The sequence below is a fragment of the Phyllobates terribilis genome, unplaced genomic scaffold (assembly GCF_046119375.1).
Source record: "Phyllobates terribilis strain yellow unplaced genomic scaffold, ASM4611937v1 Scaffold_4__5_contigs__length_816908805, whole genome shotgun sequence".
NCBI classification, from domain to species: Eukaryota; Metazoa; Chordata; class Amphibia; order Anura; family Dendrobatidae; genus Phyllobates; species Phyllobates terribilis.
This window is the reverse complement of record NW_027362764.1, coordinates 54,094,947-54,671,662: the sequence shown is the minus strand read 5'-3', so window position 1 is coordinate 54,671,662 and position 576,716 is coordinate 54,094,947. Positions and strand designations below refer to the sequence as shown.

General features: G+C 46.3%; 4 protein-coding genes and 1 long non-coding RNA gene across 11 annotated transcripts; 2 read left to right on the top strand and 3 right to left on the bottom strand.

The window, feature by feature from the left end:
• Positions 1-103,181: 103,181 nt before the first annotated feature.
• TFPI2 (tissue factor pathway inhibitor 2) lies at positions 103,182-116,398 on the bottom strand. Of its 2 annotated transcripts, XM_073677348.1 has the most exons (5): positions 116,131-116,387; positions 114,476-114,652; positions 112,456-112,635; positions 106,932-107,105; positions 103,182-104,129 (listed from the first exon to the last, which is right to left on the bottom strand). In XM_073677348.1, exons 1-5 carry the CDS (start codon positions 116,219-116,221, stop codon positions 104,074-104,076), a joined length of 678 nt encoding a protein of 225 aa, XP_073533449.1. In that variant the 5' UTR covers positions 116,222-116,387; the 3' UTR covers positions 103,182-104,073. The 2 variants fall into 2 exon arrangements, with proteins under 2 accessions (XP_073533449.1, XP_073533450.1); XM_073677349.1 differs by lacking the exon at positions 106,932-107,105 and having other exon boundaries at positions 116,131-116,398.
• Positions 116,399-210,597: 94,199 nt separating this feature from the next.
• On the top strand, positions 210,598-280,252 carry GNGT1 (G protein subunit gamma transducin 1). 4 transcript variants are annotated; one of them, XM_073677347.1, is made up of 4 exons: positions 210,598-210,771; positions 265,633-265,737; positions 277,432-277,530; positions 279,810-280,252. In XM_073677347.1, exons 3-4 carry the CDS (start codon positions 277,435-277,437, stop codon positions 279,933-279,935), a joined length of 222 nt encoding a protein of 73 aa, XP_073533448.1. In that variant the 5' UTR covers positions 210,598-210,771; positions 265,633-265,737; positions 277,432-277,434; the 3' UTR covers positions 279,936-280,252. The 4 variants fall into 4 exon arrangements, with proteins under 4 accessions (XP_073533448.1, XP_073533447.1, XP_073533446.1 ...); XM_073677346.1 differs by lacking the exon at positions 265,633-265,737 and having other exon boundaries at positions 210,603-210,771; XM_073677345.1 differs by lacking the exons at positions 210,598-210,771; positions 265,633-265,737 and adding an exon at positions 277,192-277,346.
• On the bottom strand, positions 243,775-309,274 carry LOC141264924 (uncharacterized). The gene is made up of 3 exons (XR_012320025.1): positions 309,151-309,274; positions 245,378-245,564; positions 243,775-244,617 (listed from the first exon to the last, which is right to left on the bottom strand). It is a non-coding gene; the product is annotated as an uncharacterized lncRNA (long non-coding RNA).
• On the top strand, positions 303,711-494,430 carry LOC141264921 (probable acyl-CoA dehydrogenase 6). 3 transcript variants are annotated; one of them, XM_073677340.1, is made up of 10 exons: positions 303,711-304,069; positions 362,056-362,241; positions 371,749-371,869; positions 418,748-418,877; positions 453,073-453,179; positions 467,617-467,784; positions 484,606-484,779; positions 486,641-486,802; positions 490,676-490,826; positions 494,282-494,430. In XM_073677340.1, the coding sequence occupies exons 2-10, from the start codon at positions 362,083-362,085 to the stop codon at positions 494,373-494,375; spliced, it is 1,266 nt and encodes a 421-aa protein (XP_073533441.1). In that variant the 5' UTR covers positions 303,711-304,069; positions 362,056-362,082; the 3' UTR covers positions 494,376-494,430. The 3 variants fall into 3 exon arrangements, with proteins under 3 accessions (XP_073533441.1, XP_073533440.1, XP_073533442.1); XM_073677339.1 differs by lacking the exon at positions 303,711-304,069 and adding an exon at positions 361,750-361,881; XM_073677341.1 differs by lacking the exons at positions 303,711-304,069; positions 418,748-418,877; positions 453,073-453,179 and adding an exon at positions 361,750-361,881.
• A 5,400-nt stretch (positions 494,431-499,830) lies between these two features.
• BET1 (Bet1 golgi vesicular membrane trafficking protein) lies at positions 499,831-515,149 on the bottom strand. The gene is made up of 3 exons (XM_073677343.1): positions 514,930-515,149; positions 509,670-509,726; positions 499,831-500,507 (listed from the first exon to the last, which is right to left on the bottom strand). Exons 1-3 carry the CDS (start codon positions 515,050-515,052, stop codon positions 500,352-500,354), a joined length of 336 nt encoding a protein of 111 aa, XP_073533444.1. The 5' UTR covers positions 515,053-515,149; the 3' UTR covers positions 499,831-500,351.
• Positions 515,150-576,716: the final 61,567 nt, after the last annotated feature.

Sequence of the window (576,716 nt, the reverse complement as noted above, 5' to 3'; positions counted from 1 at the left end):
AACATCACCTGCCTGGGAAGAGACCATCAGATGGTCGGCCGATCCTGCCGACTTGCATCTGATATTTATAGGCCGTGGCGTAACTAGAGTCTGATGGGCCCTGGTGCAAGATTTAGACCAAGGCCCCCATCCTGGTATATATGCTTTCTATCCTGGTATATATGTCCCTCATCCTGGCCACATCCTGGTACATATATCCCCCATCCTGGTATATACAGTAGGGAAAAAAAGTATTTAGTCAGCCACCAATTGTGCAAGTTCTCCCACTTAAAAAGATGAGCGAGGCCTGTAACTGACATCATAGGTCGACCTCAACTATGAGAGACAAAATGAAAAAACAAATCCTGAAAATCACATTGTCTGATTTGGAAAGAAATTTTTTTCAAGTTTTGGTGGAAAATAAGTATTTGGTCAATTACAAACAAGTAAGATTTCTGGCTCTCACAGACCTGTAACTTCTACTTTAAGAGGCTCCTCTGTCCTCCACTCATTACCTGTAGTACTGGCACCTGTTTGAACTTGTTATCAGTATAAAAGACACCTGTCCGCAACCTCAAACAGTCACACTCCAAACTCCACTATGGTGAAGACCAAAGAGCTGTCGAAGGACACCAGAAACAAAATTATAGCCCTGCACCAGGCTGGGAAGACTGAATCTGCAATAGGCAAGCAGCTTGGTGTGAAGAAATCAACTGTGGGAGCAATAATTAGAAAATGGAAGACATACAAGACTACTGATAATCTCCCTCAATCTGGGGCTCCACACAAGATCTCACCCTGTGGGGTCAAAATGATCTCAAGAACGGTGAGCAAAAATCTCAGAACCACACGGAGGACCTAGTGAATGACCTGCAGACAGCTGGGACCAACATTACACAGGCTACTATCAGTAACACACTACACCGCCAGGGATCCTGCAGTGCCAGACATGTCCCCCTGCTTAAGCCATTACATGTCCAGGTCCGTCTGAAGTTTGCTAGAGAGCATTTGGATGATCCAGAAGAGTATTGGGAGAATGTCATATGGTCAGATGAAACCAAAGTAGAACTGTTTGGTAGAAACACAACTCTTGGTGTTTGGAGGAGAAAGAATGCTGAGTTGCATCCAAAGAACACCATACCTACTGTGAAGCATGGGGGTGGCAACATCATGCTTTGGGGCTGTTTCTCTGCCAAGGGACCAGGACAACTGATCTGTGTACATGAAAGAATGAATTGGGCCATGTATCGTGAAATTTTAAGTGCAAACCTCCTTCCATCAGCAAGGGCATTGAAGATGAAACGTGGCTGGGTCTTTCAGCATGACAATGATCCCAAGCACACCGCCAGGGCAAAAAGGAGTGGCTTCATAAGAAGCATTTCAACGTCCTGGAGTGGCCTAGCCAGTCTCCAGATCTAAACCCTATAGAAAACCTTTGGAGGGAGTTGAAAGTTCGTGTTGCCCCGCGACAGCCCCAAAACATCACTGCTCTAGAGGAGATCTGCATGGAGGAATGGGCCAACATACCAGCAACAGCGTGTTCCAACCTTGTGAAGTCTTACAGAAAACGTTTGACCTCTGTAATTGCCAACAAAGAATATATAACAAAGTATTGAGATGAACTTTTGTAATTGACCAAATACTTATTTTCAACCAAAATTTGAAAAATAATTCTTTCCAAATCAGACAATGTGATTTTCAGGATTTGTTTTCTCATTTTGTCTCTCATAGTTGAGGTCTACCTATGATGTCAATTACAGGCCTCTCTCATCTTTTTAAGTGGGAGAACTTGCACCAGGGCTGGTTCCAGGATTTTCTGGGCCCCTGGGCAAAAGAGTCTCAGTGGGCCCCTTTAACAGATACCATCATTCATGATGCACAGATACCGCAGAGAAATATAGGTATAGTACAATGCAAAGATTTCACTTCTTACATTAGATGACCGATATCTATTGTAAATTCCACAACAGCTCAGAAACCGGCGAATCGCTCCACACAGTATACTGGCCCCCATAAAATGCTCCATACAGAATACTGGCCCCCATAAAATGCTCCATATAGAATACTGGCCCCCATATAACGCTCCATACAGGATACTGGCCCCCATATAATGCTCCATGCAGGCTGTTCCCCCCACATAATGCCCTATGCAGGCTGTTCCCCCTTATAATGCCCCATGCAGGCTGTTCCCCCCATATAATGCTCCATGCAGGATGTCACCCCCCATATAATGCCCCATGCAGGATGTCATCCCCCATATAATGCCCCATACAGGATGTCACTCCCCCCATATAATGCCCCATGCAGGATATTACTTCCCCCCATATAATGCCCCATGCAGGATGTCACCCCCCCATATAATGCCCCATGCAGGATGTCACTTCTCCCCCCCATATAATGTCCTATGCAGGATGTTCCTTCCCCCCATATAATGCCCCATGCAGGATGTTCCTTCCCCCCCATATAATGCCCCATGCAGGATGTCACCCCTCATATAATGCCCCATGCTGGATGTCACTTCTCCCCCCCATATAATGCCCCATGCATGATGCCCCCCCATATAATTCCCCATGCAGGATGTCACTTGTTCCCCCATATAATGCCCCATGCAGGATGTCACCTCTCCCCCCCATATAATGCACCTTGCAGGATGTCACCTCTCCCCCCTATATAATGCCCCATGCAGGATGTCCCTTTCCCCCACCATATAATGCCCCATGCAGGATGTCCCTTCCTCCCATATAATGCCCCATGCAGGGTGTCACTTGTTCCCCCCCATATAATGCCCCATGCAGGATGTCTCTTGTTCCCCCCCATATATAACCCCATGCAGCATGTCACTTATTCCCACCCCATATAATGCCCCATGCAGGATGTCACCCCCCCCCATATAATGCCCCATGCAGGATGTCACCCCCTCTTTATAATGTCCCATGCAAGATGTCATGCCCCCTCTTTATAATGCCCCATGCAGATGTCACCCCCCCTCTCTGTATAATGACCCATGCAGGATGTCACCTCCCATATAATGCCCCATGCAGGATGTCACCCCCCCATATTATGCCTAATGCAGGATGTTTTCCCCCCTATAATGCCCCATGCAGGATGTCACTCCCCCCCTTATAATGCCCCATGCCTCCATACATTAAAAAAAAAAATCCAATACTCACCTCACTCCTCCTCACCTGCTTCCGCTGCTCAGGTCTGGACTCCAGCGTCGCCGGCGTCATCCCGCTCTCCGCTGCCTGTGATTGCTCAGGGGAGGGCGCGGTGAAAAGACGTCACCGCACCCTCAGGGAGCGCACAGCAGGAAGACAGCGGATCTGCGGAGGCACGGAGAGAGGTAAGTATCCGGCTGTCGGGGCCCTGAGCAAGCGGGGCAGAAGGGCGGGTGCCGGCACCGCTCTCCTCCGCCCATAGCCCGGCGGGGAGCCCGACCGCGAGTGGGCCCCCCTCCTGCTCATGGCCCCAGTGCGCCGGGTGCTGACTTCGGCCCTGACTTGCACAATTGGTGGCTGACAAAATATTTTTTTCCCCACTGTCTATCCCCCATCCTGGTAAATATGTCCCTTATCCTGGGCCCCATCCTGATATATGTCCACCATTCTGCAGCTGTTCTTTACTGCATAAAAAAAATAAACCATTATATTTACCTTCCCTCCGCTCCTCCGCCGCGCCGCGTCCTCTTCTGAAGCCGGCAGCTGACTTCAGCTTGCAAGTGACGGGAGCACATGATGTCACTGACTTACACCTCCAGTAACATGCACGCCGACGTCAGCTGCTGGCCTCTGATTGGCCGGCAGCATGTATTGCTGCGTACAGACCCGACAGGTCTTTGCGCCACAATACACTTCAGCCGAATGTGCGTCTGAGGATGTACATCCAGTTGATGTGTTTTCTGGTGTCGGAGGGCCCCTCCCCCGCACGGGCTTGGTCGCAGAAGCAACCTCTGCGATCTCGTTAGTTACGCCCCTATTTATGGGGTCTTATAAAAGGGGGTTGTATATAGGGCACAATCTACCAATGTAATATCCAATGTTACTATCCTGCCTTATTTCAACAATAACTGTCCCACCTTCTAATAATAATGAGATGACTCTGCTTATTGTGTTCCAGTCGATACAGTAAAGCTGCCAAGCAAGCAGCAGAAAACAGAAAATTGTGAAAACCATTTTTTTAATTTAGGTAATAAAAAATAAATAGTATTAAAAAATACTAAAAATTAAAACATTGTTTATAATTAAACCGTGATTAAACTGATACTAAATTAAAGTTAAATAAAATTGTATTTACTTTAAAATAAAAAGTCCTTTAGTATTTATCTCTGTCCTGCTGTCCAAACCTTGGTCATGGCATGACTTATTTTTTACATACATGTCAGAAAATTCTGTTCTCATTATCAGAAAAATTGTAACTTCCACCACCTAATAGTTATACTGTATTAAAGGGGCTGTCCAGGTTGTAAAAATATAAATATTATATAAAAATAGGGAATGTTATAAAAAAAAAATATAACCATTGCTCCAGCTATGCTGCCGCTCTGGTGGTCTCTGTCGGTATGGTTTATTTTGCTGCATGTGGGGTCAGGAGTTTGCCGAAACTGCTTATCTCAAGGGATACAAATGATGTATAAAAAAAATCTAAAATATTTGATCCTTAATTCTCCAAATGGAAGATATTGGAGGACCATTGCTATGAACACATGACATCAGATTGTTGGTGGAACAAGCAAAAAATGATGGGATACATTGAATATTGGTACATTTTTTTTCTATGGATTGCATTTTTTAAGAACAGCTGAAAACTTTTTACTGGGGAAATACTAGTTTTACAGCTGGAGATACGTGCCATGCATACATATTGTACATTTTACAGAGACTAAGAAAAAATGTTATCTGCAAAAAATAAGCGCCAGATATTACTAAGCCATAATGAGAACAATAATCTTCTACAGGGAGAATATATTATAAATGCTTAAAATAGAATTTGTAGTAACGAACATGAAATGCATATTGTAACGAGAGAATCTGCAGTATGTGGACATTTTATGCACTTATATAATCTAACGTATAGGCGGTAATTGTCCTCTGCTCTCATCTTTGAGTGGTTATGGGCGATTGCCTGCTGTGACTTGTAGTGGCCATGTAGTTGAGCTTCTGGTTAATCATTAATAGAATCTGGAGTAATGGTCTCCCTCCAATAAGTGGCTGTGCAGCTGTTGCAAAACTACAATTCCCAGCATGCAGAATCAGGATTGTATTCATGAGCTTTTTACATTTAGAGGTAATTGTGATGTCAGCCTTGACTCTATGTCTGGGAGAACCATGGACATAAGATCAGCTGTTGAGTCCAGAGGCCAAGGGGACCCAATCGGGTCTGGCGTTCCTAAATATTGAGTAATTAGAGATGAGCAAATCAATTTTTAACTGTTATGATAGTGTAGCAACTCACTTGCGAAAATAGGTAACAAACAAAAACTGCAACTGATCCTGCTGGTTCCTGTACAAACTAGAGGTCCTGACCCCACAGTCCATAGTAGTAGCTGAGTGAGCTGGGATAGCCCTAATCACAGATTAGATGATGGCAACTTGGACCTATGCTGCCTAAAAGGCCGTTGAGCACTTCACTTTCCTCCTAAAGGATTGGAGGGTAGAGCAGAGTGTAAATTACCTGCAGAAGGGAAAGTGTGCTGAAATAGAATGAGTGAGCAAAGCAAACCATGAAAAACAAGACTGTTAGAAAATATGCAGCCTTCTTCCTTGAAGTTAGGTGCAGAGCAAAGAACACAAATAGAAAAGAGAATAAACCCTAGCTGGTCTTTCACTGACTGGCTTAAACTACAGAAGAATGTCTGGATATCCAAAATGAAACTATCACCAGCAGGAAATACCAGCAGGGGGAAAGAATATAAAGCCGAACCCGAAAGGTGATAGGGCATACAAATGAAAACACCTATTTCCCTGAAATGACTGCAGCAAGCAAAACAGACAATAAACACCTGGAGAAAAGGTGTATCTGCGGTGCCTCGGCAGACAGTGAAACCAACCACAAGACACAGGTGAATGCATATTTTTGACAAATTGCTTTTTGTGAATCTGGCTGGATCCTGAGGAATAGGAAGGAGTTCAATCTCAATTTAGTATATCAAGGCTGCATTATACAATATATGTACATTTTACCTTTTGTGTCTCCCCCATTTCCTCATAGGCTGCATGTTTGCGAGCAGGGCCCTCACTCCTTTTGTGTCACACTGACTCTGCGTACAGGAGGTCAGGGGCCTAAGCTGACCCTAAGCTGGGGCCCTGACTAATCCCTCTACCTGGAGGTACTGTTAAAGGTACAGAGGTCCAGGCCGCCAGCGTAACCCCTACCTCCTGAGGATCCCTGCACCTCAGTAATCTAGTCCTGAGAAGGACCCCGATCACAACAATAGGGGACAGGAAATAATATGCCAATGCTCAGTACTAAGACGAACGAGACAGTACAAGGGTCAAACCAAAAACCACCTTGCATACAAAAACTACACCACAACTACAGAGGGAACACCAACGGGAAAGGAGATAAATGATAAAGTGAGGAAGGGAAAAACCACACCAAATACACTTAGCTCAGAACTCCAAAATACCACGATCCGCTCTGTTTGTCTGTATGAAATGCTTTCACCGACACTTCCCTAACAGACCGGCAGGCATTTGAAGGAGTCCCACTACTGCAGCATTGATTGCAGCTGGGCGAGGCTGGACCTCGTCTAGCACAGAGAGAGAGAGTTAACTCCCTCACTGCCGAAAAACACAAAACACCAAAAACTCAGCTGCGAGAAGTCAGACTGTGTAATCGTGACGATCTTCGTGGCGACACACCCGTGACATTTTGATTTGAGAAATGCTTATTCTGTATTGTCTGTATATGTCCCCCCTAAAATTGTAAAGTGCTGCGGAACATGTTGGCGCTATAAAAATAAAAATCATTATTATTTATTATTATTAATCTGCCCCATACCTGTACAGCTTCCGCTCCTTGTGGCCACATAGTGCCTTGTCAGCAACAGTGCCCATCACACTACACCATGTCACATGGGACTTGAAGAGCCATGTATCTTTGATAATATCGCTTGATGAAGACATTTTGCATGGACCATGAATGAAGTCTTGTTTGCATGAAGAAACTGATATTTACGAAACACCAAGAGCACTTAGAGAATGGAAAGGAGAATATTGGTGGCTCTTTTTCTTTGGACTTCTAATATTGGTGTCTTCTTATGTGTCAGAGGGTCTTTGGGATTTCTCAAGCACCAGGTTGCTCGTATCACTTCTCCCATGGCCAAACTTCGGCACACCACACCAGGACGGAGAAGAAGGAGGAAGATACATTAAAGATAAATTGATCTCATTCTTATCAGGTAATGACGACAGTGGGACAGGTAGTGGTAGGGAGGGACGAAGAAAAGGGAATATAATAGTTTATTATTTTTTGAATCCCTTCCCAGCAGATTTGATCCGCAATAAATTTATTTGATGCCAATCAAATCTTCCCCCTTGAATTGAGCGAATCTTCCCGAATCAGTATTGTATATAAGGCATTAATACTTTTTCAAGCCCTTATTGCAATGACATCAGCCATAATGCCAGTATAAAAGTCCCAGCCCCCCCATGCAACCCAAAGATTAGACTCAGGCACAAATCTCACTGTCAGTCACCATGGCCTCGGTGGGGTGTGGCAGTGCCCTTTGTGCCTCCACAATGCCCCTTGTTGCTCAATCCACCTGATGTGTCTGATGCAGTAGGTTACAGCAGAAGTATAGCCATGGGAGAACTGACACCAGCAACCTGGTGACCGAGGAAGCCCAAAGACCCCCTGATGTATAAGAAGACACCAGTATTATACATACAAGCAAAAAGAGCCACTAATATTCTCCTTTAAATTCTCTAGGCGCTGTTGGTATTTCGTAAGTATCAATTTCTTCATGCAAACAAGACTTCATTCTTGGTCCATGCAACGTATTCTTTTTTTCCTCAAGCAATATTTTCAGTGACACATGGTTCTACAATGTCCTTTGTTAACCCATAACTACTTTTGTAATTTGTTTTATTATAGAATTTCCTACTATTCTCCATATACAGCTAATCAATATATCTGATTTTTTCTACCCTACTTCCTGTGACATTTGGTGTGAAGGGGTGTCTAAAATTTGATGTCACAGAAGAACATCCAGCAAGCTTCACCCCACCCTCTCATAAGACATCATCAGGGGACAACACTGCAGTCACTCACCATAGCTTTGTCACTGCCGTCCCCTGATGACATCCTGTTTCGGTGGGGATGGAGACATGACCACAGCTTCAATTGCCGTCGCCACACTTCTTCTGTGACTGCCATTACAGTCCATGCTTCTATCATCTTTCCCTGGAATGAGATGTCATCAGGGGCCGGTGATAGAGGCAGGGTGAGTGACAGCAGTTTTTCTACCTCACAGTATCAAGCCTTCTGAGTTATCTTCACTTTTTAAATGGCCAGGCCTGAGGTCATACTAGGCCAAATAGCAATTCCACCCGGCACTGTACACGGACCATCTGCACCCTCCAAACCTCTCCCTTTTATCCCCTCCTAGCTACTCCGTATTGATGCAGTGCATCAGTTTCACCCTGAACACCCAGATCTTCTTGGTCCTACACCAAAATCTATGCTTCCTTCTGCAGCTGACGGCCAAAAAGACTGCCATGGTTAGCAATACTGCAGACACCCACCACTTATAACTATAAGGGTTTAGGCAGACAACAGTATAATTTGGCTGAGTGCTATGCATCATTTTGATAGATAGCACTCATACTTATTTTATTCTATGGGGCTGTGCACATGTCTTATTTTTTCCTCGGACCGAGCCAGTCCGAGTAAAAAAAAATCCCAGCTTGCACAATTTGCCTCCAATAATCGGATCGCACTCGCCCATTCTTGTCTATAGGTCCGTGGAAAACATCGGAACGCATTCGGATGACATTCGAATGCGGTCCGATTTTCGCGGGCAGACTGAATGAAGATGATGGAAAAACTTTTTCTTTTAATCTCCTCATCCGAGAAAATCAGTTCACACCCCGATCACACTCTGATTCTGATCAGAGTGTGATTAGCATAATTGAACCGATTTTCTCGGAAGTGGAGCAAACAGTCGTGTGAAAGTAGCCTTGCAGAGAGCGTTACATTCACCCCTCTACATAAGTCTACGCAGTCATGGTATTCAGTTTCCAAGACATACTAAATGACTCGGCTGACAGGAAAAGATGTGGAGAGGAGAGCTGATGGCTGAGTGACACTTAAACAAGACCCATAACAATGATATTGAGATGCCTGTAATCTCCTGCTCAGCTACATGAATGGAATGTCAAGAAAGTCCCGTCATCCTGACAAGACGTCCGCCGCCTCGCCTTCTCTGCCAATCAAAGTTTGCAAAGTTTGCAAAGTGAAATCATAAAGATAAATCCTTAGCCGGGACTTGTGCCATCTGCAGTCGCGTTCATCCATTGCCTAATTCTGCGTTTCTCCGAAGGTGAAGAGTTTACGAGCATCAAAATTCATATATATCGATTGTAGATCTAAATGGAGATTACTGCATCGCCGCACGTAATATTCTGTAGAAAGGTTCATCTGAAGACCAGCAAATGACATCTTACATCAACGCCATAGAAAGACTGACAGCGGGACTATGTCCGAGCCGCGCGGTCAACAGGGCGAGGCGTAACCTGCTGCCTCCAAACACCACGTCTCTTACAGCGTGCCATGAATGTTGTCTAGAGAACTGTAAAAGATCATATATGTAGTGTGCACTTAGCTGTATATATTTTGTATTGTTTGTATGCACTTTATGCTGTTTTTATGTTGTATTTATGTTGTATGACTGAGCGTTTGTCGCATTAATAACTGTGGACTCTGGGTGTTTGTTATGGATTATAATTGACTTGCAGAAGGAAATAGACGGATGTGGCTGAGGCCGCCTGGTGTGATAGAGGAGCCTGCTGTTCCGGAGCTTCATGTAAGTGGTGAGTGCCCACTGCCGATATATAGCAGCGTTTTGCTACTGAAGATAGTTGGTAAGAGAAGCTGGGGGGTCATTGTCAAGAAGTTGGGTTCAAGTAGCAGGTACATTAGAAAAGGACAGATTTCTGCTGTCTCAGACGACACGCAAGGGGTCAGCCAAGTTCCAGCACTTACATCCTCTTCTTCAGGCAGCGGGCTGCCCCTGCTCCTAAGCGTTTCAGATTATCTGGATAACCTGCAGCGCACTATCCTCCTAGGGCTTTTAGGCTAACAAGTGTGAGGCAGTTTGGCATTTATACTGCTGGGCTATGCTGCATACTCTAAATTGGTTCTCTGGCTATCCCAGCTCTGCTGTACTGCTAGGCTCTGCTGCATACTCCAAAGTGTGCCTCCTGACTAACCCAGCTCTGCTGTTCAATTGGGTTCTGCTGCAATACCCCAAGTGTGTCTCATGACTAACCTAGCTCTGCTGTACATCTGGGCTCTGATGTCGCCTTACTAATGCAGCTCTGTCATACCACTGGGCAATGCCGCATATAAAGTAAGTGTGTCTCATGATTACCTCGACTCTGCTATACCACTGGGCTCTGCTGTCTGCTCATTAATTCTACTATGCCATACCACTGGGCTCTACTGCATATAACCCAAGTGTGTCCCGTGACTATCCCAGCTCTGCTGTACTGCTGGGCTCTGCTGCATACTCCAAACTGTGCCTCCTGACTAATCCAGCTCTGCTGTGCGACTGGCTTTGCTGCAATACCCCAAGTGTGTCTCATGACTAACCTAGTTGGGCAATGCTGCATAAAAAGTAAGTGTGTGTCATGACTAACTCAGCTCTGCTGTACCGCTAGGCTTTGCTGTCTGCCGATTAACTCAACTATGCCATACCACTGGGCTCTACTGCATATACTGTAACTCAAGTGTGTCTCGTGAATAACCCAGCTCTGCTGTACTGTTGGGCTCTGCTGCATATATCAATGTGTGCCTCCTGACTAACCCAGCTCTGCCGTACAACTGTGCTCTGCTGAAATACCCCAAGTGTGTCTCATGATTAAACATAACCTGCTGGGATCTGCCGCCTGCAGTCTAACCCATCTCTGTCTTGCAGCTGTGCTATGCTGCTTATAAAGTGTGTCTCTTGACTAACTTGGCTCAGCTGTACTGCTGGGCTCTACTGCATATACCAAAATGTGTCAACTGACGAACTCCGCTCTGCTGGACTGATGAGCTCTGCTGAATATACCAAAGTGTGTCTCCTGACTATCCCAGCTCTGCAGCCTATGATCCAAGTGTGACTCATGGCTAACCCAGCTCTGCTGTCCTGCTGCATACACCAAAATGTGCCTCCTGGCTAACCCAGCTCTGCTGTTCTGCTGGGCTCTGTTGCTTATTCCAAAATATGCCTCCTGACTAAACCAGCTCTGCTGTACCACTGGGCTCTGCTGCCCATAATCCAAGAGTGTCTCATGGCTAACCCAGCTCTGCTATACTGCTGGGCTCTGCTGGAAACTCCAAAGTGTGTCCCAGTTAGTCAAGATAAGCAAATCTGCCAAAATTCTAATTCTGTAGTTCGCTCAAATTTGGCAGAAAATCCAATTCACAAGTTATTCAGTGTGATTTGAATGTACATTATTACACTCTGAGGTCTCTTTAGACCCCAGAACATATGTAAAAAAAGTCAAAATATTATAGTCCCTTCACCCTTCACCCTCACAGCGCCACTCCGGTCCAGTTGTCGTTTTCAGTCTGATCACTGCTGTGGCCTTCTCCGGGACATATTTGGCATCTCTCTGGAGCCCAGCATTTTTGACGTCCCCTGTGTGATTTTATGACGCGCGTCATGGTGTTCTGCAGGAGATATCATAAATACTGCTCACCGGAAAACGTTGAAGATGACCCAGTGAAGTCTGGGTGTCACAAATCGCAAATCGCAAAAAAATAAATGTATTTTGGCAGATCTGAATTTTTTTGTGTGAATTATACTTTTGTGTGCTACATTATTAGTGTAGCGCACTGCCGCGCTCTGCGGTATTTGCACAGCGCCGCCATGCTCATTCGCTTAGAATCAGTAGTGCGGTAAGCAGATATCACAGGCGTTACGGTGTAGCATTGCATTGCAGGTGTCATGTTGGCGGCTGCCACATCTGTATAAACAGTCATTTCCAACATTTCAAGAGCCGCTGGTTACGTGCTGCCGTTCTTACGCATCTCTTCAGTATCTCCCTAGGGACGGTATTATGAAACGGTAGAAATTATATCGCCCTATATTTACTAACCTACTAGAAATAACAAAGACAGACGTATATAGAATTTCTTATGAAGCCACGGCAGCAGAGAGCCGGATGTTCTCTCGTCTCCGCAGAGCAATGATTACCGGACCGGGAACATCATCATTTAGAACACAGAAGATTAGGGGCACGGGAGGAAGACATTGAGACTTTGGTCCTATTCCCCGTAGAGCGCCTGAACTCGTTTTGTCCGTGGATCTGTAACACAGGAGAATTATGCTCCGGAGGAGATTAGTTCATCTAAATGTTAAAAGGAAGCAAAAATAATTTCCCAAGGAGCAATAGTTTCGCCTTTCAGAAAACGAGTCGCTTCAGCGTGAAACCCAGCGCTACATTCTTAGTGCCATGTTGACCACAGAAAGACAATTTCCATTTTTTACATGAATTATTGTGCACTCTGCCTACCGGAATAATTTTGTCTTTTTCACCAGTCACATTCTTAGATTTAAAGGGGTTGTCCACCTTAAATGTATACTTACTTAAATGTATGTGCTTGACGCTAAAAATCATTTTAGAATTTAGTTTCATTCAAAATTTTGCACAGTATGGCTTTTACAGGATTTTTGGTTTTGGCATGTTCAACTTTAATGTGGTCTGTGATCATAAATCATCTGAGAGCAGGTAAAAAAGAGAGAAAAGCATTAGAAACTTTCTTATTGGATCATCAGAATGAACTCACTGATGGATTCTAAGTTAACTCATTCTATGGTTAGCAATAGACATTGTAATGCAAAGCTTATAGAATGCAAAAGGTGCAAAAAATGTTATTAAATTAAAAAAAAATTCCCTTAGGATCGTCAGAAATAACTCCCTGAAGGATCCTAAGTTAACTCATTTTACGGGTAGCAATAGACAGTGTAATACAGAGGATATACAACCCCTGGCAAAAATTATGGAATCACCGGGCTCGGAGGATGTTCATTCAGTTGTTTAATGTTGTTGAAAAAAAGCAGATTACAGACATGGCACAAAACTAAAGTCATTTCAAATGGCAACTTTAGGGCTTTAAGAAACACTAAAGGAAATCAAGATTAAAAATGTGGTACTCAGTAAGGGTAATTTTTTTTAGACCAAGCAGAGGGAAAAAATTATGGAATCACACAATTTTCACTCAACCTTCCCATGTTGTTTGTATTTGGTCCGGATTTTAGACACAGCTGACTGTGAACAACCAACATCTTTTGCAACATTGCGTGATGATTTACCTTCTTTTAAGAGTTTGATAATCCTCTCCTTTCAATTGACATCTCTAGTGTTGGAGCCATGATTCATGTCAGTCCACTTGGTGCAACGGCTCTCCAAGGTGTGATCACTCCTTTTTAGATGCAGACTAACAAGCAGATCTAATTTGATGCAGGTGTTCTTTTTAGAAATGAAAATTTACAGGGTGATTCCATAATTTTTTCCTCAGAATTGAGTGATTCCATCTGATCAATATCAGATGGAAGGAGATCCGACACCTGGCACCACCATGACCAGCTGTTCTCAGCTCTGGCAATGTCCAGAGTGGTTGCTTGGGGTTTCACCACCGGGAGTTCTGAGACCCTACTTTGAGCCGAGCATTGGTGCGGCGTCTGACTAAACATGGGGCCCCCAGCAATCATGCATAATAAGTTATGATTCTGAGAACACCCCTTTAATTATTAGATATGTTCACTTTCGTGCCTTTTTTTCCCCCAAAATTGTCTGGAGACAGAGAGTAAAAAGTAACATAAGACTTCAAAATCAGACTACACACAGTTTGTTTGTAGTCTGTAATCATGGAGACACATGGGTCTGCAGAGAAGCTGTATACACAGGTGTATCAAGTGTGACAGACAGTCGCTCTGGATCCGGCTGTAGAAGGTCACTGCGCTTGGCATTGCAGACGCCTTATTGATCCTCTCATCTCTGTAGTATAGTGATATCATTCTCCCTTTAAGACCCAGCAGTGACCTCCACCTCCTGCTGCTAATTGCCACACCCTTGCTTGGTAGTTAAAAACTCTCAGTGTCTCCAGAGAGTCGCCGGTGATAGTTCTGTGTTCCTCTGTCCATGCCTGGAGTACTAGTAGTCAGCTAGTTTCTTCTTGAAGTTCCTTTGGAGGACAGTTGGCATTATCTCTCTGGTGTCTTCTCAAGCTAAGTGTATCCCCTTTGTTTGATTACCTTGTTGTATTTAGTTACAGTGGGGCCTGACTATTGTTCACCCCATCCGCTCTCTACCTAGGGCCTAGCTCTAGGGACATTCAGGAATTAGGTTTCCTGCTCGGCGATAGGTGAGGAACCAATATAGGGAAATCAGGATGATATTAGATCTGCCTAGGGGTCTCCACTCCCCCTTTCCCTAGTTGTTGGGCTCCCTTCCCCCTCTTCCCGTCGTTGCACACTTGTTCCTTCCCTCACCTTGCGTGACAAACCCAGAAGATATTTCTTTTTATCTGCAATGTTGCTTGATTTTTTTAATTTATTTTTTTATTATTATTTCAGTTAATCCCTTTAATTTGAATGGACTGGAGAAGTTTTGGGGGAGCAATAAATATTGAGGGAGATTAGTCAGCACGATGGGGGTGATAGTTGCAATGAATTATCCCTCGTTGTTGGGACGTTACGGAGATCTCATCCGATTGTTTCTTTGCATCAGGAAATTGATTCCATGTCTCCATTAACATCGGAGAAAACATCATTCCTGAATCACAAGAGGCCGAAACCTTAATGGAAATCATTTCATCTATTTTTCATTTTAGCCCATGAATGATATAATAATCCTCCATAAAAATGAGAATAATATCCATGATGATGATGATGATGAGGGACGACAGAGAACTCTCGGGGAGTGAATTACATGACATATTTACTCAGCGTGAAATGTCTTATGGATTAACATAAGTAATAAAACAGCTCATAGGTAACACGCAAAAGCTACAGCTTATCTATTATTTAGCCACTGACAGAAATTATGTACACCCTTGCTTTCTTGTTTTTTTTTCATTCCCAGCTGGATTGTTCACATGCTGCATCTTTTTATTTTGTTTTGCTATTTTTTTGCCTTTTTTTTCTGCATTGAGAATATTCAACCATTTAATACGTTGCAAAAGTGCAGCAAAGTGATTTGACTACATTTCAAAAGCACAAAAAAGTAAAAAAAAAAGTGACTACCCCCCCCCCACCCCCAAAACCTGCTGGAGTCAGATGCTCTTGATTCATGAAAATGCATACTCTTCTTCATGAATCAGGAATACTGGACGAGTGACATACACCTCTGATCGCGACTTGCCTCAAACCTACGAGTAAGATTTGTGCTGTAACGAATTTTGCCTCCCATCCTGAATTTGATGAGTGGTGGTTGCCATGTCCCTGTCCTGCCCTACCTCCTGCCATTTTGTCGGAACTGGGAGAAACTGGCGTGAAAATGCAAAAAGTCACAAAATTTTGGTGTGAAAGCTTTGAGATGCGCTTTAATTTTTGGACTTTTCAAACTTTTTACTCCAGTAATCTGGCGTGAAAGCTTTGAGTTGCACATACATTTTTGGACTTTATAAACTTTTTACACCATAATTCTGATGTGAAAGCTTTGAGTTGCGCGTTAAGTTTTGGACTTTTCAAACTTTTTACACCAGTAATCTGGCATGAAATCTTTGAGTTGCACATACATTTTTGGACTTTATAAACTTTTCACACCATAATTTTGATGTGAAAGCTTTGAGTTGCGCATAAATTTTGGGATTTTTCTAACTTTTTACACCATACTTCAGGTGTGAAAGCTTTGAGTTGCGTGTTAAGTTTTGGACTTTTCAAACTTTTTACACTAGAATTATGGCACAAAAGTTTTAAGTTGCGCATTAATTTTTGGAATTTTCAAACTTTGAATGAAATGGGGCCCTAGTGTATAAAACACTTCTAGCCTATGTACACCCGACATGTTTTCCACCTGAAGAAGCGCCACAAAAATGCAGTTCTAGTTCAATTTAAAGAAAAAAAATGTGCTACTCCTTCCTCCCTTTTCCCTTTGCACAATTTTTTCTGCCAATTTGCCTGAATATTTTTGTAATTTTTTTTCATTTTCTTTCTTTACTGTATTAGAAAAGTCTCCATTGGTGAATTCTCGGAAATACACGACTCGTACATATAAGAGACTCTGCTAAGGAAAAAAAATCAACTCCTACGAGGTCATGGACAGCGGAGAGTAGAAGGAATGTTTGTAAATTTGTGGGAGACATTCAATAAATTCCTCCGATTTCAGCTTCACTTGAAAACCGTATGTCCAACGATTTATGTGTCTCTCATATCATGAGGCGTCCAGATGTTTTCCAGATGAGGCGTCCCGCGTGTTGAAAGGAAGCAGTCATTTTTGTTAATATACATGAAGAATACATGTCACATTCCCCAAATGTCCACATGCTGCAAAAATTATCTTCTGCAGAAAATAAATTCTCCAGGTCATAGACAAAGAGGGCACCATCAGCAAACAGGGGCACACAGTGAGGGTGGAGAGCGCCCCCTTCTGATGTGCAATGGGATCTGATAAAGTGGTGACATATCTTTTAGATATGAGTGGATCAATCCGCGGAGGATCGAGCTTGAGTCAAATTTCCTGAAATTTTTGGCTTCACTCAAATTCGAACATTTTGAGATCTGATTCACGGTTTGCCAAAAAACTTGCCTGACACGATATCAAACTGCTGAAGCATCAGTGGAGAGCGGGCTAACATCATTTTGTGTTTTTGTGCAGCCTCCCCATAACGCCCTGCAGCATAGCTAGTGGATTATCACACCTTGTACAGTGGGGGTCAGTACCGGAGCCATCACAGATCAGCAGTTCCCAGTGGAGTAGTTTGTACGACAGAGTCATTTTCCGGTCTCCAGAATCACTGGGTACGTCTCTGTGTCTCCTGTAGAGTGTAAGCTCTTATGGTCAGCGGGTTCCTCTCTCTCTCCTGTAGAGTGTAAGTTCTTATGCTCAGTGGGGTCCTCTCTCTCTCCTGTAGACTGTAAGCTCTTATGCTCAGTGGGGTCCTCTCTCTCTCTGCTGTAGAGTGTAAGCTCTTATGGTCAGTGGGGTCCTCTCTCTCCTGTAGAGTGTAAGCTCTTATGGTCAGCAGGGTCCTCTCTCTCTCCTGTAGAGTGTAAGCTCTTATGGTCAGCAGGGTCCTCTCTCTCTCCTGTAGAGTGTAAGCTCTTATGGTCAGCAGGGTCCTCTCTCTCTCCTGTAGAGTGTAAGCTCTTATGGTCAGCGGGGTCCTCTCTCTCTCCTGTAGAGTGTAAGCTCTTATGGTCAGTGTGGTCCTCTCTGTCTCCTGTAGAGTGTAAGCTCTTATGGTCAGTGTGGTCCTCTCTGTCTCCTGTAGAGTGTAAGCTCTTATGGTCAGCGGGGTCCTCTCTCTCTTGTAGAGTGTAAGCTCCTATGGTCAGCGGGGTCCACTCTCTCTCCTGTAGAGTATAAGCTCTTATGGTCAGCGGGGTCCTCTCTCTCTCCTGTAGAGTGTAAGCTCTTATAGTCAGTGGGGTCCTGTCTCTCTCTTGTAGAGTGTAAGCTCTTATGGTCAGCGGGGTCCTCTCTCTCCTGTAGAGTGTAAGCTCTTATGGTCAGTGGGGTCCTCTCTCTCTCTTGTAGAGTGTAAGCTCTTATGGTCAGCAGGGTCCTCTCTCTCTCCTGTAGAGTGTAAGCTCTTATGGTCAGTGGGGTCCTCTCTCTGCTGTAGAGTGTAAGCTCTTATGGTCAGCAGGGTCCTCTCCTGTAGAGTGTAAGCTCTTATGGTCAGCAGGGTCCTCTCTCTCTCCTGTAGAGTGTAAGCTCTTATGATCAGTGGGGTCCTCTCTCTCCTGTAGAGTGTAAGCTCTTATGGTCAGCAGGGTCCTCTCTCTCTCCTGTAGAGTGTAAGCTCTTATGGTTAGCGGGGTCCTCTCTCTTTTCTGTAGAGTGTAAGCTCTTATGGTCAGTGGGGTCCTCTCTCCTGTAGAGTGTAAGCTCTTATGGTCAGCGGGGTCCTCTCTCTCCTGTAGAGTGTAAGCTCTTATGGACAGCGGGGTCCTCTCTCTCCTGTAGAGTGTAAGCTCTTATGGTCAGCGGGGTCCTCTCTCTCCTGTAGAGTGTAAGCTCTCATGGTCAGCGGGGTCGTCTCTCTCTCTCCTGTAGAGTGTAAGCTCTTATGGTCAGCGGGGTCCTCTCTCTCCTGTAGAGTGTAAGCTCTTATGGTCAGCGGGGTCCTCTCTCTCTCCTGTAGAGTGTAAGCTCTTATGGTCAGCGGGGTCCTCTCTCTCTCCTGTAGAGTGTAAGCTCTTATTGTCAGTGGGGTTCTCTCTCTCTCCTGTAGAGTATAAGCTCTTATGGTCAGCGGGGTCCTCTCTCTCTGCTGTAGAGATTCTGAAAAATTACCTGCCATGATGGTACCTTTTAAAGGTAATCTGTCAGCAGATTTTGCTCTGTAATCTGAGAACAACATGGTATAGGGGCATAGATGCTGATTCCAGTGATGTGTCACTTGCTGAACTGCTAGATGTCATTTTGATACAATCCCTGTTTTCTCTGGTGCAGATCTAGCAGAGCTCAGAATGCTGAGCTCTGTATAACCCCTCTGGACCAGGGGGCACGAGACACTTACAGTGGCAGCCAAAAGTTTAGCATTTTTTTAAAAGTGTCATTACTTCTGGTTGTTGTGATGCCATTTTCCTGGTGATTTTAGTAAACCGGAAGCAAATGGTTGTCAGCTATAAGGATGAAAATTGTGTTTGACATTGTTTTACCCCTTTATGTGCTAGTTTTCAACATTTGCTGGGCCAAATGTTTTGCATATTCTGTCATGGGTAGTTGAATTTTACCTGAAATATATATATATATATATATATTAGGTTAAAACATGGCAAAGACAAAGACACATTTATCACCAGATGTCAGGAAGCTTTTAATTCTTTTTTTTTTCTCGGAATGTTATATGTTGTGTTAAATGTTGCACTCCTTTTATGATTTTGAAATATTGGACTTTTTATCTTTGAAAAATGAAGTGTAATTGTATGTTTATGTGTTATGTTCTATATATACTTAAGGGTGATGAAGTTCATTTTTGATGTAGTAAAAATTGGAAAAATTTAATAAAGAATAAAGATAAAAGGAAGCTTATTATTCTGAGTGTTAAGAGGCAAAATGAGCTATGGAATTAAATTGTTCTCAGAGTCAAGTGTCAGGTATATTAAAGAAAGAAAAAGAAGGTTCTGGAACAGCTGACAAACCTAGAAGTGGACGACCACGGAAAACTTCCTCCAGAGTTGATCACGTTATTAAGAAAAAATCAGTATCTGACGTCCATAAAAGTGCTGTACAGATTTCACATGAAATGAAGGAAGAATATGGGGTCAAAGTGAGTTGCCAAACTGTGGTGTGACGGCTGAGAGCAGTAGGGCTGAAAGCACGAGGTATAGTCAAGAAATCTCTGCAAAGAACCAGAAGGTCCGACTTGAGTTTGCCAAAGAACACAGCCAATGGAAAGAGACAGATTGGTCTAAGGTGTTGTGGTCGGATGAATCCAAGTTCAATCTGTTTGGTAGTGATGGCAGCACTATATATACCTCCCAATTGGAAAATGTAATGATGTAAGGTACCAAACACCTACAGTGAAACATGGTGGAGGCAATGTCATGGTTTGGGGCTGCTTTTCTGAATCTGCCATTGGCCCTCTGCATAGAATTGATGGAAATATGAATGCTACCATGTACAAGGATATACTGGAGAATTTAATGCTGCCACATGGTAAAACCAAAGTAAGCAAGGGATGGAAATTCCAGCCAGACAATGATCCTAGCTAAGCACACATCCAATTTAGTCAAAAATTGGTTACCAAAGAAAAATGTTTGCCTGTTGCAATGGCCAATCCAATCACCTGATTTACACCCTATAGAGCACCTTTGGAGTGAGTTAGGGCGAAGAGTTGGGGCCTGTACCCATAGCAATAACGATGAATTGTTTGCAGATTTGCAAATGGAATGGAGCAAGATCCCCCAGATGTCTTGAATACCCTGTGGCTTCAATGCCCCGTCGGTGTGGTGCAGTTGTAAGCAGGTAACAGAATGCAACAGCGGAGACACATGCAGAACAACAGTCTATTTCCTTCATGTAATAAACTAATATTAATTATACAACACGTATAATACAATCACAATGTTTGCAATATTTAACACTAAAATAGCAGGAATTGGCACAACAGTATGAATTATAAGAATTCACTAGAGTTCAGGGAAAGGTAGTTTAAATTGATCTATCGGAGGGAAGAGGAAATAATAAAGTGTCATTAATTATACCAGGCGAGAGGCCGTCTTAGAAATGGTTGCCAGTACTCTGTTCCTGTCACAAATTGTCACCCGTTCCTCCTGTCACCCTCTATTCTCTTTCGCGGAGCTGCTCTGGCGTCTGCTGGGCCCTGTCTGACTATTGTCTTTCCCTCTATTTGCACCAGATACCATATGTTCTTGCCAGAGGTAATGGACCGTCTCTCGTGTCCTTCCTGTTCATTGGCCCGACCGTGAATCTCCGTCCTGACACCTCCGGATGTTCTGCAACGTCCTGCCGCTGACGTGCACGTCTGAGGACCGTGCTGCCGTAACTCGCTCCCGTCCTGTATATGGACTCAGGTGAAGAACCTTGACTGGTATTCCTTGGGTCTTCGGGGCTTGACCATCAATGTCTGGGCTGGGAACCTTGACCAGCGTCATTCGGGTCTTCAGGGCTTGACCGTTAACATCTGGGCTGGGAACCTTGACCGGCGTCATTTGGGTCTTCGGGGTTTGACCATCAACATCTGGGCTGGGAACCTTGACCGGCGTCATTTGGGTCTTCGGGGCTTGACCATCAACGTCTGGGCTGGGAACCTTGACCGATATCGTTCGGGTCTTCAGGGCTTGACCGTCAATGTCTGGGCTGGGAACCTTGACCGACGTCGTTCGGGTCTTCGGGGCTTGACCATCAACGTCTGGGCTGGGAACCTTGACCGATATCGTTCGGGTCTTCAGGGCTTGACCGTCAACGTCTGGGCTGGGAACCTTGACCGGCGTCATTCGGGTCTTCGGGGCTTGACCATCAACATCTGGGCTGGGAACCTTGACCGATATCGTTCGGGTCTTCAGGGCTTGACTGTCAACGTCTGGGCTGGGAACCTTGACCGACGTCGTTCGGGGCTTGACCGTCAACGTCTGGGCTGGGAACCTTGACCAATGTCGTTTGGGTCTTTGGGGCTTGACCGTCAACATCTGGGCTGGGAACCTTGACCGACTTCGTTCAGGTCTTTGGGGCTTGACTGTTGACGTCTAGGCTGGGAACCTTGACCGGCGTCTTTCTCACAGGAACTCTGGACGCTGCTGCAGATCCTTCTGTCTCTCTTCTTGGCGCCAAAATCACCTCAGCCATTGCGAACGCTCTCTTTTTCTCCTAAGCTGGTCTCCCTGACGTCTCACCAATCCTGTCCCCTCTGCTACACTTCTTTACCATTCTTGTTCCTCAGTATTTTGTCTCCCTACACAGTAATTAAAGCAAGAAGTTATGCTACAAAATACTAAGTTATGGCATTGTAAACAATGAATTACTCTCTATGCTGTCATTAATATATAATATATGCAAAACTTTTGTCAGTCAGTTTTCTTTAATTAAATGACCATACCTATATTCAAAAGCATTTTTCTTAAAATTAAGGTCTTGCATGATGACCACTTCATGCACTTTCAATTCATCGCCAGGGAAATGGCTTCACAACAACCAGACAGAAGTCATCACACTTTTAAAAAGAAAACTTTTGGTCGCCACTGTAGTCCTGTAGTGATAATCTTCTGCTGATAAAACACTGATTGTATTGACACAACAACACCCAACTTAGTAAGAGACATATTGCTGGAATCATGATCTCTGTCCCTACATCATGCAGCTCTCATATTACATAGCAAAAAACTAATGACATATTCCCTTTAAGGGGTTAAAAATATGCACATTGGCCGAATGTATGGAATATATACATCAGCCTGTCGTTATCTTTGTAGATGTTCGGGTTTTTTTTTTCTACTTCTATGATGGATGTTTTACGAATGCCAGAACCTGGAAATGACAGGTCCACAACCAAACACTTCTAAGGAAATATTTTTCAGATGATGTCATCGGCGTCAATTCTACGTGGGATTAGAAAGGATTAAAATTCTAATGTCAATAAATAACCTTTCACATCTCTGCTGCCTGAAGGACTCGGAGAATTCCTCCTGGTGAGAGGTGTAATGTAGAAAAAAATCTGTAAACTCTAAACGCAAGTGACCTGAAGACCAAGATAATGGAAAATACTTTTCATTACAATAAAAACAGAAATTCCAAATAATATTCTTGCATATTCCTATTTTCCTGGTGGTGAAGGATAATGGACGAGTTAAATGGGTTGTCCAGTGAAGATAAGTCAGCACCTATCTGACCTCTGGGACCTGCACTGATTGTCAGTTCGGGGACCTTTTATTCCTGTTAGGGTCGTGCACGACCATATTTTCGGTCCTAGTGTGATCCCACGAAACATCAGATCACAATCGGACAAATGTTATTCTATGGGGCCATTCTCATGGCCAAGGAAAAAATTGCAGCATGTACGATTTACATCCGATATTTGGCCATGCAAGGCAATGGACTGCACTTGGATGACATCTGAGTGCAGTCCGATTTTCACAGACTGGCAGAATGGAAAAGTTGGACAATTTTTTTTTTCCATCTCGTCATCCGAGATAATCGGATCAAACTCTGTGATTAACATAATCGGACCGATTTTAACAGATGAAAGAAAATACTGCCTTAGATTGAAGCAGAAGTGCGTATATGCGACCGGCTCTCCGTTCATTCACTATGGGGTTGCCGAGCTCTGCGCTCTGATTTTTTCAGCAGCCCCATAGGGAATGAGTGGGGCAGCGGTCGAGCATGCGCACTTCTGCTCCGATCTAACGGGAATAAAAGTTTCCCGTTCCGCCGGTCAGTGGTTGGATAGGTAATGACTTATCTTCAGAGCAGATGTTCATCCTTAGGGAATCAGCAGATTTCCAATTCACTGACTGCAAGCACAGATCTTGATTGGAACTGAGATGTAAATTATTTAGAAAAATGATAGACTTTTTAATTGACTTTATATTTGTATTTTTTATTACATGGGTACCTGGTGCTGTAATACACAGACAGATCAGATCCTCCGGAGTGAGAGATGCTTTTTGCAACCGCTCTTTTCTGTAGATTGTGGAATGGAGGACGCTCCACAAAATAGTTGTAAGTTCCTTATAGTGTATGTAAAAAAAGGATTGCCACCTAGACAGTTTCACATTTTGATTTTTGCATTTTTTTTTTTTGCACTGCATTATTCTGATATACCATAACATAGCATCCAAGGAGCACAATGGACATTAACTAATTTTAATGAAGGGCATCTACTCCTCAAGTCAAAATTGTTAATGAAAGGGAGTGCCAGCTGAGAGGTGAAAAATGCAAATAAAAAAGTACCATAAACATAACATAAAACTCCAATAAAAGTTCTAAAAGGGGAAAACGCATATGGTAAATACGAATTTGTATGATTACCACTTGTGTCCAGAAGAGGGCAGTGGTTTCTAGAGTTCATGATTTAAAGGGAAAATAGTCAAAATTCTCAAATCTGTTTTATCTGGAAAGAAACGTCTCAGTTCCTGGATGATGAATATACAAAAGTCGTTACGTACTGTAGCGTATCCGATAAAAGTAACCAATCATCCCTTTAAATGCTCATGGCGTATCTACCCACTGCTGTTTATCAGGGGTCGATGTAATATGTTATCACATCCTGGATGCCACAGCTCCAAGATAACAGAAAATGCAAATACAGCAAGAATTGGTCTGCCATGTTCTGGTGACGTATGGCATATGGGGCACAACTGGCTCCAGTATAAGCTATTTTTTTCCAATGGTAAATCTGCAAATAAATATTTAATGTGCCGGATAATAAGATATTTTAAATAGACATTAAAAATATATCAGTGTAACATATTTATTTGCAAAAGAATTTGCACCATTCCTGAAGTCCATCAGCAGCAGTAACTATGTCGCCCTGGTGAGGGTACTATGTGAGTAAGGAACACATATCAATTTGGGGGTCCCCACACGGGATGCAGAACAGTAGCCACATAGAGTCTGCACTAGTGATGAGCGAGCACTAAAATTCTCTGTTGCTCGATGCTCGGGTCGAGCACATTGGAATACTCGGGCTATGGGAAACTCGAGCATTTTTCAGGCGGCTCCCCCCGGCGGTCTGCAGAGGGCCTAAAAATTGCCCAAATCGATGGGAACAGTGCTCAAATGACATGGGGACAGCATGGGGAAGACCCCTGGAAGCATTTCTGACTCCCAGGTCACTGCTGTCAAAACGTTGTCAGAGTATTACGCCACTTTTACGGACTCACAATAAAACATACAACAACATAACCAAAATGGATTTTCCTGGGAAATATGTTCAGGAACATCCTTTCCAGGGTAATGACTTGTATACAAGGCAAAATAAATAACCAAAAACAAAAATACTCCTCCACACCTTGGGCTATGTTTACACGTAGCGTTTTTAATGCGTTTTTTCCACTTTTGCATTGCTTTCAACCGTGACAAATGAATTCACCGGGAAATGTCATTTTAACATTTTACAACCTTATCTGGCCATGTAGTGTGTGAGATATAATCAGACACATCCTGTTTCATTTATGAAGGAGGGACTCTGAAAGTCACAAAGCCTATTTTTATAGGGAGATCAGGCGGCCTTTACTATTCTTAAAGGACCAGCAGTCGGCCCTCACTATTCTTAGAGAGCCATCAGCCGGCTATGTTTTATTGTTCTCATTACTAAAGAGTGGGTCTCCTATACTGTTATTGTGTATGCAGTGAGTGGCAGGGATGCCCAAAATTTGGACGCACCCCAATACCACTTTGAGAATTTGGATGCACCCCAATACCCCTTTGAAGAGACTTAGAGGAGGGCTTCCTGAAAACAATGTTCCCATTATTATGAAGTAGGTCTCCCATTGTGTTTGTCTATGCAGTGAATGCAAGGGTTGCCAAAAATTTGGAGGCTTTTCAATGCCCCTTGGAAGAGACGTAGAGGAGGGCCTCCTCAAAACAATGTTCCCATTATTAGGAAGTGGGTCTCCCATAGTGCTGGCCTATGCAGTGAATGCAATGGTTGCCAAAGTTTGGAGGCACTTCAATGCCCCTTGGAAGAGACATGGAGGTCAGAGGGCCTCCTGAAAACAATGTTCCCATTATTAGGAAGTGGGTCTCCAATAGTGTTGGCCTATGCAGTGAATGCAAGGGTTGCCAAAAATTTGGAGGCACTCCAATGCCCCTTGGAAGAGACGTGGAGGAGGGTCTCATAAAAAAATGTTCCCATTAGAAAGGAGCAGGCCTCCTATACTTGTAATGCCCATGCACTAAGTGTATGGGCTGACAAACATTTACCCTTGTTGGGTATACATGAACATACTGTATAAATAAATTTTTTTACGGGCATCATAAACACCCTTTAAAAAAATTATGTGGGTGTTGCATCACGGACCACGGTCACTCTGGTGATATGGTGGTGGAAGATGAGGAGAAGTAGGAGGACAAGAGCAAATAGCCAAAATCAGGAAGCGTATACCCATGTGTCGGTATGAAAAGGTGCATGGGAATACACCTCCCAAAAAAAGACACTGGATTTGAGTTTATGTTAAGCTGCTATTGACGCGCCCCTGGGCCTGTGTCGCGCTGCGTTGCGCACGCGGGAGCTTACCCGGAGCCGGATCTCTTGAGGGTTGTAGTCTCGTGGCGGTGATCCGGTCCGTGCCCAGGGAGTCAGACTAAGTGGCGCTGTATCAGCGGTAGATGTTGGACGACTACGCCACCCGTTGAGTACAGCTAAGGAGCTGCTGCTGCAGGGCAGACCGCTGAGGCCGGTGGTAGGATTGTGCAGCGTGATAGCATAACCCCCAACGGGAGGGGTATGGCCTCAGGGCAGCCGACGTGGACGATGGGGGTAGCAGGAACCACTCGGAGACGGTACGGTGTAGTTCAGGGTCTTTACTGGTGACAAAGATAGACCCTCCCGGAGTACTGGCTAGCGATTGGGGCCTGCTCAGTCCTTGAGCAGATGGGATCTCCCCTGGCCAGGCGGAGTTGTAGGCCTCCCAAACTGACTGTACTCTTCTGGCTACCTTGCTAGAGGCGGGTATAAGTAGCCCACGTCCCTGAGTGTACCGTGTGGTGCTCACCCGTATGGCCGGTGACTCGGGGCCTTCTAGTAGCTTCCGCTCCACGACGGCGGTGCTGGTCCCACGCGTGTGACCGTGCCTTCGGGTTTCTGGGCCAGAGGACCTGCAATCCCCTGCCGGTCGGTTTCTGCTGCTGGATAGGAGTTAGTCCACACAGCCTCGGACTCCGGGTCCGGTGAGAAATCTTCTCAGTCAGGGCAAGCTCTGCAGCTGCCAGCCCCTGACTCCTTGTTGCACTGCTCCTACAGAGCTCCTGTAGTTTCTTCCTATGCTGCTTCTCTTTTCTACTTCTTCTCTACTCACTAACCCTGCCTCAGCCCTAGGTTTATATAGGGGAAGTTCTTCCCCTCCCAGGACTGGGCAGGAGGTGTGGCATGCATAGGATCCCTGACCAAGAGACCTCCCACCTGCTCTCAGACGTAATATCTCTATCACTGTGGCAACCAGACCCCTGGGGTGTCACATTCCCCCCTAGTGAAATTTAGTACTCCGGGACTAAACATATTTTTGGAAAAACATAACAAGGTATAACAATAATGATACAATAAGAAAAACACATAAAGGTGGTCACGGCATGTCCGTAACCGGGTGCAGTCTTTGAAGAAAAGCAAGGTGTCCATTTCACCAAAACAGGGAGACGTAACCAGGTAGGGGTCTGTCCTGCCCCGAGTCCTTAACAGTCTTTAGTCCGTCCTGGGTTACGCTCCAACTATGTACACAGGATTCCCGGTAAACCCACCAAAGACTCCTATAAACAACTAGAAACGCATAATTATACACAAGCAACAAGAAAAACAGGTAACCACAAATAAAACAATTTATACACTTCAAATCCTCCAACGTGCGGGTAACTGGCCTCTAGTGGCCCTAGTGGACCTACGGAGCTGACTGTCTAGCCCTGAACTACAGGGTGTAGGAGCTGTCAAGGGTAAACTGGGCAGCTGTCTACCGGCTCCTTGGCTCACTAGGGGTACGGCAGGCTCACTATAAGCAGAGGGTTGATCCTCCTGTTCTGCTTGTGTGGAGTCTTCTGCCTCCTGGACCGGCTGCTCTTCCAGCTCTACCTGTCGCTCCGTAGGTGCTTGGGATGCTGGTTGGAGGAAGGTGAGTACGGGTACCACAACTGCGCCATTGACTTGAGTCCAAGACCGAGGGAAGTCTCCGAGCACAGTACTAACCATGTCTTCCCTTTCCTCTACGGGTCGAGGGTCTTCTTGTTCCTCTTCAGGGTTCCGTAGCTGTTCGGGACACTTCTTCAGGTGATCCCGGGATACAATGGTCGTGGTTTCCCCTCCGTCTTTACTGATGGTACAGACCTTTGGGTTGTCGTGGCTTGAGGGCAGTACGGTGTACGGGTCCTTCTCCCACTGGTCGTCCAACTTTTGGAGCCGTCTTTTTCTCTTCAAGACCTGCTCTCCGGGTACCAGGGGAACAGCGGGAGCATACTGGTTGTAAGTTTTCTCTTGTCTTTCCCTAGCCTGACAGAGACTTCGCTCCACACTCTCCTGTACTCTCCGGTACTGCTGCTGCCTCTCTGTGTCCCAGTCTGCTTCTGGTGAAGTGTCCTCGGGTGTCAGGACTCCCATTTCCAGGTCAACAGGTAACTTACCAGGTCTCGCCCTCATTAGGTAAGCCGGGGTACAGTTGGTGGAACCTACCGGGATGTGGTTGTATAGGTCCACCAGATCGGGCAGCTTCTCAGGCCACAGACTGCGTTCTTCCAGGGGCAACGTTTTCAGAAGATCCATTACCACCTGGTTCATTTTCTCACAAAGTCCATTAGTTTGCGGATGATAGGGTGTTGTCCTTATCTTCCGGCAACCATACAGAGTGCAGAATTCTTGGAAGACCTCCGCTTCAAAGGCAGGTCCCTGGTCTGTCAACACTTGGTCCGGGTACCCGTGTGGACGGCAGAAATGCTGCTGGAAGGCTCTAGCTGCTGTTCGAGCTGTTAAGTCCTTGACGGGGACGACAACCAAGAACCGGGAGTAGTGATCCACGATTGTTAGTGTGTAGACGTAGCCACTTCTGCTTGGGGTCAGTTTTACATGATCCAAGGCTACCAGTTCCAACGGCTGCCGGGTGACGATGGACTGCAGGGGAGTCTTCTGGCTGGCACGGTCCTTCCTTCTTAGGTTGCACGGGCCACAGTCTCTGCACCACCTCTCGATGGTTCCCCTCATGCCTACCCAGTGGAACCGCTCGCGCAGCAGGAACTCCAGCTTCTTCCATCCGAAGTGTCCAGCCCCGTCGTGGTATGCCTCCATCACCATGGCTGCGTCTCTTCGTGGCACCACTACTTGCCAGATTAGTTCATGCGTCCGGGAGTTAACCATTCTGCGGCACAACTTCCCCTTGTAAAGGAACAGTCGACTCTTCTCAGCCCATAGTTGCTTGGCTTCCTCCGGAGCGTCTGGGTCAAGGCGAGCCTCTGGCCGAGTCAGCATCTCCTTCGCCAGTCGGACGGCAGGGTCACTGTCTTGCGTTTCCTCCCAGTTGTAGTGAGGCAAGGGGTTAAACGTAGCGGCTTGCTTACTCTTTACCCGATGGGAATACTGGATAGTCCCATGACGGTGGAACGCGGGGAGTTCAACTTCTTCCAGTCCCTCTGGATCTTCTCCTACGTCCGGTAGATTTGGCATCCTGGACAGGGCGTCCGCGTTGGTATTGGAGCGTCCTGCCCGGTATTTGATTGTGAACTCGTAGTTGGACAGACGGGGCATCCATCTCTGCTCTAGGGCACCGAGTCTTGCCGTGTCCAGATGTGTCAACGGGTTGTTATCCGTGTACACGATGAACCGGGAAGAAGCGAGGTAGTGCTTAAAGCGTTCGGTGACTGCCCACACCACTGCCAGGAACTCTAGCTTAAATGAGCTGTAATTCTCAGGGTTTCTCTCGGTGGGTCGCAGTTTTCGGCTGGCGTAAGCGATTACTCGTTCTTTCCCCTGCTGGATCTGGGACAGCACGGCTCCTAGCCCGATGTTACTTGCGTCGGTGTAGAGGATAAAGGGCTGGCTGTAATCAGGGTACGCCAGGATTTCATCCCCCGTGAGGGCCATCTTCAGCTGGCGGAAGGACTCTTCTTCTAACTTCTCCCATCTGAAGGGTGGCTTCTGGTTCTTGGCCTTCCGGGACTGGCCTATCAGGAGGTCCTGCATAGGAGCTGCCTTTTTGGTGAAACCGGGGATGAATCTGCGGTAATAGCCTACCAACCCGAGGAACTGCCGCACTTCTTTTACACTGGAGGGACTTGGCCATTCCTTAATTGCGGTGATCTTATCAGGGTCGGGAGCCACTCCGTCAGCGCTCACCACGTGTCCCAGTTACTGCACCTTTGGTTTCAGGAGGTGACACTTGGAGGGTTTCACCTTTAGGCCGTAGCTTGCCAGAGCTTCGAACACTTCCGCCAGGTGTTTCAGGTGGTCCTCATACGTCTTGGAATATACGATGACATCGTCCAGGTACAACAAGACCGTCTCGAAGTTTCTGTGGCCCAGACAGCACTCCATTAATCGTTGGAAGGTTCCTGGTGCGTTGCAGAGTCCGAACGGCATGCAGGTAAACTCGCTAAGTCCCATCGGGGTGGTGAATGCGGTCTTCTCCCGGTCCGCCTCTGCTACAGGAACCTGCCAGTACCCACTAGTGAGATCCAAGGTAGAGAAGAAGTTAGCAGATCTTAAAGCAGACAAAGACTCCTCTATCCTTGGTAAGGGGTACGCATCCTTGTGTGTGATACGGTTGATTTTCCGGTAATCTACACACATCCTCATGGTGTTGTCTTTCTTTTTGACTAAGACTAGTGGAGCTGCCCAGGGGCTACAGCTATCCCTGATCACCCCAGCCTCCTTCATGTCTCTAAGCATCCCCTTGGCGTGTTGGTAGTGTGCAGGGGGTACGAGTCGATACCTCTCTTTTATGGGAGGATGGTCTCCCGTGGGGATGTGGTGTTCTACCCCCTTGACTCGCCCGAAGTCTAACGGGTGTTTACTAAACACTCTCTCGTACTCTTGAACCACCCGATAGACTCCCTGTTTCTGGTGTGAGGGAGTGGAGTCAGTACCCAAATGTAGTTGCTGACACCAGTCCTCCATCGTTTTCTTAGAGCCGTTACCTTCCTCCGGGGAAGATGGAGGCAAGGGTTCTACGGACTGTATGGAATCTTGATTGATGGTATACAATTTGGCTAGCGTGGCATACCGGGGCAGGTACACTTCCCTCTTCCCGATATTTATTATGCGAACGGGCACCCTCCCATGGCGTACATTGACCACCCCCCGTGCTGTCAAAATGGTGGGCCTACTGTCTGAGTAAACTGGTTCTACCATTGCCTGGTAATCTCTACCTCTCAGACCAATAGCTGCCCGGCACCAAATCATCATTTCACTTTTTGGGGGCATGGCAATAGGGAAAGGGTCACACATTCTTACGCTACCAATCTCACCACCGGAGAGTTCTAGCTGTTGCCGTCGCATCAGTGCCCGGATCTCTTTCTGGAGCACTCGCTGCTGGCCGGAGCTGGCGTTCTTGGCAACCTGCTGTAAAAGGAAAATCACCTCTGCAAGACAATTTTCAATTACATTAGTTCCTAGAGTTATCTTTGGGTGACTCTCGTGTTTGTCAATGTCTACAATGATCAGTCCCTGTGCTGCCAATTCGACTCTACCGATTTTAATGGTCACCTCTTTAAATCCAATCTGTGGCACGGGCTGACCATTGCTGGCGATGATACTCAAGTCGTCGTCAGGGTAGCGGGTGATATCCGAGTCATTCCAGTACTGCTTGAAGAGCACGTACGGGATGGTGGTGACCTGTGACCCGGTGTCCAGCAGGGCACTCATAGGAATGCCATCCAGTACCACGGGTAAGACTGGACGTCCTCCCACATATTTGTCGCGCCAGTTCGATGGGCCTGGTGATCTTTTTCCTGGGGGTTGGCCCTCTACCCCAGGTTGTGCCAGTTTAAAGGACAGTACCTTGCCATATGTCCGGGTTGATTGCAGCGGCGGCAGATGGGTCGTCCGTCCTCGTTGTATCGGTCGCTGGGTCTTCCTCTGGCCGGTGGGGTCCTCCTTGGTCGACGCCACGGGATGTCCTCCGGTCCGGATGCCAGCTGGATCTTCCCTGGAGTGGAAACCTGTAAAGACTGCACAGTTCGGGTTAGCGCAGCAACGCTTTTAGCTAGCTCTTGGACCTGATGGTGCAGGTCTGGAGCCGGGTCATTGTTCAAAGCCTGCGCATCAGCTCCCACAGGCCCTGCCGACAAGGGCGCCGCCTCCTGGTGGTAAGTGGTAGTGGGGCGTCTGTGGGTCACAACGCCACCTGGTGCCGGTTCTCGAAGCACCCGGATGGCTCTGTCCTTGAACTGTGCAAATCCCAGATGAGGGTCCTGTAAGGCCATTGCCCGCAACTGGGTTCGGTGGACATTGCAATATAAACCCTCTATAAATTGTTCAGTCAACAGCCTGTCCTCGTCTCCCACGCCGTCAGGGTCGGTCTGCTTAATGGCTCTCAGGGCCTCTTGTAGGTTTAGGGCATAGTCCCTTATACTCTCATGTGCTCGCTGTTTGCACCCGTAGAATCTAAGCTTGATCTCGGCTGAGGTGCGGGTATCAAAGGTGTCCCTCAGCCGGGTTAGTATCCCTGCGACAGTCCTCCCCCCAGGTGGCCAGGACTTTACCTCCCTTTGGGCTGCCCCGGTTAATTGGGCCACCAGGATGCTCACTTTTTGCTCCTCTGTGAGGGGGTACACCTGGAAGAGGCTATCCAGCTTTTCTCTAAAGTCATGCAGGGTATGTGACTCCCCCGAGTACTGGGGTAGCCAGGCTGCCCCCGGGATATAGGGCATGGTGAAAGGCATGACCGCCACAGCGGTGGCGCTGGCGGGGGTTGAAGTGGTGAAGCTCTCCTCCGTATCCGACATCCTTCTCCCCCCTAGTGGACCGTGGCCTACCTTGCGATGATCCTCTTCCGTAGGCCGCGGCTCCGCAGTGGATCGTCAGGGTTGAGGACCTTCCGTCGCGCTCCTGTGATGTCGGCGTCTGCTGGGCTCCTTCCAGGACCTTACGCAACGTCCGGACGTGAGGCGGGGCTTCAGTTCTCGCGCGCTTTCGGAGTCCACGCCCCTCTTCTTCCCGCGCGGCGTCCTCAAGATGGCGTCCAATGGCGGGAAAACTCCACGTATGGCGGGAAGAAGGCTGAAGATGGCGCCGGATGGCGGGAAAACTCCACCGATGGCGGGAAGGAAGCGGGAGATGGCGCCGGATGGCGGGAATCTTCACCACAGGTAAGTTTGAACAGTCTTTTTCAGGCACGCAGTACCCGGTGGTTGCGGGCACGAGATCCTGCCGACTACGCCAAAAGTTGACGCGCCCCTGGGCCTGTGTCGCGCTGCGTTGCGCACGCGGGAGCTTACCCGGAGCCGGATCTCTTGAGGGTTGTAGTCTCGTGGCGGTGATCCGGTCCGTGCCCAGGGAGTCAGACTAAGTGGCGCTGTATCAGCGGTAGATGTTGGACGACTACGCCACCCGTTGAGTACAGCTAAGGAGCTGCTGCTGCAGGGCAGACCGCTGAGGCCGGTGGTAGGATTGTGCAGCGTGATAGCATAACCCCCAACGGGAGGGGTATGGCCTCAGGGCAGCCGACGTGGACGATGGGGGTAGCAGGAGCCACTCGGAGACGGTACGGTGTAGTTCAGGGTCTTTACTGGTGACAAAGTTAGACCCTCCCGGAGTACTGGCTAGCGATTGGGGCCTGGTCAGTCCTTGAGCAGATGGGATCTCCCCTGGCCAGGCGGAGTTGTAGGCCTCCCAAACTGACTGTACTCTTCTGGCTACCTTGCTAGAGGCGGGTATAAGTAGCCCACGTCCCTGAGTGTACCGTGTGGTGCTCACCCGTATGGCCGGTGACTCGGGGCCTTCTAGTAGCTTCCGCTCCACGACGGCGGTGCTGGTCCCACGCGTGTGACCGTGCCTTCGGGTTTCTGGGCCAGAGGACCTGCAATCCCCTGCCGGTCGGTTTCTGCTGCTGGATAGGAGTTAGTCCCCACAGCCTCGGACTCCGGGTCCGGTGAGAAATCTTCTCAGTCAGGGCGAGCTCTGCAGCTGCCAGCCCCTGACTCCTTGTTGCACTGCTCCTACAGAGCTCCTGTAGTTTCTTCCTATGCTGCTTCTCTTCTCTACTTCTTCTCTACTCACTAACCCTGCCTCAGCCCTAGGTTTATATAGGGGAAGTTCTTCCCCTCCCAGGACTGGGCAGGAGGTGTGGCATGCATAGGATCCCTGACCAAGAGACCTCCCACCTGCTCTCAGACGTAATATCTCTATCACTGTGGCAACCAGACCCCTGGGGTGTCACACTATCATTCGGTGGTGTTGAGAAATCTGGCCCAATCCAGCCCTTGTTAATTTTTATAAGAGTCAGCCTGTCAGCATTTTCAGTTGACAGGCGGATGCGCTTATCAGTTATAATTCCACCAGCGGCACTAAAAACCCGCTCTGATAAAACGCTGGTGGCCGGGCAGACCAGGACCTCCAAGGCGTAAAGAGCTAGTTCATTCCACGTATCCAGCTTGGATACCCAATAATTATAAGGCACAGTGGAATCACGGAGGACGTTGGTACGGTCGGCAAGGTACTCCCTCACCATCTTCCCAAACTTTGCAATCCTTGTGAGAGTACCCCGCGCCTCAGGGCCTGTGCGATGGGAGGGACTGAGAAAACTCTCCCAGAACTTTGACAGTGTTCCCCTGCCTCTGCTGGATTGAAGTTGTGTCTCTCTCGCCTGTACTCCTTGGTTGTCCAATGAAGTGTGCCCTCTGCCGCCAGCGTTTTCAGATAGGAATTTTTTTAATAGTTCCGCACAATGGCCTTCTGGTACAGCCCCATTCTTGTAGACCTGTCCGCCTCAGGAATAAGAGATATAAAGTTCTCCTTGTAGCGTGGGTCTAGAAGTGTCACCAACCAGTAATGACTGTCACCCAACATTTTGAGAACGCGAGGGTCATGGGAAAGGCAGCGTAACATAAACTCAGCCATGCATGCCAGACTACTAGCAGGCAAGACTTCTTTGTCCTCACCAAGAGGATGACTGACCATGCTCTCCTTCTCCTCCTCCTCTCTGTCCTCTGGCCATCCATGCTGAACAGAGGGTATGACAGCTGTGCAGGTAGTACCGTCTATAGTGCATGAAACTAGCTCCTGTCCTTCCTCCTCCTCCTCTTCCTCATTGTCACCCAATCCACGTTGGGATGAGATGAGGCTGGGCTGTGTGTAATCACCCTGTATGGTTCCTTGCTCCATCTCATTGTGCTCCGCCTGCAATGCATCTCTTTGATTGTGAGCAGAGAACATTTCAGAAGACAGAGAAGCGGGATGGTGACACTAATTATGGCATCGCCGCTCACCATCTTGGTGGAGTCCTCAAAGTTTTGGAGGATGGTACATATGTTTGACATCCATGTCCACTCCTGAGGTCTTATGTGTGGAGTCTGAACTGAATACCGACGGCCTTGTTGATGCTGGTACTCAACAACTGCCCTCTTCTGCTCACAAATCCTTCCCAACATCTGCAGTGTAGAGTTCCAACGCGTGGGGACATCACACACCAGTCTGTGAGCCGGAAGCTGCAAACGCTGCTGAAACACAGCAAGTGCGGCAGAAGCTGTAGGTGACTTTCTAAAATGGGCACACAGGTGGAGTACTTTAACAAGCAGATCCGGCAGCTCCGGGTAGGATTTGAGAAACCGCTGAACCACGAGGTTAAGCACATGGGCCAGGCATGGTACGTGTGTGAGCTCGCCTCGCCTCAGAGCTGCCACCAGGTTCCGGCCATTGTCACCCATGACCATGCCTGGCTGTAGGCTCAACGGTGTGAGCCACAGATCTGCCTGCTCTTTCAGAGCTGTCCACAACTCTTCAGCATTGTGTGGTTTGTCACCTAAGCATATTAGCTTCAGCACAGCCTGTAGCCTCTTGGCCGAGGCAGTGCTGCAGTGCTTCCAGCTTGTGACTGATGTGGTCATTTCGGAGAAGGAGGCTGAAGAGGAGGAGGAGGCTGAGGAGGATTATGTGCAGGAGCTGTAGACTGTGGGGGCAACCCTGTTTGACTTAGGGCCCGCAATCCTTGGTGTCGGGAGGACGTGTTCCGTCCCATGGTCCGACTGGGTCCCGGCTTCCACTATGTTAGCCCAGTGTGCCGTCAGCGAGATGTACCGTCCCTGCCCACAAGCACTTGTCCACCTGTCCGTGGTTAGGTGGACTTTACCGGTAACAGCGTTGTTGAGGACTTGGCTAATGTTTTTTGACACGTGCTTGTGTAATGCGGGGCCGGCACACTGGGAGAAATAGTAACATAGTAACATAGTTTGTAAAGCCGAATAAAGACTTGCGTCCATCAAGTTCGACCTGTTAGTTCTGTAATTGCTAAAGTTGATCCAGAGGAGGGCAAAAACCCCAAATGATTTAGCCAATCTTCACCTGAGGAAAAATTCCCTCCCGACTCTGAAACCAGCAGTCAGAATAAATCCCTGTATCAACCTACTATTTTATTTTATTTTTAAGTATACGCTGAAATCTGCCTGGTATCTAGAAATGCATCCAGTCCCCGCTTGAACTGGTGTAGTGAATCCGACATTACCGTCTCCTCACTCAGTAAATTCCATATTCTCACTGCTCTTACCGTAAAGAACCCCTTCCTATGCTGGTGCTGAAACCTTTTCTCCTCCAGTCTTAGTGAATGCTCTTCCAGTCTTAGTGAATGTAGTGGTGGCTGGGGACCGAGTACCGAGGGACGGCCGCCGCCATCAGGTTGCGGAATGCTTCCGTCTCCACGAGCCTAAAATGCAACATTTTGAGCGCAAGCAGTCGTGAAATGTGAGAATTTAGTAGTGTGGCTTGTGGGGCGTTGGCTGCATATTTGTGCTTGCGATCCAAAGACTGGGGTATGGACAACTGAATGCTGCGCTGGGACAAGGACATGGACGTACTTCCTGATGCTGCTACTTGAGAGTGTGCAATGACAGGTGCAGGACATGAGGCATCTTCACATGCACCATGGACAGGGGATTAGCTTGCATGCACAACAGCGGAAGAAGCAATGGTGCCACCCGCAAACACTTTTCCTGGACCCTGTAGTTTGGCCCACAAAGTCGGGTGCTTTGCTTCCATGCCTGATCATGCTGGTGGTGGTCAGGCTGGTTGTTTTGCCACCCCTGCTGATGCTGGCCTGGCAGGTTGTGCAAATGGCCTTTTTGGGGTTATTGACAGAGTCTTTAAAAAACAACCAGACTCGGGAAGACCTAACAGTTGTACTGGTAACTTCCTTCGTGTTGGTGTTACGGGGAACAGTTGCCTGCCTTCTGTCTGCGGCCACCACACTGCTTCTTCCTGCCTGTTGGGGTGCTCCCTCCCCCTGTGTGCTGCTGTCCTCGCTCTGCATGTCCTCCTGCCAGGTTGGGTCAGTTACTTTATCATCCACCACCTCGTCTTCAACTTCTGCACCCTGGTCCTCCTGACTTTCTGGTAATTGTGTCTCATCATCGTCCACCTCTTGTGACACTTTCCCACCGTCGCCTTCGTGTGACCGTGGCTGTTCAAATATTTGGGCTTCACTACCCGCGATCTCCACTTGCCCCGCTTCAAGTGGACCAGGCGAGAGGCCCGAATCTATAAATGGAAAAGTGAACAGCTCTTCAGAGTGTCCAAGTGTGGGATCAGTTGTCTCCGGGCGCTCGGCATGGTGGGAGGATGGAGGATCAGGGTGAGGAATATGCGGTCCAGACTCACGACTACTGAGACTTGACCGTGTGGAAGACAGGGTGGTGGTGGTGGTGGCTAAGTGACAGGAAGCATTATCCGCTATCCAACCAACAACCTTTTGACACTGCTCTGGGTTCAATAGTGGTGTGCTGCGGTCCCCTGGCCTGTAGGTAACTAGTTTGAACAGCAAACCAGTGTCAAAAACTTCGCTGACACAGTGAAAAAAAAGTGGAATGAAGGCCAAAAATGGCAGTATTTTCTGAAAACGTATATGTGATCCGTGTGACGGAGAAAACACAGTTTTAAATAGCTGGATTTCTAGCGCTGTAATATGGAAAGGACCTGGCTGTATTCTGCAGTGCCAACAAGCAAATTGCGCAGAAAAACGGTGTTCTCTGGATTGCTTTTTAAGCAAATAATGAGGATTAAGATCCAAAAAAAAGTATTCCTGGCCCCTGAGACCTGGGCCTTTGTATAGAAATATCTAACAGCAGCAGAAGGCAGAATTGGAATGGAGCCTCTTGTGCTATATGCACTGCAGTCTGCTATATACACTGCCTGCCTGCCTATATACACTGCCTGCCTGATATCTCTGCAGATGGATTAGTCCTCAGAAGGACTGTTTGTTAAGATGGATATGTGTAATGTACGGTTTTTCTCCCTACACTACCTAATACACGATCAAATCTCTCCCTGACACAGCAGCAGCTCTCCCTACACTGTCTAATTCCGGAGTGACTGTGACGAACATGGCGGCGCCAGGTCTGATATAGACCTGATAACACTGTGCGGCCAGCCAATCACTGTAATGCCACAACCAACATGGCTGCGGCATTACAATGAGTGGCAGGCAATCTAAAGAGCACCAAACATGCAGGGAGAGGACACGAGCTTCTGCCCGAACATCTCGCAAGTACTCGGGGAGCTCCGAGCATCTCGAGTACTGAGATGCTCGGGTGAGTACCGAGTACTTGCGAGTATGCTCGCTCATCACTAGTCTGCACCAATTTTGATATGTTTGATATGGTTATTAGAAAGAGATCGTAATTTGCACCAAATACTGATATTGCTGTAAGGGGCATAGTGGCTCAGTGGTTAGGACAATTGTCCGATAGCACTGTGGAGTTTTTCTGCTGTTCGTGTGTTGCATGGGTTTCCTCGCAAAATGCAAAAACATATTGTTGGGTCAATTTGGAATTTTGATGTGGACAACCTGTGCAGCACTGTAGAATATGCTGACACTATATAAGCATGAATCCCAACCGCCCCAGATCCAGCTTGTCAGTTCCTGATTTGAGGAGCTGTCGCAGGAGGTCGGCGGAATGTCATGCATTCACCTTTATCTGCCTGTGCCATCTTTATGCTCTGCACAGGAGGCGCGATGATGGGCTGGGTAAGAATTTTTTATTTAATTTGCCATTGAGTTGGAGTAGAGAAGCACAATATTGGTGGGAAGGGAGTGCTGGGGACATCATGCTATTGTGGAGGGACACTGTGTGGGCACCATAATGTGTGGGGACTCCGTTAGGGTATCATACTGTGTGGGCAATTGTGAGAGCAACATACTGTGTGGAGGTCATTGTGGGGACCTCATACTGTGTGGAGGCTCCATTGGGGAATCATACTGTTTGGGTGCACACTATGGTGGCATCATGCTGTGAGTGGGGTTGGACTGTGTGGCATCATTGTGTGGGGAGGCATCATATTGTGTGAGGTGCACTATGGGGGCATCATTCTGTGTGAGTGGCTTTGCAGATCATGCTTGAGTGGGAGGCATGGTAGGTGTATCATATTGTATGGGGGCACTGTTGAGGCATCATAATGTGTGAAGGCACAGTTAGAGCATCATACTGTATGTGTGGGGCACTGTTGGGGCATCCTACTGTATGTGTGGGCTACTATTGGGGCATCATACTGTATGTGTGGGCTACTGTTGGGGCATCATACTGTATGTGTGGGCTACTGTTGGGGCAGCATACTGTACTTGTGGGGCACTGTTGGGGCATTATACTACGTGGGGGCCATTATAGGGGTATTAAACTGTATGAGACCTCTAAGGAGCTTCCCTTTGGGTACTTTTTCTCAATGGGCTCAGGTTAGGGGTGTGGCTAAGCTATAAAAAAAATTCTGTGGCGCACTATATTCCTCTTCCTGGTCTTCAGAGTTGGGAGGTACAGTATGTATAGGGCAATACCAATAAATACATTTCAAACTTCGAGATATCCACAGAAAGAATGAAACTGAATTGCACATTTCATCCAATTTTTATGGAAGTAGTCAAGTCTCAAAAGGGCAGGATTTATCAAAATATTCCCTAGGATGAGCATTTCTGGGAGGTTTTCTGGGTGTTCCTGGGCAGGTCTAGGGTTGGGTTTGAAATGGCCCAGGTTGGACAACATTAGGAGGTTTGGATCTTAGTACCCTGCAAATCCTAGGATAGAAGCTTGGGTTGATTTGTTGGTAATTAATTCTCTGAATAACATTGGGGAAGTATGGTGGACCACATGGCCGCATATAACAACCAGAGCCATGTAGTAAAACACATTGACGTGACAAAGGATACAATAAAAATAGTAAAAACCAAGTAAGCCAAATCTGCCATACAAGGGGGCAAAAACTGGCTTATACAAATAGGAACTTGTTCTTTGGTTGTTTGAGTTGGCGGCATTAATTTTGGCCCCTCCCACGTGACAATTATATATTCCTGATGCACTCTCTTATCATGAACTTTGGCCCCATTAGGCACCAGGGCTCGAATGGGACCAATACCTATCGACCACTATAGCTACTTAATTTCTGTCATCTCATCTAGAGATAAGTTAATCACTTTGGGGCAAATCCAATTTGCCTTAAATTTTACAAAAATTTGGGAGTTTACAGAATCAGAATTTTGTGCGATTTGATTAAAAAAATAGCATCCAGCCGCCATTTTGCTATATTCAAAAGCACTGGGAAGAGGTTTAGAAAAAATAATAGTTCACCGAATCTATACAACTTGGTCGTTCAGGTCTGGTCTTCATTCAAAGGCCGCTGGTCTTCACACCACAGGTACCATCTAGTCTTTGGTGTATCTAGCACCCACTAAGCATCATGATAACATGACATCACAGACTGACACACCTCTTGACGCAATGACGTGCACCTAGACATCATGACTTTGCAAGATCTAGTGGCCGCTGAAGATCCATGGGTTGCATGAAGAAGATAAGTGACCTGTGTATGAAAACTGGACTGGGATGACGAAGCAGGAACTGTGGAGTCAAGGTGCAGGTTGTGGATAAGTGAGTAGTAATTTTTTCTTCTACCCTACATTAATTAATGCTTTGGGTCAGCATTTGCATGGCTAAATTCGAGCAGACCACTGAATTCACTCATCACTAGAGATGAGCGATTCTTTTGAAATTCAAATTTGCCAGATTAGTTTAATTTTCCCAAGAAATTAAATTTGCTACAAATCTAAAGTACTCCGAAGCCTCCTAGTGCCCTGAAAAATGTTCATGACACAATTCTCTTTTCAACACAAGCTAATCTTCTTATTGCTGTGTTGTCACACACACTAAATTGAGAGGCTGTGATGTCGTCTCACTATCCAGATTCACCACAATATGGCTGCTGCATTCCCTGCCTTTGCTTTTATATTGGCTATGATAGCCCCTTTTTCATTGGCTGTGCTACATCATGTGATTTGATAGCTGCAAATAATTATGGGAAAGTCCATCCGAGGTCTTGTGATCCTTCTCTGGCTGATGCAATCTTCTGCCATGTGAAAAATAGCCATTTTAAGCGATTGATGCCAAACGAATTGCACATTGTTCTAATTTGCCTTGGTCAACGAATTGCTAAAAAAATTGACACAAATTGGATTTGCATCAAATCGATTCGCTCATCTCTGTGCATCACTTTTCCCAATCCCATAAGGCTAATTTGGCAACTTGGGATGGATTGGCCAACAATTACTTGACAAGCCCTAATGAAGGACAAAAAAATTGCTCTCAAACCTTTCCATGATTTATGTAAATGTTGATATTGATATTCGAAAGCCTTGAGAGAAAGAACTGCAGATTACTTGTCCGTGTCCCGGATTGTTCTTCGTTCTCTGCGGTCTCTGGGCTGTCACATCAATTAGCAGGAGCAGTGATACATTTGTTTGTGAACATATGAGAAAAAAAATTCCCTTCCTCCTCTCCGCAGCGTCTGCCATTATCATTCCACTTGAATCTTTGATTCGCTTGTGCCCGAGGGTTGGCAAAAAATTCTTCTATTCAGAAATATATGACAATGGAAGACAATTCTTCTCCGCATCTGCATTGGTCGTGACCTCAGTATTGTTCTAGACAAACATATCCAACACTGATGACATTATCAAATATTAGATTCTGTATTATAATCTTACACTTTCTGCGTTAGACACGTGTTACTCTTTACACTGAGTCCAGAAAATAGGAGTTAGTGGCATCCCTGGCAAATAGCATGCGGATTGCTTCCAGTTAACAGAATTATGAATGCAGCTCTGGAGCATATTACAGAAACAATAGAAAGTGGGTAATATTTTCATCCCAAGTTTTGCATAGTTTTCAAAACCAGACAACCTCTCATTTAAAATTTGGACCCACAATGATCACCTAATCGCTGTGCAGTATGATCACCTAATTGCTGTGCAGAGGCGTTAATTAAAGGATTTGTCTACTACTGGATAACCCCTTACTAATGGGACTAGGGACTAAGGAGGAAAAAAAAAACTAAAAAATAATGATACCCATCTCCTAGACCAGCATCGCTCCACCGTACTCATCGCTGCATTCTCATAGGATCGACATCCAGCAGGGACATCACATTTTATATTAGGAAAGACTTCAAACTTGTATCTTTCCTATTTTAAGTGTCCCCTTAAGTGTACAAAAGCCTGAAGTATTCATAAGGCAGTTCAGTGTATCAGCTCATTTCTTAAGAATGAACAGTCCTATTATCCATCTCTTCGTGGGTCTGACACATCCGCCCAGGGCACAATGTTAGGGTGATTAATCCTCCTGTAAAAGAAGTTCTAGGATCCAACAACCTAAAGGCAATGTAAATCTCGCCTTCTTGGAAAACATTCAAGTTGGAGTTTGATCTGAAAGTTTTGCATGTTTTCAGTCTTAATTTCTTTTGCTTGTTTATTGGGCTTACCAATGGGAGATGAGTGAAGGTCTGACCACAAGCATCATCATCGTTCAGCAGAATGCAAAGGTGAAGGTGCTTGATACGGCACCAGGATCTTTTCTCTACACTTCACAGCACCATTAAAAAGCTTAAAGAGAACCTGTCATCAGGATTTTCTACCCCAAACTGCATTTTCTACCCCAAACTGAATTTTATACCCCAAATCCTGACCTTTCTTGTAGACATCTGTTTTACTGTTTTACAGAAATCCATAGATTAAATTGTATGTTAATAAATTACAAGTGCAGTGGGGTTGGATATTGCACTTTTGGTTGTTTCTTCTGTAGTTTACTCCAGGATTCCAGGATCGGTGAAGCACACTCTTTGGACCTACTTCGCCACAACCCAGCTTCAACGCCAGCAAGTCTCTCTAATCGTTTAACTGTTCCGCGTTCTATTTTTTCCACTACTGGTGCCCTGGATCTACCTCTCAGGACCCACACTAGTCCCGTGAAACTCAGTCCTGTTTAGGCCCGTTACCTTCGGCGTTGCTAGCTCAGGAGTTCGTGACTCAGAGTCCTATCCACAGACCCTTCTTCAGAAGGCCACTATGACTAATTAGTCACTTCTCCTCAGAATCTCGCTATCCCTGTCCTTAGGTCTCCTTTTACTGTAGATCACCCTAATGGCAGCACTGCTCACATTACACTCTAAACTTAAACTCCCAACTATCTCAAGGAAGCAGTCACTTGCATTAACGCTAGGCCCCTCCCACTATGGGCTAGTCCCAAACATTAACTCTATCCTATCTTACCCTATCGTCACTACGTATGCTACAGTCACCTACTTATCCTTATACTACATATCTTATACACTATGTCCTACACTATACACCAATAGCATTACCTATAACACATTATACTATGTATACAAAGACACAAAACATTATTCAAATTACATAATACACATCACGTGATTGGTTTCTTCAGGGGTAGGAATGCTGCAGCTCAGTTCACCCTACTTATATGTGCCAAGCCAGATGTCAATCAATGTGCGGGGGATTATTACAGAGCACTCATTGTATAGTAAAAGGGTAGCTGTAACCACTGCCTGCTCCACTTTGATGACTGGAAGTAAGTGACTACAGGGAGGATAGAATTTGTTTTCTCCCTGTAGCTGCTACATGACTTAAATGCTGCAGAATCCACCTATTTTTGCATGTAAATAGAGTTTCTAAGGTGACTGGTTCCCTTATGATTGCAAAACAAGTATTTATAGGCCAGTCTAGCCATGGGCCTTAAAGGGAACCTGACGCTGCACGAACCATGGGCAACATGTATCACACACTGGCTGCATGCATAATGTTAGCCATGCATGTTTGACTCTGAAACAGTGCAGCGTTTAAGAGAAAAACATATGTTAAAAGCTGCAGGGGACAGGTCTCTCCCTGTATAATCACACAGGGAGAGACCTGTCACTCACTGGCAGTGGGCGGGGAAAAGCCCGCCTTTCCAACTAGTCTCCAGTGTGGCTCAGTCCCTGGCAGCTTTTAAAGCATTTTCCCCTGAAATGCATTTCAGAATTAAACATACCTGGCTGAAAAATCATGGTACGGACAGCATGTATCAGCTGTCAGGTTGCCTTTAAGCAATTTTTCTATATGGTAAATATTGGGAATTTTCCTTTAAATGATGTCCCCAGATTAAAAACCCATGAAATGTTTGCAGTATTATGATTATAGTAGGGTGATTATATTTTCTGTCTTTTTTATCCTTTCTTATGTTTTTTACTTTTTCTTTTTTTTTTTGTCCTTTCAAATTTAATCTTTCGAAAAAAAACTCCACTTATGAAATATTCCTCTTTTATTGAACTCCCAGCATTTCTTCCCCAAATGCAATTCAAGACCCCTAATCTGGTTAAGTTTATGAAAAACTGAACTTTATTGAATATCTGCTCTACAAATACAAGATATTAGTAGGCAACAGAATGTGCAACATGTATTAAAAGGGTTTTCATGAACTATCGAAAGCTTGAAAGCCTAGTGTGAGAAAAAAATGTAAGAAATAGCTTATATATAGATATATATCTATATATTTATATATATACACCATTCCTCCATATTAAAAATATATATAACATAATTGTCTTCATGCCTTTAATGCCCCAATCGCTAAGATTACCATGCTATCTAACCTACACAGCAATTGCTACAGAAAAATGAATACATTTAAAAAATGCCAAAATTTATTTATTTTTTTTTCTTTTCATTGATTTTTTTTAATCATCAAATGAATCAAACTCATCAAGAATTTCCCCAAATTTGTGGATTCAGCCGCTAACCATCCATTGTAGTGGATACATTCGATGCAAATAGAATTTCCTGGCCTAATTTAATCCAAATTTTAGCAGATTCACTCCTCATTATATCTCATCTCTCAAAAAATCGGAAAGTTATATCAAGCGAAAAAAAAAGACCCAATAAAATGTCATCGCATCTCACATGCCCTCATGAAGAATGAAGAAAAGCTAAGGTTTGTAGAATATGGTGAGGCAAAAATATGATTATTTTTTTAAATGTTTTTCTTTTTAATATGCAAATTGCCTCTTCAGAGAGGAAGAGGACTAGAACTCTATAGCGCCACCTATTGGAAGCAGCAATCCTACAAGTCATTAACGAGCCTTCAATATGGCCTAGGATAAAAGCCAAAACAGAATCTCAATTTGCAGACACGGTGTTTTGGGGTATTGCCCCTATTCAGTGCAAAGTATGAGAACTGATTTGGCTAGGTGATAGGCTCTGGACTGAGGTCTAGGGGGTAACTTTTCTCCTTGTGGAGAGTGACATGCCAGCCCTGGCATGTCAATGTATACATTTTAGTATTGCTATTACTAAAGTAATATTTTTTTGCCCAGCAGTTTTTGGCTAAAATCGCTCATCATCATTTGCTAGAGCCCTCGCATGGACCCCCATAGATGTAGCAGAGATGCTGACGCTTTGTGATGCATATAAGGCTAGAGAAGAAGCCAAAGACTAGACAATATTGAGGTGCTGATCTATTGTACAACACTCTGATTTATCTCGCTGACGTACAGTGGGGAAAAAAAGTATTTAGTCAGCCACCAATTGTGCAAGTTCTCACACTTTAAAAGATGAGAGAGGCCTGTAATTGACATCATAGGTATGACGCGCCCCCTGGGCCGTGGAGTACTCGGTGCCGGGACGGTCGTCGCTAGGGGTGATGTCACAGTGGCGGTGACCCGGTCCGTGACCCAGGGCGGTCAGTAAAAAGGGGATATTTACAGGGGATTTATAGTTTTTACATACAGTTCGTGACGCTACCTCTGGTATGCGGCTATATGGAGCCGCCGCTGCGGTGCAGAACCTCTGGAGCCATTGTTAGTGCAGCAGAGTTGGTTCAGCTCTCCTCAGGCAGAGCTTAGCTCCAGGGCAGGAAGTAGTGATTTTATAGATGTTGCTGTGCAGTGTAGTGCAGAGGATGGCGCAGTTAAAATCAGTCCACAACTTAATGGCGGTTTCCTCTTATCTTTACTTGCGGTGGTTAGGCAGATCGGGGCACGAATACTAGCTGGAAGTAGAGGTCCGGGCGGCCTGGAAGCAAGTTGGGGGATCCACCTACCCAGGTGGAGTTGGAGGCCTTCCCTTTGCGCTACCTCTTTGGCCCTGCTGCTTGTAACTATGCTGCGGCCCTCGTCCCTGAGTAAAACGTCTTTGTGCTCACCTGTATGGCAGGCAGCTCGGGCCTTCCTGGAGTGTCACTCCCACGTGGCAGTGCTGGGCCCTATCGTGCTGCTGAGTCTCCGGGCGTCTGATGGGGCCAGGAGACCTGCAGTCTCCTGCCCTCCGGTTTCTGCTGCTGGGCCTTCGGTGCCCCACAACCTCGGACTCCGGTGTCCGGTTCTTCTGCGCGTTCCTCTGGGGTGAACTGCCGTGCAGCTCCACTCCCTAGGTCCTTCCTCGTCAATGTCTCGACTTCAACTCCTGTCTGCTCTCCTCACACTAACTAACCCCGCCTCCAGATCCCAGTTGCTAAGGGGAGGAGCTCCCCTTGCTGGTCTGGAGCCAGGAAGTGTTGCATGCTAGCAAAACCTGATTAGGGGACCCCTCCTTGCTTCCAGGCATGGCATCACCCCTTGTGAGGGAGGCAATGCCACTGTTGCAACCGTACTCCTGGGGTGCCACAGGTAGACCTCAACTATGAGAGACAAAATGAGAAAACAAATCCTGAAAATCACATTGTCTGATTTGGAAAGAAATTTTTTTCAAATTTTGGTGGAAAATAAGTATTTGGTCAATTACAAATGTTCATCTCAATACTTTGTTATATATCCTTTGTTGGCAATGACAGAGGTCAAACGTTTTCTGTAATTCTTCACAAGGTTGGCACACACTGTTGCTGGTATGTTGGCCCATTCCTCCATGCACATCTACTCTAGAGCAGTGATGTTTTGGGGCTGTCGCTGGGCAACACGGACTTTCAACTCCCTCCAAAGGTTTTCTATAGGGTTTAGATCTGGAGACTGGCTAGGCCACTCCAGGACCTTGAAATGCTTCTTACGAAGCCACTCCTTCGTTGCCCTGGCGGTGTGCTTGGGATCATTGTCATGCTGAAAGACCCAGCCACGTTTTATCTTCAATGCCCTTGCTGATGGAAGGAGGTTTGCACTCAAAATCTCACGATATATGGCCCATTCATTCTTTCATGTACACGGATCAGTCATCCTGGTCCCTTGGCAGAGAAACAGCCCCAAAGCATGATGTTGCCACCCCCATGCTTCACAGTAGGTATGGTGTTCTTTGGATGCAACTCAGCATTCTTTGTCCTCCAAACACGTTGAGTTGTGCTTCTACCAAACAGTTCTACTTTGGTTTCATCTGACCATATGACATTCTCCCAATACTCTTCTGGGTCATCCAAATGCTCTCTAGCAAACTTCAGACGGGCCCCGGACCTGTAATGGCTTAAGCAGGGGGACACGTCTGGCACTGCAGGATCTGAGTCCCTGGTGGAGTAGTGTGTTACTGATGGTAGCCTGTGTAACGTTGGTCCCAGCTCTCTGCAGGTCATTCACTAGGTCCCCCCGTGTGGTTCTGGGATTTTTGCTCACCGTTCTTGAGATCATTTTGACCCCACGGGGTGAGATCTTGTGTGGAGCCCCAGATCGAGGGAGATTATCAGTGGTCTTGTATGTCTTCCATTTTCTAATTATTGCTCCCACAGTTGATTTTTTCACCCCAAGCTGCTTGCCTATTGCAGATTCAGTCTTCCCAGCCTGGTTCAGGGCTACAATTTTGTTTCTGGTGTCCTTCGACAGCTCTTTGGTCTTCACCATAGTGGAGTTTGGAGTGTGACAGTTTGAGGTTGCAGACAGGTGTCTTTTATACTGATAACAAGTTCAAACAGGTGCCAGTACTACAGGTAATGAGTGGAGGACAGAGGAGCCTCTTAAAGAAGAAGTTACAGGTCTGTGAGAGCCAGAAATCTTGCTTGTTTGTAGGTGAGCAAATACTTATTTTCCACCAAAATTTGAAAAAAAAAAATTCGTCCAAATCAGACAATGTGATGTTCAGGATTTGTTTTCTCATTTTGTCTCTCATAGTTGAGGTCGACCTATGATGTCAGTTACAGGCCTCTCTCATCTTTTTAAGTGGGAGAACTTGCACAATTAGTGGCTGACTAAATCCTTTTTTTCCCTACTGTAATTTTGGTTACACAAACATAAAATTTGCTCCCTCTGTGGATTCCATGGTAAAGGCTTGAGTATCCTGTTTTGATACTGGTGTAGCGTGGCTAGAATCCAATGGCCAGAGGCGCACAAGTAGGAAACAGCAAGTGGCAGTTACATTTTTTGGAAACAGCATTTGAATTAGTAGGATCAATCCAGAGAGGAGCAGGAACAGTCTGGGTAAGACAGATATCAGGAGTTGGAGACTGGAAATAGATTAAAGGCTAGACACAATACTCAAGCAGTGAGTAAGAGTTCTATGTAGCCTTAGATTGTCCCAAAAGGGAAGCAAGATGGCTCCCCTAGATTCAACATTGGCCATCTTAGTAAAGGACGATTACAGATACACAATAGCAGTCTCCAGTGGTAAGGAGTGGAAGTGCAGTACAATTTCTCAGGGTGAATAATAGCAGCCACCAGTGGTCAATCTGCAGAAGGACAAGTCTGCAAAATTTGTTTTTCGTTTCATTCTGGTTCAAGAGAAGCCTGGCTGACATTCTTGAAATTTTCTAATATGACTTACAGTGGGGAAAATAAGTATTTGATACTGTAGCATCGGCGTCTCTGCCGGGCAGAGACGCCGTCCTCCTTACCGTCGCGGTCCTGCTCTGGCGTCTTCTGGTCTCCCTGCAGCTGCTGCTGGTGCACGCAGCTTCCCCGACTCTGTGCTTAGGGCGCGCGCGCGCTCCCTCCCTCTTAAAGGGGCCGCGCACGCCGTCCTAAAAAGTCCCCGGCCAATGGCCGGAGGACTTCCCCTATAAAAGGCACCTCCTCCAATATGGAGGTGCCCGTGCAAAGTTGTTGCTCTGTATGCTAAACTCTGCTTCAGCCCACAGGTCCTGCTGCCTGTCTGACTACCAGTCCAGTCCGTCTGACTATCAGTCCAGTCTGCCAGCCTGATTACCAGTCCAGCCCGACAGTCTGCTTACAGCCCAGTCCGCTAGTCTGTCTATGGGCTTGGCCAGTCCGCTTATCCGGACCTTTCACCTGCTACCTGTCTCCGCCTGCCAAGGACCCTCTCCAGCCCGACGGTCTGCCTACGGTCAAACCAGTCTGTCTATGGGCTAGGCTAGCTTGCCTACCTGGAGAACTTGCCTGTTACCTGGAGGCTCCTGCCTGCACCTGCCGTGTATAACTGACAGCCTACCTAGAGGCTCCTGCCCGTCACTTGCCGTGACCACCTGACAGCCTACCTAGAGGCTCCTGCCCATCACTTGCCGTGACCACCTGACAGCCTACCTAGAGGCCCCTGCCCGTCACCAGCTGTGCCTGCCTGACAGCCTACCCATAGCCCCCTGCCTATTACCTGCCGTGCCTGCCAGTCCGTCTGCCCAGATCTCCCGTCAGCCTGCCTGCCATGCTCATCTGCTGTACCAGTCGGTCCCTGCCTTCTGACCCGTGGGAGTCACTTGCTCTCATACAAGGTCGGTCCCCAGAGTAGCACCTGGTCCCTCTGCTCGGTCCATCCCTGGTCACGTAGTCGATTGAGCCGACGTACGGCCTTGGTCGGTCTGAGTTGATACCTAGTTACGCCCCTCTGGTCCCTCCTTGCACCACAGCACAGAGGTTCCACCACCCTGATCCGTAACAGATACACTGACAAATTACACGTTTCCCCACCTACAAAGAATGGAGAGGTCTGTAATTTTTTTTGTAGGTACACTTCACTTGTGAGAGACAGAATCTAAAAATAAAAAACAGAAAACCACATTGTATGATTTTTACATAATGAAATTGCCTTTTTTTGCTTGAAATAAATATTTGATAACCTATCAACCAGCAAGAATTCTGGCTCTCACAGACCTGTTAGTTTTTCTTTAAGAAGCCCTCCTACTCTGCACTCATTACCTGTATTAATTGCACCAGTTTGAACTCGTTACCTGTATAAAAGACACCTGTCCACACTCTCAATCAATCACACTCCAACGTCTCCACCATGGTCAAGACCAAAGAGCTGTCTAAGGACACCAGGAACAAAATTACAGACCTGCACAAGGCTGGGATGGGCTACAGGACTATAGGCAAGCAGCTTGGTGAGAAGGCAACAACTGTTGGTGCAATTATTAGAAAAAGGAAGAAACACAAGATGACTGTCAATCTTCCTCGGTCTGGGGCTCCATGTATGATCTCGCCTCGTGGGGTGAGGATTAGGGCCGGCGTCACCAACCGGTGCATCCAGGCAACTGTCGGGGTCCAGAGCAAGCTGGGTGGTCCACTCTCCGTCGGAGACACCAGCATGCTATGAGGCCCTTGAGTTGGGGAAGCCCAGTGCCAGCGCCTGCGAGGGGCCCCCCCCGCTTGCTTAGTGCCCCGGCACTTGCAATACTTACCTCTCCCTGTTCCTCCGCAGGTCCGGCGTCTTCCGCGTCTTCTGACTCTGTGACGTCTCAGGGCAGAAGGCAGATGACGTCATTACAGCGCGCCCTCTGTGTCGAGCAGTGCAAAGAGCCAAAAGACACTGAAGAGACAGGACCTGTGGCCCGCGGGGAGAGGTGAGTATTTGATTTCTTTTATGTATGGAGCAATATATGGGGCCCATTATGTATGGAGCAATATATGGGGCCCATTATGTATGGAGCAATATATGCGGCCCATTCTGTATTGAGCAATATATGAGGCCCATTATACTGTATGGAGCATTATATGGGGTCCATTTTTCTGTATGGCGCAATATATGGGGCTCATTATACAATATGGTGCAATATATGGGGCCCATACTGTATGGAGCAATATATGGGATCCATTTTGTATGGAGCATTATATGAGGCCCAATATACTGTATAGAGCATTATATGAGGCCCATTCTATATGGAGCATTATATGGGGTTCATTATTCTCTATGGAGCAATATATGGGGTCCATTATTCTGTATGTAGCATTATAGGAGGCCCATTATACTATAGGGAGCATTATATGGGGCCCATTATACTGTATACAGCATTATATGGGGCCCATTCTGTATGGAGCATTATATGGGGTCCATTATTCTCTATGGAGCATTATATGGGGTCCATTATGTATGGAGCAATATATGGGGCCCATTATGTATAGAGCAATATATGGGGCCCATTCTGTATTGAGCAATATATGGGGCCCATTATACTGTATGGAGCATTATATGGGGTCCATTTTTCTGTATGGCACAATATATGGGGCTCATTATACAATATGGTGCAATATATGGGGCCCATACTGTATGGAGCAATATATGGGATCCATTTTGTATGGAGCATTATATGAGGCCCATTATACTGTATAGAGCATTATATGAGGCCCATTCTGTATGGAGCATTATATGGGGTCCATTATTCTCTATGGAGCAATATATGGGGTCCATTATTCTGTATGTAGCATTATAGGGGGCCCGTTATACTATAGGGAGCATTATATGGGGCCCATTATACTGTATAGAGCATTATATGGGGCCCATTCTCTATGGAGCATTATATGGGGTCCATTATTCTGTATGGATCATAATATGGGCCCATATTGTATGGAGAATTATATGGGGCCCATACTGTACGGAGCATTATATGGGGCTCATTATTCTGTATGGAGCATTATATGGGGTCCATTACCGTTAGTAACACACTATGCCGTCATGGATTAAGATCCCGCAGGGCACACAAGGTCTCCCTGCTCATGTCAGCACATGTACAGGCCCATTAGAAGTTCGCCATTGACCATTTGGATGATCCAGAGGAGGCATGGGAGAAGGTCATGTGGTCATATGAGACCAAAATAGAACTTTTTGGTAACAACTTCACTCGTGATTGGAGGAAGAAGAAGGATGAGTACACCCCCAAGAACACTGTCCCAACTGTGAAGCATGGTGGGGTAAACATCATACTTTGGGAGTACTCTTCTGCAAAGGGGACAGGACGACTGCACCGTATTGAAGGGAGGAGGGATGGGGTCATGTATAGCGAGATTTTGGCCAACATCCTCCTTCCCTCAGTAAGAACACTGAAGATGGGTCGTGGCTGGGTCGTCCAGCATGAAAATGACCCGAAACACACAGCCAGGGCAACTAAGGAGTGGCTCCGTAAAAAGCATTTCAAGGTCCTGGAGTGGCCTAGCCAGTCTCCAGACCTGAACTCAATAGAAAATCTTTGAAGAGACCTGAAACTCAATGTTGCCCAGCTACAGCCCCGAAACCTGAAAGATCTGGAGAAGATCAGTATGGAGGAGTCGGCCAAAATCCCTGCTGCAGTGTGTCCAAACCTGGTCAAGAACTACAGGAAACGTCTGACCTCTGTAATTGCAAACAAAGGTTTCTGGACCAAATATTAAGTTCTGTTTTTCTATTGTATCAAATATCTACACTGTGTGCAGAATTATTAGGCAAATGCGTATTTTGATCACATGATACTTTTTATACATGTTGTCCTACTCCAAGCTGCATAGGCTTGAGAGCCAACTACCAGTTAAGTAAATCTGGTGATGTGCATCTCTGACCCCCAGGTCACTGCTGTCAACAACGTGGTCAGAGGTATTAAGCCTCTTTTACGGGCTCACAATAAAACATTCAAAAACGAAACTGAAACGGTTTTCCTGTGAAATATGTTAAGGAACTTCCTTTTCAGGGTAATGACTTGTGTATAAGGTAAAATAAATAACCAAAAACAAAAATACTCCTCCACACCTTGGGCTATGTTCACAAGTAGCATTTTTTATGCGTTATTGCACTTTTGTATTGCTTTCAGCCAGGGGTGGATTAAGAGTAGCAAGGGCCCCGGGCAGTTTAGAAGGCGCGGGCCCCCCCCCCCATACCTGATTTATCACGTGACATGTCACATGATCCCCTGTGATAGATCATGTGATAGTTCACGGGAAATTAATTTGGCACAATATTAATTGTGCTGCCCCATCTGAGAGCAGCACAATATAGGGGCAGATACCCTGATTCCAGCGATGTGTCACTTTTTCAGCTGCTTGTTGTCATTTTGAGAAAATCACCGTTTTATCTGCTGCAGATCTAGCAGCTCTCTGAATGCTGCGCTCTGTATAGCCCCACCCACACCACTGATTGGCAGCTTTCTGCCCATGCTCAGTGTACACAGAAATCTACTGATCAGTGATGGGGGTGGGGTCCTACAGAACTTACTAGTCATCTAGTAATAATTACCTTCTGACAAATCAATGATTTTATCAAAACAACACTAAGCAGCCCAGTAAGTGACACATTAATGGAATCAGTGCCTCTAACCCTACATTATGCTGCTCTCAGATTAGGTGGCAAAAACCTGATGACAGATTCCCTTTAAAGGAGCTGTAAAGACAAAAAAGTTTGTATTAAAAAAAATACAAGCCATTTGTGAAATTAACTTTTTTTCATTGTTAATTCACATTAGACTGTATCTTCAACACTTTTGTCAGCAGGTCTTATTACAGACTCTGAATAGGGCAGCTCTCTCCCTCTCCCTCAGCAGAAAGTCACAGCATGGTTAAAAAACGGGATCTTTTATGATTTTCTCATAATAAATAAAAAAGGACATGCAAGTCCTCCAAACTATTTTCCATTTCTCTATAGGGGAGGTCCTAAATCTTTCTTGTTCTTTAGTTGATCACATGTCAAAAAGGCAAAGCATTTACTATGAACTCGCCTAAAAAAATATACACTTGGAGAGTAATATCATCATCTGCATGTAAATATTCCTTGACTCTAAGGGCTCGATCACACTGTCGTATAACACTGCCGAATGCTATGTGATGTTTTATCGGATAGGACTCGGCCCTATGTTATACTATGGGACAGTGCAGATCTGCGATTATCGGCATGAGAAAATAATCTCATTCGATATTCGGACTATGTGCACCCATACAAGTCTACAGGTGCACGTAAAACATTGGACTGCACTTGGATGTCATCCAAGTGTAGTCCGATGAACACTCACAGAGACTATGGAGAAGATGGAGAAATTAAGTTCTCCATCTTCTCCATATCTGTGCTGCGAGAGAATCGGATCACACTCAGTTGAAGCTCTGACAAAGTTTGAGCCGAGTGTCATTAGCATAATTGGCCCTATTCTCTTGCATGAGAGAATATATGGCTTAGTGAGTGGACCCTAAAACTGAATAGTAGATGCGGACAGGCACCTCACAAGCGGGATCCATGCAGCTCTCAGATGTCATGTAGGTAGGGCTTCATTCCATGGGGTAGGGCTTAATTTCAAGGTATATAAAAAAATGGACTTCAAATAAAAATTAAATGAACACAAAAAGCACTAATTGAATTATTTTTTTTGTATTTATGTTTGCAGCCCCTTTAAAAACCCTTTGAGGACCAAGGCACATATATGTCCCATAGTTTTAAACTGGAAAAAAATTTGATTGAATAAAATTTAAGGTCCTCAAAGGTTTAAGTAGGTCATAAATTCATATGAATACTTGCTCATACAATTGCACATGCCAAAAGATGAAGAAGAACAGAATCAAAAATATGACATTAAGTGGAGCACTTACAGGTATTCAAGGTGAAAGAGACCAGCAAAGGCATCGTCTCGAATGACAGTAAATGAGTTAGAATTCAGCAAGCTGAAAATGAAGACAGCAGGTTAGAAGCGAACCAGACTTTATGGTGCTCAGAATTAGTCAAGCAGAATTTATTGACTGCTGTTGCAAAGCACTGAGACTCCCGCAGTGTATAGATGGCGCCGTGCGGCCTCCCGCTGTGTATAGATGGCGCCGTGCGGCCTCCCGCTGTGTATAGATGGCGCCGTGTGGCCTCCCGCTGTGTATAGATGGCGCCGTATAGATGGCTACGTGCGGCCTCCTGCTGAGTATACGTGTATAGATGGCTACGTGCGGCCTCCTGCTGAATATAGATGCCGCACGGCGCTTCCCCCAGAGACAGCAGGAGGCCACACAGCGCCATCTATACTCAGCCGGATACCACACGTAGCCATCTATACACAGCAGGAGGCCACACGGCGACAGATATACTCAGCGGGGGGCCGCACGTGGCCATCTATACACAGCGGGGGGCGCACGTAGCCATCTTTACACAGCGGGGGGCCACACGTAGCCATCTATACACAGCGGGAGGCCGCACGGTGCCATCTATACACAGCGGGAGGCCGCACGTAGCCATCTATACACAGCGGGAGGCCGCACGGTGCCATCTATACACAGCAGGGGGCCGCACGGTGCCATCTATACACAGCGGGAGGCCACACGTAGCCATCTATACACAGCGGGAGGCCGCACGTAGCCATCTATACACAGCGGGGGGCCGCACGGCGCCGTCTATACACAGCGGGGGGGCGCACGTAGCCATCTATACACAGCGGGGGGCTGCACGTAACCATCTATACACAGCGGGAGGCCGCACGGCGCCCCCCCCAGAGACATCAGGAGGCCGCACGGCGCCAACTATACTCAGCAGGAGGCCGCATGCAGTCATACACACACACAAACATATACAGACACGCATAAACACATTTGAAACACAAAAATACATACAAACAGACATCACACAATGACATCTGCCCACACACACACACACATCACACACACACACACCTGCCCACACACACACACCTGCCCACACACACACACACACCTGCCCACACACACATCTGTGTGTATGTATAGTGTGTGTGTGTGTATGTATAGTGTGTGTGTATGTATAGTGTGTGTGTGTATAATGTGTGTGTATGTATAGTGTGTGTGTATGTATAGTGTGTATAATGTGTGTGTATGTATAGTGTGTGTGTATGTATAGTGTGCGTGTGTGTGTGTGTATAATTTGTGTGTGTGTATTTTTTTTAAGTTAAAAACAAGTAAAATGCATGTGGCATCAATATCAAGACTCCAGATATAAGGGCCTATTCACACTGAATTTTGCAATGCATTCATCTCCTCTTTCCAGGCTTCTATCTAAATCCCTGAAAAATGGCATTCAGATGGGCCTTGACATAGCCATTGATTTGAACAAAGGCAAACCGAGGCTAAAGTCTGAATCTTTAGGCTCCATTTGCTCTGCTTTCAGATGTCTCATTTCAGACAGCACAATCCTGAATTTCAGGGATTCAGTTGTAAGCCTTGTGTAAAGACCTGAATGCAGCGCTGAATGTAGTGTGAATAGGTCCTTACATCCTACACCACCTCAGGGGATTGTTGTTATGGAGTATTGCCCCTGGGTGGCCGCAGTTATGACCACCACCAGGGCTCGCGGTCACCCACCCTAGCTTTGGTATTCTGGGGAGCTGGTATAATGAATATCTGAGAAGAGCCCTAGAGAAGCAAGAACATTGGACAACCAAGAGGTGGTGGCCTCAAGTCAGGTGTAGTGTTCAACACGGCAAGACTTTCTAACCTGTCCACACACACACACACACACACACACATATACACACACACCTGCCCACACAGACACACACACACACACACACACATCTGCCCACACACACACACACACCTGCCCACACACACACACACACATATACACACACCTGCCCACACAGACACACACACACACACACCTGCCCACACACACACATATACACACACACACCTGCCTGCCCACACACACACACGCACACACACACACCTGCCCACACACACACACCTGCCCCCACACACACACACACCTGCCCACACACACACACACCTGCCCACACACACACACACCTGCCCACACACACCTGCCCACACACACACACACACCTGCCCACACACACCTGCCCACACACACACACACACACACCTGCCCACACACACACACCTGCCTACACACACACACACACCTGCCCACACACACACACCTGCCCACACACACACACACACACACACACCTGCCCACACACACACACCTGCCCCCACACACACACACCTGCCCACACACACCTGCCCACACACACCTGCCCCCACACACACACACCTGCCCACAAACACACACACACCTGCCCCCCCCCCACACACACATATACACACACACCTGCCCACAAACACACACACACCTGCCCACACACACACACACATACACACACATATACACACACACACATATACACACACACACATATACACACACACACACCTGCCCACACACACACCTGCCCACAAACACACACACATATACACACACACACATATACACACACACCTGCCCCCACACACACACACACATATACACACACACACCTGCCCACACACACACCCACATACACACACACACATATACACACACATATATACACACACACATATACACACACATACACACACACACACACCTGCCCACACACACACACCTGCCCACAAACACACACACACACACCTGCCCACACACACACACACCTGTCCACACACACACACACATATACACACACACCTGCCCACACACACACCTGCCCACACACACACCTGCCCACACACACACACACCCACACACCTGCCCCCACACACACACACCTGCCCCCACACACACACACCTGCCCACACACACACCTGCCCACACACACCTGCCCACACACACCTGCCCACACACACCTGCCCACAAACACACACAAACCTGCCCCCCCACACACACACCTGCCCACAAACACACACACACACCTGCCCACACACACACACACACATATACACACCTGCCCGCAAACACACACACACACACCTGCCCACACACACATATACACACCCATATACACACACACACCTGCCCACCCACACACACACACACCTGCCCACAAACACACACACACACCTGCCCACACACACACACACCTGCCCACACACACACACATATACACACACACATCTGCCCCCACACACACATATACACACACACACACCTGCCCACACACACACAAACCTGCCCACACACACCTGCCCACACAGACACCTGCCCACAAACACACACACACCTGCCCACACACACATCTGCCCACACACACACACACACACACACACACATACACACATACACACATACACACACACTCACCATCCCCCGGCTCCATTCCTCCTGCCTGCTCTGTCTCTTTTCCGGTGCAGCACTGCAGGACGGGGCGCACTGCGTGACGTCACAGCTAGGAGACACAGCCGCCCACAGGGCCGTGTCTCCTAGCAGTGACGCGGCCGGGCCAGCACAGAGAAGTTAACTGCTGCAGTGCTGGCCCGGCCGATGAAGTAGTAGCGGCCTCCCGCCACTGCTACCGCTATGTGCCGCGGCGGCCCGCACATATAATGAGGGCAATCCGGCATTAGACACCCCGCCTGGAGCCGCGGGCCCCCTGCCGGCTCGGGGCCCCGGGCGGTCGCCCGGATTGCCCTCATTATAATCCGCCTATGCTTTCAACCGTGACAAATGCATTCACCGGGAGATGTCATTTTATCATTTTACAATCTTATCTGGCCATGTGCTGTGTGACACATGCATACGGTGCTGAAAAGACATGGGAACAGCATGGGGAAGACCCCAGGAAGCATCTCTGACACCCAGGTCACTGCCTAAAAGTGTGCCCCTCAGAAGTGATCCTTGCCGCATCAGAAGATGCAGACTTGCAACTATCCCCGTGCAAGTCCTTGTTCCAGGGCAGTATTCAATTGTACCTCCCCCATTCGTTGCAATGCAAGCGCAAGTATGCATCCTGCCACCCACCCACCCCCAGGCTGCAATACCATACTGCTAGCTTGCACTTGAAATGGGGCCTTTTAGTTTGGAGGAGGCCGAAGCTGGCCACTACCTCATGGCTGCTTTGGCAGCGAGGTATCCATACTCTGTCCCCAGCCGCCCTGCGGCCGGGTGTCCACACACGGTCTCCAGCCGCCTGGAGGCGGCAGGGTGTCCATAAACGCTCCACAGCCGCCCCTATTTCTCCTTGGAACTTCCCCCCACACTTTTCTTAGCCCGGCCTGCTTTAGGGCAGCATTGGACGAGCCCACCAGAGAACCAGACTCCTCCGGCGGGCCCTGGCTTCTCCATCAGGGGAGTTGAGAGTGCCAAGGTGAGGAGCATGATGATGATGATAGAAGTTAGCGGCTAGGCCTGAGGTGGCCAGCGTTTTGGCGCATATCCTACCTCCTCCGAGGATTGCTGGATGTTTTCCTGCTACTATCCCAGTTCTATGACTCCCATTAAAACAAAGCTTCAGGTGATGAATGATGGATGAGGTGGTGGCAAAGGAGAAAGAGCAGGAGGAACAGGGACCATTCACATCAATATCAGGCCAGTCAACCACACATGTCTTGTAGGATATGTTTCTGTACCAAAAGGAGCGGTTCGGCTCCACAGTTATAGGGCATGCAGTGAGTGCAATGCCTACCAAATATTTCGAGGCACTCCAATGCCCCTTGGAAGTGACATGGAGGTCAGAGGGCCTTAACTAAACCGTTTTTTCCATTTATAGCAACTGGGTCTCCTGTACACTGTTGGCCTAAGCAGTGAATGGAAGGCTTTCCAAAAATTATGAGGAACTGCAATGCCCCTTGAAACAGACGTGGATTACAGCATACTAAAAACCTTCTACCCATTATTGGGGAGTGGGTCTCCCTTAGTGTTCGCCTATGCATTGAAAAGGAAAAGCTGACTAAAATTAGGAGGAAATGCAATGCCCGTTGGAAGAATGGTGGAGTACGCAGTAGAATAAAAAGACAATATCAATGCCCCTTGAAAAAGTGGTGGAGGTCGCAGTAGCTTAACAAGATGGTTTTAATGCCCCTGAGAAAAGTGGTGGAGGTCGCAGTAGCTTAGCAAGACGGTTTTAATGCCCCTTGGAAGAGACGTGGAGGTCGCAGTAGAATAAAAAGACAATATCAATGCCCCTGGGAAAAGTGGTGGAGATCGCAGTAGCTTAACAAGACGGTTTTAATGCCCCTTGGAAGAGACGTGGAGATTGCAGTAGCTTAACAAAACGGTTTTAATGCCCCTTGGAAGAGACGTGGAGGTCGCAGTAGCTTAACAAGATGGTTTTAATGCCCCTGGGAAAAGTGGTGGAGGTCGCAGTAGCTTAACAAGACGGCTTTAATGCCCCTTGGAAGAGATGTGGAGGTCGCAGTGGAATAAAAAGACAATATCAATGCCCCTGGGAAAAGTGGTGGAGGTCGCAGTAGCTAAACAAGACGGTTTTAATGCCCCTTGGAAGAGACGTGGAGATTGCAGTAGCTTAACAAGACGGTTTTAATGCCCCTTGGAAGAGACGTGGAGGTCGCAGTTAGTGTTGAGCCACCCCCGTAGTGTTCGAGTTCGGTTCGGTTTGTCGAACACCCGTGTGTTCGCCGAACTGTTCGTCGAACTGTTCGTCGAACACCTTCGAACACCGTTAAAACCAATGGCAGGCAAACAAAAACACATAGAAACACATAGAAAACACCTTCAAAGGTGTCCAAAAGCTGACAAACTGCTCAGAAGACATAACTAACACATGGAGAAGTGACAAGTACATATAGTCATGCGAAAAGAAAAGAGGTGGAGGAGTAAAAGGAGGGGGAGACACAGATATAGGCATGTCATGCCCTTCTAAAATCCAAAAAGTGAGAAGCCGACACGGCCAGTCCGTTCCTGCCAGTGCCACCTCCGTGTCGCCGGGTTTGTGCCAGAGCCGCGGTGGACCCTGACGGCCAGCCCCCCCCCCCAATACTGGTGCCTGTCCGCTGGTGGGTCGAGCGAGCCCCCCTGTGGTGGAGGCAGCTCTAAGCTTTTTAATTTAAATTGTTTCTCTAATTTGAATGAATACACTTTAAATCCTTTTGCAAGGATCTATTGGAGGGCAAGTCTCATGCCAGCAGCCGCGTAATTCCAGCTCCAGTAGCGTCCACTAAAGCTGCTGCAGTTAAAAAACTTTTATAAGGATCGAGCTCGGTTGTCCACCGCAAGGCATCCTACCGCCAGTCCCAGCCCCTATGCCTTGGGGTGCCTCCTGATGCTCTTCACTGAGTATCCCGTGGTCCCGAAGCATTTCCTTTGAAAAAATGAAGTGTCCAAACTACAGGTGGTGTAGCTTGCTTAACAGCCGGGATAATCCGCTGACTAGCAGACACTGCTACTAGGCACAAAGTATTTCCTGGGCTAGATGCAGTTAAAAATTTGTAATTAGATACTCTCGTTGGATGCTGAGAAAGCATTCCATAGAGTCTCCTGGCACGCCATATATTATTCTCTTAAAAAGCTTGGGGTAGGGGGTCCTGTTGGATGCTGAGAAAGCATTCCATAGAGTCTCCTGGCATGCCATATATTATTCTCTTAAAAAGCTTGGGGTAGGAGTCTAGGGGACCCTTTTATAGCCAAAATCACGGCCCTGTATCGCAATACGTCACCTAGGCTAAAGATAAATGGAACTGTAGCACCCTGAGGGCTCGGTTGCTACAGAGGTATTGCACCTCACCCAGAGGTGTGATATCTCACTCTCAGGTAAGGATGGAGTGTGGATCAGGACCGACACCTGCATGCATTACACCACATTGCCGTGGGGCAGGGCGACCAATATGCCCCTGAGATGGGCACGACAGTCCCTGTTCCTAGCTGGAGTGGGGGGAGGGAACACTGAGGAAGGGGAACCCTGTAGTGCAGGAGCAGGGAGGAAGCAGTTCCTGGGTGCATTGAGAAGGGAGTATAAAAGGTGGGCACCATCTTAGTTCAGTTCAGAGAAGTCTGAGCAGAAGTGACAGGGAGCAGGGGCTCTGCATGAGCTCTGCTCCGGAGGCGGGCCTAGTAACAGAGGCCCAGGCCTGGAAGAGGGAGAAGGAAGGAAGAGGAGTGGAGAAGGCTCCAGGAACGAGGAATGAAGGGATCCCAGGGGTGCGGATGGGCGAGTCGCCACCGCACGCCCGAATCCACCTGCGTGGAGGGGTCAGGCCAAAGGGGGAGACCAGTCCCCGAAACTAGTGGAGGCGGGAAACAACCCTCAGCTAGAAACCGGAGGCTGTGACATTTTATGTGGCGCAGCCCCTCGCTACACCCGCTAGGAAGGCACCACATAGGGTCAGGGAAACTGGCGCCAAGCTTACCAAGAAGAGGCCCGAGGCAGCCGTACAGAAGGGTTGGTAAGAAACGCCAGACAAAGGACACACAAAGGGGGTCCTGTGAAGTGCTCCAAAGTTATCTGGGAGTTGTCTGAGCCCCTCACCTGGTGAACACAGTACGGCGTGGGCAGCCGTTACCTGCAGAAGTGGTCTGGGTAATAAGAACTGTGAGTAAAGGCCCTGGACTGCATCACTGACTCCGTGTCGTTACTGCTGCTGCCCTGCACCATCACCCCCATCCTCCGCATACACTGCCCTGAGGCTATACTCCTCCCGTGGGGAGTTATGCTACGCTCTGCTGCACCCACAACACCAGCCTCAGCGGTCTGCCCTGCAGCGGCGGTTCACTCTGACCGTAATCCACGGGTGGCGTAGTCGGACATTTAAACATCAAAACCACATAAATAGTTCCGCCACTGGTTTGACTGCCCTGAGCCACGGAACCGGGTCGCCGCCATGGAGACTACAACCACCAGCATCCACCAAAAAGGGTCCGGCTCCGGGTGTCCCAAGGCCCAGGGGGCGCGTCAGAACATTTTCATCACCTTTCATAATCACCAATGGGACAAGGCAGGGATGTCCTCTGTCCCCTCTCTTATACATCCTAGTGACGGAGCACCTGCTCTCATCAATTCGCCATAACCCCAATATTAGGTGGATTGAGGTGGGAGGCACCGAGTACAAGTGCTCTCTATTTGCTGATGATGTCCTAGTATATATCACTCAATCACATATATCCATCCCTGCTGTAATGGCTGAAATAGATCACTTTGTTACATGGTCAAATTTTAAAATCAATGCAGCGAAGTCTGAGGCTCTCGATGTCTCCCTCCCCAAATCCATACAGGATTCCATCCAGTCCAACTTTCCCTTTGCCTGGCCCTCACAGGGTATCAAATACTTAGGAATTCCTATTCATAGAGACCTCTCCCATCTATGTTATCTTAATTTTGGGCCCTTTATTGAACAACTCCATACAGACCACTGTTGGCAAGTTAGAACTGTAAGATTCACTACGTGAACCACTGGTGTTTTGTGGAAAAGCACATGTACACTGTGTTCCAAATTATTATGCAAAAAGTGTTTAGGAGTCATAAGGGAAGAATTTGTTTGTTTGTCAGTTAAACTCATTGATGGTGATGTGTGTCAGGGCTCTTTATATCACTGTAAGCAATTGCAGACACCTGTGCTAATTAGTTTGGCAGGTGTGTCCAATGAAAGGCAAGACTACTTAAGAAGGCTGTCCCACATTATTAAGCAGCCTACATTTTCTGCCAAAATGGGAAAGAAAAAGGATGTGTCGGCTGCTGAGAAGCAACAAATTGTGGAGTGTTTAAGTCAAGGCATGAATATAATCAACATTGTGCGATGATCAGGATGAAGTGTCTTGGCAATCAAGAAGTATGTAGCTGATTCACAGTACACAAGTGTGCGTGCTGATAAGGGCAAATTGAGGACTCTTTCCTACAGGCAATTACGTCAGGTTAAAAGAGCAGCGGCAAAAAAGCCTTGTCATAGCAGCAGACAAGTTTTTGAAGCTGCTGGTGCCTCCAACGTCCCCCGAACAACAAGATGCAGGGTCCTTCAGAGGTTTGCAGCTGTGCGCACGCCATCCTGTCGACCTCCTCTATCCACTGCACACAAGCAGAAACGGCTCCAGTGGGCCAAACAATACATGAAGACTGATTTCAAAACTGTTTTGTTCATGGATGAGTGCCGTGCAACGCTCGATGGTCCAGATGGATGGAGTGGAGGATGGCTGGTTGATGGACACCCCACGCAAACACGGCTACAGCGCCAACAAGGAGGAGGTGGAGTAATGTTTTGGGCTGGAATCATGGGGAGAGAGATTGTCGGCCCCTTTAGGATCCCTGAAGGGGTAAAGATGAACTCCATAATGTATGTGGAGTTTCTCAAACAGCACTTCCTGCCATGGTTCAAGAAGAAGAACCGTGTATTCCACAGCAAGATCATTTTCATGCATGATAATGCACCCTCTCATGCTGCACATAACACATCTGCATCTCTGGCTGATATGGGCATAAAAGGGGACAAACTTATGGTGTGACCCCCCATGCTCCCCTGACCTCTACCCCATTCAGAACCTCTGGAGCATCATCAAAAGGAGTGTCTAAGATGGCGGGAGGCAGTTCACATCTAAGCAACAGCTCTGGGAGGGTATTCTGTCCTCGTGCAAAACAATTGAAGCAGAAACCATCCAAAACAAGACAAATTCAATGGACGAGAGAGTTCAGAAGCTCCTTTCGAACAAGGGGTCCTATGTGCAAATGTAACATCACCTAGAATAAAGTTTTGAGTTGAAAACTGTTTGATTTCAGTTTCTAATAACCTGCTAATGCTTATAGTTTAAAAAAATGACCATTTTTTTGGTCTTTATTAAAATGAAAAGGTTGATCGAAGAGTGTGGGGGATCTAAGAGTGTGGCAACCCAGTAGTCAGGATTACTTCGAATTCTGACAATCTGAGGGTCATGTTGCAGGTAGTGCAGCAAGAAGGCACTTATGTGTCTTGCGCATCTCAGAGCCCCAAAATTATTTTCCGGGCTAGATGCAGATAAAAATTATTATTAATTTTAAATCTGGTGGAGCTTAGTATAGATGGCCTAATAGAATCAGTACTGCACACTGCTACAAAGCCCAAATTATTTTCCAGCCAAGATACAGATAAACATGATTAGTAATTTTAAATCTGGTGGAGCTTAGTATAGATGGCCTAATAGAATCAGTGCTGCACACTGCTACAAAGCCCAAATTATTTTCCAACCAAGAAACAGATAAACATGATTAGTAATTTTAAATCTGGTGGAGCTTAGTATAGATGGCCTAATAGAATCAGTACTGCACACTGCTACAAAGCCCAAATTATTTTCCAGCCAAGATACAGATAAACATGATTAGTAATTTTAAATCTGGTGGAGCTTAGTATAGATGGCCTAATAGAATCAGTGCTGCACACTGTTACAAAGCCCAAATTATTTTCCAGCCAAGAAACAGATAAACATGATTAGTAATTTTAAATCTGGTGGAGCTTAGTATAGATTGCCTAATAGAATCAGTACTGCACACTGCTGCAAAGCCCAAATTATTTTCCAGCCAAGATACAGATAAACATGATTAGTAATTTTAAATCTGGTGGAGCTTAGTATAGATGGCCTAATAGAATCAGTACTGCACACTGCTACAAAGCCCAAATTATTTTCCAGCCAAGATACAGATAAACATGATTAGTAATTTGAAAGCTTAAAACGGTTGGTGAGGTGATTTTAACCAATCATCAAGCTTTTACTCTCCCCAGGACGACACAGGGGTAGAAAAGTCATTTTGGATCCATGATTTGTTCATCTTTATGAACGTGAGTCTGTCTACATTATCAGTGGAGAGCCGCGTGCGCTTATCTGTCAGCACACCACCAGCAGCGCTGAACACACGTTCAGACAGAACGCTGGCTGTGGGGCATGACAAGATCTCCAAGGCGTAAGTGGCTAGCTCCGGCCATTTATCCAGATTGGAAGCCTAAAAAGAGCAAGGGTCCAGTGACACAGTCATGGCTTCAATGTTTACTTGGAGATACTCCTGTACCATCGTCTCTAGTCAGACTTCTTGTCTCCTGTGGCCTTGCAAAGGATGGGCTAAAAAAGTGGTGAAATGATTCCGCAAAATTGATGTTACCAGCAGATACTGTGTTTCTGTTACGGTTTGAGTGCTGAACACTCGACGGTCCCACGGTTGGCAAGTTGGAACTGTGAGATTCACTACGTGCACCACTGGTGTTTTGTGGAAAAGCACATGTAAGATTCTGCAACAGTCTCTGCTGATACTCCTGCATGCGTGCAACCCTTTCTATGGCAGGAATAATTTCTGCAAATTTACTTTTGTACCGGGGATCTAACAGCGTGGCAACCCAGTAGTCAGGATTATTTCTAATTCTCACAATTCGAGGGTCATGTTGCAGGTAGTGCAGCAAGAAGGCACTCATGTGTGTTGCGCATCCAGGAGCACCAAGTCCCTGTTGTGTTGGTGGCGAGGTAAAAATCATGCTTCCTTCCTCTGTCCTCTCCCCCCAACCTCGCACAACAGAAATGTGATCAAGGTCTCCCTCATCTGATGAGTCTTCCATCAGTTCGTCCTCCACTTCTTCCTGGGCTCCTGCACCTTCCTCACTAGTTTGGCTGCTACCATGAGCCCTGGTAAAACCATCTCCCCCACCCTCACATGCCTGCCGCCTTGGTGCTGCCGACTGTCTGGACCTTGCAGATGTTAGCCCTTCCGCATACAACTCCTCCTCCTCTACTTCCTCCACCTCCTCTTGTGCCACCACCTGACTCCGAATTCTGTTTAACATGTGCTCCAGCATGTAAATCACCGGAATAGTCATGCTGATAATGGCATCGTCAGCACTAAACATTTTCGTCGCCATTTCAAAACTGTGCAGAAGGGTGCATAGGTTCCTGATCTGAGACCACTCCTCCAGCGTGATTTGCCCCACCTCTGGATCTCGTTGGCCCAGGCTATACGTCAGAACTAGAGATGAGCGTTGTTCTACTCGAACTGTTCGCCAATCTCAAATTCGAGCTGTTTTGGGCGGTGTTCGAGCCGGTCGGCGAACACGAACAATTTGAGAAAAATTCGGCTGTTCGAGGTTATGTTCGATAACTGTTCGTGCACCAAAATCATAACTGGATTTTTTCTCAGTAATGATGAAAATTAATGTTAATACGCAGTTTGAGTGTACAGCGGGGCGGGGGGAGGGGCAGGGGATGGATCTCTGCAGGAACAATGAAGATCTCCATTTTTTTTTCTCTTTCCCGCATTTGCAGTGGGGAGGTGCAATCTGTCAGCCTATCAGCAGCGCACACACGGAGCGAAGTGCTTTTTTTCACACAAGCAAGGGCATGTGTGATTGGCAGTGTATGTCACATGTCCTTGCCCTATAAGACCAAGCCATTTTCCCCGTCGCCACCATTTTCTCACTGCTGCAGCTGCGTGTTAGACGGCACCGCTGTTGCTGTGTGCGCTATACCTTGTTAATTTCAAGCCAATTTTCGCACAAATATACAGATAGCTTGGGAGTAGGGAATAGTTGTGATTGCAGTCCTTTTAAGGACTAGGTTACAGCATTTCCTACGACTTTTATCAAGCAGGTCTGTGCTCTTAAATAGATAGATTGTGGGAGTAAAGACTAATTGTAATTGGAGTCCTTTTCAGGACTAGGTTACATCAGTTCCTATCAGTTTTTGCCAGGCAGGTCTGTGCCAGTGCTGTGCAAGTTTTTTTCACAGCATTTGGCTGAATCTAGCAAAGCTAATCCTTTTTGGCCTATTGCAGAGTGTGTTAGTCAGTGGAGTAGCCTATCTGTGTTGCAAGATATACCACCTGTGTATAGAATACCAATTTTTTTACTGCACCTAGTGAAGTAAAATCTTTTGGGCATAGCATCATTCTATTAGTCCATCTATACTGACCTCCATCAGGTTGCAAACTGAATATAATTTTTTTCTGCATCTAGCTCTGAAAAAATATTTGGGCTTCTAGCAGTGTGTGGGACTTGGTCTATTAGTCCATCTATACTGACCTCCATCAGGTTGCAAATTAAAAATAATTTTTTTCTTCATTTAGCTCTGAAAAAATATTTGGGCTTCTAGCAGTGTGTGGGACTTGTTCTATTAGTCCTTCTATACTGACCTCCAGCAGGTTGCAAATTGAATATAATTTTTTTCTGCATCTAGCTCTGAAAAAATATTTGGGCTTCTAGCGGTGTGTGGGACTTGGTCTATTAGTCCATCTATACTGACCTCCATCAGGTTGCAAATTAAAAATAATTTTTTTCTGCATCTAGCTCTGAAAAAATATTTGGGCTTCTAGCAGTGTGTGGGACTTGGTCTATTAGTCCATCTATACTGACCTCCATCAGGTTGCAAATTAAAAATAATTTTTTTCTTCATTTATCTCTGAAAAAATATTTGGGCTTCTAGCAGCGTGTGGGACTTGTTCTATTAGTCCATCTATACTGACCTCCATCAGGTTGCAAATTAAAAATAATTTTTTTCTGCATCTAGCTCTGAAAAAATATTTGGGCTTCTAGCAGTGTGTGGGACTTGGTCTATTAGTCCATCTATACTGACCTCCATCAGGTTGCAAATTGAATAAAAAAATTTTCTGCATCTAGCTCTGAAAAAATATTTGGGCTTCTAGCGGTGTGTGGGACTTGGTCTATTAGTCCATCTATACTGACCTCCATCAGGTTGCAAATTAAAAATAATTTTTTTCTGCATCTAACCCAGCCAATAGTTTTGGCCTAATACCACAGTTTGGCCACTCAGCTCTGCTCGGTTACCATCCATTGTTTTTTTGTGCAAACAACTCCAGAGTTGTGAATTAGTTAACCACCAAAATGAGTGGAAAAAGGCCTGCTGCTGGTGGAAAGGGGAATAGGCGTGTTGGGAAGGGGAAAAAAGGTTGTGTCCGTGGGGTAGGTGCAGAAGAAAGACCATCTTCCAGCCAAACTAAAATGTCTACTTCTTTTAGCGGACAATGTGATAAGATCCCTTTCTTACGGCCACGCCAATCGCTACAAATTCCAGATGAGGCACAAAAACAGCAGGTGCTTCAACGGATATCAAGTGCTCCTTTAAGTGGGCTCTCCTCCACATCAACTTCAACATCACAAATACTCCAGTCCTCAAAGGTGTCACCCAAATCGCACTTGCTTCCTCACAGCTCCCAAATCTCCAGCTGCCCGTCTGAGTATGAGGTAGAACAGATGGTTGAGTCTGCAGAGCTGTTTACTCATACTATAGCCTGGGAATCAGAGGTCGACTCCAGCGCTTCTGTGAATCCAGACGAGGAAATGATCTGCACTGATGCCCAGAATCTTTATGAGTCGGATCCAGGACCAGACGCAGAAGGTTCTGACCATAATGTAGACCCTCATTCCCAAACTGTAACTCCTGTTGGTGGAGACAATGAGGAAGACGATGATAAGACTCAAATACCTGATTGGAGCGACAACTTTAGTTTTTTGTCAGGGCAGGAACAGGTTGGCTCTGAGGACGACGGGTGTGATAACGCACAGGGTGATGATGATGAGGTCGGAGATCCCACTTACTGTCAACCCACAGTCAGCCAAGAGATGAGGTCAGCAGAGGAGGTGGAGGAAGATGCTAGTGACGACGAGGTCAGGTTGCGCCTTCCTGGACAGAGACGTAGTACTGGAAGCACGTCAACAACTGCATCCTCAAACACAACTCTGCCTCTCACCACAAGTCGTGGTGGCTCTTCAGGTCGCATGGGTGCTAAGCCTTGCATAGCCTGGGCATTTTTTCAGATCGATAAAGATGACCCAACTCGTGTTATCTGTAACATTTGTCAGCAAAAGCTAAGTAGAGGCCAAAAAATACATAGTTTGAGTACTTCATGCATGAACCGGCACATGGACATGAAGCATAAGTTGCAGTGGGAAGCTCAGTGTGCTACAATGCGGCCTAGCCGGCCGGGCCAACCACCGTCTGCCATATCTTGTGCATCCGCGGCGTCTTCATCCTCTGTGACTGGGGGGACAGCAGTCACACCTGTTTTGGGGCGCAGACCTGCCACCTCTTTACCCGCAACAGCCAGCGTGATTGGCAGGTCATCATTTTCTTTGGAGGTGGTAACACCAGCTGGTCTTGAGCGCTGTCCGACATCGATAGCACCACCTTTGGATCAAGGCAACCTAACATGTCCGCCTGCATCTTCCTCACAGACCGGCAGTTTGCCGGGGACACCCTTATCAACCCCGTCTAAGCACAATAGCCAGCCCTCGGTCCCTCAGATGTGGACAAGTAAAAGACCATTTCCTCCTAGCCATGAGAAAGCTAAGAGGTTGAATTTCACCATCTGCAAGCTCTTGGCTACAGAAATGCTGCCTTTCCGCCTGGTGGACACAGAGGATTTTCGAGACCTTATGTCCGTCGCAGTGCCCCAGTACCAGATGCCCAGTCGGCACTACTTCTCAAAGAAATGTGTGCCTGCGCTCCACCAGCATGTCGCACACAACATCACCGCTTCTTTGAGAAACTCTGTGTGTGACAGGGTGCATTTCACCACAGACACTTGGACGAGTAGGCATGGACAGGGGCGTTACATGTCGCTGACTGGGCACTGGGTAACTATGGTGACAGCAGGACAAGGGGCTGCTGTCCAAGTCTTGCCGTCCCCACGAGTTGTGCGTCAATCCTCTTTATGTCAAAGTTCCTCCACTGCTTCTGCCTCCTCAACCTCCTCTCGGTCTTCCACCTGCACCCAAAGCCTGTCTGGTCATGCCACAAGCTTTCTAACTGCGCAGAAGGGATCCTGCACACCTCCTTACTATGCTGGCAGTAGGGCTCAACGTCATCAGGCGGTTTTTACATTGAAATGTCTGGGAAATGTGAGTCACACAGCTGAGGAGTTGTGGTCAGCTCTGGAGAACCAATTTCATGAATGGTTGTCTCCACTGGACCTGAAACCAGGGAAGGCCGTGTGCGACAATGCTGCAAACCTGGGTGCGGCCCTTCGCCGGGGCAATGTCACACACGTGCCTTGTATGGCTCACGTGTTGAACCTGGTTGTCCAGCAATTTTTAGCCCACTATCCCAGACTAGATGGCCTTCTGCAGAGGGCACGGTCGCTGTGTGCTCACTTCCGCCGTTCGCATCCCGCAGCTCAGCGACTTACATCTCTACAGAAGTCGTTGGGCCTGCCACTTCACCGGCTAAAATGCGATGTGCCTACCCGGTGGAATTCAACTCTGCACATGTTGCAGCGACTGTGGCAGCACCGACAAGCCCTGGTGCAATACGTTCTGACGTATAGCCTGGGCCAACGAGATTCAGAGGTGGGGCAAATCACTCTGGGGGAGTGGTCTCAGATCAGGGACCTATGCACCCTTCTGCACAGTTTTGAAATGGCGACGAAGATGTTTAGTGCTGACGATGCCATTATCAGCATGACTATTCGGGTGATTTACATGCTGGAGCACATGTTAAACAGAATTCGGAGTCAGGTGGTGGCACAAGAAGAGGTGGAGGAAGTAGAGGAGGAGGAGTTGTATGCGGAAGGGCTAACATCTGCAAGGTCCAGACAGTCGGCAGCACCAAGGCGGCAGGCATGTGAGGGTGGGGGAGATGATTTTACCAGGGCACATGGTAGCAGCCAAACTAGTGAGGAAGGTGCAGGAGCCCAGGAAGAAGTGGAGGACGAACTGATGGAAGACTCATCAGATGAGGGAGACCTTGATCACATTTCTGTTGTGCGAGGTTGGGGGGAGAGGACAGAGGAAGGAAGCATGATTGTTACCTCGCCACCAACACAACAGGGACTTGGTGCTCCTGGATGCGCAACACACATGAGTGCCTTCTTGCTGCACTACCTGCAACATGACCCTCGAATTGTGAGAATTAGAAATAATCCTGACTACTGGGTTGCCACACTGTTAGATCCCCGGTACAAAAGTAAATTTGCAGAAATTATTCCTGCCATAGAAAGGGATGCACGCATGCAGGAGTATCAGCAGAGACTGTTGCAGAATCTTACATGTGCTTTTCCACAAAATACCAGTGGTGCACGTAGTGAATCTCACAGTTCCAACTTGCCAACCGTGGGACCGTCAAGTGTTCAGCACTCAAACCGTAACAGAACCACAGTATCTGCTGGTAACATCAATTTTGCGGAATCATTTCACCACTTTTTTAGCCCATCCTTTGCAAGGCCACAGGAGACAAGAAGTCTGACACATAGTCAACGCCTAGAGACGATGGTACAGGAGTATCTCCAAGTAAACATTGAAGCCACGACTGTGTCACTGGACCCTTGCTCTTTTTGGGCTTCCAATCTGGATAAATGGCCGGAGCTAGCCACTTACGCCTTGGAGATCTTGTCATGCCCCGCAGCCAGCGTTCTGTCTGAACGTGTGTTCAGCGCTGCTGGTGGTGTGCTGACAAATAAGCGCACGCGGCTCTCCACTGATAATGTAGACAGACTCACGTTCATAAAGATGAACAAATCATGGATCCGAAACGACTTTTCTACCCCTGTGTCATCCTGGGGAGAGTAAAAGCTTGATGATTGGTTAAAATCACCCTACCAACCGTTTTAAGCTTTCAAATTACTAATCATGTTTATCTGTATCTTGACTGGAAAATAATTTGGGCTTTGTAGCAGTGTGCAGCACTGATCCTATTAGGCCATCTATAATAAGCTCCACCAGATTTAAAATTAAAAATAATTTTTAGCTGCATCTAGCCCGGAAAATAATTTTGGGGCTCCGAGATGCGCAAGACACATAAGTGCCTTCTTGCTGCACTACCTGCAGCATGACCCTCATATTGTCAGAATTCGAAGTAATCATGACTACTGGGTTGCCACACTCTTAGATCCCCCAAACTTTTCGATCAACCTTTTCATTTTAATAAAGACCAAAAAAATGGTCATTTTTGAAATTATAAGCATTAGCAGGTTGTTAGAAACTGAAATCAAACAGTTTTCAACTCAAAACTTTATTCTAGGTGATGTTACATTTTCACATAGGACCCCTTGTTCGAAAGGAGCTTCTGAACTCTCTCGTCCATTGAATTTGTCAGGTTTTGGATGGTTTCTGCTTCAATTGTTTTGCATGAGGACAGAATACCCTCCCAGAGCTGTTGCTTAGATGTGAACTGCCTCCCGCCATCATAGACACTCCTTTTAATGATGCTCCAAAGGTTCTGAATGGGGTAGAGGTCAGGGGAGCATGGGGGTCACACCATAAGTTTGTCCCCTTTTATGCCCATATCAGCCAGAGATGCAGATGTTTTATGTGCAGCATGAGATGGTGCATTATCATGCAGAAAAATGATCTTGCTGTGAAATACACGGTTCTTCTTCTTGAACCATGGCAGGAAGTGCTGTTTGAGAAAATCCACATACATTATGGAGTTCATCTTTAGTGCCTTCAGGGATCCTAAAGGGGCCGACAATCTCTCTCCCCATGATTCCAGCCCAAAACATTACTCCACCTCCTCCTTGTTGGCGCTGTAGCCGTGTTTGCGTGGGGTGTCCATCAACCAGCCATCCTCCACTCCATCCATCTGGACCATCGAGCGCTGCACGGCACTCATCCGTGAACAAAACAGTTTTGAAATCAGTCTTCATGTAATGTTTGGCCCACTGGAGCCGTTTCTGCTTGTGTGAAGTGGATAGAGGAGGTCGACAGGATGGCGTATGCACAGCTGCAAACCTCTGAAGGACCCTGCATCTTGCTGTTCGGGGGACGTTGGAGGCACAAGCAGCTTCAAAAACTTGTCTGCTGCTATGACAAGGCTTTTTTGCCGCTGCTCTTTCAACCTGATGTAATTGCCTGTAGGAAAGAGTCCTCAATTTGCCCTTATCAGCACGCACACGTGTGTACTGTGAATCAGCTACATACTTCTTGATTGCCAAGACACTTCATCCTGATCATCGCACAATGTTGATTGTAGTCATGCCTTGACCTAAACACTCCACAATTTGTTGCTTCTCAGCAGCCGACACATCCTTTTTCTTTCCCATTTTGGCAGAAAATGTAGGCTGCTTAATAATGTGAGAGAGCCTTCTTAAGTAGTCTTGCCTTTCATTGGACACACCTGCCAAACTAATTAGCACAGGTGTCTGCAATTGCTTACAGTGATATAAAGAGCCCTGACACACATCACCATCAATGAGTTTAACTGACAAACAAACAAATTCTTCCCTTATCACTCCTAAACACTTTTTGCATAATAATTTGGAACGCGGTGTACATGTGCTTTTCCACAAAACACCAGTGGTTCACGTAGTGAATCTTACAGTTCTAACTTGCCAACCGTGGTCTGTATGGAATTGTTCAATAAAGGGCCCAAAATTAAGATAACATAGATGGGAGAGGTCTCTATGAATAGGAATTCCTAAGTATTTGATACCCTGTGAGGGCCAGGCAAAGGGAAAGTTGGACTGGATGGAATCCTATATGAATTTAGGGAGGGAGACATCGAGGGCCTCAGACTTCGCTGCATTGATTTTAAAATTTTACCATGTAACAAAGTGATCTATTTCAGCCATAACAGCATGGATGGATATATGTGATTGAGTGATATATACTAGGACATCATCAGCAAATAGAGAGCACTTGTACTCGGTGCCTCCCACCTCAATCCACCTAATATTGGGGTTATGGCGAATTGATGAGAGCAGGTGCTCCGTCACTAGGATGTATAAGAGAGGGGACAGAGGACATCCCTGCCTTGTCCCATTGGTGATTGTGAAAGGTGATGAAAATGTTCTGACGCACCCCCTGGGCCTTGGGACACCCGGAGCCGGACCCTTTTTGGTGGATGCTGGTGGTTGTAGTCTTCGTGGCGGCGATCCGGTTCCGTGGCTCAGGGCGGTCAAACCAGTGGCGGAACTATTTATGTGGTTTTGATGTTTAAATGTCCGACTACGCCACCCGTGGATTGCGGTCAGAGTGAACCGCCGCTACAGGGCAGACCGCTAAGGCTGGTGTTGTGGGTGCAGCAGAGCGTAGCATAACTCCCCACGGGAGGAGTATAGCCTCAGGGCAGTGTATGCGGAGGATGGGGGTGATGGTGCAGGGCAGCAGCAGTAACGACACGGAGTCAGTGATGCAGTTCAGGGCCTTTACTCACAGTTCTTATTATCCAGACCACGTCTGCAGGTAACGGCTGCCCACGTCGTACTGTGCTCACCAGGTGAGGGGCTCAGACAACTCCCAGATAACTTTGGAGCGCTTCACAGGACCCCCTTTGTGTGTCCTTTGTCTGGCCTTTCTTACCAACACTTCTGTCCGGCTGCCTCGGGCCTCCTCTTGGTAAACTTGGCGCCAGTTTCCCTGACCCTATGTGGTGCCTTCCTAGCGGGTGGAGCAAGGGGCTGCGCCACATAAAATGTCAGAGCCTCCGGTTTCTAGCTGAGGGTCGTTTCCTGCCTCCACTAGTTCGGGGACCGGTCTCCCCCTTTGGCCTGACCCCTCCACGCAGGTGGATTCGGGCGTGCGGTGGCGACTCGCCCGTCCGCACCCCTGGGATCCCTTCATTCCTCGTTCCTGGAGCCTTCTCCGCTCCTCTTCCTTCCTTCTCCCTCTTGCAGGCCTGGGCCTCTGTTACTAGGCCCGCCTCCGGAGCAGAGCTCATGCAGAGCCCCTGCTCCCTGCCACTTCTGCTCAGACTTCTCTGCACTGAACTAAGATGGTGCCCACCTTTTATACTCCCTTCTCAATGCACCCAGGAACTGCTTCCTCCCTGCTCCTGCACTGCAGGGTTCCCCTTCCTCAGTGTTCCCTCCCCCCACTCCAGCCAGGGACAGGGACTGTCGTGCCCATCTCAGGGGCATATTGGTCGCCCTGCCCCACGGCAATGTGGTGTAATGCATGCAGGTGTCGGGTCCTGATCCACACTCCATCCTTATCTGAGAGTGAGATATCACACCTCTGGGTGAGGTGCAATACGTCTGTAGCAACCGAGCCCTCGGTGCTACAGTTCCATTTATCTTCAGCCTAGGTGACGTATTGTGATACAGGGCCGTGATTTTGGCTATAAAAGGGTCCCCTAGACCCCTACCCCAAGCTTTTTAAGAGAATCATATATGGCGTGCCAGGAGACTCTATGGAATGCTTTCTCAGCATCCAACGAGAGTATCTACTTACAAATTTTTAACTGCATCTAGCCCAGGAAATAATTTGTGCCTAGTAGCAGTGTCTGCTAGTCAGCGGATTATCTCGGCTGTTAAGCAAGCTACACCACCTGTAGTTTGGACACTTAATTTTTTCAAAGGAAATGCTTCGGGACCACGGGATACTCAGTGAAGAGCATCAGGAGGCACCCCAAGGCATAGGGGCTGGGACTGTCACTAGGATGCCTTGCGGTGGACAGCCGAGCTCGATCCTTATAAAAGCTTTTTAACTGCAGCAGCTTTAGTGGACGCTACTGGAGCTGGAATTACGCGGCTGCTGGCATGAGACTTGCCCTCCATTAGATCCTTGTAAATGGATTTAAAGTGTATTCATTCAAATTAGAGGGACAATTTAAATTAAAAAGCTTAGAGCTGCCTCCACCACAGGGGGGCTCTCTCGACCCACCAGCGGACAGGCACCAGTATTGGGAGAGGGGGGCTGGCCGTCAGGGTTCACCGCGGCTCTGGCACAAACCCGGCGACACGGAGGTGGCACGGGCAGGAGCGGACTGGCCGTCTCGGCTTCTCACTTTTTGGATTTTAGAAGGGCATGACATGCCTATATCTGTGTCTCCCCCTCCTTTTACTCCTCCACCTCTTTTCTTTTCGCATGACTATATGTACTTGTCACTTTTCCATGTGTTAGTTGTGTCTTCTGAGCAGTTTGTCAGCTTTTGGACACCTTTGAAGGTGTTTTCTATGTGTTTCTATGTGTTTTTGTTTGCCTGCCATTGGTTTTAACGGTGTTCGAAGGTGTTCGACGAACCGAACCGAACTCGAACACTACGGGGGTGGCTCAACACTAGTCAGAACGTATTGCACCAGGGCTTGTCGGTGCTGCCACAGTCGCTGCAACATGTGCAGAGTTGAATTCCACTGGGTAGGCACATCGCATTTTAGCCGGTGAAGTGGCCGGCCCAACGACTTCTGTAGAGATGTAAGTCGCTGAGCTGCGGGATGCGAACGGCGGAAGTGAGCACACAGCGACCGTGCCCTCTGCAGAAGGCCATCTAGTCTGGGATAGTGGGCTAAAAATTGCTGGACAACCAGGTTCAACACGTGAGCCATACAAGGCACGTGTGTGACATTGCCCCGGCGAAGGGCCGCACCCAGGTTTGCAGCATTGTCGCACACAGCCTTCACTGGTTTCAGGTCCAGTGGAGACAACCATTCATGAAATTGGTTCTCCAGAGCTGACCACAACTCCTCAGCTGTGTGACATTTCCCAGACATTTCAAAGTAAAAACCGCCTGATGACGTTGAGCCCTACTGCCAGCATAGTAAGGAGGTGTGCAGGATCCCTTCTGCGCAGTTAGAAAGCTTGTGGCATGACCAGTCAGGCTTTGGGTGCAGGTGGAAGACCGAGAGGAGGTTGAGGAAGCAGTGGAGGAACTTTGAGATAAAGAGGATTGATGCACAACTCGTGGGGACGGCAAGACTTGGACAGCAGCCCCTTGTCCTGCTGTCACCATAGTTACCCAGTGCCCAGTCAGCGACATGTAACGCCCCTGTCCATGCCTACTCGTCCAAGTGTCTGTGGTGAAATGCACCCTGTCACACACAGAGTTTCTCAAAGAAGCAGTGATGTTGTGTGTGACATGCTGGTGGAGCGCAGGCACACCTTTCTTTGAGAAGTAGTGCCGACTGGGCATCTGGTACTGGGGCACTGCAACGGACATAAGGTCTCGAAAATCCTCTGTGTCCACCAGGCGGAAAGGCAGCATTTCTGTAGCCAAGAGCTTGCAGATGATGAAATTCAACCTCTTAGCTTTCTCATGGCTAGGAGGAAATGGTCTTTTACTTGTCCACATCTGAGGGACCGAGGGCTGGCTGTTGTGCTTAGACGGGGTTGATAAGGGTGTCCCCGGCAAACTGCCGGTCTGTGAGGAAGATGCAGGCGGACATGTTAGGTTGCCTTGATCCAAAGGTTGTGCTATCGATGTCAGACAGCGCTCAACACCAGCTGATGTTACCACCTCCAAAGAAAATGATGACCTGCCAATCAAGCTGGCTGTTGCGGGTAAAGAGGTGGCAGGTCTGCGTCCCAAAACAGGTGTGACTGCTGTCCCCCCAGTCACAGAGGATGAAGAGGCCGCGGATGCACAAGATGTGGCAGACGGTGGTTGGCCCGGCCGGCTAGGCCGCATTGTAGCACAGTGAGCTTCCCACTGCAACTTATGCTTCATGTCCATGTGCCGGTTCATGCATGAAGTACTCAAACTATGTATTTTTTGGCCTCTACTTAGCTTTTGCTGACAAATGTTACAGATAACACGAGTTGGGTCATCTTTATCGATCTGAAAAAATGCCCAGGCTATGCAAGGCTTAGCACCCATGCGACCTGAAGAGCCACCACGACTTGTGGTGAGAGGCAGAGTTGTGTTTGAGGATGCAGTTGTTGACGTGCTTCCAGTACTACGTCTCTGTCCAGGAAGGCGCAACCTGACCTCGTCGTCACTAGCATTCTCCTCCACCTCCTCTGCTGACCTCATCTCTTGGCTGACTGTGGGTAAGTGGGATCTCCAACCTCATCATCATCACCCTGTGTGTTATCACACCCTTCGTCCTCAGAGCCAACCTGTTCCTGCCCTGACAAAAAACTAAAGTTGTCGCTCCAATCAGGTATTTGAGTCTCATCATCGTCTTCCTCATTGTCTCCACCAACAGGAGTTACAGTTTGGGAATGAGGGTCTACATTATGTTCAGAACCTTCTGCGTCTGGTCCTGGATCCGACTCATAAAGATTCTAGGCATCAGTGTAAATCATTTCCTCGTCTGGATTCACAGAAGCGCTGGAGCCGACCTCTGATTCCCAGGCTATAGTATGAGTAAACAGCTCTGCAGACTCAACCATCTGTTCTACCTCATACTCAGACGGGCAGCTGGAGATTTGGGAGCTGTGAGGAAGCAAGTGCGATTGGGGTGACACCTCTGAGGACTGGAGTATTTGTGATGTTGAAGTTGATGTGGAGGAGAGCCCACTTAAAGGAGCACTTGATATCCGTTGAAGCACCTGCTGTTTTTGTGCCTCATCTGGAATTTGTAGCGATTGGCGTGGCCGTAAGAAAGGGATCTTATCACATTGTCCGCTAAAAGAAGTAGACATTTTAGTTTGGCTGGAAGATGGTCTTTCTTCTGCAGATGTTACTGTTGCTTTAACACCTACCCCACGGACACAACCTTTTTTCCCCTTCCCAACACGCCTATTCCCCTTTCCACCAGCAGCAGGCCTTTTTCCACTCATTTTGGTGGTTAACTAATTCACAACTCTGGAGTTGTTTGCACAAAAAAACAATGGATGGGAACCGAGCAGAGCTGAGTGGCCAAACTGTGGTATTAGGCCAAAACTATTGGCTAGGTTAGATGCAGAAAAAAATTATATTCAATTTGCAACCTGATGGAGGTCAGTATAGATGGACTAATAGACCAAGTCCCACACACTGCTAGAAGCCCAAATATTTTTTCAGAGCTAGATGCAGAAAAAAATTATATTCAATTTGCAACCTGATGGAGGTCAGTATAGATGGACTAATAGACCAAGTCCCACACACTGCTAGAAGCCCAAATATTTTTTCAGAGCTAGATGCAGAAATTTTTTTTTTTTTCATTTGCTACCTGATGGAGGTCAGTATAGATGGACTAATAGAACAAGTCCCACACACTGCTAGAAGCCCAAATATTTTTTCAGAGCTAGATGCAGAAAAAAATTATATTCAATTTGCAACCTGATGGAGGTCAGTATAGATGGACTAATAGAACAAGTCCCACACACTGCTAGAAGCCCAAATATTTTTTCAGAGCTAGATGCAGAAAAAAATTATATTCAATTTGCAACCTGATGGAGGTCAGTATAGATGGACTAATAGACCAAGTCCCACACACTGCTAGAAGCCCAAATATTTTTTCAGAGCTAGATGCAGAAATTTTTTTTTTTTTCATTTGCAACCTGATGGAGGTCAGTATAGATGGACTAATAGAACAAGTCCCACACACTGCTAGAAGCCCAAATATTTTTTCAGAGCTAGATGCAGAAAAAAATTATATTCAATTTGCAACCTGATGGAGGTCAGTATAGATGGACTAATAGAACAAGTCCCACACACTGCTAGAAGCCCAAATATTTTTTCAGAGCTAGATGCAGATAAAAATTATTTTTAATTTGCAACCTGATGGAGGTCAGTATAGATGGACTAATAGAACAAGTCCCACACACTGCTAGAAGACCAAATATTTTTTCAGAGCTAGATGCAGATAAAAATTATTTTTAATTTGCAACCTGATGGAGGTCAGTATAGATGGACTAATAGACCAAGTCCCACACACTGCTAGAAGCCCAAATATTTTTTCAGAGCTAGATGCAGAAAAAAATTATATTCAATTTGCAACCTGATGGAGGTCAGTATAGATGGACTAATAGAACAAGTCCCACACACTGCTAGAAGCCCAAATATTTTTTCAGAGCTAGATGCAGATAAAAATTATTTTTAATTTGCAACCTGATGGAGGTCAGTATAGATGGACTAATAGAACAAGTCCCACACACTGCTAGAAGGCCAAATATTTTTTCAGAGCTAGATGCAGATAAAAATTATATTCAATTTGCAACCTTATGGAGGTCAGTATAGATGGACTAATAGAATGATGCTATGCCCAAAAGGTTTTACTTCACTAGGTGCAGTAAAAAAATTGGTATTCTATACACAGGTGGTGTAGCTTGCAACACAGATAGGCTACTCCACTGACTAACACACTCTGCAATAGGCCAAAAAGGATTAGCTTTGCTAGATTTAGCCAAATGCTGTGAAAAAAACTTGCACAGCACTGGCACAGACCTGCCTGGCAAAAACTGATAGGAACTGATGTAACTTAGTCCTGAAAAGGACTGCAATTACAATTAGTCTTTACTCCCAACCTATCTATTTAAGAGCACAGACCTGCCTGATAAAAGTCGTAGGAAATGCTGTAACCTAGTCCTTAAAAGGACTGCAATCACAACTATTCCCTACTCCCAAGCTATCTGTAGATTTGTGCGAAAATTGGCTTGAAATTAACAAGGTATAGCGCACACAGCAACAGCGGTGCCGTCTAACACGCAGCTGCAGCAGTGAGAAAATGGTGGCGACGGGGAAAATGGCTGGGTCTTATAGGGCAAGGACATGTGATATACACTGCCAATGACACATGCCCTTGCTTGTGTGAAAAAAAGCACTTCGCTCCGTGTGTGCGCTGCTGATAGGCTGACAGATTGCACCTCCCCACTGTAAATGTGGGAAAGAGAAAAAAAAATGGAGATCTTCATTATTCCTGCAGAGATCCATCCCCTGCCCCTCCCCGTCCCCGCTGTACACTCAAACTGCGTATTAACATTAATTTTCATCATTACTGAGAAAAAATCCAGTTATGATTTTGGTGCACGAACAGTTATCGAACATAACCTCGAACAGCCGAATTTTTTTCAAATCGTTCGTGTTCGCCGAACAGCTCGAACACCGCCCAAAACAGCTCGAATTTGAGATTGGCGAACAGTTTGAGTCGAACAACGCTCATCTCTAGTCGCAGTAGCTTAACAAGATGGTTTTAATTCCCCTGGGAAAAGTGGTGGAGGTCGCAGTAGCTTAACAAGACGGTTTTAATGCGCCTTGAAAGAGACGTGGGGGTCGCAGTGGAATAAAAAGAGAATATCAATGCCCCTGGGAAAAGTGGTGGAGGTCGCAGTAGCTTAACAAGACGGTTTTAATGCCCCTTGGATGAGACGTGGAGGTCGCAGTAGCTTAACAAGATGATTTTAATGCCCCTGGGAAAAGTGGTGGAGATCGCAGTAGCTTAACAAGACGGTTTTAATGCCCCTTGGGAGAGACGTGGAGTTCGCAGTAGCTTAACAAGACGGTTTTCATGACCCTTGGAAGAATGGTGGAGGTCGCAGTGGAATAAAAAGACAATATCAATGCCCCTGGGAAAAGTGGTGGAGGTCGCAGTAGCTTAACAAGACGGTTTTCATACCCCTTGGAAAAATGGTGAAGGTCGCAGTGGAATAAAAAGACAGTATCAATGCCCCTGGGAAAAGTGGTGGAGGCCGCAGTAGCTTAACAAGATGGTTTTCATGCCCCTTACGAGAGCCAGGCAGTACAGCATATTAAAAACATTATTCCCATTATTGGGGAGTGGGTCCCCCATAGTCTTTGCCTATGCCTTCCAAGCAAAAGCTGCCAAAAATTAGGACGGAGGAACTTGCAATGCTGCAACACGGACCACGGTCACCCTGGTGGTATAGTGGTGGTGGAGGCTGAGGATAAGAGCAAAATACAGCCGAAATGAGGAAGCGTATACCCATGTGTGGGTGTGAAGCGGTGCATGGGAATACACCTCCCGAAATAACACAGTGGATTTGACTTTATGTTACTCTGCTGTCATTTGGTGGTGATGAGAAGTCTGGCCCAATCCAGCCCTTGTTCATTTTGAAAAGGGTCAGCTTGTCAGCATTGTCAGTTGACAGGCGAGTGCGCTTATCAGTTCTAATTCCCCCAGCGGCACTAAAAACACGCTCCGATAACACGCTAGCGGCAGGGCAGGCCAGGACCTCCAAGATGTAAAGAGCGAGTTCCAGCTTGGATACCCAATAATTAAAAGGCACAGAGGAGTCAAGGCACTCCCTCACCATCTTTTGAAACTTTCCACTCCTTGTGAGAGAACCCCGTGCCTCAGGGCCTGTAAGCTGGGCGGGTCTCAGAAAACTGTCCCAGAAAGTTGACATTGTTCCTCTGCCTCTGCTGGATTGGAGTTGCATCTCTCTCACCTGTACGCCTTGGTTGGTAAACGAACTATGACCTCTGCCGCTAGCGTGTTCAGATGGGAATTTTTTTAACAGTTCTGCAGCAAGGGCCTTCTGGGGCTACCCCATTTTTGTAGACCTCTCTACCTCAGGAATAAGAGAGTGAAAGTTCTCCAGTAATGACTGTCACCCAACATTTTGACAATGCGAGGGTCACGGTTAAGGCAGCATAACATAAAGTCAGCCATGCGTGCCAGACTGGTAACGGGCAAGACTTCTGTGTCCTCACCAAGATGACGACTGACCATGCTCTCCTCCTCCTCCTCCCCCCCTATCCTCAGGCCACCCACGCTGAACCGACTGTATGACAGTTGTACAGGTACTACCGTCTACAGCGCATGATACCAGCCCCTGTCCTTCCTCCTCCTCCTCCTCCTCCTCTCCCTCATTGTCCCCCAATGCACGTTGGGATGAGATGACGCTGGGCTGTGTGTAATCTCCCATTACGGGTTCTTGATCCATCTCATCATACTCTGGCTGCAATGCCTCCTCTTTAATTCTCTGCAGAGAGCGTTGCAAAAGACAGACAAGTGGGATGCTGACGCTAATGATGGCGTCATCGCCACTCACCATCTTGGTGGACTCCTCAAAGTTTGTCAGGATGGTACATATGTCAGACATCCAGGTCCACTTCTGAGGTCTTATGTGTGGAGTCAGACCTGAATATCGACGGCCTTGTTGAAGCTGGTACTCCACAACTGCTCTCTTCTGCTCACAAATCCTTTGCAACATGTGGAGGGTAGAGTTCCGTGTGGGGACATCACACACCAGTCGGTGTGCCGGAAGCTGCAAACGCTGCTGCAACACAGCAAGGGTGGCGGAAGCTGTAGCCGACTTGTGAAAATGAGCTGACAGGCGGCGTACTTTGGCGAGCAGATCTGGCAACTCGGGGTGCGATTTAAGAAACTGCTGAACCACGAGGTTAAGCACATGAGCTAGGCATGGTACGTGTGTGATCTCGCCTCGGCTCAGAGCCGCCACCAGGTTACGGCCATTGTCACACACGACCATGCCTGGATGTAGGTTCAGCGGTCTCAGCCACAGATCTGCCTGCTCTTTCACAGCTGTCCACAACTCACAAGCAGTGTGAGGTTTATCACCTAAGCTTATGAGTTTCAGCACAGCCTGCTGCCGCTTGGCTGAGGCAGTACTGCACTGCTTCCAGCTTGTAACTGATGTGGTGATATCTGAGATGGAGTCTGAGCATGAGGAGGAGGAGGAGAATGCTCAGGAGCTGTACACTGTGGGGGCAACTCTGACTGACATAGGACCCGCAATCCTCGGTGTGGGGAGGATGTGTTCCGTCCCAAGGTCCGACTGGGTCCCGGATTCCACTATGTTTACCCAGTGTGCCGTCAGGGAGATGTACCGTCCCTGGCCACAAGCAGTTGTCCACGTGTCCGTTGTCAGGTGGACTCTCCCAGTAACTGCGTTGTTGAGGGCACGGCAGATGTTTTGGGACACGATCTTGTGTAGTGCGGGGATGGCACACCGGGCAAAATAGTGTCGGCTGGGAACCAAGTACCGAGGGACGGCCACCGCCATAAGGTTGCGGAAAGATTCCGTCTCCACCAGCCTAAAAGGCAGCATTTACAATGCAAGCAGTCGTGAAATGTGCGAATTTAGGACTGTGGCCTGTGGGGCGTTGGCTGCGAATTTGCGCTTTCGTTCAAAGCTCTGGGATATGGACAATTGAACTCTGCAGTGGGACGTGGACGTGGACGTTGATGCTGTTTCTTGAGAAACTGCCATAACAAGTGAAGACTGAGAGGAGGGGGCATCTTTGCATGCAGTATGGACAGGAAATTGCCTTGCACGCACAACAGGGGGTTCTATTACACGCACAACAGCGGAAGAAGCAGTGGTGACACCCGCTGACACTGGTTGTGGACCCTGGGGTTCGCCTCATAAAGTCAGGTGCTTTGCTGCCATGTGCCTGATCATGCTAGTGATGGTCAGACTGGTAGTTTTGTCACCCCTGCTGATGCTGGCATGGCAGGTGGTACAAATGGCCTTTTTGGGGTTATCAGCAGAGTCTTTAAAAAATTCCAGATTCTGGAAGACCTACCGGTTGAACTGGCAACATCCCTCGTGTTGGTGTTACGGGGAACTGTTGCCCGCCTTCTGTCTGCGGTCACCACACTGCTTCTTCCTGCCTGTTGGGGTACTCTGTCTCCCTCCCAGTGTGTGCTGCTGGCCTCGCTCTGCGTGTCCTCCTGCCACGTTGGGTCACCACTACCTCCTCTTCCACTTGTGCACCACGATCCTCCTCCTCACTTCGTGGCGTCTCGTCATCATCCACCTCTTGTGACAAATTGCCAGCGTCGACTTCCTGTGGCCGTGGCTCTTCAAATATTTGGGCATCGCTACATGGGATCTCCTCTTCCACCACTTCAAGCGGAGCAGGCGAGGTGCACAAATATAGAAATGGACCCGTGGAACTGCAAAACCACAGTTATAGTTATGTGGCGTACACCAGAATCTTTTAAACAGATATATTGGTGTCTGACCAGTCAGGGAGACACTATTACAGTTTTTTTTTACGGCAAAAAATGCAAAAACAGGATAATACAGAGATTTGACCCGTGGAACTGCAAAACCACAGTTCTATTTCTCTGGCCTACACCAGACTCTTTTAAACAGATATATTGGTGTCTGACCAGTCAGGGAGACACTATTACAGTTTTTTTTTACGGCACAAAATGCCAAAAACAGAATAATACAGAGATTTGACCCGTGGAGCTGCAAAACCACAGTTCTATTTCTCTGGCCTACACCAGACTCTTTTAAACAGATATATTGGTGTCTGACCAGTCAGGGAGACACTATTACAGTTTTTTTTTTACGGCAAAAAATGCCAAAAGCAGGATAATAGAGATTTGACCCGTGGAACTGCAAAACCAGTTATAGTTACAGTGCCTACAAGTAGTATTCAACCCCCTGCAGATTTAGCTGGTTGACACATGCGGAATTAACTTGGCATTGTGACATTTGTACTGTAGATCAGCCTGGAAGTGGGAAATGCACTGCAGCAAATTTTGTTTTTGTTTTTTTTTGTTTTTGTTTTTTAAAACGTTAAAAGTTAATTCAGAGTGTCATTTATTATTCAACCCCTCAAACCACAAGAATTCTGTTTGGTCCCCCTAAAGTATTAAGAAGTAGTTCAGGCACCAAGAATAATGAGCTTCACATGTGTGGATTAAAGATCTCTTTTGCCAGCCTTTTCTGACTATTTAAGACCCTCCCCAAACTTGTGAACAGCACTCAGACATGGTCAACATGGGAAAGACAAAGGAGCAATCCAAGGCCATCAGAGACAAGATCGTGGAGGGTCACAAGGCTGGCAAGGGGTACAAAACCCTTTCCAAGGAGTTGGGCCTACCTGTCTCCACTGTTGGGAGCATCATCCGTAAGTGGAAGGCTTATGGAACTACTGTTAGCCTTCCACGGCCTGGACAGCCTTTGAAAGTGTCCTCCCGTGCCGAGGCCAGGCTTGTCCGAAGAGTCAAGGCTAACCCAAGGACAACAACGAAGGAGCTCCGGGAAGATCTCATGGCAGTGGGGACATTGGTTTCAGTCAATACCATAAGTAACGTACTCCACCGCATTGGTCTCCGTTCCAGACGAGCCCGTAAGGTACCTTTACTTTCAAAGCGTCATGTCAAGGCTCGTATACAGTTTGCTCATGATCACTTGGAGGACTCTGAGACAGACTGGTTCAAGGTTCTATGGTCTGATGAGACCAAGATCGAGATCTTTGGTGCCAACCACACACGTGACGTTTGGAGACTGGATGGCACTGCATACGACCCCAAGAATACCATCCCTACAGTCAAGCATGGTGGTGGCAGCATCATGCTGTGGGGCTATTTCTCTGCCAAGGGGCCTGGCCATCTGGTCCGCATCCATTGGAAGATGGATAGCACGGCCTACCTGGAGATTTTGGCCAAGAACCTCCGCTCCTCCATCAAGGATCTTAAGATGGGTCGTAATTTCATCTTCCAACAAGACAACGACCCAAAGCACACAGCCAAGAAAACCAAGGCCTGGTTCAAGAGGGAAAAAGTCAAGGTGTTGGAGTGGCCTAGTCAGTCTCCTGACCTTAACCCAATTGAAAACTTGTGGAAGGAGCTCAAGAATAAAGTCCACATGAGACACCCAAAGAACCTAGATAACTTGGAGAAGATCTGCATGGAGGAGTGGACCAAGATAACTCCACAGACCTGTGCCGGACTGATCAAGTCTTATAAAAGACGATTATTAGCTGTAATTGCAAACAAGGGTTATTCCACAAAATATTAAACATAGGGGTTGAATAATAATTGACCCACACTTTTATGTTTAAAAATTAATAAAATTCAACTGAGCTACATAACTTTTTGGTTTGTAAGATTTATGCTTCTGTTCATAAAACCTACTCTCGTTTGCATTTTGAAGGCTCTAACTTATTTGCATCTTATCAAACCAGCTAAATCTGCAGGGGGTTGAATACTACTTGTAGGCACTGTATGTGGCGTACACCAGAATCTTTTAAACAGATATATTGGTGTCTGACCAGTCAGGGAGACACTATTACACTTTTTGTTTACGGGAAAAAAAGCCAAAAGCAGGAAAAAACAGAGATTGGACCCGTGGAACTGCAAAACCACAGTTATAGTTATGTGGCGTACACCAGACTCTTTTAAACAGATATATTGGTGTCTGACCAGTCAGGGAGACACTATTACAGGTTTTTTTTACGGCAAAAAATTCCAAAAGCAGGATAATACAGAGATTGGACCCGTGGAACTGTAAAATCACAGTTCTATTTCTCTGGCCTACACCAGACTAATTTAAACAGATATATTGGTGTCTGACCAGTCAGGGAGACACTATTACAGTTTTTTTTTACTGCAAAAAATGCCAAAAGCAGGATAATACAGAGATTTGACCCGTGGAATTGCAAAATCACAGTTCTATTTTTCTGGACTACACCAGACTCTTTTAAACAGATATATTGGTGTCTGAACAGTCAGGATGACACTATTACAGTTTTTTTTTACGGCAAAAAATTCCAAAAGCAGGATAATACAAAGATTGGACCCGTGGAACTGCAAAATCACAGTTCTATTTCTCTGGCCTACACCAGACTAATTTAAACAGATATATTGGTGTCTGACCAGTCAGGGAGACACTATTACAGTTTTTTTTTACGGCAAAATATTCCAAAAGCAGGATAATACAGAGATTGGACCCGTGGAACTGCAAAATCACAGTTCTATTTCTCTGGCCTACACCAGACTCATTTAAACAGATATATTGGTGTCTGACCAGTCAGGGAGACACTATTACAGTTTTTTTTACGGCAAAAAATGCCAAAAGCAGGATAATACAGAGATTTGACCCGTGCAACTGCAAAACCACAGTTCTATTTTTCTGGACTACACCAGACTCTTTTAAACAGATATATTGGTATCTGAACAGTCACAGACACGCAAAAAAATTTTTTGGGCGGGGCGGGAAATACCAAAAGGTTAATAAGACGCGTATTTGTACAGTCTGACTGAGGGAAAAAAAAATACAGGATTTAGATGAAAAAAAAAAATTTCCTGGCCTCTGAGACAGGGGTGATAAGTCTAGCAATTTGACCAACAGGAGCACACAGGACTGTAATGCAGCGTTTGCTAGTATAACCACTGCATCTCCTGCCTGCCTGATATCTGGGATGGATATTAGTCCTACGAAGGACTGTTTGTTTGATTTGGCAGGCTTTAGAGACCCTACACTACCTATTTCGCACTATATATTTCTCCCTAACTTAGCAGCACCCTCTCTACACTGTCTGATCCGGAGTGACTGTGTCCAAGATGGCGGCGCCCGGTTTTAAATACTCGAGGTGACGCTGTGCGGCCAGCCAATAACTGTAATGCCCACAAACAACATGGCTGCGGCATTCCAGTGACTGGCTGGCAATCCCTGCATGTTCATTGGCTCTGTAAAGAGCACGAAACGTGCAGGGCGGAGACCCGAGCTCCCGCCCGAGTAACCCGGAAATGCTCGGTGCTCGCCGAACATCCCGAGTAGTGAGATGCTCGGGCGAGTAACGAGCAGTGTCGAGCATGCTCGCTCAACACTAATGATCACCGAACAATCAAGCGTTTCATGGCAAATAGCCAACAGGGTCGCAAGAAGCATGATGGCCAAAAAAGGCGCAAAATAACTGCCCATGAATTGAGGAAAATCAAGCGTGAAGCTGCCAAGATGCCATTCGCCACCAGTTTTGCCAAATTTCAGAGCTGCAACGTTACTGGAGTATCAAAAAGCACAACGTGTGCGATACTCAGGGACATGACCAAGGTAAGGAAGGCTGAAAAACGACCACCTTTGAACAAGAAACATAAGATAAAACGTCAAGAAATATCTTAAGACTGATTTTTCAAAGGTTTTATGGACTGATGAAATGAGAGTGACTCTTGATGGGCCAGATGGATGGGCCAGAGGCTGGATCAGTAAAGGGCAGAGATCTCCACTCCGACTCAGACACCAGCAAGGTGGAGGTGGGGTACTGGTATGGGCTGGTTTCATCAAAGATGAACTTGTGGGACCTTTTCGGGTTGAGGATGGAGTGAAGCTCAACTCCCAGACCTACTGCCAGTTTCTGGAAGACAACTTCTTCAAGCAGTGGTACAGGAAGGAAGACGGTATCGTTCAAGAAAAACATGATTTTCATGCAGTACAATGCTCCATCACATGCATCCAACTACTCCACAGCGTGGCTGGCCAGTAAAGGTCTAAAAGAAGAAAAAATAATGACATGGCCCCCTTGTTCACCTGATCTGAACCCCATAGAGAACCTGTGGTCCATCATAAAATGTGAGATCTACAGGGAGGAAAAACAGTACACCTCTCGGAGCAGTGTCTGGGAGGCTGTTGTTGGCGGCTGCACGCAATGTTGATCGAAAACAGATCAAGCAACTGACAGAATCTATGGATGGAAGGCTGTTGAGTGTCATCATAAAGAAAGGTGGCTATATTCATCACTAATTTTTTTAGTTTTTGTTTTTGCATGTCAGAAATGTTTATTTCTAAATTTTGTGCACTGATATTGGTTTACCTGGTGAAAATAAACAAGTGAGATGGGATTATATTTGGTTTTTATTAAGTTGCCTAATAATTCTGCACAGTAATAGTTACCTGCACAAACAGATATCCTCCTAAGAAAGCCAAATCTAAAAAAAATCCACTCCAACTTCCAAAAATATTAAGCTTGGATATTTATGAGTCTTTTGGGTTGATTGAGAACATAGTTGTTGATCAATGATAAAAATAATCCTGTAAAATACAACTTGCCTAATAATTCTGCACACAGTGTATTTCATGCAATAAAATGCAAATTAATTATATAAAAATCTGATTTTCTAGATTTTTTTTTAGATTCTGTCTCTCACGGTTGAAGTGTACCTATGATAAAAACTACACTCCTCTCCATTCTTTGAAGGTGGGAAAACTTGCAAAATCAGCAATGTATCAAATACTTTTTTTCCCCACTGTATGTGCTTGCCGACATTTTAACGGTCAATCTCAAAACATTTAAGCCGCACCCCTAGAAAGACATGATACTGATCCAAAAACTTGCCATTGCTACCCATTTTAGTGTTGAGGTTGCCTAAGCTCTGCATCTTTGTGCACCGGTACCATAGACTGTTGTGGTAAAAGCTAGACTGTTGGTAATTAGCAACTGAACCAGCACTGTAAATAAACTAAAAAGTTGAACTTGACGGGCATATGACTTTTTTTTAACAGAAAGAAGGCAGACTCTCTAACAGTGAGCCAAAGGGCAGAGAATTTTTTCTGCCTAAATATCTAAATAGCATTTTTCTTTTTTAAAAAGTAGGTATATTGTACTGGTATACATCTTTATATAAAGAAAAGAAAAAAAAAGTAGAATTTTATATTCAGAATTTTACTAACAATAACAGTACAAAAACAATTTCATTAATTGTATTTTTATCCACTTTTTAAATACATGATGCACAACAGTAACATCCCTATAATTCTAACAATCCGTATGATACAGCCCATCTTAATTTATGATGATCGGTAAATGGTGTAAACAAAAATGACCCAATCATTTTTTTTTTCCTGCATTTTAACCCAAATAAAACTTAATGAAAAAGTAAAAGTTATATGTGTATGGCAGAAAAATCTTATCAGTGGGAGTCTCAGGACCCAGACCGTTACCGGTCTCCAGTCAATTCAAGTGCCAGATCGTGAGAATATGAAAAAATAAATATTAAATATATTAAAAATCATATTTAATATTTAGTTACTCTTTAAGATGTGAATATAATAATCTACAATATATATTCCAGATCACTGCAGGACAGGTTCACTGACTCAGATCAGATGAAGCACGTTTTACTTGTTTACCAGTTACTTTAGCATTGAAGGTAGAATTCTGCTCCGGGCAAGGACAACGAGCGAAAAGAATGCAAGATGCAAAAACATCTCTCAGGGCTCATCTACAGTGCATATCTCAGGTCTAAATGGTTTTGTCAGAAATCGGAATGGAATCACCGGTTCATGGAGGCAAATTTACTTTCTCTCGTCCAGAATCTTATCCACTTAAGGTAAAAAAAACAACAATATATTACAATGATCTAAAATTCTTTGCTGCACATATCATAAAATTCTAGAATTCTTGTTGCCTGCAGCCACCACTAGAGGGAGACTAGAAGCCTACTGCACACAGTGTACAGATTGCACCCCATGATACGGCAGTATTCAGTAAGCTCAACTGCTCCTACTAGTGGTGAGTAGTGTTGAGCCACCCCCGTAGTGTTCGGGTTCGGTTCGGTTCGTCGAACACCGGGATGTTCGAGGAACTGTTCGTCGAACTGTTCGTCGAACACCTTAAAACCAATGGCAGGCAAACAAAAACACATAGAAACACATAGAAAACACCTTCAAAGGTGTCCAAAAGCTGACAAACTGCTCAGAAGACGCTCTCTTTAAAAAAGCCGGCCGGCAATTCAGCAGCGGCATACACCGGTACCCGACAATTTAGACAAGAAGGAATAGAGCATCACACATAGATTAGATAGATAGAAACATGTCAGTCACACAGCAGCGGTACCCGACAATTTATAACAGAAAGAATAGAGCATCACACATAGATAGATATAAACATGCCAATCACATATATAATAAGTACAGTGACAGTGTTGGTTACTGTACTTGTCATTTAGTGTAAAGGATTTATTTAAAAAAATAATAGTGTTTTCATGCACCGTCTCTTTAAAAAAGCCGGCCGGCAATTCAGCCTCAGTACCCGACAATTTAGAACAGAAAGATAGAGCATCACACATAGATTAGATAGATAGAAACATGTCAGTCACATATATACGAAGTACAGTGACAGTGTTGATCACTGTACTTGTCATTTAGTGTTAAAATAAAGGATTTATTAAAAAAAAAATTGGCGTGGGGTTCCCCGTAATTTTAGTCTCTAGTGGAGGTTAAGCAGACGGCTGGGGCAGATGTTTGAAGCCTGGGAAGGGGGTAACACCCACGGAGCTTCCCAGGCTACTAATATCAGCCCCCAGCTGAATACCTAGCCTTTACTAGCTATTAAAATGGGGGACCCCCCCAAAAAATGACGTGGGGTCCCCCCTATTTAAATAGCTAGTAAAGGCTAAGCAGACAGCTGGGGGCTGATATTAATAGCCCAGGAAGGGTGCCATGAATACTGGCCCCCTCCCAGGCTAGAAACACCAGCCGTCAGCTGTCCCAGAAATGGCGCATCCGTAGGATGCGCCAAATCTGGCACTTAGCCTTGCTCTTCCCACTGCCCTGTAGCGGTGGCAGTGGGGTAATAGGGCTGGGGTTGATGTCAGCTTATAATGGCAGCTGACATCAAGCCCAGGTTAGTAATGGAGAGGCGTCTATAAGACACCCCCATTACTAACCCCATAGTCAAAGTTAAAAGAAAACACAAACACCCAGAATAAAGTCCTTTAATTGAAATAAACACACAATTCTTTATTGTTCTAAATTAAACCATACTTACCATCACGCCCATTCCAGCTGAAGCCAACGATCTCCTGCAATAAAAGAAAAATAATAAAGCAACATCATCCTTACCTTTCCATGGTTCCCACGACAGCTTCAGCTCTGCTACATCGAGATGACAGGCTGGACCGCAGCAGAACGCTGCCATCCAGCCTGTCATCCCGCAGACACTGAGAAGCGCAGGCTTGCTTGCGCTCCTCAGTGTCTGGCTGTGACGGCTTAAAGATGAGCCGAGGTCATGTCCAATGAGCTCGGCTCACCTCATGCACGTCACTGACAGCGTGGGAGAATTCTCACGCTGAAGCGCTGAGTGCTGGAGAATTTTCCCACGCTGTCAGTGACGTGCATGAGGCTGATATTTAAATTTGGCGCACAAATCGGTGATTGGTCGCGGGCAGCGTCCGCGACCAATCAGCACAGTAGTGTTTAACTTTGGCGGCAAGATCAGTGATTGGTCGCGGTCAAGACGGCGACCAATCACCGATTTGTGCGGCACATTTAAATAGCGGCCGCGACCAATTGGATGTCAGCGCCGCTCCCCGGTCCTCCCTTCACGCCCTAGCCGCATGGATGTCAGCGGCGCTGCCTGTGCGGATACTTCCGCTGCGAGAACCCGGGACATGAGCGGGCGCTCGCAGCAGAAGTGTCCCGACCCGCAGCGCCGCTCCCCGGTCCTCCCTTCACACCCTAGCCGCTGATGTCCCCACAGTATCCGCAGGGTGTTACAAAGGTCCGGACATTTGTGTTAAAAATCGCTGATTGGTCGCTGGCGCTGCCCGCGACCAATCACCGATTTGGACGCCAAATTTAAATATCGGCCGCGACCAATCACCCATCTTGGCTCCACATTTAAACACCGCTGTACTGATTGGTCGCGGACGCTATTTAAATGTGGCGCCAAAATCGGTGATTGGTCGCGCCCAGCGTCGGCGACCAATCAGCACAGCGGTGTTTAAATGTGGAGCCAAGATTGGTGATTGGTTGCGGCCGATATTTAAATTTGGCGCCCAAATCGGTGATTGGTCGCGGGCAGCGCCAGCGACCAATCAGCGATTTTTAACACAAATGTCCGCATCTTTGTAACACCATGCGGATACTGTGGGGAGATCAGCGGCTAGGGTGTCAAGGGAGGACCGGGGAGCGGAGCTGCGGGTCGGGATACATCTGCTGCGAGCAGTCGCTCATCTCCCGGCTTCTCGCAGCGGAAGTATCCGACCAGGCAGCGGCGCTCCCCGGTCCTCACCAATACGATTCGCTGATTGGTCGCGCTTTCCGCACGCGACCAATCAGTGATCTTGGCGCTAAAGTTAAACACCGCTCTGCTGATTGGTCGCGGAAACTGCCCGCGACCAATCACCGATTTGGGCGCCACATTTAAATAGCGGCCGCGACCAATCAGTGAGATTGGCGCCAAATTTAAACAACGCTCTGCTGATTGGTCGTGGACTCCAGCCGCGACCAATCAGCGAGATTGGCGCCAAATTTAAACCCTGCCCGGCTGATTGGTCACGGTTGCCGGCCGCGACCAATCAGCAGTATTGGCGCCAAATTTAAACCCCGCTCTGCTGATGGGTCACGGTTGCCGGCCGCGACCAATCAGCGATTTTGGCGCCAAATTGAAACACCGCTCTGCTGATTGGTCGCGGCCGGCGATTGCCACCAATCAGCATTATTGGCGCCAAATTTAAACCCCGCTCTGCTGATTGGTCGCGACCGCCGGCCGCGACTAATCAACATTGTTGCCGCCAAATTTAAACACCGCCCTGCTGAATGGTCGCGGTCGTGACCAATCACCGTTATTGGCGCCAAATTTAAACACCGCTTTGCTGATTGGTCGCAACCGCAACCAATCAGCATTATTGGCGCAAAATTTAAACACCGCTTTGCTGATTGGTCACGACCGCAACCAATCAGCATTATTGGCGCAAAATTTAAACCCCACTCTGCTGATTAGTCGCAACCGCCGGCCGTGACCAATCAGCGATATAGTCGCCAAATTTCAACACCGCTTTGCTGATTGGTCGCGGTTGCTGGCCGCTACCAGTCAGCGATTTTGGCGCCAAATTTAAACACCGCTCTGCTGATTGCGCTGGGTCTGCCGCATACATATTCTAGAATACCCGATGCGTTAGAATCGGGCCACCATCTAGTTTCATGAAATAATTTTAAAAAAAATTGACGTGGGGCTTCGCACTATATTTGTGTCCAGCCAGGTACAGCAGGCAGGAACGGGCTGTCCCCAACCACCAGCTGCCTATTTGTACCTGGTTGGACACAACAATATAGGGAAGCCCTTTTTTTATTAATTATTTCATGAATTTCATGAAATAATTTAAAAAAAAAATATGTGGGGCTTCGCCCTGTTTTTGTGTCCAGCCAGGTACAACTAGGCAGCTGGGGGCTGGAATCTGCAGCGCAGGGAGGCCCAAGCTTTCTTGGCCCCACCCGCTGCAAATTGCAGTCCGCAGCCACCCGGGAAAATGGCGCGTTCATAGAAGCGCCATCTTCTAGCGCTGTACCCAACTCATCCAGGGCCCTGGTGCGGTGGCTCACTGGGTAATAAAGGGGTTAGGGCCAGCTTGGCATTATCAGCTGGCCCTAAGCCCGAAATTCATGGGGTCACGCCAATATTAGACATGACCGCCATGAATTTCTAGTAAAGTATTTAAAAAAAACACAACACCCAGAATAAAGTCCTTTAATTGAAATAAACACACAATTCTTTATTGTTCTAAATTAAACCATACTTACCGTCACGCCCATTCCAGCTGAAGCCAACGATCTCCTGCAATAAAAGTAAAATAATAAAGCAACCTCATCCTTACCTTTCCATGGTTCCCACGACAGCTTCAGCTCTGCTACATCGAGATGACAGGCTGGACCGCAGCAGAACGCTGCCATCCAGCTTGCCATGCCGCGGACACTGAGAAGCGCAGGCATGCTTGCGCTCCTCAGTGTCTCTCTGTGACGGCATAAAGATGAGCCGAGGTCATGTCCAATGAACTCAGCTCACCTCATGCACGTCACTGACAGCGTGGGAAAATTCTCACGCTGTAGCGCTGAGTGCAGGAGAATTCTCCCACGCTGTCAGTGACGTGCATGAGGTGAGCTGATTTCATTGGACATGAACTCGGCTCATCTGGATACCGTCACAGAGAGACACTGAGGAGCGCAAGCATGCCTGCGCTTCTCAGTGTCCGCGGCATGGCAAGCTGGATGGCAGCGTTCTGCTGCGGTCCAGCCTGTCATCTCGATGTAGCAGAGCTGAAGCTGTCGTGGGAACCATGGAAAGGTAAGGATGATGTTGCTTTATTATTTTTCTTTTATTGCAGGAGATCGTTGGCTTCAGCTGGAATGGGCGTGACGGTAAGTATGGTTTAATTTAGAACAATAAAGGAATGTGTCTTTATTTCAATTAAAGGAGTTTATTCTGGGTGTTTGTGTTTTTTTTTTAACTTTGACTATGGGGTTAGTAATGGGGGTGTCTTATAGACGCCTCTCCATTACTAACCTGGGCTTGATGTCAGCTGCCATTATAAGCTGACATCAACCCCAACCCTATTACCCCACTGCCACCGCTACAGGGCAGTGGGAAGAGCGAGGCTAAGTGCCAGAATTGGCGCATCCTATGCATGCGCCAGTTCTGGGGCGGCTGACGGCTGGTGTTTCTAGCCTGGGAGGGGGCCAATATTCATGGCACCCTTCCTGGGCTATTAATATCAGCCCCCAGCTGTCTGCCTAGCCTTTGCTAGCTATTTAAATAGGGGGGACCCCACGTCATTTTTTTTGGGTCCCCCATTTTAATAGCTAGTAAAGGCTAGGTATTCCGCTGGGGGCTGATATTAGTAGCCTGGGAAACTCCGTGGGTATTACCCCCTTCCCAGGCTTCAAACATCTGCCCCAGCCGTCTGCTTAACCTCCGCTAGAGACTAAAATTAAGGGGAACCCCACGCCAATTTTTTTTTAAATAAATCCTTTATTTTAACACTAAATGACAAGTACAGTAACCAGCACTGTCACTGTACTTCATATATATGTGACTGACATGTTTCTATCTATCTAATCTATGTGTGATTCTCTATTCCTTCTATTCTAAATTGTCGGGTACCGCTGCTGAATTGCCGGCCGGCTTTTTTAAAGAGACAGTGCATGAAAACACTATTATTTTTTTTAATAAATCCTTTACACTAAATGACAAGTACAGTAAGCAACACTGTCACTGTACTTCATATATATGTGACTGACATGTTTCTATGTATCTAATCTATGTGTGATGCTCTATTCCTTCTATTCTAAATTGTCGGGTACCGCTGCTGAATTGCCGGCCGGCTTTTTTAAAGAGACAGTGCATGAAAACACTATTATTTTTTTTAATAAATCCTTTACACTAAATGACAAGTACAGTAAGCAACACTGTCACTGTACTTCATATATGTGACTGACATGTTTCTATCTATCTAATCTATGTGTGATTCTCTATTCTTTCTATTCTAAATTGTCGGGTACCGATGCTGAATTGCCGGCCGGCTTTTTTAAAGAGACGGTGCATGAAAACACTATTATTTTTTTTGATAAATCCTTTACACTAAATGACAAGTACAGTCCCCATCTCCCAGGGTAATAAGGGGCTTACACGAGTAAGAGGCGTCACACATCTGTACATGCGGAATCCAAACGTTTCAATGTGCTGATGGTACCCGGGTCTAGAGGACAGGAGACTCTCCCCCGGACCCGGGTACCATAGAACCTGTAAAAAAAGAATAAAATTAAAAAAAAATATTATATTTACCTTCTGATGGCCCTCACTGCACTCGTCTTCACTTGCAGGCAGATCACGGTGGACTGAAGGACCTGCGCTGACGTCATAGTCATGTGAAGGCAGGTCCTTCAGTGTACCGCGAGCTGCCGGCAAGCCAGGACGAATCAAATAAAGACTCCGGGGGCCATCAGAAGGTAAGTATAGATTTATTTTTTTATTTTTTACCATTCTCTCGGGTCACACTATATAAATCCATGCCGTTTATATTGATTTATATAGTGTGACCAAGTTGTCAAGCACTTTCCAAGTGATGCTAAAATCGCTTGGAAAGCGCTTGTCAACCCGCATGCGGAAATGCATGTGAAGAACGCTTCCCATCCGCATGTCTCTGGCAGGAAAAACGCATGTACAATCCGCATGTACAATCTGCATGTACAATCCGTATGTACAATCCGCATGTACAATCTGCATGTACAATCCGCATGTCCAATCCGCATGTCCAATCCGCATGCATTTTTTCTGCCAGGGAGATGCAGAAACGCTCAGGAAAAAAAACGGAGCATTTCTGCATCGTGGGCACATAGCCTCAAGCTGTTGTTATAAAGTATTCTAATTTACTGAGATGATGACTTTTGTGTTTTCATTGGCTGTAAGCCATAATCATCAACATTAACAGAAATAAACACCTGAAATAGATCACTCTGTGTGTAATGACTCTATATAATATGAGTTTCACTTTTTGGATTGAAGAACTGAAATAAATTGACTTTTTTATGATATTTTAATTTTGTGAGAAGCGCGTGTATGTGATCCATGTCTACAGCCCATACCTCTGATATGAACACATCAGCTGGAGTCACTTTAATCTGTAAAATAATGACAATTACAGTAATAATGATCTGTATAAGTTTCTTCATCCTCAAAACAATCACGGACGTCTTAATTTTTTTTACGGATTGTCCTGAAATTTCTAGACAGTTGGCAACTTTGGTGGAAAACTCCAGAGCAAAAGATGCCACAAAGTTGAGTTTCCACAGAACTGGAGTCACAGACTCTGTTGTGTAATGGTAATAACATTATCATTTGTGTGAGCATTCCCTTCACTTCTCTGCCATAAAAATCCTCACATTGTATCAGGGTAACATAAAAACCCTCATCCTTCAGGTCCTAGACATCTGCGTGACCCATCCTAAAATTTCTCGTTTTGGATTCTATTGATTTCTTTCTTGGAGATGGTGTAATGCTTCATTTCTCCTGTGGAAGTGCTGCAGGAAAGCCGAACACTTCATATTGGACTACTACACAGTTTACTGATGATGTTGGATATGGGACAATCTGCAATCAAGATAGATAGATAATAGATAGAGAGATAAATAAACAGATAAATAGAACAATGGATACTGTAGTTAACTAGATAGATACAGTTATATGAAAAAGTGTGGGCACCCCTATTAATCTTAAGCTTAATGTTTTATAAAAATTGGTGTTTTTGCAACAGCTATTTCAGTTTGATATATGTAATAACTGTTGGACACAGTAATGTTTCTGCCTTGAAATAAGGTTTATTGTACTAACAGAAAATGTGCAATCTGCATTCAAACAAAATTTGACAGGTGCATAAGTATGGGCACCTCACCAGAAAAGTGACATTAATATTTAGTAGATCCTCCTTTTGCAAAAATAACAGCCTCTAGTCGCTTCCTGTAGCTTTTAATGAGTTCCTGGATCCTGGATGAAGGTATTTTTGACCATTCTTCTTTACAAAACCATTCTAGTTCAGTTAAGTTTGATGGTCGCCGAGCATGGACAGCCCTCTTCAAATGATGCCACAGATGTTCAATGATATTCAGGTCTGGGGACTGGGATGGCCATTCCAGAACATTGTAATTGTTCCTCTGCATGAATGCCTGAGTAGATTTGGAGCGGTGTTTTGGATCATTGTCTTGCTGAAAGATCCATCCCCTGCATAACTTCAACTTTGTCACTGATTCTTGAACATTATTGTCAAGAATCTGCTGATACTGAGTGGAATCCATGCGTCCCTCAACTTTAACAAGATTCCCGGTGCCGGCATTGGCCACACAGCCCCAAAGCATGATGGAACCTCCACCAAATTTTACTGTGGGTAGCAAGTGTTTTTCTTGGAATGCTGTGTTTTTTTGCCGCCATGCATAACGCCTTTTTGTATGACCAAACAACTCAATCTTGGGTTCATCAGTCCACAGGACCTTCTTCCAAAAAGAAATTGGCTTCTCCAAATGTGCTTTTGCATACCTCAGCCGACTCTGTTTGTGGCGTGCTTGCAGAAAAGGCTTCTTTCGCATCACTCTCCCATACAGCTTCTCCTTGTGCAAAGTGCGTTGTATAGTTGACCGATGCACAGTGACACCATCTGCAGCAAGTTGATGCTGCAGCTCTCTGGAGGTGGTCTGAGGATTGTCTTTGACTGATCTCACCATTCTTCTTCTCTGCCTTTCTGATGTTTTTCTTGGCCTGCCACTTCTGGCCTTAACAAGAACTGTCCCTGTATTCTTCCATTTCCTTACTATGTTCCTCACAGTGGAAACTGACAGGTTAAATCTCTGAGACAGCTTTTTGTATCCTTCCCCTGAATAACTATGTTGAAAAATCTTTGTTTTCAGATCATTTGACAGTTGTTTTGAGGAGCCCATGATGCCACTCTTCAGAGGAGATTCAAACAGGAGAACAACTTGCAAGTGGCCACTTTAAGTAGCTTTTCTCATGATTGCATACACCTGGCTATGAAGTTCAAAGCTCAATGAGGTTACAAAACAAAAAAAAGTGCTTTAGTAAGTCAGTAAAAAGTAGGTAGGAGTATTTAAAACAAGAAAATGGTAAGGGTGCCCATACTTATGCACCTGTCAAATTTTGTTTGAATGCAGATTGCACATTTTCTGTTAGTACAATAAACCTCATTTCAAGGCAGAAACATTACTGTGTCCAACAGTTATTACATATATCAAACTGAAATAGCTGTTGCAAAAACAACAATTTTTATAAAACATTAAGCTTAAGATTAATAGGGGTGCCAAAACTTTTTCATATAACTGTATATAATAGACAGATAATATATAGATGGAACGATAGATAGATAATAAATAGATGATAGATACAGTTGAAACCAGTAGTTTCCATACACTATATATAAAGACACATCTGACATGAAATCAGAATAAACCTTTCCCGTTTTAAGTCAATTAGGATTTTACCATAATTTTTAATATTTGCCAAATCCCAGAATAATGAGAGAGAGAGAATGTTTTAAGGTATTTTTATTATTTACTGCAAAGTCAGAAGTTTCCATACATTTCATTAGTATTTGGTCCCATTGCCCTTAAACTGAATGACTTGGGTCACACATTTGGGACCTCCTTCCACAAGCTTCTCACAATAGTTGGTCGGAATTTGGGCCGATTCCTCCTGATAAAACTAATGTAACTGATCCAGGTTTGTAGGTCACCTTGCTCGCAGCCTTTTCAGCTTTGCCCATAAATTTTCAATAGGATTGAGATCAGGGCTTTGTGATGACCACTCTAAAACATTGACTTTGTTATCCTTAAGCCACTTTGTTATCATTGTGGCAGTATTCTTGGGTCATTGTCCATTCGGAAGTCCCATTTCCTTACAAGCCTTAACTTCCTGGCTGATGTCTTGAGATGTTGCTTCAGTATGGCCACATAATCTTCTTTTCTCATGATGCCATCTATTTTGTGAAGTGCACCAGTCCCTCCTGCAGCAAAATAACCCCACAACATGATGCTTCCACCCCCGTGTTTCACAGTTGGTATGGTGTTTTTAGGCTTCCAAGCTTCTCCCTTTTTCCTCTAAACGTAACAATGGTCATTATGCCCAAAAAGTTAAATTTTAGTTTCATCAGACCACAGGACATGTCTCCAAAAATTAAGGTCTTTGTTCCTGTGTGCATTTGCAAACATTAATCTGGCTTTTTTATGTTTCTTTTGGAATAATGGCTTCTTTGTGGCAGAGTGGCCTTTCAGCCCTTGTTGATACAGTACTTGTTTCACTGTGGTTATTGACACAATCTTCCCGATCATCTTCACAAGGTCTTTTGCTTTTGTCCTTGGGTTGATATGCACATGTTGGACCAAAGCACTTTCATCTCCGAGACACAGAACCCGTCTCCTTCCTGAGCGGTATGATGGCTGGACATTACCATCCTGTTTGTACTTGCATATAATTGTTTGTACAGATGAACGAGGCACCTTCAGGTATCCAAGTTGTATCCAAGGATGAGCCAGACTTGTGCAAGTCCACAATTCTCTTCCTGATATCTTGGCTGATTTCTTTAGACTTTCCCATGATGCTACACAAAGAAGCAGTGTGTTTCAGGTGTGCATTAAAATACATCCACAGGTGTGTCTCTAACTCAGATGTTGCCAAAAAAACTATCAGAAGCTTCCAAACACATGACATCATCATATGGGCAGTCCAGAATTGTTTAAAGGCATAGAAATCTTAGTGTATGTAAACTTATGAGTTTGCAGTAAGTAATAAAAATGCCTTAAAACATTCTCTCTCTCTCTCTCTCTCTCTCATTATTCTGGCATTTGGCAAATATTAAAAATTATGGTAATAATAATTGACCTAAAACAGGAAAGGTTTATTCTGATTTCATGTCAGATATTGAGAAAAACATGCAGATGTGTCTTTTTATATAGTGGATGGAAACTTCTGGTTTTAACTGTAGATAAATAGAGGGATGGATAGATGATAGATAATAGACAGATGATACATAGGTAAATAGTTAATTTATAGATAGATAGACATGAGATAGATAGAATAACAGAAAAAGGGGATAAAGCAGCACAAGTTTGATATCGCTGTAATCGTATTGACCTGGAGAATCATGTTGCAGGGTAATTTTTACCACACAATGAACAAATTTTTTTTTGCAGTTTTTTTCCCCCATTTAACCGCACTTGGAATTTTTTTTTTTTCGTTTTCTGTTTTCCACATCATTGTACAATTCTTTTGCTTTTTACAGATTTCTGAATATTTTTAACCACTTAAATAAAACAAAATACTATACAGGTCTGGTATCGCTGTAATCGTATTGACCTGGAGAATCATGTTGCCGGGTAATTTTTACCATATAATAAAATAAAAATTGGCAGTATTGCAGTTTTTTGAACCTCACTTGGATTTTTTTTCATGTTTTCCAGTCATTTGTAAGGTAAAATGAATAGGGTCAATCAAAACTACAAATTGTTTTGCAAAAATAACAAGCCCTAATTAGGGTATGTTGGCAAAAAAATAAAAAAATTATGGCTCCTGGAGTGCAAAAAGGTAAAATCGCCTGGTTATTATGGGATTGATCAACTATTATCCCAGATTTTCGGGTCTCCTGTTACCTCTCTTCTGCTTATCCTCTTAGCACTTTATATATAGAAGTAACGAGCAGGGGGCAGCACTGAGCAGAGGTGAGCACTCTAGCCTTATGTAACATATGAGCGCCATTCCAAGAAATGATGGGAGTGATGATCATACTCATACATAAGAAAAAAAATGTTAAAAATCCCTTTACCTGGAATGTTTGATGGAATGATATGTTTCACATTGGAGTTTGTTTCTTAATTTTAATTTAAACATTTTTTACCTAAAACTTAAATTGAGAATTCTGCACAAAATTAAAATTTCACCAGTAAAAAATATTTTATTTTTTTATTTTTTTTAATATACAAAACATTACAATAAATGTGAATCCATCCGAGAGTTGAATCCTCTACATTAACCCTTTGTGAGCAGTGTATATACAGATGTACAAGTTCATATGTTTAAAACTAAAAACAGGAGTTCCCTTACATTTGATTATGTAAAAAAAAGTGAAATATTGCATATTATCCACTTTACTAAATACAAGTATGTACAGAAAAATAATAATAAAAAAATTTAAAAATTAGAGTCTTTATTTGGGCTCATCGTCAAGAACCCAATTACTTGAGTCAGTAAAAAATAGACCTGGACATAGATACAGATTATTGTCTTGTTTTTCCATCCAGAATTTGTTAAGTGTTATGACACTATTCCAAATAAGTACTTTTTGGAGAGTTTTTAAGTTTTTTAACTTTTGTTATTTTTTTGTATTTTTTTTTTATGATAAATTCGTAATCATAAGAAATATTACATTATTATTAAATATACAGGATTGGAGTTAACCGTGTAAGGTTTTAGAGGCCTGGCCTTCTGTGCAGCCCCATTTAGAAGTTTTTTCAGCGAAGGAAAGTCATTATTAACACTGCCCCCTAGTGGCACATGTGGTAAATGCCAGTCCGTATAAAAACATTCACTTGGCTTTTTAATTCACATTGTATACTACGGAGAGATATAGGTGAGCTTTATCTTAAAATTCCAACATTCATGTAAAAAAAAATGGAGTAAAATACTTTACTGCTTACAAGTGTGTTAATTGGAAGTACAATTTTCTAATTTTAGAAATATCACAACAACAAGCAAGCTCTTCTCCGCCGGATCTCCCACGAAAGACAGAAAGTGCATTAATGTGAACCTAAAATAAAGTCTTATCTTCTCCTTGTCGACACTCAAGGTTGTGGCTTCACCTTGCGAATACGATTTCTGTTCCGTGGCTTTTTATTACCTAAAAATCAATAATAATTGATCAAATTAGGGAAGAATTTTTCAATTTTTGTTTTGTATTTGAAGATTTATTTCATTGATTTAGACTTTCAGGTTTTTTTTTTCATGCATATGACCAAAGGTTATATATAAACATGTGTAAACACTGAGAAAATTATTATATAAAAATAATTGCAAAACATAGAATTTAGGCCTGGATATATAGGGTTAAAGATAATTGTCTCGAGGGGTTGGGTAACGTGAATATTAGTCAAATTTATAGAATTTTATGTGATGCAAGTAAGAAATAATAAAGTACATTTCAGGACAACATGTTTCACGTGCCCATAAATCCAGGAATCCAAAAATCGAATTATCTGTCCTTTGTTTAAAATACACACACACATTATATAATATATATATAGATAGATAGATAGATAGATAGATAGATAGATAGATAGATAGATAACAGATAGATAAGGAAAATATAGATAGATAGATAGATAGATAGATAGATAGATATTTTTTTAATTATTATTATTTATTTTTGAAATCTTGTTTACATATATATATATATATATATATATACATATATATATAATATATATAGGTATATACAGTGCCTTGTGAAAGTATTTGGCCCCCTTGAACTTTTCTACCTTTTGCCACATTTCTGGCTTCAAACATAAAGATATAAAATTCTAATTTTTTGGGGAAGAATCAACAACAAGTGGGATACAATTGTGAAGTGGAACGAAATTTATTGGATATTTTAAACTTTTTAAAAAAAGGAAAAACTGAAAAGTGAGGCGTGCAATATTATTCGGCCCCCTTGAGTTAATACTTTGTAGCGCCACCTTTTGCTGCGATTACAGAAGCAAGTCTCTTGGGGTATGTCTCTATCAGTTTTGCACATCGAGAGGCTGAAATTCTTGCCCATTCTTCCTTGCAAAACAGCTTGAGCTCATTGAGGTTGGATGGAGGGCGTTTGTGAACAGCAGTTTTCTGCTCTTTCCACAGATTCTCGATTGGATTCAGGTCTGGACTTTGACTTGGTCATTCTAACACCTGGATACGTTTATTTTTGAACCATTCCATTGTAGATTTTGCTTTATGTTTGAGATCATTGTCTTGTTGGAAGATAAATCTCCGTCCCAGTCTCAGGTCTTTTGCAGACTCCAACAGGTTTTCTTCCAGAATGGTCCTGTATTTGGCTCCGTCCATCTTCCCATCAATTTTAACCATCTTCCCTGACCCTGCTGAAGAAAAGCAGGCCCAAACCATGATGCTACATGTTTGACAGTGGGGATGGTGTTTTGAGGGTGATGAGCTGTGTTGCTTTTACGCCAAACATATCGTTTTGCTTTGTGACCAAAAAGTTCGATTTTGGTTTCATCCGACCAGAGCACCTTATTCCACATGTTTGGTGAGTCTCCCAGGTGGCTTGTGGCAAACTTCAAACGAGACTTTTTATGGATATCTTTGAGAAATGGCTTTCTTCTTGCCACTCTTCCATGAAGGTCAGATTTGTGCAGTGTACGACCGATTGTTGTCCTATGGACAGACTCTCTCACCTCAGCTGTAGATCTCTGCAGTTCATCCGGAGTGATCATGGGCCTTTTGGCTGCATCTCTGATCAGTCTTCTCCTTGAAATTTTAAAGGGATGGCCAGGTCTTGGTAGATTTGCAGTGGTCTGATACTCCTTCCATTTCAATATGATCGCTTGCACAGTGCTCCTTGAGATGTTTAAAACTTGGGAAATCTGTCTGTATCCAAATCCGGCTTTAAACTTTGCCACAACAGTATCTCGGACCTGCCTGGTGTGTTACTTGGTCTTCATGATGCTCTCTGCACTTGAAACAGAACCCTGAGACTATCACAGAGCAGGTGCATTTATACGGAGACTTGATTACACACAGGTGGATTCTATTGATCATTACCAGTCATTTAGGACAACATTGGATCATTCAGAGATCCGCACTGAACTTCTGGAATGAGTTTGCTGCACTGAAAGTAAAGGGGCTGAATAATATTGCACGCCCCACTTTTCAGTTTTTAATTTTTTTAAAAAAGTTTAAAATATCCAATAAATTTTGTTCCACTTCATGATTGTGTCCCACTTGTTGTTGATTCTTCCCCAAAAAATTAGAATTTTATATCTTTATGTTTGAAGTCAGAAATGTGGCAAAAGGTAGAAAAGTTCAAGGGGGCCAAATACTTTCACAAGGCACTGTATGTAATAAAAATGTAAAAAGAGTTCATATAATTTTATATATTACTAAATATATAATATTCCTGATATATGATTGTTTGTATTGTACAAAAATATATACATACTGTAATATATAATATACTGGTATATATATATGTATATGTATACATATATATATAACTTTAGTGCGGGGACAGGAAACAAGAAATTAAAGAATAACTTGGTTTATCTGCATAGAAGGGGTACACTCTTTTGCACCATTGTTTTATTTTGTTTGTTTATTGTTTGTCTGTTTTTTTTTTCTTCTTAAAGCAGCACATTTTAATTCATTTCCAGATAAATATTTAAATAAAATGTATAATTTCAAATGAATTGAATTTATTCGTTTTGGAAAACAATATTTAAACAATTTAGTTTTGGATAATTCCATTTTATATTTATTATTTATTTATTTTCTCTTTAGAAAATCTCAAAATGATATTTTAATTATAAATATTTTTCCACATCTTGGCATTTGCGTTAAACCAAGTTATTTAGACATTTTCTGCTTTTTTTTTTTTTTTTTACATTTTTTTTAAGCTAAATGATTTTTGTGAAATCTCCGCACACACCTTTCTTGCACACTTTATTACAATCTTCAATCCTGACAAAGTTGTTGGAGTTTCCCCCACAACCAGTGTAAGTAAACTCTTCACAGGTTTTGGATTCAATGTTGAAATAATAGCGAGGGACAGAAGCAGAGCAGGATCCCTCATCCTTTGGGCTATAGCAGAAGCTGGGAGCATCTATGAACACAAAACCAAAGAGCTGCTATAATGGACGAACAGAGAAAGAGTCGAGTATGAGAAAGGGACATTATCCATCTATTATCTATCTATCTATCTATCTATCTCATATATTTCTATTTATCTATCTCATATCTCTATCTATCATCTCATATTCATCTATTTATCTATCTCTACTAATCAACATTCAATATATTTTTCTCTTTTTAAATTGCATTAAAATTGTAACACTATATGTCATTAAAATTAAAATGATCCATTAAGTGGATCTATCACCAGAATTCACATTACAATCTGAATACAATATTAAATTGATTTCTTAGACCTGATGAGGTTGGTGTACTTACTATGAAAAACCTATGTCATAATGGGATTGAAAGTTTATACACAATGTCCGCTCACCCTTCGCCTGATTAGCAGCTCATCGGTGTTCCTCCTCCCTGCTGCTGCTGAATCTCCACCAACCTGGCATGATTTACAGTTCCTCAGTGTTCCTCCTCACTGCTCCTGGAAAATCTTGGCCCACCTAAATGACAGCTCCTTAGTGTCTGTCCTGGTGCTGCTGCTGAATCTCAACCTACTACCTAGCTGGATTGACAGTTTCTCAGTGTCCTTCCTCCCTGCTGCTGAATCTTTGCCAATTTAGCATGATTGAAAGCTCCTCCTCCCTGCTGCTATTAGATTTTCACCCATCAAGCCTGAACGAAAGCTCCATCTATTCTGGTGCTGCTGCTGAATATCCACCCACCTAGCTGGTTTGACAGCTCCTCAGTGACCCTCCTCCCTGCTGCTGAATCTCCAGCCACTTAGCCTCATTTACAGCTCTTCAGTGTCCCTCCTCCCTGCTGCTGAATCTCCAGCCACTTAGCCTGATTTACATCTCCTCAGTGTCCTTCCTCCCTGCTACTGAATCTCCATCCACTTAGCCTGATTTACAGCTCCTCAGTGTCCCTCCTCCCTGCTGCTGAATCTCCAGCCACTTAGCCTGATTTAGAGCTCCTCTGTGTCCTTCCTACCTGCTGCTGAATCTCCATCCACTCAGCCTGATTTATAGCTCCTCAGTGTCCTTCCTCCCTGCTGTGGAATCTCCATCCACTTAGCCTGATTTACAGCTCCTCAGTGTCCCTCCTCCCTGCTGCTGAATCTCCAGACACTTAGCCTGATTTACAGCTCCTCAGTGTCCTTCCTCCCTGCTGCTGAATCTCCAGCCACTTAGCCTGATTTAAAACTCCTCAGGGTCCCTCCTCCCTGCTGCTGAATCTACAGCCACTTAGCCTGATTTAGAGCTCCTCTGTGTCCTTCCTCCCTGCTGCTGAATCTCCAGCCACTTAGCCCGATTTACAGCTCCTCAGTGTCCTTCCTCCCTGCTGCTGAATCTCCAGCCACTTAGCCTGATTTACAACTCCTCAGTGTCCCTTCTCCCTGCTGCTAAATCTCCAGCCACTTAGCCTGGTTTAGAGCTCCTCTGTGTCCCTCCTCCCTGCTGCTGAATCTCCAGCCACTTAGCCTGATTTACAGCTCCTCAGTGTCCTTCCTCCCTGCTGCTGAATCTCCATCCACTTAGCCTGATTTACAGCTCCTCAGTGTCACTCCTCCCTGCTGCTGAATCTCCAGCCACTTAGCCTGATTTACAGCTTCTCAGTGTCCTTCCTCCCTGCTGCTGAATCTCCAGCCACTTAGCCTGATTTACAACTCCTCAGTGTCCCTCCTCCCTGCTGCTGAATCTCCAGCCACTTAGCATGATTTACAGCTCCTCAATGTTCCTCCTCCCTGCTGCTGTTAAATCTTGACCCACTAGGCCAAAATGACAGCTCATCAGAGACTCTCTGCTGCTGCTGAAATCTCACACTGCTCAGTATAAACTGCAGCTGTCAGTCAGACTGTGTGATTGGAGATCGGATAGCTGTCAGTCAGGCCGCACTGAATATACTTGGACTAAGTGATCAACTTTCTCACTCTTTAGCTGTACTCATAAAATACTCATTTTAATACTAACATTATACAGCCATTCTGACATGGATAATCAAAGTAAATACACCAGCATCACCTGGATTGGATCCATCTATAAAGCATGCAGCTTGATTCATATAATCAAATACAGATACAATTTAGAAAGGTTTCCTACTTTGGCCACATTGTTTCTAGTAGAAGGGTATTACGAAAATGACCATAATCTTTGCTCTTGCTGGAAAACCCAGTGATCGACTGTCATAAGTGATGGAACTCAGCAACAAGTGTTACATTTCCCTGCAGCGCCATCACAGGGGAAATTAAGCATTACATCATTCTCATCACAAGCAGATCCAGACAGGTCCTCCAGGCATAAGACGCTGCTAGTTGCCACCCCTACTGATCTAGAATGAAGACCCCCCCACAATTAACTCAGATCCCCCCAATAGTGTGTATAACAGGGAGTTTTTAAAAGCAGACATCGGAGTAAAAAAAAATAATAAAAAATGACTAAATAATGTTGGAATGGACTAAAGTATTATTTGAATCACTCCAAAGAATTGGTTAGTGTCCCTTTAACAAGGGTTATACATTATACTTTATATAACTATATGATACAGTATCTACATGTATTGTCATCTTTTTTCTCATTTTACGGGTTAGTGACTGAGGAATGAGTAATGCCTTGTTCAGACACAACTTACTCACGTAAGATAAACTATAGTAATGATGTGACCGAGTCTTAAGTCACAAGGGAAAGTGATATCATCCAAATAAGATTGCAGAACTGAGAGAAAGTGATTGAGTCAGACGCCGTCCTCTGTACAATGCCCTGTGGATGGCGCAATCCTTCCTACTAATCCGTCTACAACACCACAGTATATGGTAATGAGCATGTACACCACCTCCCTTAAAAGAGCATTAAAGGGGTTGTCCACTACTGAACAACACCTTCTTAATATTACCAATCTTTTTCACAAAATTAAAGAAATTGTATACTTACCTCCTGGACCGGCGTCGATCCTGTGATCTCCCCGCTGTCCGTCTCGGCGATCACATGATGGCTGCAGCCACTGATTGGATGCAGCCTTTCAGTATTTCATCAGGACAGAAGTCCGCTCTGACGGTTTGTCAATGTCATGTGACCATCAAAAAATATAGCGGGAGATCGGAGGAGCTGCACCCAGTCCAGGAGGTAAATATAATTATTTTTTTTTCGCAACAAAACAGAGCAATGAATAATGATTTGTGCAATAGTAGACAACCCGGTTAAAGGGAATCTATTTTTCTATCTGATCTGAGAGCAGCATGATGTAGGGATAGAGACCCTGATTCCAGCGATGTGTCACTTATTGGGCTGCTTGCTGTAGTTTTGATAAAATCCCAGTTTTATCTGCTGCAGATTTAACAGTTCTCTGAGCCCTGTATAACCCCGCCCACATCACTGATTGGCTGTTTTCTGTGTACACTGGCAGAAAGCTGCCAATCAGTGATGGGGTCGTGGTTAAACTACATGGCTTCAGGTTTACTAGTACTCTAGTGATAATCTCCTGCTGATAAAACTGTGATTCTATCAAAAGTACTGTACAGCAAGCAGCCCAGTAAGTGAAACATCGCTGGAATCAGGGTCTCTGTCTCCACATTATGCTGCTTTTAAAAATCTGGTGACAGATTCTGTTTAAACATAAAAAATGACAAAAAAACACACGCAGTATACAACACTTCCTTCTATATTCTCCTCCTTTTGTTCGATCCTATTTTCCCCATATGTGGCTCGCTGCAAAGATAACTGCAGTAGGAGCCTCCCCCCAACGTTCCTGTCTGCAGTAGGACATAAGAGTTGGTAAGCCCTACACCTTGACTAATTCCCTTTACTTAGCCACAGCTAAACCTTCTATTTATAAGTGTCTCTCTGCTCTGGATCATAGTGGTGGTCGTGTCTATAATGTCCATAGCTCCTTTAAGTGCACATAGAAAAGCAGTCGAGAATATTTACATCACTTGGTTATTTTGTCATTGATCTATAACAAATCTCCTCCATAGTCTGAACCTCCCACAAGATTTTTCTCAAGCTGCACCAGTTCTCTGGACTGCGCTACCCTGGACAATAATTTCCAACATCCACAGGTTTAGGTGTGAACTAAAAACATAATTTCAGACAGCTCTATCACATTCCCTGATCTGACTACATTTCTTCTCGGAAGCCAATTAAGTTATCCCCCAATCTTTGCATCACCTTAATGCACTTTAGAATTTATAATTATATGTATGTAACAAAGATAGATAATATATAGATAGATAGATAATAAATAATAGATAGATAATAGATAAATGACAGATAGATAATAGATAGATAATAGATAGATGATAGATAGATAGATAATAGATAGATGACAGATAATAGATAGATAATAGATAGATGATAGATAGATAATAAATTAATAGATAATAGATAGATAATAGATAGATGATAGATAAATAGATGATAGATGATAGATAGATAATAGATAGATAATAGATAAATAGATAGATAATAGATAGATAATAGATAATTGATAGATGATAGATAATAGATAGATAAATAATAGATAGATAATAGATAATAGATAGTAAATAGATAATAGATTATAGATAACAGATAGATGATAGATAGATGATAGATAATAGATAATAGGTAGATAATAGATAGATAGATAATAGTTGATAGATAATAGATAGATAATAAATATATAGATAAATAGATAATAGAGAATAGATAGATAGATAGATAATAGATTATAGAGAATAGATAGATAGATAATAGATAGATAGATGATAGATAGATGATAGATAGACAGATAATAGATAGATAATAGATACATATATAATGGATAGATAGAACTCTAGGAGGACAATGATAGTAATAGCTCCACCACCAGGCAGAAGATACCTGGCTCCAGGCGTGGCCCCTTCACCCGTTTGATGTCCATGATTATCTATTTATGATTAAACTTTTTGTTTTTCCTTTTTTCTTAACTGGGTGAGAATGACGGGTGCCCTGACTCTCCCTCTTGGAGCCCCCTCATGGACGACATACCAACCACAGGGGGCATTTTTATGGCACCTTCTTATTTGAAAGATAACAAATATTTTGGCCATTTTAGTAAATACAATCACATTTTGCACTTTTCTTCTAGGTCATATTTTCATATTTTGCCTTTTTTTTAACTTACATTCATTATTTCCGTATTCTTATTTTATTTTAATTCATTTTTTTTTTTGCGGAATTTTGGATGATTTTATATTATTTCCACCATTCCGTTGTGATATTTTATGAGTTTCTCCGTGTTACTTTGTTTTGTGTTATATAATCACGAGTGAGTCATGAGACAGCCGGACAGCGCTGAATGTCATCACTTACTTCGTTTGGGAGCGCAGGTCTCCAGACAAGACGCTTCATCGCTGAAATTATTATCATTTCCATAGCAGCCACTAAAAATAAACTTTTCGCACTTCATGGTAATCAGGTTGAAGGTATAGCGCTTCAGATAGGCTCGGCAACGGCCCTCCTCTGGCTCCATCCTGCAAATTTTGGGGACTTCTAGAACAGTAAAATAAAAAGGTTACAAGTCAATACAAAAGATACATCCGATACATCATGAACCAAATAGAAACAAAATACCATAGTAGTAATATAAAAACAACTTATCAGTAAGACAGAACGAAGGAGAAGCGTGGATGCCGTTCGGAGGTCACTTGACGTTTGTGATTTTTAGTAGGACTTTTTAGTAGGACCGTACGACAGGAATGTGACATATGGTGGCAGCTTCACCTTGAAGGTATGAGCTATTGGCCAACCATTCCATGTTAGTTTTTTGCTCTCTGATCATTAGCCCTATAATTAATTCTCCAGCTTTTGCAGAAAGACGTTGGCTCACATACAGCGCCAACTGTCCACTTTTTCTAAGTTCTTGGCTGTCGATTGTAAGATTTTTTCATTAACACGAATGCTCGAATCATCTGAAAGAAACCCAACACAACTAATCAACGTTACCCCAGCCAGGATCCTTCTCCTCCATCTCGATAAGACATGGAGACTTGAAAGCTGCTGACTGATCCAGCCGAATGCCCCTAAGGTCTATAGGTAGCAGAAATGGGTTTTTCAAGTTGAGACCAAGTACATTTTCAATAATGGGATCAAGTTTTATTAGCTAATCTTGAATGGAGGAAGGGGACATTAATGGGGTCCTACACAATCACCTCCCTTCATATTTTGCTTCTGGTAACATAGTTAGCAATCTGAAACAGGATTGTCTATTCCAGACAACTCCTTTAAGGGAAATGATGAAAAAAATAACTAGGACCTTGACAAGCAGCCCAAAGTCACGGACTTAAACCTATACATTTTGTATTTAATACGTTGGCAAAAAAGTCCTCTTTTCAGACTGTTATGAATGGTTGGCAATCCTGTGGATAAATATTGAAGGGGAAAAATAATTGTTGAAAAATTGACAAATGTTGGCCAAAAACTTTATATAGTTGTTAGCTTAATGCTTGTTCTGCTGAAAGTTCTTTCTCCCAACCACAATCAACATGGACACTCATTAACCCCAATGTATTCTCAATCAGGAGGGCAAGCTGAGTGATCTCCCATGAACACAACATGCCCAACCCTTGCCTTTGAAGGCAAGTCATGATATCCCCATACACATTAGATGGTTTTTCAGTGGTTCCAACCAACATACATCCAATGGGTGTGGCCACCTTAAGAAATTAAAATAATTTCAAGCTTTTGCAGTAGCATCCCATCCATCAATCAAGGACCTCATCTTAAAACGGCAAGATGGCAACTTTTTCGGACTTGACGGGGCACCGTTTTGGCTAATACACAGTCCATCTCCGCACATTGCCTTCTCTAACTTTTTTTCTTAGGAGGCCATTTAAGGCATAATTTCCATTTCAGGAAACTAATAGGCTTGAAGTAGTTCTCCCCCTCCTTGCATTGGATCCAACCTTATGAAACAAATGAGCTTTTCAGGACAATTTTGAAGTGATTGTCCTTTGCAGCAAGTGACCTGCTCTTGTCTTTAGTTGGCTTTGGTTGGACCTCAATGTTGCATCGGAAGGTCATCTATTCTTGTGATAGACCAGTTCAACTCCACATAATATAACAATAAAACTCAAAAAATACCCAACGTAATGTAGAGGATGACTTATAAATTAGGGGAACACTTGTGGCACCCATGCAATTGATAAGGTCCAAAATTCCAATGGTCATTAAGTAGCTACAGGGTAACTTCAATAGAGGTTGAGGAAAAATATAGACACATGGAGTCTTCATGATTTGTGGGGTGGTCCTGCACAGAGCCGATCAATGCCTACAAAATATTATAGGGTGACGGTCAAGTCTGGCATTAATGGTAAATCATCGTAGAACTCACTTTTGATTTTCCAGCAAGTTTTTTCGCAATCCTCCAAGGTCTCAAAATTATTAGCATTTCCCCCGCAGCCTCCGTACATGAACACCTGGCACGTCTGGGTATAGCGGTCATAATAATAGTGGGGTAGCATGGCTTTACAGGGACCGTCATCCTTGGGAAGAAGACAAGCACTCATATCTGCAAGGAAATCATCACATGTTATCAGGGGGATGTGGGTCAAAGTACAAAAACATTCCCAGACAGAAAGCAAATAAGGGTCCATGGTGCAACCGAGAGCCCGGTGCATTCAGCATTATCATAGGACCAGCAAGATCCTGGAGCAGAAATACCTTTACATTTCTGGATAAGTACAGATGCAGCAGAGCTGAGTTTGTTATTTTCAGTCTCCATCGTTTGTGGATTATTATACCCTGTAAAACCACATTACGAATTCATCACTGCTCTGACTTTCTGATGGATGCACACTTGTTTTGTACTTAAGGAATAAAATAAATAAAGTCTCCACTAGGAGAAACAGAACTCCTTATACATTTTTTTCATAGATTCCACATCCATGAGATTAAAAAAACACTATAATGTGAATGACAGGCACATGGAGGTGGAGGATTGACCCGTAGGAGGCTATGGGTGTATATTTTAGGTCCATACATCACATAATACAACCACATGCATAAAGCCACAAACACAATGAATCTTATAAATCAAAACTTTTATACTCCCGTCCTTTCTTTTCTGGATCTCATCCCAATTTTTCTACATAGTGACTCCATCACTACGACATGTTAAGATCCCAAACTTTGCTAAAAAAGAAAGGGGAAAACTCCTTTTTTATGCCTTGAACTAATTATCCTATCTCCGTTCACAATTGGTTTTTGCAAATCTAGCCAGGAATAAAAAAGTCTAATTCTATATTATTAAGGCAGCTACCCTAAAACATCAATGTCTGACTATTTCCGATAGGTGGCAATAGCGGGTAAGCTTTCTTCCTCCTGGATGTAAGCTAATTTGCATACCTTTTTCCCAGGAAGCACTGCATGCCCTATAAGTCTATACTGCATCCCCTAGACATTTATGGATGTCACATGAATTTCTGAGAAAAAAAATCAATAAATTAATAGGCAGATAGGAGTCTGTAGGTGATGTATTTCAGGTCCATGCATACGCCATATGTATAAATGCTCAGAACGAATCATTAAAAGCAAACCAGAAAGGAAAACTTTGTATTCCCGTCATTTTTTTCTTCTGTTTCTCATCCCAGTTTTTCTACATAGTAACCCCATAATATTCCGAAAATAATAAAAAACAGAAAGCAGCGAACCTCTTAATTTCCTTGGCTTGAAACAATTATCCCTCCCCCCTATCCCTTGAGTATTGTGAAGCATTCCAACCTAGGAATGTGCTGGGTTCTCATATTTGCACAGAGGGGGAGCAGAAAAGATGCACTAATTACTCAATACTTTGCTACAAATGCATCAATCATGAATTATCTGTAAACTAACGCATTTCGCAACAATGCTTCACAACTTCTGCACATACACTTGTGGCTTGAACTCAAAAGGGAAAGTAATCGAAGGCTTTGAATAACTCAAAACTTCCTTTTTTAGCAAATGTGGCTGCTCAGCACTCCATGAATAAATGCCCCCCATCCCTCTTACTTCTTGCTGCAGATGTTCCATCCTGGGGTAGTGCGAAGGCTTGGACCAAGAGGGTGGCAGCAGCCAAGACCTGGGCAGCATAGACTTGCATGGTTGTTGGAGTTATCTTGGACTCTGAACTTCAGGCTGAGCCTCACAAAGGCTTTGTACAAGGCGGAGCTGGATGCAGAGTTAATAGACAGACTCAACTTCCTAAGGAACTTTTATACACAAAGAGAGCAGAAGCCTGAAGCAGAAGGAGTGGCCGTAGTGACTCATCCCTTCTGGAGCAGACATCATCAGTATCCCAGTATAGCCGAGATCTTATTATGCAAAAAAAACCAAAAAAAAAACAACGTCATCCACAAGGGAGGGAAGTTTTGCAACTTTGAAATGCAGTCGAAAAAGTTATTTTGCAGAAACCCCTCCCTAAAGAAACGCGGAGGGGATCTCTCAAAGGTTAAAGTCATTGCAATGTTATATTTTTCTAACTAATGTGTAATATTATTTTTATATCAAGGGTCCTTGATGATGTAACTGAAAATATGAAATAAAGGTTACGAAATGAAGGGTGTGAGGTGCCCTAGTATTTAGAAATGTGACATATACTGATGGGTTATAAAGTTCACTAGTCAACACTTATAATAAGAGTTTAGAATTATTTACGGTTAATGATATTATTATTTTATTATATTTTACATTTGCAAACTACGTTTATATTATAGATTTTATTGTTTTGAGTTTATTATTTGGATATATTTTTGCATTGTTTTATTATAACTTTTTGCATTTATGGTCTAAGAAGTATTATTATATGTTATACATTGTGGACCACAAAAAATAGTGCTCTGTTTGTCTCGTGTCCAGGAAGACTCTTATGGGGCTTTCACATTGCGTTCTTGCCCACGTTAAGTGGTCCCATCGGGTCTTGCGTCCGAATCCCCCTGCACAACGTGATTTGGACGGGGGGCCATAGACTATAATGGTGCGGACAGAGTCAATCTGTGGTCTGTCATGCATCATTTTCGGACGTAGATACCTACTGGAGGTGGACACTCTGATGCAGTCTACTAGGTCTTGCTGTCCGCCTCCAGTAGGTGTATACGCCATAAAATGAAGAACGACAGAGCGTACGTTCACTCTGTCGGCATCCTCCCTCCCTGTCAGTATCATTGTGGCCATAAATTATCTGCACCTGAACTTACGGAGTGTCAGCAGTGCAGGAACTAAAGAGGGTGGGGGAAGCATATTGTAATTGGCTACTGGATATGATCATAGATGGCCATTTAGACCCAATACAATTCATCTAATCAGATGTCCTGGCACTCAGAAAATTCACACAAGCTGAACGAACAGTAAATTCATGATTCCCAAAAAATTGTGTTTGGTACCCATTTATGGGTATACAGGTTGTGGGTACACAGTCGTGTACATTGACATTTTTCAGCACTTCTTTTCAGTTACGTGACAGCCAGTTTGAGGATTGTTTCCGCAAGTGAGATGGTCCTTTGTGTTATGAACTCACTTAGTGAGGTGGCTGGTAAGCTGTAAGTCACAGTGAGCAGCTCTGGAGGCTATGACGCAGCAGAGCTGAAACTTGCCGGGCAGCATGTGGATCTGCGAGGACCATTACAGCAGAATATTCAGGATGGCAGATGGACAAGAGAAGCTGGATGCACTAGGTGCAGCTGAGAAAGATGAGTGGATTGTATAGGAACAGCAGAGATATGTAGGCAAAATGGTATCTTGCTTCAAATATGCAGTTACACAAAGGAGAAGCAAACTTGTATCTTGCTTGCAGAGTTGCAGTTACACACAGGAACAGCAGAGATGTGTAGGTGAAATGGTATCTTGCTGCAAGTATGCAGTTACACATAGGATAAACAAACTTGTATCTTGCTTGCAGAGGTGCAGTTACACACAGGAATAGCAGAGATGAATAAGCAAACCGATAACTTGCTTGCAGACGTGGTTACTCACAAAATAGCAGATTAGCTAATGTGGACAGCATCAGGAGAGCAATGACAAGCTAGTTAACACAACTTGACACAGCTGAACTGAGAGAGCAATAGTGTTGGACTAAGCTTGAAAGTAGTAGCTAGTTGCAGACAGGAGTAGCTGGGAAAATAATTGGAGTTAAGACTGGAACACAGTTAAGAGTAAAATGAGGCTACAGTAGCATTGTGGCACATAGTGGCATCGTGTTATACTTCCTGAATACTCAGGCAATGGATGGCTGCCTGAGCCAGGATGATGACATCAGTAGTGACTCCCAGGCTACTACAGTAATTGGGACTAGCATGGACTAGCACAAAGGGAGAGGGGCAATAAAGTAAGTAAGAAAAACCCAGCATTGGAGTAGGAAAAGATGAGTCAAATCCTGCATTATTAGGATTATAATTATTTCCCTTTTTTATTTGTTTTCCTGATATAGACACCTCGATGCTTCTCACCATAGAATTAACTATAAGGAGAAGCTCTTATATCTCTGGACCACTGACATTACCTGTCATCGCTTGTACCTTTCTTTGATGATTTTAAGAAATGGGGAAATTAATGAGCATCAAAAAGTTATGTACTAATATGCCATATTTATTTAGGTTCTTTATGCATCAAAATATTGTAAATTCCCATAACATACTGTACACTGGGGATAATATCATAGGAAGCCAATTCTACAGCACAATGGGGGATCTTGATGCAAAGGCAAAGTGTAGCTGTTGTTAAGACCTGTAGAAACCAATAAGGTTTTTATTTAAAGGATTATTCTGGAAAGAGGTTATCACATATCCTGAGCTCTCGCCCACTGGTCTGTCTCATGTTTGAGTGGGGCTGGAGTTGTGCATGAGCGTTGTTCCTCCATTCATGCTCTATGGGACTGCCGGAAATACCCGAGCGTGGTGCTCAGGGCTTGTGCTCATATCGAAGGGTGGTGGACTGGAGTCTGAAGATAATGTCAGCCTAGAGAGAAGGTACAATTGGAGGGTTGTTGACTGAAAGCGCCCTTTAAGTACAAGGACTAGAAAGCTCTTGAGAGAGACAAGGCCTTCGAGGTCAAGGAACCAACTGGAGTGGGGCTTAAGAGAACTGGATCTGGGAACGATGGAGCTGGATCTGGGAATGATGGAGCTGGGTCCCTTGGGATTAGAGAATAAATAAGGGTGAACTAAGTCACTTGAGAAGTAGGGTAGTGGTAGAGGAACAGGACTTAACATGATGAAAAGAAAGATGGCTGTAGAAGATAAAGCCTAGGTGTTCTATGAAACAACTGCTTGAGATTCAATTTGTGAGTGGGACAGGTTGAGCCCAGTATGAAGTAACATAGTCCTTGATGTGGCCTCTGTGAAGAGAACAGAGTCTTAAAATAGTAGTTAACCCATCTATTTAGTGCTTTATGTGCTTAGTTAATTCTACAACGTTAAGTAACTGTGCCACTTGTGTGTCCTGAAACCACTAAACTTGTTTTACCTCCTAAAAAGACAATAGCCATAAAGTACAGTTGAATTGTTTGTATTGCCTTTCTTTGTGATTGTCTTCTTCTAGAAGGAGGCCACCCATGAGAGATTCGCACACTTTATAAGGTATTTTTTTCCCCCTCATGAACCCCCCAGGTGATAGAACTTTTGTTTTCCCATAATAACATGCCAGGCTCATGTAAATATAGGAAAACATGTTCTACTCTTATCAACCCTAGAATGTGGGAGAGTAAGGGGCCACTGACTCTGTAGCCCAAGGGCCCACGTACACTTCAAGGTAGCTCTGTGTCAGTCCCTCAGAATTGCCATAATTTTTCTTCATAGCATATCCCCAAGTCCTAATATTTGTGAACTGGAAATAAAAAAACAAAACACCACTGCGTTAGAGGATAGGACACATGTTCTTCTGCTCTATGGCTTTCTGCTCTGCGGTATCTGTCCTAATTAATCTGCTCATGTGAGCAACCATTTACAAGGTGTGATGTCACAAATTTGGAAGAATTTTGGTTAGCAGGACCTACCGAAATTCGTGACATCACAAATAAGCAGTTGTTCAAAATGGGAATTTGCTGTTTTCGGTGCGTATTAGACAGACTGGTTCTCAGGATTTTGGTTCTCCGGACTACATCCATTGTAAGAAGATCACTATTTACTTCTATTGTTCATTCACAGGAACATAAGGAGAAGAAACAGTTGGAGGTTGCATTTCAGGCTCCATCCTTCCTGTATACCAGCTTAGGTTATAGGTTGTGTAGAGGTACAGTTCTCTGATAGCCACTTTGATGTGCACTGGCACACGGTTTTTATATCAAAACAGAATAAAGTTTATTGTCTTTTATAAACTTTACAGCTCCAAAATGAAATGGCCTTTCTTCAGTACATATGAATAACTAAACAGTCCTTTCTTCAGCACAAATGAACAACCACACAGTCCTTTCTCTGGGTAAAGAAAAGAAAATCAAACGGTTTCACCAACTTGGTATTACGGGAAGCTCTCAGTCAGCACTACAGACTATCCACCAGCTCTGTTTTTCTCCAGCCTCAGCACACTACTCCCACCTGAGCTAGACCAGGTGCATTCTATTATGCCAGTAAGACCCAGACTGTGGTATGGGAGTGACCTTTCCCACCCAGGCTATTTTGGTCGCTCCTTAATCCTGGAACCAAAATCCAGTCAAAATAAAACCATTTCAGAAACACATACAGTGGGTATGGAAAGTATTCTAACCCCTTTAAATTTTTCACTTTTTGTTCCATTCCAGCCATTTGGTAAATTCTAAAAAGTTCATTTTTTTCTCATTAAAGTACACTCTGCACCCCATCTTGACTGAAAAAAAAACAGAAATGTAGATTTTTGCAAATTTATTAAAAAAGAAAAACTGAAATATCACATGGTCATAAGTATTCAGACCCTTTGCTCAGACGCTCATATTTAAGTCACATGCTGTCCATTTCCTTGTGATCCTCCTTGAGATGGTTCTCCTCCTTCATTGGAGTCCAGCTGTGTTTAATTAAACTGATAGGACTTGATTTGGAAAGGCACACACCTGTCTATATAAGACCTCACAGCTTACAGTGCATGTCAGACCAAATGAGAATCATGAGCTCAAAGGAACTGCCCAAGGAGCTCAGAGACAGAATTGTGGCAAGGCACAGATCTGGCCAAGGTTACAGAAGAATTTCTGCATTACTCAAGATTCCTAAGAGCACAGTGGCCTCCATAATCCTTAAATGGAAGAAGTTTGAGACCACCAGAAGTCTTCCTAGACCTGGCTGTCCAGCCAAACTGAGCAATCGGAGAAGAGTCTTGGTGAGAGAGGTAAATAAGAACCCCAAGATCACTGTGGCTGAGCTCCAGAAATGCAGTAGGGAGATGGGAGAAAGTTCCACAAAGTCAACTATCACTGCAGCCCTCAACCAGTCAGGCATTTATGGCAGAGTGGCCCAATGGAAGCCTCTCCTCAGTGCAAGACATATGAAAGCCCGGATAGAGTTTGCTCAAAAACACATGAAGGACTCCTAGACTATGAGAAATAAGATTCTCTGGTCTGATGAGATGAAGATAGAACTTTTTGGTGATAATTCTAAGTGGTATGTGTGGAGAAAACCAGACACTGCTCATCACCTGCCCAATACAATCCCACAGTGAAACATGGTGGTGGCAGCATCATGCTATGGGGGTATTTTTTCAGCTGCAGGGACAGGATGACTGGTTGCAATTGAAGGAAACATGAATGCAGCCAAGTACAGAGATATCCTGGATGAAAACCTCTTCCAGAGTGCTCTGGACCTCAGACTTGGCCGAAGGTTCACCTTCGAACAAGACAATGACCCTAACCACACAGCTAAAATAACAAAGGAGTGGCTTCAGAACAACTCTGTGACCATTCTTGACTGACCCAGCCAGAGCCCTGACCTAAACCCAATTGAGCATCTCTGGAGAGACCTAAAAATGGCTGTCCACCAACGTTCATCATCCAACCTGACGGAACTGGAGAGGATCTGCAAGGAAGAATGGCAGAGGATCCCCAAATCCAGGTGTGAAAAACTTATTGCATCATTCCCAAGAAGACTCATGGCTGTACTAGCTCAAAAGGGTGCTTCTACTCAATACTGAGCAAAGGGTCTGAATACTTATGACCATATTTCAGTTTTTCTTGTTTGCAAAAATTTCTACATTTCTGTTTTTTTTCAGTCAAGATGGGGTGCAGAGTGTACTTTAATGAAAAAAAAAAGAACTTTTTAGAATTTACCAAATGGCTGCAATGAAACAAAGAGTGAAAAATTTAAAGGGGTATGAATACTTTCCGTACCCACTGTACCTACCATTCAGGACCTTACCTTCAACTTTCTTATAGTTGGAGATGTTCTAGTGTTTACAACTATATTCGCTGTTGAATCATGGTTGAGATCGGGACATTTTGGGTTTTTTTAGCAGAAAAATTAATTTCGGGTCATTACTGATATATGCTGTACATTTCTCTTCTGGAATTATATATATACAAACACATATGCAGTTTCTGGTTATTCTTATTACTTGCTATAATATGTACACGGGCAATCAGTGCGTTACTAAGTGCAGTTGTATGTAAAAGAGTGGGTAGCGGAAACGTAAGTTTTAGCAAGGTTACACCTCCTATTATACTCTATGGAATGGGGAGGAGGGGTATGTACCAGAGTACCAGAGTGAAAAAACAGAGGAAGAATAGAAAGATCATGCTGAGCTTTCTTACAAGTCTTTCACCTTACCCCAGAGCTGTATTCACATCTACTCTGCTCAGTACTGTTGTATACTGTTCTCCATGTTGCTGCTGCTTCTTTTTGTGTTATATTTATGGAATGAAGGAATCCTTCTCTATTGTGCTGTGCATGGGATAAATTATTGCAGGTAGTCTACAACCTCAGCCAAAAATAGCGGTACTCCTCAGGTACACAAACAAGAAACTTTATTTTGAAAAGTTAGTTGAAAGTATAGTTACCCTTTTAAGAAGTAACTATGAGAAATTTCTATGATTTTCTATTAAACAATGAATAACCTTTATTTGGTGAAATCAAAACTCCCTGATCCCTCAATACAAAGAAAAAGTTGTTAGGGTGTAAATTTCTACTAATGAGTGATAGAAATTCATATTAAATATTTTAGGGAGTTTCCTTATTCCACAAATTGTTGGCAGTGGAGAATGGACTTTATGAAAGAACTGGATCCCTCGTGATCAACTGATACTTTGGAGAAGAAGAATCATACAAATTTAATTCCAAAGGAATGTGGGATAGAGAAAAGCTCAGCATGACCATCTACTCAATACCGCTTCCGAGGAAATCGGCTAAGAAAGTAATAAATTTGTACCCGCAACAAGGTATCACTTGTTATGGGAACACAAAAGGAATGTGGTCATCTGAAATGACGCACAGTGCCTGCTGGAACATACCAGACACTTTTTGGTACAAGCAGGAGGAATATTTTTTTTCTCACAGGGAGGCAGAAAGCTTTATAGTTATGGTTGGAGTCACATTAAGTGGTCCGTGCTTAATGCTTACACGCTGTGAAGAGGTACACAACTTGGTGGTTCCTCACAAATTGGATGAGTACAGTCTTATAAACAGGAGAGCAATTGAAAATGTAACCATATAGCTGGAAGCCTTGATACAGATTTTGTATTGGGGAACAAGAACTAGGGATTGTCTAACTTTGGTAACATTTAACCAAGAAGCAACAGTCCGAATGGAACATAGTGACACGGCATGGCAAAAAGTAGAGCGAGGTATAAGACAAAGCTGCATTCTGTCACCATTTCTCTTCAATTTATATGCAGAAAATATTTTCAGGATGGCTTGACTTGCCAAAAATGAAGAAGTAATCAAAATTGCTGGATGAATCATCAACAATCCTAACAATACAACATTGATAGCAACAAGCGTAGATGAAATGAAGGACTTATTACAGAGTGTCAAGACGGAAAGCTCGAACATGGGATTGCTACTCAACACAAAGAAGACAAAGATATAGACTACTGCCAGGAATGTTTGAGATGGACGGTGACGAACTGGTAGTTGTAAAGGACTTCAACCTACTCAGGTCAATGATCTCTCAAGATGCAGCGACAACACCAGAAGTCAATAAGAGAATAACTATGGGCAAATCAACAATGAAGTCACTGGACAAGGTCTTCAAATCGAGGAACATTTCACTGGCGACGAAGACACGGCTTGAACAAAGTTTGGTCTTTTCTGTGGTAGCATACGGATGCAAAACCTGGAGCATAAAGAAAAAAGGCTGAAGAAGAATCAACGCCTTCAAAATGTGGTGCTGGAGAAGTATGTTATCAATACCATGGATGGCAAGAAGAACAAACAAATCAATTTTGGAACAAATCAAGCCAGCTTGTCACTGAACACAAGGATCACCAGGCTACGACTTGTCTACTTTGAACACATCATATGAAGACAACAATCACTGGAGAAGGACATCATGGTCGGAAGAACAGAAGGAACAAGACGAAGAGGAAGACCAGCATCCCGATGGCTTGATACTAACAAGATAAAGGTGGAGAAGACCCTGGTGGACCTATCTAGGCTTTACCGAGATCCATCTTCCTACAGAGCATTCATCCATCAAGTCACCATGGCTTGAGATCTATCCGAAGGCCATTAAATAGTGATAATAAGTGCAATTATTTGGGGTTAAAAATAATTTTTACATTATGTTTTATTAAAAAAAATTTGCACCGTTTTGGCATTTACAGGTTTTTCGTTTTACTGCATGGTCAACGTTGATGTAGTCATAAATCAGAAAGACAGATAAAGGAGTTAAAAACTCTCCCATCAGGCCGTGAGAACTAGCTAGTTGACAGATTCTCAGATAACTCAGTATGCAGCCAGCAACAGAAAGTGCAACACAGAGGCATATGGTGCCAAACGTTTTATGAAACCCAATTGCAAAAATTATTTTTAGCCCCATATCAATGCATTTAAGTAAAACATTTTGCATCTGGGTGGGTAGTCAAAAGTTTTTCATCTCGATGGGAAGTCATTTTTTTGTCCTGAGATGGTTGGCAATCTATATATTATAAATTATATAGTAAGTCCAACCTAAAATGCATTAGCAGGAATTAGGGGCAACCACATTCCTGATGCTCTAAGTGAGGACTTGCAGATTCCATGTTCAGATCGCAGCAGTCTTTACTGCTTTTTTCATTGTTTGTCCTTTCTTTTTTTTTCCAACAAAAACTATTTCTTTTATTTATCCAGGGCAAATTCTTTTATGGGCAGAGATGCCAAAAAAATGTAAATATTTTCTTCACCTAATGAAATATATCCAGAATTCTCCAGCTTCTCGTGACATCCTCCTTGGAGATGATATCTGTATAATCCATAGGATTGTTTGAATGTCCAACTTCATAGAAACACTAAATATTATGAAGGTGTAATCAGTGATAAGATGAAAACATGTCTATGGCTTGGAAACTTAGTTTTAGGCTTTCCAGCCAACACCCCTCTTGAGAGGGAATGAAAATGAAGTCAACTGAAGCCAATGGTCAACCATGTAATAAATGGTCTAAGGCATGTGACGCACCCCTGGGCCTGTGTCGCGCAGCGTTGCGCACGCGGGAGCTTACCCGGAGCCGGATCTGTTGAGGGTTGTAGTCTCGTGGCGGTGACCCGGTCCGTGCCCAGGGAGTCAGACTAAGTGGCGCTGTATTAGCGGTAGATGTTGTACGACTACGCCACCCGTTGAATGCAGCGAAGGAGCTGCCGCTGCAGGGCAGACCGCTGAGGCCGGTGGTAGGATTGTGCAGCGTGATAGTATCACCCCCAACGGGAGGGGTATGGCCTCAGGGCAGCCGACGTGGATGATGGGGGTAGCAGGAACCACTCGGAGACGGTACGGTGTAGTTCAGGGTCTTTACTGGTGACAAAGATAGACCCTCCCGGAGTACTGGCTAGCGATTGGGGCCTGGTCAGTCCTTGAGCAGATGGGATCTCCCCTGGCCAGGCGGAGTTGTAGGCCTCCCAAATTAACTGTACTCTTCTGGCTACCTTGCTAGAGGCGGGTATAAGTAGCCCACGTCCCTGAGTGTACCGTGTGGTGCTCACCCGTATGGCCGGTGACTCGGGGCCTTCTAGTAGCTTCCGCTCCACGACGGCGGTGCTGGTCCCACGCGTGTGACCGTGCCTTTGGGTTTCTTGGCCAGAGGACCTGAAATCCCCTGCCGGTCGGTTTCTGCTGCTGGATAGGAGTTAGTCCCCACAGCCTCGGACTCCGGGTCCGGTGATAGCTTCTCAGTCAGGGCGAGCTCTGCAGCTGCCAGCCCCTGACTCCTTGTAGTACTGCTCCCACAGAGCTCCTGTTGTTTCTTCCTATGCTGCTTCTCTTCTCTGTCTCTACTTCTTCTCTACTCACTAACCCTGCCTCAGCCCTAGGTTTATATGGGGGAAGTTCTTCCCCTCCCAGGACTGGGCAGGAGGTGTGGCATGCACAGGATCCCTGACCAAGAGACCTCCCACCTGCTCTCAGACATAACATTGCCGTTACTGTGGAAACCAGACCCCTGGGGTGCCACATTCCCCCCTAGTGAAATTTAGTACTCCGGGACTAAACATATTTTTAGAAAAGCATAACAAGGTATAAACAATAATAATACAATAAGAAAAACACATAAAGATGGTTACGGCGTGTCCGCAACCGGGTGCAGTCTTTGAAGAAAAGCAAGGTGTCCATTTCACCAAAACAGGGAGACGTAACCAGGTAGGGGTCTGTCCTGCCCCGAGTCCTTAACAGTCTTTAGTCCATTCCTAGGTTCCGCTCCAACCATGTACAAGGATTCCCGGTACGTTGCAGAGTCCGAACGGCATACAGGTAAACTCGCTAAGTCCCATCGGGGTGGTGAATGCGGTCTTCTCCCGGTCCGCCTCTGCTACAGGAACCTGCCAGTACCCGCTAGTGAGATCCAAGGTCGAGAAGAAGTTTGCAGATCTTAAAGCAGCCAAAGACTCCTCTATCCTTGGTAAGGGGTACGCATCCTTGTGTGTGATACGGTTAATTTTCCGGTAATCTACACACATCCTCATGGTGTTGTCTTTCTTTTTGACTAAGACTAGTGGAGCTGCCCAGGGGCTACAGCTATCCCTGATCACCCCAGCCTCCTTCATGTCCCTAAGCATCCCCTTGGCGTGTTGGTAGTGTGCAGGGGGTACGGGTCGATACCTCTCTTTTATGGGAAGATGGTCTCCCGTGGGGATGTGGTGTTCTACCCCCTTGACTCGCCCGAAGTCTAACGGGTGTTTACTAAACACTCTCTCGTACTCTTGAACCACCCGATAGACTCCCTGTTTCTGGTGTGAGGGAGTGGAGTCAGTACCCAAATGTAGGTGCTGACACCAGTCCTCCATTGTTTCTTTAGAGCCGTTACCTTCCTCCGGGGAAGATGGAGGCAAGGGTTCTACGGACTGTATGGAATTTTGATTGATGGTATACAATTTGGCTAGCATGGCATACCGGGGCAGGTACACTTCCCTCTTCCCGATATTTATTATGCGAACGGGCACCCTCCCATGGCGTACATTGACCACCCCCCGTGCTGTCAAAATGGTGGGCCTACTGTCTGAGTAAACTGGTTCTACCATTGCCTGGTAATCTCTACCTCTCAGACCAATAGCTGCCCGGCACCAAATCATCATTTCACTTTTTGGGGGCATGGCAATAGGGAAGGGGTCACACATTCTTACGCTACCAATCTCACCACCGGAGAGTTCTATCTGTTGCCGTCGCATCAGTGCCCGGATCTCTTTCTGGAGCACTCGCTGCTGGCCGGAGCTGGCGTTCTTGGCAACCTGTTGTAAAAGGAAAATCACCTCTGCAAGACAATTTTCAATTACATTAGTTCCTAGAGTTATCTTTGGGTGACTCTCGTGTTTGTCAATGTCTACAATGATCAGTCCCTGTGCTGCCAGTTCGACTCTACCGATTTTAATGGTCACCTCTTTAAATCCAATCTGTGGCACGGGCTGACCATTGCTGGCGATGATACTCAAGTCGTCGTCAGGGTAGCGGGTGATATCCGAGTCATTCCAGTACTGCTTGAAGAGCACGTACGGGATAGTGGTGACCTGTGACCCGGTGTCCAATAGGGCACTCATAGGGATGCCATCCAGTACCACAGGCAAGACTGGACGTCCTCCCACATATCTGTCGCGCCAGTTCGATGGGCCTGATGATCTTTTTCCTGGGGTTTGGCCCTCTACCCCAGGTTGTGCCAGTTTAAAGGACAGTACCTTGCCATATGTCCGGGTTGATTGCAGCGGCGGCAGATGGGTTGTCCGTCCTCGTTGTATCGGTCGCTGGGTCTTCCTCTGGCCGGTGGGGTCCTCCTTGGTCGACGCCACGGGATGTCCTCCGGTCCGGATGCCAGCTGGATCTTCCCTGGAGTGGAAACCTGTAAAGACTGCACAGTTCGGGTTAGCGCGGCAACGCTTTTAGCTAGCTCTTGGACCTGATGGTGCAGGTCTGGAGCCGGGTCATTGTTCAAAGCCTGCGCATCAGCTCCCACAGGCCCTGCCGACAAGGGTGCCGCCTCCTGGTGGTAAGTGGTAGTGGGGCGTCTGTGGGTCACAACGCCACCTGGTGCCGGTTCTCGGAGCACCCGGATGGCTCTGTCCTTGAACTGTGCAAATCCCAGATGAGGGTCCTGTAAGGCCATTGCCCGCAACTGGGTTCGGTGGGCATTGCAATATAAACCCTCTATAAATTGTTCAGTCAACAGCCTGTCCTCGTCTCCCACGCCGTCAGGGTCGGTCTGCTTAATGGCTCTCAGGGCCTCTTGTAGGTTCAGGGCATAGTCCCTTATACTCTCATGTGCCCGCTGTTTGCACCCGTAGAATCTAAGCTTGATCTCGGCTGAGGTGCGGGTATCAAAGGTGTCCCTCAGCCGGGTTAGTATCTCTGCGACAATCCTCCTCCCAGGTGGCCAGGACTTTACCTCCCTTTGGGCTGCCCCGGTTAATTGGGCCACCAGGATGCTCACTTTTTGCTCCTCTGTGAGGGGATACACCTGGAAGAGGCTATCCAGCTTTTCTCTAAAGTCATGCAGGGTATGTGACTCCCCTGAGTACTGGGGTAGCCAGGCTGCCCCCGGGATATAGGGCATGGTGAAAGGCATGACCGCAACGGCGGTGGCGCTGGCGGGGGTTGAAGCGGTGAAGCTCTCCTCCGTATCCGACATCCTTCTCCCCCCTAGTGGACCGTGGCCTACCTTGCGATGATCCTCTTCCGTAGGCCGCGGCTCTGCAGTGGATCGTCAGGGTTGAGGACCTTCCGTCGCGCTCCTGTGACGTCAGCGTCTGCTGGGCTCCTTCCAGGACCTTACGCGACGTCTGGACGTGAGGCGGGGCTTCAGTTCTCGCGCGCTTTTGGAGTCCACGCCCCTCTTCTTCCCGCGCGGCGTCTTCAAGATGGCGTCCAACGGCGGGAAAACTCCACGGAAGGCGGGAAGAAGGCTGAAAATGGCGCCGGATGGCGGGAATCTTCACCACTGGTAAGTTTGAACAGTCTTTTTCAGGCACGCAGTACCCGGTGGTTGCGGGCACGAAATTCTGCCGACTACGACAAAAGTTGACGCACCCCTGGGCCTGTGTCGCGCAGCGTTGCGCACGCGGGAGCTTACCCGGAGCCGGATCTGTTGAGGGTTGTAGTCTTGTGGCGGTGACCCGGTCCGTGCCCAGGGAGTCAGACTAAGTGGCGCTGTATTAGCGGTAGATGTTGTACGACTACGCCACCCGTTGAATGCAGCGAAGGAGCTGCCGCTGCAGGGCAGACCGCTGAGGCCGGTGGTAGGATTGTGCAGCGTGATAGTATCACCCCCAACGGGAGGGGTATGGCCTCAGGGCAGCCGACGTGGATGATGGGGGTAGCAGGAACCACTCGGAGACGGTACGGTGTAGTTCAGGGTCTTTACTGGTGACAAAGATAGACCCTCCCGGAGTACTGGCTAGCGATTGGGGCCTGGTCAGTCCTTGAGCAGATGGGATCTCCCCTGGCCAGGCGGAGTTGTAGGCCTCCCAAACTAACTGTACTCTTCTGGCTACCTTGCTAGAGGCGGGTATAAGTAGCCCACGTCCCTGAGTGTACCGTGTGGTGCTCACCCGTATGGCCGGTGACTCGGGGCCTTCTAGTAGCTTCCACTCCACGACGGCGGTGCTGGTCCCACGCGTGTGACCGTGCCTTCGGGTTTCTTGGCCAGAGGACCTGAAATCCCCTGCCGGTCGGTTTCTGCTGCTGGATAGGAGTTAGTCCCCACAGCCTCGGACTCCGGGTCCGGTGATAGCTTCTCAGTCAGGGCGAGCTCTGCAGCTGCCAGCCCCTGACTCCTTGTAGTACTGCTCCCACAGAGCTCCTGTTGTTTCTTCCTATGCTGCTTCTCTTCTCTGTCTCTACTTCTTCTCTACTCACTAACCCTGCCTCAGCCCTAGGTTTATATAGGGGAAGTTCTTCCCCTCCCAGGACTGGGCAGGAGGTGTGGCATGCACAGGATCCCTGACCAAGAGACCTCCCACCTGCTCTCAGACATAACATTGCCGTTACTGTGGAAACCAGACCCCTGGGGTGCCACACATGCACAACTCCAGTCTTCAAGGGCCACCAACAGTGCTTGTTCTCAGATTTTTTTACCATTACACAAGGTGTTGTAATCATCATCTGTGCAGGTAATTAAATTATCACCTGTCCAATACTAATGAAATCCTGAAAACACGCACTGTTGATGGCCCTTGAGGACTTGAGTTGTGTACCCCTAGTCTAAGGGATAGTATTAAGTCGATTAGTGTCTTCTCTAATGCCCCCCTCCCTCATGTAGCAACACAGTTGACAAAATACAGGTTCCCATACACTTAAAAGGCCTCCTGACCCCCATATAAAAGCACCCACAGATCAGCTGAGCATGCATGTGCCAAATACCTCTAGTGGCAAGCAGAACAAAAAAAAATTGGACATTTCAATTCAACATACCCAATCCTTCTTACCCAAAGCATCACTTTTTGGAATAGAGTTGGAAGGCTCCTATACACCTAAGAGATTGAACTGGTCTCACCAAAGTTGGTGGCTTTGACTGACTTTTCAAGTTTTAGGGCACAAAGTTTAGGATTTAGCAAGCAAGCTCCAAGTGCACGGGCCGCCAGGGTTAGTGTTGCCCTGTTCATTAGCAGCATGCAATGGGTCTTTTGTGACTATAAGGCCTGCCCTGCTTGGTTGTCTTGCATACATGCCAAGTCAAAGTTACTTATTGCAGTCAGTCTTCATTCTGGGAATTAGTCTCCACCATAGAAGTTGGTAACAGAGGTCTCCTAAGTGTGGTTTGACTGGAGCACAACCGCTCTATTCTACAAATTAACATATTTATTAAGGCATATAATGCAGAGCAGCATGCAAAAAAGCAGCACAGCTTGTGTCATATTCCACAAAATAATGTTTTTTTATTTCCAGATCTCAAATATTTCAGACAGGTCATGACTTGAGAATACCCCATAGTGAAAAAATCTGTGGCAATGTCCATGGTCTTGGCACAGGACCACCTTGAAAGGTACATAGCCCTTGGGCAACAAAGTCCCAGTGGTCACCCTGTCTCCTACATTCTGGGGTTGGAACTCTCCCTTTACCACTCTTCAGCTTCCCAAAGGACCTAACTCCCAGTGTCCTAGCATCACCATTCCTGGATCTTGCTCCTTTGAGCCTCATTACTGTTTGTTCAGATGATTACTTGAGAGCACTAGATTCTGTGATAGGACACTAGATTCTATGATGAGGCACTAGATTCTGGGATGAGGCACTAGATTCTATGATGAGGCACTAGATTCTGTGATGAGGCACTAGATTCTGTGATGGGGCACTAGATTCTGTGATATGACAATAGATTCTGTGATGGGGCACTAGATTCTATGATGAGGCACTAGATTCTGTGATGAGGCACTAGATTCTGTGATGAGGCACTAGATTCTCTGATGGGGCACTAGATTCTGTGATAGGACACTAGATTCTGTGATGAGGCACCAGATCCTGTTATGAGGCACTAGATTCTGTGATGGGGCACTAGATTCTGTGATGAGGCACTTGATTCTGTGATAAGGCACTAGATTCTGTGATGGGACACTAGATTCTGTGATGAGGCACTAGATTCTATTATGAGGCACTAGATTCTGTGATGGCGCTCTAGATTCTGTGATGGGGCTGTAGATTCTGTGATAGGACCCTAGATTCTGTGATAGGACACTAGATTCTGTGATGAGGCACCAGATTCTATTATGAGGCACTAGATTCTGTGATGGCGCTCTAGATTCTGTGATGAGGCACTAGATTCTGTGATAAGGCCCTAGATTCTGTGAGGGGACACTAGATTCTGTGATGAGGCACTAGATTCTATGATGGGGCACTAGATTCTATGATGGGGCACTATATTCTGTGATGAGGAACTAGATTATGTGATGGGGAACTAGATTCTGTCATGAGGCACTAGATCCTGTCATGAGGCACTAGATTCTGTGATGAGACACTAGATTCTGTGATGGGGAACTCGATTCTGTGATGGGGCACAAGATTATTTGATGAGACACTATATTCAGTGATGAGGCACTAGATAATGTGATGGGGCACTAGATCCTGTGATGAGGCGCTAGATAATGTGATGGGGCACTAGACTCTGTGAGGAGGCACTAGATTCTGTGATGGTGCACTGGATTATGTGATGAGGCATTATATTCTGTCATGAGGCACTAGATTCTGTTATGAGGCACTAAATACTGTGATGGTGCACTAGATTCTGTGATGAGGCACTAGATTCTGTGATGGGCACTAGATTATGTGATGAGGCACTAGATTCTATGATAAGTAGAGATGAGCGGTGTTTGACTTGAACTGTTCGCCAATCTCAAATTCGAGCTGTTTTGGGCGGTGTTCGAGCCGTTCGGCGAACACGAACGATTTGAAAAAAATTCGGCTGTTCGAGGTTATGTTCGATAACTGTTCGTGCACCAAAATCATAACTGGATTTTTTCTCAGTAATGATGAAAATTAATGTTAATACGCAGTTTGAGTGTACAGCGGGGCGGGGGGAGGGGCAGGGGATGGATCTCTGCAGAAATAATGAAGATCTCCATTTTTTTTTCTCTTTCCCGCATTTACAGTGGGGAGGTGCAGTCTGTCAGCCTATCAGCAGCGCACACATGGAGCGAACTGCTTTTTTTCACACAAGCAAGGGCATGTATCATTGACAGTGTATGTCACATGTCCTTGCCCTATAAGACTCAGTCATTTTCCCCGTTGCCACCATTTTCTCACTGCTGCAGCTGCGTGTTAGACGGCACCGCTGTTGCTGTGTGCGCTATACCTTGTTAATTTCAAGCCAATTTTTGCACAAATCTACAGATAGCTTGGGAGTAGGGAATAGTTGTGATTGCAGTCCTTTTAAGGACTAGGTTACAGCATTTCCTACGAATTTTATCAGGCAGGTCTGTGCTCTTAAATAGATAGGTTGGGAGTAAAGACTAATTGTAATTGCAGTCCTTTTCAGGACTAAGTTACATCAGTTCCTATCACTTTTTGCCAGGCAGGTCTGTGCCAGTGCTGTGTAAGTTTTTTTCACAGCATTTGGCTGAATCTAGCAAAGCTAATCCTTTTTGGCCTATTACAGAGTGTGTTAGTCAGTGGAGTAGCCTATCTGTGTTGCAAGCTACACCACCTGTGTATAGAATACCAATTTTTTTACTGCACCTAGTGAAGTAAAACCTTTTGGGCATAGCATCATTCTATTAGTCCATCTATACTGACCTCCATAAGGTTGCAAATTGAATATAATTTTTTTCTGCATCTAGCTCTGAAAAAATGTTTGGCCTTCTAGCTGTGTGTGGGACTTGTTCTATTAGTCCATCTATACTGACCTCCATCAGGTTGCAAACTGAATATAATTTTTTTCTGCATCTACCTCTGAAAAAATATTTGGGCTTCTAGCTGTGTGTGGGACTTGTTCTATTAGTCCATCTATACTGACCTCCATCAGGTTGCAAATTAAAAATAATTTTTATCTGCATCTAGCTCTGAAAAAATATTTGGCCTTCTAGCAGTGTGTGGGACTTGTTCTATTAGTCCATCTATACTGACCTCCATCAGGTTGCAAACTGAATATAATTTTTTTCTGCATCTACCTCTGAAAAAATATTTGGGCTTCTAGTTGTGTGTGGGACTTGTTCTATTAGTCCATCTATACTGACCTCCAACAGGTTGCAAATTAAAAATAATTTTTATCTGCATCTAGCTCTGAAAAAATATTTGGCCTTCTAGCAGTGTGTGGGACTTGTTCTATTAGTCCATCTATACTGACTTCCATCAGGTTGCAAACTGAATATATTTTTTTCTGCATCTACCTCTGAAAAAATATTTGGGCTTCTAGCTGTGTGTGGGACTTGTTCTATTAGTCCATCTATACTGACCTCCATCAGGTTGCAAATTAAAAATAATTTTTATCTGCATCTAGCTCTGAAAAAATATTTGGCCTTCTAGCAGTGTGTGGGACTTGTTCTATTAGTCCATCTATACTGACCTCCATCAGGTTGCAAATTAAAAATAATTTTTATCTGCATCTAGCTCTGAAAAAATATTTGGCCTTCTAGCAGTGTGTGGGACTTGTTCTATTAGTCCATCTATACTGACCTCCATCAGGTTGCAAATTAAAAATAATTTTTATCTGCATCTAGCTCTGAAAAAATATTTGGCCTTCTAGCAGTGTGTGGGACTTGTTCTATTAGTCCATCTATACTGACCTCCATCAGGTTGCAAATTAAAAATAATTTTTATCTGCATCTAGCTCTGAAAAAATATTTGGCCTTCTAGCAGTGTGTGGGACTTGTTCTATTAGTCCATCTATACTGACCTCCATCAGGTTGCAAACTGAATATAATTTTTTTCGGCATCTACCTCTGAAAAAATATTTGGGCTTCTAGCTGTGTGTGGAACTTGTTCTATTAGTCCATCTATACTGACCTCCATCAGGTTGCAAATTAAAAATAATTTTTATCTGCATCTAGCTCTGAAAAAATATTTGGCCTTCTAGCAGTGTGTGGGACTTGTTCTATTAGTCCATCTATACTGACCTCCATCAGGTTGCAAATTAAAAATAATTTTTATCTGCATCTAGCTCTGAAAAAACATTTGGCCTTCTAGCAGTGTGTGGGACTTGTTCTATTAGTCCATCTATACTGACCTCCATCAGGTTGCTAATTCAAAATAGTTTTTTTCTGCATCTACCTCTGAAAAAATATTTGGCCTTATAGCAGTGTGTGGGACTCATTGTATTAGGCCATCTATACCAAGCTCCACCAGCTTTTAAATTAATAATAATTTTTAGCTGCATCTAGCCCTGAAAATAATTTTTCTTCCCAATAGTGGTAGCAATAGAAATATGGGGCGCGCTCCTGGCTTACAAAAATATACGCTTCATAACAAAAAACACCAGCCTAGCGCACTGCATTAATAAGATGGCATCATCGTCTCTCCCAGTGCTAGGCCTACTACCCAGGCTAGCATTCCTGTGCCTAAAACACAATGTATGGGTCCGCGCTAGCCACTATGCTGAGGGGTCTAAAGCTGCTGCTAACGCTTTATAACAATTCAATTGGCAGATTTTCACAGAGCTCTTCCACAACGCCCACCCATTGGGCAACAGTTTCCCACCTTCCCTATGGGATCTAGTGGCGAATAGTTGATGCCATTAATCAGAGCGTCAGTTGCCCCGTCGACGTGGCAAGCATACGGTAAGGCATGGGAAGAGTGGACACGACTAGTAGCAGGCAGACGGGTTGACCAATGTTAACAAGCCAGATCACAAGTCACCATAGAATTTCTCCACCAGCTAATGATGAGGGGCATATCAGGGGCGTCAGCGCAGAGGTGTCTGACCGGAGTAGCATTTCACTTCCAACTACTGAATTGGGGAGATGTGACAAAGATTCATCATCAGACAATCCATAAAAGGGTGGAAAAGGGGTCAGCCAAGTCAGGAGTGTAGACGTCCCGTCCCGTGTCACTAAAACTGATTTCTCACATCATATCCCTAACACCATTAACATGACACTCACAATTTGAAGCAACACTACTGTCTACTGCATTTGTGATCACCTTCTTCGGGGCGCTATGCATAAGCGAATTAGTCCCTCAATCCAAAATTACCACCAGTGGAGGCTTATTACACCAGGACGTAGTCATAGCCAATAATGCAATACGTCTACGCATACACAAATTGAAAACGGTTCCAGCGGGCAGGGGCACTTGGGTACTTCTACAACCCACAAACGGTACACTGAGTCGGGTAACAATAATAAAAACATATCTAACCATCAGATCACAAAGTAATTTCTTCCTATCACACATTGATGGAACGCCATTATCAAGTTACCAGTTCCAAGCTATATTTAATAAATGCATAACATCGGCAGGGAACCACCCCAAAGATTACGGGACACACTCATTCCGCATAGGCGCGGCCACGGAAGCAGCAAGAGCAGGACTGTCAGAAACGGAAGTTCAGAGGATAGGGAGATGGCGATCCACGTGTTTGGCAAGATACATAAGACCGGACTTGTTATCCTAACGTGGTTTGTTTCTTTTACAGGTGACGCTAAGCCAACAGTGTGGGTGATAGGCCACTCGTATATATATTGGGCAGAAAAAAGGGCGAAAGTCCGCCCAGGCGGGAGGAAATTAGAGTTTCATAACACATATTTCAACTGGAGAGGTATTAGAGGCCTGCTATGGCCACAGGTACTAATGGAGGTAATCAAGGTAGGGAGAGAGGCAAGATGTCCGGTCATCTTAGTTATACAGGCCGGGGGAAACAACCTAGGTCGTCACAAGAGCGCATAACTAATGGCAATAATAAAACTAGACACTGAGCGCTTCAGAGAATTTTTCACAAAACTAGCTATAGTATGGTCAGAGATTGTGCCGATAGCGGTATGGCAAGGTGCGCGAGACATCACGGCCATCGAACGGACAAGGCGGGTAATAAATATTCGGATGGCAAAATTTAGAAGAGACAGAGGCGGTGTAGTGGTACGACACCGACAACTGGAAGGAGATAAAGCAGGCCTCATACGGCCCGACGGTGTTCACTTAATGGATATTGGACTGGACATATTCCTGTCAGGACTCCAGGACGGAGTGGAACAAGCGTTAAGAGTGATGGGTGGGGGTCAGAGTCCTGCATATGAGTACGCAGGATCCTCCGTGGCCTGGAAATAGAAAGGACATGTTGGAGAGTTACACTTGTTGGCCAAGTTGCCGGAGTGGAGACCCAGGGCAAGCTGCAACAAGCTGAATTATTTTAGAAATAAAATGCCTTTCTAATGGAATGAGTATAAAGAGTTAATAAAGCTGTGACCGATCCTCACCCATCCAGTTGTAAGAGTTACATTATTGTATTGTCAAGGAAAGGGGGGCGGTAGGGGGGCTGAGCGTCTGGGTTTGGTTGGGGGTCCCCACAGTCTGCCTAGGCTAGATGCATTTAAAAATTCTTATTAGATACACAGGCGGTGCAGCTTGCTTCGCAGCTGGGCTACTACGCCCAAAGTATTGCCTAGGCTAGATGCAGTTAAAAATTCTACGCTGACTAGCAGACACTGAAGATTTGGAGCAGACCTCTGAGTAAACAGCTCTTCAGACACAACCATCTGTGTTACCCCAAGCCATAGTGTATGTAGTTTCTTACAGTTAAAAGGGGGGGGGGGGGGGGGCGACCCAACCCACCTGGAATTGACGATGCCAACGTCACGTAAGACACAGCAAGGGGACTCCAAAAAGAGTCTCCATTTTTTCCCAAAATTGTGGCACAGACACCACTTAACCCTAGAATGCATACCTGGGGCCTCGCAGTCCCGCCCAGTTAATTGTTTTCTATTTTCTGCAAGATTACTTTAGTTAGAATTTTGAAACTCTAGGTATTCTTCATGTATATGACTCACCCCCTGGGCCAGTGCTGTAGTGCGGCGCGCGTGCGCGCGGGGAATACCCGGAGCCGGATCCGATGGGGGTAGTAGTCTTCGTGTGGCGGTGACCCGGTCCGTGCCCAGGGTGGTCAAACTAAGTGGCAGTTATTGGTATGATGGTATTAGTGTCCGACTACGCCACCCGTTGAATGCGGCTATGAAGCCGCCGCTGCAGGGCAGTCCGCTGAGGCCGGTGGTACGGATGTGCAGCGTGGATGGTATAACCCCCAACGGGAGGGGTATGGCCTCAGGGCAGAGGATGAGGTTGATGTTGGGAGTGATGGTGTGGATGTCCCAGCACTAATGGTGCGACAAGGAAGCACGGAGACGCGAGGGTACAGTTCAGGGTCTTTACTGATGGTACAAGGCAAATTCCCCCGGGAGTACTGGCTAGTAGTTGGGGCCTGGTTAGTCTGCGAGTAAGCCGGAGTTCCCCTGGCCAGGTGGAGTTGTAGGCCTTCCCGTTAGTCTGTACCCTTCCTGGCTACCCTGCTTTTGGCGGTTACAAGTAGCCCACGTCCCTGGGTATACCGTGTGGTGCTCACCCGTATGGCTGGTGACCTGGGGCCTACTGTTAGCCTCCGCACCGGAATGGCGGTGCTGGTCCCTTCGTTGTGACTGAGCCTCCGGGCTTTTATGGCCAGAGGACCTGGAATCCCCTGCCGGATGGATTCTGCTACTGGGTATATCTTAGACCCCACAGCCTCGGACTCCTGTGTCCGGTTTTTGTACCTTCTCCCAGGGCGAGCTCTGCACAGCTCCAGCCCCTGGCGCTTCTCCTTGGCTCCTACAGAGCTCCTGATGTTTATCTGTCCCTGTTTCTGCGTGTCCAGACCAGACTCCGTCTCTGTCTGGAACTCCTCTCTCTTAACCCTGCCTCAGCCCCAGTTTATGTAGGGGAAGTTCTTCCCCTCCCAGGACTGGGCAGGAGGTGTGGCATGCTTAGGATTCCTGCCCAGGAGACCTCCCACCTGCTCACAGACGTAATATTGCTATTACTGTGGAAACCAGACCCCTGGAGTGCCACATATATAGTTGTTTGTCATTTGAGTTTGAGTTATTCCATGTTATTTGCACGCGGGCCTAAAAGGCCCCAGGTATATGACAGTGTAGATTTTTATGGTCATGCGTTCTAGGGTTAAGTGGCATGAATTGCCCCACAGTTGCTTAAAACGGTTGGTGAGGTGATATTACCAAATCCTCAAGCTTTTAGTCTCCCAAGGATAACACAGGGTTAGAAAAGTCCTTGCGGATCCATGATTTGCTCATCTTTATGAACGTGAGTCTGTCTACATTCTCAGTGGACAGCCGCGTGCGCTTATCTATCAGCACACCACCAGCAGCGCTGAACACACGTTCAGAGAGAACACTGGCTGCAGGGCATGACAAGATCTCCAAGGCGTGAGTGGCGAGCTCCGGACATTTTTCCAGATTGGAAAACCAAAATGAGCAAGGGTCCAGTGACACAGTCATGGCTTCGATGTTCACTTGGAGATACTCCTGCACCATCCTCTCTAGGCATTGACTATGTGTCAGACTTCTTGTCTCCTGTGGCCTTGCAAAGGATGGTCTAAAAAAGTGGTGAAACGATTCCACAAAATTGCTGTTACCAGCAGATACTGTGTTACTGTAACGGTTTGAGTGATGAAGACTCGACAGTCCCACGGTTGGCAAGTTAGAACTGTGAGATTCACTTCGTGCACCACTGGTGTTTTGTGGAAAAGCACATGTAAGATTCTGCAACAGCGTCTGCAGATACTCCTGCATGCGTCAATCCCTTTTTATGGCAGGAATTATTTCGGCAAATTTACTTTTGTACCGGGGATCTAAGAGTGTGGCAATCCAGTAGTCGGGATTACTTCGAAATCTGCAATCTGAGGGTCATGTTGCAGGTAGTGCAGCAAGAAGGCACTCATGTGTCTTGCGCATCCAGGAGGACCAGGTCCTTGTTGTGTTGGTAGCGAGGTAAGAATCATGCTTCCTTCCTCTGCCCTCTCTCCCCAACCTCGCACAACAGAAATGTGATCAAGGTCTCCCTCATCTGATGAGTCTTCCATGCCCATCGCCAGTTCATCCTCCACTTCTTCCTCGGCTCCTGCACCTTCCTCAACAGTTTGGCTGCTACCATGCGCCCTGGTTAATCCCTCTCTCCCACCCTCCCATGCCTGCCGCCTTGGTGCTGCCAACCGTCTGGACCTTGGAGATGTTATCCCTTCCGCATGCGACTCCTCCTCTACTTCCTCCACCTCCTCTTGTCCCACCACCTGACTCTGAATTCTGTTTAATGTGTGCTCCAGCATGTAAATCACCGGAATAGTCATGCTGATAATGGCATCGTCGTCAGCACTAAACATCTTCGTCGCCATTTCAAAACTGTGCAGAAGGGTGTGTGGCGCCCCTGAGGGTTCAGTCGCCACAGAGTTACTGCATCTCACCCAGAGGTGTGGTATCTCACCCTCAGGTAAGGAAGGCGTATGGCTCGGGACCCTAACACCTGCATCCAACACATACCCGCAGTGGGGGTAGGGCGAGATTGCTCCTAAGGGAGAGCACAGTCCCAGGTCCCTAGCTGGTGGGAGGGTCCTATGTAGTGGGTGCTTAGGGGAGCAGCTTAGGGGAGCACATGACAGGGAGAGTATAAATAGGAAGCCATCTTAGAAAGAGCAAGCCAGTCAGAGGAGGAAAAGTGACAGGAGCAGAGGCTCGGCATGAGCTCTGCTCCGGAGGCGGGCCTAGCCTGGGAGGCCCAGGACTGAAGGAGAGAAGAGAGGAGTGGGAGCAGGAAGGCTCCAGGAACCGAAGGGACCCTAGGGCTACGGGCCGTGCAGAAGGCCACCCGTACTCCCGCTGCTACCAGGAGGTAGAGGGGTGAGGCCAGATAAGGGGAACCGGTCCCTCAACTAGAGGAGAAACAGCAAGGCTCAACTAGAAACCGGAGGCTGCAGCATTTCATGTACTGCAGGCAAAAGTCCACACCAGTCTCACTAAGAAGGTAGCCACATAGGACCCAGGGGACGGAACACAAGGCGCCCGCCAAGGCCCGAGGATACTGGATAGAAGTGTCACTGGGTGTGAGGTGCAGGGAGAAGGCCAGAGAAAGGACACACTGAAGGGGGTCCTGCTAAGTACTCCGGAGCTATCTGGGGGTGGACTGAGCCTCTCACTGAGTACGCACAGCACGACGGGTGAGATTGCTCTGGTACCTGTAATCTGGACTGCAACAACTGTGAGTAAAGATCTTGGGACTGCATCACACGGACTCTGTGTTCATTACTGACTCCCTGCACTACAACCACCATCATCCACCCACACTGCCCTGAAGCTACACTCTTCCTGTGGTGAATAATAATACCATTGCTGCAAAACCACCAGCTTCAGAGGACTGTTCCGCAGCGGCGGCCCCTTTGGCCGCACTCCACAGGTGGCGTAGTCGGACATTATAAAATCCATATATACAAATTACCGTTGGATTGACCGCCCTGGGTCACGGACCGGGTCACCGCCACAGTGACTACATCCCCCAGCGTCTACCGGCCCGGCTCAGGGTACCCCACGGCCCAGGGGGCGCGTCAACTTCATAGGTCCCTGATCTGAGACCACTCCTGCAGCGTGATTTGCCCCACCTCTGGATCTCGTTGGCCCAGGCTATACGTCAGAACGTATTGCACCAGGGCTTGTCGGTGCTGCCACAGTCACTGCAACATGTGCAGAGTTGAATTCCACCGTGTCGGCACATCGCATTTCAGCCGGTGAACTGGCAGGCCCAACGACTTCTGTAGAGATGTAAGTCGTTGAGCTGCGGGATGCGAACGGCGGAAGTGAGCACACAGCGACCGTGCCCTCTGCAGAAGGCCATCTAGTCCGGGATAGTGGGATAAAAATTTATGGACAACCAGGTTCAACATGTGAGCCATACAAGGCACGTGTGTGACATTGCCCCGGCGAAGGGCCGCACCCAGGTTTGCAGCATTGTCGCACACGGCCTTCCCTGGTTGCAGGTCCAGTGGAGACAACAATTCATGAAACTGAGTCTCCAGAGCTGACCACAAGGCCTCAGCTGTGTGACTCACATTTCCCAGACATTTCAAAGTAAACACTGATGCCGTTGAGCCCTACTGCCAGCATAGTAAGGAGGTGTGCAGGATTCCTTCTGCGCAGTTAGAAAGCAGGTGGCATTACCAGTCAGGCTTTGGGTGCAGGTGGAGGACCGAGAGGAGGTTGAGGAGGCAGAAGCAGTGGAGGAACTTCGAGATAAAGAGGATTGGCGCAAAACTCGTGGGGACGGTAAGACTTGGACAGCAGCCCCTTGTCCTGCTGTCACCATAGTTACCCAGTGCCCAGTCAGCGACATGTAACGCCCCTGTCCATGCCTACGCGTCCAAGTGTCTGTGGTGAAATGCACCCTGTCACACACAGAGTTTCTCAAAGAAGCGGTGATGTTGTGTGCGACATGCTGGTGGAGCGCAGGCACACCTTTCTTTGAGAAGTAGTGCCCACTGGGCATCTGGTACTGGGGCACTGCGACGGACATAAGGTCTCGAAAATCCACTGTGTCCTCCAGGCGGAAAGGCAGCATTTCTGTAGCCAACAGCTTGCAGATGGTGAAATTCAACCTCTTAGCTTTCTCATGGCTAGGAGGAAATGGTCTTTTACTTTTCCACATCTGAGGGACCAAGGGCTGGCTGTTGTGCTTTGACGGGGTTGAGTAGGGTGTCCCCGGCAAACTGCCGGTCTGTGAGGAAGATGCAGGCGGACATGTTACGTTGCCTTGATCCAAAGGTGGTGCTCTCGATGTCAGAGAGCGCTCAACACCAGCAGGTGTTTCCACTTCCCAATGAACTGACGACCTGCCAATCACACTGGCAGTTGCAGGTAAAGAGGTGGCAGGTCTGCGTCCAAAAACATGTGTGACTGCTGTCCCCCCAGTCACAGAGGATGAAGAGGCCGCGGATGCACAAGATGGGGCAGACGGTGGTTGGTCCTGCCTGCTAGGCCGCATTGTAGCACAGTGAGCTTCCCACTGCAACTTATGCTTCATATCCATGTGACGGTACATGCATGAAGTACTCAAACTATGGATTTTTTGGCCTCTACTTAGCTTTTGGTGACAAATATTACAGAAAACACGAGTTGGGTCATCCTTATCGATCTGAATAAATGCCCAGGCTATGCAAGGCTTAGAGCCCATGCGACCTGAAGAGCCACTACGACTTGTGGTCAGAGGCAGAGTTGTGGTTGAGGATGCAGCTGTTGACGTGCTTCCAGTACTCCGTCTCTGTCCAGGAAGGCGCAACCTAACCTCGTCGTCAATAGAGATGAGCGTTGTTCTACTCGAACTGTTCGCCAATCTCAAATTCGAGCTGTTTTGGGCGGTGTTCGAGCCGGTCGGCGAACACGAACAATTTGAGAAAAATTCGGCTGTTCGAGGTTATGTTCGATAACTGTTCGTGCACCAAAATCATAACTGGATTTTTTCTCAGTAATGATGAAAATTAATGTTAATACGCAGTTTGAGTGTACAGCGGGGCGGGGGGAGGGGCAGGGGATGGATCTCTGCAGGAACAATGAAGATCTCCATTTTTTTTTCTCTTTCCCGCATTTGCAGTGGGGAGGTGCAATCTGTCAGCCTATCAGCAGCGCACACACGGAGCGAAGTGCTTTTTTTCACACAAGCAAGGGCATGTGTGATTGGCAGTGTATGTCACATGTCCTTGCCCTATAAGACCAAGCCATTTTCCCCGTCGCCACCATTTTCTCACTGCTGCAGCTGCGTGTTAGACGGCACCGCTGTTGCTGTGTGCGCTATACCTTGTTAATTTCAAGCCAATTTTCGCACAAATATACAGATAGCTTGGGAGTAGGGAATAGTTGTGATTGCAGTCCTTTTAAGGACTAGGTTACAGCATTTCCTACGACTTTTATCAGGCAGGTCTGTGCTCTTAAATAGATAGATTGTGGGAGTAAAGACTAATTGTAATTGGAGTCCTTTTCAGGACTAGGTTACATCAGTTCCTATCAGTTTTTGCCAGGCAGGTCTGTGCCAGTGCTGTGCAAGTTTTTTTCACAGCATTTGGCTGAATCTAGCAAAGCTAATCCTTTTTGGCCTATTGCAGAGTGTGTTAGTCAGTGGAGTAGCCTATCTGTGTTGCAAGATATACCACCTGTGTATAGAATACCAATTTTTTTACTGCACCTAGTGAAGTAAAATCTTTTGGGCATAGCATCATTCTATTAGTCCATCTATACTGACCTCCATCAGGTTGCAAACTGAATATAATTTTTTTCTGCATCTAGCTCTGAAAAAATATTTGGGCTTCTAGCAGTGTGTGGGACTTGGTCTATTAGTCCATCTATACTGACCTCCATCAGGTTGCAAATTAAAAATTATTTTTTTCTTCATTTAGCTCTGAAAAAATATTTGGGCTTCTAGCAGTGTGTGGGACTTGTTCTATTAGTCCTTCTATACTGACCTCCAGCAGGTTGCAAATTGAATATAATTTTTTTCTGCATCTAGCTCTGAAAAAATATTTGGGCTTCTAGCGGTGTGTGGGACTTGGTCTATTAGTCCATCTATACTGACCTCCATCAGGTTGCAAATTAAAAATAATTTTTTTCTGCATCTAGCTCTGAAAAAATATTTGGGCTTCTAGCAGTGTGTGGGACTTGGTCTATTAGTCCATCTATACTGACCTCCATCAGGTTGCAAATTAAAAATAATTTTTTTCTTCATTTATCTCTGAAAAAATATTTGGGCTTCTAGCAGCGTGTGGGACTTGTTCTATTAGTCCATCTATACTGACCTCCATCAGGTTGCAAATTAAAAATATTTTTTTTCTGCATCTAGCTCTGAAAAAATATTTGGGCTTCTAGCAGTGTGTGGGACTTGGTCTATTAGTCCATCTATACTGACCTCCATCAGGTTGCAAATTAAAAATTATTTTTTTCTGCATCTAGCTCTGAAAAAATATTTGGGCTTCTAGCAGTGTGTGGGACTTGGTCTATTAGTCCATCTATACTGACCTCCATCAGGTTGCAAATTGAATAAAAAAATTTTCTGCATCTAGCTCTGAAAAAATATTTGGGCTTCTAGCGGTGTGTGGGACTTGGTCTATTAGTCCATCTATACTGACCTCCATCAGGTTGCAAATTAAAAATAATTTTTTTCTGCATCTAGCTCTGAAAAAATATTTGGGCTTCTAGCAGTGTGTGGGACTTGGTCTATTAGTCCATCTATACTGACCTCCATCAGGTTGCAAATTAAAAATAATTTTTTTCTTCATTTATCTCTGAAAAAATATTTGGGCTTCTAGCAGCGTGTGGGACTTGTTCTATTAGTCCATCTATACTGACCTCCATCAGGTTGCAAATTAAAAATAATTTTTTTCTGCATCTAGCTCTGAAAAAATATTTGGGCTTCTAGCAGTGTGTGGGACTTGGTCTATTAGTCCATCTATACTGACCTCCATCAGGTTGCAAATTAAAAATAATTTTTTTCTGCATCTAGCTCTGAAAAAATATTTGGGCTTCTAGCAGTGTGTGGGACTTGGTCTATTAGTCCATCTATACTGACCTCCATCAGGTTGCAAATTAAAAATTATTTTTTTCTTCATTTAGCTCTGAAAAAATATTTGGGCTTCTAGCAGTGTGTGGGACTTGTTCTATTAGTCCTTCTATACTGACCTCCAGCAGGTTGCAAATTGAATATAATTTTTTTCTGCATCTAGCTCTGAAAAAATATTTGGGCTTCTAGCGGTGTGTGGGACTTGGTCTATTAGTCCATCTATACTGACCTCCATCAGGTTGCAAATTAAAAATAATTTTTTTCTGCATCTAGCTCTGAAAAAATATTTGGGCTTCTAGCAGTGTGTGGGACTTGGTCTATTAGTCCATCTATACTGACCTCCATCAGGTTGCAAATTAAAAATAATTTTTTTCTTCATTTATCTCTGAAAAAATATTTGGGCTTCTAGCAGCGTGTGGGACTTGTTCTATTAGTCCATCTATACTGACCTCCATCAGGTTGCAAATTAAAAATAATTTTTTTCTGCATCTAGCTCTGAAAAAATATTTGGGCTTCTAGCAGTGTGTGGGACTTGGTCTATTAGTCCATCTATACTGACCTCCATCAGGTTGCAAATTAAAAATAATTTTTTTCTGCATCTAGCTCTGAAAAAATATTTGGGCTTCTAGCAGTGTGTGGGACTTGGTCTATTAGTCCATCTATACTGACCTCCATCAGGTTGCAAATTAAAAATATTTTTTTTCTGCATCTAGCTCTGAAAAAATATTTGGGCTTCTAGCAGTGTGTGGGACTTGGTCTATTAGTCCATCTATACTGACCTCCATCAGGTTCAAATTGAATAAAAAAATTTTCTGCATCTAGCTCTGAAAAAATATTTGGGCTTCTAGCGGTGTGTGGGACTTGGTCTATTAGTCCATCTATACTGACCTCCATCAGGTTGCAAATTAAAAATAATTTTTTTCTGCATCTAACCCAGCCAATAGTTTTGGCCTAATACCACAGTTTGGCCACTCAGCTCTGCTCGGTTACCATCCATTGTTTTTTTGTGCAAACAACTCCAGAGTTGTGAATTAGTTAACCACCAAAATGAGTGGAAAAAGGCCTGCTGCTGGTGGAAAGGGGAATAGGCGTGTTGGGAAGGGGAAAAAAGGTTGTGTCCGTGGGGTAGGTGCAGAAGAAAGACCATCATCCAGCCAAACTAAAATGTCTACTTCTTTTAGCGGACAATGTGATAAGATCCCTTTCTTACGGCCACGCCAATCGCTACAAATTCCAGATGAGGCACAAAAACAGCAGGTGCTTCAACGGATATCAAGTGCTCCTTTAAGTGGGCTCTCCTCCACATCAACTTCAACATCACAAATACTCCAGTCCTCAAAGGTGTCACCCAAATCGCACTTGCTTCCTCACAGCTCCCAAATCTCCAGCTGCCCGTCTGAGTATGAGGTAGAACAGATGGTTGAGTCTGCAGAGCTGTTTACTCATACTATATCCTGGGAATCAGAGGTCGACTCCAGCGCTTCTGTGAATCCAGACGAGGAAATGATCTGCACTGATGCCCAGAATCTTTATGAGTCGGATCCAGGACCAGACGCAGAAGGTTCTGACCATAATGTAGACCCTCATTCCCAAACTGTAACTCCTGTTGGTGGAGACAATGAGGAAGACGATGATAAGACTCAAATACCTGATTGGAGCGACAACTTTAGTTTTTTGTCAGGGCAGGAACAGGTTGGCTCTGAGGACGACGGGTGTGATAACGCACAGGGTGATGATGATGAGGTCGGAGATCCCACTTACTGTCAACCCACAGTCAGCCAAGAGATGAGGTCAGCAGAGGAGGTGGAGGAAGATGCTAGTGACGACGAGGTCAGGTTGCGCCTTCCTGGACAGAGACGTAGTACTGGAAGCACGTCAACAACTGCATCCTCAAACACAACTCTGCCTCTCACCACAAGTCGTGGTGGCTCTTCAGGTCGCATGGGTGCTAAGCCTTGCATAGCCTGGGCATTTTTTCAGATCGATAAAGATGACCCAACTCGTGTTATCTGTAACATTTGTCAGCAAAAGCTAAGTAGAGGCCAAAAAATACATAGTTTGAGTACTTCATGCATGAACCGGCACATGGACATGAAGCATAAGTTGCAGTGGGAAGCTCAGTGTGCTACAATGCGGTCTAGCCGGCCGGGCCAACCACCGTCTGCCATATCTTGTGCATCCGCGGCCTCTTCATCCTCTGTGACTGGGGGGACAGCAGTCACACCTGTTTTGGGGCGCAGACCTGCCACCTCTTTACCCGCAACAGCCAGCGTGATTGGCAGGTCATCATTTTCTTTGGAGGTGGTAACACCAGCTGGTCTTGAGCGCTGTCCGACATCGATAGCACCACCTTTGGATCAAGGCAACCTAACATGTCCGCCTGCATCTTCCTCACAGACCGGCAGTTTGCCGGGGACACCCTTATCAACCCCGTCTAAGCACAATAGCCAGCCCTCGGTCCCTCAGATGTGGACAAGTAAAAGACCATTTCCTCCTAGCCATGAGAAAGCTAAGAGGTTGAATTTCACCATCTGCAAGCTCTTGGCTACAGAAATGCTGCCTTTCCGCCTGGTGGACACAGAGGATTTTCGAGACCTTATGTCCGTCGCAGTGCCCCAGTACCAGATGCCCAGTCGGCACTACTTCTCAAAGAAAGGTGTGCCTGCGCTCCACCAGCATGTCGCACACAACATCACCGCTTCTTTGAGAAACTCTGTGTGTGACAGGGTGCATTTCACCACAGACACTTGGACGAGTAGGCATGGACAGGGGCGTTACATGTCGCTGACTGGGCACTGGGTAACTATGGTGACAGCAGGACAAGGGGCTGCTGTCCAAGTCTTGCCGTCCCCACGAGTTGTGCGTCAATCCTCTTTATGTCATTTTTCCTCCACTGCTTCTGCCTCCTCAACCTCCTCTCGGTCTTCCACCTGCACCCAAAGCCTGTCTGGTCATGCCACAAGCTTTCTAACTGCGCAGAAGGGATCCTGCACACCTCCTTACTATGCTGGCAGTAGGGCTCAACGTCATCAGGCGGTTTTTACATTGAAATGTCTGGGAAATGTGAGTCACACAGCTGAGGAGTTGTGGTCAGCTCTGGAGAACCAATTTCATGAATGGTTGTCTCCACTGGACCTGAAACCAGGGAAGGCCGTGTGCGACAATGCTGCAAACCTGGGTGCGGCCCTTCGCCGGGGCAATGTCACACACGTGCCTTGTATGGCTCACGTGTTGAACCTGGTTGTCCAGCAATTTTTAGCCCACTATCCCAGACTAGATGGCCTTCTGCAGAGGGCACGGTCGCTGTGTGCTCACTTCCGCCGTTCGCATCCCGCAGCTCAGCGACTTACATCTCTACAGAAGTCGTTGGGCCTGCCACTTCACCGGCTAAAATGCGATGTGCCTACCCGGTGGAATTCAACTCTGCACATGTTGCAGCGACTGTGGCAGCACCGACAAGCCCTGGTGCAATACGTTCTGACGTATAGCCTGGGCCAACGAGATTCAGAGGTGGGGCAAATCACGCTGGAGGAGTGGTCTCAGATCAGGGACCTATGCACCCTTCTGCACAGTTTTGAAATGGCGACGAAGATGTTTAGTGGTGACGATGCCATTATCAGCATGACTATTCCGGTGATTTACATGCTGGAGCACATGTTAAACAGAATTCGGAGTCAGGTGGTGGCACAAGAGGAGGTGGAGGAAGTAGAGGAGGAGGAGTTGTATGCGGAAGGGCTAACATCTGCAAGGTCCAGACGGTCGGCAGCACCAAGGCGGCAGGCATGTGAGGGTGGGGGAGATGGTTTTACCAGGGCGCATGGTAGCAGCCAAACTAGTGAGGAAGGTGCAGGAGCCCAGGAAGAAGTGGAGGACGAACTGATGGAAGACTCATCAGATGAGGGAGACCTTGATCACATTTATGTTGTGCGAGGTTGGGGGGAGAGGACAGAGGAAGGAAGCATGATTGTTACCTCGCCACCAACACAACAGGGACTTGGTGCTCCTGGATGCGCAACACACATGAGTGCCTTCTTGCTGCACTACCTAAAACATGACCCTCGAATTGTGAGAATTAGAAATAATCCTGACTACTGGGTTGCCACACTGTTAGATCCCCGGTACAAAAGTAAATTTGCAGAAATTATTCCTGCCATAGAAAGGGATGCACGCATGCAGGAGTATCAGCAGAGACTGTTGCAGAATCTTACATGTGCTTTTCCACAAAATACCAGTGGTGCACGTAGTGAATCTCACAGTTCCAACTTGCCAACCGTGGGACCGTCAAGTGTTCAGCACTCAAACCGTAACAGAACCACAGTATCTGCTGGTAACATCAATTTTGCGGAATCATTTCACCACTTTTTTAGCCCATCCTTTGCAAGGCCACAGGAGACAAGAAGTCTGACACATAGTCAATGCCTAGAGACGATGGTACAGGAGTATCTCCAAGTAAACATTGAAGCCACGACTGTGTCACTGGACCCTTGCTCTTTTTGGGCTTCCAATCTGGATAAATGGCCGGAGCTAGCCACTTACGCCTTGGAGATCTTGTCATGCCCCGCAGCCAGCGTTCTGTCTGAACGTGTGTTCAGCGCTGCTGGTGGTGTGCTGACAGATAAGCGCACGCGGCTCTCCACTGATAATGTAGACAGACTCACGTTCATAAAGATGAACAAATCATGGATCCGAAACAACTTTTCTACCCCTGTGTCATCCTGGGGAGAGTAAAAGCTTGATGATTGGTTAAAATCACCCTACCAACCGTTTTAAGCTTTCAAATTACTAATCATGTTTATCTGTATCTTGACTGGAAAATAATTTGGGCTTTGTAGCAGTGTGCAGCACTGATCCTATTAGGCCATCTATAATAAGCTTCACCAGATTTAAAATTAAAAATAATTTTTAGCTGCATCTAGCCCGGAAAATAATTTTGGGGCTCCGAGATGCGCAAGACACATAAGTGCCTTCTTGCTGCACTACCTGCAGCATGACCCTCATATTGTCAGAATTCGAAGTAATCATGACTACTGGGTTGCCACACTCTTAGATCCCCCAAACTTTTCGATCAACCTTTTCATTTTAATAAAGACCAAAAAAATGGTCATTTTTGAAATTATAAGCATTAGCAGGTTGTTAGAAACTGAAATCAAACAGTTTTCAACTCAAAACTTTATTCTAGGTGATGTTACATTTTCACATAGGACCCCTTGTTCGAAAGGAGCTTCTGAACTCTCTCGTCCATTGAATTTGTCAGGTTTTGGATGGTTTCTGCTTCAATTGTTTTGCATGAGGACAGAATACCCTCCCAGAGCTGTTGCTTAGATGTGAACTGCCTCCCGCCATCATAGACACTCCTTTTAATGATGCTCCAAAGGTTCTGAATGGGGTAGAGGTCAGGGGAGCATGGGGGTCACACCATAAGTTTGTCCCCTTTTATGCCCATATCAGCCAGAGATGCAGATGTTTTATGTGCAGCATGAGATGGTGCATTATCATGCAGAAAAATGATCTTGCTGTGAAATACACGGTTCTTCTTCTTGAACCATGGCAGGAAGTGCTGTTTGAGAAAATCCACATACATTATGGAGTTCATCTTTAGCGCCTTCAGGGATCCTAAAGGGGCCGACAATCTCTCTCCCCATGATTCCAGCCCAAAACATTACTCCACCTCCTCCTTGTTGGCGCTGTAGCCGTGTTTGCGTGGGGTGTCCATCAACCAGCCATCCTCCACTCCATTCATCTGGACCATCGAGCGCTGCACGGCACTCATCCGTGAACAAAACAGTTTTGAAATCAGTCTTCATGTAATGTTTGGCCCACTGGAGCCGTTTCTGCTTGTGTGAAGTGGATAGAGGAGGTCGACAGGATGGCATATGCACAGCTGCAAACCTCTGAAGGACCCTGCATCTTGTTGTTCGGGGGACGTTGGAGGCACAAGCAGCTTCAAAAACTTGTCTGCTGCTATGACAAGGCTTTTTTGCCACTGCTGTTTCAACCTGACGTAATTGCCTGTAGGAAAGAGTCCTCAATTTGCCCTTATCAGCACGCACACGTGTGTACTGTGAATCAGCTACATACTTCTTGATTGCCAAGACACTTCATCCTGATCATCGCACAATGTTGATTGTAGTCATGCCTTGACCTAAACACTCCACAATTTGTTGCTTCTCAGCAGCCGACACATCCTTTTTCTTTCCCATTTTGGCAGAAAATGTAGGCTGCTTAATAATGTGAGAGAGCCTTCTTAAGTAGTCTTGCCTTTCATTGGACACACCTGCCAAACTAATTAGCACAGGTGTCTGCAATTGCTTACTGTGATATAAAGAGCCCTGACACACATCACCATCAATGAGTTTAACTGACAAACAAACAAATTCTTCCCTTATCACTCCTAAACACTTTTTGCATAATAATTTGGAACGCGGTGTACATGTGCTTTTCCACAAAACACCAGTGGTTCACGTAGTGAATCTTACAGTTCTAACTTGCCAACCGTGGTCTGTATGGAGTTGTTCAATAAAGGGCCCAAAATTAAGATAACATAGATGGGAGAGGTCTCTATGAATAGGAATTCCTAAGTATTTGATACCCTGTGAGGGCCAGGCAAAGGGAAAGTTGGACTGGATGGAATCCTATATGGATTTAGGGAGGGAGACATCGAGAGCCTCAGACTTCGCTGCATTGCTTTTAAAATTTTACCATGTAACAAAGTGATCTATTTCAGCCATAACAGCAGGGATGGATATATGTGATTGAGTGATATATACTAGGACATCATCAGCAAATAGAGAGCACTTGTACTCGGTGCCTCCCACCTCAATCCACCTAATATTGGGGTTATGGCGAATTGATGAGAGCAGGTGCTCCGTCACTAGGATGTATAAGAGAGGGGACAGAGGACATCCCTGCCTTGTCCCATTGGTGATTGTGAAAGGTGATGAAAATGTTCTGACGCACCCCCTGGGCCTTGGGACACCCGGAGCCGGACCCTTTTTGGTGGATGCTGGTGGTTGTAGTCTTCGTGGCGGCGATCCGGTTCCGTGGCTCAGGGCGGTCAAACCAGTGGCGGAACTATTTATGTGGTTTTGATGTTTAAATGTCCGACTACGCCACCCGTGGATTGCGGTCAGAGTGAACCGCCGCTACAGGGCAGACCGCTAAGGCTGGTGTTGTGGGTGCAGCAGAGCGTAGCATAACTCCCCACGGGAGGAGTATAGCCTCAGGGCAGTGTATGCGGAGGATGGGGGTGATGGTGCAGGGCAGCAGCAGTAACGACACGGAGTCAGTGATGCAGTTCAGGGCCTTTACTCACAGTTCTTATTATCCAGACCACGTCTGCAGGTAACGGCTGCCCACGTCGTACTGTGCTCACCAGGTGAGGGGCTCAGACAACTCCCAGATAACTTTGGAGCGCTTCACAGGACCCCCTTTGTGTGTCCTTTGTCTGGCCTTTCTTACCAACACTTCTGTCCGGCTGCCTCGGGCCTCCTCTTGGTAAACTTGGCGCCAGTTTCCCTGACCCTATGTGGTGCCTTCCTAGCGGGTGGAGCAAGGGGCTGCGCCACATAAAATGTCAGAGCCTCCGGTTTCTAGCTGAGGGTCGTTTCCTGCCTCCACTAGTTCGGGGACCGGTCTCCCCCTTTGGCCTGACCCCTCCACGCAGGTGGATTCGGGCGTGCGGTGGCGACTCGCCCGTCCGCACCCCTGGGATCCCTTCATTCCTCGTTCCTGGAGCCTTCTCCGCTCCTCTTCCTTCCTTCTCCCTCTTGCAGGCCTGGGCCTCTGTTACTAGGCCCGCCTCCGGAGCAGAGCTCATGCAGAGCCCCTGCTCCCTGCCACTTCTGCTCAGACTTCTCTGCACTGAACTAAGATGGTGCCCACCTTTTATACTCCCTTCTCAATGCACCCAGGAACTGCTTCCTCCCTGCTCCTGCACTGCAGGGTTCCCCTTCCTCAGTGTTCCCTCCCCCCACTCCAGCCAGGGACAGGGACTGTCGTGCCCATCTCAGGGGCATATTGGTCGCCCTGCCCCACGGCAATGTGGTGTAATGCATGCAGGTGTCGGGTCCTGATCCACACTCCATCCTTATCTGAGAGTGAGATATCACACCTCTGGGTGAGGTGCAATACGTCTGTAGCAACCGAGCCCTCGGTGCTACAGTTCCATTTATCTTCAGCCTAGGTGACGTATTGTGATACAGGGCCGTGATTTTGGCTATAAAAGGGTCCCCTAGACCCCTACCCCAAGCTTTTTAAGAGAATCATATATGGCGTGCCAGGAGACTCTATGGAATGCTTTCTCAGCATCCAACGAGAGTATCTACTTACAAATTTTTAACTGCATCTAGCCCAGGAAATACTTTGTGCCTAGTAGCAGTGTCTGCTAGTCAGCGGATTATCCCGGCTGTTAAGCAAGCTACACCACCTGTAGTTTGGACACTTAATTTTTTCAAAGGAAATGCTTCGGGACCACGGGATACTTAGTGAAGAGCATCAGGAGGCACCCCAAGGCATAGGGGCTGGGACTGGCACTAGGATGCCTTGCGGTGGACAGCCGAGCTCGATCCTTATAAAAGCTTTTTAACTGCAGCAGCTTTAGTGGACGCTACTGGAGCTGGAATTACGCGGCTGCTGGCATGAGACTTGCCCTCCAATAGATCCTTGTAAATGGATTTAAAGTGTATTCATTCAAATTAGAGGGACAATTTAAATTAAAAAGCTTAGAGCTGCCTCCACCACAGGGGGGCTCTCTCGACCCACCAGCGGACAGGCACCAGTATTGGGAGAGGGGGGCTGGCCGTCAGGGTTCACCGCGGCTCTGGCACAAACCCGGCGACACGGAGGTGGCACGGGCAGGAGCGGACTGGCCGTCTCGGCTTCTCACTTTTTGGATTTTAGAAGGGCATGACATGCCTATATCTGTGTCTCCCCCTCCTTTTACTCCTCCACCTCTTTTCTTTTCGCATGACTAAATGTACTTGTCACTTTTCCATGTGTTAGTTGTGTCTTCTGAGCAGTTTGTCAGCTTTTGAACACCTTTAAAGGTGTTTTCTATGTGTTTCTATGTGTTTTTGTTTGCCTGCCATTGGTTTTAACGGTGTTCGAAGGTGTTCGACGAACAGTTTGACGAACAGTTCGGCGAATACAAGGGTGTTCAATGAACCGAACCGAACTCGAACACTACGGGGGTGGCTCAACACTAGTGATAAGGCACTAGATTCTGTGATGGTGCACTAGATTATGTGATGAGGCACTAGATTCTGTGTAGGGGCACTAGATTCTTTGATGAGGAACTAGATTATGTGATGGGTTACTGGGTTCTGTGATGAGGCACTAGATTCTGTGATGAGGCACTAGATTCTGTGATGGTGCACTAGATTCTGTGATGAGGCACTAGATTCTGTGATGAGGCCTAGATTCTGCAATGAGGCACTAGATTATGTGATGATGCAGTAGATTCTGTGATGGTACACTAGATTATGTGATGAGGCACTAGATTCTGTGATGGTACACTAGATTATGTGATGAGGCACTAGATTCTGTGTAGGGGCACTAGATTCTATGATGATACACTAGATTCTGTGATGGGGCACTAGATTCTGTGATGGGGCACTAGATTTTGTGATGGGGCACTGGATTCTGTGATAAGGCACTAGATTCTGTGATGAGGAACTAGATTATGTGATGGGGCACTAGATTCTGTGATGAGGCACTAGATTCTGTGATGGGGTGCTAGATTCATTGATGAGGCACTTGATTCTGTGATGGGGTGCTAGATTCATTGATGAGGCACTAGATTCTGTGATGAGGAACTAGGTTATGTGATGTGGACATAGATTCTGTGATACGAACTAGATTCTGTGATGGGGAACTAGATTCTGTCATGAGGCACTGGATTTTGTGATGAGACACTATATTTTGTGATGAGACACTAGATTTTGTGATGAGACACTAGATTCTGTGGTGAGGCACTATATTCTGTGATGAGGTACTAGATTATGTGATGAGCACTAGATTCTGTGATGAGGCACTAGATTCTGTGATGGGGCACTAGATTCTTTGATGTGGCACTAGATTCTGTGAAGGAGCACTAGATTCTATGATGGTGCATTAGATTCTGTGATGAGGTACTAGATTATGTGATGAGCACTAGATTCTGTGATGAGGCACTAGATTCTGTGATGGGGCACTAAATTCTTTGATGTGGCACTAGATTCTGTGAAGGAGCACTAGATTCTATGATGGTGCATTAGATTCTGTGATGAGGCACTAGATTCTGTGATGAGGCACTAAATTGTCTGATGAGGCATTAGAGTCTATGATTAGGCACTAGATTCTGTGGTGAGGCACTAGATTATGTGATGAGGCACTAGATTCTGTGATGGGCATTAGATTCTGTGATGGGGCACTAGATTCTGTGATGGAGCACTAGATTCTGTGATGGGGCACTAGATTCTGTGATGGGGCACTTGATTCTGTGATGGGGCACTAGATTCTGTGATGGGGCACTTGATTCTGTGATGGGCCACTAGATTCTGTGATGGGGCACTTGATTCTGTGATGGGGCACTTGATTTGGTGATGGAGCACTAGATTCTATGAAGAGGAACTAGATTCTGTGATAAGGCACTAGATTCTGTGATGGAGCACTAGATTCTATGATGGGGCACTAGATTCTGTGATGGTGCACTAGATTCAGTGATGGAGCACTTGATTCAGTGATGGAGCACTAGATTCTGTGATGAGGCACTAGATTCTGTGATAAGGCACTAGATTATGTGACAAGGCACTAGATTCTGTGATGGTGCACTAGATTCTGTGATAAGGCACTAGATTCTGTGATGGTGCACTAGATTCTGTGATAAGGCACTAGATTCTGTGATGGTGCACTAGATTCTGTGATGGAGTACTAGTGACGCGCCCCCTGGGCCATGGGGGGGGGTACCCGGAGCCGGGTCTTGTAAATGCTGGGGGTTGTAGACACCGTGGCGGCGACCTGGTTCGTGACCCAGGGCGGTCAAACCAGTGGCAGTCTATGTGTATAAGTTATATAGTCCGACTACGCCACCTGTGGTTTGCGGTTATTGGTAACCGCCGCTGCGGAGCAGTCCACTGAAGCTGATGATATGCGCTGCAAGGTACTGTAACTCCCCACAGGAAGAGTGTAGCTTCAGGGCAGCATGCGTGGATGATGGTGGTGATAGTGCAGGGTGTCACGGTGTAAGAAGAATCACAGAGTCCAGATGATGCAGTCCCAGATCTTTTACTCACGATTAAGCAGTTCCATTTACAGGGCCAGTGTAAGAGCCCACGGCGTCCTGTGCTCACGCAGTAAGGGGCTCGGTCGACCCTCAGGTATCTCTGGCGCATTTAGCAGGACCCCCTTCAGTGTGTCCTCTCTGGCCTCTCGCCTTGTACCTCACACCTAACGGCACCTCTGTCCAGTGTCCTTGGGCCTTGGCGGGCGACGTGTGTTCCGTCCCCTGGCCCTATGTGGCTACCTTCCTGATGGCTGGTGTGGGCGGCCTGCTGTACTTAAAGTGCTGCTGCCTCCGGTTCCCAGTTGAGCTCTGCAGTCTCTGCTGGTTGAGGGATCCGGTTCCCTTCTTCTGGCCTGACCCCCCCACCTACTGGCAGCGGCGGGCGTACGGTTGGCAGCTGCACGGCCCTTACCCCTAGGGTCCCCTTGGTTCCTGTCCTGGAGCCTTCCTGCTCCCCTTCCCTCTCTTCACTCCTTTCAGGCTCAGGCCTCCTGACTAGGCCCTGCCTCTGGAGCAGAGCCCATACAGAGCCTCTGCTCCTGTCACCTCTCCTCACCACTACTCACTAACCAACTAACCACTGAACCAAAATGGTTCCTTCCTTTTATATCTTCTACTCCAGTACTCCCAGGATCTACGTCCTCCACTCATCCACTACCTAGTTCCCCCTCTCTAGGTGGTTCCTCCCCACTCCAGTCAGGGATCAGGGACAGTTGTGTTCTCCCTTAGGAGCATTGTCGCCCTGTCCCCCGGAAATGTGGTGTAGTGAATGTAGTGTTAAGGTCTTGAGCCATACTCCTTCCTTACCTGAGAGTGAGATACCACACCTCTGGGTGAGATGCAATAACTCTGTGGCGACCGAACCCTCAGGGGCGCCACACACCCCCCTGGTAAAACACAGCACGTCTGCGGGCTGGAACAGAGCAAAAGACAGATATTTATATATCAAAGACATGCAAAATCTTTTAGGATGCATCCACATATAAGATTGTAAACAACTCTTCTTCCCTTTATGGGATGCATTCTTCTTTTTTAACGTTACCGATTACATTATATAAAACATTATAAAATTCCTTTTCACATCTATAAAGCATATAAAACATTTTCAGTAATCTTTGATTAACTGATCACAGTACAATTTGCGACCAGGTGTCCATCTTCTTTAAAGTGCAACTTGCAACTGGTAACCGATTAACATGAGGGACCCTTCCCAAACCCTCAACGGATGCCCTGGGGTGGCTGCAGGGCTTAGATGATCCAGATGCCTGACCTCGTCTTCGACCACCTGCAACGGGTTTTTGTTCTGAGGTACTCATTGTAGGTTCTTATAAAACCAATATGGGGCACCTCAAGAGGTGCAACTATTTACAAGTAGTGGCTGCTCCCAGTCCTCAGCCGGTTAGTCTCTGTACCCGTTCCGGGTAACTAAATAAACGGGTTAACTGTTAACTGGTAGTGTCCATTCTGCAGAGGTACTGGTGGCTGTTAACAGTCTCTAATTAAACTGCTCACTCCGGGGAAGCTCTGGTCCTCGAGAAGTTGACCCAGCCTGGTCTTCAGTTTCACAGGGGTAGAACTCACTCTCCTCCTCCACTCTGTGAACATTAAGGGCGTACCAGCCCCTGACTCCTCGGTGTCTGGTATGTGTCACAATGTCTCCGGGGTAAAGGTCCCGATCAGGGTGACCCGCTCTAAGGTGAGACTCCACGTCCCTTCTATTTACAAACAGATCAATGTCTCTATGCGGGTCCCGGATGAACCCCCTGTTGGCATATACAACAGATTAGGACTTATTATAAGTGAAAGGAGGACTTTATACTAACCAGACAGCAGATGGCGATAGTGTGCAAAGTTATATGCTTGCTGTAATGTGTGGGAGGAAAGCTCTCAATTGTTGGTTGTTCTTACTTCCTGTGTTTTTTTTTTGTTCTTTCCTGAATGTGTTATGTAAGCAGCACACAGACTGTGTGACACTGAATTGTATCTCATGTTTAACCAGTATGAAGTAAATACTGTTTACTCAAGATATCTTGCTGATTGAAGCTCTCGTAAGTACAGTGGTGACTGTAAGAAGATGCACTCTACGACAGGTTATGGGCCCAGGCAACCCAGGCCGGAACCCAGACACTACAGGCCCGCACTACAAGAGGATCCTGGTTTATAACCCCAGATAACGGAGCACACAGATAAGCTCTGTAAACAGAAGGAAATAAATCCAGATACAGAGTGACAGAGGAATTCATGATCCCAGGAGCTGGATATAATTACAGAGAATTCAACACAGGCAGGACATACAGGAACTATCAGCAAGAAGAAAAAAACAGGAGAATATCTTCAGTACAACTCTCTAAACAAGTAAGACTATATAAAGATGATGAGTAACACAGAACTGAAATTCACAGTAGCTAAACTGAATAGTGAAAATTATCAGTTATGGAAATTCAAAGTAGAGATGTTGTTATCTAAGGATGATTTATGGGAAGTAATTGTTACAGAAAGACCAGATCAAGATAATCAGACATGGGATAAGAAGAATAGACATGCGAGAGCCACCATTAGCTTATTAGTGGATGATGCTCAATTAATACATATAAGAAATGAAGAAACAGCTAAAGGAATGTGTGAAGAATTAAGAAAACTGTATGAAAGACCTAGCTTGAATCACAAGTTATTTTTATTAAGAAAGCTTTACAGTATGAGATTAAGTGCAAATGACGACATGCAGAAGCACATATTCTCAATGATGGAAGTGATATCGCAGCTAAGATAAATTGGTGAAGAGTCAGACATTAAACAAAGTCATGTAGCAGCTATATTATTGTGCAGTTTACCAGATTCGTATACAGCCTTGATAAATGCCCTTGAGACAAGACCAGAAACTGACATTACATTAGATTTTGTGAAAACAAGACTAATAGATGAATATCAGAGAAGAAAAGAACAAAGAAATGATTCTTCTACTGAAAAGGACAGTGAAAACGCTCTTAAAGCTACAGAATTTAAAAAACCCTGTAATAAAGAGACAAGAGAATGCTTCAGATGTAAGAAAAAATGTCATTTAAAGAAAGACTGTCCCATATGGAAAGCAGAACAACAAAAATTACAACATAAAAAGCATACACAGAAAGTAAAAAACACAATTTCCGATTCATGTGAGAATAATTGGAATGGCACATTTAAAGTAACAGACAAGAAATCATCACTTGGTTGGTTTATTGATTCAGGAGCAATGAGTCATATGACAAGTGACAAGAATTTCTTTACTGATCTTGATTTAGATAAGAAAGAAGCCATTTATCTTGCAGATGGAAGCAAAATAACCGCAGAAGGTATCGGACAAGGTATGCTAAATTGTTCAAACAAGTTCGGACAAGATTCAAAGATACTTGTACAGGATGTGTTGTATGTTCCAAAATTGGAAGGCGGATTATTATCTGTGAAACGTTTAACAGCAAAAGGACTTACAGTAAAATTCAAAGACAATGAGTGTGCAATTATTGCAGGAAACAAGGTGATAACCAAAGTCAAGGCAGATGAACAATTATATCATTTTGACACAGCAAAGGAGCAGATGAAGGTATGTACACATGATCACAAAAACTGTATTCACATGTGGCATAGATGTCTAGGACATAGACACCCTGACAGTATAAGAGAACTACAGAGAAAAGAATTGACAAAAGATTTAAAGATATCAGATTGCTCAATTACCGTAAGATGTGAATGTTGTATAAAATCCAAAGCCACAAGGATATCTATTCCAAAAGAAAGTGAGATGAAAAGCGAAAGACCACTTGATTTGGTGCATACTGACGTATGTGGACCCATGAAAGTGACTTTATCAGGAGGCAATAGATACATGTTGACTTTTATAGACGACTACTCAAGATACACAGTCACATACTTAATTAAGAACAAAAGTGAAGTTTTTGATAAACTTGTAGGCTATGTAACAAGATCAAGTAACAAATTTCAAAGGAAGACAATTGTCATAAGAAGTGATAATGGAGGTGAATTTACAGGTCACAGAATAGAAGACTACTTAAGACAAAATGGAATAGAACACCAGAAAACTGTTCCATACACACCTGAACAAAATGGAGTAGCAGAAAGGAAAAACAGAACTCTAACAGAAATGATAAGATGTATGCTGACAGATTCCAAACTACCAGAGAAATATTGGGGTGAGGCAGCAATGACAGCTACATATCTACAGAACCAACTTTTTTCCAGAAAACTGACGAAAACTCCATATGAACTGTGGCAAGGTATGAAACCAAGTGTCGATCATTTAAAAGTTTTTGGATGTAAAGTTTTTATATTCATTCCAACAGAAAAATGTTCCAAACTTCAAAACAGATCCATGGAAGGAATATTCATTGGATATAGTAAAAATTGCAAAAGATATAGAATCCTAGATCCCAAAACAGACAGAGTTACGGTGAGTAACAGTGTGACATTCATTGAAGATTTAAATGAAGGCATTATGATTTGAGTTGAAACAAAAAATGAGAAAAACAATAGTGACATAACTGAAGAAATATCTGATGAGAAAGAAGTAGAAATCAATGAAGAACAAAATACTGAAAGTGAAGAATCACAACTACAAACAGACACAGAACCAAGACGTTCAATGAGAGAGAACAAAGGAAAACCACCAAAACGTCTCTCATACAATACAAGCATAAGAAAAATCTATGCGCCTACCTCTTGGGAAGACATATCTAAACTTTCTGAAGAAGAAGCTAATAAATAGATAGAAGCAACAGAAACAGAAATTAAATCCATGCATGATTCAAATACATGGACACTAACAGATTTGCCAGAAGGAAGAAAAGCCATAGGATGTAAATGGATTTTTAAAGTAAAATACCAAACAGATGGCACAGCTGAAAGATACCGAGCAAGACTCGTAGCTAAAGGGTATTCTCAAAAATATGGAGAAGACTATGATGAGACATTTGCTCCAGTTGTTAAACACACTACAATAAGAACTTTACTTACAGTTACAGCAATGAAACAGATGGAAATGAGACATTTGGATGTAAAGACAGCTTTTCTGAATGGAGATTTAACAGAAGACATTTACATGGAACAACCTCCAGGATTCAAAGATGAAAGAAATCCAAACAAAGTTTGCAAACTACAGAAAAGCATATATGGTTTAAAGCAAGCAGCTAAAGCGTGGAATGACAAAACACGGAAGTACTTACAAATGAAAAATTTCAAAGAAGCAAAGCTGATCCATGCTTATACACAAAAAGGCTGATTAATAGATGGATTTATGTACTCATATATGTAGACGACATTTTGATTTGTTTTAAGCAAGAAAGGGATAAAGAAAACATTCTAAAAATCCTGAAGCAACATTTTGAAATCAAAGACTTGGGAAATGTGAAACAGTACCTAGGAATACAGGTAGAAAGAGAAGAAGACGGAAGTTTCCTACTGAATCAAAATCACATGATTCAAGACGTAACAGAAAAATTTGGATTAAAGGATGCAAAAACAGTAAAGTCTCCAATGGAAACTAATTATCTCAAAGAGATGAACAGTGAAAAAAATATGCTACCAAATAATGAAGAATACAGAACAGCAATAGGAAAACTAGTGTATCTAGCGACCGTTAAAAGACCAGACATCGCAGCAGCAGTAGGAATCCTGAGTAGAAAGGTATCAAAACCAAATAAAGCTGATTGGAATGCCGTGAAGAGAGTAATGCGTTATTTGAAAGGAACTAGCAATGTTAAGCTGAATTAACCCACAAATGATAATTGCATTTTAACAGGATATATTGATGCAGATTGGGCTGGAGATCCAACTGACAGAAGATCTACCAGTGGACATATTTTTTTTCTCTCAGGTGGACCAATAAGTTGGACAAGTAAGAAACAGTCAATTGTGACACTGTCTTCAACAGAAGCAGAATATGTTGCCGCAGCACATGCGAGTCAAGAAGTACTGTGGTTAAGACAATTGTTGACAGAATTAGGGCAACCACAGTTGGAACCAACAAAACTGAAAGAGGACAATCAAGGATGTCTTGTTCTTGCTCAGATGGAAAGAGTCAATTCAAGAACCAAGCATATTGATGTGAAATATCATTTCTTGAGAGATCATCAGGAACAAGGAGTCTTGAAGTTAGAGTATTGTCCTACTGAAGAAATGACAGGAGACATCTTCACGAAGGCGTTGAATGCTGATAAACAACAGAGACTAATAAAAAAGTTGGGTTTGATTGAATAAGTCCTTACTGTTGAGAAAGGGTGTTGGCATATACAACAGATTAGGACTTATTATAAGTGAAAGGAGGACTTTATACTAACCAGACAGCAGATGGCGATAGTGTGTAAAGTTATATGCTTGCTGTAATATGTGGGAGGAAAGCTCTCAATTGTTGGTTGCTCTTACTTCCTGTGTTTTTTTTTCTTTCTTTCCTGAATGTGTTATGTAAGCAGCACACAGACTGTGTGACACTGAATTGTATCTCATGTTTAACCAGTATGAAGTAAATACTGTTTACTCAAGATATCTTGCTGATTGAAGCTCTCGTAAGTACAGTGGTGACTGTAAGAAGATGCACTCTGCGACACCCCCATCCGGACTTTAAGTCAAATTTGAAGACGGTCCCCTCTTCTCTGGGGCCGTGAGCGGCCTCGTTGTACTGACAGGCCCAGGTCTTCTCCTGCAGGTTCTGGGCCTCTAATCTCTCCCACTGCTTGCGCCATGAGCTGCGCTCCTTTTCGAATTGAGAACTCTTTACGGTGGGCCGTGACTGCCCGGGTGTCCTGGGAGAACCCCATTAGATCCTCCCCCGAGAGATCCCACTCAAATTGGGCCTCCTCCTCCGGTACCTGGGAAGCGGCGGCTGCGGGCTCCGGAGGGGGCAGGAGAGAGGGCTGCTGGTCCTCCACCTCCGTGGACCAGTCCCATCGGTACACCCACTCAACGGGCGGGGGAGATGGCTCCTACAGGCGACCTAGAAGATGTCTGGCGTCACTGGTGCCCACAGGTAGCGGTGTCGATGTCTGCGGGGCATGCAGGGTTGGCTCGCCCGGGTTCTGTGGGGCCCGCGGCGGGACCTGGAGAGGGCCGCTGCTGATGACGCCCGGGGTCAGAGGGCGCGGCTTTGGGCCTGGGCGCGGGCTGGCGGTAGTAGTGCCCGGGGCTGGAGGGCTTGAACTTGGGCCTGGGCGCGGACTGGTGCTAATAGCGCCGGGGTCAGAGGATTTGGCCACTGGTGGCGCCCGGGGTGGAAGGGCTTGGCTGCCGGAGCGGGCCGCCTCTGGTGGCGCCCGGGGTTGGAGAGCTTGGCGATGGGAGCAGGCCGGCGGTGGCAGCGCCCCGGAGCAGCGGCTCCACCAGGGGGCCCAGGAGCAGGTCGACGCTGGTGACTCGCCCCCTGGGCCGTGGGGTACTCGGAACCGGGCAATAGGGAGACGATGGGGGTAGTAGTGGCGACCCGGTCCCGTGGCTCAGGGTGGTCAGACCAGTGGCAGTCTTTTAGATGTTTTAAGAGATGTCCGACTACGCCACCCGTGGATTGCGGTTATTAGGAACCGCCGCTGCAGGGCAGACCGCTGGGGCCGATGATGTATGCAGCTGGGATGGTGTGACTCCCCACGGGAAGAGTGCGGCCCCAGGGCAGTGTAGTGGATGGTGGGAGTGATGGTGGTGAGAGTCCCAGTACCGGTAGTGCCGGAGGAGCGAAAAAGCACACAGACAACGTACTGCAGTCCAGGGTCTTTACTCACGGTTAATATCCAAGTCACTTCTGCAGGGAATGACTGCCCGAGCCGTGCGGCGTCCACCAGGTGAGGGGCTCGGTCAACTCCCAGGCAGCTCAGGAGTATGGCTCAAGACCCCCTTTTGTCCTTTCTCTGGCCTGCCTCACCAGTGACCCACTTTTGTCCAGCTGCCGCGGACTTGTGCGGTTAAACGTGGCCCCGTCTTCCGCTGTCCTATATGGTGCCTTCCTAGCAGGTTTGATGAGGTGTCGCACCAATAAATGATCACGACGTCCGGTCTTTGGCTGAGGGTAGTTTTTCCTCCACCAACTTGGGATCCGGCTCCCTTAATCTGTCTGACCCTTCACCCTGTATTCTCGTGGGTTCTTAGGGTCCCTTCTGCCTTCTTGTTCCTGAGCCCTTCTGTTTCTCTGTCTCTCCTCCTTCTTTCCTGTTCCTTCTTCTCCTCCCTTCTCGTGGAGCTGGGCTGAGGTGACACCACAGCTCCCCTTCACCTCCTCCTCGGCCTCTCACTAGGCCCTCCTGGAGTAGAGCTCCTACAGAGCCTCTACTCCCTGTCTTCTCCTCTCTGGACAGGACTTCTCCCTGACCTAAGATGGTGCCCACCTTTTATACCTCCCTCTAGCCATGAGCCCAGGAGACCAGCAACCAATGGGCTCCTACCTACGCTCAGGAACCAACCCCTATCTGCTCCTACAGCACTGGGTGTTCCACCCCCCTCCCCACTCCAGACAGGGACATAGTCGGTCGTGCCTGCACTTCTGTCTAGTGGGAGCACCGTTGAGCTGTCCCTCGGAAATGGGGTGTGTGTGCTGTATGCAGCTAACTGAGCCCTGGTCCATACTCCATCCTTACCCGGGAGTGGAATACCACACCTCTGGCAGAGGTGCAATACCCCTGTAGCGGCCGAACCCTCGGGGCGCTACACTGGCAGCGCCCGGGACAGGGAGACTCCTCCTACCTGCTCCCGCGGCCGCTCTTGCGTCTCTCATCGCCTCCTGGCGCTGGTCGGGATCTGCGACGGCTGGGACACTGCCGGTGCTGGGCAGCGTTCTTTGCTGACAGTCCGCCATCCTCTGCTCCATCTCCTGCTTCCATCCGGCGATGGCGTCATGCTGGGCCTTCTCCATCCTCCGGCCCAGGTCTTCCATCCCGGAGCGGAGGAACTCCGAGTCCTCCTGGGGCAGCTTTGCCACAAGCTCCTCCAGGGTTTAGGGTGCTGCAGGCTGCAGCAGGCCGCTGGCTGGGGCTCCGATACTGCCGTCCTCCATCTTCTCCACCGGGTGTGATCTGTCTAGACTGATCCAGACCACACCCTGTCTCCCAGTTTTCTTCTCTCTCCTTCCCTGCTGGGGGCGGTCCCAGGGCAATTTGCTGCGGTCCCATGGCAGCCTGCTGTCAGTCACCTTCAGGGTCAGCCCCCCCACCTTGATGGACACACTGGCATACATGACCATTGCTGTTTGGGGCGGGCTTCGCTGTTGGCACCATACTAGGGCCTGGCCCACGATGGGAGGTGGTTTCTTGTCGTCTTCTAGCACGCACATAATGGCGCCCATTCTTCTGGGGCGGGCGCCACATTCAGTACAGTGAAACAGTCTCTAGCCGCGCGATACCCAGTGATAACGGGTTGGTTGCATATCCCGCTGACTACGCCAAAGTTGACGCGCCCCCTGGGCCGTGGGGGGGGGTACCCGGAGTTGGGCATTCTAAATGCTGGGGGTTGTAGTCACCGTGGCGGCGACCCGGTCCGTGACCCAGGGCGGTCAAACCAGTGGCAGTCTATGTGTATAAGTTATATAGTCCGTCTACGCCACCTGTGGATTGCGGTCATTGGTAACCGTCGCTGCGGAGCAGTCCACTGAAGCTGATGATATGCGCAGCAAGGTAGTGTAACTCCCCACAGGAAGAGTGTAGCTTCAGGGCAGCGTGCGTGGATGATGGTGGTGATAGTGCAGGGTGTCGCGGTGTAAGAAGAATCACAGAGTCCAGATGATGCAGTCCCAGATCTTTTACTCATGATTAAGCAGTTCCATTTACAGGGCCAGTGTAAGAGCCCATGGCGTCCTGTGCTCACGCAGTAAGGGGCTCGGTCGACCCTCAGGTATCTCTGGAGTATTTAGCAGGACCCCCTTCAGTGTGTCCTCTCTGGCCTCTCTCCTTGTACCTCACACCTAACGGCACCTCTGTCCAGTGTCCTCGGGCCTTGGCGGGCGACGTGTGTTCCGTCCCCTTGCCCTATGTGGCTACCTTCCTGATGGCTGGTGTGGGCGACCTGCTGTACTTAAAGTGCTGCAGCCTCCGGTTCCCAGTTGATCTCTGCAGTCTCTGCTGGCTGAGGGATCCGGTTCCCTTCTTCTGGCCTGACCCCCCCACCTACTGGCAGCGGCGGGTGTACGGGTGGCAGCTGCATGGCCCGTACCCCTAGGGTCCCCTTGGTTTCTGTCCTGGAGCATTCCTGCTCCCCTTTCCTCTCTTCACTCCTTTCAGGCTCAGGCCTCCTGACTAGGCCCTGCCTCTGGAGCAGAGCCCATACAGAGCCTCTGCTCCTGTCACCTCTCCTCACCACTCAACCAACTAACCACTGAACCAAAATGGTTCCTTCCTTTTATATCTTCTACGCCAGTGCTCCCAGGATCTATGTCCTCCACCCATCCACTACCTAGTTCCCCCTCTCTAGGTGGTTCCTCCCCACTCCAGCCAGGGATCAGGGACAGTTGTGCTCTCTCTTAGGAGCATTGTCGCCCTGTCCCCCAGAAATGTGGTGTAGTGAATGTAGTGTTAGAGTCCTGAGCCATACTCCTTCCTTACCTGAGAGTGAGATACCAGACCTCTGGGTGAGATGCAATAACTCTGTGGTGACCGAACCTTCAGGGGCGCCACACTAGATTCTATGATGAGCCACTAGATTCTGTGGTGAGGCACTAGATTCTGTGATGAGGCACTAGATTATGTGATCAGCACTAGATTCTGTGATTAGGCACTAGTTTCTGTGATGGGGCACTAGATTCTGTGATGGGGCACTAGATTCTGTGATGGGGCACTAGATTATTTGATGAGGCACTAGATTCTGTGATGGGGCACTAGATTCTATGAGGAGGCACTAGATTCTGTGGTGAGGCACTAGATTCTGTGATGAGGCACTAGATTCTGTGATGGGGCACTAATTTCTGTGATGGGGCAGTAGATTCTGTGATGGGGCACTAGATTCTGTGATGGGGCACTAGATTATATGATGGGGCACTAGATTCTGTGATAAGGCACTGGAATTCGTGATAAGGCACTAGATTCTGTGATGCGGCACTAGATTCTTTGATGAGGCACTAAATTATGTGATGAGGCACTAGATTCTGTGATGGGGCACTAGCTTCTGTGATGGGGCACTAGATTCTGTAAAAATGCACAAATTTCAGTGATGCGGATCTAGATTCTGTGATGGGGACAAGATTCTGTGATGGAGCACTAGATTCTATGATGAGGCACTAGATTATGTGATGAGGTACTAGATTCTGTGATGAGGCACTAGATTTTGTGATGATGCACTAGATTATGTGATGAGGCACTACATTATGTGATGAGGCACAAGATTATGTGATCAGGCACTGTATTCTGTGATGGGGCACTAGATTATGTGATGAGGCACTAGATTATGTGATGAGGCACTAGATTCTGTGATGGAGCAGTAGATTATGTGATGATGCACTCGATTATGTGATGAGGCACTAGATTCTGTGATGTTGCACTAGATTGTGTGATGAGGCACTAGTTTCTGTGATGGGGCACTAGATTATGTGATGGGGCACTAGATTCTTTGATGAGGCACTAGATTCTGTGAAGGGGCACTAGATTATGTGATTTGCACTAGATTCTTTGCTGAGGCACTAGTTTCTGTGATGGGGCACTAGATTCTGTGATGGGGCACTAGATTATATGATGGGGCACTAGATTCTGTGATAAGGCACTAGATTCTGTGATGCGGCACTAGATTCTATGATGAGGCACTAAATTATGTGATGAGGCACTAGATTCTGTGATGGGGCAGTAGATTCTGTAAAAATGCACTAATTTCTGTGATGGGGCTCTAGATTCTGTGATGGGGCACTAGATTCTGTGATGGAGCACTAGATTCTATGATGAGGCACTAGATTATGTGATGAGGCACTAGATTCCATGATGAGGCACTAGATTTTGTGATGACGCACTAGATTATGTGATGAAGCACTACATTATGTGATGAGGCACTAGATTATGTGATGAGGTACTGGATTCTGAGATGGGGCACTAGATTATGTGATGAGGCACTAGATTATGTGATGAGGCACTAGATTCTGTGATGGGGCATTAGATTCTGTGATGAGGCACTAGATTCTGTGATGGGCAATAGATTCTGTGATGAGGCACTAGTTTCTGTGAGGAGGCACTATATTCTGTGATGGTGCACTAGATTCTGTGATAGGCATTAGATTCTGTGATAAGGCACTAGATACTGTAATAAGGCACTAGATTCTGTGATAAGGCACTAGATTCTGTGATGAGGCACTATATTGTGTGATGATGCACTAGATTCTGTGATGAGGCACTAGATTCTGTGATGAGGCACTATATTCTGTGATGGGGCACTAGATTCTGTGATGGGGCACTAGATTATATGATGGGGCACTAGATTCTGTGATAAGGCACTGGATTTTGTGATAAGGCACTAGATTCTGTGATGCGGCACTAGATTCTTTGATGAGGCACTAAATTATGTGATGAGGCACTAGATTCTGTGATGGGGCACTAGCTTCTGTGATGGGGCACTAGATTCTGTAAAAATGCACAAATTTCTGTGATGCGGATCTAGATTCTGTGATGGGGACAAGATTCTGTGATGGAGCACTAGATTCTATGATGAGGCACTAGATTATGTGATGAGGTACTAGATTCTGTGATGAGGCACTAGATTTTGTGATGATGCACTAAATTATGTGATGAGGCACTACATTATGTGATGAGGCACTAGATTATGTGATCAGGCACTGTATTCTGTGATGGGGCACTAGATTATGTGATGAGGCACTAGATTATGTGATGAGGCACTAGATTCTGTGATGGAGCAGTAGATTATGTGATGATGCACTCGATTATGTGATGAGGCACTAGATTCTGTGATGTTGCACTAGATTCTGTGATGAGGCACTAGTTTCTGTGATGGGGCACTAGATTATGTGATGGGGCACTAGATTTTTGATGAGGCACTAGATTCTGTGAAGGAGCACTAGATTCTATGATGAGGCACTAGATTCTGTGGTGAGGCACTAGATTCTGTGATGAGGCACTAGATTCTGTGATGGGGTTCTAGATTATGTGATTTGCACTAGATTCTTTGCTGAGGCACTAGATTCTGTGATAAGGCACTAGATTCTGTGATAAGGCACTAGATTCTATGATGAGGCACTAGATTCTGTGGTGAGGCACTAGATTCTGTGATGGGGCACTAGATTCTGTGATGGGGCATTAGATTATATGATGGGGCACTAGATTCTGTGATAAGGCACTAGATTCTGTGATGCGGCACTAGATTCTATGATGAGGCACTAAATTATGTGATGAGGCACTAGATTCTGTGATGGGGCAGTAGATTCTGTAAAAATGCACTAATTTCTGTGATGGGGCTCTAGATTCTGTGATGGGGCACTAGATTCTGTGATGGAGCACTAGATTCTATGATGAGGCACTAGATTATGTGATGAGGCACTAGATTCCATGATGAGGCACTAGATTTTGTGATGACGCACTAGATTATGTGATGAAGCACTACATTATGTGATGAGGCACTAGATTATGTGATGAGGTACTGGATTCTGAGATGGGGCACTAGATTATGTGATGAGGCACTAGATTCTGTGATGGGGCAGTAAATTCTGTGATGATGCACTAGATTATGTGATGAGGCACTAGATTCTGTGATGGGGCACTAGATTCTGTGATGAGGCATTAGATTCTGTGATGGGCAATAGATTCTGTGATGAGGCACTAATTTCTGTGATGAGGCACTATATTCTGTGATGGTGCATTAGATTCTGTGATAGGCACTAGATTCTGTGATAAGGCACTAGATACTGTGATAAGGCACTAGATTCTGTGATGGGCAATAGATTCTGTGATGAGGCACTAGTTTCTGTGATGAGGCACTATATTCTGTGATGGTGCATTAGATTCTGTGATAGGCACTAGATTCTGTGATAAGGCACTAGATACTGTGATAAGGCACTAGATTCTGTGATAAGGCACTAGATTCTGTGATGAGGCACTATATTCTGTGATGATGCACTAGATTCTGTGATGAGGCACTAGATTCTGTGATGAGGCACTATATTCTGTGATGGTGCACTAGATTCTGTGATAGGCACTAGATTCTGTGATAAAGCACTAGATTCTGTGATAAGGCACTAGATTCTGCGATGAGGCACTAGATTCTGCGATGGGACACCAGATTCTGTGATGAGGCACTAGATTCTGTCATGGTGCACTAGATTCTGTGATGGGGCACTAGATTATATGATGGGGCACTAGATTCTGTGATGTGGCACTAGATTCTATGACGAGGCACTAAATTATGTGATGAGGCACTAGATTCTGTGATGGGGCAGTAGATTCTGTAAAAATGCACTAATTTCTGTGATGGGGCTCTAGATTCTGTGATGGGGCACTAGATTCTGTGATGGAGCACTAGATTCTATGATGAGGCACTAGATTATTTGATGAGGCACTAGATTCCATGATGAGGCACTAGATTTTGTGATGACGCACTAGATTATGTGATGAAGCACTACATTATGCGATGAGGCACTAGATTATGTGATGAGGTACTGGATTCTGAGATGGGGCACTAGATTATGTGATGAGGCACTAGATTATGTGATGAGGCACTAGATTCTGTGATGGGGCAGTAAATTCTGTGATGATGCACTAGATTATGTGATGAGGCACTAGATTCTGTGATGGGGCACTAGATTCTGTGATGAGGCATTAGATTCTGTGATGAGGCACTAGATTCTGTGATGGGCAATAGATTCTGTGATGAGGCACTAGTTTCTGTGATGAGGCACTATATTCTGTGATGGTGCACTAGATACTGTGATGAGGCTCTATATTCTGTGATGGGACACCAGATTCTGTGATGAGGCACTAGATTCTGTGATGAGGCACTAGATTCTGTGATGAGGCTCTAGATTATGTGATGGGGCAATAGATTCTGTGATGGGGCTCTAGATTCTGTAATGGGGCACTAGATTCTGTGATTAGGCACTAGATTCTGTGATGCGGCACTAGATTCTATGATGAGGCACTAAATTATGTGATGAGGCATTAGATTCTGTGATGGGGCACTAGCTTCTGTGATGGGGCAGTAGATTCTGTAAAAATGCACTAATTTCTGTGATGGGGCTCTAGATTCTGTGATGGGGCACTAGATTCTGTGATGGAGCACTAGATTCTATGATGAGGCACTAGATTATGTGATGAGGCACTAGATTCCATGATGAGGCACTAGATTTTGTGATGACGCACTAGATTATGTGATGAAGCACTACATTATGTGATGAGGCACTAGATTATGTGATGAGGTACTGGATTCTGAGATGGGGCACTAGATTATGTGATGAGGCACTAGATTATGTGATGAGGCACTAGATTCTGTGATGGGGCAGTAAATTCTGTGATGATGCACTAGATTATGTGATGAGGCACTAGATTCTGTGATGGGGCACTAGATTCTGTGATGAGGCATTCAATTCTGTGATGAGGCACTAGATTCTGTGATGGGCAATCGATTCTGTGATGAGGCACTAGTTTCTGTGATGAGGCACTATATTCTGTGATGGTGCACTAGATTCTGTGATAGGCACTAGATTCTGTAATAAGGCACTAGATACTGTGATAAGGCACTAGATTCTTTGATAAGGCACTAGATTCTGTGATGAGGCACTAGATTCTGTGATGAGGCACTATATTCTGTGATGGTGCACTAGATTCTGTGATAGTCACTAGATTCTGTGATAAGGCACTAGATTCTGTGATAAGGCACTAGATTCTGCGATGAGGCACTAGATTCTGTGATGGGACACCAGATTCTGTGATGAGGCACTAGATTCTGTGATGGGGCACTAGATTCTGTGATGAAGCTCTAGAATATGTGATGGGGCAATAGATTCTGTCATGGGGCACTAGATTCTGTAATGGGGCACTAGATTCTGTGATTAGGCACTAGATTCTGTGATGCGGCACTAGATTCTATGATGAGGCACTAAATTATGTTATGAGGCATTAGATTCTGTGATGGGGCACTAGCTACTGTGATGGGGCAGTAGATTCTGTAAAAATGCACTAATTTCTGTGATGGGGCTCTAGATTCTGTGATGGGGCAGTAGATTCTGTGATGGAGCACTAGATTCTATGATGAGGCACTAGATTATGTGATGAGGTACTAGATTCCGTGATGAGGCACTAGATTTTGTGATGAGGCACTAGATTATGTGATGAGGCACTGGATTCTGAGATGGGGCACTAGATTATGTGATGAGGCACTAGATTCTGTGATGGGGCAGTAGATTCTGTGATGATGCACTAGATTATGTGATGAGGCATTAGATTCTGTGATGGTGCACTAGATTCTGTGATGACGCATTAGATTCTGTGATGAGGCACTAGATTCTGTGAAGAGCACTAGATTCTGTGATGAGGCACTAGATTCTGTGATGAGGCACTATATTCTGTGATGGTGCACTAGATTCTGTGATAGTCACTAGATTCTGTGATAAGGCACTAGATTCTGTGATAAGGCACTAGATTCTGCGATGAGGCACTAGATTCTGTGATGGGACACCAGATTCTGTGATGAGGCACTAGATTCTGTGATGGGGCACTAGATTCTGTGATGAAGCTCTAGAATATGTGATGGGGCAATAGATTCTGTCATGGGGCACTAGATTCTGTAATGGGGCACTAGATTCTGTGATTAGGCACTAGATTCTGTGATGCGGCACTAGATTCTATGATGAGGCACTAAATTATGTTATGAGGCATTAGATTCTGTGATGGGGCACTAGCTACTGTGATGGGGCAGTAGATTCTGTAAAAATGCACTAATTTCTGTGATGGGGCTCTAGATTCTGTGATGGGGCAGTAGATTCTCTGATGGAGCACTAGATTCTATGATGAGGCACTAGATTATGTGATGAGGTACTAGATTCCATGATGAGGCACTAGATTTTGTGATGAGGCACTAGATTATGTGATGAGGCACTGGATTCTGAGATGGGGCACTAGATTATGTGATGAGGCACTAGATTCTGTGATGGGGCAGTAGATTCTGTGATGATGCACTAGATTATGTGATGAGGCATTAGATTCTGTGATGGTGCACTAGATTCTGTGATGACGCATTAGATTCTGTGATGAGGCACTAGATTCTGTGAAGAGCACTAGATTCTGTGATGAGGCACTATATTCTGTGATGAAGCACTAGATTATGTGATGAGGCATTAGATTCTGCGATGGGGCACTAGAGTCTGTGATCGGTACTAGATTCTTTGATGAGGCACTAGATTCTGTGAAGGGGCACTTGATTCTGTGATGAGGCACTAGATTCTGTGATGAGGCACTAGATTCTGTGATAAGGACATCGATTCTGCGATGGGAACTAGATTCTGTTATGAGGAACTAGATTCTGTCATGATGTACTAGATTCTGTCATGAGGCACTAGATTCTGTGATGAGACACTAGATTCTGTGATGGGGTACTAGATTCTGTGATGGGGCACTAGATTCTGTGATGGGGCACTAGATTCTGTGATTAGGCACTAGATTATGTGATAAGGCACTAGATTCTGTGATGGGTACTAAATTTTGTGATGGGATACTAGATTCTGTGATGGGCATTACATTCTGTGATGGGGCACTAGATTCTGTGATGGGCACTAGATTCTGTGATGGGGCACTAGATTCTGTGATGAGGCTCTAGATTATGTGATGGGGCAATAGATTCTGTGATGGGGCACTAGATTCTGTGATGGGGCACTAGATTCTGTGATTAGGCACTAGATTATGTGATAAGGCACTAGATTATGTGATGGGTCACTAGATTCTGTGATGGGTACTAAATTCTGTGATGGGGTACTAGATTCTGTGATGGTGCATTACATTCTGTGATGGGGCACTAGATTCTGTGATGGGCACTAGATTCTGTGATGCGTCACTAGATTCTGTGATAAATCACTTGATTCTGTGATGGGGCACTAGATTCTGTGATGGGGCACTAGATTCTGTGATGGACAATAGATTCTTTGGTGGGGCACTAGATTCTGTGATGGGGCACTAGATTCTGTGATGGAGCATTCGATTCTGTGACGGGGCACTAGATGATGTGATGGGTATCTAGATCATGTGATGGGGAACTAGATTCTGTGATGAGGCACTAGATTCTGTGATGGAGTAATGGATTCTATGATGAAGCACTTGATTCTGCAATGAGGCATTAGATTCTGCATGGGGCACAAGATTATGTGATGAGGATATATATTCTGTGATGGGGCACTAGATTCTGTGCTGAGGCACTAGATTATGTGATGAGGCACTAGATTCCATGATGAGGCACTAGATTTTGTGATGAGACACTGGATTCTGAGATGGGGCACCAGATTATGTGATGGAGCACTAGATTCTATGAAGAGGAACTCAATTCTGTGATGGGCACTCGATTCTGTGATGGACACTAGTTTCAGTGATGAGGCACTAGATTCTGTGATGAGGCACTAGATTATGTGATGAGACACTGGATTCTGAGATGGGGCACCAGATTATGTGATGAGGCACTAGATTATGTGATGAGGCACTAGAATCTGTGATGGGGCAGTAGATTCTTTGATGATACACTAGATTATGTGATGAGGCACTAGATTCTGTGATGGTGCACTAGATTCTGTGATGAGGCATTAGATTCTGTGATGAGGCACTAGATTCTGTGATGGTGCACTAGATTCTGTGATGGGCAATAGATTCTGTGATGAGGCACTAGATTCTGTGATGAGGAACTATATTATGTGATGGTGCACTAAATTCTGTGATAGGCACTAGGTTCTGTGATAAGGCACTAGATTCTGTGATAAGGCACTAGATTCTGTGATGGGGAACTAGATTCTGTGTTGAGGCACTAGATTCTGTGATGAGGCAGTAAATTCTGTAATGAGGCACTAGATTCTGTGATGAGGCACTAGATTCTGTGATGGGGCTCTAGATTCTGTGATGAGGCACTAGATTTTGTGATGAGGCACTAAATTCTGTGATGGGTCACTGGATTCTGTGATTGGGCACTAAATTCTGTGATGGGGCACTAGATTCTGTGATAGGGCACAAGATTCTGTGATGAGGCACTAGATTCTGTGATGAGGCACTAGATTCTGTGATGGGGCACGAGATTCTGTGATGGGGCACTAGATTCTGTGATGGGTACTGGATTCTGTGAAGAGGCACTAGATTCTGTGATGGGGCACTAGGGGCACTAGATTATGTGATGGGGCACTAGATTCTGTGATGGGGCACTAGATTCTGTGATAGGGCACTAGATTTTGTGATGTGGCAGTAGATTCTGTGATGGGGCCGTAGATTCTGTGATGGGGCACTAGATTCTGTGATAGGGCACTAGATTCTGTAATGATGCACTAGATTCTGTGAAGAGGCACTAGATTCTGTAATGGGGCAGTAGATTATGTGATGGGGCACTAGATTCTGTGATGAGGCTCTAGATTCTGTGATAAGGCACTAGATTCTATGATGGGGCACTAGATTCTGTGATGGGTACTAGATTTTGTGATGATGCACCAGATTCTGTGATGGGGCAGTAGATTCTGTGATGGGGCACTAGATTCTGTGATGGGGCACTAGATTCTGTGATGGGACAGTAGATTCTGTGATGGAGCACTAGATTCTGTGATGGGGCACTAGATTCTGTGATGGGGCACTAGATTCTGTGATGGGTCAGTAGATTCTGTGATACGGCACAAGATTCTGTGATGAGGCAATAGATTCTGTGATGAGGCACTAGATTATGTGATGGGGCAGTAGATTCTGTGATGGGGCAGTAGATTCTGTGATGGGGTACTAGATTCTGTGATAGGGCACTAGATTCTGTGATGGGGCAGTAGATCCTGTGATGGGGCACTAGATTCTGTGATGGGGTAGTTGATTCTGTGGTGGGGCACTAGATTCTGTGATGGGGCAGTAGATTCTGTGATGGAGCACTAGATTCTGTGATGGGGTACTAGATTCTGTGATGGGGCACTAGATTCTGTGATAGGGCAGTAGATTCTGTGATGGGGCAGTAAATTCTGTGATGGGGTACAAGATTCTGTGATGGGGCAGTATATTCTGTGATGGCGCACTAGATTCTGTGATGGGGCAGTAGCTTCTGTGATAGGGCACTAGATCCTGTGATGAGGCACTAGATTCTGTGATGAGGCACTAGTTTCTGTGATGGGGCACTAGAATCTAAGATGGTGCACCAGATTCTGTGATGGGGCAGTAGATTCTCTGGTAGGGCACCAGATTCTGTGATGAGTCACTAGATTCTGGGATAGGGCACTAGATTCTGTGATGGGGCACTAGATTCTGTGATGGTGCACTAGATTCTGTGATGGAGCACTAGATTCTGTGATGGGGCAGTAGCTTCTGTGATAGGGCACTAGATTCTGTGATAAGGCACTAGTTTCTGTGATGGGGCACTTGATTCTGTGATAGGGCTCTAGATTCTGTGATGGTGCACCAGATTCTGTGATGGGGCAGTAGATTCTGTGGTAGGGCACTTGATTCTGTGATGAGGTACTAGATTCTGTGATGAGGCAGTAGATTCTGTGATGAGGCAGTAGATTCTGTGATGAGGCAGTAGATTCTGTGATGAGGCACTAAATTCTGTGATGAGGCACTAGATTCTGTGATGGGGCAGTAGATTCTGTGAAGATGCACTAGATTGTGTGATGAGGCACTAGATTTTGTGATGGGGCACTAGATTCTGTAATGGGGCTGTAGATTCTGTGATGGGGCACTAGATTCTGTGATAGGTCACAGGATTCTGTGATGGGGCACTAGATTCTGTGATGAGGCACTAGATTCTGTGATGGGGCCGTAGATTCTGTTATTGGGCACTAGATTCTGTGATGAGGCACTAGATTCTGGGATAGGCCACTAGATTCTGTGATGGGGCACTAGATTCTGTGATGGTGCACTAGATTCTGTGATGGAGCACTAGATTCTGTGATGGGACAGTAGCTTCTGTGATAGGGCACTAGATTCTGTGATGAGGCACTAGATTCTGTGATAAGGCACTAGTTTCTGTGATGGGGCACTTGATTCTGTGATAGGGCTCTAGATTCTGTGATGGTGCACCAGATTCTGTGATGGGGCAGTAGATTCTGTGGTAGGGCACTTGATTCTGTGATGAGGTACTAGATTCTGTGATGAGGCAGTAGATTCTGTGATGAGGCAGTAGATTCTGTGATGAGGCAGTAGATTCTGTGATGAGGCACTAAATTCTGTGATGAGGCACTAGATTCTGTGATGGGGCAGTAGATTCTGTGATGATGCACTAGATTATGTGATGAGGCACTAGATTCTGTGATGGGGCACTAGATTCTGTAATGGGGCTGTAGATTCTGTGATGGGGCACTAGATTCTGTGATAGGTCACAGGATTCTGTGATGGGGCACTAGATTCTGTGATGGGGCACTAAATTCTGTGATGGGGCACTAGATTCTGTGATGGGGTACTAGATCCTGTGATAGGGCACTAGATTCTGTGATGGGGCACTAGATTCTGTGATGGGGCAGTAGATTCTGTGATGGGGCTGTAGATTCTGTGATGGGGCACTAGATTCTGTGATAGGGCACTGGATTCTTTTAATCGGGCACTAGATTCTGTGATGGGGCACTAGATTCTGTGATGGAGCACTAGATTCTGTGATGGGGCAGTAGCTTCTGTGATAGGGCAGTAGATTCTGTGGTGGGGCACTAGATTCTGTAATGGAGCAGTAGATTCTGTGATGGGGCACTATATTCTGTGATAGGGCAGTAGATTCTGTGATGGGGCAGTAGATTCTGTGATGGGGCACTAGATTCTGTGATGGGGCATTAGATTCTGTGGTGGGGCACTAGATTCTGTAATGGGGCAGTAGATTCTGTGATGGGGCACTAGATTCTGTGATGGGGCAGTAGATTCTGTGATGGGGCACTAGATTCTGTGATGAGGCACTAGATTCTTTTAATCGGGCACTAGATTCTGTGATGGGGCACTAGATTCTGTGATGGAGCACTAGATTCTGTGATGGGGCAGTAGCTTCTGTGATACGGCGCTAGATTGTGTGATGAGGCACTAGATTCTGTGATAAGGCACTAGTTTCTGTGATGGGGCACTAGATTCTGTGATGGGGCTCTAGATTCTGTGATGGTGCACCAGATTCTGTGATGGGGCAGTAGATTCTGTGGTAGGGCACTTGATTCTGTGATGAGGTACTAGATTCTGTGCTGAGGCACTAGATTCTGTGATGAGGCACTAGATTCTGTGATGAGGCACTAGATTCTGTGATGAGGCACTCGATTCTGTGATGGGGCAGTAGATTCTGTGATGAGGCACTAAATTCTGTGATGAGGCACTAGATTCTGTGATGGGGCAGTAGATTCTGTGAAGATGCACTAGATTATGTGATGAGGCACTAGATTTTGTGATGGGGCACTAGATTCTGTAATGGGGCTGTAGATTCTGTGATGGGGCACTAGATTCTGTGATAGGTCACAGGATTCTGTGATGGGGCACTAGATTCTGTGATGAGGCACTAGATTCTGTGATGGGGCCGTAGATTCTGTTATTGGGCACTAGATTCTGTGATGAGGCACTAGATTCTGGGATAGGCCACTAGATTCTGTGATGGGGCACTAGATTCTGTGATGGTGCACTAGATTCTGTGATGGAGCACTAGATTCTGTGATGGGACAGTAGCTTCTGTGATAGGGCACTAGATTCTGTGATGAGGCACTAGATTCTGTGATAAGGCACTAGTTTCTGTGATGGGGCACTTGATTCTGTGATAGGGCTCTAGATTCTGTGATGGTGCACCAGATTCTGTGATGGGGCAGTAGATTCTGTGGTAGGGCACTTGATTCTGTGATGAGGTACTAGATTCTGTGATGAGGCAGTAGATTGTGTGATGAGGCAGTAGATTCTGTGATGAGGTAGTAGATTCTGTGATGAGGCACTCGATTCTGTGATGAGGCACTCGATTCTGTGATGGGGCAGTAGATTCTGTGATGAGGCACTAGATTATGTGATGAGGCACTAGATTCTGTGATGAGGCACTAGATTCTGTAATGGGGCTGTAGATTCTGTGATGGGGCACTAGATTCTGTGATAGGTCACAGGATTCTGTGATGAGGCACTAGATTCTGTGATAGGGCACTAGATTCTGTGATGGGGCACTAGATGCAGTGATGGCGCACTAGATTCTGTGATGGAACAGTAGATTCTGTGATGGGGCAGTAGATTCTGTGAGGGGCAGTAGATTCTGTGATGGGGCAGTAGATTCTGTGATGGGGCAGTAGATTCTGTGATGAGGCAATAGATTCTGTGATGAGGCACTAGATTCTGTGATGAGGCACTATATTATGTGATGGTGCACTAAATTCTGTGATGGGCAATAGATTCTGTGATGAGGCACTAGATTCTGTGATGAGTCACTCGATTCTGTGATGGGGCAGTAGATTCTGTCATGGGGCACTAGATTCTGTGATAGGGCACAAGATTCTGTGATGAGGCACTAGATTCTGTGATGAGGCACTAGATTCTGTGATGGGGCCGTAGATTCTGTTATTGGGCACTAGATTCTGTGATGAGGCACTAGATTCTGGGATAGGGCACTAGATTCTGTGATGGGGCACTAGATTCTGTGATGGTGCACTAGATTCTGTGATTGAGCACTAGATTCTGTGATGGGGCAGTAGCTTCTGTGATAGGGCACTAGATTCTGTGATGAGGCACTAGATTCTGTGATAAGGCACTAGTTTCTGTGATGGGGTACTTGATTCTGTGATAGGGCTCTAGATTCTGTGATGGTGCACCAGATTCTGTGATGGGGCAGTAGATTCTGTGGTAGGGCACTTGATTCTGTGATGAGGTACTAGATTCTGTGATGAGGCAGTAGATTCTGTGATGAGGCAGTAGATTCTGTGATAAGGCAGTAGATTCTGTGATGAGGCACTAAATTCTGTGATGAGGCACTAGATTCTGTGATGGGGCAGTAGATTCTGTGATGATGCACTAGATTATGTGATGAGGCACTAGATTCTGTGATGGGGCACTAGATTCTGTAATGGGGCTGTAGATTCTGTGATGGGGCACTAGATTCTGTGATAGGTCACAGGATTCTGTGATGGGGCACTAGATTCTGTGATGAGGCACTAGATTCTGTGATGGGGCCGTAGATTCTGTTATTGGGCACTAGATTCTGTGATGAGGCACTAGATTCTGGGATAGGCCACTAGATTCTGTGATGGGGCACTAGATTCTGTGATGGTGCACTAGATTCTGTGATGGAGCACTAGATTCTGTGATGGGGCAGTAGCTTCTGTGATAGGGCACTAGATTCTGTGATGAGGCACTAGATTCTGTGACAAGGCACTAGTTTCTGTGATGGGGCACTTGATTCTGTGATAGGGCTCTAGATTCTGTGATGGTGCACCAGATTCTGTGATGGGGCAGTAGATTCTGTGATGAGGCAGTAGATTCTGTGATGAGGCAGTAGATTCTGTGATGAGGCAGTAGATTCTGTGATGAGGCACTAGATTCTGTGATGGGGCACTAGATTCTGTAATGGGGCTGTAGATTCTGTGATGGGGCACTAGATTCTGTGATAGGTCACAGGATTCTGTGATGGGGCTGTAGATTCTGTGATGGGGCACTAGATTCTGTGATAGGGCACTAGATTCTTTTAATCGGGCACTAGATTCTGTGATGGGGCACTAGATTCTGTGATGGAGCACTAGATTCTGTGATGGGGCAGTAGCTTCTGTGATAGGGCAGTAGATTCTGTGGTGGGGCACTAGATTCTGTAATGGAGCAGTAGATTCTGTGATGGGGCACTATATTCTGTGATAGGGCACTAGATTCTGTGATGGGGCAGTAGATTCTGTGATGGGGCACTAGATTCTGTAATGGGGCAGTAGATTCTGTGATGGGGCACTAGATTCTGTGATGGGGCACTAGATTCTTTTAATCGGGCACTAGATTCTGTGATGGGGCACTAGATTCTGTGATGGAGCACTAGATTCTGTGATGGGGCAGTAGCTTCTGTGATGGGGCGCTAGATTGTGTGATGAGGCACTAGATTCTGTGACAAGGCACTAGTTTCTGTGATGGGGCACTAGATTCTGTGATGGGGCTCTAGATTCTGTGATGGTGCACCAGATTCTGTGATGGGGCAGTAGATTCTGTGGTAGGGCACTTGATTCTGTGATGAGGTACTAGATTCTGTGATGAGGCAGTAGATTCTGTGATGAGGCACTAGATTCTGTGATGAGGCAGTAGATTCTGTGATGAGGCACTAGATTCTGTGATGAGGCACTAGATTCTGTGATGGGGCAGTAGATTCTGTGATGAGGCACTAGATTATGTGATGAGGCACTAGATTCTGTGATGAGACACTAGATTCTGTAATGGGGCTGTAGATTCTGTGATGGGGCACTAGATTCTGTGATAGGTCACAGGATTCTGTGATGAGGCACTAGATTCTGTGATGGGGCACTAGATTCTGTGATGGGGCACGAGATTCTGTGATGGCGCACTAGATTCTGTGATGGAAAAGTAGATTCTGTGATGGGGCAGTAGATTCTGTGATGGGGCAGTAGATTCTGTGATGTGGCAGTAGATTCTGTGATGGGGCAGTAGATTCTGTGATGAGGCACTAGATTCTGTGATGGTGCACTAGATTCTGTGATGGGCAATAGATTCTGTGATGAGGCACTAGATTCTGTGATGAGGCACTATATTATGTGATGGTGCACTAAATTCTGTGATAGGCACTAGGTTCTGTGATAAGGCACTAGATTCTGTGATAAGGCACTAGATTCTGTAATAGGGCACTAGATTCTGTGATGGGGAACTAGATTATGTGTTGAGGCACTAGATTCTGTGATGAGGCAGTAGATTCTGTAATGAGGCACTAGATTCTGTGATGAGGCACTAGATTCTGTGATGGGGCTCTAGATTCTGTGATGAGGCACTAGATTTTGTGATGAGGCACTAAATTCTGTGATGGGTCACTGGATTCTGTGATGGGGCACTAGATTCTGTGATGGGGCACTAGATTCTGTGATAGGGCACAAGATTCTGTGATGAGGCACTAGATTCTGTGATGAGGCACTAGATTCTGTTATGGGGCACGAGATTCTGTGATGGGGCACTAGATTCTGTGATGGGTACTGGATTCTGTGAAGAGGCACTAGATTCTGTGATGGGGCACTAGGGGCACTAGATTCTGTGATGGGGCACTAGATTCTGTGATAGGGCACTAGATTTTGTGATGGGGCAGTAGATTCTGTGATGGGGCCGTAGATTCTGTGATGGGGCACTAGATTCTGTGATGATGCACTAGATTCTGTGATGAGGCACTAGATTATGTAATGGGGCAGTAGATTCTGTGATGGGGCACTAGATTCTGTGATGAGGCTCTAGATTCTGTGATAAGGCACTAGATTCTATGATGGGTACTAGATTTTGTGATGAGGCACCAGGTTCTGTGATGGGGCAGTAGATTCTGTGATGGAGCACTAGATTCTGTGATGGGGCACTAGATTCTGTGATGGGGCACTAGATTCTGTGATGGGTTAATACATTCTGTGATACGGCACAAGATTCTGTGATGAGGCAATAGATTCTGTGATGAGGCACTAGATTATGTGATGGGGCAGTAGATTCTGTGATGGGGCAGTAGATTCTGTGATGGGGTACTAGATTCTGTGAGAGGGCACTAGATTCTGTGATGGGGCAGTAGATTCTGTGATGGGGCACTAGATTCTGTGATGGGGTAGTTGATTCTGTGGTGGGGCACTAGATTCTGTGATGGGGCAGTAGATTCTGTGATGGAGCACTGGATTCTGTGATGGGGTACTAGATTCTGTGATGGGGCACTAGATTCTGTGATAGGGCACTAGATTCTGTGATGGGGCAGTAAATTCTGTGTTGGGGTACAAGATTCTGTGATGAGGCAGTATATTCTGTGATGGCGCACTAGATTCTGTGATGGGGCAGTTACATCTGTGATAGGGCACTAGATTCTGTGATGAGGCACTAGATTCTGTGATGAGGCACTAGTTTCTGTGATGGGGCACTAGATTCTGTGATGTGGCACTAGAATCTGTGATGGTGCACCAGATTCTGTGATGGGGCAGTAGATTCTCTGGTAGGGCACCAGATTCTGTGATGAGGCACTAGATTCTGTGATGCGGCAGTAGATTCTGTGATGAGGCACTAGATTCTGTGATGAGGCAGTAGATTCTGTGATGAGGCACTAGATTCTGTGATAAGGCACTAGATTCTGTGATGAGGCACTACATTCTGTGATCGGGCTCTAGATTCTGTGATGAGGCACTAGATTATGTGATGAGGCACTAGATTCTGTGATGAGTCACTCGATTCTGTGATGGGGCAGTAGATTCTGTGATGGGGCACTAGATTCTGTGATAGGGCACAAGATTCTGTGATGAGGCACTAGATTCTGTGATGAGGCACTAGATTCTGTGATGGGGCCGTAGATTCTGTTATTGGGCACTAGATTCTGTGATGAGGCACTAGATCCTGGGATAGGGCACTAGATTCTGTGATGAGGCACTAGATTCTGTGATGGGGCACTAGATTCTGTGATGGAGCACTAGATTCTGTGATGGGGCAGTAGCTTCTGTGATAGGGCACTAGATTCTGTGATGAGGCACTAGATTCTGTGATAAGGCACTAGTTTCTGTGATGGGGCACTAGATTCTGTGATAGGGCTCTAGATTCTGTGATGGTGCACCAGATTCTGTGATGGGGCAGTAGATTCTGTGGTAGGGCACTTGATTCTGTGATGAGGTACTAGATTCTGTGATGAGCCAGTAGATTCTGTGATGAGGCAGTAGATTCTGTGATGAGGCACTAGATTCTGTGATGGGGCAGTAGATTCTGTGATGAGGCACTAGATTATGTGATGAGGCACTAGATTCTGTGATGGGGAACTAGATTCTGTAATGGGGCTGTAGATTCTGTGATGGGGCACTAGATTCTGTGATAGGTCACAGGATTCTGTGATGGGGCACTAGATTCTGTGATGAGGCACTAGATTCTGTTATGGGGCAGTAGATTCTGTGATGAGGCACTAGATTATGTGATGAGGCACTAGATTCTGTGATGGGGCACTAGATTCTGTAATGGGGCTGTAGATTCTGTGATGGGGCACTAGATTCTGTGATAGGTCACAGCATTCTGTGATGGGGCACTAGATTCTGTGATGGGGCACTAGATTCTGTGATGGGGTACTAGATCCTGTGATAGGGCACTAGATTATGTGATGGGGCACTAGATTCTGTGATGGGGCAGTAGATTCTGTGATGGGGCTGTAGATTCTGTGATGGGGCACTAGATTCTGTGATAGGGCACTAGATTCTTTTAACCGGGCACTAGATTCTGTGATGGGGCACTAGATTCTGTGATGGAACATTAGATTCTGTGATGGGGCAGTAGCTTCTGTGATAGGGCAGTAGATTCTGTGGTGGGGCACTAGATTCTGTAATGGAGCAGTAGATTCTGTGATGGGGCACTAGATTCTGTGATAGGGCACTAGATTCTGTGATGGGGCAGTAGATTCTGTGATGGGGCACTAGATTCTGTGATGGGGCAGTAGATTCTGTGGTGGGGCACTAGATTCTGTAATGGGGCAGTAGATTCTGTGATGGGGCACTAGATTCTGTGATGCGGCAGTAGATTCTGTGATGGGGCACTAGATTCTGTGATGGGGCGCTAGATTCTTTTAATCGGGCACAAGATTCTGTGATGGGGCACTAGATTCTGTGATGGAGCACTAGATTCTGTGATGGGGCAGTAGCTTCTGTGATATGGCGCTAGATTGTGTGATGAGGCACTAGATTCTGTGATAAGGCACTAGTTTCTGTGATGGGGCACTAGATTCTGTGATGGGGCTCTAGATTCTTTGATGGTGCACCAGATTCTGTGATGGGGCAGTAGATTCTCTGGTAGGGCACCAGATTCTGTGATGAGGCACTAGATTCTGTGATGCGGCAGTAGATTCTGTGATGAGGCACTAGATTCTGTGATGAGGCAGTAGATTCTGTGATGAGGCACTAGATTCTGTGATAAGGCACTAGATTCTGTGATGAGGCACTACATTCTGTGATCGGGCTCTAGATTCTGTGATGAGGCACTAGATTATGTGATGAGGCACTAGATTCTGTGATGAGTCACTCGATTCTGTGATGGGGCAGTAGATTCTGTGATGGGGCACTAGATTCTGTGATAGGGCACAAGATTCTGTGATGAGGCACTAGATTCTGTGATGAGGCACTAGATTCTGTGATGGGGCCGTAGATTCTGTTATTGGGCACTAGATTCTGTGATGAGGCACTAGATTCAGGGATAGGGCACTAGATTCTGTGATGAGGCACTAGATTCTGTGATGGGGCACTAGATTCTGTGATGGAGCACTAGATTCTGTGATGGGGCAGTAGCTTCTGTGATAGGGCACTAGATTCTGTGATGAGGCACTAGATTCTGTGATAAGGCACTAGTTTCTGTGATGGGGCACTAGATTCTGTGATAGGGCTCTAGATTCTGTGATGGTGCACCAGATTCTGTGATGGGGCAGTAGATTCTGTGGTAGGGCACTTGATTCTGTGATGAGGTACTAGATTCTGTGATGAGGCAGTAGATTCTGTGATGAGGCAGTAGATTCTGTGATGAGGCACTAGATTCTGTGATGGGGCAGTAGATTCTGTGATGAGGCACTAGATTATGTGATGAGGCACTAGATTCTGTGATGGGGAACTAGATTCTGTAATGGGGCTGTAGATTCTGTGATGGGGCACTAGATTCTGTGATAGGTCACAGGATTCTGTGATGGGGCACTAGATTCTGTGATGAGGCACTAGATTCTGTGATGGGGCAGTAGATTCTGTGATGAGGCACTAGATTATGTGATGAGGCACTAGATTCTGTGATGGGGCACTAGATTCTGTAATGGGGCTGTAGATTCTGTGATGGGGCACTAGATTCTGTGATAGGTCACAGGATTCTGTGATGGGGCACTAGATTCTGTGATGGGGCACTAGATTCTGTGATGGAGCACTAGATTCTGTGATGGGGCAGTAGCTTCTGTGATAGGGCAGGAGATTCTGTGGTGGGGCACTAGATTCTGTAATGGAGCAGTAGATTCTGTGATGGGGCACTATATTCTGTGATAGGGCAGTAGATTCTGTGATGGGGCAGTAGATTCTGTGATGGGGCACTAGATTCTGTGATGGGGCATTAGATTCTGTGGTGGGGCACTAGATTCTGTAATGGGGCAGTAGATTCTGTGATGGGGCACTAGATTCTGTGATGGGGCAGTAGATTCTGTGATGGGGCACTAGATTCTGTGATGAGGCACTAGATTCTTTTAATCGGGCACTAGATTCTGTGATGGGGCACTAGATTCTGTGATGGAGCACTAGATTCTGTGATGGGGCAGTAGCTTCTGTGATAGGGCGCTAGATTGTGTGATGAGGCACTAGATTCTGTGATAAGGCACTAGTTTCTGTGATGGGGCACTAGATTCTGTGATGGGGCTCTAGATTCTGTGATGGTGCACCAGATTCTGTGATGGGGCAGTAGATTCTGTGGTAGGGCACTTGATTCTGTGATGAGGTACTAGATTCTGTGATGAGGCACTAGATTCTGTGATGAGGCACTAGATTCTGTGATGAGGCACTAGATTCTGTGATGAGGCACTCGATTCTGTGATGGGGCAGTAGATTCTGTGATGAGGCACTAGATTATGTGATGAGGCACTAGATTCTGTGATGAGGCACTAGATTCTGTAATGGGGCTGTAGATTCTGTGATGGGGCACTAGATTCTGTGATAGGTCACAGGATTCTGTGATGAGGCACTAGATTCTGTGATGGGGCACTAGATTCTGTGATGGGGCACTAGATGCAGTGATGGCGCACTAGATTCTGTGATGGAACAGTAGATTCTGTGATGGGGCAGTAGATTCTGTGAGGGGCAGTAGATTCTGTGATGGGGCAGTAGATTCTGTGATGGGGCAGTAGATTCTGTGATGAGGCAATAGATTCTGTGATGAGGCACTAGATTCTGTGATGAGGCACTATATTATGTGATGGTGCACTAAATTCTGTGATGGGCAATAGATTCTGTGATGAGGCACTAGATTCTGTGATGAGTCACTCGATTCTGTGATGGGGCAGTAGATTCTGTGATGGGGCACTAGATTCTGTGATAGGGCACAAGATTCTGTGATGAGGCACTAGATTCTGTGATGAGGCACTAGATTCTGTGATGGGGCCGTAGATTCTGTTATTGGGCACTAGATTCTGTGATGAGGCACTAGATTCTGGGATAGGGCACTAGATTCTGTGATGGGGCACTAGATTCTGTGATGGTGCACTAGATTCTGTGATTGAGCACTAGATTCTGTGATGGGGCAGTAGCTTCTGTGATAGGGCACTAGATTCTGTGATGAGGCACTAGATTCTGTGATAAGGCACTAGTTTCTGTGATGGGGTACTTGATTCTGTGATAGGGCTCTAGATTCTGTGATGGTGCACCAGATTCTGTGATGGGGCAGTAGATTCTGTGGTAGGGCACTTGATTCTGTGATGAGGTACTAGATTCTGTGATGAGGCAATAGATTGTGTGATGAGGCAGTAGATTCTGTGATAAGGCAGTAGATTCTGTGATGAGGCACTAAATTCTGTGATGAGGCACTAGATTCTGTGATGGGGCAGTAGATTCTGTGATGATGCACTAGATTATGTGATGAGGCACTAGATTCTGTGATGGGGCACTAGATTCTGTAATGGGGCTGTAGATTCTGTGATGGGGCACTAGATTCTGTGATAGGTCACAGGATTCTGTGATGAGGCACTAGATTCTGTGATGAGGCACTAGATTCTGTGATGGGGCCGTAGATTCTGTTATTGGGCACTAGATTCTGTGATGAGGCACTAGATTCTGGGATAGGCCACTAGATTCTGTGATGGGGCACTAGATTCTGTGATGGTGCACTAGATTCTGTGATGGAGCACTAGATTCTGTGATGGGGCAGTAGCTTCTGTGATAGGGCACTAGATTCTGTGATGAGGCACTAGATTCTGTGATAAGGCACTAGTTTCTGTGATGGGGCACTTGATTCTGTGATAGGGCTCTAGATTCTGTGATGGTGCACCAGATTCTGTGATGGGGCAGTAGATTCTGTGGTAGGGCACTTGATTCTGTGATGAGGTACTAGATTCTGTGATGAGGCAGTAGATTCTGTGATGAGGCAGTAGATTCTGTGATGAGGCAGTAGATTCTGTGATGAGGCACTAGATTCTGTGATGGGGCACTAGATTCTGTATTGGGGCTGTAGATTCTGTGATGGGGCACTAGATTCTGTGATAGGTCACAGGATTCTGTGATGGGGCTGTAGATTCTGTGATGGGGCACTAGATTCTGTGATAGGGCACTAGATTCTTTTAATCGGGCACTAGATTCTGTGATGGGGCACTAGATTCTGTGATGGAGCACTAGATTCTGTGATGGGGCAGTAGCTTCTGTGATAGGGCAGTAGATTCTGTGGTGGGGCACTAGATTCTGTAATGGAGCAGTAGATTCTGTGATGGGGCACTAAATTCTGTGATAGGGCACTAGATTCTGTGATGGGGCAGTAGATTCTGTGATGGGGCACTAGATTCTGTGATGGGGCACTAGATTCTGTGATGGGGCACTAGATTCTGTGATGGGGCACTAGATTCTTTTAATCGGGCACTAGATTCTGTGATGGGGCACTAGATTCTGTGATGGAGCACTAGATTCTGTGATGGGGCAGTAGCTTCTGTGATAGGGCGCTAGATTGTGTGATGAGGCACTAGATTCTGTGATAAGGCACTAGTTTCTGTGATGGGGCACTAGATTCTGTGATGGGGCTCTAGATTCTGTGATGGTGCACCAGATTCTGTGATGGGGCAGTAGATTCTGTGGTAGGGCACTTGATTCTGTGATGAGGTACTAGATTCTGTGATGAGGCAGTAGATTCTGTGATGAGGCACTAGATTCTGTGATGAGGCAGTAGATTCTGTGATGAGGCACTAGATTCTGTGATGAGGCACTAGATTCTGTGATGGGGCAGTAGATTCTGTGATGAGGCACTAGATTATGTGATGAGGCACTAGATTCTGTGATGAGGCACTAGATTCTGTAATGGGGCTGTAGATTCTGTGATGGGGCACTAGATTCTGTGATAGGTCACAGGATTCTGTGATGAGGCACTAGATTCTGTGATGGGGCACTAGATTCTGTGATGGGGCACTAGATTCTGTGATGGCGCACTAGATTCTGTGATGGAAAAGTAGATTCTGTGATGGGGCAGTAGATTCTGTGATGGGGCAGTAGATTCTGTGATGTGGCAGTAGATTCTGTGATGGGGCAGTAGATTCTGTGATGAGGCACTAGATTCTGTGATGGTGCACTAGATTCTGTGATGGGCAATAGATTCTGTGATGAGGCACTAGATTCTGTGATGAGGCACTATATTATGTGATGGTGCACTAAATTCTGTGATAGGCACTAGGTTCTGTGATAAGGCACTAGATTCTGTGATAAGGCACTAGATTCTGTAATAGGGCACTAGATTCTGTGATGGGGAACTAGATTATGTGTTGAGGCACTAGATTCTGTGATGAGGCAGTAGATTCTGTAATGAGGCACTAGATTCTGTGATGAGGCACTAGATTCTGTGATGGGGCTCTAGATTCTGTGATGAGGCACTAGATTTTGTGATGAGGCACTAAATTCTGTGATGGGTCACTGGATTCTGTGATGGGGCACTAGATTCTGTGATGGGGCACTAGATTCTGTGATAGGGCACAAGATTCTGTGATGAGGCACTAGATTCTGTGATGAGGCACTAGATTCTGTGATGGGGCATGAGATTCTGTGATGGGGCACTAGATTCTGTGATGGGTACTGGATTCTGTGAAGAGGCACTAGATTCTGTGATGGGGCACTAGGGGCACTAGATTCTGTGATGGGGCACTAGATTCTGTGATGGGGCACTAGATTCTGTGATAGGGCACTAGATTTTGTGATGGGGCAGTAGATTCTGTGATGGGGCCGTAGATTCTGTGATGGGGCACTAGATTCTGTGATGATGCACTAGATTCTGTGATGAGGCACTAGATTCTGTAATGGGGCAGTAGATTCTGTGATGGGGCACTAGATTCTGTGATGAGGCTCTAGATTCTGTGATAAGGCACTAGATTCTATGATGGGTACTAGATTTTGTGATGAGGCACCAGATTCTGTGATGGGGCAGTAGATTCTGTGATGGAGCACTAGATTCTGTGATGGGGCACTAGATTCTGTGATGGGGCACTAGATTCTGTGATGGGTTAATACATTCTGTGATACGGCACAAGATTCTGTGATGAGGCAATAGATTCTGTGATGAGGCACTAGATTATGTGATGGGGCAGTAGATTCTGTGATGGGGCAGTAGATTCTGTGATGGGGTACTAGATTCTGTGAGAGGGCACTAGATTCTGTGATGGGGCAGTAGATTCTGTGATGGGGCACTAGATTCTGTGATGGGGTAGTTGATTCTGTGGTGGGGCACTAGATTCTGTGATGGGGCAGTAGATTCTGTGATGGAGCACTGGATTCTGTGATGGGGTACTAGATTCTGTGATGGGGCACTAGATTCTGTGATAGGGCACTAGATTCTGTGATGGGGCAGTAAATTCTGTGTTGGGGTACAAGATTCTGTGATGGGGCAGTATATTCTGTGATGGCGCACTAGATTCTGTGATGGGGCAGTTACATCTGTGATAGGGCACTAGATTCTGTGATGAGGCACTAGATTCTGTGATGAGGCACTAGTTTCTGTGATGGGGCACTAGATTCTGTGATGTGGCACTAGAATCTGTGATGGTGCACCAGATTCTGTGATGGGGCAGTAGATTCTCTGGTAGGGCACCAGATTCTGTGATGAGGCACTAGATTCTGTGATGCGGCAGAAGATTCTGTGATGAGGCACTAGATTCTGTGATGAGGCAGTAGATTCTGTGATGAGGCACTAGATTCTGTGATAAGGCACTAGATTCTGTGATGAGGCACTACATTCTGTGATCGGGCTCTAGATTCTGTGATGAGGCACTAGATTATGTGATGAGGCACTAGATTCTGTGATGAGTCACTCGATTCTGTGATGGGGCAGTAGATTCTGTGATGGGGCACTAGATTCTGTGATAGGGCACAAGATTCTGTGATGAGGCACTAGATTCTGTGATGAGGCACTAGATTCTGTGATGGGGCCGTAGATTCTGTTATTGGGCACTAGATTCTGTGATGAGGCACTAGATTCTGGGATAGGGCACTAGATTCTGTGATGAGGCACTAGATTCTGTGATGGGGCACTAGATTCTGTGATGGAGCACTAGATTCTGTGATGGGGCAGTAGCTTCTGTGATAGGGCACTAGATTCTGTGATGAGGCACTAGATTCTGTGATAAGGCACTAGTTTCTGTGATGGGGCACTAGATTCTGTGATAGGGCTCTAGATTCTGTGATGGTGCACCAGATTCTGTGATGAGGCAGTAGATTCTGTGGTAGGGCACTTGATTCTGTGATGAGGTACTAGATTCTGTGATGAGACAGTAGATTCTGTGATGAGGCAGTAGATTCTGTGATGAGGCACTAGATTCTGTGATGGGGCAGTAGATTCTGTGATGAGGCACTAGATTATGTGATGAGGCACTAGATTCTGTGATGGGGAACTAGATTCTGTAATGGGGCTGTAGATTCTGTGATGGGGCACTAGATTCTGTGATAGGTCACAGGATTCTGTGATGGGGCACTCGATTCTGTGATGAGGCACTAGATTCTGTGATGGTGCAGTAGATTCTGTGATGAGGCACTAGATTATGTGATGAGGCACTAGATTCTGTGATGGGGCACTAGATTCTGTAATGGGGCTGTAGATTCTGTGATGGGGCACTAGATTCTGTGATAGGTCACAGGATTCTGTGATGGGGCACTAGATTCTGTGATGGGGCACTAGATTCTGTGATGGGGCACTAGATTCTGTGATGGGGTACTAGATCCTGTGATAGGGCACTAGATTATGTGATGGGGCACTAGATTCTGTGATGGGGCAGTAGATTCTGTGATGGGGCTGTAGATTCTGTGATGGGGCACTAGATTCTGTGATAGGGCACTAGATTCTTTTAACCGGGCACTAGATTCTGTGATGGGGCACTAGATTCTGTGATGGAACACTAGATTCTGTGATGGGGCAGTAGCTTCTGTGATAGGGCAGTAGATTCTGTGGTGGGGCACTAGATTCTGTAATGGAGCAGTAGATTCTGTGATGGGGCACTAGATTCTGTGATAGGGCACTAGATTCTGTGATGGGGCAGTAGATTCTGTGATGGGGCACTAGATTCTGTGATGGGGCAGTAGATTCTGTGGTGGGGCACTAGATTCTGTAATGGGGCAGTAGATTCTGTGATGGGGCACTAGATTCTGTGATGGGGAACTAGATTCTGTGATGGGGCACTAGATTCTGTGATGGGGCGCTAGATTCTTTTAATCGGGTACAAGATTCTGTGATGGGGCACTAGATTCTGTGATGGAGCACTAGATTCTGTGATGGGGCAGTAGCTTCTGTGATATGGCGCTAGATTGTGTGATGAGGCACTAGATTCTGTGATAAGGCACTAGTTTCTGTGATGGGGCACTAGATTCTGTGATGGGGCTCTAGATTCTTTGATGGTGCACCAGATTCTGTGATGGGGCAGTAGATTCTGTGGTAGGGCACTTGATTCTGTTATGAGGTACTAGATTCTGTGATGAGGCACTAGATTCTGTGATAAGGCACTAGTTTCTGTGATGGGGCACTAGATTCTGTGATGGGGCTCTAGATTCTTTGATGGTGCACCAGATTCTGTGATGGGGCAGTAGATTCTGTGGTAGGGCACTTGATTCTGTTATGAGGTACTAGATTCTGTGATGAGGCAGTAGATTCTGTGATAGGTCACAGGATTCTGTGATGAGGCACTAGATTCTGTGATGGGGCACTAGATTCTGTGATGGGGCACTAGATTCTGTGATGGGGCTCTAGATTCTGTGATGGTGCACCAGATTCTGTGATGGGGAAGTAGATTCTGTGGTAGGGCACTTGATTCTGTAATGGGGCTGTAGATTCTGTGATGAGGCACTAGATTCTGTGATGGGACCGTAGATTCTGTTATTGGGCACTAGAATCTGTGATGAGGCACTAGATTCTGGGATAGGGCACTAGATTCTGTGATGAGGCACTAGATTCTGTGATGGGGCACTAGATTCTGTGATGGAGCACTAGATTCTGTGATGGGGCAGTAGCTTCTGTGATAGGGCACTAGATTCTGTGATGAGGCACTAGATTCTGTGATAAGGCACTAGTTTCTGTGATGGGGCACTAGATTCTGTGATAGGGCTCTAGATTCTGTGATGGTGCACCAGATTCTGTGATGGGGCAGTAGATTCTGTGGTAGGGCACTTGATTCTGTGATGAGGTACTAGATTCTGTGATGAGGCAGTAGATTCTGTGATGAGGCACTAGATTCTGTGATGAGGCACTAGATTCTGTGATGGGGCAGTAGATTCTGTGATGAGGCACTAGATTATGTGATGAGGCACTAGATTCTGTGATGGGGCACTAGATTCTGTAATGGGGCTGTAGATTCTGTGATGGGGCACTAGATTTTGTGATAGGTCACAGGATTCTGTGATGGGGCACTAGATTCTGTGATGGGGCACTAGATTCTGTGATGGGGCACTAGATTCTGTGATGGGGTACTAGATCCTGTGATAGGGCACTAGATTCTGTGATGGGGCACTAGATTCTGTTATGGGGCAGTAGATTCTGTGATGGGGCTGTAGATTCTGTGATGGGGCACTAGATTCTGTGATAGGGCACTAGATTCTTTTAACCGGGCACTAGATTCTGTGATGGGGCACTAGATTCTGTGATGGAGCACTAGATTCTGTGATGGGGCAGTAGCATCTGTGATAGGGCAGTAGATTCTGTGGTGGGGCACTAGATTCTGTAATGGAGCAGTAGATTCCGTGATGGGGCACTAGATTCTGTGATAGGGCACTAGATTCTGTGATGGGGCAGTAGATTCTGTGATGGGGCACTAGATTCTGTGATGGGGCAGTAGATTCTGTGGTGGGGCACTAGATTCTGTAATGGGGCAGTAGATTCTGTGATGGGGCACTAGATTCTGTGATGGGGCAGTAGATTCTGTGATGTTGCACTAGATTCTGTGATGGGGCACTAGATTCTTTTAATCGGGCACAAGATTCTGTGATGGAGCACTAGATTCTGTGATGGGGCAGTAGCTTCTGTGATAGGGCGCTAGATTGTGTGATAAGGCACTAGATTCTGGGATAAGGCACTAGTTTCTGTGATGGGGCACTAGATTCTGTGATGGGGCTCTAGATTCTGTGATGGTGCACCAGATTCTGTGATGGGGCAGTAGATTCTGTGGTAGGGCACTTGATTCTGTTATGAGGTACTAGATTCTGTGATGAGGCAGTAGATTCTGTGATAGGTCACAGGATTCTGTGATGAGGCACTAGATTCTGTGATGGGGCACTAGATTCTGTGATGGGGCACTAGATTCTGTGATGGGGCTCTAGATTCTGTGATGGTGCACCAGATTCTGTGATGGGGAAGTAGATTCTGTGGTAGGGCACTTGATTCTGTAATGGGGCTGTAGATTCTGTGATGGGGCACTAGATTCTGTGATAGGTCACAGAATTCTGTGATGAGGCACTAGATTCTGTGATGGGGCACTAGATTCTGTGATGGGGCACTAGATTCTGTGATGGCGCACTAGATTCTGTGATGGAACAGTAGATTCTGTGATGCGGCAGTAGATTCTGTGATGGGGCAGTAGATTCTGTGATGTGGCAGTAGATTCTGTGATGGGGCAATAGATTCTGTGATGAGGCACTAGATTCTGTGATGGTGCACTAGATTCTGTGATGGGCAATACATTCTGTGATGAGGCACGAGATTCTGTGATGAGGCACTATATTATGTGATGGTGCACTAAATTCTGTGATAGGCACTAGGTTCTGTGATAAGGCACTAGATTCTGTGATAAGGCACTAGATTCTGTGATAGGGCACTAGATTCTGTGATGGGGAACTAGATTCTGTGTTGAGGCACTAGATTCTGTGATGAGGCAGTAGATTCTGTAATGAGGCACTAGATTATGTGATGAGGCACTAGATTCTGTGATGGGGCTCTAGATTCTGTGATGAGGCACTAGATTTTGTGATGAGGCACTAAATTCTGTGATGGTCACTGGATTCTGTGATGGGGCACTAGATTCTGTGATGGGGCACTAGATTCTGTGATAGGGCACAAGATTCTGTGATGAGGCACTAGATTCTGTGATGAGGCACTAAATTCTGTGATGGGGCACGAGATTCTGTGATGGGGCACTAGATTCTGTGATGGGTACTGGATTCTGTGAAGAGGCACTAGATTCTGTGATGGGGCACTAGGGGCACTAGATTCTGTGATGCGGCACTAGATTCTGTGATGGGGCACTAGATTCTGTGATAGGGCACTAGATTTTGTGATGGGGCAGTAGATTCTGTGATGGGGCCGTAGAATCTGTGATGGGGCACTAGATTCTATGATGGGGCACTAGATTCTGTAATGATGCACTAGATTTTGTGATGAGGCACTAGATTCTGTAATGGGGCAGTAGATTCTGTGATGGGGCACTAAATTCTGTGATGAGGCTCTAGATTCTGTGATAAGGCACTAGATTCTATGATGGGGCACTAGATTCTGTGATGGGTACTAGATTTTGTGATGATGCACCAGATTCTGTGATGGGGCAGTAGATTCTGTGATGGAGCACTAGATTCTGTGATGGGGCACTAGATTCTGTGATGGGGCACTAGATTCTGTGATGGGTCAGTACATTCTGTGATACGGCACAAGATTCTGTGATGAGGCAATAGATTCTGTGATGAGGCACTAGGTTATGTGATGGGGAAGTAGATTCTGTGATGGGGCAGTAGATTCTGTGATGGGGTACTAGATTCTGTGAAAGGGCACTAGATTCTGTGATGGGGCAGTAGATTCTGTGATGGGGCACTAGACTCTGTGATGGGGTAGTTCATTCTGTGGTGGGGCACTAGATTCTGTGATGGGGCAGTAGATTCTGTGATGGAGCACTAGATTCTGTGATGGGGTACTAGATTCTGTGATGGGGCACTAGAATCTGTGATAGGGCACTAGATTCTGTGATGGGGCACTAAATTCTGTGATGGGGTACAAGATTCTGCGATGGGGCAGTATATTCTGTGATGGCGCACTAGATTCTGTGATGGAGCAGTAGCTTCTGTGATAGGGCACTAGATTCTGTGATGAGGCACTAGATTCTGTGATGAGGCACTAGTTTCTGTGATGGGGCACTAGATTCTGTGATGGGGCACTAGAATCTGTGATGGTGCACCAGATTCTGTGATGGGGCAGTAGATTCTCTGGTAGGGCACCAGATTCTGTGATGAGGCACTAGATTCTGTGATGCGGCAGTAGATTCTGTGATGAGGCACTAGATTCTGTGATGAGGCAGTAGATTCTGTGATGGAGCACTAGATTCTGTGATGGGGCACTAGATTCTGTGATGGGGCACTAGATTCTGTGATGGGTCAGTACATTCTGTGATACGGCACAAGATTCTGTGATGAGGCAATAGATTCTGTGATGAGGCACTAGATTATGTGATGGGGCAGTAGATTCTGTGATGGGGCACTAGATTCTGTGATGGGGTACTAGATTCTGTGATAGGGCACTAGATTCTGTGATGGGGCAGTAGATTCTGTGATGGGGCACTAGATTCTGTGATGGGGTAGTTGATTCTGTGGTGGGGCACTAGATTCTGTGATGGGGCAGTAGATTTTGTGATGGAGCACTAGATTCTGTGATGGGGTACTAGATTCTGTGATGGGGCACTAGATTCTGTGATAGGGCACTAGATTCTGTGATGGGGCAGTAAATTCTGTGATGGGGTACAAGATTCTGTGATGGGGCAGTATATTCTGTGATGGAGCACTAGATTCTGTGATGGGGCAGTAGCTTCTGTGATAGGGCACTAGATTCTGTGATGAGGCACTAGATTCTGTGATGAGGCACTAGTTTCTGTGATGGGGCACTAGATTCTGTGATGGGGCACTAGAATCTGTGATGGTGCACCAGATTCTGTGATGGGGCAGTAGATTCTCTGGTAGGGCACCAGATTCTGTGATGAGGCACTAGATTCTGTGATGCGGCAGTAGATTCTGTGATGAGGCACTAGATTCTGTGATGAGGCAGTAGATTCTGTGATGAGGCACTAGATTCTGTGATGAGGCACTAGATTCTGTGATGAGGCACTACATTCTGTGATCGGGCTCTAGATTCTGTGATGAGGCACTAGATTATGTGATGAGGCACTAGATTCTGTGATGAGTCACTCGATTCTGTGATGGGGCAGTAGATTCTGTGATGGGGCACTAGATTCTGTGATAGGGCACAAGATTCTGTGATGAGGCACTAGATTCTGTGATGAGGCACTAGATTCTGTGATGGGGTCGTAGATTCTGTTATTGGGCACTAGATTCTGTGATGAGGCACTAGATTCTGGGATAGGGCACTAGATTCTGTGATGGGGCACTAGATTCTGTGATGGGGCACTAGATTCTGTGATGGAGCACTAGATTCTGTGATGGGGCAGTAGCTTCTGTGATAGGGCACTAGATTCTGTGATGAGGCACTAGATTCTGTGATAAGGCACTAGTTTCTGTGATGGGGCACTAGATTCTGTGATAGGGCTCTAGATTCTGTGATGGTGCACCAGATTCTGTGATGGGGCAGTAGATTCTTTGGTAGGGCACTTGATTCTGTGATGAGGTACTAGATTCTGTGATGAGGCAGTAGATTCTGTGATGAGGCAGTAGATTCTGTGATGAGGCAGTAGATTCTGTGATGAGGCACTAGATTCTGTGATGAGGCACTAGATTCTGTGATGGGGCAGTAGATTCTGTGATGAGGCACTAGATTATGTGATGAGGCACTAGATTCTGTGATGGGGCACTAGATTCTGTAATGGGGCTGTAGATTCTGTGATGGGGCACTATATTCTGTGATAGGTCACAGGATTCTGTGATGGGGCACTAGATTCTGTGATGGGGCACTAGATTCTGTGATGGGGTACTAGATCCTGTGATAGGGCACTAGATTCTGTGATGGGGCACTAGATTCTGTGATGGGGCAGTAGATTCTGTGATGGGGCTGTAGATTCTGTGATGCGGCACTAGATTCTGTGATAGGGCACTAGATTCTTTTAATCGGGCACTAGATTCTGTGATGGGGCACTAGATTCTGTGATGGAGCACTAGATTGTGTGATGGGGCAGTAGCTTCTGTGATAGGGCAGTAGATTCTGTGGTGGGGCACTAGATTCTGTAATGGAGCAGTAGATTTTGTGATGGGGCACTAGATTCTGTGATAGGGCACTAGATTCTGTGATGGGGCAGTAGATTCTGTGATGGGCCACTAGATTCTGTGATGGAGCACTAGATTCTGTGATGGGGCAGTAGCTTCTGTGATAGGGCGCTAGATTGTGTGATGAGGCACTAGATTCTGTTATAAGGCACTAGTTTCTGTGATGGGGCACTAGATTCTGTAATGGGGCTCTAGATTCTGTGATGGTGCACCAGATTCTGTGATGGGGCAGTAGATTCTGTGGTAGGGCACTTGATTCTGTGATGAGGTACTAGATTCTGTGATGAGGCAGTAGATTCTGTGATGAGGCACTAGATTCTGTGATGAGGCAGTAGATTCTGTGATGAGGCACTAGATTCTGTGATGAGGCACTAGATTCTGTGATGGGGTAGTAGATTCTGTGATGAGGCACTAGATTATGTGATGAGGCACTAGATTCTGTGATGAGGCACTAGATTCTGTAATGGGGCTGTAGATTCTGTGATGGGGCACTAGATTCTGTGGTAGGTCACAGGATTCTGTGATGAGGCACTAGATTCTGTGATGGGGCACTAGATTCTGTGATGGGGCACTAGATTCTGTGATGGCGCACTAGATTCTGTGATGGAACAGTAGATTCTGTGATGGGGCAGTAGATTCTGTGATGGGGCAGTGGATTCTGTGATGTGGCAGTAAATTCTGTGATGGGGCAGTAGATTCTGTGATGAGGCACTAGATTCTGTGATGAGGCACTAGATTCTGTGATGGGGTAGTAAATTCTGTGATGGGGTACAAGATTCTGTGATGGGGCAGTATATTCTGTGATGGTGCACTAGATTCTGTGATGGGGCAGTAGCTTCTGTGATAGGGCATTAGATTCTGTGATGAGGCACTAGATTCTGTGATGAGGCACTAATTTCTGTGATGGGGCACTAGATTCTGTGATGGGGCACTAGAATCTGTGATGGTGCACCAGATTCTGTGATGGGGCAGTAGATTCTCTGGTAGGGCACCAGATTCTGTGATGAGGCACTAGATTCTGTGATGCGGCAGTAGATTCTGTGATGAGGCACTAGATTCTGTGATGAGGCAGTAGATTCTGTGATGAGGCACTAGATTCTGTGATGAGGCACTAGATTCTGTGATGAGGCACTACATTCTGTGATCGGGCTCTAGATTCTGTGATGAGGCACTAGATTATGTGATGAGGCACTAGATTCTGTGATGAGTCACTCGATTCTGTGATGGGGCAGTAGATTCTGTGATGGGGCACTAGATTCTGTGATAGGGCACAAGATTCTGTGATGAGGCACTAGATTCTGTGATGAGGCACTAGATTCTGTGATGGGGCCGTAGATTCTGTTATTGGGCACTAGATTCTGTGATGAGGCACTAGATTCTGGGATAGGGCACTAGATTCTGTGATGGGGCACTAGATTCTGTGATGGGGCACTATATTCTGTGATGGAGCACTAGATTCTGTGATGGGGCAGTAGCTTCTGTGATAGGGCACTAGATTCTGTGATGAGGCACTAGATTCTGTGATAAGGCACTAGTTTCTGTGATGGGGCACTAGATTCTGTGATAGGGCTCTAGATTCTGTGATGGTGCACCAGATTCTGTGATGGGGCAGTAGATTCTGTGGTAGGGCACTTGATTCTGTGATGAGGTACTAGATTCTGTGATGAGGCAGTAGATTCTGTGATGAGGCAGTAGATTCTGTGATGAGGCACTAGATTCTGTGATGAGGCACTAGATTCTGTGATGGGGCAGTAGATTCTGTGATGAGGCACTAGATTATGTGATGAGGTACTAGATTCTGTGATGGGGCACTAGATTCTGTAATGGGGCTGTAGATTCTGTGATGGGGCACTAGATTCTGTGATAGGTCACATGATTCTGTGATGGGGCACTAGATTCTGTGATGGGGCACTAGATTCTGTGATGGGGCACTAGATTCTGTGATGGGGTACTAGATCCTGTGATAGGGCACTAGATTCTGTGATGGGGCACTAGATTCTGTGATGGGGCACTAGATTCTGTGATGGGGCTGTAGATTCTGTGATGGGGCACTAGATTCTGTGATAGGGCACTAGATTCTTTTAATCGGGCACTAGATTCTGTGATGGGGCACTAGATTCTGTGATGGAGCACTAGATTCTGTGATGGGGCACTAGATTCTGTGATAGGGCACTAGATTCTGTGATGGGGCACTAGATTCTGTGATGGGGCACTAGATTCTGTGATGGGGCACTAGATTCTGTGGTTGGGCACTAGATTCTGTAATGGAGCAGTAGATTCTGTGATGGGGCACTAGATTCTGTGATGGGGCAGTAGATTCTGTGATGGGGCACTAGATTCTGTGATGGGGCACTAGATTCTTTTAATCGGGCACTAGATTCTGTGATGGGGCACTAGATTCTGTGATGGAGCACTAGATTCTGTGATGGGGCAGTAGCTTCTGTGATAGGGCGCTAGATTGTGTGATGAGGCACTAGATTCTGTGATATGGCACTAGTTTCTGTGATGGGGCACTAGATTCTGTGATGGGGCTCTAGAGTCTGTGATGGTGCACCAGATTCTGTGATGGGGCAGTAGATTCTGTGGTAGGGCACTTGATTCTGTGATGAGGTACTAGATTCTGTGATGAGGCAGTAGATTCTGTGATGAGGCAGTAGATTCTGTGATGAGGCACTAGATTCTGTGATGAGGCACTAGATTCTGTGATGGGGGAGTAGATTCTGTGATGAGGCACTAGATTATGTGATGAGGCACTAGATTCTGTGATGAGGCAGTAGATTCTGTAATGGGGCTGTAGATTCTGTGATGGGGCACTAGATTCTGTGATAGGTCACAGGATTCTGTGATGAGGCACTAGATTCTGTGATGGGGCACTAGATTCTGTGATGGGGCAGTAGATTCTGTGATGGCGCACTAGATTCTGTGATGGAACAGTAGATTCTGTGATGGGGCAGTAGATTCTGTGATGGGGCAGTAGATTCTGTGATGTGGCAGTAGATTCTGTGATGGGGCAGTAGATTCTGTGATGAGGCACTAGATTCTGTGATGAGGCACTAGATTCTGTGATGGGGCTGTAGATTCTGTGATGGGGCAGTAGATTCTGTGATGAGGCACTAGATTCTTTGAAGGGGCACTAGATTCTGTGATTGGGCACTACATTCTGTGATAGGGCATTAGATTCTGTGATGTGGCAGTATATTCTATGATGGGGCACTAGATTCTGTGATGGGGCAGCAGATTCTGTGGTGGGGCACTCGATTCTGTTTTGGGGCAGTAGATTCTCTGATGGGGCACTAGATTCTGATATACAGCACATTTCGTTTGGACGGTGGAGCGTGGACCGTTGGCTGGGATCAGGATGGACCGGCAGCACCGGAATCCACTCTGGGAGTGGTGGCGTACGTCGATGGCGTCACCGTTTTTGTTTCCTCTGATGGGGAGGCAGAATGGCTGATGTCAGAGGTAAATTGCTACTCGAAGGCATCTGGGTCTAATATCAACCTGGATAAGTGTGAGAGTCTCTGGCTTAGAGGAAGAGATCCTGGTTTTGATCTCCCGGACACCTTTCCAGGACCCAAAGTCTCTGCAAAAGTTCTTGGCATCGAATTTGGCCAGGGGGATTACCCCAAACAAAATTGGGACAGCAGGCTAGAGATCGCCACTCCAAAGGTGAACCAATGGAAGGGTTGGTTCTTGACCCTAAGGGAAAGGATAAACCCAATCAAAACTTACCTGCTCCCTTTGCTGATCTATTTGGGCAGTGTGTGCATCTTGCCGGAGCCTCTCTGGACTCGGGTCTACAGTTTGTTCTTCCATCTGTTATGGGGGAATAGACTGAACATGGTCAAGAGGGAGGTTACTTACCGTACGAGGAGACTAGGAGGGTTGGGTATGGTCAACCCTGTGGTATTCCTTGTGAATACCTTCATTAAGATCAATATTGCAAACCTCTGGAAAGAGAGGGCTCCTCCGTGGGTATTCTCCTGTAGGGGATGGTTTCAGCCTTTCTTCCAGGAATGGGAGACAGGAGGGCAAGTGAAGGATCTACCCACACCGCATGGACATCTCCCAGCTTACGCTACCCTGGTTCTGAAGGTAGTTCGCCGGTGGGGTCTGGAATGTGGGAGGTCAGGACTCTGCAGAGGAAGCTCCTTGACAAAAAGGTTCTGTTGACCCATTTTCAGAGGCCTCTGGCGCTCAGGGATTGCCCAAGTCGGGATCTTGGGGTGGGTCTGCATCTTTTGAATTCTATCAGGATCCCCTTGAAGTTTTGGGACTTGGCTTGGCGCTGTTTCCATGGAAAACTGTGTGTGAGGGACAATCTGAAGTGTAGGAGCTCTGAGGACAGGAACTGTCCTCGGGAGCATTGTGGTACCATGCTGGAAAGCATGGATCACTTCCTGTTTCATTGTCCCTTTAACACAGAGGTGTACAACAGGTTGGGCACCTCCATTTGCTGGCCCCAGCTGGCCGGTCTTTCTTATGCGGAATGGACCTATGGAGCATTCGGAGATCTGGGTGGTCGGGACCGCTGCACCTTATTTCTAGTAAGCGCAGTGGTTACGTATCACACGTGGAACGCACTGTGCTTAGTATCGACGTAACGGAAAATCCTCCCAGTGGACGATGTGCTTAGGACCATACTCGGTGACCTGGTTAAGGTGGAGTATGAGAGACTGGGCACACGAAGGGCCGCTCTCCTCTGAAGGGGCTTTTCTTTTAGTGTGCCCTAGTCTGGTCATCTCCTCTCCTGGTGGTGGGCTGCTGCTGACACCATAGATTTTTGTTTTGTTTTGATCAGTAGACAGCGATGTAGGGCTGCAGGCACCGAACTTGGGCTTTGTCAGTTGTGGTTATTGTATTGTTTGTTATTGTATTGTTTGTTTCTGTATACTGTATATTGTATATAAGGATATGGATTTGGGTGTAGGTGTTTGGTTGGGTGGTGGGAAAAGGGGGGAGGTGGGTTCATCTTGTGGGACACTGATTATTTGGGTGAAAAACTGGCACTGCCTGATCTGACCTATGGACGTTGGACATGAACTGAGGCATGAGGCGCAGGACCAGCTCTCAGGTCAGTGCCGGGGTTGGGACTGGTGGGCTTGAGTGTGGAGTGCTTAGTTTAGTCTTGTATATATTTGTATAGTTAGTATTAATTTTATATTATATTATTTTAAAAAAAAGATATACAGTACAGACCAAAAGTTTGGACACACCTTCTCATTTAAAGATTTTTATGTATTTTCATGACTATGAAAATTGTATATTCACACTGAAGGCATCAAAACTATGAATTAACACATGTGGAATTATATACTTAACAAAAAAGTGTGAAACAACTGAAAATATGTCTTATATTCTAGGTTCTTCAAAGTAGCCCCGTTTTGCTTTGATGACTGCTTTGCACACTCTTGGCATTCTCTTGATGAGCTTCAAGAGGTAGTCACCGGAAATGGTCTTCCAACAATCTTAAAGGAGTTCCCAGAGATGCTTAGCACTTGTTGGCCCTTTTGCCTTCACTCTGCGGTCCAGCTCACCTCAAACCATCTCGATTGGGTTCAGGTCTGGTGACTGTGGAGGCCAGGTCATCTGGTGTAGCACCCCATCACTCTACTTCTTGGTCAAATAGCCCTTACACAGCCTTGAGGTGTGTTGGGGTCATTGTCCTGTTCAAAAATAAATGATGGTCCAGCTAAACGCAAACCGGATGGAATAGCATGCTGCTGCAAGATGCTGTGGTAGCCATGCTGGTTCAGTATGCCTTCAATTTTGAATAAATCCCCAACAGTGTCACCAGCAGAGCACCCCCACACCATCACACCTCCTCCTCCATGCTTCACGGTGGGAACCAGGCATGTAGAGTCCATCCATTCACCTTTTCTGCGTCGCACAAAGACACGGTGGTTGGAACCAAAGATCTCAAATTTGGACTCATCAGACCAAAGCACAGATTTCCACTGGTCTAATGTCCATTCCTTGTGTTCTTTAGCCCAAACAAGTCTCTTCTGCTTGTTGCCTGTTTTTAGCAGTGGTTTCCTAGCAGCTATTTTACCATGAAGGCCTGCTGCACAAAGTCTCCTCTTAACAGTTGTTGTAGAGATGTGTCTGCTGCTAGAACTCTCTGTGGCATTGACCTGGTCTCTAATCTGAGCTGCTGTTAACCTGCGATTTCTGAGGCTGGTGACTCGGATAAACTTATCCTCAGAAGCAGAGGTGACTCTTGGTCTTCCTTTCCTGGGGCGGTCCTCATGTGAGCCAGTTTCTTTGTAGCGCTTGATGGTTTTTGCAACTGCGCTTGGGGACACTTTCAAAGTTTTCCCAATTTTTCGGACTGACTGACCTTCATTTCTTAAAGTAATGATGGCCACTCGTTTTTCTTTACTTAGCTGCTTTTTTCTTGCCATAATACAAATTCTAACAGTCTATTCAGTAGGACAATCAGCTGTGTATATACCAGACTTCTGCACAACACAACTGATGGTCCCAACCCCATTTATAAGGCAAGAAATCCCACTTATTAAACCTGACAGGGCACACCTGTGAAGTGAAAACCATTTCCGGTGACTACCTCTTGAAGCTCATCAAGAGAATGCCAAGAGTGTGCAAAGCAGTCATCAAAGCAAAAGGTGGCTACTTTGAAGAACCTAGAATATAAGACATATTTTCAGTTGTTTCACACTTTTATGTTAAGTATATAATTCCACATGTGTTAATTCATAGTTTTGATGCCTTCAGTGTGAATGTACAATTTTCATAGTCATGAAAATACAGAAAAATCTTTAAATGAGAAGGTGTATCCAAATTTTTGGTCTGTACTGTATGTATATATATATATATATATATATATATATATATATATATATATATATATATAATGTATATATTAGTTTGTATATATTTTTGTCAACTATTGTTTAGTTTACTTATTATATTGTTATTATTTGTTTGGTAACCGGACCAGATGTCATGGTGTAGGTAATTATTATTGTGTATATATGTATAATATGTGTGTGAGGGGAGAGGGAGCGGCTGGACCAGTTCATTACATTGTTTATTTTGTGGTTATTAATTTTGTTATGTTTCTGTTATTATTATTGTTATGTTTTTCATTTTTATAATAAAAAGATCTACAGGATGTAACTCAGGATCAGTAATGTAATGTATGTACACAGTGACTGCACCAGCAGAATAGTGAGTGCAGCTCTGGAGTATAATACAGGATGTAACTCAGGATCAGTAATGTAATGTATGTACACAGTGACTGCACCAGCAGAATAGTGAGTGCAGCTCTGGAGTATAATACAGGGTGTAACTCAGGATCAGTACAGGATCAGTAATGTAATGTATGTACACAGTGACTGCACCAGCAGAATAGTGAGTACAGCTCTGGAGTATAATACAGGATGTAACTCAGGATCAGTACAGGATCAGTAATGTAATGTATGTACACAGTGACTGCACCAGCAGAATAGTGAGTGCAGCTCTGGAGTATAATACAGGATGTAACTCAGTATCAGTAACAGTAATGAAATTCATAAATTCATATTCATAAATTGTAAAATTGTGCTCAGTGGTGGATATCTGTATTAGTGTGACTCCATCTTAGTAATTACTACAAGGATTGAGTCCATGCTATGTTGCCTTTGCTTTGCTATCTGCCCTGTAAATACATCACTCCTATGAGTTTATCATGACGGCTCTGCACTGATCTTGGCCTGTTTCCATGCTGTGAGTCTGTTGGATGAAATATTTGGCTTGGGGTTAATGTTTATCAAGGTGTTCTATCAGATGAAAGCGAGGAAATGAAATAATCAGGAATGTGGGAGTTCTGCAAGTGAATACAAGCAGTGATGTGCGGAGGGATCTCGGCCAGATCGGGGGAAGAAGCAACTGGAAAGAACCAGATTTGTTTAAGTGCAGACGTAACACATTATATTATATATCAGGGCTCTTTCTGGTCTGCTCCTTTTTTGGGGAAAATTCCTCCCGTCTATCACCAAGGGTCATCGATGTCTGAATATCAGAGGAAACTTTCTAAAAATTTTTTTTTTCAAATGTTTACAAAAATTGCGCTGCCCCTTGTGAAGTGATACATTCTGATGAAAAAAGTTGACACAAAAGTTTAAAGGGGTGGCGCAAAGTAAGAACAACATGGATGCTTTTTCCATTAACAGCGCCACACTTGTCCCCAGTCTGTATGTGGTATTGCAGCTCATCTACGTTCACTTCAATGAGACAGAACTGTAATACCACGTACAACCCATGGACAAGTGTGGTGCTATTTTTTCAAGATAACAGCCATGTTGTTCCAATACAATGAATCCCCTTTAATTGGGACATATTTCTGTTTGGTTGTCTCATCAGTCAATATTTAATGGAGTTGTCCATTTGTTTTATGGTTTTCATAACTATTAGCTACTGAAACATTGAGTGATTAGTGACACCAAGGAATGAATGGTTATGCTCTCTGCAGCGCCACCACAGGATAAACAAAGCATTACATAGTTCCATTCAATAACATTGATCTTCTATTTAATTCATGGACTTTCCACATTCTCCAGGTTCTCTTTGTAGTTACTTTTTGCTTTACTAGTAGATACATTTTGGATACATTCAGCATCTGTCTCAAAAAGGAGCGATCAGAGCTTGCTCCGATCACTGCTGTTTAAGTATTCCAGTTTATTATACAAGCAATAACAGCTTCAAGTTCCCGGGGGGGGGGGGGGGGGGGGGGGAGCGGGGACTAAAAAAGGTAAACAGTAATAATGAAGTTTTTTGGAAAATATTTCAATTAAAAAAAAAACTACAAAAGTTTGAATCACTTTCCTTTTCCCAATACAAAAATAAAGAAATAACAAAAAAAATAACATATTTGGACTCATCACATCCACAAAAGTCAGATCTTTTTTGTCCGCCATAAAGAAAAAGTTTGGAAACCCCAGAATTCTCGTTTATTTGCTCTGCGCACCTCCCTTAAAAAAATACAATAAAAACTATTAAAACTTTGTATGTTCTCCCAAAATAAAAATGGCAGCTTGCCAGACTAAGAATAAGCTCCTACATGGCACCTTAGATGGAAAAATAAAAATAGTCACAGGTCTCAGAAAATGGCAACACAAGCAAAAAAAATTTTGTACAAATTTCTGTTTTGTTTTTTTTTAAAGGGGTTTTTCACTTTAAGGAAACTGGTCCCCAAATGATTTTATACCTGTTAGATACCTGCTCTGTTTGTTATGTTACAGATAGAAAAGGATTTGGAGACCACTTTTCTTATATTGGAAAATATCTTTAACTATAAAAAAAACTTTATTAATTACGGTATCGCCGAGATCGTACTGACCTGGAGAATCATGTTGAAAAATCGTAAAAATAAAAAAATTAAAAAATTGCAGAATTTCACCATTTTGCTGCACTTGGAATTTTTTTCTTGTTTGTCAGAATATTATACGGTAAAATTAATTATTTTAATCAAAACCCTTTCCACTATAAAAAGAAGCCATCGGCTTTGTTGGTTGGGAAAAAAAAAATTATGACTCTTGGAATAAGGCAGGGATGTCAAACTCAAACAGACAGAGGGCCAGAATGACAAACTTGGACAAAGTCACAGGCCAATCAGCATACAGTATAATGGGCCCCACATAGTCCTCCATACAGAATAATGGGCCCCACATAGTCCTCCATACAGTATAATGGGCCCTACATAGTCCTCCATACAGTATAATGGACCCTACATAGTCCTCCATACAGTATAATGCCCCCACATAGTCCTCCATACAGAATAATGGCCCCACATAATCCTCCATACAGTAGAATGGCCCCACATAGTCCTCCATACAGAATAATGGGCCCTGCATAGTCCTTCATACAGTATAATGGGCCCTACATAGTCCTCCATACAGTATAATGGCCCCACAGTCCTCCATACAGAAAAATGGGCCCTGCATAGTCCTCCGTACAGTATAACAGACCCCACATAGTCCTCCATACAGAATAATGGGCCCTACATAGTCCTCCATACAGTATAATGGGCCCTACATAGTCCTCCATACAGAATAATGGGCCCTGCATAGTCCTCCATACAGAATAATGGGCCCCGCATAGTCCTCCATACAGTATAATGGGCCCCACATAGTCCTCCATGCAGTATAATGGGCCCTACATAGTCCTCCATACAGAACAATGGCCCCACAGAGTCCTCCATACAGAAAATTGGCCCACACATAGTCCTCCATACAGAATAATGGGCCCACATAGTCATCCATACAGAATAATGGCCCCACATAGTCCTCCATACAGAATAATGGGCCCCACATAGTCCTCCATACAGAATAATGGGCACCACATAGTCATCCATACAGAAAAATGGCCCCACATAGTCCTCCATACAGAATAATGGGCCCTACATAGTCCTCCATACAGAATAATGGGCACCACATAGTCCTCCATACAGAATAATGGGCACCACATAGGGGTGGTGGTTCTGGTGTCGAGGGCCAAATATAACCACCCTGTGGGCCAGATTTGGCCCATGGGCCAGAGTTTGACATGTATGGAATAAGGGGAGAAAAAAATGAGAGCTCAAAAATAAAAATTGGCCCCAACATTAAGGGGTTATTAAAGGGGTTTGTCACCATATAATCTGCCCTGATTGGACAATGTCAGAGATACACCCTCAATTGATAACACCCAGTGGTCAATTTTTTTTACGCATTTTTGAAGGAATACCAAAGAAACGGCACGGTCAATTTTTTTTTTCAAAAAAAATGCTTCAGAATTTCATGGGGATTCAATAATTTACTAAAATACCCATATCAGAAGATCTGACAGGCCCCCTTTAACTGCCACTATTATGTTCTCGCTTCCATTTTCCACCACTTGAGATTTTTTGGGGAGTGAGAGGCTGCAGTGACACCCTGGTCGAGGAGACTTAGGAAGATGGGTCACTTCTGACAGATTTGGGCAGGATGGAGATAATCCGCAGTCTGCAGCAGATGTATATTTCTAATTATTTTATTACTTTATTGTAGTAATAAAATGATAATGAATATACTGTACCTTTCCTGCTCTTTGTGTGCTCGTTCCTTCCCAGAATTACCTGTTTTTGCTTTTATCTCTAACACTGCTCTGAAGGTCATCCAAGACTACAGAGCCCCCAGATCCCAAAGCAGCGGCGGTCTGCATACAAGCATCCAACACTGTGGTGCCGGAGCTTACACAACAGTTTCAGGTGAGCAAATATCTCATTATCGTGAATTCTTTATTTTGCATAGTACAAGCACCCTCTGATATTTCTTTTTTATGCTTTCTTAGAGGAACTACACACGTGGTCAAAATTGTTGGTACCCCTCGTTTAATGAAAGAAAAACCCACAATGGTCACAGAAATAACTTGAATCTGACAAAAGTAATAATAAATTAAAAATCTATGAAAATGAACAGATGAAAGTCAGACATTGCTTTTCTGCTTCCACAGAATTTAAAAAAAAAATTAACCTCATGGAATCGGCCTGGACAGAAATAATGATACTCTTAACTTAATATTTTGTTGAACAACCTTTTGAGGTAATCACTGCAATTATTACTTTTGTCAGATTCAAGTTATTTCTGTGACCATTGTGGGTTTTTCTTTCATTAAACGAGGGGTACCAACAATTTTGACCACTTGTGTATAAATGACTCCTCTGCTACCAGCATCATTATTGAATTCAAACCCAAAAATCGTAAGGAGACATTTGGTTTAAAAAGAAAAAAAATGATGCTGTTTTAGGAATAATCTGTATTAATAGAAGGATTCTCCGAGTCCTCCATAATAGTTAGTGGCTAACTTGTAAGTCAAAGTCCGACCCATAAAAAAGCTTTAAAATATAACAGTGCAATACAGCCAAACTACTCACCCAGTTGGATGTTTTATGGTTGTTCTTCCTGCACCGCTCTAGTTGATTGACAGGTCTCTTGCTATGTTCACATTTGGGTGATACCTGTCAACTGGAGCGATGCAAGGAAAAGTTGGCCAGTGGCATCACTGGAGTAGCCAGATCTCTCCCTATGTGCACACATGGCAGATATCTGTCAACTGGAGTAATGCAGGGAAAAGTGGCCAGTGACAGCGCCAGACTAGTCAGGTCTCTCCCTAAGTGCATGTGGCAGATGCCTGTCAACTGGAGTGATACGAGGAAAAGTTGGCCAGGGACAACGATGAGCTAGTCAGTCATCTCTCTCTATGTGCACAAGTCTGAGATGCGGATGCGGGGAAAAGCTGGCCAATGAAAGCACCGGACTAGTTAGGTCTCTCCCTATGTGCACACATACGAGATGCCTGTTATCTGGAGCGATGTGGGGAAAAGCTGTCCTGTTACAGCATCGGACTAGTCAGGTCTCTCCCTATGTGCACATGTAGGAGATGCCTGTCAACTGGAGCGATTCGGTGGAAATGTTGGCCAGGGGTAGCGACGGACTAGTTAGGTCTCTCCCTATGTGTACACATGGGAAATTGAGAGATGCCTGTCAACTGGAGCGATGCAGGAAAATCTGGCAGGGGTAGCTCCGGACTAGTCAGGTCTCTCCCTATATTCCCTTGACTGGTCTCCAAGCTATGTTTTTTTCTAATTGTCGCAGCATTTCAGATAAAAATATACCTGACTACAATTGTGCAGTCGGGCTGTGATCACCTGAGCATTCATGTGCTCTCTATGAGAGCAACTTGTCTGTCGGGGAACAAAAGGATTGACAGTTGGGAATCCAATAGGTCGGATAGTCAAGAAGTCCCCATACATGTTAGACTGTTGTCCAATCCGCAAATATAAGAGGGTACGAACAACTTCAGTCTATGTGTATAGGGGAGCTAATTAATTTCTTACATAGTAGCACATGCTCATATTTGTAGGGCCGGGGTTAGGACAAGGCTCTGGTTCCTCGTAATCTGCAGCATCATTCCTGACATGTTAGAACCAGACTGGTTGGAAGATTGGCACAATGTTATGTTTAATATTACAAACTATTAAAGAAAAACAAGTTATTCCCATGGAGAAACAAGTATCAATACGCCCAGCATAGGTGCCAGGATACCAAGGAGAGAAATACCAAGGAGCATTTTTACTGCTTCCCTCAAGAAAACAATATAATGTCCAAACAGCTCTGAGAATGTTATCCATACTTGATACCATTGAAGTCCTCACCAACAAGACCTCATAGGTTTTATTGAGGCCCTCATGGTGGACACAACACAAGAACTTCCAAGGACTTGAAACACTCTTGCATCACTGATTAAACCTTGGATGTCCCAATTCTTGTATCGTCCAAATAGAAATTCCTTCAACCTAGACATTCATGTTGGTTAATTCTTCCAAAATTAATGGGGAACTGTTAATCATCATAATCACTAAATTTCCCAGAAAGTGATTTTCTGACTTAATTGAGCTTCTTACATGTTATAAAAGGAACAAAAATTTTCCAGTATTGGTTGAAGGAGTGATCCCAAAAACAAAACTTATTCGTAGAGATGAGCGAATCTGTTTATATTCCAATTCGCCAGGTTTGATACATTTTTCCAAAAAATTAGTTTCACAATACTGCAAAGACTCCAATTGCCCTTTAAAAGATGTGTATAACACTCTGAGGTCTCTTGTCTCTAAACCCAATCTCTTTAACGCAAACACATTATAGCAATGTCATAGTACCGTCACCATAGGAACAGAAGCTAACCCCGTAGTAACCAACAGCATGTTTAATAACACAGGGCAATGACAGATTTTTCTTCTTTTTTTTAATTAAAAAATGGTCCAAAAATGATCCCTCTTATTCATTTGTGATCAGGCAGACCATTCTGTGCAGAACTATGACTCAAACTGACTGTGTTGCTGACAGAGGTAACATCATTCTTCTGTGACAGATACAAGTGATGTGCTATATATTCCATAATACCTTCCACTTGCTTTGCAACAATACGCCTGCCGAAGGCAAAAGATGCCAATTGTGACCTGCGTTTGGTAGTATTACTGCCCTGACTGCTGGTGGCAGAAATGGTGCTGCTAGCGGCTCACTCATTCTTGGTCATGGTATTTATTTTACTATATATTTTGTAAAACACTTTGATTAAGGCAAGGGCTGCACAACTTCATTTCTCAGGAAAGTTGCACGACAAAAACATCTGTGCAACGTGTCTGTTGCATGACTATTGTAGAGCCGAGATTTTGCTGTAAAAAAATGGCCAAATGACAAAGTAGCACACGAGTCACAGTTTCAGGAGGTGTAGGATATAGGTCAACCTGCAGGGTGCCAGTTGTGGTGTTTCCTTTGCTGTCGCCAGCTGCCTCCGGCCAGTGCTGCCCGATTATTATGCTTCCATGGCCGGTACAGGCTCCAGCTGAGAACTAACACTGTAGAATATGTTCATCAGCAAAACCTGACAATTTTTCAACTTAGTGTTAGAAGTGCACAGGGCATTATCAAATGATGTAATGTGAAAAAAAACCTAGTGGAATATTGGGATTGTAGAGTTATTAATCACGGTCCTCTACAATCTTCCCTTAGTACGTCACCAGTCCGGTTTTGAACGAGACCCAAGAACATTTTGATCACCTGAAAAATTCCTCCCTCTTAAGAGTTTGCCCTTTTTTGTTCTGAATTGACCTAAAGTGATATCGGTATGTAATAAATGGAACAGTCATGAGCTGGAATATCCTGCATTACGCAGGTACAGCGCTTTGAAAAAGAATTCATACCCCATGAACTTTTCCACATTTTTTCACGTTACACCCACAAAACTTAAATTAATTTTCTTTGGATTTTATGTGATATACCAACACAAAGTAGCGAGTATTTGTAAAGTGTAAAGGAAATGATACAAGGTTTCCTAAATATTTTAAAAATAGAAATCTGAGGTTCATTTGTATTCAGCCCCCCCCCGGAGTAAATACTTTTGTAGGACCACCTTTTGCTGCAGTAATTGCAGCAACACATTGGTGGCCAGCCACCTATCTAACGTATATGATGGCAATTTCATGCAGATCTCCTTCCAATGACACATAAGATAATATCCCACACTTATTTCAGTGATTTTTCCTGTGGTTGCCCAAATAATGACCGAGCTGTGACGATGCCTATGCCCGACCACATAATATACGGTGACATGTGCTGCCCAGGTGGGAGCCTGCGGCTCAGTGAAGATGTGGAAGCCATTCCAGCCAATGACTCAGACGACAGATGTAAAATAGGATCTTATAACAAAGAGTCAGTAACGGGACAGCGATCCCATTATAATCCCTGTATCACTGCACAGAAGTCCATAAAGAGCTGGAGTGTTGGCACAGAGAAAGAAAAAGAGTCAGCAAGTGATGCAGAAAAGTATTTCATGACCCAGAAGACCTAATTGAAGTTTTGGTGGAGGCTGTATGAGCCATGGACAGGGCAGAAGAATGGGATCAATGGAAGATCTCCTGTGATGTTACAACGAGCTGTTAGAAGTCCAAGTGGACATTGGTATGAACCCCCTTGAGCACACAGATGGGGAAACCATTCTTCTCTACCCAATTTACCCCCATTCACAGTGTGATCTGGCATTGGCCCCAACTCCAGCCTGAAACACCAAGAAAGCAAACACGATTGCCCACTTTTCAGTGACTTTCTATAAAACTTGTCCCTTTCAGCATGGGGAGCCCAGACTTTACTGGTATTTGAAAATTTGGGATAATCCGGCAAATTTTGGGCAGTTGGCAACAGTAACACAGTTTATCAATTTTGCCTGGAGAATTCTTTTAAATTAGGTTATCGTTCAAAAGACAACGTCCATAAACTCAGATATGATGTCGAACGTATGCTATCTATATCGGCCGGTCCCTGGTGTCTGCTAGTTTAATGTCCTGTTCTCAGTGACATTATATTTTGGTGCCCCCCAACTCATTACACAGTACCCTCAACCCTGAGCTTTGTAGGACTTATTGTGCTACATTAAAAAATGTCCTATCAATAATTCTTCTCCAGGCAGTGTGGGAAGCCATACAGACAACATTGTGTGCACCCTTGCCTTTAAAGGGGTGTAGTTTTGGAAACCCTCTTCCCCGATTCCATTTTGGTTTTTTAATGAACTGTGCTTTACTCACCCTCTTGGGTCCATCACTGAGTCTCCTCTTCCTGCAGCGCTGAGGTCACATCAACAGCGCTGCAGCCAATCAGTGAGCTCAGCGTCTCTGTCTGAGTTGTTCAGAGTAGCTTAGCTCAGTGATTTTCTGCAGCGCTGTCAATGTGATGTCAGTACTGCACACAGCAACAGACACCGGGAGTAGTGGCAGAGACTCAGTGCTAGACCAGGTGAGAGTGAGTAAAGCACATTAAAAAAAATATAGCAAGGGGACTGGGGGTTTCCAAAATATGAAAACGCCTCTTTGTCCTTTGCTAGCATATGGGGGTGCAACCTCTGTGATGCTTAAATAATGGCAACTTTTGAGCTCCTGTCCACTTTTTTCGTAGTTCTCACGACCCGTGTAACAATGGTGGGCCAACAATGAATGTAGACGACACGTTTACTTCATTTCTCGCAAGAAAAGAGTTTTGTGGAGACACGATCCTTCTCTGAATTTAGCATGAACATAATATTCCTACTAATTCTTTGTGTCATCCATAGCCCCATGCTCAGTCCTCATTATCATCGAGTAATTAATCTTCGCCGTCGTACGCAACGTACAAGATGTCAGAGTCTCTCCCTGTTACTTCAGGCAGAGATCGTGCAAAACATTTCCGTCCAGTTGTAACTAATCTACAATTCCAAGGAAGGTGTGATACATAATATGTCAGCAGTAATTGTAAAGAATTAAAGGGGTTGTCCAAGAATAGAAAAATATTACTCCTTGTTTCAAAAACAACGCTACACTTGTCCACATTTGTTAGGGCTCAAGTTTTCATGGACAGCACTCGTACCTATGATATTCTATGGATTGTGCACACGTCCAATTTTTGGGTGGTCCTCGGAAAAAATCAGAGACATGTCGTAGTTCGATCCAAGGGGGCAGATCAAAATCAGCAATGCAAGTCTTTGGGTCCGTGAAAAAAATCGGATAACATTTAGAAAATGTCATCAATCGGGTCCAGGTGTTATCTAAAACAACCAAGATTTGGGGTAGACAACCTTGTTCAGATGGGGGATATACTGTCACGGGGATACCGCGACAGAGAGGGGCCAGAAGACCATGGTGTCTGGTTTCACAAACTCCTGCACTGGTTAGAAGTACGTCACCATCTTATTAAACAGTGCAGTTTTTTTACTTGCTAATATTTCAAGGGTTAAACTGTTCAGCTGAAGCTCCTGGAGCTTTGCAACTTGGATTGTATCAGCTGTTCAGAGTTGGCCACTCCTTTCTGCTATATATTCTCGCCTCTGGCACTTAGGGATTGCCAGTGATAGTTCTTATTGCCTGGTTCAGGAGTTGGAGGTGTAGTTTGTGGTTGGAGTAGGCATTTGGTGATTTGTTCAGGAGATTGTTGCTTAGAGTTTTGTCTGTGTGCACATCTTCATCCTCTCCTATTTAGTTTCTCCTTCCTTTAACTCCCCTGTGTCCCACTCTGTTGTTTGGTGAGTGTATTTTGTATGATTGTCATTTTCATTTATCCCTGTCCGTCTTCCCTTGTTTGTCTGCTTAGTGTGTTCATACATACTTCTGCTTCCCACTACCCTTGGTGGGGGAGAGGACAGATAAGGGTTGATATAGTAGTATAGGAATGCACGTAATCCGGGGGACAGGAATAGACTAGGGCGCCCCTAGTTCTAGGGACCTGGTTAGCGCCCATAGTCACTGTGTGACATCTACTATAGTGATGCAAAAGGTATCTAAGCTCTACTGTAATGATATTGTCATTTCTCAAGGAAGAGAAGCCAAGCCATCAGCTCCACTTTCTACAAGGTCTTCTACATTCTTGTTTTATTATGATTTTTTTCTTTTTTAAAGGACTTTTCCAAAAAGGGTGTGGGGGGGTCACCCATAATGATTTTTTTTAACATGAATACTGCATTTAAACTTTGTCAGTCCAACATTATTTTCCAAAAAAATGGATCAGTATTTGTAGAAAATTCCATCTTAGCGCCGAAAAACTAATTTAGTGGTGTAAATGAGGAAAGACTATGGTGATCGTTATGTCAAAAGCAGAGACCCCATGTGGACTTTACCTAAGACAAAAACAAAATGAGCATACACCCTGTAGTTAGTAAATTAATAAATAGTAATAAGATATGTAAATGACATAGGGGACTTAGTTGATACTGTTTTGATTAAAAAAGGGTAAATGCTATCCCACCGCGACAAGGTGTACCCAATGTAGACGGTCCTATCTCTAGATCTTGATTTCCTGATTGTGTACCTAGGATCTAGATCATCACATGCAGCTTTCATATCAGAGTGAAAAAGATTGTGCATAAGACGGTCCGGTTGGTGACTGGGGGACTGTGAGTGATTGGCACTCTCATGGATGCACTATGGTGCTGGGACAATTATAAACAGCACTGTGAAGCTTGCAGATTGGGGAACATTAATAATTGCATCTGCATCCAATAATTTGCACAATCTGCAACCTAGTGGTTAAGGGGACCCAAAAGGCCTCTTTGCCACAGATGATACCGGTATGATAAATGGGTTGGAGGGTGTTATAAAGCAGATTGTGGCCCAGAAGCTTTGACTTTCCAGTTGACCCAATGTATTCACAACTTGAAAATGATTTGTTTAGTCATAGCTGACAGCAAAACTTCCAGTCAGTCAAGATGCGGTCATAGGCGACCCATGATTTCATGTGGACAGTAGTAGAAATTCTAGATAAAGGACCTACGCATGTGGTTCATCTACATAGCAGCACAGCAGGGGAATCTCTGTCGAAATCTTGCATTGAGATGGATTACTCTTTTACGACCCAGCAAACCACAAAAATTCCTAAGGGTCCATCAAAAGTATTTAAAGGGACATTTAACCCTAAAAGTGAAAAGTTATCCGAGGATATGTCCTAAGAATGAGAAAAAACACAGAAAACACATTTCTAAATGAAATTCATTACATCTTAGACACCGATTGCCGGACGAGGCCTCTAGGGGCTGCTGTTCTCTTAATTAGATTCAAAAATAGCTAAAGTAATTGTCTGACAGCGAGAAGGAAAAAAAAAATAGCGAGATCGTATCATAAAAATAGTCAGAGAGGCCGAGGGAGGAAATCATCCGAGGCCAAACACGCAACAGTGTGGGAATCTGAAGTGAACAAGAGAAGATTCAGGTTATAGAGGACACAGAGGCGCAAATAATCCGGCACCTTACAGCTCCACGGGAGTCATGAGCTAAACTGCTGAGGGTGATACTCTTTTATTTCGTTCTGTAACGTAAGACCTCTATCAAAGCCAAGGCAGGGGAACAAGCTTGAAAAGAAAATTACAAGACTGCTTATATATTATATCAAGTGCAATCATAACAATGAGCTAATCCTCAGCCAATATAAACTTTTTTTTTTACAATAAATGGGTTCTGTTACTTGCCATCAATATTTTTTTTTTCACCTGGTGTAAATGCCGCTGTTTTCCTGAATCCTGTGATGTTTTTATTTTGTTCCTGCGCTTCTCAGTTCCTGAGATACGGCCCCTTCTTCCTTGTATATAAATCTAGTCTCTTTAGGAAGTGGGTGTGGTGTTCAACTGTTCCCTGTGGGTGTATTCTTGGGGAGCACGCCCAGTTAGCTAAAAGACTAGATTTATATGCAGAGAAGAAGGGACCATATCTCAGGAATGGAGATGCGCAGGAAAAAACTAAAACCAATGGCAGATTCTGGAGAACAGGGGCATTTACACCAGGTAAACAAAGAATTGCATATTTATGTCAAGTGACACCCTATAACAAGTACTGCAGAGGTGGACCATCCCAATCGTGGAGGTGGAGTTCAGCTATGTACCTGAGGAAGTGGACGGGACGTCCATGAAACGCGTAGTAGTCGTAGCTTTTAGTAATAAACTACAAGATTGTTAATTATACACAATCTCTCGGCAAATTTCTTCACCACAGAGGAGCGTGGTTTTTTTTCCGGCACCATCTTCATCCTATTACAGACAACCTTACAAGATCCCTAGGGATTCTGTGCTGGCTGCAGCCCTAGAAATTCTTACATGAGTTGTGCATTACACAACTCATAAAAGGTGAGCATATTTTCTTTTACCTACTTGGCTGTTGTTGGATAACAGCGCTATTGCGCCCCTATCTCTCTACTTACTTTCAACCGTGGAGATGGTGATTGGCTGTAAACTCACATCCGTGCTCCTGCTCTGATTAGCCAGGATTGGAGCAATAGCTAATCCTGGCCATTACTCTCTTTGATCATTGTGGTCAAGAGAGACCATGGTATAATAAAGTGGACTCCCTCTTGAAAATCAAAATCCCACAAAATCACGGAGACATGTCCGATGTTGATCCGAGTATTGGATCAAACTTTCCAATTCAAGTCTATGGGTCCGTGAAAAAAATCGGACCGCACGTGAATGACATCGGACCAAACTATGATGGTAAAGACTGGCTCTGATGAATCTCGTATATATGGAGAAGAGCATGGCTGTTATGCACACGCCCGGACTGACTGGCGTGTGCGGGTGTTGTGGTTCCACTGGACCATGGACCGGAGAGTGCCTGGAGGGGCGTGACTAAGTATCTGGCCGATCCGACCAAGGTGGCACGACGGCATACGACGCCAGTGCACCAGGGAGAAACCGGGCAGAGGGACCAGGTGCTACTCCAGGTCAAACTCCGGACACGGGGGTTGACCCACACTGGGATTACTGGAACAGGCAGGTTAGGCTGGCACAGACTGGTGGATGTAAGCAAACACGGCAGGTATGCAGATGGGTGGATACAGGCGAGTATGCAGGCAGGGAGGTACTGGCCGAAAGGACGGGCTGGAGCACAGAAAGGTTAAGACCCAGTACAGACTGGGTCACAGAACCGCAGATGCGGTAGACAACCACAGCAGAGAGGGAACGCCCGAAGCGGTGGGCAAGAACAGAGCAGGACGGGGCTGCAGGAGCAGCGAGCACAAGCAGAGCAGGACGGGGCTGCAGGAGCAGCGAGCACAAGCAGGGCAGGACAGGACTGCCGGAGCAGCGGGCAGAAGCAGGGCAGGACAGGACTGCCGGAGCAGCGGGCAGAAGCAGGGCAGGACAGGACTGCCGGAGCAGCGGGCAGAAGCAGGGCAGGACAGGACTGCCGGAGCAGCGGGCAGAAGCAGGGCAGGACAGGACTGCCGGAGCAGCGGGCAGAAGCAGGGCAGGACAGGACTGCCGGAGCAGCGGGCAGAAGCAGGGCAGGACAGGACTGCCGGAGCAGCGGGCAGAAGCAGGGCAGGACAGGACTGCCGGAGCAGCGAGCAGAAGCAGGGCAGGACAGGACTGCCGGAGCAGCGAGCAGAAGCAGGGCAGGACAGGACTGCCGGAGCAGAGAGCAAAAGGGTCAGAGCGGAGCAAGGCTGCCGGAGCAGTGAGCAAGGAGTCAGAGCAGGACGGACAGGGCTCTGTTCACACGGAACAGACAGGAAGGGAAAGGCAGAGCCAGATACCCACAGGGTACTTGCAGTGAAGTAGCACGAGGACCACAAACTCACAAACGGGAGTACAGAGACAACAAGCAGGAGTTAGGTACGAGTTCAGACTCTGCAGAAAAAGGAAAGGAACGGACATAGAGGCAAAACAGGTAAAGGATAGGAGAGAGTTCAGACTGGAACTGAGTGTACGGAAGAGACCGACACTGCAGCAGGATACAGGAGCGGGTCTGGGAATACGGCCCCCAGAGAGGCGGAACGAACAGGCAAGGAGCGTGTTCAGACAGGACAGACAAGATACAGGAACGGATCTAGGTAATCGGCCCCTAGAAGGCGGGAGGAACAGGCTAGGAGCGTGTTCAGACAGGACAGACAAGATACAGGAGCGGGTCTAGGTAATCGGCCCCTAGAAGGCGGGAGGAACAGGCTAGGAGCATGTTCAGACAGGCCTGGAAATACAGCCTCCAGGAAAGGCAGCAGGCAAGAGTACACAGACAGGACTCAGTTCAGACACAGGAACTGATACCACAAAGCAGGAGACATAGACAGGACTCAGTTCAGACAGGAACAGATACCACAAGGCAGGGACACAAACAGGACTCTGTTCAGACGGGAACAGATACCGAAAGGCAGAGACACAAACAGGACTCTGTTCAGACGGGAACAGATACCGCAAGGCACAGACAGGCAGATCTAGGAATACAGCCCCTAGAAGGCGAAAGAACAGGCAAGAAGCGTGTTCACAAGAACAGACCACAGTTCAGACACAGAACTGGAAAACAGGCAGGAAAACAGGATAGGACCTGGCATGTCAGAGACAAAAAAGCCGACTGACAGGACACAATGCTCAGGCGCCATCTTGAGGAAGAAGGTGGTATAAATACCCAAAGATGGACAGCAATAGGCTGAAGGTGCAACAGGGGCGTGTCCGCAGCAGGTACAAGAAACAGGAAGTTCAGCGGGCGTCGCCCTATGCAGCCAAAACAGACAAACAGACAGCAAGGAGGGAAGCCAGAGAGACATTCTGGACTGGAGATCAAGTGCGCGCTCTTGCACAGTGGGAGATGGACCACCATGCAAGGACGCCGCCAGGTATGTTACAGTACCCCCCCCCTTACGCCCCCTCTTCTTCAGGCCTGCCAGAATCTTCCGCAGGGAATTCGAGGACGAGTCGTTCACTTCAAGGAGATCACTTACACTGTCCACAGGAAAAATTGATCTCATCTGGTTAGCTAGGATGCTACCTCCCATCCAGCCATCCTCAGCAACAGACGAAACGGGTGGAGTACCAGGAACAGCACACAAGGAAGTCTCTCTCCACATATTTTCAGGTGGCACCCCAGAGGGTACAGGAGACAACTGGAAGTCCTTCACCGGGTTGGAGGGGGACAGAGACTTGGGGGTAATCTCTGCTTCGAGGTACATCTTGTCAAGCTCACAGGAAGAGATAGACGGGTTATCAGGTACATAATGAGGAAAAGTCACTGTCTCTTTGTTATCTGGTGGTACCCCGGAGAATTCAGGAAACAACTGGAGGTCCTCCGCCGGGTCAGAAGAGTGCAGAGGCTCAGAGAAAACATCTGCTTCAGAGTACACTAGGTCGGACTCACTGGAGGAAGCAGGCGAGGTATCGGGTACCGAGTATAGGAAAGTCTCTGTCCATTCACCACCAGGTGGCACCCCGAAGGGTTCTGGAGACAACTGGAGGTCCTCCGCCTGGTCAGAGGGGTGTAGAGACTCAAGGGTAACCTCTGCTTCAGAGTACACAAGGTCGGACTCACTGGACGAAGCGAGCGAGGTATCAGGTACAGAGTATAGGAGAGTCTCTGTCCTTTCGCTACCAGGTAGCACCCCGAAGGGTTCTGGAGACAACTGGAGGTCCTCCGCCTGGTCGGAGGGTTGTAGAGACTCGGGAGTAACCTCTGCTTCGGAGTACACTAGGTTGGACTCACTGGACGAAGCGAGCGAGGTATCAGGTACAGAGTATAGGAGAGTCTCTGTCCTTTCGCTACCAGGTAGCACCCCGAAGGGTTCTGGAGACAACTGGAGGTCCTCCGCCTGGTCGGAGGGTTGTAGAGACTCGGGAGTAACTACCACTTTGGGGTACCCATTGTCAGGCTCACAGGACGAAGCGGACAAAGTATCGAGTACCAAGTGTAGAGAAGTCTCTCTCCATTTGTCATCGAGTGGTATCCCAGAGGATTCAGGAGACAACAGGGGGTTCTCCGCCAGGTAGTAGAGGTGCACAGACTCAGAGGTAACCACAGCTTTGGAGCATCCTTGGACATGCACACCGGTTAAAGTGGGTGAAGCATCTGATGCCGGGTGCAGGAAGTTCTCCTGTGTGGAGTCTGGATGGGCAGAAGTCTCTTCGGGCAGGAGAACCGGGGCACTACCCACGCACATTACCCGTTGGGGCTTCTCTGGGATACAGGGAGATGAAGCTTCAGTAGGGACTTCAAGGTTGGGGTCAGGAGGTCTCAGGGAGGACAGACCCTGGCGTGACGGCTTGCCTCTACGTCTAGCACGTCTGGACTGCCTCTTGAGGTTGGGAGAAGTATTCCGGAAAGCGTAGTCACCCTGTGAGGATTCTGGGTGGGCAGTAGTCTCATTGGGCTGGAGGACTATTGCGCTACCCACACACATTACCCATCGGGGCTGCTCCGGGACATTGGGAGGTGAAGCTTCAGCAGGAGCCTCCGGGTTAGGATCATCGAAGACCATTAGAAAGGCCACCAGGAAGGCCATTAGGTCCAGGAGGATCGGATCCTGTGTTTCATATAGGGGGTTGATCCATTCCAAGGCATCACCCGCCAGGTAAGACATAATGAATGCCACCTTAACCCGATCGGTGGGAAAACATAGAGGGTAGAACTTGAAGTGTAGCATGCATTGCTCCACAAATGCACGACTTTGTCTTGGATCCCCATAGTAACGTGGCGGATCCGCAGGAACGAGAGCAGATAGATCCATCTGGACGGTTGCGTAATTAGCCTGGAACTCAGCTGAGAGAAAAAAAAAAAATTTATTTATTTATTTTTAATGCATGTATTCGCTGGAAAACTTCTCAGAGAGCGAAGGCCGTGGGGCTCAACGGGAACCATGGCCTGAGCATGCTGTTATGCACACGCCCGGACTGACTGGCGTGTGCGGGTGTTGTGGTTCCACTGGACCATGGACCGGAGAGTGCCTGGAGGGGCGTGACTAAGTATCTGGCCGATCCGACCAAGGTGGCACGACGGCATACGACGCCAGTGCACCAGGGAGAAACCGGGCAGAGGGACCAGGTGCTACTCCAGGTCAAACTCCGGACACGGGGGTTGACCCACACTGGGATTACTGGAACAGGCAGGTTAGGCTGGCACAGACTGGTGGATGTAAGCAAACACGGCAGGTATGCAGATGGGTGGATACAGGCGAGTATGCAGGCAGGGAGGTACTGGCCGAAAGGACGGGCTGGAGCACAGAAAGGTTAAGACCCAGTACAGACTGGGTCACAGAACCGCAGATGCGGTAGACAACCACAGCAGAGAGGGAACGCCCGAAGCGGTGGGCAAGAACAGAGCAGGACGGGGCTGCAGGAGCAGCGAGCACAAGCAGAGCAGGACGGGGCTGCAGGAGCAGCGAGCACAAGCAGGGCAGGACAGGACTGCCGGAGCAGCGGGCAGAAGCAGGGCAGGACAGGACTGCCGGAGCAGCGGGCAGAAGCAGGGCAGGACAGGACTGCCGGAGCAGCGGGCAGAAGCAGGGCAGGACAGGACTGCCGGAGCAGCGGGCAGAAGCAGGGCAGGACAGGACTGCCGGAGCAGCGGGCAGAAGCAGGGCAGGACAGGACTGCCGGAGCAGCGGGCAGAAGCAGGGCAGGACAGGACTGCCGGAGCAGCGGGCAGAAGCAGTGCAGGACAGGACTGCCGGAGCAGCGAGCAGAAGCAGGGCAGGACAGGACTGCCGGAGCAGCGAGCAGAAGCAGGGCAGGACAGGACTGCCGGAGCAGAGAGCAAAAGGGTCAGAGCGGAGCAAGGCTGCCGGAGCAGTGAGCAAGGAGTCAGAGCAGGACGGACAGGGCTCTGTTCACATGGAACAGACAGGAAGGGAAAGGCAGAGCCAGATACCCACAGGGTACTTGCAGTGAAGTAGCACGAGGACCACAAACTCACAAACGGGAGTACAGAGACAACAAGCAGGAGTTAGGTACGAGTTCAGACTCTGCAGAAAAAGGAAAGGAACGGACATAGAGGCAAAACAGGTAAAGGATAGGAGAGAGTTCAGACTGGAACTGAGTGTACGGAAGAGACCGACACTGCAGCAGGATACAGGAGCGGGTCTGGGAATACGGCCCCCAGAGAGGCGGAACGAACAGGCAAGGAGCGTGTTCAGACAGGACAGACAAGATACAGGAACGGATCTAGGTAATCGGCCCCTAGAAGGCGGGAGGAACAGGCTAGGAGCATGTTCAGACAGGGCAGACAAGATACAGGAGCGGGTCTAGGTAATCGGCCCCTAGAAGGCGGGAGGAACAGGCTAGGAGCATGTTCAGACAGGCCTGGAAATACAGCCTCCAGGAAAGGCAGCAGGCAAGAGTACACAGACAGGACTCAGTTCAGACACAGGAACTGATACCACAAAGCAGGAGACATAGACAGGACTCAGTTCAGACAGGAACAGATACCACAAGGCAGGGACACAAACAGGACTCTGTTCAGACGGGAACAGATACCGAAAGGCAGAGACACAAACAGGACTCTGTTCAGACGGGAACAGATACCGCAAGGCACAGACAGGCAGATCTAGGAATACAGCCCCTAGAAGGCGAAAGAACAGGCAAGAAGCGTGTTCACAAGAACAGACCACAGTTCAGACACAGAACTGGAAAACAGGCAGGAAAACAGGATAGGACCTGGCATGTCAGAGACAAAAAAGCCGACTGACAGGACACAATGCTCAGGCGCCATCTTGAGGAAGAAGGTGGTATAAATACCCAAAGATGGACAGCAATAGGCTGAAGGTGCAACAGGGGCGTGTCCGCAGCAGGTACAAGAAACAGGAAGTTCAGCGGGCGTCGCCCTATGCAGCCAAAACAGACAAACAGACAGCAAGGAGGGAAGCCAGAGAGACATTCTGGACTGGAGATCAAGTGCGCGCTCTTGCACAGTGGGAGATGGACCACCATGCAAGGACGCCGCCAGGTATGTTACAATGGCACTTCCGGATGTTAGGTGCGCAAGTCGGATCCTAATCCGTTAACAATTGTGAAAGACACTTGGCACTCGGGTATTGCATTCAAAGTGATTTATTGAATGTGGAAAATCCAGAAATCCTATATAAGACGTTTCGGTCAATACAAGACCTTCATCAGTTTTCTGGATGATGAGCACCTGCCTCAAATAGTGCTAGGTGTATGTCTGCGGTGTCCACCGGTCAGCTCAGGTCAGGAGGTGGTCTTAAAAGGGCGATCTGTAAATCACCCCTTATGCCACCTCAAGGAGGGGGAGATGTCAGGGAGATATTGATGTCAGGGAGATATTACAAGAATATAGACCATTTCTCCCAAGCCACTCCACCCCTCCTTTATCCACCATTTGCCACAAGAACAGAGTTGAGAGCTCTGTCTGTATGCAATTAACACACACCTGAGAAATGCCTTGTAGGCAAATGCCAGCCAAGAAGTGCTACCAGCCTAATTAAAACGCAACTGTATTTCTCCCTGGCAGACGCAGGGGGTGATTAGTTGCACGATTGCAATAATTTGCGTGTAACTGTTGAGGTTGCTTCCCGAGCTTCAAAAGAAAATCTATAGACACGCCGACTCCAATACGGAATATGGAATATTGTAAGTTCCATAACTCCGATAATAACGGGACCTATATTTTTAGTGGCAGAATCAGCCAAGGAGCAATATGCTTATTTCCCTGTCACTGTAAAACCCTGTGTGGAGCCGTAGTGCAAAAGCACCAGAATGATGGGTCGCAAATACGTCATGCATGGTCACTAAATGAAGGTAAAATCATAACGGAAAAAATAGCATCGTTTGCAGGCTTCTGCGATCAACGAGCGATAAGTTATTGCAGAAGTAAGCATTTTTAATAAAAATGTACAGGCTGGAGACCAGCCCACCTGATGTCACCACAAGGGGCGTGTGGGAAGATCTCCCCTTAGGTATAAGAGAATCCATGGAGAATAGAGGAGCACTCATTGCCAGGGGGGTATAAGGACTATAAGCAACGGGTCGCGTTTGATAACGCTCAAATCAAACTGGAGAGCCCCTCTTCCACCTATGCTGATTCGTCCCTGCGAAATGTATAGCGTAAATTTCCTCTTTAATCCTGTTTTTTTTATGTAACTGTTTATGTATTTTACTGTCTCCTTTGTAAAATCCTTGTATATATTATTCCTAAACACTGCCTCTCTTTTGGATTAAATATAAAATGTAATAATTCTGTTTCTTTTGTCCAGTAATCATTCCCTTCCCCGAAGCCATAAACGCTACCAAAACGCAGGCTTCCGCCCAGGCCTATATTATATTTCAAATCTGGACAGTGGTGGCAGACAATAATATTAAAAATTGGGCTATCGTGAAGCCGGCAGCAACCGTACGGGGCATGCACACATATTCCTGGAGCTGGAATTCGGAGGTGTGACGCCATACACTTTGTGCGTGCTTGCCGATGTCCAAGGACTGAGTAGTCTGGATCGTGTGCTCGCGATTCTGGACAAAACAAGTAACACAGTGACGGCGCGGTGAGATATTGCATGATCTCCCCGGGTCTGTCGCTGTGGGAATTCCTGACAAACCCAATAGAAAATCTTTGGAGGGAGCTGAAACTCAATGTTGCCTGAAAGATCTGGAGAAGATCTGTATGGAGGAGGGGGCCAAAATCCCTGCTGCAGTGTGTGCAAACCTGGTCAAGAACTACAGGAAACGTCTGACCTCTGTAACTGCAAACAAAGGTTTCTGTATCAAATATTAAGTTCTGTTTTTCTATTGTATCAAATACTTATTTCATGCAATAAAATGCAAATCAATTACAGTGCTTGCCAAAAGTATTGGCACCCCTGCAATTCTGTCAGATAATACTCAGTTTCTTCCTGAAAATGATTGCAATCACAAATTCTTTGGTCTTATTATCTTCATTTCATTTGCTTGCAAGGAAAAAACACAAAAGAGAATGAAGCAAAAATCAAATCATTGATCATTTCACACAAAACTTCAAAAAAGGGCCGGACAAAAGTATTGGCACCCTAAGCCTAATACTTGGTTGCACAACCTTTAGCCAAAATAACTGCGAACAACAGCTTCCGGTAACCATCAACGAGTTTCTTGCAATGCTCTGCTGGAATTGTAGACCATTCTTCTTTGGCAAACTGCTCCAGGTCCCTGATATTTGAAGGGTGCCTTCTCCAAACTGCCATTTTGAGATCTCTCCACAGGTGTTCTATGGGATTCAGGTCTGGACTCATTGCTGGCCACCTTAGAAGTCTCCAGTGCTTTCTCTAAAACCATTTTATAGTGCTTTTGGAAGTGTGTTTTGGGTCATTGTCCTGCTGGAAGACCCATGACCCCTGAGGGAGACCCAGCTTTCTCACACTGGACCCTACATTATGCTGCAAAATTTGTTGGTAGTCTTCAGACTTCATAATGCCATGCACACGGTCAAGCAGTCCAGTGCCAGAGGCAGCAAAGCAACCCCAAAACATCAGGGAACCTCCGCCATGTTTGACTGTAGGGACCGTGTTCTTTTCTTTGAATGCCTCTTTTTTTTCCTGTACACTCTATGTTGATGCTTTTTCCCAAAAAGCTCTACTTTTTTCTCATCTGACCAGAGAACATTCTTCCAAAACGTTTTAGGCTTTCTCAGGTAAGTTTTGGCAAACTCCAGCCTGGCTTTTTTATGTCTCGGAGTCAGAAGTGGGGTCTTCCTGGGTATCCTACCATACAGTCCCTTTTCATTCAGACGCCGACGGATAGTACGGGTTAACACTGTTGTACCCTCGGACTGCAGGGCAGCTTGAACTTGTTTGGATGTTAGTCAAGGTTCTATATCCACCATCCGCACAATCTTGCGTTGAAATCTCTCGTCAATTTTTCTTTTCCGTCCACATCTAGGGAGGTTAGCCACAGTGCCATGGGCTTTAAACTTCTTGATGACACTGCGCACGGAAGACACAGGAACATTCAGGTCTTTGGAGATGGACTTGTAGCCTTGAGATTGCTCATGCTTCCTCACAATTTGGTTTCTCAAGTCCTCAGACAGTTCTTTGGTCTTCTTTCTTTTCTCCATGCTCAATGTGGTACACACAAGGACACAGGACAGAGGTTGAGTCAACTTTAATCCATGTTAACTGGCTGCAAGTGTGATTTAGTTATTGCCAACACCTGTTAGGTGCCACAGGTAAGTTACAGGTGCTGTTAATTACACGAATTAGAGAAGCATCACATGATTTTTCAAAGGGTGCCAATACTTTTGTCCACCCCCTTTTTTTAGGTTTGGTGTGGAATTATATCCAATTTGGATTTAGGACAATTCTTTTTGTGTTTTTTTTCATTGAAGACAAATTAAATGAAGAGAATAATACCAAAGAATTTCTGATTGCAATCATTTTCAGGAAGAAACTGAGTATTATCTAACAGAATTGCAGGGGTGCCAATACTTTTGGCCAGCACTGTATGTAAAAATCATATTATGTGATTTTCTGGATGTTTTTTTAGATTCTTTCTCTCACAGGTGAAGTGACCTACGATAAAAATGACAGACCTCTCCATTCTTTGTAGGTGGGAAAACTTGCAAAATCGGTAGTGTATCAAATACATGTATATCAGGATAGAGGACAAATAGAGTATATGGGGCCCATGGGACTCTAGGTATGCCCATGCTCTTCTTTGAGTATTTATTGCAGTCACAGAAGTATGGGCCTGTTCACATTTAACGTATTTTGTCAGATTTGTTTTTTTTTTTCATCATTATTGCAATGAATATTAGGATTATTGGCATAAACGTTGTACCTTGTCGATTAAGGGACTTGATACATTTTATGATAGAGTATTGATTATTCTGATAACTGGTTCATCCGTCATCGCGGCCGGTCTGCTCGCACCTCCTATTATGCACCTTCCTGTTGACAAGGCCACATTCAGAGCTTGTCACAGCCCTTGTGTGTAGACTGAGCCGTGCAGCAATGATCAATATCCTGGTTAATACTCTGCGCAGGTCATCCACATAACCGCCCACACCATCCCACTCCTCGTACCGTGAGTTTAATAATTACCAACTATTTACCAGGAGTTATTGTGCAACGACATGAAGCTTAACTCTCCCACTACCTACTGACCTGCACATATTCCCTGGCAGTGCAATTCCTTTAATCCGGTTTCTGATAATCTGACGCTACTTTCCAGTGTAAAACTGTAATAAATTTGTGATTTCATTAGACCGTAAGCCAAAATATGAATATTTTAATAATCTATCCCCTGTTGATTTTGGATTAAAGGGGTTATTTAAAATTAAAGAAACCTGACTGTTATCTTTCAAAAATGGCGCCACACTTGTCTGCAGGTTGTTTATGGTATTGCATTCACATGAATGTAGCTGAGCTGCAATACCACACACAATCGGTACTGTAAAAAAAAAAAAGAGTACTTTTTTTCTACTTTACTTTTGCCAAATTTTGCTACTTTTTGCCAAATTGATATGTTTAATCCATCCCCCATCACCCATTGACCCCGGCGATAACCCCACTGTAAATACAATATGTCTACAGATGCATCCACCATTATCTTTGCACTAATTAGTTAAAGGGTCTGTCCAGTAATGAACAGCTAAGTGGCCAAATAAAATTAAAAAAATACAGTGGGGGAAATAAGTATTTGACCCCTTGCTGTTTTTGTAAGTTTGCCCACTGACAAAGACATGAACAGTCTATAATTTTAAGGGTAGGTTAATTTTAACATTGAGAGATAGAATATCCAAAAACAATCAAGAAAATCACATTGTATAAATTAGATACTGTACGTTTTTTTGCAATGAGTAATAAGTATTTGATCCCCTACAAACCATTATGAGTTCTGGCTCCTACAGACCAGTTAGACGCTCCTAATCAACTCGTTACCTGCATTAAAGACAGCTGTCTTACATAGTCACCTGTATAAAAGACTCCTGTCCTCAGACTCAATTAAGCAGTCAGACTCTAACCTCTACAATATGGGCAAGACCAAAGAGCTTTCTAAGGATGTCAGGTACAAGATCATAGACCTGCACAAAGCTGGAATGGGCTAAAAAAACATAAGTAAGACGCTGGGTGAGAAGGAGACAACTGTTGGTGCAATAGTAAGAAAATGGAAGAAATACAAAGACTGTCAATCGACATCGATCTGGGGCACCATGCAAAATCTCACCTTGTGAGGTATCCTTGATTATGAGGAAGGTGAGAGATCAGCCTAAAACTACACGGGGGGAACTTATTAATGATCTCAAGGCAGCTGGGACCACAGTCACCAAGAAAACCATTGATAACACATTACGCCTTAAAGGTTTAAAATCCTGCAGTGCCCGCAAGGTCCCCCTGCTCAAGAAGGCACATGTGCGGGCCCGTCTGAAGTTTGCCAATGAACACCTGGATGATTCTGTGAGTTATTGGGAGAAAGTGCTGTGGTCAGATGACACAAAAATTGAGCTCTTTGGCATTAACTCAACTCGCCGTGTTCGGAGGAAGAAGAAGGATAAGTACAACCCTAAGGACATCGTCCCAACCATGAAGCATGATGGGGGAAACATTATTCCTTGGGGGTGCTTTTCTGCAAAGGGGACATGACGACTGCACCGTACTGAAGGGAAGATAGATGGGGTCATATATCGCAAGATTTTAGCCAACAACCTCCTTCCCTCAGTAAGAGCATTGAAGATGGGTCATGGCTGGGTCTTCCAGCAAGACAATTACCCAAAACATACAGCCAAGGCAACAAAGGAGTGGCTCAAAAAGAAGCACATTAAGGTCATGGAGTGGCCTAGCCAGTCTCCAGACCTTAATCCCATAGAAAACTTATAAAGGGAGTTAAAGCTCTGAGTTGCCAAGCGACAGCCTCAAAATCTGAATGATTTAGAGATGATCTGCAAAGAGGAGTGGACCAAAATTCCTCCTGACATGTGCGCAAACCTCATCATCAACTACTAGTGATGAGCGAGCATGCTCGCTACTGCTCGGTGCTCGTCCGAGCATCTCACTGCTCGAGATGCTCGGCGCTCGCCAAGTATTTCCGGGTTGCTCGGGCGGGAACTCGGGTCCCCTCCCTGCATGTTTGGCACTCTTTAGAGAGCCAATGAACATGCAGGGATTGCCTGCCATGCACTGTAATGCCGTAGCCATGTTGGTTGTGGGCATTACAGTGATTGGCTGGCCGCACACCGTCATCAGGTATATATCTCGTCACAGTCACTCCGGATCAGACAGTGTAGGGAGACGTGCTGCTGCGTCAGGGACAGATTTGATTGTGCATTAGGTAGTGTAGGGAGAAAAGCTGTACATTACACATATCCATCTTAACAAACAGTCCTTCTGAGGACTAATCCATCTGCAGAGATATCAGGCAGGCAGTGTATATAGGCAGGCAGTGTATATAGGCAGGCAGTGTATATAGCAGACTGCAGTGCATATAGCACAAGAGGCTCCATTCCAATTCTGCCTTCTGCTGCTGTTAGATATTTCTATACAAAGGCCCAGGTCTCAGGGGCCAGGAATACTTTTCTTTGAATCTTAATCCTCATTATTTGCTTAAAAGGCAATCCAGAGAACACCGTTTTTTCTGCGCCATTTGCTTGTTGGCACTGCAGAATACAGCCAGGTCCTTTCCATATTAGAGCACTAGAAATCCAGCTATTTAAAACTGTGTTTTCTCCGTCACACGAATCACATATACGTTGTCAGAAAATACTGCCATTTCTGGCCTACATTAAAAATTTCCTTTAGTGTGTCAGTGAAGCAATTCACAGCAGTTTGCGGTTCAAACTACTTACCTACAGGTCAGGTATTTAAAACTCTGTTTTCTCTATCACACGGATCACATATAAGTTCGCTCCAAACTCAGTCATTTGTAGTGAGCGTGGACGATACTGTCCTCCATTTAAAATGGGCAAGGTACGTGGCAAGGGACGGGGAACTGGACGTGATGGTAATGGAGCATGCAGAAGCCGAGGACAAGGCCGTGGGCAAGCCAAAATTGTGCCACAACAAACACCCACATCTTCTCGCCTGACCTTCTTGTCCCAATTTCTAGGGGACCACAGCATACCACTATTGAACCCAGAGCAGTGTCAAAAGGTTGTTGGTTGGATAGCGGATAATGCTTCCAGTCACTTAGCCACCACCACCACCCTGTCTTCCACACGGTCAAGTCTCAGTAGCCGTGAGTCTGGACCGCATATTCCTCACCCTGATCCTCCTTCCTCCCACCATGCCGAGTACCCAGAGACAACTGATCCCATACTTGGACACTCTGAAGAGCTGTTCACTTTTCCATTTATAGATTCGGGCCTCTCGCCCGGTCCACTTGAAGCGGGGCAAGAGGAGATCGTGTGTAGCGATACCCAAATATTTGAGCAGCCACGGTCACACGAAGGCGACGGTGGGAAAGTGTCATAAGAGGTGAACGATGATGAGACACAATTGCCAGAAAGTCAGGAGGAGGACCAGGGTGCGGAAGTGGAAGATGAGGTGGTGGATGATATAGTAACTGACCCAACCTGGCAGGAGCACATGCAGAGCGAAGACAGCAGCACACAAGGGGAGGGAGGCAGAGCACCCCAACAGGCAGGAAGAAGCAGTGTGGTGGCCGCAGACAGAAGGCAGGCAACTGTTCCCCGTAACACCAACACAAAGGAAGTTGCCAGTGCAACTGCTAGGTCTTCCCGAGGCTGGTTGTTTTTTAAAGACTCTGCCAATAACCCCAAAAAGGCCATTTGCAACACCTGCCAGGCCAGCATCAGCAGGGGTGGCAAAGCGACCAGCCTGACCACCAGCATGATCAGGCACATGGAAGCAAAGCACCCGACTTTGTGGGCCGAACCCCAAGGTCCAGGAACAGTGTCTGCGGGTGGCACCATTGCTTCTTCCGCTGTTGTGCATGCAAGCCAATCCCCTGTCCATGGTGCATGCGAAGACGCCTCCTGCCCTGCACCTGTCATTGCACACTCTCAAGTAGCAGCATCAGGAAGCACGTCCATGTCTTTGTCCCAGCGCAGCGTTCAGTTGTCCATACCCCAGTCCTTGGAACGCAAGCGCAAATATGCAGCCAACGCCCCACAGGCCACACTACTAAATTTTCACATTTCACGACTGCTTGCGCTCAAAATGTTGTCTTTTAGACTCGTGGAGACAGAAGCATTCCGCAACCTGATGGTGGCGGCCATCCCTTGGTACTCGGTCCCCAGCCGCCACTATTTATCCCGGTGTGCAGTCCCCACATTACACAAGCAAGGGTCCCAAAACATTAGCCGTGCTCTCAACAACACAGTTACCAGTAAAGTCTACCAAACAATGGACACGTGGACAAGTGCTTGTGGGCAGGGAAGGTACATCTCGCTGACGGCACACTGGGTTAACATAGTGGAAGCCGGGACCCAGTCGGACCTTGGGACGGAACACGTCCTCCCGACGCCAAGGATTGCGGGCCCTAGGTCAATCAGGGTTGCTCCCACGGTCTACAGCTCCTGCACCTAATCCTCCTCAGCCTCCTCCTCCTCTTCAGCCTCCATCTCCGAAATGACCCCATCAGTCACAAGCTGGAAGCACTGCAGCACTGCCTTGGCCAAGCGGCAACAGGCTGTGCTGAAGCTAATATGCTTAGGTGAAAAAACGCACAATGCTGAAGAGTTGTGGACAGCTCTGAAAGAGCAGGCAGATCTGTGGCTCACACTGCTGAACCTACAGCCAGGCATGGTCTTGTGTGACAATGTCCGGAACCTGGTGGCGGCTCTGAGGCGAGGCGAGCTCACACACGTACTATGCCTGGCCCATGTGCTTAACCTCGTGGTTCAGTGGTTTCTCAAATCCTACCCGGAGCTGCCGGATCTGGTTGTTAAAGAACACCGCCTGTGTGCCCATTTTAGAAAGTCAGCTACAGCTTCCGCCGCCCTTGCCATGCTTCAGCAGCGTTTGCAGCTTCCGGCTCACAGACTGGTGTGTGATGTCTCCACGCGTTGAAACTCTACACTGCAGATGTTGGGAAGGATTTGTGAGCAGAAGAGGGCAGTTGTTGAGTACCAGCATCAACAAGGCCGTCGGTATACAGTTCAGACTCCACACATAAGACCTCAGGAGTGGACATGGATGTCAGACATATGTACCATCCTCCAAAACTTTGAGGACTCCACCAAGATGGTGAGCGGCGATGACGCCATAATTAGCGTCACCATCCCGCTTCTCCGCTCTCTGCTCACAATCAAAGAGGATGCATTGCAGGCAGAGCATGATGAGATGGAGCTAGGAACCACACAGCCAAGCCTCATCCCATCCCAATTTGGATTGGGTGACAATGAGGAAGAGGAGGAGGAGGAGGAAGGATAGGAGCTAGTTTCATGCACTATAGACGGTACTACCTGCACAGCTGTCATACCGTCTGTTCAGCGTGGATGGCCAGAGGACAGAGAGGAGGAGGAGAGCATGGTCAGTCATCCTCTTGGTGAGGACACGGAAGTCTTGCCTGTTAACAGTCTGGCAAGCATGGCTGAGTTTATGTTACGCTGCCTTTCCCATGACCCTCGCGTTCTCAAAATTTTGGGTGACAGTCATTACTGGTTGGTGACACTTCTAGACCCATGCTACTAGGAGAACTTTCTATCTCTTACTCCTGAGGAGGACAGGTCTACAAAAATGGGGCTGTACCAGAAGGTCCTTGTTTCGGAACTATTAAAGAAATTCCCATCTGAAAACGCTGGCGGCAGAGGGCACACTTCGTTGGACAACCAAGGAGTACAGGCGAGAGAGACACAACTTCAATCCAGCAGAGGCAGGGGAACACTGTCAAAGTTCTGGGAGAGTTTTCTCAGACCCTCCCATCGCACAGGCCCTGAGGCGCGGGGTACTCTCACAAGGAGTGCAAAGTTTGGGAAGATGCTGAGGGAGTACCTTGCCAACCGTACCAATGTCCTCCGTGATTCCGCTGGGCCTTATAATTATTGGGTATCCAAGCTGGATACGTGGAATGAATTGGCTCTCTATGCCTTGGAGGTCCTGGCCTGCCCTGCCGACAGCGTTTTATCAGAGTCGGTTTTTAGTGCCGCTGGTGGAATTATAACTGATAAGTGCATCCGCCTGTCAACTGAAAATGCTGACAGGCCGACTCTTATAAAAATGAACAAGGGCTGGATTGGGCCAGACTTCTCAACACCACCGAATGATAGCAGCGTAACATAAACTCAAATCCAGTGTCTTTTCTTGGGAGGTGTATTCCCATGCACCTTTTCACACCCACACATGGGTATATGCTTCCTGATTTTGGCTATTTGCTCTTGTCCTCCTCCTTCTACTCATCCTCCACCACCATATCACCAGGGTGACCGTGGTCCGTGATGCAGCACCCACATAATTTTTTTAAAGGGTGTTTGATGCCCGTAAAAAAATATTTTATACAGTATGTTCATGTATACCCCCCAGGGGTAAATGTTTGTCAGCCCATACACTTGGTGCATGGACATTACAAGTATAGGAGGCCCGCTTCTTTCTAATGGGAACATTTTTTTATGAGGCCCTCCTCCAAGTCTCTTCCAAGGGTCATTCAAGTGCCTCCAAATTTTTGGCAGCCCTTGCATTCACTGCATAGGCCAACACTATGGGAGACTCTCTCCTTTCTAATGGGAATTTGCCGTTACTCTGGCCCTTCTCTATGTGTCTTTAAATTCTTAGTGGGGTTTTTCCCAAATTTTGGCAGCCCTTGCAGTCCCAGAATGGGCATTACCACCCGCTCCTTTATAATGGGAACATTTTTTTACTGAGACCCTCCTCTATATCTCTTCAAAGGGGTATTGGGTTGCGTCCAAATTTTTGGCAGCCCTTGCAGTCACTGGATAGGCAATAACAGTATAGGAGACCCACTTGTTAATAATGGGAACAACAAAGCATAGCCGGTTGATGGCTCTCTAACAATAGCGAGGGCCGACTGCTGGCCTTTTAAGAATTGTAAGGGCCGTCTGATGGCCCTATAAAAATAGGCTTTATGACTTTCAGAGTCCCTCCATCATAAATAAAACAGGATGTGTCTGATGATGTGTCACACACCACATTGCCAGATAAGGTTGTAAAATGTTAAAATGACATTTCCCGGTGAATGCATTTGTCTTAAAAAATAATGTAAAAAAAATAAAACAATAGGATCTTTCTTTAGTATAAAAAACAGCGTCACCAATATAACCTCAATGTAATCACATTGTTCAGCTCATGCACCTCCTCCTCCATCTCCGAAATGACCACATCAGTCACAAACTGACAGCACTGAAGCACTGCCTTGGCCAAGCGGCAACAGGCTGTGCTGAAGATAACATGCTTAATGCTTAATTGAAAAACCGCCCAGCGCTGCAGAGTTGTTGAAAGCTGAAACACAGCAGCCTGATCTGTGGCTCTCACCGCTGAACATACAGCCAGGCATGGTCGTGTGTGGCAATGGGCGGAACCTGGTGATGGAGAAATGACAGCCAGGGTAGATACAGTTTCCCTCTATGCCAGTCCTTTCACCGAGCTAAAGGATATGGCTGTGGTGAAATACAACTCCCACTGAGAAGCTGTTTCAGATTGAAAACATTGTGCCCACCAGAGGATTTGATTCTGAGGGATAACCTTTCTCACCCGCTCAAGAGCCCCATAGCAGCTGCAAAGTTAGTGCTATCATGAACTCTCCTGAGGTAGAAGCCAGGGCATACCAGAGGATTCTCTGGTGGGACCGTTCAACCCTGCCGAGAAGAAGTCCTGGCTAAGAAAAGTGTGTGGGAAGGTTCCTGGACACTCTATTTTTACTGAGGAGGAAACACATGCAAAAACAGGGAGAACATACAAAGTCCTTGCAGATGTTGCCCTTGCTGGGATTTGAACCCAGGATCCCAGCGCTGCAAGGCGTCAGTGCTAACCACTGATCCAATGTGCTGCCGTTTACCCTCTAATATCTAACAGGCTGGAGAAACTTGCACCTACTGCCACTCTATCTTCAGCTCCGTTGTGAGAAAATGTATTTGGGCAGCCACTCAGTCTACCAAATAAAATTCCTGAGGAGGAAATTGGGGATGGCTTCGCTACTGGTACTGGGGGCAGTGCTAATACCATGGCGTTGTACCATAGTTTGCTGGAAATATTCCAGGCTCGTAGGAGGCAAGTAAATTCCCACAGAAAAGTACCAGCAGTAATGTTCAGGCCCCATTTCAAGTGCAAGCAGCTTTAGAGGACTTCCTGGGAGAAATGACACGCAGGGTAGATACGGTTTCCCTCTATGCCAGTCCTTTCACCGAGCTAAATACAACTCTCAGCAAAAAAAGTTGTGGACTGGCTCCGTACCGTCCCTGGCCACATTCACCTGTCCACGTGTTTGTGGTTAGGCGGTCCTTCCCAGTAAGTGCACTGAGGAGGTCACGGGTAATGTTGTGGGACCCGTGCTTGTGGAAGGCGGAGGCGATACCTGGAAATATAGTGGCGGCTGGGGACCGAGTATGGACACCTGGCCGCAGCCGGCATGGGGTTGTGAAAAGCTTCCGCCTCCACGAACTTAAAAGGCCATATTTCAAGTGCAAAGAGCTGCCCAGAAATCTGGCAGTTTAGTGTTGTGACCTGTGGGTGGGTGGGTGGCTGGCTGCATACTTGCACTTGCATTCCAAGTAACAGAAAACTAAGCAGATGGTGGCCTCTATCATCATCATGGCCTCACCTCGGCACTATGAACTCTCCTGAAGGACAAACCAGGGCCCTCCAGAGGAGTCTCCGGTTCTCTGGTGGGCCCGTCCAACCCTGCCGAAAAGCAGCCCTGGCTAAGAAAAGTGTGGGGGAAGGTTCCCGGACACTCTATGGCTGCTTTTTTAATGTGTATCAGCCATGCTTATGCATGCTATTTCTCAAAACGCATTACAGATCAGGCCATTGCCCAACTCTGTATTCAAGACATTAAATGCGCAAAGAAAGATGTGTGTGTGTGTCAAAGCACCACCGACAAGTGCTAGTTGATGTTGGATGGGCTGCCATTGCTTCTGCAACAAGCTCAATTACAGGACTTCCTGGGAGAAATGACACGCAGGGTAGATACGGTTTCCCTCTATGCCAGTCTTTTCACCGAGCTAAATACAACTCTCAGCAAAAAAAGTTGTGGACTGGCTCCGTACCATCCCTGGCCACATTCACCTGTCCACGTATTTGTGGTTAGGCGGTCCTTCCCAGTAAGTGCACTGGGGAGGGCACGGGTAATGTTGTGGGACACGTGCTTGTGGAAGGCGGAGGCGATACCGGGAAATATAGTGGCGGCTGGGGACCGAGTATGGACAGGTCCCCATGAGGTTGTGAAAAGCTTCCGCCTCCACAAGCCTAAAAGGCCACATTTCAAGTGCAAGCAGCTGTCAAAAATTTGGCAGTATAGTATTGCAGCCTGTGGGTGGGTGGGTGGCTGGCTGCATACTTGTGCTTGCATTTCAAGGAATGGAGTAGGGACAACTGAACGCTGCAGTGGGACAAGGACGTGGACGGTGATTGTTGCAAGTCTGCAACGACAGGTGCATGGCAGGAGGCATCTTCGCATGGGCCAAGGATCACTTATGATGGGCAGACTTTTAGGCAGTGACCTGGGAGTCAGAGATGCTTCCAGAGGTCTTCCCTATGCTGTTCCCATGACTTTTCAGCACTGTATTCATGTGTCTGATGATGTGTCACACAGCACATGGCCAGATAAGGTTGTAAAATGTTAAAATGACATTTCCCGGTGGATGCATTTGTCTTGGTTGAAAGCAATGCAAAAGTGCAAAAACGCATCAAAACCATTACGTGTGAACATAGCCCAAGGTGTGGAGGAGTATTTTTGTTTTTGGTTATTTATTTTGCCTTATATACAAGTCATTACCCTGGAAAAGATGTTCCTTAACATATTTCCCAGGAAAATCCATTTTGGTTTCGTTTTTGTATGTTTTATTGTGAGTCCGTAAAAGTGGCGTAATTCTCTGACCACGTTGCTGACAGCAGTGACCTGGGAGTCAGAAATGCTTCCAGGGTCTTCCCCATGCTTTTCCCATGTCATTTGAGCACTGTTCCCATCGATTTGGGCAATTTTTAGGCCCTCTGCAGACCGCCGGGTGGAGCCGCCTGAAAAATGCTGAAGTTTCCCATAGACTTACATTGGGCTTGTTGCTTGGGTCGAGCACCCGAGCTTTTTAGTGATCGCTCATCACAATCAACTACAAAAACCGTCTGACTGCTGTGCTTACCAACAGGGGTTTTGCCACCAAGTATTAAGTGTTGTTTGCCAGAGGGATCAAATACTTATTTCTCACTGCAAAATGCAAATACATTTATCTGATTTATACAATATGATTTTCTTGATTTTTGTTTTTTCTATATTCTATCTCTCAATGTTAAAATTAACCTACTCTTAAAATTATAGACTATTCATGTCTTTGTCAATGGGCAAACTTACAAAAACAGCAAGGGATCAAATACTTATTTCCTTCCCCCACTGTATATACTTACTTTCTGGATTGGCGGCATTCCTCTACAGACTTCAGGATTCTATCATCGTCGCCATTGATTGCTGCAGCGCTCATTTCACAACACAACCCCAGGGTGGCCACATATAGAGACATACTGTATAGCATAAACAACTCCCAATCTTATCCCCAAATAAAGTATTTTCTGCAAAGCTTCTTATCTAAGTCCTCTCACCATGGGACATGTTAAGTCAAGAGGAACAATGCGGAGGGAGATATCTGTTCATTAGTTTTCTATGGTTATGAATTAATATTGATGCAAAAATTTGCCAATATTTTAGTCTTTTTAGCTACTGCAATAATATGGACATTCACATAATTCTGCATTAATAGGATTTCTTTCATCTGTGACACATGTAACTAAATAGAAAATGTCAGTAGAGTACACTACCTCCTCGGCTTTCACTTTTTCATCTGTGATGTAGGTATCACTCACGGTTAAATGAAAAATGTCAGCATACTATGTCCTCAGTCTTCACTTTTTCATCTGTGACACATGTAGCTATCACAGTGGGTTTTTTACATTTGTGACATGGGCAAAACTTACCGAGGGGGAAATATCACCAGTTTGTCACCTTTAGCAACAAGTGACGTGAAAGCAAGCAAGAGATTTACGGTGCAAACAAGAAGAGAGACAGAGACATAGTCCTGTATAAAGGGAATGTGTTGCGTTTTTTTTTATTTTTTTAATGTATAATAATTTGTTATCTAATCAATCAATTATTTTTAATACAAAATTAAAAGTCATGTTTTAACAATTCTTTGCTGGTCACACAGAGTTCTGCGTAAAGCTGTGATAGGAGGTCCGGGCTGTGGAGATGAGCGCAGGTCAGAAGCTTCACATTGTACTCCTAATCTCAGGCTGTTCTCACTGCTGGGAGATGTCACTGCTGCTGCCCTGCTCTGAGAACTGACAACAGGGAGGGAATTCTTCCAGTGGTGAGAACAGGTCAGTAGCCTGGGATTAGTAGTACAATGTCAGGCTGCCCGACCACCACTCACCGCTCCTGTCCCCACAGTGTACAGAGCACAGCAGAGCAATCATCACACTGCTGTGCTCTGAGCTCTGCTATGTCAGCGAAAAGCCTCATTCAGAAGTCCCTGCAGTACAGACATCTGAATGAGGCTTTACACTGACATAGTAGAACCATGTATCTAATCCCATCCTGTGTAATACACTCTGCTGGGCCGTCTATCTAATCCCAAACTGTGTGATACACTCCACTGACCCATGTACCCAATCCCATCCTATGTGTTACACTCCGCTGACCCATGTACCTAATCCCATCCTGTGTGATACACTCTGCTGGGCCGTCTATCTAATCCCAAACTGTGTGATACACTCCGCTGAGTTGTGTATCTAATCTCAAACTGTGTGATATACTGCTGCTGAGCCGTGTATCTAATCTCAACATGTGTGATACACTCCGCTGAGCCGTCTATCTAATCCCAACATGTGTGATACACTTGTCTGAGCTGTGTATCTAATCACATTCTGTGTGATACACTCCACTGAGCCATGCATCTAATCTCAAACTGTGTGATACACTCTGCTGAGCCATCTATCTAATCCCAAACTGTGTGATACACTCCACTGACCCATGTACCCAATCCCATCCTATGTGTTACACTCCGCTGACCCATGTATCTAATCCCATCCTGTGTGATACACTCCGCTGACCCATGTACCTAATCCCATCCTGTGTGATACACTCCACTGACCCATGTACCCAATCCCATCCAATGTGTTACACTCCGCTGACCCATGTACCTAATCCCATCCTGTGTGATACACTCCACTGACCCATGTACCCAATCCCATCCTATGTGTTACACTCCACTGACCCATGTACCTAATCCCATCCTATGTGTCACACTCCGCTGACCCATGTACCTAATCCCATCCTGTGTGAAACACTCCGCTGACCCATGTACCCAATCCCTTCCTATGTGTTACACTCCACTGACTCATGTACCCAATCCCTTCCTATGTGTTACACTCCACTGACTCATGTACCCAATCCCATCCTGTGTGTTACACTCCGCTGACCCATGTATCTAATCCCATCCTGTGTGATACACTTTGCTGATCCATGTACCTAATCCAATCCTGTGTGATACATTCCGTTGAGCCACGTATCTAACCCCAGCATATAATACACTTATGTATCTAATCCCAGAGCATGATGCACTCTGCATATCTAATCCCAGTGAATGATACACTCCGTGTATGTAATCTCAGCGTGTGACACAGCGAGTAGCACCATCTAAAAAAATCAGAGCTGCCGGCCGTCCTCGGTGACACTTTCCACATCTCGGTATCACTTTGCAGTCACCAGTAATGTCTCTGCTGTGATTCTAAACTTCATCCTTTCTTATCCTTTAGCAAACACCCAGAAGGGGAGGAGAGGAGTGACATCACACACATGTGACCAGACCCCGCCCACATTTACTGCAGTTGTAAAGCGAGCTAGCACTATACTAGGTTTTCATGGCAAATTTCAGCAGCTGCTTCCTCTAGTGTTTAAAAGCGGAAAATATAAAAACTTTTTACATTGTTTTTCATACTTTATACCATTAAAAAAAAGTTAATATATTTTTTTAATTAATCCATTAATGCTTTACATTATTTCAATTGTTGAAAGAAAAACATTTTGATGACACATTCACTTTAAGGTATGGAGTCTTTTTGATGAGTTTTTGCAGTAAAAACTAAGCAGAAACTCCAAGTTTTTTGAGGAGTTTTGAGATTTGGAAAATTTCCGCTCAGTTTCTGCTCCAAAAACTCCTTAGAAAAACTTAGTGTCCACATGGCCTAAGCCGGGGTCAGTGAAGGCAGAATCCTAGGCGTAATCAGCATCAAAGGCGACAATGTACAAAACAGTTTTGCTGGTTATATCTTTGTTTCCATCTCACTGATTATTCTTTGACACAAGCATAATTTAAAAGACTAGGAAGAATAGGAAGTATTGACCCGTAACCCCCTCCATAGAAAAACTTCCTGAACTCCCATCTAATTGATGATAAGTCATAAGAGATGAAAGCAAAAATTCACTAACGCTCAAGATAAAACACCAAAGCAAAAAGGCACCAATATATAAATGTATATATGATTGTATGACATCAAAATGGAGAAAAAAGTTTGTGTATTGTTAAAAGTTTTGGTAATTATTTGTTTTTGATGATGTTGCAGCTGAATCAGCCCCAGGATTCTGCTCTTATCTCAGTGAATGTAGAGTTGTGAGTAAACCCCCAGAGGATATTACAGTAAAGTTATACATGGAAGAAAGGGAAGAGGAAGTATTTCATTACGAGTCAGGAAAGTTCCCTGCCCCCATGCCACATCCTCTGAGACAAAGCTGTGGTGGAGCCCGGTGAGGTCACCACGCTGGTAGAATTAGCGAGAAACTGTCACAAACAAAAGATTGAACATGTGGAACATTTTTCAATGACTGCAAAAAAGTTTCTACCAAGTTTTACCCATTCGAATCACATAATCACAAAATTTCGATTTGTCCAAGTTCTTTTCTTTGTGATTCGCTGTGATCAAACCCAACAGACGCAATTTTTCTAGATGATGGAAAGGGCTTAAAAAAAATTTATACTCACATCTCCTTGGCCCTCGTAAAATGTGTTCCACCACCGCTGGTCATCCTATTGGCTTTTCTATCTTTCCATCCTCTGGCCACTTCCGGTTGGATCTTTCATCTCTTCTTCAGGAGCAACACCATCACGTGGGGCACGATGCGCATCAGTGACGTGACCACATATCAGTAATGTGCATTGTGCCACGTTTAACGTCTTGGGGACTCATGAAGGGTAGACACAGCTTGGAACGAAGATAGAAGATGGAAAAAAGAATATTAGATAGAAATCAAATTTGCCCCTTAAACTGAGAAATTTGGGCAGAACCGAATTTTGGGAGATTCCCTGTCTTTATCTTTCCTTCACCTCCCATATACAATCTCTTGCCCACTCTTGTCGCTTGCAGCTGAAGAACATCTCTAGAATCCACCAGTTCTGACCATGGAAACAACACAAACCCTCACTGTTGCCCTGATCCACTCCCGCTTTGACTACTGAAAGGCTATGTTCACACATGATGGGTTTTTTTTTAGTCACAAATCTGCTGCAAAATCTGATCTTCAAGGGCATTTTGTTCAGGATTTTTCTTGCAGTTTTGGTGCTTTTTTTCACTGTCCTTCTGTCTCTTTTTATGCATGTACATAAAGTTCTGTGAAAAAAAAGAATCCCATTCTATTTTGGCATCAAAAACTCTGAAAAAAACACTGATTAAAATTTTGATGCGTTGTTTCAGTGTTTTTTTTTTACCACCCATTACTTCCTGAAAAAACACTGAAAGAAGTGACATGCTCTATTTTCCAAAAAAACATGAAAGGCACAAAATCCTGAACAAAAAAAAACATGATGTGTGAACTAAGAATTCTGGAATCTCATAGTCTTTGCTGGTTCTGCAAAAGTCAGCTGAAAATTTGCATAAAAATCTGCAGCAAAAAACTCTGAAAAATCCATGATGTGTGAACATAGCCTAACTCTATATTAATTGGCCTCCCCCTCACTCGACTTACCCCTCTCCAGTCCATCCTTAATGCTGCAGCCAGGGTCATCTATCTCGCTCATCGTTACTCGGACGCTTCCGCTCTCTGCCAGTCAGTACACTGCCTGCCCTGCCCAATTTAAATTGTTTGTTCTCACCCACAAAGCCGATGGGATCTCCTACAACAGGATAGAAATGTAGAAGAAACCTAGAAAAATCTGAAAAATTGTAGTGCAAAGCATCAGAGTTTTTGCCACATTTTCTTAGGTATAGAAAATAAATAATTATAGTGGTATAATAATAAAAAAGAATAATAACAACAATAAATAATTATAATAACAACAATAAAATGACAATAAAAAAATTAACAATAAAATGACAAAAATAGTAATAACAACAATAAATTATAATAATAATAATAACAATATAGCAATGAAATAATAATAGTAATAATAATAATAACAATAATAAAAATAATAATAACAACCATAATAAATATTAATAATATGAATAATAATACAACTAATAATAATGAATAATAATACTACTACTAATAGTAATGCTAAATGATAATAATGATACATAGTAAAAATAAATAATATTGATAGAAATAAAAAACAGTAACATAAAAAATAATAATAGTAATAATAGGAACAATAATAATAATAGGAATAATAATAATACATAATAATTATTATTATTATTAAATAGTAGACAAATAATACCAACTTTGATTACCAAAATAACAATGTCATGCAATGCACAAATAATACTACTATAAAACAGAAATGACACCAACTACAGTCCATAAATCACAATGTCCTAAGTTTAGAAAACTATAAAGTCATAGTGACAAATGAACAGATGTAACAGCAGATAATGATACAGTCACAGAGCATGAAAATAAAATCACGATGCGGTGTCCAAATAATACATCAGTTCAGTGTCCATATAATCCAGTTAGGTATCAGATAAATAACAACGATCAACATGATGAAATAGTAACGCCAAGGAGCATGGAGTCTTGTTCTCTCTCTTTCTCATGCCCGATGCCTGTGAGTCATGGCGGAAGTTCTCCATATCTGTGGAGGTGACACCGCGGCCTCCTCACACTCCGAGCTGTGGACAGTGACACGGCCGTGACTCACATTCTTGTCTCCGACCATCTGGTTCCTTCCAATAATCCTACAATCAATTATTTATTTTAAGCATCTGTATCTCAGGGACCACAACCATCTGGATGCTACAGAGAGGATCCCACTGTTCGGGGGTCTCCAGGGGACCCATATACTAATGCTACTTGCTCTCTTCTCATTATTGAGCCCATCAGGCTGTTGGAAAGTTTCCTACTGAGGAGTTGTATTGTCACAATTGCTTCTACCCATATATGAATATAGAGAAGAAAGATCCCATAATGAAGGGGTATTCCTATGTTATCAAGTGACGGACCACGGCTTATCACTAAGATATAACTTTATGATTAGTGTTGAGGGAGCATGCTCGACACTGCTCGTTACTCGCCTGAGCATCTCACTACTCGAGATGTTCGGCGAGCACCGAGCATTTCCGGGTTACTCGGGCGGGAGCTCGGGTCTCCGCCCTGCATGTTTGGCGCTCTTTACAGAGTCAATAAACATGCAGGGATTGCCAGCCAGTCACTGTAATGCCGCAGCCATGTTGTTTGTGGGCATTACAGTGATTGGCTGGCCGCACAGCGTCACCTCGAGTATTTAAAACCAGGCGCCGCCATCTTGGACACAGTCGCTCCGGATCAGACAGTCTAGTGTCAGTGCTGCAGAGCTAGGGAGAGATTTATACTGCGAAATAGTTCGTGTAGGGTCTCTAAAGCCTGACAAATCAAACAAACAGTCCTTCTCAGGACTAATATCCATCCCAGATATCAGGCAAGCAGGCAGGCTGTATAGAAGACGCAGTGGTTATACCAACAAACACTGCATTACAGTCCTGTGTGCTGCTGGTCAAATTGCTAGACTTATCCCCAGGTCTCAGGGGCCAGGAAAAAATCCTTTTTTTTTCATCTAAATCCTGTTTTGCTTTGTTTTTCCTCAGTCAGACTGTACAAATACCCGTCTTATTAACCTTTTGGTATTCCCCCCCCCCCCGCCCCCCAAAAAAATTGAGTGTCTCGCTGACTGTTCAGACACCAATATATCTGTTTAAAAGAGTCTGGTGTAGGCCAGAGAAATAGAACTGTGTTTTTCCTCTTCCACGGTTCAAATCTGGGTGTTATCAACCTGCTTGCCTTTTTTCCATAAAAAAAAACAGTTTGAGTGTGTCACTGACTGTTCAGACACAAATATATCTGTTTTAACAAGTCTGGTATACACCAGGAAATTATAACTGTGGTTTTGCAGTTCCACGGTTCAAATCTCCTTTTTATTACGCTTTTGCCATTGATAGTGCGAGTGTAAGCTATTTTACTTCATTTACAATGGGCAAGGCGCGTGGCAAGAGAAGTGGAACTGGACGTTCTGGTGATGGTGCGTGCAGAGGACGGGGCCGTGGCCAAGGTGAAAATGTGCCACAACCAACAGCCACATCTTCTCGCTCCCACTTCTTGACCGAATTACTAGGGAAGCACACAACAACAAGACCACTATTGCGAACTGATCAGTGTGAACAGGTTATTAATTTGATAGCAGATAATACTTCCAGTCACCTGGGCACCACCACCTTCGGCCTGTCTTCCACACGATCAAGTGTTAGTAGCCGTGAGTCTTGATCGCATACTCCTCCTCACCCTGATGCTCCTTCCTCCCACCATGCCGAGTGTCGTCAGACAGCAACTGATCCCACAGTTGGACACTCTGAAGAGCTGTTCACTGGTCCATTTCCATATTTGGGCCCCGCGCCTGCTCCGCTTGAAGTGGTGGAAGAGGAGTTCCCATGTAGCGATGGCCAAATATTTGAACAGCCACGGCCACAGGAAGGCGACGCTGGCAATTTGTCACAAGAGGTGGACGATGACGAGACACAATTGCCGCAAAGTGAGGAGGAGGACCGTGGTAGGGAAGTGTAAGAGGAGGAGGTGGTGGATGATCTAGTAACTGACGAAACGTGGCAGGAGAACACGCAGAGCGAGGCCAGCAGCACACAGGGGGAGGGAGGCAGAGTACCCCAACAGGCAGGAAGAAGCAGTGTGGTGGCCGCAGACAGAAGGCGGGAAACCGTTCCCCGTAACACCAACACGAGAGACATTGCCAGTACAACTGGTAGATCTTCCAGAGTCTGGAATTTTTTTAAAGACTCTGCTGATAACCCCAAAAAGGCCATTTGTACCACCTGCCAGGCCAGCATCAGCAGGGGTGACAAAACTTCCAGCCTGACCACCACCAGCATGATCAGGCACATGTCAGCAAAGCACCCGACTTTGTAGGGCGAACCCCAGGGTCCACGACCAGTGTCAGAGGGTGTCACCACTGCTTCTTTCGCTGGTTGTGCGTGTAAGAGAACCCCCTGTTGTGCTTGCAAGGTAAACCCCTGTTCATACTGCATGCAAAGATGCCCCCTCCTCTCAGTCTTTACTTGTTATGGCAGTTTCTCAAGAAACAGCATCAACGTCCACGTCCCACCGCAGTGTTCAATTGTCCATATCCCAGACCTTTGAATGAAAGCGCAAATTCGCAGCCAACGCCCCACAGGCCACAGTCCTAAATTCACACATGTCACGACTGCTTGCGTTAGAAATGCTGCCTTTTAGGCTGGTGGAGACGGAATCCTTCCGCAACCTTATGACGGTGGCCGTACCTCGGTACTCGGTCCCTAGCCGACACTATTTTGCCCGGTGTGCCATCCCCGCACTACACAAGCACGTGTCCCAAAACATCTGCCGTGCCCTCAACAACGCAGTTACTGGGAGAGTCCACCTGACAACGAACACGTGGACAAGTGCTTGTGGCCAGGGACGGTACATCTCCCTGACGGCACACTGGGTAAACATAGTGGAAGCCGGGACCCAGTCGGACCTTGGGACGGAACACATCCTCCCCACACCGAGGATTGCGGGCCCTATGTCAGTCAGAGTTACCCCCACAGTGTACAGCTCCTGCGCATCATCCTCCTCCTCCTCCTCCTCATGTTCAGCCTCCATCTCAGATATCACCACATCAGTTACAAGCTGGAAGTACTGCAGTACTGCCTCAGCCAAGCGGCAACAGGCTGTGCTGAAACTCATAAGTTTAGGTGATAAACCTCACACTGCTTGTGAGTTGTGGACAGCTGTGAAAGAGCAGGCAGATATGTGGCTGAGACTGCTGAACCTTCATCCAGGCATGGTCGTGTGTGACAATGGCCGTAACCTCGTGGTGGCTCTGAGGCGAGGCGAGATCACACACGTACCATGCCTGGCTCATGTGCTTAACCTCGTGGTTCAGCAATTTCTTAAATCGTACCCCGAGTTGCCAGTTCTGCTCGTCAAAGTACGCCGCCTGTCAGCTCATTTTTGGAAGTCGGCTACAGCTTCCGCCGCCCTTGCTGTGTTGCAGCAGCATTTGCAGCTTCCGGCACACCGACTGGTGTGTGATGTCCCCACACGTTGGAACTCTACCCTCCACATGTTGCAAAGGATTTGTGAGCAGAAGAGAGCAGTTGTGGAGTACCAGCTGCAACAAGGCCATCGATATTCAGGTCAGACTCCACACATAAGACCTCAGGAGTGGACCAAAGATGTCTGACATATGTACCATCCTGACAAACTTTGAGGAGTCCACCAACATGGTGAGTGGCGATGACGCCGTCATTAGCTTCAGCATCCCACTTGTCTGTCTTTTGCAACGCTTTCTGCAGAGAATTAAAGAGGAGGCATTGCAGCCAGAGTATGATGAGATGGATCAAGAAGCCGTAGCGGGCGATTACACACAGCCCAGCCTCATCTCATCCCAACATTCATTGGGGGACAATGAGGGAGAGGAGGAGGAGGAGGAAGAACAGGAGCTGGTATCATGCGCTGTAGACGGTAGTACCTGTACAACTGTCATACGGTCGGTTCAGGACAGGGGGGAGGAGGAGGAGAGCATGGTCAGTCGTCATCTTGGTGAGAACACGGAAGTCTTGCCCGTTACCAGTCTGGCACGCATGGCTGACTTTATGTTACGCTGCCTTAACCGTGACCCTCGCATTGTCAAAATGTTGGGTGACAGTCATTACTGGTTGGTGACACTTTTAGACCCCCGCTACAAGGAGAACTTTCACTCTCTTATTCCTGAGGTGGAGAGGTCTACAAAAATGGGGCAGTACCAGAAGGCCCTTGCTGCAGAACTGTTAAAAAAATTCCCATCTGAACATGCTAGCGGCAGAGGTCACAGTTCGCTGACCAACCATGGTGTACAGGCGAGAGAGACGCAACTCCAACCCAGCAGAGGCAGGGGAACACTGCCAACATTCTGGGACAGTTTTCTGAGACCCGCCCAGCTTACAGGCCCTGAGGCGTGGGGTACTCTCACAAGGAGTGGAAAGTTTCAAAAGATGGTGAGAGAGTACCTTGCAGACCGTACCAGCGTCCTCCGTGATTCCTCTGTGCCTTTTAATTATTGGGTATCCAAGCTGGACACTTGGAATGAACTCGCTCTGTATGCCTTGGAGATCCTGGCCTGCCCTGCCGCTAGCTTGTTATAGGAGTGTGTTTTTATTGCCGCTGGGGGAATTATAACTGATAAGCGCACTCGCCCGTCAACTGACAATGCTGACAAGCTGACCCTTATCAAAATGAACAAGGGCTGGATTGGGCCAGACTTCTCATCACCACCAAATGACAGCAGCGTAACATAAAGTCAAATCCACTGTTGTTTAATGAGGTGTATTCCCATGCACTGCTTCACACCCACACATGGATATGCGCTTCCTCATTTCGGCTGTATTTTGCTCTTCTCCTTATCCTCAGCCTCCACCACCACTATATCACCAGGGTGACCGTGGTCCGTGTTGCCAGCATTGAAAATTCCTCTGTCCTAATTTTTGGCAGCTTTTGCTTGGAAGGCATAGGCAAAGACTATGGGAGACCCACTCCCCAATAATGGAAATAATGTTTTTTAATATGCTGTACTGCATGGCTCTTGTAAGGGGCATTAAAATCGTCTTGTTAAGCTACTGTGACCTCCACGTCTCTTCCAAGGGGCATTAAAACCGTCTTGTTAAGATACTGTGACCTCCACGTCTCTTCGACGGTGCATTGATATTGACTTTTTATTCCACTGTGACCTCCACCACTCTTCCAAGGGGCATTGATATTGTCTTTTTATTCCACTGCGACCTCCACCACTCTTCCATGGGGCATTAAAACCGTCTTGTTAAGCAACTGCGACCTCCACCACTCTTTCACGGGGCATTGATATTGTCTTTTTATTCCACTGTAACCTCCACCACTCTTCCAAGGGGCATTAAAACCATCTTGTTAAGCTACTGTGACCTCCACGTCTCTTCCAAGGGGCATTAAAACCGTCTTGTTAAGCTACTGTGACCTCCACGTCTCTTCCACGGGGCATTGATATTGTCTTTTTATTCCACTGTAACCTCCACCACTCTTCCAAGGGGCATTGATGTTGTCTTTTTATTCCTCTGTGACCTCCACAACTCTTCCAAGGGGCATTGATATTGTCTTTTTATTCCACTGTGACCTCCACCACTCTTCCAAGGGGCATTAAAACTGTCTTGTTAAGCTACTGTGACCTCCACGTCTCTTCCAAGGGGCATTAAAACCGTCTTGTTAAGCTACTGTGACCTCCACGTCTCTTCCAAGGGGCATTGATATTGTCTATTTATTCCACTGCGACCTCCACCACTCTTCCAAGGGGCATTAAAATCGTCTTGTTAAGCTACTGTGACCTCCACGTCTCTTCCAAGGGGCATTGATATTGTCTTTTTATTCCACTGCGACCTCCACCACTCTTCCAAGGGGCATTGATATTGTCTTTTTATTCCACTGCTACCTCCACCACTCTTCCAAGGGGCATTAAAACCGTCTTGTTAAGCTACTGTGACCTTCACGTCTTTTCCACGGGGCATTGATATTGTCTTTTTATTCCACTGTAACCTCCACCACTCTTCCAAGGGGCGTTAAAACAGTCTTGTTAAGCTACTGTGACCTCCACGTCTCTTCCAAGGGGCATTAAAACCGTCTTGTTAAGCTACTGTGACCTCCACGTCTCTTCCACGGGGCATTGATATTGACTTTTTATTCCACTGCGACCTCCACCACTCTTCCAAGGGGCATTGATATTGTCTTTTTATTCCACTGCGACCTCCACCACTCTTCCATGGGTCATTAAAACCGTCTTGTTAAGCTAGTGTGACCTCCACGTCTCTTCCAAGGGGCATTAAAACCGTCTTGTTAAGCTACTGCGACCTCCACCACTCTTCCACGGGGCATTGATATTGTCTTTTTATTCCACTGTAACCTCCACCACTCTTCCAAGGGGCATTAAAACCGTCTTGTTAAGCTACTGTGACCTCCACGTCTCTTCCAAGGGGCATTAAAACCATCTTGTTAAGCTACTGTGACCTCCACGTCTCTTCCACGAAGCATTGATATTGTCTTTTTATTCCACTGTAACCTCCACCACTCTTCCAAGGGGCATTAAAACTGTCTTGTTAAGCTACTTTGACCTCCACGTCTCTTCCATGGGGCATTGATATTGTCTTTTTATTCCTCTGCGACCTCCACAACTCTTCCAAGGGGCATTGATATTGTCTTTTTATTCCACTGTGACCTCCACCACTCTTCCAAGGGGCATTAAAACCGTCTTGTTAAGCTACTGTGACCTCCACGTCTCTTCCAAGGGGCATTAAAACCGTCTTGTTAAGCTACTGTGACCTCCACGTTTCTTCCACGGGGCATTGATATTGTCTATTTATTCCACTGCGACCTCCACCACTCTTCCAAGGGGCATTAAAATCGTCTTGTTAAGCTACTGTGACCTCCACGTCTCTTCCAAGGGGCATTGATATTGTCTTTTTATTCCACTGCGACCTCCACCACTCTTCTAAGGGGCATTGATATTGTCTTTTTATTCCACTGCTACCTCCACCACTCTTCCAAGGGGCATTAAAACCGTCTTGTTAAGCTACTGTGACCTTCACGTCTTTTCCACGGGGCATTGATATTGTCTTTTTATTCCACTGTAACCTCCACCACTCTTCCAAGGGGCGTTAAAACAGTCTTGTTAAGCTACTGTGACCTCCACGTCTCTTCCAAGGGGCATTAAAACCGTCTTGTTAAGCTACTGTGACCTCCACGTCTCTTCCACGGGGCATTGATATTGACTTTTTATTCCACTGCGACCTCCACCACTCTTCCAAGGGGCATTGATATTGTCTTTTTATTCCACTGCGACCTCCACCACTCTTCCATGGGTCATTAAAACCGTCTTGTTAAGCTAGTGTGACCTCCACGTCTCTTCCAAGGGGCATTAAAACCGTCTTGTTAAGCTACTGCGACCTCCACCACTCTTCCACGGGGCATTGATATTGTCTTTTTATTCCACTGTAACCTCCACCACTCTTCCAAGGGGCATTAAAACCGTCTTGTTAAGCTACTGTGACCTCCACGTCTCTTCCAAGGGGCATTAAAACCATCTTGTTAAGCTACTGTGACCTCCACGTCTCTTCCACGAAGCATTGATATTGTCTTTTTATTCCACTGTAACCTCCACCACTCTTCCAAGGGGCATTAAAACTGTCTTGTTAAGCTACTTTGACCTCCACGTCTCTTCCATGGGGCATTGATATTGTCTTTTTATTCCTCTGCGACCTCCATAACTCTTCCAAGGGGCATTGATATTGTCTTTTTATTCCACTGTGACCTCCACCACTCTTCCAAGGGGCATTAAAACCGTCTTGTTAAGCTACTGTGACCTCCACGTCTCTTCCAAGGGGCATTAAAACCGTCTTGTTAAGCTACTGTGACCTCCACGTTTCTTCCACGGGGCATTGATATTGTCTATTTATTCCACTGCGACCTCCACCACTCTTCCAAGGGGCATTAAAACCATCTTGTTAAGCTACTGTGACCACCACCACTCTTCCAAGGGGCATTAAAACCGTCTTGTTAAGCTACTGTGACCTCCACGTCTCTTCCACGGGGCATTGATATTGTCTTTTTATTCCACTGCGACCTCCACCACTCTTCCAAGGGGCATTGATATTGTCTTTTTATTCCACTGCTACCTCTACCACTCTTCCAAGGGGCATTAAAACCGTCTTGTTAAGCTACTGTGACCTCCATGTCTTTTCCACGGGGCATTGATATTGTCTTTTTATTCCACTGTAACCTCCACCACTCTTCCAAGGGGCGTTAAAACAGTCTTGTTAAGCTACTGTGACCTCCACGTCTCTTCCAAGGGGCATTAAAACCGTCTTGTTAAACCACTCTGACCTCCACGTCTCTTCCAAGGGGCATTTAAACCGTCTTGTTAAACCACTCTGAACTCCACAGCTCTTCCACGGGGCATTGAAATGTTGTTTTTAATTAACTCTAACCTCCACGACTCTTCCAACGCACATTGCATTTCCTCCTAATTTTAGTCAGCTTTTGCTTTTCAATGCATAGGCGAACACTAAGGGAGACCCACTCCCCAATAATGGGTAGAAGGTTTTTAGTACACTGTAATCCACATCTGTTTCAAGGGGCATTGCAGTTCCTCATAATTTTTGGAAAGCCTTCCATTCACTGCTTAGGCCAACAGTGTACAGGAGACCCAGTTGCTATAAATGGAAAAAACGGTTTAGTTAAGGCCCTCTGACCTCCATGTCACTTCCAAGGGGCATTGGAGTGCCTCGAAATTTTTGGTAGGCATTGCACTCACTGTATGCCCTATAACTGTGTAGCCGAACCGCTCCTTTTGGTACAGAAACATATCCTACAAGACATGTGTGGTTGACTGGCCTGATATTGATGTGAGTGGTCCCTGTTCCTCCTGCTCTTTCTCCTTTGCCACCACCTCATCCATCATTCATCACCTGAAGCTTTGTTTTAACGGGAGTCATAGAACTGGGATAGTAGCAGGAAAACATCCAGCAATCCTCGGAGGAGGTAGGATATGCGCCAAAACGCTGACCACCTCAGGCCTAGCCGCTACTACATACATGCGCTTGCATTCCAAGGAACAGAAAGCTAAGGAGATGGATGGCCTCATGATCATGAATAATTTACTCATTGTGTTGGAGGCCGACCACTGCTGCTGTCTACCTTCTGAACTTTGTGTTGAAGCCTGATTGACCCAGGACCCGCAATCCTCTATGTCTGGAGGACGTGTTGCATCCCAGTGTCCAACTGTGTCCTGGCTTCCACAATATTAACCCAGTGTGAAGGCGTCAGTGGCCACATTCACCTGTCCATGTGTTTGTGGTTAGGCTGTCCTTCCCACTAAATGCACTGGGGAGGGCACAGGTAATGTTTTGGTATGCGTGCTTGTGTATAAGGTGCACCGGGACAAATAGGGGTGGCTGGGGACCGTTTATGGACACCCGGCCGCCCCCAGGCGGCTGGGGACCGAGTATGGACACCCGGCCGCCGGGCAGCTGAGGACTGAGTATGGATACCAGGCCGCTGACGTAGCCATGACGTGGTGGCCAGATTCCGCCTCCACATGCCTAAAAGGCCCAATTTCAAGTGCAAGCAAGCAAGCAGTATGGTATTGCAGCCTGGGGGTGGATGGCAGGCTGCATACTTGCGCTTGCATTGCAAGGAATGGGGGAGGTACAATTGAACACTGCCCTGGGACAAGGACTTACACGGGGATAGTTGCAAGTCTGCATCTTCTGATGCGGCAAAGATCACTTCTGATGGGCACACTTTTAGACAGTGACCTGGGTGTCAGAGATGCTTATGTAGCACCCTGAGGATTCGGCTGCTGCAGGGGTATTGCACCTCAACCCAGAGGTGTGATATTCCACTCCCGGGTAAGGATGGAGTGTGGACCTGAGCTCGGTAGGCTGCATGCACTACACACATCCCATTTCCGAGGAACAGACCAACGGTACTCCCACTTAGAAATGTGCAGGTACGACCGAGTCTGTTCCTGGCTGGAGTGGGAGGGGGGTGGTACATCCCAAGTAGTGTAGGGGCAGATAGGGGGAGCAGCCTGGGTAAAGATAGGAGCTCATTGGGTGCTGGTCACCTGAGCTCACACATAGAGGGAGTATATAAGGTGGGCACCATCAAAGATCAGGGTCAGTCTGTCAGAGTCAGTAAGAAGCAGAGGTCCAGATGAGCCTGCAGAGAGAGAGTGGAGCAGAGAAGGAAAGACCCAGAGAGGGAAAAAGAAAGGACTCTGAGAACCCAAATTCAAACCCCGGGTGAAGAGTCGGCAATAGGGTACCGGATCCCAAACTGGTGGGGGCAAAAGCACACCCTAGCCAGAGACCGGAGGCCGTGGGCAGGATCTGCCACGGCCACCCACCACATCCACCCCGAAGGCAAACCACGTGGAGGGTCAGGGAACCCAAGGCCAAGGGTCTCCCAACAGAAGGCCCGAGGGAGCTGGACCTAGGTGGATCACTAGTGGGGACGGCCAGAGGAAAGGACAGAAGGAGAGCTCAGGGTCACGCTCCGGACTTGTTTGGGGGTTTGCTGAATCCAGGACCTGGTGGACGCAGCACGGCTCGGGTGGTCACTTGAAGCTGGAGTGACCGGAACATCAGCAGTGAGTAAATACCTTAAACTGCACAACCCGACTCTGTCTTCACTTAACATCTATGCTGCACCACCACAACCCCCATCCTCTGCACCTGACCCCCTGAGGCTATACCCCACCCGTTGGGGGTTATACTACCAAAAGCTGCACCAACACCATCAGCCTCAGCGGACCCTGCTGCAGCGGCGGCCATAGTGACCGCAATACAACGGGTGGCGTAGTCGACATTAAGAACTTTATAACATCTGTAGGACTGCCACATACTCTGAGCTTGACACCCTGGGCACGGACCGGGTCACAGCCACTCGGAAGACTACAACTCCCATCTGATCCGGCTCCGGATATTCCCCTAAAGAATATGGCCCAGGGGGCGCGTCACTTACAGGGGTCTTCCCCGTGCTGTTCCCATGTCTTTTCAGCACTGTATGCATGTGTCACATAGCACATGGCCAGATAATATTGTAGAATGTTAAAATGACATTTCCCGGTGAATGCATTTGTCACGGTTGAAAGCAATACAAAAGTGCAAAAATGCAAAAAAAATGCTACTTGTGAACATAGCCCAAGGTGTGGAGGAGTATTTTTGTTTTTGGTTATTTATTTTACCTTATACACAAGTCTTTGCCCTGGAAAGGAACTTCCTTAACATATTTCACAGGAAAACCATTTTAGTTTAGTTTTTGAACGTTTTATTGTGAGCCCTTAAAAGTGGCTTAATACCTCTGACCACGTTGTTGACAGCAGTGACCTGGGGGTCAGAAATGCTTCCTGGGGCAATGCCCATGCTGTCCCCATGTCTTTTGAGCACTGTCACTATCATTTTGGGCACTTTTTAGGCTTTCTACAGACTGCCGGGGGTGCCGCCGCAAAAATGCTCGGGTCTCCCATAGACTAACATTGGGCTCGTTGCTCGGGTCGAGCTCCCGAGTATCACGGCGAGCTCGACCTGAGCTTCGAGCACCCGAGCATTTTAGTGCTCGCTCAACACTATTTATGATCAGTGGGGGTATGATGTCGGAGACACTCTGAGACTTAAAGGCAACTGCAATGACATCCGAATACTGCCATAAAGATAAAAATGAGGTCCCCCTATGGTGTCATTGGATAGGATTTCACAACAAGAAGAATTTAGGTCTTATAGGGCTGAAACATTCTCCAGGGGCCGGAAATAGTGTCTATTATATATATATATATATATATATATATATATATATATATATATACACATTTATAAAGTCATTCTCCCGTTGTAGCTCATATATAACAACCTAGTCTTCGTGGAATATACTGTACGTATTCTAGGAAAATTTTGGAGGCGTCTGTGGGATTTTTTGCCCCTTTACCCAGAAGAGTATTTGTGAGGTCAGACCCTGATGTTGGGGGTCCGGACTCACAATCTCCATTATAGGATGGGGCTGAGGTCCGGGCTCTGTGCGGCCGCTCAAGTTTCCCCCTCCATGTCTGTATGGAGCTTGTGCGCTGGGCACAGTCATGGGGAACAGAAAAGGACGAACCCCAAACTGTTCCCACAAAGCTGGAACCTACAATTGTCCACAATGTCTTGTGCTGAAGAATAAGATTTCCCTTCACTGGAGCTGAGGGGCCGGGGTTCAACCCCTGATAACAGCCCATAGCATTATCCTCCTCCACCATCTGTACAGCGGACACAATGCAGTCAGGGGGTAACGTCCTCCTGGAATCACCAAACCCAGACTCCTCCATCACACGCAGATAGAGAATTGCGATCCGTCACTGGACAGAACACGTCTCCTCCAGAGTCCAGTGGTGGTGGCCTCGCACCACTCCACGCTCGGCATTGTGCTTGGCGATGTAAGGCTGTATGCAGCTGCTCGGCCATGAAGCTCCCGGCGGGGATGCAGTATTAGTGCTGATACCAGAGGAGGTCTGGACTCTGCAGTTATGGAGTCAGGAGAGCGGTGGTGACTTTTCTGCTCCTCAGCACTCGGCCCCCCCGCTCTGTAACGTTACGGGGTCTCCACTTCGTGGCTGAGTTGCTGCGGTTCCTTCCACTTTTCAATAATATCACTCACAGGTGATGGGGGAAGATTCAGGAGGAAGAAATGTCATGGATGGACTTGTTACCCCGGTGGCTCCTATTACAGGACGCGCTGGTATCAGTGAGCTCTGCACCACCGGCCGCTCTGTCACATGGTAGTAACGGCAGACGGCATGGAGGAGAGGCAGAGGTTATACACTGGGGGCAATGGGGACTGAAGGAGAAATCTGAATTTAATGGTTAAGACGTGTGTCTCATATCTATCTATCTTATGAATCTAACATACTTCCCCCCTCGTCTTCCCCTGTAGATTGTATCTTCTTGTCCATCACTTTTGTACTTTCCTTTGTTTTGCTACATGATTACTACATAGTGTTCTCCATGTCTTCGTCTGTACATTGCGCTGGCGTTAGCGGTGCAATAAAATAAATAATAATAACGTCCAGTAACAGTGACCCTATAGCAGATTTACACACATAACATAGTTTTTAAGGTTGAAGGAAGACTAAGTCCATCTAGTTCAGCCCATAGCCTAACATGTTGATCCAGAGGAAGGCAAAAAAAAACCATGTGGCAAACACTAAGCTCCACATTGGGGAAAAAAATTCCTTCCCGACTCCATACGACAATCAGACTAGTTCCCTGGATCAACGCCCTATCAAGGAATCTAGTATTTATAACCTGTAATATTATACTTTTCAAGAAAGGCATCCAGGCCCTTCTTAAATTTTAACAGTGAATCACTCATTACAACATCATGCGGCAGAGAGTTCCATAGTCTCACTGCTCTTACAGTAAAGAATCCCTGTCTGTGATTATGATTAAACCTTCTTTCCTCCAGACGTAGAAGATGCCCCCTTGTCCCCGTCTCAGGCCTCAGAGTAAAAAGATCAGTAGAAAGGTCTTTGTACTGTCCCCTCATATACTTGTACATAGTAATAAGATCACCCCTAAGCCTTCTTTTTTCCACAGTAAATAACCCCAAGTGTAATAACCTGTCTTGGTATTGCAGACCCCCCAGTCCTCTAATAACCTTGGTCGCTCTTCTCTGCACCCGCTCTAGTTCAGCTATGTCTTTCTTATACACCGGAGACCAGAACTGTACACAGTATTCTAAGTGTGGTCGCACTAATGACTTGTATAGAGGTAAAATTATGTTCTCCTCATGAGCATCTATGCCTCTTTTAATGCATCCCATTATTTTATTTGCCTTTGCAGCAGCAGCCTGACACTGGCCACTAAACGTGAGCTTGTCGTCCACCAATACACCCAGGTTTTTTTCAGTTACAGTTTTGCCCAGTGTTTTACAATTAAGCATATAATTATACATTTTATTTCCTCTGCCCAAGTGCATTACCTTTCATTTATCCCCATTAAAGCTCATTTGCCGTTTATCAGCCCAAGCTTCTAGTTTACATAGATCCTCCTGTAATATAAAATTGTTCTCCTCTGTATTGATTACCCTGCAGAGTTTAGTGTCATCGGCAAATATTGAAATACTACTCTGTATGCCCCCTACAAGGTCATTAATAAATATGTTAAAAAGAAGGGGGCCCAATACTGACCCCTGGGGTACCCCACTGTTAACTGAGACCCAGTCTGAGTGTTTTCCATTAATAACCACCCTTTGTTTCCTATCACGGAACCAGTTCTTAACCCACATATATATATTTTCCCCTATCCCCATTGTTCTCATTTTATGTATCAACCTTTTGTGTGGAACCGTATCAAAAGCTTTTGAAAAGTCCATATACACAACATCCACTGCATTTCCTTGGTCCAGTCCAGAACTTACCTCCTCATAAAAACTGATCAGATTAGTTTGACAGGAACGGTCCCTCGTAAACCCATGTTGATATTGGGTCATGAGGTTATTCTTCTTCAGATACTCTAGTATAGCATCTCTTAGGAAACCCTCCAGGATTTTACCCACAGTAGAGGTTAAGCTTACCGGCCTATAATTTCCAAGTTCGGTTTTTGTCCCCTTTTTGAATATTGGCACCACATTTGCTATACGCCAGTCCTGTGGTACAGACATTTTGCTATATTTGTTTTTGTACTAATCTGGATTAAGGCGTCTGCTTATTAGATGGATTAGTTGGTGATGCCCATGTGACCCAATTTAACGTTCCTTAGAAAGGACTTAAGCAACTGATACTTCTATATCATTGAGCTACAAGTCTCATCCTGCTCTGTAAGACTATTAGCTCCACCGCGGCTGAAGAATCCAGTCATTACCCTACTGTGAGCATATGGTGAACATTGAGGAGAAATCATGGTAAATGTGAGATGGTACAAATAATAATGTTAGGTAGAAATCCAAAAATTTTGCTTTTTTCTGCTTCAATTCACATTTGAGTTAAGGAAAATAGTCGGCAGGATGGTTTCAAGTTTTCTGGATTCAAAAGGGCAGTACAGGAAAGGAAAAAAATAATAATACTGGTCCCTCACTTGTCTTCTTCAGGCCACTAGTCTTCTACTTCATTCTTAGCGATTTATGGTGGCTGGCATCCTTGGCATCTCATTTACTAGAGAGATGGCGAGATCCTGAGCGTTCAACATGTGACGTGTGCACATCGCAACACAGACGCCAAAGATGTTGGGAGCCTTAAAACGCTAAAAATGGCAAAAATGGTAAAATTAAGACCACACCAGTGATCGGACCCATGAAGGTACCGGCCTGGAGAAGGTGAAGGCCGGATAAAACTTTTTTTTTAACTATAATAAATTCTAAAAATCTACAATTGATTCTTGAATTTTCTGCCCAATTTCAAGAATCTCCCAAATTCGAATTTTGCCAGATTTGTTCCTCACTAATATTAGACAAAAACATTATCTCTTGTCATATTCATAGAAAACTGAAAATATGTATTAATAATCTTGGGAATTCTTTGATCAATTGTTCTTAACGTCCAGAAAGATATGTTGAGTACGTCCAACACATTTCCTAATCAAAAGCCAAAGTTTCCATTAGTCAAAAAATTATTTCTGGACCCAAAGATGTTTGTATGATAAATCAAAGTGAATATGTTGTATCAATTTAAAAATGGTCTCTAATTTATATATACAGTAATATATGTAGCGCCCCAAGTGTTCGGTTGCTACAGAGGTATTGCATCTCACCCAGAGGTGCGATATCTCATTTCCAGGTAAGGATGGAGTGTGGCTCAGGACCCTAACAACCACATGCACTACACCACATTTCCGGGGGATAGGGCGACAATGCTCCCAAGAGTGAGCACAACTGCCCCTGTCCCTGGCTGGAGTGGGGGGAGGGAACACCTAGAAAGGGGGAACCCGGTAGTGTGTCGGTGGGGAGAGTAGATCCAGGGTGCACTGTAAGGAGGAGTATATAAGGTGGGCACCATCTTAGGAGTTGAGTTCAGTTCAGTTCAGTCAGAGAGGAGAAGAGAGGGAGCAGGGGCTCTGTACGAGCTCTGCTCCGCGGGCAGGCCAAGTCACAAGGCCTGGGCCTGAAGGAGAAGAAAGGAGAGGAGAGGAACGGAGGAGGCTCCAGGAGTGGAGTGAAGGGACCCCAGGGGTGCGGACTGGCCAGTCGCTACCGTACGCCCGCCGCTACCAGAGTAGGGGAGTCAGGCCAAGAAAGGGAACCGGATCCCTCATCTAGTGGAGGAGAGCAACTACCCTCAGCTAGTAACCGGAGGCTGTGGCATTGCACGTGTCACGGCCCCTCACTACACCCGTTAGGAAGGCACCATATAGGGCCCAGGGAAACGGAACATACATTTGCCCGCCAAGGCCTGAGGCAGCTGGACAGAAACGTGGTCAATTGTGGGGTACGACGGGCCAGAAAAAGGACACACGAAGGGGGTCCTGAAAAGCATTCCAAAGGTACCTGGGAGTTGACCGAGCCCCTCACCTGGTGAGCGCAGTACGACGTGGGCAGCCATTACCTGCAGAAGTGGCTTGGAGTGTAAAACTGTGAGTAAAGACCCTGGACTGCATCACTGGACTCTGAGTCATTACTGTTGCTCCCACGCACCATCACCCCCACCATCTGCACTCACTGCCCTGAGGCTATACTCCTCCTGTGGGGAGTTATACTACCCTCTGCTGCGCACACAACATCAGCCTCAGCGGTCTGCCCCGCAGCGGCGGTTCTCAGTGACCGCAATCCACGGGTGGCGTAGTCGGACATTTAAACAATGAAAACCAAATAAACAGATCCGCCACTGGTTTGATCACCCTGAGCCATGGGACCGGGTCGCCGCCACGGAGACTACAACCCCCAGCATTACACACAGACCCGGCTCCGGGTATTCCCCCACACACGGCCCAGGGGGCACGTCAACTTTGGCCTAGTTGGCAGGATTGAAACCAACCCGTTATCATCGGGTAATGTGTGCCTAAAGACTGTTCCACTGTATTGAAGGTGGCGCCTGCCCCAGAAGAACAGACGCCATTATGTGCGCGCCAAAAGACAGCAAGAAGCGACCTCCCATCGTGGGCCAGGTCCCAGAATGGCGCCAAAGACGAAGCCCACCCCCAACAGCCATGAGTGCGGCTGCAGAGATGTCCAACAACGTGCGGGGGCTGCCCCTGAGAGTGACTGTCAGCAGATTGCCCCGGGACCACCCCAACATGGGCGGAAGGGAAAGAAAACCGAAGGGCAGGGTGTGGTTTGGATCAGTCTTGGCAGACCACACCCGGAGATGGCGAGCAGCACCAGCCCCAGTACCCGTGCCAGTGGCCTGCTGCAGGCCGAAGAGTCTTCGTGCAGCTTCGCGGAGCTGATGGCCCAGCTCCCCGTAGAGGACCCTGAATTCCTCCGTGCTGGGCTCGAGGATTTGAACCGGAGGATGGTCCAGGCGCAGCGGGAGGCCATCGCGGGGTGGAAAGAAGAGATGCACCGGCGGGTCGCGACCCGGCAGCAAGTGGCGCTGCCAGCACCTGACAGCGTGCTTGCCCCTGAGGACAGGGAGAGACCACCGCAGGCTGAGAGCAGCGCTGCAATGGGAGCAGGTAAGGGGGACGCCCCTGCTACAGACCCTGGCACCACTTGCCTGCCCCTGGACCCCGTCGCGGAGCCGATAGCCCCGGAAGTCGCTGCGTCTCTCCCGCTCCCGCCGCCTACACCTAGGCCCCAAGTCCCGAGAGCAGCCGCCGGACCACGTCCCATGCCGTGCCCCTTGATACTGGGTGCGGTCGAAAGCGGACCGCTCCAGGCCTGGTCGCAAGGCCTAATGCCCCCAGGCGCCTTCCACCAGCTAGCGCCCCCGGTCCCAACACTACCACCCCTGGGCACGGACTTATATAGCCAGCTCACCGGTCCTGATGGGGAGCCGGTTCCCCTGCTACACGGATGGGTTCGCCCTTGCCACCGGAGGGACCCATCCGCGGAGGCCAAAGCCCCTCTTCCTCCGCTCCTGCCCGCTCTGCAGCCAGTCACCATTCCCCAGCTCCCGGAAGAAGAGGTCCAAATCGAGTGGGACCAGACCGGGGAGGACCTGATGGGGTTCTCGCAAGAGACGCGGGCGGACGCAGCACGTAGGCAAGAATTCTGCCGCCGGGAGATAGCGCAGCTGGAGAGGGAGAAGCAGGCGCTGCGCCAAAAGCAGGAGCAGCTACAGGCCCGGAGCGCGGAGGAGAAGACCCAAACCCGCCGAGACCCCCAGGCTGCACGCGGTCCCAAAGTCACCGGGATCGTGGTCAGGTTCCACCAGGAGAAGGGGTGGGGTTCATTCGGGACCCGACAACAGACACAGACCTCTTTGTTAATCGGAGTGGAGAGTCGCCTGCCCAAGGGTCACCCGAAACGGGATCTGTTCCCGGGGGATCAGGTGTCGTACACCCGACATCGAGGCCTGCGAGGGTGGTACGCCCTCAACGTCCAGCGGGAGGAAGAGGAGCGCTACCGTGAACCCTGCTACGTTGAGGACCCGGACGGCTCTGAAGAGTACGAGGAGCAGGAACACTACTAGATGGCGGCAGCATGCACTGTAAATAGTTACCCGTCAGGGTAAAAGAGGAAGAGTCACGCCGGTTAGTGGATTATAAACAAAGTTCACCCGGTTCGGGATTGTTGTCAGTTTATTTGTGGAAGTTACCCGAAAAGGGTCAGTGAACTATCCAGCTGAGGACTGGGAGCAGCCAACCCTTTCTATCCAGCTGAGGACTGGGAGCAGCCAATCCATGGAAATAGTTGCACTTCTTAAAGTGCCCCCTATTGGTTTTATAAGAATCTACAACAAACGACCTCAGAACAAAAACCCGTCGGAGGTGGCCGAAGGCGAGCTCCAGCATCTGGATCGTCTATGCCCTGCAGCCACCCCAGGGCCTCCGTTGAGGGTTTGGGACGGGTCCCTCAAGTTCGTGCTTTCAAGATTGCACTTTAAAGAAAATGGACACCTAGTTGCAGACCGTGTTGTAACCTGTTAAAAAAAAAAAAAAGTTTTATCTGAAAAATGTTTTATATGCAAAAGAAGTTTTTATATGTGCGAAGAAAGTTATATAATGTAGTAAAAGAAACGTAAACAGTAACGTTAAGAGAAAACGAGCCTCCCATAAAGGGAAAAGAATTAATTGTTGGTAATTTTATATGTGAATGCATTCAAAAGTTTTTGCATGTCCTAATTTACGTTGTCTTTTGCTCTGTTCCAGCCCGCGGACGTGCTGTGATTTACCAGGGGGGAATGTAGCGCCCCAAGGGTTCGGTCGCTACAGAGGTATTGCATCTCACCCAGAGGTGCGATACCTCACTTCCAGGTAAGGATGGAGTGTGGCTCAGGACCCTAACACCCACATGCACTACACCACATTTCCGGGGGATAGGGCGACAATGCTCCCAAGAGTGAGCACAACTGCCCCTGTCCCTGGCTGGAGTGGGGGGAGGGAACACCTAGAAAGGGGGAACCCGGTAGTGTGTGGGTGGGGAGAGTAGATCCAGGGTGCACTGTAAGGAAGAGTATATAAGGTGGGCACCATCTTAGGAGTTGAGTTCAGTTAAGTCAGAGAGGAGAAGAGAGGGAGCAGGGGCTCTGAACGAGCTCTGCTCCGCGGGCAGGCCAAGTCACAAAGCCTGGGCCTGGAGGAGAAGAAAGGAGAGGAGAGGAAAGGAGGAGGCTCCAGGAGTGGAGTGAAGGGACCCCAGGGGTGCGGACCGGCCAGTCACCACCGTACGCCCGCCGCTACCAGAGTAGGGGGGTCAGGCCAAGAAAGGGAACCGGATCCCTCATCTAGTTGAGGAGAGCAACTACCCTCAGCTAGTAACCGGAGGCTGTGGCATTGCACGTGTCACGGGCCCCTCACTACACCCGTTAGGAAGGCACCATATAGGGCCCAGGGAAACGGAACATATGTTTGCCCGCCAAGGCCCGAGGCAGCTGGACAGAAACGTGGTCAATTGTGGGGTACGACGGGCCACAGAAAGGACGCACAAAGGGGGTCCTGAAAAGCATTCCAAAGGTACCTGGGAGTTGGCCGAGCCCCTCACCTGGTGAGCGCAGTACGACGTGGGCAGCCATTACCTGCAGAAGTGGTTTGGAGTGTAAAACTGTGAGTAAAGACCCTGGACTGCATCACTGGACTCTGAGTCATTACTGTTGCTCCCACGCACCATCACCCCCACCATCAACACTCACTGCCCTGAGGCTATACTCCTCCTGTGGGGAGTTATACTACCCTCTGCTGCGCACACAACATCAGCCTCAGCGGTCTGCCCCGCAGCGGCGGTTCTCAGTGACCGCAATCCACGGGTGGCGTAGTCGGACATTTAAACATTGAAAACCAAATAAACAGATCCGCCACTGGTTTGACCACCCTGAGCCACGGGACCGGGTCGCTGCCACGGAGACTACAACCCCCAGCATCACACAGACCCGGCTCCGGGTATTCCCCTACACACGGCCCAGGGGGCGCGTCGTATACACTGCTCAAAAAAATAAAGGGAACACTCAAATAACAAATCCTAGATCTGAATGAATGAAATATTCTCATTGAATACTTTGTTCTGTACAAAGTTGAATGTGCTGACAACAAAATCACACAAAAATCATCAATGAAAATCACATTTATTAACCAATGGAGGCCTGGATTTGGAGTCACCCCCAAAATTAAAGTGGAAAAACACACTACAGGCTGATCCAACTTTGATGTAATGTCCTTAAAACAAGTCAAAATGAGGCTCAGTATTGTGTGTGGCCTCCACGTGCCTGTATGAGCTCCCTACAACGCCTGGGCATGCTCCTGATGAGGTTGCGGATGGTCTCCTGTGGGATCTCCTCCCAGACCTGGACTAAAGCATCATCCAACTCCTGGACAGTCTGTGGTGCAACGTGACGTTGGTGGATGGAGCGAGACATGATGTCCCAGATGTGCTCAATCGGATTCAGGTCTGGGGAACGGGCGGGCCAGTCAATAGCTTCAATGCCTTCATCTTGCAGGAACTGCTGACACACTCCAGCCACATGAGGTCTGGCATTGTCCTACATTAGGAGGAACCCAGGGCCAACCGCACCAGCATATGGTCTCACAAGGGGTCTGAGGATCTCATCTCGGTACCTAATGGAAGTCAGGCTACCTCTGGCGAGCACATGGAGGATTCCCAACCCACACCATTACTGACCCACTGCCAAACCGGTCATGCTGAAGGATGTTGCAGGCAGCAGATTGCTCTCCACGGCGTCTCCAGACTCTGTCACGTCTGTCACATGTGCTCAGTGTGAACCTGCTTTCATCTGTGAAGAGCACAGGGCGCCAGTGGCAACTTTGCCAATCCTGGTGTTTTGTGGCAAATGCCAAGCATCCTGCATGGTGTTGGGCTGTGAGCACAACCCCCATCTGTGGACATCGGGCCCTCATGACACCCTCATTGAGTCGGTTTCTAACCGTTTGTGCAGACACATGCACATTTGTGGCCTGCTAGAGGTCATTTTGCAGGGCTCTGGCAGTGCTCCTCCTCTTCCTCTTTGCACAAAGGCTGAGGTAGTGGTCCTGCTGCTGGGTTGTTGCCCTCCTACGGCCCCCTCCACGTCTCCTGGTGTACTGGCCTGTCTCCTGGTAGCGCCTCCAGCCTCTGGACACTACGCTGACAGACACAGCAAACCTTTTTGCCACAGCTCGCATTGATGTGCCATCCTGGATGAGCTGCACTACCTAAGCAACTTCTGTGGGTTGTAGAGTCCGTCTCATGCTACCACGAGTGTGAAAGCACAACCAACATTCAAAAGTGACCAAAACATCAGCCAGAAAGCATTGGTACTGAGATGTGGTCTGTGGTCCCCACCTGCAGAACCACTCCTTTATTGAGGGTGTCTTGATAATTGCCAATATTTCCATCTATTGTCTATTCCATTTGCACAACAGCATGTGAAATTGATTGTCAATCAGTGTTGCTTCCTAAGTGGACAGTTTAATTTCACAGAAGTTTGATTTACTTGGAGTTATATTCTGTTGTTTAAGTGTTCCCTTTATTTTTTTGAGCAGTGTGTATATATACATTTATATATACAGTACAGACCAAAAGTTTGGACACACCTTCTCATTTAAAGATTTTTCCGTATTTTCATGACTATGAAAATTGTACATTCACACTGAAGGCATCAAAACTATGAATTAACACATGTGGAATTATATACTTAACAAAAAAAGTGTGAAACAACTGAAAATATGTCTTATATTCTAGGTCCTTCAAAGTAGCCACCTTTTGCTTTGATGACTGCTTTGCACACTCTTGGCATTCTCTTCATGAGCTTCAAGAGGTAGTCACTGGAAATGGTCTTCCAACAATCTTGAAGGAGTTCCCAGAGATGCTTAGCACTTGTTGGCCCTTTTGCCTTCACTCTGTGGTCCAGCTCAACCCAAACCATCTCGATTGGGTTCAGGTCTGGTGACTGTGGAGGCCAGGTCATCTGGCGTAGCACCCCATCACTCTCTTTCTTGGTCAAATAGCCCTTACACAGCCTGGAGGTGTGTTTGGGGTCATTGTCCTATTGAAAAATAAATGATGGTCCAAATAAACGCAAACCGGATGGAATAGCATGCCGCTGCAAGATGCTGTGGTAGCCATGCTGGTTCAGTATGCCTTCAATTTTGAATAAATCCCCAACAGTGTCACCAGCAAAGCACTCCCACACCATCACACCTCCTCCTCCATGCTTCACGGTGGGAACCAGGTATGTAGAGTCCATCCGTTCACCTTTTCTGCGTCGCACAAAGACACGGTGGTTGGAACCAAAGATCTCAAATTTGGACTCATCAGACCAAAGCACAGATTTCCACTGGTCTAATGTCCATTCCTTGTGTTCTTTAGCCCAAACAAGTCTCTTCTGCTTGTTGCCTGTCCTTAGCAGTGGTTTCCTAGCAGCTATTTTACCATGAAGGCCTGCTGCACAAAGTCTCCTCTTAACAGTTGTTGTAGAGATGTGTCTGCTGCTAGAACTCTGTGTGGCATTGACCTGGTCTCTAATCTGAGCTGCTGTTAACCTGCGATTTCTGAGGCTGGTGACTCGGATAAACTTATCCTCAGGAGCAGAGGTGACTCTTGGTCTTCCTTTCCTGGGGCGGTCGTCATGTGAGCCAGTTTCTTTGTAGCGCTTGATGGTTTTTGCAACTGCACTTGGGGACACATTCAAAGTTTGCCCAATTTTTCGAACTGACTGACCTTCATTTCTTAAAGTAATGATGGACACTCGTTTTTCTTTACTTAGAATTTGTATTATGGCAAGAAAAAAGCAGGTAACAGTCTATTCAGTAGGACTATCAGCTGTGTATCCACCAGACTTCTGCACAACACAACTGATGATCCCAACCCCATTTATAAGGCAAGAAATCCCACTTATTAAACCTGACAGGGCACACCTGTGAAGTGAAAACCTTTTCCAGTGACTACCTCTTGAAGCTCATCAAGAGAATGCCAAGAGTGTTCAAAGCAGTCATCAAAGCAAAAGGTGGCTACTTTGAAGAACCTAGAATATAATACTTATTTTCAGTTGTTTCACACTTTTTTGTTAAGTATATAATTCCACATGTGTTAATTCATAGTTTTGATGCCTTCAGTGTGAATGTACAATTTTCAAAGTCATGAAAATACAGAAAAATCTTTAAATGAGAAGGTGTGTCCAAACTTTTGGTCTGTACTCTATATATGTATATATACACACACAGCACATACACACACATGTACATACACATAGTGCACTTGTATATAGAGAGAGCAGATAGACATATATATGTATATATACACACACAGCACATACACTCGCATGTACATACACAGCACATACACACACTTGTATATACACAGAGCACACATATATATTCACAGAGCACATATACACATGTACATACACACAGCACATATGCACACATTTATATACATAGCACACACATTTTTATATACACACAGAATACACACAAATGTACATACACACACTTGTATATAGACAGAGCAGATACACATATATATGTATATATACACAGAGCAGATACACACATATACATACACACAGCACATATACACATTTATATACACAGCAGACATATCTTTACATATACATATGTATATACACACAGAATACACACTCATGTATATAAACACACATGAATATACACACAGAGCACACACACACACGTATATACACAGCACTTATACACTCACATATATAAACACACAGTACATACACAGACAATATAAACGACTAACAAGCCTGTCTGCTCCTCTTTAGTTCCGCCAGACTCCCACAGGGTAATGGATCTTTGGTGACATCATGGTCACATGATGTCACAAAAGGTCCTGCTGCCGTTTTAACCTCAGAAACTACACAGATAATACAGAATTTGTGTTACGGGTCCGGGGGGTGGAACCTCTGTGCTTTGATGCAAGGAGGGACCAGAGGGGCGTAACTAAGTGCCTACTCGGACTGACCCAGGTCGCAAGGCGGCTTAGTCGACTTCGTGAACCAAGGAGGGACCGGGCAGGTGAACCCGGTGCCACTCTGGGACCGACTTTGTGTGAGAGCAGGTGACTCCCACGGGTCAGACGACAGGGGCTGACCCGTACAGCGGAAGAACGCGGCAGATAGGCTGGTGGGTGATCTGGGTGGACAAGCAGGTGGGTACGGCGGATAGCCAGACAGGTACTCTGGGTAAACGAGCAGGCGGGTACGGCAGGTAACTGGCAGGTGCTCTGGGTTGGCAGGCTGGCGAGCACGGCAGGTAACTGGCAGGTGCTCCGGGTAGGCAGGCGGGCACGGCTGATAGACAGACTGGCGGGCAGGACTGTTAGACAGACTGGCGGGCAGGACTGTTAGACAGACTGGCGGGCAAGGAATCTGTGGGCTGTGGAGAATGTTAGCACACAAACAACAACCTTGCACAGGCACCTCCATTTTGTAGGAGGGGCTTAATATAGGGGCAGTCCTCCAGCCATTGGCCGAGGACTCTTTAGGACGGCTCGCGAGGTCCCTTTAAGAGGGAGGGAGCGTGCGCACGTGCACCTTAGCAGTAGGGGAAAAGGAAGACGCCGGATCGGGACCGCGGCGGTGAGGGGGAGGGCGACTCTGCCCTCCAGGAGGCAGAGACGCCGATGCTACAGTACCCCCTCCTTTACGCCCCCTCTTCTTTAAGTCTGCAAGAAATTTTTCTAGAATATGATGGGCATGAATGTTCTCCCTGGGCTCCCAAGACCTTTCCTCAGGACCAAACCCCTTCCAATCCACAAGAAAGAAAGTCTTTCCTCTTACCCTCTTGGTGGCCAAAATGTTTTCCACCTCAAAGACGTCCTCAGCGGAGACTGGAGCTGGGGTGGTACCTGGATCATCAGAGAAAGAATTAAGGACAACTGGTTTGAGGAGAGACACGTGAAAGGAGTTGGGAATCCGTAAGGAGGCCGGGAGTTTCAGCTTGTAAGCCACCGGATTAATTTGGTTCAGAACCTCGAACGGACCGATGAACTGCAGAACCAACTTGTAAGATGGTATCTTAAGACGAACATATTTGGAAGAAAGCCAGAACTTGTCTCCCGGACGGAATTGAGGCAGATCCAGACGTCTCTTATCAGCATGCTTCTTCCTCCACTCCGAGGACTGAAGAAGCGCAGATCTAGTGTCTTCCCAAATTGAAGAAAATTCGCTGACGAGAGACTCCGCGGCAGGATTGTCCACTGAAGAGGAGACGGGAAACAGAAGCCGGGGGTGTTGACTGTAGACCACAAAAAACGGAGTTTTAGCAGAAGACTCGCTCTCATGGTTGTTATAGGAAAATTCAGCCCAGGGCAGGAGCTCAACCCAATAGCCATGATGAGCGTTGACAAAGTGTCGAAGAAAACTGGTGAGGATTTGATTGATGCGTTCCACTTGGCCATTGGACTGAGGATGATAGGCCAAAGAAAAATCCAAGGAGACATCCAGCAACTTGCACATGGCTCTCCAGAAGCACGAAGTGAATTGAACTCCGTGATCCGAGACAATGTGGAGGGGTAAGCCGTGAAGACGGAAGATGTGATGGATGAAGTCCTTAGCCAGCACCGGTGCAGACGGAAGACCAGGCAGGGGAATGAAGAGGGCCATCTTAGAAAAGTGGTCAGCGACCACCCAAATGACAGTACAACCGGCAGAAACAGGGAGATCCGTGATGAAGTCCATTGCGATATGTTGCCACGGAGCGGAAGGCACGGGAAGAGGAAGAAGACGACCGTCTGGAACGTGCCTAGGTATCTTGTTACGGGCACAAGAGGAACAAGCCGCGACAAATTCCGCAACATCCTTGCGCAGGGTGGGCCACCAAATAATGTCGGGCAATGAGCAGAAATATCTTCCTCTGGCCGGCGTGGCCAGCAAGTTTGGATGAATTACCCCACTGTAAAACCTTCTTCCGATCCTGAACTGCTACAAAGGTCTTACCGGGAGGTAGATGAGACAGGTCAAATGGAGCAACGGTCATTATTTTGGAGGGATCAATGATATGTAGAGGCTCCTCCTCCTGGTCGGTAGACAAAAATGAATGGGATAGTGCGTCGGCTTTAATGTTCTTGTTTGCCGGGCGGTAGTGAAAAGTAAAGCAGAATCGAGCGAAGAATAGTGACCATCTGGCCTGACGCGGGTTTAGTCTTCGGCATTCTGCACATAAGGTTTTTATGATCAGAGTAGATGACCACGGGTGCAGAGCCCCCTCCAGCAAGTAGCGCCACTCCTTCAGCGCTAATTTGATGGCCAGCAGCTTCCGATCTCCTATGGAGTAGTTGCGCTCGGACGAGGAGAAGAGCTTGGAGATGAAGCCACAGGTTGCCATTCTCCCGGATGAGGATTTCTGGGTGAGCACTGCTGCGGCCCCGGAGGAGGAGGCATCAACGTTCAGGAAGAACTGCTTGTTGCAATCCGGACGGTGTAGCACTGGAGCGGAGGAGAAGGCTTGTTTTAGGGAGACGAAGGCTTTCTCCGCCTCGAAAGAGCACTATCTGGGATTTGCTCCTTTACGGGTGATCAGAGATGGGCGCAGTCCGGGAGGAAAAATGAGGAATGAAGAGGCGGTAATAGTTCACGAAACCCAGAAACCATTGAATCGCCTTCAATCCCTCCGGTCGGGCCACTTAAGACAGCTGACACCTTCTCGGGATCCATGTGTAGATCGGTCTCAGAAATGATGTAACCAAAAAATGACAAGGAGGTCTGCTCAAAGAGGCATTTCTCGTATTTAGCATACAGGCAATTCTTCCGGAGCCTCAGCAGAACCTGACGAACTTCCCTCCGGTGTGAAGGCAGATCCGGGGAGAACACCACGATGTCGTCCAGGTACACCACCATGCAGGAATACAGGAGATCTCGGAAGATGTCGTTAACTAGCTCCGGGAAGACGGCTGGAGCATTACAGAGACCGAAGGGCATCACGAGGTATTCGTAGTGACCGTCCCAGGTGTTGAATGCCATCTTCCACTCGTCTTCCTGGCGAATCCGGACCAGATTGTATGCCCCCTGAAGATCGAGCTTGGTGAAGATCTTTGCGCCTTTTAGGCAGTCAAACAACTCTGAGATGAGAGGAAAGGGGTACTTATTTTTTATGGTAAACTGGTTTAGACCCCTATAGTCAATACAAGGACTGAGCAAGCCGTCTTTCTTCTTGACGAAGAAGAATCCTGCTCCAGCCATAGAGGTGGATTTCCTGATAAATCCCCTAGCAAGATTCTCTTCAATGTACTCAGACATAGCGCGGGTCTCGGCCAACAACAAGGGATAGATTCGCCCACGAGGAGGTGAGGCACCAGGTATTAGGTCGATGGGGCAATCATACGGCCTATGAGGTGGTAGTGTCTCAGCCTCCTTTTTGTCAAAGACGTCCACATAGGAACAGTAGGGTGCCGGCAGGCCAGGTAGGTTAGCCAGCGTAGACGGGGGTCGAGCAGGACGAACTAGTACCAGACAGGATTCATGGCATTCCTGACCCCAGCGGAGCACTTCACCAGATCTCCAATTCAGGACGGGCTCATGTCTCTGTAACCAGGGCAGACCAAGCAAGAGGAGATGAGAGAGGCCGGACAGCACATGAAAGGAGATCTTCTCCGAGTGCAGCAGTCCCACCTGAAGAGTTACAGGCTCAGTGACCAGCAAGATGGTTTCCGGAAGAAGCTTCCCATCCACTGAGGAAACCGCCAAAGGTTCAGTGAGATGTACGGTAGGAATCTGATAACGCTCCACAACGGCCTGTTAAATGAGATTCCCTGCGGCTCCGGAATCCAGAAAGGCAGTCTTGAAAAAGCGGGTCTCACCACTGGTGACAGAAACGGACAGAGTCAAGGACGGAGAGGAAGAACTCTTGCCTAGGACGACCTCTCCGAGCGGTCCTAGACACTGGAGTTTCCCGGTCTCTCCAGGCAGGAGCGGATCAGGTGATCTATACTGCCACAGTAGAAGCAACTCCCCTCGGCGTGGAGTGTCTCCTGGCGAGACTTGACCATCTTGGTTTGGTCAATTTGCATTGGCTCTGGAGAAGACACTCTGGTTGCGAGACAGGCCTTAGGAAGGTTGGAGCGAGACGCAGAGGTCTTCTCTCCCGGGTCGTCTCCTTAGCACGTTCCAAAAAGCGGATGTTGATCCAGGTAGTTAAAGACACCAGGTCGTCCAGGGTGGGAGGTATGTCTCGGCCGGCTAGCTCATCCTTGATCCGTCCAGAAAGGCCCTCCCAAAAGGTGGACACCAGTGCCTCATTATTCCAGGCCAGTTCAGATGCGAGGGTGCGGAAACGCATGGCATATCGTCCCACAGAAATACTCCCTTGACGGAGTCGGAGAAATGAGGAGGCAGTAGAAGATCTTCGTCCAGGTTCATCGAACACCTTCCGGAAAGCTGTAAGGAAGGCCTGGAGATCGGACACCAGAGGATCCCCTCTCTCCCACAGAGGGTTAAGCCACGCCAACGCCTCTCCGGTGAGGTGGGACATGATGAATGCCACCTTGGCCCGGTCGGAGATGAACTGGCACAAGTTCAAAGTGCAGCGTGCACTGATTTATGAAGCCCCGACATAAGACAGGGTCACCATCGAAACGTGGAGGCACAGAAAGCCGGGGTCCAAAGCCGGGTGCCACAGCGCCACAGGGTTGAGGTGCCGCCGGAGTGGGTACCGCCGGAGTGGGTGCCGATCGATTAAGAGACAGACACCGTCGGAGTAGACAGCGTGTCCAGGCGGGAGTTGACGGTCTGCAGATAGGAAAGGATAGTCTCCTGTTGGGATCTCTGACAAGAGACCTCCTGGTACAAGTCAGAGAGCGAAGGAGCCTGGGAGCCACCGGATTCCATGGCCTGTGTAAACTGTTACGGGTCCGGGTGGTGGAACCTTTGTGCCTTGATGCAAGGAGGGACCAGAGGGGCGTAACTAAGTGCCTACTCGGACCGACCCAGGTCACACGGCTGCTTAGTCGACTCTGTGAACCATGGAGGGACCGGGCAGGTGAACCCGGTGCCACTCTGGGACCGACCTTGTGTGAGAGCAGGTGACTCCCACGGGTCAGATGACAGGAGCTGACCGGTACAGCGGAAGAGCACGGCAGGTAGGCTGGTGGGTGATCCGGGTAGACAAGCAGGCGGGTACGGCGGATAGCCAGACAGGTACTCCGGGTAAACGAGCGGGCGGGTACGGCAAGTAACTGGCAGGTGCTTCGGGTTGGCAGGCTGGTGAGCACGGCAGGTAACTGGCAGGTGCTCCGGGTAGGCAGGCAGGCGGGCACGGCAGGTAATTTGGCAGGTGCTCCGGGTAGGCAGGCGGGCACGGCAGGTAATCTGGCAGGTGTTCCGGGTAGGCAGGCAGGCGGGCACGGCTGATAGACAGAATGGCGGGCAGGACTGTTAGTCAGACTGGCGGACAGGACTGTTAGACAGACTGGCGGGCAGGACTGTTAGACAGACTGGCGGGCAAGGAACCTGAGGGCTGAGGAGAGTGTTAGCACACAAACAACAACCTTGCACAGGCACCTCCATTTTGGAGGAGGTGCTTCATATAGGGGCAGTCCTCCGGCCATTGGCCGGAGACTCTTTAGGACAGCGCGCGCAGCCCCCTTAAGAGGGAGGGAGCGCGCGCACACCCTAAGCACAGTGCCCGGGAAGCTGCGCACAGTGTACGCCTTAGCAGCAGGGGAACAGGAAGACGCCGGATCGGGACCGCAGCAGTGAGGGAAACGGCGTCTCTGCCCGGCAGGAGGCAGAGGCGCCGATGCTGCAATTTGTATTATCAGTATAGTTTCTACTTGAAACACTGGGGGTCCTAAGGGGAATGGGAGGCCCTGGGCAATAGCTCATTTTTCCCCCACTTAACGCTTGTTCTGGTTGCAGTGAAGCACCAGCATAGCATTAAGTAAATGGTGAAATAAATAGATGATAGATAGATATACGATAGATAGATGATAGATAATAGGTAGATATGCGATAGATAAACTGACCAGCACCTCCTAACATAATGATGCGAATATGTACAAATCAAAGAGAGCAGCAACCACTGTGTGCTCTAAAATATAAGCAAACATTGAATATGTAGATAGATAGATAGATAGATAGATATGAGGTATTTAAATAAGAGAAAATATACTTAAATGTAATTGTCAAAATGTAAACAAAAATTTATTTATATATTTAGATTATTATTATTATTTTATGTTTGACTCTTTAAAGCTGGTATTGTTGTAGAAGGGGGGCACTTACTTTCAGTGGCTGTAGCCATGAAAAGAAGCGATATGGAGGATCCCGGCCCTCGATTAGCTGAGATTAGCCGGGATTATGCAGATTACACAGCTCACTGCTATTGTTTTAGAGGCTTTGGGGAAGGTAGACAGAGGAGGCTGGAGCAGAGGAAGCCGCTACTTCAGGGAGTTCAGCTAACAGACCACTGAGGCACAAGTAAGTCATGTAGGGAGCTATGAATACTATGACCAGTTCCAGAAAAACTTCATCGGCCTATATTGTACCTTTTTTCCCCCATCAGAAAATGCCGGTCATCAATATAGAAGATCTAACAGAAAAAGACAAATTAAAAATGCAAGTTGAACAGCTCAAGAAAGAAGTGAAACTGGAGAGACAACTGGTAAGTGGAAAGTTCCTGCTGAGAAAGAGTTGAAAGAAACTTTGCAAACTTTGTATACAGATGTAGCAGAGCTGAATGTGTCATTTAATTTGTGATTTTTGACTATTTTTTTTGTTGACTGTAACTTTCTGAGTTACAAAGTTTATGTCTGTTCAATAGTAAAGGAAAGATAAGATATGGCGATAACAGGACTGCTAATAGTCAGACTCAGCTCTGCTTCATCTGCAATGTGAACAGTCTGGAATCTACAGTTGTTTTTCCTGTAATGAGAGATAAATGGAGGATTCTGTGGTTTCAGCAAATGACGTGAAGACAGGAGGGGAGGCAACGGGGGTCGACACCTAGGAAATGGCTTCATGATTGACTTTTCCTGGGACAGAAGAAAGGTTGGGGGAAAAGTGGTATAAATACTGTGTATGCAGATATAGGAATAGTGGATAGTCTCCGTATAATAATGTGTTGTGTAAGGGTAATACTAATGATAGATAGATAATAGATAGATAGATAATAAATAGATAATAGATAGATATTAGATAGATACTAGATAGATAATAGATAGATAAAGTAGATAGATGATAGATAGATAATAGATAGATAAATAGATAATAGATAGATAATATATAATACATAGATAATAGATAAATAGATATATAAAATATAGATAATAGATAGATAATATATAATAAACAGATAATAGATAGATAAATAGATAGATGATAGATAATAGATAGATGATAGATAATAGATAGATAATAGATGATAGATAGATAGATAATAGATAGATAAATAGATAATAGATAGATAATAGATAGATGATAGATAAATAGATAGATAATAGATGATAGATAGATAGATAATAGATAGATAATAGATACATAAATAGATAATAGATAGATAATAGATAGATGATAGATAAATAGATAGATGATAGATAATAGATAGATAATAGATGATAGATAGATATATAGATGATAGATAATAGATAGATAATAGATGATAGATAGATATATAGATGATAGATAATAGATGATAGATAGATAATAGATAGATAAATAGATAATAGATAGATATATAGATAGATAGATATTAGGATAGATAGACAGATATTAGGATAGATAGATAGATAGATAGATAGATAGATAGATAGATAATAAGTAGATATGTAGATAATGTCTGTAAAGTGATGTGGAATTAATGGCACAATATAAGCAAGTAAAATAAATAAATAGATAGATAAATAGATATTTTTTGAAAAAATATCCACGAGAAAATTGATGCACATCACAGGCATTTGATATAGCCGAATATAAAATCCAGGGTTTCTTTTATATTTTGGTGGGTAAAAAAGACATCTTGATAATTTATTACTCATTCACTGATCATTCTGGGTATAATAGTTCATGTTGTGGATTATGACAATCATACCTGCAATCCTATTGCACAATCCTTATCCTGTTTGTGACATATGTTTCATAGACTAAACCAGGTCACACAGGAAAAGAAGCAGCAGCTCCACTGATACATTGTATCTCGTGCTATTGTTCTTCTCTGCATCTATTCATATCTAACATACTGTATCTAACATGTATCCATTCTCAAACATAACCCAGCTGCAGACAAGAACATTTAGCCCCTGATTCATCATTGCCTTTGCACCTGTTTTTTGTCTATCTTTGTGCATTTTTTTTGTTATGTAAATTGCTTCTTCAGAGAAAAAGAGGACTTGAACTCTATAGCGCCACCTATTGGAAGCAGCAATCCTACAAGTCACAATCAACCCTTTTTTAATTTGCATCCAATTTATTATTGTATTTGCAACTTTTTTTAAGTCTATTTTATATGTGCTCGCTTATTTTTTCCACTTTCGCCTGATTCATCAATTTTTTAAAAAGTTGCACAATTTGGCACAATTCCACTCCTGTCCCCTCCTGGTGTGTTTTTGAGTACACCAGTATTTTGGTGCATTTTTGGAACTTTTTCAAGTTGAGATATTGGTGATCTAATTTAATAAAAATTATATTTTTTGGTGGGGGGCAAATAGTACCAGCGGTCACAGTTGACCATGAGATCACAGGTTGGAGAATCCTTATAAACAACCCCCCTATACCTTGGCTTCCTGGACCTCTATGAATGTGACATAGGGGAGTTATTTGAAGTTTGGCTAAAGGTTTCTTTTTTTTTTTTTGGACCGTTTCTGAAAACTAATTTAGGATAAATATACACATTTGGGAAGGCTTTCCTCCACCAAGCTAACCTTGATCATTTGTTTCTCCATTAAGGTTTCCAAAATGTGTGAAGAAATTAAGACGTATATTGAAGGTAATTCTGGAGAAGACCCTCTTGTAAAGGGAATTCCAGAAGACAAGAACCCATTCAAGGAGAAAGGTGGTTGTGTCATTGCCTAAACCCCCCTTAGGACTGTTTTTTTCAGTCAAGCGACAGTGTAGATGTCTTTCTTGGCTCTCCTGGCACATGTACATCACCTAATGCTACACTGTGCGGAATCTGGATGAAGGACATTATTTAATTTCGTACTGCACTCTGCGAGAACTAGCACCGACCTTGGGCTTGTGGCTCACAAAGAATGTTCTGAAACAAAAAAAAAACTTGGCTCTAAGTGTAACATGTCGCTGTATGGGCTGCACTAGATTGTTTTCATAAAATGTGTGTCTGTTGATCCAATTTATTCCTTTTATTGTAGAATAAAAACTTGATACTCTTATATGGTTCTTACTGGTGTATACGAGAGTGAGATGAACCTTCACCGGAGCTCTGATTCATCTCTGGTCTCCTGCTGCATGAGTCAGTGTAGTGAGAGGGGCAATGCCGCGGAGTTTAGCTGTGTCACATTACAAACCCTTCTCTCATCTTTCCTCTTCTCATAGCACTGCCAAGCTTTGACAGCAGGTGACAGAGAAGAGGAAGAGGGACCCAGGGGGAGAAGAACTTATAGGCATGGTATGTACTATGTATTATTGCTCATCCAGCTTGAGAGGGAGACAAATGGAAAAACTATACCGAGGACCAATAGGAGCGGACAGAGGGCAAAACTGAAAACCCTTAGCAACATATTACTTAGAAATGTCTGGACCCATAGCCAAGGTGATGAGGAAGGGTGAAACTTGCTTACCTGTTCCTATCATAAAAACAGTGGAGGAGCAGGAGAGGGAAACATGGCTCCTGCAATTAATGACACTTTCCCCATTTTGCTTGTGGTCCACCATGAAAGCCCTGATCTCACTACAAAGCGATTACAAGTTGCCCTTAGCACAACAGACATTTGTGACTTATCTCCCAACAGACAATGTAGGGGAGAGGGGCAGTGCAGCAGAGGTGACAGTGCTATGAGTAGAGGAAAGCTGATAGAAGGGTTTGTAATGTAACATAGCTAAACTCAGCTGTTCTGCCATTTCCTCCACATGGACCTTATCCGAAAGGTATTGATCATCTGTGCTCTATTCACAGCACTTTCTAATCATGCAGGAGGTGAGACCAGGAGATCGGAGCTGTCTGTCATTACATCTCACACACTGAGAAATCTGCTCTAAGCTATGGTGGGGGCGTGTTCTTCTATCTTTTGAGTATTGCTGCCTGTTCATGATTGGTCAGTATCATATAGGGAGAAGAAGTACACACCCCCAGTGAAAACTGTCTGATAACACCCATTTGGACTTAAAAAAATGTAATTCAGTAGGTGCCAAATACTTTGATCGATAATGTCTCTGCAACAGCACAATGGACAAAATGTTTTATTCCTCTATGCAGCCACTATTACATTCTGTGTCCAGTTCAACAAAAATTTGGTGAAAAATCCTCTTTAAAAGACGCATTCTCAACCTGAAGCACCATTCAACTGCTGCAGGGAAAGAACCAAATGAGAACAGGGCACCAAAGTCCTCTGTTTTGGTTGTTGATGGGGGTCCCAGGGGATATGTGATAACTTCTTTGGACTGGAATTCCCCTTTAACCAGTTTGGTCCACTGTTGATGTTACTCCTCACACAAGCATTTAAAATACAACATACAATTTCCTTTTGTACAGCTGCCCTTCACATCACAGCAACCACGGCCATGTTGTTTGTCCATATACATCAGTTTTCCCCCATAATATATTTGTGTGTTTTTTTTTTAAAGTGATACAGATAATACTTGCTGAGACTTGTGAATCACCATCCTCATAGACCCATGTGAGAAGGTTCAGCACATCTCTCACGATCTTCTGCTCTCTAAAATCATTAGTGTCGTCCTGTTGTATATTCAGGATTCATTGTTCCCAGGCGTTAATAGTTTGATCCTGTGTGTATAACTCCGATATCCTGGTCCTGTAGTTCACTCTCCCGAGGCTCCAGGAAGCTGAGGTATGTGGAGTGGTTTGGGTGAGATCCTCTCACTGCAGAGCTGTTGGTCATTCCATTACTTAAAGAAACTTATCGTAGAAAAATCTAATTTTATCCTCTATCCAAAGGTGTTAAAGTAATGTAGCAGTTGTATTTTTCTGTATAGGGGCAGTATTATAGTAGTTATATTCTTGTACATAGAGGCAGTATTATAGTAGTTATATTCTTGTACATAGGAGGCAGTATTATAGTAGTTATATTCTTGTACATAGGGCAGTATTATAGTAGTTATATTCTTGTACATAAGAGCAGTATTATAGTAGTTATATTCTTGTACATAGGAGCAGTATTATAGTAGTTATATTCTTGTACATATGGAGCAGTATTATAGTAGTTATATTCTTGTACATAGAGGGCAGTATTATAGTAGTTATATTCTTGTACATAGAGGGCAGTATTATAGTAGTTATATTCTTGTACATAGGGGGCAGTATTATAGTAGTTATATTCTTGTACATAGGAGCAGTATTATAGTAGTTATATTCTTGTACATAGGGAGCAGTATTATTGCAGTTATATTCTTGTACATAGGGGCAGTATTATAGTAGTTACATTCTTGTACATAGGGGGTGTTATGATCTGCTACAGGCACTAAGGAAAGAAACGAGATCTGTCCCTACAATAGAACTAAGCTAGATCCCTACGATGTAACGGGGAACCTGATCCTGCGATCAGACCCGCTAAAGTCCTCGGCTAGTCTGTAGGAAGACCTATAGATGCAAGGGAGGGAACCCTACAAGAACTAGGGACTGGGATAAAGTTGGGCACCTCCTAGCAGAAATTGTAGCAGTAAAAGACAAACACACAACATAGAACATAAAGGTCCGAAGACCAAGCTAAACAGACTGAGAAAGGTAACTAAGCACCAGGCTAACTTAAGAGTAGAAATTACAATGAAGTCCACCAAGGCCAGGAGGCCGGAGCAGGATTAAATAGGCAAACAAGGTCATGTGACCAGCAAGATAGAAAAAATCTAACAGGAGAGTTCTAACAGTACCCCCTCTTCTATGAGGATCCTCTGGATCCCCTGGGCCCAGGCTTATCAGGAAACCACTTGTGAAACGCTCTGACAAGTCTGGAAGCAGAAACATCATCCGCCCTCACCCATGAGCTATCCTCGGGTCCAAAACCTTTCCAAGCGACGAGATACTGCAAACTCCCTCTATACCGTCTAGAATTTAGGATGCGGGAAATTTCGTATTCCCCGTCCTCCACCACCGGAGGAACAGTGGCAGAGACGTCTCCATCCGACACACAAGCTCTTTTCAACAGAGAAACATGAAACACCGGATTAATCTTCTAGGAGGTAGGAACCTCCAACCTAACAGCAGATTGGTTAACTACCTGAAGCACCTTAAAGGGCCCTACAAACTTGGGACCCAATTTTTTAGAAGGAATCCTCAACCGAAGATTCTTAGAGGACAACCAAATCATGTCACCAATAGCAAACAAAACCTCTTGCCGTTTCCTATCAAAGTACCTCTTAGATTTTTTGTTAGCCTCCTGAAGATTACCACGCACATCCCTCCAAACTCTCTCCAAGTCACCGGAAAAACTCTCCTCCTCAGGCACAGCCGATACCAATTTGGAGAATGACCCAAAAGACGGATGTCTCCCAGAACAACAAAAAAAAGGCGAACAACCAGCAGAAGAGGATGTATGGTTGTTAAGAGCAAATTCAGCAAGTGGCAGAAACTCAGACCACCCCTCCTGATTGTCTGCCACAAAACAACGCAAGAAATGCTCAACATCCTGATTCTTCCTTTCTGTCTGGCCATTAGACTCAGGATGATATCCGGATGAAAACGACAAATGAACTCCCAACCTGTCACAAAAAGCACGCCAAAAACGAGCCACGAACTGAGGTCCCCTATCCGAAACAATGTCAGTAGGAACGCCATGTAGTCTGACAATTTCCTTGACAAAGGCCTTAGCGAGTGTCTTAGCGCAGGGCAGTTTGATGAAAGGAACCAAGTGACACATCTTGCTAAAACGGTCCACGACCACCCAGATGACTGTGAAACCCTCAGAGGGGGGAAGGTCAGTAATAAAGTCCATAGCCAGATGTGTCCAAGGAGCACTAGGAACCTCCAGAGGGCAAAGCAACCCCGCTGCAGGAGTATGTGAAGACTTAGATCTAGCACACACAGTACATTGACGCACCCACTTAATGACTTCCTTCTGCCATCCAGGCCACCAAAAACTGCGACCCACAAGTCTTTTGGTCTCAGAAATTCCTGGATGACCTGCCAACCGAGACTCATGACACTCAACAAACAAATCTCTCCTAAAGGTCCTAGGCACAAACAACCTCCCATGGGGAGTGTTAGATGGGGCATTCTCCTGAGCTTTAAGAATCTCATCTTCCAAAACGGAGTCCAATGCAGCAATCACAACACCTTCTTGTAAAATGCTCTCTTCCTCCTCAGCACCGACCATGGGAGAAAAGCTGCGAGACAAAGCATCCGCTTTAACATTCTTGGTACCCGGGATGTAAGTAACGGAAAAATTAAACCGCGAGAAAAAAAGTGCCCACCTAGCCTGACGGGCATTCAAGCGCTTGGCAGCATCAAGATAGATCAGATTTTTATGATCAGTGAAAACCTGAATGGGAAATTCAGCACCTTCCAAGAGATGACGCCAGTGTTCAAATGCGAGTTTAATAGCCAGCAATTCCCGATTACCAATATCGTAATTAAGTTCAGTCTCAGAAATTTTTTTTGAAAAAAAAGCACAGGGATGTACTCCGTCCTTGATTTCCTGAGACAACACCGCACCGACCCCCACAGAAGAAGCATCAACCTCAACCAAAAACGGCTTAGTCACATCAGGCTGCATAAGGATAGGAGCAGAGGTGAACCTCTCCTTTAGAAACACAAAAGCTTCAATGGCCTCAGTAGTCCACTGAACCGCATCAGCACCTTTCCTGGTGAGATCGGTCAGTGGTTTGACAATAATAGAAAAATTTTTAATGAATTTTCTGTAATAATTGGCGAAACCCAAAAACCTCTGTATCGATTTCAAACCAATAGGCCTAGGCCATTCCTGAACCGCCTGAACCTTCACAGGGTCCATCTCAAAGCCCTCGCTGGAGATAATGTAGCCCAAAAATCTAATTCTCTGTACAGCGAACTCACATTTCTCCAGCTTAGCAAAAAGCGAATTGTCAATTAATAACTGTAAAACCTCACGTACGCTCCGCCAATGAGACTCCAGATCAGGCGAATAAATCAGAATGTCATCCAAATACACAACCACATTTTTGCCGATCAAAGGTCTAAGGATGTCATTAATAAGATTCTGAAAAAATGCTGGAGCATTGGTAAGACCAAAAGGCATAACCAGGTTCTCAAAATGACCCACAGGAGTGTTAAAAGCAGTCTTCCATTCATCACCCTCCTTCATGCGCAACAAATTGTATGCCCCCCGGAGATCAATTTTAGAGAACCACTTGGCCCCCACTAACTGGTTAAACAAATCAGGAATCAATGGCAGTGGGTAAGGATTGCGTACAGTAATTTTATTAATCTCATGAAAGTCCAGACAAGGACGTAAACCGCCGTCCTTTTTTTTAACAAAAAAAAATCCAACAGCCACAGGAGACTTGGAAGGCCTAATGTGACCGGCGGCCAAGCTTGTCTGTATGTATTCCTCCAAAGCCTTTCTCTCAGGAATAGTAAGATTAAATAAACGACTTTTAGGAAGAGTCGCTCCAGGGACAAATTCAATGGTACAATCATAGTCTCTATGGGGAGGCAATATTTGTGACTCCTCCTCAGAAAAAACTCTCCAAAAATCCTGAATAGGTACAGGTAATTCCCCTTTTTCCACTGCAGCAATACGTCCGTTACAACACTTGTCATAACACTTAGGACTCCAGAACTTAATTTCATTGGTAGACCAATCCAGTACAGGATTGTGCAATTTTAACCAGGGTAACCCCAAAATTACTGGAGAAGGCAAATTATTTAATACCACCAAATCCAAATTTTCTTGATGAACACCATTAATAGAGAGGGGAAATTCACAGACCTTGTGAGTAACACTCTTCAAGGGGGAGCCATCGACAGAAACCACAGCAATAGGGGATGACAAAGGTTTGGGTTTTAATTTAAGTTTTTCCAAGAATCCCCCATCAATCACATTCAGAGTAGAACCACAATCCACAAATATCCGAAATTCAATTAATTCTTCCTGAGCAGCAGTAGTAGCAGAAAGAAATACCCCCTTAGAATTTAAACAGGCTATACGTGCATAACTGACCTTTTTTTTTTCTTTGTTCATATGAAGTACACAGTTCTTAATAAAATGATCAGATTTTCCGCAATAAAAGCACAAACCTTCAGAAGATCTGCGGTCTTTTTCCTGAGAGCGGGGTGCCTTCGCCCCGATCTCCATTGGCTCTCCAATGTCAGTACAGACCCTCTCAAGACTCGGAGCTGACATGGCAGAGGATTTACTTTCATTAACCCTTGCTCGCAGTCTCCTGTCCACCCGTATAGCTAATTGCATAGCCTCCTGCAAGTTTCCAGGTGTAGGATAAGCAATCAGCAAATCCTTAACCCTTTCACCTTGCCCCGCAAGAAACAAACTTTTCAAAGCTGAATCGTTCCACCCCACCTGGGCAGACCACCGACGGAAGTGAGAACAATACTTTTCCACATTACCTGATCCCTGCCTCAAATGTCTTAAATTAGTCTCAGCTGATGAGACACGATCAGGATCATCATACAACAAACCCAAAGCAGAAAAAAACTATCCACTGATCTAAAGCATGGATCACTAGGTTGGAGAGAAAAGGCCCATCCCTGAGGTTCTTTGCGCAAAAGTGACATTATGAACCCTATGCGCTGTGATTCATCACCAGAGGATCTGGGTCTCAAACGAAAATACAATAAACAAGCATTTTTAAAGGAAAAAAATTCCTGTTGATCACCAAAGAATAAATCAGGCAAACGTACCTTTGGCTCCACAAAATGTGCTCCAGAACAGCTACTCACGTGTTGTTGGAGCTCGGCCACCTCCAGAGAGAGTCCCTGCAGGCGTTGAGCCAAATCCTGAACCGACACCATGATCGAAACTGGAAGTCTTTCCTTAGAGATATTTTTGGGCTGGACTTACTGTTATGATCTGCTACAAGCACTAAGGAAAGAAAGGAGATCTGTCCCTACAATAGAACTAAGCTAGATCCCTAAGATGTAACGGGGAACCTGATCCTGCGATCAGACCCGCTAAAGTCCTCGGCTAGTCTGTAGGAAGACCTATAGATGCAAGGGAGGGATCCCTACAAGAACTAGGGACTGGGATAAAGTTGGGCACCTCCTAGCAGAAATTGTAGCAGTAAAAGACAAACACACAACATAGAACATAAAGGTCCGAAGACCAAGCTAAACAGACTGAGAAAGGTAACTAAGCACCAGGCTAACTTAAGAGTAGAAATTACAATGAAGTCCAGCAAGGCCAGGAGGCCGGAGCAGGATTAAATAGACAAACAAGGTCATGTTAGCAGCAAGATAGAAAAAACCTAACAGGAGAGTTCTAACAGGGGGCAGTATTATAGTAGTTATATTCTTGTATATAGGGGCAGTATTATAGTAGTTATATTCTTGTACATAGGGGGCAGTATTATAGTAGTTATATTCTTGTACATAGGGGGCAGTATTATAGTAGTTATATTCTTGTATATAGGGGCAGTATTATAGTAGTTATATTATTGTACATAGGAGCAGCATTATAGTAGTTATATTCTAGTACATAGGGGCAGTATTATAGTAGTTATATTCTTGTACATAAGAGGCAGTATTATAGTAGTTATATTCTTGTACATAGGGCAGTATTATAGTAGTTATATTCTAGTACATAGGGGCAGTATTATAGTAGTTATATTCTTGTACATAGGGGGCAGTATTATAGTAGTTATATTCTTGTACATAGGGGGCCGTATTATAGTAGTTATATTCTTGTACATAGGAGCAGTAATATAGTAGTTATATTCTTGTACATAGGAGCAGTATTATAGTAGTTATATTCTTGTACATAGGAGCAGTATTATAGTAGTTATATTCTTGTACATAGGAGCAGTATTATAGTAGTCATATTCTTGTACATAGTGGGCCGTATTATAGTAGTTATATTCTTGTACATAGGAACAGTATTATAGTAGTTATATTCTTGTACATAGGATCAGTATTATAGTAGTTATATTCTTGTACATAGGAGCAGTATTATAGTAGTTATATTCTTGTACGTAGGAGCAGTATTATAATAGTTATATTCTTGTATATAGGGAGCAGTATTATAGTAGTTATATTCTTGTACATAGGGGCAGTATTATAGTAGTTATATTATTGTACATAGGGGGCAGTATTATAGTAGCTATATTCTTGTACATAGGAGCAGTATTATAGTAGTTATATTCTTGTACATACGAGCAGTATTATAGTAGTTACATTCTTGTATATAGGGAGCAGTATTATAGTAGTCATATTCTTGTACATAGGAGGCAGTATTATAGTAGTTATATTCCTGTACATAGGGGGCAGTATTATAGCAGTTATACTCCTGTACATAGGGGGCAGTATTATAGTAGTCATATTCTTCTACATAGGAGGCAGTATTATTGTAGCTATATTCTTGTACATAGGGGGCAGTATTATAGTAGTTATATTCTTGTACATAGGAGGCATTATTATAGTAGATAGATTCTTGTACATACAGGCAGTATTATAGTAGTCATATTCTTGTACATAGGGGCAGTATTATAGTAGTTATATTCCTGTACATAGGAGGCAGTATTATAGTAGATAGATTCTTGTACATACAGGCAGTATTATAGTAGTCATATTCTTGTACATAGGGGCAGTATTATAGTAGTTTTATTCTTGTACATAGGGGCATTATTATAGTAGTTTTATTCTTGTACATAGGGGGCAGTATTATAGCAGTTATATTCTTGTACATAGGGGGCAGTATTATAATAATTATATTCTTGTACATAGAAGCAGTATTATAGTAGTTATATTTTTGTACACAGGAGCAGTATTATAGTAGTTATATTCTTGTACATAGGGGGCAGTATTATAGTAGTTATATTCTTGTACATAGGGGCAGTATTATAGTAGTTATATTCTTGAACATAGGGGAAGTATTATAGTAGTTATATTCTTGTACAAAGGGGGCAGTATTATAGTAGTTATATTCTTGTACATAGGAGCAGTATTATAGTAGTTATATTCTTGTACATAGGGATCAGTATTATAGTAGTTATATTCTTGTACATATGAGCAGTATTATAGTAGTTATATTCTTGTACATAGGGACAGTATTATAGTAGTTATATTCTTGTACATAGGGGCAGTATTATAGTAGTTATATTCTAGTACATAGAAGGGCAGTATTATAGTAGTTATATTCTTGTACATAGGAGCAGTATTATAGTAGTTATATTCTTGTACATAGGAGCAGTATTATAGTAGTTATATTCTTGTACATTGGAGCAGAATTATAGTAGTTACATTCTTGTAAATAGGGGGCAGTATTATAGTAGTCATATTCTTGTACATAGGAGGCAGTATTATAGTAGTTATATTCCTGTACATAGGGGGCAGTATTATAGTAGTTATATTCTTGTACATAGGGATCAGTATTATAGTAGTTATATTCTTGTACATAGGAGCAGTATTATAGTAGTTATATTCTTGTACATAGGGACAGTATTATAGTAGTTATATTCTTGTAGATAGGGGGCAGTATTATAGTAGTTATATTCTGTACATAGGGGCAGTATTATAGTAGTTATATTCTTGTACATAGGAGCAGTATTAAAGTAGTTATATTCTTGTACATAGGGGACAGTATTATAGTAGATATATTCTTGTACATAGGGACAGTATTATAGTAGTTATATTTTTGTACACAGGAGCAGTATTATAGTAGTTATATTCTTGTACATAGGGGGCAGTATTATAGTAGTTATATTCTTGTACATAGGGGCAGTATTATAGTAGTTATATTCTTGAACATAGGGGAAGTATTATAGTAGTTATATTCTTGTACAAAGGGGGCAGTATTATAGTAGTTATATTCTTGTACATAGGAGCAGTATTATAGTAGTTATATTCTTGTACATAGGGATCAGTATTATAGTAGTTATATTCTTGTACATATGAGCAGTATTATAGTAGTTATATTCTTGTACATAGGGACAGTATTATAGTAGTTATATTCTTGTACATAGGGGCAGTATTATAGTAGTTATATTCTAGTACATAGAAGGGCAGTATTATAGTAGTTATATTCTTGTACATAGGAGCAGTATTATAGTAGTTATATTCTTGTACATAGGAGCAGTATTATAGTAGTTATATTCTTGTACATTGGAGCAGAATTATAGTAGTTACATTCTTGTAAATAGGGGGCAGTATTATAGTAGTCATATTCTTGTACATAGGAGGCAGTATTATAGTAGTTATATTCCTGTACATAGGGGGCAGTATTATAGTAGTTATATTCTTGTACATAGGGATCAGTATTATAGTAGTTATATTCTTGTACATAGGAGCAGTATTATAGTAGTTATATTCTTGTACATAGGGACAGTATTATAGTAGTTATATTCTTGTAGATAGGGGGCAGTATTATAGTAGTTATATTCTGTACATAGGGGCAGTATTATAGTAGTTATATTCTTGTACATAGGAGCAGTATTATAGTAGTTATATTCTTGTACATAGGGGACAGTATTATAGTAGATATATTCTTGTACATAGGGACAGTATTATAGTAGTTATATTCTTGTACATAGGGGGCGGTATTACAGTAGTTATATTCTTGTACATAGGGGCGGTATTATAGTAGTTTTATTCTTGAACATAGGGTGCATTATTATATTAGTTATATTTCTCTCCATGTAGGCAGTATTGTATCGGTTATATTTTTGGCAGTGATAAAGCAGTTATTTTCCTTTTCATAGGGTGCAATGTTATTCAAGTTAGTGATAGTCTGATGAAGATTTTGTTGCGCCAAATATTGCCTAAAACTTTGATGTCTAGATCAATGACAGAAAACCTAAGATTGCACGCCCAGTGTTGACTTACAATCAGTAACTATGACCCTACAGCTCAACGTCTTCGTGGAGTTTCCTGATAATGTTGGGTTAAGTATAATATCATCTTCACTATACAGGACACCAATCAGGCGGTAACTGAAAACACTGTCCGAGCGTGGCCGCGATAATTGCACAGGTCAGAGTTTATCCTTGTCTGGGATTTCTGCATGTTAAATTAAGCAGAAGCCGCCGTGTGATTACTAATAAGCTCTAGAAGGACATTAGGCTGATATTCCCTCAGAGACATAACGAGGCAGATTTCAAGGTGTAGAGAAAAGTTTGGCGCAATTTTGTTACAGAAAAAATGCTTACGATTGAAAGTCATCAATGGTTGACAACTTTTAAAGGCTAAATTATAAAAAAAAACTATGACAAACAGCAAATTTTCCCTATTTCATTGATCTACTTTTCATGCAAAGTTCAGCAAATAAAATAACTTTAATACAGTCATATGAAAAAGTTTGGGCACCCCTATTAATCTTAAGCTTAATGTTTTATAAAAATTGGTGTTTTTGCAACAGCTATTTCAGTTTGATATATGTAATAACTGTTGGACACAGTAATGTTTCTGCCTTGAAATGAGGTTTATTGTGCTAACAGAAAATGTGCAATCTGCATTCAAACAAAATTTGACCGGTGCATAAGTATGGGCACCCTTATCATTTTCTTGTTTTAAATACTCCTGCCTACTTTTTACTGACTTACTAAAGCACTTTTTTTGGTTTTGTAACCTCATTGGGCTTTGAACTTTATAGCCAGGTGTATGCAATCATGAGAAAAGCTACTTAAAGTGGCCACTTGCAAGTTGTTCTCCTGTTTGAATCTCCTCTGAAGAGTGGCATCATGAGCTCCTCAAAACAACTGTCAAATGATCTGAAAACAAAGATTATTCAACATAGTTGTTCAGGGGAAGGATACAAAAAGCTGTCTCAGAGATTTAACCTGTCAGTTTCCACTGTGAGGAACATAGTAAGGAAATGGAAGAACATAGGGACAGTTCTTGTTAAGGCCAGAAGTGTCAGGACAAGAAAAACATCAGAAAGGCAGAGAAGAAGAATGGTGAGATCAGTCAAGGACAATCCTCAGACCATCTCCAGAGAGCTGCAGCATCAACTTGCTGCAGATGGTGTCACTGTGCATCGGTCAACTATACAACGCACTTTGCACAAGGAGAAGCTGTATGGGAGAGTGATGCGAAAGAAGCCGTTTCTGCAAGTACGCACAAACAGAGTCGGCTGAGGTATGCAAAAGCACATTTGAAGAAGCCTATTTCTTTTTGGAAGAAGGTCCTGTGGACTGATGAAACCAAGATTGAGTTGTTTGGTCATACAAAAAGGCGTTATGCATGGTGGCAAAAAAACACAGCATTCCAAGAAAAACACTTGCTACCCACAGTAAAATTTGGTGGAGGTTCCATCATGCTTTGGGGCTGTGTGGTCAATGCCGGCACTGGGAATCTTGTTAAAGTTGAGGGACGCATGGATTCCACTCAGTATCAGCAGATTCTTGGCAATAGTGTTCAAGAATCAGTGATAAAGTTGAAGTTACGCAGTGGATGGATCTTTCAGCAAGACAATGATCCAAAACACCGCTCCAAATCTACTCAGGCATTCATGCAGAGGAACAATTACAATGTTCTGGAATGGCCATCCCAGTCCCCAGACCTGAATATCATTGAACATCTGTGGGATCATTTGAACAGGCTGTCCATGCTCGGCGACCATCAAACTTAACTGAACTGGAATTGTTTTGTAAAGAGGAATGGTCAAAAATACCTTCATCCAGGATCCAGGAACTCATTAAAAGCTACAGGAAGCGACTAGAGGCTGTTATTTTTGCAAAAGGAGGATCTACTAAATATTAATGTCACTTTTCTGGTGGGGTGCCCATACTTATGCACCTGTCAAATTTTGTTTGAATGCAGATTGCACATTTTCTGTTAGTACAATAAACCTCATTTCAAGGCAGGAACATTACTGTATCCAACAGTTATTACATATATCAAACTGAAATAGCTGTTGCAAAAACACCAATTTTTATAAAACATTAAGCTTAAGATTAATAGGGGTGCCCAAACTTTTTCATATGACTGTAAGACCAGCGATATAAAGCAGAGGGGACGATGTAGCCCTCCCATAAAAAGAAGACTAAAGCTTCGATTCATCAAGTGGTTTACGAATTTCTCTGTTTTACAGTTGCTGGAAACATCTCAAAATGATTGCCCAATTTTACAAATTTTACAATTTTTGTTGTTTTTATCCCAGTTCTTGCCAGTTCTGGAAATTTTTGTAAAAGTGAACGGAGCCCGGATTGGATGCAACGTTGCTAAACCTGGCAGACAAATTCATCATAATTTACGCCAGAAAAAAAGTCATGTAAATTATGATGGCTCATGGCAGTTGAGAGATGAGCAAAATTGATCAAATTTCTACCAGTCCATTGCACTCAATGATTGGCTGCACTGCTATCGATGCAACGCCAGAGCTTCAGATAAAGCATGAGCAGCGCAAGATACTCACACTGGCGTCAGGTAGGGTGATTAAAGCATAAATTTGGCGTTTTTTCACCATAAACTGCACGATTAATTTGGATCATCTTACTCCAGCGCACCCTTCATCAAGACTGGTGGGCAAAAAATCAGGCCCACGTTTCTTTGCTATTGTCCTTATTCATGCCGCTAGGCTTGGCAAAGGGTCGAACATTGACTTATAGGATCATTACCTCTAGAGGGTGGCACTACAAACATAAATTTATTTTTTTTTATTGTAGAAAGCTGATTTGTAAACTTTTTATTCCATGGAGTACGGGTGAACATACCATTGGTGCAACCCATGCATCTGCACAGGGGCCCAATAGGTAAAGAGGCCACTGCTACCTCCAAAGCAGGGGGAATTGTGCAGTACGATGATCTACTGGACAGCAAACAGCCCATATATTGTTCTTACACAAGTCTGCTCTTGCCATGGAGCATTGGAGCACCATAAGGTGAGTCTGCGGCCCCCTTAAAACTTTAAGTTGGGGAATAAACATTATAGAGTTGTAGTTATTGGAGCAGTACATAAAATGGTGCAACATACATGCTTTGGGGAAAAGTATTGGGCCTACTTTTTAATCATTGGATTTAGAGTTTTCACCCAACTCCATTGCCCCCCAATCAGTAGCGTAGCTACTGGGGGGGCAGAGGGGGCGGTGGCCACGGGCCCTGCGCTCTGAGGGGGCTCATCCGAAGCTACACTATTGTAACTGTATACAGTTACACCCTGGGGCAGAGCAGGGAGACTCTATGTCCCTGCTTTGCCCTGCGGCCGCTATGCGGCCCTTGAGCCGTAGGGGGGGGCCTGGTGCCAGTATCGGGGCCCCCCTTTCGTCACCGCAAGCTCAGTGATGGGAGAGGCAGCGCGATGCTCCCTCTCTCATCGGTCCCCCTTCTGCGTCTGACGTCACTGACGTCATTACTTGGCGCCCGGCCCGCTGTGCTGTGCGGGTGCTCGGAGCAGCGGGGGGCGAGGAGGAGAGGTGAGTATTATGTTTATTTATTTATTTTCCTATGGGGGGGAGTATGCTACAGACTTTGCCTATGGGGGGGATCTTGCTACAGACTTTACCTATGGGGGAGATTATGCTACAGACTTTGCCTATGGGAGGAGATTATGCTACAGACTTTGCCTATGGGGTGAGATTATGCTACAGACTTTGCCTATGGGTGGGATCATGCTACAGAGTTTGCCTATGGGGGAGATTATGCTACAGACTTTGCCTATGGGGGGTCATGCTACCGACTTTGCCTATGGGGGAGATTATGCTACAGACTTTGCCTATGGGGGAGATTATGCTACAGACTTTGCCTATGGGGGGATTATGCTACAGACTCTGCCTATGGGGGAGATTATGCTACAGACTTCACCTATGGGGGGAGATTATGCTACAGACTTTGCCTATGGGGGGGATCATGCTACAGACTTTGCCTATGGGGGAGATTATGCTACAGACTTTGCCTATGGGGGAGATTATGCTACAGACTTTGCCTATGGGGGGGATTATGCTACAAACTTTGCCTATGGGGGTGATTATGCTACAGACTTTGCCTATGGGGGGGATCATGCTACAAACTTTGCCTATGGGGGTGATCATGCTACAGACTTTGCCTATGGGGGGGATCATGCTACAAACTTTGCCTATGGGGGGGTCATGCTAACGACTTTGCCTATGGGGGAGATTATGCTACAGACTTTGCCTATGGGGGAGATTATGCTACTGACTTTGCCTATGGGGGGATTATGCTACAGACTCTGCCTATGGGGGTGATTATGCTACCGACTTCGCCTATAGGGGGGGGATTATGGTACAGACTCTGCCTATGGAGGGGATTATGCTACAAATTCTGCCTATGGGGAAGATTATGCTACAGACTTCGCCTATCGGGGGGATTATGCTACAGACTTTGCCAATGGGGGGAATTATGATACAGACTTTGCCTATGAGGGGGATTATACTATATGAAGGACTATGGGGAGTGCATTATACTATATGGAGGCTATTTACAGTGTGGGGATTAAAGTTGGGGTCATGCAGTGTGGGAGATAATGTGGGGTCTTTGTATAGTGTGGGGGCTATCATACAGTGTGGGAGATAATGTGGGGTCTTTGTATAATGTGGGGGCTTTCATACAGTGTGGGAGATAATGTGCAGTCTTTGTATGGTGTGGGGGCCATCATACAGTGTGGGAGATAATGTGGGGTCTTTGTGCAGTGTGGGGGCCATCATACAGTGTGGGAGATAATCTGGGGTCTTTGCACAGTGTGGGGGCCATTATACAGTGTGGGAGATAATGTGGGGTCTTTGCACAGTGTGAGGGCCATCAAAAAGTGTGGGAGATAATGTGGGGTCTTTGTATAGTGTGGGGGCCATCATACAGTGTGGGAGATAATGTGGGGTCTTTGCACAGTGTGGGGGCCATCATACAGTGTGGGAGATAATGTGGGGTCTTTGTACAGTGTGGGGGCCATCATACAGTGTGGGAGATAATGTGGGGTCTTTGCACAGTGGGGGGACATCATAGAGTGTGGGCGATAATGTGGGGTCTTTGCACAGTGTGAGGGCCATCAAACAGTGTGGGAGATAATGTGGGGTCTTTGTATAGTGTGGGGGCCATCATACAGTGTGGGAGATAATGTGGGGTCTTTGCACAGTGGGGGGGCATCACAGAGTGGGGGAGATAATGTGGGGTCTTTGCACAGTGGGGGGGCATCATAGAGTGTGGGAGATAATGTGGGGTCTTTGCACAGTGGGGGGGGCATCATAGAGTGTGGAAGATAATGTGGGGTCTTGGCACAGTGTGGGGGCCATCATACAGTGTGGGAAATAATGTGGGTCTTTGTATAGTGTGGGGGCCATCACACAGTGTGGGACATAATGTGGGGTCTTTGTATAGTTTGGGGGCCATCATACAGTGTGGGAGATCATGTGGGTTCTTTGTACAGTGTGGGGGCCATCATACAGTGTGGGAGATAATGTGGGGTCTTTGTATAGTGTGGGGGCCATCATACAGTGTGGGAGATAATGTGGGGTCTTTGTATAGTGTGGGGGCCATCATACAGTGTGGGAGATAATGTAGGGTCTTTGTATAGTGTGGGGGCCATCATACAGTGTGGGAGATAATGTAGGGTCTTTGTAAAGTGTGGGGGCCATCATACAGTGTTGGAGATAATGTGGGGTCTTTGTATAGTGTGGGGGCATCATACAGTGTGGGAGATAATGTGGGGTCTTTGTACAGTGTGGGGGCCATCATACAGTGTGGGAGATAATGTGGGGTCTTTGCACAGTGGGGGGGGTATCATAGAGTGTTGGAGATAATGTGGGGTATTGGCAGAGTGTGGGGGCCATCATACAGTGTGGGAGATAATGTGGGGTCTTTGTACAGTGTGGGGGCCATCATACAGTGTTGGAGCCGTCAGTTTGGAGGCTACTAAGGGGTTAGCATACTGTGTGGGAGTCACTATACAGTGAGGGGGAATTACACTGTGTATAAGAGAGCATCATACTGTGTAGAGGGGAGATGTACAGGGGGGCGACTCAGGACATTATTAAATGTTAAGTGGGCACTTATTGTTATAGGGGAACTCAGGTTATTGTGACTGTCAAAGAGGCACACAGAGGGCATTATTACTTTCTAAGGGGGAAAATGTGGGCACTGTTTTCTAGGGCAATTGCACACGGCATTACTATATTCTAGAGGTTTGTTTTACCATCTAGAGGGTGCACAGCAGGTGCAGTAATAGGGACACGGCTCAGTATTGGGGTATCAGAAGGATGAGGAGTTTGTGCAGGTTGGGGATAGATGGGGACGGTGCCTGAAATGTAAGGAGTCAAATGTGTCTTTGTTGTGATCTCTGCAGACCTGAGACTCTGAGTCCTGGATGGAGAAGTCGTCGTGTCGGTCTGGGACAGATGGAAAAGACAGGAAAAGTGAACAATTTAGTCAGAAAGAACATCAGCTGTAAGTTACTATGTACACTGCTCAAAAAATAAAGGGAACACTTAAACAACAGAATATAACTCCAAGTAAATCAAACTTCTGTGAAATCAAACTGTCCACTTAGGAAGCAACACTGATTGACAATCAATTTCACCTGCTGTTGTGCAAATGGAATAGACAATAGATGGAAATTATTGGCAATTATCAAGACACCCTCAATAAAGGAGTGGTTCTGCAGGTGGGGACCACAGACCACATCTCAGTACCAATGCTTTCTGGCTGATGTTTTGGTCTCTTTTGAATGTTGGTTGTGCTTTCACACTGGTGGTAGCATGAGACGGACTCTACAACCCACAGAAGTTGCTCAGGTAGTGCAGCTCATCCAGGATGGCACATCAATGTGAGCTGAGGCATGAAGGTTTGCTGTGTGTGTCAGCGTAGTGTCCAGAGGCTCGAGGCGCTACCAGGAGACAGGCCAGTACGCCAGGAGATGTGGATGGGGCCGTAGGAAGGCAACAACCCAGCAGAAGGACCGCTACCTCCGCTTTTGTGCAAGGAGGAACAGGAGGAGCTGATAGAACTCTCCTGTTAGGTTTTTTTTTAGTTTGCTGGTCACATGACCATTTTTGCCAATTTAATCCGGCTCCGCCCTCCTGGTCTTGCTGGACTTCATTGTATTTACTACTCTTGAGCTAGCTTGGTGCTCTGTTGCCGTTCTCTGTTAGTTTTACTAGGTCTTCTGACCTCTATGCTTTTTGTTGTGTGTTTGTCTTTGACTGCTACTATTTCTGCTAGGAGGTGTCCAACTTATCCCAGTCCCTAGTTCTTGTAGGGATCCCTCCCTCACATCTATAGGTCTTCGTACAGACTAGCCGAGGACTTTAGCGGGTCTGATCGCAGGATCAGTTTCCCCGTTACATCGTAGGGATCTAGTTTAGTTCTATTGTAGGGACAGTTCTCCTGTCTTTCCTTAGTCCCTGTAGCAGATCATAACAGGAGCACTGCCAGATCCTGCATATAGTATAATGCACTCTCCATAGGCCTCTATATAGTACAATGCACTCCCCATAGTCCTCCATATAGTATAATGCACTCCCTATAGTCATCCATATAGTATATTGCACTCCTCATAGGCCTCCATACAGTATAATGTACTCCCCATAGTCCTCCATATAGTGTAATTCACTCCTCATAGGCTTCTATATAGTATGATACACTCCCCATAGTCCTCCATAAAGAATAATGCACTCCCCATAGACCTCCAAATAGTATAATACACTCCCCATAGTCCTTCATATAGTAAAATGCACTCCACATAGTCCTCCATATACTGTAGCATAATGCTCTCCTCATAGGCCTCTATATAGGATAATGCACTCCCCATAGGCCTCCATATAGGATAATGCACTCCCCATACGCCTCCATACAGTATAATGCACTCCCCATAGTCTTCCATAAAGTATAATGCACTCCTCATAGGCCGCTATATAGTATAATGCACTTCCCATAGTCCTCCATATAGGATAATGTACTCCCCATCATCCTCCATACAGTATAATGCACTCCCCATAGTCCTCCATACAGTATAATGCACTCCCCATAGTCCTCCATAAAGTATAATGCACTCCCCATAGCTCTCCATATACACTGCTCAAAAAAATAAAGGGAACACTTAAACAACAGAATATAACTCCAAGTAAATCAAACTTCTGTGAAATCAATCTGTCCACTTAGGAAGCAACACTGATTGATAATCAATTTCACATGCTGTTGTGCAAATGGAATATACAATAGATGGAAATTATTGACAATTATCAAGACACCCTCAATAAAGGAGTGGTTCTGCAGGTGGGGACCACATTTCAGTACCAATGCTTTCTGGCTGATGTTTTGGTCACTTTTGAATGTTGGTTGTGCTTTCACACTTGTGGTAGCATGAGACGGACTCTACAACCCACAGAAGTTGCTCAGGTAGTGCAGCTCATCCAGGGTGGCACATCAATGCAAGCTGTGGCAAGAAGGTTTGCTGTGTCTGTCAGCGTAGTGTCCAGAGGCGCGAGGCGCTACCAGGAGACAGGCCAGTACACCAGGAGACGTGGAGGGGGCTGTAGGAGGGCAACAACCCAGCAGCAGGACCGCAACCTCCACCTTTGTGCAAGGAGGAACAGGAGGAGCACTGTCAGAGCCCTGCAAAATGACCTCCAGCAGGCCACAAATGTGCATGAGTCTGCACAAATGGTTAGAAACCGACTCCATGAGGGTGGTATGAGGGCCCGACGTCCACAGATTGGGGTTGTGCTCACAGTCCAACACCGTGCAGGATGCTTGGCATTTGCCACAGAAAACCAGGATTCGCAAAGTCGCCACTGGCGCCCTGTGCTCTTCACAGATGAAAGCAGGTTCGCACTGAGCACATGTGACAGACGTGAGAGTCTGGAGACGCCGTGGAGAGCGATCTGCTGCCTGCAACATCCTTCAGCATGACTGGTTTGGCTGTGGGTCAGTAATGGTGTGGGGTGGCATTTCTTTCGAGGGCCGCACAGCCCTCCATGTGCTTTCCAGAGGTAGCCTGACTGCCATTAGGTACCGCGATGACATCCTCAGACCCCTTGTGAGACCATATGCTGGTGCGGTTGGCCCTGGGTTCCTCCTAATGCAGGACAATGCCAGACCTCATGTGGCTGGAGTGTGTCAGCAGTTCCTGCCAGGCGTTGAAGCTATGGACTGGCCCGCCCGTTCCCCAGACCTGAATCCGATTGAGCACATCTGGGATATCATGTCTTGCTCCATACACCAACAGACTGTCTCGCTCCATTGCACCACAGACTGTCCAGGAGTTGGCGAATGCTTTAGTCCAGGTCTGGGAGGAGATCCAACAGGAGACCATCCGCAACCTCATCAGGAGCATGCCCAGGCGTTGTAGGGAGGTCATACAGGCACGTGGAGGCCACACACAATACTCAGCCTCATCAGGAGCATGCCCAGGCGTTGTACGGAGGTCATACAGGCACGTGGAGGCCACACACAATACTGAGCCTCATTTTGACTTGTTTTAAGGACATTACATCAAAGTTGGATCAGCCTGTAGTGTGTTTTTCCACTTTAATTTTGGGGGTGACTCCAAATCCAGGCCGCCATTGGTTAATAAATTTGATTTCCATTGATGATTTTTGTGTGATTTTGTCGTCAGCACATTCATCTTTGTACAGAACAAAGGATTCAATGAGAATATTTCATTCATTCAGATCTAGGATGTGTTATTTGAGTGTTCCCTTTATTTTGTTGAGCAGTGTATAACTGTGCTGTGATCTGTTATATGTTCTGCAGGACTAGCATCTATCAATATATCTCACCATATGGCGGTATATATCAGTGCTGGTCTTTGTATAGAGATTATTTTCAGTAACAGCACAGTCATCTGCTGTGGTTCTCCTATATCCTCTATTAGGATGCGCCACCATAGTTGTAATCAGGGTTCCCTTGTTTAGGGGCCCACTCAAAATTTTTGCCCCCTGAACCAAAACACTAGCTACGCCTCTGCCCCCGATGTATAACGTCTGGCCCCCACCATGCCATCTGCCATTACTACCATGTGACAGAATGGCCGGTGGTGCAGAACTCACTGATACCAGCGTCATCCTGCAATAACAGACACTGGGGTAACAAGTCCGTCCATGACATTTCTTCCTCCTGAATCTTCCCCCATCACCTGTGAGTGATATGTCACGCAAGGTGAGGGAAAGACTAAGTGCACAATGGAAAGAGAGGGAGGAAGCCCAAACACTAGGGAAAGGGGGAGTGGAGACCTTTAGGCAGATCTGACAGCACTCTGGCTCCCCTAACATCCCTAAATAGGTTCCGCACCTATCGCCGAGCAGGAAACCTAATCCCTGACTGCCCCTAGCGATAGGCACTAGATAGGGAGGGGACGGTGAGCACTAGTCAGCCCCCACTGCAACTAAAGACAAACAGGTAAACAGGCAAGGGAAAACATTTAGCTTGAGAACACACCAGAGAGATCACATCAATTATCCTCCAAGGGAGCTCCAAGAAGACACTAGTCGACTACTAGTACTTCAAGCCTGGACAGAGGAAAATAGAGCTATCACCAGCGACTCTCTAGAGAGACTGAAGGTATGTGAGGGGGTGGTTGAAGATTTCCACTCCACTCCCATCTAAAGCTGTTTTAGTAGATATGATTACCTGTGTAAACATAAAAGATGTTATTGGTGATTAGCAGATATGTATTACGTGTATAAACATAAGAGATGTTATTTGGGTTTTGGCCATTACATGGCAGCGGTTTGCACATTCATACTACTGTCACCTGTGTGTCAGTTGGCACACAGGGAAATAACCGGTTTGAGCCAAGCTAAGCGACAGTTGAAAACTGAAGGCTTTCTGAGGGTTGAAAGAGGCCATGTTAGAGCGCAGTTGTAAGAGACAATGAATAGAGACAGCCGCTAGAGGGTTGCTGTCAGAGATAGACTGTTCCTGTAATTCCTGTCAGAGAAGAAGAAACACGTTGCTGAGACGACTACGGTTGGATGCAGAGTTGGATTCCTTCCAAAAGCATCGGCTGTGATGTGAATGGTCTTCTACTAGCCTGTCAGGCTAAAACTGCTCTTCAGGTGACAAGCCCAGGATCCACTCCATGGTCTCCCAGCTAAACGGCCGTTCGGATGATCAGACAGCTTTTTCAGTGATCAGTTAATGGCCGGTAAGTCCTGAGCTCAGTCCCCACCACAGGGACCTTGGTGGGTGTATGCATGCAGTCTATAGAGAGAGTTTGGCACCAAATTCTCAGTTAGATACATTGTTTTCTAATAGGACTGTGTGAATATTATCTGGATACTCCCCTCAGTGGGTGAGCTTGTGTATAGACAGCATAACTGAATTGTAATTTTAGAGAATTGTTAAGTTTGTGAATCTCTGCGCTACACTGCTGCAGGGGCTACCTTTTGCACTCATCTAAATACACCCTTACTCTGGGAAACTCCCAGTTACCGCATTAGGTGGAACCACAGGTCAGGCAAATTCTAGTGTATCTGATAGAACATACTGGGCCTATCGGTTGTGCAGCGCAGGGGTCCTAGCTGATCTGGGCTAGGTGTGTGTGATATTTATCTGTGTTTCTTACATTTCTGGGGTAACACTGTTTTTGTTGTTCGTAAAAATTAGTTTCTTAACAAATTCCCTGGTCGTGTTCTTTGTCCTCAGCCTGCTGTATTCTGGGAGAGATCACCCCGGTACACGGTCTACAACTATTTAAACATCCAGCAAGGGTGTGTCAATAAGCAGCAAAAGGTGGAGGTCACTGCTAGGTCCTAGAGGGAGAAGGATATAACTACACTACAGAGATGAAAAGATCAAGAAGGTGCCTTCAGAGCCAAGCGCAATGATCTTCTACAGTTGGATCCAGAACGACTGTCTGTCACACCTGACACACCCGTGACATGATATTATTGAGAAGTGGAATGAACCGCAACAACTCAGCCACAAAGTGGAGACCCCATAACGTTACAGAGCGAGGGGCCGAGGGCTGAGGAGCAGAGAGCAGAAAAGTCACCAACGCTCTGCTGACCCCATAACTGCAGAGTCCATACCTCCTCTGGCATCAGCACAAACACTGCGCCCCCGCCGGGAGCTTCATGGCTGAGCAGCTGCATGCAGCTGTACGTCACCAAGCACAATGCTGAGCGTCGGATAGAGTGGTGTAAGGCCGCCACCACTGGACTCTGGAGGAGATGTGTTCTGTGCAGTGATGGATAGCAATTTTCTATCTCATCTGATGGAGGAGTCTGGGTTTGGTGAATTAAAACCAAAAGCAGGGGTCAGTACATCTGTTAATATACAGTAAGTGTAATATGCAGGTGCACATATAAACTGTGGCCATCAACAAACAAGACCTACAATAAAAACATAATGTGCAGACACACTGTAATAAATAAATAAATAGATAGTAACACAAGTAATAAAACATAAATAAACTTAGGTAACTTTTTTTTTTATCAAAAAGCCAAGATGGTCCCTAACTCTAGTAACTCACCGTGCTATGTGCCAATCAGGTCTCAAAATAAACAGAAGGGCTGGACCGGTGTCTGTTGGAACCTGCCTGTGGAAAGCTGGAATGTTAACTAAGTACTTTATGTTTTTACATGTGTTACTATTTATTCACTTACTGCAGTGATCCTGCGCATTTTGTTTTTATTCTAGGTTTTGATTTGGGTTTGGTGATTCCAGGAGGACGTTACCCCCTGACTGCATTGTAGAGATGGTGGAGGAGGATAATGCTATGGGCTGTAATCAGGGGGCAGCTCGGACCTTCATCTCCAGTGAAGAGAAATCTTAATACTTCAACACAAGACATTGGGGACAATTGTAGCTTCAGCTTTGTGGGAACAGTTTGGGGAAGACCCTTTTCTGTTCCCCATGACTGCGCCAAGCGCACAAGGTCCATACAGACATGGAGGAGAACATGATCGGCCGAATCAAGTTTGGACCTCAGCCCCATCCAACACCTTTGTGATGCATTGGAAATACCCACATCAAACAAGAAAAGGTTAGAAATGCGGTAACCCTCCCAAATCTAAGATTAGTACTATTAAGTGATATTATTATGATGCCCCTAAATTACGAAAATGGCTATGTGATTGACATTATCAATGCAGAAGTCCCCACCACTAATCACTTATATAGATTAGGAGGGAAGTTATTAAAAAACAATTCACCCTAAACTCCTGGGATACTTTTCACCATTGCTACGGTATTCTAAGTGGTACTGTGGCTATAGCCAAATTGAGATCTGGTCCTTGACTGTGACTTCCCCAGTAGAGTTGAAGGTCATATTCCTTAGAGGGGTATTCCCATTTTAGCAAGTATCTTTCACAGGATAAGTTATGACATGCTGATCACTGTTCCCGAGAGCAGAGCTCTGCAATGAATGAAGCGTTGGCCGTGCATGTGCACCACAGCTCCATTCGTTCTCTATGGGACTGGCAGGAGAAGGAGGAAACATAGAATCCTAGAATGTTAGAGTAGGAAGGGACCTCCAGGGTCATCGTGTCCAACCCTCTGCTCAATGCAGGATTGACTAAACCATCTCAGACAGATTATTATTATTTATTATTATAGCGCCATTAATTCCATGGTGCTTTACATGTTCAAAAGTTATACATAGCAAACAACAAGGACAATAATTTGAACAAAAACGAGTCAGCGACTGGTACAGGAGGAGAGAGGACTCTGCCCGCGAGGGGGCTCACAATCTAGAAGGGGGGGTGAGGATACAGCAGGTGAGGGAAAAGCTGGTCGTGCAGCGAGGGTTACTGCAGGTTGTAGGCTTGTTGGAAGAGGTGGGTCTTCAGGTTCTTTTTGAAGGTATCCACAGTAGGCGAGAGTCTGATGTGTTGGGGTAGAGAGTTCCAGAGTAGGGGGGATGCACGGGAGAAATCTTGTATGCGATTGTGGGAGGAGGAGATAAGAGGGGAGTAGAGAAGGAGATCTTGTGAGGATCGGAGGTTGCATGCAAGTAAGTAGCGGGAGACTAGGTCACAGATGTATGGAGGAGACAGGTTGTGGATGGCTTTGTATGCCGTGGTTAGGGTTTTGAACTGGAGTCTCTGGGCAATGGGAAGCCAGTGAAGGGATTGACAGAGAGGAGAGGCCGGGGAATAGCGGAGGGACAGGTGGATTAGTCGGGCAGTAGAGTTTAGGATAGATTGGAGGGGTGCAAGAGTGGTAGAAGGGAGGCCACAGAGCAGGAGGTTGCAGTAGTTGAGGCAGATGATGAGGGCATACACTAGTGTTTTTGCAGATTCGTGGTGGAGGAATGTGCGGATCCAGGAAATATTTTTGAGATGGAGTCGGCCGGAAGTGGAAAGGGCTTGGATATGTGGATTGAAGGGGAGATCAGAGTTAAGGGTTACCCCGAGGCAGCGAGCTTGCGGGACTGGGGAGAGTGGACAGCCATTGACTTTGATAGATAGGTCAGATGGGGGGGGTTGAGCAAGATGGTGGAAAGATGATGAATTCAGTTTTATCCATGTTAAGTTTAAGGAATCTAGCTGAGAAGAAAGATGAAATAGCGGACAGACATTGTGGGATTCTGGTTAGTAGGGAGGTGATATCGGGTCCAGAGAGGTAGATCTGTGTGTCATCAGCATAGAGGTGATACTGAAAGCCGTGAGACTCTATGAGCTGTCCCAAGCCGAAGATGTAGATGGAGAAGAACAGAAGTCCTAGAACTGAGCCTTGGGGAACACCGACAGATAGGGGGTGAGGTGAGGAGGTGGTGTGTGAGTGGGAGACGCTGAATGTACGGTCTGTTAGGTATGAGGAGATCCAAGATAGGGCCAAGTCTGTGATGCCGAGAGATGAGAGAGTCTGTAGTAGGAGGGAATGGTCTGCTGTGTCAAAGACAGATGACAGGTCCAGAAGGAGAAGGACAGAGTAGTGTCGCTTGGATTTAGCGGTTAGTAGGTCGTTGGTGACTTTAGTCAGGGCAGTTTCAGTAGAATGGTGCGGTCGGAAACCAGATTGTAGGCGGTCAAAGAGGGAGCAGTAGGAGAGGTGGGAGAACAGCTCAAGATGGACGTGTTGTTCCAGTAGTTTTGAGGCATAGGGGAGAAGTGATATGGGGCAATAGCTAGACAGAGAGGATGGGTCAAGGGATGGCTGTTTGAGGATGGGTGCGATCGAGGCATGTTTGAAGAGTGAGGGGAAGACACCAGTTGCTAGTGACAGGTTGAAGAGGTGGGTTAGGGTTGGGATGAAGACTGCGGTAAGGTTTGGGATGAGGTGGGACAGTATTGGGTCAAGTTCGCAGGTGGTGAGATGTGGCTGGGAGAGTAAAGAGGAAAGTTGATCTTCCGTGATGGCGGAGAAGCAGGTTTTGGAGGACGAGAGTTGAGTAGATATGAGGAGGGACTGTGGGGACTTATGGCAAAAGCTTTGTCTGATGGTGTCAATCTTCTGCTTGAAGAATTAGGCAAAGTCTTCAGCTGAGATGAGTGGAGAGGGAGGAGGTGCTGGGGGATGAAGGAGAGAATTGAAAGTACTGAATAGCTGTTTAGGGTTGTGAGACAGGGAGGATATGAGAGATGAGAAGTATGTTTGTTTTTCTGCAATGAGTGTGGACCTGAAAGTAGTGAGGGCTTGTTTGAATGCGATGAAGTGCTCATTGGAGTGGGAACTTTTCTATCTCTGCTCAGCATCCCTGGTAGCCCATCTCAGTTCTTTAGTCAGGCTGGTGTGCCAGGGTTAAAAAACATCACAGTAAAAGATAATGCCTTACCAACACCAAGTCAGATTGCTAATGCACTGCAGGATGCAGCAAGCCTCCATAATAAAGGCGGGGGAGCACATGTGCAGGATACTGATGCAGACAGCCACTCACTAACCTACCAATTCATGGAGGGGGTGGCTGTGTAGTATTATACATGCACACCAATAGAATTTGCTTAGGGAGCCAGTCACACAGATATGTGTGATGCACAGTGTCTGGCTTGCAGCCTATTAATGACGCACATACTATTAGATCAGGCGGGTTGCCCAGCACTATATACGTGCACCCCCACAAGACAGACGCCCCAATTCACCCAGCCAACAGTGAAGAGGCCTGGCCCCATCCTGCATAAAAATATGCAAAAAAGATGAAAAATAGTGTATAAGATAAATACACCACATGAGGTATTGGTCGATATTTTGGCCAAAATACACAAGCTCGCAACCCAACGTCAAGGGTCCTCATACTTGCGAGTCCTAACACTGAACATTAAAGATGGCTAACATTGGACATCAATTCAAAAAACATCACAGTAAAATATAATGCCTTACCAACACCAAGACAGATTGCTAGTCATCTTTAATGTTCAGTGTTAGGACTCGCAAGTATGAGGACCCTTGACGTTGGGTTGCGAGCTTGTGTATTTTGGCTAAAATATCGACCAATACCTCATGTGGTGTATTTATCTTATACACTATTTTTCATCTTTTTTGCACATTTTTATGCAGGATGCGGCCAGGCCTCTTTACTGTTGGCTTGGTGAATTGGGGCGTCTGTCTTGTGGGGTGCACGTATATAGTGCTGGGCAACCTGCCTGATCTAATAGTATGGGCGTCATTAATAGGCTGCAAGCCGGACACTGTGCATCACACATCTGTGTGACTGGCGCCTTAAGCAAATTCTATTGGTGTGCATGTATAATACTACACAGCCACCCCCTCCATGAATTGGTAGGTTAGTGAGTGGCTGTCTGCATCAGTATCCTGCACATGTGCTGCCCCCACCTTTATTATGGAGGCTTGCGGCATCCTGCAGTGCATTAGCAATCTGACTTGGTGTTGGTAAGGCATTATCTTTTACTGTGATGTTTTTTGAAATGATGTCCAATGTTAGCCATCTTTGGTGTGCCAGGGTTGCCTGTTGATTGTGCGAGCTTTGGTATGTATGAGGGGGGAGACCGATTCAAGACCTGCAGCTGTTGTGGTGCTATATAAGGTGGCAGCAGCATCTGCATTGTGTAAGGATTTTATTTCAGTAAGAGGGAGGAGGGATTCAGAGAGTGAGTGAGAGTTGAGGTGTTTGAGATTTCTGTGAGGGTGTGCAAGTTTCTGGATGGGGGAATGTGGACCTGAAGAAGAGAGGGGAGAGAATGTGAGTAAGTTGTGGTCAGAAAGAGGGAGAGGAGAGTTAGAGAAGTTGGATAGAGAACAGAGGCAGGTGAAGATGAGGTCCAGAGTGTGGCCATTGAGCAAGGCCAAAGGAGGAAGTGAGGGATAGAAGCTTAGAGACAGATGGGTGGGAAGTGTCAATGGGGATGTTGAAGTCGCCCATGATGATAGTGGCGATGTCAGCGGAAAGGAAGTGAAGTAGCCAGGTGGTGAAGTGGTCTAAGAAGGTGGTGGCTGGCCCTTGGGGTGGTAGATGCAAGCCAGTTGTAGGTTGGAGAGGGAGTAAATGCGCACGCAGTGCACTTCAAAAGAGCGGAGGGTAATGGAGGGTGGCATTGGGATATATGAGGAGCAGTTCTCTGACAGGAGAAAGCCAACTCCTCCACCATGCTTGCCGCTGGGGCGGGGGGTGTGGGAAAGGTGGAGTCCGCCATACGAAAGTGCAGCTGGTGAGGCTGTGTCAGAGGGGGTGAGACAGGTTTCGGTGATGGCGAGGAAAGAAAGTTTGTTAGTGAAGAAAAGATCATGGATGTAGGAAAGTTTGTTGCAGACGGAGTGAACGTTCCATAGAGCTCCTGCTAGGGGACTGGGGAAGCGGGGGCTGGGTATAAGATTAGAGAGGTTGCGGAAATGTGTGCTAGATCTAGGCTGAAAGGTAGAAGTGACTGGGAATGTGGTGGGGGGCCGGGATTTGGAGAGATATCGCCAGCAGTGAGGAGGAGCAGAGAAAGTGTTAGCAGGTGGGAGCAGGAGAGGGCATGAGGTGGTTGTCTGTGCTTAGAGATGCAGGTTTGTATGTTGAGGAATAGTTCTGAGGAGGAGGTGAGGTGGATGGGGAAGATGGAGGAAGAGATGACCAGTTCCTTTCTTGGTGTAGGGATTAGGGGGTTTAGTAGAAAGTGAATGATTATAGAGGAGAGAGTGAAAACAAACAGAAACATTGCTTACTGTGACTAAGTATCCAGTTACCTTCAGTTCCCTTCAGGTTCAATTCAGGACTAATTCAGAGCTGTACACTTCTATGTTACACTTGTATGGTAGACTGTCAGCCGACACGTCCTAAAGATGTACAGCTCACAAATATATTTGCTACAAAGTGCAGGCAGCTGTTAAACAGAGGGGAGTGGCCTCTGCTCATCTATATCAGATAATTAACAAAGTGCCACATGCAGGTTATTTAAGTCAGAGTAAACAAGGAGGTCATAAATAAGGGTGGGGGTAGAACAGGGAGTAGGTGAAATGCATACCAGAGACTAGTGCCAGCAAAGAAGGGAGAAATCACAGCATAGGAAAAGTTGGGTTGCATAGCAGAGACTAATGCCAGCAAAGAAGGGAGAAATCACAGTATAGGAAAAGTTGGGTTGCATACCTGTACGAGAAATGGATAAACAGAGCTGTTGATTAGAATGCGATGGTTATAGATGACGAGGTGCAGTCTGTATAAATCATATTAAATTCAGGACTAATTCAGAGCTGTACACTTCTATGTTACCATAGGCGGATTATAATGAGGGCAATCTGGGCTACCGCCCGGGGCTCCAGGGGGTCCGTGGCCAGATTGCCCTCTTTATAATATGTGCTGGACCGCTCCCCCAGCAGCGGCGCACGGCCGCTGCTTCTTCTTCGGCCGGGCCAGCACTGCACCTGTTAACTTCCCTGTTTGCTGGCCCGGCCGCGTCACAGCTAGGAGACCCGGCCCTGTGCGCGGCTGTGTCTGGTAGTGTGACGTCACGCAGTGCACGCCCGGCCTGCACTGCTGCACCGGAGAGAAGCTGGACGACTGGAGCCGAGCCAGGGGATGGTGAGTGTGTGTGTGTGAGTGTGTGTGTGTGTGAGTGTGTGTGATGGAGTGAGTGTGTATGTGCAGGCAGATATCATTGTGTGATGTCTGTTTATATGTATTTTTGTGTTTCAAATGTGTTTATGGGTGTATGTATATGTCTGTATATGTTTGTGTGTGTGCGTAACTGTGTGCGGCCTCCCGCTGTCTCTGGGGGGGGGCGCTGTGCGGCCTCCTGCTGTGTATAGATGGCTATGTGCGGCCTCCTGCTGTGTATGGATGGCTATGTGCGGCCTCCCGCTGTGTATAGATGGCTATGTGCGGCCTCCCGCTGTGTATAGATGGCGCCATGCGGCCTCGTGCTGTGTATAGATGGCTATGTGCGGCCTCCCGCTGTGTATAGATGCCGCTGTGCGGCCTCCCGCTGTATCTGAAGAGCGCTGTGTGGCCTCCCGCTGTGTATAGATGGCTACGTGCGGCCTCCCGCTGTGTACAGATGGCTACGTGCGGCCTCCCGCTGTGTATAGATGGCTACGTGCGGACTCCTGCTGTGTACAGATGGCTACGTGCGGCCTCCCGCTGTGTATAGATGGCTACGTGCGGTCTCCAGCTGTGTATAGATGGCTACATGCGGCATCCTGCTGTGTATAGATGGCTACGTGCGGCCTCCCGCTGTGTATAGATGGCTACGTGCGGCCTCCCGCTGTGTATAGATGGCTACGTGCGGCCTCCCGCTGTGTATAGATGGCTACATGCGGCCTCCCGCTGTCACACTGTCACAGAATACTGGAGGTAGGGGGCCTAAGCTGACCCTAAGCTGGGGCCCTGACTAATCCCTCAACCTGGAGGTACTGTTAAAGGTACAGAGGTCCAGGCCGCCAGCGTAACCCCTACCTCCTGAGGATCCCTGCACCTCAGTAATCTAGTCCTGAGAAGGACCCCGATCACAACAATTGGGAACCAGAAATAATATGCCCACACACAGTATTTAGACGAACGAGACAGTACAAGGGAAAAACCAAAACCACCTTGCATACAACTTCTACACAACTACAACAGAGGGAACACCAACGGGAAAGGAGATAAATGATAAAGCGAGGAAAGGGAAAAAACACTTCCAAATACACTTATCTCAGCAACTCCAAACACCACGATCCGCTCTGTAAGTCTGAATGAAAAGCTTTCACCGACACCTCCCAAACAGACCTGCAGGAATATGAAGGAGTCTCACTAAAGAAGCATTGATTGCAGCTGGGCGAGGCTGGACCTCAGCTAGCCCAGAGAGAGAGAGAATTAACTCCTTCACTGCCGAAAAAACACAAAGCACCAACAAGTCAGCTGCGAGAAGTCAGGCTGTGTACTCGTGACGATCTTCGTGGCAACACACCCGTGACAGTACCCCCCCTTCTACGAGGGGCCTCCGGACCCTCAGGGCCAGGTTTATTCGGGTGAGTCGTGTGGAAGGCCCGAACTAATCGGTCTGCGTTAATATCCGACGCAGGAACCCACATCCTCTCCTCAGGACCATACCCCTTCCAATGAACCAAGTACTGAAGGGACCGGCGATTAAAGCGTGAATCAATGACCCTCGATACCTGGAACTCCAAGTTACCATTGACAACCACAGGAGGGGGAGGTAAAGGTGACGGTACCACCGGCGCCACATACCTCTTAAGCAATGATCTGTGAAACACGTTGTGAATTTTAAACGTAGGGGGGAGGTCAAGACGGAATGCCACCGGATTAATAACAGAACTGATTCTGTACGGCCCGATGAACCTGGGACCCAGTTTCCAGGAGGGAACCTTAAGTTTAATATTCCTGGTAGACAACCATACCTGATCGTTCACACTTAGGTCCGGACCAGACACTCTCCTCCTATCAGCCATACGTTTGTATCGGTTCCCCATAGTATTCAGATTCTTCAGCACCCCTCTCCATACTGAAGCGAGAGATGAGGAAAATCGTTCCTCCTCCGGAACCCCCGAAGAGCCCCCCCTACTGAAAGTACAAAACTGGGGGTGAAAACCATATGCCCCAAAAAACGGGGACTTACCAGTGGACTCGCTCCGCCTATTATTGAGAGCAAACTCTGCCAGAGGTAGGAAAGAAGCCCAGTCCTCCTGGTTCTCTGACACAAAACACCGAAGATATGTCTCCAAGCTCTGGTTCATACGTTCCGTCTGACCATTGGTCTGAGGATGAAAAGCCGACGAGAATGACAAATGCATCCCCCGCCGTGCACAAAACGCCTTCCAGAACTTGGACACAAACTGAGACCCCCGATCAGACACCACCTCGGAGGGTACCCCGTGAAGCCTCACAATCTTCCCAATGAACACCTGCGCAAGAGTTTTAGCATTAGGGAGAGCCGGAAGAGCGATAAAATGTGCCATCTTGCTGAACCTGTCCACTACAACGAGTATGACCGTTTTACCCGAAGACGGAGGGAGGTCCGTAATAAAGTCCATAGACAGATGAGTCCAAGGACGCTCCGGGATCTTCAAAGGTAAAAGGGCCCCAGACGGACGGGTATGTGAGGTCTTAGAGCGCGCACAAACCCCACAGGGCGCGACAAAAGTTACCACCTCTTTATGTAAGTTAGGCCACCAAAACCGACGCGAGAGGAGATCCACAGTTGCTTTACTCCCCGGGTGTCCTGCAAAAACTGAGTTATGGTGTGCCTCGATCACCTTTTGTCGCAACTGATCTGGAACGAACAGTCTCCCCGGAGGTCCAACAGGGGCGTCCCCCTGAGCCTCCAATATCTCCTCCTCCAGCTCAGAGCATACTGCCGAAACCACCACCCCCTCCTGAAGAATAGGAATCGGGTCGTCCGTATTCCCGGCCCCAGGGAAACTACGAGATAAGGCATCCGCCTTTACATTTTTAGACCCAGGACGATATGTAACGACGAAATTAAACCTGGTAAAAAACAATGACCACCTAGCTTGTCTGGGATTCAGACGTTTAGCGGACTCCAGATATAGCAGGTTCTTGTGATCGGTGATGACGGTGACCGGATGAACTGCCCCCTCCAAAAAATGGCGCCACTCCTCAAAAGCTAACTTAATGGCCAAGAGTTCCCTATTGCCGACATCGTAATTCCTCTCAGCGGACGACAATTTTTTAGAGAAAAAGGCGCACGGATGCCACTTACCAGGGGACGAACCCTGTGACAATACTGCTCCCACCCCTACCTCGGAAGCGTCTACCTCTACAAAGAATGGCTGAGACGCATCAGGTTGAATGAGTATGGGTGCCGAGGCAAAACATTTTTTCAAGGAGGAGAATGCTTGACAAGCCTTGTCAGACCACCTAGAAAAATCCGTCCCCTTTTTAGTCATGTCTGTGAGAGGCTTAACCATGGACGAGAAATTACGAATGAACTTCCGGTAATAATTAGCAAACCCCAGGAAACGTTGTAGTGCCTTAAGATTCTCCGGCCGATCCTACTCAAGAACTGCCCGCACTTTCCCAGGGTCCATACGAAAACCGGACGCTGAAACCAGGAAGCCTAAAAACTGGAGTTCCTGTACGGCGAACACACACTTTTCCCACTTGGCATACAGTTTATTATCCCGCAAGATCTGTAACACCTGTCTAACGTGCTCCTGATGAGACACCAGATCCGGCGAGTAAATTAAGATATCATCCAGATATATGACAACAAACTGTCCCACCAGGTGGCGAAAAATATCATTAACAAAGTGTTGAAACACCGCCGGGGCATTAGTCAGACCGAATGGCATGACAAGGTTCTCATAATGCCCCTCCGGAGTGTTAAAAGCCGTCTTCCACTCATCCCCCTCCTTCATCCTAATCAGATTGTACGCCCCCCTGAGATCCAACTTAGAGAACCATTTGGCGCCCACGATCTGATTAAAGAGATCGGGAATAAGTGGGAGCGGATACGGATCTCGGACCGTAATCCGATTAAGTTCACGGAAATCCAGGCAAGGGCGTAGGCCTCCATCTTTCTTCTTAACAAAGAAGAACCCCGCGGCCACCGGTGAAGATGAAGGTCTAATATGCCCCTTAGCCAGACTTTCAGAAATATAATCCTTCATGGCCTGCCTCTCAGGACCAGAAAGGTTATACAACCTAGCTTTAGGTAACTTGGCCTCAGGGAGCAGTTTTACAGAACAGTCATACTCGCGATGAGGAGGTAGTTCCTGACACCCATTCTCCGAGAATACATCCTCAAAGTCCGCCAGAAATGGAGGTAAGACCCAAGGAGTAACCGCACCGATGACCGTGTTCATGCAGTTTTTATTACAGAATTTACTCCATTGGCTTATCTCTCTGGTTTGCCAATTAATAACCGGGTTATGCTTAGCTAACCAAGGAAGGCCCAACACTATAGGAGTGGGAAGACCCTCCAACACGTAGCAAGACAACAGTTCTTTATGTATTGCCCCCACTTGAAGTTTTACGCCATGCACAGCTTGCAAAAAACTTCCCTGACCGAGAGGCCTGGCATCGATCGAGAATATGGGGATGGGTTTAGCCAACTCACTCAATCGCATACCTTGAACCCGGGCAAACCGAGCATCAACCAGATTAGCCCCGGCCCCACTATCCAGAAGAACAGATATCCTCTCAGTTCTCGCACCCACCACCACCTCCGCCGGTACGAGAAACTGAGACGAACCTAGGGACGAAATACCTACTCCCAGATTGCCGTCCACCACACAACCTGGGATCAACAGTTTTTTCGACGACTCTTTACTCTGCAAGGGACGGGATGGACACCCCCCAATAAAATGTCCCTTTTTCCCGCAGAGGAAACACCTTCCTGTCTTATGGCGCTCCACCGGTCCCCTTCCCCGAAATGATGTCCCTTCTAATTGCATAGGCTCCTCCGGACTGACCAGGGGAACCACCATATGAGGGGACCTTGTAGGAGGTGGAGACATTACAGGGGGTAGAGTTATCCCGCACCTCTCCCGAAGCCGTCTGTCAACGCGAATGGCAAGGGCCATAGCGGCTTCCAGTGACGCGGGAGAGTCATACTGTGCCAACACATCCTGTAATTTGTCGGATAAACCATGACAAAACTGGCTCCTAAGAGCCGGGTCATTCCACTGGGTGTCCGTGGCCCACCTACGGAACTCCGAACAGAATTCCTCCGCCGGACGATCTCCCTGCTGAATCCTACGTAACTTAGACTCAGCAAGGGAGATCCGATCTGGGTCATCATATACGAGTCCCAGAGCAGCGAAAAACCTATCCACTGACTGGAGAACCGGGGAGCTTGGGGGAAGAGAGAACGCCCAAGATTGTGGGTCCCCTTGTAGGAGCGAGATGACAATTCCCACCCTTTGTTCTTCGCTGCCCGATAACCGAGGCCGCAGCCGAAAGTACAATTTGCATGCCTCCCGGAAAACAAAAAACTTGTCCCGCCCCCCAGTGAACCTGTCAGGGAGAGCTACTTTAGGTTCTGGTCCGGCTTGCTCCAGAGGATGCAAAACCTTGGACCTAACGTCCGCCAGCCCCATGGACAAACTCTGCAACTGCCGAGCTAGACCGGCTACTGGATCCATGGTAGCTGGAGAAAAACTAAGTTGTTCGGTGAAAATGTCACACTGTCACAGAATACTGGAGGTAGGGGGCCTAAGCTGACCCTAAGCTGGGGCCCTGACTAATCCCTCAACCTGGAGGTACTGTTAAAGGTACAGAGGTCCAGGCCGCCAGCGTAACCCCTACCTCCTGAGGATCCCTGCACCTCAGTAATCTAGTCCTGAGAAGGACCCCGATCACAACAATTGGGAACCAGAAATAATATGCCCACACACAGTATTTAGACGAACGAGACAGTACAAGGGAAAAACCAAAACCACCTTGCATACAACTTCTACACAACTACAACAGAGGGAACACCAACGGGAAAGGAGATAAATGATAAAGCGAGGAAAGGGAAAAAACACTTCCAAATACACTTATCTCAGCAACTCCAAACACCACGATCCGCTCTGTAAGTCTGAATGAAAAGCTTTCACCGACACCTCCCAAACAGACCTGCAGGAATATGAAGGAGTCTCACTAAAGAAGCATTGATTGCAGCTGGGCGAGGCTGGACCTCAGCTAGCCCAGAGAGAGAGAGAATTAACTCCTTCACTGCCGAAAAAACACAAAGCACCAACAAGTCAGCTGCGAGAAGTCAGGCTGTGTACTCGTGACGATCTTCGTGGCAACACACCCGTGACACCCGCTGTGTATAGATGGCTACGTGTGGCCTCCCGCTGTGTATAGATGGCTACGTGCGGCCTCCCGCTGTGTATAGATGGCTATGTGCGGCCTCCTGCTGTGTATAGATGGCTACGTGTGGCCTCCAGCTGTGTATAGATGGCTACGTGCGACCTCCCGCTTTGTATAGATGGCTACGTGCGGCCTCCCGCTGTATATAGAAGACTACGTGCGGCCCCCTGCTGTGTATAGATGGCGCCGTGCGGCCTCCTGCTGTGTATAGATGGCGCCGTACGGCCTCCTGCTGTGTATAGATGGCACCGTGCGGCCTCCTGCTGTGTATAGATGGCTATGTGCTGCCTCCTGCTGTGTATAGATGGCTACGTGCGGCCTCCTGCTGTGTATAGATGGCTACGTGTGGCCTCCTGCTGTATATAGATGGCTACGTGCAGCCTCCTGCTGTGTATAGATGGCTACGTGCGGCCTCCTGCTGTATATAGATGGCTACGTGCGGCCTCCTGCTGTGTATAGATGGCTACGTGCGGCCTCCTGCTGTGTATAGATGGCTGCGTGTGCTCAATATTAAGTCATACAATTAATGTAAGGCTATGTGCCCACGATGCAGAAATGCTCCGGATTTTTTTTGAGCATTTCTGCATCTCCTTGGCAGAAAAAACGCATGCAGATTTTACATGCGGGTTGACAAGTGCTTTCCAAGCGATTTTAGCATCACTTGGAAAGTGCTTGACAACTTGGTCACACTATATAAATCCATACAACCGGCATGGATTTATATAGTGTGGCCGTAAAAGAATGGTAAAAAATAAAAAAAATAAATATATACTTACCTTCTGATCGCCTGCCGACGACAGCAGTCGCGTGACCCGTCACATGACTAAATGACGTCACCACAGATCCTTTAGTCTACCGCGAGCTGCCGGCAAGCCAGGACGCATCGGATAAAGACACCGGGGGCCATCAGAAGGTAAGTATAATATTTATTTTTTATTTTATTCTTTTTTTTACAGGTACTATGGTACCCCGGTCTGGAGGAGAGTCCAGAACCGCATGATATCCGCATGTGCACATGTAGTGATGCGGATATTATGCGTTCCAATGCAAGTCAATGGTGGCGAAAACGCTGCGCTTCCGCAAAATAATTGGTAGTGCTGCGGATTTTTCCGCAATGATAATCCGCAGTGGAAATTTCCGCAGCATGTGCAGAGCACATGCGGATTATCATTGGGGAACATGGCAGACCTTTTACCAAGCGTTTTTTAAGCGTTTCTGCAGCAGAATTGCGGCTGCAGAAACGCTTAAAAAATGCATAATGGGCACACAGCCTAAAAAAAATTATTATAATTAATATATTAATATTGTGCCAAATTAATTTCACGTGAACTATCACATGATCTATCACAGGGGATCATGTGACATGTGATACATCAGGTGTGTGTGGGGGGGCGGGGCCCGCTCCTTCTAAACTGCCCGGGGCCCTTGCTACTATTAATCCACCTGTAGTATCGGCGTCTCTGCCCCCTGACAGGCAGAGACGCCGTCCCTCTTACCGCCGCGCTCCCGGCCCGGCGTCTTCTGGCTCTCCTGCTGCTACTGCCGGCGCGCGCAGCTTCCCGGGCACTGTGCTTAGGGCGCGCACAGTCTCCCCCCCTCTTAAAGGGGCCGCGAGCACTGTCCTAAGGAGTCCCCGGCCAATGGCTGGAGGATCTCTCATATAAAAGGCACCTCCTCCAAAATGGAGGTGCCCGTGCAAGGTTGTAGCTTTGTGTCCTAAACTCTGCTTCAGCCCTCAGGTCCCGCTGCTAGTCTGACCACCAGTCCAGTCCGCCAGCCTGACTACCAGTCCAGTCTGCCAGCCTGACTACCAGTCCAGTCCGCCTGCCTGACTACCAGTCCAGTCCGCCTGCCTGACTACCAGTCCAGTCCGCCAGTCTGACTACCTGTCTCCGCCAGCCAAGTATACTCTCCAGCCTGACGGTCTGCCTACGATCCAAACCCGCCAGTCTGTCTATGGGCCTGGCTTGCCTGCCTACCCGGAGAACGTACCAGTTACCTGCCGTGCCTATCAGCCTACCTGGAGGCTCCTACCAGTTACCTGCCGTACCTATCAGTCAGCCTACCTGGAGGCTCCTACCAGTTACCTGCCGTGCCTACCCGGAGGCTCCTGCCAGTTACCCGTGGGAGTCACCTGCTCTCATACAAGGACTGCCCAGAGTAGCACCTGGTCCCTCTGCTCGGTCCATCCCTGGTTCACAGAGTCGATTGAGCTGCCGTGCGACCTTGGTCAGTCCGAGTTGATACCTAGTTACGCCCCTCTGGTCCCTCCTTGCTCCGCAGCACAGAGGTTCCACCACCCGGATCTGTAACAACACCCCTGTATGTTATACTTGTATGGTACACTGGCAGATGGCACGTCCTGCAGACGTACAGCTCACAAGATGTCTGTCCAGCCTCTGTTTGAAGACTTTCATTGAAGGATAACTCACCACCTCTTGTGGCCGCCTGTTCTACTCATTGATCACCTCACTCCCAAAAAGTTTTTTCTAATATCTAATCTGTATCTTCTCCCTTTCAGTTTCATTCCATTGCTTCTCGTGTTTCCATGTACAAATGAGAATAAGGATGATCCCTCTACATTGTGACAGCCCTTCAGATATTGATAAGCAGCTATTAAGTCTCCTCTTAGCCTTCTTTTTTGCAAGCTAAACCTTACCAGATCCTCTAACCGTTACTCGTAGGACATAGTTTACAGTCCACTCAACATCCTGGTAGCTCTTCTCTGAACTTGCTCCAGTTTTTCGATGTCTTTTTTAAAATGTGGTGGCCAGATCTGGACACAGTATTCCAGATGAGGCCTGACCAAGGAGGAGTGAAGTAGTAGATGTTACTATCGTATACTGCAGATTTTCTGTATTCAAATGTAAGTATCACTTAAGGAGCCACAGGACAAAATCAGCAAAGATGCCCCTCTGTCAGATAATTATCCTGCAATCGCTTATGTGAATGACCTGAAAGAAAACAGCCAGCACTCCAGCAATCCCACCAGTCTTCGTTTACTTTACTGTAATGAAGACATCACGTACATTCATATGACTGTGGCAGCCAATCACTGAGCTTAACTGAGACCACTGATTGGCTGCAGTAGACAAGTGGAAGTACAGGAGTGTTGGTTATTTTTTAAACGCTCGGACAACCTCTTTAATTGGTGATATCTTTGAGAAAGGAAGTAGCTAGTTTCTCCACTTACATCTATAAAAAATTTCTCCACCTATAGAAATCGGTACAATTGCAAACCCAGGACATAAATGCTTGAAATTAAAGGATTCTTGTATATATTGGCGCGGAGAAGAGATGGGGTCTCGAAAAAGTGACATGGCTATAAGTAAAAATTGGTGACAAGTAGTGATGATCGAGCATGCTTGCTACTGCTCGGTGCTCGCCCGAGCATCTCACTGCTATAGATGCTCGGCTCTCATCGAGTATTTCTGGGGTTGCTCGGCGGGAGCTTGGGTCCCCTCCCAGCATGTTTGGCACTCTTTAGAGCGCTAATCAACATGCAGGGATTGCCTGCCACTCACTGTAATGCAGCAGCCATGGTGGTTGTGGCATTGCAGTGATTGGCTGGCCGCACAGCGTCATCAGGTCTACAGTCATATGAAAAAGTTTGGGCACCCCTATTAATCTTAAGCTTAATGTTTTATAAAAATTGGTGTTTTTGCAACAGCTATTTCAGTTTGATATATGTAATAACTGTTGGATACAGTAATGTTCCTGCCTTGAAATGAGGTTTATTGTACTAACAGAAAATGTGCAATCTGCATTCAAACAAAATTTGACAGGTGCATAAGTATGGGCACCCCACCAGAAAAGTGACATTAATATTTAGTAGATCCTCCTTTTGCAAAAATAACAGCCTCTAGTCGCTTCCTGTAGCTTTTAATGAGTTCCTGGATCCTGGATGAAGGTATTTTTGACCATTCCTCTTTACAAAACAATTCCAGTTCAGTTAAGTTTGATGGTCGCCGAGCATGGACAGCCTGTTCAAATGATCCCACAGATGTTCAATGATATTCAGGTCTGGGGACTGGGATGGCCATTCCAGAACATTGTAATTGTTCCTCTGCATGAATGCCTGAGTAGATTTGGAGCGGTGTTTTGGATCATTGTCTTGCTGAAAGATCCATCCACTGCGTAACTTCAACTTTATCACTGATTCTTGAACACTATTGCCAAGAATCTGCTGATACTGAGTGGAATCCATGCGTCCCTCAACTTTAACAAGATTCCCAGTGCCGGCATTGACCACACAGCCCCAAAGCATGATGGAACCTCCACCAAATTTTACTGTGGGTAGCAAGTGTTTTTCTTGGAATGCTGTGTTTTTTTGCCACCATGCATAACGCCTTTTTGTATGACCAAACAACTCAATCTTGGTTTCATCAGTCCACAGGACCTTCTTCCAAAAAGAAATAGGCTTCTTCAAATGTGCTTTTGCATACCTCAGCCGACTCTGTTTGTGCGTACTTGCAGAAACGGCTTCTTTCGCATCACTCTCCCATACAGCTTCTCCTTGTGCAAAGTGCGTTGTATAGTTGACCGATGCACAGTGACACCATCTGCAGCAAGTTGATGCTGCAGCTCTCTGGAGATGGTCTGAGGATTGTCCTTGACTGATCTCACCATTCTTCTTCTCTGCCTTTCTGATGTTTTTCTTGTCCTGACACTTCTGGCCTTAACAAGAACTGTCCCTATGTTCTTCCATTTCCTTACTATGTTCCTCACAGTGGAAACTGACAGGTTAAATCTCTGAGACAGCTTTTTGTATCCTTCCCCTGAACAACTATGTTGAATAATCTTTGTTTTCAGATCATTTGACAGTTGTTTTGAGGAGCTCATGATGCCACTCTTCAGAGGAGATTCAAACAGGAGAACAACTTGCAAGTGGCCACTTTAAGTAGCTTTTCTCATGATTGCATACACCTGGCTATAAAGTTCAAAGCCCAATGAGGTTACAAAACCAAAAAAAGTGCTTTAGTAAGTCAGTAAAAAGTAGGCAGGAGTATTTAAAACAAGAAAATGATAAGGGTGCCCATACTTATGCACCGGTCAAATTTTGTTTGAATGCAGATTGCACATTTTCTGTTAGCACAATAAACCTCATTTCAAGGCAGAAACATTACTGTGTCCAACAGTTATTACATATATCAAACTGAAATAGCTGTTGCAAAAACACCAATTTTTATAAAACATTAAGCTTAAGATTAATAGGGGTGCCCAAACTTTTTCATATGACTGTATATCAGACCTGGCGCCGCCATGCTCGTCACAGTCACTCCGGAATCAGGCAGAGTAGGGAGAGATGCTGCTGAGCTAGGAAGAGATTTGCTTGTGTATTAGGTAGTGTAGGGAGAAAAACCGTACATTACACATATCCATCTTAACAAACAGTCCTTTTGAGGACTATCTAATCCATCTGCAGAGATATCAGGCAGGCAGTGTATATAGCAGACTGCAGTGCATATAGCACAAGAGTCTCCATTCCAATTCTGCCTTCTGCTGCTGTTAGATATTTCTATACAAAGGCCCAGTTCTCAGGGGCCAGGAATACTTTTTTTTGGATCTTAATCCTCATTATTTGCTTAAAAAGCAATCCAGAGAACACTGTTTTTCTGCGCCATTTGCTTGTTGGCACTGCAGAATACAGCCAGGTCCTTTCCATATTACAGCGTTAGAAATCCAGCTACTTAAAACTGTGTTTCCTCCGTCAAACGGAACACATAAACGTTGTCAGAAAATACTGCCATTTCTGGCCTCCATTAAAAATTTCCTTTAGTGTGTCAGTGAAGCAATTCACACCAGTTTGCTGTTCAAACTACTTACCTACAGGCCAGGTATTTAAGTTCACTCCAAACTCAGTCATTTGTAGTGAGCGTGGAAGATACTGTCCTCCATTTAAAATGGGCAAGGCACGTGGCAAGGGACGGGGAACTGGATGTGATGGTGATGGTGCATGCAGAGGCCGAGGACAAGGCCGTGGGCAAGCTGAAATTGTGCCACAACAAACACCCACATCTTCTCGCCTGACCTTCCTGTCCCAATTTCTAGGGGACCGCAGCATACCACTATTGAACCCAGAGCAGTGTCAAAAGGTTGTTGGTTGGCTAGCGGATAATGCTTCCAGTCACTTAGCCACCACTACCACCACCCTGTCTTCCACATGGTCAAGTCTCAGTAGCCGTGAGTCTGGACCGCATATTCCTCACCCTGATCCTCCATCCTCCCACCATGCCGAGTGCCCGGAGACAACTGATCCCATACTTGGACACTCTGAAGAGCTGTTCACTTTTCCATTTATAGATTCGGGTCTCTCGCCCGGTCCACTTGAAGCGGGGCAAGAGGAGATCGCGTGTAGCGATGCCCAAATATTTGAGCAGCCACGGTCACACTAAGGCGACGGTGGAAAAGTGTCACAAGAGGTGGACGATGATGAGACACAATTGCCAGAAAGTCAGGAGGAGGACCAGGGTGCGGAAGTGGAAGACGAGGTGGTGGAAGATATAGTAACTGACCCAACCTGGCAGGAGCACATGCAGAGCGAGGACAGCAGCACACAGGGGGAGGGAGGCAGAGCACCCCAACAGGCAGGAAGAAGCAGTGTGGTGGCCGCAGACAGAAGGCAGGCAACCGTTCCCCGTAACACCAACACGAAGGAAGTTGCCAGTACAACTGTTAGGTCTTCCCGAGTCTGGTTGTTTTTTAAAGACTCTGCCGATAACCCCAAAAAGGCCATTTGCACCACCTGCCAGGCCAGCATCAGCAGGGGTGGCAAAACGACCAGCCTGACCACCACCAGCATGATCAGGCACATGGCAGCAAAGCACCCGACTTTGTGGGCCGAACTCCAGGGTCCAGGAACAGTGTCTGCGGGTGGCACCATTTCTTCTTCCGGTATTGTGCATTCAAGCCAATCCCCTGTCCATGGTGCATGCGAAGATGCCTCCTGCCCTACACCTGTCGTTGCACACTCTCAAGTAGCAGCATCAGGAAGCACGTCCATGTCCTTGTCCCAGCGCAGCGTTCAGTTGTCCATACCCCAGTCCTTGGAACGCAAGCGCAAATATGCAGCCAACGCCCCAAAGGCCACACTACTAAATTCTCACATTTCACGACTGCTTGCACTCGAAATGTTGCCTTTTAGGCTCGTGGAGACAGAAGCATTCCACAACCTGATGGCAGCGGCCGTCCCTCGGTACTCGGTCCCCAGCCGCCACTATTTCTCCCGGTGTGCCGTCCCCGCGTTACACAAGCACGTGTCCCAAAACATTAGCTGTGACGTCAACAACGCAGTTACCGGGAAAGTCCACCTAACCACGGACACGTGGACAAGTGCTTGAGGGCAGGGATGGTACATCTCGCTGACGGCACACTGAGTTAACATAGTGGAAGCCGGGACCCAGTCGGACCTTGGGAACACGTCCTCCTGACGCCAAGGATAGCAGGCCCTAGGTCAATCAGGGTTGCCCCCACGGTCTACAGCTCCTGCACCTCATCCTCGTCCTCCTCTTCAGTCTCCATCTCCGAAGTGACCACATCAGTCACAAGCTGGAAGCACTGCAGCACTGCCTCGGCCATGCGGCAACAGGCTGTGCTGAAGCTAATATGCTTAGGTGACAAACCACACAATGCTGAAGAGTTGTGGACAGCTCTGAAAGAGCAGGCAGATCTGTGGCTCACACCGCTGAACCTAAAGCCAGGCATGGTCGTGTGTGACAATGGCCGGAACCTAGTGGCGGCTCTGAGGCGAGGCGAGCTCACACACGTACCATGCCTGGCCCATGTGCTTAACCTCGTGGTTCAGCGGTTTCTCAAATCCTACCCAGAGCTGACGGATCTGCTTGTTAATGTGTGCCCATTTTAGAAAGTCAGCTACAGCTTCCGCCACCCTTGTCGTGTTTCAGCAGCGTTTGCAGCTTCCGGCTCACAGACTGGGTGTGATGTCCGCACACGTTGGAACTCTACACTGCAGATGTTGGGAAGGATTTGTGAGCAGAAGAGGGCAGTTGTTGAGTACCAGCATCAACAAGGCCGTCGGTATTCAGTTCAGACTCCACACATAAGACCTCAGGAGTGGACATGAATGTCAGACATATGTACCATCCTCTAAAACTTTGAGGACTCCACCAAGATGGTGAGCGGCAATGACGCCATATTTAGCGTCACCATCCCGCTTCTCTGTCTTCTGAAACGCTCTCTGCTCACAATCAAAGAAGATGCATTGGAGGCGGAGCACGATGAGATGGAGCAAGGAACAATACAGGGTGATTACACACAGCGAAGCCTCACCTCATCCCAACGTGGATTGGGTGACAATGAGGAAGAGGAGGAAGAAGGACAGAAGCTGTAACATACCTGGTGGCGGGCTTGCATGGGGCACCATCTCTCACTATGCAAGATCGCAAACTTGATCTTCAGTCCAGTCTGCTAGCCTGGCTTCTATTCATGCTGTCTGTTTGTCTCTGTTCTGACTGCTTAGGGCGGCGGCCCGGTTACTTCCTCATTTTTGTAGCTGCTGTGGGCACACCCCTAATGCATCCTCAGCCTATTGCTGTCTGTCACTGGATATTTAAACCAGCTCCACCTTGAATCTGGTGCTTGAGAAACTCTTATCCTCAGAGGGCTTCTTGCCTCTGATGTGCCAGGTCCTGTCCTGTTCTGTTTTTCCTGCCTGTCCGCCTTCCTGGAGGCTGTATTCCCAGGCCTTTCTGAACACGCTCCTAGCCTGTTCGCCCCGCATTCTGGGGGCCGCATACCCAGACCTGTTATCTGTGTCTTCTAGCCTGTTTGTCCGCCATTCTGGGGGCTGCATACCCAGACTCGCTCCTGTAACTCGCTGCAGTGTCAGTTCCTGTCTGAACATTCAGTTCCTGTCTGAACACTCTCCTAGCCTGTTACCTGTTTTTCTTTATGTCCGTACCTTCCCTTTTTCTGCAGAGTCTGAACCTGCACCTAACTCCTACTCGTTGTCGCTGTACTTCCATTTGTGAGTTTAGAGTCCACTCGCTACTTCATTGCAAGTACCTTGAGTGTATCTGGTTCTGCTTTTCCCTTCCAGTCTGTTCAGTGTGAACAGAGCCCTGTCCTCTCTGCCTTGCTCACCGCTCCGGCGGTCCCTGCCTGCTCTGCCTTGCTCACTGCTCCGGCGATTCCTGCCTGCTCTGCCTTGCTCACCGCTCCGGCGGTTCCTGCCTGCTCTGCCTTGCTCACCGCTCCGGCAGTTCCTGCCTGCTCTGCCTTGCTCACCGCTCCGGCGGTTCCTGCCTGCTCTGCCTTGCTCACCGCTCCAGCGGTTCCTGCCTGCTCTGCCTTGCTCACCGCTCCGGTGGTTCCTGCCTGCTCTTCCTTGCTCACCGCTCCGGCGGTTCCTGCCTGCTCTGCCTTGCTCACCGCTCCAGCGGTTCCTGCCTGCTCTGCCTTGCTCACCGCTCCAGCAGTTCCTTCCTGCTCTTCCTTACTCACCGCTCCGGCGGTTCCTGCCTGCTCTTCCTTGCTCACCGCTCTGGCGGTTCCAGCCTGCTCTGCCTTGCTCACCGCTCCGGCGGTTCCTGCCTGCTCTGCCTTGCTCACCGCTCTGGCGGTTCCTGCCTGCTCTGCCTTGCTCACCGCTCCGGCAGTTTCTCCCTGCTCTGCTTACTCACCGCTCCAGCGGTTCCTCTCTGCTCTGCTTGTCTACCGCATCTGTGGTTCTGTTCCTGAATCCCAGTCTGTACTGGACCCTATCCAGCCTGTGCTCCAACCTGCTAGTACCTCCCCGTCTGCACGCCAGCCGTACTTGTCAGTACCCTCCTGTCTGCATACCAGCCGTGCCTGCCAGTATCCTCCAGTCTGCACTCCCGCCGTGCCTGCCAGTGCCCACCTGTCTGCATGCCAGCCATGCCAGCCAAACCTGCCTGTTCCTGTATTCCCCGGTGTGGGTCAACAGGAGTGTCCGGGGTCTGGCCTGGAGTAGCACCTGGTCCCTCTGCTTGGTTCCTCCCTGGTGCACGGCATTGTTAGCCGTCGTGCGACCTTGGTCGGATCGGGTTGATACTTAATTACACCCCTCCAGGCACTCTCCAGTTCATGGCACAGTGGAATCACTAAATCACGCACACACCAGTCAGCCCGGGCGTGTGCATAACAGGAGCTAGTTTCATGCACTATAGACGGTACTACCTGCACAGCTCTCATACCGTCTGTTCAGCGTGGATGGCCAGAGGACAGAGAGGAGGAGGAGGAGAGCATGGTCAGTCATCCTCTTGGTGAGGACACGGAAGTCTTGCCTGTTAGTAGTCTGGCACGCATGGCTGAGTTTATGTTACGCTGCCTTTTCCATGACCCTTGCGTTCTCAAAATTTTGGTGACAGTCATTACTGGTTGGTGACACTTCTAGACCCACGCTACAAGGAGAAGTTTATATCTCTTATTCTTGAGGCGAACAGGTCTACAAAAATGGGGCTGTACCAGAAGGCCCTTGTTGCGGAACTATTAAAAAAATTCCCATCTGAAAACGCTGGCGGCAGATGGCACACTTTGTTGGACAACCAAGGAGTACAGGCGAGAGAGACACAACTTCAATCCTGCAGAGGCAGGGGAACACTGTCAAAGTTCTGGGAGAGTTTTCTCAGACCCTCCCATCGCACAGGCCCTGAGGTGCGGGGTGCTCTCACAAGGAGTGCAAAGTTTTGGAAGATAAAGTTTTGGAAGATGTTGAGGGAGTACCTTGCCGACCGTACCAACGTCCTCCGTGATTCCTCTGTGCCTTATAATTATTGGGTATCCAAGCTGGATAAGTGGAATGAACGGGCTCTCTATGCCTTGGAGGTCCTGCCGTGCACTGCCACCAGCGTTTTATCAGAGCGGGTTTTTAGTGCTGCTGGTGGAATTATAACTGATAAGCGCATCCGCCTGTCAACTGAAAATGCTGACAGGCTGACTCTTATAAAAATGAACAAGGGCTGGATTGGGCCAGACTTCTCAACACCACCGAATGATAGCAGAGTAACATAAACTCAAATCCAGTGTCTTTTCTTGGGAGGTGTATTTGTGACACCCCAGGGGTCTGGTTGTCACAGTGATAGAGATATTACGTCTGAGAGCAGGTGGGAGGTCCTTTGGTCAGGGATCCTGTGCATGCCACACCTCCTGCCCAGCCTTGGGAGGGGAAGAACTTCCCCTGTATAAACCCGGGGCTGAGGCAGGGTTAGTGAGTCCAGGAAGAGTAGAGACAAGAGCAGCATAGGAAGCAGCAGAGTCACAAGGAGTCAGGGGCTGGCAGCTAAAGAGCTCGCCCTGACTAAGAAGATTCTTTACCGGACCCGGAGTCCGAGGCTGTGGGGACTAACTTCTACCCAGCAGCAGAATCCGTCAGGCAGGGGATTTCAGGTCCCCTGGCCCAGAAGCCCGAAGGCCCGGTCACACGCGTGGGACCAGCACCGCCATCGTGGAGCGGAAGCCATTAGAAGGCCCCGAGTCACCGGCCATACGGGTGAGCACCACACGGTACACTCAGGGACGTGGGCTACTTACATCAGCTTCTAGCAAGGTAGCCAGAAGAGTACAGTCAGCTTGGGAGGCCTACAACTACGCCTGGCCAGGGGAGATCCCATCTGCTCAAGGACTGACCAGGCCCCGTTCGCTAGCAAGTACTCCGGGAGGGTCTATCGTTGTTACCAGTAAAGACCCTGAACGCTACCATACCGTCTCTGAGTGGTTCCTGCTACCCCCATCATCCACGTCGGCTGCCCTGAGGCCATACCCCTCCCGTTGGGGGTTATACTATCACGCTGCACCATCCTTCCACCGGCCTCAGCGGTCTGCCCTGCAGCAGCAGCCCCCTGGCTGCATTCAACGGGTGGCGTAGTCATCAACCATTTTCTACCGCTAACAGACTGCCGTCCAGTTTGACTCCCTGGGCACGGACCGGGTCACCGCCACGAGACTACAACCCTAAACAGATCCGGCTCCAGGTAAGCTCCCGCGTGCGCAACGCAGCGCGACACAGGCCCAGGGGCGCGTCAACTTTGGCGTAGTCGGCAGGATCACGTGCCCGCAACCACCGGGTACTGCGTGCCTGAAAAGCAAAGACTGTTCAAACTTACCAGTGGTGAAGATTCCCGCCATCGGTGAAGATTCCCGCCATCCGGCGCCATCTTCAGCCTTCTTCCCGCCATCGGTGAAGTTTCCCGCCATCTTCAGCCTTCTTCCCGCCATCCGTGGAGTTTTCCCGCCATTGGACGCCATCTTGAGGACGCCGCGCGGGAAGAAGAGGGGCGTGGACTCCGAAAGCGCGCGAGAACTGAGCCCCGCCTCACGTCCGGACGTTGCGTAAGGTCCTGGAAGGAGCCCAGCAGACGCCGACGTCACAGGAGCGCGACGGAAGGTCCTCAACCCTGACGATCCACTGCGGAGCCGCGGCCTACGGAACAGGATCATCGCAAGGTAGGCCACGGTCCACTAGGGGGGAGGAAGATGTCGGATACGGAGGGGAGCTCCACTGCCTCAACCCCCGCCAGCGCTACCGCTGTTGCAGTTATGCCCTTCACCATGCCCTATATCCCGGGAGCAGCTTGGCTACCCCAGTACTCAGGGGAGTCACATACCCTGCATGACTTTAGAGAAAAGCTGGATAGCCTCTTCCAGGTGTACCCCCTCACAGAAGAGCAAAAAGTGAGCATCCTGGTGGCCCAACTAACTGGGGCAGCCAAAAGGGAAGTAAAATCCTGGCCACCTGGGAGGAAGACTGTCGCAGGGATACTAACCCGGCTGAAGGACACCTTTGATACCCGCACCTCAGCCGAGATTAAACTTAGATTCTACGGGTGCAAGCAGCGAGCGCATGAGAGTATAAGGGACTATGCACTCAACCTACAAGAGGCCCTGAGGGCCATTAAGCAGACCGACCCTAATGGAGTGGGAAACGAGGACAGGCTGTTGACCGAACAATTTATAGAGGGTTTATATTGCAATGCCCACCGCACCCAGTTGCGGGCAATGGCCTTACAGGACCCTCATCTAGAATTTGCACAGTTCAAGGACAGAGCCATCCGGGTGCTCCGAGAACCGGCACCAGGTGGCGTTGTGACCCACAGACGCCCCACTACCACTTACTACCAGGAGGCGGCGCCCTTGTCAGCAGGGCCTGTGGGAGCTGATGCGCAGGCTTTGGACAATGACCCGGCTCCAGACCTACACCATCAGGTCCAAGAGCTAGCTAAAAGCGTTGCTGCGCTAACCCGAACTGTGCAGTCTTTACAGGTTTCCACTCCAGGGAAGATCCAGCTGGCATCCGGACCGGAGGACATCCCGTGGCGTCGACCAAGGAGGACCCCACCGGCCAGAGGAAGACCCAGTGACCGATACAGCGAGGACGGACGACCCATCTGCCGCCGCTGCAATCAACCCGGACATATGGAAAGGTACTGTTCTTTAAACGGGCACAACCTGGGGTAGAGGGCCAACCCCCAGGAAAAAGATCACCAGGCCCATCGAACTGGCGCGACAGATATGTGGGAGGACGTCCAGTCTTGCCTGTGGTACTGGATGGCATTCCCATGAGTGCCCTACTGGACACCGGGTCACAGGTCACCACCATCCCGTACGTGCTCTTCAAGCAGTACTGGAATGACTCGGATATTACCCGCTACCCTGACGACGACTTGAGTATCATCGCCAGCAATGGTCAGCCCGTGCCACAGATCGGATTTAAAGAGGTGACCATCAAAATTGGTAGAGTCGAACTGGCCGCACAGGCACTGATCATTGTAGATATTGACAAACATGAGAGTCACCCAAAAATAACTCTAGGAACTAATGTAATTGAAAATTGTCTTGCAGAGGTGATTTTCCTTTTACAGCAGGTTGCCAAGAATGCCAGCTCCGGCGAGCAGCGGGTGCTCCAGAAAGAGATCCGGGCGTTACTGATGCAACGGCAACAAGTGGAACTCTCCGGCGGTGAGATTGGTAGCGTAAGAATGTGTGACCCTTTTCCTATTGCCATGCCCCCAAAAAGTGAAATGATGATTTGGTGCCGGGCAGCTATTGGTCTGAGAGGTAGAGATTACCAGGCAATGGTAGAACCAGTTTACTCAGACAGTAGGCCCACCATTTTGACAGCACGGGGGGTGGTCAATGTACGCCATGGGAGGGTGCCCGTTCGCATAATAAATATCGGGGAGAGGGAAGTGTACCTGCCCCGGTATGCCACGCTGGCCAAATTATATACCACTAATCAAAATTCTATACAATCTGTGGAACCCTTGCCTCCATCTCACCCGGAGGAAGGTAACGGCTCTAAGAAAGACATGGAGGACTGGTGTCAGCAACTACATCTGGGTACTGACTCCACTCCCTCACACCAGAAACAAGGAGTCTATCGGGTGGTTCAAGAGTATGAGAGAGTGTTTAGTAAACACCCGTTAGACTTCGGGCGAGTCAAGGGGGTAGAACACCGCATCCCCACGGGAGATCATCCTCCCATAAAAGAGAGGTATCGACCCGTACCCCCTGCACATTACCAACACGCCAAGGGGATGCTTAGAGACATGAAGGAGGCTGGGGTAATCCGGGATAGCTGTAGCCCCTGGGCAGCCCCACTAGTTTTAGTCAAAAAGAAAGACAACACCATGAGGATGTGTGTAGATTACCGGAAAATCAACCGTATCACACACAAGGATGCGTACCCCTTACCAAGGATAGAGGAGTCATTGGCTGCTTTAAGATCTGCTAACTTCTTCTCTACCTTGGATCTCACTAGCGGGTACTGGCAGGTTCCTGTAGCAGAGGCGGACCGGGAGAAGACCGCATTCACCACCCCGATGGGACTTAGCGAGTTCACCTGCATGCCGTTCGGACTCTGCAATGCCCCAGGAACCTTCCAACGATTAATGGAGTGCTGTCTGGGCCACAGAAACTTCGAGACGGTCCTGTTGTACCTGGACGATGTCATCGTATACTCCAAAACTTATGAGGACCACCTGAAACACCTGGCGGAGGTGTTCGAAACTCTGGCGAGTTACGGCCTAAAGGTGAAACCCTCCAAGTGTCACCTCCTGAAACCAAAGGTGCAATACCTGGGACACGTGGTGAGCGCTGACGGAGTGGCTCCCGACCCCGATAAGATCACCGCAATCAAAGGATGGCCAAGCCCTTCCAGCGTAAAAGAAGTGCGGCAGTTCCTAGGGTTGGTAGGCTACTACCGAAGGTTTATTCCCGGTTTCACCAAAAAGGCGGCGCCTATGCAGGACCTCCTGATAGGCCAGTCCCGGAAGGCCAAGAACCAGAAGCCGCCCTTCAAATGGGAAGAGCTAGAGGAAGAGTCCTTCCGCCAGCTGAAGATGGCCCTCACGGGGGATGAAATCTTGGCGTATCCGGACTATAGCCAGCCCTTCATCCTCTACACCGACGCCAGTAACGTCGGGCTAGGAGCCGTACTGTCCCAGATTCAGCAGGGGAAAGAGCGAGTAATCGCCTATGCCAGCCGAAAACTGCGACCCACCGAAAGGAATCCCGAGAATTATAGCTCATTTAAGCTAGAGTTCCTGGCCGTGGTATGGGCAGTCACCGAGCGCTTTAAGCATTACCTCGCTTCTTCCCGGTTCACCGTATACACGGATAACAACCCGCTGACACACCTGGACACGGCAAGACTCGGTGCCCTGGAGCAGAGGTGGATGGCCCGTCTGTCCAACTACGAGTTCACAATTAAATACCGGGCAGGGCGCTCCAATACCAACGCGGACGCCCTGTCCAGGATGCCCAACCTGCCGGACGGAGGAGAAGATCCGGAGGGACTGGAAGAAGTTGAACTCCCTGCGTTCCACCGTCATGGGACTATCCAGTATTCCCACCGGGTAAGGAGTAAGCAGGCTGCTACGTTGAACCCCTTACCTCACTACAACTGGGCGGAAACGCAAGACAGCGACCCTGCCGTCCGACTGGTGAAGGAGATGCTGACTCGCCCGGAGGCTAGCCTGGAATCAGACGCTCCAGAGGAAGCCAAACAACTATGGGCAGAGAAGAGTCGACTGTTCCTTTACAAGGGGAAGTTGTGCCGCAGAATGGTTAACTCCAGGACGCATGAACTACTCTGGCAAGTAGTGGTGCCACGAAGAGACGCAGCCATGGTGATGGAGGCATACCACGACGGAGCTGGACACTTCGGGTGGAAAAAGCTGGAGTTCCTGCTGCGCGAGCGGTTCCACTGGGTAGGCATGAGGGGAACCATCGAGAAGTGGTGCAGAGACTGTGGCCCGTGCAATCTGAGAAGGAAGGACCGGGCCAGCCAGAAGACTCCCCTGCAGTCCATCGTCACCCGGCAACCGTTGGAACTGGTAGCCTTGGATCATGTAAAACTGACCCCCAGCAGAAGTGGCTACGTCTACGCGTTAACCATCGTGGATCATTACTCCCGGTTTCTGGTTGTCGTCCCCGTCAAGGACTTAACGGCTCGAACAGCAGCTAGAGCCTTCCAGCAGCACTTTTGCCGTCCACACGGGTACCCGGACCAAGTGCTGACGGACCAGGGACCTGCCTTTGAAGCGGAGGTCTTCCAGGAATTCTGCAATCTGTATGGCTGCCGGAAGATAAGGACGACACCCTACCATCCGCAAACTAATGGACTTTGTGAGAAAATGAACCAGGTGGTAATGGATCTTCTAAAAACGTTGCCCCTGGAAGAACGCAGTCTGTGGCCTGAGAAGTTGCCCGATCTGGTGGACCTATACAACCACATCCCGGTAGGTTCCACCAACTGTACCCCGGCTTACCTAATGAGGGCAAGACCAGGTAAGTTACCTGTTGACCTGGAAATGGGAGTCCTGACGCCCGAGGACACTTCACCAGAAACAGACTGGGACACAGAGAGGCAGCAGCAGTACCGGAAAGTACAGGAGAGCGTGGAGCGAAGTCTCTGTCAGGCTAGGGAAAGACAAGAGAAGACTTACAACCAGTATGCTCCCGCTGTTCCCCTGGTACCCGGAGAGCAGGTCTTGAAGAGGAAGAGACGGCTCCACAAGTTGGACGACCAGTGGGAGAAGGACCCGTACACCGTACTGCCCTCAAGCCACGAGAACCCGAAGGTCTGTACCATCAGTAAAGACGGAGGGGAAACCACAGCCATTGTATCCCGGGACCACCTGAAGAAGTGCCCCGAACAACTGAGGAACCCTGAGGAGGAACAGGAAGACCATCGACCCGTGGAAGAAAGGGAAGATATGGTTAGTACCGTGCTCGGGGACTTCCCTCGGTCTTGGACTCAAGTCAATGGTGCAGTTGTGGTACCCGTACTCACCTTCCTCCAACCATCATCCCAAGAACCTACGGAGCAACGGGTAGAGCTGGAAGAGCAGCCGGTCCAGGAGGCAGAAGACTCCACCCAAGCGGAACAGGAGAATCCACCCTCTGCTTATAGTGAGCCTGCCGTACCCCTAGTGAGACAAAGAGCCGGTAGACAGCTGCCCAGTTTACCCTTGACAGCTCCTACACCCTGTAGTTCAGGGCCAGACAGTCAGCTCCGTAGGTCCACTAGGGCCACTAGAGGCCAGTTACCCGCACGTTGGAGGATCTAAATGTTTAAGTTGTTTTACAATGTTTACCTGTTTATTGTTGCTTGTGTGTAATTTTGTGTTTCTAGTTGTTTTCAGGAGTCTTCGGTGGATTTACCGGGAATCCTTTGTATATAGTTGGAGCGTAACCCAGGATGGACTAGAGACTGTTAAGGACTCGGGGTAGGACAGACCCCTACCTGGTTACGTCTCCCTGTGTTGGTGAAATGGACACCTTTGCTTTTCTTCAAAGACTGCACCCGGTTGCGGACATCCGTGACCATCTTATTGTGTTTCCTTATTGTATTTTATTGTTCTTTGATATACCTTGTTATATTTTTCTAAAAAGTGTTTAGTCCCGGAGTACTAAATTTCACTAGGGGGGAGTGTGACACCCCAGGGGTCTGGTTGTCACAGTGATAGAGATATTACGTCTGAGAGCAGGTGGGAGGTCCTTTGGTCAGGGATCCTGTGCATGCCACACCTCCTGCCCAGCCTTGGGAGGGGAAGAACTTCCCCTGTATAAACCCGGGGCTGAGGCAGGCTTAGTGAGTCCAGGAAGAGTAGAGACAAGAGCAGCATAGGAAGCAGCAGAGTCACAAGGAGTCAGGGGCTGGCAGCTAAAGAGCTCGCCCTGACTAAGAAGATTCTTTACCGGACCCGGAGTCCGAGGCTGTGGGGACTAACTTCTACCCAGCAGCAGAATCCGTCAGGCAGGGGATTTCAGGTCCCCTGGCCCAGAAGCCCGAAGGCCCGGTCACACGCGTGGGACCAGCACCGCCATCGTGGAGCGGAAGCCATTAGAAGGCCCCGAGTCACCGGCCATACGGGTGAGCACCACACGGTACACTCAGGGACGTGGGCTACTTACATCAGCTTCTAGCAAGGTAGCCAGAAGAGTACAGTCAGCTTGGGAGGCCTACAACTACGCCTGGCCAGGGGAGATCCCATCTGCTCAAGGACTGACCAGGCCCCGTTCGCTAGCAAGTACTCCGGGAGGGTCTATCGTTGTTACCAGTAAAGACCCTGAACGCTACCATACCGTCTCTGAGTGGTTCCTGCTACCCCCATCATCCACGTCGGCTGCCCTGAGGCCATACCCCTCCCGTTGGGGGTTATACTATCACGCTGCACCATCCTTCCACCGGCCTCAGCGGTCTGCCCTGCAGCAGCAGCCCCCTGGCTGCATTCAACGGGTGGCGTAGTCATCAACCATTTTCTACCGCTAACAGACTGCCGTCCAGTTTGACTCCCTGGGCACGGACCGGGTCACCGCCACGAGACTACAACCCTAAACAGATCCGGCTCCGGGTAAGCTCCCGCGTGCGCAACGCAGCGCGACACAGGCCCAGGGGCGCGTCATATTCCCATGCACCTTTTCACACCCACACATGGGTATACGCTTCCTGATTTTGGCTATTTGCTCTTGTCCTCCTCCTTCTCCTCGTCCTCCACCACCATATCACCAGGGTGACCGTGGTCCGTGATGCAACACCCACATAATTTTTTTAAAGGGTGATGCCCGTAAAAAAAATTTTTATACAGTATGTTCATGTATACCCCCCAGGGGTAAATGTTTGTCAGCCCATACACTTAGTGCATGGGCATTACAAGTATAGGAGGCCCGCTCCTTTCTAATGGGAACATTTTTTTATGAGGCCCTCCTCCACATCTCTTCCAAGGGGCATTGAAGTGCCTCCAAATTTTTGACAGCCCTTGCATTCACTGCATAGGCCAACACTATGGGAGACTATGGGAGACTCACTGCATACCCTATAACTGTATAGCAGACTCTCTCCTTTCTAATGGTAATCTGTCGTTACTGTGGCCCTGCTCTATGTGTCTTTAATTTCTTAGTGGGGTTTTTCCTAAATTTGGTCAGCCGTTGGACTCACTGCATACCCTATAACTGTATAGCAGACTCTCTCCTTTCTAATGGGAATTTGTCGTACTCGTTACTGTGGCCCTGCTCTATGTGTCTTTCAGAGTCCCTCCATCATCAATGAAACAGGATGTGTCTGATTCACACACCACATTGCCAGATAAGGTTGTAAAATGTTAAAATGACATTTCCCGGTGAATGCATTTGCCTTAAAAAATAACGTTAAAAAAAAACAAAACAGTAGGATCTTTCTTTAGTATTAAAACAGAGTCGCCAATGTAACCTCAATGTAATCACATTGTTAAGCTCCTGCACCTCCTCCTCCATCTCCAAAATGACCACATCAGTCACAAGCTGAAAGCACTGCAGCACTACCTTGGCCAAGCGGCAACAGGCTGTGCTGAAGACAACATGCTTAATGCTTAGGTGACAAACCGCCCACCACTGCAGAGTTGTTGAAAGCTGTAACACAGCAGCCTGACCTATGGCTCTCACCACTGAACATACAGCCAGGCATGGTCGTGTGTGACAATGGGCGGAACCTGGTGATGGAGAAATGACAGCCGGAGTAGATACGGTTTCCCTCTATGCCAGCCCTTTCACCGAGCTAAAGAATATGGCTGTGGTGAAATACAACTCCCACTGAGAAGCTGTTTCAGATTGAAAAACATTGGGCCCACAACAGGATTTGATTCTGAGGGCTCACCTTTCTCCCCCACTCAAGAGCCGCATAGCAGCTGCAAAGTTAGAGCTATCATGAACTCTCCTGATGTAGAAGCCAAGGCACATCAGAGGATTCTCTGGTGGGACCGCCAACCCTGCCAAGAAGCAGTCCTGGCTAAGAAAAGTGAGTGGGAAGGCTCCCTGACAGTCTATGGCTACTTTTTTACTGAGGTGGAAACCCACGCAAACATGGGGAGAACATACAAAATCCTTGCAGATGGTGTCCTTGCTGGGATTTGAACCCAGGATCCCAGCGCTGCAAGGCTTCAGTGCTAACCACTGTTCCAATGTGCTGCCGTTCACCCTCTGATATCTAACAGGCTGTAGAAACTTGCACTTACTGCCACTCTATCTTCAGCTCCTTTGTGAGAAACTAATGTATTTGGGCAGCCACTCAGTCTACCAAATAAAATTCCTGAGAAGGAAATTGGGGATGGCTTCGCTACTGGTACTGGGGGCAGTGCTAATACCATGGCGTCGTACCATAGTTTGCTGGAAGTATTCCAGGCTGGTAGGAGGCAAGCAAATTCCCACAGAAAAGTACCAGCAGTAATGTTCAGGGACCCGCGCTTGTAGAAGGTGAAGACAACACCGGGAGAAATAGTGGCGGCTGGGGACCGAGTATGGACACGAGGCATGAGGTTGTGAAAAGCTTCTGCCTCCACGAGCCTAAAAGGCCACATTTCAAGTGAAAGCAGCTTTAGAGGACTTCCTGGGAGAAATGACAGCTGGGTAGATATGGTTTCCAAAGTCCTTTCACCAAGCTAAAGAATATGGCTGTGGTGAAATACAACTCAGCAAAAAAAGCTGTGGACTGGCTCCGTACCGTCCCTGGCCACATTCACCTGTACTCGTGTTTGTGGTTAGGCGGTCCTTCCCAGTAAGTGCACTGGGGAGGGTACGGGTAATGTTGTGGGACCTGTGCTTGTGGAAGGCGGAGATGACACCGGGAGAAACAGTGGCGGCTGGGGACCGAGTATGGACACCCAGCCACCGCTGGCATGAGGTTATGAAAAGCTTCCACCTCCATGAGCCTAAAAGGACACATTTTAAGAGCAAGCAGCTGTCAAAAATTTGGCAGTATAGTATTGCAGCCTGTGGGTGGGTGGGTGGCTGGCTGCATACTTGCGCTTGCATTCCAAGGAATGGGGTAGGGACAACTGAACGCTGCACTGGGACAAAGACGTGGACGGTGATTGTTGCAAGTCTGCAATGACAGGTGCATGGCGGGAGGCATCTTCGCATGCGCAAAGGATCACTTATGATGGGTACACTTTTAGGCAGTGACCTGGGAGTCAGAGATGCTTCCAGTGGTCTTCCCCATGCTGTTCCCATGTCTGTTTAGCACTGTATGCATGAGTCTGATGATGTGTCACACACCACATGGCCAGATAAGGTAGTAAAATGTTAAAATGACATTTCCTGGTGAATGCATTTGTCTTGGTTGAAAGCAATGTAAAAGTGCAAAAACGCATCAAAAATGCTACGTGTGAACATAGCCCAAGGTGTGGAGGAGTATTTTTGTTTTTGGTTATTTATTTTGCCTTATATACAAGTCATTACCCTGGAAAGGATGTTCCTTAACATATTTCCCAGGAAAATCCATTTTGGTTTTGTTTTTGTATGTTTTATTGTGAGTTGGTAAAGGTGGCGTAATACTCTGACAACGTTGTTGAGAGTAGTGATCTGGGAGTCAGAGATGCTTCCAGGGGTCTTCCCCATGCTGTTCCCATCGATTTGGGCAATTTTTAGGCCCTCTGCAGACCACCGGGGGGAGCAGCCTGAAAAATGCTCGAGTTTACCATAGACTTACATTGGGCTTGTTGCTCGGGTCGAGCACCCGAGTATTCCAATGTGCTCGACCCGAGCAATGAGAACCCGAGCATTTTAGTGCTCGCTCATCACTAGTGATAAGTCCATATCTGCCAGAAAAACAACTACAAAAGTTAGCAAAGTAGTCAGAGCTATCGGGCAACTTTAGGTGACCTCTGAACTTACACAAGTGTCCATAGGAAAAAATGTGGTTGATTTGCCATGACCATGTAAAATTTCTACAATAATTCATCTCCAATATTTACCAATTAGAGAGGGACACTATGGGGAGAAGTTGTGCCACTTAAACTCCATTAAAGAGGCACCCTGTTTTATACAAAGAATTGCACGACAATGTAGCAAAGGACTAAACTGTGACAATTACAACTCACTTGACACTAAAACTGCCAGTGCAAGATATTTTTGCAAAATATGGCAGCTGTGGTTATATGAGAGCAGAAAGGACCATAAGAACATTGTATATGTCCAATAATAGAAAAGTAAGACTAAGCATCGCAGAAAAAAATACTGCTGCAATGAAAAACATACAATGGAAAGTTCCCAGGACGCAGCATGAAGGAAGTGTGGATTATAACCCTGTGCTGTGTTTGAGGTACCATCTGGAGCCTGAAGCCTAGGGAGTGACCAGCGAGATCTTCCTCCTGCTGACCCGTTCATGGGTAAAGCATGACCTTCATGGCTTCCTGTGGATAAAATGTCTGGGTTATCCTTTTATCATGTGTATCTAGCCATGTACTCGGGGATTCATGCTGGGGTCTTTGAGGTCCCTATTAAATACATGTGGGCTCATAAAAATTAATACAGGCCATATGTCCTGTTAGGTACAGCTATGAGTAGAAAAGAAGCGCGTCAGTCAGGTCAGTCGTGGTTTGCATCCCCTGTATTCAAAGTCAAAGTCCGGTGAATCAATGTCAACTAGTAAACATGGTCTCTAATAGAACTGGTGGGAAAGTCTTAAAATTAGAGCATATTTGGAGTGTTGTTGGTAGTACGCCAGGTGCACCGATTCCTCTGTTGTTGTTTGGCTTTCCTAGATCGGCTGTTTTTGCCTCTGTCCAGGTCGAATTGTCAGGGGGCAGTAAAGGCTTCCAGTTGTGTTAGAGTTGTTGTGGTGAAGGGTCTTATGTGAGGGTCTTCTTCACGAGAGTCTGGAACAGGACATTGTCTTGACCTTCTAACTGGTCAAGACAATAAAATTACGTTTTATTCTCCCTGCCACCACTCGCTTTCTGTTATAGGGTCGGTGCAAGGAGGGAGACATTACAGTCACCGCTAACTACAAAGTGAGCGTGCTGTAATAATGTCCGGCACCTTGACTGTGACATCTTCCATGGAGCCCAACCTCAGGCTGAGCTTCATTGAACGACTAACATGGTAGCAGCACCTGGCAACAAGTGCTGAACATGGTCGGATAAGGTGTTATCCCAGCATGCTCGGGTGTTATCAGAGTATCTTGAAGTGCTCTTCCAATATGCCTGAGTCCCTGCGGTAGCATGTTTTGCGGCGGTAGACAGACGCAACACATGCAGGAATTGCCTGTTTGTTAGGTAATCCCTGCATGTGCTGCTTCTGTCTACTGCCGCAAAACATGTTACCACGGGGACTCAGGCATATTAGCAGAGCACTACAAGATACTCGGATAACACCTGAGCATGCTGGGATCACACCTTATCTGATCACGCTCGCTCAGCACTACTGGCAACCCATCAGCAACCTGCAACTGCGTCACAGGGGGCTGAAGGGAGCTGATGACTGCATGCACCGGCCATCGTGCTATATAATGCCACTGTCAGTGATTGACAAGGGCACTTAAATACTCAAAACAGCAGCAATCAAGGCGAGCTCTGATCACTGCTGTTACAGGCAGACGCCGGCTATGTAACACAGCTGACATCTGCCCGGTATGGAGCAGGCTCAGCTCCTGATCCCGCTCCATACAAGCACATCCCTATGGTGACAGTTATGACAAGGTTAGCAAATTTCACTTGTCTGTTCCTAAATGTGGAAAGACAAATGGAATTCCCTAACAGATGTGAAAGAGACCTAATAGATTTAATAAAGGTGCCTCAAGCATATGAATGTTATTACACACCACAATGCATCATTACATACATGCATCTTACAAAAATACATAGAAAATGACATACGCAAACACGCAGACGCGCACAAACACATCAGTACATGAATACATCATCTGAACCACCATCAATTGTAATGTCAGGTCAGCCCCATATATCTTTGTATCCCAGTATGCAATTAACAATAGAGATACTGGGAGTTGTTGTTATCAGTCATCATCAGACTGTGGACCATACAGGAACCACAGTACTGATGAGAGACAGGCAGGATCACAAATAAACATTTACATCCAGGTATCTTACCTGAGACGTCTTCTCTGATTAGAGTCGTTCTCTTTCTTTTCTTCCTCTTGTCCAGACTCCATGATGACTTTTCCCATCCACACCTCGTCTCTGCAGACTTCCATCTTCTCCGGTATTCTGCAGCACATCCCCATCCGATGCCCTGAAAGATACAGTGTCATTATGATGCTCCTGAATAAAAATATCTACATTGAGCCCCTGAATAAACCTAACTCTTACAATGCTCCCTGCACAAAATATCACCCCCACACTACCCCTCTTATGGTACCTGCTCTCCATACTGTCCTCTCCTTTCCATACTGGGCCCCCTCTTCAAACTGTCCTCTCCTTTCCATACTGGGCCCCCTCTTCACACTGTCCTCTCCTTTCCATACTGGGCCCCCTCTTCACACTGTCCTCTCCTTTCCATACTGGGTCTCCTCTTCACACTGTCCTCTCACATGGTGTCCCCCCTATACTGCCCAGTCTCTATACTGTGCCCCTTCATCACACTTCCCCTCCTCAGCATACTGTTCCCTCCTTGCTGTGCCCTCACACTGTTCCCCCCATACTGTTGCATCTCTATACCTTCCCCCACACTACCTAGTCTCTGTGCTGTGTCACCTCACACTTTTCTCCCTCCATACTGTCTCCTCACACTGTTCCCGCACCCATTCCCACCCCTCCCCTAGTTCACCATACTGTTTCTTCACACATCTCCCCATTCTGTCTCCTAAAATTTCTCTCCCATCTCTCCCCAAATATAATAAATCTTCGGAAGAGCACACAGACATGCACAAAGACATACATGAAAACAAGCACGCACATAGACACACACTAAGGGCTCTTTCACACGTCAGTACATGCGGTGACAGTTTCCACATGTACCAGAGACACTGGTACACGTAGACCCATTCAAATAAATGTGCGCACCTCAGACCATGTGGTGTCCGTGGGCAAAACACGCTGTCATGTCTGTTTTTTACCTGCTGCACAGGCCGCAAAATGTCCCACACACTGATGACGGTTAGCGCTCTTCCCAAGCACCGGGTGCTGAACGCTGCCGATCAGCAGCAGCAGGGTCAATGATGAGAGTAGTAGTCTAATCCCGCTGTGTTCAACTGTAAAAATAAAAATAAAATAAAAACATCCTTATACTCACCTCTCCTAAGTGTCCCCCTCTGTAATCCGTGCGAGAGCGCACGCTGAGGTGAATAACTCCTGCAGCGAGCGGGCCCCGGAGCTGCGCTCAGTGAATGACAGGACACCGCTTGTTGAGTGCAGCTCCGGGGCCCACTCGCTGCTGGAGTCATTCTCCTCGGCGTGAGAACTCGCACAGATTACAGAGGAGGACACTTAGGAGAGGTAAGTATAAGGATTTTTTTATTGTATTCTTATTTTTATGGTTGAACACAGCGGGAGTAGACTACTACTCTCATCACTTACCCTGCTGCTGCTGATCGCAGCGCCGGCAAGGAACCATGATGAGGGTAGCGTTCAACTGTACACTGACTCCCAGGCGCCAGTATGTGTCACACGGATGACACACAGGTGGACACAGATCTCTCGAGTCCCGTAAATATCAGGACATGTGAAAGAGCCCTAATATATACACACAGATACACATACAGAAATGGGGACACGTACACACACAGCAAGCATGCACAGAAATGCACAGACACACTCAGACAATCACACACACAAAAATGCAGACACGCAGGGAAGCACGCACACACGTGTGCAGACACATATATACACGTAGACACGCACACACACACACATGCAGGCACTCAAATACATACACACACACACTGTACACACACACAGGTACACACACACACTGTACACACACATATGCAGGCATATACACACACACACAGATGCAGGCATATACACACTGTACACACACACACACACTGTACACACACACAGATGCAGGCATATATACACTGTACACACACACACTGTACACACACACTGTACACACACACTGTACACACACACATGCAGGCATATACACACACTGTACACACACACACTGTACACACACACACACACTGTACACACACACAGATGCAGGCATATACACACTGTACACACACACACACACACACTGTACACACACACAGATGCAGGCATATACACACTGTACACACACACACTGTACACACACACATGCAGGCATATACACACACTGTACACACACACACACACTGTACACACACACTGTACACACATACAGGTACACATACACTGTATACACACACATGCAGGCATATACACAGAGGCTCAGCACAGCGCTCCACTGCACTGCACTCACTACCCTGCTCTTGGAGACTCACAGCAGTAAGCCCCGTCCCCAGCACAGCAGTAAGCCCCGCCCCCGCACAGCAGTAAGCCCCGCCCCCAGCACAGCAGTAAGCCCCGCCCCCAGCACAGCAGCAAAGCCCCGCCCCAACAAAGCAGCAAGCCCCTCCCCCAGCACAGCAGCAAGCCCCGCCCCCAGCACAGCAGCAAGCCCCGCCTCCAGCACAGCAGCAAGCCCCTCCTCCAGGACAGCAGTAAGCCCCTCCGCAGCACAGCAGTAAGCCCCGCCCCAAGCACAGCAGTAAGCCCCTCCCCAGCACTGCAGTAAGCCCCGCCCCAAGCACAGTAATAAGCCCCTCCCCCAGCACAGCAGTAAGCCCCTCCGCAGCACTGCAGTAAGCCCCGCCCCAAGCACAGCAGTAAGCCCCTCCCCAGCACTGCAGTAAGCCCCGCCCCAAGCACAGCAGTAAGCCCCTCCCCCAGCACAGCAGTAAGCCCCGCCCCCACACAGCAGTAAGCCCCGCCCCCAGCACAGCAGTAAGCCCCGCCCCCAGCACAGCAGCAAAGCCCCGCCCCAACAAAGCAGCAAGCCCCTCCCCCAGCACAGCAGCAAGCCCCGCCCCCAGCACAGCAGCAAGCCCCGCCTCCAGCACAGCAGCAAGCCCCTCCTCCAGGACAGCAGTAAGCCCCTCCGCAGCACAGCAGTAAGCCACGCCCCAAGCACAGCAGTAAGCCCCTCCCCCAGCACAGCAGTAAGCCCCTCCCCAGCACTGCAGTAAGCCCCGCCCCAAGCACAGTAATAAGCCCCTCCCCCAGCACAGCAGTAAGCCCCTCCGCAGCACTGCAGTAAGCCCCGCCCCAAGCACAGCAGTAAGCCCCTCCCCAGCACTGCAGTAAGCCCCGCCCCAAGCACAGCAGTAAGCCCCTCCCCCAGCACAGCAGTAAGCCCCGCCCCCAGCACAGCAGTAAGCCCCTCCCCCAGCACAGCAGTAAGCCCCTCCCCAAGCACAGCAGTAAGCCCCTCCCCCAGCACAGCAGTAAGCCCCTCCCCCAGCACAGCGGTAAGCCCCTACTCCAGCACAGCGGTAAGCCCCTCCCCCAGCACAGCAGTAAGCCCCTCCCCCAGCACAGCAGTAAGCCCCTACTCCAGCACAGCAGTAAGCCCCTCCCCCAGCACAGCAGTAAGCCCCGCCCCAAGCACAGCAGTAAGCCCCTACTCCAGCACAGCAGTAAGCCCCTCCCCCAGCACAGCAGTAAGCCCCTCCCCCAGCACAGCGGTAAGCCCCTACTCCAGCACAGCGGTAAGCCCCTCCCCCAGCACAGCAGTAAGCCCCTCCCCCAGCACAGCAGTAAGCCCCTACTCCAGCACAGCGGTAAGCCCCTCCCCCGGCACAGCAGTAAGCCCCGCCCCAAGCACAGCAGTAAGCCCCTCCCCCAGCACAGCAGTAAGCCCCTCCCCCAGCACAGCAGTAAGCCCCTACTTCAGCTCAGCAGTAAGCCCCTCCCCCAGCACAGCAGTAAGCCCCGCCCCCAGCACAGCAGTAAGCTCTGCCCCCCCCAGCACTGACCTGTTACCTGCTGTGGAGTCTCAGGCTGCTGAAACATGAGGCCAGGAGAGCTGTGCAATCACTGCTGAAGGGAGCAGAGAAGAAAGTGCTAATAGAAAGAAAGGAGAAGGCTCCTGTGTCCTGCACTGCTGTCAGCTCTATCAGGAGGGGGAAAGGAGGCGCCAGGGGAGCACAGTGCTGAGCTGGAGTGAGTACTGCAGCCTCCTGTATTATGGCTCTAGCCTCTACCCTCTCCTGTTTGCACCCCACAGCTGCACTCTCCCTGCCCCTCTGCCCTTTCTGCTGTCACGTGACAGTCTTCCCCAGTACTGTTCTGTGATGGTGACAGGGGGGGTCTCCAACTTCATTGCTGCCAGAGATCCAGCTATCTTATTTCTGTGTATATGTAGCACCCCGAGGGCTCGGCTGCTATAGGGGTATTGCACCTCAAACCAGAGGTGCGATATTCCACTCCCGGGTAAGGATGGAGTATGGACCAGGGCTCAGTTAGCTGCATACAGCACACACACCCCATTTCTGAGGGACAGCTCAACGGTGCTCCCACTAGACAGAAGTGCAGGCACGACAGCATCGGTCCCCACTGACCGCAATCCACAGGTGGCGTAGTCGGACACTTTTTATAACACCAATAGACTGCCACTGGTTTGACCACCCTGGGCACGGACCGGGTCACCGCCACGGAGAACTACAACCCCCAGCGATCCGGCTCCGGGTATCCCCCTGCACAGCACAGGCCCAGGGGGCGCGTCAACTTTGGCGTAGTCGGCAGGATCTTTACCAACCTGCCACAAACGGGTATTGCGTGCCTGAAGAAGATTGTACATGTACCTTGAAAAGAAGTCTCCTGCCATTTCCAGAAGTTTCCCGCCGTCCGGAGTCGTTTCCCGCCATCCGGAGCCGATTCCCGCCATCGGACGCCATCTTGGACCGTTTCCCGCCATCTTCATCCGCCTTTCCCGCCCTGGCAGAGCGGACTCCATTATGTGCGAACCAAAAGACAGCAGGAAGCCGCCTCCCATCGAGGGCCAGGTCCCAGAATGGCACCAAAGAAGGAGCCCGCCCCCACCAGCCATGAATGCAGCAGTGGAGATGTCCATCAACGTGGGGGGGCTGCCCCTAAAGGTGATTATCAGCAGATGCCCCCAAGACCCCCCCCCATGGGGGCGGATAGGAAAGAAAACTGTGGGGCCGGGTGCAGCCTGGATCAGTCTGGACCTACTGCACCCGGAGATGGAGGGAGCAGCGAACCCCATCAGCACCCTGGCCCGCAGCCTGCTACAGGCTGAGCCACCCTGCAGCTTGATGGAGTTGCTGGCGCAGCTGCCCAGAGACCCGGGGTGCGCCCGAGCTGCACTGGAGGACCTAAATCGGAGGATGGTCCGGGCGCAGCGAGATGTGTTTGCTGGGTGGAAGGAGGAGTTGGCCCGGCAGCACGTAACCGGCCAGCAGGAGACACCGCGAGGACCGAGCAGTGCGCCTGCCTCTGAGGGCGGAGAAGATGGACCGGCGGCTGCGGATGACTCCGCGGAGGAAGCCACGGAGGCCGAGGCAGGTAACGGGGACATCATCACCCCAAGCCCTGAGATCACCAGCCTGCCCCCACCCTCCGCTGCGGGACCCGAAGCCCCGGGGACCGTACCTGACACCACGCCTCCACCGCCGCCAGCTAGGCCTCAGGCTGCAGGTGTCGCTGACACGCCCCGCCCCGCGCTCTGCCCTCTGAATCCAGGCGTCGTAAAGCAGGAGACGTCACAGGCCGGGACGCAGGGCCTAGTACACCCGGGCGCCGCTGCCCCACCAGCGCCCCCTACCGTGACTGTGCCATCCCCGGGCGCGACCATCAGACGACCACGGGCCTGGTCGCAAGGCCGAGTGCCCCCGGGCGCTGCTCCCCAAAGGGGGTCCCGCGCCATACCACCCCTGGGCGCGGATCTCTTCGCCAAGCATACGGGCCCAGATGGAATGCCCCTGGTGTGGCCGGCCAAACTGACCAGCGGTCAGCCCTGGAGAGTTCCACCCCCGCGTGAGTCTCTAATACCGGCTCCGGAGCCCGTGGAAGTCGCCCAGCCCGCACTGCAGGAAGCCCAGCGTGAATGGGACCCCACCGGCGAAGATCTAATGGAGTTCCCCCAAGAAACCCAGGCGGACGCAGCTCGTCACCTGGATTGCTGCCGTCAGCAGCTGGCCACCTTTGAAAGGGAGCGGCGGCAGAGGCGCATCAGGGAGGATCGACTCCAAGCCCGGAGCGCGGAGCAGAAGAGGAGAGCCCGTCAGGACTCCCAAGCCATCCGCGGTCCCCGAGCCACCGGGACCGTAGTAAAGTTCCAGCTGGAGCACGGCTGGGGCTTCATAAGAGACCCGGAGGCTGACACCGACGTCTTCGTCACTAGAAGGGACGTTGAAAGCCACTTGCCAGAGGGACATTACGGCCGTGACCTGTACCCCGGCGACGTGGTCACCTACACCCGGCACAAGGGCGCAAAGGGACTGTACGCCCTCCATGTCCACCGTCTAACAGAGGAGGAGCTGCGGTACCGCCCAGACATGGACTACCCCGAGAGTCCGGACGGACCTGAAGACTACCCGGAAGAGCGAGGAGGACACCGTTACCAGTGAATGGTAAAGTGGAACTGTAAATAGTTACCCGTAAGGGTATAGAAACTGTTGCTGAGTGGAGTGTGGTCCCCGTTGGGACTGATATAGAACTGTGTAGAAGTTACCCCCTATATCCCTTATCTGGCTGGGGACTGAGAGCAGCCATTCCCCTAAGAAGAAAGAACACCTGGTCGCAAGTCGCACCACGGCCAGAACTCAAGAATGTGTTTTTGAAAAAAAAAAAAATAAATAAAATGTTTTACTTAAGAATGTCTTATACTGAAAAAGTTTCATATGCTGCTAAAGGAGTTTATAGTATTCTATATGTGTGTGAAGAAAGTCTTATAATGTTTTACGATGTTTATACCAGTAACGTTTAAAAGGAAAAGAGTACCTCCCTTAAAGGGATGGGTTAATTGTTGAATGTCTTATATGCGAATGCATTCTAAAAATTTCTATGTTTTCAAATTGTTTTGTTCTCTTCCAGCTTGAGGACGTGCTGTGATTTACCAGGGGGGAATGTAGCACCCCGAGGGCTCGGCTGCTACAGGGGTATTGCACCTCAAACCAGAGGTGCGATATTCCACTCCCGGGTAAGGATGGAGTGTGGACCAGGACTCGTTTAGCTGCATGCACCACACACACCCCATTTCCGAGGGACAGCTCAACGGTGCTCCCACTAGACAGAAGTGCAGGCACGACAGCATCTGTTCCTGGCTGGAGTGGGGAGGGGGTGGAATACCCAGTGGTGTAGGAGCAGATAGGGGTGGGTCTCTGGGCATAGATAGGAGCCCATTGGTTGCTAGTCACCTGGGCTCGGGTGTTAGAAGGAGGTATATAAGGTGGGCACCATCTTAGGACAGAGTTCAGTGCAGTGCAGAGAAGAAGCTAAGAGTGAGAGGAGAAGACAGGAAGCAGAGCCCCTGCATGGGCTCTGCTCCGCAGGCAGGCCTTGTCAGGAGGCTGGAGCCTGAGAGAGAGAGAAAGGAGAATGAACAGAAAGGACGGTAAGAAAGGAAGCAAGGAACAGGAACACAGAGAAAGGCCCAGAGACACGAGGACAGAAGGAACCCCATAGGCCCAGGAGATACAGGGTGAAGGGTTGGCAGAGCAGGGTACCGGAACCCAAATTGGTGGAGGCAACTAATCCTCAGCCAAAACCGGAGGTTGTGACGACATCTTGGTGCGACCCCTCACTACATCCACCAGGAAAGCATACCACATAAGGTCAGGGAAACCGGAGAGAGGTTTCGCCGACAGAAGGCCCGAGGAAGCTGGACAAAGGTGGGTCACTGGTGGGGACGGCCAGAGAAAGGAAAGGAAGGGAGTCCTGTGCCACGCTCTGGAATTGCCTGGGAGTTGGTCGAGCCCCTTGCCTGGTGGACGCAGCACGGCTTGGGCAGTCACCGCCGGTACCGAGGTGACTAGGACCAGTAAAGAACTGTGAGTAAAGCATTGGAAACTGCAACCACACGTCTCTGTGTTTCATTGCCGCACCAGCACCATTAGTACTGGGACGCTCACACCATCACTACCATCATCTACTCTAGCTGCCCTGAGGCAATACTTCTCCCGTGGGGAGTTATCCCATTCTTGGCTGCGCATATAATATCAGCCACAGCGGTCTGCAGCGCAGCGGCGGTCCCCACTGACCGCAATCCACGGGTGGCGTAGTCGGACACTTTTTATAACACCAATAGACTGCCACTGGTTTGACCACCCTGGGCACGGACCGGGTCACCGCCACGGAGAACTACAACCCCCAGCGATCCGGCTCCGGGTATCCCCCTGCACAGCACAGGCCCAGGGGGCGCGTCATATGTATATACATTATATAAATGAGTACAATGTATACGTCGGCTTTGATGTGAATGTGTGTGACATTTTTAGTGATTGTCAGACATTAAAAAGCCTCTATGCTTTATCTAAACAGCGCCACAAAAAAAAAATAAAAAAATGAAGTTGTGTCTGAAGCCAGGGGCGTACATAGAAGTCATGGGGCCCCATAGCAGAAGCTCTAATTGCCCCCCCCCCCCCCCCACAAAAAAATAAATATTTGTCAGTGTCACAGAAGAGCAGATCTCATAACTTTCCAGCCTTTACATGGTAATTTACCTCCTTCTGAAGTCGTAGATCCCTCCTTCATTGCCTCCATAAAGTATGATGCCAACAAAAGTGCCCCCCAAACAGTATGATACCCCTATGGTGCATTCCTCCGCATGCACAGTATAATGACACTATTGTACCCCACTTCAACTTCCACGGCAAAGTATGGTGACCCTAACACAGTATAATCCCCCAACTGTGAACCCCACAGAGCCCTCCATGCACTTTCATGGCCCCACACAGCCCTCCAAACAGTATAGTGGCCCCCACACAGCCCTCCAAACAGTATAGTGGCCCCCACACAGCCCTCCAAACAGTATAATGACCCCACACAAGCATTCACACTGTATAATTTCTTTCATACAGTATAATGGCCCCCCACATAGCCCTCAAAATATTATAATGGCCCCGCATAGCCTTCCATATAGTATAATGCACCACCAATAATCTTCCATATAGTATAATGCACCCCCATAATCCTCCATATAGTATAATGCTCCCCCCATAAACCTCCATATAGTATAATCCACCCCCCTTAATCCTCCATATAGTATTATGAACTTCCCATGGTCCTCCATAGAATATAATGCACTCCCCATAGTCCTCCATACAGTATATTACACACCCCATAGGGTAAAATGCAGCCCCCATATAGTATAATGCATGCCACAGTCCTGCAGTATTATGGGCACCACGTACTCACTGATTTTAAAATACCGTATATTTTAAATAAGCCGACCTGAATATAAGCCGAGGCCCCTAATTTTACCACATAAAAATGGGAAAACCTATTGACTTGAGTATAAGCCTATGGTGGGAAATGCAGCAGCTACTGGTAAATTTCCCCATCCTCCATTGTGTGGCCCCCTCAATCCCACAATCCCTGGTATGTGTGGCCCCCTCAATTCCACAATCCCTGGTATGTGTGGCCCCCTCAATCCCACAATCCCTGGTATGTGTGGCCCCCACAATCCCTGGCATGTGTGGCCCCCACAATCCCTGGCATGTGTGGCCCCCACAATCCCTGGCATGTGTGGCCCCCACAATCCCTGGCTTGTGTGGCCCCCACAATCCCTGGCTTGTGTGGCCCCCACAATCCCTGGCTTGTGTGGCCCCCACAATCCCTGGCATGTGTGACCCCCACAATCCCTGGCATGTGTGGCCCCCACAATCCCTGGCATGTGTGGCCCCCACAATCCCTGGCATGTGTGGCCCCCACAATCCCTGGCATGTGTGGCCCCCACAATCCCTGGCATGTGTGGCCCCCACAATCCCTGGCATGTGTGGCCCCACAATCCCTGGCATGTGTGGCCCCCACAATCCCTGGCATGTGTGGCCCCCACAATCCCTGGCATGTGTGGCCCCCACAATCCCTGGCATGTGTGGCCCCCACAATCCCTGGCTTGTGTGGCCCCCACAATCCCTGGCATGTGTGGCCCCCACAATCCCTGGCTTGTGTGGCCCCCACAATCCCTGGCATGTGTGGCCCCCACAATCCCTGGCATGTGTGGCCCCCACAATCCCTGGCATGTGTGGCCCCCACAATCCCTGGCTTGTGTGGCCCCCACAATCCCTGGCTTGTGTGGCCCCCACAATCCCCCATTCCTGGTATGTGTGGCCCCCTCAATCCCCCATTCCTGGTATGTGTGGCCTCCTCAATCCCCCATTCCTGGTATGTGTGGCCTCCTCAATCCCCCAATCCTGGTATGTGTGGCCCCCTCAATCCCCCAATCCTGGTATGTGTGGCCCCCTCAATCCCCCATTCCTGGTATGTGTGGCCCCCTCAATCCCCCATTCCTGGTATGTGTGGCCTCCTCAATCCCCCAATCCTGGTATGTGTGGCCTCCTCAATCCCCCATTCCTGGTATGTGTGGCCTCCTCAATTCCCCAATCCTGGTATGTGTGGCCTCCTCAATTCCCCAATCCTGGTATGTGTGGCCTCCTCAATCCGCCAATCCTGGTATGTGTGGCCTCCTCAATCCCCCAATCCTGGTATGTGTGGCCTCCTCAACCCCCCAATCACTGCACACAAAACAATAAACACTTATACTCACCTTCCTTCCTCACCTCTGCTCCAGCGCTGCGTCCTGTCTGCAGCAGCTCATGTCGGCATCTGAGCAGCGCGAGCTCTCAGAAGCCGAGGTGAGCTGCTGCCGGCACATTCACTCCTCTGCACTGACAGCAGGAGCCAGGGCTCAGCGCTCCTCCGTGCCCGCTACTAAAGAGAATGAATATTCCATCTTCTCCACGCCCATGGGAGTGGAGAAGAGGGAATATTCATGTCCCTTTAGCAGCGGGGACACGTGATAGCTGCAGCAGCGGCTACAGCGTGTGCCCCATTCCTCCACTGCCGCAACCCGCTCCTCTGCCGCCGCAACCTCCTACTCACCTATCCTCCTCGTTCCCACGCTGCTTGGGGCCCTCACGGGCCCCCTCCGGCCACGGGCCCCATAGCAGTGGCGTGGTCTGCCGCGGTACGCCACTGTCTGCAGCGCTGCAGTCAATCACTGAACTCAGCGTCTGATGTAGAAGTCACAAGCCACTTCGCTGGATGATGGATTACAGCACTGTAGACAGGAAGTCACTGCTGCAGCCTATCAACAAAGGCGAGAGCGGTGACAAGAGACCTCGTCGGACCCCTGTAGAGTGAGTAACGTTATGTACACTGTGTCTTTTTCAGGATTATTCTGCTTGGAAAAAACCTGAAAAAGTTCAAAAAAGAATCAAATGATCAACAACGTAAAAATGATTTGTGCATTAGTTGACTTTTTCAGCTTCTTCTATCCGCTTTAGGTTTTCAAAGATGAAAAAGGGTTCAAATAAGTCAGTGACAATGGATTATAATCGGCCATCTTTTTGTAGTAAAGGTTGTGGTTTCCGTGCCGCTCCCCAGATTTGGATTGTAGGTGATGACAAGAGGGATCGGGTCACTTTCTTCTATAACAAGTAAGCAATGGGGGATATTATAGCCACCGTCCATATTAACTACTGTGGCTGGAATACAATTCATACTTCAGGGGCTGGGTGGCACACGTTGAGTATGGATATACAGTGGTGGCCAAAAGTATTGGCACCCCTGCAATTCTGTCAGATAATACTCAGTTTCTTCCTGAAAATGATTGCAATCACAAATTCTTTGGTATTATTATCTTCATTTAATTTGCTTGCAAGGAAAAAACACAAAAATAATTGTACTAAAGCCAAATTGGATATAATTCCACACCAAACCTAAAAAAGGGGGTGGACAAAAGTATTGGCACTGTTTGAAAACTCATGCGATGCTTCTCTAATTCGTGTAATTAACAGCACCTGTAACTTACCTGTGGCACCTAACAGGTGTTGGCAATGACTAAATCACACTTGCAGCCAGTTAACATGGATTAAAGTTGACTCAACCTCTGTCCTGTGTCCTTGTGTGTACCACATTGAGCATGGAGAAAAGAAAGAAGACCAAAGAACTGTCTGAGGACTTGAGAAACCAAATTGTGAGGAAGCATGAGCAATCTCAAGGCTACAAGTCCATCTCCAAAGACCTGAATGTTCCTGTGTCTTTCGTGCGCAGTGTCATCAAGAAGTGTAAAGCCCATGGCACTGTGGCTAACCTCCCTAGATGTGGATGGAAAAGAAAAATTGACGAGAGATTTCAACGCAAGATTGTGCGGATGGTGGATAAAGAACCTCGACTAACATCCAAACAAGTTCAAGCTGCCCTGCAGTCCGAGGGTACAACAGTGTCAACCCGTACTATCCGTCGGCGTCTGAATGAAAAGGGACTGTATGGTAGCATATCCAGGAAGACCCCACTTCTTACCCCGAGACATAAAAAAGCCAGGCTGGAGTTTGCCAAAACTTACCTGAGAAAGTCTAAAACGTTTTGGAAGAATGTTCTCTGGTCAGATGAGACAAAAGTAGAGCTTTTTGGGAAAAAGCATCAACATAGAGTGTACAGAAAAAAAAAAGGCATTCAAAGAAAAGAACACGGTCCCTACAGTCAAACATGGCGGAGGTTCCCTGATGTTTTGGGGTTGCTTTGCTGCCTCTGGCACTGGACTGCTTGACCGTGTGCATGGCATTATGAAGTCTGAAGACTACCAACAAATTTTGCAGCATAATGTAGGGCCCAGTGTGAGAAAGCTGGGTCTCCCTCAGAGGTCATGGGTCTTCCAGCAGGACAATGACCCAAAACACACTTCCAAAAGCGCTATAAAATGGTTTGAGAGAAAGCACTGGAGACTTCTAAGGTGGCCAGCAATGAGTCCAGACCTGAATCCCATAGAACACCTGTGGAGAGATCTCAAAATGGCAGTTTGGAGAAGGCACCCTTCAAATATCAGGGACCTGGAGCAGTTTGCCAAAGAAGAATGGTCTACAATTCCAGCAGAGCATTGTAAGAAACTCATTCATGGTTACCGGAAGCGGTTGTTCGCAGTTATTTGGGCTAAAGGTTGTGCAACCAAGTATTAGGCTGAGGGTGCCAATACTTTTGTCTGGCCCATTTTTGGAGTTTTGTGTGAAATGATCAATGATTTGATTTTTGCTTCATTCTCTTTGTGATTTTTCCTTGCAAGCAAATTAAATGAAGATAATAAGACCAAAGAATTTGTGATTGCAATCATTTTCAGGAAGAAACTGAGAATTATCTAACAGATTTGCAGGGGTGCCAATACTTTTGGCCACCACTGTATATCATTATCCGTGCCCCCCTTTTCTTATCCCTATTTAGGCTACTTTGGATCCAACACCTGATAGTATATTGTTATGTCATTTTCGGATGGGTGGCCATTAAGGGAGTTATCTCTTAAGAGGGACTGAAGATTATATATGTATTTAGTTCACCTCTGCCCTACTTATGTGCGGTCCCCAAGTTATGTGTGACTCTGCCTATAACATAGCGCTGCTTCTCTGCGGTCCCTAAGTAGCGTATGACCGCCTAGAACATAGCGCTGCCTTTGAATGCACAAGTGCTTTCCACTGCTATATGATGCATTCGGATGACCGGCGGCAGCACTACGTCACCGGAAATGAAGACCAGGCGGCTGAGGATGCGCTCCACGGCTGAAGCTTGCGCTCCAGATGCCAGAAGTAGGTCAGACGCGACCGGAAATGATGCAGCCGTGAACTCTAAGGGCGGCTGGCATAAATAGCAGCTCCATGGGGGGAGCTATTATGGCGCTCGTGGTCAATTGTGACCACTTAGGAGGATAACGGCTGGATGGTCAGTAATGGTGGAGCATTCCCAGTCATGAAAGTCTCCCCTGATGAATCTGGATGAGAGGAAACGCGTAGGGAGCACCGCACCTCTATCTCTCTTTTATGTGACCAGTTAGTGGGACTTATGAGATTGATGCCACACTGGCACTGAGTGAGCCATGATTTGCAGGACTTGGTAAGACTGTTTCAGTTTTTTTTATAGTAGGAGTCCTTTGCATTCTTTGGCCCACAATGCAGAAATGCTCCGGATTTTTCCTGAGCGTTTCTGCATCTCCCTGGCAGAAAAAACGCATGCGGATTGTGCATGCGGATTGTACATGCGGATTGTACATGTGGATTGTACATGCGTTTTTCCTGCCAGGGACATGCGGATGTGAAGCGTTCCTCACTTGCATTTCCGCATGCGGGTTGTCAAGCGCTTTCCAAGCGATTTTAGCATCACTTGGAAAGTGCTTGTCAACTTGGTCACACTATATAAATCCATGCAACCGGCATGTATTTATATAGTGTGACCGTAAAGATTGGTAAAAAATAAAAAAATAAATCTATACTTACCTTTCGATGGCCCCCGGAGTCTTGATTTGCTCCGTCCTGGCTGCCGGCACATCGCGGTACACTGAAGGACCTGCCGACGTCAGCGTCAGCACAGGTCCTTCAGTCCATCGCGATCTGCGGCATGTGAAGACACGGATACCAGGGCCCATCAGAAGGCAAATATAACATTTATTTATTTTTTTTTAATTTTTTTTTTTAGTTTTCTATGGTACCCGGGTCCGGAGGAGAGTCTCCTGTCCTCTAGACCTGGGTACCCTCCGCACATTGAAACGCATGGATTCCGCATGTGCTTATCTAGTGAAGCAGAATGCATGCGTTCTAATGCAAGTCAATGGCGGTTGAAAACGCAGCGCTTCCACAAAATAATTGGTTGTGCTGCGTTTTTTTCCGCAATGATAATCCGCAGCGGAAATTTCCACAGCATGTGCACAGCACATGCGGATTATCATTGGAGAACATGGCAGGCCTTCTACCATGCGTTTTTTAAGCGTTTCTGCAGCGTTTTTGCCGCTGCGGAAACGCTTAAAAAACGCATCGTGGGCATGCAGCCTTTGGGAGGTTTGTTCTGACTTATGACACAGAGTTTGTCTTATTTTCCTTCTTGCACTGTGTGTTTTCTGGGGTGATTTGTGTATTTAGATGTTTGTCCTGTATGTGTGGCGCCCCTGAGGGTTCAGTCGCCACAGAGTTATTGCATCTCATCCAGAGGTATGGTATCTCACTCTCAGGTAAGGAAGGAGTATGGCTCAGGACCCTAACACTACATTCACTACACCACATTTCCGGGGGACAGGGCGAGATTGCTCCTGCGGGAGAGCACAGTCCCTGATCCCTGGCTGGAGTGGGGAGGAACCACTTAGAGAGGGGGAACCAGGTAGTGGATGGGGTGGAAGACGTAGATCCTGGGAGCACTGGAGTAGGAGTATAAGTAAGGGAGCCATCTTATAATAAAGGGTCAGTTCCAGTCAGACAGACTGAGGTGAAGACAGGGAGCAGGGACTCTGTATGAGCTCTGCTCCACAGGTGGGCCTAGTCAAGAGGCCTGAGCCTGAGGAGGAGAGGGAGCGGAAGGCTCCAGGAACGAGAAGAGAAGGGACCCTAGGGGTACGGGCCGTGCAGCAAGCCACCCGTACGCCCGCTGCTACCAGGAGGTAGAGGGGTCAGGCCAGATAGAGGGAACCGGTTCCTCAACTAGCAAGAACTACAAGGTTCAAATGGAAAACCGGAGGCTGCAGCACTTTAAGTACCGCAGGCCATAAGTCCACACCAGTCCACTAAGAAGGTAGCCACATAGGACCCAGGGGATGGAACACACGTCGCCCGCCAAGGCCCGAGGATACCGGATAGAAGTGTCACTGGGTGTGAGGTGCAGGAAGAAGGCCAGAGAGAGGACACACAGAAGGGGGTCCTGCTAAATGCTCCGGAGTTACCTGAGGGTCGGATGAACCCCTCACTGAGTGAGCACAGGACGCCGTGGGCCTTGCACTGGCGCCTGTAACTGGAACTGCTATAATAGTGCAGTCCCAGGGTCTTTACTCACGATCTGACTCTGTGTTGATTACTGACTACCTGCACCATAACCACCATCATCCACACGCACTATCCTGAAGCTACACTCTTCCTGTGGGGAGTAATACCACCCTCGCTGCTATACCACCAGCTTCAGAGGACTGTTCCGCAGCGGCGGCCTCCATTAGCCGCATTCCACAGGTGGCGTAGTCGGACATTATAAATACCATACACATAGACTACCCCTTGGTTTGAGCGCCCTGGGTCACGGACCGGGTCACCGCCACAGTGACTACAATCCCCCAGCATCTGCCGGCTCAGCTCCGGGTACCCCACGGCCCAGGGGGCACGTCAACTTTGGCGTAGTCGGCAGGATACGCAACCAGCCCGTTATTACCGGTATTGTGCGCCTAAAGACTGTTTTACTGTACTGAATGTGGCGCCCTCCCCAGAAGAACGGGCGCCATTATGTGCATGCTAAAAGACGACAAGAAACCACCTCCCATCGTGGGCCAGGTCCCAGAATGGTGCCAGAAGCGGAGCCCGCCCCAAACAGCAGTGGTCATGTATGCAAGTGTGTCCATCAAGGTGGGGGGGCTGACCCTGAAAGTGACCGACAGCAGATTGCCATGGGACCGCTACAAAATGCCATGTGACCGCCCCCAAAAGGGGAGAGGAGAGCAGAAAACTGGGAGACAGGGTGTGGTCTGGATCAGTCTAGACAGACCGCACCTGGTGGGGAAATGGAGGACGGCAGCACCAGAGCCCCAGTCGGCGGCCTGCTGCAGGCCGCAGCACCCTACACCCTGGAGGAGCTAGTAGCTAAGCTGCACCAGGAGGACTCGGAGTTCCTCCGCTCTGGGATGGAAGACCTGGGCCGGAGGATGGAGAGGGCCCAGCGAGACGCCATCACCGGGTGGAGACGGGAGATGGAGCAGCGGATGACGCTACCAAGCACCGGCGGTGCCCCAGCCTTGGCGGATCCCGACCAGAGCCAGGAGGCGACACGTGACACAGGAGTGGCCGCGGGAGCAGGTAGGAGGAGTCTCCCTGTCCCAGGCGCTGCCAGCGTCGACCTGCTCCTGGGCCCCCTGGTGGAGCCGCTGACCCTGGGCGCAACCAACACCAGCCAGCTCCTGACCCCGCTCCTAGGCCCACAGCCAAGCCCTCCAACCCTGGGCGCCACCAGCGGCGGCCCGCTCCTAGGCCCACAGCCAAGCCCTCCAACCCCGGGCACCACCAGCGGCGGGCCGCTCCTAGGCCCACAAGTCCCGGGCGCGCCCACCCTGCACGCCCCGCAGGCCCAGACACCGCTACCTCTGGGCACCGGCACAGCCAGCTAGCTTCCGGGTCCCCTGCAGGAGCCCACTCCCCCGCCAGCCGAGTGAGTGTACAGACGTCGCCGGTGGGACTGGTCCGCAGAGGTGGAGGACCAGCGGCCCTCGCTCCTGCCCGCTCCGCAGCCCGCCACCGTCTCCCAGTTGCCGGAAGACGAGGCCCAGTTTGAGTAGGATCACTCTGGGGAGGATCTGATGGGGTTCTCCCAGGAGACCAGGGCAGCCGCAGCCCGCCGTAAAGAGTTCTGCCACCGACAGCTGGTCCAATTCGAAAAGGAGCGCAGCTCACGGCGCGTGCGGTGGGAGAAATTAGAGGCCCAGAACTTGGAGGAAAAGACCCAGGCCCGCCAGGCCAACAAAGCCACCCACGGTCCCAGAGAAGAAGGGACTGTAGTAAAATTCAATTTAGAGGCCGGATGGGGGTTCATCCGGGACCGGCACACAGACATTGACTTGTTTGTCAACAGGAGGGACGTGGAGTCTCATCTAAAAGCGGGTCACCCTGATCGGGACCTCTACCCCGGAGACACGGTGACTTACACTCGTCACCGAGTAGTAAGGGGCTGGTATGCCCTCAATGTCCACAAGGTGGAGGAAGAGAGCGACTTCTACCTCTGCGAAGCTGAAGACCCGGCTGGGTCAGCTTATTGTGGACCAGAGCCTCCCCAGAGGGAGCACTCCTATTAAAGACTGCAAGTAGTCACCCGTACCCGTGCAGGATGGACACTGCCAGTTAAAGTTTGTGTGAACATTTAACCCGTCTACTTAGTTACCTGGAACGGGTCTAAAAACTGACCGGCTGAGGACTGGGAGCAGCCACTTCCTGTAAATAGTTGCACCTCTTGAGGTGCCCCTTATTGGTTTTATATGTTTATAACCTAGGACCACTGAACAAAAACCCGTTGGAGGTGGCCAAAGACGTGGTCCAACACCTGGATCATCTATGCCCTGCAGCCACCACAGGGCCTCCGTGGAGGGTTTTGGACGGGTCCCTCATGTCTGCCAGTTTGCACCTTACAGAAAATGGACACCTGGTTGCAGATCATGCTGTGACCTAATAGAATGTTTTATATGAGAAAATGTGCTTATTTATATATACAAAGAGTTTTATTGAAAGTAAAGTTTATTATAATGCCAGTGACCTCCCATAAAGGGAACAAATGTAGTTTATGCTCTTATATGCGGATGCATCCTAAAAGTTTTGCATGTCTTTAAAATTGTATTCCACTCTGTTCCAGCCCGCGGACGTGCTGTGTTTTACCAGGGGGGTGTGTGGCGCCCCTGAGGGTTCGGTCGCCACAGAGTTATTGCATCTCATCCAGAGGTATGGTATCTCACTCTCAGGTAAGGATGGAGTATGGCTCAGGACCCTAACACTACATTCACTACACCACATTTCCGGGGGACAGGGCGAGATTGCTCCTGCGGGAGAGCACAGTCCCTGATCCCTGGCTGTAGTGGGGAGGAACCAATTAGAGAGGGGGAACCAGGTAGTGGATGGGGTGGAGGACGTAGATCCTGGGAGCACTGGAGTAGGAGTATAAGTAAGGGAGCCATCTTATAATAAAGGGTCAGTTCCAGTCAGACAGACTGAGGTGAAGACAGGGAGCAGGGACTCTGTATGAGCTCTGCTCCACAGGCAGGCCTAGTCAGGAGGCCTGAGCCTGAGGAGGAGAGGGAGCGGGAGGCTCCAGGAACGAGAAGAGAAGGGACCCTAGGGGTACGGGCCGTGCAGCAAGCCACCCGTACGCCCGCTGCTACCAGGAGGTAGAGGGGTCAGGCCAGATAGAGGGAACCAGTTCCTCAACTAGCAAGAACTACAAGGTTCAACTGGAAAACCGGAGGCTGCAGCACTTTAAGTACCGCTGGCCATAAGTCCACACCAGTCCACCAAGAAGGTAGCCACATAGGACCGAGGGGACGGAACACACGTCGCCCGCCAAGGCCCGAGGATACCGGATAGAAGTGTCACTGGGTGTGAGGTGCAGGAAGGAGGCCAGAGAGAGGACACACAGAAGGGGGTCCTGCTAAATGCTCCGGAGTTACCTGAGGGTCGGCTGAACCCCTCACTGAGTGAGCACAGGACGCCGTGGGCCTTGCACTGGTGCCTGTAACTGGAACTGCTATAATCGTGAGTACAGACCCTGGGACTGCACTATCTGACTCCGTGTTGATTACTGACTACCTGCACCATAACCACCATCATCCACACACACTACCCTGAAGCTACACTCTTCCTGTGGGGAGTTATACCACCCTCGCTGCTATACCACCAGCTTCAGAGGACTGTTCCGCAGCGGCGGCCTCCATTAGCCGCATTCCACAGGTGGCGTAGTCGGACATTATAAATACCATACACATAGACTACCCCTTGGTTTGACCACCCTGGGTCACAGACCGGGTCATCACCACAGTGACTACAATCACCCAGCGTCTGCCGGCCCGGCTCCGGGTACCCCACAGCCCAGGGGGCGCGTCATATGTTTGTTATCTAAAGGACAGGTGTGCAGTACAGTAGAACCTTTTTATTATACTTATTTCGGACTCTAAATTATCAGTGTTCTTAAGTGCAATTTGCTTATGTGTCACCCCAGGCCTGGATGCCACAAATATTAAAGGCTGTGTCTGAGAGCAGGAGGGAGGTTCCCTGGTCAGGGACAATTATCATACAGCACCTCCTGTCCCGGGCCAGTAGGGGGAGCAGGCTGCCGCTATAAAAGCTGGAGCTGAGGGCAGGGTTAGAGAGAACTGGATGGCCTGTCTCAGGACTGAGACTAGTCCCAGAGAGGAGGGACAGTTGAGCTGTAGCCAAGGAGTCCGTGAGGCAGTGGAGAAGCTGCGAGCCAGGGACAGAGGCGACGAGAGCCGGTCCTGGCTGAGAGAATCACTACCGGACATTGGGGTCCGAGGCTGTCAGGGTTGCAAGCCCGGCAGCAGAGAACCAACCCGCGAGGGATTTCAGGTCCCTTGGCCTAAGAAGCCTGGAGGCTCCGCCACACAGAGGGACCAGTACAGCACGGAGAAGCAACAGGTACCTAAGGCCCGAGTCGCAAGCCATACAGGCGAAGTACACGGCCAGCTCAGGGACGTGGGCTATTACACCACGAAAAGGGGGATAGTCAGCAAGGGCAGAGAGAGAACGGTAGGCCTTCACACTCACCCTGACCAGTGGGGCTCGCCCGAATGCTCTCAGACACCCAGGCTCATTCCTACCCAGTACTCTTGTTGGGTCATTAGTAATACCAACAATAAAGACCCTGGACTGTTTGAAGCGGATTCTGAACTCTTATTATTGCGGCCTGCACTATCAGCCCCAGCATTCACATACGCTGCCCTGAGGCTACACTCTTCCCGTGGGGAGTTATCCTATCCCTGTGCTGCACACCAACATCAGCCTCAGCGGTCTGCCTTGCAGCGGCGGTCATCCCTGACTGCAATCCACGGGTGGCGTAGTCGGACATTCATAACTCTACAAATAGACTGCCACAGTATTTGGTCTGACCACCCTGAGCCACGGGATCGGGTTGCCACTACTACCCCAATCATCGCACTGAAGCCCGGTTCCGGATGGCCCAGGGGGCGAGTCACTTACACCTGGTCATCATTTGCCTAGGTTCTTAGTGGGTGTATAACTCTATTATCCTAACCTACCTTACTGCAACATTTTCTGGGTATGCATTGAATCTGTATGGGTATGGACTTTGGCTAAAGTTTTACTCATATAATTGGTTGATATATATACTTTTCCGCTGTAAAATTTTATATCAGTACACGCACTTGACTCTGGATTTGGGATCATGAGGACCTTGTGTGTTTAATTTGTGATTTGAGTAGATACTCACTTTGATCTATTTTATTGCATATCAAATAAAAGTTACATTTTAATATTACACTTCTTCTATACTTTTGTATCAATACTAAAGAAGAGACCAACCAGGTACATCTTTCTGTCCTTCTGGACTGCATCTAAAGAAATCAAGGAAAGTAAAAGTTTCTTAACTCCCTCCCTCCCTTGTGAAATAAGAGCTGTTCACTAAGTCAGCAGTAAGGCCCAGCTTTGTGCAGTGTAGATAGGGGCGGATCAGTGATTTGCCGGAAGTGGCAGACAAAGCAGCAGCAGCAGCCGGGAGCCTTGTGTACTTTCGACAGTGAGTGTCTCAAGCTGAATCCTGACTTTTAGTAATAAGACTTGTTATGTTATACAAAATAACGACTGAGCTAAATACAACGTTGCAATATCCGCTACAATATGTATCATTCACTGCGCATGTGATAGACATATACACATACACAGCTGCTGACATTGTGCCCTTTGTTTGCAGGTTATAGTCCCCGGCACTGCCGCAGTCATGGCTCTTAGACTGTGCTCCTTGCAGCTTTTGAAGGGCAGCTTGGGATTTCCACGCAGACTCTTCTCACTAACAGCCCCCGCTAGCCAGGCGGGCAACCAGGCTGTGAGTGTCCTGTATACCCCGGAGCACAATGCAATAAGGGAGTCACTGAGAAAGGTATATATCTCCGCCGTTGACTGCGCTTTGTAAAATAATTGATGTTTTTCTAGAGATGAGCAGAAAGATTTTCAGGATCAGTAAGCCAAGACTGCTGGACTTAGGTCTGCTAGCTTCCTTGGATGGCACTCAAATGCCGGCATCCTGGGCGGCTCCGACGTTTACAAGGTGCCCGCGACATCATGATCGTTATGTAAGGACATCGACTGGGCGTTGGTAACAGCAGAGGTGCCCAGGATGCCGGCACTCAACCGAGAAAGTTCGCAGGACCCTGATCTGGCTAGCACTAAGTACCAATGTGGACACCTGCCCAATTTCCTGCAAACTACCTCGGCCGGCACATGAATGCCGACATCCTGGGCAGCTTTGACATAGGTCCCGAGGACGTCATAATCTAGCATCGCACCGTTATGTCACGACATCAAGGGGACTTTGGATGCCGACATTCGAGTGTTAGCCAAGGAAGTTTGAAGGACCCTGATCCAGCTGCCACACAGAACCAACGTGGATACCTGACCAGGGTCCTGCGAACGTCCTTGGTCAACCCTTGAATACCAGCATACCGGGCACCTTTGGTGTTTTCAACATCTCCTCAATGTCATGACATCACAGTGTCAAGCTAGATCATGACATCTCAGGGACCTTGTAAACTCCAGAGCCGCCGAGGATGCCGACAATCGAGTGCCAGCTAAGGTCGTTCGCCGGACCCTGATCCGGCTGACACAAAGTGCCAAACCAGTGTCCTACAAACTACCTTGACTGGCACTCGAATGCCGGCATCCTGGGCACTTCTGGCATTTCCAAGGTCCCTTTGATCTCATGATATCATAGTGCAATGATAGATCATGACATTGTTGGGACCCCGGAAATGCCAAAGCTACCTAGGATTCCGGCATTTGAGGTCCAGCTAAGGTAGTTCACACTCGAACTGTCAATTTTCACATATTAGATGTCCCTTTAAGGGCAATCGGGTCCCAGCTAGTACTACATCAACAATTGGGAGGGGACGGTTTTTCATGTTTTTTTATTTATTATTATTTTCAATTTTTTGCTTTTACTTTTTTACTTTTTCATTCTGCTATAGTGTCCCTCAAAATTTACAGACCATAGAGTTTTTTTAAAATTTATTATTATTTTTTTTTTTAACATAACCTTTTTTTTTTGCAAATTACCCCTTTCTGCAACAAAATGTGCATGAAAAATGTTTACAAATGGGAAAACAATTTTGCCTGTCATATGCCCCCTTCTTGTACCCACTGAATGAAATTAATTCCCATGTGGACCTACGACACTTAACACGCAATGTAATCAGTGGTTTGAGCGGATGACACGCACTGGCATATCCTGACTTTCTCTACAGAGGAAACTGTCATTATGGCCGGTGTAAATATTTTCCTTACGTATGTAACAGAATACACATACTGGGTCAAGTTTGATTAGGGAACTGTCTTTGTTTCCGAATCACAGCCCAACTTTCCTTTTTAATAGTGCTAATTGTGTTAATTAATAGTAGTAAGTGGGATCCTGGGATCCTCGGGGGTGTGTCTTTAGGCAGCTCTGCCTATTTACCATACAAGCCACGCCCACTTTAATAAAAAAATTAGCCTGTATCTCTGGAAGCGTATGATGGATTTTAAAGAAACAAAAAGCAAAAAACTCAGGGGAACAGGGGGAATAAAATACGAGCAGAAACTGGACACTTTTGTCTGGTGACAGGTCCTCTTTAAAGGACTCAACAACTCCCTTTTCACAGGCTCTCAGCATTTACCCCTGGCAAAATTAGTCTGTTAGATTGATTCGACGATGCTCGCAATTGCATCCTAATACAGTGGAGGGACATTTTATGGGAATGAATGTAAGAATCAATCAAATACACAGTCCCACCATGCCCCTCTCCTCTTCACACCAAAGTGCGGAGCGACCAGCACAATAATAATCCTAATTACAATCACCGGCTGAGATCTCCGTAGATAACATTCCGCAGTTTGTACAATGACAGCAGGTTTTATTATTCGCAGGTCCTTGTAAGGTTAGTCATTACTGATGTCCTCACCCCGAGGGGCTGCTTAATGGTATATAGCATAATGCAGGAGAAGAGAGAGAAATACTCAGCGAGCGTTGATCTATGTGCTCCACATAAAGGGACGTGAGTCAGGAGGCAGCCGAGGAGCAGGAGGAATTTCCTGTCTTACAGAAATGGTCATAGAAAAGAAAACAATAGAAACAGCAGAAGACTGTAGTGATGGAAGTCAGGGGGAATTGCTGCACAGAACTTGTGTCTTATCCAAGGAAGAAACATCTATCTAGGCAAAAATAGACAATTTATTCCATGACACTGTCACCCACCACTGTCACACACCGCTATCACCCACCGCTGTCATCCAACACTGCCTCCCCACTGTCACCCACTGCTGTCAACCACCACTGTCAACACTAGTCACTCACCACTGCCACCCACCGCTGCCACCTGCCGCAGTCTCCCACCACTTTTATCTACCACTGTCAACCACCGCTGTCATCCAACACTGCCATCCTGCACTGTCAACACTAGTCACCCACCACTGCCAATACCAGTCACCCACTACTACACTCACCGCTGTCACCCACTGCTGCCACTCACTAATACACCCACTGTCCTCCACCACTGTCACCCTTTGCTGTCACCCACTGCTGCCACCCACCACTGTCATTTAGCACTGCCACCCAGGACTGTGGAGTCGGTGGGCCAGACCTCCGACTCCGACTGCTCAATTTCCATGACACCGACTCCGACTCCCTCCTACATGGCTCATGTTTTAGTGATAAATTTACTGTAGCACAGATTCATCTCAGCTAAAAGTCTAGACCCTTAGATCAGGAATAGGACGGACATTTATAGGACATTTCATAACTTTCCCAAATTCTTATGAAAAAATATTCCCCACAAACTGCATTGAATTACTGTACCCAAATTATTATATATTTTAGAAGTTGGTCCAATTTATACCGACTCCACCAAAATGGGCTCCGACTCCACAGCCCTGCTGCCACCCCCCACTGTCACCCACCATTGTCCCCTCACAATTTCCCACTGTCCCTGTAGACTTTACAGTGATAACCAGAACACTGGCAGTTATGCCATTAGCTGTTTGCTCTGTGACACATGGACCCGACCATACTGCTCTCTGCTCCCATGTCTGCTCACTCAGGCATAGGATCGCCCTCCTCTGTCCATCACAGGCCTCTCTGCCACCATCAGCCAAAGCCTTTTAGTCTCCCCTTTCTCACAACAGAAGGGCAAACTTCTTCACATAGATCCCGGCATAGTATTGATCAGACCTTTATTACTCCACCAATGGTACCAGACCTCCTCCTTACATGAGTCATCCACAACTACAGGTGCTTCTCACTAAATTGGCATATCATCAAAAAGTTAATTTATTTCAGTTCTTCAATACAAAAAGTGAAACTCCTACAGTTAGGTCCATATATATTTGGACAGAGACAACATTTTTCTAATTTTGGTTCTAGACATTACCACAATGAATTTTAAACAAAACAATTCAGATGCAGTTGAAGTTCGGACTTTCAGCTTTCATTTGAGGGTATCCACATTAAAATTGGATGAAGGGTTTAGGAGTTTCAGCTCCTTAACATGTGCCACCCTGTTTTTAAAGGGACCAAAAGTAATTGGACAGATTAAATAATTGTAAATAAAATGTTCATTTCTGATACTTGGTTGAAAACCCTTTGTTGGCAATGACTGCCTGAAGTCTTGAACTCATGGACATCACCAGACGCTGTGTTTCCTCCTTTTTGATGCTCTGCCAGGCCTTCACTGCGGTGGTTTTCAGTGGCTGTTTGTTTGTGGGCCTTTCTGTCTGAAGTGTAGCCTGTAACAAGTGAAATGCTGCTCAATTGGGTTGAGATCAGGTGACTGACTTGGCCATTCAAGAATATTCCACATCTTTGCTTTAATAAACTCCTGGGTTGCTTTGGCTTTATGTTTTGGGTCATTGTCCATCTGTAGTATGAAACGACGACCAATCAGTTTGGCTGCATTTGGCTGGATCTGAGCACACAGTATGGCTCTGAATACATCAGAATTCATTCGGCTGCTTCTGTCCTGTGTCACATCATCAATAAACACTAGTGACCCAGTGCCACTGGCAGCCATGCATGCCCAAGCCATCACACTGCCTCCGCCGTGTTTTACAGATGATGTGGTATGCTTTGGATCATGAGCTGTACCACGCCTTCGCCATACTTTTCTCTTTCCATCATTCTGGTAGAGGTTGATCTTGGTTTCATCTGTCCAAAGAATGTTCTTCCAGAACTGTGCTGGCTTTTTTAGATGTTTTTTTTAGTAAAGTCCAGTCTAGTCTTTTTATTCTCGATGCTTATGAGTGGCTTGCACCGTGCAGTGAACCCTCTGTATTTACTTTCATGCAGTCTTCTCTTTATGGTAGATTTGGATATTGATACGCCTACCTCCTGGAGAGTGTTCACTTGGTTGGCTGTTGAGAAGGGGTTTCTCTTCACCATGGAGATGATTCTGCGATCATCCACCACTGTTGTCTTCCGTGGGCGCCCAGGTCTTTTTGCATTGATGAGTTCACCAGTGCTTTCTTTCTCAGGATGTACCAAACTGTAGATTTTGCCACTCCTAATATTGTAGCAATTTCTCGGATGGGTTTTTTCTGTTTTTGCAGCTTAAGGATGGCTTGTTTTACCTGCATGGAGAGCTCCTTTGACCGCATGTTTACTTCACAGCAAAACCTTCCAAATGCAAGCACCAAACCTCAAATCAACTCCAGGCCTTTTATCTGCTTAATTGAGAATGACATAACGAAGGGATTGCCCACACCTGTCCAGGAAATAGCCTTGGAGTCAATTGTCCAATTACTTTTGGTCCCTTTAAAAACAGGGTGGCACATGTTAAGGAGCTGAAACTCCTAAACCCTTCATCCAATTTTAATGTGGATACCCTCAAATGAAAGCTGAAAGTCTGAACTTCAACTGCATCTGAATTGTTTTGTTTAAAATTCATTGTGGTAATGTCTAGAACCAAAATTAGAAAAATGTTGTCTCTGTCCAAATATATATGGCCCTAACTGTATATGGAGAATGTGTTGGCTAGAAATATGCAAACAAGTGTCAGATAACATTTGCGTATACAGTAGCTGTAGAGGGAGCTCCTGGAATTAATTTTATTGGTGGGACCATGGCTCCCCGGTATGACGCTAATTGTATCTCTGTTGGTCAAAGGGAGTGAATGTGGTTAATGTCTGACTCCCTGATGGTCTTTGGAAGTATGTGTGGTTAATTTCTGCTTTGTTGGTGGTCGAGGGCAGTGAATGGTGTTAATAGATGTATCCCTGATGGTCTAGGGAAGTAGATGTGGTAGTGTCTGCATCCCTGATGGTCTAGGGAAGTAGATGTGGTAGTGTCTGCATCCCTGGTGGTCAAGGGAAGTCCATGTGGTAATGTCTGCATCCCTGGTGGTCTAGAATATAGTACTGATCACTATTTCATTCCTGATTGCCAAGGGTTTAGTTACAGAAAGCTGAACACTGATTGTGACCCCCACGTTGATTCTCCTTAAGTGGCACCCTGCCCACCAGGGTCCGCATTGTGGCAATCGTAGATTCTATCCTTGCAGTCTCCAGTCCACCAGGTGCCTGATCTCATTCCTGTAGCACACAATCCCCTCTGCATACTGCATGACTTTTCTCTTATAGTAAAGCTGTAATATTCCCGGCTCTGATTCCCCATGTGCCTTGGGAGAGACTTGCGGCGCTTTCCCCGGTGTGAACCTCCTGACAACATTCACTCCTGCTTTCCTCTTACCTATAAATAGTGCAGGGAATATGGGGCAGATGTCACCGACTGGAAGGTGACTTGTCAAAGGAGACAGGGTGAAAAATGTCCAGGGAAAACATGGAAAATTATGCAAAATTAATATGGTACCATCTGCATGGGCTTTCTGGAGCATGGCGCTGTCACTGGCATCTGGCACGTCAGCCGGAAAGCCTAAAATATTCTTCATTAAAACTTAAATATATCAAGGCTTGAAAATAATAAAACATTCTCCTTGACTAAACGATGAAGTATCATTATGGTAGTCTGGGTATTATAGGCTGTAGTAATGCCTGGTTGTTAGATTACCTGCCTAAATAATAATTCTAGTTCCATAGCTTCAAAGTTTTTAAGGTTGAAGGTAGAATTAAGTTTATCGAGTTCAACCTATAGCCTAACATGCTGATCCAGAAGAAGGCAAAAATCCCATGAGGTTGATGCTAATTGCCCCATATTAGGGGAAAAATTATTTTCCGACTCCACATGCGGCAATCAGGCAAGGTCCCTGGATCAACGACCTATCAAATAATCTAGTGCCCATAACCTGTAATATTATATTTTTCAGGAAAGGCATCCAGACCCTCACTGATCTGTTGCAGTGAATAAACTATTACAACATCAAGTGGCAGAGAGTTCCATAGTTTCACTGCTCGTACATTAAAGAAACCATAATCTCACTGCTCTTACATTAAAGAATTCATAGTCTCACTGCTCTTACAGTAAAGAATCCATAATCTCACTGCTCTTACATTAAAGAATTCATAGTCTCACTGCTCTTACAGTAAAGAATCCATAATCTCACTGCTCTTACATTAAAGAAAGCATAATCTCACTGCTCTTACAGTAAAGAACCAATAGTATCACTGCTCTTACAGTAAAGAACCCATGATCTCACTGTTATTACAGTAAATAACCAATAGTCTCACTACTCTTACACTAAAGAACCCATAATCTCACTTCTCTTACAATAAAAAAAAACATAATATCACTGCTCTTACAATAAAGAACCCATACTCTCACTGCTCTTACAATAAAGAATCCATAGTCTCACTGCTTGTACAGTAAAGAACCCATAATCTCACTTTTCTTACAATAAAGAACACATAATCTCACTGCTCTTACAATAAAGAACCAATAGTCTCAATGCTCTTACAGTAAAGAGTCCATAATCTCACTGCTTTTACAGTAAAGAATCTGAATCTGTGATTATGATTAAACCTTCTTTACTCTAGACATAGAGGATGCCCCCTTGTCACAGTTGCTGAACTAGGTGTAAGAAGCTCATTATACAGATCTCTGTACTGTCCCCTCATATATTTGTACATTGTAATAAGCCACCCCTAAAGATTTGTTTTTCCAAACTGAATAACTCCAAGTTTGATAACCCGTCTTCTGCAGTCCACCCATTCCTTTAACAACCTTGGTCGCTCTTATCTGCACCCACTCTAGTTCAGCTATGTCTTTCTTATACACCGGAGACCAGAACTGTACAGAGTATTCTAAGTGTGGTTGCACTAGTGACTTGTATAGAGGTAAAATTATGTTCTTCTCATGAGCATCTATGCCTCTTTTAATGCATCCCGTTATTTTATTTGCCTCGGCGGCAGCTGCCTGGCACGGGTCACTAAAGCTGAGTTTAACATCTACCCATAGACCCTTTTTTTTCATTGACAGTTTTACCCAGTGTTTTACCATTTATTACATAATTATACATTTTTTTCCTGTTCCCAATTGCATTACCTTACATTTATTTACATTAATTGCCATTTCTCAGCCTAAACCTACAGCTTATATACATCCCTCTGTAACATGCAATTATCATCCTCTGTGTTGAGTACCCTGCAGAGTTTAGTATCAACTGAAAATATTGAAATTCTACTCTGTATTAATAAATATGTTAAAAAGAAGAGAGCCCAATACCGACCCCTATAATACCCCACTTTTAACTGTGACACAATCTGAGTGTGTTCCATTAATATCCACCCTCTGTTTCCTCTGACTGAGCTAGTTATTAACCCATTTATTACATATTTTCCCCTAGTCCCATTACTCTCATTTTACATACTAACCTTGTTTGTGGCACTGTATCAAATGCCTTTGAAAAGTCCATATAAACAACATCCACTGTGTTTCCTTGGTCCAGTCTGGAACTTTCTTCCTCAGAGAAGCTGATCAGATTAGTTTGACAGGACCGATCCCTCATAAAACCATGTTGATATTGGGTCATGAGGTTATTCTTCTTCAGATACTCTAGTATAGCATCTCTTAGGAAACCCTCAAGGATTTTATGGACAGTAGAGGTTAAATTTATCGTCCTATAATTTCCAGGCTCAAATTTTCTCTTCTTTTTGAATATTGGCACCACATTTGCTCTGCGCCAGTCCTGCAGTACAGACCCTGTTATTATGGAATCCTTGTATATTAGAAATAATGGTTTGTCTATTACAGTACTTAATACCTGCAGTACCTGGGGGTGTATCCCGTCCGGGCCTGAGGATTTGTCTCCTTTAGTGTTTTTGAGGCAACGCCGTACATCCTGCTGGGTTAAGCAGGTGGCATTCATTTGAGAATATATGGTATCACTATGAACATGAAGAATGCTTCTACGGGGGGGGGCACCATCACTAATCAAGAGTGGAGATGTTGCCAGTCTTCATGGTCGTTGATGCTGTGCTGTGACATTTGGGGCCGGGTCAAGATCCTGTATTGGTCTTTTGTTACATTTTGGACCCGACCCAGTTCGGCCCTTGAGAAGGTTGTGTTGTGGTCATGTTGGCTAATGTGGTAGTCTCTTACTCCTCTTCTTTATGGGTTGCCAGTTTCCTACATCCAGTACAGTCACAGAGGCAATCTCCCCTGTGTAACATGGTACAGCACATAGTTCAAAATGTTTCTTCTACTCATCTTACATGGCTCTTGCTTACTACAGACACACTCTGCAACTGACACAGGCCCTCTGCAATTGAAATATGCCCTCTGCAACAATCAGTCTCCCTGCAACAGTCACAGGCCCTCTGCAACAGTCACAGGCCCTCTGCAACAGTCACAGGCCCTCTGCAACAGTCACAGGCCCTCTGCAACAGTCACAGGCCCTCTGCAACAGTCACAGGCCCTCTGCAACAGTCACAGGCCCTCTGCAACAGTCACAGGCCCTCTGCAACAGTCACAGGCCCTCTGCAACAGTCACAGGCCCTCTGCAACAGTCACAGGCCCTCTGCAACAGTCACAGGCCCTCTGCAACAGTCACAGGCCCTCTGCAACAGTCACAGGCCCTCTGCAACAGTCACAGGCCCTCTGCAACAGTCACAGGCCCTCTGCAACAGTCACAGTCTCTCTGCAATTCCCAGTGAACTGATAGAAACTAGCTTATAAACAACCTTTGTCATCTCCACCTTTAGAGTCTTCTGGACAGCAGACATTAACACCTAAGCTGCTGCAGCATTAACACGGCTCAGTACTACTTGCAGACACACAGCATAGACTGAATGCATTGAAATGAACAGACAAAGCATAAACAAGTGCACTGAACATAAATCCACGTGAGAGCTGGGAGCACAAAAATTTCACTGGTCAATAAAATACAATGACAATGACTACAGGTATCACCGTGTATAGCCATTCTACAGGGCAAGAAAAGAATGAAAATAATTTTTAATTCTCTACCTACAGATAATAGACACCGAAATTAACCCTTATGTAGATCAGTGGGAAAAAGAAGAGCAGTTTCCAGCTCATCATTTGTTCAAAATTCTTGGACAGGCTGGGATGCTGGGAGTGAACAAGCCGACAGGTAAGAAATTGTAGAAAAAGGTAATTATAGTGGTAAAGTATTTATGGAAATTGTCTATCTGTCTATCCATACATTTATGGCAAGTGCTAGATCAGTGTAGAGATGCTCCACAATCCCATCCCAAAATGAAATGTGACCATAATTTTTTTTTACAGTCTTCCTAGTTTTTAGTGGTGAGCGAATCTTCCGGAATTTGAATCTTGCAGTTCACTGAAATTCGGCCACAAAATTCAACTTAATTATTTCCTTATTAGTCTCTGTAAATATAGGGTGGAAAATTAAAATCCATACCTTGCCCCTCACCCTACCCCGTGCTGCAGCCAACCGTCAGAGGGTCCTCTTTCTGCACCATGACTTCTGGGACGAAGAAGACCAAAATAGTGGCCATCCGACAATTTTCTGAATATGCACAAAGCAAGGCACAAAAACTGTGGATTTTGTATAATCCAAATATTTTGTAAAAATGTAATGTAACCATCTCTAGGGTTTTCTCAATCACATGAGTCTTATATTTGGTTTTCTCTGCTCAATCCTCTAATTCTGATTTTCTATAATTCCAAAGTCTTGCAACCGCTTGGGTTGTCGCGTATCACTTGATGGTAACTTAAATATTGATGACCAATCAGTTGGGGTCGTACACTGATCAGCAGTTTTCAGGTGCCATAGTAGTCGCACTTAGATTATACAACTCAGATCACATTCACGTCAATACGAGATAAGCTGCAGTACTCGAGAATGGCCACTACGCAGTGTTTGGAGCTGTTGTGTCCGACTCCCTACTATTTACTTCCTGTCTCCAAAAAGCTTATCAGTGGGGGTGCTGGGGCCGGCCCCCCAGGAAACTGATAATGATGACCTGTCCCAAAGATTTAAGTCCAAGACCACGCCTCTGAATGCTTCTCTAGCTACAGACATACTGTATATAATCTGGCATTATCCTTTTATATCTGGAAACTTTTATCTTTCTAAATTATTTCTACATTAATGTTAATGAGCATCCAGCAATTCAAAATATCTGGTAATCTGGCACTTTCCGGGTCCAATTAATGATGGATTAAAGGACTTTTACGGTACATCATTCTGTCTTTCACTCAACTAATTCTCCATCACAGTATTGGAGCGAAGTCCGGCCGAGTATGTAAAGAAAATTTTATGAGAGCAAAACCTCAAGGCAGTGAGCACATCTGTCCGATGGGGACGTCGTCGATGTAGCCAGTCTTATAGTTTAGCGTATAAAGCAGTGGACTGTGAAAAGTGGATTTGCTGCAGAGATGATGGGGATTTTCTGTGATATGAACCTTATGTGACGGGAGGTTACAGGGATACAGAAGTTCCCGCAGATTTAGAGAAATGTGTCTATTTTGCTTTTTTTCTTTAAGTAATTGAGTGATGAGTCTTCTCCCGCTGATGTCACCACAAACACATAAGTCTCACAAATCCGGTTACATCCACAATGCCGAGAAAATGCCGACAAAGCTAAAAGTGCCGGAGATTAGAAGGTAGAAAGGATTATACCGAGCGCAATGTTATCTGGAGACCGCAGCCCATCTACCTGCCCAGATCTCCTCATATCTATCTATCATCTATCTATTATCTATCATCTATCTATTATCTATCTATTATCTATCTATTATCTATCTATCTCATCTATCTATCTATCATCTATCTATCATCTATCTATCTATCATCTATCTATCTATTATCTATCTATCATCTATCTATGTATTATCTCTCTATTATCTATCTATTATCTATCTATTGTCTATCTATCTAATGTCTATCTGTTATCTGTCTATTATCTATCTTCTATCTATTATCTATCTATCATCTATCTATTATCTGTCTATTATCTATCCATTATCTATCTTCTATCTATTATCTATCTATTATCTGTCTATTATCTATCTATTATCTATCGTCTATTATCTGTCTATTATCTATCTATCTATCTATTATCTATCTATCATCTATCTGTCATTTAACTATTTATCTATCTATTATCTATCATTGATCTATTATCTATCTATCTATCTATTTATCAATCTCATATCTATCTATGTATTATCCATCATCTAACTATTATCTATTTGTTATATATTTATTATCTATTTGTTATATATTTATCTATTATCTATCTATTATCTATCTATTTATCAATCTCATATCTATCTATCATCTATCTATCTCGTATCAATCTAGCAAAAAAACTGACCAGCACCTCCTAACAGAATAAAGCAAGTGTGAACAGCTACCAGCTGCTATGACTGTATAATATACAAACAAAAGCATACAGCAGCCTCTGTTAGTGATTCGATATAAGCAAACATTGAATATATCACATTTGTACGGCATTACTGCTATATAGAATATACTTATATAATGAAGGGACTTAGAGCACAATTTCACCAATTCACGAGAGCCCATCAGCCATGACAAGAAGTCCTTCCTTTGGAGGAGCCCTAAACCTAATATTTATCAGACACGCCTCTCCAGGGCTAAAAGCTAAAGGGCACTAATTCAAAACAGCCGTAGGATGATGGGAGGAGCGGCTCAGACAAATATGTCGCCACCTCCAATAGTATACTACAAATATAGTGACTACCTCCATATTTGGCTGAGCTCTTCACATCAGCCGAAGGATGATTTTAGTTAGTGCTTAGCCACACACTTATTTGGTGTATAAACGTGGTAGACATGGGAGGTTCAGTAGTCCCCCATCTGCTATGACAATACCATGGGCCCCCTTTAATTTTGTTGCTGAGGGGGGAAATGGGTATTGAAAGGGACACCTCCCACCATTTCCCATAACCTCTTAAATGCCATTATCACGATTGACTGCAGCATCTAAGCGGTTAAACTGCTGTGATCAGCTATTAGACTTGGGTGCCAACAGTTTAACACAGCCGGCGTATCTGCTGTATGGAGCTGACTTGGCTTCATGCAGCGCAGTTCTGCCTTGCATGTACTGCAAATGTTGCCAAGTCTAACCTGGGCACAATGGACTCCATAGGATTCATGAATCCTGGCATTTGCCTGGTTGGATGTTGGCATCAGCACTATTAGAGGTCATTTATTGATTGTACTGCAAAAAGTTGGGTATCTTGCTGATGAATACAGCTGGGTTTCGCAGCAAAAAACATAAGCTCAGTATTTGTGAATAACGAGCCTCTGCTAAAGCCTTTTATGCAGCGAAACCCGGTCTCCTCTGTGTGTGGTGGTTGGACATTTTATTGGTGCAGGATGAATACAACATATGAAAAGATAGTTGTGAGAATCAGCACAACCGCATCTGCTAAATGTTAAAACTTCTGAATCAAACAAAATGCTAAGAATTAATCAAATCACTCTGAATTTAATTCTCAATAAACATGAAATAATATCAGATAATTCTGCCTTTTTTTCTACACTTATGAGCCACTTCATTCCTTCCCCTCTGCTTACTGAACTTACCATTGACTCTGAAAAAACAGCTCAATTTCCATGGGCTGCCAACACAGTGAGGTGTTAGATTACACCTCCAATTATTCTCTATGGAGAGGGGAGGGGTGAGGAGGAGCGAGAAGCAGATTGTGGAAACAGGCAGAGAGAGACACAGAAAGATCATACTGAGCTTTCTAACAAGTCTCTTTCCTCACCACAGAGCTGGATTCCCATCTACACTGCTCAGTAGTTGTTATGTTCTGCTACCAGAGCTAAGGAAAGAGAGGAGATCTGTCCCTACGATAGAACTCAGCTGAATCCCTACGATGTAACAGGGGACCTGATCCTGCGATCAGACCTGCTAAAGTCCTAAGCTAGTCTGTACGGAGACCTATAGATGTGGGGAAGGAATCCCTACAAGTACTAAGGACTGGGAGGAAAATGGGACACCTCCTAACAGAAATAGTAGCAGACAGACGAACAAACAAAATATATAGAACATAGAGGTCCGTAGACCAAGCAAACTAACAGAGTTAGATACAGAGCACAGGCTAGCTAGAAAGTAGTTATACAATGAAGTCCAGCAAAGCCAGAAGGGCGGAGCAGGATTAAATAGGCCAACAAGGTCATGTGACCAGCAAAGGAAAAAACCTAAGAGCAAGGTTCTAACAGTACCCCCCCTTCTAAGAGGATCCTCCGGATCCCCTAGGACCAGGCTTATCAGGAAATCTCCTGTGAAACGCTCTGATAAGTGTGGACGCGGAAACATCATCCGACCTCACCCAAGAGTTATCCTCGGGTCCGAAACCTTTCCAGGCCACAAGATACTGCAAACTACCTCTATACCGTCTAGAGTTAAGGATGCGAGAAATTTCATATTCCCCGTCCTCCACCACCGGAGGAACAGAGGCAGAGGCGTCACCATCCGACACAACAGCTTTTTTTAACAGAGAGACATGAAATACCGGATTAATTCTCCAGGAGGTAGGAACCTCCAACCTAACAGCAGATTGGTTGACAACCTGAAGCACCTTAAAGGGCCCTACAAACTTGGGACCCAATTTCTTAGAAGGAATCCTCAACCGCAGATTCCTAGAGGACAACCAGACCATGTCACCAACAGCGAACAAAACCTCCTGTCGTTTCCTATCAAAATAGTCTTTAGATTTTCTGTTGGCCTCCTGAAGATTACCACGCACATCCGTCCAAACTCTCTCCAAATCACCGGAAAAATTCTCCTCCTCAGGCACGGCAGATCCCAACTTGGAGAACGACCCAAACGACGGATGTCTCCCAGAACAACAAAAAAAAAGGCGAACAACCAGCAGAAGAAGATGTATGATTGTTCAGAGCAAATTCAGCAAGTGGCAGAAACTCAGACCACCCCTCTTGATTGTCTGCCACAAAACAACGCAAGAACTGCTCAACATCCTGGTTTTTCCTTTCTGTCTGGCCATTAGATTCAGGATGATATCCGGACGAGAACGACAGATGAACTCCCAACCTGTCACAAAAGGCACGCCAAAAACGAGCCACGAACTGAGGACCCCTATCAGAAACAATGTCAGTAGGAACGCCATGAAGTCTGACAATTTCCTTGACAAAGGCCTTAGCGAGAGTTTTAGCGCAGGGCAGTTTGACGAAGGGAACCAAGTGACACATCTTGCTAAAACGGTCCACGACCACCCAGATGACAGTAAAACCCTCAGAGGGGGGAAGGTCAGTTATAAAGTCCATAGCCAAATGTGTCCAAGGAGCACTGGGAACCTCCAAAGGACAAAGCAACCCCGCAGCAGGAGTATGTGAGGACTTAGATCTAGCACATATAGTACATTGACGCACCCACTTAATGACTTCCTTCTGCCATCCAGGCCACCAAAAACTGCGACCCACCAGTCTCTTGGTCTCAGAGATTCCGGGATGACCTGCCAACCGAGATTCGTGACACTCAACAAACAAATCTCTCCTAAAGGTCCCAGGCACAAACAACCTCCCATGAGGAGTGTTAGATGGGGCATTCTCCTGTGCTTTAAGAATCTCATCTTCCAAAACGGAGTCCAAAGCAGCTATCACAACACCTTCTTGTAAAATGTTCTCCTCTTTCTCAGCACCGACTATGGGAGAAAAACTGCGAGACAAGGCATCCGCCTTAACATTCTTAGTACCAGGGATGTAAGTAACGGAGAAATTAAACCGCGAGAAAAACAGTGCCCACCTAGCCTGACGGGCATTCAGGCGCTTGGCAGCATCAAGATATATCAGATTTTTATGATCTGTAAGAACCTGAATGGGAAATTCCGCACCTTCCAAGAAGTGGCGCCAGTGTTCAAATGCGAGTTTAATAGCCAATAATTCCCGATTACCAATATCGTAATTCAGTTCAGTCTCCGAAAATTTTTTTGAAAAAAAGGCACAGGGATGTAATCCATCCCCGTTATCCTGAGACATTACTGCGCCAACCCCCACAGAGGAAGCATCAACCTCAACCAAAAACGGCCTAGTAACATCAGGCTGCATAAGGATGGGAGCAGAGGTGAACCTCTCCTTGAGATACACAAAAGCTTCAATGGCCTCAGAAGACCACTGAACCGCATCAGCACCTTTCCTGGTGAGATCGGTCAGAGGTTTGACAATACTAGAAAAAATTTTTATGAATTTTCTGTAATAATTGGCGAAACCCAAAAACCTCTGTATCGATTTCAAACCAATAGGCCTAGGCCATTCCTGCACAGCTTGAACTTTCACCGGGTCCATCTCAAAACCTTCGCTGGAGATAATGTAACCCAAAAAACTGATTCTCTGTACAGCGAACTCACATTTCTCCAGCTTAGCAAAAAGCGAATTGTCCATTAATAACTGTAATACTTCACGTACGCCCCGCCAATGAGACTCCAGATCCGGCGAATAAATCAAAATGTCATCCAAATACACAACCACATTTTTGCCAATCAAAGGTCTAAGGATGTCATTAATAAGATTCTGAAAAAATGCAGGAGCATTAGTAAGACCAAAAGGCATAACCAGGTTCTCAAAATGACCCACAGGAGTGTTAAAAGCAGTCTTCCATTCATCACCCTCCTTCATGCGCAACAGATTGTATGCCCCCTTAAGGTCAATTTTAGAGAACCACTTGGCCCCCATTAACTGGTTAAACAGATCAGGAATCAATGGCAGTGGGTAAGGATTGCGTACAGTAATTTTGTTAATCTCACGAAAATCCAGACAAGGACGTAAACCGCCGTCCTTTTTTTTTACAAAAAAAAATCCAACCGCCACAGGAGACTTAGAGGGTCTAATGTGACCGGCGGCCAAACTTGTCTGTATGTATTCCTCCAAAGCCTTCCTCTCAGGAATAGTAAGGTTAAATAAACGACTTTTAGGAAGAGTCGCTCCAGGGACAAATTCAATAGAACAATCATAGTCTCTATGGGGAGGCAAAACCTGCGATTTCTTCTCAGAAAAAACTCTCCAAAAATCCTGAATAGGAACAGGCAATTCTCCCCTATCCAAAGCTGCAATACGCCCGTTACAACACTTGTCATAACATTTATGGCTCCAGGATTTAATTTCACTGGTAGACCAATCCAGTACAGGATTGTGAAATTTTAACCAGGGCAATCCCAATATTACTGGAGAAGGCAAGTTATTCAAAACTACCAAATCCAATTTCTCATGGTGAACACCATTAATAGTGAGAGGAAATTCACAGACCTTGAGAGTAATATTCTTCAAAGGGGAACCATCCACAGAAACCACAGCAATGGGGGATGATAAAGGTTCGGGTTTTAAATTGAGTCTTTCCAAGAATCCCCCATCAATTACATTCAGAGTAGACCCACAATCAACAAACACCCGAAATTCCATTAATTTTTCCTGAGCAATCGTGGAAGCAGCTAAAAATACACCCTTGGAATTTAAACAGGCAATACGGGCATGACTGACCATTTTTTTTTCTTTCTTCATACGAAGCTCACAGCCTTTAATCAAATGACCAGATTTTCCGCAATAGAAACACAAGCCTTCAGAAAATCGACGGTCTTTTTCTTGAGAGCGAGGTGCCACCGATCCAATCTCCATCGGTTCACCACTGTTAGTACACTCATAACCAGAAACTGACATAGCAGAGGATTTGCTCTCATTAACCCTTGCACGCAGTCTCCTATCCACCCGTATAGCTAATTGCATAGCCTGTTGCAAATCTTCAGGTGTAGGATAAGCAATTAGCAGGTCTTTAACCCTTTCATTGAGCCCAGCAAGAAATAGACTTTTCAGAGCAGAATCGTTCCACCCTGTTTGAGTAGACCATCGACGGAAATGAGTACAATATTTTTCCACATTACCTGATCCCTGTTTCAAACGTCTCAACTCAGTCTCAGCTGATGCGACACGGTCAGGATCATCATATAATAGTCCCAAAGCAGAAAAAAAACTATCCACTGATCTGAAGCATGTATCACTAGGTTGCAAAGAAAAGGCCCACTCCTGAGGCTCTTTGCGCAAAAGTGACATTATGAACCCTATGCGCTGGGATTCATCCCCAGAGGACTTGGGTCTCAAACGAAAATACAATAAGCAAGCATTTTTAAATGAAAAAAATTCTCGGTGTTCACCAAAAAATAAATCCGGCAAACATACCTTAGGCTCCAAGAAATGTGCTCCAGGACAGTTACTCACGTGCTGACGGAGCTCGGCCACCTCCAGAGAGAGTCCCTGCAGGCGATGAGCCAAATCCTGAACCGACACCATGATGGAACAGAAAAATCTTTCCTTAGAGAATTTGCAGGCTGGACTTACTGTTATGTTCTGCTACCAGAGCTAAGGAAAGAGAGGAGATCTGTCCCTACGATAGAACTCAGCTGAATCCCTACGATGTAACAGGGAACCTGATCCTGCGATCAGACCTGCTAAAGTCCTAAGCTAGTCTGTACGGAGACCTATAGGTGTGGGGAAGGAATCCCTACAAGTACTAAGGACTGGGAGGAAAATGGGACACCTCCTAACAGAAATAGTAGCAGACAGACGAACAAACAAAATATATAGAACATAGAGGTCCGTAGACCAAGCAAACTAACAGAGTTAGATACAGAGCACAGGCTAGCTAGAAAGTAGTTATACAATGAAGTCCAGCAAAGCCAGAAGGGCGGAGCAGGATTAAATAGGCCAACAAGGTCATGTGACCAGCAAAGGAAAAAACCTAAGAGCAAGGTTCTAACAGTAGTGCTGTATAATTTGCTCCATGCTGCTGCTGCTTCTGTCTGAGTGCTAAGTAAGAAATGAAAAGCAGAACTTCATCTCTACTTGCTGTATATGGAAGACATCATAGCAGCAAGTCTCCACTCGCCAGCTCAGAATCAACTGCAAGTTAAATAAAGCATGCAAAGGGGAAAACTGGTGAAAAAGCAGGATAATAGTCCTATAATGACCAGAAATAGTATTATTCCTTATGTACACATATGACAGCTGATTCTGAAAAATTATTTTGAAAGTGCATTAACCCTTTAAGTAGATATTTTATGGGAATATTTTTCAAAGAATTCAGTTTTTAAAGCAGGAGGACATTAGTGGTGTAAACAATAGGAAACAGGAAAATACATCAGGTCACCAGTTCCAAAGCAAATAATCAGTTTGGTGGGTGCAGTGCACGGACATAAACTGTGGGCGGGTTCCCAAGTAGTAGTGAATGTAGTAGAAAATTAGACGTCCGGAATCTGCAACAAGGAAAAAATATTTAAAATTCCATTTTAATGATAGTTGCTCTCTAAATTAGTTACATTATGAATAAAAACATCCAGAAAACACTTTTTCCCACGACGCGTTTCAAACCCCCATAGGGGACTTAATTCTAGAAATGCACAAAAGTTTTGTTTTCATGAGATGAATGGAGAAAGAACTATATAAGAAGTTCACCCCATAATTATTACCATGTTCTTACTTATGGAGAAGTCCCAGTGTAAGAAAACAAAAACTCCCGTTGTAAATTTTGAAGGGTTTAATAATAAAAAAAAATTCATCCATTAATTTCCTTTGTTCTTTGCTTACACAGTCGTTTAGCCAGAAAACAACTGATGCTGCTCTTTATGCCTCCCACACATGAGCCTAGAGGTGAACTATATAAGTACTTCCCATCATCTCTACAACTTATGTAATGTCTTCTGAAAAGTTAGTGTCAGGAAGATTGATGTGCAAAAATAAAGCCGCCCCCACAGCCCGCACCTTGTTATATATACAGCAGGTAAAATAAGTGTTGAGCATGTCACCAATTTTCTAAGTAAATATATTTCTAAAGGTGCAATTGACTTGAAATTCTCACCAGATTATTATTTATTATTATTATTTATTATTGTCGGTAACAACCCGATCCAATCCACACAGCAGGGGCATACATAGAAATCATGGGGCCCTCTAGCAGAAGTTTTAATTGACCCCACCCCTCAACAAAAAAAAGTAATATTCGGCAGGGTCACAGAAGAGCATAACTGAAAACTTTGCTGCTTTTATAAAGACATTTTCCTCCTGTTGAAGCCCTAGATTCCCCTTCCATTGCCCCCATAAAGTATAATGCCAACAAAGTGCCCCACAAAGACAATAAGATACCCCCATGGTGAATTCCTCCACATGCTCAGTATAATGACCCTAGTGTACCCCACCTCAACTTCCACAGCATAGTATTGTGACCCCAACACTGTATGATCCTCCAACTGTGATCCCTACACAGCCCTCCATGCAGTGTAATGGGCCTCACACCTCACCACACTGTATAATGTTCTCCACTAGCCCTTCAAACATTATAATAGCCCCCACACAGCCCTCCACACAGTATGATGGACCCCACACAAACCTTCACACTGTATAATTACTTGCATACAGTATAATGACCAGGCCTGGATTGGCAATCTGCCAAAGCGGGCATTTTCCCGGTGGGCAGGCGGCTTTGGGCTGTAATGTGGGCCGCCGGCGCTTTAAAACTTTTGCACAAGCCCCTGTGTGCGCGCTCTCTCCTCCTTACATGCGCTGACAAGGCCTCCGTGCTCGCCACGGCATCCCTTGTCAGCACTTGTGTGAGCCGCAGCGGCCCCTGTCAGCGCGTGCAGGGGAGAGAGCGCGCACACACAGGGGCTTATGCAAAAGTTCAAAGGGTTTCCGTGGCGCGCACAGGGCTCTGTCCTCCCTGTCTGACGCTGGCCTGACCTGTGTCAGCGGCAGAATGTTTTTTGGGGGGCGGAGTTCGTTCTCTTCTCACCGGCCCCAGGATTCCATTCACCGGACACCGGCCCCAGGGATCCCTCATCTGCAGCCTGGACACGGACAGTGTGACACCCTGCTGCTCTTCACCTCCCCCTCCCCATCGTAGGGATCTGGGTGTATATTGACTGCTGTATATACATTATATAGGTGCTACTGCTGTGTATAATTGCATTATCACCTATATAATGTATAAAGAGTGCTGTATATATGTTATGTAAGTGATAATGCAATTATACACAGCAGTAGCACCTATATAATGTATATACAGCAGTCAATATACAGTACATTATACAGGTGATACTGATATATATATATATACATTACACAGGTGCTACCTATATAATATATATGGATATACACTGCCCAGTACCACTCCATCTGACCTGTTTTATGTATATATATCCGTACTGCAGCTCAGTATTGCTTCTCCATCCTTCAGCTCCGTTCTGCGGCTCCACACTGCTGCTCCACTCTGCGGTTGTATACTGCGGCTCCGTACTGGGGCTCCACACTGCGGCTCCGTACTGGGGCTTCACACTGCAGCTCCGTACTGGGGCTTCACACTGCAGCTCCGTACTGCGGCTCCACACTGCAGCTCCGTACTGCGGCTCCACACTGCAGCTCCGTACTGCGGCTCCACACTGCAGCTCCGTACTGCGGCTGCACACTGCAGCTCCGTACTGCAGCTCCACACTGCAGCTCCGTACTGCGGCTCCATATTGCAGCTCCACACTGCAGCTCCATATTGCAGCTCCATACTGCGGCTCCACACTTTAGCTCCGTTCTGCGGCTCCACAGTGCGGTTCTATACTGCGGCTCCGTACTGCGGCTCCACACTGCAGCTCCGTACTGCGGCTCCACACTGCGGCTCCGTACAGTGGTTGTATACTGTGGCTCCGTACTGCGGCTCCGTACTGCGGCTCCACACTGCAGCTCCACACTGCAGCTCCGTACTGCGGCTCCACACTGCAGCTCCGTACTGCGGCTCCACACTGCAGCTCCGTACTGCGGCTCCACACTGCGGCTCCGTACTGCGGCTCCACACTGCAGCTCCGTACTGCGGCTCCACACTGCAGCTCCGTACTGCGGCTCCACACTGCAGCTCCGTACTGCGGCTCCACACTGCAGCTCCACACTGCAGCTCTGTACTGCGGCTCCACACTGCAGCTCTGTACTGCGGCTCCACACTGCAGCTCCGTACTGCGGCTCCACACTACAGCTCCGTACTGCAGCTCCATACTGCGGCTCCACACTTTAGCTCCGTTCTGCGGCTCCACAGTGCGGTTCTATACTGCGGCTCCGTACTGCGGCTCCACACTGCAGCTCCGTACTGCGGCTCCACACTGCAGCTCTGTACTGCGGCTCCACACTGCAGCTCCGTTCTGCGGCTCCACAGTGCGGTTCTATACTGCGGCTCCACACTGCAGCTCCGTACTGCGGCTCCACACTGCAGCTCCGTACTGCGGCTCCACACTGCAGCTCCGTACTGCGGCTCCACACTGCAGCTCTGTACTGCGGCTCCACACTGCAGCTCCGTACTGCGGCTCCACACTACAGCTCCGTACTGCAGCTCCATACTGCGGCTCCACACTTTAGCTCCGTTCTGCGGCTCCACAGTGCGGTTCTATACTGCGGCTCCGTACTGCGGCTCCACACTGCAGCTCCGTACTGCGGCTCCACACTGCAGCTCCGTGCTGCGGCTCCACACTGCAGCGCCGTACTGCGGCTCCACACTGTAGCGCAGTACTGCAGCTCCGTACTGCAGCTCCACACTGCAGCTCCGTACTGCGGCTCCACACTGCAGCTCCGTACTGCGGCTCCACACTGCAGCTCCGTACTGCGGCTCCACACTGCAGCTCCGTGCTGCGGCTCCACACTGCAGCTCCGTACTGCGGCTCCACACTGCAGCTCCGTACTGCGGCTCCGTACTGCGGCTCCACACTGCAGCTCCGTACTGCGGCTCCACACTGCAGCTCCGTACTGCGGCTCCACACTTTAGCTCCGTTCTGCGGCTCCACAGTGCGGTTCTATACTGCGGCTCCGTACAGTGGTTGTATACTGCGGCTCCGTACTGCGGCTCCGTACTGCGGCTCCGTACTGCGGCTCCACACTGCAGCTCCGTACTGCGGCTCCACACTGCAGCTCCGTACTGCGGCTCCATACTGCGGCTCCACACTGCGGCTCCGTACTGCGGCTCCGTACTGCGGCTCCACACTGCAGCTCCGTACTGTTGCTCCGTACTGTTGCTCCGTACTGCAGCTCCGTACTGCGGCTCCACACTTTAGCTCCGTTCTGCGGCTCCACAGTGCGGTTCTATACTGCGGCTCCGTACAGTGGTTGTATACTGCGGCTCCGTACTGCGGCTCCGTACTGCGGCTCCGTACTGCAGCTCCGTACTGCGGCTCCGTACTGCGGCTCCGTACTGCGGCTCCGTACTGCGGCTCCGTACTGCGGCTCCACACTGCGGCTCCATTCTGCGGCTCCGTGCTGCGGCTCCGTACTACGGCTCCATACTGTGGCTCCACTCTGCGGCTCCATACTGCAGCTCCACAGTGCGGTTGTATACTGCGGCTCCGTACTGCGGTTGTATACTGCGGCTCCACACTGCAGCTCCGTACTGCGGCTCCACACTGCAGCTCCGTACTGCGGCTCCATACTGCGGCTCCACACTGCGGCTCCGTACTGCGGCTCCGTACTGCGGCTCCACACTGCAGCTCCGTACTGTTGCTCCGTACTGTTGCTCCGTACTGTGGCTCCGTACTGTGGCTCCACTCTGCGGCTCCATACTGTGGCTCCACTCTGCGGCTCCATACTGTGGCTCCGTACTGCGGCTCCACTCTGCGGCTCCATACTGTGGCTCCACTCTGCGGCTCCATACTGTGGCTCCACTCTGCGGCTCCATACTGTGGCTCCACTCTGCGGCTCCATACTGTGGCTCCACTCTGCGGCTCCATACTGTGGCTCCACTCTGCGGCTCCATACTGCGGCTCCATACTGTGGCTCCACTCTGCGGCTCCACTCTGCGGCTCCACACTGTGGCTCCACTCTGCGGCTCCGTACTGCGGCTCCACTCTGCGGCTCCGTACTGCGGCTCCACTCTGCGGCTCCGTACTGCGGCTCCACTCTGCGGCTCCGTACTGTGGCTCCACTCTGCGGCTCCGTACTGTGGCTCCACTCTGCGGCTCCATACTGTGGCTCCACTCTGCGGCTCCATACTGTGGCTCCACTCTGCGGCTCCACTCTGCGGCTCCACACTGTGGCTCCACTCTGTGGCTCCGTACTGCGGCTCCTTACTGCGGCTCCGTACTGTGGCTCCACTCTGCGGCTCCATACTGTGGCTCCACTCTGCGGCTCCATACTGTGGCTCCACTCTGCGGCTCCATACTGTGGCTCCACTCTGCGGCTCCATACTGTGGCTCCATACTGTGGCTCCACTCTGCGGCTCCATACTGCGGCTCCATACTGTGGCTCCACTCTGCGGCTCCACTCTGCGGCTCCACACTGTGGCTCCACTCTGTGGCTCCGTACTGCGGCTCCTTACTGCGGCTCCGTACTGTGGCTCCACTCTGCGGCTCCGTACTGTGGCTCCACTCTGCGGCTCCATACTGTGGCTCCACTCTGCGGCTCCATACTGTGGCTCCACTCTGCGGCTCCATACTGTGGCTCCACTCTGCGGCTCCATACTGTGGCTCCACTCTGCGGCTCCATACTGTGACTCCACTCTACGGCTCCATACTGTGGCTCCACTCTGCGGCTCCATACTGTGGCTCCACTCTGCGGCTCCATACTGTGGCTCCACTCTGCGGCTCCATACTGTGGCTCCACTCTGCGGCTCCACACTGCGGCTCAGTACTACGGCTCCATACTGTGACATCCTATTTTTTCTCGCACCCAATCAGTATGAGAATAAATGTTTCTCTCTACGGCCTCATTGCAGAACATCGGTCAGTGTGATATCTTATAAAGCATCGGATGGCCCCCGCCTGATTTATACGCTTGTTTGCACGATCCCTTGGCGGCATTGGACTTCTGGATTGTCATTATTGCTTCATTATTTCCTACATTCTTATGGGCGAATAAAAATAAATCTTGAAAAGCCTGTTTAAATTGGTTACCCCCTTTCTTCTGAATAGGGGATGACTTTCCATTTGCTGTGGATCTGACCGCTGGGACCCCCACGATCCTGAGAACCGGAGCTTTGAAGAGCACCATGTAAATGCAGCTGTGGTTGATCATAAACACCGTGGCGCCATTCACATGTGGCTCATCAGATAACTCCTTTAACCCCTTTCTGACGTGTGACCTAATAGTACGTCATGGTGACCTGGGCCGATTGGACCAATGACGTATTATTAAGTCATATGCTGATCGTGCCCGCACACAAGCAGTGCGGGGCGATCGCCGCCGGGTGTCAGCTGATTGTCACAGCTGACACTTGGTGCTATGTGCTGGGAGCAGTCCCGCACCGCTCCCGGCACATTAACCCCCTCAATGCTGTGATCGAAGTCGATCGCAACATTGCGAGGGCAAGGGGAGGTGATCGCAATACTCACCTCCTCTCCTGGCCTCCAGTTCTGTCTGCCGCGGCTTCCCGGATGTTGCCATGACGACCCGATGTCCTCATGACAACATCCGGGTCACCAGACAGCAGGAAGATACTTTGATCGTGCGCAGTGCATGACCAAAGTATCTTCTGCATCTGCAGCGCTGACAGCCTGTATAGCACAGGGATGGTGCTCCATCCCTATGCTATACAGGCGATCAGAATAAAAAAAGTGAAAGTCCCAGAGTGGGACACAGAATAAAAGTCCAAAAAGTGTTAAAAAATGGAAAAAAAAAAAAATTGTAAAAAATATAAAAAAAAAAAAAAAATAATCCGCCAAAAATAAAAATATAATGTAAATAATATTAATAATATATAATGTCAATATTATTCTGAAAAAAACACAAAAACAATAAGAGCAGACATATTTGGTATCGCCGCGTCCGGAACGACCTGACCTATAAAACTGTCCCACTAGTTAACCCCTTTAGTGAACACTGTAAAAAAAAAAAAAAAAAAAAAGCAAAAAACAATACTTTATCATCATACCACCAAACAAAAAATGGAATAACACGCGATCAAAAAGACGAATAAAAATAAAAATGGTACCGCTGAAAACGTCATCTTGTCCTGCAAAAAACAATCCGCCATAAAGCTCCATCAGCTGAAAAATAAAAAGGTTATAGCTCTCAGAATAAAGCGATGCAAAAAAATATTTTTTTCTATAAAATAGCTTTTATTGTGTAAAAGCGCCAAAACATAGAAAAACTATATAAATGTGGTACCGCTGTAAATGTACTGACCCGAAGAATAACGCTACCTTATCAATTTTACCACATGCGGAACAGCATAAAAAAACGCTATAAAAACAATTCTGGAATTGCTGGTTTTTGTTTATTCTGCCTCCCAAAAATTGGAATAGAAAGCGATCAAAAAATGTCAAGTGCCTGAAAATGGTACCAATAAAAACGTCAAGTCAGCCCGCAAAAAACAAGCCAACACAGGACTCTGTCGGCCAAAATATGGAAAAATTATAGCTCGCAAAAACTAGATTTTGCAAAAAAATACGTCTTTTACTGTGTGACAGCTGTCAATCATAAAAACCCGATATGATTCTGGTATCGCTGTAATCGCACCGACCCAAAGAATAAAGTCATCTAATCACTTATACCACACGAGGAACGGCGTAAAAAATAAACGCTAGGGTTAGGGTTGTGCTAGGGTTAGGGTTGTGCTAGGGTTAGGGTTGTGCTAGGGTTAGGGTTGGGCTAGGGTTAGGGTTGGGCTAGGATTAGGGCTGGGTTTGGGGTTAGGGTTGTGCTAGGATTAAAGTTGTGCTAGGGTTAGGGTTGGGGTTAGGGTTGTGATGGGGTTGGGATTTTTTTCAAAAGTAAAAAAAAAAGATGACGATATGGCGACTAGTGTTGAGCGCAAGTGCTCGCTACTTGAGTTGCATTGGGTGCTCGGGTATGCACCGAGTATCGCGGGTGCTGGAGTGACATACTCGAGTCTCCGCCCCATATGCTTCGTGGCCAAAAAAACCTCGCGGGGATTGCCTGCCATGCACGAGTGATCCTCGCATGTTTTTTTGGGGGTGTTTAATATGCGCATGTCACTCGAGCTCGCGTGATACATGGTGCATACCCGTGTACCTGATGCAAACTCAAGTAGCGAGCACTTGCGCTCAAGACTAATGACAACTTACTCAATATGATGACCTAATGTTATTAAATTCTGTGTCGTACCTCTGGGTTCAAAATGTTCACTATAACCCTTGATAAAATCCTTGAGGGGTGTAGTTTCCAAAATGGGGTCACTTGTGGGGGGTTTCCACTATTTCGGCACATCAGGGGCTCTCCAAACACGACATGGCATCCGCTCTCAATTCCAGCCAATTTTGCGTTCAAAAAGTCACACAATGTTCCTTCTCTTCTGAACTCTGCCGTGCGCCCAAACACTGTATTTTCCCCACATATGGGGTATTGGCGTACTCAGGAGAAATTGCACAACAGTTTTTGGGGTCCATTTTCTCCTCTTACCCTTGTGAAAATAAAAATATTGGGGCTAAAACATCATTTTTGTGGAAAAAGTTTGATTTTTTTTATTTTCACAGCTCCATGTTATAAACTTCTGTAAAGGACTTGGGGGTTCAGGGTGCTCACCACACATCTAGATAAGTTCCCTGAGGGGTCTAGTTTCCAAAATGGTGTCACTTGTGGGGTTTTTCGCTAAGTATTCAAGTAAATTTTACATTCAAAAAGTCAAATGGCGCTCCTTCCCTTCCGAACCCTGCCGTGCGCCCAAATAGTGTTTTTCCCCCATATATGGGGTATCGGCGTGCTCAGGAGGAATTGCACAACAAACTGCATTGTGCAATTTCTCCTGTTACCCTCATGAAAATGCAAAACTGGAGGCTGAAAAACATTTTTGTGGGAAAAATGTGAAAATTTTATTTTTACGCCTCAATGTTCTAAACTTCTGTGAAGCACCTGGGGGTTCAAGGTGTTCACCACACATCTAGATAAGTTCCCTGAGGGGTCTAGTTTCCAAAATGGTGTCACTTGTGGGGGGGTTTCCACTGTTTAGGCACATCAGGAGCTCTCCAAACGCAACATGGCGTCCGCTAATTATTCAAGCAAATTTTACAATCAAAAAGTCAAATGGCGCTCCTTCCCTTCCGAATCCTGCCGTGCACCTAACAGTGGTCTTTCCCCACATATGGGGTATCTGCGTTCTCAGGAGAATTCGCACAACAAATTTTGGGGTCCATTTTTTCCTGCTACCCCTGTGAAAATAAAAAAAATTGGGTCTAAAGTAACATTTTTGTGAAAAAAGTTAAATGCTAATTTTTTTCTTCCACATTCCAAAAATTCCTGTGAAGCACCTGAAGGGTTAATAAAGTTGTTGAATGTGAGGGGTGCCGTTTTTATAATGGTGTCACTTTTGGGTATTTTCTGTCATAAAGACCTCTCAAAGTGACTTCAAATGTGATGTGGACCCTAAAAAAATGGTTTTGTAAATTTTGTTGGAAAAATGAGAAATCGCTGGTCAACTTTTAACCCTTATAGCTCCCTAATAAAAAAAAATGTTGATTCCAAAATTGTGCTGATGTAAAGTAGACATGTGGGAAATGTTATTTATTAACTCTTTTGTGTGACATATCTCTCTGATTTAAGGGCATAAAAATTAAAATTTTGAAAATTGCAAAATTTTCAAAATTTTCGCCAAATTTCCATTTTTTTCACAAATAAATGCAAGTGATATCGAAGAAATTTTACCACAATCATGAAGTACAATATGTCACGAAAAAACAGTCTCGGAATCGGGGGGATCCATTGAAGCGTTCCAGAGTAATTACCTCAAAGTGACAGTGGTCAGAATTGTAAAAATTGGCCCGGTCATTAACGTGCAAACCACCCTCGGGGGTAAAGGGGTTAAAGCGAACCTGTCAGCAGGATTTAGCCCTATTATCTAAAGGCACGGCCATAATGGCGCTGTGATGCTGATTAATCTGATACCTGATGTGAAGGGATCCGCTCAGTGGTTGTTGAATACTCCCCTTATGAAGTTTTCAGAAAATGATGTCTTGGGTGCTTCGGGGTGGGATGTGGGGGCAGGGTCCTCTTCTTGTCCTCTCCCCCGCCCCCCCCCCCCCCAGCCTCATCTGTTTCTTTTGCAGGTCATTGATTATTCAGTGATCTGCCTCCTTTTTAAAATTCAGGGCAGGACTTCAAAAAACGGCGCCGGTAGCGGAGCATGCGCAGATCAAGATCTTGGTTTAGTTCAGAGCCGAGATCTCGATCTGCGCATGCGCCGCCACTGGCGTCATTTAGACCCTGCCCCATGTCCCCGCTGAAGCATACAAGACGACATTTTCTAAAAAATAAATAAGGTGAGTATTCAACAACCACTGAGCGGATCCCTTCATATCAGGTATCAGAGTAATCAGGATCACAACGCCATTATAGCCATGCCTTTAACTTATAGGGCTAAATCTTGCCGACAGGTTTGCTTTAAGAGAGTGGTGAAGGGCACGACAACGTAAAAACAAAATTCACTTATCGGTGGTAATGAGTGTTATAGTATGTGGGTTGGTGGGGTTTGTGTGGCAGGGTTGCTTTTTGTGCACCAGTCCAGCCCTGATAATGACCCCCACATAGCCCTCTATAAATTATAAAGGCTCCTCCACATAGCCCTCCAAATATTATAATGGCCCCCCACATAGCCCTCCAGATATTATAATAGCCCCCCACATGGCCCTCCAAACATTATAATGGCCCCCCACATAGCCCTCCAGATATTATAATGGCCCCCACATAACCTTCCAGATATTATAATAGCCCCCATGCCATCCTCCATACTGTATAATGGGCCCATAGTCCTCCATATTGTATACCGCAACCCATAACGCTCTATATAGTATAGTCTACACCCCATTGTCCTCCATACAGTACAATGAACTCCCCATAGTCCTCCATACAGTATAATGCACTCCCCATAGACCTTTATATAGTATAATGCACTCCCCATAGCCCTCCATATAGTATAATGCACTCCTCATAGTCCTCTATACAGTATAATGTACCCCCATATTCCTGCATATAGTATACTGCACTCCACATAGGCCTCTATATAGTATAATGCACTCCCCATAGTCCTCCATATAGTATAATGCACTCCCCATAGTCCTCCATATAGTATAATGCACTCCCCATAGTCCTCCATATAGTATAATGCACTCCCCATAGGCCTCTATATAGTATAATGCACTCCCCTTAGTCCTCCATATAGTATAATGCACTCCTCATAGGCCTCTATATAGTATAATACAGTCCCCATAGTCATCCATACAGTATAATGCACTCACCATAGGCCTCTATATAGCATAATGCAGTCCCCATAGTCCTCCATATATTATAATGCACTCCCCATAGTCCTCCATATATTATAATGCACTCCTCATAGGCCTCTATATAGTATAATGCACTCCCCATAGTACTCCATATAGTATAATGCACTCCCCATAGTCCTCAATATAGTATAATGCACTCCCCATAGTCCTCCATACAGTATAATGCACTCCCCATAGTCCTCCATACAGTGTAATGCACTCCCCATAGTCCTCTATACAGTATAATGTACCCCCATATCCCTGCATATAGTATACTGCACTCCACATAGGCCTGTATATAGTATAATGCATTCCCCATAGCCCTCCATATACTATAATGCACTCTCCATAGTCCTCTATACAGTATACTGCACTCCCCATAGGCCTCCATATAGTATAATGCACTCCCCATAGGCCTCCATATAGTATAATGCACTCCCCATAGGCCTCTATATTGTATAATGCACTCCCCATAGTCCTCCATACAGTATAATGCACTCCCCATAGTCCTCCATACAGTATAATGTACGCCATAGTCATCTATACAGTATTATGGCCACCACAATGTATTCATTGATTTAAAAAAATACCTGCTGCTCAGGTCTCTGCAGCGAGCGCCCTAAAGCGCAGCGTATCTCAGCTCATTTAGTGATGTTGTCTAAGAAGCTTCAGAAGATAACTCCCTCTTTCAATATTGCTTTCAACTGTATCGGCATCCTGGATGCCGATACAGTTTAACTTGCGAAGACAGGCAGGGCCTAATGCCAGCATCGAACCCCCCAGCTCATGGCCCCCAGAGCAGCCGCATGGCCTGCTGCCATTGGTGGCATGCTGCTGCCACACAGGCAAAGAAATCAATAAAAAGGTATTATATGTGTCACCAATTTTCTAAGTAAATATATCTCTAAAGGTGCTATTGATATGAAATTCTCACCAGATGTTGGTAACAATCCGTCCAATTCTCAATTCTCATTATTACACACTAGCTATTGAACCCGTTCTACGCCCGGGTGGCGAGCATTTTTATTGTTGGTATATGGTCTCCCATGCTTTTATGTGCTGCCCCCATCCTGTCCCCACCATCCTATACTGGTAAGCGTGGTACCCCTCACCCCAATCCTGGTATGTGTGGTACCCCTCACCCCAATCCTGGTATGTGTGGTACCCCTCACCCCAATCCTGGTATGTGTGGTACCCCTCACCCCAATCCTGGTATGTGTGGTACCCCTCACCCCAATCCTGGTATGTGTGGTACCCCTCACCCCATTCCTGGTATGTGTGGTACCCTTCACCCCATTCCTGGTATGCGTGGTACCCCTCACCCCATTCCTGGTATGCGTGGTACCCCTCACCCCAATCCTGGTATGCGTGGTACCCCTCACCCCAATCCTGATATGCATGGTACCCCTCACCCCAATCCTGGTATGCGTGGTACCCCATACCTCATCCCTATCCTGGTATGCATGATACCCCATCCCTATCCTGGTATGTATGGTATTCCTCATCCCGGTGTGCGTGGCCCCCCTCATCCGAATCCCGGTGTGCGTGGCCCCCCTCATCCGAATCCCGGTATGCGTGGCACCCCTCATCCCCTAATCCCGGTATGCGTGGCACCACTCATCCCCCCCAATCCCGGTATGCGTGGCACCCCTCATCCCCCCCAATCCCGTTATGCGTGGCACCCCTCATCCCCCCCAATCCCGGTATGTGTGGTACCCCTCACCCCAATCCTGATATGTGTGGCCCCCTCATCCCTTTCACGCTGTACACACATCCCAAAAAAATAAACACTTATACTCCCCTTTCTTCTCTGTGCTCCAGCGCTGCTGCGGAGGCCGGGGAGGAGCGCTGCGCCAGAGCACTGCGCTGTCCGGCGCCATTTTGCTGAAGACACTGCAAATGTGTCTTCAGTAAAATGGCGCTGGATAGCTCTATGCGCATGGTCCGATCCGACGCCTCACTCCTGCCCCGGTGTCCGGCGGAGAGAGAGGCGCTGCGGCAACACTCCTCCCGGTCAGGTAAGTATGTAAGTATGGTGCCGGAGATCGCGGTATGCGTTCAGTGTCTACACATACCGCGATCTCCGGCGCCATACACCTCCTCTTACCTGTAACGGCTCCAAGCGTTCTTCTGTCTGGAGCCAGACTCATTTTATCTATCTATCTATCTATCTATCTATCTATCTATCTATCTATCTATCTATCTATCTATCTATCTATCTATCTATCTATCTATCTATCTATCTATCTATCTATCTCTAAACCACCATTGATACTTATATTAATCCATTTGGAGCCCAATGATCCTAGAAGTAACATTTTTGGGGTCAGTGCCCAAAAAAATTATAGGCAACTAGGTATTCAACTACTATAAAACAATTTATATAGATGTAGTATAAAACGGTTTATCTTGGCAGCTGTATCGATAACCATTTGACCACTATATGGCAATTATTTGCTGCTTTCTTCAATCATACACCTGTGCCTCAGTCCCTAACGTCCTGCTCACTAATTACAGAGTCTTATAGGTACATTAGGTATCAGGCATTGATTTTTGAAAGGTACATTGTATTTTGTATGTTAGCCCTATTATTATGAGGCTGGAAGACTCCTTTAATATCTCATTTAATTTACTTTTTTTTGTTGTTTTAAGTCTCGTCCTTGAAAATTCTGTAATTATATTTTGTTTCTTGGCTATACTCTGCTGTGTACGTAGATTGTGTACATAAGAGCCAACGAAAACTCCAATCTTCAGCCTACATACATTTAGCACATTCCCAATTCTTATAGCTTCGTGGATGGAAAAGTGGGATCGGACTCCCATCAATAAGCAATTATTAACTATTCACAATCTTGGGAGTATAACCCTTAAAGCCCTGTACATACCCCCCCCCCCCCTCCAAAAAAAAACACAAAAAATCAAAGCGGGAGATTACTTTGTAAAAAACAAAACAAAATAGCAATAATGTAAATAAAAAAGATTGAGTTCAGTTTAAAAGTTTTAAAAAGTTTAAAAAAGTTTGACTTCAGAAAAACATAAAATGCTCAATAAAATGAAACAAACTTGAAGAGACCACAAGGACCACCGAATTATTAATTATTACTTTCAACATGCTGAAGAGGAAAATAATCTACATCTAACCATCTGACAGCTCGGGTTTGGTTTGGATACAACTTGTTGTAATGTATTTTACAGCCATCCTGTAATGAGAGAAATATGTTCTTCCTATTTTGCTTCCAACTATCCGGTTTCATTTTTCTTGGCCGGCAGAAGATTTCGTCTTTTGTTCTGCGATCCTGTTATTTACTTCGGTCAAGTGTCAGCGGTTAGCAGAGTATAAAGCTTCCTTTATACTCCAAATATTTTTACAAAATGTCAGAACATTTTTACGATCAAAGGAAACATCTGTGAACATCTGATACAAATGCACAGAATGGAAATAAAGAAATAAACAAAATTAAAAAAGGTAAAAAAAAACAAATAAGAGTTTCAAACTAAAACATGAACAAAAGTGGGAAAAGATAAACGACAGTAAAAATATAAGAAGATCATAATAAACAAAACAAAAAAATGTAAAAACATGATTAAAAATGTTACAATTCGTAAAAGAAATATAATTAAAAGTGTAAAAAAATATATCTCTATATGTAATCGTCTTATCCCGTCTGTCTTTCTGTCTGTCTGTCTGTCTATCTGTCTGTCTGACTGTCCTGGAAATCCCGCTTCACTCATTGGTCCGGCAGGGGCCAATCAGCGCCGCGGGATTTCTGAAAAAATATGGCGGCCGTTAGCGGCTCATCTGCGGGACAGAGCTCAGCGACGCACTCCTCTCCCGGCCGGTACCAGCAGAAGGACCTCGACCCCCGGACCCATCTGCGGGACGGAGATGCAGCCAGGAGATGAGCGGCGCGAGGCGCTCATCTCCCGGCCGGTAGCAGCGGAAGGACCGCCGGCGTCGCTGACCTCCATGCGGAAGGGAGGACCGGGGAGCGGCGCTGCGGGTCGGGATACTTCTGCTGCGAGCGCCCGCTCATGTCCCGGGTTCTCGCAGCGGAAGTACCCGCACAGGCAGCGCCGCTCCCCGGTCCTCACCAAGACTATTTGATGATTGGTCGCGGTCTTCGGACCCGACCAATCACTGATCTTATCGCAAAAGTTAAACACCGCTGTGCTGATTGGTCGCGGACGCTGCCCGCGACCAATCACCGATTTGGGCGCCACATTTAAATGTCGGCCGCGACCAATCACCGATCTTGGCTCCACATTTAAACACCGCTGTGCTGATTGGTCGCCGACGCCGGGCGCGACCAATCACCAATTTTGGCGCCACATTTAAATAGCGTCCGCGACCAATCAGCACAGCGGTGTTTAAATGTAGAGCCAAGATCGGTGATTGGTCGCGGGCGATATTTAAATTTGGCGCCCAAATCGGTGATTGGTCGCGGGCAGCGTCCGCGACCAATCAGCACAGTAGTGTTTAACTTTTGCGGCAAGATCAGTGATTGGTCGCGGGCCAAGACCGCGAACAATGACCAATTTGTGCGGCACATTTAAATAGCGTCCGCGACCAATTGGATGTCAGCGCCGCTCCCCGGTCCTCCCTTCACACCCTAGGCGCATGGATGTCAGCGGCGCTGCCTGTGCGGATACTTCCGCTGCGAGAACCCGGGACATGAGCGGGCGCTCGCAGCAGAAGTATCCCGACCCGCAGCGCCGCTCCCTGGTCCTCCCTTGACACGCTAGCCGCTGATGTCCCCACAGTATCCGCATGGTGTTACAAAGGTCCGGACATTTGTGTTAAAAATCGCTGATTGGTCGCTGGCGCTGCCCGCGACCAATCACCGATCTTGGCGCCACATTTAAATATCGGCCGCGACCAATCACCGATCTTGGCGCCACATTTAAACACCGCTGTGCTGATTGGTCGCGGACGCTATTTAAATGTTGCGCCCAAATCTGTGATTGGTCGCAGTCTTGGCCCGCGACCAATCACTGATCTTGCCGCAAAAGTTAAACACTACTGTGCTGATTGGTCGCGGACGCTATTTAAATGTGGCGCCAAAATCGGTGATTGGTCGCGGCCGATATTTAACTTTGGCGCCCAAATCGGTGATTGGTCGCGGGCAGCGCCGGCGACCAATCAGCGATTTTTAACACAAATGTCCGGACCTTTGTAACACCATGCGGATACTGTGGGGACATCAGCGGCTAGCGTGTCAAGGGAGGATCGGGGAGCGGCGCTGCGGGTCGGGATACTTCTGCTGCGAGCAGTCGCTCATGTCCTGGCTTCTCGCAGCGGAAGTAACCGCACAGGCAGCGGCGCTCCCCGGTCCTCACCAATACGATTCGCTGATTGGTCGCGACCAAATCAGCGAGATTGGCGCCAAATTTAAACAACGCTCTGCTGATTGGTTGCGGCCGCCAGCCGACCGCGACCAATCAGCGAAATTGGCGCCTAATTTAAACAGCGCTATGATCTCCCGACGGCAAGTGTGAACGGAGGACCGAGGAGCGGCGCCGCTGGTCGGGATGCTTCTGCTGCGAGCAGCCGCTCATCTCCCAGCTGCTCGCAGCGGAAGTACCCGCACAGGCAGTGCCACTCCCCGGTCCTCACTAATACGACGCTGATTGGTTGCGGCCGCCGGCCCCGACCAATCATCGATATGGGCGGCAAATTGAAACACCGCTCTGCTGATTGGTCGCGGACGGCAGACGCGACCAATCAGCGAGATTGGCGCCAAATTTAAACAATGCTCTGCTAATTGGTCGCAGTCGCCGGCCGCGAACAATCAGCAGTATTGGCGCCAAATTTAAACACCGCTTCGCTGATTGGTCGCGGTGGCCGGCCGCAACCAATCAGCGATATTGGCGCCATATTTAAACAAAGCTCTGCTCATTGGTCACGGTTACCGGTCACGAATAACCAGCATTATTGGCGACAAATTTAAACACCGCTCTGCTGATTGGTCGTGACCAATCAGCATTATTGGCGCCAACTTTAAACCCCGCTCTGCTGATTAGTCGCGACCGCCGGCTGTGACCAATCTGCGATATAGGCGCCAAATTTTAACACCGCTTTGCTGATTGGTCGCGGTTGCCGGCCTCGACCAATCAGCGATTTTGGCGCCAAATGTAAACACCGCTCTGCTGCTTGCGCCCGGTCGGCCGCTTACCTATTCTAGAATACCCGATGCGTTAGAATCGGGCCACCATCTAGTATATAAATAAGAAAACTTGAATAAAAATGTGAGAAAAGCACAGAGAAAAACAAAAACAAACCAAAGTGGTAAAAATAGGTCAAAACAAGTATAAATAATAAACAGCGATCTCACAATCCTCCCAAAAAAAGTTACAAAAAAAGTAATAACTTTTTATAGTGAATTATGTCCCAATAATAAAATATGGGAAGAAAGCAGGAAAATATTTTCTGATTTTGGGCTTCAGTGATGCTTTGAAAAATTACATCACCATCCAGGTGTCAGAAACACGAGCCAAAAATATGGTTCATTCCTCCAAGACTTATGAATATGACAGATGACAATCCGCACTGGATATTATACAACCCTGCGCAAATAAAGGTGGCTGAGATTGATATAATGTGCAGGGGGGGGAGATATGGAGATCTAAACATAAAGGGTGCGTTTCATATCTCAGCCTAAGACTGAAATGCGTCGGTATTACCGGGTACACAGGATAGGTGATCACTTGTGTATCCATGGGGTCCTACCACTGGGACCACCAATGATACCGAAAATGGAGCTCTAAAATACCCTGTTGGAATTAAGTGATGGCCAAGGCAGGTACCTTAGCAACCACTTTTTTAATGTCTCAATGGATGTAAAAGTAAAATGTAAAGCTTTGCAAATAGAAAATCAACTATCCGTTATGTCTCACTTGTTGGGCTCGATCGTCTAAGCCTTTGGTCCAGACGAGCAGTTCTTATGCAACACGAGCAGATAGCGGTCATGTTGCAACAATGGTGGTAGGAGCGGAAGGGCTATCACTTCGGAGATGCATAGTTCTGCGTAAGAGCTGTGGATGCAAAACAGTAGGCATTTCAGATGGGATCTTTTTGCCTCAGTTTTTAAGGTGTAGATCCCCTTCAATTTCCCTCGTTGTCACAAAAATAAGTTCAACATAAACATCTGTCAGAATCTTATTCATTGGGAGAGCCTTCTCTAATTTTTGGTACAAATCTTTGATTCTTTTCTTAATATATCTTAATGACATTATTCTAATACAGAGCTCAAAATCCCCTGCAAAGTCCTAGGCTTAAAAAAATAACATTCTGGGGGCCGTGGCCTGGACACTGAGGATGTAAGGCGCAGGAGTCCCAAGCTCCATGAATGTAAATTCTAAAGCAACTTCTACAGCTACTGGAAGAAAATTTTCGTTGTATTTCCACGTTGGACCTTTTCAGCACCTAGTCGGGATCATTCTGACACCAGACCTGTGGATATCGGACATTTATATCTGAAGATAGTTCCTCCTGAAGCTGGCGGGTAAGCTGAACCCCAGACGAGGGATCTCCCCTGTCATGTCTGCCGCGCAGGACAGCGCGGGAAAATGTCTCGGCAACTCTGCATGAGCCTTGTGCAGCCTATGGGTCTCTGCCCTATTTAACAGATCCCACACCATAACCGGATCTCTGTCACAAACATTCTGACACCCTATAACCGAGACCCAGGGGCATCACAGCAGAGAAATTCACCGTTCTCTCTGGCGGTCTCTGGCTCCACCTGCCCCTGCTGGGATATACTGCGGTCCTCTGCTCCCCGTCATACCGCCGGGTGATTCCCTCATTAGGGGCCCCTCAAATACTGTTTGTGCCCCCTGTCCAGCCATGGTGGGGGTCACTGGACTGCTTCTGTGGATATCCACTGTGGGCTCTGCAGATCACTTACACCGGTCACGGGATTGAGCGTTCCCGCTGCCTTCTCCGGTGTCCTGCACCCCCCCCCCCCCCTCTATCTGGTCCTGCCTATTCTGCCCACCTACGGGTTCAGTGAGGGGCCCTGAGTTGATTGACACCTCTCATGAGGTGATCGGTGGTGGCACAGGGAAGATATCAAAGAAGGAAGCTGGCGGGTCTCCTGCCTGACCCCAGCGCCGGCAAAAGTGAAAGTGGATTGCGGTCCTCCTCTGCTCCAGTGCACACTGCTACTACCTGTGGGAATAACACTTACCTGAGCTGGTCTTCCATCTGGGACCCCTCTGGCCATCTTATGCTCACCCTCTGCTGAACTTCCCGCAGTGACCGCTGTCCTGGAACACCTGCAGTCTCACAGAGCATCTTCTCCTCTGCCGGATCCAGTGTGAAGCGTAGTCTGTACCAGTCCTCTTCTCTGTGGGCATCCTCCCCTCCGGATCCATTGTGTTCATTGCAGTCCATCCTGACCATCTATATTGTCCTGGTCTGGACCTGGCAAGCTCTGCTGGGAGTCTCTAGCAGAATACAGGGGTTGCCTACCTCTCTGCTGCTCTACTTCCCTGCTCCTCTGCTGATAGGGGGAAGCATATACTTCATCCTCTCTCATCATCTTACCAGCAGTATCTTTACTTCTGTGGTTCTTCTCTTCCCAGTCTCTCTAAATTCTGGTTCTGATAGAAATAATACAATTTTAAGGAACATTTTTGAATAAGTGACACTTGAACTCTAAAATTTCTCCCTATTGTGAATCTCCAGAGTTCATAGTCCTCCAGTGATCTGTATTCATAACTCACCTCCAGCTCCCTCTGGGATCCATATTATTTTCCGAAAGTGTGGACCACAACGGAATTTATCGCCAACCTTATGGAACACCGTTATTGTACACTTCCTCTGCCAGTAGGAGCGTCTATGGGATTTCGTCACCCAGTTCCTTCATCCAACGTTTGACACATTGCTGGACCTCGCTATACTACATCATTCCGTTTTCTTAGCTGACAGTGACCTCCGCAGAAGAAGAATTACGACTCCACTGATTTTTCTGCAGCCTGTGTCTGGAATCTCCAATCAGAAACTTCCACAGGTTCGCCATTTATCATCATCCTGACCTGCTCATCTAGTCTATTTCAAGAATCATCTGAACGCGTCGGAACTGCTTGATCACCTTCAGGTATTCTAGTTTCCACCGGGAGCCATTACTATTTCACCTTCATATTCCCTACTGCGATAATACCCGCGTGGATTACAACGCTCATCTCCCTTTTGACACAACATACCCCCTGAGGACTTTAGCTCTACAATTATCTGGATCATTCGGTGACTGACTATATATGGGATAGGAATTATTTGTTTTACAGTGATTCTACTATAAGCTGTGCATTGTAACAAAATTGTCTTGTTGTATTACTACAATTATTGTATTACTTGCTTATATTCCTCAAACTCACTGTTTTATTATAATTATTTTAATTCCATTCCTTAGACCCGCCAAAATGAGTGGCACAAAAAATAAAATTCCCGCCTCAAATAAAACCGCTGACCTCTCCAACAAATCCAAACCCCAGAGAGAAAAACTCTCCCACTCTCAATCGCACTCCTGTGCCTCTTCCTCCAGAACTTCAGATGACCCTACCTATATTAAAAGTCCAATTAAATCCAGATCCCCTCTTAAGAGATGATAGTAAAACCACAACCAAAAATAAAAACTCATTATCTATGCTTAATCCAACCTTCGAAGAAGAGATGGATCTCTCCATCTCAACAAAAAGGAAAGAGCCGAGTGATTGGGGCCACCTAAAAACTTCTTCTCATGAAGTTTCAGAAGAGGAGTTCGTTGACTCCTCCCCTAACCCCAGCCCTGAAAAAAAACGCTTTAAAAAGACTCGTTAGCTTCCCATAACATTCAGTCTCCCAGTTCCAGTCCTAGTATCCATTTTGGAACCAAGGAGAACTCTTTGGCTAACTTTATGGACAATTAACTAGATCATTAAAAGAGAACATGAACCTTGGCTTTGAAAAACAAGCCGATCTCATTCAATCTAACGTCAACATCCTCAACCAAAAATTTGAGGACAATAAAAAAGAATTATCCAGGTAGAGGAAAAAAACGAGATTCTCATAAAAGACAACCAAGACATTCACTCAGAGCTCCGCCAACTAAAGTCAAAAATAGCGGACTTGGAAGACAGAAGCCGCAGGAATAATTTAAAACTGCGAGGAATTCCTGAAAATGTCACTCAAAATAACCTATCTGATTATGTCAAAACAATGTTCAAAAAGGCTCTTCTCTCACTAACTACGATTTAAACATAGACAAGATCCACAGGCTACCTCGTCCATCTTCTATTCCCTCTGACAATCCTAGGGATACTATCCTGAGGATACACTTCTACAATACTAAGGAAAAGATCCAAAATTACATTAAGGAAAACAAATCTTTTCCAGACCCCTATGGCCACATCAAGGTCTTAACCGACCTCTCTAGAGAAACCATTGAAGGTAGAAAAGCATTTAGAGAAGTCACAGCTTCTCTGAGAAGTAAAAACATACTTTACAGATGGGGTTTTCCTCTAAAAATCCTGATACTCTTCAGAGGTAAAACAATTCCGATCTTCACTCCTGATGAAGGAATTAACTTTATTGCTTCTCTCAAAGAAAGCTCTTCCCCATCGGTCAAACGCTAAATGGTTTAATCTGAAATCCTTGTCTTCTTTACAATATTTTTCTTGATCCTAATAGGTTTCATGGTGTGAAATTGTTCCACGTTATGTTATACTTTCAGAACATGGTATAATAATTATTTAATAAAATCTAAAAAAAAGAAAAAGAAAAGATAAATATATATATACTGTGTGTGTGTGTGTGTGTGTATATGTATGTATATATATATATATATATATATATATATATATATATATATATATATATATATAAAAAAATAACAATTTTAATCATTTTATTATACCTTGATTTCTTCATCCTCGGATGTTACTTTCATGGTCCTCACTCACGAACTTTCCCCACAAAGAAGTAGAACCCTCCGCTGGGCTGGGTTCCTTCAGGAGGACTTGATTTAAAGTTTATATTTAAAGTTTATACTTGTGATTTGTGATTCATTAATATTCTCACTGTTATTTACTTTTGTAATCAATGAATATTTGATTATATTGTCTTGGTCTTTGTATTTTATTTGTTGCCTTAATATTCACCCTAAAATCTAATCCATCAAACCTGACTATCCAGACTCCCATTATCATCTCACATAACAACCAAAGAACTTAATCTAGTATATACCACCTTGCACCTACTACACCATGAGTATTAAATTTTTGTCATATAATGTGAGAGGCCTAAACTGCCCAAAGAAAAGACATTCCATTTGGAAGGAAATCAGTAACAGTCACGCAGATGTGACATGTCTCCAGGAAACAAAATTTTCACAAATAAACCACCCAATATTTTCCCACAAAAATTTTCCCAATATTTTTGAATCCTTAAATCCAAAAAAAATAGCGGGAGTTGCCACAATAATAAAAAGTTTGATTCCCTTTAAACTGATAGAAAAACACAGTGTTACCTCGGGCATATATCATATCTTGATCTGCTATCTGAATAATCAATTGAGTACCATTGTTAATATTTACACCCCTAATAATAGACATATTTCTTTCTTGGACAAATTAATGAGAAAAGTCCAGTTAGTTAGAAAAGGTGTCTTAATTCTGTGAGGTTACTTTAATATAGTCCCAGATGGTCACTTAGATTAATCTTCCCCAACTCGCCATACCGCCGCCACTCTCAATAATTGGATCTTTAAAAATGAATTTTTCGATGTTTTTCGGTGTATCAACACTACGTCTGTCGAATATACCCATTTTTCTGACGTGCACCAATCCGCATCTAGAATTGATCTTATTATTACTGACGTGTTTTCTCTCCCTAAATTTAAGAAAGTAACAATTCTTCCAAGAACGGTCTCCGACCACTCACCAGTTGTGTGCGAAATCTCTTTAAGACCTAATCTCCAGAATAAAATCTTGTGGAAATGCAACGCCTCTCTTTTACAAAATCCCAATTACATGGAAGAAATTGATTCCTCCCTAAAAAATTTCTTTATTGACAACTGTACTGAGTGAATGGACCCTTTCATCTGTTGGAATGCTCATAAAGCATTTATGAGAAGGGTTCTGATGCAGATCTCGTCTAGACATAAGAAAAAATATAGAGCTAAACTAACTTCTTTGCAATCTCAAATAAAAACCAAAGAAGACCTCCAACTCAACTCATCCTCTCCCTCCTTATTAATACAAAAGGAAATTTTCAATCTCAGACAAAATCTAAAACACGAAATTTTCTCCTCTTATGACTCAATGATTAAATCTTTTAAATACAACTTCTATACCTCTGTAAACAAACCAACTAGATTCATGATGCGTCGTCTAAAATCCAACGGACTAAAAAATATAATTGATAAAATCACTTCTTCTAATGGGGTTCCCTCATATCACCCGAAAGAGATTGCGGACATTTTTGCAGATTACTATTACAAACTGTATAACTTACACCTCAACCCTCTTTCTCCCCAACCAAATAAAAATGATATTGACTCATTCCTTTCATCCGCCAATCTTCCCAAAATTAACCCTAATGACTTGGATCAATTAACCGCCCCGTTCTCCGAAAAAGAAATTGAGGATACCATCCAAAATCTAAAAAACCATAAAGATCCTGGCCCTGATGGTTTTACTAACGAGTACTTTTAACAAACACTTGATCCCAAAAATGACCCAAATATTCAACTTAGCCTCTTCCCAAGGATCTTTCCCTGCAGAAATGCTTAAAGCCAACATTATATTAATCCCCAAATCTAAAGACGAATTAGATCAGGTCAAAAACTTCAGGCCAATTTCACTGATTAATACAGACCTTAAAATTTACTCTAAAATTTTAGCAAGTAGATTGAAAAATTCCCTCCCATACCTTATAAACAACGACGAAATTGGTTTTATTGGTGGCAGACAGGCAACGGAAGGAACAAGGAGAATTATAAATATTATTAAATTGATCAATTCCTCGAAGCTTCCCGCAATTTTCCTTACCCTTGATGCCGAAAAGGCTTTCGACAGACTGAACTGGAGCTATTTAAATTCAACACTCCTTAAATTCGGCTTTAACGACAAGTCACTTCTTTTTATTTCTGCTCTCTACTCAAATCCTAGCGCTAGTATCTACGTAAACAATCATCTCTCAAAGCCATTTACTCTATCCAACGGCACCAGACGAGGGTGTCCGTTATCCCCTCTCCTTTTTGCTCTTGCAATGGAGCCTCTAGCTCAAACAATAAGGGACAATCCAAAAATATCTGGATTCTCGATTCCTTCTCGTCAATATAAAATCGGTCTTTTTGCGGATGACCTTTTCTTGACTCTCTCTGATCCTGTCAATTCTATTTCTGAACTCCCCAAAATACTCAACGCATTTTCAAAAATCTCATATTTCAAGATCAATGAAAACAAATCTAAAATTCTGCATTTCAATCTCAATGGCCACTCCATAGATAAAATTAAAAACCTCTCATATTTTTCTTGGTCAGAAAATGAACTCCCGTATTTAGGTATCTCAATTACCAAAAATATTAACTCTATGATCTCTCTCAACATTGATAACTTAAGCACTACCATAGCTAAGGATTTACTGGTCTTGGGTAATCATGATCTTTCGTGGCTGGGTAGAATATTAATAATTAAATCTATTATCCTTCCCAAAATTCTATATCTTTTTAGAACACTTCCTCTTACTATTCCCTCCTCCTTATTGAGACTACAAAACCAAATTAATTCCTTTATCTGGAATTATAAAAAAGCTAGAGTTCCTACTAACATCCTACAAAAAAAATACAAAATGGCGGCGCCAGTCTCCCTAACATTACAGCTTATTATTTGGCCAACTTCATCAAACAGAGCTCTTACTTGTTCATTCCTGATAATCCCCCTTCCTGGTACAACCTGGAATTACACCAAAATAATAACTCCCCTCCTTGTGACTTATTATATAAACAATTCTTTAAAAACTCTTCCATCCACCCTAATAACCCTATTTTCCAAGCTACAATTTCCACTTGGGAAAAGATTTCAAAGCCCAGAAGGAAAGCAAAAAAACCTCGACATCATTAAAACTCTTCCCTTATTCATAGCTTCTCTTAACAACTCCCTAATCCCCTCTCATTGGTTGAATCTTGGCCTTAAAAAAATAAAAGATTTATACAACGGTGATAATATCTGTTTATATACTGAGTTAAAAGCCAGATTAAAGCCCCCGTCTCACATAGTGAGATCGCTGCTGTGGGACGGTTTTGGTGACGCAACAGCGACCTCACCAGCGATGTCGCTATGTGTGACACTTTGCAACGATCAGGCCCCTGCTGTGAGGTCGCTGATCGCTGCAATGTGTCCTGGACCATTTTTTGGTCGTTGCTCTCCCGCTGGTCAGCACACACCGCTGTGTGTGACCAGCGGGAGCAGCGATCAGGCTGGCAACTATGGTAAACATCGGGTTACTAGGGGCACACGCGCACCTAGTAACCCGCTGTTTATCATGGTTACGAGCCTGCTACGGTGAGCGGTAACCTCCCGCTCACTGTAGCAGAGTGGTAACCATGATAAACAACGGGTTACTAGGAGCGCGTGTGCCCCTAGTAACCCGATGTTTACCATAGTTACCAGCCTGCTTCTGCTTCAGCAGGCTGGTAACCAGGAGCAGGACATCGTGGAAAGATTCTTTCCACGATGTCGCTGCTCCCCTGATCGTTGGTGAGCCTGCCTGTTTGACAGCTCACCAGCGACCACATAGCGACGCAGCAACTATCCCTGACAGGTCGTATCGTTGTCGGGATCGTTGCAGCGTCGCTAAGTGTGACGGGGCCTTTAGCCTACCTACATCTGACTTTTTTTCATTTTGTGATCCTAAAAGACTATATAAAACAGTTCTTAATCAATAAACCAAAACTCTCCGAACATTCAGTTAAACTCCTTTGCAATATTAACCACAACCTGTTTTGGGACACAAAAAATTTATATTCCTGGTTTAACAACGACATTGAATTCGTTGAAAATTCATACTTCGCCAAATGGGAATCTGACTTAAAAATTTCTCCAGATTTAGACCAATGGGAAGACGCTATAAATTACTCCTACTCTTCTACTCTATCAACATCTCTTCAAGAGTCTTATTATAAAATTTTGACTAGATGGTATTTCACCCCCTCTAGATTATCCCATATTAGTTCTGAATCATCTCCATTGTGTTGGAGAAATTGCGGTATTAAAGCTGACCTATTACACATCTTCTGGTCCTGTCCGAAAATCAAAACCTTATGGGATCAAATCTCTTCCCTCATAAACAGATTACTCAAGAGGTCACTAAAAATCACCCCACAGATGGTCCTACTATCTATTGACTTAGAAACTCTGGAACCTCATTGCAGACGTCTCCTCATACACATATTTCTTGTTGTCAAAAACTCATTGGCCTTCTTCTGGAAGAAAACCGACATTCCCAAATTATCAGATATTATCGACAAAATCTCTACACACAGGGAATTTGAACTTAGATTTGCTATTATAAATAATTATCTGCTTAAACATACCAAGAAATGGGATCTTTGGTCTGACGCTTACTCTTAAAACTCCTTTGCTTGTAAAAGAAGATTTGTACTTTGTTATTGGGTGAATATTGATTGTTTATTATTTGTAATTGTTCTTTAATGATTACTACTAATGTACTAAGGTATCATGTTCTGGATACTACACCTTCACTTTATCATCTCTGTTTGCTTTTTTGTCCTCCCTTATCCCCCCCCAATTCCCCCCTTTTTTCTTCCCAACAGTTCTCTCCCCCTCCCATTCTCCCACCGCTCCCTCACTCCCTTATCCTTTCCCCTGTTTTATAAAAGATTATCAATAAAAATTATTGGAAAAGGGAAAAAAAAATATTCTAACTGCCTGCAGCCACCACTAGAGGGAGCTCAGGAGCTTACTGCATACTGTGTTATCATTGAGTTCAATGTATAAGCCAGATGCAGTAATCTCCTGAGCTCCCCCTTGTGGTGGCTGCCGGTAGTTATTTTTGTAAACCCCTATGTATGCAGGAGATTTGGAGCTTTGTATCAGAAAATCAAACTGCTAAAAAATGTTATTAAATTGATCAATGATTAAAAAATATATATATATATATATTGTATATACTGTGTGTGTGTGTGTGTGTGTGTGTATATGTATGTATATATATATATATATATATATATATATAATTTTTTTTTTTTTTTTGCTTTGAGAGTAAATTTATTTTAAATATCACAATTCAGACCAATTATCTAAAATTGCCTGTAAGTTATATAGAATGTAAAAAATGGGAGTAAAAATCATTTTCACACAAAAAAATTAATAATCCTAATAATTTTGTCCACCTCATAAAATTAGCTAATTGCCACCTCACTGGCTGCTGCGTGGACTTTATAGCAGACTAAATGAGGATGATTGTCCGCAATGATCAGTGAAAGGTCAGATTTTTCCAAAGAGACTGAGTCAGGAAAATAATAATAAAAGCAAAACTTTCCCCTTTGTGGTGCGCAGTTCTTTTATGGTTGTCATTTATGCATTTGACCTCGAAACGCGTTTCATTCATTCGTTTCTGTTGTCACTTTCTTGTACAATGTTCTATCATTGAAGAAGAAATTGATTTTATGGAGTTCACGGTGCTGGGATTTTGCTTTATTGTGTTTAGCGGATGATGGGAAAATCCATTTGCTTTTATGTAGCGGACTGGTTTTACCTTCTGTGTGTGATTTACTACAGAGCGTGTTGGGTAACGGCCAGCGCAGCGGCAACCGGTCTCCTGCTCATTCGTCTTCTTGTACCTCTTCACTTTCATCCTTGTTATCTTCAGCGTGCAGAATCCTATAAAAAAGGCCGCAACCTGATATAAATGTATCTCTACAGCAAGGATGGGTACACTGATCTTACCATGCCAAGGGGAACTACAAGTCCCTGCATGACCCACCATTTGGGGTTTTTTTAGGAGGAATTTTTATGGATCTAAGTCAGCCGTTTTGTTGGATTCTGAAGTAAGGGATAAACTAAACTCTTATGTGTGCCACTTCCCATTCCTGTCCCACTGCCGCATCAGTCGTCCAATCGGCTCATCTTCTTGCTTCTCCACCAAGGATGGGCACACTGCTCTTACCGGTACCCGGGGAACTCCAAGTCCCTGCATGACCCACCAAGTGTTCGAAATCAGTGTGGACACATTGATAGACTGTAGTATAATTTCCAGAGACAGTGCACTTCTGAGCCAGGGGTGCACAAACTTTTCTAGTTCAAGGGTCTAGAGAAGATCAAAATCGATTTGTAAAAAATAAAATTTCCACAAAAATTCACATCTGAATTTTTGGGGTTTAAATTTAGCCATTTCGCTGGATTCTGAAGACCAGGGAGGGGTAAAATAAACTCTTGGGTGCACCACTCCGCATTCCTGTCCCACTGCCGCAGCAGTCCTCCAATCGGCTCATCTTCCGGCATCCTTCTTCTTGACTTTTTTTGGTCTTTTCTCTCCTGGTGCTGCCGTTCACTAGACCCCACGCGGTCACATGGGGTGCAGCACATGTTACTAAAATCAATGATGGGCAGTGCCAAAAGAGAGAAGACCCGGAAGGTGTAGGTAGGAGAAGAAGGCTGAAAAGAACCGAATCAGAGGAACGGGGAGAGGAAGGACAGTTATGTGGAGGGTTGGGCTGAGGGGAGTTTCAGAATTATTTTTTTTAAACCCCTACCTGGCACATTAGATTTACGAGAATTAATTCAATGCAAATTGAGCGAATGTGCCCAAAATCAAATTTTGTGAGACTCGCTCAACTCTACGAGGGTCACATTGTCAGACTGCACCAATCCTTAGGGCCATGATAAAACTTAAAGGGTTATTTATTTATTTATGTTACTCACTTATACAGCGCCATTACAGACATTATGGGCACTGTCCCCATTGGGGCTCACAATCCACATTCCCTATCAGTATGTCTTTGGAGTGTGGGAGGAAACCGGAGAACCAGGAGGAAACCCACGCAAACACGGGGAGAACATACAAACTCCTTGCAGATGTTGTCCTTGGTAGGATTTGAACACAGGGTTATTACCATCTCCGTACGTGATGTTGCATCGCTAGCATATGCCATCTCTTAATGATCGCTGGGGTCGGACCTCTAGAATCCCACTAATCCTGAAAATTAAGAGACAGGAACACAGCATCCCTCCATCCCTGCTGGGCTGTAATCCAGGCCATCGAGCTGTGAAGGTTGTGCTGCCAACTCCATTCACTTAAAAGAAGCTGCGGTCCAGCAGGTGGGTGTTACCACCCAGGTGCAGAGGAAAAATAATGAGGGGATGCAGCACTGCGGATGGGTGGGGTTCTCGAGGTGAAACGCCAGCGATCATTAAAAGGTATTTAAAGTATTTCCTAACACTAAAAGTTAGGGGATAACTTTCTGGTGGACACAGATCCAGGGAACATGTCTCCAATGTCGTGAAGGGAGGAAATGGGGGTCAAAAACAATTTTATAAAACATGCCTTTCCTCATCTATCCTTACACCTCTTACACGCAGCTCCTCAGTTCTCCGTCATGTACTTGTGCTGAGGCCTCTCTGAGGGCTGTGATCGGCCTGACATGGCCACATAGGGGTCAAAATAAATCTGGACTTGATTGATGAATTTGTGCAAATCAAATACTGAAAAATTAGAATTTTGATGTATCCGAAATTCTCCAGAAATTCATAACAAATTGGATTAATTTTTTAATGGATTCACTCATCTCACCTGAGATTTCAGTCAGTGCTTGTATTCTTCATGACATTACATTTCTGTGTTCTTAGAACCTTGTGGGTCATTTTCGTTCCTCCTGTCAATGGGGCGTGTCCAAGCATCGCCAGCACTGATTGGATAATGTCAGATGGGGCAGGGACACGCCCCTAACTAGTAACGCCAGTCAGGAGGAATAACAGAGGAACGGCACCACACAAGCTTCTAGGAAACATGCTCCGAGTAAGAGTATCAGTGACGGATCATCGTTAACAATGTAAATTTACATTTATTTTACAGACTCCCCAAAGAGCCACGAATACAATGTGACTCTCTGCTCAGGGTCACTGTGTATCATACAGACGTGATCCTCTGCAGATTATGGCTAATACATTGATGAGGATTACAGGAATGTGTCAGGTTATTCATAGATACATTGTATAGAAAACTGAAGATGCCAATGGTAATTACTGGATTATGTAGGAAAATATAGAGACTGCTATAAATCCTGACCGCTATTTACCTCTAAGATACAAAAGTGACCCAAAAATATATCCGGAAATGAATAGACCAATACATTTTCTACTACAACCTGATAGACGTATGGATGATAAAAAGATAGATGGAGGGAGAGATAGAAAGATAATGGATAGAAAGATGGATGATGATGATGGATGGAAGGATGAAGAGATAGAATTTATCGATGGATGGATAGAAAGATGAATAGATGGATGGATGATAGATGGAGAGATAGAAAGATGGAAGGATGGACAGATGATAGAAAGATGGATAGATGGATGGATAAAAAGATGGATGGATGAAGAATGGATGGATGGAGAGATAGAAAAATGGATGATGGAAAGATGGATGGATACATAGAAAAATGAATAGATGGATAGAAAGACAGATAATAGATACAGTGGATACGGAAAGTATTCAGACCCCTTTAAATTTTTCACTCTTTGTTTTATTGCAGCCATCTGGTAAATTCTAAAAAGTTCATTTTTTTCTCATTAAAGTACACTCTGTACCCCATCTTGACTGAAAAAAAAAAGAAATATAGAAATTTTTGCAAATGTATTAAAAAAGAAAAACTGAAACACCACATGGTCATAAGCATTCAGACCCTTTGCTCAGTATTGAGTAGAAGCCCCCTTTCGAGCTAGTACAGCCATGAGTCTTCTTGGGAATGATGCAACAAGTTTTTCACACCTGGATTTGGGGATCCTCCGACATTCTTCCTTGCAGATCCTCTCCAGTTCCGTCAGGTTGGATGGTGAACGTTGGTGGGCAGCCATTTTCAGGTCTCTCCAGAGATGCTCCATTGGGTTTAGGTCAGGGCTCTGGCTGGGCCAATCAAGAATGGTCACAGAGTTGTTCTGAAGCCACTCCTTTGTTATTTTAGCTGTGTGCTTAGGGTCATTGTCTTGTTGGAAGGTGAACCTTCAGCCAAGTCTGAGGTCTAGAGCACTCTGGAAGGGATATTCATCCAGGATCGCTCTGGACTTGGCCGCATTCATCTTTCCTTCAATTGCAACCAGTCATCCTGTCCCTGCAGCTGAAAAACACCCCCATAGCATGATGCTGCCACCACCATGTTTCACTGTTGGGATTGTATTGGGCAGGTGATGAGCAGTGCCTGGTTTTCTCCACACATACCACTTAGAATTATCACCAAAAAGTTATATCTTCGTCTCATCAGACCAGAGAATCTTATTTCTCATAGTCTGGGGGTCCTTCATGTGTTTTTGAGCAAACTATGCAGGCTTTCATATGTCTTGCACTGAGGAGAGGCTTCCGTCGGGCCACTCTGCCATAAAGGCTCGACTGGTGGAGGGCTGCAGTGATAGCTGACTTTGTGGAACTTTCTCCCATGTCCCTACTGCATCTCTGGAGCTCAGCCACAGTGATCTTGGGGTTCTTCTTTACCTCTCTCACCAAGGCTCTTCTCCCACGATTGCTCAATTTGGCTGGATGGCCAGGTCTAGGAAGACTTCTGGTGGTCCCAAACTTTTTCCATTTAAGGATTATGGAGGCCACTGTGCTCTTAGAAACATTGAGTAATGCAGAAATTCTTTTGTAACCTTGGCCAGATCTGTGCCTTGCTACAATTCTGTCTGAGCTCCTTGGGCAGTTCCTTTGAGCTCATGATTCTCATTTGGTCTGACATGCACTGTGAGCTGTGAGGTCTTATATAGACAGGTGTGTGCCTTTCCAGATCAAGTCCTATCAGTTTAATTAAACACAGCTGGACTCCAATGAAGGAGTATAACCATCTCAAGGAGGATCACAAGGAAATGGACAGCATGTGACTTAAATATGAGTGTCTGAGCAAAGGGTCTGAATACTTATGACCATGTGATATTTCAGTTTTTCTTTTTTAATAAATTTGCAAAAATTTCTCCATTTCTGTTTTTTTTCAGTCAAGATGGGGTGCAGAGTGTACTTTAATGAGAAAAAAAAGAACTTTTTCGTATTTACCAAATGGCTGCAATGAAACAAAGGGTGAAAAATTTAAAGGGGTCTGAATACTTTCCGTACCCACTGTACATTATAGATTGATGATAAATGATAGATAATAGATAGATTATAGATAAATAGAAAGTTCTTGTAGCTGTGATGATTTCACATATAATGTGTTTATTACAAGATTCAGTTACAAAACTGCAGAGTTTTTGGTGATCTGTAGCAGTGGAGTTTCCTGATTTATGCTCTGCACATTGACTTGTTATTTTTCATATTCCCAGTAATTAGCAGTAATTTGCCTGTCAGTACATTATCATTATTACATTATTACGATTGATGCTGTTTCAGACGGATAAAGTGCAGATGATTTCCGTTGGTGACAGTCTGGCCTTTTTACAAGCATCTTGATCCAGGTCCCCTTTCTTGCTTTTTAAAGGGACCATACAGGGCAGGATCCTTTTAAAGAGGACATGTAGGATCTTAGTGAACTTTTGTGCTTTCCATAGAAAATACATTTAAGTTGTATGTTGTGGTTGTTGTCTATCGCTTTCGTCTCCGGTATGTGCTGCAATCACTGTAAGATCATAACCTTTATGTTACAAGGTGAGAAAGTGGCCGGAATCAGAGAAAACTCTGATCCTGACTGTTAAATATTGTGAATGTGCCCACAAATAGAGGGGGCTCACTTTATCCTCACTTTTACAAAGTTTATTGGGGTGAGGAATGCTACCAATTAAACATTAAAACTTTCATAAAAGGAAAACCCCTTTAAGAAAAAAAAATTGAATATGGAACATAAAGATTAAACGTGATTATTGCTAATTAAAAACATTGTTTAAGTAAAAGTAACAAAACATGAACATTTTCACCTATTTTTTTATTACGACCTTTAGGCTAAATTTTAAAACCTAACTTAAAGGTGTTGTGAAATAAATTTTTATGCGTTTTATATAACAAAAATGAATAGAGATCTAATGATAATGTATCAAAACATCATAAAAAATACACAAAAAAAGGATAAAAAAACAAGACATTTCAAAGCAATGTCAGCCCAAAAAATACAAATTGTACCTCTCAGACCAGGGTGAGGCAAAAACGAAAAATATGTTGCAGCCTGAAGACCAAAATGGCTTTTTCCTTGATATATAGTTTTCTTTTTCCATTCCTACGAGGGCACGCACTGTTTGTGCTCGGTGACATTTGTAAATCATTTTCCCCAATCCGCTGAAATGTGTTTGTTTTCGAGGTGATTGAAAAATGATCTTGTTTTCATCCAAAGTTTGTGAATTGCTGATTGTGCATCTGTTAGGAAAGCTCTAAAATACATTTCTATGGGATTAGACGCCAAGGGAAGACGTTTAACGGCATCCGAGCAGCTGCTTTATCTCCGGCGCATCTCGAGAAGGCTCCATGATTATATTCTGACATTGTTTTCCCAGCGGTAAAAGCTTTCATAAAGAAGAATATTCTCCTGTATCGGATGGATATCATCACGCTGTGTCCACATCTTACACACGTGGTCTATGGGTGGTATATTTTAAAAAAAAAACTGTAAAGGAAAGCTTAGAAGAAAAAAGTGAAAAATGATAAAATAAAAATGGTTAACATAAAAAATGTATGAAAATGTACGGCTTTTCAAAATTTACTCCGGGACTGCTCTGATTATATTTGGTAAGGGATGCTGTACTTTGCCTTCAGTCTTCGGGTGCTCCTGGAAAAGTTCTTTCAAAGTGTTTCAAAACTTTTCCACAATACCGCCTCGATGATGGACAGCTAATCGTGGTGGGTTGGGGCCTAGACATCTTCAAAAAACAACTTATTTTGGCAGGGAAGACAATAAAGTATTGCATGGTGGCCATTCAGTTGGGTGTCTCTCTGTTCTGGCCCATAGATGAGTCATTACTAGTGGGAGACCTTTTAGTTTGGAGCCCTTATTCTTTAGGTTCTAGTCTTAAGGCCCCCATACATGTTGGAAAAAGTTGGCCGAACTACCCAATTTTGGTAGGACACACTCTGATAGAGAACACAGGAGCGTTCAGCCAATCGTCCCTTCATGTGGAGGAGTTTGGAAGAGATATGGTATCTGTCAGCTAGAGATGGGCTGATCGATACACGGAACTCCAATCCATCAGTCAGGTCAGCAGTTTATGGCTCCTGGAAGGGAGGATCGTGAAGCTCTTTCCTTCTGGGATCCCCGACGTGGCTTTTGATTAGCTGGGCTGGAACGATGTCATCATTGTGGCATGACGCACAGATGACTAATAAAAAAGATCCCATAAGGTAAGAGATTCGCAAGCCTTCCATCCTGGCCGATGGACCAGAGTCCCAAGAATCGATCTGCCCAACTCTTCTGTCAACCAAATGATGGTTTGGCCAACAGTCATCTAATGTGTATAACCAGCCTTGGCTTGCTTGGTCTCAATTGCAGACAAAACAGCGGAAAGGGAGGTTTCTCTTACAGTAAGCTGCCTCCCAGCCAAGGACGAAGAAGCCTAAACCTGGCCATACACATTAGATGAATGTGGGATGAAAGTTTAAACAGGATCGGCCAACCATCTAATGTAAATGATGACCTGATTCTCCCTCAATGGCGGATGTCAGGGGAAAGAAAGAAGAGTCGGACATTGTGAAATCAAAATGCCTGATTATTTTGTTCTTAAGGTTTGTCGGCAACTTATTTCCTTCTTTTTTTTGAGAACACATACACGCTGGGCCACCGAAGCAGGCGTGTGTCTAGAAGGGTCGGGACAATAAGTTGTCAGTTGAACATCAGCTATGTCAAGAATCTGGTTACCTTAAAGGGGTTTTTCCAAAAATGCAATTTATCCCCTATCCATAGGGTAGGAGATAACGTTCTAATCAGATGGGACCCTCAGCGATACGGAGAATGGGGCTCTGTGGTCCTGGGAACCGGGCGCTGTAGAGCACCATCTTGAATAGAGTGGAGGTGCTCAGGCTCGGCCTTCTCCCCATTCATTGTCTATGGGATTATGAGAAAACCGAGTACAGCGCTCCCGTGTTTCCAACAGTCCCATAAACATTGAATGTGCACGTCCACTCCATTCAAGACGGGGCTCTATAGGGTTGTTCTTGCAATCGCTGGGGATCTAAATAGTTGGACCTCCAGCAATCATCAAGTTATCCTCTTATCTATGAATAGTGGATAACTTTGGGATTTTTGGAGAACCCCTTAAAAAGCAACACTTTCCCCAAGTATCAGTATATAGTTTAATTATGTAAAGAAAAAATAATAAAAAAAGTAAATGTAAAAATAAACAAACTGTATAGTATCTTATTTTTATTCTTTATCGCTCAAAGCGCTAAAACTGACAACTCCCAATACAGTAAAAATAAAAAAATTGGCGCCTATGGATAAATTTCACGTATGCAGTTTTATAAATGGCAGGTGGCGGTTCTGATACAGAATTTGCATTGGGATCCAAGTACAAGTGTCACTTTTATCTTACCCTGAAACTGTAAATTGCATTCGGAAGGGTTAATCCCATTAGCTACTCAGTCAATCATTTCATTTACAAGAGCTCCTGATATCTATGGATATATCGGTGGATGTCTCCTGCTAATTTATGGAAAAGTCTTGTCTTTTGAGAACTGAATGAAAAAAAAATTGCTAATTAAATATCCCGGTCGTGCAGACTCTGTCAGCTTCATTCATGTCCAGAGTTCAGGGCAGTAGGTGCATTGCTGATTCCAGCAGAAAAAAAAAACACCAGGGCCGCCTGACCCGACCCCAATCTACGAGCAGATAATTAGAAATAAAAAAAGACTCCTATCTCCTAACACTCGGATTTTCCTTCCTGTAGGTTTTCGCCAAAAATGTCATGACCCCTTCTCTTTCCATTCACCCACAAAGCAATTTTTGTATTTGTAGATTACAGTTATTCTTGTCTATGGGCGAGGGGGGAAATAACAAGTGTTGCAAGGTGTAACTCGAGAAAAATAGCAGCAGCCCTGTGCGCCGTGCACACTGTATAAGGTGACTTGCATATGGGTTTCCGACCTTACACTTCATGTCCCTCCAAACCGGCACGAAGCCTAAACTTCTGTACATATCGGCATCGGATCAAAGACAGAGTCCCGAAATCCTGGAGGATCCTGTTGCCTTGAGATAAGTTTCCATTGGGCTTCCATATTTTTGATAAAAGAATGGTGCAGTAAAGTGTTCTTTTCCTAAAAAGCACAAGACACCAGATAGAAGGGAACCCGGTGCCAAGAGGTTCTGACAAATGGCTGCTTCAAAAAGATACCACGATATACTAAAGAATACAGGATAGGAACTCTAAACCCCATGTAACAACTAATAATCATTTGCAAGAATAAAAAATGGCGCTGGTAAGTAAAAGGCAAAAAAAAAAGCACGTGAAGTGGAGCAACTGATCAAACTTGGGCAAGGTGAACAAAGAAAACTTTTCCCCAAAATATTGACCCACGACACTGAGTAAAAGTAACCCTCAACCTGACGCATTCAAGACAACTCCCCAAGGCCTTTAAAAGGTCCAATCACCAATTATGGCTGGTGCCCATATACCGCACATCAGGGACGTAACTAAGAGGTGCAGGGGTTGCAATCGGACCCGGGCCGTAGAGCCTAAGGGGCCCAAAAAATCCCTTTGGTCTATATGAAAAGACCAATACTGTTAAATGCTTGCAATAATTGGGGCCCCATTGGAGATTTTGCATTGAGGCCCATGAGCTTCAAGTTACGTCACTGCCGCACATAGATGTGACCACTATCTCTCCCGATTTCCCCATGCACTTGAATACATGGCTCAGAAGGATTTTATATGTTTTCACTGGGGAAAGAAGTGTACGCTGCTGTCAGATCCCTCGCAGTGGATGATCTTCCATGTCGACAAAAGGACCGGGGAAGATACATGGTACCCAAAACCACTGACAGCTTGAATCAGACATTGGCTCCTCTATTGCAGCCAGGTATGTTTTTTACTCTGAAATGCTCAAGCAATTTTAGAGAAAACATACATTGAAAATACTGTGCATCTTAGATGACTAGTCCAAGGCAGGTCCCCGGTGGCTTCATCCCAACTTGTTAGTCCAGCGGAGCAGGGCAGGTAGAACCCAGGCTGATCCCTCATGTGTTCTTTGTGAGAAAGCCACCGACTGACACACTTATCTCAGGCAGAACAATGCAATCCTCAGTTCGAAATTGGACATTGGACAACCATCAGTCACCTGGCGAGCCCAAACATTAGACTGTCGGTCTAAGTCGTCAATATTGGTAGGTTCAGCCGATATTAGTCTGTGTATTGGGGCCTTATCTTACACAAACCAGAAGATAGACTCTCGGCACCCCTCCATGCCAACTTGGCTGCAGACTACCTTCACCTAAACCAAACAATTAACTTTATGAAGCCTATATAGTAGACTAGATATCCTCTGTATTGCCATGGATAGCACGTCAAGGGTTAGAAATGTTTGCCATGGTTTGAACTTTTTAATATGTTTTTTTTTGTTTTCTACAAACTTTTTGATACACTTGTTCTGTTTTGCTTTTTTCTACATTAGAATATGGTGGAATGGGATTGGACTTCTCCTACAGCATTGCTATTGCCGAAGAACTTGGGAATATTAACTGTGGTGGCATACCCATGGCCATAGGAGTTCAGTCAGACATGGCTACACCAGCTCTCACCAGGTGATGTCTTACTATATCTCTGCATTAAAGGAGGCTAGCCTTCACATTATCATATACTACAAGTATTGTCTTGACAGTAGAAGGTTTGGTTTACAAAAATGTCCGATCAATATTTGCAACCTTAAGTTGGTCAAGTATTCTGGTGAAACCCAGGTTAAGATATAGTGTTGGTGGTTTGAAGGCAATACCATTATACAATGGATTATAGTCTAGAAGGGAAAGTCCATGAGGGGTCCCCCAGGCCCATAAGGTCTATGAAGCTCCTTTCCCTATAGCGGTGTTGTGACTGATGTCTACAGCTGTTGATAATTCTGTAAGGAGCTGGACATACTGCCCACGTTCCCCCTCGAAGAACATGCGTATTGTTATTGTAGCATCCCTGGCAGCGTGCCGCCATGGCTTCCCATCTCCCACCATGCAAGGCCGCCAACTTACTCACCAGCCCAGGCTGCGCACTGTGTTCCTCTGCTTGCTGTGTGCATGTGTCTTGGCTGCATGCTTAGGGCAGCGGTGCCAGCACTTCCTGATTCTTGAAGGAACAGTGCGCGCATTCCTAATGTGTCCACAGCCTATTGCGTGAGGCACTTGGTACTTAAAGCACCTCCACCCATTGGGAGGTGCCTGAGCAACACAATCTTACAGTGTGTTCTGTGCAACTGATGAATTGTCAGGTCCCTGTCCTGCCACCCTGGGGGCCTGTAACCTGTTCTTGGGTCAGTTCCTGTCTGAACGGTGTCCTATCCCTGAACCTGTTTGTACCTCGGTCTGAGCTAGGACCTATTCCTGTACCAGTTTGCATCTATGTCCGATCTTTCTCTTTACCTCCTGTCTCTGTCCCAGTACCTTACTCACTACCTGCAGTGTCTGTACCAGAACCTATCTGCAATCTGCTGCGTCTGTACTTCAGTTTGTGAGTTGTGTGTCCACTTGCTACTTCATAGGAAGTACCCGGTGTGTATCTGACTCTGTCTGTCCCATTACCCTGTCCTTGTATTTATCCTCTGTGTACTTGCTATTCTCCTGTGCTTTCCTTACCCTGTCTGTTCCATGTGAGCAGAGCCCTGTCTTTCCTGACAGCGCTTGTGGTATTCCTTCCTGTCCGCACCTGAGGCTCCGCTCCGCTCCTGTCCGTACCTGCGGCTCCTGTCCGCACCTGCTGCTCCGCTCCAGCCCGCACCTGCGGCTCCGCTCCGCCCCTGTCTGCACCTGCGGCTCCTGTCTGCACCTGCGGCTCCTGTCCGCACCTGCGGCTCCGCTCCGCCCCAGTCTGCACCTGCGGCTCCTGTCCGCACCTGCTGCTCCGCTCCGGCCCGCACCGGACCCTACCCAGCCTGTCTACCTGCGTGCCTGTCTGTATACCCGCTGGACCTACAGTACCTGCCAGCGCTTATCTGCATACCAGCTGAACCTGCCAGTACCTGCATACCTTGTTGTGGGTCAGCAGCCGTGTGACCGAGGTCTATCCTGGTGTAGCACCTGGTCCACCTCCCTCGTCCCTCATTCGATCACGGAGTCGTCAAGCCGCCGTACATCCGAGATCGGATTCGGTGGGGCCCCTAGTCACGCTCCTCCAGGCACTCCTCAGTCTGTGGCCCAATGGGGCCACAATCCACGCTCACGCCAGACAGCCCAGGCATGAGCATAACAGATTATATTGTGCAATGTGAACTGTGAGGTGTGTTGGTTTTGTGTTCTGCCGAACAGTAGGGAGAGTTAGAGTTAAAGGTTGGGACTAGCCCAGAGTAAGAGGGGCTAAGGTGAAAGAACAGAGACAGTTTCCTGTCAGAACGTCAGTTTGGGCCCAGTGTGCGTCTGAAGCAGACTTAAGGTCTGGACAGTAAGCAGTGCCGCATGACGTGGGTGTCGTGAAGTGAGGGAAGACTGAGACGGTGATTAGGGTGAACCAGAGTATAGAGAGAAGGAAGGAGGACAGAGTGATCAATCGGAGACAGGTCCTGGGAGAGGACGCCTAGCCCTGAATTTATAACACAGAGAACTAACGGGCCGAGACGGGACAGAATACGCGAGATGAAGAGAGTCCCCCGGCGGGAGTTCCTCAATTACCTTGAGGGGAAAGAAGAAGCGGAACCGTGGGTTGAGAATAGGACTCTTGCTAACTGAACTGTAGTACTGAGCTAGGTTGAAACTGAGAAACTGTGGAGATAGATAACAAACGAGTAACGAGGAAGGAATTGAGACTGTGTGTGAAAAATTCTCCATATTGTGAAGGAAACATTAATAAAGTTGTGTTTCCGCTACCTAATGTACATAATTCCCACAAAGTTATCATTAAATAAAAAGTTTATTTTTGACTGGTGGTCTCCCTCTTTAAAGCCTCAACATCTGGTCCTGGCCAACCAAAGTCATCGATAACATGGGGCCTGCAAAGGCGTAGCGCCCACATAGCACAAGTCCACACACCCAGCCAGGACCCCCATCTTCATGTAATGTTCTGGAGTGTGAAAGACAAGTACCTTGTCTACGCCCGCGCCATGTTCAATTCCTTTATCAGTTGTAATTGTGGAAATGTATATGATGCACAGGGTTTGTAGAAGAAAAATTAGGCATTAGGTCATGATGTGTCTCCATTAGACCACCATGGATGATCACCCACTGGATTACTAAGGATTATATGCTAGGATGACTCAGCAACAAGATTTACATTGTATGGGTATCAAATCATGTATGCACCACCAGATACCCAAAAACAATTACAATATATAGCTTCCATACATCTGTCCTCCAAGTAGCTCTGGCTGCCAAGAAAGCAAATTATATCACAGACGACCAAGAACACTGCTGATATAACTGACCCCCAGGGACTGACAAATACCAAGATCACTGATTATATCGTTGACCACCAGGTACCATTGACAACAAAGAACACTATATTTATCACTGACCACCAGGCGCCTCTGAAGCGCCCCTGGGCCTGTGTCGCGCTGCGTTGCGCACGCGGGAGCTTACCCGGAGCCGGATCTCTTGAGGGTTGTAGTCTCGTGGCGGTGACCCGGTCCGTGCCCAGGGAGTCAAACTGAGCGGCGATGTAACAGCGGTAGATGTAGGACGACTACGCCACCCGTTGAATGCAGCTATGGAGCTGCCGCTGCAGGACAGTCCGCTGAGGCCGGTGGATGGATGGTGCAGCGTAGATGGTATAACCCCCAACGGGAGGGGTATGGCCTCAGGGCAGCAGATGTGGATGATGGGGGTAGCAGGAACCACTCAGAGACGGTGCGGTGTAATTCAGGGTCTTTACTGGTAACAACGATAGACCCTCCCGGAGTACTTGCTAGTGAACGGGGCCTGGTCAGTCCTTGAGCAGATGGGATCTCCCCTGGCCAGGCGGAGTTGTAGGCCTCCCAAACTGACTGTACTCTTCTGGCTACCTTGCTAGAAGCGGATATAAGTAGCCCACGTCCCTGAGTGTACCGTGTGGTGCTCACCCGTATGGCCGGTGACTCGGGGCCTTCTAATGGCTTCCGCTCCACGATGGCGGTGCTGGTCCCACGCGTGTGACCGTGCCTTCGGGTTTCTGGGCCTGAGGACCTGAAATCCCCTGCCGGTCGGCTTCTGCTGCTGGGTTAGAGTTAGTCCCCACAGCCTCGGACGCCGGGTCCGGTAAGAAAGCTTCTCAGTCAGGGCGAGCTCTGCAGCTGCCAGCCCCTGACTCGTAGTAGTATTGCTTCTGCTGTTTCTTGTCTCTACTCTCCTTGACTGCTAACCCTGCTTCAGCCCCGGGTTTATATACGGGAAGTTCTTCCCCTCCCAAGACTGGGCAGGAGGTGTGGCATGCACAGGATCCCCGACCAAAGGACCTCCCACCTGCTCTCAGACATAACATTACATTACTGTGGAAACCAGACCCCTGGGGTTCCACACCTCCAGCTACCAGGAGCATATCGTTGACCACAATTGTACTTTTGGCCACCAAAAATATTGAATAAATAACTGACCACCATTTATCTGTGCCCACCGTGAGCACTGATTATATAGTGGACCACCGGCTAGTCCTTATGGCCACCATGAGCACTGATTACATCACTAAACACCGGGTACCTCCAGGTACAAAGAGCACTAAATTTATCACTGAATACCATGCACCTCCGGTTACCAGAAGCACTGATTATACCGTTGACCACCAGGTACCTCAGCCTACAAGGAGCACTGATTGAGTTGTTGACCATCAGCCACCTCTAGCTACCAGCAGCACTGGTTTTATCATTGATCTCCATGCACCTCAAGCTGCCAAGAGCACTGATTACATCGTTGACCACCTTGCACCTCCAGCTGCCAGGAGCACTGATTATATTGTTGACCACAATGCAACTTAAAATACCAGGAGCTTTGATCATATTGTTGACCACCATGCACCTCTGGCTGCCAGGAGCACTGATTATATCATTGACCTTCATGCTCCTCTGGCTACCAGGAGCACTGATTATATCGTCATTGACCACCATGCTCCTCTGAATACCAGGAGCTTTGATTATATTGTTGACCTCCATGCACCTCCGGCTACCAGGAGCACTGATTATGTAATTGATGACCACATACTTCTTGCCACCAAAAACACTGATTAGATAACTGACCACCAGGTATCTGTGCCCACCAAGAGCATTGATTAATATAATTGACCACTGGCTGGTACCCATGGCGACCATGAATGGGTATATTAGAAGCCACCGATACTTATAACCATGAAGAACACTAATTGCATATTTGACCATTAGGTTCCTGTGGCCACCGTTATTTCTGATTATATAACTGACCAGCAGAGACCACAAGACTATAACAAATCTCCTGTAAGTCGTATTTCACAACCCGAGCTTGTAGAGACGTGGCGCTATCCACCAAGACTTTTATTTGGCTCATTTATTGAATTATTTAAGCTATTGCAGTGGATGCTGATATATCAGCTCTAGCCCTCAGTTTCCCAAGGAAATTAATCAAGTCTATGGTTTAGGAATTATGCCAGTCTGTTGGTCTCCGAAAATGTCCATCGTACCAGTAATGATATTCTATAAAGCTGGCTGCCTAAACAGCCAAGTGACTAATGATGTAAGTAAAGAGATTGTTTTGCTTCATTAAAGAGATTGCTCCATTCCTCTTTGCTGGAGCTGAGAAGACTCCTAAAAATTCTGTACAAGTTTGATCATTTCTAAAATAATTCTTGTAACACCACTGCCTGCATCCCTGCATGGCTTCCCATCCCCCACCATGCAGGGACATCGACGTACTCACCTCGCCGGGCCATGCAGTGAGTTCCTTGTCCTCTGCTTGCTGTGTGCAGTGAGCGCCTGGTCTTCTGCTTGATTTGTATGTTTCCTGGCTACATGCTTTGTGTGGCCTCGCGTGCACTTCCTGATTCTTAAAGAAACTGTGTGCGCATTCCTAATTGCCTATTGCTGGGAGGCACTTGTTAATTAAGGCATTTCTACTAGAGATGAGCGTTGTTCTACTCGAACTGTTCGCCAATCTCAAATTCGAGCTGTTTTGGGCGGTGTTCGAGCCGTTCGGCGAACACGAACAATTTGAGAAAAATTCGGCTGTTCGAGGTTATGTTCGATAACTGTTCGTGCACCAAAATCATAACTGGATTTTTTCTCAGTAATGCTGAATATTAATGTTAATACGCAGTTTGAGTGTACAGCGGGGCAGGGGGAGGGGCAGGGGATGGATCTCTGCAGAAATAATGAAGATCTCCATTTTTTTTTTCTCTTTCCTGCATTTACAGTGGGGAGGTGCAATATGTCAGCCTATCAGCAGCGCACACACGGAGCGAACTGCTTTTTTTTCACACAAGCAAGGGCATGTGTCATTGGCAGTGTATGTCACATGTCCTTGCCCTATAAGACCCAGCCATTTTCCCCGTCGCCACCATTTTCTCACTGCTGCAGCTGCGTGTTAGACGGCACCGCTGTTGCTGTGTGCGCTATACCTTGTTAATTTCAAGCCAATTTTCGCACAAATCTACAGATAGCTTGGGAGTAGGGAATAGTTGTGATTGCAGTCCTTTTAAGGACTAGGTTACAGCATTTCCTACGACTTTTATCAGGCAGGTCTGTGCTCTTAAATAGATAGGTTGTGGGAGTAAAGACTAATTGTAATTGGAGTCCTTTTCAGGGCTAGGTTACATCAGTTCCTATCAGTTTTTGCCAGGCAGGTCTGTGCCAGTGCTGTGCAAGTTTTTTTCACAGCATTTGGCTGAATCTAGCAAAGCTAATCCTTTTTGGCCTATTGCAGAGTGTGTTAGTCAGTGGAGTAGCCTATCTATGTTGCAAGATATAACACCTGTGTATAGAATACCAATTTTTTTACTGCACCTAGTGAAGTAAAATCTTTTGGGCATAGCATCATTCTATTAGTCCATCTATACTGACCTCCATCAGGTTGCAAACTGCATATATTTTTTTCTTCATCTACCTCTGAAAAAATATTGGGCTTCTAGCTGTGTGTGGGACTTGTTCTATTAATCCATCTATACAGACCTCCATCAGGTTGCAAGCTGAATATATTTTTTTCTGCATCTAGCTCTGAAAAAATATTTGGCCTTCTAGCTGTGTGTGGGACTTGTTCTATTAGTCCATCTATACTGACCTCCATCAGGTTGCAAACTGAATATATTTTTTTCTGCATCTAGCTCTGAAAAAATATTTGGCCTTCTAGCAGTGTGTGGGACTTTCTCTATTAGTCCATCTATACTGACCTCCATCAGGTTGCAAATTGAATATAATTTTTTTCTGCATCTAACCCAGCCAATAGTTTTGGCCTAATACCACAGTTTGGCCACTCAGCTCTGCTCGGTTCCCATCCATTGTTTTTTTGTGCAAACAACTCCAGAGTTGTTAATTAGTTAACCACCAAAATGAGTGGAAAAAGGCCTGCTGCTGGTGGAAAGGGGAATAGGCGTGTTGGGAAGGGGAAAAAAGGTTGTGTCCGTGGGGTAGGTGTTAAAGCAACAGTAACATCTGCAGAAGAAAGACCATCTTCCAGCCAAACTAAAATGTCTACTTCTTTTAGCGGACAATGTGATATGATCCCTTTCTTACGGCCACGCCAATCGCTACAAATTCCAGATGAGGCACAAAAACAGCAGGTGCTTCAACGGATATCAAGTGCTCCTTTAAGTGGGCTCTCCTCCACATCAACTTCAACATCACAAATACTCCAGTCCTCAAAGGTGTCACCCCAATCGCACTTGCTTCCTCACAGCTCCCAAATCTCCAGCTGCCCGTCTGAGTATGAGGTAGAACAGATGGTTGAGTCTGCAGAGCTGTTTACTCATACTATAGCCTGGGAATCAGAGGTCGACTCCAGCGCTTCTGTGAATCCAGACGAGGAAATGATCTGCACTGATGCCCAGAATCTTTATGAGTCGGATCCAGGACCAGATGCAGAAGGTTCTGACCATAATGTAGACCCTCATTCCCAAACTGTAACTCCTGTTGGTGGAGACAATGAGGAAGACGATGATAAGACTCAAATACCTGATTGGAGCGACAACTTTAGTTTTTTGTCAGGGCAGGAACAGGTTGGCTCTGAGGACGACGGGTGTGATAACGCACAGGGTGATGATGATGAGGTTGGAGATCCCACTTACTGTCAACCCACAGTCAGCCAAGAGATGAGGTCAGCAGAGGAGGTGGAGGAAGATGCTAGTGACGACGAGGTCAGGTTGCGCCTTCCTGGACAGAGACGTAGTACTGGAAGCACGTCAACAACTGCATCCTCAAACACAACTCTGCCTCTCACCACAAGTCGTGGTGGCTCTTCAGGTCGCATGGGTGCTAAGCCTTGCATAGCCTGGGCATTTTTTCAGATCGATAAAGATGACCCAACTCGTGTTATCTGTAACATTTGTCAGCAAAAGCTAAGTAGAGGCCAAAAAATACATAGTTTGAGTACTTCATGCATGAACCGGCACATGGACATGAAGCATAAGTTGCAGTGGGAAGCTCAGTGTGCTACAATGCGGCCTAGCCGGCCGGGCCAACCACCGTCTGCCATATCTTGTGCATCCGCGGCCTCTTCATCCTCTGTGACTGGGGGGACAGCAGTCACACCTGTTTTGGGGCGCAGACCTGCCACCTCTTTACCCGCAACAGCCAGCGTGATTGGCAGGTCATCATTTTCTTTGGAGGTGGTAACACCAGCTGGTGTTGAGCGCTGTCCGACATCGATAGCACCACCTTTGGATCAAGGCAACCTAACATGTCCGCCTGCATCTTCCTCACAGACCGGCAGTTTGCCGGGGACACCCTTATCAACCCCGTCTAAGCACAATAGCCAGCCCTCGGTCCCTCAGATGTGGACAAGTAAAAGACCATTTCCTCCTAGCCATGAGAAAGCTAAGAGGTTGAATTTCACCATCTGCAAGCTCTTGGCTACAGAAATGCTGCCTTTCCGCCTGGTGGACACAGAGGATTTTCGAGACCTTATGTCCGTCGCAGTGCCCCAGTACCAGATGCCCAGTTGGCACTACTTCTCAAAGAAAGGTGTGCCTGCGCTCCACCAGCATGTCGCACACAACATCACCGCTTCTTTGAGAAACTCTGTGTGTGACAGGGTGCATTTCACCACAGACACTTGGACGAGTAGGCATGGACAGGGGCGTTACATGTCGCTGACTGGGCACTGGGTAACTATGGTGACAGCAGGACAAGGGGCTGCTGTCCAAGTCTTGCCGTCCCCACGAGTTGTGCGTCAATCCTCTTTATGTCAAAGTTCCTCCACTGCTTCTGCCTCCTCAACCTCCTCTCGGTCTTCCACCTGCACCCAAAGCCTGTCTGGTCATGCCACAAGCTTTCTAACTGCGCAGAAGGGATCCTGCACACCTCCTTACTATGCTGGCAGTAGGGCTCAACGTCATCAGGCGGTTTTTACATTGAAATGTCTGGGAAATGTGAGTCACACAGCTGAGGAGTTGTGGTCAGCTCTGGAGAACCAATTTCATGAATGGTTGTCTCCACTGGACCTGAAACCAGGGAAGGCCGTGTGCGACAATGCTGCAAACCTGGGTGCGGCCCTTCGCCGGGGCAATGTCACACACGTGCCTTGTATGGCTCACGTGTTGAACCTGGTTGTCCAGCAATTTTTAGCCCACTATCCCAGACTAGATGGCCTTCTGCAGAGGGCACGGTCGCTGTGTGCTCACTTTTGCCGTTCGCATCCCGCAGCTCAGCGACTTACATCTCTACAGAAGTCGTTGGGCCTGCCACTTCACCGGCTAAAATGCGATGTGCCTACCCGGTGGAATTCAACTCTGCACATGTTGCAGCGACTGTGGCAGCACCGACAAGCCCTGGTGCAATACGTTCTGACGTATAGCCTGGGCCAACGAGATCCAGAGGTGGGGCAAATCACGCTGGAGGAGTGGTCTCAGATCAGGGACCTATGCACCCTTCTGCACAGTTTTGAAATGGCGACGAAGATGTTTAGTGCTGACGATGCCATTATCAGCATGACTATTCCGGTGATTTACATGCTGAAGCACATGTTAAACAGAATTCGGAGTCAGGTGGTGGCACAAGAGGAGGTGGAGGAAGTAGAGGAGGAGGAGTTGTATGCGGAAGGGCTAACATCTGCAAGGTCCAGACGGTCGGCAGCACCAAGGCGGCAGGCATGTGAGGGTGGGGGAGATGGTTTTACCAGGGCGCATGGTAGCAGCCAAACTAGTGAGGAAGGTGCAGGAGCCCAGGAAGAAGTGGAGAACGAACTGATGGAAGACTCATCAGATGAGGGAGACCTTGATCACATTTCTGTTGTGCGAGGTTGGGGGGAGAGGACAGAGGAAGGAAGCATGATTGTTACCTCGCCACCAACACAACAGGGGCTTGGTGCTCCTGGATGCGCAACACACATGAGTGCCTTCTTGCTGCACTACCTGCAACATGACCCTCGAATTGTGAGAATTAGAAATAATCCTGACTACTGGGTTGCCACACTGTTAGATCCCCGGTACAAAAGTAAATTTGCAGAAATTATTCCTGCCATAGAAAGGGATGCACGCATGCAGGAGTATCAGCAGAGACTGTTGCAGAATCTTACATGTGCTTTTCCACAAAATACCAGTGGTGCACGTAGTGAATCTCACAGTTCCAACTTGCCAACCGTGGGACCGTCAAGTGTTCAGCACTCAAACCGTAACAGAACCACAGTATCTGCTGGTAACATCAATTTTGCGGAATCATTTCACCACTTTTTTAGCCCATCCTTTGCAAGGCCACAGGAGACAAGAAGTCTGACACATAGTCAACGCCTAGAGACGATGGTACAGGAGTATCTCCAAGTAAACATTGAAGCCACGACTGTGTCACTGGACCCTTGCTCTTTTTGGGCTTCCAATCTGGATAAATGGCCGGAGCTAGCCACTTACGCCTTGGAGATCTTGTCATGCCCCGCAGCCAGCGTTCTGTCTGAACGTGTGTTCAGCGCTGCTGGTGGTGTGCTGACAGATAAGCGCACGCGGCTCTCCACTGATAATGTAGACAGACTCACGTTCATAAAGATGAACAAATCATGGATCCGAAACGACTTTTCTACCCCTGTGTCATCCTGGGGAGAGTAAAAGCTTGATGATTGGTTAAAATCACCCTACCAACCGTTTTAAGCTTTCAAATTACTAATCATGTTTATCTGTATCTTGGCTGGAAAATAATTTGGGCTTTGTAGCAGTGTGCAGCACTGATTCTATTAGGCCATCTATAATAAGCTCCACCAGATTTAAAATTACTAATCATGTTTATCTGTATCTTGACTGGAAAATAATTTGGCCTTTGTAGCAGTGTGCAGCACTGATCCTATTAGGCCATCTATACTAAAGCTTCACCAGATTTAAAATTAATAATAATTTTTAGCTGCATCTAGCCCGGAAAATAATTTTGGGGCTCCGAGATGTGCAAGACACATAAGTGCCTTCTTGCTGCACTACCTGCAGCATGACCCTCATATTGTCAGAATTCGAAGTAATCATGACTACTGGGTTGCCACACTCTTAGATCCCCCAAACTTTTCGATTAACCTTTTCATTTTAATAAAGACCAAAAAAATGGTCATTTTTGAAATTATAAGCATTAGCAGGTTGTTAGAAACTGAAATCAAACAGTTTTCAACTCAAAACTTTATTCTAGGTGATGTTACATTTTCACATAGGACCCCTTGTTCGAAAGGAGCTTCTGAACTCTCTCGTCCATTGAATTTGTCAGGTTTTGGATGGTTTCTGCTTCAATTGTTTTGCATGAGGACAGAATACCCTCCCAGAGCTGTTGCTTAGATGTGAACTGCCTCCCGCCACCATAGACACTCCTTTTAATGATGCTCCAAAGGTTCTGAATGGGGTAGAGGTCAGGGGAGCATGGGGGTCACACCATAAGTTTGTCCCCTTTTATGCCCATATCAGCCAGAGATGCAGATGTTTTATGTGCAGCATGAGATGGTGCATTATCATGCAGAAAAATGATCTTGCTGTGAAATACACGGTTCTTCTTCTTGAACCATGGCAGGAAGTGCTGTTTGAGAAAATCCACATACATTATGGAGTTCATCTTTAGCGCCTTCAGGGATCCTAAAGGGGCCGACAATCTCTCTCCCCATGATTCCAGCCCAAAACATTACTCCACCTCCTCCTTGTTGGCGCTGTAGCCGTGTTTGCGTGGGGTGTCCATCAACCAGCCATCCTCCACTCCATCCATCTGGACCATCGAGCGCTGCACGGCACTCATCCGTGAACAAAACAGTTTTGAAATCAGTCTTCATGTAATGTTTGGCCCACTGGAGCCGTTTCTGCTTGTGTGAAGTGGATAGAGGAGGTCGACAGGATGGCGTATGCACAGCTGCAAACCTCTGAAGGACCCTGCATCTTGTTGTTCGGGGGACATTGGAGGCACAAGCAGCTTCAAAAACTTGTCTGCTGCTATGACAAGGCTTTTTTGCCGCTGCTCTTTCAACCTGACGTAATTGCCTGTAGGAAAGAGTCCTCAATTTGCCCTTATCAGCACGCACACGTGTGTACTGTGAATCAGCTACATACTTCTTGATTGCCAAGACACTTCATCCTGATCATCGCACAATGTTGATTGTAGTCATGCCTTGACCTAAACACTCCACAATTTGTTGCTTCTCAGCAGCCGACACATCCTTTTTCTTTCCCATTTTGGCAGAAAATGTAGGCTGCTTAATAATGTGAGAGAGCCTTCTTAAGTAGTCTTGCCTTTCATTGGACACACCTGCCAAACTAATTAGCACAGGTGTCTGCAATTGCTTACAGTGATATAAAGAGCCCTGACACACATCACCATCAATGAGTTTAACTGACAAACAAACAAATTGTTCCCTTATCACTCCTAAACACTTTTTGCATAATAATTTGGAACACAGTGTACATGTGCTTTTCCACAAAACACCAGTGGTTCACGTAGTGAATCTTACAGTTCTAACTTGCCAACCGTGGTCTGTATGGAGTTGTTCAATAAAGGGCCCAAAATTAAGATAACATAGATGGGAGAGGTCTCTATGAATAGGAATTCCTAAGTATTTGATACCCTGTGAGGGCCAGGCAAAGGGAAAGTTGGACTGGATGGAATCCTATATGGATTTGGGGAGGGAGACATCGAGGGCCTCAGACTTCGCTGCATTGATTTTAAAATTTGACCATGTAACAAAGTGATCTATTTCAGCCATAACAGCATGGATGGATATATGTGATTGAGTGATATATACTAGGACATCATCAGCAAATAGAGAGCACTTGTACTCGGTGCCTCCCACCTCAATCCCCCTAATATTGGGGTTATGGCGAATTGATGAGAGCAGGTGCTCCGTCACTAGGATGTATAAGAGAGGGGACAGAGAACATCCCTGCCTTGTCCCATTGGTGATTGTGAAAGGTGATGAAAATGTTCTGATGCGCCCCCTGGGCCTTGGGACACCCGGAGCCGGACCCTTTTTGGTGGATGCTGGTGGTTGTAGTCTCCGTGGCGGCAACCCGGTTCCGTGGCTCAGGGCGGTCAAACCAGTGGCGGAACTATTTATGTGGTTTTGATGTTTAAATGTCCGACTACGCCACCCGTGGATTGCGGTCAGAGTGAACCGCCGCTCCAGGGCAGACCGCTGAGGCTGGTGTTGTGGGTGCAGCAGAGCGTAGCATAACTCCCCACGGGAGGAGTATAGCCTCAGGGCAGTGTATGCGGACGATGGGGGTGATGGTGCAGGGCAGCAGCAGTAACGACACGGAGTCAGTGATGCAGTTCAGGGCCTTTACTCACAGTTCTTATTATCCAGACCACGTCTGCAGGTAACGGCTGCCCACGTCGTACTGTGCTCACCAGGTGAGGGGCTCAGACAACTCCCAGATAACTTTGGAGTGCTTCACAGGACCCCCTTTGTGTGTCCTTTGTCTGGCCTTTCTTACCAACCCTTCTGTCCGGCTGCCTCGGGCCTCCTCTTGGTAAACTTGGCGCCAGTTTCCCTGACCCTATGTGGTGCCTTCCTAGCGGGTGTAGCGAGGGGCTGCGCCACATAAAATGTCACAGCCTCCTGTTTCTAGCTGAGGGTCGTTTCCTGCCTCCACTAGTTTCGGGGACCGGTCTCCCCCTTTGGCCTGACCCCTCCACGCAGGTGGATTCGGGCGTGCGGTGGCGACTCGCCCGTCCGCACCCCTGAGATCCCTTCGTTCCTCGTTCCTGGAGCCTTCTCCACTCCTCTTCCTTCCTTCTCCCTCTTCCAGGCCTGGGCCTCTGTTACTAGGCCCGCCTCCGGAGCAGAGCTCATGCAGAGCCCCTGCTCCCTGCCACTTCTGCTCAGACTTCTCTGCACTGAACTAAGATGGTGCCCACCTTTTATACTCCCTTCTCAATGCACCCAGGAACTGCTTCCTCCCTGCTCCTGCACTACAGGGTTCCCCTTCCTCAGTGTTCCCTCCCCCCACTCCAGCCAGGGACAGGGACTGTCGTGCCCATCTCAGGGGCATATTGATCGCCCTGCCCCACGGCAATGTGGTGTAATGCATGCAGGTGTCGGGTCCTGATCCACACTACATCCTTACCTGAGAGTGAGATATCACACCTCTGGGTGAGGTGCAATACCTCTGTAGCAACCGAGCCCTCAGGGTGCTACAGTTCCATTTATCTTCAGCCTAGGTGACGTATTGCGATACAGGGCCGTGATTTTGGCTATAAAAGGGTCCCCTAGACCCCTACCCCAAGCTTTTTAAGAGAATAATATATGGCGTGCCAGGAGACTCTATGGAATGCTTTCTCAGCATCCAACGAGAGTATCTAATTACAAATTTTTAACTGCATCTAGCCCAGGAAATACTTTGTGCCTAGTAGCAGTGTCTGCTAGTCAGCGGATTATCCCGGCTGTTAAGCAAGCTACACCACCTGTAGTTTGGACACTTCATTTTTTCAAAGGAAATGCTTCGGGACCACGGGATACTCAGTGAAGAGCATCAGGAGGCACCCCAAGGCATAGGGGCTCGGACTGGCAGTAGGATGCCTTGCGGTGGACAGCCGAGGTCGATCCTTATAAAAGCTTTTTAACTGCAGCAGCTTTAGTGGACGCTACTGGAGCTGGAATTACGCGGCTGCTGGCATGAGACTTGCCCTCCAATAGATCCTTGTAAATGGATTTAAAGTGTATTTATTCAAATTAGAGAGACAATTTAAATTAAAAAGCTTAGAGCTGCCTCCACCACAGGGGGGCTCGCTCGACCCACCAGCGGACAGGCACCAGTATTGGGAGAGGGGGGCTGGCCGTCAGGGTTCACCGCGGCTCTGGCACAAACCCAGCGACACGGAGGTGGCACGGGCAGGAGCGGACTGAACGTGTCGGCTTCTCACTTTTTGGATTTTAGAAGGGCATGACATGCCTATATCTGTGTCTCCCCCTCCTTTTACTCCTCCACCTCTTTTCTTTTCGCATGACTATATGTACTTGTCACTTTTCCATGTGTTAGTTGTGTCTTCTGAGCAGTTTGTCAGCTTTTGGACACCTTTGAAGGTGTTTTCTATGTGTTTCTATGTGTTTTTGTTTGCCTGCCATTGGTTTTAACGGTGTTCGAAGGTGTTCGACGAACAGTTCGACGAACAGTTCGGCGAACACACGGGTGTTCGACGAACCGAACCGAACTCGAACACTACGGGGGTGGCTCAACACTAATTTCTACCTGTTGGGAGATGCCTGAGCAACATTCTCTTTGTGTGTGTGCAACTACTGAGTTGTCAGGTCCTGTCTTGTTTCCCTGGGTGTGTATGCTCAGGCCTGAACCCTGAATCTCTACCTGTATCTGATCTTGCCTGTTCCTGCCACCCTGGGGGCTGAATTACCAGGCCTGAACCTGTACCTTTGTCTGTTCTTGTCTGAATTAGGGCCAATTCTTGAATCTGTTTGTATCTAAGTCTGGATCTTTTCCTAATTCCCTGTATCTGAACCCTTATCTATAGTACAGACCAAAAGTTTGGACACACCTTCTCATATAAAGATTTTTCTGTATTTTCATGACTATGAAAAATGTACATTCACACTGAAGGCATCAAAACTATGAATTAACACATGTGGAATTATATACTAAACAAAAAAGTGTGAAACAACTGAAAATATGTCTTATATTCTAGGTTCTTCAAAGTAGCCACCTTTTGCTTTGATGACTGCTTTGCACACTCTTGACATTCTCTTGATGAGCTTCAAGAGGTAGTCACCGGAAATGGTCTTCCAACAATCTTGAAGGAGTTCCCAGAGATGCTTAGCACTTGTTGGCCCTTTTGCCTTCACTCTGTGGTCCAGCTCACCCCAAACCATCTCGATTGGGTTCAGGTCTGGTGACTGTGGAGGCCAGGTCATCTGGCGTAGCACCCCATCACTCTCCTTCTTGGTCAAATAGCCCTTACACAGCCTGGAGGTGTGTTTGGGGTCATTGTCCTGTTGAAAAATAAATGATGGTCCAACTAAACGCAACAATATTCAAAGTATAAATATTGATCACTATACTATAAGGAATGTGTTTGACCTCAGGGGCCTACAGTCCAATATAATCCTAGGGGTGGGCTAGAATGTTAATTACTATAATTGATGGAGGGTAGAAGTCTTGGCAGCTCTCTGGTTCTGTCATAAACCACTGCTCTGTCTCCCTGAGAAAGCTTATCAACTCTTGCTGCGCCGCTCTGGCATTGGATGGTCCCCGTCTGGTTTGAGGCTCTCCCTCTGCCCGTGCCCGGTACCGTGTGTCTCTGTCGGAAGTGACGGCCCGTCTCACGTGTCTCCTCCACTCGCCCGCCTGAGTACGGATCCCTGGCCTGGTATCTCCAGAACTTCTGCAACCCCCTGCCGCTGACATGCGAGTCCGAGAACTGTGTCGCCAGGTGTCTGCTCCTAAAGTGTTGGACGGTTTCGCTCGGGTGAGGAACCTTGACCGGCGTTGTTCGGGTCTTTGGGGCCTGACCGTCGACATCTGGGCTGGGGACCTTAACCAACGTTTTTCAGGTCTTCTCGGCTTGACTGTCAACATCTAGGATGGGAACCTTAATCGCCGTTGTTCGGGTCTTCGGGGCTTGACCATCGACGTCTGGGCTCCACTGATGCATGTAACTGTCAACCGTGATGATGGCTTCAGTAACTGCCACGGCTCTCGCTGTCTCTTCCCTTGGCACCAAGAACGCTTCCCTTTTGGCGTGTTTGCTTTTTATCTCATGGGTCAACCTCTCTGACGGCACCTGATCGGGAGAACTAGCTAACCCCGTCCTCTATGCAACTTCTCTCTTCCGTATAAGTTCTGCAGGGTTTTGTTCCCTTACATCCACACCTGCGGTTCTCTGCCTGACCACACCTGCGATTCCTTGCTGGCCATCACCTTCCCTCTGTGCGTGTCCCTATCCATCTTCCACTGTACTCCAAAGACATGACAGGAGCGACCACTTGGGATCCCAGTGATGTCTCCCACTGCTTTGAACAAGCAAGACTTGCTGCCCCTAGCAGCCCACCGCACTTGAACTTGACCTTCACTATGCACTTCACTAACTCTCTCTGAACTCTTTCTAACCAGGAAGTGCCCCCCTTTTACTAAAACTATTGCCCACCCACTGGGCTAGTTCTATCGTTAACCATTTCCTTATCTCATATGTTGTTACTAAACGACATACTGTATAAGCTGTACTTATGCTACCCTAAGCTTATCCTATACATCCACATCTGCAGTTCCCTGCCTGTCCGCACCTGTGGTCCAGGTTCCCCTTGCCAGAGACCCAGTTCTCCCTGAAGGCATTCCTGTCCATCCAGTCTGAACTGGGTCCTAACCTTTCCTGTATTCCAGTCGGGCCCTCCAGCACCTGCCTGCCTGTATATCAGCCGTGCCCTCCAGCACCTGCCTGCCTGTACACTGTGTGCAGAATTATTAGGAAAGTTGTATTTTAGAGGATTATTTTTATTATTGATCAACAACTATGTTCTCAATCAACCCAAAAGACTCATAAATATCCAAGCTTAATATTTTTGGAAGTTGGAGTGGTTTTTTTTTAGATTTGGCTATCTTAGGAGGATATCTGTTTGTGCAGATAACTATTACTGTGCAGAATTATTAGGCAACTTAATAGAAACCAAATATAATCTCATCTCACTTGTTTATTTTCACCAGGTAAACCAATATCAGTGCACAAAATGTAGAAATAAACATTTGTGACATGCAAAAACAAAAAACAAAAAATTAGTGATGAATATAGCCACCTTTCTTTATGATGACACTCAACAGCCTTCCATCCATAGATTCTGTCAGTTGCTTGATCTGTTTTCGATCAACATTGCGTGCAGCAGCCACCACAGCCTCCCAGACACTGTTCCGAGAGGTGTACTGTTTTCCCTCCCTGTAGATCTCACATTTTATGATGGACCACAGGTTCTCTATGGGGTTCAGATCAGGAGAACAAGGGGGCCATGCCATTATTTTTTCTTCTTTTAGACCTTTACTGGCCAGCCACGCTGTGGAGTAGTTGGATGCATGTGATGGAGTATTGTCCTGCATGAAAATCATGTTTTTCTTGAACGATACCGACTTCTTCCTGTACCACTGCTTGAAGAAGTTGTCTTCCAGAAACTGGCAGTAGGTCAGGGAGTTAAGCTTCACTCCATCCTCAACCCGAAAAGGTCCCACAAGTTCATCTTTGATGATACCAGCCCATACCAGTACCCCACCTCCACCTTGCTGGCGTCTGAGTCGGAGTGGAGCTCTCTGCCCTTTACTGATCCAGCCTCTGGTCCATCCATCTGGCCCATCAAGAGTCGCTCTCATTTCATCAGTCCATAAAACCTTTGAGAAATCAGTCTTAAGATATTTCTTGACCCATTCTTGACGTTTTATCTTATGTTTCTTGTTCAAAGGTGGTCGTTTTTCAGCCTTCCTTACCTTGGCCATGTCCCTGAGTAGCGCACACCTTGTGCTTTTTGATACTCCAGTAACGTTGCAGCTCTGAAATATGGCAAAACTGGTGGCGAATGGCATCTTGGCAGCTTCACGCTTGATTTTCCTCAATTCATGGACAGTTATTTTGCGCTTTTTTTGGCCAACACACTTCTTGCGACCCTGTTGGCTATTTGCCATGAAACGCTTGATTGTTCGATGATCACTCTTCAAAAGTTTGGAAATTTCAAGACTGCTGCATCCCTCTGCAAGACATCTCACAATTTTGGACTTTTCAGAGCCCGTCAAATCTCTCCTCTGACCCATTTTGCCAAAGGAAAGGAAGTTGCCTAATAATTAAGCACACCTTATATAGGGTGTTGATGTCATTAGTCAACACCCCTCCTCATTACAGAGATGCACATCACCAGATTTACTTAATTGGTAGTTGGCTCTCAAGCCTATGCAGCTTGGAGTAGGACGACATGTATAAAAAGTATCATGTGATCAAAATACTCATTTGCCTAATAATTCTGCAAACAGTGTATATCAGCCGTGTCTGTCAGTACCCGCCTGCCTGTATATCAGCTGTGCCCGCCAGCACCTGCTTGACTGTATGTCAGCCATGGCTGCCTGTACCCGCCTGTGTGTGAATCAGCCATGCCAGTCTGTATATCTTCTTGAGGGTCAGCTACCGTGCATCCGAGGTCAGTCTTGTTGTGGCATTTAGTCACACCCCTTCAGGCTCTTCGTCAGTCTAAGGCACAGTGGGAACACGACCCACGTTGGCGAGCGCAACAATTCTAAATATAGTAGTCTGGAGCCCCCTATAACAGCAGTCTGGATGTGCAGTCTGGAGCCCCCTATAACAGCAGTCTGGATGTGTAGTCTGGAGACCCCTATAACAGCAGTCTGGATGTGTAGTCTGGAGCCCCCCTATAACAGCAGTCTGGATGTGTAGTCTGGAGCCCCCTATAACAGCAGCCTGGATGTGTAGTCTGGAGCCCCCCTATAACAGCAGTCTGGATGTGTAGTCTGGAGCCCCCTATAACAGCAGTCTGGACGTGTAACATAGTAACATAGTTTTTAAGTTGAAGGAAGACTAAGTCCATCTAGTTCAGCCCATAGCCTAACATGTTGATCCAGAGGAAGGCAAAAAAAAACCATGTGGCAAACACTAAGCTCCACAGTGAGGAAAAAAATTCCTTCCTGACTCCATACGACAATCAGACTAGTTCCCTGGATCAACGCCCTATCAAGGAATCTAGTATATATAACCTGTAATATTATACTTTTCAAGAAAGGCATCCAGGCCCTTCTTAAATTTTAACAGTGAATCACTCATTACAACATCATGCGGCAGAGAGCTCCAGAGTCTCACTGCTCTTACAGTAAAGAATCCCCGTCTGTGATTATGATTAAACCTTCTTTCCTCCAGACGTAGAAGATGCCCCCTTGTCCCCGTCTCAGGCCTCAGAGTAAAAAGATCAGTAGAAAGGTCTTTGTACTGTCCCCTCATATACTTGTACATAGTAATAAGATTACCCCTAAGTAGTGTTGAGCATTCCGATACTTAATTCCGATACTTTTACAATATCGAATACTGGAATCGGAAGTTCCCATAATGCCTGCGCTCTGCAGTGTCTCTGAAGGATGACAAGCTGGATGGCAGAGCTCAGCTGAGATCCAGCCTCTCATCAGAATGCCATCCCAGCGTGGGAGAATTCTCCTGATCGTTTAAAAGCCGGCGAGCGGTAAAAAGCCGCCGGCTTTTAAACAATCACACAGCCCCATACTGCTTCCCCGCAGCCTACCACCCCGACCCTCCGCTCCCCTCGCCACCTCCCATCCCGATCGTAAGTTAGGACCGGGCGGGGAGCACAGCACCAAGGAGCGGGGAGCGAAGGACCCGGGCGGGGAAGCCGGCAGTGAAAAGACTTCACCGCCGGCTTTCCCGTTCCGTGCTGCGCTTTCCCGCCGGTTATTTCAAATGAACAGCTGAGGTATCAGGTGATGCCGATCAGCTGTTCATTTGAAGTCGCCGCGGTGCCCTCAGAGGGTTCACGTGAGTTCATGCTTGACTGCATTGCATGAACTCACATGAACTTTCCCACGGCCGCTCAGGTCAGCCTCACATCCCAGACGATCAGCCCGTCATGATTGGTGTGTGTGGGTGTCTGTGCGTGTGTCTGCGAGTGTGTGCGGTGTCTGTGCGATGTCTGCGGTGTGTGCGTGCAGGCAGACATAGGCCGATGTGACACTACTACTCCCATCGGCCTATGTCTGTCCCCCGTCCACTCGTGCCAGCAGGATCAGCTCGATGGGAGCAGTAGTTCCCATCAGCCTGATCCTGCTATTTAAATTGCCCTACTGTGTCCCCAATAAATTTTAAATACATGTCATTGGTGGCCAGTGGTTACCTAAAATAAATTAGTTTATACATTACCTGTCCCCGCCGATCGCCACCTAAAATAAAGTAAAAAATAAAAAACTACACCTATACTCACCTAGACACCTAATTCCCCGAAGCCATCGATCTCCTGTAATAAAATATAAAATAATAAACCACAACCTTATCCTTACCCCTCCGTAGTAGTCCACGAGTGTCCCACGATGATCTCCAGTTTAGAGCAGCTACGTAGAATGTGACCGCTCTGAACCGCTGCCGCCGCTAGAATGATGGGGCCGTAAAGCAGCCCCGTCATTGCATAAGCGGGTTCGCCGGAGTTCAGGCAGCGCTGCTCCGGTCAGCTCCTTTACGGCCCTGCTGTATCGTGAGAAATTCCCACGGTACAGCACTGCCGTAAAGGAGGTCTCCGGAGCTGCGCTGCCTGAATGCACTCCGGTGACCTCAGTCAGGGCTCACGCTGCCGGGAGCGGACGTGTTCCCGGCAGCGTGAGCTTACAGCAGCCATGCACAGCTGTCACCATCTCCAGATGTGACAGCTGTGCATGGGAGATCAGCGCAGGAACGTGGACAGGTAACTATTTTTTTTTAGTAAACTAAGAATTAAATAAAATGGTGTGTTTTATTTCAAATAAATTATTTTTTTCTGGGTGTAGTGTGTTTTTTCTTTTTAACACTTTGTAGGTTAGTAATGGGGGTGTCTTATAGACGCCCATCATTACTAATCTGGGCTTCATGGCAGCTTGCGCTGACATGAACCCCAACCCTATTACCCCCTGCCACCGCACCAGGGCAGCGTGGAAGAGCGAGGCTAAGTGCCAGAATTGGCGCATCCTATGGATGCGCCATTTCTGGGGCGGCTGACGGCAGGTGTTTCTAGCCTGGGAGGGGGCCAATATTCATGGCACCCTTCCTGGGCTATTAATATCAGCCCCCAGCTGTCCGCCTAGCCTTTGCTAGCTATTAAATAGGGGGTACCCCACGTCATTTTTTTTGGGGGGGTCTCCCATTTTAATAGCTAGTAAAGGCTAGGTATTCAGCTGGGGGCTGATATTAGTAGTCTGGGAAGCTCGCGGGTATTACCCACTTCCCAGGCTTCAAACATCTGCCCCAGCCGTCTGCTTAACCTCCGCTAGAGCCTAAAATTATGGGGGATCCCACGCCAATTTTTTTTAAAATAAATCCTTTATTTTAACACTAAATGACATTTGAGGAGTTAATAAAGATGCAGTCCCTAAATTATTATTTATTTTTTAATTAATTTTTCCCAAAAATTTTGACGTGGGCTTTGCCATATTTTTGTATGCCAGCCAGGTACAGCATCCAGCTTCTATGAACGCGCCATTTTCCGGGGTGGCTGCGGACTGCAATTTACACCGGGGGGGGCAGAAAGCTTGGGCCTCCCTGCGCTGCAGATTCCATCCCCCAGCTGCCTAGTTGTACCAGGCTGGACACACAAATAGGGAGAAGCCCCACGTATTTTTTTTTTTAATTATTTCATGAAATTCATGAAATAATAAAGAAAAAAAGGGCTTCCCTATATTCCATTCCAGCTGAAGCGAACGATCTCCTGCAATAAAAGTAAAATAATAAACCAACCTCATCCTTACCTTTCCATGGTTCCCAGGACAGCTTCAGCTCTGCTACATCGAGATGACAGGCTGGACCGCAGCAGAACGCTGCCATCCAGCCTGTCATCCCGCAGACACTGAGAAGCCAATATTCATGGCACCCTTCCTGGGCTATTAATATCAGCCCCCAGCTGTCTGCCTAGCCTTTGCTAGCTATTAAATTAGGGGGGACCCCACGTCATTTTTTTGAGGGGGTCCCCCATTTTAATAGCTAGTAAAGGCTAGGTATTCAGCTGGGGGCTGATATTAGTAGCCTGGGAAGCTCCGTGGGTATTACCCCCTTCCCAGGCTTCAAACATCTGCCCCAGCCGTCTGCTTAACCTCCGCTAGAGACTAAAATTAAGGGGAACCCCACGCCAATTTTTTTTTAAATAAATCCTTTATTTTAACACTAAATGACAAGTACAGTAAGCAACACTGTCACTGTACTTCATATATATGTGACTGACATGTTTCTATCTATCTAATCTATGTGTGATGCTCTATTCTTTCTGTTGTAAATTGTCGGGTACCGGTGTATGCCGCTGATGAATTGCCGGCTTTTCATGTAATACATTCTACATTATTCTTAGTTGTTTTACTTCATGTAGAATTAACCTACAAGGAAAGAAAGGGTTTATTTTCATTCCGATATTTGTGTCCCATTGACTTGCATTGGTTTTGGGTATCGGAATCGGCGATATCCGATACTTTTTGGGTATCGGTCCGATCCAATCCGATACGATATTTCCTGATATCGGAAGGTATCGCTCAACACTACCCCTAAGCCTTCTTTTTTCCACAGTAAATAACCCCAAGTGTAATAACCTGTCTTGGTATTGCAGACCCCCCAGTCCTCTAATAACCTTGGTCGCTCTTATCTGCACCCACTCTAGTTCAGCTATGTCTTTCTTATACACCGGAGACCAGAACTGTACACAGTAGTCTGGAGCCCCCCTATAACAGCAGTCTGGATGTGTAGTCTGGAGCCCCCTATAACAGCAGCCTGGATGTGTAGTCTGGAGCCCCCCTATAACAGCAGTCTGGATGTGTAGTCTGGAGCCCCCTATAACAGCAGTCTGGACGTGTAACATAGTAACATAGTTTTTAAGTTGAAGGAAGACTAAGTCCATCTAGTTCAGCCCATAGCCTAACATGTTGATCCAGAGGAAGGCAAAAAAAAACCATGTGGCAAACACTAAGCTCCACAGTGAGGAAAAAAATTCCTTCCTGACTCCATACGACAATCAGACTAGTTCCCTGGATCAACGCCCTATCAAGGAATCTAGTATATATAACCTGTAATATTATACTTTTCAAGAAAGGCATCCAGGCCCTTCTTAAATTTTAACAGTGAATCACTCATTACAACATCATGCGGCAGAGAGCTCCAGAGTCTCACTGCTCTTACAGTAAAGAATCCCCGTCTGTGATTATGATTAAACCTTCTTTCCTCCAGACGTAGAAGATGCCCCCTTGTCCCCGTCTCAGGCCTCAGAGTAAAAAGATCAGTAGAAAGGTCTTTGTACTGTCCCCTCATATACTTGTACATAGTAATAAGATCACCCCTAAGTAGTGTTGAGCATTCCGATACTTAATTCCGATACTTTTACAATATCGAATACTGGAATCGGAAGTTCCCATAATGCCTGCGCTCTGCAGTGTCTCTGAAGGATGACAAGCTGGATGGCAGAGCTCAGCTGAGATCCAGCCTGTCATCAGAATGCCATCCCAGCGTGGGAGAATTCTCCTGATCGTTTAAAAGCCGGCGAGCGGTAAAAAGCCGCCGGCTTTTAAACAATCACACAGCCCCATATTGCTTCCCCGCAGCCTACCACCCCGATCCTCCGCTCCCCTCGCCACCTCCCATCCCGATCGTAAGTTAGGACCGGGCGGGGAGCACAGCACCAAGGAGCGGGGAGCGAAGGACCCGGGCGGGGAAGCCGGCAGTGAAAAGACTTCACCGCCGGCTTTCCCGTTCCGTGCTGCGCTTTCCCGCCGGTTATTTCAAATGAACAGCTGAGGTATCAGGTGATGCCGATCAGCTGTTCATTTGAAGTCGCCGCGGTGCCCTCAGAGGGTTCACGTGAGTTCATGCTTGACTGCATTGCATGAACTCACATGAACTTTCCCACGGCCGCTCAGGTCAGCCTCACATCCCAGACGATCAGCCCGTCATGATTGGTGTGTGTGGGTGTCTGTGCGTGTGTCTGCGAGTGTGTGCGGTGTCTGTGCGATGTCTGCTGGTGTGTGCGTGCAGGCAGACATAGGCCGATGTGACACTACTACTCCCATCGGCCTATGTCTGTCCCCCGTCCACTCGTGCCAGCAGGATCAGCTCGATGGGAGCAGTAGTTCCCATCAGCCTGATCCTGCTATTTAAATTGCCCTACTGTGTCCCCAATAAATTTTAAATACATGTCATTGGTGGCCAGTGGTTACCTAAAATAAATTAGTTTATACATTACCTGTCCCCGCCGATCGCCACCTAAAATAAAGTAAAAAATAAAAAACTACACCTATACTCACCTAGACACCTAATTCCCCGAAGCCATCGATCTCCTGTAATAAAATATAAAATAATAAACCACAACCTTATCCTTACCCCTCCGTAGTAGTCCACGAGTGTCCCACGATGATCTCCAGTTTAGAGCAGCCACGTAGAATGTGACCGCTCTGAACCGCTGCCGCCGCTAGAATGATGGGGCCGTAAAGCAGCCCCGTCATTGCATAAGCGGGTTCGCCGGAGTTCAGGCAGCGCTGCTCCGGTCAGCTCCTTTACGGCCCTGCTGTATCGTGAGAAATTCCCACGGTACAGCACTGCCGTAAAGGAGGTCTCCGGAGCTGCGCTGCCTGAATGCACTCCGGTGACCTCAGTCAGGGCTCACGCTGCCGGGAGCGGACGTGTTCCCGGCAGCGTGAGCTTACAGCAGCCATGCACAGCTGTCACCATCTCCAGATGTGACAGCTGTGCATGGGAGATCAGCGCAGGAACGTGGACAGGTAACTATTTTTTTTTAGTAAACTAAGAATTAAATAAAATGGTGTGTTTTATTTCAAATAAATTATTTTTTTCTGGGTGTAGTGTGTTTTTTCTTTTTAACACTTTGTAGGTTAGTAATGGGGGTGTCTTATAGACGCCCATCATTACTAATCTGGGCTTCATGGCAGCTTGCGCTGACATGAACCCCAACCCTATTACCCCCTGCCACCGCACCAGGGCAGCGTGGAAGAGCGAGGCTAAGTGCCAGAATTGGCGCATCCTATGGATGCGCCATTTCTGGGGCGGCTGACGGCAGGTGTTTCTAGCCTGGGAGGGGGCCAATATTCATGGCACCCTTCCTGGGCTATTAATATCAGCCCCCAGCTGTCCGCCTAGCCTTTGCTAGCTATTAAATAGGGGGTACCCCACGTCATTTTTTTGGGGGGGGTCTCCCATTTTAATAGCTAGTAAAGGCTAGGTATTCAGCTGGGGGCTGATATTAGTAGTCTGGGAAGCTCGCGGGTATTACCCACTTCCCAGGCTTCAAACATCTGCCCCAGCCGTCTGCTTAACCTCCGCTAGAGCCTAAAATTATGGGGGATCCCACGCCAATTTTTTTTTAAATAAATCCTTTATTTTAACACTAAATGACATTTGAGGAGTTAATAAAGATGCAGTCCCTAAATTATTATTTATTTTTTAATTAATTTTTCCCAAAAATTTTGACGTGGGCTTTGCCATATTTTTGTATGCCAGCCAGGTACAGCATCCAGCTTCTATGAACGCGCCATTTTCCGGGGTGGCTGCGGACTGCAATTTGCACCGGGGGGGGGGGGCAGAAAGCTTGGGCCTCCCTGCGCTGCAGATTCCATCCCCCAGCTGCCTAGTTGTACCAGGCTGGACACAAAAATAGGGAGAAGCCCCACGTTTTTTTTTTTTTAATTATTTCATGAAATTCATGAAATAATAAAGAAAAAAAGGGCTTCCCTATATTCCATTCCAGCTGAAGCGAACGATCTCCTGCAATAAAAGTAAAATAATAAACCAACCTCATACTTACCTTTCCATGGTTCCCAGGACAGCTTCAGCTCTGCTACATCGAGATGACAGGCTGGACCGCAGCAGAACGCTGCCATCCAGCCTGTCATCCCGCAGACACTGAGAAGCCAATATTCATGGCACCCTTCCTGGGCTATTAATATCAGCCCCCAGCTGTCTGCCTAGCCTTTGCTAGCTATTAAATTAGGGGGGACCCCACGTCATTTTTTTGAGGGGGTCCCCCATTTTAATAGCTAGTAAAGGCTAGGTATTCAGCTGGGGGCTGATATTAGTAGCCTGGGAAGCTCCGTGGGTATTACCCCCTTCCCAGGCTTCAAACATCTGCCCCAGCCGTCTGCTTAACCTCCGCTAGAGACTAAAATTAAGGGGAACCCCACGCCAATTTTTTTTTAAATAAATCCTTTATTTTAACACTAAATGACAAGTACAGTAAGCAACACTGTCACTGTACTTCATATATATGTGACTGACATGTTTCTATCTATCTAATCTATGTGTGATGCTCTATTCTTTCTGTTGTAAATTGTCGGGTACCGGTGTATGCCGCTGATGAATTGCCGGCTTTTCATGTAATACATTCTACATTATTCTTAGTTGTTTTACTTCATGTAGAATTAACCTACAAGGAAAGAAAGGGTTTATTTTCATTCCGATATTTGTGTCCCATTGACTTGCATTGGTTTCCGGTATCGGAATCGGCGATATCCGATACTTTTTGGGTATCGGTCCGATCCAATCCGATACGATATTTCCTGATATCGGAAGGTATCGCTCAACACTACCCCTAAGCCTTCTTTTTTCCACAGTAAATAACCCCAAGTGTAATAACCTGTCTTGGTATTGCAGACCCCCCAGTCCTCTAATAACCTTGGTCGCTCTTATCTGCACCCGCTCTAGTTCAGCTATGTCTTTCTTATACACCGGAGACCAGAACTGTACACAGTAGTCTGGAGCCCCCTATAACAGCAGTCTGGATGTGTAGTCTGGAGCCCCCTATAACAGCAGTCTGGATGTGTAGTCTGGAGCCCCCTATAACAGCAGTCTTGATGTGTAGTCTGGAGCCCCCTATAACAGCAGTCTGGATGTGTAGCCTGGAGCGCCTTATAACAGCAGTCTGGATGTGTAGTCTGGAGCCTCCTATAACAGCCGTCTGGATGTGTAGTCTGGAGCCCCCTATAACAGCAGTCTGGATGTGTAGTCTGGAGCCCCCCTATAACAGCAGTCTGGATGAGTAGTCTGGAGCCCCCCTATAACAGCAGTCTGGGTGTGTAGTCTGGAGCCCCCTATAACAGCAGTCTGGGTGTGTAGTCTGGAGCCCCCCTATAACAGCAGTCTGGATGTGTAGTCAGGAGCCCCCTATAACAGCAGTCTGGGTGTGTAGTCTGGAGCCCCCCTATAACAGCAGTCTGGATGTGTAGTCTGGAGCCCCCTATAACAGCAGTCTGGATGTGTAGTCTGGAGCCCCCTATAACAGCAGTCTGGATGTGTAGTCTGGAGCCCCCCTATAACAGCAGTCTGGATGTGTAGCCTGGAGCGCCCTATAACAGCAGTCTGGATGTGTAGTCTGGAGCCCCCTATAACAGCCGTCTGGATGTGTAGTCTGGAGCCCCCTATAACAGCAGTCTGGATGTGTAGTCTTGAGCCCCCCTATAACAGCAGTCTGGATGAGTAGTCTGGAGCCCCCTATAACAGCAGTCTGGATGAGTAGTCTGGAGCCCCCTATAACAGCAGTCTGGATGTGTAGTCTGGAGCCCCCTATAACAGCAGTCTGGATGTGTAGTCTGGAGCCCTCTATAACAGCAGTCTGGATGTGTAGTCTGGAGCCCCCCTATAACAGCAGTCTGGATGTGTAGTCTGGAGCCCCTTATAACAGCAGTCTGGATGTGTAGTCTGGAGCCCCCTATAACAGCAGTCTGGATGTGTAGTCTGGAGCCCCCTATAACAGCAGTCTGGATGTGTAGTCTGGAGCCCTCTATAACAGCAGTCTGGATGTGTAGTCTTTAGCCCCCTATAACAGCAGTCTGGATGTGTAGTCTGGAGCCCCCTATAACAGCAGTCTGGATGTATAGTCTGGAGCCTCCTATAACAGCAGCCTGGATGTGTAGTCTGGAGCCCCCTATAACAGCAGTCTGGATGTGTAGTCTGGAGCCCCCCTATAACAGCAGTCTGGATGTGTAGTCTGGAGCCCCCCTATAACAGCAGTCTGGATGTGTAGTCTTGAGCCCCCCTATAACAGCAGTCTGGATGTGTAGTCTGGAGCCCCCTGTAACAGCAGTCTGGATGTGTAGTCTGGAGCCCCCCTATAACAGCAGTCTGGATGTGTAGTCTGGAGCCCCCCTATAACAGCAGTCTGGATGTGTAGTCTGTAGCCCCCTATAACAGCAGTCTGGATGTGTAGCCTGGAGCCCCTTATAACAGCAGTCTGGATGTGTAGCCTGGAGCCCCTTATAACAGCAGTCTGGATGTGTAGTCTGGAGCCCCCTATAACAGCAGTCTAGATGTGTAGCCTGGAGCCCCTTATAACAGCAGTCTGGATGTGTAGTCTGGAGCCCCCTATAACAGCAGTCTGGATGTGTAGTCTGGAGCCCCCTTATAACAGCAGTCTGGATGTGTAGTCTGGAGCCCCCCTATAACAGGAGTCTGGATGTGTAGTCTGGAGCCCCTTATAACAGCAGTCTGGATGTGCAGTCTGGATCCCCCCTATAACAGCAGTCTGGATGTGTAGTCTGGAGCCCCTTATAACAGCAGTCTGGATGTGTAGTCTGGAGCCCCCTATAACAGCAGTCTGGATGTGTAGTCTGGAGCCCCCTATAACAGCAGTCTGGATGTGTAGTCTGGAGCCCCCCTATAACAGGAGTCTGGATGTGTAGTCTGGAGCCCCCTATAACAGCAGTCTGGATGTATAGTCTGGAGCCTCCTATAACAGCAGTCTGGATGTGTAGTCTGGAGCCCCCCTATAACAGCAGTCTGGATGTGTAGTCTGGAGCCCCCTATAACAGCAGTCTGGATGTGTAGTCTGTAGCCCCCTATAACAGCAGTCTGGATGTGTAGTCTGTAGCCCCCCCTATAACAGCAGTCTGGATGTGTAGTCTGGAGCCCCCTATAGCAGCAGTCTGGATGTGTAGTCTGGAGCCCCCTATAACAGCAGTCTGGATGTGTAGTCTGGAGCCCCCTATAACAGTAGTCTGGAGCCCCCTATAACAGCAGTCTGGATGTGTAGTCTGGAGCCCCTATAACAGCAGCCTGGATGTGTAGTCTGGAGCCCCCTATAACAGCAGTCTGGATGTGTAGTCTGGAGCCCCCTATAACAGCAGTCTAGATGTGCAGTCTGGAGCCCCCCTATAACAGCAGTCTGGATGTGTAGTCTGGAGCCCCTCTATAACAGCAGTCTGGATGTGTAGTCTGTAGCCCCCTATAACAGCAGTCTGGGTGTGTAGTCTGGAGCCCCCTATAACAGCAGTCTGGATGTGTAGTCTGGAGCCCCCTATAACAGCAGTCTGGATATGTAGTCTGGAGCCCCTTATAACAGCAGTCTGGATGTGTAGTCTGGAGCCCCCTATAACAGCAGTCTGGATATGTAGTCTGGAGCCCCCTATAACAGCAGTCTGGATGTGTAGTCTGGAGCCCCCCTATAACAGCAGTCTGGATGTGTAGTCTGGAGCCCCTCTATAACAGCAGTCTGGATGTGTAGTCTGGAGCACCTCTATAACAGCAGTCTGGATGTGTAGTCTGGAGCCCCCTATAACAGCAGTCTGGATGTGTAGTCTGGAGCCCCCTATAACAGCAGTCTGCATGTGTAGTCTGGAGCCCCTCTATAACAGCAGTCTGGATGTGTAGTCTGGAGCCCCCTATAACAGCAGTCTGGATGTGTAGTCTGGAGCCCCCTATAACAGCAGTCTGGATGTGTAGTCTGGATCCCCCCTATAACAGCAGTCTGGATGTGTAGTCTGGAGCCCCCTATAACAGCAGTCTGGATGTGTAGTCTGGAGCCCCCTATAACAGCAGTCTGGATGTGTAGTCTGGAGCCCCCTATAACAGCAGTCTGGATGTGTAGTCTGGATCCCCCCTATAACAGCAGTCTGGATGTGTAGTCTGTAGCCCCCTATAACAGCAGTCTGGATGTGTAGTCTGGAGCCCCCTATAACAGCAGTCTGGATGTGTAGTCTGGAGCCCCCTATAACTGCAGTCTGGATGTGTATTCTGGAGCCCCCTATAACAGCAGTCTGGATGTGTAGTCTGTAGCCCCCTATAACAGCAGTCTGGATGTGTAGTCTGGAGCCCCCCTATAACAGCAGTCTGGATGTGTAGTCTGTAGCCCCCTATAACAGCAGTCTGGATGTGTAGTCTGTAGCCCCCTATAACAGCAGTCTGGATGTGTAGTCTGGAGCCCCCCTATAACAGCAGTCTGGATGTGTAGTCTGGAGCCCCCCTATAACAGCAGTCTGGATGTGTAGTCTGGAGCCCCCATATAACAGCAGCCTGGATGTGCAGTCTGGAGCCCCCTATAACAGCAGTCTGGATGTGTAGTCTGGAGCCCCCTATAACAGCAGTCTGGATGTGTAGTCTGGAGCCCCCTATAACAGCAGTCTGGATGTGCAGTCTGGAGCTCCCCTATAACAGCAGTCTGGATGTGTAGTCTGGAGCCCCCTATAACAGCAGTCTGGATGTGCAGTCTGGAGCCCCCTATAACAGCAGTCTGGATGTGTAGTCTGGAGCCCCCTATAACAGCAGTCTGGATGTGTAGTCTGGAGCCCCCTATAACAGCAGTCTGGATGTGTAGTCTGGAGCCCCCCTATAACAGCAGTCTGGATGTGCAGTCTGGAGCCCCCTATAACAGCAGTCTGGATGTGTATTCTGGAGCCCCCTATAACAGCAGTCTGGATGTGTAGTCTGGAGCCCCCTATAACAGCAGTCTGGATGTGTAGTCTGGAGCCCCCCTATAACAGCAGTCTGGATGTGTAGTCTGGAGCCCCCTATAACAGCAGTTTGGATGTGTAGTCTGGAGCCCCCTACAGCAGCAGTCTGGAGCCCCCTATAACAGCAGTCTGGAGCCCCCCTATAACAGCAGTCTGGATGTGTAGTCTGGAGCCCCCCCTATAACAGCAGTCTGGATGTGTAGTCTGGAGCCCCCTATAACAGCAGTCTGGATGTGTAGTCTGGAGCCCCCTACAGCAGCAGTCTGGAGCCCCCTATAACAGCAGTCTGGAGCCCCTTATAATATGTAATGTATCTCTCTCTACAGCAGAATGTAACCACTTTCCTATGAAGTTTCCATTCTGTATGGTTTCCTACAAGCTCTCAGACATATTGTTGTGGGCGACATAACATTTCAGGCTTGTTAATGGGCTTGGAGACGGCGGAGTAAAGTAGTTCTGCTCTTTTTTTGTGCGACCAGTTAATTCGTGAGCCACAAAGAATCTCAAAATGTGAAAATAAATTGAAGCTGTTCAGTGAGGATACACAGAATGACAGCCCCTCTAATCTCCATCGCTGTCACGCCGCTCCCTGGAAAAGAGCTGACAAGTCTCATCCTCTAATTTAGACGTTATCCATCCCTTCACTTATTTTAAAGGTCAAATCCACAATGTAATTTGCATAAAACCACTGACACTGCTGAGTAAGTGAAAATTACTTTTTTTTCTGTTTTTTGCTTATCCCAAAAAAAAAAAAAATTCAAGGGCGCTGATAATAAATTGCAGGGGGTGGAGGGTTATTAATCTGTACCTTTTTTTTTAAAACTGGTGTTATTTTGTGCAATATGAATTTGACACTGTGCTACAGGGACATCCGTACAATGACTGCAGTTACACAAATGTTTTTCCGCAGCAGTAAACTCTGTAAATATGTAAAAAATATTATTTATTAATTGGTTATAAGCAAACCGGAAAACCATTGAACTTTATTGCTATAATTGTATTTTTCCTTACGACTGTATTAATATATAAGGCCAGTCTTTTGTGAGAATCTTCTTTTGAGGCATTTAGGCTCTCACTGTTACTACTATATATATACAGTGGTGGCCAAAAGTATTGGCACCCCTGCAATTCTGTTAGATAATACTCAGTTTCTTCTTGAAAATGATTGCAATCACAAATTCTTTGGTATTATTATCTTCATTTAATTTGCTTGCAAGGAAAAAACACAAAAGAGAATGAAGCAAAAATCAAATCATTGATCATTTCACACAAAACTCCAAAAAAGGGCCAGACAAAAGTATTGGCACCCTCAGCCTAATACTTGGTTGCACAACCTTTAGCCAAAATAACTGCGAACAACCGCTTCCGGTAACCATCAATGAGTTTCTTACAATGCTCTGCTGGAATTGTAGACCATTCTTCTTTGGCAAACTGCTCCAGGTCCCTGATATTTGAAGGGTGCCTTCTCCAAACTGCCATTTTGAGATCTCTCCACAGGTGTTCTATGGGATTCAGGTCTGGACTCATTGCTGGCCACCTTAGAAGTCTCCAGTGCTTTCTCTCAAACCATTTTATAATGCTTTTGGAAGTGTGTTTTGGGTCATTGTCCTGCTGGAAGACCCATGACCTCTGAGGGAGATCCAGCTTTCTCACACTGGGCCCTACATTATGCTGCAAAATTTGTTGGTAGTCTTCAGACTTCATAATGCCATGCACACGGTCAAGCAGTCCAGTGCCAGAGGCAGCAAAGCAACCCCAAAACATCAGGGAACCTCCGCCATGTTTGACTGTAGGGACTGTGTTCTTTTCTTTGAATGCCTCTTTTTTTTCCCTGTACACTCTATGTTGATGCTTTTTCCCAAAAAGCTCTACTTTTGTCTCATCTGACCAGAGAACATTCTTCCAAAACGTTTTAGGCTTTCTCAGATAAGTTTTGGCAAACTCCAGCCTGGCTTTTTTATGTCTTGGGGTAAGAAGTGGGGTTTTCCTGGGTATCCTACCATACAGTCCCTTTTTCATTCAGACGCCGACGGATAGTACGGGTTGACACTGTTGTACCCTCGGACTGCAGGGCAGCTTGAACTTGTTTGGATGTTAGTCGAGGTTCTTTATCCACCATCCGCACAATCTTGCGTTGAAATCTCTCAATTTTTCTTTTCCGTCCACATCTAGGGAGGTTAGCCACAGTGCCATGGGCTTTACACTTCTTGATGACACTGCGCACGGATGACACAGGAACATTCAGGTCTTTGGAGATTAACTTGTAGCCTTGAGATTGCTCATGCTTCCTCACAATTTGGTTTCTCAAGTCCTCAGACAGTTCTTTGGTCTTCTTTCTTTTTTCCATGCTCAATGTGGTACACACAAGGACACAGGACAGAGGTTGAGTCAACTTTAATCCATGTTAACTGGCTGCAAGTGTGATTTAGTTATTGCCAACACCTGTTAGATGCCACAGGTAAGTTACAGGTGCTGTTAATTACACGAATTAGAGAAGCATCACATGATTATTCAAACAGTGCCAATACTTTTGTCCACCCCCTTTTTTAGGTTTGGTGTGGAATTATATCCAATTTGGCTTTAGTACAATTCTTTTTGTGTTTTTTCCTTGCAATCAAATTAAATGAAGATAATAATACCAAAGAATTTGTGATTGCAATCATTTTCAGGAAGAAACTGAGTATTATCTGACAGAATTGCAGGGGTGCCAATACTTTTGGCCACCACTGTATGAATGTATATATATATATATATATATATATATAATATATAACTGCTGGTAAAGCTATGTCATTACATAAGGGTAAGTGCTGATTCTGTTCCTCTTATTTCCAGGTTTGGTAGCGATGAATTGAAGCGTCAGTTCTTGGCACCAACCATAGCCGGTGATTTAGTTGCCTGTCTGGGAGTTAGTGAGAGTGGAGCAGGATCTGATGTAGCAAGTAGGTAATAAGGTCAGATTGTGCATCCATCCTGGGTAATGCTCTGTGTATCCAGCCTAGATAATGCTCTGTGTATCCAGCCTAGATAATGCTCTGTGTATCCAGCCTAGACAATGCTCTGTGTATCCAGCCTAGACAATGCTCTGTGTATCCAGCCTAGACAATGCTCTGTGTATCCAGCCTAGACAATGCTCTGTGTATCCAGCCTAGATAATGCTCTGTGTATCCAGCCTAGACAATGCTCTGTGTATCCAGCCTAGACAATGCTCTGTGTATCCAGCCTAGATAATGCTCTGTGTATCCAGCCTAGACGATGCTCTGTGTATCCAGCCTAGATAATGCACTGTGTATCCAACCTAGAAAATGCTCTATGTATCCAGCCTAGATAATGCTCTATGTATCCAGCCTAGATAATGCTCTGTGCATCCAGCCTAGATAATGCTCTGTGTATCCAGCCTAGAAAATGCTCTATGTATCCAGCCTAGATAATGCTCTGTGCATCCAGCCTAGACAATGCTCTGTGTATCCAGCCTAGATAATGCTCTGTGTATCCAGCCTAGACAATGCTCTGTGTATCCAGCCTAGACAATGCTCTGTGTATCCAGCCTAGACAATGCTCTGTGTAACCAGCCTAGACAATGCTCTGTGTATCCAGCCTAGACAATGCTCTGTGTATCCAGCCTAGACAATGCTCTGTGTATCCAGCCTAGACAATGCTCTGTGTATCCAGCCTAGATAATGCTCTGTGTATCCAGCCTAGACAATGCTCTGTGTATCCAGCCTAGACAATGCTCTGTGTATCCAGCCTAGATAATGCTCTGTGTATCCAGCCTAGACAATGCTCTGTGTATCCAGCCTAGACAATGCTCTGTGTATCCAGCCTAGAAAATGCTCTATGTATCCAGCCTAGATAATGCTCTGTGTATCCAGCCTAGAAAATGCTCTATGTATCCAGCCTAGATAATGCTCTATGTATCCAGCCTAGACAATGCTCTGTGTATCCAGCCTAGATAATGCTCTGTGTATCCAGCCTAGACAATGCTCTGTGTATCCAGCCTAGATAATGCTCTGTGTATCCAGCCTAGACAATGCTCTGTGTATCCAGCCTAGAGAATGCTCTGTGTATCCAGCGTACAGAATGCTCTGTGTATCCAGCCTAGACAATGCTCTGTGTATCCAGACAAGACAATGCCCTGTGTATCCAGCCTAGACAATGCTCTGTGCATCCAGCCTAGACAATGCTCTGTGTATCCAGCCTAGATAATGCTCTGTGTATCCAGCCTAGACAATGCTCTGTGTATCCAGCCTAGATAATGCTCTGTGTATCCAGCCTAGACAATGCTCTGTGTATCCAGCCTAGACAATGCTCTGTGTATCCAGCCTAGAGAATGCTCTGTGTATCCAGCCTAGACAATGCTCTGTGTATCCAGCCTAGACAATGCTCTGTGTATCCAGCCTAGACAATGCTCTGTGTATCCAGCCTAGACAATGCTCTGTGTATCCAGCCTAGACGATGCTCTGTGTATCCAGCCTAAACGATGCTCTGTGTATCCAGCCTAGATAATGCTCTGTGTATCCAGCCTAGACAATGCTCTGTGTATCCAGCCTAGACAATGCTCTGTGTATCCAGCCTAGACAATGCTCTGTGTAGCCAGCCTAGATAATGCTCTGTGTATCCAGCCTAGACAATGCTCTGTGCATCCAGCCTAAACAATGCTCTGTGTATCCAGCCTAGACAATGCTCTGCGAATCCAGCCTAGACAATACTCTGCGAATCCAGCCTAGATAATGCTCTGCGTATCCAGCCTAGATAATGCTCTGTGTATCCAGGCTAGATAATGCTCTGTGTATCCAGCCTAGATAATGCTCTGTGTATCCAGCCTAGATAATGCTCTGCGTATCCAGCCTAGATAATGCTCTGCGTATCCAGCCTAGATAATGCTCTGTGTATCCAGCCTAGATAATGCTCTGTGTATCCAGCCTAGATAATGCTCTGTGTATCCAGCCTAGACAATGCTCTGCGTATCCAGCCTAGACAATGCTCTGCGCATCCAGCCTAGACAATGCTCTGTGCATCCAGCCTAGACAATACTCTGCGAATCCAGCCTAGATAATGCTCTGCGTATCCAGCCTAGATAATGCTCTGTGTATCCAGGCTAGATAATGCTCTGTGTATCCAGCCTAGATAATGCTCTGTGTATCCAGCCTAGATAATGCTCTGCGTATCCAGCCTAGATAATGCTCTGTGTATCCAGCCTAGATAATGCTCTGTGTATCCAGCCTAGATAATGCTCTGTGTATCCAGCCTAGATAATGCTCTGTGTATCCAGCCTAGACAATGCTCTGCGTATCCAGCCTAGACAATGCTCTGTGCATCCAGCCTAGACAATGCTCTGTGCATCCAGCCTAGACAATACTCTGCGTATCCAGCCTAGACAATGCTCTGTGTATCCAGCCTAGATAATGCTCTGTGTATCCAGCCTAGATAATGCTCTGCGTATCCAGCCTAGATAATGCTCTGTGTATCCAGCCTAGATAATGCTCTGCGTATCCAGCCTAGATAATGCTCTGTGTATCCAGCCTAGACAATGCTCTGTGTATCCAGCCTAGACAATGCTCTGTGTATCCAGCCTAGATAATGCTCTGTGTATCCAGCCTAGATAATGCTCTGCGTATCCAGCCTAGATAATGCTCTGTGTATCCAGCCTAGATAATGCTCTGCGTATCCAGCCTAGATAATGCTCTGTGTATCCAGCCTAGACAATGCTTTGTGTATCCAGCCTAGATAATGCTCTGCGTATCCAGCCTAGATAATGCTCTGTGTATCCAGCCTAGACAATGCTCTGTGTATCCAGCCTAGACAATGCTCTGTGTATCCAGCCTAGATAATGCTCTGTGTATCCAGCCTAGACAATGCTCTGTGCATCCAGCCTAGACAATGCTCTGTGTATCCAGCCTAGACAATGCTCTGTGTATCCAGCCTAGATAATGCTCTGTGTATCCAGCCTAGATAATGCTCTGTGCATCCAGCCTAGATAATGCTCTGTGCATCCAGCCTAGACAATGCTCTGTGTATCCAGCCTAGACAATGCTCTGTGTATCCAGCCTAGATAATGCTCTGTGCATCCAGCCTAGACAATACTCTGCGAATCCAGCCTAGATAATGCTCTGCGTATCCAGCCTAGACAATGCTCTGCGTATCCAGCCTAGACAATGCTGTGTATCCAGCCTAGATAATGCTCTGTGTATCCAGCCTAGATAATGCTCTGTGTATCCAGCCTAGATAATGCTTTGCTTATCCAGCCTAGATAATGCTCTGCGTATCCAGCCTAGACAATACTCTGCGTATCCAGCCTAGATAATGCTCTGCGTATCCAGACTAGATAATGCTCTGTGCATCCAGCCTAGACAATGCTCTGTATATCCAGCCTAGATAATGCTCTGCGTATCCAGCCTAGACAATACTCTGCATATCCAGCCTAGATAATGCTCTGCGTATCCAGCCTAGATAATGCTCTGCGTATCCAGACTAGATAATGCTCTGTGCATCCAGCCTAGATAATGCTCTGTGTATCCAGCCTAGACAATGCTCTGTGTATCCAGCCTAGACAATGCTCTGTGTATCCAGCCTAGACAATGCTCTGTGTATCCAGCCTAGACAATGCTCTGTGTATCCAGCCTAGATAATGCTCTGTGTATCCAGCCTAGCCAATGCTCTGTGTATCCAGCCTAGCCAATGCTCTGTGTATCCAGCCTAGCCAATGCTCTGTGTATCCAGCCTAGATAATGCTCTGTGTATCCAGCCTAGACAATGCTGTGTATCCAGCCTAGATAATGCTCTGTGTATCCAGCCTAGACAATGCTCTGTGTATCCAGCCTAGACAATGCTCTGTGTATCCAGCCTAGACAATGCTCTGTGTATCCAGCCTAGACAATGCTCTGTGTATCCATCCTTGCCAATGCTCTGTGTATCCAGCCTAGCCAATGCTCTGTGTATCCAGCCTAGACAATGCTGTGTATCCAGCCTAGATAATGCTCTGTGTATCCAGCCTAGACAATGCTCTGTGTATCCAGCCTAGACAATGCTCTGTGTATCCATCCTAGACAATGCTCTGTGTATCCAGCCTTGCCAATGCTCTGTGTATCCAGCCTAGATAATGCTCTGTGTATCCAGCCTAGACAATGTTCTGTGTATCCAGCCTAGACAATGCTCTGTGTATCCAGCCTAGCCAATGCTCTGTGTATCCAGCCTTGCCAATGCTCTGTGTATCCAGCCTAGCCAATGCTCTGTGTATCCAGCCTAGACAATGCTCTGTGTATCCAGCCTAGACAATGCTCTGTGTATCCAGCCTAGACAATGCTCTGTGTATGCAGCCTAGTTAATGCTCTGTGTATCTGACTCGCCCCCTGGGCCGTGGGGCACGCGGATCCGGGCGATAGGGGAACGATGGGGGTAGTAGTGGCGGCCCGGTCCCGCGGCTCAGGGTGGTCAGACCAATGGTAGTCTGCTACGTGCTTCAGATAATGTCCGACTACGCCACCCGTGGATTGCGGTTATTAAGAACCGCCGCTGCAAGGCAGTCCGCTGGGGCTGATGATGAATGCAGCTGGAATGGTGTGACTCCCCACGGGAAGAGTGCGGCCCCAGGGCAGTGTAGTGGATGGTGGGAGTGATGGTGGTGAGAGTCCCAGTACCGGTAGTGCTGGAGGCGCGAAGGAGCACACAGACAACAAGTTACAGTCCAGGGTCTTTGCTCACAGTTCATTTGTTCCGGGTCACTTCTGTCAGCAGTGACCGCCCGAGCCGTGCTGCGTCCACCAGGTGTGGGGCTCGGTCAACTCCCAGGCAGTTCAGGAGCATGGCACAGGACCCCCTTTCATCCTTTCTCTGGCCTGCCTCACCAGTGACCCACTTTTGTCCAGCTGCCGCGGACTTTTGCGGTTAAACGTGGGCCCCGTCCTCCGCTGTCCTATATGGTGCCTTCCTAGCAGGTTTGATGAGGTGTCACACCAATAGATGATCACGACGACCGGTCTTTGGTTGAGGGTTGTTTCTCCTCCACCAACTTGGGATCCGGTACCCTTAATCTGCCTGACCCTTCACCCTGGATTCTCGTGGGTTCTTAGGGTCCCTTCCACCTTCTTGTTCCTGAGCCCTTCTGTTTCTCTGTCTCTTCTTCTCCCTTTCCGTTCCTTCCTGTTCCTTTCTGTTCCGTTCTCTTGGAGCTGAGATGAGCCAAAATCTCAGCTCCCCTTCACCTCCTCCTCGGCCTCTCACTAGGCCCTCCTGGAGTAGAGCTCCTACAGAGCCTCTACTCCGTCTTCTCCTCTCTGGACAGAACTGAACTTCTCTTCTCCTAGAGCTAAGATGGTGCCCGCCTTTTATACCTCCCTCTGACCATGAGCCCAGGTGACCAGCAACCAATGGGCTCCTTCCTACGCTCAGGAACCAACCCCTATCTGCCCTACAGCACTGGGTGCTGCCTGACCATTCACCCGGTATTCTCGTGGGTTCTTAGGGTCCCTTCCACCTTCTTGTTCCTGAGCCCCTCTGTTCCTCTGTCTCTTCTTCTCCTCTTTTCTGTTCCTCCTTCTTCTCCTTTCTCGTGGAGCTGGGCTGAGAAGGAACCACAGCTCCCCTTCACCTCCTCTCTCTCTCCACTCTCCTCCTCGGCCTTTCTCTAGGCCCACTCTGGAGTAGAGCTCCTACAGAGCCTCTACTCCCTGTCTCTACTCAACCCAGAGCCAAGATGGTGCCCACCTTTTATACCTCCGTCTAGCCATGAGCCCAGGAACCAATGGGCTCCTATCTACGCTCAGGAACCAACCCCTATCTGCTCCTACATCACTGGGTATTCCTCCCTCCTCCCCACTCCAGCCAGAGACATGGTCTGTCGTACCTGCATTTCTGTCTAATGGGAGTACCGTTGAGCTGTCCCTCGGAAATGGGGTGAGTGTGCTGTATGCAGCTAACTGAGCCCTGGTCCATACTCCATCCTTACCCGGGAGTGGAATACCACACCTCTGGCAGAGGTGCAATAACCCTGTAGCGGCCGAGCCCTCGGGGCGCTACATTCCCCCCTGGTAAAGCACAGCACGTCCTAGGGCTGGAAAAGAGCAAAAACAGTTAATTACAGGACATGCAAAACTTTTTAAAACTTTTCACATCAGAAAACAGGCAACATGGTTCAATTCCCTTTATGGGAAACGCTTTTCTTTTCTTGTCACACTATTATAAAACGCTTACTGATACTTCTGGAACTCTTTTGACATATAAACACTATTAGAAAACATTCACATTACTATCTAGCAGCATATAAAAACTTTTCATATAAAACATTTGCAGGAAAACATTTTTACAACACATTCTTGGATCCTGGCGGCGGTGCAACTTGCGACCAGGTGTGCACTCTTCTTGTAAGTGCAGGAACTTTGGCAAACTTGTAAACACGAGGGACTTGCTGTCCCGAGGTAGACGTGGTAGTTTTTTTTTTTTTTTATAAAACCAGTAGGGGGCGCTTTAGGAAGCGCAACTACATTCAAGGGATTGACCGCTCTCAGTCCTCGGCCAGTTTTGGGAAGGGAATGGCTGCTCACAGTCCTCAGCCTGGTAGGGGATGAGGGGCACACAGGTAACAGTCTCTTAACAGTAATCAGTTCTCTGTACCCTGACGGGTAACTATGTACACAGGTACTTTGCTACTTACTAGTAGCGGTGTCCTCCATATGCTCCTTCTTCCTCCTCATATGGTTCTTCAGACCCGTCCGGGTCCTCTTGGCTCTCCTCATAGCCGCGGTATTGCAGTTCCTCCTCAGTGAGCCGATGAACATGTAGGGCGTACGGTCCTTTTGCGCCTACGTGGCGGGTAAAGGCGACCACATCACCAGGGTACAAGTCACGGTCATGATGTCCCTCAGGTAGATGACTCTCATCGTCCCTGCGGGTCACAAAGACGTCGCCTGCGGTTTCTGGGCCCCTGATAAAGCCCCAGCCGTTTTCCATGTGAAATTTGACTATGGTCCCGGTGATTCGGGGACCACGGGCTGCTCGGGGGTCTTGGCGGGCCTTACGTTTTTGTTCAGCACTCTGGGCCTGGAGCCGTTCCTCTCTGACGCGCCTCTCTCGTCGCTCCCGCTCAAAGGTCGCCAGTTGCTGATGACAGGCCTCCAGACGACGGACCGCATCTGCCCGGGTCTCTTGAGAGAACCCCATCAAGTTCTCTCTGGTGGGGTCCCACGCAAATTGGACGTCCACCAGTGGGGGTAGGGTGACCTCTACTTGTTCTGGAGCCGGTATCAGAGGCTCGCGCGGGGGCTGGGCCTTCCATGTCTGATTGCCGGTCACTTCCGCCAGCCACTCCAGCAGCAGTCCATCGGGACCGGTATGATGTGCCAATAGGTCCACGCCCAGCGATGGTATAGTGGGGGGACCTGATCTGGGAGCAGCGCCCGGGGGCACTCGCCCTTGCGACCAGGCCAGGGGTCTTTTGGCTGCGCTAGGTGGCAGTCCCATCCGGGACAGGGGCGCAGGCTTAGCGATGGCGCCCGGGTCATCCAGGCCTTGCGACCGGGCCGATGATGCTTCTTGCTTTACGGCGCCCGGGGTCAAGGGGCGTGGTGCCGGGCGGGGCGTGGCCGTGGCGCTCGCCGCTTGAGGCCTAGCTGGGAGCAGTGGCGGCGCGGCAACAGGTGCGGTGAGTGGGGCTTCGGGTGCTGCGACGGGAGGCTGGGGCAGGCTTGCGGTTGCTGGGCTTGGGGTGGTGACGTCCCCTTCACTTGCCTCAGTCCTCGTGGCTCCCTCCGCGGCGTCGCCTCCGGTTCTCTCTCCTCCTGCGCCGTCCTCAGAGGCAGGCAAACTCCGGGGTGCGGTTGAGGCCTGTCGCTGGTAGGTCTCGGCCTGCCGGGCCAGTTCCTTTCTCCACTCAGTGAGTGCACCCTGCTGCGCCCGGACCATCCTCCGCTCCAGGTCCTCCAGTGCAGCTTGCGCACGCTCCGGGTCTCTGGGGAGCTGCGCTAGGACTTCTGCTAGGCTGCAGAGCGGTTCGGCCTGCAGCAGGCTTCGGGCCAGGAGGCTGGTGCTGCTGAGGGCGTCCATCCCCGGGTGCGGTCTGTCTGGACTGATCCAGACCACCCCCTGCCCCGCAGTTTTCTTCTCTTTCCGCCACCATGGGGGGTGGTCCTGGGGCATTCTGCTGACAATCACTCTCAGGGGCAGCCCCCCCACGTTGACAGACATTTCCACAGCCATGCTCATGGTTGTTGGGGGCGGGCTTCCTCTTTGGCGCCATTCTGGGACCCGGCCCACGATGGGAGGCGGCCTCCTGTGGTCTTTTGGCGCGCACATTATGGCGCTCGTTCTTCCAGGGCGGGTGCCATCTTTAGTACAACGAAACAGTCTCTTTTCAGGCGCGCAGTACCCGTTGTTAGCGGGCACGAAATCCTGGCGACTACGCCAAAGCTGACTCGACCCTGGGCCATGGGGCACGCGGATCCGGGCGATAGGGGAACGATGGGGGTAGTAGTGGCGGCCCGGTCCCGCGGCTCAGGGTGGTCAGACCAATGGTAGTCTGCTACGTGCTTCAGATAATGTCCGACTACGCCACCCGTGGATTGCGGTTATTAGGAACCGCTGCTGCAAGGCAGTCCGCTGGGGCTGATGATGAATGCAGCTGGAATGGTGTGACTCCCCACGGGAAGAGTGCGGCCCCAGGGCAGTGTAGTGGATGGTGGGAGTGATGGTGGTGAGAGTCCCAGTACCGGTAGTGCTGGAAGCGCGAAGGAGCACACAGACAACAAGTTACAGTCCAGGGTCTTTACTCACAGTTCATTTGTTCCGGGTCACTTCTGTCAGCAGTGACCGCCCGAGCCGTGCTGCGTCCACCAGGTGTGGGGCTCGGTCAATTCCCAGGCAGTTCAGGAGCATGGCACAGGACCCCCTTTAATCCTTTCTCTGGCCTGCCTCACCAGTGACCCACTTTTGTCCAGCTGCCGCGGACTTGTGCGGTTAAACGTGGGCCCCGTCCTCCGCTGTCCTATATGGTGCCTTCCTAGCAGGTTTGATGAGGTGTCGCACCAATAGATGATCACGACGACCGGTCTTTGGCTGAGGGTAGTTTCTCCTCCACCAACTTGGGATCCGGTACCCTTAATCTGCCTGACCCTTCACCCTGGATTCTCGTGGGTTCTTAGGGTCCCTTCCACCTTCTTGTTCCTGAGCCCTTCTGTTTCTCTGTCTCTTCTTCTCCCTTTCCGTTCCTTCCTGTTCCTTTCTGTTCCGTTCTCTTGGAGCTGAGATGAGCCAAAATCTCAGCTCCCCTTCACCTCCTCCTCGGCCTCTCACTAGGCCCTCCTGGAGTAGAGCTCCTACAGAGCCTCTACTCCGTCTTCTCCTCTCTGGACAGAACTGAACTTCTCTTCTCCTAGAGCTAAGATGGTGCCCGCCTTTTATACCTCCCTCTGACCATGAGCCCAGGTGACCAGCAACCAATGGGCTCCTTCCTACGCTCAGGAACCAACCCCTATCTGCCCTACAGCACTGGGTGTTCCACCCCCCCTGCCCACTCCAGACAGGGACATAGTCGGTCGTGCCTCCACTTCTGTCTAGTGGGAGCATCGTTGAGCTGTCCCTTGGAAATGGGGTGTGTGTGCTGTATGCAGCTAACTGAGCCCTGGTCCATACTCCATCCTTACCCGGGAGTGGAATACCACACCTCTGGCAGAGGTGCAATACCCCTGTAGCGGCCGAGCCCTCGGGGCGCTACATATCCAGTCTAGATAATGCTCTGTGTATCCAGCCTAGACAATGCTCTGTGTATCCAGCCTAGACAATGCTCTGTGTATCCAGACTAGATAATGCTCTGTGTATCCAGCCTAGTCAATGCTCTGTGTATCCAGCCTAGACAATGCTCTGTGTATCCAGCCTAGACAATGCTCTGCGTATCCAGCCTAGACAATGCTCTGCATATCCAGCCTAGAGAATGCTCTGTGTATCCAGCCTAGACAATGCTCTGTATATCCAGCCTAGAGAATGCTCTGTGTATCCAGCCTAGATAATGCTCTGTGCATCCAGCCTAGACAATGCTCTGTGCATCAAGCCTAGACAATACTCTGCGTATCCAGCCTAGACGATGCTCTGCGTATCCAGCCTAGACGATGCTCTGCGTATCCAGCCTAGACGATGCTCTGCGTATCCAGCCTAGACGATGCTCTGCGCATCCAGCCTAGACAATGCTCTGCGTATCCAGCCTAGACAATGCTCTGTGTATCCAGCCTAGACAATGCTCTGTGTATCCAGCCTAGATAATGCTCTGTGTATTCAGCCTAGAGAATGCTCTGTGTATCCAGCCTAGACAATGCTCTGTGCATCCAGCCTAGATAATGCTCTGTGCATCCAGCCTAGATAATGCTCTGTGCATCCAGCCTAGACAATGCTCTGTGTATCCAGCCTAGCCAATGCTCTGTGTATCCAGCCTAGACAATGCTCTGTGTATCCAGCCTAGATAATGCTCTGTGTATCCAGCCTAGACAATGCTCTATGTATCCAGCCTAGACAATGCTCTGTGTATCCAGCCTAGACAATGCTCTATGTATCCAGCCTAGACAATGCTCTGTGTATCCAGCCTAGACAATGCTCTGTGTATCCAGCCTAGATAATGCTCTGTGTATCCAGCCTAGATAATGCTCTGTGTATCCAGCCTAGATAATGCTCTGTGTATCCAGCCTAGATAATGCTCTGTGTATCCAGCCTAGATAATGCTCTGTGTATCCAGCCTAGAGAATGCTCTATGTATCCAGCCTAGACAATGCTCTATGTATCCAGCCTAGACAATGCTCTGTGTATCCAGCCTAGATAATGCTCTGTGTATCCAGCCTAGATAATGCTCTGTGTATCCAGCCTAGATAATGCTCTGTGTATCCAGCCTAGAGAATGCTCTATGTATCCAGCCTAGACAATGCTCTATGTATCCAGCCTAGACAATGCTCTGTGTATCCAGCCTAGACAATGCTCTGTGTATCCAGCCTAGACAATGCTCTGTGTATCCAGCCTAGACAATGCTCTGTGTATCCAGCCTAGACAATGCTCTGTGTATCCAGCCTAGATAATGCTCTGCGTATCCAGCCTAGAGAATGCTCTATGTATCCAGCCTAGAGAATGCTCTATGTATCCAGCCTAGACAATGCTCTGTGTATCCAGCCTAGACAATGCTCTGTGTATCCAGCCTAGACAATGCTCTGTGTATCCAGCCTAGATAATGCTCTGTGTATCCAGCCTAGATAATGCTCTGTGTATCCAGCCTAGATAATGCTCTGTGTATCCAGCCTAGAGAATGCTCTATGTAGCCAGCCTAGACAATGCTCTATGTATCCAGCCTAGACAATGCTCTGTGTATCTAGCCTAGACAATGCTCTGTGTATCCAGCCTAGACAATGCTCTGTGTATCCAGCCTAGACAATGCTCTGTGTATCCAGCCTAGACAATGCTCTGTGTATCCAGCCTAGACAATGCTCTGTGTATCCAGCCTAGATAATGCTCTGCGTATCCAGCCTAGACAATGCTCTGCGTATCCAGACTAGACAATGCTCTGTGTATCCAGCCTAGACAATGCTCTGTGTATCCAGCCTAGACAATGCTCTGTGTATCCAGCCTAGACAATGCTCTGTGTATCCAGCCTAGATAATGCTCTGCGTATCCAGCCTAGACAATGCTCTGCGTATCCAGACTAGACAATGCTCTGTGTATCCAGCCTAGATAATGCTCTGTGTATCCAGCCTAGATAATGCTCTGTGTATCCAGCCTAGACAATGCTCTGCGTATCCAGCCTAGACAATGCTCTGTGTATCCAGCCTAGACAATGCTCTGTGTATCCAGCCTAGATAATGCTCTGTGTATCCAGCCTAGACAATGCTCTGTGTATCCAGCCTAGACAATGCTCTGTGTATCCAGCCTAGACAATGCTCTGTGTATCCAGCCTAGACAATGCTCTGTGCATCCAGCCTACATAATGCTCTGTGTATCCAGCCTAGACAATACCCTGTGTATCCAGCCTACATAATGCTCTGTGTATCCAGCCTAGACAATGCTCTGTGTATCCAGCCTAGATAATGCTCTGTGTATCCAGCCTAGATAATGCTCTGTGTATCCAGCCTAGATAATGCTCTGTGTATCCAGACTAGATAATGCACTGTGTATCCAGCCTAGACAATGCTCTGTGTATCCAGACTAGACAATGCTCTGTGTATCCAGCCTAGACAATGCTCTGTGTATCCAGCCTAGATAATGCTCTGTGTATCCAGCCTAGACAATGCTCTGTGTATCCAGCCTAGACAATGCTCTATGCATCCAGCCTACATAATGCTCTGTGTATCCAGCCTAGACAATACTCTGTGTATCCAGCCTACATAATGCTCTGTGTATCCAGCCTAGACAATGCTCTGTGTATCCAGCCTAGATAATGCTCTGTGTATCCAGCCTAGACAATGCTCTGTGTATCCAGCCTAGATAATGCTCTGTGTATCCAGACTAGATAATGCACTGTGTATCCAGCCTAGACAATGCTCTGTGTATCCAGATTAGACAATGCTCTGTGTATCCAGCCTAGATAATGCTCTGTGTATCCAGCCTAGATAATGCTCTGTGTATCCAGCCTAGAGAATGCTCTATGTATCCAGCCTAGACAATGCTCTATGTATCCAGCCTAGACAATGCTCTGTGTATCCAGCCTAGACAATGCTCTGTGTATCCAGCCTAGACAATGCTCTGTGTATCCAGCCTAGACAATGCTCTGTGTATCCAGCCTAGACAATGCTCTGTGTATCCAGCCTAGATAATGCTCTGTGTATCCAGCCTAGATAATGCTCTGTGTATCCAGCCTAGAGAATGCTCTATGTATCCAGCCTAGACAATGCTCTATGTATCCAGCCTAGACAATGCTCTGTGTATCCAGCCTAGACAATGCTCTGTGTATCCAGCCTAGACAATGCTCTGTGTATCCAGCCTAGACAATGCTCTGCGTATCCAGACTAGACAATGCTCTGTGTATCCAGCCTAGACAATGCTCTGTGTATCCAGCCTAGACAATGCTCTGTGTATCCAGCCTAGACAATGCTCTGTGTATCCAGCCTAGATAATGCTCTGTGTATCCAGCCTAGACAATGCTCTGTGTATCCAGCCTAGATAATGCTCTGTGTATCCAGCCTAGACAATGCTCTGTGTATCCAGCCTAGATAATGCTCTGTGTATCCAGCCTAGACAATGCTCTGTGTATCCAGCCTAGACAATGCTCTGTGTATCCAGCCTAGACAATGCTTTGTGTATCCAGCCTAGACAATGCTCTGCGTATCCAGCCTAGACAATGCTCTGTGTATCCAGCCTAGACAATGCTCTGTGTATCCAGCCTAGATAATGCTCTGTGTATCCAGCCTAGACAATGCTCTGTGTATCCAGCCTAGACAATACTCTGTGTATCCAGCCTACATAATGCTCTGTGTATCCAGACTAGATAATGCACTGTGTATCCAGCCTAGACAATGCTCTGTGTATCCAGCCTAGATAATGCTCTGTGTATCCAGACTAGATAATGCACTGTGTATCCAGCCTAGACAATGCTCTGTGTATCCAGACTAGACAATGCTCTGTGTATCCAGCCTAGACAATGCTCTGTATATCCAGACTAGACAATGCTCTGTGTATCCAGTCTCACATTAATTTCTAAGCTGAGAACAGAACTCAAGATTACTGCGTCTAGAAGGAAGCAAGAATATCCTTTTGCACTGACAGCAAACTAACATCTAGAAAGTGGTGAAGAATTGAAGCATAAAATATGTTAGAAAGTTGTTACTTCTGTGAGGATTGGAGGAGCGATGAAGTTTTAATGAAGTCTTGGTGTGTGGATTGCTTGCCCTGGGTCGGTGACAATTTGCTTTGATCTTCATTTTGTTGCAAAATGGAAACTTTGTTTTAAGTCTTACACCAGAGCTCTATATGTGCCATCTCCAAACACAGAGTGCACAGTCAATAGCTAAGTTGGAAGGAGAAGAAACTGTCCTAGTCTCTAACGTGCCGAGCAATATGACCAGGGATATTAGCTGAGACAAACACCCATCTGTAGACACCTGTTTCGGGTTACTTGCCTCTCATCAGTACAGAGCAGATTTTTGGTTGGCTAAATGCTACATGCGCTTGATTGGACATTGACTTACAAGGTAAAATTTTCTTTCCTTCCACAAGAGATTTTCATTCTTTTTTTCCCCATGAATCATTGTCAATGAGACAATTCTGAGCACCACGCTGTATTTAGCTCACAGAGCATTGTCTATACTGAACATAGTTGAAGAGGAGAGCCATAATTACTTATCAGGTGGAAACATGGTTTTCCGCAGCATCTCACACGTCTATCAGTATATGGGATAATCTGACGCCAATTTGCTTTTTTTTCAGGTATTAAAACCAAGGCTGTAAAAAAGGGGGATGATTATGTTATCAATGGAAGCAAGATGTGGATCACCAATGGATGCCAAGCCGACTGGATGTGTCTTCTTACAAACACAAGTGACGGACCCCCTCACAAAAACAAGTCACTCATATGTCTCCCCATGAAGACACCCGGTCAGTTCTAAAAATGTGGAAACTCAAGAGTTATGTTCTATATTCTCTAATGAATGCAGATAGTGCTTAAAGGGGTATTCTACCCACAAGCATTTACTAATTATCAGCTGGATTGTTGGGGGGACCCCCACTGTTTGCCTGAACAGGGACCTTTATTCTGGTGATTAGTAGTGTTGAGCGAGCATGCTCGACACTGCTCGGTACTCGCCCGAGCATCACGCTACTCACGATGTTTGGCGAGCACCGAGCATTTCCGGGTTACTCGGGCGGGAGCTCGGGTCTCCGCCCTGCATGTTTGGCGCTCTTTACAGAGCCAATGAACATGCAGGGATTGCCAGCCAGTCACTGTAATGCCGCAGCCATGCTGTTTGTGGGCATTACAGTGATTGGCTGGCCGCACAGCGTCACCTCGAGTATTTAAAACCGGGCGCCGTCATCTTGGACACAGTCGCTCCAGATCACACAGTGTAGAGAGGGTGCTGCTGAGTTAGAGAGAGATATATAGTGTGAAATAGGTAGTGTAGGGTCTCTAAAGCCTGCCAAATCAAACAAACAGTCCTTCTCAGGACTAATATCCATCCCAGGGATATCAGGCAGGCAGGCTGTATAGGAGACGCAGTGGTTATACCAGCAAACGCTGCATTACAGTCCTGTGTGCTCCTGTTGATCAAATTGCTAGACTTATCACCCCGGTCTCAGGGGCCAGGAAAATTTTTTTCTTTTTCATCTAAATCCTGCATTTTTTTTTTCCTCAGTCAGACTGTACAAATACGCGTCTTATTAACCTTTTGGTATCCCCCCCCCCCCCAAAAAAAAAAAAAAATTGAGTGTGTCTGTGACTGTTCAGACACCAATATATCTGTTTAAAAGAGTCTGGTGTAGGCCAGAAAGATATAACTGTGGTTTTGCAGTTCCACGGGTCAAATCTCTGTATTATCCTGCTTTTGGCATTTTTTGCCGTAAAAAAAACTGTAATAGTGTCTCCCTGACTGGTCAGACACCAATATATCTGTTTAAAAGAGTTGGGTGTAGGCCAGAAAAATAGAACTGTTTTTTCCTCTTCCACGGTTCTAATCTACTTTCTATTATCCTTTTGCCATTGATAGTGCGAGTGTAAGCTATTTTACTTCATTTACAATGGGCAAGGCGCGTGGCAAGGGACGTGGAACTGGACGTTCTGGTGATGGTGCGTGCAGAGGACGGGGTCGTGGCCAAGGTGAAAATGTGCCACAACCAACAGCCACATCTTCTCGCTCCCACTTCTTGACCGAATTACTAGGGAAGCACACTACAACACCAGTATTGCGAACTGATGAGTGTGAACAAGTTATTAATTGGATAGCAGATAATACTTCCAGTCATCTGGGCACCACCACCTCTGGTCTGTCTTCCACACGGTCAAGTGTTAGTAGCCGTGAGTCTCGACCGCATACTCCTCCTCACCATGATGCTCCTTCCTCCCACCATGCCGAGTGTCGTCAGACAGCAACTGATCCCACAGTTGGACACTCTGAAGAGCTGTTCACTGGTCCATTTCCATATTTGTGCCCCTCGCCTGCTCCTCTTGAAGTGGTGGAAGAGGAGATCCCATGTAGCGATGCCCAAATATTTGAACAGCCACGGCCACAGGAAGTCGACGCTGGCAATCTGTCACAAGAGGTGGACGATGACGAGACAAAATTGCCACGAAGTGAGGAGGAGGATCGTGGTGCGCAAGTGGAAGAGGAGGAGGTGGTGGATGATCTAGTAACTGACCCAACGTGGCAGGAGGACACGCAGAGCGAGGCCAGCAGCACACAGTGGGAGGGAGGCAGAGTACCCCAACAGGCAGGAAGAAGCAGTGTGGTGGCCGCACACAGAAGGCGGGCAACAGTTCCCCGTAACACCAACACGAGGGACGTTGCCAGTGAAACCGGTAGGTCTTCTAGAGTCTGGAATTTTTTTAAAGACTCTGCTGATAACCCCAGAAAGGCCATTTGTACCACCTGCCATGCCAGCATCAGCAGGGGTGACAAAACTACCAGCCTGACCACCACCAGCAGGATCAGGCACATGGCAGCAAAGCACCCGACTTTATGGGGCGAACCTCAGGGTCCACGACCAGTGTCAGCGGGTGTCACCACTACTTCTTCTGCTGTTGTGCGTGTAATAGAACCCCCTGTTGTGCGTGCAAGACAATCCCCTGTCCATACTGCATGCAAAGATGCCCCCTCCTCTCAGTCTTCACTTTTTATGGCAGTTTCTCAAGAAACAGCATCAACGTCCACGTCCCACTGCAGCGTTCATTTGTCCATATCCCAGGGCTTTGAACGAAAGAGCAAATTCGCAGCCAACGCCCCACAGCCACAGTCCTAAATTCGCACATTTCACGACTGCTTGCGTTGGAAATGTTGCCTTTTAGGCTGGTGGAGACGGAATCCTTCCGCAACCTTATGGCGGTGGCCGTCCCTCGATACTCGGTCCCCAGCCGACACTATTTTGCCCAGTGTGCCATCCCCGCACTACACAAGCACGTGTCCCAAAACATCTGCCGTGCCCTCAACAACGCAGTTACTGGGAGAGTCCACCTGAAAACGGACAGGTGGACAAGTGCTTGTGGCCAGGGATGGTACATCTCCCTGACGGCCCACTGGGTAAACATAGTGGAAGCCGGGACCCAGTCGGACCTTGGGACGGAACACATCCTCCCCACACCGAGGATTGCGGGCCCTATGTCAGTCAGAGTTGTCCCCACAGTGTACAGCTCCTGCGCATCATCCTCCTCCTCCTCCTCATGGTCAGCCTCCATCTCAGATATCACCACATCAGTTACAAGCTGGAAGCACTGCAGTACTGCCTCAGCCAAGCGGCAACAGGCTGTACTGAAACTTATAAGCTTAGGTGATAAACCTCACACTGCTTGTGAGTTGTGGACAGCTGTGAAAGAGCAGGCAGATCTGTAGCTGAGACCGCTGAACCTACATCCAGGCATGGTCATGTGTGACAATGGCCGTAACCTGGTGGCGGCTCTGAGGCGAAGCGAGATCACACACGTACCATGCCTGGCTCATGTGCTTAACCTCGTGGTTCAGCGGTTTCTCAAATCGTACCCCGAGTTGCCAGATCTGCTCGTCAAAGTACACCGCCTGTCAGCTCATTTTCGCAAGTTGGCTACAGCTTCCGCCGCCCTTGCTGTGTTGCAGCAGCGTTTGCAGCTTCTGGCACACCGACTGGTGTGTGATGTCCCCACATGTTGGAACTATACCCTCCACATGTTGCAAAGGATTTGTGAGCAGAAGAGAGCAGTTGTGGAGTACCAGCTGCAACAAGGCCGTCGATATTGGGGTCAGACTCCACACATAAGACCTCAGGAGTGGACCTGGATGTCTGACATATGTACCATCCTGACAAACTTTGAGGAGTCCACCAAGATGGTGAGTGGCGATGACGCCATCATTAGCGTCAGCATCCCACTTGTCTGTCTTTTGCAACGCTCTCTGCAGAGAATAAAGAGGAGGCATTGCAGCCAGAGTATGATGAGATGGATCAAGAACCCGTAATAGGCGATTACACACAGCCCAGCCTCATCTCATCCCAACGTGCATTGGGGGACAATGAGGGAGAGGAGGAGGAGGAGAGCATGGTCAGTCATCATCTTGGTGAGAACACGGAAGTCTTGCCCATTACCAGTCTGGCACGCATGGCTGACTTTATGTTATGCTGCCTTTCCCGTGACCCTCGCGTTGTCAAAATGTTGGGTGACAGTCGTTACTGGTTGGTGACACTTTTAGACCCCCGCTACAAGGAGAACTTTCACTCTCTTATTCCTGAGGTGGAGAGGTCTACAAAAATGGGGCAGTACCAGAAGGCCCTTGCTGCAGAACTGTTAAAAAAAAATTCCCATCTGAGCACGCTAGCGGCAGAGGTCACAGTTCGTTGACCAACCAAGGCGTACAGGCGAGAGAGACGCAACTCCAATCAAGCAGAGGCAAGGGAACACTGTCAACATTCTGGGACAGTTTTCTGAGACCCGCCCAGCTTACAGGCCCTGAGGCGTGGGGTACTCTCACAAGGAGTGGAAAGTTTCACAAGATGGTGAGGGAGTACCTTGCCGACCGTACCAGTGTCCTCTGTGATTCCTCTGTGCCTTATAATTATTGGGTATCCAAGCTGGACACTTGGAATGAACTCGCTCTGTACGCCTTGGAGGTCCTGGCCTGCCCTGCAGCTAGCGTGTTATCGGAGCGCGTTTTTAGTGCCGCTGGGGGAATTATAACGGATAAGCGCACTCGCCTGTCAACTGACAATGCTGACAAGCTGACCCTTATCAAAATGAACAAGGGCTGGATTGGGCCAGACTTGTCATCACCACCAAATGACAGCAGAGTAACATAAAGTCAAATCCACTGTGTTATTTCGGGAGGTGTATTCCCATGCACCGCTTCTCACCCACACATGGGTATACGCTTCCTCATTTCGGCTGTATTTTGCTCTTCTCCTTATCCTCAGCCTCCACCACCACTATACCACCAGGGTGACCGTGGTCCTTGTTGCCAGCATTGCAAGTTCCTCCGTCCTAATTTGTGGCAGCTTTTGCTTGGAAGGCATAGGCAAAGATTATGGGAGACCCACTCCCCAATAATGGGAATAATGTTTTTAATATTCTGTACTGCATGGCTCTTGTAAGGGGCATGAAAACCTTCTTGTTAAGCTACTGCGACCTCCACCACTTTTCCTAGGGGCATTGATATTGTCTTTTTATTACACTGCGATCTCCACCATTCTTCCAAGGGGCATGAAAACCATCTTGTTAAGCTACTGCGACCTCCACCACTTTTCCCAGGGGCATTGATATTGTCTTTTTATTCTACTGCGACCTTCACCACTTTTCCCAGGAGCATTTAAACCGTCTTGTTAAGCTACTGCGACCTCCACGTCTCTTCCAAGGGGCATTAAAACCATCTTGTTAAGCTACTGTGACCTCCACGTCTCTTCCAAAGGTCATTAAAACAGTCTTGTTAAGCTACTGCGACCTCCACCACTTTTCCCAGGGGTATTGATAATGTCTTTTTATTCCACTGTGGCCTCCACGTCTCTTCCAAGGGGCATTAAAACAGTCTTGTTAAGCTACTGCGACCTCCACCACTTTTTCAAGGGGCATTGATATTTTCTTTTTATTCCTGTCACGCTGTCTCTGTATACTGGAGGTAGGGGGCCTAAGCTGACCCTAAGCTGGGGCCCTGACTAATCCCTCAACCTGGAGGTACTGTTAAAGGTACAGAGGTCCAGGCCGCCAGCGTAACCCCTACCTCCTGAAGATCCCTGCACCTCAGTAATCTAGTCCTGAGAAGGACCCCGATCACAACCAAAGGGAACAAGAAATAATATGCCCAAACACAGTATTTAGACGAACGAGACAGTACAAGGAAAAAACCAAAACCACCTTGCATACAAACAACTTCTCAACTACAACAGAGGGAAAACCAACGGGAAAGGAGATAAATGATAAAGCGAGGAAAGGGAAAAAACACTTCCAAATACACTTATCTCAGCAACTCCAAACACCACGATCCGCTCTGTCAGTCTGAATGAAATGCTGCGAGAAGTCAGGCTGTGTACTCGTGACGATCTTCGTGGCAACACACCCGTGACAGTACCCCCCCTTCTACGAGGGGCCTCCGGACCCTCAGGGCCAGGTTTATCCGGGTGAGTCGTGTGGAAGGCCCGAACTAATCGGTCTGCGTTAATATCCGACGCAGGAACCCACATCCTCTCCTCAGGACCATACCCCTTCCAATGAACCAGGTACTGAAGGGACCGGCGATTAAAGCGTGAATCAATGACCCTCGATACCTGGAACTCCAAGTTACCATTGACAACCACTGGAGGGGGAGGTAAAAGTGACGGTACCACCGGCGCCACATACCTCTTAAGCAATGATCTGTGAAACACGTTGTGAATTTTAAACGTAGGGGGGAGGTCAAGACGGAATGCCACCGGATTAATAACAGAACTGATTCTGTACGGCCCGATGAACCTGGGACCCAGTTTCCAGGAGGGAACCTTAAGTTTTATATTCCTGGTAGACAACCATACCCGATCGTTCACACTTAGGTCCGGACCAGACACTCTCCTCCTATCAGCCATACGTTTGTATCGGTTCCCCATAGTATTCAGATTCTTCAGCACCCCTCTCCATACTGAAGCGAGTGATGAGGAAAATCGTTCCTCCTCAGGAACCCCCGAAGAGACCCCCCCACTGAAAGTACAAAACTGGGGGTGAAAACCATATGCCCCAAAAAACGGGGACTTACCAGTGGACTCGCTCCACCTATTATTAAGAGCAAACTCTGCCAGAGGTAAGAAAGAAGCCCAGTCCTCCTGGTTCTCTGACACAAAACACCGGAGATATGTCTCCAAGCTCTGGTTCATACGTTCCGTCTGACCATTGGTCTGAGGATGAAAAGCCGATGAGAATGACAACTGCATCCCCCGCCGTGCACAAAACGCCTTCCAGAACTTGGACACAAACTGAGACCCCCGATCAGACACCACCTCGGAGGGTACCCCGTGAAGCCTCACAATCTCCCCAATGAACACCTGCGCAAGAGTTTTAGCATTAGGGAGAGCCGGAAGAGCGATAAAATGTGCCATCTTGCTGAACCTGTCCACTACAACGAGTATGACCGTTTTACCCGAAGACGGAGGGAGGTCCGTAATAAAGTCCATAGACAGATGAGTCCAAGGACGCTCCGGGATCTTCAAAGGTAAGAGGGCCCCAGACGGACGGGTATGTGAGGTCTTAGAGCGCGCACAAACCCCACAGGACGCGACAAAAGTTACCACCTCCTTATGTAAATTAGGCCACCAAAACTGACGCGAGAGGAGATCCACAGTAGCTTTACTCCCCGGGTGTCCTGCAAAAACTGAGTTATGGTGTGCCTCGATCACCTTTTGTCGCAACTGATCTGGAACAAACAATCTCCCTGGAGGTCCAACAGGGGCGTCCCCCTGAGCCTCCAATACCTCCTCCTCCAGCTCAGAGCATACTGCCGAAACCACCACCCCCTCCTGAAGGATAGGAATCGGGTCGTCCGTATTCCCGGCCCCCGGGAAACTACGAGATAAGGCATCCGCCTTTACATTTTTTGACCCAGGACGATATGTAACGACAAAATTAAACCTGGTAAAAAACAATGACCACCTAGCTTGTCTGGGATTCAGACGTTTCGCGGACTCCAGATATAGCAGGTTCTTGTGATCGGTGATGACGGTGACCGGATGAACAGCCCCCTCCAGAAAATGGCGCCACTCCTCAAAAGCTAACTTAATGGCCAAGAGTTCCCTATTGCCGACATCGTAATTCCTCTCAGCGGACGACAATTTTTTAGAGAAAAAGGCGCACGGATGCCACTTACCAGGGGACGAACCCTGTGACAATACTGCTCCCACCCCTACCTCGGAAGCGTCTACCTCTACAATGAATGGCTGAGACGCATCAGGTTGAATGAGTATGGGCGCCGAGGCAAAACATTTTTTCAAAGAGGAGAATGCTTGACAAGCCTTGTCAGACCACCTAGAAAAATCCGTCCCCTTTTTAGTCATGTCAGTGAGAGGCTTAACCATGGACGAGAAATTACGAATGAACTTCCGGTAATAATTAGCAAACCCCAGGAAACGTTGTAGTGCCTTAAGATTCTCTGGCCGATCCCACTCAAGAACTGCCCGCACTTTCCCAGGGTCCATACGAAAACCGGACGCTGAAACCAGGAAGCCTAAAAACTGAAGTTCCTGTACGGCGAACACACACTTTTCCCACTTGGCATACAGTTTATTATCCCGCAAGATCTGTAACACCTGCCTAACGTGCTCCTGATGAGACACCAGATCCGGCGAGTAAATTAGGATATCATCCAGATATATGACAACAAACTGTCCCACCAAGCGGCGAAAAATGTCATTAACAAAGTGTTGGAACACCGCCGGGGCATTAGTCAGACCGAATGGCATGACAAGGTTCTCATAATGCCCCTCCGGAGTGTTAAACGCCGTCTTCCACTCATCCCCCTCCTTCATCCTAATCAGATTGTACGCCCCCCTGAGATCCAACTTAGAAAACCATTTGGCGCCCACGATCTGATTAAAGAGATCGGGAATAAGTGGGAGCGGATACGGATCTCGGACCGTAATCCGATTAAGTTCACGGAAATCCAGGCAAGGGCGTAGGCCTCCATCTTTCTTCTTAACAAAGAAGAACCCCGCAGCCACCGGTGAAGATGAAGGTCTAATATGCCCCTTAGCCAGACTTTCTGAGATATAATCCTTCATGGCCTGCCTCTCAGGACCAGAAAGGTTATACAACCTAGCTTTAGGTAACTTGGCCTCAGGGAGCAGTTTTACAGAACAGTCATACACGCGATGAGGAGGTAGTTCCTGACACCCTTTCTCCGAGAATACATCCTCAAAGTCCGCCAGAAATGGAGGTAAGACCCAAGGAGTAACCGCACCAATGACCGTGTTCATGCAGTTTTTATTACAGAATTTACTCCATTGGCTTATCTCCCTGGTTTGCCAATTAATAACCGGGTTATGCTTAGCTAACCAAGGAAGGCCCAACACAATAGCAGTGGGAAGACCCTCCAACACGTAGCAAGACAACAGTTCTTTATGTATCGCCCCCACTTGAAGTTTTATGTCATGCACAACTTGCAAAAAACTTCCCTGCCCGAGAGGCCTGGCATCGATCGAGAATATGGGGATGGGTTTAGCCAACTCACTCAACCGCATACCTTGAACCCGGGCAAACCGAGCATCAACCAGATTAGCCCCGGCCCCACTATCCAGAAGAACAGATATCCTCTCAGTTCTCGTACCCACCACCACCTCCGCCGGTACGAGAAACTGAGATGAACCTAGGGACGAAATACCTACTCCCAGATTGCCGTCCACCACACAACCTGGGATCAACAGTTTTCCGACGACTCTTCACTCTGCAAGGGACGGGATGGACACCCCCCAATAAAATGTCCCTTTCTCCCGCAGAAGAAACACCTTCCTGCCTTATGGCGCACCACCGGTCCCCTCCCCCGAAATGATGTCCCTCCTAATTGCATAGGCTCCTCTGGACTGACCAGGGGAACCACCATATGAGGGGACCTTGTAGGAGGTGGAGTCATCACAGGGGGTAGAGTTATCCCGCACCTCTCCCGAAGCCGTCTGTCCACGCGAATAGCGAGGGCCATAGCGGCTTCCAGAGACACGGGAGAGTCATACTGTGCCAACACATCCTGCAATTTGTCGGATAAACCATGACAAAACTGGCTCCTAAGAGCCGGGTCATTCCACTGGGTGTCCGTGGCCCACCTACGGAACTCCGAACAGAATTCCTCCGCCGGACGATCTCCCTGCTGGATCCTACGTAACTTAGACTCAGCAAGGGAGATCCGATCTGGGTCATCATATACGAGTCCCAGGGCAGCGAAAAACCTATCCACTGACTGGAGAGCCGGGGAACCCGGGGGAAGAGAGAACGCCCAAGATTGTGGGTCCCCTTGTAGGAGCGAGATGACAATTCCCACCCTTTGTTCTTCACTCCCCGATGACCGAGGCCGCAGCCGAAAGTACAATTTACATGCCTCCCGGAAAGCAAAAAACTTGTCCCGCCCCCCAGTGAACCTATCAGGGAGAGCTACTTTAGGTTCTGGTCCGGCTTGCTCCTGAGGATGCCAAACCTTGGACCTAACGTCCGCCAGCTCCATGGACAAACTCTGCAATTGCCGAGCTAGACCGGCTACTGGATCCATAGTAGCTGGAGAAAAACTAAGTGGGTCGGTGAAAATGTCACGCTGTCTCTGTATACTGGAGGTAGGGGGCCTAAGCTGACCCTAAGCTGGGGCCCTGACTAATCCCTCAACCTGGAGGTACTGTTAAAGGTACAGAGGTCCAGGCCGCCAGCGTAACCCCTACCTCCTGAAGATCCCTGCACCTCAGTAATCTAGTCCTGAGAAGGACCCCGATCACAACCAAAGGGAACAAGAAATAATATGCCCAAACACAGTATTTAGACGAACGAGACAGTACAAGGAAAAAACCAAAACCACCTTGCATACAAACAACTTCTCAACTACAACAGAGGGAAAACCAACGGGAAAGGAGATAAATGATAAAGCGAGGAAAGGGAAAAAACACTTCCAAATACACTTATCTCAGCAACTCCAAACACCACGATCCGCTCTGTCAGTCTGAATGAAATGCTGCGAGAAGTCAGGCTGTGTACTCGTGACGATCTTCGTGGCAACACACCCGTGACAATTCCACTGCGAACTCCACCATTCTTCCAACGGGCATTGCATTTCCTCAGCATAAAGGATTACCAGCTTCATGAATAGTTCAAAAAATAGGTTTCTTTATTGTGAAAAAAAAGCTCTTTAAAAACAGATTCCATAGTCACATAGTATAGCCGGGGTAACGCGTTTCGAACGCTAAAGATGCGTTCTTTGTCAAGACTGGCTTGCAAATGGCATACCCATGGTATATAAACCATTGTTCACTAATAGCATACAAAATGGAAGTCACATGATACATAGATTTGCATACAAAAATATAAAACCAATTTGCAGAGTATATGCATAGTAAAAACAATCACATGACAAAGAAGAAATCACATATGCATAGAAAAGTTACTCGCTATAATGGAACAGTAGTTCCCTCCGTTTTAGTCAGCTTTTCCTTTTCAATGCATAGGCGAACACTAAGGGATACCCACTCCCCAATAATGGGTAGAAGGTTTTTAGTATGCTGTAATCCACGTCTGTTTCAAGGGGCATTGCAGTTCCTCATAATTTTTGGAAAGCCTTCCATTCACTGCTTAGGCCAACAGTGTACAGGAGACCCAGTTGCTATAAATGGAAAAAACGGTTTAGTTAAGGCCCTCTGACCTCCATGTCTCTTCCAAGGGGCATTGGAGTGCCTCGAAATTTTTGGTAGGCATTGCACTCACTGCATGCCCTATAACTGTGTAGCCGAACCGCTCCTTTTGGTACAGAAACATATCCTACAAGACATGTGTGGTTGACTGGCCTGATATTGATGTGAATGGTCCCTGTTCCTCCTGCTCTTTCTCCTTTGCCACCACCTCATCCATCATTCATCACCTGAAGCTTTGTTTTAATGGGAGTCATTGAACTGGGATAGTAGCAGGAAAACATCCAGCAATCCTCGGAGGAGGTAGGATATGCGCCAAAACGCTGACCACCTCAGGCCTAGCCGCTACTACATACATGCGCTTGCATTCCAAGAAAACAAAGCAGATGCTAACTTCTATCATCATCATCATGCTCCTCACCTTGGCACTCTCAACTCCCCTGATGGAGAAGCCAGGGCCCACCGGAGGAGTCTGGTTCTCTGGTGGGCTCATCCAATGCTGCCCTAAAGCAGGCCGGGCTAAGAAAAGTGTGGGGGGAAGTTCCAAGGAGAAATAGGGGCGGCTGGGGACCGTTTATGGACACCGGCCCCCCCCTGGCGGCTGGGGACCGAGCGTGGACACCCGGCCGCCTGGCGGCTGGGGACTGAGTATGGATACCTCGCTGCCAAAGCAGCCATGAGGTAGTGGCCAGCTTCGGCCTCCTCCAAACTAAAAGGCCCCATTTCAAGTGCAAGCTAGCAGTATGGTATTGCAGCCTGGGGGTGGGTGGGTGGCAGGCTGCATACTTGCAAGTCTGCATCTTGTGATGCGGCAAGGATCACTTCTGATGGGCACACTTTTAGGCAGTGACCTGGGTGTCAGAGATGCTTCCAGGGGTCTTCCCCATGCTGTTCCCATGTCTTTTCAGCACTGTATGCATGTGTCACACAGCACATGGCCAGATAAGATTGTAAAATGTTAAAATGACATTTCCCGGTGAATGCATTTGTCACGGTTGAAAGCAATACAAAAGTGCAAAAACGCATAAAAAATGCTACTTGTGAACATAGCCCAAGGTGTGGAGGAGTATTTTTGTTTTTGGTTATTTATTTTACCTTATACACAAGTCTTTACCCTGGAAAGGAACTTCATTAACATATTTCACAGGAAAACCGTTTCAGTTTAATTTTTGAACGTTTTATTTTGAGCCTGTAAAAGTGGCTTAATACCTCTGACCACGTTGTTGACAGCAGTGACCTGGGGGTCTGAAATGCATCCTGGGGCGATGCCCATGCTGTCCCCATGTCATTTGAGCACTGTCACTATTGTTTTGGGCACTTTTTAAGCTTTCTACAGACTGCCGGGGGTGCCGCCGCAAAAATGCTCGGGTCTCCCATAGACTAACATTGGGCTCGTTGCTCGGGTCGAGCACCCGAGTATCACGGTGAGCTTGGCCCGAGCTTCGAGCACCCGAGCATTTTAGTGCTCACTCAACACTAGTGATTAGCAAAAAAAAATGTTGGTAGACTGGATGCCAGACCACAGCCCTGTGCACCTCCTACCTGCTGACACTCCCGGTGCCTCTTCTGATTGGTAGGGGTGGTGTGACATCATGTGAGCAACGTAATGATGTCACGGGGACTACTAATCTGAAGAGGTGCCGGGAATGCCTGCAGTAAGAAGGAGGTGCACAAGGCTCTGGTCTAGATGTCATGGACTACTGACGTGGCCGCTGGTCCTACAAATCTTTTTGCTCAACTCTAGTTGTTGATCCTAACCATTGGATCTCCCATCAATCCAGTGTATAAAGGATAAATGCTTCTGGATGAAATACCTACCTAAATGGATGACTTTAAAACGTACTTGGCTTCTTTTTGGGAAGGCTTTACCTGCAAAATATTTTTTCAGTCTTGGCCATCTTAGCTCTACTCCATGAGATATAGCAATGATCCATGACTCCAACCTAACTGCATTGTCTAGTGTGTGTTTCCCAAACTCCAGTCCTCACGGCCCCCAACACATCACTTTTTCAGGGTTTCCTTAGTATTGCAAAGGTGGTGGAAGTATCATCAAGGCATCAGGAATTCTCTCACCTGTGTAACACTATGGAAGACCTGAAAACCTTAACTGTGGGGGTCGGGGGGCCGTGAGGACTGGAGTTTGGGAAACACTGGTCTAGTGGAATCGGTGGTAGTCTAAAATCTCAACTGTCGGTTGACGGTCAACTGTCCTTTGGATATAGACCTGTCCATGGATATGCCAGACAAAACTGGCAGATCAATGAGAAGGTTTACAGAAAACCATATTGGCCAAAGTGGTAAATGATTGGCCAAATTCATACAATGCGCTAATATTTTTGTGGCACCCCAGGGGTCTGGTTTCCACAGTAACGGCAATGTTATGTCTGAGAGCAGGTGGGAGGTCTCTTGGTCAGGGATCCTGTGCATGCCACACCTCCTGCCCAGTCCTGGGAGGGGAAGAACTTCCCCTATATAAACCTAGGGCTGAGGCAGGGTTAGTGAGTAGAGAAGAAGTAGAGACAGAGAAGAGAAGCAGCATAGGAAGAAACAACAGGAGCTCTGTGGGAGCAGTACTACAAGGAGTCAGGGGCTGGCAGCTGCAGAGCTCGCCCTGACTGAGAAGCTATCACCGGACCCGGAGTCCGAGGCTGTGGGGACTAACTCCTATCCAGCAGCAGAATCCGACCGGCAGGGGATTTCAAGTCCTCTGGCCAAGAAACCCGAAGGCACGGTCACACGCGTGGGACCAGCACCGCCGTCGTGGAGCGGAAGCTACTAGAAGGCCCCGAGTCACCGGCCATACGGGTGAGCACCACACGGTACACTCAGGGACGTGGGCTACTTATACCCGCCTCTAGCAAGGTAGCCAGAAGAGTACAGTTAGTTTGGGAGGCCTACAACTCCGCCTGGCCAGGGGAGATCCCATCTGCTCAAGGACTGACCAGGCCCCAATCGCTAGCCAGTACTCCGGGAGGGTCTATCTTTGTCACCAATAAAGACCCTGAACTACACCGTACCATCTCCGAGTGGTTCCTGCTACCCCCATCATCCACGTCGGCTGCCCTGAGGCCATACCCCTCCCGTTGGGGGTGATACTATCACGCTGCACAATCCTACCACCGGCCTCAGCGGTCTGCCCTGCAGCGGCAGCTCCTTCGCTGCATTCAACGGGTGGCGTAGTCGTACAACATCTACCGCTAATACAGCGCCACTTAGTCTGACTCCCTGGGCACGGACCGGGTCACCGCCACGAGACTACAACCCTCAACAGATCCGGCTCCGGGTAAGCTCCCGCGTGCGCAACGCTGCGCGACACAGGCCCAGGGGTGCGTCATTTTCAGTTGACAACTGAAAAAAAATCCAACCAGACAGATCCCATTTTTGGTCTCCATCGCGAATGACCATTTTTGGTCTAGTTTTTGGGTGATGGCAATTTTCTTCCTTTATTTTCTATACTGCAGCTCTGCCTGTTCAGATTGGCTGCTGTGTAAAAGCGCAAGCCCCCCAGAAAGTTAGATCATCAAGGGCTGATGTCTATCACAAGGAAAGAATCATTAGAAGCTACGAGCAACTAAACACAACCACCCTTGTGTCCGATGAGTGACATATTAATCCCCCACGTCAGCTCTGTACTAAGCTGATTATTAACTGCGGGTAACAGGAGAGACTTGTGCTCAGGTCTGTGCCGCATTGTTTTCCATCGTCTCGCCTGCCGCTCACCGCCACATGATTAATGGTGACTCCTATATAACGGGATATCGATACGACGACGACGCTGGAGGCCACATGATAGCGCTGCCTATAGTTTCCCAGAATTTCGCTTATCTGCTGACTTCTCTGTTCTCACGTCTCATTTACTTGTATATTCTGCCAACTTATTCTCTGATGAGACATCGCCCGAAAATGTTCCACGGAGACCACGTCAACCTATAGTTTATGAGTCAGAACTTTATTCTATAGCAAGATAATTTGGCATACATTGTATTGCATGTGGTGAGATTGGGATTCTGGAGATATTCTGCCATATTCACATCCAAGAGACGATTGATACCCTGACTGTCATCAATATCAGCTCAGTACAAGTCCAATATCAGGCACCCCACAAATCTGCAGAGACAAAGCCCCACAGTGCCACACTGTGCAGTGGTCATTCTTTGGTACAGCAGCTCAACTCCTATTGCAAAAAAAAATAAGATGTTGGGCATAGATGGCGCACACCATGATTTGTGACTTTTTCATGCTTGCTTTGTGGCATATAGCTATTAAAAATCCCCCCCTCTATTATTCTCACACGCATATTGTTATGTTATACAGTATATATAAGATAACATACATTGAAATTTATTCAAACCCATGAACTTTTCCACGTTATACCCACAAACGTAAATGTGTTTTCTTTGGATCTTAGTTGATACCACCACAAAGTAACAAGTATTTGTGAAGTGTAAAGGAAATGATAGTGTTGTGTAATTATTTATAAAATATAAATCTGATAATTTTGAGGTGCATTTGTATTCAGCCCTTGAGTTAATATTTTGTAGGACCACCTTTGTCTGCAATTACTGCTGCAGTCTTTTGGGGTCTGTCTTTCCAGCTTTGCACATCTAGAGGTGACATTTTCGCCCCTTCTTCTTTGCACACTCACCCTCGCACAACGACATTGGATGGAGACGTCTGTGATCAGCAATTTTCACGTCTTGTCACATATTCTCAATCTGATTTGAGGTCTGGATTGTGACTGGGGCCGTTCATATACATGAATATGCTTTCATCTAAACCATCCATTGTATCTCTGGCCGGATGTTTAGGGTCGTTGTCCTGATGGAAGGTGAACCTACGCCCCAGTGTCAAGTCTTTTGCAGCCTACAACAGGTTTTCCTCCAGGATTGCCCTGTATTTAGCTCCATTCATCTCCCCATCAACTTTGCCCCTGCTGAAGAAAATCCTCCACACAGCACGATGCTGCCACCAGCATGTGTGACTGTGGGGATGGTGTTTTCAGGCTGATGTGCAGTGTTAGTTTTTAGCAACACATAGCGTTTTGCATTTAGCTCAAAAAGTTCTACTTTGGTCTCATGTGACCAGAGCCCCTTCTTCCACATGCTTGCTGTGTCCCCTACATGTTTTTTTGCAAACTGCAAACAGGACTTCTTATGGCTTTCAAAAATAGCTTTGTCCTTGCCACTCTTCCATAAAAGCCAGATTTGTTGAGTATACGACTAATAGTTTCCTGTGGACAGATTCTCCCAACTGAGATCTCTACGGCTCCTCCAGAGTGACCATGGACCTCTTCGCTGCTTCTCTAACTAGGGCTCTCTTGCTTGGGATGTCAGTTTAGTAGGACCACCATGTCTTGGTAGGTATGGAGTTGTTTGTGCAGTCCGTGAGATGTTCACAGCTTGGGCTATTTTTTTTTATAACCTAACCCTGCTTTACTCTTCTCCACAACTTTATCTCTGACTTGTCTGGTGAGTTCTTTGGTTTTCATGATGCTGTTTTATGACTAATTTTCTCAAACAAACCTCTGAGGCCTTCACAGAATAGCTGTAGTTATACTAAGAAGAAATTACACCCAGATGGACTCAATTTACTAATTATGTGACGTCTGGAGGCGATTGGTCACTTGGGATTTTATTTAGGGGTCTCAGACTACAGGGGGCTGAATACAAATTCACCTCACAATTTTCAGATTTATATTTTTTAAATTTTTAAAAAAACAGGTATCATTTCCTTTACACTTTACAAATACTTGTTACTTTTTTGTTGGTATCACATAAAATTGCAATAAAATACATTTAAATTTGTGTGTGTAATGTGAAGAAATGTGGAAAAGTTCACTTGTAATGAATACTTTTTCATTGCACTGAGTGTGTATATATATACATATATATCTATAGTATTGTCTTTTTTTCATTCTAGGTGTGCATGTCACTAAGAAAATTGACAAAATGGGCATGAAGTCATCAGACACGGCTCAGATATTTTTCGAAGACGTCAGAGTGCCCTGTAAGCATCTGATAGGCGAGGAAGGCATGGGGTTCATCTACCAGATGCTGCAGTTCCAGGAGGAGAGAATGTGGGGTGTAGCTAATGGTAAGTAGCCATCACTTTTGGTATCTGCAAAGTGAATATTTTTGCTGAGTTTTTGTAGCAAAAACTGTGCAGAAATTCCACATTTTTGACTTCTTGAAGAGGATTTGGAGAGTTTCTGCTCCACAAACTCCTCAAAACAGCGAGGAGAACTACAACTCCCAACATGCCCTGATAGACTATGGCTCTCAGGACATGCTTGGGAATGTAATTTCCCAACAATCAGAGGTTTGAGACCAATTTATAAGAGGCTCTTGGTCAATCCTTAGTAAGAAATGATGTGACCATGACCCATAGTCCAGTTTTTCAGGTTCCCGTAGGTCCCCGTGCACGAAATATTATGAAGTAGCAGAAGGGAATGAGACATTTCCTAGTAATAAAGGACAATTAGACTTTTCCTCTTCTAGGTGGGATATAAATAGGAGCTTGGTGTTTCCAGCAGTGACGTGCACGGCCGGCTTAACACTGAGCTGTCAGCGACCGGGGAATAAGTGTCTGATTAAGTTGGAAAAATATGAAGTCGTAAGACGTCTTAAAGGGCATCTCGTCACAACGAGACGGGGCTGAGAATCCTGCGAGAGACGTGGATGTGATACATGATGTCCCGCATAGACTGGAGGTGACAAGTATCCGTCACCGGGAGAATTGCTCAATTTATTCCCATTTCTCTGCAGATGTGCAGACGGCCAGGCGCACCCAGACAGTCCGGCAGGGTTATTCAGTATTAACCCCTTAACATTGCTGGAGGTGCTGACCTTTGCGCATCTGGTTGATTTTACCTAACAAAAAAAATAGTTATTGAAATATTAAATATTATAAAATAAAAAAATAAGCATTGCTCTGAAAAGTATTTATCCCCTTCTTTATTGCTTGAACTTTCATTTATATTTTATTATTTTCTTTTTGAGAGGGGGGGGGATGTGAATGGTGGTGTGCGATACCATATTTTATCTCATATCTTTTTGTTTGTTTAAATATTTTTTAAAAATTTAAATATTTGTGACCCTTCAACAACTTTATAAGTCGGGGTGTTCGGGATCTGTCAGCGTGACGGGTGGCGCAGTTAAGTGCTATGACTACTGCCATATTATGCAAGAGCTTCAATAACCCCTTTATATGACATTGGTGCTATTGATTGCGGCATCTAAAGGAGTTTATTGCAGCTCTTGTACAATACAGCACTTCTATGTGGTTAGACAGGGGAAAGGGGAAGGGGACTTCCTCCATCACTCCATAGAGACACCACAAAACACATGCGGGGTGCTGGTAATTGCTATATGCTAATTAAGGCTCGTACCAAAGTCAAAATATAGAAAATGATTAACTAAGCAATCGGCAGATCACAGTGTGATGTCTCTAATGGTATTAAAAACACTTTTGCAAAATATAATTACTTAAAAAATACAATGAATAATAAAAAAAAAAGTATTAAATGGGGTTTTTGAGGACTTCGATACATAAGATCAATGGGGGACAATATCTGGTATTAAACAGTTTGCGATTTGCATATTTCGGGCCACACTCCGACTAGACATGCTAGGTTAGTTAAATGAGTGAGTCTGAGCACGTCTAGTCGGAATGTATGCAAATCGCATACTCATGATCACATGACCACCCGGTCTCGCCAGCAATAGCGGAAATTACTGACAGCATGCTGTGTGATGTTTCCGAAGTCCGCAGTCACAGAGAGTGACTGTAGACTTTTAGCAGAATTCCAGACACCCCCTTTAAATGTATCCTAAAATGGTACCTTTAAAATGTACAATTCATTACTCTCCCAAAAAGCAAGCCCTTCCACTGCCACAGTGGTGGAAAAATGTATAATCCTCTGAAATGTATTAACATGTTCTTATTCCATCCTTAGTTTTGACTCCTATGGAAAATCTGATAGAAGAAACTGTGAAGTACACGAGTGAGAGGAAAATCTTCAATCAGCCGCTGCTAAATAACCAGATCGTGCACTTTCGGCTGGCCGAGCTGAGCACCGAGGTGGAGCTCCTGAGGTCTCTGCTGTATCGGACCATCGGTGAGTTCTCACTTAATGCCAGACATGGTTGTTGGTTGGATCATGTACGACTCTGCTGTGTTTTAAAGGCAATGTGTCATCAGAAAATGATCTATTGTTTAAATCAGAATTTAATGTCAAATGCATTTTTAAAAATTTAATATTTTTGGGGGGTTTTGTTTTGTTTTTGTTCAATACCATTATCTCCAGCAATGTGCAAAAGTTTCAATCAGGTGTGGAAAAAAAAATGCTGTAAAAAAAAGAATCTTATCAAAAATAGAAATGGTAATAGTTTATTTTTATTAATTAAAAATTTCAAAGTGAATAAACAAAAGAGAAATGTTAATAACATCAATATCTGGTGACCACCCTTTGTCTTCATCAGTCCTTCTAGGTACGCTGGTGCAAAGTCATTGATTTTGTTGGATTATAGTCGGGAGTAACCACTTACAACAGACAGGTGATACATTGTACATTGAAACACAGCCATTAACTGAAACAGAAACAGCTATGTAGGAGGCTTAAAACTGGGTGAGGAACAGACAAACTGTGCCTCTGGTGAGGTTGTAAAAGACAGTTTCATGTTACAGATCATACACCATGGTAATACTGAGATCAGCAACAATACACAAGGTAGTTATACTGCATCAGCAAGGTTTCTCCCAAAGATTTAAAAGCAGACAGGGGTTTTAAGATGTTCTTTTGAAGAAGCAACAAGAAATGGGCAACATTGTCGACGGTAGACTTAGCTGTCGGACATGGAAACTGATGAAAGACACATCATGCTTACTTCCATTAGAAAGATGACCAGCAGTGCCATCAGCTCAGAACTGACAGCAACCAGTGGAGTCCAGCTACACCATCTACTGATTGGAAAAGTCTGGCCAGACTTCTTCATGGAAGAATTGTATCCAAAAAGCCAAACCTTCAACATGGAAACAAGGACGAGTGACTCAACTAAGCATGAAAACATAGGAACTGGGGTGCAGAAAAATGGCATCAGGTGCTCTGGATTGATGATTCAAAATGTGAAATATTTGGCTTTAACAAGAAGCAGTTTGTAGGCTGAAGGGCTGGAGATCGACACAATAATGAGGGTCTGCAAGAACAGTGAAGCATGGTGGAAGGTCCAGCAAGTGTCATTTCAGCCAATAGAGTTGGGGATTTGGTCAGGATTCATGGTTTCTTCAATGCTCAGAAACAGAGGCAGATACTTATCCATCATGCAATATCACCAGGAGGCGTCTGATTGGCTCCAAAATTATTCTGCAGCTGAACAACCACCCCAAACATCCAGCCAATGTCATTAAAAATGGGGAGTCCTGTAAGTGGTGATCTGGTCCCCACAGAGCCCTGATCTCAACATCATCCAGTCTGTCTGGGTTCTCATGAAGAGACAGAAGAATTTTCACAAGCCTCATACACAGAAGATCTGGGGTCGGGTCTCCAAGATGTTCGAAAAAAATCTCCTGCTGAGTTCCTTCAAAAACTGTGTGCAAGTGTAACAAGAAGAAGTGATGAAGAAAAGGGCGCTCACCAGATATTCATGTGTCATGTGAATTAGATTTCTCTGTCGTTCATTATTTTTACATTTTGTTAACTGATAAAAAATAAACTATTAATACTCCTTTTTTTGGAAACATTATTACCGTGCAGCATTACTGAATGTTTAAAAAAAAAATCTTGCAATTTTCAAACTGTACAATGACTGATAACACCTCTATATTCAGCAGATAACACAGGATCCACCATTCACAATAGGTGATGTCACAGCTCACCTCCTCCTCCTGTACAGTGACTGATAACACCTCTATATTCAGCAGATAACACAGGATCCACCATTCACAATAGGTGATGTCACAGCTCACCTCCTCCTCCTCATGTACAATGACTGATAACACCTCCACATACAGTAGATAACACAGGATCCACCATTAACAATAGGTGATGTCACAGCTCACCCTCCTCCTCCTGTACAATGAGTGATAACACCTCTACATACAGTAGATAACACAGAATCCACCATTCACAATAGGTGATGTCACAGCTCGCCTCCTCCTCCTCCTGTAAAATGACTGATAACACCTCTATATACAGTAGATAACACAGGTTCCACCATTCACAATAGGTGATATCACAGCTCACCTCCTCCTCCTGTACAATGACTGATAACATCTCTATATACAGCAGATAACACAGGATCCATCATTCACAATAGGTGATGTCACAGCTCACCTCCTCCTCCTCCTCCTGTACAATGACTGATAACACCTCTATATACAACAGATAACACAGGATCCACCATTCAGGTGACACTCCCTCCTCCATCATTCTCCCTCTGTGCCTAACATCTCAGAGCAGGTGCGATAACGTCACTACATGTGGAATGGGGAGGAGAGGTGAGTATTGTATTCTTTTTTTATTTTTTAATCAGTGAGTACATTGTGGTGGCCATAATACTGTATGGAGGACTATGGGGAGTGCATTATACTGTATGGAGGATTATGGGGAGTGCATTATACTATATGGAGAATTATGGGGAGTGCATTATACTATATGGAAGATTATGGGGAGCGCATTATACTGTATAGAGGATTATGGGGAGTGCATGCTACTGTATGGAGGCCTATGGGGCGTGCATTATACTATATGGAGAACTATGGGGTGTGCATTATACTGTATGGAGGATTATGGGGAGTGCATTATACTATATGGAGGATTATGGGGAGTGCATTATACTGTATGGAGGACTATGGGGGGGTGCATTATACTATATGGAGGACTATGGGGAGTGCATAATACTATATGGAGAGCTATGGGGTGTGCATTATACTATATGGAAAACTATGGGAAGTGCAGTATACTATATGGAGGGCTATGCGGGGGCTATTATAATATTTGGAGGGCTATCTGGGGGCCATTATTATATATGGAGGGCTATGTGGCAGCCTTTATACTTTATGGAGGGCTATATGGGACCATTTTACTGTATGCAAGCAATTATACTGTGTGAAGGTTTGTGTGGGGTCCATCATACTGTGTGGAGGGCTGTGTGGGGGTCATTATACTGTTTGGAGGGCTAGTGGGGTCCATTAACCTGTATGTAGACCCATTATACTGCATGGAGGGCTGTGTAGGGATCACAGTTGGGGGATCATACTATTTTGCTGTCACCATAATTTGCCGGGGGAAATGAGGTGGGGCACAGTAGGGTCATCATACTGGCATGTGGAAGGTACTGTGGAGGAATTCACTGTGGGGGTATCGTACTCAGCTGTTTGGGGGCACTTTTGTTGGCATCATATTTTATGGGTGCAATGAAAGGGGGATCTAGGAAGAAAATGTTGTAAAGACTCCAAAGTTGTGAGATGCGCTCTTCTGTGACCCTGCCGAATATATATATATATATATATTTTTTTTTATGGGAAGGGGGGCCCCTAATTAGAACTTCTGCTCTGGGGCCCATAATTTCTATGGATGTCCCTGGTCACAGTTCACCCCCTCCTCCTGTACAATGGCGTTTGCCCTGATCAGATGATCGTCAAGTGAATGGGTATTTTTAAAAGGACAATTTTGCTACTGAATCTAATGATACAGCTGTATAGGTCCTAGTATAACAATTAAAATTACACACCTGTCTTATAGCAATCCAATGTGCCAGCGCGGAGAAATCAAGAGTTGAAGTCACAAGCAAATTAGCCTGGAAATGCATTGGAGGCGTGTCAATACATGATGCATAATAACACGCGCCCAATGCACTTCTAGGCTAATTTGCATGTGGCTTCAACTCTTGATTTCTCAGCGCTGGTAATGCTTGTTACTCAATATTTGCTTTGCTGATAAATGTTTTTATTTTTTTAAATTTACTAATGATTGACTTTTTTTTTTCTGTAGGATTATATATCGATGGGAATGATGTCACCAGATTAGCTTCCATGGCCAAGTTAAAGGCCGGGCGTTTGGCAAGAGAGTTGAGTGACAGCTGCCTCCAGTTCTGGGGAGGGATGGGATTTACAAATGAAGTTCACATCAGCAGGTTTTATAGGTGAGTCCAGCGGTTCCTGACATCAGACTGTGAAGATTTATAGAGCTACGATTTTATTTTTACTCTATTTCCATTGGTAAGATAAGGTTGACCTTTAACCTCTCAACGGAACACTGAGGGCAAAACTGATACATTTCGTTTACGTGAAGATTCCAAGTGGGCGGAGCTTAACACTGGAATTCTCGCTTCACTGTTCTTTGCCTTCCTGTGTCATGCTCAGTGCCCTCAGGTTTTGGCTGAACACAATGTACTTATTTTGCCTACAGTGATCCTTTTAGAGCCAAATTTAAGTTAAAGGTAATCTGTCAGTAGAATCAACCCTCCTAGGCTGTCTATATGGGCGTGTTGGTCATAGAAAGTAACATACTTTTAAAAAGTAACATTCATTTAAAATAAACTCTGGGGGCTGATTCTCAGGGAGATCTATGTCCGGCCCATAGATCTTAACAGGTCATTTACATATTAAGGAAAAGGTGTCTGATCTCTCTATAGAGTTCTTATATATTCAGGAAATGAGTGCAGGTCCGTAATTACAGAATTCCTCAATGTCATCTACGACATCAGAAGATAAAGGTTGCAATTTTGAATACATATTAAGACTTCTGAGCTAATAGATTGGGGTTCCTTGTCTCTTGGCCATATTGGTGAGTGACTGCAAAGAGCATCTCTCGCTCTGGAGGACCCATCCTGTCCTGTATTACACAGACAACCCATTGATTTGAATGGAAATTGTGTAATACTTCATTTCTCCTGAGATGGCGCTGCAGGGAAATTATACACTTGTCAGGTTCCCCCACAGCTGATGGCTGGAAAGCACTTTGTATTTTCAAAGGAGGAATTTTTCTAAGAGGAGGAACCCCTTTAATATAGTAATAAAATAGTTTCCATATTCGGACTGGGGAAGTTCTTCATTTCTGTGAACCGGGGTCCATAAATCAGGGGGGACATAGACCAGGTTTCTTACTGTGACAGAACCTTTTTTATACTTAGAAGGAAAAATTCCACTTTTCGATGCCAGTTGCGCAATGACACGAGTTATGATACAGTTTGGGATTTACTGGACAGTATCTCAGCTCGTGAAACATTCCTACATAGCTGCACGCAGGTGGTGCCTGGCACGGCCTCGCCCGCTCAGCCCGTCACCCGCTTGTCCATCGTTTTGCTTCACTCCACAAATATTTGCATTTCCTTTAACTGTAGATGACTCCATTCCACCTGTTTATTTTTACTACGACACATGATGCAACCTGGGAGTGCCGCTGCGCGTTGCGACCCCGGCAGCTGCGATTGCTCCTCGCACTGACGATGGCATTCACTGATAATTAATAGGAGATGTTTTCGATGAGACTCATTTGTCCGATTTTATCACAAGACATGCGGATGAGGTCAGGAGATTTGGATTCTTCTTCTTTTCCAATAATTAAATGTTCTTTTCACATTTTGTACATTTCTGGAAAGCTGTGACCTCAGCAAGACCCCACTTGTACGTCGCTTGGCTTCTGTGTCTGGCACAGCAAAAGGACAAGATATTAACTTGTAAATGTGAAGTGACTGCTTTATAATGAGAGTCTCCGTCTGCCATCGCGGGGACGGGCTGATACTCTTATAAAATAGCAGCACTCTTTAAAGGGTAACCGTCGTTTTCATTTTTATTACATAAATCGATAAGATATATTACAAAGTTTCTTATTTTCCTGTATATTATCAGAGAAATCTGCTTCTTTCTCCTCCTGGATGGATCTTTTCATCTCCTTTTACATGTGAAATATACTGTATTTATTGAAGACAGATTTTCCCAGCACTGAGATAGATGACAATTGGTGCTTATAAAATTCTATGGAGAGGGGAGGAGCTAGAGGAACACACAGACATTCTACTGCAAGTTCTCCTAAAATTACAGTTACACTTCTCCATAGAACTTTATGAGCACCAACTGCCATGTGTATTCACTGAAGACACCTGTGTGGACAGTACAGTTTTAGGGCAGGTTTTTAGTCTCTTAATGTAAATGAGCATATTCCATTAACTGACAGCAAACGTACACAGGAGGCTTTTAAGGAATGCTCTAATATTCTAATATTGTTTGCAATAATGATAAATAAACATTCCGGGAAAAACTGATACATACTGTTAGAGCTTAGGGGGTGGAGTATGACATAGGAGTTCAAAAAACACCCTATAACAGGAGTACTCCAAGTACCAGGGAAGTTCTATGGTTAGCTGAAGGTCCTCAGGACAGATTCCATAGCAGATTCCTAAAATTAATCATACCCCAGACAACTAAAATTAATTAGACCCCAGAGCAGGCCCCAAAACTAATTCAAACCCCAAAATGAATCAGATTAAACTAAATCACTAAGTTTTTTTGTTTTTGTTTTTCAAACCTCATACCTGGCACCTAAAATTTAACAGACCTCAAACCACCCTAAAATCTTTCAGACCCCCAAACCTGACTTTAAAATGAATTAGACCCCAGAAACTTGGACTCTTAAAAAGAATCCAGATCCAAGACCAGACTCCTAAAATTATTTGGGACTCCAAACCAATTGTTTGCATTAATGATAAAGAAACTGATCTATACTGTTAGAGTAGGCTCTTAGGGGGCGGAGTATGACATAGAAGTTCAAAAAACACCCTATAACAGGGGAACTCCGAATACCAGGGAAGGTCTATGGTTAGCTGAATGTCCTCAGGACAGACCCCTAAAATTAGTTCAGTAATTTTGACTACAACTCCAATTAATAAGACACAAGACAAGTAAAATTAGACCCAGGGACAAAAACTAATTTAGACCCAAAAATGAATCAGATTCCAAACCAAACCCCTAAAATTTTTCCAGACCTCGTACTTAGCACCTAAAATTAAACCGACCTCACACTATCTCTAAGATAATTAAAAGGAACCTGTCATGTCCCCCAAGGCTATTAAATTGCAGATTTAGGCTATGTACACACCTTAAGAATTTGGTGCAGAAATTGCTGCATCTCTTGGCAGGAAAAACAAAGCATAAAATATTTGCGTTTTTGGTGCAGATTTCTCCACATTCATTCGTTTGGGTAAAATCTGCAGCAAAAACGCTGAAAGAATTGACATGACGCAGATATAAATGAGGAAAAAATAATCGACGTGTGCATGAGACTTCATTATTAAATCCTTCAGGTCCTGTGACAAATCTGCGCAGGAAAAAAAAAAAAAAACACGACAAATCTGCAAAGTGTGCACAGACCCATAGGATCATAGCCATCACACTGAAATTTATTCCTCCGGCTTTCAGTTACAGGGGTCGGCAGGTGGGCTTTCAGTCACTGCTCTGTACATAGTGAGTGGTGACTATGAAGACCATAACTTTGCACTTACAGATACAAAATGTTTTTTCTTTTTGTTACTTTTATTTAACATGTGCTGACAATTAACTTGTCACCCGCCCTTAATTATGTGTTTCTTCTTTTCCGCAGAGACTCCAGGCTGCTCTCGATCGGAGCCGGAGCGGATGAAGTCATGCTTGCAGTTATATGCAAATATATGGGAACCCTTCCAAGTAAAAAGTAAATCCATCTAATATCATTAACATCCTTCCAGAAAAAAAAAAATATATATATATATATAAACAAAAGAAATACAAAAAACTGGGTCAGAATCAGAAGCGAATGTAAGAAAATGTGAATGTGTCAGCAGGAAGCGCATAATTGTGTATTTTATTCTGTAACTTTGTATCTCAAGATATTAATAATGTTTTGGCAAAAATAACAATAAACAGTGATTCCGAAAACTCTAGAAGTATTTTGTCTACTTGGGTTTATCGTAGAAGAAACCGGACATGTTTTGCTATTGAGATCAGCAGAAGCCATCTGTAGGATGTTATGTAGAGATGATATAATCGCAGCACAATCTACTGCCATACAGATCTGTAGCAGTTTTAAGGCTAAAGTCCCGTCCTTAAAGATATTCTCCACTTTTGGAAATCTATTTTTATTCGAGCTTTATAACAGATGGAAATTCAGCAGCTAGTGTTCAATTTCCCTACAGCGGGGCAGGTCCATTTCTCACTTACATTAGTGATCACTACAATAGGTTTCTGCCTGGTTGGTAACTTTGCTCTTAGTGTATATTTTTGGGCACATTTTCATGGTTCATCTTTTTTTTTTGCACTTTATTGTGAGAGCCTATGTGCTCGCATGTTTCAACGTATTATTTGTCCAGAGCTGTATATTGTGATTATGACACTTGTTGCTTTTACATCAGTTGCATTTCTTATTATGCTTTAGTCATGGACTTTCTTGGGACGGCAGCTCTTGCTGTTACATGCCTCACCTGTGAGTTATACGCACGTCCTCTTTGATTATTGGAAGTTATATAAGTTTTCGCTCATGTTAATTTTCTCATGACTTGTATGAGACTCATGTTTGTCATGCTCTTTTATCATTATATTATATGTACAGAAGCCCCAGATGATGTAGAGTCTGTACATCCGGCACGTATGGAGAATACGTCTCTTTCCACTATACAGTGCTGCTCACCATTATTGGCACCCCTTCGTTTTTTCATAGACTGTACAATATTTTCAGAAATAAATGGAAATGTACCAAAGTTATATCCTCAGGATTTTTTAATTAGTGGTCCAAAGTAATACAACAATAAAACATTGCTTTACAACTTCCATGTTGCAATTTCAAGGAAGAAACAGAATAAATAGCAATAAAGGCCCCCCTAATTAATATTGGTTGCCCACCCTTTGGCATAGCTGACGGCCTCCACACGCTTCTTGTAGCCATCTATAAGCCTCCTGCACTTCTCAGCTGGAGTTTTCTCCCACTCTTCCTTTGCAGTTTGTTCAAGCTCTTGAATGTTTGCAGGGTTCTTTTTCCCAATGGCAGATTGCAGCTCACCCCAAAGATTTTCTATGGGATTGAGGTCAGAACTCATTGCTGGCCATTTTAAAACAGTCCATTTTTTCTTTTTTCAACCATTCCTGTGTTCTTTTGGATGTGTGCTCTGGGTCATTGTCTTGCTATAGGACCCATGATCTTCAACTCAAACCAAAAGTCACGACACAGCTGTCGGAGGTCCAGGGGCACCTACCCTGACCCTAACACTAAGGGGTGCCCTAGCTTTCCCTAATCTATGGCCTCTGCCCTAACTCCTGAGTTAGCCCTCCGCTTGATCTCCTCCCCCACCCTACCCAGGGAAGAGGGGCGCTACTGTGCACCGTAGTACACCATCCTGACAAACAGGGCAACACGGATGGGGGTTAACAGAAAACTCCAGGCACACAAAATATTCACACACATATAACAGAGGGGAACACCGGGGTGTGAAGGTAGAGGGGTAAGCCAAAATGGAGAAGGATAAGGAATAACCAGGCATACGAACCAGACACCAGTCACAAGTTATTCCTCCCGACCTCCTTCTCATTAGAAACTCCACTCCCTCCTAGTCATGCAGCAAACCCAAGGTAAATCTCCAACTACGCCAGACAGACTCCTTCTCCTCACTCCAGGTTAGGCAGAATGAACTGAACACCAACCTCAACTGAAGGGGCATGTGAGTGTTTATAGGGTATAACAAGAGATCACACCCCCATCAGCTGAACAATCAGCAAGGAAAACGGACATTAACCTCTGACTGCCCAAAGGAAAAAACAGCATTTAAACAGCAAAAATGACAGGGCCGTCACGAATCATTTAATACATTGTGGCACCAAGTTTTCTTAGGCCACAGCCCCACTATCAGTATTTGGTCAGTATTTTTTCTCAGGAGTAGGAGCCAAAACCAGGTGAGGAACAATCAGAGAAAAGGTATAATAGAAACAAGTCACCAATTCTGCATTTATCACCCACTCCTGGTTTTGGCTCCCACTCCTGAGAAAAAATGCTGACCGAATACTGATAGTGGGGCCGTGGCCTTACACTGGGTAGGACATTTCACTCTAAAATCTCTTGATAATTCTCTGATTTCATGATTCCTGTGATATGGTTAAGGCCTCCAGTACCAGACGCAGCAAAGCAATCCCACAGCATCATGGATCCTCCACCATGCTTAATTGTTGGTAAGGTGTTCTTTTCCTTATAAGCTTCATTGCGCCATCTGTAAACAAACTGTTGCTTTGCATTGCCAAAAAGCTCTATTTTTGTTTCCTCTGTCCACAGAACATTTTCCCAGAAAGATTGTGGTTTATCAAGGTACTCTTTGGCAAAGATCAGTCCTTCTTTTTTTATGTCATTTCTTCAGCAATGGTTTCTTCCTTGGCCTTCAACCATAAAGCTTTGCTTGGTTTAGTGTGTGGCGTATAGTACTAGTTGAAACCATGACCCCAGACTGTTGCAGGTTGGCCTTCTGGTCTTGGGATGTTCGACGTGGTGTTTTTTCCACCATTTGCACCAACCTTCAAAGACATCGCTTGTCAATTTTCCTATTTCCCCCACTATCAGGGAGGTTCTTGACGGTTCCATGCTTCGCAAACTTCTTAATAGCATTGCGCACTGTTGAAACTGGGATACCAAGGTCTTTGGAGATGGCCTTATACCCTTTGGAAGTCTTGTGTGTGCTAACAATAGCAGTTCTGATGTCCTCAAACAGCTCCTTTGTCTTCACCATTTTGACAAAGGAACAAGGCCTACCATGTGGCTTTTTAAAACACTGAAGTCATCATTCATTGGCTAATTCATGTCACATGGGCACCGACAATTAATCACAGGTGAATCTCTTTTGTGATTTACCACAGGCGAGTCAAAATGTGTTTCCATACTAAGTTAATGTAAAGGTGCCAATACCATTGACACAGCAAACTTTGGGTTTTTCTATTTTCCCTCCCATTTGTTTTTAAATTATTTTTTTATCATTTGCTCTTTTGTATTTTACACGAGTCTCTATACAAAAAAAACTGATTCATTTATTTCAGGAGATATTCCACATTATGTACTTAAACCTCATGGGTGCTAATAACAATGAGCAGGACGGTATGTGGTTATCACGTATCTGTCCCGGATGTCTGACCGCGTACAGCAGTAACAGAACAATTCACGGCCTCAGCACAGAGGTTTCACCTTCAGATCGATCTCCTGCAGAATTTACACAACATAAAAGGAGAATTTTGTCTGGAAATAAATGGGGTTTCTGGTAGGAGGAAGCCGGGGCCGCGCTGGAGAGACCATTCAATCAGAGTTATGGTGTGAAAGCCTCTCCAGCAGTGCACCCCGGGGTCCGCTTACTGTGACATTCAATCAGGCGGTAATGGCTCAGCAGAAGCGGGATTACAGAAGGGCCCGGAGCCTGCAACCAGGAAAATATCGTAGTAGAAGCGCAGCTGCCGAGCCCAGAGCGACTCCAGACTGTCTGTGTAACCAAGCGGGAAAAGACGTTAGTCAAGCTTAGGAGACCCCCAATGTCCTTCATAAGGGGCGAGTGTTGTCAGGACTCACCAAAAAAATCTGGGGATACAATCAATGGGGAGAATGTCCTATTACAGGATACAGTCGCCACTACTAATTCTGATAGTCTAAGGGTTAAAGAACTGGTTTCTCCCATGCAAAAACATTAATTGTTCAGAACTGATTGTCGCATCCAAATGGTTACGTGACGGATACTGAAGTTATCAATGATCAAAGTAATCAACTAAAATGAGCATCTTCACTTATTCCCACCATATCAATCAATGCAGCGTCCAGATTCGCTATATGGAGAAAAGTTTTGGGCCTCACTTCTTAATCCATTGAATTCCGGTTTCTCATTCAGTCCTAGCGCCCCCAGTGTAAAGTGTTTAACATCCGGCCCTCAACCCCCGGAGTATAACCCCCATTCCCCGCCATGCCGTTTGCCTTTACTAATGTGACAGCAGCCGGTGGAGCAGAGCTCACTGATACCAGCGCGGTCCTGTAATAGGAGCCACCGGGGTAACAAGTCCGTCCATGACATTTCTTCCTCCTGAATCTTCCCCCATCACCTGTGAGTGATATTATTGAGAAGTGAAAGGAACCGCAGCAACTCAGCCACGACGTGGAGGTCCCGAAACGTTACAGAGCGGGGGGCCGAGTGCTGAGGAGCAGAGGGCAGAAAAGTCACCATAACTGCAGAGTCCAGACCTTCTCTGGTATAACATCAGCACAAACACTGCGCCCCCACCGGGAGCTTCATGGCTGAGCAGCTGCATGCAGCCGTACATCACCAAGCACAATGCCGAGCGTCGGATGGAGTGGTGTAAAGCCGCCACCACTCGACTCTGGAGGAGACGTGTTCTGTGCAGTGACAAATCGCACTTCTCTATCTGCGTCTGATGGAGGAGTCTGGGTTTGGTGATTCCAGGAGGACGTTACCCCCTGACTGCATTGTGTCCGCTGTACAGATGGTGGAGGAGGATAATGCTGTGGGCTGTTATCATACGGCGGACTCGGCCTCTTAGTTCCAGTGATGGGAAATCTTAATTCTTCAGCACAAGACATTGTGGACAATTGTAGCTTCAGCTTTGTGGGAACAGTTTGGGGTTCGTCCTTTTCTGTTTCCCATGACTGCGCCCAGCGCACGAGGTCCATACAGACATGGAGTGGAACATAAGCGGCCGCACAGAGCCCGGACCTCAGCCCCATCCAACACCTTTAAGACAAACTACAACGGAGCAGGCTCCTTATCATCAAATACAAGATAGCAATGACAGGTATACGCTATACACAGCTGCACCAATCACAATAGGCGACGTCACAGCTCACCTCCCTTCACATTGACCTTTGCACCCGCTCATTAGATGCCCCAATATAAAACATAGCGGTCATTGTGGCTAATGTACGTGTGAATTTCCTGAAATAATACAAGGTTAGAGTCTAAAAAGCCCCAGTGGTCAGTGACAGTATTGAATGCTTACATTTTTTTTCTAAATATCATGAAATGAATAAAAAATAAATAAAAAAAAAATATATAAAAAAAATGTATAAAACGCAAAAATACAGATTTTAAAAATGTGTCATTTTCTAATAACCGATTCCCTTTAGCAGGTAATGACCACATATGTCACAGGTAGGTTAAAAGTGCTGTTTAATGTCAATCCAAAATATTAATTTACGACGAACGAACGCTTTATCCTTCGACGATGGAATTTCCAGGAGGAGGGGGAGGAGGGGCAGAAGTGTCCGAACCTGGAGATTGTGCGTTTCCTTCCATAAGGATGAATCCTCCGTGTGATAATGATTAACAGAGAACGTTCCTCCATAGCTCTTCTTGGGTCGTTAACTTTTCGGCTGGGAGTCTCCGCTTTCATCATCTTATGCCTATGGATTTACTGGAATGAATGTCAGGGAACATGAACGGTCCGGATTACCGTGAGATAGACCGGTCATAAAGTGCCTCACTATCTCCTCAAGGAGACTACCGCCATCTTCCAGCAAGTGACAGGTATGCACCAGTATAGTGGTCTCCAACCTGTAGGGAAACTACAACTTCCAGCACAACCTGAGACACTTAGGAACACTGCTCAGAAAATAGGGAATTATACTTGGATCTTTTTTTCTTTTTTTTTTGTGCCTCAATTACCAAGTCTGATCATCTGAGCTTTATATACCAGTAAATGACGAAGAACACAAAACAGGCGAACAGCATCATGTACAAAAGCAGCTTGGCCTGGCTGCCCCTGGAGAGGACCTTAAGTCTGCCCATTGTGGCCCCCAGGAAACCACCGGTAGAGTCAAAATCTGAGTCCTAAAAAAGAAAAAAAAAGAAATGTAAATCGCATAGTGACAGTGAGGAACAAGCAACATATAAAGCACATGAAAATATCTACAATAATACTGCACCCTATGTACAAGAATATAACTACTATAATACTGCCCCCTATGTACAAGAATATAACTACTATAATACTGCTCCTATGTACAAGAATATAACTACTATAATACTGCCCCTATGTATAAGAATATAACTACTATAATACTGACCCCTATGTACAAGAATATAACTACTATAATACTGCTCCTATGTACAAGAATATAACTACTATAATACTGCTCCTATGTACAAGAATATAACTACTATAATACTGCTCCTATGTACAAGAATATAACTACTATAATACTGCTCCCTATGTACAAGAATATAACTACTATAATACTGCCCCTATGTACAAGAATATAACTACTATAATACTGCCCCTATGTACAAGAATATAACTACTATAATACTGCTCCCTATGTACAAGAATATAACTACTATAATACGGCCCCTATGTACAAGAATATAACTACTATAATACTGCTCCCTATGTACAAGAATATAACTACTATAATACTGCTCCCTATGTACAAGAATATAACTACTATAATACTGCCTCCTATGTACAAGAATATAACTACTATAATACTGCCCCTATGTACAAGAATATAACTACTATAATACTGCTCCTACGTACAAGAATATAACTACTATAATACTGCCCCTACGTACAAGAATATAACTACTATAATACTGCCCCTATATACAAGAATATAACTACTATAATACTGCTCCTATGTACAAGAATATAACTACTATAATACTGCCCCTATGTACAAGTATATAACTACTATAATACTGCCCCTATGTACAAGAATATAACTACTATAATACTGCCCCTATGTACAAGAATATAACTACTATAATACTGCCCCTATGTACAAGAATATAACTACTATAATACTGCCCCTATGTACAAGAATATAACTACTATAATACTGTCCCCTATGTACAAGAATATAAATACTATAATACTGCCCCTATGTACAAGAATATAACTACTATAATACTGCTCCCTATGTACAAGAATATAACTACTATAATACTGCCCCCTATGTACAAGAATATAACTACTATAATACTGCCCCCTATGCACAAGAATATAACTACAATAATACTGTCCCCTATGTACAAGAATATAACTACTATAATACTGCTCCTATGTACAAGAATATAACTACTATAATACTGCTCCTATGTACAAGAATATAACTACTATAATACTGTCCCCTATGTACAAGAATATAACTACTATAATGCTGCTCCTATGTACAAGAATATAACTACTATAATACTGCTCCTATGTACAAGAATATAACTACTATAATACTGCCCCTATGTACAAGAATATAACTACTATAATACTGCTCCTATGTACAAGAATATAACTACTATAATACTGCTCCTATGTACAAGAATATAACTACTATAATACTGCTCCTATGTACAAGAATATAACTACTATAATACTGCTCCTATGTACAAGAATATAACTACTATAATACTGCTCCTATGTACAAGAATATAACTACTATAATACTGCTCCTATGTACAAAAATATAACTACTATAATACTGCTCCTATGTACAAGAATACAACTACTATAATACTGCTCCTATGTACAAGAATATAACTACTATAATACTGACCCTATGTACAAGAATATAACTACTATAATACTGCTCCCTATGTACAAGAATATAACTACTATAATACTGCTCCTATGTACAAGAATATAACTACTATAATACTGCCCCTATATACAAGAATATGACTACTATAATACTGCTCCTATGTACAAGAATATAACTACTATAATACTGCCCACTATGTACAGGAATATAACTACTATAAAACTGCTCCTATATACAAGAATATAACTACTATAATACTGCCCCCTATGTACAAGAATATAACTACTATAATACTGCTCCTATGTACAAGAATATAACTACTATAATACTGCTCCTATGTACAAGAATATAAAAACTATAATACTGCCCCCTATGTATAAGAATATAACTACTATAATACTGTGCCTATGTACAGGAATATAACTACGATAATACTGCTTCTATGTACAAGAATAAAACTACTATAATACTGCTCCTATGTACAAGAATATAACTACTATAATACTGCCCCCTATGTACAAGAATATAACTACTATAAAACTGCTCCTATATACAAGAATATAACTACTATAATACTGCCCCCTATGTACAAGAATATAACTACTATAATACTGCTCCTATGTACAAGAATATAACAACTATAATACTGCCCCCTATGTATAAGAATATAACTACTATAATACTGTCCCTATGTACAGGAATATAACTACTATAATACTGCTCCTATGTATAAGAATATAACTACTATAATACTGCTCCTATGTACAAGAATATAACTACTATAATACTGCCCCCTATTTACAAGAATATAACTACTATAATACTGCCCCTATGTACAAGAATATAACTACTATAATACTGCTCCTATGTACAAGAATATAACTACTATAATACTGCTGCTATGTACAAGAATAACTACTATAATACTGCTGCTATGTACAAGAATATAACTACTATAATACTGCCCCCTATGTACAAGAATATATACTATAAAACTGCTCTTATGTACAAGAATATAACTACTATAATACTGCCTCCTATGTACGAGAATATAACTACTATAATACTGCTCCTATGCACAAGAATATAACTACTATAATACTGCTCCTATGCACAAGAATATAACTACTATAATACTGCCCCTATATACAAGAATATAACTACTATAATACTGCCCCCTATGTACAAGAATATAACAACTATAATACTGCCCCCTATGTATAAGAATATAACTACTATAATACTGTCCCTATGTACAGGAATATAACTACTATAATACTGCTCCTATGTATAAGAATATAACTACTATAATACTGCCCCCTATGTACAAGAATATATCTACTATAATACTGCTCCTATGTACAAGAATATAACTACTATAATACTGCTCCCTATGTACAAGAATATAACTACTACAATACTGCTCCTATGTACAAGAATATAACTACTATAATGCTGCTCCTATGTACAAGAATATAACTACGATAATACTGCTTCTATGTACAAGAATATAACTACTATAATACTGCTCCTATGTACAAGAATATAACTACTATAATACTGCCCCCTATGTGCAAGAATATAACTACTATAATACTGACCCCTATGTACAAGAATATAACTACTATAATACTGCTCCTACGTACAAGAATATAACTACTATAATACTGCCCTCTATGTACAAGAATATAACTACTACAATACTGCTCCTATGTACAAGAATATAACTGCTATAATACTGCCCCCTATGTACAAGAATATAACTACTATAATACTGCCCCTATGTACAAGAATATAACTACTATAATACTGCTCCTATGTACAAGAATATAACTACTATAATACTGCTCCTATGTACAAGAATAAAACTACTATAAAACTGCTCCTATGTACAAGAATATAACTATTATAATACTGCCCCCTATGTACAAGAATATAACTACTATAATACTGCTCCTATGTACAAGAATATCACTACTATAATACTGCTCCTATGTACAAGAATATAACTACTATAATACTGCTCCTATGTACAAGAATATAACTACTATAATACTGCTCCTATGTACAAGAATATAACTACTATAATACTGCCCCCTATGTACAAGAATATATCTACTATAATACTGACCCCTATGTACAAGAATATAACTACTATAATACTGCTCTTATGTACAAGAATATAACTACTATAATACTGCCCCCTATGTACAAGAATATAACTACTATAATACTGCTCCTATGCACAAGAATATAACTACTATAATACTGCTCCTATGCACAAGAATATAACTACTATAATACTGCTCTTATGTACAAGAATATAACTACTATAATACTGTCCCTATGTACAGGAATATAACTACTATAATACTGCTCCTATGTATAAGAATATAACTACTATAATACTGCTCCTATGTACAAGAATATAACTACTATAATACTGCCCCCTATGTACAAGAATATAACTACTATAATACTGCCCCTATGTACAAGAATATAACTACTATAATACTGCTCCTATGTACAAGAATATAACTACTATAATACTGCCCCCTATGTATAAGAATATAACTACTATAATACTGTCCCTATGTACAGGAATATAACTACTATAATACTGCTCCTATGTATAAGAATATAACTACTATAATACTGCCCCCTATGTACAAGAATATATCTACTATAATACTGCTCCTATGTACAACAATATAACTACTATAATACTGCTCCCTATGTACAAGAATATAACTACTACAATACTGCTCCTATGTACAAGAATATAACTGCTATAATACTGTCCCCTATGTACAAGAATATAACTACTACAATACTGCCCCTATGTACAAGAATATAACTACTATAATACTGTCCCCTATGTACAAGAATATAACTACTATAATACTGCCCCTATGTACAAGAATATAACTACTATAATACTGCCCCTATGTACAAGAATATAACTACTATAATACTGCCCCTATGTACAAGAATATAACTACTATAATACTGCTCCTATGTACAAGAATATAACTACTATAATACTGCTCCTATGTACAAGAATATAACTACTATAAAACTGCTCCTATGTACAAGAATATAACTATTATAATACTGCCCCCTATGTACAAGAATATAACTACTATAATACTGCCCCTATGTACAAGAATATCACTACTATAATACTGCTCCTATGTACAAGAATATCACTACTATAATACTGCTCCTATGTACAAGAATATAACTACTATAATACTGCTCCTATGTACAAGAATATAACTACTATAATACTGCTCCTATGTACAAGAATATAACTACTATAATACTGCCCCCTATGTACAAGAATATAACTACTATAATACTGCTCTTATGTACAAGAATATAACTACTATAATACTGCCCCCTATGTACAAGAATATAACTACTATAATACTGTCCCTATGTACAGGAATATAACTACTATAATACTGCTCCTATGTATAAGAATATAACTACTATAATACTGCCCCTATGTATAAGAATATAACTACTATAATACTGCCCCCTATGTACAAGAATATAACTACTATAATACTGCCCCTATGTACAAGAATATAACTACTATAATACTGCTCCTATGTACAAGAATATAACTACTATAATACTGCCCCCTATGTATAAGAATATAACTACTATAATACTGTCCCTATGTACAGGAATATAACTACTATAATACTGCTCCTATGTATAAGAATATAACTACTATAATACTGCCCCCTATGTACAAGAATATATCTACTATAATACTGCTCCTATGTACAAGAATATAACTACTATAATACTGCTCCCTATGTACAAGAATATAACTACTACAATACTGCTCCTATGTACAAGAATATAACTACTATAATGCTGCTCCTATGTACAAGAATATAACTACGATAATACTGCTTCTATGTACAAGAATATAACTACTATAATACTGCTCCTATGTACAAGAATATAACTACTATAATACTGCTCCTATGTACAAGAATATAACTACTATAATACTGCCCCCTATGTGCAAGAATATAACTACTATAATACTGACCCCTATGTACAAGAATATAACTACTATAATACTGCTCCTACGTACAAGAATATAACTACTATAATACTGCCCTCTATGTACAAGAATATAACTACTACAATACTGCTCCTATGTACAAGAATATAACTGCTATAATACTGCCCCCTATGTACAAGAATATAACTACTATAATACTGCCCCTATGTACAAGAATATAACTACTATAATACTGCTCCTATGTACAAGAATATAACTACTATAATACTGCTCCTATGTACAAGAATAAAACTACTATAAAACTGCTCCTATGTACAAGAATATAACTATTATAATACTGCCCCCTATGTACAAGAATATAACTACTATAATACTGCTCCTATGTACAAGAATATCACTACTATAATACTGCTCCTATGTACAAGAATATAACTACTATAATACTGCTCCTATGTACAAGAATATAACTACTATAATACTGCTCCTATGTACAAGAATATAACTACTATAATACTGCCCCCTATGTACAAGAATATATCTACTATGATACTGACCCCTATGTACAAGAATATAACTACTATAATACTGCTCTTATGTACAAGAATATAACTACTATAATACTGCCCCCTATGTACAAGAATATAACTACGATAATACTGCTCCTATGCACAAGAATATAACTACTATAATACTGCTCCTATGCACAAGAATATAACTACTATAATACTGCTCTTATGTACAAGAATATAACTACTATAATACTGTCCCTATGTACAGGAATATAACTACTATAATACTGCTCCTATGTATAAGAATATAACTACTATAATACTGCCCCTATGTACAAGAATATAACTACTATAATACTGCTCCTATGTACAAGAATATAACTACTATAATACTGCCCCCTATGTATAAGAATATAACTACTATAATACTGTCCCTATGTACAGGAATATAACTACTATAATACTGCTCCTATGTATAAGAATATAACTACTATAATACTGCCCCCTATGTACAAGAATATATCTACTATAATACTGCTCCTATGTACAAGAATATAACTACTATAATACTGCTCCCTATGTACAAGAATATAACTACTACAATACTGCTCCTATGTACAAGAATATAACTACTATAATGCTGCTCCTATGTACAAGAATATAACTACTATAATACTGCCCCCTATGTGCAAGAATATAACTACTATAATACTGACCCCTATGTACAAGAATATAACTACTATAATACTGCCCCCTATGTGCAAGAATATAACTACTATAATACTGACCCCTATGTACAAGAATATAACTACTATAATACTGCTCCTACGTACAAGAATATAACTACTATAATACTGCCCTCTATGTACAAGAATATAACTACTACAATACTGCTCCTATGTACAAGAATATAACTGCTATAATACTGCCCCCTATGTACAAGAATATAACTACTATAATACTGCCCCTATGTACAAGAATATAACTACTATAATACTGCCCCTATGTACAAGAATATAACTACTATAATACTGCTCCTATGTACAAGAATATAACTACTATAATACTGCTCCTATGTACAAGAATATAACTACTATAAAACTGCTCCTATGTACAAGAATATAACTATTATAATACTGCCCCCTATGTACAAGAATATAACTACTATAATACTGCCCCTATGTACAAGAATATCACTACTATAATACTGCTCCTATGTACAAGAATATCACTACTATAATACTGCTCCTATGTACAAGAATATAACTACTATAATACTGCTCCTATGTACAAGAATATAACTACTATAATACTGCTCCTATGTACAAGAATATAACTACTATAATACTGCCCCCTATGTACAAGAATATATCTACTATAATACTGACCCCTATGTACAAGAATATAACTACTATAATACTGCTCTTATGTACAAGAATATAACTACTATAATACTGCCCCCTATGTACAAGAATATAACTACTATAATACTGCTCCTATGCACAAGAATATAACTACTATAATACTGTCCCCTATATACAAGAATATAACTACTATAATACTGCTCTTATGTACAAGAATATAACTACTATAATACTGCTCTTATGTACAAGAATATAACTACTATAATACTGCTCCCTATGTACAAGAATATAACTGCTATAATACTGCCCCCTATGTACAAGAATATAACTACTATAATGCTGCTCCTATGTACAAGAATATAACTACGATAATACTGCTTCTATGTACAAGAATATAACTAATATAATACTGCCCCCTATGTGCAAGAATATAACTACTATAATATAACTACTATAATACTTCTCCTATGTACAGGAATATAACTACTATAATACTGCCCCCTATGTACAAGAATATAACTACTATAATACTGCTCCTATGTACAAGAATATAACTACTATAATACTGCTCCATATGTACAAGAATATAACTACTATAATACTGAACCTATGTACAAGAATATAACTACTATAATACTTCTCCTATGTACAGGAATATAACTACTATAATACTGCCCCCTATGTACAAGAATATAACTACTATAATACTGACCCCTATGTACAAGAATATAACTACTATAATACTGCCCCTATGTACAAGAATATAACTACTATAATACTGCCCCTATGTACAAGAATATAACTACTATAATACTGCCCCCTATGTACAAGAATATAACTACTATAATACTGCTCCTGTGTACAAGAATATAACTACTATAATACTGCCCCTATGTACAAGAATATAACTACTATAATACTGCCCCTATGTACAAGAATATAACTACTATAATACTGACCCCTATGTACAAGAATATAACTACTATAATACTGACCCCTATGTACAAGAATATAACTACTATAATACTGCCCCTATGTACAAGAATATAACTACTATAATACTGCCCCTATGTACAAGAATATAACTACTATAATACTGCCCCCTATGTACAAGAATATAACTACTATAATACTGCTCCTATGTACAAGAATATAACTACTATAATACTGCACCTATGTACAAGAATATAATTGCTACCATAATATTCCTATATGTTTTGTTTTTCTTTCACATTTTGGGCTTAAGGAATAAAAAGGTGGATATGTTACCATAGCAACCAATCAGATGTTGCAATTTCGAAATCTGCTCTTGAATAAGAAAAACGGTGATGTGTTGCTATGGCAACAATGACGAAAACTTTTCATCTTTTTCTCTACATTGCTATGGAGTTGTGCAGCCCACGTGGTATATATAATACTTTATAGTCTCACACTTTGCAATAGTCACATTCTTACAAAAAGAGCCCCCAAAAGGGGAGAGGACAGGGGCATTTTTTTGAGAGAGGCTTATAAGTTTGCCACAGTTAGTGCATACTCACCATTTGAGAAAGCAAATTATTGTGATATTTTACTTCTGTTCCAATATCGATGGAAAGCTGAACAAAGAAGAGAAAATTAGTCAGCGACAAAAGAACGTGGAAATTTACAGTCTTTACAGATTTCATCAAACCATAAATTTAAAGAGGACCTGTCGCCAGGTCAGAAGTGGCCAGTTGTTACCCTTACTTTATTCCCGCCGCTCCCCTGAGTTTTCTGCCTCTTGTTTTTTCAAAATCCGATGTACGGTCCCAGAGATATGGAGCTTTTTATTCAGTGCTACCTTGTATGGTATTTTCCAAGTGGGCGTAGTTCACAGGATCCTCAGGGGTGTGTCTTTATGGCTATTTGCATAATCACTCCCCCTAAGAATCAGCACTAAATAAAATCGCTCATATTCCTGGAACCATATGGCGGATTTTTAAAAAACAAAAACTGGAATACATAGGGGAGCGGTGAGCATAAAGTAAGAGGCCAGTTCTGACCCTAGTGCCTTTTTTTTTTTTTTTTAAAGGGTTCAAAACTACACAATGAAAAATTCTACAACTTTATATTAAACTTTAGCGCTGATTCATTATTAGCTTTTTTTTTTTTTCATTTTGGTTTAGTTTTTTTAAAGTCTATTTTATTTGTGTTCATCTGTTTATTTTATTTTTGTCAATCTGGTTGAGGTTTCTGGTTTCCAGATATTTTCAGGCCGATTTATCAATTCCAACACTAATGTAATCCAGTGTCCTCCTGGAGTGTTTTTATTTAGGCCTCAATTATTTGTCCAAATTTGAGACATTTTACCTAAATATGCACAAAGTTCCAAAAAAAAAAAAAAAAGAAGAAGAAGAAATAGCGCCCTACTTATTCAAAGGCTTCGTCTGGTATTGCAGATTATTCAACTGAATGGGTTTGGATGGCAAACGCCATACCTTAGGGGAGCTGTTTGCTGTTTAGGTGGGCGTCAGGTTTACCTACAAATAGACATTATCAAAGTCCAGGAGACAGATGAAGAAGAAGTCCAACACATTAAATAGAGATTTTTATTTAATTTCTGAAGAATATTAAGATTTTACCAAAGGAAAAGGGAATCCTGAAACCCCCGAAGTAAAAGGTAATTTTCTTCTTCTTCTTCACATGTAATAAAGCGACGACTTTTCTAATCCACAACCCTGATCCAAAAAAAACGTCCCAAATCCTCCATTGCGGTACTCGAATACAATTGTGCAAAAACGTTTCCAGCATTCTGAAAAGTCTGAAATGATGAATTAGACTAAAGCATCTGGGTGAGGAAAACCGTGTGATAATGTACGAAAAAATGAAATAAGCAAACAAATCCTTAAGAAGAAAAAGAGGCAAATGAAAAAAATACTAAGGGTATGGTCAGAGGTTTTTTTATGTGGATTTTAAAGAATAATCTGCTGTAAAAACTAAGTGAACATAATATATTACAATAAATAAAAAAAAATGTAATTTTGCAGTTTTCACACTGGCCACTGGGGCTTTTTAGACTCAAACCTCCTGCCCTTTCAGGAAGAGTTTTCAGCTGTTATCATCACAGGCAGAATTACAATCACAGGTAACACCTCTATACACAGGTCACCACCTCCTCCTCCTGTACAATGACTGATAACACCTCTATATACAGCAGATAACACAGGATCCACAATTCACAATAGGTGATGTCACAGCTCACCTCCTCCTCCTGTACAATGACTGATATCACCTCTATATATAGCTGATAACACAGGATCCACAATTCACAATAGGTGATGTCACAGCTCACCTCCTCCTCCTGTACAATGACTGATAACACCTCTATATACAGTAGATAACACAGGATCCACCATTCACAATAGGTGATGTCACAGCTCACCTCCTCCTCCTGTACAATGACTGATAACACCTCTATATACAGTAGATAACACAGGATCCACCATTCACAATAGGTAATGTCACAGCTCACCTCCTCCTCCTGTACAATGACTGATAACACCTCTATATACAGTAGATAACACAGGATCCACCATTCACAATAGGTGATGTCACAGCTCACCTCCTCCTCCTGTACAATGACTGATAACACCTCTATATACAGTAGATAACACAGGATCCACCATTCACAATAGGTGATGTCACAGCTCACCTCCTCCTCCTGTACAATGACTGATGACATCTCTATATACAGTAGATAACACAGGATCTACCATTCATAATAGGTGATGTCACAGCTCACCTCCTCCTCCTGTACAATGACTGATAACACCTCTATATACAGTTGATAACACAGGATCCACCATTCACAATAGGTGATGTCACAGCGCACCTCCTCCCCTTTTACAGTGACCTTTGCACCCTCTCATTAGATGCTTCAATACCAAAAAAATAGGGTCAGAAGCTGATCATTGCTGCTAATGTTCATGTAGTGTCCTGAAACAAAAGGACGTTAGACTCTAAAAAAGCCCCAGTGGCCACTGTGAGAATTGCAAGGTTTTGTTGTTTTTTTTTAATTCAGATTAAAATATTAAAAAAAAAAAAAAGCCCAAACAAAATGGTGAAAAAAAAGGGTTAGAGAAATGATTTTATGACGACTGATTGCTTTTAAAGGGAACCCGTTAGCTGTTTTAGAGAAAACATAGTTTGAAAATACATCGGGGGATGACGAGGTGGATGACGGGTCATGACTCCAGGTAGGTCCACGGTGGCTTCTCCCTGCCCTTCTCATCAAGGCAAACAGGCTTCTCCCAGTGCATGTGTATAGACACCTGTCAGTCTAGGGGGAGGCCTCACACTCATCATCCGAGACTCCTGGCTCCCGGTCGGTCTCATCACAGTAGGTTTTCTCCAGCGGTCGGTCTCTGATTCTTGGTGGCAGTGTGGATCAGCTGCCAGGTTCACAACCCATAGACCCCTACACAATGAATGGAGCGGAGGATGAGCACGGGCATCTCTGCAGTCCCCTAGACAATGAATGGAGCGAAGGATGAGCACGGACACCTCTGCAGTCACCTAGACAATGAATGGAGCGGAGGATGAGCACGGGCACCTCTGCAGTCCCCTAGACAATGAATGGAGCGGAGGATGAGCACGGGCACCTCTGCAGTCTCCCAGACAATGAATGGAGCGAAGGATGAGCACGGACACCTCTGCAGTCCCCCAGACAATGAATGGAGCGGAGGATGAGCACAGGCACCTCTGCAGTCCCCCAGACAATGAATGGAGCGGAGGATGAGCACAAGCACCTCTGCAGTCTCCCAGACAATGAATGGAGCGGAGGATGAGCACGGGCACCTCTGCAGTCCCCCAGACAATGAATGGAGCGGAGGATGAGCATGGGCACCTCTGCAGTCCCCTAGAAAATGAATGGAGGATGAGCACGGGCACCTCTGCAGTCCCCCAGACAATGAATGGAGCGGAGGATGAGCACAGGCACCTCTGCAGTCCCCCAGACAATGAATGGAGCGGAGGATGAGCACGGACACCTCTGCAGTCCCCTAGACAATGAATGGGGCGGAGAATGAGCTCGGCCACCTCTGCTCCACTCCTGATGGGTCTGCAGAGTCCAGTAATCAGCATGTTATCTCTTACCCTATAGATATGGGGTAACTTGAGTTTTTTTTTGGGGGGGAATAACCCTTTAAAGAGTTTAAAGGGGTTTGCCCACTGTAAGAACTTGCTGGTTGCTTGGGGTCCGATGGCCGGCAGAGATAGCAGAGAGCTGTGTTCATAAGCAATAAATGGGGCAGTGGGGGGGGGCGGATGTTTGACCAGAGGTCTCCAGACCATCATTACTACATGCACCCGCGTGGACGACATCCGAAAGATCACAGACGCCAATCTGATTGGGTTAGTGTCCACCGACAAGGGCATCAAAAAACACAAAATTAGGCATAAGGAGCAACGGTAACAAACCCTGGGAGGGGGGGGGGGCACAAAATCAGCGGCGGACGGCATCATCACTGGCACCAAGGAGCCGCGGCGAAAGATAAGACGATAATCAATATTGATTCAGGATCTGAACTCGGCAAACATTACGCAGGGCCAGGAGCGAGGCCCGGGCGTCATACACCGCACACACAACCAGACGCCATATTTCCAGGTGCTTATATTCAAAGTCAGCCATTGTTTAACCCTTTGGAGACGCTGCCATTTTTTTTTTTTCATTCTTTTTCTTTTTTTCTTCCAAGAGCCATCATTTTTTTTTTTATTAGTTTTTTATTTGTTGATTTCATTTTTTTTTTTTTTTTTTTTTTTGCAGCACGAGTTGTAGTTTTGAATGACATCATTTACTTTACAAAATATGGTGGAATTTAAAAGAAAAACTCAACAATTCTGTTTTTTATGCGGATTTGTTTCTACAGCGTTCATTGTGCAGGAAAACTGACGGTGAACATGATTCTCCAAGTCAGTGCGATTACGATGATAAAATATATTTTAAAAAAAAAGTTTGCTATGTGGTTAAAAAAAAAAAAAAATTCAGGATTTAAAAAAAAAAAAAAAAAAAGAAGAAATTATAGTTATTTTAAAATAATTATAATTTCTTTAAATACATAAATAAATAATTTTAAATTAAAAAAACATCGGCTCGGCACACAGAAGATTACAAAAAAAAAATTACGGGTGTCAGAAATAATTATTATTATTTTTTTTTATTTACTTTAACAATACATATAATTTTATTTCTTTTTTTATCTATTTATTTTCTGACACACAGAATTAGTTTTTTTTTAAATTTTCCGTGGGCCGAGCCGACATTTTTATTTATATCTATTTGGAGTAAATAACACTGACATTTTGTTTTAAATTTTATTTTATTTTGAATTGGGAAAAGACGTAACTTTAATTTTTAGATTTTTTTTTATAATTCTAATTTTATTTTTGAGTTCCGTACAGTACTGCATTGTATAGGAAAACGAATGATCTTCTATATCATTTAGTGGCTCAAATGTTGGGTATAATTTATAGTGTTGCTGTGTGCCCCCCAGTTCTAGCCTTTAATAAAAATGGAAACCCCTTTAATACTATCTGTCGCTCTCCTGAGGCCCCACAGAGACATTTTTACTCTTTCACTATCAAAAAAAATACAAAATAAATAGAAAAATAAGCAAAGTTTCCAACAGCAGGTTAATACTACAACTCCCAGGATGCTTGCGCGCCTATGACCATTAAGAACAGTCACAGACGCATGATGGGATTTGAAGTCCAACAGCAGCTGTAAGAGACGCACAACTGCTAAGCGCTACGGAGGCCCGGGCGGGTCATTTTTATACTCACAGATTTCAGCGCGTTGGCTTTGAGCCGGAGGTTTTCGGTGAGTTTTTCGTTTTCCTCCTCGTACACGCTATAGCCACTCATCTCCGGGCGTCCTTCCCGGTGCTTCATCCCTCCCCGGTCCATGGTGGCGACGCGGACTCCTCACATCCAACACACAGTGATTACGTGTACTGGAGTAATGAAACCGGCAGCTTACGGTGCGCCGCTTAGGTCAAAATGCCTCTCTTGTCGTGAGTTACTGCCCAGCAGGTTAGCATATAATAATAATAATAACTTATTATTATCATTGGCATGTACTGTTGCAGTATGATTTTATAAAGGGTTTTACTTCTACAAATTTTTTTAACAAAGATGTTAATGGTTCAAGCAAGAATTATACAAAGAAATGTATTATTTTTTTAGTTTGGAGAGTTACACACGGGGTGATTCCAAAAATATATTAAACAAATCTGTTTTTTTTTCTTTTTAAAATGTTATTTATGTTCTACCGACAAAGAGGAGTAAAAGCAACTTTCTTATTTTTTTAAACCCCCCCCCCCGACCTCTGCTGATACTATACCCACTCCCCCCCGACCTCTGCTGATACTACACCCACTCCCCCCCGACCTCTGCTGATACTACACCCACTCCCCCCCGACCTCTGCTGATACTACACCCACTCCCCCCCCAACCTCTGCTGATACTACACCCACTCCCCCCCCGACCTCTGCTGATACTACACCCACTCCCCCCCCAACCTCTGCTGATACTACACCCACCCCCTTTACCCCCCCGACCTCTGCTGATACTGCACCCACCCCCTCTACCCCCCCCCCGACCTCTGCTGATACTATACCCACTCCCCCCCGACCTCTGCTGATACTATACCCACTCCCCCCCGACCTCTGCTGATACTATACCCACTCCCCCCCGACCTCTGCTGATACTACACCCACTCCCCCCCCAACCTCTGCTGATACTACACCCACCCCCTTTACCCCCCCGACCTCTGCTGATACTGCACCCACCCCCTCAACCCCCCCCGACCTCTGCTGATACTACACCCACCCCCTCTACACCCCCGACCGCTGGTGATACTGTGGCGCCCCTGAGGGTTCGGTCGCCACAGGGGTACTGCATCTCTTTAATGGGGTGTGGTATCTCTCCTTCGAGGTAAGGATGGGGCAGCTGTCAGGACCCCACCTCTGCATTCAACACTACACCTCTCCCACCTGTGGGGGGGCTTATATGCACCAGGGTGCAGCCCCAGCCGGGATAAGTAGAGATGGGGGAACCAAAAGATAGAGGGAACCTAGTAGTGGGTGAGGGTGGAGGACGCACATTTAGGTTACACTTAATAATTCATATTTAATAAACAGCCATCTTGGGCTTATGGTCTTTTGATTGTGATCTTCATCACTGAACGTGGCTTTCTGTGTGAACCTGCAGTTGATGGGGACACGGTCCTCGTACTCTGGCCTTGAGTCGAGGAACGGGCAAGAGTTAACGGCTGTCTCTACCCGGTCAAGGTCCCTACCTAAGAAGGCCTAAGGGGAGCGGAGGAGTAAAGCTCCGCAGGCAAAAGGATCCCAGGGGGATGCAGATGGAGCCGCATACGCCACCTGTCCTCACTATTCTGGCCTGGTCAGAGGGATTCCTGCTGCAAAAGGGGTATCGGCCCCCGATATCTGACTCTGTCACTTCACGTCTTAGCCGGAGAAGCCCGGAGGCTCAGTGGATCCCACCGGATAACGGACGGAGCGGAATTGCCACCCGTACCCTTGTTCTGTGCATAGTCCAGAGGGAGACCCGGCCTTAGTACATGCATCACATACGGACAGGAGAGGACCTAGTGGGAACTTCTAGGAACACTCTGGTGCGGGGTCCTGACCAAAGCACCTGAACTACTCGGAGGATGTCGGACCCCCAGTCCTGGTGGCCGCAGCGCGCCGTGAGGAGCAGGGAGAAGCCTTGCAGCTGTGCATTCTACCGTGAGTAAAGTTTGGAAGACTACCCCTATGGCCTCCGGTTTCTTATTGCCACGCGGCACCGCACAACACTGCACCACATCTCCCACTATGATCCCCATCCTCCTGTTCCCTCTGCCCTGAGGCCCTGCTCCACCTGTGGGGAGTAGTATCATCTGCTGCTGCCACTACATCCCGCCTCAGAGGACTGAACGCAGCGCTGGTGGAGGATCACCAGAAACCACAGGTGGCGTAGTCAATAGAACCACTCGATTACCACCGTCCCTCCAAGCCCTTGTTTTGATGTGACAACACTGGGCACGGGCCGGGCCTAGGCCACGACTACATCCACCTTCCACCTGGAGGCCCGGTTCCGAGTACCCCCATCTCTCAGGGTGGGTTAGCGAGTAGCGAAGTAGGCATCACAACTTGGCGTAGTCGGCAGGATTGCGTGCCCGCAGCAATGGAAGGAGATTGCCCATTGCTACCGGGTACTGCGCGCCTTTTACCTTAGACTGTCGTTTTCCACTTAAAATGGCGCCCGCCCAAGAAGAACGGACGCCATAATGTGCAGAAAGGACCGCTTCCTAGCCCCTCCTATCATGGGCCTGGCTCCCACATGGCGCCAAAAGAGCAGACCGCCCCTTCCATTAGAGACTGTCCGCGGGGTAGTGTCCGTCAAAACGGATGGGATGTCTGGAGGAGTACCTGTCGGCCTGCCGCCCTGGAGTCGCCCCAAAAAGAGGAGGGAACGAAGGAAACCACAAGGTGCGGCCATAACGTTCAGAGTACCCCCATCTCTCAGGGTGGGCTAGCGAGTAGTGAAGTAGGCGTCACAATACTACACCCACTCCCCCCCCGACCTCTGGTGATACTACACCCCCCCCCCCCGACCTCTGGTGATACTATACCCATCCCCCCCCCTGACCTCTGCTGATACTATACCCATCCCCCCCCGACCTCTGCTGATACTACACCCCCCCCCGACCTCTGGTGATACTATGATACTACACCCACTCCCCCCCCGACCTCTGCTGATACTACACCCACTCCCCCCCACCTCTGCTGATACTACACCCACTCCCCCCCGACCTCTGCTGATACTACACCCACTCCCAACCCCAACCTCTGCTGATACTACACCCACTCCCCCCCCGACTTCTGCTGATACTACACCCACTCCCCTCCGACCTCTGCTGATACTAGACCCACTCCCCCCACCGACCTCCGCTGATACTACACCCACTCCCCCCACCGACCTCTGCTGATACTACACCCACTCCCCCCCCCCGACCTCTGCTGAAACTACACCCAACCCCCCGACCTCTGCTGATACTACACCCACTCCCCCCCCGACCTCTGCTGATACTACACCCACTCCCCCCCGACCTCTGCTGATACTACACCCAACCCCCCCGACCTCTGCTGATACTACACCCACTCCCCCCTCGACCTCTGCTGATACTACACCCACTCCCCTCTCGACCTCTGCTGATACTACACCCACTCCCCCCCCGACCTCTGCTGATACTACACACCTGTCATGCAAGGTGTGGGAAAGACTTAGTGAACACAGAGGGAAGAGGGAAAGGGATTACAGACTCTAGGGAAAGGGGGGAGTGGAAACCTCCTAGCCTGGTCTAGTGTTACCCTGTCTCAGCTACCGTCCCTACATTGGCTCTTCACCAATCACCTTATGTGTTCCTCGCCCTGACTTTCCCTGGCGTAAGGCTAGGGAAGGGAGGAGATGAGCACTAGTCGATCTCCACTAAACTGTATAGACAACAAGGGTGAACAAACGGGGGAATTGCTTAGCTTTAGATGACTCCAAACAAATGCACACATGTCCTCAAGCTCCAGAGAGGACAAAGTACTGCTCTTAGTAAAGCCTCACAAGTAGTAATGAATATGGCTGGCACCCCCCTATCAGACACACCAGGTATTTATACACCCAGGCCAGGAAGCTAATTAGCCAGAGGGAGGTAGCCGCTGGGTCCTAGAGATAGCCTCTAAAAAAATGTCTGTAATGCCAAATGTAGAGATCTCCTGCAGCCAACTGCAGGGTGACTGTCTGTCACCTCTGACACAACCGTGACAGTACCCCCCCCCCTCTACGAGTGGCCTCCGGACACTCAGGACCGGGTTTCTCAGGAAAAGAGATGTGAAGTGAACGAACCAATCTGGGAGTGTTCACCTCTGACACTGAAATCTACATCCTTTCCTCTGGACCATAGCCTTTCCAGTGCACCAAGTATTGTAGAGAACGACGTTGGAGACAAGAATCTATAATTCTCGAAATCTGGAACTCCAGATTATCATCAACCATTACTGGGGGTGGTAGTAGAGGTGAGGGCTCAAGAGGTTCCACGTATTTTTTAAGTAAGGACCTATGGAACACATTGTCGACTTTAAGGGCCTGAGGAAGTTCAAGACGAAACGCTGCCGGGTTAATGACGTTGGTTATTTTATAAGGACTGATAAACCTAGGTCCCAGGTTCCAAGAAGGAACTTTCAATCTTATATTCCTGGTAGACAACCACACAAAGTCATTCATATTCAGGTCTGGACATGGCAAGTGTTTTCTGTAAGCCATACATTTATACCTGTCTCCCATGATCTTTAAATTACAAAGAACACCCTGCCATACTGAGGAGAGCGACGAAGCAAACCGTTCCTCCTCAGGAACTCCTGAAGATCCTCCCCCACTAAAGGTACCAAACTATGGGTAATAACCGTATACACCTAAGAACGGTGACCTGCCAGTGGATTCTTGCCGATGATTATTAAAGGCAAATTCTGCCAGCGGTAAGTAGGATGCCCAATCCTCCTGATTTTTAGAAACGAAACACCTGAGGTAGGTCTCCAAATTCTGATTGACACGCTCGGTCTGACCATTCGACTGAGGGTGGAAGGCAGAGGAAAAGGACAGCTGCACCCCAAGTCGAGAACAGAATGCCTTCTAGAACTTGGAAACAAAGTGGGTCCCCCGATCTGACACCACATCGGAGGGAACCCAGTGAAGCTTCACAATCTCATTTATGAACACCTGAGCCAGTAACATAGTTTTTAAGTTGAAGGAAGACTAAGTCCATCTAGTTCAACCCATAGCCTAACATGTTGATCCAAAGGAAGGCAAAAAAAAAAAACATGTGGCAAACACTAAGCTCCAAATTGGGGAAAAAAATTCCTACCTGACTCCATACGACAATCAGACTAGTTCCCTGGATCAACGCCCTATCAAGGAATCTAGTATATATAACCTGTAATATTATACTTTTCAAGAAAGGCATCCATTACAACATCTTGCAGCAGAGAGCTCCATAGTCTCACTGCTCTTACAGTAAAGAATCCCCGTCTGTGATTATGATTAAACCTTCTTTCCTCCAGACGTAGAAGATGCCCCCTTGTCCCCGTCTCAGGCCTCAGAGTAAAAAGATCAGTAGACAGGTCTTTGTACTGTCCCCTCATATACTTGTACATAGTAATAAGATCACCCCTAAGCCTTCGTTTTTTCAAACTAAATAACCCCAAGTGTAATAACCTGTCTTGGTATTGCAGACCCCCCCCAGTCCTCTGATAACCTTGGTCGCTCTTCTCTGCACCCGCTCTAGTTCAGCTATGTCTTTCTTATACACCGGAGACCAGAACTGTACACAGTATTCTAAGTGTGGTCGCATTAGTGACTTGTATAGAGGTAAAATTATGTTCTCCTCGTGAGCATCTCTGCCTCTTTTAATGCATCCCATTATTTTATTTGCCTTTGCAGCAGCTGCCTGACACTGGCCACTAAACATGAGCTTGTCGTCCACCAATACACCCAGGTCTTTTTCAGTTACAGTATTGCCCAATGTTTTACAATTAAGCATATAATTATACATTTTATTTACTCTGCCCAAGTGCATTACATTACATTTATCCCCATTAAAGCTCATTTGCCATTTATCAGCCCAAGCTTCTAGTTTACATAGATCCTCCTGTAATATAAAATTGTCCTCCTCTGTATTGATTACCCTGCAGAGTTTAGTGTCATCTGCAAATATTGAAACACTACTCTGTATGCCCTCTACAAGGTCATTAATAAATATGTTGAAAAGAAGCGGGCCCAATACTGACCCCTGTTGTACGCCACTTTTAACTGAGACCCAGTCTGAGTGTTTTCCAACAATAACCACCCTTTGTTTCCTATCACTGAGTCATTTCTTAACCCACATACATATATTATCCCCTATCCCCAGTGTCTTGGCATTAGGAAGTGCAGGTAATGCGACGAAGTGAACCATTTCACTGAACCTATCTACAACCACCAAAACCACGGTTTTGCCTGCAGAAACCGGTAGGTCAGTAATAAAATCCATGGACAAGTGTGTCCATGGCCTGCTAGGAATATGTAAGAAAAGAAGAGTAACAGACGAACGGGTATGCGAAACCTTAGAACGCGCGCAAATACTACAAGCAGCTACGTGTTCAATTAGATCCTGATGAAACCCCGGCCACCAAAAATGATGAGAGAGGAGGTCCGCGGTTGCCTTACTACCTGGATGCCCAGCAAGCACAGAGTTATGATGTTCCTTAATTACTTTGCGGCGCAGATTAGATGGTACAAATACCCTTCCTGAAGGGCAGGAGGCATGGGCGTCCCCCTGAGCCTCCAACACCTCACCCTCCAGTTCAGGATAAAGTGCCGAAATTACTACCCCTTTCTCTAATATCGCGGCAGGGTTCTCATGGTCACCACCACCAGGGAAGCTCCGGGACAAAGCATCAGCCTTGACATTTTTGACCCCTGGACGAAAAGTGACAACAAAATTGAACCTAGTAAAAAACAGGGACCATCTAGCTTGCCTAGGGTTGAGACGTTTAGCTGACTGGAGATATGACAGGTTCTTATGGTCAGTAATAACAGTAATAGAATGGACAGCCCCCTCCAACCAATGTCGCCATTCTTTGAACGCCAATTTGATCGCCAAAAGTTCCCTTTTACCAACGTCATAATTTCTCTCAGCCAAAGACAATTTTTTAGAAAAGAAGGCGCATGGACGCCATTTACTAGGGAACGAGACAACACAGCCCCCAACCCCGACATCCGACGCATTAACCTCCACAATAAATGGTTGAGCAACATCGGGTTGACTGAGTATAGGGGCAGTGGCAAAATGATTCTTTAAGGAAGAAAAAGCCTGGAGGGAAGCATCCGACCATTTGTGAAAATCAGACCCCTTCTTAGTCATGTCAGTAAGGGGTTTCACAGAGTAATTTTTGATGAATTTCCGGTAAAAATTAGTAAAGCCCAAAAAACGTTGTAGAGCCTTCAGGTTCTCTGGACGTTCTCAGTCAAGGACTGCACGGATCTTCTCCTGATCCATCCGAAAACCCGAAGATGACAACAAGTACCCCAAAAACTGCACCTCCTGAACAGCGAAAACACATTTTTCTAGTTTAGCATAAAGTTTGTTATCCCTTAATATCTGGAGGACCTGCTTAACATGACCCCGATGAGTCCCAAAATATCGTCCAGATAGACCATCACAAACCTCCCCACCAAATGATGGAAAATATCATTTATGAAATGCTGGAATACAGCAGGTGCATTGGTCAAACCAAAAAGCATAACCAGACTCTCGAAATGTCCTTCCGAGGTATTGAACGCTGTCTTCCATTCGTCCCCTTCTCTGATTTTAACCAGATTGTAGGCTCCTCTTAAATCCAAATTGGAGAATACCTTAGCTCCCACAACCTGGCTGAACAAATCAGGAATCAGAGGAAGAGGGTATGGATCGCAGATGGTAATTTGATTTAATTCCCGGAAATCTAAACGGACGTAGACCGCCATCTTTTTTCTTCACAAAGAAGAACCCTGCCTCCACGGGCGAAGATGAGGGTCTGATCAAATGACCAAGTTCTCCAAAAAATATGACGTAGTGGTCATGGGAGATTTCAACTATCCAGACATTTGTTGGGAATCTCTCTCAAGTAAAACTAACAGGTCAAGCAAATTCTTATCCTCTCTTGCTGACAACTTTATCTTCCAAAAGGTAGGGGAGAAAACAAGGGGATCTGCTACTTTGGATCTAATCCTTATAAACAGGGAGGAAATGGTTGAGGAGGTAAAGGTGGCTGGGACCCTAGGAGGCAGCGATCATGCTATTATAGAATTTTGGATAACTAGAGGAGGAAGACATGTGAAGACTCAAACTTCAAGGTTAGATTTTAGAAAGGCAGATTTTAAGAGACTCAGAAAGAGAATAGGAGGGATCCAATGGCTGGATGTCCTTAAGGACAAAAATGTCCAGGAAGGATGGGAAATTTTTAAAAATGAGATTCTCAAAGCACAATCGTTAACAATCCCGAAAAGTAGGAAGAATGGGAAGCATTTAAGGAAACCAGGATGGATGAACACAGAACTTAAACACATGCTAAAAAGAAAGAAAGAAATGTTTATTAAATGGAAAGAGGGAGGCATATCTAAAGAAGATTATAATGCAGTCTGCAGATCCTGTAGGGCACGTATCAGGTTAGCTAAAGCTGACAATGAATTAAGGCTTGCAAGAGATGTCAAAAGCAATAAAAAAGGATTTTGGGGGTATGTCAAAAGTAAAAGAAAAGTCAAAGATGCTATAGGATTTTTACAGGATGAAAATGGAGAAATGGTAAGAGAGGATGTTGAGAAGGCCGAACTTTTTAATTCCTATTTTGCATCTGTTTTCTCTCAGAAAGAAAATGTAACATCAACTGATCTTCACTGTCCTTTTAAAGGAATAGAGGAATCCAAGTTATCTGTAAACAGAAAGATTGTGAGGGAATATTTAGCTAACATAAATGAGTTCAAGTCTCCAGGTCCAGATGAATTACACCCCAGAGTACTGAAGGAGATCGTAGAAGAAATTTTAGAACCACTCTCCATAATCTTTGAAAATTCTTGGAGAACAGGAGAAGTCCCAGAAGACTGGAGAAGAGCAAATGTTGTTCCTATCTTCAAAAAGGGGAAGAAGGTGGACCCAGGGAACTATAGGCCGGTGAGTCTGACTTCTATACCAGGAAAGATCTTTGAACAAATTATTAAACATCATGTATGTAAGTACCTGGATAAGAATGAAGTGATTAACCAGAGTCAGCATGGGTTTGTAACTAACAAGTCATGTCAGACTAACTTAATTTCCTTCTATGACAGAATCACTGACTGGGTGGATCAGGGAAATGCTGTAGATATAGTATATCTTGACTTCAGCAAAGCATTTGACAAAGTATCTCACACCATCCTTATTGAAAAAATGACCAAGTATGTAATGGACCAGGCAACTGTTAGGTGGATTCATAACTGGCTTAGTGATCGGACTCAAAGGGTGGTTGTAAATGGCTTCACATCCAGCTGGATGAATGTCTCAAGTGGGATACCACAGGGCTCTGTCCTGGGACCTGTATTGTTCAACATCTTCATCAATGATTTAGATGAAGGAATTGAGGGTAAACTGATTAAATTTGCTGATGACACAAAGCTAGGAGGGATAGCTAATACTAGAGAAGAGAGAGAGAGGATTCAAAAAGACCTAAATAAACTGGAGCAGTGGGCAGCAACCAACAGAATGGTTTTTAACAGGGAAAAATGCAAAGTACTACATCTGGGCAATAAAAATGAAAAAAGCATATACAGAATGGGAGGAATAGAGCTAAGCAACAGTACATGTGAAAAAGACTTAGGTATACTAATAGATCATAGACTGAACATGAGTCAACAGTGTGATGCAGCAGCAAAAAAGGCAAATACAATTCTGGGATGTATTAACAGAAGCATACAGTCTAGATCACGTGAAGTCATTATCGGTCTTTACTCCTCTTTGGTCAGACCTCATCTGGAATACTGTGTACAGTTTTGGGCACCACATTTTAAAAAAGACATAGACAAACTGGAACAAGTTCAGAGAAGAGCGACCAGAATGGTGACTGGTCTGCAAACCATGTCCTATGAGGAACGGTTGCAGGATTTGGGAATGTTTAGCTTGCAAAAAAGAAGACTGAGAGGAGACTTAATAGCTGTCTACAAATATGTCAAGGGCTGTCACATTGTAGAAGGATCATCTTTATTCTCATTTGCACAGGGAAAGACTAGAAGCAATGGGATGAAACTAAATGGGAGGAGACACAGATTAGATATTAGAAAAAACTTTTTGACAGTTAGGGTGATTAATGAGTGGAACAGGCTGCCACGAGACGTGGTGAGTTCCCCTTCAATGGACGTCTTCAAACAGAGGCTGGACAGACATCTGTCTGAGATGATTTAGTGAATCCTGCTTTGAGCAGGGGGTTGGACCAGATGACCCAGGAGGTCCCTTCCAACTCTTCCATTCTATGATTCTATGATTCTATGATATGTCCCTTCTCCAGATGTTCCGCAATGAAATCCTTCATGGCTTGTCTCTCAGGGCCAGAAAGATTATACAGTGTGGATTTCGGTAGTTTAGCTCCGGGGGTCAGATTAATAGGACAGTCATAAGCACGATGTGGAGGCAAATCCTGACACCCCTCTCAGAAAAAACGTCCTCAAAACCAGACAGAAAAGCAGGTAATATTTCTGTAGAGACAGTAGCAAGGGAAATATCTAAACAGTTCTCATGGCATTAATCTCCCCATTCAATAATCTCCCCGGCTTGCCAATCCACCAACGGATTATGTTTAACAAGCCAAGGGATACCCAAGACAATCGATGTTGGAAGATTGTCCAGAACATAGCAAGGGATTATTTCACAAAGAACTGACCCCACCGTCAGTTTTACATTATGTACAATCTGAGTAAATGCTTTCTGTGCAAGTGGCGCCGAGTCGATGGCGAAAATGGAAATAGGTTTATCTACAGTACGGCAAGCAAGACCATGAGTTTTCACAAACTCTGCATCCACCATGCTGACTCCAGCTCCACTGTCAACAAACACCAAAATTTTCTCAGTTTTGCTCTCTAGCACCACCTCTACTGTCAGGAAAAAGTGGGAACTGCAGTTTGGCCACAAATGCACCCCTTGTTTATCCAACTCCAGACTACCAAGAGTTAATATAGTCTCCTTTTGTTTAGAAATTGAAGGATAGATCCCAACAAAATGTCCCTTTTTCTCACAAAAAAATATACGCCTTTTTTCTTGCGATTCTCCGGGGAGATGTATGATGCAGAGACACCCCCCCCCCCCCCAACTGCATGGGTTCCTCCACCTCCCCCACTACTGGTCCAGACCTCTCCCCTGGCAGAGGTACACAACCCCAACAAGAAGGCCCTGGAAAAGTTGGTCTCACCAGTCTATCCCGAACGAGTCTATCAAGACGTATGTTCAAAGACATGGCAGCCTCCAAGGACTGAGGGGTTTCATATACTGCCAAGGCATTTCAACCTTTCCGTAAGCCCCTCACAAAATTGGCTCCTAAGGGCCGAGTCATTCCATTTAGAATCCATTGCCCGTCTATGGAATTCAGAACTGTACGTCTCCACTGACCGATTCCCCTGCTGAAGGCGACTGTAATGCACATGCCCGGGCTGAGCGGCGTGTGCGTGTGATTCCACTGGACCGTGCCGGAGAGTGAATGCCTGGAGGGGCGTAACTAGGTATTCACCCGATCCGACCAGGGTCGCACGACGGCATATGACGCCAGTGCACCAAGGAGGAACCGAGCAGAGGGACCAGGTGCTACTCCAGGACAGACCCCGGACACGGCTGTTGACCCACACAGGGGAATACAGGAACAGACTGGTTAGGCTGGCACACAGACTGGTGGGAATAGGCAGGCACGACTGGTATGCAGGCAGGCGGGTATGCAGGCAGGGGTGTACAGGCAAGCATGGCTAGAGTGCAGACAGGGAGGCACTAGCAGGTAGGAACACAGGCGGGATAGGACCCAGTACACACTGGGACTCAGGAACAGAACCACAGATGTGGCGGACAAACACAGCAGAGTAAGGCCGCCCGGAGCGGTGAGCTAGAGTAGAGCAGGACGAGGCCGCCCGGAGCGGTGAGCTAGAGTAGAGCAGGACGAGGCCGCCCGGAGCGGTGAGCTAGAGTAGAGCAGGACGAGGCCGCCCGGAGCGGTGAGCAAGAGTAGAGCAGGACGAGGCCGCCCGGAGCGGTGAGCAAGAGTAGAGCAGGACGAGGCCGCCCGGAGCGGTGAGCAAGAGTAGAGCAGGACGAGGCCGCCCGGAGCGGTGAGCAAGAGTAGAGCAGGACGAGGCCGCCCGGAGCGGTGAGCAAGAGTAGAGCAGGACGAGGCCGCCCGGAGCGGTGAGCAAGAGTAGAGCAGGACGAGGCCGCCCGGAGCGGTGAGCAGGACGAGGCCGCCCGGAGCGGTGAGCAGGACGAGGCCGCCCGGAGCGGTGAGCAGGACGAGGCCGCCCGGAGCGGTGAGCAGGACGAGGCCGCCCGGAGCGGTGAGCAGGACGAGGCCGCCCGGAGCGGTGAGCAAGAGTAGAGCAGGACGAGGCCGCCCGGAGCGGTGAGCAAGAGTAGAGCAGGACGAGGCCGCCTGGAGCGGTGAGCAAAAGGGTCAGAGCGGAGCAAGGCTGCCGGAGCGGTGAGCAAGGCAGAGCAGGCTAGAACCGCCGGAGCGGTGAGCAAGGCAGAGCAGGCTAGAACCGCCAGAGCGGTGAGCAAGGCAGAGCAGGCTAGAACCGCCGGAGCGGTGAGCAAGGCAGAGCAGGGGGGACAGGGCTCTGTTCACACGGAACAGACAGGAAGGGAAAGGCAGAACCAGATACCCACAGGGTACTTGCAGTGAAGTAGCGAGTGGACCACAAACGGGAGTACAGTGACAACGAGCAGGAGTTAGGTACGAGTTCAGACTCTGCATAAAAAGGAAAGGTACGGACATAGAGAAACACGGGAAACAGGCTAGAAGAGTATACAGACAAGAACAGACACAGTAGCAAGATACAGGAGCGGGTCTAGGTATGCAGCCCCTAGAAGGCGGGAGGAACAGGCCAGGAGCGTGTTCAGACAGGACAGACAAGATACAGGAGCGGGTCTAGGTATGCAGCCCCTAGAAGGCGGGAGGAACAGGCCAGGAGCGTGTTCAGACAGGACAGACAAGATACAGGAGCGGGTCTAGGTATGCGGCCCCTAGAAGGCGAAACGAACAGGCAAGGAGCGTGTTCAGACAGGCCTGGAAATACAGCCTCCAGGATAGGCAGACGAGCAAACACAGAAGGGGACCTGGCACATTCAGAGTGAAAGAACACACTGAATGAAACACAATGCTCAGGCATGGGTTAATTGGAGCAGCTGGTTTAAATACCAGGTGACAGACAGCAATAGGCTGAGGACGCACAAGGGGTGTGCCTGCAGCAGGTACAAAAAGCAGGAAGTGATCGGGCGCCGCCCTTAATCAGCAGAAACAGACACAAACAGACAGCATGGAGGGAAGCCAGAGAGACATTCTGGACTGAAGATCAAGTGCGCGCTCTTGCACAGTGGGAGATGGACCACTATGCAAGGATGCCGCCAGGTATGTTACAGCAACGTAGTCTAGACTGAGCCAAGGCGGCTCAGCTAGGGTCATCATAGATGAGGGCGAGAGCCCCGAAAAATCCCTCCACAGACTGGAGACAAACTGAATCCTGCGGTAACGAAAAAGCCCAGGATTGAGGATCTCCCAGCAGTAGAGAGATCACCATTTCAACCCGTTGCTCCTCATTACCGGAGGAATAGGAACGAAGTATAAAATACAATTTGCAGGCCTCCTTGAATACAAAAAACTTTTCCCTACCTCCAGAAAACCTGTCCGGGAGGGCAACTTTGGGTTCAAGCTGAGCAGGTCTACCTGCAGAGACCCCCATTTTGGCGACATGTAGCCACTGATTCTGCTACTGTACCTCACCGTGGAGGTCATTCACTTCCAGAGACAGCCTGTGCCGCTCTGCAACTGAACCCATACCAAAGGAGAAAGGAAAAGAAAAAAAAAAGGTCCACACCCAAAAATACACAGAGAAAAAAAAAAAATGTCAGGTTTTTTTTTTTTTTTCCTTTTCAAAATGTGCTCGGCCTGTGATAATGTCGCGCAAGGTGTGTGAAAGACTAAGTGCAACACAAAGGGAAAGGGGAAAAAGGGGCCTAGACTCTAGGGAAAGGGGGTAGTGGAGACCTCCTAGCCTGGTCTAGTGTCACCCTGTCTCAACTACCGTCCCTATATTGGCTCTTCACCAATCGCCGCACGCCTGCCTCGTCCTGTCTTTCCCTGACGAATGGCTAAGGATAGGGATGGGAGGAGGAGGAGGAGATGAGCACTAGTCGATCTCCACTAAACTCTATAGACAACAAGGGTGGACAAACGGGGAATTGCTTAGCTGTAGACGACTCCAAACAAATGCGCACATGGCCTCAAGCGCCAGAGAGGACGAAGTACTGCTCTTGCTAAAGCCTCACAAGTAGTAATGAATATTGCCGTCACCTCCCTCTCAGACACACCAGGTATTTATATAACCAGGGCAGGAAGCTAATTAGCCAGAGGGAGGTAGCCGCTGGGTCCTAGAGGCAGCTTCTAAGAAGATGTCTGTAATGCCAAATGTAGAGATCTCCTGCAACCAACTGCAGGGCGACTGTCACCTCTGACACACCCGTGACAACACCCCCCCGACCTCTGCTGATATTACACCCCCCAACCTCTGCTGATACTACAGCCCCCGACTTCTGCTGATACTAACCTCCCGACCTCTGGTGATACTACAAACCCCGCGACCTCTGCTGATACCACACCCCCCGACTTCTGCTGATACTACACACACACCCCCGACCACTGCTGATACTACACACACTCCTCACCTCTGCTAATACTACACCCCCCCGACCTCTGCTGATACTACACACCCCCCTCACCTCTGCTGATACCACACCCCCCGACTTCTGCTGATACTACACACACACCCCAGACCTCTGCTGATACTACACACACACCCCCGATCACTGCTGATACTACACACACACTCCTCACCTCTGCTGATACTACACACCCCCTGACCTGCTGATAATACACATCAGTGATCTCAGGGCATACACAAGAGAAAGGCATTGCTGTATTAACCCCTTAGATGCCACTGGCAATAGCAGCTGCAGCATATAGAGTGGTAGGGGAAGAGGAGGAGAGCTTTCTCCTCTCAACCCATCAGCTCCCCGCAACAGGATTGCAGGGTTCTCATTTTTACCATGGCAGTCGGGCTGTCCAAGAATTCCCCCAAACCATTTGGCAAGTATTTACATGCTGTCAGCCGATTGCAGCATAGAGTGCCCTACTGGGACAAAAAAACACAAAGTTAATTAACAGTTAGTAAGCCGAGATGAGCGGATGCTAAAAAAATCGGCCACTACGAATCCCCCCCCCCCCCCCCCAAAATTCAGATTAATTTTATTTATTTTTTTTATTTGATTCAAGCAAATCTGGCAAAATGTCAGCCAGAAGGCTGGGAAGTCTTTAAAACAAAAAAAAAAAACAATACAATCTTATTCTCCTCTCTGCTGCCATTTCCTCACCTATCCCTCTGCCACAACTTTCTGCTCGGCTCACTCCTCTTCAGTCCGGAATCTTCTAGCACTAACTAAGCCCCGTGTAGTCACATGGGGTGAAACGCATAGCACTTGCGCCCTTTTGACTGCGTGGGGCTTAGTCAATGCCAGAAAATTCCAGACCAAAGACCAGCAAGTGGAGTGCTGGGAGGGACGGTTTAGGGGAGGCAATGAGAAGAAGGGAGTATAATATTTTTGGATTTTTTTTTTAAAACTTTCCCAGCACATTCGATTTGCACCAAATTTATTCAAAATGAATGGAATTTTCCCATCCGAACGGAACAAATTTTGGGAGATTCTCTCAACTATATTAGTAGCTAAAATTTGCTAAAAGTTGCACATAAAAAACATACAGGTGCTTCTCACTAAATTAGAATATCATCAAAAAGTTAATTTACTTCAGTTCTTCAAGACAAAAAGTGACACTCATATATTATATAGAGTCATTACACACAGAGGGATCTATTATATAGAGTCATTACACACAGAGGAATCTATTATATAGAGTCATTACACAGAGGGATCTATTATATAGTCATTACACACAGAGGGATCTATTATATAGTCATTACACACAGAGGGATCTATTATATAGAGTCATTACACACGGAGGGATCTATTATATAGAGTCATTACACACGGAGGGATCTATTATATAGAGTCATTACACACGGAGGGATCTATTATATAGAGTCATTACACGCGGAGGGATCTATTATATAAAGTCATTACACGCGGAGGGATCTATTATATAGAGTCATTACACGCAGAGGGATCTATTATATAGAGTCATTACACGCAGAGGGATCTATTATATAGAGTCATTACACGCAGAGGGATCTATTATATAGAGTCATTACACGCAGAGGGATCTATTATATAGAGTCATTACACGCAGAGGGATCTATTTCACGTGTTTATTTCTGTTAATGTTGATGATTATGGCTTACAGCCAATGAAAGCACAAAAGTCATTATCTCAGTAAATTAGAATACTTTAATATAGGAGTTTCACTTTTTGTCTTGAAGAACTGAAATAAATTAACTTTTTGATGATATTCTAATTTAGTGAGAAGGACCTGTATATTTTAAGTGCAAAAAATATCCATTTTTCAGCCTGCTCCTAGTTTCATATTTTCCTCAAATGGTCATGTTCCTCCCGGTAATTCATGCTGGATGTGATATCTTTGTGTCCAGGAGACTGCTGTTTTCACTAGCTCTAATGTATCAGTACAACTTTACTCCTCCACGGTTTCCCTTGTCATATACTTTTTTCCCTATCTACAGCCTGTTTTTTTTCTGTCCTCCCTGAGAACATAGATGCTTTTTGCACACTATGATCTGCCATGATCAACCCGTACAACCCATCCTGTTCCATGGAGCTATCTCTAACACTGCGGGAAGGAAGAAGGAGAATAGAGAGTAGTAGAACGGTCCTTTAAAACAGTGGTCCCCAACCTTTTTTGCACCAGGGACCGGCTTGAAGCAAGATCATTTTTCCATGGCCCAGCAAGGAAGGGGTGGGGTGGGCGGGGCTTTGGTCATATGGGGGCGGGGTAATGGAGGGATTTGGAGTTTAGTGCATACTTATCATATAGTGTAGACCAGGTCCCCGCCAGGAGCTATGCCAGGAGCCCCACATAATGTGCTGTGCCAGGAGCCGCATCACTGAGGTCCCATCACGCCCTGCAGCAGGACAGGGCAGCTGTCCTGACAGCTGCTGTTCAGCTGCATTTACTTCATCCCAGGGGCGGACACAGACTGTAGTGGGCCCCTGTGCAAGAAATTTTTGGGGGCCCCCCCCCGCCCTTCGTAAGGCAACAAAGTTATGTAAACATAACCCCCCCATGTGCATCTCTCACCCCCCCATGTGCAGCTCACCCCCCCATGTGCAGCTCACCCCCCCATGTGCAGCTCACCCCCCCATGTGCAGCTCACCCCCGTGCATCTCTCATCCCCCTCCGTGCATCTCTCATCCCCCTCCGTGCATCTCTCATCCCCCTCCGTGCATCTCTCATCCACCCCCCGTGCATCTCTCATCCACCCCCCGTGCATCTCTCATCCACCCCCCGTGCATCTCTCATCCACCCCCCGTGCATCTCTCATCCACCCCCCGTGCATCTCTCATCCACCCCCCGTGCATCTCTCATCCACCCCCCGTGCATCTCTCATCCCCCCTGTGCATCTCTCATCCCCCCCGTGCATCTCTCATCCCATCCCGTGCATCTCTCATCCCATCCCGTGCATCTCTCATCCCCCCCGTGCATCTCTCATCCCCCCCGTGCATCTCTCATCCCCCCCGTGCATCTCTCATCCCCCCCCGTGCATCTCTCATCCCCCCCCGTGCATCTCTCATCCCCCCCCGTGCATCTCTCATCCCCCCCGTGCATCTCTCATCCCCCCCGTGCATCTCTCATCCCCCCCGTGCATCTCTCATCCCCCCCGTGCATCTCTCATCCCCCCCGTGCATCTCTCATCCCCCCCGTGCATCTCTCATCCCCCCCGTGCATCTCTCATCCCCCCCGTGCATCTCTCATCCCCCCCGTGCATCTCTCATCTCTCCCCTCCCTCCCATGTGCATCTCTCATCTCTCCCCTCCCTCCCATGTGCATCTCTCATCCCCCCCGTGCATCTCTCATCCCCCCCGTGCATCTCTCATCCCCCCCGTGCATCTCTCATCCCCCCCGTGCATCTCTCATCCCCCCCGTGCATCTCTCATCCCCCCCGTGCATCTCTCATCCCCCCCGTGCATCTCTCATCCCCCCCGTGCATCTCTCATCCCCCCGTGCATCTCTCATCCCCCCCGTGCATCTCTCATCCCCCCCGTGCATCTCTCATCCCCCCCGTGCATCTCTCATCCCCCCCGTGCATCTCTCATCCCCCCGTGCATCTCTCATCCCCCCCGTGCATCTCTCATCCCCCCCGTGCATCTCTCATCCCCCCCGTGCATCTCTCACCCCCCCGTGCATCTCTCATCTCTCCCCTCCCTCCCATGTGCATCTCTCATCTCTCCCCTCCCTCCCATGTGCATCTCTCATCTCTCCCCTCCCTCCCATGTGCATCTCTCATCTCTCCCCTCCCCCCCATGTGCATCTCTCATCTCTCCCCTCCCCCCCATGTGCATCTCTCATCTCTCCCCTCCCCCCCATGTGCATCTCTCATCTCTCCCCTCCCCCCCATGTGCATCTCTCATCTCTCCCCTCCCCCCCATGTGCATCTCTCATCTCTCCCCTCCCCCCCATGTGCATCTCTCATCTCTCCCCTCCCCCCCATGTGCATCTCTCATCTCTCCCCTCCCCCCCATGTGCATCTCTCATCTCTCCCCTCCCCCCCATGTGCATCTCTCATCTCTCCCCTCCCCCCCATGTGCATCTCTCATCTCTCCCCTCCCCCCATGTGCATCTCCCATTCCCCCCACTCCTAGTTAATTGTATTTAAAAAAAAATAAAACTTGTTATACTTACCCCCATGCGATCCCTGCAGAATCCTGGCGCTCGTCCAAATCGCTGACACCAGGTTCTCCTGACTTCCGGCCATGTGACGGCGCCGTCACATGACCGGAAGTCAGGGGAATCATGAAGGTGCTGCCGCAGCAGCGCAGCGCTAAGATGTCCCGGACCCGGCGCTTAGCATGCGGCCGGGGGCCCCATGAGGAGAGAGACGCACAAGAGGGGGGCTCCGAGGGGGCTCCTACCGGCCGGGCCCCATACTGGAGTCAGGGCAGTCATGCCCTGATGGCGGCCCTGCTGGAGGCTGGAGGGGCCCCCTCTCCCCGCGGACCGGCTGAAAAACAGCAACGGCCCGGTCCTGGTCCGCGGACCGGCGGTTGGGGACCTCTGCTTTAAAAGACTATTTCAAAAATGTTTTAAGTTAGGAAATAAATGGAAAAAAAAAGCCATTAAGTCATGTGAGTGGTCAGTATCCCTTCTCCTGAATGTGGTAAAAGGACGAGAGACTAAAATTGTGTTGTCCACTCAATGGTCCACAGTCCTATTCCTGTTGCTCGGAGAGTTGGATGGTGGCACGTTTGCGAGTAAGGAACAATTCCACCTATCATGGACTGAGTACTGACTAGCCGCGGGTTTCATGGACCGAGTACTGACTAGCTGCGGGTTTCATGGTCCAAGTACTAACTAGCCGCGGGTTTCATGGTCCGAGTACTGACTAGCCGCGGGTTTCATGGTCCGAGTACTGACTAGCCGCGGGTTTCATGGTCCGAGTACTGACTAGCCGCGGGTTTCATGGTCCGAGTACTGACTAGCCGCGGGTTTCATGGTCCGAGTACTGACTAGCCGCGGGTTTCATGGTCCGAGTACTGACTAGCCGCGGGTTTCATGGTCCGAGTACTGACTAGCCGCGGGTTTCATGGTCCGAGTACTGACTAGCCGCGGGTTTCATGGTCCGAATACTGACTAGCCGCGGGTTTCATGGTCCGAGTACTGACTAGCCGCGGGTTTCATGGTCCGAGTACTGACTAGCCGCGGGTTTCATGGTCCGAGTACTGACTAGCCGCGGGTTTCATGGTCCGAGTACTGACTAGCCGCGGGTTTCATGGTCCGAGTACTGACTAGCCGCGGGTTTCATGGTCCGAGTACTGACTAGCCGCGGGTTTCATGGTCCGAGTACTGACTAGCCGCGGGTTTCATGGTCCGAGTACTGACTAGCCGCGGGTTTCATGGTCCGAGTACTGACTAGCCGCGGGTTTCATGGTCCGAGTACTGACTAGCCGCGGGTTTCATGGTCCGAGTACTGACTAGCCGCGGGTTTCATGGTCCGAGTACTGACTAGCCGCGGGTTTCATGGTCCGAGTACTGACTAGCCGCGGGTTTCATGGTCCGAGTACTGACTAGCCGCGGGTTTCATGACCCAAACTTGAAAGCCTCATATACGCTTACGAGGCTGATGAGTTCAGGTCAAAATTTTGTGACAGGTATGAGCTAGTGGTCATGAAACCCTGATCTTAACTAAGTGGCTCGTGAAACCCTGCGATATACGTCTAGATGGGGTCAGATCTGGCTTGTGCAATATTGCGCAGTCCAATGGTCTCTTTAAAGGACGACCTAAAAGTTGAGTTTTGTAGTGTCGGACGACGAACTTTGATCTGTCACCGCTGAGCATTTTTGTGCCACTTTTAGCAATGTAACCATCAAGCGTTTGCACCTCTGTGTGAAAAAAGTAAAGTTCTCTTTTTAACCAGTTTGTTTTGTGATTATTCCTAAAGGGGAACCCACAACCATCCTTTGCAGGTTGTTATAGGGATACCAAAATTCTATCTACGCCATCCCAGGCTAGACCGGTGTGCAAATCGCGGCCAACAAAATAGTCACCTAGAGGTTGGGTCAGATAAATAGTTGAGTAGAGGAATGGCACAGTCAGCTAAAAAAATACTACAGCTTCCTAATGTAATAGCCAAGGATCAGAGTAGAAAAATAATAGTGAATTTCCAGGAAAAGAATGATCTGGATGATATGACTGAATGGGCAAACACTTGGCAGATGAGGTTTTATGTAGAGAAGTGCAGAGTAATGCACCGAGGACGGAGTAATCCTATTGCTGCATACACATTAGATGGGAGTATACTCAGGACTACAGAGAAGGAGAAGGACTTGGGCATTCTGGTTACAAGTAAGCTGAGCAGTTGTACTCAGTGTCAAGCAGCAGCTGCAAAAGCAAACAAGATTTTAGGATGTATAAAAAGAGAAATAAAATCCCACGATCCCAATGTACTGTTACCCCTTTATAAATCACTGGTGAGGCCACATCTGGAATATGGGATCCAGTTTTGGGCTCCACATTTTCAAAAGGAAATTCAGAAGTAGAGTCAGTTCGAAGGCGGCAACTAGTTTATTACAAGGGATGGAGGCCTCTCATATGATAGGGTTGGAAAAGTTGGGCTTGTTTAGCTTAGAAAAATGACGCCTCAGAGGGGATTTCATTTACATATATAAATATACAACCCCTGGCAAAAATTATGGAATCACTGGGCTCGGAGGACGTTCATTCAGTTGTTTAATGTTGTTGAAAAAAAGCAGATCACAGACATGGCACAAAACTAAAGTCATTTCAAATGGCAACTTTAGGGCTTTAAGAAACACTAAAAGAAATCCAAGATAAAAAATGTGGTATTCAGTAAGGGTAATTTTTTTTCAGACCAAGCTGAGGGAAAAAATTATGGAATCACTCAATTCTGAGGAAAAAATTATGGAATCACCCTGTAAATTTTAATTTCCAAAACTAACACCTGCATCAAATTAGATCTGCTCGTTATTCTGCATCTGAAAAGGAGTGATCACACCTTGGAGAGCTGTTGCACCAAGTGGACTAACATGAATCATGGCTCCAACACGAGAGATGTCAATTGAAACAAAGGAGAGGATTATTAAACTCTTAAAAGAAGGTAAATCATCACGCAATGTTGCAAAAGATGTTGGTTGTTCATAGTCAGCTGTGTCTAAAATCTGGACCAAATACAAACATGGGAAGGTTGTTAAAGGCAAACATACTGGTAGACCAAGGAAGATATCAAAGCATCAAGACCGGAAACATAAAGCAATATTTCTCCTAAACAGGAAATGCACAACAAAACAAATGAGGAACGAATGGGAGGAAACTGGAGTCAGTGTCTGTGACCGAACTGTAAGAAACCGCCTAAAGGAAATGGGATTTACATACAGAAAAGCTAAACATAAGCCATCATTAACACCTAAACAGAGAAAACCGAGGTAACAATGGGCTAATGAAAAGCAATCGTGGACTGTGGATGACTGGATGAAAGTCATATTCAGTGATGAATCGCGAATCTGCATTGGGCAAGGTGATGATGCTAGAACTTTTGTTTGGTGCCGTTCCAATGAGATTTATAAAGATGACTGCATGAAGAGAACATGCAAATTTCCACAGTCATTGATGATATGGGGCTGCATGTCAGGTAAAGGCACTGGGGAGATGGCTGTCATTACATCTTCAATAAATGCCCAAGTTTACATTGATATTTTGGAAAGTTTTCTTATCCCATCAATTGAAAGGATGTTTGAGGATGATGACATCATTTTTCAAGATGATAATGCATTCTGCCATAGAGCAAAAACTGTGAAAACATTCCTTGAAAGAAGGCACATAAGGTCAATGTCATGGCCTGCAAATAGTCCGGATCTCAATTCAATTGAAAATCTTTGGTGGAAGTTGAAGAAAATGGTCCATGACAAGGCTCCAACCTGCAAAGCTAATCTGGCAACAGCAATCAGAGAAAGTTGGAGCCAGATTGATGAAGGGTACTGTTTGTCAGTCATTAAGTCCATGCCTCAGAGACTGCAAGCTGTTATTAAAGCCAGAGGTGGTGCAGCAAAATACTAGTGATGTATTGGAGTGTTCTTTTGTGTGTTTGTTTTTCATGATTCCATAATTTTTTCCTCAGAATTGTGTGATTCCAGAATTTTTTCCCTCTGCTTGGTCTGAAAAAAATACCCTTACTGAGTATCACATTTTTTATCTTGATTTCTTTTAGTGTTTCTTAAAGCCCTAAAGTTGCCATTTGAAATGACTTTAGTTTTGTGCCATGTCTGTGATCTGCTTTTTTTCAACAACATTAAACAACTGAATGAACATCCTCCGAGCCCGGTGATTCCATAATTTTTTCCAGGGGTTGTATGTGTGGTCAGTACAAAGGACTATCACATGACTTATTCCTTCCAAAGACCATACTAAGGACCAGGGGGCACTCATTATGGGTGGAAGGTGATTCCGGCACCTAAACAGGAAAGGGTTCTTTACAGTCAGAGCAGTCAGACTGTGGAATGCCGACCACAAGAGGTAGTAATGGCCGACACTATAACAGCTTTATACAAGGGCCGGATGATTTCCTACATACACATAACATTGTGGGATATAAATAATTTGGTGACAAAAAATGTACAGTTGGTGGAGAAAGGTTGCACTTGATGGACCTAGATATTTTTTCAATCTATATAACTACAAAATAACCATTTTGGGTTATCAAATGTCAGATCTATGAGGTTGGCCCAGCATAAGAGGATAGGTAATAAGTGTCTGATCAATTGGGTGTCAACCGCTGGGACTCCCACAATCCAATAGGACTGCTGTGGGGACTCTGGTGGGTGAGGACCCGGCACATTACTGCTTCTGCTTCCTGATATTGTTCTAGTTGAAAATATGAAAAATTGTCTCCTTTACTATGAAAGATGAGATGAGTAAGTCACAACTTTGATCTTATCTGACCAGAGCACCTTCTTCCACTATGTAGGGGACACTGCAAGCATGTGGAAGAAAGTGCTGTGGTCAGATGAGACCAAAGGAGAACTTTTTTGGCTAAATGCAAAATACTGTGTGTGGTGGAAAACTAACACCGCAGATCACCCTGAAAACACCATCCCCACCATCAAACATGGTGGTGGCAGCATCATGCTGTCGGGAGGCTTTTCTTCAGCAAAGGCAGGGAAGCTGGTCAGAGTTGATGGGAACATGGATGGAGCTAAATACAGGGCAATCCTGGAGGAAAACCTGATAGAAGCTCCAAAAGACTTCAGACTGGGACATAGGTTCACCTTCCAGCAGGACAGCTACCCTAAGCATCCGGCCAGAGCTACAATGGAGGGTTTAGTTCAAAGCATATTCGTGTGTGTGTGTGAATGGCCTAATCACAGTCCAGACCGAAATCCCACTGAGAATCTGTGACAAGATGTGAAAATTGCTGATCACAGATGTCTCCATCCAATCTCACTGAGCAAGATGAAGAGGAGGCGATAATATCACCTCTAGATGTGCAAAGCTGGAAAGACCGACCCCAAAAGACTGCAGCAGGAATTGTTGCCAAAAATGGTCCTACAAAGCATTTACTAAGGGGGACTGAATACAAATGCACATGACAATTTTCAGATTTTTATTTTAATATTTAGAAAACCATGTATCATTTCCTTTACACTTCACAAATACTTACTACTTTGTGTTGGTATCACAGAAAATCCCAATAAAAAATAAAAAAAAAAACTATTTAAGTTTTTTGGTGTAATGTGGAAAAGTCTATGGGGTATGAATACTTTTTCAAGGCACTGTACATGCAAAACTGACAAAGGTGTCCTGTAAGTGTTCATAGAACATAAATACAAGGATGAAATCTATGTAAACTGTCGCCTGGCAGCATCTGTGCCGTACAGAGTATGATGATGATGATGATGATGTCATGTGTGGGAATGAACAATACATGTATAAGAGCACATATATAATGTATATATGAGTCATGTAAAAAACATTTATAATGTTCAAAGAAAACTTCTACAGCTTTGTTCTCATTATTCTCAGAAGCTGGAAACCTGCAAACTTTTCCTTATTAAATGTCTATGTGATGCTTTTTATCAGGTAACATAGTTGTATATAACCTTGTCCAGTGAATGAATATACCTACTATAATACTGCCCCCCATGTACAAGAATATAACTGCTATAATACTGCCCCTATGTACAAGAATATAACTACTATAATACTGCCCCGTGTACAAGAATATATCTACTATAATACTGCCCCCTATGTACAAGAATATATCTACTATAATACTGCTGCTATGTACAAGAATATAACTACTATAATACTGCTCCTATGTACAAGAATATAACTACTGTAATACTGCCCCCTATATACAAGAATATAACTACTATAATACTGCTCCTATGTACAAGAATATAACTACTATAATACTGCCCCCTATATACAAGAATATAACTACTATAATACTGCCCCCTATGTACAAGAATATAACTACTATAATACTGCCCCCTATGTACAAGAATATAACTACTGTAATACTGCCTCCTATGTACAAGAATATGACTACTATAATACTGCCCCCTATGTACAAGAATATAACTACTATAATACTGCCCCTATGTACAAGAATATAACTACTATAATACTGCCCCCTATGTACAAGAATATAACTACTATAATACTGCCCCCTATGTACAAGAATATAACTACTATAATACTGCCCCCTATGTACAAGAATATAACTACTATAATACTGCCCCCTATGTACAAGAATATAACTACTATAATACTGCCCCCTATGTACAAGAATATGACTACTATAATACTGCCCCCTATGTACAAGAATATAACTACTATAATACTGCCCCCTATGTACAAGAATATAACTACTATAATACTGCCCCCTATGTACAAGAATATAACTACTATAATACTGCCCCCTATGTACAAGAATATAACTACTATAATACTGCTCCTATGTAAAGAATATAACTACTATAATACTGCTCCTATGTACAAGAATATAACTACTATAATACTGCCCCTATGAGTAAATCTATGAATGATTCAGGATAGGGAATTTTTATAGCTGACATTTCGCTTGTCCTTGTCTGTTACAGTAATTATGTCCGTGCTGAGTACTGTAAAGCTATTATTACTTCTTCCTATGAATTACTGTTCACATCTATGGTGGCTCTAACAAATATGAAAAGTATTTGTCCTCTGAAGCATAGAGAAGTTGAGGAGAAAACGGAGTGGATTTGTATAAATGTTACTGACCTTTGATAAATCAGAAGAATGTGAAGTTTATTGGAAAGGGCTTAAAGACATTCTGCTAAATTCATTACATCTTATCCATTTATTTTATACCACACCGCTGTGTTTATTGACGGCACGAAGACAATGGCACATTTATGTAGAGTCTCTTTTTGTGCTTGCAAAACTGAACTCTGATTTTATCACTCTAATAGCTACCCAAAATATAGAGAGATTTACAAATGGGCAAGGCCAAGGGTTAGATGCATCCTTTTGGGGTTTTTTAAGTCGCTTTTCTTTTTTCACTTTGTGGTATTCTTTGTCATTTTCAATTCCAAATTCTTCAAAATAGTAAGTGTGGTTTATGAATTTTTTGCAAACTTAAAATTGCTCTTTGTTTTTTGTCTTTTTAGCTCAAGAAGTTGCATTTTCCACTTAAATGTCACAAAAATTGCACAACAATTTCAGGTTTCTTTGAAATCATTCCATATTTACTCAGGAGTACAATTGTGTCAAAATGGTACGAGGTTTTTAAAAAGTCACTGTTATAGAAAAAAGTTTAAAATCCATAAGACCTCTCCGGAGGGGGTACATATCACCCTCACATTGAACATGTAGGATTAGTTATACCTGGGAAGAGAAAAACTAATTATAACTAGGGAAGAGAAAGAGAGCTGACACTTCAACTTCCATTGAAGTAGAGGCCTCCTGCAGTGACCAGATAATTACAGCAGGGAGATGTGCTGGGAAGAAGACAAGAAGTCTGAGCTCTGTTTACGCAGAGGCGAAGAACTTTTCTCCAGGAATAGGGCTTCCTCTGATCAAAGAATCTTTGTTGACGTTTTGGAGCCAGTGGTCAGTGATGAATATTGGGGTTTGCATCGATCCAATACTTAGGAGAGAGATATTTTCGGCGTCAAACCAAACTGACGAATATAACGCATTCACTCACATGACCATTTTAAACCCTCCAACTTAATAATGATCTGATGGATGATGCTATCCATGCAATGTTTCATCTATATAGTGTGGCAAGACTACTCGCTCGACCGCTTTTGGAAGTAGACTCAGGAACCGGGTTTTCTCTGCAGGCTTTATTTTATGGCATAAAGCTCTGCAACTCCAGAAAGAATGGTGAATGACGTCCCTCCCATCTCTGTCATTCACATAAAACCACACCCTTTAAAAGAGTTAACCCCCGGCATATAACATGCTGGCAGAAAAAAAGTAGGTCTCAGTTCACACAGGAGAGCTACCTGAATGACACATACCTCCCCTCATATATCACACCAGTGACTCTGTCACAATAGACAGATAAAATCACGTTAAGAAAAATGATGACAATATCTATCGACTAGGACCTCCAGGGGCAAAGATATCCTGTAAGTTGGGAATCTCATGGAATTCTGAAGGACTCGGCATATCCACAACCAGCCCCCATGTGAGCTCATTAAGAAGGGGTATGTTGGCTTAGCCTTGAGCTAATAAAAATTAAAGTTTGGGTCTCGTCTTTGTTCATTCTGGAAGACATAGTTCACTGTGCCTGAGGTTTGGGCACCTTCAGACACCAAGCAGGGAATTCTGGAGAGGGCATCAGCATTAGCGTGTAACTATTGACCCGTGGCTTAATTTCGCCTCTCCTGACGACGTAGCCTAAGTACTTGGCCTCCTCCTTTCCAATGGCACATTTTCTCGGATTTATCGTAAATCCTGCCTTCCTTAGAGCATCCAGAATCGCCTGTACCTTTAGCAGATGACTAGCCCAGTCTGGGCTAAAGATGACAATGTCATCAAGGTAGGCTGCGGCATACTTCTTATGTGGGCCGAGGATCCGATCCATGGCCCTCTGGAAGGTGGCTGGTGCGCCCTGCAGTCCGAAAGGCATTCGGGTGCACTGGAAGTGCCCATCAGGTGTTGAGAAAGCTATTTTCTCCTTGGCCCTCTGGGACATGGGGATCTGCCAGTAGCCCTTCGTCAAGTCTAGGGTGGTAATATATCTCGCAGGTCCAAGCCTCTCGATGAGTTCATCGACGCCTGGCATCGGGTATGCGTCACAGTCAGATACCTCACTCAGCCTGCGGTAGTCATTACAAAATCTCCACTCCCCGTCGTGCTTAGGCACGAGAACGATGGGACTCGACCATCTGCTCTTTGAATCCTCTATCACGCTGAGGTCCAGCATCCTCTTCACCTTGGCTGAGATTACCTCATGGTGGGCTTCAGGAATCCTATAGGGTTTGAGGTTGACCCTAACATGCGCTTCCGTCAGCACATGATGCTTGACCACCTGTGTACGCCCCGGAAACTCCGAGAACTGGTCATGGTTCCGTTGCAGCAGCTCTCTACATTGTTGCTTTTGTGCTGGCGATAGAGTCTCTGCTATCGTGACGTCCTCGACTTTGGCTTTCGGACTGGCTCCTAAACAAGAAGCCCCCAACATTTCCAGATCTCGCCATGGCTTGAGCAAGTTCACATGGTACACTTGGTGCTTCTTTCTTCGGCTAGGCTGGTGAACTTTGTAGTTCATTTCGCTGAGTTTCTCCACCACCTCATACGGGCCTTGCCACTTGGCCAGGAACTTGCTCTCGATGGTGGGAATAAGCACCAGAATGCGATCCACAGGCTGGAACTGTCTCAGCCTCACTCACTGGTTATAGACCCTTGCCTGGGCTTCTTATGCCTGGAGGAGATGCGCCTTCACGATAGGCATCACTTTCGCCATTCTCTCCTGCATCTGGGCGACATGTTCTATGATGCTTCAGTAGGGCGTAACCTCGGCTTTCCAGGTTTCCTTGTCAATGTCCAGGAGCCTTCGTGGATGTCGTCCATAAATTGGTTCAAACGGGGAGAAACCCGTAGAGGCTTGTGGGACCTCTCTTACCGAGAAAAGCAGGAACGGTAGCAGGTAGTCCCAATCACAACCATCCTTCTCTACGACCTTTTTAAGCATTGCTATTAAGGTTTTATTAAAGAGCTCCACCAGGCCGTCTGTCTGCGGATGGTAAACGGAGGTTCGCAGCTGGGTAATCTGAAGGACTTTACACAGCTCCTTCATTACTTTGCTCATGAACGGGGTTCCTTGGTCCGTTAGTATCTCCTTCGGCAGTTCCGTCCTGGCAAATATATGGACAAGTTCCTTGGCTATGCTCATACTCGATGAGTTCCTCACTGGTACCGCTTCCGGGTACCGGGTTACATAGTCTATGACCACCAGGATGTATTGGTGGCCCCGGGCCAATTTGACTAAGGGCCCCTATAGGTCCATGGCAATTCTCTCAGATGGGATTTCTATCACAGGTAGGGGGATTAAAGGACTACGGAACTGGGAAGAGGGGCGGTTATCTGGCAGGTGGGGCAGGACCTACAATAGTTCAGGATCTCCCGGTAACCCCCTGGCCAATAAAATCTCCTCAATATCCTCTCCTGAGTCTTCTCGACACCCCCCCTTCCCCAGGTGTCCCCCAGAACATGTGAATGGGCCATATCTAATACCCTCTGTCGGTATGGCTCTGAAACTAATAGCTGCTCCACTATCTCATCACCCCTTAGTTTGCTCACCCGATACAGTAACTCCCCCTGAACTGCAAAGTGTGGGTACCTGGTGTCTGCCCCCGGCTCTTGAGCAACCCCATTACACACAGTAAAATTGTCCCATGCACCCTTCAAGGTCAAGTCCCAAACTTGAGCAGACCCAAAGTTCTCTCCTGTCACCTCTAACTCAGGGAGGTCGTCCTCCTCGGTCACCGTCTCATCCTCGTCGCCGTCAAGGACACACAATGGGAACTCATCCCCTTCAGATATTGACGGGGGTATTTCCCTAGGGACCTGGATTTTGTCCACGCAACTCAGTCCGGTTCCTTTCCCCCACAAGTCCCAGAACGACTGGAAATCGCGCCCCAATATGATTGGATGTATCAGGTCCTTAACCACCCCGACGTCGTGGTATTGGGCACCACAGTCTGTTCTCACTGTCACTCTGGCCACAGGGTAGTCATTGGCGTCCCCATGTATGCAGCGAACGCCCACAGTCTTGGCAGAGATCAGCTGGTGGGGAAGGTTGGCACTGATTAGGGTCCCTAGACTCCCTGAATCCAACAGTCCCAACACCATCACCCCATTGACGGACACGGCACATGCCTGCAGTGCCTCACCTGGGTGAGCATCCATGCTACAGGCTGGATATTCATAATAGGAACAACGCTGTCCTAGGCTGCAGTCCATTGGTTCAGGGGACATAGGACACTGGGCTGCTATGTGTCCAGGATTATGACATCGCCAACATACCACATCCCTCACAGCAGTCTTTGCAGGGCCCTCAGTGGGGTTGGGACGACCCCTGTTTGTGACTCTAGACCCCTTATGTGGTGAGCCCGCCCCTCTTTGGGTACTCCAGTACGGGGAATTGAATATGTCCGGTTTCCCAAGAGATTTTTCGACCACTTGGTACCGCTCTACCAGGCCCACGAGGTCGTCCGTGTTCCGAGGGTCAACCCAGGTCTGTATCGGCCTGGGTAGGCAATGGATGAACCTGTCCATGACCACTCATTCAACCATCTAGGCTGGAGAGGAAGACTCTAGCTGCAGCCATTTCTGGACTAGATGTAACAAGTCAAACATCTGCGAGCGAGGGAGTTTGTCGCCAGCATACGCCCAGTGGTGGACCCTTTGTGCTCTGATAGACATAGTCACTCCCGAGCGTGCCAGTATCTCAGTTTTTTACTTGACATACTGCTGTGCATACTGTAGGATCAGGTTATAGTAGGCCTTTTGGGGTTCACCCGTTAAATAGGGGGCCAGCACCTCCACCCACTGCTCCGGCAGCAGTTTTTCCTGCTCTGCTACCCTTTCGAACACAGTCAGAAATGCCTCAACATCATCCCCTGGGGTCATCTTTTGCAAATCATGCCTTACCGCCTTCCGGACATATGAGACCTCACCTGGAGTTGGGGGAAGGACGGCCTCTCTGCTGCGAACTTCCCTCACTAGAAGTTCCATCTGCCTTTGTGGCTGCTGAATCTGCTGCATCAGGAGTTTATTGGTCTCTTGCTGTGCTTGCTGGCTCTGCAACTGCTGCTCTTATTGCTGCTCTAGAAGCTCCCGGTGCTGGTGTTGTAGGCTCTGCTGGCTCTGCAAGTGCAATTGATGTTGCTGCTCTTGGCTCTGAAGCAAGTTCTTGAGGAGCTCCTCCATGCTTTCGGACACCTCTGGCTGGCTGGCTGGCGGCCTTTACCCAGGACATCCACCGATCCCTACGGCAGGTAAACGTCTTCCTGGAATCGTGCCCGCATTCTCCATCAACTGTGGCAAAACGACTCTCTCGGCTGCTTTCGGAAGTAGGCTCAGGAACCGGGTTTTCTCTGCAGGCTTTATTATATGGCATAAAGCTCTGCAACCCCAGCAAAAGTAAAACATGGCCTTACTAGAAAAATGACAAGACAAAAGATAAACGATAGCACAGTCCATATGTATGTGGAACTCGCCCACACAGGGTATAGTCCCAGCCTTCAGCTCTGTCCTGAGCTGAAGCTTTACCAGTCTGGAGCCCTTCCCTCTCCAGACCACAACACAGGAAAAAAAACAGGAGTGAACATTTAAACCATGCAAAGCCACACCCTGAGGGAAGGTATGGTGAATGACATCCCTCCCATCTCTATGTCATTCACATAAAACCACACCCTTTAAAAGAGTTAACCCCCAGCATATAACATGCTGGCAGAAATAAAGTAGGTCTCAGTTCACACAGGAGAGCAACCTGAGTGACACATACCTCCCCTCATATATCACATCAGTGACTCTGTCACAATAGACAGATAAAATCACATTAAGAAAATTGATGACAATATCTATCGACTAGGACCTCCAGGGGCAAAGATATCCTGTAAGTTGGGAATCTCATGGAATTCTGAAGGACTCAGCATATCCACAACCAGCCCTGATGTGAGCTCATTAAGAAGGGGTATGTTGGCGTAGCCTTGAGCTAATAAAAATTAAAGTTTGGGTCTCGTCTTTGTTCATTCTGGAAGACATAGTTCGCTGTGAGTGTTCCATTTTCCTAATCGGAGCGCTTCCCTTCATGAAGATAAGAGCCATTCCTGCAACAACAGATTTAGTAATTCTGTTTCATTATTCCTTTTTATCTTATGTGATTGTATATACCGTATTGTTTTGTTCCCATTTTGTATTATCTTGTATATTTTTATAAACACTGCCTACCTTTCTGGATTCAATATATAAAATGTAATAGCTCTGTTCCTCTTGCTCTGTAAACAGTACCCCTGAAGTCATATGCTACCTGTAATGGGTGTCCAGGCGGCCTGTATAAATGATTAGTGGTGGCATCTAGTAGTTTTTTTTGTTATTGTGGAGTTCGCAGTGACCGTACCGGAATATATATATTCCATGCTTTGGAATTGGAGGTTTATATACCATACGCTCACTGTGAATTCCCCAACAACTGACCTAGTAGTGGAAGCAGCAGCAGCCTCGTCCATCACTTGTCAGTCAATTGATTGAGCCAGATTGAGTGAAATGGAGTGGTAGAAAGATAAAAGTAGCGCTGTGGAGCGAGTAACATCTGTACCTTTCTGCAATGTGTCCGTCGTTCCCTCCACATCGCTACTGTCGTCTTTCTACCACTCCACGCAATCCGCCTCCTTCTGATGAAGGTCCAGATATAGGATCATTGTGGTTTGGTCCTGATGAAGAGGTTTAAAAACCTTAAAACGCTTTAACACAATAAACCGCATTCATGCTTCACCTTCATACCTTTGAACCTTGGGCAGCGCCGACTCCTCATTTATTGCATCATATCTTATTGGTGGTCCTCCAGCAGCCCTTGCTTCTATAGGAGTTGAGTGTCACAGCCCCATCAGGTGAGCGTACCTAAAATATTTTATACAGCTTGGTTATCAGACAATACTCTATTTGCGCTTTGTGAAGACCCGGTGTCTTCTGTGGGCATAACGCTACTCAAACAACACAGGGTGAGGGTAAAACAGTGTGGCAATACTTTATTGAACCACAACGCAGACAATAAACACATAGAACAGTCCCAGCAAATACCCCAGATGGTACAACATTACACAGCCCCCACCCTTCCGCTCCGCCCGCCTGGGATAGAACAGCTACAACTTTGGGACTTCCAGTGCCAACTACCTCAACCAGTGGCCCCGCGCTTCTGGCGGGCCCTCACAGAGAGAAGGTAGCGGCAAGTTGAAGAAGCTAGCAGTCCATCGATGTACAAGGCCAGGAGACCCGATGGTCTCACCCTGGCCTCTTCGAGAGTTTCCATGGGGCCAGATGACCGGCGGGTCCGAATCTGGCTTCTCTGAATGTCTTCATGAGTTCCAGGCAACCGGAGTGTCCCACCTGGCAACCCTAAACAACTTATCCATGGGGCCAGATGACTTCATCGTCCCAACATGGTCTCCCCAAACATATTCATGGTCTCTCTGATGGTCAATGGAGCAGATCCGTATCTTTCCAGTCGGGGCTATATACCCTTAGACTAGAATCATGTAGATTCCAAATCTGTGTCTCTTTAGGTAAAGTATCCTTCCAAGCTGATGGTGTGACAGAGTCTGTGTGTCCTCTTGCTTCTCCTTGATTCTCTGTTCCAAGTCTCTGCTACAGAAGCACATGTCCCTTAAAATAGTTACAGTTGTCCTTCAAATACACATTCACAGGTAAGGGGTTAGAGAGGGCATCCTCATGTCTCATTGTTTGAGCATTTAATGAATTTGCTTAGTTTGTCCGCCTGTCTTGTGAGTCAATAAGCCACAGGGTCCACAAATGTTAATTAACATAATTAGCAAACATTCATTGTTCCACAGACCAATTGAAGTCAACACAAAGATAATAGTGTATTTCTCTTAGATTAACAAATCTAAACGTCTGGCTGATAAAGATTTTAAGCTGTATTGTTACACGCTTTTTTGTCTCTCCAGTTTTACTATTTGATTTATCAGCACTATATAATTGCACCCCACAAGGACAGACACCCCAGTACATCCAACCAACATTAAAGGGCCGGGCTGCATCCTGCATGAAGATGGAAGATAATGTATAAGATAAAATACATTAATATTGGACAATATTTTGGCCAAAATACATAATCTCTCAACCCACGTCAAGGATCCTCATACTTGTGAGTCCTAAACATTAAATTAAAAATGGCTAACATAGGACAAAGTTTCAAAATACATTACAGAAAAAGATGCAGCCTTACCAACACCAAACCAGATTATGAATGGACTAGTAGGATTCAGCAGACGTCCAGATGTCCAGTTACAGGTGTCCATTGACCTCATGGAGCAGCACAAGACTGCAATGGAGGTCTGTCCTCTTCAGTGATTTGTTCCACATTTGTTTTAGGCATAATGATAGCTGGAGATTGGTCTGGAGACAACATGGGCAAAGCCAGGAAAAAGTCTTCACGATGGAACGTTAAATTATTGTTTGAGCTACTGGGAGCAGCCTGTGTGACCTAAACCTGCTTCCAAGACTGCAGCATCTCCAGACTTGTCTCCATGGAGCACATTAGGAATATCATTGGTCAGTGATTACACAGGAGCTGCCAGCAGAGGATCTTGATGATTTTCCCAAGTGCATTCAGCAGCAGAACCTTTCTCAGACGACCATTAATAACCTCAGTGATAGAAGCCGAGGCTGGAGGTGTGGACATTTCTTCACATGGTGCTCCGACTTCAGACTGAATAAGCTGAGATGTTTTGAATATTTTGTTTCCATTTTCTTCTTCATTTGCAGATCAGTAACATCTCCATCCTGTGATTTCTATCACTCCACGACTTTTCCTTCTTGGTGCTGCAATTTCAATGTTGAGTAGTGTATATAAAAAAAAATACAGCCTCCTCAACAAAACTGATCACATGGAAGTGTAGTGATGTTACCGGGGCCTCTCAGGCGATTCCACACACCATAGTTTTAAAGGGTATTTTAGTTTTATTTTTAATTGACAACTTTTCCTATGCAATATTATTGGTTGGTCAGGAAGTTAAAAATGGGAAATTGTGGTGATGTAGCCTAAAACAGGGGCCTGGTTTTGGGGAGAAAAAATATGAAAATTTCACTTTAGAACCTCCAAGTTTCATTCTTGTAAATACAGATATAACCAGGAGTCACAGACTATTAGTAATGTGCAGATTTGTAGCCAATCACTCAACAATAGGGGTTAATTATTTGTCATGTGACTAGCTTATCACCGGCGGTAGAGTTGGAGTCCTCTCGGGAATAAGACTAATAAATTTGTAGGCTCTAATCTTACTTATAAAGTTGCCCGTTAGGTTGCTAGAAATTCCCATATGCTGCCCGTGTATTGTTTTTATTGATGGATAAATTATGAGAGTTCCCCTTTAAGTAAAGTTAACTTTCCTAATTTTGCTTTTGAACTTATTGTTGCAGTCGCAGAGAACAAACTTTTTGTATTTCCTCCATTATCACATAATTAGTGCAATCTGAAGATGCAGGAAAAAAAAAAAAAGATGTTTCTAGTAAAGTAATTGACCTGATTACATCTCAAAAGTTCTGTCGGCTCTTGAGTAACATAATGAACGGAGCCGTTGGCGGTGCAGCTTAATATGCAGAGCGGTAAATGCAATACAGCGCAATTACATTGTCTACAGCTCCTGTTCACACAGCTCTTCCCCGCTTATCTGTCATGTATCTGTGACACCCCAGGGGTCTGGTTGCCACAGTGATAGAGATATTACGTCTGAGAGCAGGTGGGAGGTCTCTTGGTCAGGGATCCTGTGCATGCCACACCTCCTGCCCAGTCCTGGGAGGGGAAGAACTTCCCCTATATAAACCTAGGGCTGAGGCAGGGTTAGTGAGTAGAGAAGAAGTAGAGACAGAGAAGCAGATATAGGAAAAGAACATCAGGAGCTCTGTGGGAGCAGTGCTACAAGGAGTCAGGGGCTGGCAGCTGCAGAGCTCGCCCTGACTGAGAAGTTATCACCGGACCCGGAGTCCGAGGCTGTGGGGACTAACTCCTATCCAGCAGCAGAAACCGACCGGCAGGGGATTGCAGGTCCTCTGGCCCAGAAACCCGAAGGCACGGTCACACGCGTGGGACCAGCACCGCCGTCGTGGAGCGGACGCCACTAGAAGGCCCCGAGTCACCGGCCATACGGGTGAGCACCACACGGTACACTCAGGGACGTGGGCTACTTATACTCGCTTCTAGCAAGGTAGCCAAAAGAGTATCGTTAGTTTGGGAGGCCTACAACTCCGCCTGGCCAGGGGAGATCCCATCTGCTCAAGGACTGACCAGGCCCCAACCGCTAGCCAGTACTCCGGGAGGGTCTATCCTTGTCACCAGTAAAGACCCTGAACTACACCGCATCGTCTCTGAGTGGTTCCTGCTACCCCCATCATCCACGTCGGCTGCCCTGAGGCCATACCCCTCCCGTTGGGGGTTATACCATCCACGCTGCACCATCCTTCCACCGGCCTCAGCTTTCTGCCCTGCAGCGGCAGCTCCATAGCTGCATTCAACGGGTGGCGTAGTCGTCCAACATCTACCACTAATCCAGCGCCACTTAGTCTGACTCCCTGGGCACGGACCGGGTCACCGCCACGAGACTACAACCCTCAAAAGATCCGGCTCCGGGTAAGCTCCCGCGTGCGCAACGCAGCGCGACACAGGCCCAGGGGCGCGTCATATCAATATTTATATACCGTAACGCCGACGCTTCGGAACTAAAATGCAATGAATTTAATGTTAGAGGTTCCGGAGAATTAAGAGTCCGGGGCTTCGCTTCCTTTCATCTTCCACAGCCGGTGCGGCGATTTTCATTTTTTTTAGAATCCGGTGGTTTAAATTATCATATAATGTGTCTGGCAGTGAAGTCCTACAGTCTCAGATCTTCGGATGTGCGGAATGGGGCCGGCTGCGTGAAAGCCTATTGTTATTCTCGGCTTTGATCTGCTTTTTACTGTAGGTTTGACTGAATGTAATTTTGTAATGTTTCTTTCCAGTCTCGTAGACAAAAGGATAGCGCTGACAGGACGGTGAGAGGTACACTCAGCAGCGCATGTAGCAAGTCGGTTTGGAGATTCTGGAATTTTGCAAAAAAAATCTTTTAAACATTTAATTTTATTTCTTAGAACTGCTCTTAAAATCATGCTTAAAATGTCATAAGATGTACAGGAAAAATATATATCTTTGTACTCTGTTAGCCAGTAGATAGGACTCTCAAATCTTAATATTTTTCTAATTGGTTGATACCTTTTAATGGCTAACTGAAGAGATGATTACAAATTGCAAGCTTTCGAGACTACTCAGGTCTCTCCATCAGGCATAGAATAACACAAAATCTGAAGAGTGACATGTTTGTGCACAACAGGACACAGGAATAATGCAATAGATGAGACAAGTGACGTGAAGCAGAACTATCATTATGGGAGAGAGATAAACAGTTGTGGTAAATATTGGAGCAGTTCATAGATAAGGAGTGTGAAAGTTTTATTGTCCTGTGATGGAGGTCTCGTCCATGATTGTGATACCACCACATGCTCTAAGGAGCACATTCCTTAGTTGATATAGAAAAGCATAAATTCATGCAATGGTCTGAGGAATGTGCATCACAATCTTGGACCAGACCTCAATCACAATCACAGGACATTAAAACTTTTTCACGCTCCTATTTATGGACTTCTCCAATATTTATGACCACAACTGTGCATCCCTCTCCCATACAGGACACTCAAATCTTAATATAAGATGTTGTAGAAACTCTTGGCCTATGCATTTCAAGCCCATTAAGGACTCTCACTCAGTACAGTCTGGCTTCTTTGTGGAAGTGGAAAGTTTCCCGTAATTTATGAGCTTCCGTTGCAACCTGACACACTCCAGTGACGTCATCCTCCTTGGCTTGGCTCATGAGGCGGGACATGGCTGAGAATTCAGGGAGTTGACCACCATGCCGCTTCTGTGGACTAAAATGACTTCTCTATCATAGGACTCTGTGGAAAATCTAGCTCTGCTTCAACCTGTTCTTACATTGATGGGTCAGCTCTGCTTTTTCGCTGTGCCAGCTTTGCAATATTGAACTCTTTAACAAATATGGCTCTGCTGCATCGCTGAGTCAGTTCTGCTGCATTGGACTCTGCCTCAGTCAGCTGTGCTACATCACTGAATCAAGTCTGTTTTATTGCAGGTACCACTTCTGCAATATTGGACTCTTCTGCAAACTTAGCCCTGCTTTATCACTGAGTCAACTCCACTAGATAGTGCTGTCAGGTCCTACAATATTTGTCTCTGCTGCAGCTTCAGCTATGCTACATCACTGAGTCTACTTTGCTATATTGCTGGTCATGCTTTGTCTTTGAATTTACTACTCCAGGTCCTCACTGCAGAGTGTAGCCTACTAGTTTGTGGATTGCAACTCTGCTACATTGGTTCCTGATGTTCCAGTTCTGCTCCTCCTGTTGCAATAGTCTCCATTGTTCCATCTGTGTCATCCTGCTGAACCAATGGCATTTGTCTGTGTTGCATCACAATTGCTCCTCAGGCCGATCCTGGAGAATCCACCAACCAGGTGAGATATAACACAGACATAACCACAAAGATAAAAACAGACAAAGGAGATTGCACCGTGAAGTCTCCAAGTACTGCAGTGCCAAATAAAAAACTTACCAGCATTTATAAGGAAAACAACAATGCAGTGCCGAGTCGTGCAAAGAACATCGATGGTGCCCAAAGGATGCCATTGGCTTATAATAGGATCCATTGTGTTCCATGTCCATAGAGTCCATGGTGTCCATTGTAATGATGGAAATAATAATGCTACACGCAGTGCAGTTTTGGATTTCTATGTTGTGTGAAATATAAAGGAATCTGTGGTGGAGGCTGCAGCAAAAAAGGACAGATCCAAGGTGGATGAGTAGATAATAATGGAAAATGTACTTGACCCATTCTTTAAATCGGGTTTTTATGTTGTGTATTTTTTTTATTTTTTTTTTACAATTTTTGATGTTTTTTTTTTTTTTTTCCCATACCTTTTTATATTTAACATTTTCACACTTGGCCTCATAACATGGTTTTTTTTATTATGCTTGCTTATGAAGTACCAACATATTCCGCACTGTTTTATGTCTATTGTCATCACTCATTGTCCTCATTGGGGCTCACAATCTAAATTCCCTGTCTGTATGTCAGTTCTCAGACTTTATTTGTATAGAAAAATTATCCGAGTATGCTCAAATAAAGACCAGAGAGGAAGAGGAGGTGAGCTGTGACATCACCTATTGTGACTGGTGGATCCTGTGTTATCTACTGTATATAGAGGTGTTATCAGTCATTGTACAGGAGGAGGAGGTGAGCTGTGACATCACCTATTGTGAATGGTGGATCCTGTGTTATCTACTGTATATAGAGGTGTTATCAGTCATTGTACAGGAGGAGGAGGTGAGCTGTGACATCACCTATTGTGAATGGTGGATCCTGTGTTATCTACTGTATATAGAGGTGTTATCAGTCATTGTACAGGAGGAGGAGGTGAGCTGTGACATCACCTATTGTGAATGGTGGATCCTGTGTTATCTACTGCAGTGGTCCCCAACCTTTTTTGCACCAGGGACCGGCTTGAAGCAAGATCATTTTTCCATGGCCCAGCAAGGAGGGGGTGGGGTGGGCGGGACTTTGGTCATATGGGGGCGGGGTAATGGAGGGATTTGGAGTTTAGTGCATACTTATCATATAGTGTAGACCAGGTCCCCGCCAGGAGCTATGCCAGGAGCCCCACATAATGTGCTGTGCCAGGAGCCGCATCACTGAGGCCCCATCACGCCCTGCAGCAGGACAGGGCAGCTGTCCTGACAGCTGCTGTTCAGCTGCATTTACTTCATCCCAGGGGCGGACACAGACTGTAGTGGGCCCCTGTGCAAGAAATTTTTGGGGGCCCCCCCCGCCCTTCATAAGGCAACAAAGTTATGTAAACATAACCCCCCCATGTGCATCTCTCACCCCCCCATGTGCAGCTCACCCCCGTGCATCTCTCATCCCCCTCCGTGCATCTCTCATCCCCCTCCGTGCATCTCTCATCCCCCTCCGTGCATCTCTCATCCACCCCCCGTGCATCTCTCATCCCCTCCGTGCATCTCTCATCCCCTCCGTGCATCTCTCATCCCCTCCGTGCATCTCTCATCCCCCCCGTGCATCTCTCACCCCCCCGTGCATCTCTCACCCCCCCGTGCATCTCTCATCCACCCCCGTGCATCTCTCATCCACCCCCCGTGCATCTCTCATCCACCCCCGTGCATCTCTCATCCACCCCCCGTGCATCTCTCATCCCCCCGTGCATCTCTCACCCCCCCGTGCATCTCTCATCCACCCCCCGTGCATCTCTCATCCCCCCCGTGCATCTCTCACCCCCCCCGTGCATCTCTCACCCCCCCGTGCATCTCTCATCTCTCCCCTCCCTCCCATGTGCATCTCTCATCTCTCCCCTCCCCCCATGTGCATCTCTCATCTCTCCCCTCCCTCCCATGTGCATCTCTCATCTCTCCCCTCCCCCCCATGTGGATCTCTCATCTCTCCCCTCCCCCATGTGCATCTCTCATCTCTCCCCTCCCCCATGTGCATCTCTCATCTCTCCCCTCCCCCCCATGTGGATCTCTCATCTCTCCCCTCCCCCATGTGCATCTCTCATCTCTCCCCTCCCCCCATGTGCATCTCCCATTCCCCCCACTCCTAGTTAATTGTATTTAAAAAAAAATAAAACTTGTTATACTTACCCCCATGCGATCCCTGCAGAATCCTGGCGCTCGTCCAAATCGCTGACACCAGGTTCTCCTGACTTCCGGCCATGTGACGGCGCCGTCACATGACCGGAAGTCAGGGGAATCATGAAGGTGCTGCCGCAGCAGCGCAGCGCTAAGATGTCCCGGACCCGGCGCTTAGCATGCGGCCGGGGGCCCCATGAGGAGAGAGACGCACAAGAGGGGGGCTCCGAGGGGGCTCCTACCGGCCGGGCCCCATACTGGAGTCAGGGCAGTCATGCCCTGATGGCGGCCCTGCTGGAGGCTGGAGGGGCCCCCTCTCCCCGCGGACCGGCTGAAAAACCCCAACGGCCCGGTCCTGGTCCGCGGACCGGCGGTTGGGGACCTCTGATCTACTGTATATAGAGGTGTTATCAGTCATTGTACAGGAGGAGGAGGTGAGCTGTGATATCACAAATCTTGGAACAGTTTATTTTGTATTATAATCTGTACAGAGGTGTTACCTTTCATTCTAATCCTGTCTTTAATGATAATGAGACTGCTGAAAAGTCACCTGTACAGAATAGGAAATATGAGTCTAATATATAGCACAGTGGCCAGTGAGAAAATTGTAAGATTTCTGGTTTTTTTTGTATGCACCACCTACCATTTGCTGGCATCCCTGGCTCCACTTTTGATTAGCTATCCTGGTACAGCATTGAGAGTGTCTCCTCCATTAAACTATGACATTTCACATGACCAGACAATCAAAAAAGAATGCGGAGAGTGTGGAACACTGAATATTCATTCTCCTCAATAGCGTGCACAGTTTCAGCCCAGCTGAAACTGCGCGCTATTAAGGAGAGTGAATAGTCACTGCTCCCCACACCCGGACTATGGACGGCAGCTATTCTGGCAGCTCCTCTCACTATGTGAGGGCGCATGGCAGTGATGTTATGAGCGGTTCACATGCTGAGATCAGCTGCTGGCAGAAGCACAGGAAGCAGCACTGGAGCAGAGGGAAGGAAGGTGAGTAGAATCCTTTTAATTTTTTTTTGTGTGCATGGGGATGGGGATGCCATGCATACTAAGTTGCGGGTGTCATGCTTACCAGGCTGTGGGTGCCATGTATACAAAGTTGGGGTGCCATGCATACCAGGATGAGGGGGTCTATGCATACCAGGATGGGGATGGGGGTGCCATACATACCAGGATGGGGATGGTGGTGCCTGCATATCAGGATGGGGGTGCAATGCATACCAGGATGGGGGACAGTGTATTCCAGGATGGGAATGGGGGCCACATATAACAGGAAGTGGGGGCCATATATACCAGGATGGGGGATATAGATGCAGAATTAGGGGACAATATCCCTATAATTGTCACAGGTGTATCAGAGGTGACAGTCGCCCTGCAGTTGGTTGCAGGAGATCTCTAAGTTTGGCATTACAGACATCTTCTTAGATGAGAGGCTGTCTCTAGGACCTAGCGGCTACCTCTCTCTGGTAATTAGCTCCCTGGCCTAGGCGTATATATACTTGGTGTGTCTGAGAGGGAGGTGCCGGCTATATTCATTACTACTTGTGAGGCTTTAGCAAGAGCAGTACTTCATCCTCTTTGGAGCTTGAGGCTGAGTTCCCATTTGTCTGGAGTCATCTAAATCTAAGCATTCTCCCCCTGTTTGTCTACCCTTGTTGTCTATAGAGTTTAGTGGAGATTGACTAGTGCTCATCTCCTCCCATTCCTAGCCTTAGCCATTCACCAGGAAAGTCACGGCGAGGCACACGTGCGGCGATTGCTGAAGAGGCAATATAGGGACGGTAATTGAGACAGGGTGACACTAGACCAGTCTAGGAGATCTCCACTTTCCCCTTTCCCTAGTGTCTAGGCTCCCTTTCCCTCTTCCCTCAGTGTTGTACTAAGTCTTTCCCACACCTGGCGTGACAATAACAGTGTCAGCAGCAGACCCCCTTCCCCATAACAGTGCATTATGACCACATTTTTTGCTTTAATTTTTTTTATATTTTGCTAGTCTAAAACTTAGGTGCTTCTTATGGTTTGGTGTGTCCTATAGTCTGAAAAAATACGGTACATACACAGACAGTGGAGAAAATAAGTATTTGATACACTGCCGATTTTGCATGTTTTCCTACCTACAAAGAATGGAGAGGTCTGTAATTTTTATCGTAGGTACACTTCAACTGTGAGAGACAGAATCTTAAAAAAAAATCCAGAAAGTCACATTGTATGATTTTTGCATAATTAATTTGCATTTTATTACATGAAATAAGCATTTGATACAATATAAAACAGAACTTAATATTTGGTACAAAAACCTTTGTTTGCAATTACAGAGGTCAGACGTTTCCTGCAGGTCTTGACCAAGTTTGCACACACTGCAGCAGGGATTTTGGCCCACTCCTCCATACAGAACTTCTCCAGGTCTTTCAGGTTTCGGGCCTGTCGCTGGGCAAAATTGAGTTTCCCCTCCAAAGATTTTCTATTGGGTTCAGGTCTGGAGACTGGCTAGGCCACTCCAGGACCGTGTCATGCCACGACCCATCTTCAGTTCTCTTACTGAGGGAAGGAGGCTGTTGGCCAAATTTTGAGATACTTGACCCCATCCATCCTCCCTTCAATCTTTCAATAAGGTGCAGTTGTCCTGTTCCTTTTGCAGAAAAGCACCCCCAAAGTATGATGTTTCCCCCACCATGGTTCACATTTGGGATGTTGTTCTTTGGGTTGTACTCATCCTTCTTCTTCCTCCAAACACGGCGAGTGAAGTTGATACTAAAAAGTTCTATGGTGGTGTCATCTGAACACATGACCTTCTTCCATGCCTCTTCTGGATCATCCAGATGATCATTGGCGAACTTCAAATGGGCCTGGACATCCTGCGTGAGCAGGGAGACCTTGCATGCCCTGCAGGATTTTAATCCATGACGGCGTAGGGTGTTACTAATGGTAATGTTTGGGACTGTGGTCCCAGCTCTCTTCAGGTCATTGATCGGGTCCTCCCATGTAGTTCTAGGCTGATTCTTGACCTTTCTCAGAATCATCCTTACCCCACGAGGCAAGATCTTGCATGGAGCCCCAGACTGAGAAATATTGACGGTCATCTTGTGTTTCTTTCATTTTCTAATAATTGCGCCAACTGTTGCCTTCTCACCAAGCTGCTTGCATATTGTCCTGTAGCCCATCCCAGCCTTGTGCAGGTCTACAATTTTGTCCCTAGTGTCCTTAGACAGCTCTTTGGTCTTGGCCATGGTGGATAGGTTGGAGTTTGATTGAGTGCGTGGGCAGGTGTCTTTTATACCGGTAACGAGTTCAAACAGGAGCAGTTAATACAGGTAATGAGTGCAGAGTAGGAGGGCTTCTTCAAGAAAAACTAACAGGTCTGTGAGAGACAGAATTCTTGCTGGTTTGTAGGTGATCAAATACTTATTTCATGCAATAAAATGCAAATGAATTACGTAACAATCATACAATGCGACTTTCTGGTTTTTATTTTTAGATTCTGTTTCTCACAGTTGAATTGTACCTACTATAAAAATTACAGACCTCTCCATTCTTTGTAGGTGGGGAAACATGCAAAATATGCAGTGTATCAAATGCTTATTTTTCCCACTGTACATATGCAGAATGATAAGTATACATGCCTATGTCACTGCTCCAGGAGCAGGAGATCACGTGATTTCGGCTCCTGGACTTTTTCGACAGGTTTTCTTTTTTAGAGTGCAACATGTAATACTTCATTTCCCCTGTGGTAGCGCTGCAGGAAAATGAAGCAAGGTTTCTCTGTCAATCAAAGGTGATTACTGGAGGTCCTAGTATCAGAATGTCATGTTATCAGCTTGTTTTCAAAAGGCACAGAAATCCCAAGCGTTGATTATCCTTTATTTTCTTGCCATTACTCTCAGTCAATTATTATTCCGCTCCGTCATAAAATCCAAGGATTATAAAGTGGAGAAAAACTTTAGAGGAAAAGATAAACTTATGCAAATAAATTCATATGTAAAATATAGTAATCACAGTGACAGCGGTGCACAGCTGCTGAGTATGGAAATGACTCCCACTTTCCGTGCACAGAGACAGGAAATTTCAAGAGATTTTTTTTTTTCCATTTCAACAGTTCAGATAATATGATGTTATATAACATTTTTGCAAAGTGTGGTATTTCTCCATGAGGATTGTAAGAGCAAAAAACTGATGAGGAGTGTGACTAAACTGGGTGGACACAAGGAGTGTTTTTTTTTTTTACTTATTTTGCTACTACGAATTTTGCTATTATGTATGAAAAACCTAAATGTATGCACAAAACATTTGTAGGGTATAAATATATGGAAACTCCAGAATTTTCCTGGAGATTGTTGGAAATCACATGCCAGTGTATTCCTTCTGTTGTCACCACCCGTCGACTAAATCCCAGAAACTTCTCTAAGTTGGAGCTTCTCTAATGCCATTTATATATGCCCCATGAGAAAATTCTACATTCATAGATGGAGAGCTTTGGTCAAGTTTAGGAAAGAAGGGCATTAAAGAGCGTCTCTCGCTCTGGAGGACCTGACCTGTCCTGCATTACACAACACATTGATTTGAATGGCTACTGTGTAATTCTTCATTTTTTCCTGTGGTGGCACTGCAGGGAAATTGAATACTTACTGACAGATTGGCCTGCTAATTCTAGATGATCAATCTCGACAGGGTGATACTTTGTGGTCTGCTTATTGTCCAGGAACCTTTCAAAGAGAACACTGTAGGCCCAACAGATGATAGGGAGACAATGAAATGTATGGTTACGCCAAGTCTTCTTATGCTACCCACCACACACACACTTTATATTGGGCATATGGCAATTATTGTACAAAAATGGAGCCTCTGGACCTTTACCCACACATCATACAAATATCCAAAATTCCTAACTCTGCCTATTGCATAGATAATTTGCTTTCCTGCACATGAGCATTAGCCCATTCTCAAGCCGAGCACATGATCAACTCCTTTCATTCGACGGATGAAGAGTTGATAAGGACTTGCAGATTTTTTCTGCTTTTTTTTTTATTCTAGCATGTATCTACTTAGCAATGCATATGTGTCACCCTACCTGGATGCCACAAGTGTAATAAAGCTGTGTCTGAGAGCAAGGGGGAGGTTCTCTGGTCAGGGGAACATTAGCATGCAATGCCTCCTGTCTCAGGCCAGTAGGGGGAGCAGGCTGCCCCTATAAAAGCTGGTACTGGGGACAGGGTTAGGGAGAACTGGATTGCCTGTCTCAGCTTTGAGACGTGTCCCAGAGTGGAGCAGGGACAGACAGTTGATTGCACCTAAGAGGAAGTGTGGCGGTAGGAGAGAGCCACCAGCCAGAGACAAGAGGCGAAGAGAGCCTGTCTTGGCAGATAAAGACTGACTTTACCAGACTTTGGTGTCTGAGGCTGGAAGGATTCTACATCCCCCAGCAGAGAACCAGTCCGCAAGGGACTATACATTCCTTGGCCTAAGAAGCCTGGAGGCCCTGCCACAACCGAAGGGACCAGTGAAGCCGTACAAGGCTGGGAGCAGAAAGGAACCCACGTCGCAGGTAATACAGGCGAGAAAGCACGGAAAGCTCGGAAACGTGGGCTGTTACCCTATCAGGAGGAGATAGCCAGAAGGAGCGCAGAAAGCACGGTAGGCCTACACCCTCACCCTGACCAGGGCCAATTTCCCCGTTGCTCTCAGACATCCAGGTCCCCTCCTAGCTGGGACTGTTTGTGGGTCAGTTTACCTGTTTAGTAAAGACCCTGGACTGCAACCTGTTGTCTGTGTGCTCCTTGCTCCTCCAGCACTATCATCACTGGGACTCTCACTACCATCACTCCCACCATCCACTATACTGCCCTGGGGCCACACTCTTCCCGTGGGGAGTCACACTACCATAGCTGCACACTTCAGCCCCAGCGGTCTGCATGCAGCGGCGGTTCCTAATAACCGCAATCCACGGGTGGCGTAGTCGGACATAATCAATATAACGGACTACCACTGGCCTGACCACCCTGAGCCACGGAACCAGGTTGCCACTACTACACCCATCGCTCCTTGTTGCCCGGTTCTGAGTGCCCCACGGCCCAGGGGGCGAGTCAGCTTTGGCGTAGTCGGCAGGATTTCGTGCCCGCAACCACCGGGTACTGCGTGCCTGAAAAAGACTTTTGTAACTTACCTGTGGAGTCGTTTCCCGCCATCCGGAGCCGATTCCCGCCATCAGACGCCATCTTGGACCGTTTCCCGCCGTCTTCTGCCGTCTTCCCGCCATCCGCAGCTGTTTCCCGCCATCGGACGCCATCTTCAGGACGCCACGCGGGAAGAAGAGGGGCGTGGACGACAAAACCGCGCGAGATCCGAAGGTCCGCCCCACGCTCTGACGCGACGCCAGGTCCTCGTCCATAGCAGCAGCAGCGGAGCCGCGGCCTACAGAAGAGGATCGTCAGAAGGTAGGCCACACTTCACTAGGGGGGGGAGGAAGATGTCGGACACAGAGGCGCCCACTACCACCAACGCAGCTGCAGCAGCGGTGATGCCCTTTTCCCTGCCCTACATCCCTGGAGCGGCCTGGCTGCCCAAATACTCAGGGGAGCCCCATGCCCTAACTGACTTCACGGAAAGGCTATACAGTTTGTTCCAGGTTTACCCCCTGACAGAGGAACAGAAGGTCAGCATACTAACAGGGCAGTTAACTGGCGCAGCCCAGAGGGAGGTAAAATCATGGCCCACTGAGGAGAAAAGGACTGTGAAGGGTATTCTGGCCCGGCTGCGGGGTACCTTTGATACACGTACCTCCGATGAGATTAAAATGAGGTTCTATGGATGTAGGCAGCGGGCACAGGACAGCATCAGAGACTATGCCCTAAATCTGCAGGAAGCCTTGAGGGCTATTCAACAAACTGACCCTGGCAGTGTGCAGGAAACGGATAAACTGCTAACAGAACAATTCATAGAGGGTCTGCTGTCTAGCGCCCACAGGGCCCAACTGCGCCTCATGCTCTTTCAGAACCCCGACCTGACCTTTGCCCAATTTAAGGACAGGGCCATAAGGGTGCTCCGTGAATCTGCAACCAGTGGCGCTATAAACCCCCGGCGCCCTGCTATCACCTACCACCAAGAGGCGGCGCCCTCCTCTATGGACTCCGTGGAGGCTGATGCACAGGCCTTGAACCAAGCCCCATCGAAAGATCTGCACCACCAAGTCCAGGAGCTGACCATGAGCGTCGCGGCGTTGACCAGGACCGTCCAGGCGTTGCAAGTGGACCCGTCAAGACCCATCGAGCTGGCTTCAAGTCCGGAGGATGTCCCGTGGCATCGACAGAGGAGGAAACCGTCGTTCCGAGGGAGGCCCACAGACCACTACGCAGAGGATGGACAGCCCATTTGCCGTCGATGCAACCAGCCCGGACACATTTCCAGGTACTGTAATTTAAACGGGTCCAACCTGGGGCAGAGGGCCGACCCCCAGGCATAAGATCACCAGGCCCTTATAATTGGCGTGATAAGTACGTTGGGGGGCGCCCGGTTTTACCCGTGGTGCTGGACGGTATCCCCATGAGCGCCTTGCTGGATACTGGGTCGCAAGTAACCACAATCCCTTATGTACTTTTTAAGCAGTATTGGACTGATGCTGATATCACACGGTATCCAGACAGTAACTTGAGCATCATCGCCAGTAATGGCTTACCCGTGCCGCAGATGGGGTTCAAGGAGATGACCATTAAAATTGGTAAAGTTGAACTGCCGGCACAGGGAGTGATTATTGTGGACATTGACCGTCATGAAAGTCACCCTAAAATAACTGGGGGTACTAACATCATTGAAAATTGTCTTTCAGAAGTAATTGTAATTCTACAACAGGTGGCGGTGAATGCTAGTTCCAGCCAAAAGAGAGTCCTCAACAAGGAGATAAAAGCCCTGATGAGACGGCAGCAGGTAGAACTGTCTGGTGGTGAGATCGGTAGCGTAAGACTCAGTGATCCATTCCCCATTTCCATGCCTCCCAAAAGTGAAATGATGATCTGGTGTCGGACTGCAATCGGGTTGAGAGGTAGAGACTGCCAAGCCATGGTAGAACCCGTGTACTCAGACAGCAGGCCCACCATTTTGACAGCCCGGGGGGTGGTTGATGTCCATCATGGGAGGGTGCCCGTCCGCATCCTCAACATTGGGGAGAGGGAAGTACACTTACCCAGGTACGCTACACTCGCCAAACTGTTTGTTGTCGAACACCAAGCTATCAGGGCCGTGGAACCCTTGCCTCCATCCCCTCAGGCGGAGGGTAATGGCTCCCAGAAACAAAAAGAGGACTGGTGCCAGAAACTCCACGTGGGTGCTGACTCCACTCCCCTGCACCAAAAACAAGGAGTCTACCGGGTGGTACAGGAGTACGAGAGAGTCTTTAGTAAGCACCCGCTAGACTTCGGCAGAGTAAAAGGGATAGAACACCACATCCCCACAGGGAGCCACCCACCATTAAAAGAGAGGCACAGACCTGTACCCCCTGCACATTATCAGAACGCAAAGGGCATGCTAAGAGAGATGAAAGAAGCTGGGGTTATTAGAGACAGCTGTAGCCCCTGGGCAGCCCCTTTGGTTCTGGTCAAAAAGAAAGACGGCACCATGAGAATGTGCGTGGACTATAGACAAATCAACCGTATCACTCACAAAGACGCATATCCGCTGCCTAGAATAGAAGAGTCTTTAGCCGCACTAAGATCTGCTAACTTCTTTTCTACTTTGGACCTTACTAGCGGGTACTGGCAGGTTCCTGTGGCAGAGGCTGACAAGGAGAAGACCGCCTTCACCACCCCGATGGGACTGAGCGAATTCAACTGCATGCCTTTCGGGCTCTGCAACGCACCAGGGACCTTCCAGCGGCTGATGGAATGCTGTCTAGGGCACCGAAACTTCGAGACGGTCCTCCTTTACCTGGACGACGTGATCGTCTATTCGAAGACCTACGAGGACCACCTAAAGCACCTGGCCGAGGTGTTCGAAGCCCTGGCAGGCTATGGCCTGAAGGTAAAACCATCGAAGTGTCACCTGCTGAAACCAAAGGTCCAGTACCTAGGGCACGTGGTAAGCGCGGAAGGAGTGGCCCCCGACCCTGACAAGGTCACGGCAATCAAGAGCTGGCCAAGCCCCTCGAACATCAAAGAGGTGAGACAGTTTCTCGGGTTGGTAGGCTACTACCGAAGGTTCATCCCCGGGTTCACTAAGATGGCAGCTCCTATGCAGGACCTCCTGATCGGACAGTCCAAGTCCAGAAGTCAAAAGCCACCCTTCAAGTGGGATAAACCGGAAGAGGAGTCCTTCCGCCAGCTAAAGTTGGCCCTCACTGGGGATGAGATCCTGGCCTACCCTGATTACGGCCAGCCTTTCATTCTCCACACAGATGCCAGTAATGTGGGACTGGGAGCCGTACTGTCCCAAAACCAACAGGGCAGAGAACGGGTGATCGCATACGCCAGTCGGAAGCTGAGGCCCACCGAGAGGAACCCGGAGAATTACAGCTCCTTCAAGCTAGAATTCTTGGCGGTGGTGTGGTCCTTGACGGAACGCTTCAAGCATTACCTGGCCTCCGCAAAGTTCACCGTGTACACGGACAACAACCTGTTGACACACCTGGACAATGCAAGACTGGGTGCCCTGGAACAGCGGTGGATGGCCCGTCTCTCCAACTATGACTTCGTGATCAAGTACCGGGCAGGCAAAACCAACGCCAACGCGGACGCCCTATCAAGAATGCCTCACTTACCTGAAGGTGACGAAGACCCAGGAGAGCTGGAGGAGGTAGAACTCCCCGCGTTTCACCGGTATGGAGCCGCTCAACACTCTCACCGCATGAAGGAGGAGGATCTAACAACTGTGATGATGAATCCCCTACCTCACCACAGCTGGGCCGAGACCCAAGATAGTGACCCTGCAGTCCGCCTGGTGAAAGATCTGCTGACCCGGGAAGACGCCCGCCTAGATTCAGATGCCCCAGAGGAAGCCAAGCAGCTATGGAAGGAGAAGAGCAAGCTGTTCCTCTACGAAGGCAAGTTGTGCAGAAGGATTGTCAACCACCGGACGCACGAGCTGACCTGGCAAGTCGTGGTCCCAAGGCGAGATGCAGCTATGGTCCTGGGAGCTTACCATGACCGAGCGGGACACTTCGGTTGGAAGAAACTGGAGTTCCTACTAAGAGGAAGGTTCTTTTGGGTCGGCATGAGAGGAGCAGTAGAAAAGTGGTGCAGAGACTGTGGCCCTTGTCACCTGAGGAGGAAGGACCGCACCAGCCAGAAGACACCCTTGAGGCCCATCGTCACCACGCAGCCTCTTGAGCTGGTAGCTCTGGACCACATCAAATTGGCTCCAAGCCGGTCCGGATACATCTACGCCCTGACAATCGTGGACCACTATTCCCGTTTTCTAGTGGTGGTCCCGGTAAAGGACTTGACAGCCCAAACAGCGGCCCGAGCCTTCCAGCAATACTTCTGCCGTCCACACGGGTATCCGGAACAGGTCCTGACAGACCAGGGTCCAGCGTTCGAGGCTGAAATCTTCCAGGAGTTCTGCAACCTCTATGGCTGTAAGAAGATTCGGACAACGCCTTACCACCCCCAAACCAACGGGATGTGTGAGAAGATTAACAATATAGTCATTGATCTCCTGAAGACGTTGCCCCTGGAGGAACGCAGCCTGTGGCCAGAAAAACTGCCGGACCTGGTAGACATGTACAACAATATCCCGGTGAACGCTACAAACTGCACCCCGGCTTAATTGATGCGAGCCAGACCGGGTAAGCTGCCCGTAGACCTGGAGATGGGAGTCCTAATACCTGAGGACACCTCCCCGGATGCGGACTGGGATACGGAGAGGCAACTGCAGTACAAGAAGGTACAGGAGAGTGTGGAGAAGAGCCTGGCCCAGGTGAGAGAGAAGCAAGAAAGACTCTTCAATCAACACGCCCCTGCTAGTCCCCTAGAACCTGGTGAGCAAGTCCTAAAGCGGAAAAGAAGGCTACATAAGTTGGACGACCAGTGGGAAAGAGAACCCTACACCGTACTGCAGTCTGACCACGACAACCCAAAGGTGTGCGTGATCACCAAGGACGGAGGAGAAACCACTAGCACCGTCTCCAGAGACCACCTCAAAAGATGCCCCGAGCAACTCCGTAGTGCAGAAGAGGATCAGAGTGACCTTGAACCCGCAGAGGACAAGGAAGAAATGATCAGCACCGTTCTCGGAGAGTTCCCTCAGTCCTGGACTCGCATAAATTATGCCATAGTGGTACCCGTCCTGCATTTCCTGCAACCGGCACAGCAACAACCAACACCAGAGCTGGAAGGTGAAGAGGAGCAAGTGGTTCCAGAGGCAGAAGAGCCTGTACCAGCAGCCCAGGAGAGTCAACCCTCTGCTGACAGTGAGCCTGCCATGCCTGCGGTAAGCCAAAGAACCCGCAGACAGCTGCCTGCCCTACCTGTACACCCAGCTGGTAGCTGTACCCCTAACGCTAGTGGGGAAAGCCAGGTTGGTCCACCACCAGACAGTGGGTTAAGGAGGTCAACCAGGAGCACAAAGGGACAGATACCCGCTCGCTGGAGAATATAGTGTGCAATAAGATTGTAAATAACCCTGTTGCCAAATGTTGAATTGTTTGCCAAAGTTACCTGCATGTTTATTGATAGTGTGTTTCAGTCTCTTGCAGCAACCGTAAGGACTCACAGGTTATGGACTTTTTTATAACCGGGACCTTGTGTGGACTGCATTCTGAGCCTAACCCAGGAATGAACTAAGACTGTGAAGGACTTGGGGTAGGACAGACCCCCACCTGGTTAAGGCTCCCCGTTGTTTTGGTGATATGGACACCTGGTCACAGACCACACTGTGACCTTAAGAACTCAATTTGTGCGTCGTCTGTCTATTAATGTCTTATTGTTATGCATATTGTCTTTGTTTACTGTTTAGTCCCGGAGTACTAAATTTCACTAGGGGGGAATGTGTCACCCTACCTGGATGCCACAAGTGTAATAAAGCTGTGTCTCAGAGCAAGGGGGAGGTTCTCTGGTCAGGGGAACATTAGCATGCAATGCCTCCTGTCTCAGGCCAGTAGGGGGAGCAGGCTGCCCCTATAAAAGCTGGTACTGGGGACAGGGTTAGTGAGAACTGGATTGCCTGTCTCAGCTTTGAGACGTGTCCCAGAGTGGAGCAGGGACAGACAGTTGATTGCACCTAAGAGGAAGTGTGGCGGTAGGAGAGAGCCACCAGCCAGAGACAAGAGGCGAAGAGAGCCTGTCTTGGCAGATAAAGACTGACTTTACCAGACTTTGGTGTCTGAGGCTGGAAGGATTCTACATCCCCCAGCAGAGAACCAGTCCGCAAGGGACTATACATTCCTTGGCCTAAGAAGCCTGGAGGCCCTGCCACAACCGAAGGGACCAGTGAAGCCGTACAAGGCTGGGAGCAGAAAGGAACCCACGTCGCAGGCCATACAGGCGAGAAAGCATGGAAAGCTCAGAAACGTGGGCTGTTACCCTATCAGGAGGAGATAGCCAGAAGGAGCGTAGAAAGCACGGTAGGCCTACACCCTCACCCTGACCAGGGCCAATTTCCCCGTTGCTCTCAGACATCCAGGTCCCCTCCTAGCTGGGACTGTTTGTGGGTCAGTTTACCTGTTTAGCAAAGACCCTGGACTGCAACCTGTTGTCTGTGTGCTCCTTGCTCCTCCAGCACTATCATCACTGGGACTCTCACTACCATCACTCCCACCATCCACTATACTGCCCTGGGGCCGCACTCTTCCCGTGGGGAGTCACACTACCATAGCTGCACACTTCATCAGCCCCAGCGGTCTGCATGCAGCGGCGGTTCATAATAGCCGCAATCCACGGGTGGCGTAGTCGGACATAATCAATATAACGGACTACCACTGGCCTGACCACCCTGAGCCACGGAACCGGGTTGCCACTACTACACCCATCGCTCCTTGTTGCCCGGTTCCGAGTGCCCCACGGCCCAGGGGGCGAGTCACATATATAAACTGCATTTGCTAGAGGGAGAAATAGGGGAAATGCTGGGAAGATTGATGCAAATTAAACAATGTACGGCCAGCTTTACAAGATGTGTCACTGGTTTACCGCGACAGAGAGGGGCCAGAAGACCGCAGTGTCTGATTTAACGTACTCCTGCACTGATTAGAAGCATTTAACCATGATAATAAACAGTGCAGGTTTCTGTTAGCAGTGCAGGGGTTAATCTGTTCAGTTGAGAGCTTCTGGAGCTTTACTGCTTGGATGGTCTCAGCTGTTCAGTGTTGGCCACTCCCCTCTGCTATATATACTCACCTCTAAGATTGCCAGTGTTAGTTTTATACTGCCTGGTTTTGAAGTTGGAGGTGTTGGTTGTTAGAGGAGGTGTTTGGAATTTTGTGCTAACGACTGTTGCTTGGTGATTTGTCTGTGTGCATATCCTAATACTCTCCTAGTTTGGTTTTTCCTTCCTTTACTTCCTGGTGTTCCACTTTGTTGTTTGTGAGTTCATATTTGTATGATTGGTATTTTCGTTTATCCCTGTACGTCTCCCCTTGTTAGTCTGATTTGTGTAGATGTAACGACCGGAACACCGGTCGAATGTGTATGAGAGATACGGCGCTGCTATGAATGACTCTGACCTCGTATAGTAGCAAATAACTTTATACTGGTCACACAAATGACAGGGTTAAACGATTCTACATAATATGGGCCACAACATTCACTAACACAAAATACAAGTTATGCAGCCCAAGAGAGCCCAAGTGCCAATCTCTCGGGAATGAGCCAAACTACCCCTGGGCTATGCCGCTCCCACCCTTATTCAGTACAGGGTCTACCCAGGATGTTTCCGCGGACGTGGCACGTGGTCCTCCCAGGAATATAACCTTACACCCCCCTCCCACACTAATACAATGGGATCTGGGTACCTTTGTTTTCCCCTTAGAGAACACTCATATATACATTTAGCCAACACGTTACCTATACAGTGTACAGTTTCTCTTCTTACAAGAGCAAATAGAAATCTCTCAGACGTAATACATATACAAACAGTTAACAAACTAAACCTTTTATTAGACCCTAATCTCTGGCCACAGGGTTTGATCAGCTTCTCCTTCTCACCAAGCCCTTCAGCACATCCAGGTGTAAGCAGGAATTAGAATCAATCTCAGTCTCAAAGTGTAGTTCACAACAGGGCTCCTTTGTAGTATCCACGTACACAGAGTCTTAGTATACCAGATCCTTCACAATCTCTGGATCAAGCCTGATCAGTCCATCAGCAGTGATATACACCAGGCAGTTCTCAGCACTACTGGAATCACCAACTAGCTTTCCCTAACTGACTACACAGTTGGTGACCGGTCACATGTCTCAGTTACTCACAAGGCACAGCTTCTTCTTGGACACACCGTCTGGCTGCAGTCTGTACAAGCTCCCAAACGTCCCCCTGGGCATCAGACACATCTCGTCTCCTCAGGAGACTTCCTGGTTCTGTGTTTCCCGGGCTTTTTTACAGATCCCCGGGCTTTTTCTTTACTTGTTTCTTGCTGACCCCTAATGGCCGGACTAAGTCATTGCAGGAGAAATTTATACTGTCAGTAATATGAACTCATTACTAAAAAGACATGTCAACATGTTACATATACACTACAACTTTAGAAGTTCAGCAAGGCACGAGGCCCCGACCCCGGCCAGGGGTAGCTAGGGTGCCCCTAGCTTTAGGGATCGGGAAGGAGCCCCGGGATATCTAACAACAGAGTCGTGACAATGTCAACTATATGGTTAAAGTACTGTCCAGCGTCTGAAGGTCGGATTCCTTGGCCCTTTTTAAGTGTAACATCTGTGCTGATTCTTGTACCCTCTTTATGTTCTTCGGGCAGTACATGGCACCGCGCCTTGGTTGCGAGTGACACGTGACTGTGTCAGTCCTGTTATATTCTTGGGACTTTTGGTGCCGCTAGATCAGAGAGATATGTGGTTAATCATTTGGTTTTGATTACTCACTTCTGAGATCCCTGGGTGGGGCTGCCTGCTATGTGAACACCTGGGGCTCTAACTTCCACTGGCAGTCAATAAGTACCGCTTACCTGACTTGTAGCTCTTGTCTTTGCCCTTCTCTTGTCTTCCTGATTTCTCCCTTGTCCTGACCTCTGCTTGAGTCCGCTTGTTTTCAGATTTTGTCCCTGATGTGACCTCTTGTCATTGACCCCACATGGCAACCCTTCTTGCCTCTGGTCCACTCTTCCAGCCGGCAGCCCTTCCATGGAAGCAGTCTAGTGGACCCGGTTGTATGACCGGCTCCGTGAAGTTTAATGTTTCTCTGGAATCTGCCAGAGTGGCTTGTACCAAGTCTGTCCAAGGTAGCCTTTTTGAGCCTGTGCCCTCTGACACACATGACATTAAGAGAACATCTGAGAGCTACCATTGATTCATCACGTTCAAAGTGGGGGACGTGAATGAACAAGGAGACTCCCACCGGTAGGAGAGGCGTTGTGGAAGGTCAGGATACAGTCAAAAAGACAGGAGACATGTAGAGCTGGAGCCTGATGCTACAGGCGTAGAGATTCATGGGTGGGTAGGGGTAAAAAGACTCACAGGTCAACTCCACGTGGAGAGTAAGCTGTAGGCTTGATTGTGGACCCCTGCAGTAAAAGGTTCAGTCTTAGGAAGTAGATGTTCTGAGACAAGAGTTGCTCCTACTTACAGGAGGACCATTGCAGAAGGACAGAAACAGAGCGGGAAGCAGCAGAGAAAAACAGAAACCTATAGAAAGTCGGATGTCTTGGGGACCCATGGATGAGTGGGGTCAAGGGGTACTTTGTCTAAAGAATATTGTGCCCAAATTATTTGCATTTTTTTTTTCTAAAGGCACATTTCCTTTTTTGTCCTGTGGAATTTGCGGTTGTTTTTTTGTGCCAAATTCATCAAAGTGGTGCATGAGGTTTAGATATTTTACAACAAAATCAAGCATGTTCTTTATTTCTGACTTTAACCAGTTTTGCAACTGTTTAGTGCAAAAAGTCAAATGTTCTTTTAAATTTCTCAAAAATTGCGCCAAAGTCTCAGACATACATACTGTAAAAATCACCCCGGGAGGGGAGTTTTTGAAAAGTTTTAAGCGGGCAAAAATTTTCGAAGCCCTAATCTGCATCCAAACTGGCGACCTAAAAAAAAAAAAAAAATGATGAACACATAACAAACTTGTAAGATGAACTTATAAAAGGCACAAATGGAAAGATAAATTAGGCATAATCAAAAAGGCACAAAACACTAAGAAACTGCAAAAAAGCAAATGCAATAATTAATAGAGCCTATTGCACCCATGAGAAGTATTTGAAAAAGGATTGTAGTAAACAAGATAATCTTTTCTACCAAAGTGTATGAAACATTTTTGCTATTTTAGACCATAAAATATATTGAATGTAAATTACAAATGTTCTATGAAAATTAATCTGCAGGATCCCACTGTGCATTTCATTGTGATAATTCCCATTGCAGGTAACTAGAGAATAATACATTCAGTTCCAGGTAAAACTCCGACAAGGTCAATTCAAGCTGCAGCCATATTATTCATCAGAACCTGTTTCATTACTATTGTATGAAGCAATATTCATCGCCTTAATGATTCTTCAGTGATATATTTGGCGGTTATTCATTGGGGACACTTGGATGGTGTGTAAAGTAATACTTTTACAAATGCAATAATGGAAAATTTAAAAGAAAGGGAAAAAAAGGGCTCCAATTCCCTAGCTGTTTTAAGGAAGGCAGTATTTTTCAGCATTAAGTTTGGCACGTGTTGGTACCACATACTACTGTCATTTATGATTCTAAATATTAGCCCATACACCATAGGACTTTACATAATATACCACACCTGGCACTGAATGTTGGGTTGGGCTCATAAGAGGAATCAGAATATTTACTTGGCACTAGGTATATTGTGAAACCTCACCGAAACACCATTCCCTACTGAGACTGCACTGTCCTGTGGCCGACTCTCAGCCTATGTGTATTCTGATCACGTCCTTCAGATGACTTCTAGGAAGTGAATTTTGTTGTTTTTTCTTTGCTAAAATTTTGGGTAGATGTGTCAAAGTAGATTACTTGGCACCAGATACAGCTGGTAAAATAAGTATTGAACATGTCATCAATTTTCTAAGTAAATCATTTCTAAAGGTAACATAGTAACATAGTTTTTAAGGTTGAAGGAAGACTAAGTCCATCTAGTTCAGCCCATAGCCTAACATGTTGATCCAGAGGAAGTCAAAAAAAAATCATGTGGCAAACACTAAGCTCCACATTGGGGAAAAAAATTCCTTCCTGACTCCACATACGACAATCAGACTAGTTCCCCGGATCAACGCCCTATCAAGGAATCTAGTATTTATAACCTGTAATATTATACTTTTCAAGAAAGGCATCCAGGCCCTTCTTAAATTTTAACAGTGAATCACTCATTACATCATGCGGCAGAGAGCTCCATAGTCTCACTGCTCTTACAGTAAAGAATCCGCGTCTGTGATTATGATTAAACCTTCTTTCCTCCAGACGTAGAAGATGCCCCCTTGTCCCCGTCTCAGGCCTCAGAGTAAAAAGATCAGTAGAAAGGTCTTTGTACTGTCCCCTCATATACTTGCACATAGTAATAAGATCACCCCTAAGCCTTCGTGTTTCCAAAGTAAAGGTGCTATTGACATGACCAGATGTCGGTAATAACCCATCCAATCCACACAGGCAAAGAAATGAAACCATAGATGTCCATAAATTAAGTTATGTGTAATGATGAGATGGGACCTTCAAGATGTGAAGAATATTTTTGTAGAAGAATGGGCCAAAATCACACCTGAGCAATGCCTGCAACTAGTTTCTCCATACAAGAGGTGTCTTGAAGCAGTTATCACCAACAAAGGCTTTTATATGAAGTATTAAATAAATTCAGTAACCGGATGTAACTGAGGATCAGTACAGAATAAGTAATGTAATGTAATGTATGTACACAGTGGCTGCCCCAGCAGAATAGTGGGTGCAGCTCTGGAGTATAATACAGGATGTAACTCCGGATAAGTAATGTAATGTATGTACACAGTGACTGCACCAGCAGAATAGTGAGTGCAGCTCTGGAGTATAATATAGGATGTAATTCAGGATCAGTACAGGATCAAATAATGTAATGTATGTACACAGTGACTGCACCAGCAGAATAGTGAGTGCAGCTCTGGAGTATAATACAGGATGTAACTCAGGATCAGTAATGTAATGTATGTACACAGTGACTGCACCAGCTTAATAGTGAGTACAGCTCTGGAGTTTAATCCGGATCAGTACAGGATAAGTAATGAAATGTATATACACAGTGACTGCACCAGCAGAATAGTGAGTGCAGCTCTAGGGTATAATACAGGATGTAGCTCGGGATCAGTAATGTAATTGTGGCGCCCTGCTGCGCATTGGTGCCACAGATCCTAGAGGGGTGCATGGACAGATTCCTCCACAAGAGGCCCTCGCAGCATTCACACACCTCCACATTCCACCTCAGACCACCAGAGGGAGCCCGTTAGGGATATAAAAGGGAAGGTGGAGCTAGGCAGTCAGTCAGTTCCTGCAGTAGATGAGCCTGAGAGATCAGCCTGCAGTGGAGCTCAGTCTAGAGAACAGTTTTCATAGGGGACAGAGGAAGTTCCAGTCCCTCTAGAGACAGCCCAGACTCAGGGAGCTCAGGTTAGTGAGCCCAAAGCGTGCCGACGCCATAAGAGCGGTGAAGAGTAGTGAGGCCTACTGCCAGTGTGAAGCCTAGTGAGGGCCCCGAGCGCGGCCGAAGGCAAGTGGAGTAAGCAAGCTACATAGGGGGCAGAGGAGCTTAACTAGCTCACCCCACAACCATGTACCGGACACCGGGTCCGAGTCTGCAAGGACCTCTAGGACTAGCAGAAACAACTGGAACCCCTGGCGAACTATATGTCCCAGGAATACCAAAAGCTGACTGTAATACCAGGGTCAGGAATCACAGAGGCCCAAGGGACCGGGGAGTGTGATCTCCAACAGAAGGCCCTACCACCAGGTCAGCAGGTGCAAGACAGAGACCAAGTTAGGCCTAGCTCCAGGCGGGTCATAAACTTAACAGGATTCTCACTTGGGAGAGTCCTGAAATGCACCCTTCACCCTACAGTGCCCTGGATTGTGCCTGAAACACCACCAGTAAAGGTACTGAAGTGAACTGTTGTGAGTGTGCCTATTCTTCTTTTGACCCGGCTGGGTCCCCTCTGTCCTTCATTCCTTCTCCTACGCTGCCCTGAGGCCCCGCTCCACCTGTGGGGAGCCGCACCAACTAAGCTGCCTGATCACCGGCCTCAGAGGACTGTAGCAGCGCTGGTGATCTTCACCAGACTCCACGGGTGGCGTCACAAACTTTTCCCTATCCCATACACCATTCCCCCACCATTGCTTGCTTTTTAAGAGTGACCCCAGGGTACGGGCCTGGGAGCCGACCACCGCGACATCCCCATAAAACAAAACAGCAAGGCCCGGGCTCCGAGTCCCCATCCCTTGGGCGCGTCATAATGTATGTACTCTGCTGCACCAGTAGTGAGTGCAGCTCTGGAGTATAATACAGTATGTAACTCAGAATCAGTACTGGATCAGTAATGTAATGTATGTACACAGTGACTGCACCAGCTGAATAGTGAGTGCAGCTCTGATCAGCTGTTGCTCACTGTGATGATTGTGGGTGTGGTGGCTGCAGATCCTGCTGTGTGCTCCTGAGGTCTGTAAGAACCAACACCTCTCCACCTGGGGAACTGCTCTCTCTCCTACCCAGGGAGGGAGTGGGTTTCCTGGGATGAGTGATGGAGCCAAGTCCCAGGCTTCTGCTTCCCGAACCAGGCCGGTGGGGGGCAGGAGAAACCAGCAACTGGCCTGCACATCGGAGGACTCGGGGGTAAGACGCTCCACCAGGAGTCGCAGCAATGTGGCTCCTACTCCACCCGGGACTGTGGAGACTCCTAGAAGCCACAAGGCTTCCAGCATGGAGGGTAAGCCTGACAGCGTGCATGATGGCGCTCCTTCCGGAGGAAAGCTGAGTGCTCACTGAGGTGAGGCCGACCTCACTGAGTTGGGTTGGGCGCTGCAGAGACCCCGGGAGTCTATGTCCACCTATGCCTCCCGGGTCATGAGCCACCTCCGTGAGTATGAAGATGCGAGTAAGCTCGTCAGGAGGCTTCGGGAGGAGCTGCGCTGCACAAGCGCCAAAGCTGTGGGGGCCTCCAAACAGAGGAAGGCTAAACTCCAGGCGGAGGTAAAGAGGCTGACAACTGAAATGAATGAGCTGAAACTAAGGAAACCTGTCATCAGGGAGCAGAGTGGTCCATTTAAGGAAAAACTGATAAATGAAGACCGATTCAGAGAAATGGCTGATAACAGAGAGCAAAGGCAGATGGGGCTGCAGCCTGAGAACCAGGTGGATGATGAGAGTGATGATGACCAGCAGAAAGCCCCACCTGGCAGCCTTCAAAGTCACCCGCAGGCCACGTGCAGCGAGCTCCCTGCAGGACAGGCAACATCCGGTTGCAGTTCTGCCGGCTCTGGGGAGGACAGTGACAGCAGCGGCCAGGGAGTGGGGCTAATGGCGGAAATAAAGCTCCTGGAGTCCCCAGTGTGCCTCCAAAACTTCCATCTTGGTGATGATCTACCAGAAGAGGCACCTGGGGGCCACAAAAAGGCTAAGAAGACCAAGCCAAAGCTGCAGGAAGCGGTAAGATACGTATATGACCCCCTCCCTGTACCCCCTGAGTCGGCAGCAGGCTCAGCTCGCTGTATAAGCCCCGTTGCCCAGCCCAACCTGGGTTCTGCTGTGGATCTAGTGCAAAGGCTCGGGGAGATTGCACAGTGTGGTAGTGAGGAGCAGAGCTCCGTCTCTGCTTGTGGTAGCGGGGACGCAGCAGGAGGTGCATCAGCCGAGAGGCTGGACAGTGAGTGCGGCACGGCGGCGGGCGTTCAGTCAGGCCACGATACTGTGGTGCGCTCCTCAGTGGGAGGGGG

Coding starts and splice junctions, on each gene's coding strand:
- TFPI2 (XM_073677348.1), bottom strand. CDS start 116,221: ATGCAAGTCTATGCTGCCCAGGTCTTGGCTGCTGCCACCCTCTTGGTC. Junction 107,106..112,455: donor GACCTGCGCTCCCAAACGAA/GTAAGTGATGAC, acceptor TTGTGTTCATAG/ATGCTCCCAGCTTCTGCTAT. Junction 104,130..106,931: donor TAATAAAGTGTGCAAGAAAG/GTGTGTGCGGAG, acceptor ATTGATTTTTAG/GTAATAAAAAGCCACGGAAC.
- BET1 (XM_073677343.1), bottom strand. CDS start 515,052: ATGGACCGGGGAGGGATGAAGCACCGGGAAGGACGCCCGGAGATGAGT. Junction 509,727..514,929: donor AAGCCAACGCGCTGAAATCT/GTGAGTATAAAA, acceptor TTCTTTGTTCAG/CTTTCCATCGATATTGGAAC. Junction 500,508..509,669: donor ATAATTTGCTTTCTCAAATG/GTGAGTATGCAC, acceptor TTTCTTTTTTAG/GACTCAGATTTTGACTCTAC.
- GNGT1 (XM_073677344.1), top strand. CDS start 277,366: ATGAATACTATGACCAGTTCCAGAAAAACTTCATCGGCCTATATTGTA. Junction 277,531..279,809: donor TGAAACTGGAGAGACAACTG/GTAAGTGGAAAG, acceptor TTCTCCATTAAG/GTTTCCAAAATGTGTGAAGA.
- LOC141264921 (XM_073677340.1), top strand. CDS start 362,083: ATGGCTCTTAGACTGTGCTCCTTGCAGCTTTTGAAGGGCAGCTTGGGA. Junction 418,878..453,072: donor GCTACACCAGCTCTCACCAG/GTGATGTCTTAC, acceptor TCTTATTTCCAG/GTTTGGTAGCGATGAATTGA. Junction 453,180..467,616: donor AGCAGGATCTGATGTAGCAA/GTAGGTAATAAG, acceptor CTTTTTTTTCAG/GTATTAAAACCAAGGCTGTA.